This window comes from Onychostoma macrolepis, chromosome 14, assembly GCF_012432095.1.
Source record: "Onychostoma macrolepis isolate SWU-2019 chromosome 14, ASM1243209v1, whole genome shotgun sequence".
Lineage (NCBI taxonomy): Eukaryota > Metazoa > Chordata > Actinopteri > Cypriniformes > Cyprinidae > Onychostoma > Onychostoma macrolepis.
In genome coordinates this window covers 28,319,068-28,807,569 of record NC_081168.1, presented here as the reverse complement: position 1 = coordinate 28,807,569, position 488,502 = coordinate 28,319,068, and the positions used below count along the sequence as shown (strand labels likewise).

The following is a 488,502-nucleotide window of genomic DNA, read 5'->3' as shown; positions in this document are numbered from 1 at the left end:
TTTTTATTTCAGATAAATGCTGATCTTTGGATCTTTCTATTCATCAAAGAATCCATTAATAATAATAAATATTTCTTGAGCAGCAAATCAGCATATTAGAATGATTTCTGAAGGACCATGTGCCACTGAAGACTGGAGTAATGATGCTGAAAATACAGCTTTGATCACAGGAATAAATTACAGTTTAAAATATATTCAAATAGAAAGCAGTTATTTTAAATAGTAAAAATATTTCACAATATTACTGCTTTTGCTGTATTTTGGATAAAATAAATGCAGGCTTGGTGAGCAGAAGAGAATTCTTTAAAAAAAACATTCAAAATCTTACTGTTCAATAACTTTTGACTGGTAGTGTAGATATTGTTTTGGATAATAAAAAAACGTCAGGTCTGACAATATCGTGTCTTTTCGAATTTAAATCTAGATTTATTCGCATTGGCCCATGGAAACCTCTATGAACACACTTGACATGACTTGGCCAAAAAATCGCCGTGGACGAATTTACGTTTTATTAAAAGTGTTTGCATATTCTGCACTAATGGCGCGTGCACACAGGATAGATGCCTGCCTCCGGTGCGAGTCCCGATCAAGCACTTTACCGATTCACCTGCTCTCCTCTTCCTCCTGTCTGGCTCTTTACGCCGCATCACTCAGAGCAAGCCTGTTCTTGATAAAGCTGCTGTGAAAACGTTGGAAAAGCTGACGAGGAAGAAGTTGGGATGAAGCGTTCTTTATATAGGCGGAGCAAAACACTTCATGGCTCCGTCTATAGCGCATTGTGATTGGGTGGTTTACGCTGTCAATACAGGAGACAAACCAATGGGCCACTGGCTGCTCGTAGTCCCTGCGTGATGGTCCTTGGCAAAAAAAATGAAATAAAATTTAAAAAAATCTGTCGACCCACAGGGAAAATGCCCGGTATGCCCGATTACCAGTCCAGCCCTGGCTGCAGTAAAGCGCTTCATTGTACTACTATGATGATTAGGCTATCTATTCAGCGCTGTGAATTTTTAGAGTTTAGTTCCCATGTTTCTGCACTTTGTTGCGTGAAGAACGCGTCCACGAAAGGAGTTCATTCAGAGCCGCGCAGACACGTTCATGTGCATTCGGGGCATTCTGTGCAGATAGCCTATTAGCCGTAATATTAACATTATGTTATATAAATAACGAAGCGTATAATATATGAGATAAATAATGAGTTAAATCCCATTGATTAAAAACCACTAACAGATGCTTCATTCTACTGGTCATCTTCAGCGCGCGCAGCTCAAAACAGAAATGCAGAACATACTGTCATATAACGTTACATAACGTTATAACGAGAGCACTATTACAGCACTACAATAATAAATAAATAAAGTAAAATAAAAAAGGAAAAGCAATAAGAAAATTACATTTCCTTAAACAAGTATAAATAATTACAAATTATTAAAAGAATAGATTTAAGGCTTTAAAGTCCCAGTCTTTGGTAATGGCAGGAAGAAATTGCTATGATAGTGTCCACATCCTTCTGTCAGCTCACTGATTGGATATTGTTTCGTTTCACGTGATAATCTGCAGATAATAGGCGCGTTTGTCCTCGGGGTTCCCCCCACACATCAGGATTAATGATCACTCTTAACACACCTCACACCACAGGAAAACCTGATAAAATAATCTTTAGATCCACCAAGATAATCGGGACATTACCTAGGATTGTCGGAAGGGGAGAAATCGGCCCAAAATCAGCCCAATTATCTTGTGGTGTGTACCCAGCATCGGGGACACCTAATATATATATATATATATATATATATATATATACAAACACACACAAGCACCCCCCCCCCCCCCACACACACACACACACACACACACATTATCCTAAATAAAATTTACTAATACAATACATTTTACATTTACATTGAAAATATATTTAAAATGGTAATGAGGAAATATAAGGAAAAATGTAAAGTTGAGGCACTGATGGAAATGAATGGGGTCAGTATGAAGGGCAGTTAAAAGCTTATGATCTTATAAAATTTTAACTAATTCTTTTAAAAGTTTAGCTTTTTGAGCTTTAGGCATTTTAAATAGGCCTATTATTGTAGTGTTATGGTAAAAGATTCTACTCAGAAAAGGTGAGTAATAATAATAAGAGGTTAATGAATTTGTTTCACACTATAAATTCATGTGTGTGTGTGTGTGTGTGTATATATATATATATATATATATACTGTATATATACTACAAAATACAAAATATATGTATACATATATATATATATATATATATATATATACTACAAAAGCGTATTTTGACGTTTATATATGAACGTCAAAATACGCTTTTTGTAGGCCATAGCCATATACATAATGTTTACATGAATTTACTAACCTCTTATTATTATTTACCTTTTCTGTGTAGAATCTTTTATAGGCTACGCCCTTAAACATGGTGTTACAGCAAAGCACGTGATGATACACAAGATACACTAGGACCTCAAACAATGTAGCCTATGCTTTTTGTGATATTATTTATAACAAGTCTACTACAGCGTGCAACTGTTGCAAAATTAAGAGCGTGTTTCTTTTTTGACCGCGCGGAGGAGCAGCTGCACCGCCTGCACGAGCCAGTCCAACAAAACACCGCGAAACACACACACACACGCTCTCTCTCTCTCTCTCTGTCTCTCTCACACATACACACACACACCCTCTCCGGTATAAACGGCATCTGCCTGTACACAGTCTGTAGCATTCTCGCCTCCCTCTCCTCTCATGTGCGCGCGCTGTCATTAACGCACGCCAGACGCGCTCGAGCTCACAGTTAGGTTCGGTTCGGTTCGGACATGATACCGGCGCGCACCCGGAGATGAGGCTCAGAAATGGCACCTTCCTAACAGTCTCACTATTCGGGTTATGTGGGCTTATATCGTTATCCTGGTACACCGCATTCAGCAATTCCAAAGGTAAGAGCCTGTGTTTACGCGTTCGCTCTCTGTCTGAACGGAACGCAAATGCTTCTCTTGCATTCTGTCATGCATTCAAATGCGGCACTGAAGCGCTGGAGCTGCAGATCGCTGAACAGCTGTTCAATGCAACGCTGCTGCTGCTTGGCTTGTCTTGTCTGTGTTTGTGCACCTTCTGTCTTCAACTGCTCCTCAAACTATCAAAGAGGCCTGTTGATGTTTACTGAAATACAAAGGCAACACTATATAGTGCATTACGTTCTGTTTACATGTAAATTTAGAAGCATATCTACCCAAATAACCATTTTCTGCTGAGATGTTGCTTTCATTTGGGGTTTGTTGTTGTTTTTACATCTGCACTTTCTAAACAAGGAACCTGAACCCCTTATCTGATGCTATTTCAACATGTTTTGTTTTTTTTTGGTCTAGCAAATGTTTCAAACGCAGTCATCGCTTCCTGGGTTGCTTGAAGGCTCCTGAGAGGTTCTGAGCATGCTTGTAACAATCTTCTGATGTTGAACATGTTTGAATGTAGTTTGCATGATGAAGCAGGCTACATAGGCTGATAGGCTATATTTAAATCTTGGCATTTGCTTTCCTGCTCGGATGTGATGGATCCTTCCTGCTTACATTTTGGTGATTAATATCTCATAAGGTTCTGTAGAAGGCAGCACACAACTTGCAGAAAGTATGTGACATTTGTGAACCATGAGAAATGGGTATGATGTTTCTGTAACGCATTACCTAAAATTGCTCAGTTGGCATTTTCCACTTGCTCCCAGTTTTAAATCCTAATTATATCAAGCTCTATATATGCCCACATTTGCTCTAAATCCATATTCATTAATTAAGCCTCATGGTTACACCTGTGTGCACATTACACAATGAGCTTTTTTAATTTGTGAGTGCTGACTCTATTAGAGCAGGTGTGAAAAAAGGACTCTTTTTTTGTTTTGTTTCTCGCTCCATCACACCGTTTCATCTTTTCTCTTTCTCTCCTGTCTGACTCTTTAGGAGTAGTTGAGCTGGTCACAAATCAAAGCAGATGTACTCTAGTTAATTACTATTGCTTTATCAAGTGCAACACAGCAAAAACTTCTATAGCTGTTTATGATACAAACCTTTAATTTGCGTTTGTTTCACTGGAACTTGCCCTGCCTCTTGTTGCTCCAGCACTTGAACATGTCCGTAACTTCCTGTGCTCTTGTCATTATCTGCCTTTGCTCATCTCATCTGTAGACGCAAAGTATCTTATTCTATTCCCAAATATTATTCAAGTTTAGACTGTGTTTCTTGTTATTTACTTCTGTGGAAACCCACACAAAGCTTGACACACATGCTGTATGACATGCGTCTGAAAATGAGCTCGGTTTGACTGTATCAGTGTACTGTGGAGATTTTGAGTTTGTTTTGAAAGCTCCTGAGTTTTTCCAGCTGAAATGAATTGGACTTTATTTATGGTCTTGCTAGAAGTACCTTCATCACCCTGGTGTGTGTGTGTGTGTGTGCATGTCTGATGTAGTCCATTACATGTTGGTCATATTTCTACCCTAAACTATTCAACTCCTGAGTCTTTTTATTTCTGAATGGGCTCATCACAAATGGTGACCTCTAAGGTTTTCAGTTACAATAGAGATACAACATTTGGGCTGGGACAATAAATTGATCCAGGAATCGATTCTGCATTGATTTATCGTCCCAGCCCTACACAACATCATATGATCTTCTCTTACATTCATTACATAACAAAACAGCATGATCGTTTTTGTGAAAAGTGGGGACATCCCATAGGCGTAATGGTTTTTATACTGTACTTACTGTATGTGCTATTGCCCTACACCAACCCTACACCTAAACCTACCCCTTACAGGAGACTGTGCATTTCAACTTTCCCCAAAAAAACCTCACTCTGTATGATTTATAAGCGTTTTGAAAAGTGGGGACATGGGTCAATGTCCTGAAAAGTCACCATCACCTTGTAATACCTGTCATACCTTTGTCATTATACAAATCTATGTCCTGACTTTTCACAAAACGCGCACACACACACACACACAGAGAGAGAGAGAGAGAGAGAAAGAAAGAGAGACATTTACAGAACATTAAGACATCCACAACCAAACTAGAACATAAAAAAAATAAATTTTCATTCAGACTTCACCGTTTTTTATTTTTGTATTTTAATTTTTTTATTATTGGTGCACGCACAGTAAGGGCACATTTTGTATGTATTTTGTTAACAGAAGAGTTGTAAGCTAATGCTGCCTTCACGTGCTATCGGAAATTTCCTATTTCCCACTTATGAAGTCGTGATTATAATCTTGTCGTAAGTGCTTTAATGTCGGAAAGAATAAAATGTAGCATCCCATTGGTTGACAATCATAAACATTCACCGCGCTATACATGCAGTTCGCTGACAATTCTGGAATTTCGGTTAAATACACGCTTATTTCACTGCTTATAAAACATATAATATGCTTCGCATGATCATATCTAGCCTATAAATACACTACTTTAGCGACAAGACAAAGGGATGTAGTTGTTGTGAGAACAGCATTGACAGCAGCAATGGTTGTTCCCTCCACCATGTTTAAAGTTTATGACCTGCCCAACTCAGAAACTCGGGTATCAAAATTATTTCTGAATTTCCCAGTAGTAAATACGACTTGAGAGGCCGTTCATGTCCAATTTCCGATTAGGAAACTCGTATTTACAATAACTCAGACAGTACGTGAAGGCAGCATTATTGTCAGACATCCGCTTTGTGGTGATGGATTGCTGGAGCTGGAAGAATTAAAACACAAACATCTTGTACCTGTCCAGACATGTCTGTTCACCACACTCTGACACAGGCAGATCAAGAGAGGCATAATTCACCCTTTATAATTACATGCCTTTGTTGTAGAAATCTTGTGAACTCACACCAGAATTTTCCAAGCCCGACAAAAGGAGATAGTTGACCCAGAAATGAAAATCATCATTTATTTGTTGTTATAAAAGTGAACTGTGAACATTCTGCTAAATAACACAATTTTTTTTTTTTGTTCAGTGGAGGAAAGAAAGCCATACATGTTTGGAGTACATGAAGGTGAACTATCCCTTTAAGCCTGGAGTATTTAGGAAGAGGTTCAGTTGACTACTACTGAGAGAGATCTGTACGGTTGGTCCAGGTGAAAGCTCTTCCAGAGAGATGGAGAGAAAGCTCTTATTATCTGCATCCTCAAAGAGATAAAGATCTGGCTTGACCTCTTGATCCTTCCCATTTACTTCTTGTTTGGTCTCTTTTCTTTTTCTTGGTTGCTCGCTAGAGGAGTGAAGGTATCACATTGCTTTTCATTCCAGCTTAAGCTGATGTAATATCTCAGTGATACTCCCCAGTTACCCAGAATCCTCCCAGCAGAGATGAGGCAAGGAATCTGAGCAACCTTGTATTGATTTAGTCTTTTGAGGAAAAAACTGGAAGAGTACCTAGAGACATTGTAGGTCTTGGAAGAATTAGCGTAATTTACCAGTTTGTCCAAGGCTTTAGTCGCTACTGTAATTCTCTCTCTGCCAGTGTTTCTACAAATACAGATTATGTCTCAAACTCTGATAAGAGATGGCAGTTTTCAGTTTTATTGCTATATTAGTCTATTTTTTTTGTGTGTGTGTGTGTGTGTGTAATTTTATTTAATTTTTTTTAGTTCTTATACTCAATTGAACTGAAACCATACAGTGGTTATTGCAAAAGTAAAGAAAAGGAGGCGTAGATTGCACACTTTATCAACTGAAGGCAGAAGAAAAGTTTAGTGTTAAAGGAAATGCCATTCAAGGAGGTGTTTCGTCTAATGTTAAGGTGGTTAATTTATCTGTTTGTCTTAAATGCATGTCAAAAAGCTTGTCTCAGCACAATTGTGTGCTGGCGTGAGTTTTCACTCATGTTAATTTATTATGTAATAATGTGTAATATCCTCTGGGTGCTGCTCTGTTATCCTTGTGCATCAGTCCAGCCAAAAAAGGCTGAACTTGACTGAGAGACGGTGTTTTGATGAAAGCTGTTTGCGTTGTTCATGGCCAGGATCTGTTCCTCTGCCTCTTATCAGTCTGTTTGGGGCATTACATCTGGGTCATGATTCATTTTTAAGCAACTGGTCAGGTTGACTAATCATCTAGTTGTATAATAGCGACCAGCCTATGAGTGAGGTTGAGTTGGTGATTTATTTATTACCAATGTTCCCTCTAATTGTTTTTCTTGCCGAGCAAGACATTTTGGGCACCTGAGCAAAAGCATTCTTTATACCCTGTACAGCGCACACACAAAAAAGTGTGTAACTTTGAACTTTAATGTACTATTTATATTTCATTTGACCCTTGATGTAACTAAATGATGTACATTTTAGGTTACCTGAGAAAACCTTTTACAGTAGGGTAAACGTACCTATTAAGCTCACTAAAATCTGAGACATTTTTAGTGCACAAGATATTGGCTTCAGTACAAAAAGTTATGTTAAAATAAAATATTAATCTCTCACACAAAAATATTTAATTTTATTTTAAATGACAAAAGCATTTCAATCAAGATATACATCTCCATGGAAAACCTGTCAACCTCCACTCAAAATAATACAATAGAATTACACCCCTCTTTGTTATCTCTCATAAACTTCCATCAATCATGAATCCGTTGACCCTCTTTGTCTGAAGCCTTCCACAACGACACACCATTCATCAATATCTACACAAGATTTGTGGGAGGGGGGTTAGGAGGAGGTAGCAACAATGGCTAATATCAAACTAAATTAAAACTTATGAAAGATTAAACTTGTTCATTTTTTTATTTTATTTTTTATTATTTATTTATTTTCTTTCCCTATCCTTTCTTTCTCTCTTTCTGTTCTCCTCATTTTTGTCGTGGTTTTATTTTATTTATTATTATTATTATTTTTATTTTATTTTATTTTATTTTATTTTTTCCTCTCTTTCTATTTCCATGCCTCTGGGCTTCAGTTGGCTGTGGCATCTCAGGTCCTGCCCTGTGTGGTTTGGTTTAGTGGTTGGTGGGTGTGCTGTGGGGCCGGGAACCTTGTGCCTCCAACCTGTACCAGCTTTGCCGGGTTTTCTTGCCTCTGGCGGGTCCAGCACTACATGCCTTGCTTATTTTAATGCATCACTAGACAATATACACACATCTATTGTAAAAAGTAAGGGAAAAGAGAAATAATAATAATAATGAGAGGAGAGATTAAAGGAAAGAAAAAAAAAAGGAAAATATTATTAAAAAATAAATAAAATAATAATAATAATAAATAAAAAATGCATATATGTATATCAGACACACACAGGGTAAGTGAGACGTGAGCATGGGGACCTGGACTTTGTACTGGGCTGGTTCCACGCTACACGTCACGCTTTTTAATGCATCATACACTCATATACATATGTGGGGTAAGCGTGGCATGTGAGTGGCGGCCAGGGGTGGACTTTTGGGCCCCGTGCCCTGCAGCACCTCTCCTGGATGGTTCATTTTGGCATAATTTATGGGCCCAGAGGCAGCCTTACAATATCTCTCTATTCATAGCTTTATTACTATTATTACTATTATTATTTCATCATTACTATTACTAACATTATTATTATTATTATACTTATTACTATTATTACTACTATTTGTCCTCCTCCTGATTCCCCAACCACCCCCTGTCTCGGATGAATACGTTTATTATCGTTATTGCTGCTACTATTACTATTATTACTTATAACCTTCCTCATCCTCCATCCTCTAATTTTTGTTATTAATGCTATTATTAATATTATTATTGTTATCATTACTATTTTTTTTTTTTTTTTTTTGCTATTGTCATGTCTGTTGTACTCTCTTTTATTTATATACTTCCACCCCCAACACCCAGTCACACTTACACAAACACACACACACACACACACACACTCACTCACACAAATCATGTTGGCTGTCATGTATGTTTTGTTGACCTTGGTTATTTTGTATTTGATTTGTTACCTGTAAATACTATGTTTGTTTGCATAATAATAATTAAAAAAAAAGAATAAAAAAAGATATACATCATTAAATTCAAGTTAAAGTCTGGCTGTGCTTAATGGGTACCTTTTTATACACTTCCCCTGTTCCCATTAAGCTCATGTTTTATTAAAAAATTGTTGTTTATTTTAAAGAAAATCTTTAAAGAATAATTATAAAAATATATATTTTTTAAGGTACAAAGTCAATCACAAAAAAACAGAACACTAAAGTCAAGAAACAAGGCATTCAAGTCGATCAGTTATATATTCATAATGAAGTGTCATCTAAACACATTGCAACATCTAGACTAGTCCACGTTCAGCTAAGTAACGCATTCAAAAATCAAATAAAACATTTCATTCATGGGGACGAACACAGAAACTAGCCTCATTATGAAACCTCTTGTTAAATGGATGTCAGCTTATGTATAGTCTCTTAAGGCTGGAATACACATGATTTTTGCCCCGATTTTCCACAGATTTACAGTCTGGAGAAGTTGATGCTGGTTACCAAAGATCAGAACCAGTCTGTAGATTTGAGTCGACAGAATACATAGAAAATCGATTAACTTAACTTAAAGTGACAACCATCAGTTGATATTTAGAGTCTGTTTATGAAGTATTTACAGATGTTCAATGTGGAAGAGCTTAAAGAGAGCACACTGAACTTAATTGGAGCAGCAACAATGTTTAATAAATTTCATGTAATATTTATTAAAATGACAGGATTTTGCTAAATAAATAGTCTAGGTCATGTATTAAGTTCATACATATTTTAATATGAACAACTATTATTAACAACATCTATGAAATTATACTTTTTCTTATTGATGTCACACTGAAGCTGTGTGATTTTCATAGTCGTGCACCCTTGAAGCTCACCTTAAAATAATATGAAATCTTTAAAAATTACAGCACTTTGAAACGACAGACCAGCAATAAACTGTCAATTTATAATATTATGGATGTAATGGATGAAGTAATATGTTAGCGTAGCACACAATCTTATACAGCTAGTCAGCTAACTGTGTTCTGTAGCATCTGCGCTATGTTGCTAAAACTATCTTTTGGATCCAATGTAATTATTTCCAGGTTATAATATGCAAAAGTCTGAACATTAATCTCTTATTTTTACAATAAGTAGTGAAACTTACACAAAATAAAGGCTTAAACATCTAAAAAAAACGCACATTTATGGGGCTCCACTTTTGGTGAAAGTTTTTAGACAGCTTTCAAAATGGCCGCCAGACAGAGTGAACACATGGAGACTCGTATCTCAGCGTGCAATGATCTTGACTTGAAATTATAGGAGGTAGTAACAAACATATCAATCGGTTAAGACATCAAGTAGGATATTAAATTATTTTTTCTTTTCATAATCTGATCTCAAAAGTGGAAGTGTGCTTAATAGGTACGTTTACCCTATAATACACTGCCGTTCAAAAGTTTGGGATCAGTAAAGTTTTTTTTAAAGAAGTTTCTTAGGCTCATCAAGGCTGTATCTATTTGATAAAAAAATACTTAATATTATTTCACAAAATAATATTGTGAAATATTATTGCAACTTAAAATAAAAGTTTTCTATTTTAATATACTTTAAAGTATAATTTATTGCTGTTATGTAAAGGTGAATTTTCAGCATCATTACTCCAGTCTTCAGTGTCACATGATTCTTCAGAAATCATTATAATATGCTGATTTTTGATCAATGTTGGAAACAGTTGTGGTGCTTAATATTTTTTTGGGACCTGTGATATTTTTGATAAATAAAAAGTTAAAAAGAACGGTGTTTATTCAAAATAGAGATTTTGTTACAATATACACTATTCAAAAGTTTGGGGTCAGTAAAAAAAAATAATATATATATTTTTTTAAAGAGCCTTTATTCAGGAGGGATGTGTTAAATGGGTAAAATTGATAGTAAAGACTTTTATATTGTTAGAAAAGATTTCTATTTTGAATAAATGCTGTTCTTTTTATTAAAGAATCAAAGAAAAAAATAACAGGTTCCAAAAAATATTAAGCAGCACAACAGTTTCACTGTTTTAAATCAGCATTATTACATTGTATACAATAAATCCGTGAAATAACAGAAAAAGTACTGGCAGCTCTTTACACATAACATTATCCATTAATTTTACGGACATTTCAGTTAACTCTAAAACACAATGCAATTAAGTGTAAAATTATATACAAAATACTGGTAAAAAATAATTATGGAAAATTTCCTTCAAATTATACAGTATGTTATGCCCTGTTTTTACAGATTTTTTTGTTTAGAGTGTAGGTCAGCAACACTGATAATAAATCAGCATATTAGAATGATTTCTGAAGAATCATGTGACACTGAAGTAATGATGCTGAAAATTCAGCTTTGATCACAGGAATACATTTTAAAGTGTAGATATTAAAATAGGAAACCAATATTAGAAATTGCAATAATATTTCACAATATCACAGTTTTTTCTGTATTTTGGAAATAAATACAGCCTTGATTAGCAAGAGACTCCAATTAAAAAAACAAGGTCAATTATTTATTAGGTCTAACATAATATAATATAATATCAAAACAAACTAAAGCATTTAAACTGATAGAATAGAATAGAAAACAAACTGAAGCAAAACTTAAACTGAGATCTGTAAGTTAAATATTTTCAAAAAACCGTGAACATGAGAATTCGTATATAGTTATCTAAACATCGCTATGAAGTAGGCTACAGTTTGCACAATACACCTGTGTGTGACTGTAAATGTCTCAGAGTTTTGTTACCACTCCGGCCCATCCTCCGCTGTTTCCAGCACTTAATCAGGCCACTCTTCTTTAATACATGAGGACGTTTTATTTCACATGTCGTTGCGTTGGATCTCGTGTTGAGCTATTTCGTCTGCAACCAGTGAAGTATTCGGTTTCTACAGCGACTCATTTGGCGCACATCAATCTCTTTCTCTGAAACCTGTAAACCGCATTCACCGGTAGAATAGAGCGGCAGCAGCTCTAAAGCGGTTTGCTCGAGCATTACAATTCTTTCGCTTTTACTAGAATTCAATCAAATGGCTTTCCCAATTAATTTTTGCATGTGTGCGGCACATTATTTCTTCTGCGCGCAGCTTCGAGGGAACATCGGTCAGCACCCTAAAATCACTATAAACTCAATCCTATTTTTTTTTTTTTTTTGCATGTTGTTTGCACTATGCAGATCTTTCTCACAAATATCAATATGTAGCTAGTGAAGCTTTTGTTAAAATATATAGCATGTAATTTTTTTCTCTCTAAGAAATAATACTAAAAGCCATGACTGGCTGATTGATGTCATTTTACCACCAAGATGTATTGCTTCATGGGTAATTCCAGATGATTCTTTGAGAAATAGGTTGAATGGCTTTAACAAAATCATAAATGATCGATTGACAATAAGTAATCATAAAAATGTTTGCAGTTATGACTGATGTATTGGTTTTATTTCATTTTTCCTATTTATTCAAAAATGATTGATTCTCAAATATGTTTAAGTGAATATATTTTGTCATTTAAACACCTTTTATAATGATATCTTAGTTTTATCTAAATAAGTTTTAAAGGGCTAAAAGCTCCGCCTTGTTTACACTGTAATTCAGAGAATCAGAGCTGTCAGGTTTACAACACCTAAATTCATCCACTTCTTCGTACTTTCTTTATACATAGAGGAAGAAGTCAATTTTATAGCTATACAATGTGTTTCGACATGAATAAAACACATCATCAATTTATATTTGAAAGGTTTATTATTGCTGCTTCTACACAAATGGAAGATAAATAAGAATAAATGTAGATCCCCAAGTGTTGAATGGGTATTACCAGCGTGAAATCTGCCATCATGCTACTGTTTAGAGGCGAAAAAGCAACTCCGTCTCTGATATCCTGGTTTTTAGTCTAAAGGACTTTGCACACTGAGTCCGAAATTTTTGGACGTTAAAAGATAAATTCGACCTCACATTGTGTCAATCACGTTTACACACTGCCTCTGAAACTTTCCTCCATCATAAAAAATTCAGATCAGGTTCGATTTTCTGTGTTTTCGCATCCGTAACAAGCATTTTAATAAGAAGGATGACAAATACGAAAAAAAAAAAAAAATTGAGGCTTAGTGTGCAAGGACTTTAAGTCTTTATTTATTTGTTCATTTTTGCCTGTACTGTCATCCCTCGGAAAAATTATAAGACCATAGCACAAACACAGGCCAAGTTATGCATCAAAGTTTACTGCTTGTTTAAATGTATGCTGTCTCTTCACTGCGTACTGTTGCTTAGAGACTTTTGTCATAGTAGCGGCCCCAGACAGGGGCCCCAAGGGCTTAAGACTCTATCCTGTTGCCAGAGAAGTGTAACAAACAAAATAGCCATGTGATGGTCTGCAAGAGCAGTTTGTTTAAAAGTCTACTATCCTTGAAGTAGTTACTTAGTACACTTTTAAAGTAATAGATTAACACAATAAGTGACCAATAAAGAAAAGATTATCTAGATTTTAGCAGGGAATGTGTTTTCTTTTCGGGGTTTATAATTTATGTTAACTAGAGTGCTGAACTTGTTTCATTGTTATGGTGGGTATTGCTTGTGCTCAATACAGATTTGCTGTGTGTGTGTGTGTGTATATATGTGTTCTGGTGTGAGTCTTGCACCTTTGGAAAGACTTGAATTATTTAGGGCTGGAGTGGCTCTAGACCACTTGAAACCCTCCCTCAATAGAGGCCCGGCTGAAAAGAGAGCCAGTGCTCAATCCAGCTGACTGAAGCCCATCTAAATATTTAATTCATCCAAGGCCACAAATTCTGAAAAGCACTGATCAATTTGCTATGAATGCTAATGAAGGTTTAGATTTAGAATGTAGTTCTACCTGACTACAGACAGACAGACAGACAATTTGGAGCAGCCTCTGGAATATTAAAGAAACATATATGTGACCCTGGACCACAAAACCAGTCTTAAATGTCAAATTTTTTAAATTGAGATTCATACATTATCTGAAAGCTGAATAAATAATCTTTCCATTGATGTATGGTTTGTTATGAGGACAATATTTGGCTGAGATACAACTATTTGAAAATCTGGAATCTGAGGGTGCAAAAAAATCTAAATAGTGAGAAAATTGCCTTTAAAGTTGTCCAAATGAAATGCTTAGCAATGCATATTACTAATCAAAAATGAAGTTTTGATATATTTACAGTACGAAATTTACAAAATATCTTCATGGAACATGATCTTTACTTAATGTCCTAATGATTTTTGGCATAAAAGAAAAATCAGTAATTTTGACCCATACAATGTATTTTTGGCTATTGCTACAAATATACCCCAGCGACTTAAGACTTAAGGTCCAGGGTCACATATTGTCTCTTTGTACTACTAGTGGTGAACCCTTTTTTAAAAAATTTTTATGAAATATATATTTTTTTGAAATCTCTTAATGCTTTACTCTAGTCTTCAGTGTCACATGATCCTTCAGAAATCATCCTAATATGCTGATTTGCTGCTCAAGAAACATTTCTTCTTCTTCTTCTTCAAATTCTTCGACTTCTTCGACTTCTTCTTCTTCTTCTTCGACTTCTAAGAATTCTTTGAATTCTTAGACTTCTTCTTCTTTTCTACTTCTTTGACTTCTTCGACTTCTTCGACTTCTTTGAATTCTTCTTCTTCTTCTTCTTCTACTTTTTCGACTTCTTTGAATTCTTCTTCTTCGACTTTTTCTTTGAATTCTTCGACTTCTTCTTCTTCTACTTCTTCTTTGACTTCTTATTCTACTTCTTCTTCTTCTTCTTTGAATTCTTCTTCTTCTTCGAATTCTTCTTAGACTTCTTCTTTGAATACTTCGACTTCTTCTTCTACTTCGACTTTGACTTTGACTTCGACTTCGACTTCGACTTCGACTTCGACTTCGACTTCTTCTTTGACTTCTTCGACTTCTTTGAATTCTTCTTCTTCTTCTTCTTCTACTTCTTCGACTTCTTTGAATTCTTCTTCTTCGACTTCTTCTTCGACTTCTTCTTTGAATTCTTTGACTTCTTTGAATTCTTTGACTTCTTCTTCTTTTTCTTCTTTGACTTCTTCTACTTCTTCTTCTTCTTCTTCTTCTTCTTCTTCTTCTTCTTCTTCGAATACTTCGACTTCTTCTTCTACTTCGACTTCGACTTCTTCTTCTTCGAATTGGAAATCTTTTGTAACGTGTCTTTTGCTGTGACTTTTGATCAGTTTAATGCATCCTTGCTAAATGAGTATTAATTTCTTTCAAGAAAAGGTTTTACTGACCCCAACCTTTTGAATAGTAATGTATATTAACACTTATTCTGCACAATTTTTACTCAATTCACTAAAAAAAGAAACGCTATTCACAGAAAATACAGGAATTGATACATTGACATGATTAAGCCAGCGTGGCTAGAACAAGTCAATGCTGATAATGATAAAAATATCTAAATATTGACCAATTATAATTGCCCAGGTCAGTATATTTCTATAGCTTTCTCTAATCAACCTCTGGATTAAATAGAAATACTCAAATATATCTAGCACTAGTCAGTATGGATGTTTCAGTGATACCAATGCGATATCTAGATAACGTAATATATTTGGCATATAATATCATAAAGCAGCACATATACTGGTAATACATACAATTGATTGACTACTGTATTATGAAATACTATAATATTATAACATTGTTATATAATATAACAATAATATAATAATAATAATATAACAATGTAGACTATAGATGGAGATGCTAAACCTAAAATTCTGTTGAAAATTGGGTTAGATATTGTAGGGTGTTGAGACAAACTGCTTGTGGTTAGTGTGTTATTTATTTATATTATATATATTTTTCATGAAACTGCTCTGTCTAACAGTTTCATTTTGACCTGTTTCAGTCAAAGAGGGGTTGTTTATCCACACTGTATCACACAATCCGTGTGTTGTGACGTCATGATGAGCCGTGCAGGCATATGCACTGTGTGTGTGTGTATCAGGGGATGTGCCTGTAGGCAGGAACAGTCTTGTCTCTCTTAATTTAGCCCCAGTGATGCAGCTCATGTAGCCCTTTTCTTTCACTCATTATATGATGTGGCACTCTGCCAAAGGCTACATTATGCAAGCCACCCTCCCTCCTGACAGCACCCACTTGCAAACTCTCATACACACACACACACACACACACACAGAGAGAGAGACACAGAGAGTGAGACTGGATTGAGAACGCAGGTTAGCAGGTGGCATCATTTATAATTAATGTGACTGATGTTTTACCTGTGATTTCCATATGGAGAAACGCAGGTGTATGTGCCCCATGTGTGTTCAACGTTTACTTCTATTTCACTGTGGAACAAATCTGTCTTGTGAATGTTTACAAGACATCCACCATCCTGCAACACTGAGAAGGAGTAACCATGCAAAACAAGTCTTCTGTTGTTATCCATGCAGCTGACTACAGCAGTGTCACAATTTTGTTATCTTTGACATGTCGTACATATGCAATATACTGTATATAATAAATAATTGTGAATGTATTAGTTAACAATTGCATGGCTAAATCCTAAACTGTAAAAAGCACACAAAAAGTAGTATAAAAACATGACCCTATGTCTATATTCCATGTCTTCTGTAGACATGTGATGGCTTTGTGTGAGGAACAGAGAAAAATGTAAAGGGATAGCTCACTAAAAAACATCTTCTGTCGTCATTTACTCACCCTCAGGTTGTTTCTTTCTTCTGTTGAGCTCCGATGATGAAGAATGTTGTTAACCAAACAGTTGATGGTAGCTGTTGATTCCATAATATTGAAAAAAATGCTATGGAAGTCAATGGGGACCAGAAACTGTGTAATTACCCACATTATTCAATATCTTCTTTTGTGTTCAACAAAAAAAAAAAAACTTAAAACTTTTAACTTTAACCACAGTGATCAGATCATTGTTTAGAGCTGGTGAATCTTTTATTGTATATATTATAAAATAACATATATATGAATTGTCCAAACAAACCGATCTTTTTTCTCAAAGTGTTCAGTCAAAATGAAAAATTGTCATCGTTTTGTATGAACAAATGTAAGTTTTTATTTAAACATAGCCAATGCACATACAGTGAGCACATCAAACATAGTAAATGGAAGCTCGACCGTGTGTGCTTGATCCGCCGGAACCAATGAGCTTTATTCTTGCCTGTCACACAAGCACAGCTGAACTGCTTTTGACCATTAATTAATGTGAAATAAAAGCTTTTCAGTTTGGTTGCACCGACTTTCTGTTGATGGACAAAAAGGATGAAAGAATATTAAAAAAATATATATCCTCATTTGTGTTCTGATTTTTTTTTTTCTTTTTTTTTTTTCACATTAACAGCTGTGAAATACTGTACTGTAATTGAATGGGGGAAAAAAGGATATTTTTCATCAAAAATTCTCCTTTTGCTTTCCACTGGAAAAAAAAATGACATGAGGGTCGATAATAAGAAAACATTCTTTTTTTGTTGTTGTTGTTGAACTAATTCTTATACATTGGAGAAAGAAAGGGTTTGTGCTCATTCAGGGACACAGATTAATTGTTCTGGTTATGGGTCAGAGCATTAAGAGGGCAATATGCCAGTGTACTTTGCATGTGCAAAATCACCCTCTCTCTGTCATATTCAGACACGCTTCATGCCCTGAAGAGAGCAATGATGGAGAGAATTTAGACAGGACGTGACAGCCCGTTACTGATGTACTGAAGGCATTTACTCTTTGCACTCAGCAGAATAGTTTTGGGTTAGAGTCTTTCTATATTAATTATAATAGCTGATATAAAACAATAGAAGTCTATGGTGTGTGATTAGCTGGACAAACGTGTGTGTGTGTGTGTGTGTGTGTGTGTGTGTGTGAGTGTGTGTGAGTGTGGTCCTCTCAATCACTGGTTAGTTATCAGGAGAATAGCATGTGACTAGAAGAGACCATGTGGGCATTGCATGTGATGTCTCTCACACGTTCAGACGGAAGTGTTAAGCCGTGGTCACACTGGACTTTGAGCGTGTGAAATTACTTCAGACCCACAGCAATGCAAATGCATTAGGTTGCAGCTTTAGGCTTGTGTGTTCTTTTGAATCGATCTGTGATGCTTCAATCCTTGATTAGTCAAATAGATCCTCTATTGGTGTTTGTATTTACAGGTAGTTCAGCAAACTAGACAAAAGTTGTGTTTCTGAGCAGTGTGTGATTTGTGGCGTCATGCGCTCTCTCTCTTTGATTGATTACATTATGCATGCTAGTAAAGTATAACTTTATGCAACCTGAGTCAATGACATGACACTATTTTTTTTGTTTGTTTATTCTATCGATTAGTGTGTCAAAAATACAGTACATGTACTATTCAAAAGATTGGGGTCAGTAAGGTTTTTTTTCTTAAATAAAACTAATACTTTCAGTAAAGACTCGGTAAGGAAAAATAGAAATTGTAATTTTTTTTTTTTTATTCAAAGGATCCTGAGAAAATCTATCATAGTCTACACAAAAATATACAAAAACAAAGCATCACAAACTCAATCATGTGACATTGAAGAATGGAGTAAGGATGCTGGTAATTCAGGTTTGCCATCATAGTAATACATTACATTTTAAAATATATTCAAATAGAAATCAGCTATTTTGAATTGTAATAATATTTCACAATATTGCTGTTTTTACTCTATTTTTGATTGAATAAGAGCAGCCTTGGTGAGCATACAAGATTTATGTACGTAAAAAATGATGTGACCTCTGTGATGTGACTTGCATGTCTTCTATGAATTTTTAATTTCTGAATGAAAGTTCACTGAAGTAGTTTAAATTTCACGTTGCAAAAGGTTATGAGGTGTGACTCCCCAAAAACATATTTGAATTTATATATTATTTATTATATGCAATAATATTTCTAACTTTAATACTGTTTTTAGAAAAATAAAACTTACAAATATTTATTTTTAAAAACATTTGATAATGATTAATGATTAAGATTATTTTTTTTGTACTTACACTGCTTTTTAGCCAGAAAATTGAAACTTTTCTTGAAAATTGTCTTTTTCTGCTGCTCTTCACCTGTCTCCTCTAACTCTTCCGTTTTGTCAGTATTCCTATACTTTTCACCTCTAGTTTTGTGTGCTGTACTCGGTCAATTCCCGTTTGTGTGACCTCTGTGGACGGTACATTGCCGTTTCATGAAGAGATGGGGTCTGTACTTCCTGTGTCTGTATCATCTCGCCATTTTCTTTAGAGATGTGATATTGCCGGTTTGTGCTGTGAAGTCCGTGTTCAGGATTCTGCCCTTGCACACTGTTTGCGTGGATGTAACTGTCTGATTCAACCTAGAGTTTAACCTCTCATGGAGGCCATTGTGCTTACTCGTGAGTGTTTCTTTCGCCCCTATCTGTCATCCATCTATCCCATTTGTTTGCTTGTTTTTCATGCTTGAGGTCTGTCAGAAGAGGTCATGTTTACCCAGAGCGCACAAAAGCCAGGAAGGACAGATTTTCCCATAAGGCATTGCTCCCACGACCCTTTCAGAGTTCACTCTCAATTTCTCTGTCATACCCCATTAGAGCCCCAGACCTTTGATACGGGCCCTGACACCCACACAACCCTGCGCTGAGACTGAGAAATACACTCGCCCAGAGAAACAGGAATGCTCTTACTGATCCGTTAACAGAAAAACCTTCAGACGTGAGGAAGGAGACTGCTGAACATTGCTGAAGTTCAGTGTAAATGCCTGTTCACATTAGGAATAACAACTATAATGATAACTTTATTAGTGTCCATAACGTTCTGTTTATTAAAAGCATGCGCTGCAGTTTTGTCATCTGCTACTTTAAAGTCAGATGTATTCTGATTGGCTGGTTTTTATCGTTCAGCAACTGGAAAAAATAATCTAGTTCCTCTGTGTCGTTATCGTTATCGTAATTGTTGTGGTTTTCTGGCTATGATTCATAATTATTTTCACAAGGATATCTTTAAGACCTGGGGAAAACTGTCCGCTGTCCATTTCCATTCATCTCAATGACAGTTGTTCAGCTAGTACCGGTCCCCTGAAGTATGAAACCTGCTTGCTGTCATCATTGCTCCTGAAAAAAAAAAATCGTATAGAGAGGAGCCCTGAGGATCCTCATGACTGTGTGTCAAGGTCAATACGTCTCTTAAAATATCAGATCATTTGACCAAGGCAAGGTTAGTTCTGTTTATAAAATGTCATGTGGTGTGACTTCTAATGATATGAATTAATAATTTGTTATTTGCATAAAGTGTCATTAAATGTAAACTTTTCTTTAAAGAATTCCCCAAATATGAAACCACTGTGAATTTTATTTATGTGAAACCAACATAAGTACAAAGAGTAAATTTCTAAGAAAATGGTACTTTTTAAATACGATTTTTTTTTTATTGTGGGCATTTTTTTGTCACGCATCCTAAAATAATTCATTCATATAATTTTTCAAATGATTGTTTAAAAATGTCACTCATCAACAGACCAATAGGCCTATTTGTCCTCATGTGCTCTCGTAGATTTCATCTGTCATTTCATAACTGCAAATCCGGATCAATAGAGCTGATTAGCCTTTGCCACAGCTCACTGACCTGTATCAGTGTTTGTCCTAGTTTATGATGAGCAGGTTCCAAATGAACACTTGCCAAGGGCGTTTACATACAGTTTGTGGTGTGGCTGCTGTCAGATTCAAAACAGTTGGCCACTTCATCTTTCAGCAGAAGTTTCTTCGCAAACACTGTGGCTTGTTTACAAAACAAAATATGCAGTCAAATGCACTGAACAAACATATAACACACATAATATAAAGCTATTCTTTGATGTCTGTAGAGGCAGTCACGTGCAAATGAACTCTGCCTGTGTGATTTGCCAGTGTGATGAATGTATTTTGCCCAAACAAGCCATTTATGGAGCTTGGTTAAATAAATGCTTTGTTTATAAAGAGGATGACATTTTATTCTATGAAACTTGCAAGATGCTTTAATGATCTTTTGACATTTTAAGAGGTCTTTGTACCAATGAAAATCGAATTTCTCATGTCATGATGCCTTTAAAAACTGGCTATATAATCCCTTTGCCTTAGGGACAAACACACATTTGTAATATATTTGTAAGAAATGACCAGTAAGAATTTTGTGGCCTGTAGCCTGCCATTTTCTCATTTTACTGCACCCACCATGTGCAGTTGTGGCATAAAAGTAATGACTAATTTTAGTGATTTAATAATTGGATGTGAGAGGATGCATTGCAATCTAATTTAATAATCTAATAATCTAAGAAATTATATGATGAAACAGTAGTGAAGATGCAATTAAAAAGCAGGGGGCGACCTTTAGGGTCAGCTTCAGTGAGGAAGATGCAGTGGAGTGTGTGTATGTACACTGCATGTCTGACCGTGTGTTCATAATCTATAGATAGTTTGATTACTGCTGTGCCGGCCATCTGTGCCTTCAAGAGTTAGTACATGTTTATGTTTGTGTGTCAGTTTGTGCGACGTCTTTTTTTTTTTTTTTCACACAGGTTTAGTTTTTTTTTCACATAGGTTTGCCATGAATTAAAATTCATGTTGACACTTATTTAGGTTGCAAAATGTCGTGAGGTGACCCTCCATTCCCCAAAAATGTGTATAAATACTTATATAAATTTATTTTTTATATAAAATTATATTCATGATTTTAATACTATTTATAGAAAGAAAAAAGTTTGTAAAAATGTAAAAAATAACATGAATAAAAGTGCATTTCATTATCATGGACACTCTTAAATATCATTGACCCATATAGTGTGGATAAACTGTTGAATTTCACAAGATTTATGCTGAACAATAATGTGTCATAGTAAATGACAATAGCTTACAGTGTCATAGTAAATAATGACAATTGTAATTTTTGGATAAACTATTACTTCAATAACATATTAGTTTTTGATACATTTCTGAATATAGAATGCAGGCAGAAAAAAATCCATCCTGTAATTTCTGAAATGTCATTACTCTTTAATTTCTGGCCATTTCTGGTTTTAATTCAATTTTTATTCTAGCTCTATTATATTCTAGCTGGTGTGTTTTGCGCTGTTTAAGGGCTGATCAGTAAGACTTTACTGTGGGTTTTGTCATACACCGCTCACCCGACCGCTTGGCCATTGTGCTTGTTCATTCTCGCCAGCCATCTGCCAGCGTAGCGCTTCCTGTGCTGACAGTTCAGTGGGCACAGATCCATCTGAGGGTAGGAGGGACCTGCCTGATTCACTGATGTGAGCTCAAATGTGTTTTAATGAATTCTAGGCTGCTCGCCCACACACCAAGTATGCCACGTACAGTAACAAACATGTGCACATACATACACAATGACAATGTGTTCCGTCTCCACCTTGTAGTCAAATACACAGCCAAACGGAGACACAAATTTGCACCTCCTGATAAAAAAAGGCTTGAGCAGACAGAAGGTGATGGTTTCACACTCTGTGATGGAAGTTTGGCAGTTAATACATTATCATGTTGTCAGCTTAAACAACTTTCTGTTAATGCTAAATGTTATGTGAATATGATTTCTCAATAGAGTTATGTATGAAGTTAGCATTTTAGCTCTTCTGGTTCCGTCATCCTGAATCAGTTGATATTTTCAATAGGTCAAAGTCCACAAAATATAAATATCCACAGGACTCTGAGTCACAGACAGGAAGCCACAAAACTCTCTGTGAGTGAAAATTAGGGCTAAAATTGTGGCATAAGGAGACATGCAAAACATGCAGTGTTGAGGGGGTCTTCAGAAACATGGTCGGAAACACTGACCTATATGCATTAAAATTTTTTTAAAAAGTGTACTTTTGGCTTCACAATGGGCTAAATGTGGTATTCGGGGACATTAAATGTCATCATGATGAATAGGAAGACTTGTCTACTCACTAGTCTTGTTTCACAGCCTCATTTGTGTTTATATTTGGGTTTTTGCAAACTATACTAATCAAATTTCCTGCTAGATCGAAAGAGTGGGTAGCTTAGTGGCGGTGATGTTGAGATCACACTTCCGTGGTGCAGTTTATTTATATTCTAACATTAGCTTTTTACTTTTACTAGACTTCAAATGTCATGTAAGTTGTTCATGTGTGAATATTATCTTGAGTGTAAAATGCATATTAGAGTGCATATTTTTTTGCAATAATCAAATAATCCAGTGGGGAAATCCTGCTGGCTTTTTGTCGATTTGAATCAGTGTAGGGTCAAAATGTAACTTTTTCCATTAAGGGTCAATATTTGCACCCTGGTATTGATTTCCGGGGCCTTTTTTTTTTTTCTTTTTTTACATTCGCAAAGGGCAATTTTTGTAATTGCGTTTTTAATTTGATCTGTGTTGTATTTAATGTCAAATACATAAATTTAACCAATTACTTAAATCAGTCAGAATATTTTAAACTGTTACCAATAGCAACAATCTGTTTAAAATTGTATAATTATATCCTGTAGTCAAATACACAATCAAACGGAAGCAAATTTGCACCTCATGATAAAAAAGGCTTGAGCAATAGAAAGTGGTTGCTGTGGTTTTACACTCTGGGACAGAAGTTTGGCAGTTAATATACTGCTGTCGACTTTAACGCTAAATGTTATGTTTTCTCTATAGAGTTCTATAGGAATGTGCTCTAAAACGTTGTCTATTATTGCAATAGGATATTGCAATAGTGATTATTTATGTAATGTCAATTAATAGAATACATATGTAGAAATGTTTTTGTGCGTCAAGTCTAGTCTAGTCTAGTGCAAGATATGCAAAAACTCTTGTTATAATCATTAAAGCTGTGAAATGAATCTATTAATTACATCTTTTTTGCATTTCATTCTTTAAGATGAGACTCCAGCACTGACTCATCTAAACGCCTCTGTATGGCCATTGCATTCATAAGCTCAACAGAAACGTATGGTTGATTATAATGCTTAATGCTGCAAAAAAACAACATGTAAAAGGCAATCTGATCTGATGCAAGATGCACAGATCTTAACATAATTCCGCCAATTGACATTAGTGGTCGACCGATATATCAAATATCTGCATCGGCCGATAAGTTTTTCTGTTTGACCGATGCGTCCTTTTATTTTGACTGCACTGATAATGGCAGCGCCTGAGCACACAGCGCTCACGTTCTCCCTCTTGTTCGCCGTCGTCATTAACAGTTCTAATATGGATAGAAGTCTGTCTAATAATTAGATAGAACTGTTAAACCAAGGGATTAAAATGTATACAAAAAAAGTATTATAATGATTGCTTTTATATTATTAGTAATAGAAAGGCAAACATTATAATACTTTCTCGTTTGCCATTAGCATTCAGCAAATACGCATTTATATCATTTAAATTATAATGGCTAATGAAATGGCTAATGAAAATTTCATTTCACAAACCTTGCAAACTTAGTCGAATCCAGTTGTGAGGTCTTGTGAAGTGTGCATGTGTATCCTGCACGACCGTGTGTTCTCTGCATGACTTTCAGTGCGAATTGAATGCTTTAAACATTAAATTCGTGATTTCAAATTATGCTGCGCGTTATGCATTTGCCCACTGTCATATTCATGTCATTTTCACTGTGTGCTGTATGTAAAATGAGTGTTACCTTGGCTTTATTTGAAAAAAGTATGATTCCCAATGCACACAAACTTCCCAGAATACTGAGTGCATTGGTTACATTGTTTACTTCCTTTTTAATTATATTTTTATTAAATATTTATTTATTTGTGAAAAATACTTTCATCTAAAGTATAAGTATATTTATTTTACAAAATGATTTTCTTTAATCCATTTTCAAATGATTTCAAATTTCTTAAATATTAATTAAAATAAATACAATTATATCGGCCATCGGCCACCCTGCTTTCTAAGATATCGGCATCAGCTGTCAAAAAATCAATGTCGGTTGACCACTAATTGACACTTTTTCAAGTCAATCAGATCATTGCACGCTGAGATACGAGTCTCCATGTGTTCACTCTGTCTGGCGGCCATTTTGAAAGCTGTCTAAAAACTTTCAACAAAAGTGAAGCCCCATAAATGTGCGTTCTTTTAGATGTTTAAGCCTTTATTTTGTGTAAGTTTCACTACTTATTGTAAAAATAAGAGATTAATGTTCAGACTTTTGCATATTATAACCTGGAAATAATTACATTGGATCCAAAAGATAGTTTTAGCAACATAGCACAGATGTTACAGAACACAGTTAGCTGACTAGCTGTATAAGATTGTGTGCTACGCTAACATATTACTTCACAGACATTACTGGCTTGTACTTCTACATCCATAATATTATAAATTGACAGTTTATTGCTGGTCTGTCATTTCACAATGCTGTCATTTTTAAAGATTTCATATTATTTTAAGGTGAGCTTCAAGGGTGCACGACTATGAAAATCACACAGCTTCAGTGTGACATCAATAAGAAAAAGTATAATTTCATAGATATTGTTAATAATAGTTGTTCATATTAAAATATGTATGAACTTAATACATGACCTAGACTATTTATTTAGCAAAATCCTGTCATTTTAATAAATATTACATGAAATTTATTAAAAAATTGTTGCTGCTCCAATTAAGCTCAGTGTGCTCTCTTTAAGCTCTTCCACATTGAACATCTGTAAATACTTCATAAACAGACTCTAAATATCAACTGATGGTTGTCACTTTAAGTTAAGTTAATCGATTTTCTATGTATTCTGTCGACTCAAATCTACAGACTGGTTCTGATCTTTGGTAACCAGCATCAACTTCTCCAGACTGTAAATCTGTGGAAAATCGGGGCAAAAATCATGTGTATTCCAGCCTTAAGAGACTATACATAAGCTGACATCCATTTAACAAGAGGTTTCATAATGAGGCTAGTTTCTGTGTTCGTCCCCATGAATGAAATGTTTTATTGGTTTGTTTTATCTGATTTTTGAATGAGTTAATTTTTCTTTAAAAATGTTCCTTAAAATAAACAAGATTTAAAAAATAAAACATGATGTGAGCTTAATGGGAACAGGGGTATGCTTAAAGGTTACAAAAATGTACCCATTAAGCACAGCCAGACTTTTTGAATTTAATGATGTATATCTTAACTGAAATGCTTTTGTCATTTAAAATAAAATTAAATATTTTTGTGTGAGAGATCAGTATTTTATTTTAACAATTTTTTGTACTGAAACCAATATCTTGTGCACTAAAAATGCCTCAATGTAGGTTTTGGTGAGCTTAGTAGGTACGTTTACCCTAATTGTACAGGAATGGTAGTTGTGGGAAACCATATACAGTTTTGTGCAAGGAACAAACCAAAATGTCTCTCTTTTCTTGGCACTGACTACAGTAAAATTCACCTGGATTATCGGTTCAGTGTGTTATGCACCTGAAGGTGAATGCACAGCCTTTTATAGTCTTTTCTGACTTACCAAGCCATTAACTTTCTCTGCATTTTCACTTTCATTTATCACAATAAACTAGCGTCACAAGAAGCAGACGAATCAATCGGCAGGAATACCTACTTAACTACCCCCTCTTGTTCTCTCTTTCTCCATTACATTCTACATTTATCTCTCCCTCTCTGGTCGAGCTCTATCAGCCTCATCTCTTTTCCTCATTGCCCTGCTCAAGAAACCAATTGCTGATTGTGATGGTTTTTAAGATCTTTGTGCACTCTTTCTTCCTGCCACACAGACGGGTCTCGTAATGGGAGCGCTGGGGTTTCCTGTCCAGACCTGAGAACGGGGACAGCGAACCATTTCGAATGATTAAGGAAAACCTCAGGGTGGCTTTACATCTCCTTGACCTGCTGCTCAAACTCTGGGACGTCTGCGCGGAGATGGACCCATTTCATTATGCAGCGGCGTGTGGTGGAGGGATACAGAGGTTAATGGTGTTGTGTGGCATCCAGCTGTCATGTGAAGGACACTGCCTTCATTGGTCTTTGCTGTTCAGAGCTTCCTTTATTTTAGCTACCATATATATTGTTGGATTAATGCTGCTGTTCATTGTCTGGCTTGTTTGTGCCTTGGTAAGCAAAACAGTTTAATAAATAATGTGGGAAATGAGTTTTGTTGTTTGGTCATTAAATTGTTCAGGTGTGATTTTGTGTGGTGGTGTTAGATTTTTGAACAAGCACTTTCATGTAAGCTTCCACCAAATATGGTCATCAAATGATTAAATTAGTTTTAAAGACTCGATGTGCAGTTATATTAGTGTTATATTCCAGTAATATGAGTTGGTATGAAACTCATTAGGAATGTATTCCATTGTTTCTTTCAGAAATATTATTATTATTATTTTTTTTAAATCAAACTTGCATTCATTCAACTCTTCTTTTTACCTAAATAATATATAAAGAAGTCTCAGGAGCCTTAAGACTAAAAAAGATGTATTGAAAAATGTGCCAGTGTGATTTATTTTGTATTACATTAAATGAAAGTCAATATAGGGTCCAAAACAGTATTGACTGGATCACATTGACTTTCATTATTACAGACAAAACGGCACAAGACTTTTTTAGGTGCTTTTTTTCACCCAAAATATAATTTTTTTTTTTTATGTTCCACAAAATAAATAAAGAAATACAAGTTTGGAATTATTAAAACTGGCTTAAAAGAGTAATCTGTTCGTGAATCAGACTAAACTTATATTTTATTGTTGCATGAAACAAACTCAATAGAAAGATGTGTTGTCCATTTACTGTCTTTGTATTTGTCGAGGTGCTCATTCTTTCTCTTTCATTGCAATTTAGACTGCAAGTTTACAGCTCTGCTAAATATTATTTCTTTTGCTGTGGTGCTGTAGACACCCCTGTGGAGCGGGAAACAGTCAGAGATTTGAGTATGATGTTGCATCTATATCAGTGGCAGAATGCAGGCTGTGAAGTGAATGTCATGAACATCACTCATGCACGACAGGCTGTTGTAATATCAACTGGAGAAGCATGCACATGTACACACTTCAGAAATCCACCAGAAATTTTAGACCATCTGTGCAGCATGCAGCATTTTTTTTCTTTTTTTTTTAAAGGATTTGATATGATTCTGCCCACAATAAAGGCACTAAAAAAAAAAAAAAAAATATTCAAAATGCGGGAGCAATGCTGTACTGATGAGTGCGTAATTAAATATGTGCATGCTATCCTCTCATTAACATACAACTCGTGTCTGATCTCAACGCTGTAGAAATGAGCCTGAAAAAATGTGCATGTCAAAGAAGGCAGAGCACTAGAGAACATCTATCTATTAGGAACATCTATCGCCACAGCAGTTTAAAGGTGTTCAACAGCTGGCATAAAGTTTTCTGGAAAGTATGCTTATTAACTGTTTAAAATCACTGAAATAAACTAAAATGTACTTTGTTCTGCCCAGACTTTGTTTGAAATGATGTTGCATGAATTTCTTTGTTGATTTCTCTTGCTGTGGCCTGAATTCTAATCTTGCATGAATTGCATTGGACATGGCGAGAACTATTGTAAGCCTTTTCAAGAGAAATCTCTTTCTGCTTGCAGATTAGCATCTCTTTCCTATTTGACTCAATTTAGTGACTTTGTACATATGAGATCTGATTGGTTGCTTGTTGATAAGCATCTCTGCATCCTTCAAAGTGATTCACTGTCCTGCAGGTGTATCGGTATCATCATAGAAACAAAGACGCCCCTGTCTCCGTCTGTCCTTGAAAGCGCTCTATTGGCCAGTCAAGGAATCTCAGTTCACTTTCACTCATGGGAGGCACTTTACTTTCTCTTTACTGAGGTGCAGCCAAACGCACATATAATAATGTCTCAGAGCACATGCTTGTAGTATTACATCAATCCAAATGAAGTCCCCGCAGAAGAAAAACAAATGCATGTCAGAATAATAGATGATCAGTCTAAAAGTAGAATTGAGAATGCCTTCAGTGTTTTTAGCTTCAGAATCATGGGAAAAAAATGGTAGAGAGGATTTCACAGAGTATGTGTTGTGCTTTTAGTACAAGTGACCTTATAAAGTTATGGCATTTATTTCAGTTTAGACAGGTTAATTTACCAGTTGACATGAGGTCACAAGTGTCACAATCTGCTGACAGTATTGTCGTAATGCTGTCAGATATTTTTAAAATACTGGAGTCTGGAGACAAATTGTACAAAAGATTTTTTTCATTTATTGTTGCAGTCATTAAATTGAATAGAAATTTAATGATGAATAGAAACAATTACTTTAACTTTATTACACAGTATTTTAAAAGTTGATGTAGTTAAGATGTGAATATAGCAGTACCAACTAAAGGAAGAACAAGTGTAATCGCTTTTGATTTTTAAAGTCATTTTCAGTTTGGATTTTTGGCCCAGTGTTGTCCTGGATTTCGCTTTTGACCAAAAATAAACCAAAAAAAAAAAAACTTTAGTGCATGACTGCAGAAAACTGTTGGAGAACACTACATTCTTTCATGCCTCCACATTTCTGCAGATGAATGTCAGTGGTATAGATGGGCTTGATGGGTTTAGGGTTTGTTGAGTGAAGTTCAGTTCAGGTTAAATGTTTACTTTTCCCTGAACAGACCCTCAGTGAACACACAGGCCCTCACTGTAAACACACTGACAGTACAAGTCAACTTACAGTAAACAAACGTTACACAGGCATCAGTACATGTGCCTTTTAAAAGCACAAACATAATTCATATTTTATTACCTATAAAATTATTAATAATAGTTACAAAATGTAGTTAAAAATGGTACTTAAGCTACCTTAAGTACAAATATTTTATGTATCTGTCTTCTTGTAATATTACATATAGTAATAGGCTATATGATGAGTGTAATTTTTTTAAATAAATGTAGCACCAATAGACTTTTCAAGCAAAATGTTTAGATTTACAATAGATATAATGTTCTAAAGAAACACCAGCTGATTAAAGGTTATTGAAAAGGGAAAAAACTTCTGCAATAATTGTAAAAGGAGCAGAACTTCTATTTTTTTTTTTATTGTTAGAATCACTGCATTGTAAAGTTATACTTCAAGGGTTTTCATTTATAAATTATCTTCTTTCACACAAACACTTTTGTTATCCTTGTCTGTCACTTTGTCTTTCTGCTTACTTTATTTCAGCTGTCCATGATTTACAGGCATCTGGATGTTAAGATTTGTTTAATTGTTTAAATGAAGCGGGTCGCTAGTGAGATTAATTAGCAAGAAGCTGCCAGATGGAGGACAGGAAATAGTATCACTCTAAGATCACCCAAACAAACACTCTATCACTTCACACACACACACACACACACACACACAGATACGTCTATCAGGATGATTAATCAAGGCTTGCACACTTGCCTCAACTATCTACACCAGACCATTTCATTTGGTCTGTTTAATGTTCTGTCATATACATCTGCTCGTGGCTGCTTTAGAGAGCAAATGTTTATCCTGTCTTATCTGCCAATTCAGAAAATGCCATGAGGCAGAAATATGATATCAAACAACATTAATCTCACACATTGTGATGCTCACCTCTCATTTGATAACCACTAAACCTCAGGACAATATTGAATTCGGCCATGACAGATAACCCCTTTCCCCACTTCTTCTGGTTAAGAAATTGCTTTTCCCTCTTAAGGAGCAGGGAAGCCTTGCTACACTATTGAATCATAAGAATTTCAAGTTTGGCTCGAATGAATGTAACTGCTTGAACAGTTTTAAAGGGGTCAGTTTTAAATGATGTTGCTAAAAAGAACATTATTTGGTGCAATGCAATGTGTTCGAGGTTCAAAAAACACATTATTTTCCACATACTGCACATTATTGTTACTCCTCTATGCTCCGCCTTTCTGAAACGAGTCGATTTTTACAAAGCTCATCGTTCTGAGAAGCAAGGGGTGCTCTGATTGGCCGAATACCTCAAGTGTGTGACGGAAATGTTACGCCCCTTACCGTGTTGTGATGCCGTATCCCGGCCTTTTTACAGTCTATGGTCCCGGCGTGACGAGACTAAAACAATAAAACCCGCTATAAACGAGGCATTTGTTGCATCCTGTGAGGACATAATTACTGATTATAATGACTCATACCGTCTTTTTATGTGTTGCGCCGCGCCGCGCCACGCCACGTAAACATAACACCATGTCTGCATTTGTGATCTTAGAAACGCCCTGCAACTTCAGAAAACACATCAAAATAGAAAAAGCACCAGCAAATCAAGAAAACATCTTCATCAGTTTGACAGCAGGTGGTGCAAATGCTCACAACACAAACAAACAAAGTAACGTATTCTTTTAAAGTAAAAATTCTTTATTTGTTTGTGTTGTGAGCATTTGCAGCACGTGTGTTGTCAAATTGATGAAGTTGCTTTCTTAATTTGCAGGTATTTTTTCTATTTGCAGCGCGTTGAGCTCTCTCGGCCACCTTAAACAAGCACTACTCTACACAGCTCAAAACTCGCGTTTGAATCGTCAGTAGCAAATTCTTTAAATATCGAAACGTACTTACAGGCTGTGAGTCAGAAGCACCAGACTGTCCTTGCGACGTAGGAATTGCCCTACTTAGGCAATAGTGTTCACAGCCATTCATACTGTTCACATTGTAGGCTACTCTCTCCCAGGTTCAGCAAATAGTCCTCCGTAAAATGCGCTGCACACACTCTAATATTTGGGTTGAACTGTTCTGGAACAGTGTTGTAAATACAACTTAACCACTGATTTGTAGTTGTGTACTCATTTGGAAGCCTAAACAAAGTACTTTTGCTTTCACAATGAAACACAGCGTCTCCAGGACATGGCGGCGGCGACAACAATACTACAGCGAGAATAAACATTACGCCTTCTTTCATTGCGTATTCCTTTGGGCAGTGTTTTGCAAATCTTCTCACACCATGACGTAGACATGTGGGGGCGTGTTTGAATGAGCCGTTTTAAGAAGGCGTGGCAGAGTCTTAACTTTTATAAAGAATATCTCTTTGGTTTTTAGACTTTAGTCTTTGCAACTTCAGGGATCTCATCTATGCACGAACAGCTTGTAACACTCCAAAGAGAAAGGAAAACTTGAAATCGCATCATATGACCCCTTTAAATGTCAACATTACATTTCCCCTCAGGTGGTTTTTAGGAGGTTTCATTGTACTCGTTCCCCTGCTTATGTTTCCAAGCACATCAGGGGCCTGTACCATGAAGCTGGATTAGCTGGCTAGCCAGGTAAGTTTCAGTTTAGTTTGCACCAATCCTGGGTTTTAGGTACCATGAAAGTGGTTTGGCTTTTAGCAGCATTCATTGCCATAGTAACTTATACTACACGGCTAAACTGCTCCGGGGCAGGTTATGTTCTGGGTAAGAGATCTCAAACTGAAATTGGACCAATCAGATGTGAGCAAAGTGACACATGTCTGACACAAAAAAGTCACTCCCCCAGTTTATCTTGCTCCAAATTAAGTCACTAGTACTAAAAAAAAAATGTCTGGCTTTAATAATAATTACTTAGTTATTTTATATGATTTATGTAATTATATGATTTATATTATTATTATTATTATTATTATTAATCCATTACACACAAGCAATTTTAGTTTAACGGTTATTATAAATCATTTATTTTAAATGAATGTTAATAAATACAGATCGTATGTAATATAAATAATTTGTAGAATCAATAGATATTGCTTTAAAAATGACTGTGACCCTACATGTTCAAGTCTCTATTGCTGTATATTTCCAACTATATAAACTAATTTAACAAGTTTCACTTGTGACTGCACTGATTAAGCAAGATCATTTCTTTTATTTGTCCTCTTTCACGAACAAGTACTTTTTTCATTGTAAATGCATTTAAATTCATCATATTCTTCAATCTCTTAACCAAAGCCACTAGAAGGCAAGCCTAAAAGCGTAACGGCTAAACGGCTAACGCTTCCGGTCTGGCAGTGCTTGGGAAAGGAGACCAGAGGCTGTATTTTTTTTTTTTTTGAATGGACGTCAATAGAGGAGAGGCTTCACTACACTGAATAAACAGCTTTTTAGAGGAAACGGCTTATCATTTAATGAATCGACAGCCTATCTGATAATTTTCAACATGTTTTACACTAAACAATACTTTTGGATTGAACTATTTTTAGAGTTTACCACCAAAAAAATGCTGTTTTATAAGAGATGTCACTGACTTTTGCGACAGGTGGGATTCAGCTTAGGGCACTTCTCATTCATTCCTATGGGATCCGTCAACGGCGATTGATTGTCGCACAACTCTGATTGAAATTCAGTGACGTCAAGGCTGTAATATAATTGGTTATTAAGGGACACGTGATTCAAGTTAGCCGTTACGCTTTCTCCAATAGTAAGTAATATAGACCCTCTCATCTCCCTATAGTAAGATAATCTCTGTCTTAACCTTTAGCAAAATCTTTAACCTTTAACCAAGGCTCATGATTGGCTGTTCGCCAGTGATGTCACGTGCTCCACAAACTCAGGATCAAAGCCTGAGTTGACAAAGAAAGTTGATGATCAGCATCATGGTACCAACAAAGCCGGATTGGAGTGGTTTGGTTTTGTCAACTCGAAACTAATCTTGTAACTCTGAATGTGTTCATCTACCATCATGGTACTGGCCCCAGAGATGTTTTTTTTTTGTTGTTGTTTTTTTTGTTTTTCTGTGCTTGCGTTAGGACAGTATAAATTCACTCCAGTTATCATCAACTGATCCTATAAGTTTAACATTTACACACAAAGTTTACATGTAGCTCATATGGTGTGTGACAGCTTCCATATTAAGTCAAGTCAAGTCAAGTCACCTTTATTTATATAGCGCTTTTAACAATACAGATTGTGTCAAAGCTCTTAACAGTATCAAATTGGAGGATAGAGTGTCAGTAATGTATAATGATAAGATTAAACACTCAATTTTCAGTTAAAGGCATTTCATTATTGAATTCAGAGATGTCATTGTCTAGCTCAGTTTAGTTTAAATAGTATCTGTGCAATCAAATCGGCGATAATCGCTAGAAATTAAGTGTCCCCAACTGAGCAAGCCAGAGGCGACAGCGGCAAGGAACCAAAACTCCCTCTGTGACAGAATGGAGAAAAAAACCTTGGGAGAAACCAGGCTCAGTCGGGGGGCCAGTTCTCCTCTGACCAGACGAAACCCGCAGTTCAAAAGTTTATATTTCTATTTTAATTTTGTTGCAATTTCTAACAATAGTAGTATTATGTAGTTAGGTATTTTATTATATTTTTAGTTTTATTGTATTTTAATCGAGGTCTTCACTGGGGATATGTCTCTGGGGGTCATCTGTGTCCTGGTCTCCGCTGACGATCAGGGCTGTAGACATCATCTCTTGGTGCTGATCGGATACGGACTGAGAAACAGAATAGGAAAGAAACAGACAAATATTAGCGTAGATGCCATTCTACTTACGATGTAACGAGTACATTGTGTGTTATGGGGAGTGTTCCCAGTTCCGGTTGATCTAATTAACGCAGCCTAACAATCCTTTAACGGATTTGAATAATAGAAGCATATTAGTGTGTTATGTATAAGCCAGGCTAAAGAGATGGGTCTTTAATCTACATTTAAACTGGCAGAGTGTGTCTGCCTCCTGAACAGTGTTAGGTAGATTGTTCCAGAGTTTGGGTGCTAAATAGGAATAGGATCTGCCGCCCGCAATCGATTTTGATATTCTAGGTATTATCAAACGGCCAGAGTTTTGAGAACGCAGTGGACGTGGAGGACTATAATGTGATAAGAGCTCGTTCAAGTACTGAGGAGCTAAACCATTCAGGGCTTTATAAGTAATTAACAAGATTTTAAAATCTAGCCGATGTTTGATAGGGAGCCAGTGCAGTGTTGACAGAACCGGGCTAATGTGGTCATATTTCCTGGTTCTAGTAAGGACTCTAGCTGCTGCATTTTGGACCAACTGTAGTTTGTTGATCAAGCGTGCAGAACAACCACCCAATAAAGCTAGAAACATGGCTTTCAAATGAAAGATTGCTATCAAACAGCACACCTAGGCTCCTGACTGATGAAGAAGAATTGACAGAGCAGCCATCAAGTGTTAGATAATGTTCTAGGTTATTACATGTGGGGTTTTTAGGTCCGATAATTAACACCTCTGTTTTTTCAGAATTTAGCAGTAAAAAATTACTCGTCATCCAGTTTTTTATATCGACTATGCATTCCGTTCATTTCTCAATTTGGTGTGTTTCACCGGGCCGCGAAGAAATATAGAGCTGAGTATCATCAGCATAACAGTGAAAGCTAACACCATGTCTCCTGATAATATCTCCCAAGGGTAACATGTAAAGCGTGAAAAGTAACGGCCGTAGTACTGAGCCTTGAGGTGCTCCATACTGCACTTGTGATCGATATGATACCTCTTCATTCACTGCTATGAACTGATGGCGGTCAGATAAGTACGATTTGAACCATGCTAAGGCGCTTCCACTAATGCCAACAAAGTTTTGTAGTCTATTCAAAAGAATGTTGTGGTCGATAGTGTCGAACGCAGCGCTAAGATCCAGTAGAACTAATAAAGAGATACAACCACGATCAGATGATAGAAGCAGGTCATTTGTAACTCTAATGAGAGCAGTCTCAGTACTATGATACGATCTAAATCCTGACTGGAATTCCTCACAGATATCATTTTTCTCTAGGAAGGAATATAATTGTGAGGATACTACCTTTTCTAGTATCTTTGACAGAAAAGGGAGATTTGAGATCGGTCTGTAATTAACTAGATCTTTTGGGTCAAGTTGTGTTTTGAGAGGCTTAATAACAGCCAATTTGAAGGTTTTGGGGACATATCCTAATGACAATGATGAATTAATAATAGCCAAAAGAGGATCTATGACTTCTGGAAGCAGCTCTTTTAGTAGTTTAGATGGAATCGGGTCTAACATACATGTTGTTGGTTTAAGCCCAAGCTCATTGGACAAAACGTGCCTATGATGACATTTCTGCAAAATTATATTCTTTTAGCAAGTTTCACAAAACTGTCAAAGTGAAATGTCCAGTGAGTGGTGCAAAAGATGCATTCAATTTTATCCAAAACAGATGAACGTGAATTTGTCAGTATTCATTAATGCTTGATCATGTTTGAAATAATGCACCAGCTACGGTAAACCGACCTAACAATAATGTTAACAAATGCGCAAACGTGGGATAAAAACTCATCTGCAGAAGCAGCCATGCCATTTTAGCTGGTTTCAATAGGTCTTTGAAAATCTTTCATTGTGACTCGTGTTTCATGGGACTCGTGCTCTGCATTGCAAGTGCTGTATCAGGTGGGCTACAGAGCAAGTTTACTGCAGTAGAAAACCACATAGGCTGCTGATTATGTAATGCAAACATCAAAATGTATTAGGTTACAGATAATGCATGTAAAAGTTTTGAGGTAATAACGTAGTTTAATGCAAGGAACCACACAATAATCTTTATTAATTGATAATCTGCCTCTGTAATCATAATTTTTGTGAAAAGGAATAGAAGCTGTTGGTGTTTTACTAGTGTTAATTTCAGCTGGACACTGCAGTGAATTGTCAGTGTAGGTAGAGGCATGTTTTTCCAGTGGGCCTGGGTTCCCCATATTCATGCTAAAGGAAGTGTTTTCCATTGTCAGTGTTTGTTCTCATTATGAAGAAAAGTCTCACAGGCAACTGTGCTTCTCTTCATTTTTTTGATCAACATCTGTCTCGCTGAAAACTCAATGAGGCTATATATATGCTCTGTATAATGTAGAAGATGTAGAGTTGGTGGTAAATTCTTAATTAAACAATAGTGCTTATGTGTAGACCTTAATTAGAAGTTACTGAATGAGTGTTTTGTGTATACTCAATATATCTACCCACTAATTTGAACTGTGGCCTGATTTAGCCTACTGCTATACGGCAACTATGGAAAATACAAATTAATACAAATCACTTGTTTTTGGGGGTAAATGGTTATACCATTTGAATTATAATATGGCCACTGAATATATAAAATTTCATACAAAGCTGGAATACAAAACTGATCTCATGTCTTTCAAAGGCTTTTTTTTTCTTTCTTATTACTTGCGCTTGTTTTAAAGTTCAAATTAAATTATTATTAAAATTATTAAATTAAAATTATTAAATATTATTTATAAAATTATTATTCGATTATTTAATCTTTTTTTAAATTCTAAAAGTTTAGTTTGATTTAAATTGGATTTTGAATCCCTCAAAGTGAACTCATTATCTGTGTGACACCCTGATTTTGTAAAACACGACACATACTATAATATGATCTGGTGTGTTTCTGAATGAAAAAGCTTTGACTTTATTGTTGCATTACGCAGGTGAACACACAAACGCTGAGAAGGTGTTAGACTTGGACACGTCCACCGCCATAGCCGCAGAATTTTATCGAGCTAGTACGCTTAAGGTCATCTTGTGGGTCAGGTTTTCTCAGATCTGCCAATCTGACAAACTGCCAATCCGTTAAACTTTGACCTCGTCTGGTTCAAGCACATCTCAGCGTCTCATTCGCTCTGTTAGGGCCTCTTTACCTTCCCATCCATCCATCATGTCTCTCTCTGTCTCTGCCAACCTTCATCGTTTACCTTTCTCTTTCCTACTTAACACCTTCATCAATATTTCACACACAGCACAGTGCTGTTCCTTTTGTCTGCGTTCCAGAGTAAACCGTGTCTGTCTGAGTGTGTATACATGGATTCTGCATTCAAAGCTTTTAAATCACATAGACTTATGATCTAGCCCACATAAATGTTTGTTCAAAGCTGAAGTTTGTAAAGTCTGCACAAATAACGTCACCAAACAGAATCGCAAAAGGCTTTTCAGACAGGTTTCCCAAACATTTCCCCTCCCATTTTCCATTGGTTAAACCAACAGATAGTCCCGCCCCAAAGCTCACGCCATTGATTGAGCTGATGTTGGTGTTTCAGGATGCTCAGAAACACATGTTACATTTTGAAAGTGCCACACTCTTTCTCAAGGAAAAAAACAGCTTTACCCTTCATGTGCAAAACTTAACTTTCATTTTGAAACCCTTCATTTGAAATCTCCTAAAGATGACATACAGTTAGGGCTGTGCAATTAATCGAAATTCAGTTATATCGTTATAGAACGATTATTGTGCACCATTCCGCCCCCTTTCCAGCGGTGCTCTTTTGTTCCTCCATAAAAGCCCACTTTCACGTGTAAATCAGTAAAATCATGTAACGAGAACTTTTGCAAAATGTGCTTGATTTATTAAAGTTTATTAGATTTATTCATATTTTTAAAAGCGTGAAAGAGAACTTGCGCTGTTCCTCGGAAGGATTAACGTTACTGTGTATGTGCTCAGAGACGGATCAGAACACGGACATGTAAAGTCATCTTTAGCCCCTAGTGATCCTCAAATCTGGCTCGCGAGATCCACTTTCCTGCAGAGTTTAGCTCCAACCCTAATCAAACTCACCAACCTGTGATTTTCTAATGATCCAGAAGACATTGATTAGCATACTCAGGTGTGTTTGATTAGGGTTAAACTCTGCAGGGAAGTGGATCTCGTGAGCCAGATTTGAGTATCCCTGCCCTAAACGGTCAAATACACGCAAAAATTTGTCAAAATGCGGCACTTAGTGATTATTCACGTAAAACCTCGTCGGTTATGTAATAAAGGAACATAAAGAGTTGATAATGAAAATGCTTGTGTAACAGTATATTGGATCCGTGCAGCTCTTAAAGTGACAGCAGCCTAATATTCCTGCTGCGACTGAGTGCTTTATATTAATTAAACAACCAAAGACCAAGACAAAATCACTCACTGCTCTTTACTGAAGGACATTTATAGCTTTAATAAGAAACAAAGGAAGTTTTAGTTTTATATTACATTAGGTTATTCAATTTCTCTAGTAGGCTGTTAACTGAATACTTTAGACTTGCATTAAAAAACTTAAAAGAGCAGCTTGTTTTATTTGTATCTTTTTTTTTATTCTATTGTATTCCTTTTCCTTTTTATTACTGGCAGTTTAATTATTTTCAATAATTTTGAGGACCTTTTTTTTTTTTTTTTAAGTACTCTGCTGTGGTATTGAGAATTGACATTTTGCTGGTCTCTAAAATGTAGATGTCATATCAACCTTATTTACAGAAAATATATATTTGAGATATATCACTATCTTTAAATTAATCTTTCATATAAAGTTTTGGTCATATGTCCCACTAATAATCGTTGTAAATAATCGTGATTACAATATTGACCAAAATAATCGTGATTTATGATTTTTGTCATAATCAAGCATCCCTACATACAGTAGTGACCACTTCCTGTTTCCTGTGTTTAGCTCGGCTGAGTTAAGCTGGCCGTTCTCCCATCACTCACCCAGACAGATTCAGTTGGTTAAGATGACCTCTGTCTGCAGGCGTTGAGCTTTGATTGGTCCCTGCGTCTCAGACAGGCGTTTGGATTGGTCCCCGAGGGGTTTGCTGAATGCTGTCATTTGTTGTGGTTTTAAATTAACAGGTTTTACGTGTCATAACAGTGGCGTGTGCTGCTGAAGTGGGGGAGTTTATGAATAATGCAAGGAAAATAAACTCATATGTCTGCAGCTATATATGCTGTGGTGTTGAGCAGGTACATGGTAAATCGAAACTAATGTGACAAAGATCTTTGCTTTCAGCTTTTGCACTGATATTCATTGTCAAAAGTTTGGAATAGTTTTGTTTTTGAAAGAAGTCTATTATACTCACCAAGACTGCATTTGTTTGATCAAAATACAGTAAAACATATTATTGGTTTTATATTATATCATCACAATAAAATAACGGTTTTCTATATTGTAGAAATAGTGTGAAATGTTTTAAGGGCTTTTACGATAGAGGAATTTATTTAGGTCATCTAATAAGTGCAAACTCATCACAGCCACCTCTATGAACAGCTGTACTTGACAAAAGTGAAGTGAATCACATGAGAGAGATGATCCCGGTTTATTTATGAACAAGCATTTGGTACAGTTTCAGATGTAAGCCAATAATAATATGTTTTGAATAGTGACATAAGTATTGCGATATGCGTTGTATGGTGGGGCAGTTGGTAAAGCCTAGTGTCATTTTTTCATTTGAGTATTTTAGCAGGAATATATCCAGAGTGTAGACGCGTTTCATTTAGTGTGAACTCTGTTTGTCTTTGTGTGAATATTGCTCTGAGGTCTTTTTGTTCTGCTGCTGATGGTGGGATATCACACCGCCTCTGTGGACAGTGAACATTCCGTGAGGTTTGGGTTATATCACATTCACACATTTGGTGAAATGTCTCTACAATTCAGAGAAACTTCAGAGCAGCGAAGAGGAACTTTCTAAATATGAACAGGCACAAAAGGAACTTACAAACTGACTGCATAGGAATGAAATTTAATTTCATAGTTATTGTGTCAGTGATGTCATGTTTATTCATTTATTTTTCATTCAGATGTTTTTGGTTTTTTTAATAAACGGTTAAAATACTAAACATTAAAAATGCAAATATGTCAACTGTCCAAAAGTATTAAATTCTTGAAAAGGAAACATTGTTTGACATGATCGTTTATTATTATTATTATTATTATTATTATTATTATTATTATTATTGTTGTTTCTTAGGAAGAAAAACTATTTAAACAAACGTCTCGATTACGTACGTAACCCTCGTTCCCTATGTCGTGACGACATAGGGGATTTACTTGGAAGCCCCAATCATCTCTGACTTAAGAGAAAACGCCAATGAATATTGGCTAGTGGATTTTGCATACCTGCGCCACTCCCCGTGCACATGGGTATAAATAGGCGGCAGGTGCATCCACTCATTAGGTTTTACGCTGAGGAGCCGAGAACGAGTCCCTGGCAACCAACGATGGTTCGAGATTGTGGCATGGGGACATAACGTCTCCGCTCCCTCCATCAGGGAACGAGGGTTACTTACGTAACCGAGACGTTCCCTATCTGTCGGTCACTATGAGACTATGAGATCTATGAGATCCTACCTAGGGGTAGGGAGGAGAGCTGCCAGCAGGGCCTGACAGAGGCCTCTGTCAAAGGGAAGACACGGGTTTACCGTGAGGGAAACCTTACCGTGGTAGAATACACATATGGGATTACCCGAAGGGAATCAAGCCATACGGACACCTAGCCCAGTACAGGGGCTGACCAGAGACCCGGGCGAGCTAACACAAGTACTGGGCCTGGCGTCAGACTGCTCCGTCTAGTCTGACTGCCGGGGGTGCTGGAGGAACTCCACCAGGGTTCGCCGTCCGGGGAACTGAACTGGAGGAGGAAAACGGCGCTCGTATCCCCGGGTGAGGGGGAATGGCGCAGCAAGCGTGACACCGGCCAGCTCTTCCCGCCATTTACCTGTTACCCAACACACGGGAAGAAACTGGCTCGACACTAAGATTGTAAAATCTCGCGAAGGTGTTCGGTGTCGCCCAACCTGCAGTTCTACAGATGTCTGCTAGAGAGGCGCCGTGCCTATCCAGTGGGCCAACCTCCGCTTGGAGACAGCCTTCCCTTTCTGCTGACCTCCGTGGCAGACAAAGAGCTGCTCAGAGCTTCTAAAGCTCTGGATGCGGTCCACGTATATGCGCAACGCTCTTAAGGGACCACAGCAACGCCAAGGCTGGATCTGCCTCCTCCGAGGGCAGTGCTTGCAGGTTCACCACCTGATCGCGGAAGGGCATGGTGGGAACCTTAGGCACATATCCAGGCCGGGGTCTCAGGACAACGTGAGAGTAGACCGGCCTGAACACAAGGCACTCTTCGCTCACCGAGAATGCTTGGAGGTCCCCGACCCTCTTGATGGAAGTGAGCGCAGTCAGGAGCGCTGTCTAGCAGACAGGAACTTAAGCTCAACTGAGTTCAGTGGCTCAAAGGGACCCCTCTGAAGCCGAGCCAGGACAATAGAGAGATCCCAGGAGGTCAGCAGGAGGGGGTCTAGGAGAATTTAACCTTCTAGCTCCCCTCAGGAACCTAACGATGAGATTGTGCTTTCCCAGGGACCGGCCGTCCACTGCATAGCGATATGCTGAAACAGCAGCCACATACACTTTCAAGGTGGAGGGTGACAGCCTACGCTTCAGTCTTTTTGCAGGAAAGAAAGCACTACTCCAATCGTGCATCTTCAGGGGTCTTCTCAGCGAGAAGAACACCAGTTCACGAACAGACTCCATGCAGTGCGTAGGCCTGCCTCGAAGAGGGAGCTCTAGCGTGAGTGATCGTGTTAACCACCGCTGGTGACAGATCAGCTAAGTCTGCCACGTCTCGTCCAGGAGCCACACATGGAGGTCCCAGAGATCTGGACGCGGGTGCCAAATGGTGCCGGCCCCTGAGAAAGGAGGTCCTTCCTCAAAGGGATGTGCCAGGAGGGGCTGTCACGAGGAGCATGAGTTCCGAAGCCAGGTCCGGGTGGGCCAATAAGGCGCAACCAGCAAGACCTGCTCCTCGTCCTCCCTGAGCTTGCACAGTGTCTGTGCAAGAAGGCTCACTGGGGAAAACGCATACTTGCGACGAGCCCGAGGCCAGCTTTGTGCCAGTGCGTCCTTGCCGAGGGGGGCCTCGGTCAGGGAGTAATACAGCTGGCAGTGGGAGGACTCGCGGGAAGCCAACAAGTCTACCTGAGCTTCCTTGAATCGACTCCAGATCAGCCGGATCGTCTCGGGATGGAGTCGCCATTCTCCGGGGAACATGAGCTGTTGTGAGTGCGCGTCGGCTGCACGATTGAGCTCCCCCGGAATATGGACAGCACGCAGCGACTTGAGCACGACCGTCAACTCTGGGTCCGATTCGGCGGCGGCCACGACTCCCGAGGGAGGCAGCCCCGCCGAATCTTCATCCTCAGAGGACGATTGCCCATCCCCCGATGCTGCGATCGACATCTGATCCTCTGTCGGCGCACCGAATGAAACGCTGGGCAAGCCGTGAGACGGCACAGCAGAATCACCGGGGAGCCGCACAGAACAGCTGCTGCGGGAGTAGTGAGAGGTCCGTGGGGACTGGCCTGGCGGAAATGCTCTCACTGTAACCCTCAGATCGCCCAGAGCACTAGCCGATGGTTCTCTGCTCGTGGCAGAGAAGCCAGCGTGGGTAGTGACAGAGGGAGCCCCTCCCATCCCCGTGAGGAGAGAGAGGCGCGATCGCAGCGCTGCCATGGTTACACGCTCAGAGCGAACGCATAAACCATCCACGAACGCAGCTTCAGCGCGCTGGATGCCTAGACACTAAAGACAACGATCATGGTCGTGGACGGAGGATAGGAAATGACCGCAACCAAGAGGACACGGCCGGAACGGCATCTTTAAAAAGACGCGAACCGACCGTGATTTGCTCTTTTAGGAAATCTGCTCTTTTAGTTGAAGTGCCCAGGGGAATCGCTGCAGACAGAGAAAACGCTGTTCGCACCATAACGCGAACCAGAACAGCTTCCAGACAGATGATGAATGGCTCTTTGTGGAGATCAACACGTTCATCCACTCGGCTCCGAAGCAAAAATCTAATGAGTGGATGCACCTGCCGCCTATTTATACCTGTGTGCACGGGGAGTGGCGCAGGTATGCAAAATCCACTAGCCAATATTCATTGGCGTTTTCTCTTAAGTCAGAGATGATTGAGGCTTCCAAGTAAATCCCCTATGTCGTCACGACATAACTCGTAGTGACCGACAGATAGGGAAACTGAGTTACTGATTACTAATATTTGAACATTTTATAAATAATTCACTGAATTCAGTATGAGATAATTTGACATTTTTATGGAAAGACAAAATTAATTGAGGTTGTTAAAGGGGTGGTTTACTGTTTTTTTTTTCTAGGCTTGATTGTGTTTATGGGGTGCAGTCTAACATGTGTTCATGCTTCGTTTTTTTAAAAACGCATTATTTTTCATATAATTTACCTTTATTCCACACCGCTCTGTCCCTTCTCTGACAAACCCCTCGATTATTTCCTGTTTTTATGAAGCCCCTCCTTCAGGAATACGTGATGGGCTCTGATTGGTTAGCTGACTCAGTGTGTTGTGATTCACTAAACCGCCGAGCGTGCGTCTAAATGTCCCGCCCCTCAGCTCAGCGGCATGTGCTCCGGTTGTATTGTAAACAATGGCGTCGTCTATATTGCTTATCAATTTGAGCCCGATTGAGACGCAGAGGATATTAGTGAAGAGGATTGCGCAGAACCTGTGCAAGCACTGCTCTTAATGGTATGTTTGTTAGTTTGTTGTCTCATACTTTTAGATACGCTGTTATTATGCTACTACTTATGTTAGCTTTTAATATACGGTTTTATTCTGATTAAAGCTTTAATACAGTACGGCAACCGCACACGCGTCCATGTATAACACTTCTCATTGCTATGTGAAAATGTATAATTGGAACAGTTTGTTGGAGCTGATCTGACGATCTGAATGAGAGAGAGAGAGAGAGAGAGAGAGATGCAGAGCAGGGCGACGCGAGGAACAGTATTAAGAACTGCTGTTTTAGAACATTAATTTTGAAACTTGTGAATCCATTAGAATCATTAGAAGACAGAATCGCGTTTCATATATGAATAGATTTTTACGTGCACCCCTAGTTTTCTCTTCCTCTTCTCTAAAGCAGCACAGCATGGCCTCGCCCCCTTCCTTACATGTTCCCGAGGGCGGGGTTTATCTGGGTCCGTGACATATCAGACCCGGGAAGTAACTCGTTGTATTCCTTTACCAGCCGTTTTTGTAGGCATTAAACTTACAGAATTTTAAAAGACGATATCTCTATTTGCATTGAACTTTCAGCACTGCAACTTTGCTCAAACAGCAACATTACACACTAACTAACGTTAAAAAAGTGAAATTGCAATCAACCACCCCTTTAAATGTCATGTGGTGCGACTCCCCAAAAAGGTATTTATGAGACCATATGACACCAACATGAACATTTTTACTATATTTTAACAGGATTTCCTTTTGAGAAGCACAAGACTGAGTCTGTTATTATTTGGAGTTTGCAAGGTTTTGACATGAATTATGTGCTCTTGATGAAATGGGCACCACACAGGTCCATGTGTGCTTTAGTGGCTTTACTGAGATCTGTGTTCAGGATGAAACATGCATGCTTCGGACACTGGAGACCTGTTAACAGTTTAAGAGCAGAATAGAGGCTCATTGAAAAGTCAAGACCTTCCCATCTGTCTGCCCAACCCTTTACCACCCACATGTACAGTAAGCGTTTACTGTGCTTAGCTTGAGCTTGTGCGCATTAGAAATGACTTGTTGTACGCATTGTGACAGAACGTGACTCTGAAAAATGAGTGTGTGAAAATGAGGTTTATTTGCTAAATGTGACCGTTTTCTCTGTGTGTGTGTGTGTGTGTGTGTGTGTTAGTAATTACAGTTAATGTGTGTAGGCATGTGTTGGATGAGACAGCATCACTTATTAATGCTGCTGTTGTAATCAGATACCAGCAAGAACACACACACACACACACACACACAGAGAGAGAGAGAGAGTTAGCTTGTTTATTTAGTGCATGCAAATATGTACACAAGTTATCTGAAGCCTGAATGAGCTTATTATAATTGAATTAAGCAACAGAAATAATATAATTCTAGTCCGATTTATCAAGGTGGTCCTCGGTCTGTATTTAAAAGCTTGTGTTTTAGACTAGATCAAATGTGACTGTATAATAACTAGCTTGTTTTTTTTTGGGTTTTTTTTCTTGGCTTTACCGGGTGTGCTTGTGTGTTTGTGCATTAGTGATATTGTGTGTCTTTGTAATCCCTCATAAATCGTCTCCTTTACGTTGCTGGCCTTCCATCAGCCATGTTTCTCACAATACTGTCCATCTGTGCACTAATGCTCTGCTCGAGCCAGTGCAGAGTGGGCAAAAAATGGCTAAACTAGCCATTTCATTTTTCAAACTAAGAGAAAGACCATCCAAAACCATAGGAAGTCCTCTGGAGGGGGAGACAGAAGAGGACAATAAGTGAAAGAGTGCTTCTAATGGGTCCTGGTATACCGCTAACAACCCTCATCCTGACCCTAAAACCTAAAGAGATTAGCTGCCATAAACCAGAATTATTGGATCACTTGCATCTGCATATAATGTTGTTTTGCCCTGGCTAATGCCTGTCCATTAGGCTAACCGAAGCCGTAACGCTGTTGGAAATGGATGTCTCATTCATATGACTACAGATGCTCAATACTCAGGTTAGTGTGCTCTGCATTAATCTGCGATTCTGATGAAAGAGCCTGTAGCGCAGTGGATTGCAGATATGCAGTGCAACAGGTGACGTCAGGCAAAAAGGTTGAATGATCCGTGAAACTGGAGAAGTGAAAATGACACGGAGAGTGCAGTTTGGCAAAGTATTAACATGAAAGAAGCAAGAGTATTATAGTTCCTAGAACTAAAACCACACACACACACAAATACAAAAATATTGAAATAAAATACAATATAAAAAAACTTTACACTTATTTGAGTTCAGCTAATGGCCAAAATTTCTCATTTTGTTTAACTTAGTTACAGAAAAACAAAAATGACTGAAAAATGACTGATTATTTAATCTTTTTTTTTTTGTGATATTTTGGTATCATTGAGATACTATGATAAATTAATAAATTGTCATAGTATCTCAACGATACTAACATGATACTGGAAAAACTGCTTTTAACCTGATGTGACAGCAGCTCTGCTGTCTTCAAAATGGTAAAGCTTTTCAGTAACAAGCTCAGGAAGTACACATCAAAAATATTTTCTAGGTCAAAATCTAGTTTAAAACACATGTATAGTTCTTAAATGCAAATGTATTCATGTTGATTTCAAATGGAAACTTCTGTAGTTTTCTATAGTCAAGAAAGGTTTCAGTTTAATGAGTCTAAAACTGTCATATGGAGTGACTGTCAAGTAAAAAGTAAAATCTTTTTTCTTACATCATGAATACATGGCTCTTTTTCTTTTTCTCTTTTTTTTCTTTGTTGTCTTTCCAGTGTGTCAGTATTTTGAATTTTGCATTGTATTTTGTTTTACTTTTGGGGGGAAAAAGTAATAAATAACGATAAAAATATGTTCATTTACACATTTTAATCATTTTCAAAAAAATTTCTAAATTATATTTTTCAACAATATTTTTGCAAATACCATGAATTATTAATTCTTTCCTTATTATGCACCTTATTTTTCCCGTTAGAGCGGGCATGGACCTTTTGTAAATTTAATATGCTAGGCTTCCGGTGTCATCCGCTTCCAGCTATTTTTAGCTGTACAAAACAGCTGCTTTTGCTGCTTGAAATTGCAAACTAGTGTGTCTGACCATGTTATTTTAATGTATTATCTTAATTACGAACACACTGGTTTGTAGTGTCAACAGTTAGGCCTATATTGTTTACTGCACTTTATTCTCATTATTTCCCTACAGTGGCTAATGAACCAGAAGTCTCGCACATTCACAGGAAACGGCTTACTTCCCCATTGAAAAATAAGGTGGATAAAAACATCAAATTATCTGATATTTTATCTGATAAAGTTTTCTGAATGTTGGTTGCCACACATGACTTTGTTGGTCACTACACATGGCTGGATTGTTTAGTGTGCATTTCTAAAATGCTTTACTGGGATATTTTTTTATATTGTAGCATAAGCTAACCAGAGCCTACTTTTTGAATGAGTAGCATTGTTGAACTGCTTTAAACTGTGAGAAGCTTGTAGCTTGGCAAGCCTAGAGATTGAAAGTAGTGTCCCAAAATCTGGAGCTGTGTGTATTTCACAGAGGGAGCGGCTATAAGCCTGTTATCAGCGGCATTCTGCTGAACTGTAATATAAAGGTTAGCGTCTGTGTGATTGAGAGAGACAGTTGGTCTAGTCAGAGTGCATTGTGGGAGTCCTCCCTGCACCAAATGAACCATCATGAACTGTGAGGTTTTGAGGTCACTTTATAGCAATTGTTCTGTTTTTCACCTTTATGATCAAAACTGCTTTTGTACACACTCCCCAGATCTCATGTGCTCTATATAAAGATATTAAGTGTGCTTATGGATTGTATTTGTTATGTGCAGCTTCAGGATGTTTGGTCATTTATCATTTTAGTGTTTATCTTTATAATGTAAGGGTAATTTACCCCTGAGGAATATACAAACATAAGCAATAAAAGTGAAGGGAAGTCATACTCCCTCTTCCTCTGCTGATGAAGCAAAACGATAAGCTAAAAATCATAGGACATGTTAAATAAAGATTGTTTGGAAACTGCTGACAGAGAAAGAAAGCAGGATCGGGAAGAGAAATCTAAAGAGGATTTCTACACGCATACAAATTGCAGTCCGACAGCTAAATTCAGATTGTACCCTGATTACTCGTGTCTTATTTTAGTGGTAACTTTGGAATTGTAACTCTTTTCTAAAACCCTGCTAGACAGCATTTTAAGGCCGCTCCAAAAGGAAAAGCAAAACGATGCTGTCCTCTGAGATCCCAGAATGCATTGCTGAGCAAGCGGAGTGAAAAATCATTGACGACGGTGGCCGGGGAAAATGTCATTCTGGGACAGAGATGGTGGAAATGGTCAAGAACAATTAATTATAAAAAATGTTTGATGCATGAAAGAGTAATTTACTAAGAGTAAAACAAATGCAAAATTCGAGATCTTTCTCAGCAGGTGGACTCTTTGTCTGCTTTTTCAGATACTTAATTTGAGACCCAGCCATTTTCATTTGCACGTTTTTTTTTCCCGTCTCTTATCAATTATTTTTCCGCATACGGTTTTCTTTCATTTACACACTCTGTTTCCCAGCGTCCTCTGCTGTTGTATCTGTGTGTGTGTGTGTGAGATCAGAAATAGCTGCCCTTGAGTCAAACATGTCCTGTTTCTCTCTGTTAACATGACTTACAGTTGTGAGCAATGACAAGCATCCATTATTGGATTTCTCCGGCTGTGTCGTTCGATTGTTTCAGGTTGTGGATATAAGGTGATGTTGACAGAACAGAATTCATCAGATGTTCACACAGTGTAGCGACTGCTGATCTAAAACTAGCAACTGCAAACACTCGATCACCATCAGCTTGAAAATACAAGCCATGCTTATAGTCACAATCAAACAGAAGTAGCAACAGATCTGTTGATCCACCAAAAGATGGAAAGAAATGAGCTTTACATCCTGCTGTGGCAGTGAGATTCCCATCTAGACAGCATTTCTGGACTTCCCCGACATGTTACAAGTCATCTGGGCTAAAAATGTCCACAGTGCTGTCTAGGTATAGGTTTGGAGAGGCAGCCTCAGGAGCTGTGTGTGTGTGTGTGTGTGTGTGTGGTCCTGGTGTTCCTTACGTTATTTCCCCACATACCAGTAAATATTGACCTTGCGGGAACATTTTTGAGGAATACTGCTTATAAAGAATGAAGTTTGTTGAAAATCCAAAAATGCCTGTAGTTTTGTGTGAGGGGTAGGTTTAGGGGTAGGGGACAGGAAGTATAGTTTGTACAGTATAAAAACCATTACATCTATTGATTGTCCCCATAAAACAATCAATGTGTGTGTGGTCTTGTTTTTCTATCCTGGTGGGGACTTAAACCTGAATACACACTCATTAGGACACTGTGGGGACCTAAATTGAGGTCCCCATGGGTACAAAAGCTTATAAATCACACAGAATTAGTTTTTTGAGAACATTTTCTGTGAGGGGTAGGTTTAGGTGTAGGGCAATTGAATATACGAATTGTACAGTAGAAGAACCATTACATTTATGGAGAGTCCCCACATGGATAGCAAACCAGACTTGTGTGTGTGTGTGTGTGAGGTCAGATGGTCGAGTGTGTTTATGAATGAGTGGAAAGGTACAGTGTGTTTGTTCAAACCTCTGTGGATCTCAGGGCTAATTATGACCGTCATAACAGGATTTAGATACCGATGCAAAATTATTAAGAGCAGAATACTGTTCCCAAAACATAGAAGCATAGAAACATTTAATGATGTGACTGACTGTCAGTCCATGAAATTCACATGTGATTAGAATCACACAGTAGCATACACACTGAGACGTGCTCCAGGACACAGCTGCAGTCTGACACGTCCTGTTGAGTGTTTGACACACGCCCTGACGGCTCTCAAGCAACACTTTACAGCAGCACAGGAACGCTTTCCTCCTTTTATTTCGCCCGTCTGTCTTCCTCTCTGCTGTCTAGATTGACAGTCAAACACAAATCCAGATGACAGAAGTGAATTCACTCGAAACACACACACATCTCCTGTTTGAAGCCCCACAGAGTGCGATGTTACAGCCTAAATTTGTCACACTTCTCCAGTATAAACTTTACACAGTAACCGTATATGATATGAAAAAAAATGTTCATTTGTCAGCCGTTGACTCAAATTGTTGATAATTTGTAATGAAAACAAAGTATTACATTTGAGAAGAAAGTAACTAACTTTCTAACTTTGGTCACACTTTATATTAGGTGGCCTTAACTACTATGTACTTACATCAAAAAATAAGTACAATGTACTTATTGTGTTCCTATTGTATTGCAAAACACTTTTGCTGCTATTGAGGTGGGATACGGGTAAGGTTAGGGACAGGTTTAGTGGTATGGGTTGGTTTAAGGGTGGGTTAAGGTGTAAGGGGTGGGTCAACAGTGTAATTATAAATGTAATTACAGAAATTAATTACAGATGTAATTACATATAGGTATTTTTTTAAATGTGCAATGTAAAAACATGTATGTACACAATAAGTGCATGATTAATTTAAATGTAAGTACACAGTAGTTAAGGCCACCTAATATAAAGTGGAACCCTAAGTTTGATACAATATCTTGAAAAATATGATATTCTATAAAATGTTCTATACCAACATTAAGGGCATAAAATTTGGGATTTTTATTCAAATATACTGTAACAAGGCATGACAGTAAGGTCTGTTTCTACATTAATGAAAGTCCAAATATGCCTCAGAAGTAATAAAAGGAAACCTCTAATATGGACAAAGGCATCCAGCTAAAAAGCATGAAGACAATAAACACTTCTGTGTTCTTCATGCCATATCAGGACATAGCTTATATTGCGTTATGTAATACTATAAAAGAATATATTTTCTCCGTCATTCTGTGATAAGAAACAACATCAGGTCACAAAAGCAATTTATTTCAAACACTCGAGTGATGTTATGAAGTGAGTTTGCAGTAAAAACATTGGAGAGAAAAGAGAGAAAGCGCAGCTGGTAGTATCAGTGCATCGATACTGTGTGGAAAGAGTATTGAATCTGTTTCAGATATTTCAGTATCAGTTTCAGTTTGAAAAATTGATATTTTTGACAACACTTCTCCACACTCATTTCTATATTAGAGTTTCTGGGGCCGGTTGCACAAGCTGCTTGCTGTTAGTTAAAAGTAGTTTTTGGCACAAAGTTACAATTTACACAACTAAATATTTGAGCATTGCACCATTAAACTCAGTTGAAATGTAACTCCTTGTATGAACTACATATTTATGGCAGTCTCCGACTGATTGAATTGCATCAATGAGCTCATCAGTTACCTGACAGACTTCAGTCCTTTTACTGTACATGTTGTTGATGTTTACACTCATTTACATTAAGACCACTGTCAATAAAACGCTAAATGACTGAGGATCACACACTTCTAGACTTTAAAGTCTTTCCAAACACAAGTATCTCACACAGAAACCTGTGCCTTGTTAGTAGGAGACGCATGACAAATGAAAAGCAGAGGCCCATTCAAACAGGGCACGTGTCCCCTCAGATTTCTGAGCCAAATGGATTTTGAAAACGGCTTCCAAATGATCACTTTTGCCGAGCAACCAAAATCAGCATGTCTGTGTTCAGTCTCTGTATCAGATGTGGCATGTTTTTCTGTGAACAGCCTCTTATTCACAAAATGCACCATCAAACGCAGAGATAAGGTAAACATGTGGTGTCCAGTGCTTATAGACTTTTAAATTCATTTGTTTCTATAAGCTACGGAACATCTGGAAAACTGAATCGGTGCAGGATTTATAGGCCTAATAGGCCTATTCTTATTCTGGTATAGCAATAGTGTTGGGGAATAACAGTTAAAACCCAAAGGACCAGGTGTTGTTGAATGAAGGCAAGGAGTCAAGAGATGCATTTCAATTGAAGAAATTTTACTGAAGAAATTATTTGCAGTTTCAGGCAGGAGTCAGCTTTAACACTCGCACGGAGTTCGTCGGCCGCCCTGCTTACAATTCAAAATCACCGACAATTATACTCTGACAGAGGATGCTAATTGCGTCAATGCATAAGTCAGCAAAATTCTGATTGTGACCTTGGACCACAAAACCAGTCTTAAGTCGCTGGGGTATATTTGTAGCAATAGCCAAAAATACATTGTATGGGTCAAAATTATCCATTTTTCTTTTATGCCAAAAATCATTAGGATATTAAGTAAAGATCATGTTCCATGAAGATATTTTGTAAATTTCTTACCGTAAATGTATCAAAACGTAACTTAATTTTTGATTAGTAATATGCATTGCTAAGAACTTCATTTGGACAAATTTAAAGGCGATTTTCTCAATATTTAGATTTTTTTTGCACCCTCAGATTCCAGATTTTCAAATAGTTGTATCTTGGCCAAATATTGTCCTATCCTAACGAAATTGACAATTAAGACTGGTTTTGTCGTCCAGGGTCACATATGGACATAAACACTTCAGGCATATCTCCAAATGATTATTGTAGGCATCAGCAATGAAGAAGATACCTCAGCTCGGATCAGGATGGCAGCAGGAGACGGTCTTCTCATCTAACACAGAGAATAGATGCGACACACACGCTTAGAGCCCTTATCTGCATCTCAAGGTTTTCGAGCATCTTATCAGTATGGTTGGTTACACACATAGTATGCAGCTATCAATCGTGGAGAATAGAAATACAGGATAGAACAGGATTCTATAATATCTGTTTAATCAAACATCTAAATGTCACAGTTCTCTCCGTCACTCGTAGCTCACGTAGATGGTACATGGCCTTGTGACCCTACAGAAAGAATACACTCAGCATGTGTTCACACCTTTTAATCTGACTATTCTAAAAAGGATATATGCACACTTCAATCTATACGAATATAGATGGCTCTACTAAAGTCAATCATCAAACAATCTGGGAAGTAAAATACTGATCAATAACTTGATTAATAATCACACAAGAAATATTAATAAAATAATTAATATCAGAAGGAAGAATGTGGTCTGCTCGGCATCCACTTCATCCTCTCCTTCAATAGTAAATGTGGTAGCCTATAACAATATCTGTTTCAGATCGTAATTTAAATGCGTATATAATTGGATCTGAAGTCACTGCAGTAATTGCAGTAAAATGTTTAGTAAAGTTGTATTACTAATAGTAGTTATTTTTATTTGGGGTTGGGTTGTGCTGTTTTTCATACATGTATATGCTGGGTGATCATTGGCAGTCAAGTTCCTTTGCGGCTTTGCTTGGCGCATTATAAAAATGCATATTTCAACCTTACTATTTATTGCATGCCCTACTATTTATACCCTGCTATTTATATTGATTCAAAATACCAAACATGTTTGAAATCCTCTGATTGGATGGAATTTTCGACTGAAACTATGCCATTTCAAAACCTGCAGACTGTCATCACGAGTGGATGGATTAAAAGCTTGATTTATTAGTGATAAATCTTAAACTCTCTTCTTCTAAAGGCTGCCGTTTAGACTTTGGTATATTATCCCCATTGAAGTTACTTATCCCAAGATTAAGCTTCTGTCAGAATATGTCAGTCCCACTAAAAAGGTTGAAAGACCTCCTGTAATGTGTGTCCTTCTGCTGCTTTTAGATTGTAGAGGTGGATTAAACAGACAGAAGATTAATGTTACGGTGGATGTGTTTTATATCTTCTGAGGATTATTTAAACAGGTCAAATGAAGAACACGTGAAGAGGGTGTGATCCTTCTTCCTCGAATAATTTTCATATCCGACATGATAAACAGACTTTTAAACATTAAAAATGTTCTTGTCCCTCGTGTCACTCCCAGCCTTACATTTTTCGCTCTTTTCCGTGCGATCACAATGTATCAGGAGTCAGGACTGAGGCTTTAAGCTTCGAAAGGACTCAAAAGCACTTTAAAGGACCATAAATGTGTTTCAAATGACTTCTAGTCCTGCTGTGTGAAGCCATACAATAGCTTGGTGCGACAAACAAACCAAAATTTAAGCTGCTGTAGCTAACTGTCAATATTTGGGACCTAATGTTGGTTTGTAGTTACTGATAAACATGTATTTCCCATTAATTAATGGAAAAAAAAATCAATATCTTGCAGTAAACACTACAATTTGTGCAAAATTGGAAAACATTTATTGTTTAAGTTTTTGTGTTATTTTGAAACTTAACCACTCCATCCATGCAGTCCTCATTCAATTTAATTCAAGTTTATTTGTATAGCGCTTTTCACGATACAATCGTTGCAAAGCAGCTTCACGGGAAATTAAGTTTCTACTATATATATGCATACACATACGCACACATGCACATATATATACATACATATACACATACACACAGAAGAAACCCAATATATTTAAGTTATGACAGACTTAACTTGGTAATTATGTGTTGTCTGAGGGTTGGCATCCTCCGTGGTCCTCTGAGGTGTTGCCATCATCTCTTCTCAGGTGTTTGGTCATCTCGGTTGGATCCAGACTGACGCTTCAGTAATTCCTAGCACGGGATGTTAATCCTGTGGCAGAATCAGAGAAACAGATAGAGATATCATTCACTTTGATTATACTGAACAGAGTGGCCAGGATATTCAAGAAATCTCATTTTGTGTTCCACGGAAAGCCGTACAGGTTTGGAATCACATGAGGCCAAATAAATGATTTTTTTGAGTGAGCTATTCCTTTAAAAGTACATACTTTCCCAATGCCAGAAAGTGTGTACTCTTGCACTAAGCATTTAAAGCTCAAACCTGCCTAGGTGTTATAGGTGTTTTCCAGTGTAGTGGTAACAGTATGTCCAGCATGTAACACAGATAACAAAAAACAGAAAAAGCTTCTCATTGACTGGCGCAGATACAGTATCTCTACAGAATTCAGGTAGGTACACTGGAAGGAGGCTTTCAAAACGTTCTAGAATCAAACTTTCCATGTCGTTTCCTCTTCTCCACAGCTCATTCATCCATCTGCAGCTTGGTGCTGGTTTACGTATGTGTGTGTTTGCTTGTGTGTGTTGGAGCAGAGCTTCATGAATGAGGCATATTCAGTTTCTCCTGGTCTGAAGCTGTTAAACGGGTTTATTAGAGTGGAGATTTCTCTCCCTGCCGCAGCACAATGCTGCTTCTGTGAGCGCAAGACAATTGACTCCAGCTAATGACCCGCACACTGAGAAACCAGCTCAAACAATGAGCACTCGAGAGAGAAAATTACTCACACACGGCAGCTTGTATGAGTTCATCATTCAGATATGATACTGAATTTTACCAGACCTGTCAAAAACACGTCCAGGTCATATTTCACCACATGATTGAAAGGAAAAAAGAAGAAACTACAGTTTGCATAAAGATGCCTATTTGAAGGGCTGTTAAGATTACTGTGGTGCAAAAAAAAAGATATAAATGAAAAGTACAATTGTGCAGTTCATATAAATTAGGCAAAATGAGCTTTTATATGTAACTAATAACTATTATCTGGTTATTGATGATAATTATGATGATCATAATACATGTTTAAATACAATTCACACCATTAATATTAACCCATATTGGTAACACTTTAGTTTAGGGACCAAGTCACGCGATTAAGTTGCTTACTAGCATATTGGCTGTTTATTAGTACTTATAAAGCACATATTAATGTCTTATTCTTTATGACCATATTCTAGATCCCTAAACCCTACTGCATACTAACAACTAGTAAGCAACCAATAAGGAGTTTATTGGTCCCCAAACTAAAGTGTGACCACAATATTTTACACCATTTTTAAACCATTACTCAGCAGATCCTATAAATAAGTCAGTCATCAGTGCAAATGCCATGATGCTGTTAAGAGGCAAGGGTGCCGTTTTAATTTAACTTGCTCGGACATGATCAGATTATAGATTTAGACGTGACAGAATGTGTTGATGTCCAAAGGGGTTTAGGAGTTGTTTACTTTTTAATTAATCTATGCATTTTTCACTTTTTTTTTCCTATTCAGGGTTGTTCATGTACAAGTTTGAATAATTATAGGCGGATGTTATTGCTTTGACAATCAGTAATTGTCCAATTATTGCGATGTCCTCAGTGAGAACACAATGAGATCAAGGACAGCTGGTAACACTGTTGGACAGCATTTATTCAGATATTAACTGAAAGAGTTGGGGACATCAGGAGCTCTGTCACCATTATGAAAAATGTGTGTGCTTTCCAGTAAAGGGATAGAAAATACAGTTTGTACAGTAAAGAAAACATTTTGCCTATGAAGAGTGCCTGGATACCACATATACGTGTGTGTGTGTTTGTTTTGTCAGGAAAGTCACTGTTACTATCATATTTTCGCAGTCGTGCATGTACATGCCTGTGGACAACTGAACACACTGTGACTGTCAGAGTTATCTATGAAGCCTGTTGTCTGTGTGACATCACTCTGTCCGCTCTTCTTTGTGTGCATAAGCCCTTCATCTCCTGTTTCACTTCACGAGAGAGCGAGACAAAGATGAAGAGGGGAAACGTGCAGCAGGGCAAACAAACAGCCCCATCTGAGCTCCAGGCCTGCCCAGGGGAATGACCTGCTAATGTGTCCCAGCACTGGATACTCCTCCTGGGGAAGCACAGGCGGATATCTCCCTGCGCCAGGCTGGAGGGTTTCAGGTTTTGCAGTGAAACAGATCTCTGTCCATTAGTCAATATAAAGTCAATACTGCAGGCTGCACTGCAGAAGCACTTGATACAAAGAGAAGCTTTAAAATCACTCTACGTACCAGTTTGTATTGTGATACATGTTTGAAATGGCATATTAAATACATGTAAACCATGCACAATATATACACTTTTCTTTTTTTTTTATATGCAAGGAACACCCGGATGACCAACACACGTGTAGAGAGGATATGCCATTGACTTCTATTGTTTTTATGTAAAATTTTTTTATAATGATTATGAAAACACCATCACAATTTTTTTTTTTTTCTATTCTACTTCCTGATGGTGCTAAAAACCTTGTAAGAGCCATAAAAACTTTATGAACAAACCTGACTTTAAAAAAAGCACACACACACACTATTTATTTCATTTATAATAATTTTATCGTTGAGGACGTTTTTCATTTAACTAACATCATGGGACCATTTTGTCCTGAAAGTAGAGCTGAGTAAACGCAGAGAAACTGCAGGAAATGAGGCTGATAAATGAGACCTCTGCAGCCCAGTGCTTACAACAAGCCAAGAGAGAGAGACATTGATAAAAGTACAATGTTGAAGAGGTGCAGGTCAGAGAAATGGAGAGCTATGAAAGAGTGAATAGTGAAACTGATTACAAAAGAAAAGAGGACCAAAGGGGCATGGGCGATCCCTTTAGACTCCTAAAGAGTGGGGCTGTTGATGCAGCTGGTCAGGAGTCTGCTGAATAGCTGTGGTTTTCCTGTCTGTACCCGACTCCAGGGAAAAGAGTTTCAGAACCCACCCAGTGTGTCACAAGACCCCCATTACAATCATTCTGTCTCTGCTCTGGCATAGCTGATTGGTTTAAAGCGGTTTTGCTGTAATGGTTGGAGTGGTTGGTATTTCCGGTAGACTAATATAGGTCATTTAACTCCGAGTGCTCTGAAAACACTTTTCTGTGTTTAGTAGACAAGCACTTTAACCAAACAAAAAATATACATTACACAAACACCACCTTAGCAAAGCAAAATACATGGACTGTTGTTAGTGGTGTTAGTAATTCAAGCATTACACTTTAGCTTCACAATGCTCTAGCTTCACACGGAACGGAAGTTCTCACTGATTTGAGTGCATTTTACGCTCATTGTGTTTGGGACTGGATGCGAAATGTATAGTAGCCGCACAACACTGATAGATACAGCGGTACAGTAGATGTCTTCAGTTAGATTGCTTTATTGATCAGCATTCAGATAAAATTACTTTCTTTGTGCTCAGACTCTGATTTCTGCAAAAGAACACAATTTATTGGGAAAATGTTCACAGCCAGCCCAAGCATAAGCAGCACATCCATATTTCTATTTATACATTAAACGTATAGAATTGTTAACTTCTGAAAGATTATGGCATGACTCCATGTAATTGACTCCATTCATGAGAGTGGTATATTTAATCTAAATGTGTAAATACTGTTTACTTCAGTGCACACGGTCCAGTGTGAGCCTCGCTGCACAAATAATTATGCCGGTTATTGTTTATAAATTCTGATATGTGCGTGACCAAGGTTTATAGATGTCTGAGAGATGCGGATGTATGTTGTTTTTAATGAATGAATTAAATTATGAAGAACAATGATTGCAAATGCTTATATACCACCAGTCCCACCCACCCCAGATTATTATGCCTATGGTTTTAGCTTCTCAATGTTCTAGCTTCACAGCACTCTAGATTCACATCATTCTATCACAACATCTTCACAACATTCTAGCTTCACTTTGCTCTAGCTTCAAAACATTCTAGCACAACATTATAGCTTAACGACGTTCTAGATTCACATCATTCTAGCACAGTGTTCTAGCTTCACAACATTCAAGAACAGTGTTATAGCTTCACAATGTTCAAGCTTCACAGCACTCTAGCTTTACATTGCTCTAGATTCAAAACATTCTAGTACAACGTTCTAGCTTCACTGATCTAGATTCACATCATTCTAGCACAATATTCTAGCTTCACTGATCTAGATTCACATCATTCTAGCATAGTGTTCTAGCTTGACAGTGCTCTAGATTCACATTATTCTAGCACAATGTTCTAGCTTCACTTTGCTCTAGCTTCAAAACATTCTAGCACAACATTCTAGCTTAACAACTATCTCGATTCGCATCATTCTAGCACAATGTTCTAGCTTTACATCATTCTAGTACATCGCTCTAGCTTCACAATGATCTAGATTCACATCATTCTAGCACAATGTTCTAGCTTCACTTTGCTCTAGCTTCAAAACATTCTAGCACAACATTCTAGCTTAACAACTATCTCGATTCACATCATTCTAGCACAATGTTCTAGCTTCACAACATTCTAGCACATCGCTCTTTTACAATGCACAAGCTTTACAGTACTCTAGTTTTACATTGCTCTAGATTCCAAACATCCTAGTACAACGTTCTAGCTTCACAAAACTCTAGATTCACACCATTCTAGCTTTAGTGCTCTAGATTAGTGTTCTAGCTTGACAGTGCTCTAGATTCACATTCTAGCACATCATTCTAGCTTAACAACGATCTCGATTCACATCATTCTAGCACAATGTTCTAGCTTCACAACATTCTAGCACATCGCTCTTTTACAATGCACAAGCTTTACAGTACTCTAGTTTTACATTGCTCTAGATTCCAAACATCCTAGTACAACGTTCTAGCTTCACAAAACTCTAGATTCACACCATTCTAGCTTCAGTGCTCTAGATTAGTGTTCTAGCTTGACAGTGCTCTAGATTCACATTCTAGCACATCATTCTACCTTCAGAGTGTTCTAGTTTCACATGGCTCTAGCATCCCAACATTCTAGCTTCACAGTGCTCTAGGTTCACATCATTCTACCACAATGTTCTAGCTTCAGAATTTTCTAGCTTCACAATGTATTTATGCACTCTGGTTACTGTTTACAAAGGCATACAGGATATTTCTATTTACAATGTGTTTTTGCAACATTGAACATTCATTGTAGCCAATCACAGACATGTCTGTGGAGCTTATAAATGCAGTGACCAATCAAGTGTTTAAGTTAGTCAGAATCCTTTCAGTACCAATTGCACTGCTGAACCAACTCAGTTCTACCTGCTTGTGAATGCTTTCATTATAGCAAACAAACTGTAGAAGCAAGATTTGTTGTCCAGTGTAGACCGCTTCATTGATTATAATGGGAGATTTCACAAGAGTGTAGAACTCTCTCATGCTGAAGAGAGTGAGATAGCACTGAATTGAATTGAAATTTGCATCTTCATCACTTTTTTTCACCTATAATAGTTTACATCTCTGACATTGTGTAGGTAATGTAAAAGGGTAGGTTTACAGATCTCCCTGTTTGTCTCTCTCTATCTCTCAAGCTCATCTGCCTGGCAGAGGGTGGACATTTTCACATCTCACTAACCCTCAATATGTACTTGTCACAACCAATACATCTGTGACTCTGATTTAAACCCTGTGCTAGAAAAAAAAAATACACAAGGTCACATTGGAGTTTTGTCTAGGTCAATTGTAATATGCTATGGTGCATGTGAGTGTGTGTGTGTGTGTGTGTGTGATCACTGTGATTAATGACAAATCAAAAAGCAGCAGGGCTTTTTAACGCGCTCTAGCTCTTCAATAAAAGCTTTATACTGTGCTGCGATTTGCTCTTTAAAATTACCACAAAACCACAAGAGCATTCAGCATGAGCTAATGACAGTCAGTCTCTCTCTCTCTCTCTCTCTCTCTCTCTCTCTCACTCACTCACTCACACACACACACACATAGACATACCATGGCCATTTCTATTTACCCAGTGAAATGCAGTACCGTGACTGTGTTTGCAGCTCACTATTTCTATAGTATATTGTATGTGATATTTTAAGTGCACATGAAAGAAAACATGTCAAATCACAAGAATACGTCCTTGAGAAGGGTTTTGTATGCATGTGTGTGTGTGTTTGTGCTTTGCTTCATTTGGTTTTATTGAACAGCTGCATCATTCTCTTATGTGTGTGTATGCAGCGGGTGGCACAGGTCCATAATTTCTCATGAGCTGCCATCACCTTGGCTCGGTGCCAGCAAGGTATTTACTAAAATGAATCCGAGTCCTGTTTGTTTGTCAGTTTATTCATTAATTTGTTTGTTCTGATGATGCGATATGACTGACTGGTGTATGGCACGTGTTTTGTGATATGAACCCCACAGGGAGTTGTCAGCTTTATTCTTTAATTCACCTCATGGGAAAAGAGATTTCAGTCTTGGTCTATAGGGAGTCTTTCAAAATTTCATCATCCCAAAGTTTACACTGACAGGAGTGATGACTATTGCAATATTGAAGTCACATTTTGCCCGAAAATGAAAATTCTGTCATAAATCACCAGAGGAGAATTTTCGTAGAATGTTCATGCTGCTCTTTTCCATATTAATTTGAAGTGAATAGGGAGCAGAGGGCTGTTGAGTGCCAAAAATTATAGCTCCGTAAATGCTGATCATAGGACTAATGCATTAGGGTAAACGTACCTATTAAGCTCACCAAAATCTACATTGAGACATTTTTAGTGCACAAGATATTGGTTTCAGCACAAAAAGTTATGTTAAAATAAAATATTAATCTCTCACACACAAATATTTAATTTTATTTTAAATGACAAAACCATTTCAATTAAGATATGCATCATTAAATTCAAGTTCAAGTCTGGCTGTGCTTAATGGGTACGTTTTTGTAACCTTTAAGCACACCCCTGTTCCCATTAAGCTCACATCATGTTTTATTAAAAATTCTTGTTTATTTTAAGGAAAATTTTTAAAGAGAAATATTTTTTTAAGGTACAAAGTCAGTCACCAAAAAACAGAACACTAAAGTCAAGAAACAAGGCATTCAAGTCGATCAGTTATATATTCATAATGAAGTGTCATCTAAACACATTGCAACATCTAGACTAGTCCACGTTCAGCTAAGTAACGCATTCAAAAATCAGATAAAACAAACCAATAAAACATTTCATTCATGGGGACGAACACAGAAACTAGCCTCATTATGAAACCTCTTGTTAAATGGATGTCAGCTTATGTATAGTCTCTTAAGGCTGGAATACACATGATTTTTGCCCCGATTTTCCACAGATTTACAGTCTGGAGAAGTTGATGCTGGTTACCAAAGATCAGAACCAGTCTGTAGATTTGAGTCGACAGAATACATAGAAAATCGATTAACTTAACTTAAAGTGACAACCATCAGTTGATATTTAGAGTCTGTTTATGAAGTATTTACAGATGTTCAATGTGGAAGAGCTTAAAGAGAGCACACTGAACTTAATTGGAGCAGCAACAATTTTTTAATAAATTTCATGTAATATTTATTCAAATGACAGGATTTTGCTAAATAAATAGTCTAGGTCATGTATTAAGTTCATACATATTTTAATATGAACAACTATTATTAACTATCTATGAAATTATACTTTTTCTTATTGATGTCACACTGAAGCTGTGTGATTTTCATAGTCGTGCACCCTTGAAGCTCACCTTAAAATAATATGAAATCTTTAAAAATGACAGCACTGTGAAACGACAGACCAGCAATAAACTGTCAATTTATAATATTATGGATGTAAAAGTACAAGCCAGTAATGTCTGTGAAGTAATATGTTAGCGTAGCACACAATCTTATACAGCTAGTCAGCTAACCAGTCCCTCCAGGATTTCACGATTTTTTTGTGTGATTTTTGCGATCAAAATGACTGATTTTGTGGTGGTAATTTCCATAAATTTGTGACAAATTTGCGTTATATTTTTGTTATATCACATTTACCAAATTAACTCAAGTGAAGTCACCTTTATTTATATAGTGCTTTTAACAATACAGATTGTGTCAAAGCAGCTTTACAGTATCAAATAGGAAAATAGTGTGTCGGTAGTGCAGAAGGACAATAGTAACACTAGTAACACTCAATCATTTAAAGGTATTTCATTACTGAATTCAGTGATGTCATCATCCAGCTCAGTTCAGTTCTAATAGTATTTGTGCAATCATGTAGACGATATCGCAGGAAATTAAGTGTCCCCATAGGGCTGCACGATTAATCGCATGCGATTTTGAACCAGCTGGAGTTTATTAAACGTGCAGATTATGTATTATGTTAGATGCACAATATTCACAAATAACAAACAAAATGCCTAAAGCTGGTTTATTTTGGTCTCTTAGTCAATTCTGAAACATTTTAACTTTTAAAACAACCTTAGGACCCTTTTTCCACCTTTCCTATGTAAACATTAACAAAGAAGTATTGTAGCTGTACATACTGCTTGTAAATCCAATTGATACATTTGGTATTTTGGTCTCTTAATAAATTCTGATATATTGATATATTATATATTGATATAGAAGGGGAAAAAAATCAATAATTAAACAACACACGCGTCGTCAGCGTTGGTATTGTATCAGACTTTACTGATCAGATTGAGGTCAATTACGTGTTTTAATATCGGTAATAATTTCACCACCACCAACGCGTCTAATATACCCTCAGCGCTTCCATGTTCACTTACAAAAGTTAGCCCTGGTTTTAACACGAATAAAAAAAATTAATAAAAAAATCATGGTTCTTGTTAACCATTAACCATGGTTTTGTTACTTCAAATAATAATATACAAAGAAGTATTAAGATAATATTTTTGTGGTTATAAAAACAAACCTAAGCCAACAACAGCCTTTAAAATGACTTAAAATGCATTATATAAAAACAATGAGGCAGCCCTGCTGAAAAAATGAATCACAAATACCATTACAAACATTACAAACCATCAACTTTTAACCATTAAAAACATTCTGTAGTGTGTTTTGGGACATATTCCATTAGGATTTAGAAGGTGACCAATTACCATAACCAGTAAAACCATTACAAATTTTGTGATGGTGTCCATTGTTTTTTATCAAGATTATATGTTATTACAGATGCCTGCAAAGGGAGCCAAAGGCCTGGTAATTGCTGCTGTTACACTTACAGGACGATCAAGTGCTTGTGTAATAGGCTATTGACCCAACATTTGATTAAAATATCTGCTTAATCTCTCATTTTTTTATATTTAAATATTGTTTATATTATCTCTGATATTCATTATACCTCTGGTACCATTCATTTAATTTTGTCATTCATTCTCATATGTCTCATAATCATTCATGATGCGTGCATATGGAATATGATTTAAATTTTGGCCTGTTCCTCAAACACATTTATGTTTGACAAAGGAAAGAAATTCAAATGAGTTTCAGAATGACATGATGATGAGTAAATGTTGACCCAATTTTCATTTTGTCATTTGAAGAGAAATGTGTGAAATGCTCAAACTCTTTAAAGTCAGGCGGAATCTGAGTTGTGGTGAGGACTTCCCTGTTTTCATAGAATTAGAATGATTATTAAAAACGTCATAGTTTTCATTATCATTATCAACCTTGGTGTGAACTGGCCTTTACATGCCAACGTTTAATACTTGGGAAACAGGAATTTCTGTATAATTTGACATTTCCTGTGTATTATTTTTATAGAGTTTGTGCATGTGTTTATATTTCGGGGCCATCTTTGTCCCTTTATGGCTCCTTCAGGAGCGGATCATTTGTCTTGTAAAATTCTCCAATCTGCACAACCTGGTAGCTTTGCCCTGCACAGACAATCAGATTTTACGCCACGCCGCTTCTCCCAGCGCCCTCCAACTTGATTTACTGCAGTTTGGTTGTATTTTCTTAATGCAAAAGGGCTGCACTCTGTAGAATTGGGACCTCGGCTAAACACAATTAGAGTTTGTGTTCCGTGACTTGGAGTTAAGTTTAATTGAATTCACTTGCTGTATTGAGTGCAGTCTCAGCTGGGTAAGAGCTTAGCAAAAATATCTGCCAAACTCCGTCTGACATGTGCACCTTGTGCTCAGTTCAGTGTTTATAGACGGAGTCGTTTCAGTGTAAGGTGGAGTAGGATGTCCTCCTCAGGCTGAAAGGAGATACGGTGATAGATGAAGAATTCTCCATGAGCTCATAACTTTATCATGTGGGTTTTAAAGCGATTAGTTTATCCAAAAATAAAAATTCTGATCATTCAACCCCTCATGTTGCCTAAAACCTGTTTGGAAAGACATGAGGGGGTGAATGCTGGCAGAATTTTCATTTCCGAGTGATCTACTCCAATAACCGTCTTTCCACAAACTCGTTTTTTCCCACTCTGTGACTGTTTTAAGCTGCAAAAGTCACATCTGGACAGTGTGAAAGTGGATCAGGTATAAACGCACACATACGGGGGACTTCACAAAGCTTTTTTCAAAACATTGACCTCATAGTCAGACCTCTGAAGAGCAGATCTCAAAACACGTTGAAAGTATTACCTCAGAATCAGCCAATGGTCATTCTCCATCATCTGCTCCCCAACAATCCCTCTTTATTCCTGAGTGACTGTTTTTCCAGTGTGAGGGCCATGTGTTCTTCAGATTAGAGGGATGTGGAGAAATCCTCGAGTTTCCAGGCTCTTTTTCTCACACTATGTCTCCTTCACTCACCTACTTCACAATTGTTTAATGCTAGCTTCTCCCTCTTAAGATGAGTGTGCTTCAGTACATAGTGATTTGACTGATCTGAAGTCAGTTTTTCCACGCAGTATGTGGCAGCCGGAGGCATTTGGCAGATATGAGATTGAATGTTTGACTGATAGGCACTCAACGGTTTCCAGATCGTAATGCCAACTTCAATTTACCTCCCAGGAGGAGCTCGGCATCTCAGGGCCATAATATAGAGCAGTACTTCTAAAACTGCTTTTGCTTCAGGTTTCACATTTTATGTTGGGCATGAAGTGGCGAGTTGACACAGTTCCAGAATTGTTTGTTACAAAACTTTACAAAAATGCATCATTATTAACATGACACAACAGTTTTCTTTCTAAATGTCCCTCTTCTTTTGATGGTTTCATGGCAATATTTCAATAGCTCATATAGTGAAACTGTATTTCATAGAGACTGGGTAGTTTTTCCTCTAATCTTGTGTAGTTTTGTTCATGGACTTTTTAAAGTCTAGGAGTCTGTCTTTGTTGACATCTTCTAAGTTGACTGTTTTTTGTTGTTATAATTTGTATTTAGCATTTTTTTTTTCCACCTCCTGTTGAGTAACCCAGATATAGAATGTGTTTGTGAAAATTTGTGATTTATATATTTTTTTTCTTTTTTTTTTTTAATCTTCTCTGTCTCAAATCTTTTTAATCTTCTCAGGTATGCAGATTTGCTATTATCACCTGAAGTTAAACTTAAATTGACAGCTGCTCTAATAGTAACAAATTCAACAAAGCAGGAAAAAAATCTGATAAATTTTCTTCCATTTGATCTCGTTGTCAGTAATTTTAAAGAGATCAACGGATCCAATGCACTTCAGGCACTTTAATGAGTTTGAGTCCTGTGTGTGTGTGTGTGTGTGTGTGTGTGTGTGTGTGTGTGTGTGCACGCGTTTTTGTGACAAATGAGGACATAAATTTGTATAATGACAAGGGTATGACAGGTATAACAAGGAGAAGGTGACTTTTCAGGACATTACCCCATGTCCCCACTTTTCAAAACGCTTATAAATCACACAGAATGGAATGTATTGAAAATCTGAAATAGCACAAAATCTCCTGTAAGGGGTAGGTTTAGGTGTAGGGCAATAGCACATTCAGTTTGTACAGTATAAAAACCATTATGCCTATGGGATGTCCCCACTTTTCACAAAAACAAACGTGTGTGTGTGTGTGTGTGTGTGTGTGTGTGTGTGTGTGTGTGCGTGTGTGTGTGTGTGTACCTGTTTTTCTATTCAGGTGGGGACTTAAACCTGAATACACACAGACTCATGGGGACTCGTGTCACGGTGGGGACCAAAATTGAGGTCTACCCACGGGTAAACAAGCTAATAAATCACACAGAATGACGTTTTTTGAAAATCTAAAAATGCCTGTAGTTTCCTGTAAGGGGTAGGTTTAGGTGTAGGGTTGGTGTAGGGCAATAGAATATACGGTCTGTACAGTAGAAAAAGCATTACGCCAAATGGAGAGTCCCCACAAGGATAGCAAACCAGACGTGTGTGTGTGTGTGTGTGTGTGTGTGTGTGTGTGTCTGTGTATCCATAGTCTCACAATTCTAAAGCTCTCCTGAAATCAAAATGAGTCTTTTGGATGTTATTGTTGAGATCATTTCAAGTATATTCATAAGGTCACAATTTAGGGACCAATTTTCACTGTTAACTAACTAATAACAATGACTTTTGCCTTAAAAACTCCTAATGTTCTGCTTTATTAATAGTTAGTAAGGTTAGTAAGTTAAGTTAAGTTATTGAGTAGGCTCTATAATACGGTCATGCAGAATATGTGCTTTATAGTTACTAATAAACAGCCAATGTATTAGTATCATGCATGCTAATAAACAACTAGTTAATAGTGAGAATTGATCCCTAAATTACAATGTTATCTTCAGTATGACTCAAGGGTGTATGCAGATTTTTGTGCAATGAAGGCTCTAATGAGAATGTCCCTTACTAGCATTGTGGCAGTTACTTCTGTGCAACTCTACTTTTTAGAAAGTGTAGTTTAGTTTGGACTATTTTTGACTTTTGGTCACTGTGTGGGCTGCGTGTTTTGTCTAGTTTAATGTTTGTCTTTTGAAAGTTATTGTCTTCTGTCCCTGTTGCCATAGCAACAATGTCTCTTCAGGACTGAAAGTTTACATAGAGTAAACTTTCTCACACACACACACACACACACATTGTCGTTTAAGGATGTGGTCCCATTCGATTTTGTTGTTAGTACGGAAGTGAGTGCATCTTCATTAGATTTGTGTTGATTAACACATGACAGCAATAATAACTCAGTCTGAGAGCATTAGTAAATCTATACTCATATGCTCATTTTACAGGCATTATGTCCATTAGCAGTGATATTGTGTTATCTGTATTGTGTCACAGGGTAAGTGTGTGTTATGATATGCAAAACCAATTGATGCTTATTGATTTTATTGCATACAAATTTAGGAATACGTTTACATGTGGGAGAGTGCAGATCATTTGTTTCGTAAGAAAAGAACAAGACAGAGGTCTAGAATCTTAGTGACTAAGTATGGAAAGTGTATTTCGAGAGGATGGTGGTTAAATATATTTTTTAGGAAAATGAAAAGGATTTCTCTCTTGTATCACTCAATAGCCTACAAAGATGTGCGAGTTCTGCACATAAATGTAGCGGGATCGTCTGCATCTGTGGTTGCGCAGTGTTGACTTTTGTGAATGGCCAGAATACATACAGCCAAAGAGAATGACTTTCCATCATATATAACAGTGTGCGTCCTCACATCACCTGAGAAGTTACGTCAGCTCAGTTAGCAGGTGCTAAATTCAAAACCATACGAGTAGTATGCTAGTATGGAGCATGCAACAGAAATCTGAACAGAAACTGGCACTTTAACAAATCAAATAACATATGATGATAACATGGAGTGTCAAAGCTGCATGCACATGTGAGAAATGATCCAGGTTTTCATGTAAAAGCTGCTTGATATTGATATTTGGACAGAGAGCTCACGTTTACAGTTGATGAGACACATATTGAGTGAAGACAGTATCATAATCTCCAACACATGCACACAATGAATACCACTGATGCACATGAGAATCCAGAAATATGTGCAGCAGATCCAGACATTCAGTTCACAAATCCACACACTTGAAGAATTCTTATACATTGTTTTCTTTGCGTACAATCCACAAATATACAAAAGTATGTGTAATGTTGTGTGTATTGGTCTTTTTCTTTGGCATCTCTGTCTGAAGTCCCAAAAAAGTATATTTAGTTATACATAGGTTTTCAAACTATTTGACCCACATTTGTAAAAATTAAAAAAAAAATAAATAAAAAAATAGCAATGCAAGAAAACCTGTTTTGGGTTGTCCAAAGAACCTTTCTGTGAAAAGTCCATTTCTAAGTGCTAAAATAAACTGCATCCTAGTCCTTAATTTATCAATTGTTTTACTTCATTCAAATGAATATGACAATATTTATTATTGATCTGTTTTTGCTATTAGGAAAATGTTATATTCATCAAACTAAATGGAGTAACTTAAAACCCACACAGCTCATTTTCAAACAGCCTTTAAAGCTTTTTTAGAATCTAGTTAAAGTTAAAAAAAAAAAAAAAAAATGTAAAGCCCAAAGATATGCGTCTCTGCTAAATGAATTTAAAATATACTTGTGATGCCCTTTTGTTATTTTATTTTATTTTTTATTTTATTAAATTTGTCTCAATTTGTATTTACAAATTCTGTAAATATGAGAAATATGCTAAGAACTTGCTGTTGAATTTTGTAAGTTCAATAAAAAAAGAACCTTTCTGTGAAGTTCTTAACAACTAAAAAAAAAAATATTTGAATAATCAGAAGAACCTTTTTTGCTATAAAGAACCTTTTGTTCAATGGAAAAGTTGCATGGAAGTTATGGGTTCTTTAAGGAACCATTGATACCAATAAAGAACCTTTATTTTAGGAGTGCAAATGAGAATCCCCTTGCATCTTGATTGTTCTTGAATCTATTGCAGACTTCTATATTTTATTCCTTTAAAAGGACAAAAAGTGGAATTTTCTCTTTTTTTTTTTTTTTTACTTTTTTTTAACTTTCAGGTATGTTTTTCTTTAGTATGTTTTTCTTTATCTGTAAAAAAAAAAAAAACATTGTCATTTCCCCGATTAAAACGATTGATTAACTATTGTAACCAGATTTATCTACTCTCGAACTAAACCTGCCCCCAGCGTATGATGTGTTGATCATATACATTCTTGAGAGTGGCCTCAGTGTTTGTCTCTTTCATCCTGCGATATATAGCAGAATAAAACCTTACTCAGGGCTTTCCTCCACACTTTCATCTCTCTCTCTCTCTATTTCAAACACATAACGTCTCACTGCTCCAGTCTGCACACTTGAGAAATTCTGCGACTCTCTTGATAAAGCAAAACCATGTCCTGCTGTCAGAATGTCGTCTTTCGTACATCACTTGGTTTTGTTCTCAGTTATGTTACTCGCGCACACATACAGTATAAATCCCTCGTATCAGCAGCAGAGTCAGTTGTGATCTGCTCTGTTTGAGTGTTCAAAGCTGTAAACGTGGAAGTGTCTGACCTTACAGCTCTGATATAACCCATTATCAAAGAGCTGATCCCTCTCACACTTTACTAATCTGATTTCCTTTTCTCCAGTGTCTTAGCTGAATGAATCACTCACCAAATGTCCAAATGTGCTAAAGAGATAACAGTGCCATTACACCCTGTTATACTGGCCCATCACTGAGCCTACGAGTTTATTAAATCCATCTGTGAGGCTGAAAAACTTTTAAAATTATAGAGGTTTTATCAATAACTGATAATTATTTGTATGTTATGGCCGATGTGATGGTTGATGTTAGAAATCTACTGTATGTTAGAAATCTTATGTGTTTTTACTTAGATAGATAGATAGATAGATAGATTTACAATTTATTGGTTCACTGATGCTAGAGTTTGAGATGCTTACAATGAAATCAGTTTGACTGATAATGTAAACCTCTTTTGCATGTTATGACTAATTACTGATACACAATGACTTTGTATAATGTGTTAATATTGACTAGACTTATAATATCAGCATACTTAAAGCTCTAATCTAGAATTTGACTATAGCCAAAAAGTGAAATGAGGCATCAAAGTGTTATAATATAAATACAAAAGATGGACAGATGTGTTCTAGTTTTTGAAAGCTAGCAAAGAAAAGTGGGAAAAATAAGACCTGAATCATAAGCACCAAATCAGTTGACACTGGATCTTTTAGGATCTTTTCTTAGTATCAACACTTTGGATATTTAATGGCTTATGCCTGTTTTTAGGATTTAGATCATTATCTATCTCTGAACTAAAGGGTTAGTGAGATTATGGTAAAGAGCTATATCTCCTACAGAGCTCATCACCCATAAAAATGTGTTAAGCTCATTTCTTGGGGGAAAAAGATGCTAGATACTAAAAAAAGATACTATATGAATGTAATTATTAACCCTCACACAAACGGTCTTGTATAAATCAGTCTTATTCATATCCACAGATTTATTTTTTTATCCAATTCAAACATTATAAATTATCATAATAAAAAATGGCTGTACTTTAAAATAACATTACTGTACTATACTGTATTACTGTATTCATCTTTGCTGTATATTCACTGTACATTATAATATTTGTGAATATTTATTTTAGTTTTACATATTTTTTCAGTGTTTAGTTTTTCCGCATTTTTGTGAGAAAAGTGAAAAGTAAAGACTTTGCATTGTTAGAGAATATTTCTATTTTGAATAAATGCTGTTCCTTTTAACTTTTATAAGCATCGCAGGTTCCAAAAATTATTAAGCAGCGCAACTGTTTCCAACATTGCTAATAAATCAGCATATTCGAATGATTTCTGAAGGATATGACACTGAAGATTGGAGTAATGATGCTAAAAATTCAGCCTTGTGTCACAGGAATAAATTATATTCCAGAGTATATTAAAATAGAAAGCCGTTACTTTTAAATTGCAGTAATAAATCAAATAAATGCAGCTTTGATGAGCATAAGAGATTTCTTTAAAAAAAAAAAAAACATGATAAATCTTACTGATCCCAAACGTTTGAATGGCAGTGTGTATGTATGTGTGTGTGTGTGTGTATGTATATTTGTGCACATGCAGTATGTGTATATACAGACATATTTCTGTAAGAAATAAATATATTGGAGTAAGCATGATGGATTGGATTTGTGGTAAAGCAAACTGATCTCTGATCGCTTCTCCTGGGTAAAGTCTCTCTAATGTTAACGGTAATCACCCGTCATTTGTGTGGTGAACGGCGTCATTGTTCAAGAGCTTCCCGGCAGTGCAAACTACAGGACACACTCTCAAGACTTGCCTGGTGCTCTCATTTTCCTCCTGTGGTGAAGTGTGTGGAGAGATGGCTGTAATGGAGTGTGTGTGTGTGTGTGTGTGTGTGTGTGTGCGTGTGCATGTGTGTGTGTGAGGGCATGAATATGTGTGGAGTAGTGCAGAACTCTGTTATTTATCACTCAGTAGGCTGCTGTATGTGTGAGGATGTGGGTGTGTGCATATGCACACAAATAGAAATTGATTTTAAACCCCTGTAGTGCATGTAAATGCTTAATTTTACACTTTGATATTATTCATATCCAATTTATAGCAATTCTCCATGGCAACTTTTGAGAAGAGGTGCTTTAGACGTCTTTCCACACATATTTCTACACGCAGGGCTGTGAGATGTGCTGGGGGTGCTTTCTGTTGCTGATGTTTTAATAAGATGACTGTAATGTTGCTTCGTAACACCTCAGATTTTACAGCCTCATAATCAGCCTCATGAGATGAAACAATGAGCACGGCTCGTTAAAAGTGTTTGAGAGTGATCGTGTGTGTTTGTGTATGTGTGAAGAGCAGTTAGACTGGATTTGAGAGTGATTTGATAGCGGCTCTTTTAGTTGTTTACTAAGCTGGATTAGAGCTGATGGCTTTTATACTACTTAGCTGTCTGTGTGTGTGTGCGCGAGCTGAATCAGTGTGTAATGATGTGTAAGGGAGTGTGTTTGTGGTGCATTAAGATGGTTATTTTCATTTGGAGGATGATAATGTGGAGATGATTGTTCTGCTGAATGTAATATGTTATGCTATTAAATGTGTTAGATCACTGTTTGAACACTTAGGGTTATTTTGATGTCTTTCACTAACCGAGTGTATGCACACATATGTGCGTAAACCCTGTGTGCATACACATGTGTAATAAATGTAAACATTAGTGTGTTTATCATATTGCTGTTATTGCCAGTTTTATAAATGCTTTGACTCCTGTGATCTAAATTGCTTGTTGTTCTTCTTTTTTATGTCTTTGATATTTAATCAGTTGGCAGACCCAATATACAATATTAATGGTAACGCTTTAAAATATGGTTTGTTAACATTAGTCGACTTTATTAACTAACTGACATCAATGAAGAATACTTCTAAAGCTTTTATTGATGTTAATGTTAATTTCAGCATTTTCTAATACATAAATGAAAACAAAGTTGTGTCTCTTAATTTTATTTTATGGACCTGAGCTAACATGAGCTATTAACTAACATTAACAAAGATTAGTAAGCATTGTAACAAATGTATTGCTCATTGTTAGTTATTGTTAGTTAATGGGAACTACGGTAATTGTAAAGTGTTATAAAAGCAAGAAGCCACAAGAGACTTTGAATTAAAGTGATTTTACTACAGTTAAGTGGGATATAGGCCCTCTGCTTTATAACAACATGCTTGAGTGGTTTATGATTGCATTGGGATGACTGATTTATTATGTGCCGTCACTGCTGTGATCACTTATTACTGTCTCATCATGATATAACAACGTCACACTATATGTGTCATGCTGTCAGATCGATCTGTTGTCTAACTGAATAATGTATTCTTGGAGAATACCCACTGCTACATGACACTATGCTACTGAATATCATACTAAATATCATATTCAGTCACTGCTGCAGCACAATGGCCAATGTCATATTGCATTTTAAGCCTGATATTTTTTATTTATTTCCTGTTTATTGAGGCAATTTGTCAATTTTTTTCATGCTGATGTAAGCATGCATACTGCATGTGTTTGTGATTCTGATCTGTGATATGATCATATTAACACACACATGTATCATTCTACTGTACGTTAATGTGCAGTGGTTACTATAACTGCACTCGTTTGCATTTGACTCACTCTGTGCTTGTTGTCCTCCTGCATTTAAACCTCAGTGACCTTAATAAACTGATACAGCAGCAGCATATGGATGAAGAAATCATGTTTTATTCAGTTTTTCTTACACATCCGATTCATAAGATTAGTCAGAGCTCTCTCTCTCTCTCTCTCTCTCTCTCTCTCTCTCTCTCTGGTCTGTCAGTCATGTAGAGTCTGATTTCATAAAGCACTCAGTGAAGACATGCATGATGAAGGCTGAACAGAAGTGTCTTTTTTATATTTTAAAAACTCCAGCTGCTCTCACTTGACTGTTGTGATGTCATATAAAAATAACCATCTTGGCAGTGGCGTCTTCAATATGCTATGTTTCATTATGCCATGTTGTTATTGTCACAGTTACCTTGCATAATTTCTTTGTTCTTAAAGGGGTGGTTGTTCATTTTTTTCTTTTTTCTTTTTCTAGGCTTGATTGTGTTTATGGGGTGCAGTCTAACATTTTAATGCTTCGTTTAAAAAAAAAACAACATTATTTTTCACATAACTTTCCTTTATTCTACACCCTTCTCATTTGAACACTCTGATAAGTTCCTGTTTTTATGAAGCCCCTCCCTCAGAAATATGCATTTTACTCAGATTCTCTAAAGCCGCGCAACATGGCCCCGCCCCCTTTGTTGCATGTTCCCAGGGGCGGGGTTTATGTAAATTTCTGGGTTTGTGACGTAACGAACCCGGGAAGTAGCTTCTTGTAGTCCCTACGAGCGTTTTTTGAAAGACGATATCTCCGTTTGCATTGAACTTTCAGCGTCGTAACTTTGCAGATATTGTTTATGCTCAAACAGCAACATTACACACTAAGTATGTGTTTAGTATGTCTGTATTATATATTTTTTCTCTCTGAAAGTTCAGAACCTAAAGAAGAAATCGATGTTTAAAAATCTATTTGCCAGCCGTCATGTTCTAGCTAGAACCATTGTATTCGTAGAGAGGGTTTTTTCTTCCGCTGGCTGGACGGAGCAAAGGAATAAGTGTGGACCTCATCAAATGTTGTTAAATACAGCTAGGACAGCCAGCACTTCTTGATCAGCACTTCACAGTAACTTTTGAATGAGTGTCCGTGAAGAAAGAGGCAGAATGTTGGTAGTTAGTGCATCTGCTGGATCCTCCCATCCACACAAACCTTGACCCATTGGCATTGCCATAGAAACAAATTATTTCTGAGTTTCTGAGTTGTTGGACATTCTCAAGAGCAGAATCTCTGTCGTCCTGCAATTACAATAATCAATGTGGCGTGAACATAGCAATGTTTCCCCTCTAAATCAAAAGACAAAACAAGACATTTCAATTTTGCATTAAGCAAATTAGGCTTTCATTGGGACCATTAAGATTTCTTTTAACCTTGACATTTATTTTCATGACAATTAAGCACATTTCCCAAAGAAATCTCATTTCTCATTAAATTGTGTATATATGTATATGTGTATGTATGTGTGTGTGTGTATATATATATATATATATATATATATATATATATATGTGTATATGTGTATATGTGTGTGTGTGTGTGTGTGTGTGTGTGTGTATGTATGTATATGTATAAATATATATTAAGGGTGTCAACGTTAAAGCATGCGATTAATCAAACAATTTTAACGCGTTAATATTTTTTTAACGCAGATTAATCGTTTGATAAGGTCTGACCCCAACTTCTTCCCGTCATCGCAGAGCGGAAGGTCATCTATCATTGTGTGATGAGGGTACAGCGAACCAGTGTTGCCAGGGTAATGATAGTGGCACAAGTGGTTTAGTTTGAAAATACAGTCGCGGGAAAAATTATAGAGCCGTGGGTTGCGGTTTTTTGGGCTACTTTTATAATGTACCGCGGCCGCCCAAAGTGTATATAGACAAATAAAATTAAAATAGATCCTTTTACTAATGTGTATTATACTTGGAATGTATCCCTGGCAACTTAAGAACTGAGAGGTGGTTGTAACATCACAAACAATGTGAGTTTCAGCAGAGCATACATGTTAAGGCTTTTACACAGCAGAAATAAACTTGACAACATCCACTATAGATTATATAAGATAATAAACGCATGATTACGATAGGATATGGTCTGTATGTGATTTTCTTGAGAATGTGAATCTGAAATGCTAATTTGTGTAGCGATATAAAAGGCTATAAATAGCATATTTTAACAACAGTAAACGACCACATTCCACGTGATCACAAAAGGAAGTTATTACAAACACTCAATGGTGGATTTAAGTGAGTTCTGAGTAAAAGTGTACTATTAATCTCATAAATTGTCTTATGTAGCATGTTGCTAATGTTAGCTCTAATGTAGCTGCAGAACAGGTCCAATTCTTCTTCATAATGCATTTTGTCATAATACTTCATGTACGGTCGCAAGAAATGTTTTGTTGTATTTATTTAGAAATACTTTTGATAATAGTTGGGTAAATGTATACTGGGATTGAAGCGATGTGGCTTAGTAAACGTTTTATTGCCAGTTTAAAGGTTGATTATGGCTGAATAAAAACAAAAGAATAATGATAATAGAATAATAAGGATTATGTCTCACACCTGGCGGAAGTGTGAAAGGTTCTGTTTCCTTAAACTAGTTTGTCATGCATTTCTTTTTCAACACATTTACAGGTAAATCCTAGTATTTAAAATTTGCGATTAATCATGATTAATCACAATCCATGACTGTGATTAACGCAATTAAATGTTTTAATCGATTGACAGCACTAATATATATATATATATATATATATATATATATATATATATATATAATATTAGGGTGGCATGTACATGTATTCGTACTGAACCGTCACGGCACGGGCGTCTCGGTTCGGTGCATAAGGCCTTACGACGAATACAGGCAATTCACCCCCAATCCAGAAGGGGGTGCCTGCGGCGCTGTTTGATAACCGCCAGCAGAAGAACAGCGAATGCCATGAGTTGCGCACTTGAAAACAAAGCCCCCTAGACAGTGACCATGTGCTGATTCTAAACGCGTCTGTCACACAGACTGACAAAGGAGTATACTTTTTAAAGGCTTGCGCACTCAACTGTTTGCGAAATGGAGCTTTGTGCTCGAGTATCCCACCTCTCTCATTCGGCATAAATCCAAATATTCCATAATATTTCCATATTTGCGATGTAACGTATCTGAATGCTAAACTATTATTTATGTAAATGATAGGCTTTGTACTTCAGTCGCGTTCCAACGGTGACACAGAGGCGGGTGCGCTGATGTTTGGCTCACTGTATTTTATTTTGATAAAGTACCAACTGCGCTGTCAAGTTAGCAATGCTGGAACTGATGTGTTTTGTGTGTGTGTGCGCTCTGGCGCGATCACTTCAACTGTTTCCTTATACCAGCAGAATCAACTTTAAACACATATTGTCTTATTAATAATCACTGTATAAAGGTATGCTTTTATTTGTGTACACTCACAATGAAAACAAAACAGATTTTATATATATAACATGTAATAATATTTAGTATTTTCACATCTAAATGGAAAAAATTGTATTATTTTTTTTACTACTGTCTGTTCAAAATAAATGAAAAGAAACTGAGCATAGTAGATCCCCCACCCCCGTTGTACCGAAATCGTATCGAACTGTGACCCCAGAACCGAGGTACGTGATTGAACCCTGACATCTGTGTACCGCATCACCCCTTATGAGTGTATATATATATATATATATATATATATATATATATATATATATATATATATATATATATAATAAATTCAAGTTTTTCTATTTGTACATCATGACTGTTTTTGTAATGTAATGCAGTTATAACTAATGTTGATATAATATAAATGAGATCTAATGATAATCATTGAGAACGAGATGATAAAACATCTGTGTGCATATTGATTTATTGTATGATTATTTTGAGTCAATTATTTTCTCGATTAATCTGTTAAGAAAGGCAAATTAAATACAAGTAATTCAATTACATTTATACCTCATTGTAATGAATACCGTAAAGGAATAGCGTTAGAAAATACATTAATAATCCATGAGAAAATAACACAAGTCAATACACATCCATATGAATGTGTGTGTAAATGCATCCATAAATGAGACCAGACAATGGAACAAAGGAAACTCAGGGCATAAATATACAGGGAAAGTAATCGGGGAAAACAGAAACAGGTGTGTGGGACTAATTAACAGATGAGGAAAGACGGGAATAGAGTAAACACGGAAAAACTAAACCAACAGACTATAAACTTGACAGTCATTACAGTAGTCCGTCTGTTTGATGCGTACACTGTAAAAAGTGATAAGTTGACTTAACTTAAAAAAATTGAGGAAACCCGTTGCCTTAAAAATATTAAGTAAATAATAATAATAATAATAATAAAAAGTTAAGTGAACTTGACAATTCACTTAACTTATTATTTTTAATTAGCATTTACTTAAAAATTTTAAGGCAACAGGTTTCCTCAATTTTTTTAAGTTAAGTCAACTTATCACTTTTTACAGTGTACATGCTTGTCTGTGACATTTAACAGAGACTCGCTTGATGTCAGGAAACCTTTATGCAAAGTGGAAATACCTGTGAATTTCTTTCCTTTGTTATCAGGATATAACCGTAAAATGTAAATTTTGCACAGGGAAAACATGCATCAAAAACAACATGTGGATTGCCAGAACACCTGACAAGCCACTATATGCTTTTGAGTTTGTTTGAAGCACATAAAATTAAGCATTTTCATTTTATGGATAACTTGGGTCTGTTTGGGCTGTTTTCCAGATGTGTTTTGTCCATAGAAATATGTTATTCATTACTGTAAAGTAACTTTTGGACTTTGGACTTGTTTTCGATGCACAGACGTGATCGTAGGGCTGCACGATTTGGAGAAAAAATCGAATTGCGATTTTTCTGATCAAAATTGTGATTTTCAATTTAAAATGCGATTTATTACTATTTCATAAAAGAGCTACAGGTTTGTTGTGGTGGTTTTAACAGCACCAAAGAAAGACCACAACACAAACTATGCTACACTGTGCTACTGTTTATTTAAAACCTCTTAAACATTGTGTCCATTTTTTTTTTATATAAAGTTGTCAGAATGCAAACATCTGTCATGACATTAAGAACTACAGTATCTTAATTAAAGTTAAATTAACAATCTTAATAAATATATAAAATCTTAAACTTTTAAGAACCAAAACACACTGTACTTTCGGCAGGTTTTACGCCCGTTTCACACATGCTCCGTTTGCAGTGCGTATTTTTTTCCGCACCCATGTTAACGGATTAAAGCGTTCTCACTGCATGCGGTTGCGGTCCGGCAGTGCTTTCCTGGAGCGGTGCGTCTGCAGCACGTGCTGAATTAAAGTGACAGCGCTTTGTTCACGGTAAAAATGAACATGGATTGACATGGAAATGTAGTAATTTCCCAATAAATCGATATAATTAAAGTCTACTATGTTTCACAGGCTTTTTGGCTAGGTTTAAAACAAATAAAAGTGCACTTTTAGATAAACAAGGCAACATATGCACTTGTCCTGTGGAGGTAGAAAAACAAAGTTCTTTAAGACCCGCGGGACTGTTTGTAATAAAGATTTAAATGTAAAAGGCACGAGAGCCGACTGTTTCTGTCAGTGGTAAGTTTTAATTTAAAATATAGGCTATATGCTGTTTAAATGTTTCCACTTGAGCAACTTAATATACAAATCTAGAAGCCAAATTCATTGAATACGTTGTTTATATTAATTGAGTTTAAACGTGAATATGTCTATGAAATATTGTGTAACTGTACTGTGATTAAAAGAGGATCACAATGCTGTAAAAAACACTTTCAGTATAGGCTAACAACGTTTGGATTTGAAATCAAAATAATGGATAAATGTTGTGTTTGTGGTAAACAGCCGCGGATCAGGAGCGGACTGCAAACGCGTCCCGTGCAAAACAATGAGTCCTGCTGCTTCTGCACCGCATACGCACTGCAAACGGAGCATGTGTGAAACAGGGGTTACAAAGTACATCAGAACATCGAAATCCAAAATCATTCCAAACATATGCGGTGCTTTTTACCAAGTCGTCTGCAGGACTTTGCTCTTCTGCAGACACACTTTGTTGGGAAGTTGAACCACTGCTCTCGCTCATCTTTTCCAAATGGCGTTATTTGACGTTCAGTCAGCACGTCCAGTGTTAAAATGCCCCCTATTGGTTAAACTCTGCATCAAACGTAAAATGCGCATGAAGCAAACTGTCAAAAACTACGTAGATGTTCGTTACCATATTTGATAGTTCTTCATAGAAATAATCGCAGCTTTTGCGATTTGAAAATCGCACACTTTCAAATCGCGATTTCGGTTTACAAACGATTAATCGTGCAGGCCTACGTGATCGATTACTAATCAAATTTGTTGTAGAGTTATTTCCATTTTATCGATTAGCTATTGCAGCCCTAGTCAAACATTATTCAAAGATATAATGCATTTCTCCTGTTGAGCGCTTGGACAAGATTAAAGCTGTTTTTTCATAACCCTAGCCTTTCTTGTGGATGAACCTGAACTGAATTGTTGTTTTTATTATTTGCTGCTCTGCCCTGGGAAAATGTCACTGGGTCTGTTTCTGTGTGCTGGATCTGAGCTGACCTGTTGTGCCTGGCCTTTCAAATGCTTTCTGTGTGTGACCTCTCCACTGACACTCAACCGCTGCAGCAGTGATTCAACAAGCCAAGGACTTTCTGTTTTCACCATTTACTCCTTTATTCTCTTTATGGACCTGTTAAAGATGTTGGTCATTCACACACAGAGTCAGAATTTCCGTATTTTCTGCATAAAGATAGATCATTTATAGGACTAGAGTGCCAGTACAAGAGGGATTGTATTTAATACGTCATTGTTCCCCTCAAACGGATGGAATGATCTGGTTTCAGGATCTGTATGGATTTTGCCCATTATGAAAAAGCCAGGCAGGAATCCAAGTCACTTTACAAAATGAAAGCAAAGAGAACAAGCCAAATGAAAGACAAAAATATACTCAATAAGATGGAAATTGAGAGACTCAAGGGGATTTCTGACAGCCTCAGAGATACCGCTCAACACAATACTGTCTAGTCTAGACTACATTTACACACAACTGATTTATTTGACTAAATCTAAATGCAACATTCTGCATTTTTAGATTTTTATTGTTTTTTCTTATAGCTAGTTATACATACAGTAACCTAACCCTAATCCTAACAAAAAACCTTATGAATATTAGCATTAAAACAAACAAGGTTGTTTTTTATAAATGAGGACATCTCTAAGAGAAGATTTTGTCTGATTTAGCTCATGTCTGGGTACAAATGTGTCCCCAAAATATGGTTAATTAGGTACACACACACACACACACACACACACACACACACACAGACGCACACTTTCTAAGATTATCTCTAATTGCTATTATTTCTCATGAATAATAAAAATAATAATAACATGTACACTATAATTCAAATGTTTCTAAAAAAAAAAAGGTCTTGGACCACCAAGGATACATTTACTTGATCAAAAATACAGTTAAAACCATAATATTGTGAAATATCATTGCAATTAAAAATAAATGTTTTCTCTTTTTATTATACTGTTAAAATTCAAAAGCTGAATCATCACTACTCACGTGACCCTTCAGAAATCACTCTGATTTGCCGCTCAAGAAACATGGATTATTATTGTCAATATTGTGTATTGTGTCAAGTATCTGTGCAAGTACCGCTCACATCTTCTTCAGATGTGTAAATGTAGTTTCTTTTTCACTGTTGCATAGTGGTATCTTTTAGATTTGTCTCAAATCATTTCAGAAATGTTCAAGCCAACACAATTAAATGAGCTCAAGATATTAAGATAATTATAATGATCTAAATGAGATAATTAAGCATGTGGGAGATTAATCTTGGAGACCGCCCAATGAATGCAGTTTTAATTAGAAGACATTTCGGAGCAGTGGAATTATCACAATTGGAGTATTTTTGTAAAGCCTTTCACAAACGTTCTGGCATCATTGCTCAGGGATTTCTGTTTTTCAGTAATGAATTTCAGGATGAATTATTTTTGACCTGCTAAAGATGCAAGCTGAAGAGAGCGTTGAAATCTGTGAAGTAATTCATTAAGACACTTTGTGAGCTTTAGTAAATTACAGGCAACTCTTTCATGCTTTCATGTCAAGCCCCTTTCTTTTCTTCTCTTCTGCGATAAACCAGCACATTTCCATGAAAGAAGAAAGTAAACAAAATGATGTGAATCAAGGGCACCTCTATTAGAGGCTGATGGAAGTGTGAGTTTTGACCTCTGTTCGTCTGGTCCTCTCTCACCTCTTCAACTCACACACACACACACACACGCACACACAGTCTAAATCAGCAGGTTGTCTCGCACCGCTAGGTGTCATAATGGCCATGACTATGCTGTTAAATCATTTTGACGACTAAACCAGGCTAAGCACCCTCACATTTTCACAATTCTCGTCTGTATTTGTTCGCTCGTTTCAGCGTCAGTGTGACAGCAAAGCTTGGCGAGATGTCACGGCTGTCTTAAGACTTCTCTTTTAATAAGATGAACACAGCCACATGCAGTGCAGCAGGGACAAACACACACTGTTGTGTGTCCAATTTACACAGAGACATGCTGAGCTTGATCAAAGTCCTTTTTAAGCACGCCAGTACACTTGGCGGCCATCTTCATGACACGCTAATGCAGCTATTTCCAGACAAGTACAGATTCTCAACTTAAATGAGAAGGCCCAATCTCATGAAACCTATGAAAAAATAAAAGGAATAATAATAAATTATATTTAGCATAAAGAGAGTTTAGCCTGTTTTAAAGTCTTTTGTTTTTTAATGTTTGTTGTTGTTTTGTGCATTTTTTTGATGGGTTTTATTTTGTTTGTTTTTTAGTTTTAGTTTTGTTTTGTGTAACTGTTCTTTTATGGTTAATCTTTTACCATCAGTCTTACTAAAGGCTTCATTTTCTCTATGCGATATATTTGATCTTGTACTCTGTCTATTCCAATCCGTCTGAATCCATCTCCTTTTGTTTATTATAATAAATATGCTGTAATACATGTGTTTTAGTGTATATCTGCACACGCTCTTTATAAGGGTGTGCCTCTGACTCTCCGTTTTTATGAGAGGACACCAGCACTCAGCAGTAATCGAGTGTAGGGATCACAGTGAAGGTGTCATCAGTACATCAGTAGATTATCTCACTCTGCAAGGTATTATATGTACCTCTCCTCCCCAGTCTGAAGTGTGGATTGGATTGCACTTGTGTGGAGCGGTGTAATTTCAGATTACACAAGGGCTTTGGACTCCGATGGCATTACGGGTGTGTGTGTGTGTGTGTGTGTGTGTGTGCATGTGGGTTGTGCGCTGAGAGTGGGCATTTCTCCCAGAAAAAGCCTGCCTGCTCAGGATTATCCCGCAAAGCATAAATCCTCATGATTCTTTCGTTTCTAGAGTGTGTTGAGAGCTAAGGAAGAACAGAAATGAGCTCAGTCAGATGAGAAAATTAGAAATCTCATATACCAGCAGTGGTGTCACTACACAGGTGAAAGTGTCATTTTTTTTTTTTTTATGTTAAAATTCTTTCTTCTGTCTCAGCTAAATACCCAGAGACAATACTGAGTAAGATATTCATAGGCCGGTTTTCAGCGGTATAAACAATATAAACACTGTTAACTCTGTGGAGCTTTCGGATCATCCTGTCCAATAGCAGGAGTTTGAAGGCGTGAATATTTGTTTGTCTGGGCATTGGCAGGCAGATTAAAAATAGTATTTATTTATGTATTTTATGTGGTAATGTTACACACACACTTATGCATGCATGCATTTGTTTTTGTTTGTTAAAAATGAATATTAAATGTAATGTAAATGTATTCATTTCTTAATTGAATACATTCTTTAAATGATGCTTTAAAATGATTATTATTATTATTATTAATATTATTATTATAATGCAAAAATAACAGCCAGGATTGAGACCGTTTGATCTTGTGCTGTCAATTTCACATAAAAATACTAAGCATTACATTGGTAACACTTAACAATAAGGTTGCATTTGTTAAATATATTTAATGCATAAATTAACATTAACTAACAAACAATGAGCAATTCATTTGTTACAGTATTTATTCATCTTTGTTCATGTTAGTTAATAAAAATACAGCTGTTAATTGTCAGCTCAGGTGTATTAACTAACATTTATAGATGCTACATTTCATTTTAATAATGTATTCGTAATTGTTGCAATCAACATTAACTAATATTAATATTGAAGTATTTTTCATTGTTAGTTTGTTAACTAATGTAGTTAAATAATGTTAACAAATGGAACCTTATTATTAAGTGCCATTACATTTTTATGGATTGATTATCTGAAAGTGAGTAAACATGACATCTAAACAGATTAGTATTTCTTTAAATGCATTTAACTGCACTTTGAAGTTTGACATTTGATCTGTATTTGAGGGTTGAAAGAGCAGATTTGTATTTCTAACTGTGCGTTGACCTCTGGGCTCAGGAACATTGATCGCCCGTTAAGAAAGGTTATGACCTGAGACATGGAGAAAACAGGCAACCTCACTAAAACACTTGTTTAAATGTCATGAATGACTGGCTGGTTACACGACACCAGCTCTATTCTCTCCCTGTCTAAGAAAACTGGAGTGTTTAAATGTAAACGAGTGCGGTTTCAGTCCTTTAAAGGGCACAGAGAAGAAGAGAGGGAGAGACTCAAAATATCCTCTCATTTTTTACACTTGTCATCCTTATTACCATCCGAAAAAACAACCCTGTTAAATTTGGACCTTTGAGAAACATGCTCATGTTCTGTGTTGAATTATTGGCCTTTATTTATTGATGCATAACATAACGGTTCTTTTGACTGGATAATTGAATGCTGTTATAATAAATTCTAAAGCAAGAAGCTGATGAAGTGTGTTGAGAAAAAGCAAAAGCTGCAGGTTTTCTTTAAAAGTGTTGCACTTTAAACCACCAATTAGTGTTGTTCTCTCTGTTCTGATTGTAGGTAATGTCGTAGACATTTACCAGCGTGAATTTCTGGCGCTGAGAGACCGTCTGCACTCCGCTGAGCAAGAGAACCTCAAACGCTCCAAAGAGCTCAACCTGGTGCTGGACGAAATCAAGCGAGCCATCGCTGAGAAGCAAGCGCTGCGGGACATCAACCGCACCTGGAGCAGCCTGTCAGGTCAGACACAGAACTGCGAGACTAAACACCACCACCACATCCTGAAGCTTTGTCAACCAATCATTGCCCTCTGATTATAGGGGTAGAATTAAAGGAATACTTTACCCAACAATGAAAATTCAGTCATCATTTACTCATCCTTGTGTCATTCCAAACCTGTTTGATGTGCTTTTTTCTGTGGAACGCAAAATAATGTGTTTTAAGGAAAGTTTCAACTGTTTTTACCCCAAAAATGAAAGTCTTCAGGGTCCAAAACAACAAAAATATTTTAAAAAGTAAATGATCTCTTTAAAGGGTACAGTATGACTTTATTTCTTCAGATGAACACAAATTTTTTTTTTAATCCATCTCTGTCATATAATTGAAGTGGATATTGCATAGCTTTACAAAAGTGAACACGATGGTATGTGAGAAAAATACTAATATGTGACCCTGGGACCACAAAACCAGTCATAAGGGTACATTTTTCCCAATTGAGATTTATACAGCATCTGAAAGCAGAATAAATAGGCTTTCCATTGATGTATGGTTTGTATATAGGACAATATTTGGCTGAGATGCAAGTATTTGTAAATCTGGAATCTGAGGGTGCAAAAAAAATCTAAATATTGAGAAAATCGCCTTTAAAGTTGTTTAAATGAAGTCCTTAGCAATGCATATTACTAATCAAAAATGAAGTTTTGATATATTTACAGTAGGAAATTGACAAAATAACTTCATGGAACATGATCTTTACTTACACTGTATTTTTGGCTATTGCTACAAATATTCCCGAGCTAACTTGAGACTGGTTTTGTGGTTCAGGGTCACATATCTGAAACTTCTTTAACTATACAAATATGTGCTTTCTTGAACTCATGCTTATCATAAGCAGCATCACATTATGAAGTGACGGTCCTCTGGATTTTATTGATTTTGATATATTTTGTACATTTTGTGGTTTCCATGCTAAAACTTGCTTTCATTTATTTTGTCTTCATTCAGCTTGTTTTTGGTCAGATTTCTGTTCATTCATTAAGGGTCACATCATGCACAGCTGTCAGCTGTGTTTTAAAAAGTTTTCTTTTTTTGTCTTTTCATAAGGAATATCATTAAGCTGCCACTTCTGTTAGCTAAATTTAGTATAAATGTAAACATGGGGCAAATGAGCTATCAAAGACAAAGTCTAAGCATTGAAACATACGCAAGTAAGGTTTAACTTGATTTGTCTTCTGCTTTCTTCTCTTTCTTCGCTACCTTTTAATTCATTTTAATTCTCAGTACGAATTATTTTAAAGACAACATGGAACATGATCTTTACTTAATATCCTAATGATTTTTGGCATAAAAGAAAAATCGATCATTTTGACCCATATACTGTATTTTTGGCTATTGCTACAAATATACCTGTGCTAACTTAAGACTGGTTTCACATATCTGAAACGTCTTTATAACTTACAGCCAACTGTCATTTGTGCTTTCATGAGCTCATGCTTATCATAAGCAGCATCACATTATGAAGGATAGGATTTAATTAATAGGATCCTCTGGATTTAATTGATTTTTATATATTTTGTACGTTTTGTGGTTTCCATGCTAAAACTTGCTTTCATTTATTTTGGCACTGTCTTCATTAGGCTTGTTTTTGGTAAGATTTCTGCTCATTCATTAAGGATCACATCATGCACAGCTGTCAGCTGTGTTTTTAAAAAGTTTTTTTTTTTTTGTCTAATGACATGTCTTTTCATAAGGAATATCGTTAAGCTGCCACTTTTATTAGCTAAATTTAGTATAAATGTGAGCATTGAAACATAAGCTAGTAAGATTTAATAAACTAGAAGATTTAATAAACTTGCTTTGTCTTCTGCTTTCTTCTCTTTCTTTGCTTCCTGTTGATTAATTTTAATGCTCAGAATTATTTTAAAGGAGTCATTGATTGCCCATTTTCCACAAGTTGATATGATTCTTTAAGGTCTTAATGAAAAGTCTATAACATGCTTTGGTTAAAATTTCTCAATTGTAGTGCAAAAAACACCCTTTTTACTCTTTTCAGAGCAACCTGTTTTGTTGCATGTTCCTTTAAATGCTAATGAGCTCTGCTGACCCCGCCCCTCTCTTCTGTGGGGTGACCAGCCGTCCTGTTTACTTTAGCCGCATTTAGCCGCGAAACCTGCTAACTAGCACGTTATTAGGAAAGGTGATTTGCAAAGATTCATAAAAAAAACCTTTATACTCACTTCTTCTGGAGGTGAAGCTGGATCACGAATGATTCGCGCGAACATAGGTGCATTTAGGCAGATCAGGAGGTGCATTCCCTTCAAAAGCGAAAGTAATTCACTATGTCTTGAGCGGCTCAGATGTTCATTATTACATTCATCAACAAAACACCTCAATCGCTATAGAAACATTCTTTGATGTCCCTGCTCCAGCATGGAAACAATGGTGGTCGGACTGTTAAGCTCACTCAGGGCGGGTCTAAGGATCTAATCGTGGGAGGGGCCTTGGTCTGTGTGACGTCACACGGACAAGAGGGTGAGAACAGCTTGATTTGAAAAAGGGAATAGGCCTATTATTTTTAGGGATTAAATAAAAAGCACTGGGTGGATTTTTATCATTATAGGGTGGTTGTGAACACACACTGCCAACACACATTTATGTTCAAACAACATGTAAAAGTGAATTTTGCATCCGATGACCCCTTTAAAGACAATAATAATTCATATCAAATCATGTGCTTGTAGTTTAAACCAGCTGACTTAGACAGATGATTATCATGTCTTATAGATGAGACCAAGCTGAAGCTGTGGAACGTGACCAGCAGTAAGAATGTTCTTCAGCTGCCCAGCATCTTCCACCATCTGCCGCACCTGCTGGCCAAAGAGACCAGCCTCCAGCCGGCCGTGCACATCGGCCAGGGTCGCACCGGAGGTCAGTGTGAGCAGCAGAGGAAATGAGTTCCTCTCTGTAAAGTGTGATATGTTTTGTTACATTCTCCTGAAGGCCTGTCTAGTTATACGGATTCTGTGTAAACTATGTGTCTGGTGCCTCTAGTGACCTGCAGCTGTCAGATGAGATCATGCGATATTGTTGAATCTCTGTGTTCACCGTCTCAGAGGCGAGTGGTGTTGAATGCACTACTAACGTGAAGCGGTTTATGACTAACGCTGAACTCAAAGGAAACGCTGAAACAGCAATAACATCAATATCTGCTGAGATGGTGGAGAGATGTGTAATCTAACCTACAGTCTGACCACTTACTATTCGTTTTTTTTTATTTTAATGCTTCTGTTTAGATGTAAGATGGAAAAAGTAAGGCACTATTTAATTGGTTTATTTCTTATATTTGTTCTGCTGTTTATTTGCATCTTTGTTCTAATTTTTAATAACAAAGATAAAATAAAAATTGCAATATTTATATAGTGAATATTATTAAGAAAATAAGTGAAGGAAAAGATGTAGCGTTGCTAGGTGATTTTGCTTTGGAACCTTCAGAAAACTTTAACTCAATATTTCTCAAAATTAACTTTGCTGAATTTTGAATTGTCTGTTAACTTCAAAAAGGTGTATAACTCAGACATTTTTTTTGGTTGATTCCAACAAATCATACATCATAGAAATTGCGAAAATCAAAATAACTAATTTTTTCAAATTTGCTAATTTTAACTCCCTTTACCAGCAGACAGGTCACATGAATTCAAAAGATTTTTTTTTTTTTTTTTTATTGTAGTAATATTTCACTGTATTTTTGATTAATTAAATGCAGCATGGTGAGCATAAGATACTTCTTTCAGACCTCAAAAAATAAGAGCTCTGTGTTCAATCATAGTTCATGAAACTTACACGTTTTGTCCATCAAGATAATCTTCACAAAATAATATAACTTTGAATTTTGAAGCCTAAATAAAAGCACCAGAACTTAAAAGCTAAACTTGGGCTATAAGCAAACCTTCAGCGTCACCACCACCATGCTCCCGACGACTTTCTCAAACTTATTTTTAACGTGTTCAGTGAAAAGTATTTACTCTATATATGAATTTTAATCCACGCTACACAAACCTTTTCATATAAACTGGAATAAATACAAAACTAGAGCCAAACTAAAACTGAAAAGAGACATTAGTAATAAATAGTATAGTGAATAAATGAAATAATCATAACTGAAGGGCATTTGAAAGCATGTAACGTTATTTCTGTACATTCCGAAATAAGGTGAATTAAAAATCAATAAATCCTTTAATAATATGAATATTTGGTAACACTTTGGAATAGGGAACACATTTGCTATTAACTACAACTTTTCCCTCAATAAATCCATAATTTGCTGCTTATTAATAGTTAGTAAGGTAGTTGTTAAGTTTAGGTATTGGGTAGGATTAGGGATGTAGAATAAGGTCATGTCGAATAAGGCATTAATATGTGCTTACTTAGTACTAATAAATGGCTAATATTCTAGTAATATGCATGCTAATAAGCAACTAGTTAAGAGACCCTAAAATAAAGTGTTACCGAATATTTTAATTAAAAACGTGTCTCCACTTACTATTCAATAAAATTCTAGTGCATTTCATCTATTAAATAACAGCGAGTTAGCGAGTTTTGGGATATGGTAAGATTAAACTTATTTTTGTGAATAAAGTACCACATTTTTCAGCTATAATTTTGTTAGGGTGGGTACACAAAATTTTATTTTATCCTTGCTTCTAGGAAATCCTCAATCTATATGCTTTCTAACAGCTTCATGTGGCCGCAAACATTTAATTTTAACGTGGCTTTAAGCACTATGCATCATTAAAGTTTCACTTTTACCATGTAAAGCCGGTAAATGTGGTGTTTACATGTAATAATCATAATATGAATTTACCTTATGGTCCGAACCCAGAGACTCTGTATCAGTAGGAAAGCGATAAAACGAGCATCTTCCATCCGAAGACATGTGTCGCATTTCGGGGCAAAGCAAAAAAAACTTTGTCGAACAAAAATATAAAATGCAGGAAACTATTCATTGGTTATTCTACAATTAATTGTATTACAAATTATACTACAATTGGAACTGTTGAACTGTTCGGCGTGATAAACGTTGAATGTCTCCGACAGCGCCTGTAGTCCCATTTAGCAACTTGTTAGCAACCGTCTTTTTTAAGAAACATAACAGTTTTAAAAAATCACAAGTGGGGTGTAACTGGTGTGTTTTATGTCGTAGAATAAAACGTGAAAGTATCTTGAGCCTGTGTGAACCACGGACCTTATTTAAGGGATTTAGCCAGAATCCCATTCAAAAAAAGCCATTGACTCTGGGACGATGGAACCGGAAGTGCTAAAACGCACTCGCTTCCAGGTTTTCACCTACAACGTGACATCATAGTTCCCCCACTCTATTATCTGCCTTGCATGATGGTGTATCATCCTGTAATAAAGCAATAAGCCCCAAGAAGCCGTGGTTTACAGTGAATTTATAACAGCTAAGGGGCGTTGTTAGGCACGACGCGAAACGGAACAATGTTCTTCTGCCAAACAATGAAGTTCCTCAGAAACGGTTGTGGTTGTAACAAAGTGGTTGCCAAGCAACACACAAAGTAAATAAAGGTTTATGTTTGTAGTGTAATCTACAACGGCGTCGAACGCGGCTCAACCAATCAGAATCAAGGACCGGAACTATCCGTTTTATAATACCAAATTTTAATGATACTCTGATGTGCATTTATAACCTTTTTGTGTGATTTTAGAGATATCTAAGCAGGCCAGGAAGAGCGGTTTGAAAAATATGGCTTCCTAAAAGTAAAAAATGCAGCTGAAAATAAAAAGTTAATTTCATTGTCTGGGTCTTTGCGATCCTCTTACCCCACATCCGCCCAAACACTTATTATATCATCACTCTTAAAATGCATCGTCTCTCTGTCTGACTCATGAAAAGATGTCGTACCTTTCTCATACTGCTCTCCATCTCCTGTCCTGGCACTCTGCCTGGCTGTGTCCGGGTCTCTGGCCTGTCTGAGTGGACATTTCTCTGGGCTGCTGTCCAACAGCCTCAGCCCCCGGCAGGGAGGAGACGCTCGCTGTCCCGCAGGCTCAGCGGGGAGCTGCTCTCCATCCAGCTTTAATTAGGACTGAGCTCTTAGAAATGCAAATGCACAGTCAGACAGGACTCTGTGTGTGAATGGTACAGTAAGCTTTAGTGGTGATCTGTCAAAGTTAATGCACACGGTGCTGATTAGTGACTTCCTCTCTGTCTCTCAGTGTCGATAGTGATGGGGGTGCCCAGTGTGAAGAGAGAGGTGCACTCCTACCTGACCGACACGCTGAGCTCACTGATGTCAGAGCTGAGTCCGGCCGAGAAGGAGGACTGCGTGATTGTCGTCTTCATCGCGGAGGTAAGAATATGCAGCATGGATTAATTTTTTATGAGGATGTAGCATTTTTCTTTATGAGACCCAGAAATGTGATCTGTGTGTGTTGTGTGTAATCATGTATCATACAGTATGTGGGTTAATCACATCTTGTTTTCTTGTGACTTTACCTGCTTTCTCTATTACATATATATACAGCAAATATATATACTGCGGCATATATAATATAATATAAGTCCAAAAGAAGCCAGAAGTGACTTTTGAAGGATTTAATTCAAGTGTCATGAAACCCCCCTGTTTCAGCACTGGTCTTTCACACCTTGGATCTGAAAAAGACTCCAGAAATGGGCGTGGAAAACTGTGGAAAAGTGGGAGTGTATAGGGGGGAAGAGGGGAGAAAACAACCAATAAAACACAGACTAAAGGCTGTTACTTTCTGTTACTAGTCTTCTTTAAATTTTTGGTCTGTATCGTTTGCTGTGCATCACAATAATCCGTCATGTCATCGTGTTCATGATCAGACGAGCCGCAGCAGCACATGCCCTTATTAGCGCATCTTTTATTTGAAGAAGATATGATATGTGCGCGTGCTTTTTCATGTTTGGAGCACGGGAGAATATGAACTATTTTCCCATAAACTTGAAACACGCTTGCTCCGGTCTGGATATGAACTATGATGCATGCAGCGAGTATTGCGGCGTTCGTGCAGAAACCGCTCTCACATGTGCGCTCCACGCGTTGTCGTATTAAATATGGTTACGGTTAGAGGTCGACCGATAGTGGATTTTACCGATACCGATAGCTAGGTTGGACCACACTGGCCAATACCGATTAATCAACCGATAGTTTTCAAAATGGATACTGAAAGAAAACTAGTGCTTTACTATTAAAAAAAAAAAAAAGCAGTAACAGTACTGAACCATACTTTGTAAATGAATAAAAAATATTAATATTATTTATTATATTGATCATTAAAGGTATTTCATAGTTTGCTAATGTTAAAAGAAGAAACTTTAAAATTTAAAAATGTAGCCTATTAGTAGCTAATAGTGAATGTTGAAATGAACACACTCTAACAAGGAACAATACTTCTGCAGTTTTCATTAATGCTACAAATGGACTCTTATTGTTAAGTGTTACCATTTAATTTCAACAGTCATGCTTAAAGATCTTTAAATATCTATCTTTAAAGTCCATAGCATTAAAATTACATACATATGGATATTGTATGTGTACTCACACACTTTATTTGTTTCTATTTTTTAACACTTGATAATTATCTAATCAAAAAAAAAAAAAAAGTTAGCCACACACCGGGCAAAAGCGCAGCGCTGTGTCTAGGATATCTCACACACACACACACACATCAGACGCTTTGCGTTCAATTCAAGTGGCGGTCTAAAACAATTTATATAATCACCAAATGGACATAAGTTTGCTTCAAAAATGAACAGTGTGGCATAAATGAGTTTGAAGTTCGATGTTTAAAAAAACAGAGTAAGCGGAAAGAGAAATCACGATCTATTACAGCTCTCTGTATGAAGCATACCGACTTTATTAGAGCCACAGAAAGACAAATGTTTTGCTGAAAAATGTACAATACATAATTTATAGCCTAGGGTGAAGTCATTATGTACATTCACAGCGATTTGGGACAAATATAATGTAATTTAATAGAAAACTATGTGAATGGCGCTCTGTTCCGCGACAGGCTTTTCTGCTTTTCCTCTAGAGGCCGCTCTCGTACTGTATAAATGCCAGCGGACAACTTCTCAGCCACTCCAGCAACGGTTGCAAACCGGAAAACTATCGGCATGGATTTTTGCCGATAACCGATAGTTGCGGCAATCAACTACCGGTGCCGATTAATCGGCAAAACCGATGAATCGGTCGACCTCTAGTTACGGTCATGTTTACAGAAATGAACTGACAGCGCGAAGCTCTTTCATGAGATTTGAATTCTCTAATGTAAGACGACCTCATGCATAATACAGCGCAGTGATTGGATCATAAGAGTTCATTCTTATGAATAATACTGAAAAAAGCTCAGAAAACTGATGACATAGATGTGTACTCTCCAGCCACAGCAGCCAATCGCCACTCCAGATTAACGCGTAGTCTGTTCATATATGTTAACATCTCAATAAATGTGTTTTAGGGTTTCATGACACTTTAAGGAGTCACTGAATCACAGCAATTTATTCAAAAGGCTGATATATAAAAAAAAGTATCTTTAAGAGTGAGTCATTGAATCATTTACCAACCAATTTGTTCGAAACGCCTCTGCTCTGTTGCTCTGAGATGTGCAATTCTGCTTTGACTTTAACGGCAGCATTTTTTTAGAAAAACTTGCCAGGCAGCTTTTCTGATCATTTTCACAAAAGTTTAATGGCACCCAGAATATTTTGTTGTATGAATATTTGAACATGCTATATGTCAAAACAAAGAACAGAGCCTCAGCTTTTGAACAAAAAAAAAACATTTTATTATAGCTTCTTGCAATCTTTATTATCAACGTGGGTAAGTTTCATTAAAAAAAGCAACTTTTGAAAAAATGCTTTTTTTGAAAAAAAAAAAAAAGACTACGTCTGGATCAGATTGCAATAGATGGAATAGATCGCTTCCATCAACACATCCAGTGCTTGCACGGTCCTATTCCTGGATCGACATTTTATTCTGTAACGTTAGGCAGTTTTGATTTAAATATGCTGTTTAATGCATGATGATCGAGTTCATTTACATATACATCAGCTTACGTACGCAATGGCTTGTTTGCTGTAATTACATACAGCATCTTTAACTGTTGCTGACCAGAGGTTAGGCATAATATTGTCTAAATTACTCAATATTAACTTCTTGTTTATTGAATATTGTATAAAAGCAAGGTCACACTGGCAGTTATGGTGTTTTCCAAATATCAGCACAACGATGACTACCATGCTGTAACAGTACTCTTGTTTCTGTGGTATTGCCTAAATAAAAACATGTCATCTGATTGTTAACATCTAATGTATTAGTTCTTTAAATAGCTTTAGTGTAATTAGGTACTTTTTTGTTACTATATAGCTTATGTAGCTAAATACTTTTCTAAACTGGTAGCTTTACTGTAGTTCACTGTATCTGCTTTAAGTTATGAGTAATCTGTAACTTTTAGAAGCTACTGTACCGTTTCAAAGTCCATTTCTCAATTGATTATGCTGGCTCGTGTAGCTGCTAGCAGCACTGACCCGTAATAACACATCACTGCCCTTCTGTTCAGTCATTAGTATCTACACAGCCCAATTAACATAAGTTGTGTCCCAAATGACATACTGTACACTGTGCACTTATACTATGCACTATGTTCGCTACTGTCTAATATATGAATTTTATAAGATTGTTTTGTCATTTAGTATCAGAGTCTGATGCTATATAGTAAGCAAGTGGGCATATTTCGCCGCTGGTAATGAAAACACAGCAAACTGTTAAAAGAAACGGCTTATTGAAATAATTAATTATAAAAATAATAGTGACGAGAGGGCAGTTATATTTATTTTTTATGCAAAATGTATTGTCTATCATTTTTGGATTTGGGGATGAAATGGACCTGATAACTGCTATGAAGTTTTTATGAGAGAGCAGTAAAATTCGATTTGTTTTAGATAAAAGTATATTTAACAGATGTATTATGATAATTGCAGTAAAGCATCATTCTGTGTTTGACCACACAGAGATGATTGTATCACAAGGACATTGTGCCGTAGACACACTGTACACTGTTGAGTGTGTTTGAGCCGTTTCACATTAATTAACATTGACTGTAGTTCATGAGTAACTGCCGGCAATGAAATTCAAACTTTGTGTGTGTGTGTGTGTGTTACTTTTGAGATAATTGAAGTACAAGCTATACATCATTTTATTGTAATACACACCAGCAGACTGGAGTCTTATCTCTCTCTTCTGTGTTTTCTTGCCTCATCTTTTTTTTCTGGTTTGCTGTTCGCCATGCTAAAGGGAAAACTTGCCCAAAAATGACTATTTTGTGATCATTTAGTCACCCTCATGTTATTCCAAACCTGTTTGACTCACTTCCGTGGAACACAAAAGAAGATTACTGGGCCCAAACTGAGCACAAAATTTATGCAATTTGGTGCAGTTGCCAGAAATTCTTATAGATGTAATGTAAATCAGTGATATCTTTATAACAGTACAACAGTATAACAGTACATAAAACGCATATAAATATCAGCTGTTACTTTGTATCTCCTAATATTATGTCTTAGATATTTTATATTTTTATAGTTTTAAAGTTCTTAGTAATAAAATTTCCTCAAAAGCCTGATGAATCATATTTAATACTCACATTTTACTTAGTTACTTCATAGTTACTTCAGTCCAGTCAGTGTTCATCTTGAAATATTACTAATCATATAAAAGTTTTTCTTACATTTACAGTGCTTGTCAAAAGTTTGCAACATTACGATTTTTAAATTTTTTATGAAGTATTTTATGCTCAGCAAGCTGAATTTTTTTATTTGATCAAAATACAGTAGAAACGGTAATATTGTGAAATATTATTACATTTTGGTTTGCTGCTCAAGAAACATAAATGTAAAAAAAACTGTTTTCTGCTTATCAAATATTGTACGATTTAAAATGATTAACCATATCCTGAAATTATTGTAAAATGGTTTATATGATTCATGCACTATAGTCCAGTAGTTTTGTGTGAGAAAAAAAATTCACTGAAATTACTGAATATCATTGACATTTATTCACTGAAAATGAATATTCATCATTCATTTTAATTGTCATTTGTCATTTGGGTTGGGAATGACAGTAGGGCGAGTAAATGATGACGGAATGCTCATTTTCTGGGTGAAATTAAAAAATAAAAACAGATTATATTGATTAATTTGCGGCTTTTGATAAAAAACTTACTCTTTGACCATTAATAAAGTATATGTTTTGTGAGTGAGTTACAACCCGAATTCCGGAAATGTTTAAATTTGAATAAAAAGAAAACTAAAAGATTTTCAAATCACATGAGCCAATATTATATTCACAATAGAACATAGAGAAAATGTACACTTTTATACACTAAATGAGCTCATTTAAAATTTGATGCCTGCTACAGGTCTCAAAAAAGTCAGCATGGGGGCAACAAAGGGCTGATAAAGCAAGAAATTTTGAAAAGATTCAGCTGGGAGAACATCTAGCAACTAATTAAATTAATTGACATCAGGTCTGTAACCTGATTACCTATAAAAGGGATGTCTTAAGCCTGATTCGGACTGTAATTGTTTCTCATATGGATGTCTGTAAAAATAAATTTACATATCACCTCAGTGATAAAACCCATGGATTCGGACAGCGATTTATTCACCGTGGAGGAGCGAGTTCTGCGCTGCTCACGTCACCAGTCACATGATTGTCTGCTGTAAATAAAATGAATTTTATTTACAAATGTATTCTTATTATTGTGTAAAATGTATTTTAAAAATACTTATTATAATGTAAAATGTGTTCTTATTATTCCAAGCATGTTTTATAATATATAATCCTATTTATTATTTGATTATTTAAATCTACTGTTTAAAAATAGGAAAATAGACACACTATAGTTGTATATAATTATACGTGATATAGTTATGTATATATCTGTTTATAATAGCCTACACATTTTAAAATAGTGTTGCATTATGCATGCTTACGTGCTTTACTTCTCTTTCTGCTCCCAGTCCCAGTCGCTGTGGTGGAGCAGTTATGAAGTAGCCTATTGTTCTTTGAAATACTTTCCAGCATTTCAGAGATAAATATGTATGCAAATTACACCGAAGTACAACAGTTAGCCTACTGTATGGTGTTCGGGAATGCTCAAAAAGGGTTTAAACATTGAATGTTTAATTGATTTCTTCTTGTGAACTCAGAGATGTGGATTCGGACATCAATTAAATTACCACACAACCTTGGTGTTTGTCAAAAAACAGTAGGTAATTCGGCCGGGGATTTTTACGGGGGTGGTGAGAGATAAACACAGACATTCTGGATTCGGACAGCAATTAAATCATCGACTACCCCCTGTAAATGGTGAAAATCACTTATGTCCCCATGAGAAACAATTACCGTCCGAATAGGGCTAAAGAGAGGCAGAGTCTCTCAGAAGTAAAAATGGGCAGAGGCTCTCCAATCTGTGAAAGAGTGCGCAAAAAGACTGTGGAATACTTTAAAAACAACATTCCTCAACATCAGATTGCAAAGGCTTTGCAAATCTCATCATCTACAGTGCATAACATCATCAAAAGATTCAGAGAAACTGGAGAAATCTCTGTGCGTAAGGGACAAGCCCGAAGACCTTTGTTGGATGCCCGTGGTCTTCGCCCCCTCAGACGACACTGCATCACTCATCGGCAGGATTCTGTTATTGACATTACTAAATGGGCCCAGGAATACTTCCAGAAACCACCATCGGTAAACACAATCCGCCGTGCCATCTGCAGATGCCAACTAAAGCTCTATCATGCAAAAAGGAAGCCATATGTGAACATGGTCCAGAAGCACAGTCGTGTCCTGTGGGCCAAGGCTCATTTAAAATGGACTGTTTCAAAGTGGAAAAGTTTTCAATGGTCAGACGAGTCCAAATTTGACATTCTTGTTGGAAAACATGGACGCCTTGTCCTCCAGGCTAAAGAGGAGGGAGACCTTCCAGCGTGTTATCAGTGTTCAGTTCAAAAGCCAGCATCTCTGATGGTATGGGGGTGCATAAGTGCATACGGTATGGGCAGCTTGCATGTTTTGGAAGGCACTATGAATGCTGAAAGGTATATAAAGGTTTTAAAGCAACATATGCTCCCCTCCAGATGACGTGTATTTCAGCAGGACAATGCAAAACCACATACTGCAGCTATTACAACAGCATGGCTTTGTAGTAGAAGAGTCCGGGTGCTCAATTGGCCTGCCTGCAGTCCAGATCTTTCACCTATAGGGAACATTTGGCGCATCATTAAACGAAAAATACGTCAAAGACGACCGCAAACTCTTCAGCAGCTGGAAACCTATATCAGGCAAGAATGGGAGTAAATTCCAACACCAAAACTCCAGAAAATCATAAACTCGATGCCCAGACGTTTTCAAACTGTTTTGAAAAGAAGAGGAGATGCTACACCATGGTGTACATGCCCCCGTCCCAACTATTTTGAGACCTGTAGCAGGCATCAGATTTGAAACGAGCTCATTTTATGCATACAATTGTAAAATTTCTCAGTTTAAACATTTATGTTATCTATGTTCTATTGTGAATAAATTATTGGCTAATGTGATTTGAAATTCTTTTAGTTTTCATTTTATTCAAATGTAAAAAATCCCAACATTTGTGGAATTCGGGTTGCATTTGAATTAAACAAATGTGCAGTACTCCTCGTTGTCACATTTCTTTGCTTTCCACTGAGGGTTTGTCATTTCCACACACCTGCAACATATTTGGATTCAAGCAGACCCATTTGCATGTACTTTGCATACACAATTTAGATGCATGCCAGTCAGTTTCATTGATATACAGCATGGTTCGTCTTTCTGTTGATGCAAATGTGTTGAGACAACGTCAGACTGCAGAGAAAGATGTGCTTTGTTGATGTCTCGCAGGAAATCCTTACTGTTCATTTGATTGCGTGAAACAAAATCACTAGTGTTGATACTGTTGCTCAAAATAACCCTGACTCTAAGTATTAGATCCTGCAATGTTGCATTGTGGGTATGGCCTCTTTTGACTTGAGGTAAGCATCCACCTAGAACATAATGTATAGCATCAGCAGCAGCGCTAAAGACACTCCAAACCCTCTAGCAACATGCTAAAAACACTCTGAACGCCTTAGCAACTGAAAAAATAATATGCTAAAAAATAAACACTCAGAGCACTCTGCTACTGAACACCAGCTTGCTAAAAACCATTCAGAACACTCTAGCAAACATGGCAATAAACTGAAAACCACTCAGAACACCCGTAGCAGCGCCATTGTGGACATTTCTTTTCCCTCGAAAAGCACCACTCACATTTTCATCAGGAAATGTAAAAATCTTGTTGATTAGATTGAACTGTCTCAAGGATACATGATATTCACATCTCATGGATACATTTTTCTGTCCATTTTTGAATAGAGAGTTTAAAAGGATTTGTTTTATATGACAGAGGCTTTTGGAGTGTTGTCGTTTTGTTCCGTCTTTGAACCGTTATGAAGAGTATAGCTGATGTGACACTAAATGGGTCAGAGTTTTTCGTCTCATGATAAGTCACAATCCTCAAGCTTCCTATTTGTCTGAAAAAGCAGCAATTCCCATTTCTCTGGAATCGAAAGATTTGGTCAAAGTTGCTGCAGGTGTTTCCTCATCATCTCTTCCCTGTGTCTCAGGAGTCGCTCTGATAGTTTAAAAAACAATGACTTTTGAAGTAATGGGGATTTGATGGGTCCGGCAGGTCATGGACACTGACGCAGTGTCTGTATCCTCACATTATGCCCTCGTACGCTGTCCTTGAGTTTTACTGTTCTGGCTCCATTTGACACAATAGGGTACATTAATAGTGCTTCAGAACAGCCCTAGAGTATTTGAACACTTAAAGTCAACATTAAACGAAAATTGCGATTTGTCTTTTCTCTCCATTATAGAGACTGAACTCATGAATTTAAAGATGTGCACGGATAAATCATTCATAATAAAGACAATTGATAACAGAATTTAAGTCTTTTATTTAAATACAGCACAAACTTTTAAAGCAAATCCTTGCATAGCAAGTTTTAAATGATAAAGCAATGCATAAACCGCTTCAAGACCTAAAGTAAAAAAAAAACCAAAAAAACAATGGTCTTCAATTACAGATCCAACTGTAATTCTGTTCATTTTAATGATGGCTATAGCGCCCCTTGTGGAAACTCCCAGAATGCGGCGCATTCTTGAGTTGCTTTTTGAATGAACCATGAAATTGAATCTGAACAGTGAAATCCATCTGGTGTTTTAGAGTGGAAAGTGCTTTAGCAGCTCATCACCATTTGCTTCCATTATTGGACAGTTAAAGTTTCTCTCTTGACTACAGAGTCTGTATAATCTCTTTAGCAGGAAAAGTCAGGAAATGAGAATCGACATTGTACTTAAAACATCCATCCAAAAAAAATGCTACAAACACTTGTCTAGCCCAAAGGTGAACATTTATTAAACCAGTGATTGTTGCTTTGTTTTGCAGACGGATCAACAATATGCAAATAGTGTTGCTGACAACCTTAAGCGCCTGTGAGTACCCTTGATTTTCATTAATGTTATGACCACAATCTGCTTGAGTTTCAATGATACATGTGTTTATGTGTTTGAGAGATCATGTGACTACAGACCTTTACTCACATGCTTTTTGAGGACAATAGCAGATGAAACAGAAGGGAAAGTCCATCCTCTGGGTGTTAGAGTTCCTCTGCTTCGTTCTGCTTGTCCCACATTAGTCATGTGCTTGTGTTTATGCTGATTGTTTTTGCACAGTTACAACACTGGAACAGTACTGTGTGTGTGTCTGTGTGTGTGTGTGTGTGTGTGTTTTGATTAGATCTTTGCTTTTGTTGGATTTTATTTCTCCCTTTACTATATCGGTCTACTGATGGGTGTGTTATGTGGGTGCACAATAGTGTTATTATAGTGAACTAAAACTAAAACCATGAAAAAAATATATCCGTTACTTGGGAGAAAAAAAACACAATAACTGAAATAGAATTTTAATTTTGTTGATATACTTGATAAACTTGATATTCTGAAATAACTGCTATAAAATTAATAAAAACTATGTAGACATGTTTAAAAAAAACTGCTGAAAAACAAAATTACTAAAACTTTAATTAAATTTTTAATTAAAATAAAAATTGAAGATATAAAAATGAAAACTGATTCTAAATAATTAAAACTATAATGTTATCTGGTGCAAACCTGTTATTTCAAACGGGTTTTTTTTTTTTGTGTTTTACAAAAGAAATAAAGTCAAACAGTAAATGATGACAGGGTTGTGTTAACATACTTACCCATTCACCCGCCCTTCCTTTCTCTGCATGTGTTTCAGGTTTCCGGGGGAAATTCAGTCTGGGCTTTTGGAGATCATCTCTCCCTCCATCCATTTCTATCCAGACTTCTCTCACCTCAAAGAGTCGTTTGGTGACCCTAAAGAGCGGGTCAGGTAATATGACTGCTGTAGACAAACCCTTCTCATCCCATCAGTGTGTGTGCGTGTGTGTGTGTGTGTGTGTGTGTGTGCATGCTTGTGTTTTGTTGTAATTAGCCATGAATCATCAGTGTGAATGTTGAGCCACAACTGCCCCTCTCTGCCATTAGTGTCTCACATACAGTGACTCAGTATGGAAAACATATCTATTTGCACACACAGTGATCACATGTACAGAAAAGCTGCTTTCGATTCTGAAAGTAACTTGCATTTATGAATCGTGTATGGATCCGTTTTGCAACGCTAAATGTGTGAAATTGAGTTAGCTGGAGGCATCTGTGTTCATGTACTAGAGTTTCAGGTCTTATGAAAACGCTCTCTGCTGTGCAGAAAGTTCTGCCTGAACTTAAATGAGCTTTATTTGTGTGTGTGCGTGTTCCCCCGGGGTCAGGCTTCTTTATGCCTTATTCATGAGTGCACACACACTTCCAGCATCGCTGTTCTGTCAGTTCAGTTTAATTAACACAAACGCACAACTAAACCAAAGAATGCCACTGCGCACACACACACTGCTTATCTGCAGCCTGTCACATCAGTGTTGTCTCTCACACACTCTTACAGTGCCACTGTGTGCTGAATTCAAAGATGTGACAATTAATTTCATAATTTGTAATTATTTGTCTACTTAGTTTTTTTGGAAAGGTTTCATCGGGTGAAGAATTGGCATGTTTCATTTTCATTCCTGTCATAAAAATCTAATAAGTAATTATACTGAATGCAAAATTTAAATAAATAAATGAGACTGCATGATAATCCCGATATATATACAGTAGCTTAGTGCAGTTGTCAAATCGAATGCTGTGATTTAATGAAGTAACTGTATAGTCTGATGCACTGCATGTTTCAGAGTGAAACGCAGCACTGTGTTCATTTACACATGAGCAGCTCATGTTCCTGTGTTTTCAGATCAGAATCAGAATCAGAATTACTTTATTTATCCCTAAGGGGAAATTCCTTTTTGTTACACCATACACGATTCCCAACCAAAAAGAGAAAGATATCATATAAAAATATATTAAATATAATAAATATCTAAACCTACACCATCCCTAAGTTCCTCCAAAAGAAACATATTTACCACTGTATACACCTTTACATAGTAAAGGGCATAGTATACAAAAGACCATACAAAAACAAATATGTATTACCCATGTACAATGTTTGTGTAACTGTTACAGTTCAGAGTTCAATAGTTTAATGGCGACAGGCAGAAATGATTTCCTGTGTCTCTCAGTAGTGCAGCGTGGGAGTAGAAATCTGTTACTGAACGAGCTCTTATAGCTGGTCGGCACATTGTAGAGAGGGTGAGAGGGAAAGTCCCGTATGGTCTTTATTTTGGACAACATCCTCCTCTCAGACACCTCTATCAGATAGTCCAGTTCCTGCCTTCTTAATGATTCTGTTAATGTCCCTCACCCTTAAACTGCTGCCCCAACAGACAGCAGCATACATGATGGCACTGGCCACCACAGACTCATAGAACATCCTCAGCATCATCCTACAGATGTTGAAGGACCTCAGTTGCCTCAGAAAATAGAGGCGACTCTGGCCCTTCCTGTAGACGGTGTCCACGTTCTTGCACAGTTCAGTTTGTGGTCCAGGTCCATTTGCCCACTCAAGTCGGTTACGAACTGCAGTCAGGTCGAGACCCCGATGAGGACGCCGAGCATGCAGATGAGCTTCCCTGAGACGGTTTCTGACAGTTTGTGCAGAAATTCTTTGGTTATGCAAACCGATTGTTGCAGCAGCTGTCTGGGTGGCTGGTCTCAGGTGATCTTGGAGGTGAAGATGCTGGATGTGGAGGTCGTGGGCTGGTGTGGTTACACGTGGTCTACGGTTGCGAGGCCGGTTGGATGTACTTCTAAATTCCTTTGGAGACGGCTTATGGTAGAGAAATGAACATTCAATTCACAGGCAACAGCTCTGGTGGACATTCCTGCAGTCACCATGCCAACTGCACACTCCCTCAAAACTTGTGACATCTGTGGCATTGTGCTGTGTGATAAAACTGCACATTTTAGAGTGGCCTTTTATTGTGGCCAGCCTAAGGCACACCTGTGCAATAATCATGCTGTCTAATCAGCATCTTGATATGCCACACCTGTGAGGTGGATGGAGTATCTCGGCAAAGGAGAAGTACTCACTAACACAGATTTAGACAGATTTGTGAACAATATTTGAGAGAAATAGGCCTTTTGTGTACATAGAAAAAGTCTTAGATCTTTGAGTTCAGCTCATGAAAAATGGGGGCAAAAACAAAAGTGTTGCGTTTATAATTTTATTCAGTGTACTTGCATATCATGTAACCATTACCCAACAATGGAGATCCGTGAACATGTTGTTAAATTATTTAAATGTTATCTTAAAATCTCAGGGGGGCTTTGAGTAAATATTTTACATCTAAGGTGTTTGGCTGACAAAAACATTAGAGAAACCCCAGTGTGAAAATGATTGGAGGATGAATTTCACTTCTATGAAAGTGTAATTACAGAACTATGATTTTAGCCAGAACTCAGAACTCTGAGAATTCACACCAAGAACATATTCCCAAATTGAAATGTTCCACACAACCTAATTTTGCAGTCACATCTCTGTCTAAGGTAAAACAGCAGTGCTCCATTCTGGACAGACACATTCTTTTCACATTCTCCTGAAATAAACAGTCAGGACAGTGGAGATTGATGCAAGTAAGTATGTTCATTAACGTCTGTTTGTGCTCAAAGCCTGTCGGATCTCATCAGACCAACCAGTTCAACCCAGAGCACTCTGATGAACAGACCAATGCTGGATCAGACAGGCAAATGAATCCATCACCTATCAAGCAGACACACAAATCAATAACCAATCAGCCAAGAAAAATACAAATCCGTTTTAAACCAGATCTGTTTCTTTCTAGTAATGTGTTGCAAGCGTGTAGCCTAGCACGTTTTTTGTACATTTTATTTTATTGTTTACAGTGTAGTAGTGAAAATATTCATGTTTTTTTTTTTTTTTAAATGTACTGTTGGCCAGGTGGTGGTTATATTTAGAAGATAAATTCCTCAAGTGTTCCACATGTGGACAACTTGCATGCGTTTATTCAAATGCCTCAGCATTTGGTTCATTGTTTGGTGGCATGAGTGCAATTCTCTATTTTACACACATTAAATCAAACTCATTTAATTTTCATTACTTTTAATGAAATCCAGTCTTTTAGTGGTTAAAGATTTAGACTGGTCTGTAAACAACCAAAATGAGTTTACAAGTCTTAGTGTGTTTTAATCTGACATTGCGTGACTGCACTTGAGTTTGTGTGTGTGCGGCGTGTGATTTGACAAAGTTGGACAGATGTATCCTCGAGAGACCCTGGGCGAATTGGTGGCATCTCACACATCTGGGAAAAAGAGAAAAGCTGCCATCTGTATGTCAGGGATAGTGCTGCTGACCAGATTTCACAGGTTTTTCCAAATAGGCCGCATATAGGTTTAGCCAACAGGGCACTGAAAGCAGCATAGGGAACAAGTGTACATCGGTACATGTCTTCACAGGAGGAAGAGAGGAAATCAGGAGCTAAAGAGGGTCACTGCACGCCACCTGAGTACTGTACAAGTTTAGGTGTGTTATAATTACTTACATATTTAAAAATATGGCTCCGTCCATCCATCTGTCTGTCTGCCTCTCTCTCTCACTATATATTGTTTAACCTCTGAAAAATGTAAAAGTTAGAAGTTTAAAAGTCTAAAGTTAGAAGTTGTGCTTTTTTGGTGCAATTTGTTTAAAATGATTTTTCAAATAATGTTAGAAAATATCAAATCAATCATTTTCAAATCATCAAATCAGTCAAATCATTCAAAGATCATACAATCCTCATCAATAGTGACATTAAAACATATCACTAAAACGTTTAGGCTTAATGTTAAGAAATATGCATTGTGCACAAGTAGTTCTCCAAATAAAGTTTATTTATAATTTGTATATCAGTAAGTCTTGAGTGATATGTCAGTTAATAAGGTTAATAAATTTGAACTAAGCATGAAATAAATGTATTTTAAATATAATACTAGGGTTGTCAGCAGAAGAGTAGCTTTAAGTTTTCTTAACATTTGAAAATGAGGAAATTGAGACAGACATTAATATTTGTATTGTAATTTTGTTCTGTAAAATAAAATTATTATTATTAAAAATTCATTTTTATTTTACTGTGCAATTGTATCTTTTTTCTGTAGTAATATATTTCTTTATTGGTTTATTTTTTACAATTCAATAAAATAAAGAAAATGTAGCAATAATAGTGGTGAGTTTTTCCCTTTATCATCATGCTACTGTATATCCTCATTTTAAAACTGATATTTTGCTAATTTCCTTCCTGGGGTATGCCAAATCTTTGTAAACTTTTCACCCCTGTTGAGTTTGCATCCCTGTAGTAAACAAGAGCTCTGTTTTCAACTGCATCAAAGCTGGAACTGAATGTTGGTCTTTCTTACACCCTGATGGTTACTTCCTTCCGCATATTTCCATGCAGGAGAAGTGCAGAGACACAGAGTTTTTGTCAAAAGGATGCCAGAGGGTTGATGTTCTCATCACAAGATTGCTCTGTGTGTGTGTGATGTGTGTGTGTTCTGGTGTACAGTATATGGTTTGAAAACACATGTGTTTAATGACATGGGTACTACAACGTCAACATGCTTGAGGACACAATCTTTGTCCATTGTGTTTGTGTGTGTGTGTGTGTGTGCGTGCGTTTTTGTGACAAATGAGGACATAAATTTGTATAATGACAAGGGTATGACAGGTATAACAAGGAGAAGGTGACTTTTCAGGACATTACCCCATGTCCCCACTTTTCAAAACGCTTATAAATCACACAGAATGGAATGTATTGAAAATCTGAAATAGCAGAAAGTTTCCTGTAAGGGGTAGGTTTAGGTATAGGGTTGGTGTAGGTCAATAGCACATACAGTTTGTACAGTATAAAACCACAAAAACAAACGTGTATGTGTTGAAAAACTGATGTAAATGTATGTAAATGTACACATATGAAGTCTCTAACTTATCTAAGATAATTTGCATCGTGCAGGGTTTCACTGGAAGTAGGGCAGCTTACCAAAACACTGACCAACACACATTTGTATGTGTGTGTAAGTTTGTGTAAAACACCGTGAGAGACTTGCGTGTTTATCATTTGACTCCATCTTTTGGCACTCGGCACATTCAGTGTGGTCACTGCTGTTAAAATCCAGTTACTTCACTACACACACTCTCACTAAGAACATCTAGGCTGTAAACAGTTATATATAGTTCTTAAATGTCAAGTGAGTCATTTTTTGATATTCAAATACTTTTTCCTATCCTAGTTTTCCTTTTCATAGTTTGATTCCCTGATAAGTGTTACAGTGCGTCTCTGTGGGACTTTCAAGCCATTACTCTGTTTGTTTGAACTTCTGACCAACTATGCACATCCAAATGGGTGTTTTCCAGTCCAGTGTGCATTTTTAAACCTGTATGGGTGATGTTTGGCCATCTAATCAAGTCCCCTAGTTACTCATTCATGCCTATGAAGACAATAGGGAAAATATCTGACAGATTTTATTAATTTAACCCCCAAAAAAGCTTTTGTGTAATTTCTTTTGCACTTCAGATGATGCCAGTAACCCTAGCTGCTGTCAGTAAAGTGGCTGAAAAACATCTAGACAATACAGTATGGACTCTAGACTATACAGAATAGATCAAACATACACTCAAAAAAATGCTGGGTTAAATACAACCCAGCACTGGGTAAAATATGTACAAACCCAGCGATTGGGTTGTTTTCAACCAACAGTTGGGTTAAATGTTTAACCCAACCTTCAGTAACCCAACCGCTGGGTCAAAAACAACCCAATTGCTGGGTTTGTCCATATTTTACCCAGTGCTGGGTTGTGTTTAACCCAGCATTTTTTTAGAGTGTATCCTTCTTTTACACAATTTCATGTGGCAACACTTGGGATAAGAGGAAAAAAATGTCATGTATCATCTCATGTGACCTGAGTCATCTTGAGTGACAATCTCTCTCTCTCTCTCTCTCTCTCTCTCTATATATAAAATATGACGGCGTTTTAGTGCCATGTTAAAAAATAAAAAAATTCAAAGATTACAAAATTAAATTAATATTACGAGAATAAAGTCGAAACTACGAAAAAAAAGTAGAAATATTATGAGGATAAAGTCGAAATGTTACAAGAGTAAAGTCGAAATGTTATGAGAGTAAAGTCGAAACGTTACGAGAATAAACTCGTGGTAATAGGAGAATAATTTTTATATTTTGAGAAAAAAGTCGTAGCAATAAGAAATTAAATTCATAATATTTTGAGAAAAAAGTCGTAGCAATAGGTGGTTAAATTCGTAATATTTTGAGAAAAATCACAGAATTGCGAGAAATTAATTATATATACTGTATGTATATATATACACTCATTGCCAAAAATATCGTGACCCTTGGTAAATATGATCAAAGAAGGCTGTGAAAATTAATCTGTATTGTTGATCCTTTTGATCTTTTATTAAAAAAATTCACAAAAATCTAACCTTTCATTGGATTATAAGAATTTAAAATTGAGGGAAATATCATTATGAAATAAATGTTTTCTCTAATACACCTTGGCCACAATTAACGTCACCCTTTAATTCAATACTTTTTGAAACCTCCATTTGCCAGTTTAACAGCTCTAAATGTTCTCCTATAATGCCTGATGAGGTTGGAGAACACCTGACAAGAGATCAGAGACCATTCCTTCATCCAGAATCACTCCAGACCCTTTAGATTCCCAGCTCCATGTTGGTGCTTCTTCTCTTCAGTTCACTCATTTTCTACAGGGTTCAGGTCAGAGGACTGGAATGGCCAGCAGAAGCTTGGTTTTGTGCTCAGTGACCCATTTTGTGTTGTTTTGAGGTTTGTGTTTGGATTATTGTACGGTTGGAAGATCCAAACATGGCCCATTATAAGATTTCTAACAGAGTCAGTCACTTATTGATTTTTTTATCTGTTGGTATTTGATAGAATCCATGATGCCATGTGTCTAAACAAGATGTCCAGGACCTCCAGCAGAAATATAGGCCCACAACATCAAAAATACAGCAGTATATTTCATTGTACACATGGGGTACTTTTTATCCCTGTGTTCGCCAAACCCATCTTGAGTGTCTGCTGCTAAAAAGCTCATTTTTTAGTTTGATCTGACCATAGAAGCCAGTCCCATTTGAAGTTCCAGTCGTGTCTGATAACTGAATATACTGGAGTTTGTTTTTGGATGAGCGAGGAGAATTTTTCTTGAAACCCTCCCAAACAACATGTGCTGATGTAGGTGCTGTTTGACAATTCTTTTTAAAGGTTTTCTGACCCCGAGACTCAACTATTTTATGCAATTCTCCAGCTGTGGTCCTTGAAGAGTCTTCAGCCACTCAAACTCTCCTTCTCACCGTGCATTAGGACGATATAGACACACGTCCTCTTCCAGGCAGTTTCGTAACATTTTATTTTGATTGGAAATACTTAATTATTGCCCTGATGGTGGAAATGGGAATTTTCACTGCTCTAGCTCTTTTCTTAAAGCCACTTCACTAATTTGTGAAGCTCAATTATCTTTTGCTGCACATCAGAACTATATTCTTTGTTTTTTCTCATTGTGATGGATGATTAAGGGAATTTGACCTTTGTTTTCCCTCCCATTTATATTTCTGTGAAACAGGAAGCCATGGCTGGATAATTTCATGTTCATAATCACTCTGGAGTGCTCAAAATTGTGAATATGAATGGGAATATACTTCAGAGATATTTTACTTATAAGAATTTCTAGGGGTGACAATAATTGTGTCCAATGTGTATTTGAGAAAAACATTTATTTTATAATGATATTTCCCCCCCATTTTAAATTCTTATTATCCAGTGAAAGGTTAGATTTTTGTGAAGTTTTTAAATAAAAGATCAAAATATATATATACACATACACACACACATACATATATATACATATACACACACACACATACTGTGACGGGAGGAGCCAACGACAGACACAGTGGGTGTGGCGTCAGGCCTCGGAGAGGCTTTTATTAAACAAAAAAAAAATACTAAAATAAAGTGTCCAGGGGGAAGAAGTGTCCAACCAAACAGGGGGATCTGGTGTCCTCGTCGTGCGCCGGGGATTGTGCAGGAGGGCAGTGTTCCGGAAGGGAAGGGGTCCAAGGAAGGTGCGGAGTCCGGTGGCCGCACGCGCTCCCGCTCTGGCCGGGACACGAGGGGCGGCGGCTTCTCTTGAGCGGCGGCTCTTCCTCTTCACCTGCTCGGCCTTAGGCAGGACTTATACGGCCCGACATCTCTGGTCCGACTACCGCGTACGGGTGCGGCTCTCATCCGGCTCACGGGCTCAGCAGCTCACATCTTGGGTGGCGCGCTCACATGTTCGGCAGCTCACATCTTGGGTGGCGCGAGTCTCTCAACGCACCCTTCCTGGACCCACGAGGACACAAGCGTGCATGCACGGGGGAAGAGACCGGTCTCCCGAGGAGAGGCGCGCTCGGCATTTAACGGCGGCGGTGATGAGGCTTCATTCAGTTCAGCTGTGCCTCATCACACGCCGCCAGGCCACGTTGATCCTACGCCCCTCCTCTCATCCACCCACTCCAGTCGGGAGCCTGGTGAAGGGCGGCGAATAAGGGACGGGGTGGTGATTATGATGAGGGGCAGGGCCACCGATCCGTCACAATACATACATACACATACACACACACACACACACACACACACACACACACACAGCGGGTGAAATAAGTATTGAACACGTCACCATTTCTCACAGTAAATAGATTTCTAAAGGTGCTGTTGACTTAAAATTTTCACCAGATGTCTGTAACAGCCCAAGTAATCCACACATACAAAGAAAACAAAACAAATAATTTCAGAAATTTAGTTATGTGTAATAAAATTTAGTGTTGCTCAACTTTACTGTGGATTTGTTTAAAACTATTTTCATTTGCAAAATAGAGCAAAAACAGACAATATTGACAACATGTGCCTGAAATGTAAGTGACTTGATATTGACTTCTTATTTATTGAACTGTTTTATAAAATCAATATTACATTTCCAGTCATGCTGCTAATTGTCAAAAACAGCACTCTTGCTCTTGTCATAGGCTATGTCATAAATATTAAAAACACAAACTCATACTGGCACATTTTCTGACCCCGTACCTCGATGTTTGGAGGTATTTTTGCCCCAAGCTCAGTTAATTTCTAACCCTTCTATAGTTATCTCATCTTGGTTATAGATATTATCCTGCCAATTTCCATAAACCATAAGTCGCATTCTTCCACATTAAGCTACTAGTGACCTCATATAATAGGCTGTCTTGCACTTGGGAACTGCCAACTCCTTTTTAACAAGTAAAGTAAAGTGGTCTAAAAATGCCCACTGATTAGCAGATGCCTTTTTTGTTCTTCATTGTCCCAACCAATGGCTTGAATGTTCCCTTGCATTGTATCTCTCAAATGTTCATTCAGCTCCCATGTCACACATCAAAACTCATCACTTTGACATCAGTGATGAGACATGCAAGAAACAAAGATAACTGTCTTCAAACCTGGTGTGACATGTCATCATGTGCAATATTTAAATTGAAGGAGTTTTTTAACATTTGTTGTCAGTTTTTGAGCTCAGTACTTTAAAAGAATATCCAAGTAGCTCGTCAAACAGCAGCTGCCAGAAATAATCCATCACTCACTGTCCTCTTATTAGTAAACAGCGGGTCTCTGTTACTTTTTATTATCTTCGACCTGTTGGTTTGTGTTCGTGAGGCTGTGTATTATTCTTTTTAAAGCATATGCTGATTGTTTTTTGCAGATGGCGAACAAAGCAGAACCTGGATTACTGCTTCCTGATGATGTATGCCCAGACTAAAGGGACTTATTACGTACAGGTAAGATTAAGATTATGCATATTAGAACTGAACAGATAGTCATATTTGGAGAGAACATGAACATACAGTAATTACGGGTTTGAATGGATGGGTCGAGCAACTCAGCTGGTTCCACAATGTTTCTTTTTTTTGTATGTTTTTTTGTTTGTTTTTGTTTTTTTTGTTGCATGTATTGATGCAGTAAATAAGTGATAATGTACTGTCAAGCTGGTCGAAATAAACCCTGACCGCTTGTCTTGTATTTCTTTCATGAGAATTGTGGGAAATGGCTTCCAGAGGAAATGGAAAGCTCTTATAAAGACAAGCCGATCTTTGAGGCCACTTTTGCACTTCTTTTGTAGCGTGTTCTTTTATGATCAGTTTTCTTGTGGGCATTTAGATAAAGCCAACACATGAAAAAGTCCTTTCTTTTTTTTTTCTCCCAATCATAGAAAAAAACTTTAGAGTGTGTTCTTTGACACTGATGTGTGCGACGGCTGCTTTTCTTAGAAAAGCAAAATGCCAAATCCACTTTGAGGTTGTTGTTTTTTTTTTTTTACTTAGCACTCCCATCACATGCATTAAGGTCACTCAACATGGGTGCTTAAAGAAAAGAAAATGCACTTCACCAGCGTTTAAAAAAGTGACAGTCATAAGATGCCATCAAAAGAACAGTGTGTAAGATTTAAACATAAAGTGTTTACTTTCTGCACGATTCACGACACCAGTAAGTACTGTGTACAGTACGATATAAATACAGTTTACTTGACTTGTTTGGTGGAAAAATTCTGTGCGATAAAATGTTAATTTCAATGAATGGCTGTTAATGCATCTATTTAGACAAGCACTATTTTATGAGACAGGTGTTATTAAATAGGAAATGCTGAATTTTTTATATTTTATTTTATTTTAATCAATTCCAACCTCTTTTCCATTGCACTGTGGACAAAAATTGGCCAACCAATAAAAGTGGCACTTTTTGTTTCACGTCCAGAAATGCTGTTACATAAAACTTTGACTTGGTGGAGCTCAAGAACAGACTATTTATGTAGTGAATAGCAGAAAGAGATCCTGGATTTAGCCAACAAGATTGTTGTATTAGTAAATACAAAAAATCTTAATATTTGAAACTGTTTGATTTCGTTTCTTCTGCTTTCACATTAGGCTGAACAGAAAATGCACATTAAAATTAGACCGAATTATCATACAAACATTCATGTCTGTGTGAGCAGGCCTTTACACTCTTCAGGAAGTTTACTCATAGTCGTCTCTACATTAAGACGGGATCAAAGAAAGTATATTAACTTCTGGAAAATGACACACCTTTAAATCATTTAGCCTTAGATACCCAGAAAAAGAATTGAAGTGGTTGGTGATTATATGCAAATGATTCAGATCCACTTCACAGCTGCTTGTCTTCCTTCAGCATTGTCTGTCTCTCTCTCTCTCTCTCACACAGCTAGAGGATGACATTGTTGCACGGCCAAATTACTTCACCACGATGAAGAATTTCGCCCTGCAGCAGCCGTCAGAGGAGTGGATGATTCTTGAATTCTCCCAGCTGGGCTTCATCGGTGAGTCTTACTCAATCTCAGACTGCAGACTGTCTTACACTGCTGTCGGTGTGTGTTAACCTCCCCCTTAGAGCACAGCCAAGCTCACACTGAATTCTTCCAAACAGAAAGATCCTTCTCACTGTTACCAGAAGAAAACTGTCATAATAGACGTCAAACCTTATAAACCACTTAGAAAGCTGGTTCTGTCTCGAGAGGTGGATGAACTGTTGAGGTCACTAATGAAAGAAATGTTTTCAATGCTTCATCTTTGTATATTACAAGAAAGTGATTTTTTCTCTCTGTGAAACTGAATTGTCACCACCTCTCATAAAGTTCACATTAGTTTCTACCAAGAGCAATTTCCAAGAGTCGTGGTGACACAAGAGCCAGACCCAAACCTGACAGTCCTAGAAACAGACTATACAAACATATCAGAGAAAATAATGAATTTATTGCAGCATTTGTTTTTAAATGATACTGTTTTTACCGTATTGCCATTATGTCAGTTTATGCAAAAACAGAACTTTAGGTGGATTCAAAATCGCATACCGTCTGAGTAGATACTAAAGTAAAAGATAGTAAAGTGTCAATCTGTGCTTCAGTGGCTGTAGTAGGTCATCTGGGTACTTTTCATCTACTGTTTTATGAATGCTGTTAAAGGTACAGGATGTAATATTGACACTAGTGGTTGAAATAGGTACTGCAGTCCAAATTCAAAATATTGGAAAGCTTTGTTTCTCCCGCCCCCTCCTCCTCAGACTCAACGCTCATGTGAGTTGAAGAAGCACAAGAAACAAGCACAACTGACAGTGAGTACGTTTATATGGACAACAATAATCCGATTTTAACACGATTAAAAGTTTACTCCACCCCAAAATGAAAATTTTGTCATTAATCACTTACCCCCATGTCGTTCCAAACCCGTAAAAGCTTCGTTTGTCTTCAGAACACAATTTAAGATATTTTGGATGAAAACCGAGAGGCTTGTGACTGTCACATTGACTGCCAAGTAAATAACACCGTCAAGGCCCAGAAAAGTATGACAGACATCGTCAGAATAGTCCATCTGCCATCAGTGGTTCAACACTAACGTTATGAAGCTAATACTCAGCTGATACTCTCCAAAATGGTGCTACGCTGACGCGGAGGATACGAAATGTTGAATAAAGTTGTTATTTTTGTTTTCTTTCCATACAAAAAGTATTCTCGTAGCTTCATAACGTTATGGTTGAAACACTGATGGCAGATGGACTATTCTGACGATGCTTTTCATACTTTTCTGGGCCTTGACAGTGTTATTTACTTGACAGGACAGTCACAAGCCTCCCGGTTTTCATCCAAAATTTCTTAAATTGTGTTCCGAAGACGAGCGAAGCTTTTACGGGTTTAGAATGACATGGGGGTAAGTGATTAATGACAAAATTTTCATTTTGGGGTGGAGTAACCCTTTAAGACAATACTCTGATTAAAAATCTACCATGTAAACAGAGATTTTTGATTACCTTAATCCAGCTAAAGTCATATTCGAAGTCAGAAATCGAATTAAGACATGTGGAGTATTCCTATTTTAGTCACATTATCGAGGTGCAGTACAGGCATGTACACACCTTAATCACACTATTACCATCGTGTAAGATTTTTCGCCGCATTTTGCGACAGGATTCACACACGGCAGTGGTCCACTGTTTGACGGCAAACGAAAGAGCAAGGCTTCAACACCGCTGTCATCTGTTTGCATGTATAGCATGACAAATAATTAACTGCACTTGAGGCTTTCGTAAATTAAAAATGAAGCTCCTAAAACTGTATATGGCACCATAATGAAGACGAACTATATGTTTACACGTGAAATTCTGGAGGGGACATCGGATGGTGTTGTGTGGGGACGTAATGACGTGTGATATTAATCGATCTATGTACTATAACATGTAAAACAGGAACATGAAAGGAATATTCTAAAAGCAACTCATGTAAACACCTTTATCACAATATTGTCTTATTTTGAACAAGGTAAATAATTAGATTACTGATGGCCATGTAAACATAGTCAGTGTTAGTCAACGAGTCTTACAGTGTAAGGTGACGGTAGCTATGTTTCCATCGACCTATTTTTATGCGCATTTTAGAATATTGCATAAAAAACGCTGGATGGAAACGCCAAGATGCACATAAAAAAGCAAAAGGAAAGTCTGTCATCAAAGTATTTCTGTATAATTACTGTCTTACATGACTGCGTTCCTAAACAGCAGGCATCCACCTCCGAAAGCAATGACTGCATTTATTGTGTTACGTCTGCTTGCTCTGAGGCGCAAGTAATTTATTATATGAAAATTATTATATTCAGTGACTTCTCCTATTTTTCTTCGAGATATTTAGTGCCAGTTTATCAGGAAGTGATGATTTTGTTCTCTTTGACTCGTTCGATGGAAACGGTGCTTTATTCGCAAATGTTTAATGCGATATTCCAGTTTTGCGCATAAGTTAAATTCGCATCTTTGGATGGAAACATAGTTAGTGTAAAGTTGTTTTATCCACGTTTAATATTCCTCTGGTCATAGATGCTTTTTAGGTGGATGCCGAGGCTTTTTAGGTCGGGTAGAATCTGCGATCTCTGACCCAGTTTTTTTGCTCGCTTCTATGGCTGCAATACACTTTGTTTTCTGCCAACTGTGTGCCCAGTGTGTCGAAATACTATTGGGTAAATTTGCAAGGGGCGGAGTCACACAGACCAAAACAAAAACAGACATTCCGACACTGAACACACATTTCAAAGTAGAATAACTGGCTGTAGCATTGTTTTTCTGAGAAACAAGTGAACTTAATGTTTGCAGATGTTTAGAAAACATGCTATGGTATTTATATGCTTTAGTACAGTCAAAAATTACATACAACACCTTTAATTGTGGACATAGTTGATGAAATGTGGATTCATAGTATATGTTAAAAGAAACATTCAGATGCAGAATTTGTTTTTGTCAAAATAATGTAACGGGATTCATGTTTTTGATTCATGTTTACGGCATCTTCTGAATTCAATACATGTTCAGTTCAATCGACAGCTTTTTTGGCAAAATGTTGATTACAACAAACTTTAACATTGAAAATCTGGGTTACAGTGATGCGCTTTCAATGTAAGTGAATGGGGCCGTCTGTAAATATTAAAATTCTCACTGTTTCGATAGTATGTGTTTTCAGATGTAGTAAAAGTAAGCAATATTATGTGTGGCATTTTCTCACACTCAAAAAAACAACAACAAATTTCCGGTTGGAATACAATTACAAATTTTATGGCTTTACAGCTCAAATAAAAGTTTTAACAGAGTAATGCATGTGAGTGCATTTATAAATTATATGTTAAATCTTCAGAAAACATCCATTGTTAGTTCCTTATCTTAACAGTGAATTTTATTTATTTATTTATTTTTAGGAAAACTACAGACGAGTCGAAATCATTTTAATTATGTCACAAATGTAGTTAATTGAACGCAACTTGTAATAAACCTGGAATATCCCTTTAAAAGGATTTAGCGTTTTGCTTGACTTACGCTCATTTCACACCAGAATCCTTAGCAAAGTGTAAGTAGCCCATGTTAGGAGATTTGAGGATTGTGTAGCAGAGCAGAAGCAGCAGTGTTGTCATTATTTTGGGGCAGTCTTTTTATTTTTTTGCGCTACACACACTGAATTAAAGTGACGGTGCACTCCTCATGGTCAAAATGGACATGAGTTGACACAAAAAGCTAATTTCACTATAAAAGCATAAGATTGTACTGTGCTTCACACTGTCAACTTTAAGCACTGCGTAAAACAAAGAAAACACAACAAAGTATAGTTTACAACAATTGAAAGTACATGCATGATGTCATCACTAAATTGCACTACACAGCATGTTATAGTTAAACATGTTTTTTTGGCTATATGGTGTGAGTGTGAACACTATTGTCATGAGCCAGGTTTGATCCCTCCTATTATTCTCAGTCGTATTTTCATTCTCTCTCCTCATGCTCTGCTGTTTGTGATTGCAATCAGCGTGGTGTGTATTGGTGTACACCTGTTTTCCCTTGCTCTGATTTCTCTGCTATTTAGGTCACAGGGGTTTTCAGTTCTTCTCCAGATTATTGTTGGTCGTTACCTGCCAGTGTTTATCCCTAAGTCTAGTAAAAGTCTGACCTTGTCTAGTCTTGTCCTGTCGCGTTCGTCTTGCCTGTTCTTTGTCCAGTTATCCTGCTCTCTCCCTGACGCCCATCCGGTGTTTCTGAGTTTGCTGGCTGGTGACTGCACTCGATTTTCCCTGCTGTTTGCTGCTTGTTGGCCCAGCACCTGTGGCCTGTACTCCTGCTTGGTTACTGACCTGAGTGTAACTCCTGAGTGTTTTCTTATCAGTTTTGCATCTGCCAAGACGGTCAGTCACCAGCAGACTGTTGAAGTTGGCCTTTTGAGCCTTTCAATAACGTACAGGAACCAACCTTCGTTCTTGGGTGCTTCGTTCAATATTGTGACAACCGTATCTTCACAGCAGAGTATGTCAGTGATCATAAATGAGAACATGTGACTGGAGGACCACACAATCAGCTGCGGTTCTGTGAGAAACAAACTGAAAACCAAGTCGCTCATCCAACCAGCTGATCCAGTTTATAAAACTGGTCTGAATAATTCACTCACAAAAGATTGAGTAGTGCATTCTTCAGAGTACCTCCTTTTGTGTTCTGCAGAAGAAAGAAGGTTACACAGGGTTTGCACGACAGGAGTAAATACAAAACTGTAATTTTTTAGAGGCAATATTTCTTTAATTGCCCATCCCTGTTCTTTTGATACATTTTGCAATGCTTTATCCATTTCATCCATAAGCCTAACTTGGCTAACAGCATCTAAACTCTGAGTACAGTAACTCTTGACAGTCAGTTGGGGTTCAATTAGAGAAACTGGAGTCTGAAACTCTCCCCTCTCCAAATCAAACCTGCGAAGCTCATTTTGAAATGGCAACCAAAATAATTGCTCTCTTATGAGCTGTGTTTGATATGAAGGCTAATTATTTTGATGATGGTGATCAGTGCTGTGTCAAGCTGGCTGAGGGCCTCAGGGGATGGCATGGGGAAAAGGATTGATTTTGAGAGCTCTCACTTTAGAGAAGTGGTTATTCACTGCTGGGCCAATGAGTCGGCAAGTTAGTAAAGAAAATGAGGATGGCATGAACTCTGTTCTATTATATCTGAACAACACCTTTTTGAGACAGGAAGTGATTGTTTAAATCAGGTGATGCAAGGATGACGTGACTTCAGAGATCTAAAAAAGGTCTACAGCACCGCATACACTGAGGTAAGTGGTTGCAATCAATTTATTTTAGCTACATTTAAATAAACAAATTTAGTTGACTAGCTTTCAACATTCATTTTTTTAAATGTAGCTAAAATAAATTATTTGCAACCACTTACCTTAAAAAAAATGGTGTATAATTTTTGTAGGAAAACACCAGCACTTAGAGGAGAACTGGCCCCCCGACTGAGCCTGGTTTCTCCCAAGGTTTTTTTCTCCATTCTGTCACAGAGGGAGTTTTGGTTCCTTGCCGCTGTCGCCTCTGGCTTGCTCAGTTGGGGATACTTAATTTCTAGCGATTATCGCCGATTTGATTGCACAGATACTATTTAAACTAAACTTAGCTAGACAATGACATCTCTGAATTCAATAATGAAATGCATTTAACTGAAAATTGAGTGTTTAATCTTATTATTATACATTACTGACACTCTATCCTCCAATTTGATACTGTTAAGTGCTTTGACACAATCTGTATTGTTAAAAGCGCTATATAAATAAAGGTGACTTGACTTGACTTGACTTAGCAACCGATCCTCACAGGCATTTGCATTTTGTGGATTTGGCATATGCTTTTATCCAAAGAAATTGAACCCATGACCTTGAACTGTTAGCTAGCAGTAGTACATATTAGCATGCCAAGTGATAATTATTCAATGCTCCTTGAGTAAAACAGCAAAATCATCCTCTATTATGTACCTGTCCTCACTCTAAGCAAAAGCTCCACTCTTCACTGCAGTGAAAAACTCTTCTAAATCCCAACGTAATGCAATATTAAGCACTATCGAGTCTCCCTCTTTTCCCATCTTTTTCCAAATAAAACTTAATTTCAACATTTTAATCGTATTTTAAGTCCCATGCATGCTTTCAGTTACAGTTTCAGTTATGTCGACATCAAAATTATTTTTTAGTACTAGATTGGTTCACATTCGCTCTATATAATTTAATCTAGAAGATTGCACATAGAGAATTACATTAATCGAACGTAAAGAAATTGAGTTAAAAAGAAAAACAATTTTGTTGTATAGATCACAGATAATACAGTTGAGGAAATCGGATAAATCGTTGTTTTCCCATTTCTTCTGTGTATGTTAATTTTAATTAATACATCATTAACTAGCAATGACTAAAAGTCTGTTTATAAATAAACTTCAATAAATGGTGTAAAATGTCTATGATACCTAAAGCAACTAATTATCTGTGTTGCCCAGTTGATTGATGTTGTGTGGGTTTGACAAGTTCTCAAATACATTTTCAATGGGTATTTTTACTCCATCACAAGGTCTGACTGCAAACAAACTGTTCATTGTTAGCTGACTAAATTTAAACAAACCGTTCTGACATCAGACTCGCCTTCACGATCAAGAGACAAACACAAGTCTGTTTGTTTCGGTTCAGCTGGGATCTGCTACAGTTGGAATCCATTTGCTTTTGATCGGGTTTGAGCTCATGTGTTTTAGTCATGTTCCTCCTCATGACCAGCTCATGTGATGACCAACAAATAAGTCAAAATAACCTGCCCTGCTTGCTTCTAGCTGGTCCAGATGGTTGACACTTTGTACTGTCTGCTAGTGGACCTGGTTTCCTGCTTGTAGACCATGTTGGTGAAGCTGTCTAGAGCTGGTAGGGCATCTTGAAGCAGCAACAACGCATCTAAACCATGTTAGGCTGGTGTGAACTGTTTTTGCTGCCTCGGGCCTGCCTGCCCTGACCAAGAGTTCTGATTATTTTTTTAATAATCTAAGCAAGAAGGCTGCCAAGCCAGATGAGGTTGAGAGTAATATGCCCTAAGAGCAGGAAAGAAACAAGTTGACGTGCCAAAGCAAAGATAAATCCCCATGATGCATTTCACACTCTTGCACTGAACACCAGAGCGTATGACCCAGTCGGTTCTGGGTATTAACACCTTTCTCATGTCAGCTCATTTCTGTCTCACACACACAGAGACACAGACACACATATTTCTCTAGAGTCTTTCTCTGCTCTTTTACACTAATAGGTCCCAAAGCAGCACTGAAGCTGTGATTGATGTTGCTCTCTGCCCATATCACACTCTCTCACACACACACACACACACACTTTCAGTGCACTGTCATTTCAGCCACCCACACACACAATCACACACACAACTCCATTTTTGCAGATTCTGAAGTAATTGTGAAGAGCTGTTGCCCATACTAAGCTCACCACGATGTTAGGAGTTTATGGGTAATATTGGAAACCGTAGTAGTTCCTACTGTAGGGGATTTCTTGAGTATTTGCTAAGGTGTTATGGTTGGTTGCTTATGTATTGCTATTTCAATGCTAAGGTTCTGATTGTTGATTGTTACTATGTGCTTGTCATGTCAGAAAAATTAATTTACAATGAACACCACCACAAAGTCATTATTACAAGTGGAAAACCTTCTTTAAGCCCAGAGTTTCTGATTTGATGGCATGTCAGTGAGAGCATGTAGGGGTGCGTGATAGGCTGATTATCGTCTTGATAATGTGCAAAATGATAAAAGCAGTTCAAAAGCATTCACTGCGTTATGAACCCTAAAAGAATGCATCTATAATTCAAGTTATGAAAGGAAAATATCCCTGTTTGGGTTTTTATTTTTTATATTTATAAGATTTGATATAAATAAAGGGATAGTTCACCCAAAAATGAAAATTCGGTCATTAATTACTCACCCTCATCTCTCTCCAAACCTGTAAGACCTTCGTTCATCTTCGGAACACAAATTAAGATATTTCTGATTAAATCTGAGAGCTTTCTGACCCTAGTTAGCAAGGGTACTAACACCATCAAGGCACAGAAACGTAGTAAGGACATCGTTAAAACAGTCCATGTGACATCAGTGGTTCAACTGTAATTTTATGAAGCTGCGAGAGTACTTTTGTGCGCAAAGAAAACAAAAATAATGACTTTATTCAACCATTATTCTCCTTTGCATCACCCTGGCGCCATTATGGAGAGTGTCATGCACTGTGATGGCATTAGGGTGACGCGAAGGAGAAGAATTGTGAACCAACGAAGGTCTTACAGGTTTGGAGTGACATGAGGGTGAGTTTGCGGGTGAACTAACCCTTTAAGTAATATCACACAAGCAACAGTGTCATTTTTAAACGTGATGTTAATTTTGTACAATAGTTCAACAAGCAGAATGTGTTACATTTTAGACAATGTTTATTTTTTGTTTTTTCTGATAAGCCAACGAAATAGTTCCAGACAAAGCCAGAACAGAGCATTTGTGCACCTCAGAGCAGCACTGCTGATTCATTCATAGAATGAGTTGAACCAGCGATTCAATGAATCACTCAGTCAGACAGGGACTCGCCGCCACCTACTGGTGGTTTTAGTGTCATATTTAATAATCCATGACAGGCCTAACCTATGGAAGGCCGTTTCTGCCACTGAATAAAAAAATAAATAAAATTTTTAAAAAGGTTATTGTGACTTATCTCACAATTCTGACTTTTTTTCTCAGAATTGCAAGTTATAAAGTCACAATTGCGAGATAAAAACTATTAATGGTAAATTTGTTAAAGCTAAGCTGCATGTACAAAATATGATGATAGCATTGTACAATTATAATAAAATATATAACGCTTTAACTTGCAGCACCTTCATAAATTGAATAAAAACACTAGGCCTACAGAATGAGTAATGCACCAAAGTTTAATATATATCCTCAGTGTTTTTATAAAGTCCCTGAGCATTATGAGTATGAAGCAACAACAGTAGTAATGTTTGCCTTAGCAAACCACCCTAAATACATAAACGCATACATCAGATGTGTTTTTGTCAGTATCGTCTCTCAAATTCAGATGTTAATGGATTCCCCTGCTATCACAGTGTGAACGCGAAGATCTTTCCAGCGTGGAGTCGGCCTGTTTTAGTTCAGGGATTGCAAGCGTGACAAATCCATCTGGATGAATCTCTCTTTTCCTGCTGTCAGTCAGTGTTGCGGCTCTCTTCTGCAGCGGACAGGATCACGCCTTGCTCCGCCTGTCCACACGAGCTGCTAATTGGAGTGGAAGCAGGAAGGCAGTCGAACCGAACCGAACCACACACTCTTTACATTGGCGTTACATTCAGTGCTACTTAAAGGAAGTGCACATTACACGAGTGGCAAGCAAGTGGCATTTACCCCAGCAGCCGGCTAATAACACATCCACCACATCCACATCCTTTCCTGAGCAGAAACGTGTAGATTCTCTGTATGCCTCTGCATTGGACTTTACTGCTGGGTATTTAAAAGTATTGGACTGTTTTGTGTTTATACATTGCGTTTTTGTACACACACACACACACACACACACGTGTATCTATGTATATATGTGTGTATGTGTGTGTGAGCATGTATGTATGTAGTATATACTAATCATGAATATTTATATTCGGCTAAAAGTTTGGAATAATTATGATATTTTTAATGCTTTTGAAAGAAATATCCATTGCTTGCCAAGGCTCCATTTATTTGATCAAAATACAGTAAAATTACATTACATTTTTCATTTGAATATATTATACAATGTAATTTATTAATGTGATGGCAAAGCTGAATTTTCAGCATCCATCATTCTAATATGTTGATTTGCTACTCCGTTATTAATGATTATATATTAATATATTATTATATAATGGTTCTTATTATCAATATTGAAAGCAGTTTTTGTTCATATTTTTGTGGAAACCATAATATTCAAAAGTTTGAGGACAAAAAGGTATCATAATTTCTGTAGTAATATTAAGCATCAAACTTTTGATAATAATAAGAATCGGTAAATCAGAATATTAAAATGGTGGATGCTGAAAATTCAGCTTTACCATAACAGGAATAAATTACATTTTAAAATATGTTCAAATTAAAAATATATGTTATATAAATAAAACGGTAATAATAATAATAGATTAAATAAATGCAGCTTTGGTGAGCATAAGAGATTTCTTTAAAAAATTTAAAAACACACACACACACACATCAACAATATAGCTTGTTTGCATGTATTTCAGATTACCTTCAGCCATGTCTTACATTGCATTTTTCAGATGGAGAGAGATATTCCTGATACAGAAATATGTAGTAGAGTGAAAGTCAGCTTTAAGCCATTGGTAGGCCAAATGTAAATTTTATTTAGTAAAATAGCATGATTACTTTTGAATGAACATCAATGGAAATGCTTTTTGTCCACATAAGATACAGTTCATTTAGCTACCAGCAGGGGCAAACCAGACCATAAACCAGCTAAACCTGAACCCCTTCACACATTTCACACATTTCACTGCTGTAGTCAAACTGAAATGCTGTTCACATCCCATTTTACATTCATAATAAGCATGCAGGTTTGTGACTTCATCTATGTAGCAAAATCACTTAATTTATTACATTAATTTATTATTTAATTTAGTTTATTATTATTTAATTAACTAGATGTTGTAGTAGTTATGTTAAGGTATGGGGTTGGATTAAGGGATCTAAAATATGGTCATGCAGAATAAGGCATTAATATGTGCTTTATAAGTACCAATATGCTGGTAATATGCATGCTAATAAACAACTAGTTAGTGAATAGTGTTCCCTAATCTAAAGTGTTACCTTTATTTTGAGTAATTGTGCACAAAAAGATCAATAACATGCATTAAGTAAATATGTTCGGTTTTGACTCCATGTTGACTAAAAATGACAGTCAGAGAAGAATTACACACAGAATTACAGTAAGATCAGAAGTAAAGAAACTGTTCATTAAGTAAGTTAAAGATACATACACCTGTAATAATGTACTCAGAAAGAAAGAAAGACAAATATACTGAGGGATGTTTAATCTGCCTCTGAATAAATGTGGAGGTGAATACTGATTTGGCTGTTTCAGATAAGGCTGTTTCCCTGTAGATTTTGTGTGTGTGTGTGTGTGTGTGTGTGTGTCAGCAGCCGCCACACTTCTCAGGGACGACGTGAAGGTGAACCGGCACATGCTCTCGATACAGAGAACATTTATTACACACACACAGCCTTGAATAGCTGCCAAAGTTTTTCAGAAATGGAAAGCTGAAGATATTATAATGTCTAAAAGCAAAGATGCTTGTAGGGCTGTGTAATCTCTCCATGCCATAAAAGATCTATAAAGAGTTTATTGAAGTGTATACATTAATTTCTTGAAATATTTATTATAATTAATTATTGATCTTAAATCATTGTGTCTGGATAGCATTCTATTTGACTTGTGTTTTCAGTGTTCATTAATTGTGTGTGTGGATATGTGTTTGTTTCTGTGTGTGTGTGTGTGTGTGTGTGTGTGTGTGTGTGTGTGTGTGTGTGTGTACTCAAATCAATACTCCAGCGCTAATGGTCAATGTTAGCCTGTGGGTGGGTCATGCACTGATGAGTGATCCTACTGATGATACTAAACTTCTCACTAAACCCAACCAAACCTCTCTACCTTCCCTGAAACCCCTAAACATGCACATAGGTGCTTGTTAATTATGAAACATCCATTAAAATCAGCTTTGTATTTCAGTTGTAAATAGACTTGGATCTTTTTAATAACCCTGTCAAACATTGGCACTGTAGCTGCACTGTCCCAGGATCAGGGGTCATTCACATCGAACTGGTGTGAATCAATTTTTTTCATGCATAATGTATAGCATATTGTGCACTAGCTACTGTTTTACAAATACTATAATATATGAAACAGCCTGCAGCTATAAATGATTCCAACTTTTTAATGCGACATGGTCATATTTTTCATACTTTATTCAGTGACTTCAATTAAGAATCTTCTAAGTAAACAGCTTTTCATTAAAGCTAAAGTCTGTAAATTCTGAACAGAACTGCAAAAATAACAGTTTTCATGAAGGTTTCCCTGAACACTCTCCCCATCTTCCATAGGCTAGAAAAACAAATAGTCCCGCCCTAATCTCATGCTATTGGCGGAGTGTGTTTCTGTGTTAGGCTTGTCAGGTTTAACGAGCATGCAATGTTTTGGCAGCATCTAGATTTTCACAATTGCTCATACATTTACATTTTATTTTACTGGTTATTTTCTAAATTTGAGATTTTCTTCTGAATTAATAAAGGAAAATGTGATGTTTGATATATACATGATAGATGAAACGCATGATTTAGCAATTAATATTATTATGATGCTTGGAAAATTATTTTTGCATAAGAATAATTCCTGAAATCGGATGTCAATGAAATTAATGAAAAAGAATGCCATGAATTTCTATAAATGAATAGAAGAATATAAACTTGCTAGATCGATCGATCTATCTACTTTTTTTATTTTTTTTATTTTATTGTTATTTAATGTTTCTTTATTTAATGTTGTCCTATTCTTCTATACACGGCAACTCTCTACTGTTTAATAATGTTCTTGCATGAAAATTTTTGGTAACCTCAGAAACACAATATGTATACTTTTCAGGGACATCTGGCTACGAATGGCTTACTTAGTTGTCTCCGCATAGACTGCAATTCGAGAAAGTATTTTAACATTTAAAAGAAAATTTACACACTTCACTTTCTGTTCTCTGTATACTGCTGGTTTTGGCACACCACAGACTCAGTAGTATGGCTGTATGCTGTTTGGAACAGAACCTTGTTTTCATGGCCATGAACACTGATCTGTGGGATGAAATGGATCGGTGGAGGCCGTCAGATCAGAGCTGATGTGTTTTGACATCTGGAGAGGCAGGATGTTTCTGTGCGAGATACTGTCTGGGTGCTTGATGTTGGACAGTAATTCATAATGCATAAAAAACAGATGTCCCTTCTATTATAGATTACCAAAAACGAGCTGATTTTCTGGCTGAGTGTTCGCCCTAAGCCAGGAGAAATGGCCACATCAGTTCCACTGTGACCTAAACAGTTTTGAAAAACTTAATTAGAAGCCAATAAAAATGCTGCAATGGAGAAAAATACCATCCATCCTCCTGAATCTGATCTAATTTCATTGTATGAATTGAATTTATCTCATGTTTTAAGAAAAATGTTATAATTTACATAGAACATCTAAAGTTACTTGCTGCACCACCTTTGTAGAAGAGCCTTGAATCGTTAATATGAAAATGTAATTACTCTCAGAGCGCCATTTCCTTTTGATTTTATTAAATGTTTTTGCCCTTCATCGTTCCTCCCCTGAGTTCCTTGTTTAAATGCTTGTTGGAAGTGTAAATCTGTATGAGTTTTGATTTTTCACTCCAGTCCAGCATGCCCACAGACCTCCCTCCGGGGTGAATGTGTTTCAGCTGATGTTATTAGTCTCGTTTGGTTGATAGTTATGACTCTGCTTTGCTCGTTTCAGGTAAAATGTTCAAGTCATTAGACTTGCCACTGATCGTGGAGTTTATGCTAATGTTCTACAAAGACAAGCCCATTGACTGGCTGTTGGACCACATCATGTGGGTAAAGGTGTGCAATCCAGAAAAAGATGCGGTAAGAATGATACAATTTATTATTATTATTATTATTATCATCATTATTATTTGTTTCCCCAGTCTCACTTGTTTCACTCATTCAGTATATGAATCATTATTTTTGTGTCTGTCATTAACACATGTGTAAAGATTTTTTAAAATTATTAGCCAAGTCATAGCTGTGTGTTGCTATTGGCATTTCGCCTTGAGATATTAGCAAATATGCATATTTTTATTGCAACCATCATAGCTATCTCTACACACAATCAATGTTTTTTATTATGTTACCATGTTTTTATTGTGTTAGTTAGCCTTTTTTTTCTAGTTCTTTTTACTTAATTAAAATAACCCAACTGCAGTTTGAAAACTGGGTTTAGCAGTTTTTGCAAATGAACTCTTCATAAATGCATTGCATCATCGTCCTTTCAGGAGTGAAATCTACAAGAACAAGTAATGTCTCTTCTTTTTGTCAATTTATCTCATATTTTATTAGGTTTGTTAGAAACCTTTGACCATTTTACTGTGATGTTTCAGTAGTAAACATATAGGAATATCTTTCTAATGACCACCTTGTAGTATCATGACCTTGAGGGATGAGGCAAGTGTGTTTGACTGGACACTAAAACTGTCAACACAGTTACCTTCTTTTAATACCTTCCCACATTTATACATGGTGCAAGTTAGCAACACCTTTTCTGAAGTTCTGAACTTCTTTTTTCTGATATAATGTTGAAATCTTCCAAAAAGGAAGAACCCAATTCACAATTTTAAAAAAATCACATGAAATTCAAAGAGTGTGAACCAAACAGAATGGAACAACTATTATATAAATAACTCACCAAAAAGAAAAAAATCTATCATCATTTTATCATCAAAAAATCTATCATCATGTCACTCCAAACCCATAGGATTTTGTTCATCTTTGAAACACAAATAAAGATATTTTTAATGAAACCTGAGAGATTTTTGGATGGATTGAACATCCATTAATCCAAAACGTACAAAAAGACACTGTAATATGAAGAGACGGTTGCTTTATAATCATCGCTGATCATCACAAATAACTACATCAAAAGTTTAAGTGTGCTTGCTTGATGCTTAAGATTTTATGTCTTTATGAACTTTTTGAAGCTTGGCAGTTTTGGTATAGTGGACTTGCAATAGAGGGACAGAAAACGTGGATTCTATTAAAATGTCTTCATTTGTGTATTGAAGATGAATGAAACTCTTATGGGTTTGGAATGAAATAAGGGTGAGTAAATGATGACAGAATGTTCATTTTTGTGTGAAGTACCCCTTTAAATGCAGTGAGATCACTCGTCTGCGGTGCTAGAAAATGACAGAAACAGGTTTGTTCCTCGACTCATTCAGAGATGAAACCGTCTCTCTCCGCTGTGGTGCCTGAAAGGTGGTTTAATAATAAACATGATCAGACGTTAATGCATCTCTGGTTTCTGATATTTCTTTTTAAATGCACTGTGTAAGTGGCCAGAACGATCATTGGATAATTAGTTTCTAGTAGTGTATGTACAGTAGTTGTTATATAATGTATATAAATGTTCTTTGTGTCCCACAGAAACATTGCGACAGGCAGAAGGCAAACCTGCGCATCCGCTTTAAACCGTCTCTCTTCCAGCATGTTGGAACACACTCCTCCCTCGCTGGAAAGATCCAGAAACTCAAGGTGATATTATTTATGTATAAGATTTTCTTTTTTTTTATATGTGTGTAATAATTTTATACATTTGTAACCCTCCGGCAGAGTGGTCTGCCTCAGGACTTGTGTTCATTTCTCTTCAGATTGTCCAAATTGCAAATCACAGTACCCAGAAGGCAGCTGATAAGAGCTCATATCCTAATAAATCAGCATGTGTCCCTGCTCTGTCTTTATTCCCTCCAAATGAAGAGCGCTAGGAATTGCCATAGCGATGTGCGCTCGTATGACCCGCCCGTTCTGTGTCGTATTGATTTTTGTTCTCGGCTGGTGAATACATCTGACGGTCCATTTCCTGAGGGCCCTGCTCACTGCATCACTGCTCTTATTCTTCATCTCTAGTCATTCATTTTCTAGGCTTCTTTTATTTGTGTTTTTTATATCAACCTTTGGCATGTTTTGGCACTGTAGTTTGAAGTCCGTTTGACATTGCACACTCTCCACAAAAAATGGACGCCTGGGTTCCTATGGACTCCAGTAAAGTTTGCAATCGTTATAGAAACATCATTTTTCTGATATCATTTTGTGGATTGTTAAAAAGCTAAATATTTTTGTGCAAGTTTAAATATTTTAGTAATACTGTAGTGAAGCTACGTCCACATTTATCCAGATAAGTGTGAAATTTAATTTTTCTTCTCTATGTATTGCACTTTTGTCCACACTGAGATGGCTCAGGTTTTGCTTTTCCATGTGGATAAATGAATAAGGTAACATGTATAAAATTTCATTTGTTAACATTAGCATGTATTATTTAACATGAACAAACTGAGCGATATATATTACAGCATGCATTAACCTTTGTTAATATTAGTTAATAAAAATATAATTGTTTGTTCATGTTGGTTCAAAGTGCATTTACTAATGTTAACAGATTTTAAAAATGCATTATTAAATGTAGAAATTACCATTAACTAATGCTGTAGAAATGTTGTTCACTTTTAGTTAACTAATGAAGTTCTTCAATCTTCATATTACATTCCTGCAAAGATGACAAATACATTTATTAGCAATTGATGTTCTGTGGCAAAAAAAGAGAGTAAATGCTGTTCAGACCATACATGAAGTTATGATTTTGTTGTGGGATATGGAAGCACCAGTGATATATTTGGTGGGTTATTTAGCTAATGAAATGATCGTGCTAGAGGAATGGAGAGAGAAGTATTTTATTATCATCTCACTGAGCTTTTATAATGTTTCACATTTGTGTAACAGGTGATTTGACCCTATTCAAATGTTTCAGTGTGGAAGAGCAACTGTTGGAAACTGCTAGTTTGGACTGAAATGAAAACACTATATTCAGATTTAGTCTGATTAATGTGGACGTAGTCTGAAAATCTGGAACAATAAAATCTAACAATTAAAGGCATTTGAAAGATAGCAAAATAAAATGATGAAGGCATGAAAAATATATCAAGACACTTTTAATGTAACTTTATATAACAACAAAAAATTGTTGAAATCTTTAGTTTGAAAGGACATGAAGTGCCTTTTTGAAGAAATACCCAAACACTGTTTATATAGTCCTTCTGTTTTTTTTATTAATTAATAAATTTTTTGTCAGGATAAGGATTTCGGAAAGCAGACGTTGCATAAAGGTCACGCTAACCCGCTAGCTGAGGTCACCACCAGTCTGAAGACGTACCAGCATTTCACGCTGGAGAAGGCCTATCTGGGAGAGGATTTCTTCTGGGCGTTCACACCTGTGGCCGGAGACTTCATACGCATCCGCTTCTTCACACCTGTCCGAGTAGAGAGGTACACACAGACAGAGATCCCTCATGAATGCCAAACAGCAGACTGAATGATTATGCTGTCCTTTAAGATGCCGTCTTTTAGCCAAAAAGGCAGCATTGCATATGTCCTTTGCAGAGAAGACAGTCCCAATTTAGTTCTTTAAAAAAGCATCAAGAACAGTCCAATTTAATCAGAAAATCTTACCCACTATTTGTGTCTCCCTACTGGAAAATCCATTTTAGGCTGATAACTGTGTTTTGGAAGATGGTAGATGGTTTCCAGCTGGTCTAAATATCATTAGCTGGTGGAGGGTAGCAGACGGGGATTTGTGAGTTGATAGAAAACTAATAAAGAATTATATTGAGGCTAAAATTAAAATAAATGGCACAGCACAATAATTCCGATAATACCTTATTGCGATTATCAAATCAAATGCTTTGATTTAATTAAATAACTAAGGTTACTGACAAGTCACCAATTCCAATACTACTTGAGTAAAAGTCAGAGTATCTGATTTTAACAGTATTCAAGTATTTTACTCACATTGAATATTGACTCGTAGAAGCACTAGTCCACAACGCCTCAACACCAATATTCATCTTAAGTCAAATTAACTGGTCAAATCCTATTTGCACTGGACGTGCTGTTTCGGCCTCATCGCTGCAGTGGGAAATATTTTACACCTAAGGGGTTCGAATGATGAAAACGTTTGGGTGTCAGTTATTTGAGTTTATTAAGAGGTTTTATTGCCCCTACCTTGAAAGGTTGCTGCCGATGAATGAAGTAGAAAGCGTGCTGTCCGTTGTGTGATAGAGCTCGTCTCGCTGACTCATACCAGCTGGATAATGCATCAATCATCATGCGGCACAGTCATCCGTACATTTTTAACCCTAATGGAAAGTTCATGCATATTTCAGGCTTAATTGAGAGCTAATAGTGCTCAGTGTGAATGAGAGCGTTTGACGATCACTCACTGGCTTCCTTCATGCTACAGGAGTCACAGTTTAACAAGCGCAGGTGTCCATTTGCACTGTACAGCGGCTCTACTCGTGTTATTATAGAGAGAAATCCGCCCGTGTCTGTGATTGCTCATGTTTCAGTGATCCATAGAGGAGGAAGAAAATTGTTTTTGGACACTTAAATATGTATGACAGTCATTGCATTAGATGACATTTTATCAGGTGTCATCTGTGCTCAAATGCTACTGGAGTTTCCTCAGAACTAATTATTTGATCTCTATTTGTAGACACTTAATCAGCCAGCGTTTCATTGATTTTACTGCAGAATAAAGATACTGTACTAAGGTTTCACAACCAAATTTATCTGTTGGTTTATTATTTCAAACCTAACAAACTTCTTTTATTTGTTCATTGAAAAGTAAGTTTGTCATTCTTTAAATTGCCACTTGTATTGTATATAATGCAAACACATTCTGACATTTTTTTAGTGTGACACCATGGTTCAGAAGTGTGGGCTGAGTAAGAAATTTTAAAGAAATTATTGGTTTTATTTAGCAAGAATGCATTGAATTGATCAAAAACGACAATAAAGACATTTATAATGCTACAAGCTTTCTTCTGAACTTTCTATTAATCTAAGAATGCTTTAAAAAGTGATGGTTTCCACATTGATGATAATATAAAATAAAAATGTTTCTTAAGCAGCAAATCAGCATATGTGACCCTGGGGGCGTATTACAGAAATATCCTAACTTTAAAATCTCATCTTATCTGTTTGGTAACCATGGTCATTTCAATTAGGACCACATTTAGGACAAAAGCTATTACAGAACAGCATTTCCTAAGTGTGTTATCCTATCTTAACTACAGATAGGAAGGGGGTATTACAGAAACCTTCTAACTTGACAAAAAAATCCTAAAAACGGTCTTAACTTTAGGGCAACCCCACAGCTGTCCTAACTTCAAAATTATTTGAAAGCTAACTGCTTACAGATGCGCTGTCCAACAATGGTATTCCATTTATTAATAATTGAAAATGAAGAAAGGAGATGTTTAATGGTAGAAAGACTCTTGGAGGACCCTGAAGATGTGTTACATTTTGATGACAAAACACTTATGAAAGTAATTACAGACTGCCGCGCAACAGGAACTGGAGCCAGCATTACAGAGACCAACAAAAGCATCACGGAGCATTACCAGGTGTAGTGCAAGTGACTAATGCCTTACGTTTTTTTTTGCAAAAGGCAATTTTCAAAGTGAAGTAGCTTTTGTTTACTTCATCAGCATCTCAGCAGCGTTGGTTGCTTGGTAACAGACCTGAGAGTGGATTGTCGAGCTTGATAATGCCATTTAAGATTTCCTAACTAGAGATAAGATACGATTTTGTAAGATAGGATAAGAATCCCAAATCAAGTTACAATTTGCTTCTGTAATACAAATTTGCGAAAAATCGTAATTTAACATATCATATCTTAAGTTAAGACCTAAGGTAAGAAACTTTCTGTAATACGCCCCCTGGAGCACAAAAGCAGTCTTAAGTTAGCATGGGTATATTTGTAGCAATAGCCAAAAATACATTGTATGGGTTAAAATTATCTTTTTTATTTTTTTTTATGCCAAACATCATTAGGATATTAAGTAAAGATCATGTTCCATGAAGATATTTTGTAAATTTTCTACCATAAATATATAAAAACTTCATTTTTGATTAGTAATATGCATTGCTAAGAACTTCATTTGGACAAATTTAAAGGCGATTTATTTTTTTTGCACCCTCAGATTCCAGATTTTCAAATAGTTGTATCTCAGCCAAATATTGTCCGATCCTAACAAACCATACATCAATGGAAAGCTTATGGGAAGCAAAATTTCGACTGGTTTTGTTTTCCAGGGTCTCATTTTATAATGTTTTCTGAAGCATCATGTGACCCTGAAGCCTGGAGTAAAATTCAGCTTCACATCACAGGAATAAATTACATTTTAAAATATATTATATTAGAAAAGAGGCATTTTAAATTTCAATGTATTTTTCAGTATTACTGGTTTTGCTATTTTTTTAATTCAATAAATTGAATGCAAGAGGCTTCTTTCAAAAACTTGAAAAAATCTTACCAGCCCCAAACTTTTGAACGGTATAGTGTAAATGTCTAAATACTTTTTGGGGCCACTGTGTGCTGCAGGGTCTATAAATAACTACATGATAAGATGATATATGAGGAAACATATGCAGTACAGTTCTTTAGCATTGTACTCCTTATGGAATTATAAGATTGATAGTTTGAATAATGTGTGTGTGTGTGTGTGTGTGTGTGTGTGTGTAGGTATTTCTTCCGCAGTGGAAACATCGAGCACCCTGGAGACAAGCTCTTCAACACTACAGTGGAGGTTCTTCCTTTCGACGTGAGTCTCTGTCATTGTGTGCAGATGAACACTAGCAGTGTGTTTGTTGAAGGATCGCTGCTGTTTGATTGTGTGTTTCCCTCTGGGCAGGAGGAGACTGCTTCACTGCAGCCTCTATAAACACCCCACAGATCTGTGCTGAAACACTGTCTCAGCAAGCTCAAGACTTCAGTCAGTGTTGAAAATATAATTCCGTCACAAACACATTTTGGCATGGTTCCTGTTTGAGCAGATGTCAAGAGCAGAATTTATCGTAGCTGGATTAGAACCTATTTAAATGTGCAACATCACTATTATTATCATTGCCCGTACTTAGGGTTTGACAAGGGTTTGTTCAAATGCCACATGACAGACATGACTGATATCTCAAATCATGTCTGCAGGTGGAAGACATCCTTGCAACCACCGAGAGCTCGATTTTTAAAGGTCCAGTTTCCTCTTGCAAAGTTCTTCTTAGCTCTTTGCTCAAGAGTGACAGAAAAACAGAACTTAGAAAAAGCAGAGCAATTACTAAACATTTCTATTTCAAATAAATGCTGTCTATTCTGCAAAAAAAAGTATCCGTTTCCTCAAAAATATTAAGCATATATTATGTAATCATCATGGACCAGTGGCAGTTCTGAGGTGTTTAATAGGTGGCGTAAAGGTTCTGGAAAGTTCACAGTCTGAAACAAACTCCAAACTAACTTTGTTTTGGCCAAATTTAGTTTGAATGTATATCAAGGCTTCAAGGCTCCTCTGAATGCATTGAAAAAGTAAGTCCAAGATGCTGGATGTTGGAGTCATGTTGATTAAAAATTAACTTGAATTTAATTCAGTGGTGAAAAAGAATCTACAAAATTAAATCACTGTGATTGGAAATTGATTTATATTATTTATTCATTTTTTTACCCAGTTTGTATGTGTGCTTATCAGTGTTGGGCAGTAACTAGTTACTAGTAATTTAGTTACTGTAATAATATTACTTTTTGCAGTAACTAGTGGTGTAACTAATTATTAATAAGATTTCAGTAATAATATTACAGTTACTTTCCATAAAACAGCTTTGTTACTTAGTTACTTTTGATGCCTCAACCCCGCTGATTTAAAATCTAACAATCAAATAATTCCTAGATTTATTTTCATAATTTTCATGACTCGCACATGCATGTGATGTCCCCAGTGCAGCAGGCAAGCTTGGAATATGGAAAAGCTTACATTCAGCAGATAGAAATATTGCATCATATTGATTTTGTCAGGAAAAAAGATCTGTTGTGTAAGTTGTGGCTTCACTTTACTCTGGCATTACATCCCTCTGATCAGCATGTGGTACATTATATTAATATAATGAAAAATATTTTTGGAAAATTAAACAGTTTCTTACAAACTCATGTGATTTGATAAAATACATAACGAAATTTAATCGCATAATGGAAAAATTACTTCAAGCTACACATGACAATTAATGAGATGAATACAACACTATCAATCACTATTGAGTGTTTGTAATAACTTCTGACTGTGATCCAATGTGGATTTTGGTCAAATGATGAGGCAGAAATATGTTGTTAAAAACATTCTAGAAGAATTTTATCTGGAAGATACACAGTTAAGAAAAAGTAATGTAACTAGTAGTGTAACTAATTACTGTTGCCAGAAAGTAATAAGTAAAGTAACAATATTACTTTTGAAAGGAGTAACTAGCAATGAGTAATATATTACATTCGAGTAACTAACCCAACACTGGTGCTTATTACAATGCTGCACCATTAGCTTAGCAACATGCTAACATCAGATTCTGTTGAAGCAATAGCAAGCTGTGTAGACCATTTAGAATCAGGTCTGGTGACATTAGCAAAATTTCAGTGACATTAGTTCAACTTGAGCATAAGCAAAATCTGCATTGGTAACTTTTTGATGTGAAACTCCCAGTCACGTGGATTCTTATTAAAATGACTGGATTTTGCCCATGAAATAATAGTAATAATGTACTATATACAGAAATAGAAGTATAGGAAAAAACTGTAATTGTTTAGATAAATGTTCAGATATGTTATAATTTTAATTACAAAATAAATGTAACCGTTACAGTTACTGAGAAAAAAGTGTAATTAAATTAGTTAATTATGAAAATGTTAATGATTACAAAATGGTTACATCTGAATATTTTCACACACACACACACACACACACATGTAATTGATTTCTTTCCCAAATTGCATTGCCTGCTCTAAAGTCTGACAGTAATCAGTGTTGAGTGCTACTGTAAGGTTAACCCTGCCTGCCTGGTTTAAATGTTTGAAAATGAATAACAGTTGAAAACATGCATTAGAAGTTTTGAAAAGTAATCAAATGTAATCAGTTACAGTACTTCAATGAAGTAATTGAAAAGTTACAATACTTCTTACATTTTAGATTGGGTAACTTGTAATCTGTAACCTATTACATTTTCGAAGTAACCTTCCCAACACTATTAGTGTTTGGTGATGAGTTTTTGGCTCAAGGTCTGCATTTAAAGTCACACCAGAGGTGTTCAGCTGGGTTTCTGCAGACCAGTCAAGTTCTTCCACACTGACTCAATCAATCATTTCTTTTTGAACCTTGCCTTATACCTTATATGTTAGAACAGAAAAGGGTCCTGCACTGTAAAAAATGACTGTGATTTTAACGGTAAAGAACTGTGAAAATGCTACAGTAAAAACCATTAAATGGTTAATGGTAAGTTCCTGTAAAATTTACAGGGAAAAACCGTAAACTGACATTCCCAGAATTCCCTGCGTTGCATTTCAAATTTAGTTTGAATTTGATGTTTTTTCTTTGAAATAACTATGCTTCTTCTTAGTTTTTTCTTAACAGTTATGTTTATTAGGGTTGTATGTTACATCTAATGTTGTTCAATTAATGTTTATTGCATATTTCAGTTTAATGAGTGTCACCGTGATGGTGTTTAGTGCTTGTGTGAATGACACTGTGCACCTTCTATATATGTTATTATTTAAAAGCTGCTTGTGATGGGCTTTGGTTCATCATGTGACTTTCTCATCACCACCTGCATTTGGTGGTTATCAGTGTATTTCAAAGGTACAAAACAGATTTCAGTACTTTAATAGGTTGGTATATTAACATTATATCAGTTAATGAAATTTCGGTATTTAACTGTAAATTTAAATTAAAACCGTAAAACCTAAAATGTTGTTACCGTATTTTGTACGGTAGAATTCCGGCAACCACAGCTGCCGTTTTTTTACCGTAAATTTTACGGATTTTTTTTTTTCACAGTGTGTCCAAACTGTTGCTACAGAATTAGAAGCACACAATTCCCTAGAATATCATTATATGCTTAAACATTAAGATTTGTACTCATGGAAATTACTAAAATAGTCAAACCTGTTCATTAGAAGGGGGTGTCCCAATACTTTTGTCCATTATACTGGTATATATAATAAATATAACAAATAATAATATAATATAACAACTTAAACTAAAATTGATATAAAATTAATAAAACTATATAGACATATAAAAACAACAAAGACTAATAAAAATGTCGTACACGCAACAAAATTACTAAAACTTTTAAAAACAAATTAAATGAAAGCAATAAATATAATTATTTTTTTTAAATGTCAAAATATTAACAAAAACTGTAATATTATCTCAATGATACTAAAATAACACTGCTGTGAAGAATATCAACTGCTGTAAAATACACAGACAATCAAAAGTCTTCCTTCATATGAAATAAAGGCTTGAAAAGGCTAAATTAAATGTAAAGTTTTACTGTGGGTGTGAATGTAAAGTGGACCAAGATTAAAGCTGAACTTTTTTAAATATTTTTAAAAATCTTATGGGCCTAATATGTTTCCAAGTAAAATATATTTTTCTAAAATAGGCTTACAATGTAAGTTGTTAATCATAAATCACACGTGTATGAAAATTAATTGTCAGCACAGAATTCATGATCGTGACAGGCCTAAACATAAGTGACAGGAGACCAAAGTCTTGTCAAAAACTATTTTGTCAGGAGAAGGGAGTCATAAGAACTGGCTGGCTTCATTCTCATTCTCTCTGTATCGCTCCGTCACAAACTTGACGGCATCAGACGGTGAGAGTTCAGGTGAAGTAGGAGGAAAGCAAAGCAGTGGAGATAAAGATATACTTCTGTTTTATGAGCTAATGGAACTGTACTGACACACGGTAATAAAATGTGACCTGCTGTGTGTGCGGTCTGCGTGGAGGAAATATTTTCTCCCGAGGGAGAGCAGGCGAGGGGCGGCACTGTGATTTAAGATTACAGCCGGAAACGGACGTTCACCGCAAGATTAATAGCGGGATTTTCTAAGAGCGAGAGGCTGTCGCCCTGTAATATCTCTCATCTTCTCACTGCTTTTTGCTTCTCCTCCCTGCTGCTGGGTTGTTATATCTCTCTTTTCTCTTCATTTCCTTCTTTGCAAAGCTCCCTTTAGGGACATTTCTGGAATTCTGCCGTATATAAGAAATTAGCAGGGAATGCCCTGGAGGAAAGAGTATTTGTGGTCTGTTTTATGCTGTTAATGCAGTTTGGGGGAATTAGAGCGATGCTCTGCTGGGGTTTTGAACATATTTGTTTTCCTCTTGGGTCATGTCACTGAGTTTCGGTCCAAGAAGAAGCCTCATAAGACCCGTTTCAGAAGTTATAGTTGCCAGGGATGCAGACACAATATGTACACCCAATATCTAGTGCTGTTTGCTTACACGGGAACAACTGTTACTGCTGTGAACGGCGCTTCTGAGCTTTCTCCTTGTAAATGTCAGCTTGTGGCTGCAGTCTCCCTGTGTCAGTTCTCTTTAATGCTTCTTTCACGCTTTAATTATTTTTGCTGTCATTTTTATTTTATCTTGACAGAAAGGCTGAAACACATATTGGTTCAGTATATCTCTTTCAGAAGATTCTCTGCCAAACTGAAACTTTTAATAATGGAATGTGGCCTCTGATCTCATGAAGCGGTTCCACTCGCTTTCATAAACTGTTCATTCATATAGAGATATTGCATGCAACAGAATAAAAGGCACATGTTTTCACACAGAACAGCTCAATGACTAGATTAGTACATTTGATGAAGAAAAGAGTTGTTACAGTTTTAAAGTTCTGTGGGTGGCTGACAGAGCATTGCTAGGATGTTCTGAGTGGCTGCTAGATGGTCTCTTACTGGCCCTAGTCAAAAGAGTTCACCCTTAAGACTCTCTGATAATCTGGTTTCTGAATATAACTGGGGTCCCTCCTTCAATCTAAAGGTGCTTCACGATGCCATAGAAGAAAATGTTTGTCTAAATGGTTACATAAAGAACCTTTAACATCTGAAGAACCTTTCTGTTTCACAAAAGGTTCTTTGTGGCGAAAGAAGGTTCTTCAGATTATAAAAAGGTAAGAAAGAGATGGTTTTTTTAAAAAATGTGTGACTGAATAGTTCTTTGTGGAAACCAAAAATGGTTCTTCTGTGGCATCGCTGTGAAGGAACCTTTTAAGCACCTTTATTTTTAAGAGTGTATGGGAATGTTTCTTTTAAAAAATGAACACAATTCAATTCCATGAAGAACTGTAGACCTTAAGCTGTGTTTACGCTGCATAGCTTAATGCACAGATCCAAATGACCATATAAGACTCGATTCATATCCAATTTCTGTGTTTACATTATTCTCTGCCAAAACTAGAATGATTCTGTTTGTGGTCACTTTCAGGGTTTTGAATAGATGTATATAAAAAAATATATGTAATTCACGCAAGGTGATTCTTTGACTTAAGGGATTAGTTCACTTCTAGAATAAAAATTTCCTGCTAATTTACTCCTATGTCATCCAAGATGTTCATGTCTTTGTTTCTTTACTCGAAAAAGATTAAGGTTTTTGGGGAAAACATTCCAGGATTTTTCTCCGTATAGTGGACTTCAATGGCAGCCAATGGATTGAAGGTCCAAATTGCCGTTTTAATGCAGCTTGAAAGGGCTCTACATGAGCCGAGGAATAAGGTCTTATCTAGCCAAACGATTTTCTTTAAAAAAACAAAAAAACAAAACAACAGCATTCATATAACTTTTAACCACAAATACTCATCTTGCACTAGCTCAACCTACGTAGTCATACGTAATGTAGGCTGAAGTACCAACCCAGTATTTACAAAGCAAACGTGCAAAGAAAGTCAAACGCCCTTCACAAAAAAGGTAAAGCAACGATGTCGAACGATTTTGTTCGTTCTGTTCGTTTTGTTCGTTTTGTTCGAAGTTGGAGGAGAAAATGAGATGGAGTTTTTTGCACTACCCTAACTTTTTGGAACGAGGTACACAGACGAAGAACTAACCACGCGTGTCCTTTCCAACGAGATTATGTAATGCATGAGATCGAGCTAGTGCAAGTGTGGTTAAAATTCTATATAAGTATATAAATTCTATTTATTTTTTTTAAAGAAAGTGGCCGATCGTTTGGCTAGATAAGACTCTTATTCCTCGGCTGGGATCGTGTAGAGCCCTTTCAAGCTGCATTGAAACTGCAATTTGGACCTTCAACCTGCTGAGCACCATTGAAGTCCACTATATGGAGAAAAATCCTGGAATGTTTTCCTCAAAAAATGTAATTTCTTTGCAACTGAAGAAAGAAAGACATGAACATCTTGGATGACATGAAGGTGAGTAAATTACCAGGAAATGTTTATTTTGGAAGTGAGCTAATTCTTTAAATGTGATTATTCCACTTATATCATGATCACTTGCCAGCTTGGACAAGTTAAAGATGTCATTGATGTTAAAAATGTGCAAATAATGTGACCAAAAACATAAAGTAATGGTAGTTATTTTACTTACGGCCCTTAAACCTATAATTCTTACATTTATATGACTGAATTTGAGAAAGAGATTGTTTGTTTGTTTGTGTGTGTGTGTGTGTGTGTGTGTGTGTGTGTGTGTGTGTGTGTGTGTGTGTGAAATACCAGTGTTTATCAGTCATGTTGTCACATTGTTGCTGAAAAATATAGCTTTCAGTAGCAAAACTGAATTGTATTTATAATTTCACAGGGCAGAAGCTCAGTTTTTTGTCTATATAACGTTTTCACCTCAATAAAAAAAGCTGTGAGTTTATGCAAGCTTCATAATGCGACATTAAGAAAATATTTCTTTGTGTTGCCCTCACCTTGTGATTAGATGATAACTTATCTAACACAAATTTTCACAACATGTAATATGCTCTAATATATTGGAAAATAATGGCAAACCAAATCTTATAATACAGATACCTTATTAAAAAACACTTTATGTCTGTTGATTATAGGTTTTTACAGTAAAATTGGATTCTGGGGTAATCAGTTAAATTGATAAAGTTCTGCTATTTTGGACTGTGGTTATTAAGGACTTGTATAATGTGTATGTACTCCAGGTTTGTTAAACAGGGAGCATGTGTGTTTTCCTGGCTGAAGAACAGATGTGATGAGATACTGAAGAGGAGAGGGTTATGCACAGAAACACTCCAACACTTTTGTTCCTCTTTATCAGAATATTCAGTCGGAGAAAGAAGCACTGAAGGAGGGGAGAGAGAAGACGCCGAAGTACCAGCGCACAGAAGATGGCTTTATCCGAATAGGTGAACAGAAACATACACTGCATCTGCTGTGAAGTACATACTAAATATAGCAGCATGATTCAGCCCATAAACACCAATGATGCTCGTATGAAGCACGCTCTGGCCTAATAACATAAAGCTGATTTTTTTTTTCTCAGAAAGAAACAATGCTTCTGAATTTTTGATGCACAGATTCACTGGTTATGAATGACTGTTGTCAGCATGTTGTGTTGGATGCTATAGTTAAACACCTGTCTTGTTTCACCATCTTTAACCCTGCAAAATGCAAAATGACTAAATGTAAATCTTTAACCCATTTTGTGATTATAAGTGATATAGAATTGATGCAATATGCAATATCATACGGCCCTATTAAAAGCCTCCACAGTGACATTCTCCTGAGAGAGCGCCAGTGCCGCCCACTTCTGAAGCTGTTACATGAGAATTCAGATATTTGTGTGAATCATTCACTGCTTTCTGTCATTCTCTCTTACTTTCTTGAGCTTGCACTCCAAATCCAATGGGAAAATCCTACAAAAACTGTCTTTTGAAATGTCTAAAGTCTTTTGCGGTGCCGTATCTCGACTGTTTTCTCTCTCACTCTCTCGTATAGAGGGTTTTCTCATTATTATGTATGGATGTCTGTCTGATTACTGTGCCTCAGGGTTTATTGAAGCCCGTCGCTCATGACAGAGCATTAGATATCCTCTCAGTCATTAATATACTGAGTCATAAACAGATGCTTTTGAGCACTTGCAGGAACATGGACAAGCAGAAAATGTGTATAAATCATTCAAAATATTTATCATTTTGTCCTGCTCTCCTGTATGTTGGTTTATTTAATGTGCTTTGTGTGTTGTTTGATGAGACATTTCACACAAAAACATGAATTACAGTACTTGGTCACAATGAGAGTGATAACCTATTAATGGTATGTTTTTCTACTGAATGAATTAAAATGTGAAGATTTGGCTCGATTTGCCTCAGCATTCTACTCCCCACATCATGTATGAAGAGCTTGTGAACTGAAGATGTAGCATCCAGCCTCTGACCATGTGTGTTGGTTGTCATCCCTCAGGGAAGTTTGAGAACGGGATTGCGGAGGGGGAGGTGGACGCTTCCTTCGGCCCGCTGGAGGCTCTGCGGCTCTCAGTCCTGACTGACTCTCCTGTGTGGGTCATTCTCAGCGAGGTACGGCACAACACAACCGTTCACCATCTGTTCCTCACTCAGATGGACTTACACCTAGCAGCCAACCCAACCTACATACTGTTTGTTTGTGTGTGTGTGTGTGTGTGTGTGTGTGTGTGTGTGTGTGTGTGTGTGTGTGTGCGTGCGTGTGTGTGTGTGTGTGCGTGTACTTGTTTATGCTACATCGTGGGGACCAAATGTCCCCACAAGGATAGTAAAACCTAACATTTTTGACATTGTGGGGTTCCCACAAGGAAAAAAAAATTATTAAAAATAGTAAATGATGTTTATCTGAAAGTGTAACAATGCAAACAGGTTTTCTGTATTCTGGGTTAGGGTTGGGTTAGGGGATAAAAAAATATTGTTTGGTCAGTATAAAAGTAATAGAAGTCTATGTAAAGTCCCCACAGTTCACAGAAACAAACGTGTGTGTGTGTGTGTATATACAGTGCTGCTTGAAAGTTTATGAACCCCTTGCAGAATCTGTGAAAATGTGAGTTAATTTTAACACAATAAGAGAGATCATTCAAAATGCATGTTATTGTTTATTTAGTACTGTCCTGAGTAAGATATTTTACATAAAAGATGTTTACATTTAGTCCACAAGACAAAAAAATTGCTGAAAGTATTAAAATAACCCCCTTCAAAAGTTTGAGAACCCTTGGTTCTTAATACTGTGCGTGATTACCTGGATGAGCTACGACTGTTTTTTTTTTTTGTTTTTTTTGTGATGGTTGTTCATGAGTCCCTTTTTGTTCTGAACAGTTAAACTGAGCACTGTTCTTCAGAAAAATCCTCCATGTCCTGCAGATTCTTCAGTTTTCTAGCATCTTTTGCATATTTGAACCCTATTTGCATATTTGAATGTGTTTTCAAAGTGTTTCTTAAATTTTTTTTTTAGCAGTGTGTGTATGTGTCTGTGTGTGTGTGTGTGTATGTATATATATATATATATATATATTAGGGGTGTCAACGTTAACGCACGTGATTAATCAAAAAATTTTTTAACGCAGATTAATCGCTTGATAAGGTTTGACCCCAACTTCTTCCCGTCATCTCAGCGCGGAAGGTTATCTATCAGTGTGTGATGAGGGTACAGCACCAGTGTTGCTAGGGTAACGTCACAAGTGGGCGATTTTGAAAATACAGTCGCGGGAAAAATTACAAAATTATTTGAAATTTGAAAATTACTTGCCGCCCAAGGTGTATATAGACAAATAAAAATTAAAATAGATCATTTTACTAATGTGTATTATACTTGGAATGTAACATACCTGGCAACTTAAGAACAGAGAGGCGGGTGTAACATCAAACAACTTGAGTTTCAGCAGAGCAGCAGAAATAAACATGACAACTGCCACTATATATTATATGAGATAATAAACACACGATTACGATAGGATATTTGTATGTGATTTTTTTAGTTAAATGTGTACATCTGAAATGCTAATTTGTGCAGTGATATAAAAGGTTATAAATAGCATATTTTAACAAATTCCACATGTGATCGCAAAAGGAAGTTATTACAAACACTCAATGGTGGATTTAAGTGAGTTCTGAGTAAAAGTGTACTATTAATCTCATAAATTGTCTTATGTAGCATGATGCTAATATTAGCTCTAATGCACCTGCAGAACAGGTCCAATTCTTCTTCATAATGCATTTTGTCATAATACTTCACGTAAGGTCGCAAGAAATGTTTTGTTGTATTTATTTAGAAATACTTTTGATAATAGTTGGGTAAATGTATACTGGGATTGAAGCGATGTGGCTTAGTAAACGTTTTATTGCCAGTTTAAAGGCTGATTATGGCTGAATAAAAACAAAAGAATAATGATAAAAGAATAATAATGATTGTGTCTCACACCTGGCGGAAGTGTGAAAGATTCTGTTTCCTTAAACTAGTTTGTCATGCATTTCTTTATTTCAACACATTTACAGGTAAATCCTAGTATTTTAAATTTGTGATTAATCATGATTAATCACAGTCCATGACTGTGGTTAACGCGATTACATTTTTTAATCGATTGACAGCACTAATATATATATATTTTGTTTTTTGTTTGTTGTTTGTTGCTTATTTTACCAGATTATTTTGTTAAAAAGGCAAAAATATTTTCTAAAAAAATTAAATAAACAAATATACACAAAATGTACTACAAACTGTATTTTAATTTATTTTATATTAATGCATAATTTATATGCAATATACACTAGTGTTCAAAAGTTTGGGCTTGGTAAGATTTTTCAATCTCCAAGGTTACATTTATTTGATTGAAAATACACTGTAAAAAAAAAAATTTGAGCGAACTTAAAACAATTATTTTTACCAGCTTCAGCAGATTTTTGAGTTTGCTCAACTTATTTTTGTGGGAGATTCTCACATTTTTGTTGCATAAACTTTTTTTTTTTTTTTTTTACAGTGTACAGCAAAAACAGTAATATGTATAATATTAATATTTCAACATATATATTTTAAAAGTATATATGTGATATCAAAGTTGAATTAACAGCCATTACCACACGATCCCTCTGAAATTATTCTAATACGTTGATTTGCTGCTTAAGAAACTTTTCTTACAATTGTCAATTTGGAAAACAGTTGTGCTGCTTTATATTTTTTTGTGGAAACTGTAATTTATATATACTGTACATATACATTACTGTGCAAAAGTCTTTAGTTATCTATCCAGTTATCTCTATCTGTCTATGTCTATTTCTAAGACACTTGAAGACACTTTCCTGCAAAGCTACCTAAAAAACAAGTGTGCAAGTGTACCTAGGGGAAAAAAAGCTGTTTTAAATGCAAAGGGTGCATGGTCACACGAAATGTTGATTTGATTTAGTTAATAGAAGTTAACTGATAAACAAAATCTATTTATAACATAATTTTTGAAAACATCCTCACCTAAAACATTTCACAGTACGGTAGCTTTGCAGTAAGGTTTCTTCAAGTGTCTTGGAGACGTTGGCCACAGTTCTTCTGGATTTAGTTTTTTTCTGATTCTTCATGTCACTCCATACAGACTGGATGACGGTGAGATCTCAGATCTCGTCAGACTTCTTGTGCATACAAAAACCTCCCTGGATTATTACTGGCAAAAGGCATGTTTGGAAATGCTGACACACTACGGCAAAAGATAGAAATTGCACAGTACTGTATAGAATCATTTTTGTCATGTCATTTGCGAACAGATCATTACAGTCGAGAACCTTCTTGTCAGTTCCGCCTTTTCTCTCGACAGATTTTCATCAAGAAAGCAGAGTGACTGATGTTCAACGATACCTCATGACTTCACCGGGTCTCTGGTGCAGGATGGAGTCTGCTCAGCACCTCCACATGAGCTCTTCACACGAGTTTCTTTAGCTTGGTCCCATAGCGCCAACTGCTGGCGACAAGCTGTTCTAGCAGGGTAGAGAACGCCAGGCGAGCGCTCCCTCAAAGACATACAGCTGGAGCTGTCAGACGCGCCGCAGTAGCTGGCAGACGACTGATGACGCTGTATTTTGTAAACTGTATTTATATGTATATATGCCCATGGTTGAGTTTCTGTAATTACACTGGTCTGTTGTCAAGGGCTTCCTGAACGGTCTCGCCCGTTTCACGATGCACTTTGACATTCAACAAATGCTGCTTTTGGAACGGAGGACTCTTCTTAATTTCCTACTTGAGATTCGATTTTCAAAGTTCAATTTGTGTTGTTAATTAGTTGACAAATGATTCTGTTTAGGCTACTCCAAATGGTGTGTATTTATTGTATTTATTATGATACATTAAGAGTACACACAGGCATTTGGCCGTGCTAGATATGTGTTTGTTTGTGCACAGGCCTAGCGTGTGTTTCCAAAGTCAGTCTAAAAGATGCGTTATAATGAAAGAGTAACGTTTATTGTAACTAGAGTATGCTGCAAAACTGTTTCTTCTAAAAACTGAAATCGCTGGACTTTTCTTGGTATAATTCAAATGAAATCAAACATTTTTTTTTTAACCTTTTTTATTATAATTTTTTGCTTTCCGGTAACACATATTATTTCTTGCTATGTTGTTTTTCCTCTTCCTGCCTTAATGTGACAGTAGCGTGCTGATGTGGCGGCATTTTACAATAGAGCCGGTAGGGTAAACACAATCAGATCATGGACCAAAAACCTGCCAAAGACATGTACAACTATGGCTTGAAATCTGTATAGCTCGGTGTGAATCAGTGCACTGATATTTAGATGCTTGGTTTGCTACACAAATTTGTCAAGGGTCCTAATATTTTTTCATGCCTTAAAATGATACACCAATGATTTCGTATCATAATACAACACTGATGGTTAAAGGTAAAATGAGCAATCAGCACATTTGACAAGGTCTTTTTGGCAAAGCTAGAGCGAAGTAATCTTCAAAGAAAGAAAGAAAAAGAGAAAGTTTGTGCAGTAAGATAACACCATCTGGCCTACAACAACGCTGATGTTGTTTTCGAGGAGAGTCACTTCCTCGCACAGGTCGAGGAGAAATACAGCGCCATCAACTTTCACTATCCCTTCATTGTTTTCTCTTGATTAGCCCAAATGAACTTAAATGAAAATGTAATGCTCCTGTGAATAAAGACAAAGTCCAAACTTGACTTGTTTATATGTTGTTATGCAGACGTGGTTGCAAAGTATTGTTTTTATACTATCTTCAAAGTTATGAGCATGATTATAAATTTAAAAATCAAAAGATATATCATTCTACTATGTTCCACCCTTATGGCAGCTTTGTATTTCTAAATATATATATTTATATATATATATATATATATATATACAGTGAGGAAAATAAGTATTTGAACACCCTGCTATTTTGCAAGTTCTCCCACTTAGAAATCATGGAGGGTCTGAAATTGTCATCGTAGGTGCATGTCCACTGTGAGAGACATAATCTAAAAAAAATCCAGAAATCACAATGTATGATTTTTAACTATTTATTTGTATGATACAGCTGCAAATAAGTATTTGAACACCTGTCTATCAGCTAGAATTCTGACCCTCAAAGACCTGTTAGTCTGCCTTTAAAATGTCCACCTCCACTCCATTTATTATCCTAAATTAGATGCACCTGTTTGAGGTCGTTAGCTGCATAAAGACACCTGTCCACCCCATACAATCAGTAAGAATCCAACTACTAACATGGCCAAGACCAAAGAGCTGTCCAAAGACACTAGAGACAAAATTGTACACCTCCACAAGGCTGGAAAGGGCTACGGGGAAATTGCCAAGCAGCTTGGTGAAAAAAGGTCCACTGTTGGAGCAATCATTAGAAAATGGAAGAAGCTAAACATGACTGTCAATCTCCCTCGGACTGGGGCTCCATGCAAGATCTCACCTCGTGGGGTCTCAATGATCCTAAGAAAGGTGAGTTTTTCAATGACCTGAAAAGAGCTGGGACCACCGATTCCAAGGTTACTGTTGGTAATACACTAAGACGTCATGGTTTGAAATCATGCATGGCACGGAAGGTTCCCCTGCTTAAACCAGCACATGTCCAGGCCCGACTTAAGTTTGCCAATGACCATTTGGATGATCCAGAGGAGTCATGGGAGAAAGTCATGTGGTCAGATGAGACCAAAATAGAACTTTTGGTCATAATTCCACTAAACGTGTTTGGAGGAAGAAGAATGATGAGTACCATCCAAGAACACCATCCCTACTGTGAAGCATGGGGTGGTAGCATCATGCTTTGGGGTGTTTTTCTGCACATGGGACAGGGCGACTGCACTGTATTAAGGAGAGGATGACCGGGGCCATGTATTGCGAGATTTTGGGAACAACCTCCTTCCCTCAGTTAGAGCATTGAAGATGGGTCGAGGCTGGGTCTTCCAACATGACAATGACCCGAAGCACACAGCCAGGATAACCAAGGAGTGGCTCTGTAAGAAGCATATCAAGATTCTGGCGTGGCCTAGCCAGTCTCCAGACCTAAACCCAATAGAGAATCTTTGAGGGAGCTCAAACTCCGTGTTTCTCAGCGACAGGCCAGAAACCTGACTGATCTAGAGAAGATCTGTGTGGAGGAGGCCAAAATCCCTCCTGCAGTGTGTGCAAACCTGGTGAAAAACTACAGGAAACGTTTGACCTCTGTAATTGCAAACAAAGGCTACTGTACCAAATATTAACATTGATTTTCTCAGGTGTTCAAATACTTATTTGCAGCTGTGTCATACAAATAAATAGTTAAAAAAATCATACATTGTGATTTCTGGATTTTTTTTTTTTAGATTATGTCTCTCACAGTGGACATGCACCTACGATGACAATTTCAGACCCCTCCATGATTTCTAAGTGGGAGAACTTGCAAAATAGCAGGGTGTTCAAATACTTATTTTCCTCACTGTGTATATATATATATAACAAGTGCCTTTGACTTTACCCACCCAACTTCTGATGACAATTTTTGCCACGTTTTTATTGTCTTGAATAATATTCAGGTCAATCCAGTGAATAAATACATCAATCTTCAGCATTATTTATGAGGTCATGAAGACCCCTTGGGGGCGTCTTTATAAGCAAGTTTTATAGTAAGAAGGTTAACGAGTTAACTAGCCCTTGACAGCTTCTCTACCTGTCTCACTGCCCTGGGGCCGGTCAGCTGATGTAAATGAGATGAAGCCCACCTGAAAAACAAACAAGATCAGAGACTTTTAGGGTGTGCCCTAATCACTAAATACTGGAATTTAGTTTCACTCGCATGACAATAACCAGCAATAAAGAATATAGTCACAAACACACACTAAAGGATGTGAAACTTACATTTAAATTAAATGGGCAAATCAGCTTGAAGGAGAACAGATGGAAATATACAGTATGCTGCCACACAAGGACCCTTAAAGGGATGCAGATTCTACATCATTAACTGTATGACACCAAAACTGATTGATTACCAATATTTTTCAGAATTTTCATTTTTGGGTGAACTGTAACTTTAAAGTTAATGCTAGGATAATGTCTAATGATAATGTCTGTTATACGTTATGTATCATATATATATATATCTACTACAACATTACGTTGTGTCACAATTCATAATGTAACAAAATTTTGTACTAAAACTAAGGTAGCTTGGTATTAGACACCACCAAGACAGTATTATTCTACGAATCTAATTCTACTATTTTCCAACATTTAGACAGAAGCCTGCAGGACAACAATTTTCGTCAAAAATGTTTACTGCTATAAAATCTAAAATAAATTTGGCATGTGGACAAATTGTTGCAAAATAAAAAATAAATTCTTTAATTATTAACAAGAACAAGTTACATGTATATAACAAACATTATACATGATATAAACAATTATACACTAGAGGGGCTGTATACTAATAAAGATTTCTAAAAAAAAAAAATTAAAACATTTACAAACTAAACTTTCACCGTTTCAATTACCTTTTGTTTCATAGAAAATCGTATAGTATCAATATAATGCTCCATTTCCTTCCTGAAACAAAAGTTTTTTTTGTTTTTTTGCAGAACTTACATTTGTGAATATGACATTTTGCATGTAAAAAAAATAAGATTTATCATGTAAGCGTGACTGTGCTTTTCTCTGCTGTTCTCTAAGATACCACATAATACATATTTCCAAAACAAAACAAAATGACAATAAAATCAGACATTTTGCCAATTTTTTTTTTTTTTTACAAAAGGGCAATGCCAATACAAATGCACCACAGTTTCAGGGCAACTGACACAAAAGGAGCAACTAAAATCAATATCAGATTTAAATTTTACCAAATAATATTTGGCTGGGTAAATCCTGTGTATAATTTTGAATGATACTTCCTTTACCTTGTTTGTAATTAAATATTGATTAGGTATTAACCAAACCTTTTTCCAAACAGGTGATTCCAATATGAATCAACATAAGGTAAAAACACAATGTTGAAATCAAGCTCTTACGGAATTGTTGTGTGACTTAAGAGATTACTTAATAAAAAGTAGCTATTTGACTGTTTCCCAAGGATCCGTCATCTTTCACTTCCACTGTGATGTGTCCAATAAGCGTCTATTTCCCTGTCCTCGACGGCCAATCAGCGGTGTCCACGAGGTGCAGGTCGGAGGCGGAGAACTCAGTCCATGACAGACGTAAGATCTGTCCAATCACCATCTCGCAATGTCTAAGAGGCGTGTCTACGCCGAGTACAGTAGCCAATCGGATGCGCGTGGAAGGCGGAGCCTCTGTTTCTGGACTTTTCGTCCATAGCCACACGTGACGCGCTAGAGTCGCAGGCGGAGTGCTGCATCAGTGTGTACGGGTGAGTATGCTAAACCTGCAAATATCAGCTTTACTACACCTGTGTGCCTTTCAGTTCATGTGCAGTATGGTTTGCCGATGTGTTATTGTAAGAAAGCGGGATTGTATGGTTCAGCTCGAGTGTTAAACTGAGAATATGTGCGTAGACCTAAAGGCTAGTTCGTCAGTTAGCTGCTTGAGCTAAGCTAACTGATACAGGTGTCATGTCAATAAAATCAGCCGTATAATCAAAACCCATCACAGAAACCCGCTTCACGTTATTGATCGTGTGATTTTCTTGTCAACGGAGTGAGATGAAAGCTGAAGTGCGGTTTGTGAGGTCTTTATCAAATGTTGGGGGTGGGCAGAGCTGCTGAGAGAGATTTGCGAATTAATTGAATGAAGTTAGTCAAACATGCGGTGACCGATTTACTTTAAGTTGCTCTGACCTCTGCATATTAAAATGAGTATACACACATATGTAAGGTTTAATTCATTTTTATATAAAATTTAAATTTGTAAGTAAAGTTAGATGTACGATTTCGTAGGTGTGTCTAATATTAAATATATAGCGCACAGATATGCACATAGCATGATGTTGGTCTTAAATATTACTCAACCTAATCTTTTGCTTTCGGTTTGAGTTCATAATTGGTGGTTTATGGAATAGCATGGCAGTGTGGGGGATATAATTTAATGCGGAAAAGCCAAACCGGCTGAACTAGAGCCGCACATGTCAGTTGAACCGTCATTTCCGCCCTTTAAGAGGAAAGGTAGAGGTCACGCGAGATATACTCTTGACATTTGCATGGGCTAGAAACTTAAATGAATTTTGGTTATATTAAAACCAAAGAACACTTGGTATAAGACTTCTCATTTGCTTACATTAACAGAATCATGCAGTTAATCTCAGCAAGAGTGGCTTGTTAACATGTAACTACATGTTTTCGGATTCTGGCACTTCGAATGTAGAGCTCAACTTTGCCCTTTATGTTTAACCAAAAGATCAGTTTCCTGGTGGTAACTCTTGTCAAGGAGTTTAACACTTCCCTAACACTGCCATTCAAGTTCCTTTGTCTTTGATATCTATGAACTAGGTCATTTGAATTATCTACGCAGTTTTATCTATTCGCTTTTATGGTCTGTATCCTGCTCAGAGGCATTGAGTCACACTGGTGCACTCTGGGAAGGTTGTGTGTGTAGAAGGTCTGTGGTACCTTCCCCCATCGTCTCAAGCCCAGATCTGTGGCACTCGAGTGTAAAGAGGCTTAACCATGTGTTCTGGAAGTGTATGTATTCACTATTGAGTGCTGAATTGACCAAACCCCTGGTTAGGTTATGCTGGGACCACATATAAGTCTGACATAACGAGCACCTGCTCTGGACAATCATTTAACCAGCACTTTGAGTTGTATAAACAACAAATATAACACACAATCGACCGGTTGTTATTGCAGAATGTACTGCAGCGTGATGATCAAGTCTTATATCAACCTGAAGATGTTTATAATGCAAAGACAGCTGGCCGACTGTACATGACTGGTATTGTGACGATAATCATCCAAGTTATTCTGAAATGTTGTGATAGATCATTTGTGTTGTTCTTTATCTAAATATGTTTTTACAAGTACCAGCTATGACATTTTGATTAAAAATGACAAGGTGCGTGAATGAATGAATAAAAGAATAAAACCTGTGCACGGATGAATTGTCACAATGACTTCTATAACATGCATCTAGAAAATAGTGAATGTTCATTTCATGCCAAAATGATCAGATTTTAACAAAAAAGCTTTTTGAGTTTAATGATGCAAACTAATCATTCAGAGTTCAGCTGATAGATTGATTTGAATTGATTCGCTTAGACAGTTTTAACTCATTAAATGAAATTAATTATGCTTACCAACTCCAACAGCAATTCCTGCAGAAGTTATGTTTTTTCTGGTTCTTATAGGACTTGCGAGTCAGAGGAAAAAAGGACTGATTGTGAAACTAGTTTAAAGAGAAATCTTAATGGCCATGTATAACCATGAAAATCATTGTGATATTCACAGTGTAGCAAAGTCATATTTCATTATATATTGTGCATAATTCGTTTATTATCTATTACAACATAATATTTTGTCACGTGAAAAGAAAGAGCGATGAAACTAGCACAGCTCTGTAGGAAAGTGTTTTATACAGTCTGTCAGTCACTACGCAAAGCTACCTGACCACGGAACGCTGCAGTGACCAGAGAAGACTGGCTGATCGGAGCTGTTGATATGGGCGGATCGGTCGGAGCCTGTGGGCTTCATCAGCGGGTGCTGTGGCGGGTCTAATGGATCAGTCGTATTTAATCAGCGGAGCAGATCTCGGCTCAAACTGGATTTGAAGCAGCTCACTGTCCGTTAGCACTGCAGTGTTGAATGCCTTCCTCTTTCAGTCCCAATTGTTTGTTTAGGGGGCAGGATGGAGTCCAGTCCAGAACTAATGAATCTTCTGTGTGCAAACAGGAGCCACTAGACCCCTTCTAATGATCCTTTGTAGAAATGAGTTTGTTCTGTAGTGATGTATTTCAGTCTAATTAATGGGCTGATATTGGCCGATAACTGTCTGCTTGGACGATTAACAGAGGTGTTACTTCCCACTTGTGTTTGTGTGTGCTGTGTTTTAAATGCTTCTAAATCAACTGGAGAATTGTCAATTTCTCCACATTATTCTTTGAACTAATGTGAATTTTGAGTAAATATTGTGTGAAAATAGTGTTAATTTAATTAGTACGAGTGGTCCAAAAATCTGGGACCTTCAAAATTTGGGATTTAAAAAAAAAAAAATTGAGGTTTTTGCTTTTATTTGTAGTGCACTAATCATTTTAAAGACTGTCTTCATTCGAATGGCATGTTGTTCTGAAAGCATGTTGCTAAAACAGTGTTTCGGTCTTTCAAGAAGGAGAAACAGTGAGTTTTACTATTAGCATTTTTTACTAATATTAGTCATTTTAAGCACAAAAAATCCTAGTGTTCCTCTGATTTTTTTAAAAAATGTTTAAAACAGTGATCTTCATTTAACAAGTGTTGCATGAGTCGGTGGGTCTCTGCTAAATGCTCTGTTTAATTTTGCTGATGTCTTGCGTTGGTTTAGCTCAGATGCTAAAGTTAACTGCTGATTAGCTTTAATAGTGCTGATGATGGAGTGCTGGCATTGTGTGTTGTCTGTAATCGCTCTACCCCCACACGTTCACTGAGCAACAGATGGGTCAGGAGTGTATCCTGTGACCCCCAACCCCACTACAATACAAACACACACACACACACACACATTCCATCCTGTGTAGCCCCAGGGATCCTCAACTCTAATGTCCTGCTCCTAAAGATCAGCCTCAAGTGAATTTCTCTCTTCAGTTCAGTGAGATTTGATAACACATGCTCTTAGCATTTTTTTTCTCTGTAATCTCAAGCTTAGCTTGAGTTGGTCTGACTCTGATCTCAGTGCAGTATTAAGTTGATTTGTTTGTGTTTATAGTTTAGAACTGCTCAGTAGTGGTTGATCTGGGTGATTTATGGCAGATATCTCAAGAGCAGGGTGGCAGATGTCTGATATAACACTATTAGATGGGGTGAGATGCCCCAGGGATGAGATGTCCTCTTCACCTTTAAATGTTTTCTTGACCGTAGACAACTAAATCTCATCTAACTACATTTACTGGATGCTTATGCTGTTAATAATCTTGTCTTTGTCATATTTATCTAAACATCAATATTTGTGAAATTTATTTCATATGTTCATATGAACAATTTTGTTTTTTGGGGGGGTTTTTTTTAGGCCTTTTGTTAATTGTTTTTTTCGTTTTTTATCACAAAAATCGCAGTTTCGTTATTATCCTCAAACCGTGCAGCCCAAGTTGTGGTTTGTTTGTGAGGTTGGTCATGTCTTGTAGTTTGTGTGTACTCCAGTGAAAGTGGTTTTGTTTTGTTTTGGGTGCCATGGTGATGTGTTGTTATCGGACGCTGTTGGCACCGTTGCTTCAGTCGCACTAATCCTGAGTGTGTTAAGCTCATTAGCACAACAGTCTGTGGGGTACACCGTCTGCGTGTGTTCAAACATGACTGTGTTGCCCGTTTAAGGTTTTTTGCAGTGTTTACTTACCTCTGAGGAATGATCTGACAGCGCTGTAAAGCTCTGCTCTTGAGGTGAATGACAGTAATCACATGCTTACGCTGAAAAAAGAAAGCAAGGGCTTGTGTGTCTTGTAATGGAGTGAAATTGAGGTGGTTATTAGAGTATTTATATTTGCTTCTGTTAACTCACTCCAGATGATACTTAAGTTGAAATGATGCTTATGGTGAACATAGAGGGCAAATGCTTGGTTTTATGCACCACAAAACACGTTTTATGGTAAAATGCTGGTTCTTTTAGAGGAGTGCGTGTTTGCACATGTTGATATAGGGGTGTGTGTGTGTGTGTAATCTCATTGGGGTAAATCTTATTAAAGAAAAGGGGCTGATGCTGCAGAACTCCGCCTTTCTGCCATCGCTGAGCGACCAGAGTCATGGGGACCCTGAGATGGCAACATGTCCACTGCTACATGTCTGTAGCGACAGGCCTCTTTACATCTGCACCTGTGCACTAGTGTTGGGCGATATGCTCAATTGTCACATCATACTATCATCAGCCTGTGAGATCGCTGATGCACAATATTATCATGGTAATTTATTTAATTATTCACTTAGTTTCATTGCCGGAAAGTGCACCAACTCCAGCGTAAGGCTAAAAGCAGCCTAAGGTTATTAATATGACTGAATTTGTATTTCACATGAAAACAATTTAACTGAAACAATGCAAGTTATGCTGCAGTAATTCAGGCAAAAGGAGCCCCAACTAAGTATTGAGTGCTGTACATGCTCATACTTTTCATTTTCATACTTTTCAGTTGGCCAAGATTTCTAAAAATCCTTTCTTTGTATCGGTCTTAAGTAATATTCTAATATTTTGAGATACTGATTTTTGACTTTCATGAGCTGTAAGCGCTAATCATCAAAATTAAAAGAAATAAACATTTGAAATATATCGGTCTGTGTGTAATGAATGAATATAATATACAAGTTTCACTTTTTGAATGGAATTAGTGAAATAAATCAAATTTCTGATGATATTCTAATTATATGACCAGCACCTGTACATCAGTAAAATATTTTAATGATTTTATGCTCATTAAGGCTGCATTTATTTGTTTAAAAAAACAGTAATATTGTGAAATATTATTGAAATATAAAATAAGTTTTCTGTTCTAATATATTTAAAATATAACTTATTCCTGTGATGCAAAGCTGGTTTTTCAGCATCATTACTGCAGGCTTCAGTGTCATGTGATCCTTTAGAAATCATTCTTATATGCTGATTTATTATCAGTGTTGGAAACATTTGTGTTGCTTCATTTTTTTTGGACCTGTTATACAGGATTTTTTGATAAAACGTTAAAGGAACGGCATTTATTTAAAATACAAATCTTTTGTAACAATATACTCTTCCGTTCAAAAGTTTGGGGTTAGTAAAGAAATTAATAGTTTTATTCAGCAAGGAAAATAGAACAGATTTCTATTTTAAATAAATGCTGTTCTTTTTAACTTTTTATTTATCAAAGAATCCTGGAAAAAAAAAAGAATCACAGGTTTCCAACATTGATAATAAATCAGCATATTAGAATGATTTCTGAAGGATCATGTGACACTGAAGACTGGAGTAGTGCATCACAGAAATAAATTATTGTAAAGTATATTCAGATAGAGCACAATTATTTAAATTGTAATACATTTTTACAGTATTACTGTTTTTGATCAAATAAATGCACCTTCATGAACATGACTTAAAAAAAAAAACATTATCCCAAACATTTGAACAGCAGTGTACTTTTTATAGCAATTACAATAACTAGGTACTAACCCTGAACCTACCCCTAAACCTAACCTTAACCCATGTAGTTACCTTATATTACCAGTATTTTCATGGGTAGCACTGTAAGTACACATACTCTAAAATAAAGTGTAACCGACTTTCAAATTTTTTTAAGTTTCTATTCACACGATTGAGTATGTTGAATTGTTGGCGAAGCTCGTCAGACTGATCACTCTGATTGGCTGTTTAGCTCAGCGAATCAGCTTAGACACCTGCTGGTATGGAGAGTTATTTCCTCTCATACAGGCACAGTTGGTCTTTGTATTTGTTCAAGCTCAACTTTGTGGCCCAGATACAGACATTGTGAGACGACAGTACATTTCCTTTCATTGCTGCTAGTTCTTTGATGTCGGTTTGGTTTGTCTGAGCCTTAAAGACAAGCGTCCAGTCATTGACCCTAACACACACAGGTAAACGTGATGAACTGTTTCATTTGTTCAATCTGTTATAGTGACAGTGTCTAGTGTAGATGTTCACGCCAGCATGATCATACTGAGATTTTACACTGGAAGAGCTGAGAGAACGTTTTTAGTTTAAGTAGGTCTTGATGAAAATGTTGGATGGTTTTCCAGAAAATTGATTGATTGTTTGAGGATGTGCAAATCTACACATTTTCAGACTTCTACTAGTTGATATATTGTCTCAAAAACTATCAATTTTAAAGAAACCTTCATGTTTTAAAGGGATAATTTACCTAAAAATTTTAATTGTCAACATTTACTCACCCTCATGTCGTTCCAAATCTGTGTGAGTTTCTTTCTTCTCTTGAATACGCAAGATGTTTTGAAGAATGTGGATAACCAAACAGTTGTTGGTCCCATTGACTTCCACAGTGTATTTCCATACTATGAAAGTCAGCGGGACCATCAGCTGTTGAGTGTGAATAATGATGATAGAGTTTTCATTTTTTGCATGAACCTATCCCTTTAAGAAAACTCACAACCAACATCATATTGGGATGTAACGATTATCCTCGAGACGGTTGAAAATCGATTCATATATGTGACAATTCAAATCGGTTGAGATGCTAAACAAATCGCGATTCAATTAGGGGTAGGAGTTTATATGAAAGTATGTCTGAGGGGAGCTTACTGTCTGTAGAAAAGATTATATGGTATTTTTTCTTTTCATCTTACCTCTGTATAAGTGCAGCGCTGCTTTGTTTAAAGCGGAAACGCTTAAAGGGCCACCTGCTGGCAGAGAGTGAATCTGCATTCAGCTCCTCTTCTGTTTCATTTCATGCAGATACAGTAGTATCACAAAACTGAAGTCAGACCATTCTGTTTTTGCTTCAAATTTTGAAATTATACAGTCTAATTTAGATTAAAAACTGCTCATGCTGCATGCATCTTTGTTTGGATCATGATTAAAATGCAGTGGTTACCTCTAATTTGTTATTTATTTGATTTGGAGCTTGTTTTAAAATTTCAGTTTATTGTTATTTACATTTACATTATATTTACATTGTTATTTAGCAGAGGCTTTTATACAAAGCGATTTACAAATGAGGAGAATAGAAGCAATCAAAACCAACAAAAGAGCAATAATATGCAAGTGCTATATTAGTATATTATTATAGTGTTATATTTCAATTTCACAAAGAAACGTGCTGCATTTTGTCCAAGCAATAATAAAAGAACACATTTAATTTATAATTTGTCTTAAATCTCTTTTTCTTTTTTTTTTTTTTTAAATCGTGAATCGAATCGTGAGTTGAGTGAATCGTTACATCCTTATAAACCAACTAATCAGAGTTGCTAGACAACTAGCGGACTGTCCTGACCCATGTCTAATTCATTCCCTCTTGTGTCTGTAGACTATGGAGCTGAAGATGCGGTTATGTGTGGCGCTGCTCTCTCTGAGTTTGTGTCTGGGCCTCATGGGTCACGTGAGGGCACAGGAGGAGGCCGATGAAATGGAGATGGACGTGGAAGATGCCATCGATGACATGCAAGAGGAAGATGTTGAGGAAGAGGCACAGCAAGCCCCCACTTCCCCACCAGTGCCCAAGGTAAGAGCGAGACCTGCTCAGACTGAGGCTGGCTGAGAAATCTGAAAAACACACCAGGATCTTCATGCTTAAACGGTCGAACGTGTAGCTCTCAGTTCATTCCGCTGAATTATCACTCGTATGTTGATCCGGGAGGGGATGTTGGTGACGACCTAAAACAGCTCATTAACACCTCAGTGCCGTACATTCAACTCAAAATAGCATCCACATCAGTGACCCTTGACTTAAATTTCTCGAGAACAATGAGACTTGATGCTTGTTGGGAAGATATCATTGAGATTTAGCTAGAGCACTGGTGGTCTGTGTTTGTTCGAGGTATTTCATCTGCCAGTGGTTAATCATGTCACTTAAAGGGCCAGTTCACATAAAAATTAAATTATGTCCAGATTTACTCTCTCCCTCATATCATTCCAAACCCATATGACTCTATATCTTCCTAGTAACAAGCCTAAATGTTGTTAAATATAAAACAGTATTATGCAGGTGCAACTAGGTTAACATCTTCCCCAAACGTCTTTATTGAAGGTGACATATAAAGCTCCAGAGCCGATGGGAGAGCACTACTTTGCGGAGTCATTCGATAAAGGAACATTTCATGGGTAAGATGTCTGTTATCCTCACAACAGAGAGAGCATATATTGAAAATGTCTGTCGTAAATGCAATTATGTTCAAAAGTTTGGGGTCTGTTAAATTTTTAAAGGTGTTTTTGAGTCTCTTATACTCTTTAAAAAAATTTTTTTTAAAAACAGTGGCATTGTGACATTTTATTACAATAAAAAATGTTTTTTGTTTGAATATATTTTAAAATGTCATTTATTCCTGTGATGCAAAGCTGAATTTTCAGCATCATTACTTCAGTCTTCAGTGTTACACGATCTTTCAGAAATCATTCTGCTCAAGAAACATTTCTGATTATTATCAATGTTGAAAACGGTCATCCTGGATGATATTATTATTATTATTTTTTTTTTTAAGATTCTTAGAGTAGGAAGTTCATAAGAACAGTGTTAATTTTGTAACGAAAGTCTTTACTGATCAAATTAATGCTGCTGTGCTAAATTAGCCTATAATAGCCTTTCCAGCCCTAAACTTTTGAACAGTAGTGTAACATTTGAAGATATTTGTCATAAATATGAGAAAAAAGGGCCTTTCTTTGTCAAGTATTTTTCTATGTTGTTGAATTGTTTTTGTTTTTGTTTGTTTGTTTCCTGTCTAGATGGGTTTTATCCCAGGCCAAGAAAGATGGCATCGATGAAGAAATTGCAAAATATGATGGTAAGTTTCATATGCTATTTCATTTTCTGCTCATCTGAAGTTGAGAAAAGGTGTGGATACCTGTATGATTTGTTTAGCATAAAAACACAAGACCAACACTATAAATATATATTTAAAAAAATAAAAAAAATAAAAAATTACAGAACAATGTTCCAGGCTATGTTATGTGTCGTTTCTGACTTTTTAAAGATGTTTTTATTTAAATAGTTTAAATTTGTTTGAATTGGACATTTAATATAAAAGTAGTTTGCAGACGACACATGAGCTGAGCATGTGTGAGGTGATCTTGAGGTTGTGGTGTGTTGTTTTGCGTGTAGGTAAATGGGAGGTTGAGGAGATGAAGGACACTAAACTCCCAGGCGATAAAGGTCTGGTGTTGAAATCTAAAGCTAAGCATCACGCCATCTCTGCTCTTCTACTGCGACCTTTCACCTTTGACACCAAACCGCTCATCATCCAGTGAGTATTCATGTCTGCTCTTGGTATGCAGTTTACTCTGGCCTGTCCAGATGAAATGAGTATAAAGACAATATTGTAGTTAAAATTTTATGAAATGGGAGTTGGAAATTGCCAGCGATCTCATGTCAAAGTACATATTTGCTTTGCGTTTTCAAGTATTAAAGTACATTGACATTGCCTGAAAATAAAGCTCAGTTCAAGAAGATAATGAAACCATACACTCAAATAATCCAAATCCACCAATGAAAAATAATGCTAATGATGTGCCATGTTTCCTCAGGTATGAAGTGAACTTCCAGACTGGCATTGACTGTGGCGGCGCTTATGTTAAACTGCTGTCTCAAACCCCTGATCTTGACTTGGTAAGATGGTCTATATATTTATTGTGCAGGTGACAGTATAAATTGCAATAGTTCCTGCTATACCTGCCCTGAAATATGTTTAAATTTGTAGGAAACTAACCTAGACTGTCAATTTGCTGAAATGTGAAGATGTGACTTCTGGCCCTGTTTCTTATTGTGAAGTGTTACCAGTTATTCGTGCATTTAGTAAATGTAATCTGTGTGATTTGGTACAATGCTGGGACGTTTTGTGCGCATTCTTACTACACATCCCAGAATGATCACAGTAAACGAGTGTTACTCTGCAGTCCAGGGCATCTCCATTACACACGTGATGTGGTCTCATGCATTTCTGACTACCACCATGTATGGGTTCAGTGATCCAATCACAAAACCTTTTGGAGCCTTTTACGCCTGTATTTAATTAGTGCTGACCTGTTGTGATATATCTAGAATCAGTGCCTGTATGGCTGTGTATTTATATAGTTTATTGATAGCATATGAGCTGGACACGATACTTAATGCATATGAATTTAATGTGTCCTCACCTCACTCTTCCCTGTCTGTCCTCACAGGAGGAGTTTGTGGATAAGACTCCATACACCATCATGTTTGGGCCTGATAAGTGTGGTGAGGATTACAAACTGCACTTCATCTTTAGACACAAGAACCCAAAAACTGGCGAGTTTGAGGAGAAGCATGCTAAGAAGCCAGACGCTGACCTCCGCACATACTACACCGACAAGAAGACTCACCTCTACACACTGGGTAACAATACGCACCTCATCCTGCTTCCAAAAGCGCCACCTACTGTCAGAGTAAATTTACACGTTTGTTTAGCCTGTCTGCTAAATCAAATATGAAAGTTGGACAGAATTTTTATGGTCTTCTCATGTGTGTCAATGTGTTTTCCTGCAGTGCTGAACCCTGATAACAGTTTTGAGATCCTGGTCGACCAGACGGTGGTGAACAGCGGCAGTCTCTTGAATGATATGACTCCCCCCATCAACCCCCCAGCCGAGATCGAGGACCCTGATGACCACAAACCAGAGGACTGGGATGAGAGACCCAAGATCCAGGATCCAGATGCCGTCAAACCCGAGGACTGGTGAGGCGGAGAGAGTCTTTTGCCTTGTCCAAATACCCACACTTGCGAGCTTTGCACTTGACTACTTATATGATGTATTTCCTGTATTTGGCCCAAGTGAGGATGAAGACCACAAGTGCGTGTAGAACTTTTCATTATAAGTGCATCCCATCGGGTAGTGTTTACATAGCTTTAGTTTTATTTTAAATGCTTTGCATTTTAAAATCAACTTCTAAATGCTTGTTCAGTAGTCCCTATAACATGACACAATTTAATTTGTGGTGCTTCTAATTAAGTGATAAAAAGCAGTTGCAAATGTTGTACAAAATATAACCACTACTCATCTTTGCACCAATGAAACGTGCAACACTTTTGTTTTTCAACCAAATTATATGTAATATCTAATTATAATATTAATATTTAACTTGCATTGGAAAGGTTTCCGTGACTTCTCACAAGATCTCGGCAAAGGTCCCACAATTTATTTCCAGAACATGATGCATGATGGGATACACTAAGCCTCAAATAGCGCTCCGGAGCGGTATTGGAGATAGTGTGAGTTAAGGGCACTGCGCTTTGGCGTTTTGAAGACCTGGGACAGTCTTGCGCACTTACTTCTGTCGCGCACACGCGCTCTCAAGTGGCCAAGAACGCCAAGAAGTGTGGGTATTTGGACAATGAATATCTGTGTGCGTTATACTGGGGATTAGAAGCATCACCTTTTGTCCATATCCTTATAATTTGATGTGTTTGTAACTCAGGGACGAAGACGCTCCTGCTAAGATTGCTGATGAAGATGCTGTGAAACCCGACGGCTGGTTGGACGATGAGCCAGAGTACATCAGTGACCCTGATGCCCTCAAGCCAGAAGACTGGTGAGACTTTCTCCATTACATTAATAAAAGTTCACATGATTTTCTGAAGACTTTTAAAGAAATATTTTTGGTCTTACTCTGCACGATTACGGAAAATTATGAAAAAACACAATTACTGAAAAACAGTTGTTTTTTTTTTTTTTTTTTTTTTTTTTATCATTTATCAAAATATAACTTTCACCTCTGGAGATACTTGTATAAAAATTTTAATTAATAATAATAAAAATCTATTTTTCATAATCCTTTCAAATTGCGATATACAAAATTACTTTTGTACTCACTTTTTATTTCAGTTAAAAAGTTAGCAACAATATGAATATATTAAAATATATATATATATTTTTTGTATTAATTGTTGGATATAGACAGTAGATCCTACTTTACCTGCATACGTACTGATACTTACGTAAACTGATATATACTATATAGCAAAACTTTGGCTGTGTGATTGTTCATAAGTCAAGTCACCTTTATTTATATAGCGCTTTTAACAATACAGATCGTGTCAAAGCAGCTTTACAGCATCAAATAGGAAAACAGTGCGTCAATAATGCAAAAGGACAATAGTAAACACTCAGTTTTCAGTTAAAGGCAGTTCATCATTGAATTCAGTGCTATCATCATCCCGCTCCATTCAGTTTAAACGGTATCTGTGCAATCAAGTTGACGATATCGCTGGAAATGTAAAATTATAGAGACATAAATACAAATGAGCTGCATTGTAATGAACGCACGATCGCTCTGTATCATGTAAAAGACTGAGTGATTATGTGTTGGACAGTGGTGAAGTGAGCTGATTTTAATGAAGAAATTAGGACTCCTGGGGTGATGATCTAGATTTAATTTTTGTAATTATAGCCTTAACCAAGAGAGCAGCTGAAATAGAAATATGAGGAGCATGTCGTGTGTGAGGCTTTCTTTCATAACTGCACTACATCTGTGCTCGTCTCTTTTAGGGATGAGGATATGGATGGCGAGTGGGAAGCACCTCAGATCCCCAATCCCGTCTGTGAAACCGCCCCCGGCTGCGGCCCATGGGAGAGGCCAATGATTGACAACCCCAACTACAAGGGCAAGTGGAAGCCACCAATGATTGACAACCCTAATTATCAGGTAATTAGCATCTTGTTTTTTGTTTGTTTTTGATTTATTTTGCATTTGGTTGCATTTTGATTAATAAAACCAAAATTGCAATTGATTGCAAATGCTTAAAAAGATTAAGCATTTAAAGGGGTCGATGGAGAAATCATGTTGCGAAAAGTTTGAGAAAGTTCCACATGTAGTGCACGTATCATATGCAAAGATTTTAGCCAATCATAACAGTGGGAGTTTACACGGCAGACACGCCCCTTCCAACGGCGTGTTCAAATCAGAGGGCTAAAATTAAGCCCATTTATATCTTTATAAGTGCGCACAATTTAAAAATGCACTTCTTTATCTCTTTAAAGTGGTGATGATAATAAATGTTATCATCCTCTGGTGTAAACGCTAATATAATTGTTGTATTTATTATTCTTGGTGTGAATGTGCGTTTACATGCGAGCAGCTCATTATCCACTGGTCTCTGCAGTGTCTCAGAGCAGCTGGGTTCACAGTAAATGCTGTTTATTAACATTATATAATGTAAAATTAATTATTTAATTTTTCTTAAATGCTCTCTTATAGTTTTATTAGTATTTTAGTTTTATTTATTGATGTTGCAATAGTAGTAATTCTTATCGTTCTTATATTAGGTAATAATAAATTATATAATATTATTGTTATTATTTTATAGTCATATTGATATAATCACAAACATTTAGCAAATAGTGCAGCCCTACAGACAAGCACAGCAAACCTGGATTTTTTTAAATCGCATTTTATCACTTTTAAATATCAGTTTTTATCAAGAAAATCAATTTCCCCCCAAATCGTGCAGCCCTATTATTAGAGGTGATTTCTGAGTCCGAGAGCTTTAGGAGTATTGATTTAAATAAAGCCCTAACTCTGAGTGCTGAACTTAAGGGTGTTTTCTTCTGAAAATGTAAACGTCTAATCGCTTGTTTATTTGTCAGGGAGTGTGGAAGCCCAGGAAGGTCCCTAACCCAGACTTCTTTGAGGACCTGCACCCGTTCCGTATGACTCCATTCAGCGCCGTCGGTCTGGAGCTCTGGTCCATGTCCTCTGATATCTTCTTTGACAACTTCTTCGTAACCTCTGATCGTAATGTGGCCGAGCGATGGGCGGCTGATGGCTGGGGTCTGAAGAAAGCAGCTGAGGGAGCCGCAGAGGTATGAAACATCTATATTTATCTTGTCTACCTCTCCTTCAGTCAGGCACTCAGCAGTGAGATGAGAGCATACAGTTAACTAAAAAAGGCATATCCTCATCCAGTGCATTTTGCATGCAAAAAATGAGCAGTAACTATATCAAAAGCTGCAGTCTGATTGGCTAACTTTGTTTCCTGGAGACAGTGTGCACAGATTTTTGTAATTACACCAGGAAGCAGTTGCTAGGCTGATACATTAAACGCTTATGAGGTAGGATTAGTCCCTGGATTTGCCAAGGTTTTTTTTTTTGTTTTTGTTTTTTTGTTAAAATTTTAACCTAGATTTTTATTTGCTGTTGACCTCTATATGACTTTATGCCAGTAGTAAGAAGTCATAATTGTGGAATTATTTTTCTTCCTCATTTTTTCCTTCATCTGTGTTTCTTGTTTTCCGGACTCGTTTGTTGTAAGGGATGCCGTGTGTGTTAGTTGTGTGTGGCGATGCACTCAGCAGTGCTCTGAAAATCTGTTTCCACTTACTCCTGAGACTTTCTCACATGACACAACACAGGCAGTTGAACCAGCCACGTTCTTCCACAGGGCGTGGAGCGGTCTCCTCATCAACCCACACACATTCACTCAGTACACATGAACACACGGATCTGCCGTTTCAGTATGCATCTCTAGCAAACACACACAGCGAGGCCACAGCTCCTCGTCCCCCTGTGCCCTTCACACAGCCCACGTCTAACCTCTGAATCTCTACACTGCAGTAAATATCTGTCCAGACCTCAATATGAGCCACTACTGTGGCCCAATCCCTGGGTTCATGCATGATGAATTTCTGGCTGTCTGGAGCTATAAGTGACCTTTTCACTGACATGCACAGTGCTCTATGAAATCTTTTTTCCCCCCAATTCCATTTTTTTCCATTTTCGTTTTTTCTGGATTCTATTTTCTGTAAAAGCATCGCTAATCAATTGAAAACATACACAATTTAAAGACGGTTTATTAAATGTTTAACAAAAATAACATTTTTAGGGCCCTGTTGTTTTTCTCCAAGTTCTACGTTTTTCTTTTTTTTTTCTTAGGTTTTGTTTTAAAGGTTCATGACTTGTGGTGATGACTTTTGAATTCAAACGTTTTTGAATTCACAATAAAATACCATTAGTTAACATGAACTAACAATTAAAAATTAGTTCTAAAGCATTTATTATTCTTAGTCGAACATTAATTCCTACATTTACTAATATATTATTCAAATATAAATTTGGATCTATTAATGTTATTTAATGGCTCTGAGCTAACATGGACTAACAATGAACAGTTGTATTTTTAACTAATGTTAACAAACATTAATAAAAACTGTAATAAATGTATTGCTCGTTGCTAGTTAAAGTTAGTTAATGCATTAAATGTAGTTAAGTTGGCTTGAGTTGGCCAAGTAAGTTGGCCAACTTACTGAAATGCTACTTAAACTTATAGCGATCATTATTCTTCTGAGACTAAAATTTTTGACTGCTACTCCTCCTAGAGCTAGCTACACCGTAGCAACCACCCCAAGTACCCTAGCAACACCCTAGCAACCACCCCGGTTAGCCTAGCAACAACATAACAACACCCTAGCAACAATCCAAAGCACCTTAGCTACCTCATAGCAACACCCTGGCAACCATCTAGAATACCCTAGCAACCACTCTGAGGTCCTTAGCATCTATCTATCTATCCATCTCTGACGGACTGTATTGCCTTAAGCAAGTTTGTCTTGATTAACTTTTTTATCTAGTTAACAAATGGAACCTAATTGTGAAGCGTTACCTTTTAACTATTTGGGGTTTTTTTTTAATTCCAGTAATGTGGCGCAAGTTTATTTTTTATTTTTTGTCATGATTTTTTCAGTGTGTAGTTGATGAAACCGTGACACTTCTTCACACAGAGACACACAGACTTTTTGCACTTTAATATTCACAGACACTAGACCGTAATGCAATTTGATTAATTGTACAGCCCTACTTTTGGTTTATTCATTTAAAAATTTGCCAAATTCCATGACATTGTGTTTTGCAGTAAATTTCATTTTTATTGCTGCATTCCGTGATTCCATCTGTTTTTCCCATTGCAGAAATCATAGAGCCCTACAGGATGTATCATGTATATATAGCAGGGCTCTGTTAGACACAGTCAAAAAATAATGTGTGACTGCAGAACATGGTGTGGTTTGGTTTGAACGCTTGACACGTTGTCTTACGACAAACCCCGTCTCAAAATTTTTAAGATGTAGTCTTTTTTTTTTTTAATTGTCTAGCCAAATCTTTTATTGCTGTCTTACGCCTGTTTCACACATCCTCCGTCTGCAGTGCGTATGCAGTCCGTGTGCGTTACGTATGCGGTGCAGAAGCAGCACGGACTCACTGTGCTTTCACACAGGACACGTTTGCTGTCCGCTCCTGATCCGCGGCTGTTTACCACAAACACATTTATCCATTTTTTTTTTTTTCAAATCCAAACATTGTTAGCCTATACTGAAAGTGCTTTTTCAGCATTGTGATCCTCTTTTATCACAGTACAGTTACACAATCTTTCATAGACATATTCACGTTTAAACTCAATTAATATAAACAACGTATTAAATGCATTTGGCTTCTAGATTTGTATATTAAGTTGCTCAAGCAAGTGGAAACACATTTAAACACAGCATATAGCCTACTTTTCACAAGTATTTTAAATTAAAACTTACCACTGACAGAAACAGTCGGCTCTCGTGCCTTTTACATTTAAATCTTTATTACAAATAGTCCCGCAGGTCTTAAAGAACTTTGTTTTTCTACCTCCACAAGACACAAGTGCATATGTTGACTTGTTTATCTAAAAGTGCACTTTTATTTGTTTTAAACCTAGCCAAAAAGCCTGTGAAACACAGTAGACTTTAATTATATATATTTATTGTGAAATTACTACATTTCCATGTCAATCCATGTTCATTTTTACCTCGAACAAAGCGCTGTCACTTTAATTCAGCGCATGCAGCACAGCAAAAATAGACTCGGTGCGGAAACGATCTCTGCACTGCTGCAGACGCACTGCTCCTGGAACGCACTGCCGGACCGCAACTGCATGCAGTGTGAATGCTCTGATCCGTTAACATGGGTGCGGAAAAAAATACGCACTGCAAACAGAGTATGTGTGAAACAGGCGTTAAGCAAAGACATGAGCAGGTCATGGCGGCCAATCAGCAGGCAGTGCTGAGTCTTTTTCGGAAGTAAATTCTGGTGTGGGGTCTCTCTCTCTGAGGCAGGTTGTGGATCCCAGGGGAACGTCTCTGGTTCTGTCGGTGTGCTGGGAGGCACTGCTGAGCGCCATGTACTCTGGGATTAGCTGTTTTTTGGCTGGCTTTCATGAGAATTCCTACTGTGCAAATGCCTTTTGCCCCAAAGGTGGATTCCAGGCATGCCTTGCATGTTAAACTCGAGGGCCAGCTCTGTCCCTGGCTAAAGGACCTAGCAGAAGCCTGTGGGTTTTTGTCTGAGTGGACTCATGCTTTGATTGTGGTCGGTTTAATCAGTCATGATGACTTTGTCACAGCAACATCAAAAACAGTCAGTCAGGACAGAAGCCTGTGCCTCAGTGTGACTGTGGCCGAGCTCTTTACCACATGCCCAAAGGATGCACTTGGTTTGAAGGGTTTACAGCGCAACCCTCAGTGGTTAACTTAAAAGGATAGTTCACCCAATGATGGTGTCGTCATTTACTCACCCTCATCTCGTTCCAGACCCATAAGACTTTAGTTCACATTCACAAAGGATTTCATTTGTTTTTTATTCCCATATAAACATTGATCAGTGCACATATATAAAGCATATCAAATATTGTAAACGGAAGCTGAAACGTTTGGGTAATGTGATTTCCTGATTTCTACTTTTATTGATAGTGGCAAGAAATAAAAATAAAGTAAAGTTCTTATGGTATGTGCACAACAAAAGGGAAGCAAATATTAGCATTGCGTTAATTGCTCTAGATTACTCGCAGGATGTTTTTCCCGTTTATTGTGCGAATAAAAAACATTGCGCAATGAGAAGTGTCTTCATGCACATCAACAACATGTCAAACTGGGTATGTCAATGAGCTCTTCGCTGATTGGCTTGGTGACAGTGCGTCATGTGAATTTCTCGCCCGATTTTTAAACGGAAGACGTGATCAAGGCGAATATCGCTCGTTCATGGCAATCGCGATCACCCAATTCGCATCATTTGTGTTGCCCCGGCCCAAATTCGCATCTGTTCACAACTTTGCATTGACAATATGTAATCTACTCGCGCAAATAATAAAATTCGCTTTTGGTGTGCACACCCCTTTATATATTGTCTGTAGTGCTGTCAAACGATTAATCGCAATTAATTGCATCCAAAGTAAAAGTTTTTGGTTACATACTATATGTATGTGTACTGTGTACATTTATTATGTGTATAATATAATATTATATTGGGTGTATGGCAATACACAATAAAGCGCTATATAAATGCATCATTCATTCATTCATTCATATAAATACATACACATACAGTATATATTTAAAAATATATATACATGTATTTATTGTATATATTTATATTGATATAATTTATATATAAATAATATATTTCAAATATAAACAACTTATTTTTCTTAAATATATACATGCATGTGTGTGCATTTATATTTTCATAATAAATATACACAGTACACACATATATTATGTAAACACAAACTTATTTTGGATGCGATTAATCACGATTAATTGTTTGATGGCGCTAATTGTCTGTATTAGACTCTTGTACTCATGTGTAGGGCTGAAACGATTCCTCGAGTAATTTGAGTAACTCGAATAAAAAAAATCGAGGCAAATTCTTGTGCTTCGAAGAATCGTTTTAGTCCATTTACTAGGGATGCACTGAATTTTCGGAAAATATATGCCGCGCCGCTCAGCAGTGTTCAGGTTTCACTCTCCTCCAGCTGCGTGACGCTCCGTTCAATATTCTGCTCTATCACTGTGCATTCTGCTCATTTACCGCTCATGCTCACTGGAAAAGCTAAGCCCACTCAAATAACGCGTGATAAGAAATTTCTATGTAGTATACTTGTTCCTGTTTGCAGTAGCGTTACCGTGCGGTGGCATGCTGTAGTACAGCTGTACTGGGCAACTGGTCAAATCTCCTTCACTGATCTGCTCCGCTATGCTCTGCTCACATGCGCTGCTAATAATAGCTTTGACAGGGTTTTTATATTTTTACACGTTTACTTGATATTTCTGTACACAGAATCATCATTTCTACTCATTTCCCACTGATTTACGCGATCTGATGAGCATTAACTCATATTACGTGATCATATCTCTGTATGAATGAATGGCAGAGACGTGCGTTTTCCTTTACCACACACACACACACACACTGAAGCGCGTGACACTCGCGGTGATTTCAGCGTCTGCCGTCTCAATGAGGACATAAATACACTAACAACATCTCCAGAACTGCTCTGAGAGTCACTTCATGAGCGTTTAATTTGAGTAAAACTAGCGTCATATACACAGAAATTTAAAGAAATTCATGGCAACCTGTCAAAATAAAAGGTTTAATTTGAAGACATTGCAGCAGAAATATATTACTATTGTTCAATGTACATACTACTACTACTACTACTACTACTAAAATTATGAAAACTTTATTTTTTAAGGAATGATCACACAACATTTCTTCCATGTTTTAATTTTAATAGTAAATCCCCTTTGTTTGCCAAAAAGTTTAATTTTCAATAATTTAAAGATAAATAAAATTAATGTTTTATGCCTTCATTTGATAACCAGATACACGACACAGAATTTCTGAGGAAAAATAAAACATTTCATAAGGCTATTTTAAGAATAAATAACAAAACATTAGATGAGAGAAACTTTATAATTGTCATTTTCTTTAATCATAGCTATAATTATAATAACACCTAAAATATGTTGCGTGTAAAAAGTGTTTGTTTCATTCACTTGAAGGGTGGGTACATTGTGTGCACATGATCAGGATGGTACCACCTCTGCCGCATTTTGAGAAAGGAAAAACCCTGTTTGCAGGACTATACATTATTTGGATAATTAGTCAAAAACAACAACAGTTATGTCTGATTCTGTTGCATAGAACTGAATAAAAAATAATACATTGATATTTAATATTAATATATATCCTGTCCAATTTTCTTTCAATAAAAGTGTGGTTATTTTATTGGCTTGTGTTTTTTAAATTCTATGTCATTAAAAGTTCAATTAAAGTCTTACAAAACTACTTTATATTATTGAATAAAATAAATAATTATTACAAAGAAGTTTCGGTTTTCGACCAAGCACATCCAGAATTCTCGGTTTCGGCCCAGAATTTTTATTCCGGTGCATCCCTGTAACTGCATAGAGTGCACTGTGTTTGCAACCACATGCTCCTTTAAAGGATTACACACACACACCAGTATGCAGAGAGACATTGAAGAGGGTTTATTCTCCAAATAACTTTAAATTCATGTTGCTGAAAAATGTGTTCATAAATGTTGTGTGTATGGACTCTTGTTTTTGTTCCACGTTAGCTTCCTGCCCACAAATGTTTGCCTCTTACAAAAGCCACAAAGCCTTCTAAGAAGACAGTAAAGATTTATGTCTTAGTTTTAGGTTGCACTGTTTACCTTTTTAAAGTAATTTGAAATATATATATATATATATATATATATATATATATATATATATATATATATATATAAATGTGTGTGTATATGTATGTATTTTGAATGTAATATGGCAATTAAATGCACTAAATGGGTTTAGTTTTATTAATATATGCAATTTCAGCAATAAAAATGTAAATTTTTCTAAAAAGGAAACAAATTACTTGTTCATTTTAGGAGACCTGTCTTATTTTCTCTTGTATATTTAGTATTGCTCTTTAATAAAGAAAAAGTTCTTCTTATCCGGTTACTCGATTAATCGATAGAATTTTCGGTAGAATACTCGATTACTAAAATATTCGATAGCTACAGCCCTACTCATGTGTGTTAGTAAATTAAGTGCGTGTGTGTGTGTGTGTGTGTGTGTGTGTGTGTGTGTTAACAGCCCGGTCTGGTGAATCAGATGATAACCGCTGCTGAAGAGAGACCCTGGCTCTGGATAGTCTACGTCTTGACTGTGGCTCTGCCTCTGGTGCTCATCATTGTCTTCTGCTGCACCGGAAAGGTAAGTGTGTGTCATTTAAAGAAGCCTGACCTTAAAGTATGCCTGCATCTGTAGAATAAATGTCATCCTGCGCCTTACAGAAGAGCTCAGAGTCCACATCTGCTGCTGAGTACAAGAAGACAGACGCACCACAGCCAGATGTGAAGGAGGAAGCAGAGGAAGAGGAAGAGGAAGAGGAAGCCAAGGAAGAGGAACCCAAGGAGGAGTCAGGTCTGATAGATAAACGACTTTTGTTAAATCTTTCATATAGTCAAATGCGAGCAGTCACAGCAGTTGCGTTCTTTGGTGGGAAGAGTTTCTATTTTTTTTTAGTTCTAGTTCTGTTTGCACTGTCCTCTCTTTCGGGGACTTGGGTTTGGACCTTATGAAGGTTGAGCTGTTTTCTATAATTCTGTGTTGTTCTTCCCTCAGAAGCAAAGAAGAGTGAAGAAGATGACTCCACAGGAGAAGCAGAGGAGGCCGCAGAAAATGAGAAAAAAGACGACAATACATCCAATGAGGTAGAGCATCTATGCTACTAGAAACCCATAGGAAATGGGTCGTCATAAGCGAATGTTGATGTTTTTACTTTTAAAAGGCACCTGGATGTGGATTTGGGAGATCAGGTTTATTTTAGGAAATCAATTTGTCGTCATCACAAAGTTTTCAGCAGCATTTTATGTGTTCATGTAAACTAGGGTGAGTTAGATGTGTTTAATGCTATTTAATTTTCCCAGATTGATCCTGATTTTGTTTGTTTTGGATAATGTGGTTTTCTTTTTCTCTCTAATTTCTGATCGAACAATAATTGTTTCTCATGAGGTCAATCAGTTTGTTGTAAACATTTATACAGAGGCTAGTCTTTTATCTTTCAATTGCTGCCTGAATCAAGAATGCTTTTTCTCCCGTGTAAAAATGTTTTTGTTCATGTTCAATGAATGTTCAAATCACGTACTGTTTTTTTTGGCAAACAAGAGGTTGTATGGTAAATTAATTGCTGTCCAAATCCAAGTTTATGAGTTTACAAGATATGATCAATCTAAAAGTAGTTTGTAAGTCTTTTTTTGACCAATGCCAAGAACTGTACAGTAACTGTTGCACTGCATTTTAAACATACACGCTTTTATTGCTGAGATGCTGGAATCTGTTTACAAGAATGATATGAAGTCAATGCGCCACTACGGCGACTGGGAGTTGTTAAGATGACAATGGAACAAAATAATTTAAACAGGCCGTTGAAATTGGCTGTTATTAAGCAATACACTTTTAAAATATGTTTTGCACACATGGTCACACACATTGTCAACCAAATAATCTGGTCAAATGTTTGCCTTGTGTAACTAAGGTTGTGTTACGTGTCTTAACTTCTTTCTGATGATTTCCACATTTAAAAAATTGACATGCATTACTTGGAAATTTAAAATGCAAGACAGAAAACTATAGTGCATCAGATTTCCTGTTATTAAATAGGACATTTAAATAAATGTTGAACATGTGACTGACCACGTGAGAAGTGCATTTCCAAGGTTTGTAGGATTATAAAACTCACCGTGAATAAAACGTCATCTGAATGCACAATTTTATCACTAAGGTGCCTTGCAAATTTATTTTTGTAGACTAACCCCATGAGAAATAAATACCGTCCAAGTAGGGCTTTAAAGGTGATTGATTGAGAAATGCATTGCAAATTGTTTCCAAAAAAAAAAAAAATAGAAAACATTTGTTCACTATTTTTTTGACAAAGTAATTTTCTCTTGTGTAGAAATCAGAGGACGACATTCTGAGAAGGTCTCCCAGAAGCAGGAAACCGAGAAAGGACTAATGGACTTCCTGATTCTATATCCCACCATCCCTCTCCTCTCCTCTCCTCTCCTCCCGGTCCTGCCCCATGTTCCCTCCCCTCACTCCCACGTCCCGTCCTTCCCCGTTCTTCTTCTCCATCCTTGCCGCCATGATGATGGTCAGAGCGAAACGGTGCGGTCCGCCACTCGACCAGCAGCCAAACGAACGCCTCCTCAAGCGGCCTTGAGGATGTCGATGGTTACCACAGTGACGATGACGCTCAAATAGCATAGAAACTTTCTCCGTAACTAAAAAGGAAACACAATCTTTGTTACCATTCCTGAACTGTGCATCCGACGATTGCGTAAAGATCCCGTTCCTACTTTCAGCTGGCACACACACACACACACACACACACTTCCAGACAGTGTTCCTGAACCCTAACACATGACCGCTCTATGGCACACTTGGTATTGTAAGGTTTACAGGCCAACAGCTTTATACCTTTGTTCTAGAATTACTCAAGAAGCCATAGGCGATAGGCAATTGATTGGATATATTCATTATAAACTACAAAAACGGCCACTTGATTGCTTGGATATACACCTAGGTTTTAAAGTATAAATGAGACGTTTTCATTATTTTCTATTCCATGAGGTTCATCAATTTGTCGTGGCATAGACTGGGCGTCCAGTAAAAGGCCAAACCATGACCTTAACGCAGCCAGACGTGGTGCACGCGCTCAGTAAGGTATCCAGGGAGAATGCCAGGTAGATTCGTAGGTTCTAGTGTACTGCCTTACTTGTAGGACACAAGATTTGCTAATATTTTTTTCTGTGAATGTACTGTGAGTTTTGTCTAATGTTGTTTTTTTTTTTTTTTTTGCTATTCAAATGGACTTTTTACTAAATCATGCTGTATAAATGTGTTTTCTGGTCTCGAACCGATGTAGATTCTAACCTGTTCAGCCCAATAACGGGACGATTGACAGTTTTTACTTACTTGCCCTCATTGCGTTATTTGTCTGATGGTAACTGTGGAAGCGTTTCGTCTTTTCTCACTGTGATGTCATATCCTGTCCAGCCAATAGCAGCAGCAGCAGCAGCAGCAGCTTCCATTTCATTGAACCAATTATGTTCACGCCACGAAAGAACGAGGACTAAGTGACTGTTTAATGCAAGATCTTTCCAATTCAAATGTTCGAGGGTGAATCTCATGTCACATTTCAGCCTGAAGGCAAAAGAAAACAAAATGATAAATTGTACGAAACCGTACAAAAACACCTTTATTTATAAATGCTTTATAAATACAATTTTCCCATATTACACTAACAAGAATGTGCTTAAATAGGCTTCATTTTTATGTAACGTATTGTTTTCTTTTGCATTTCTGGAGAAAGGTGAAACGTGGCACGGACTTGGTGAGATTCACCATTGAACGCTCTGTTTTCTAGTAAGTGTCACTCAAAGAGAAAACATGGGGGGAAATGTCCTGGGTGTAAAGCAAGCGGTTAAAGTTATTAACTCCGCCCCTAAATATTTGACCCCCAAAGATATGAAAAGGGCACGATTAGGTGCTTACCCTGATCTAAGGTAAACTAGTGTAGTGTCACTAGTATTCTTGAAGTTACTTGTTTAAATTCTCAATATGGCAAACCGGCCTCATCTGTTCCTATTCCATCGAAACAGTCTGGTGAGATGCCATAACGCAAGACTAACGAAGAGTTGGCACTTTCAAAGGTAACTGTGCAAAATAAAATCACACACACATGCCAATATCTGCTGCTCTGCTCTGCTCTTAATAGCTCTCTTTGCTTTCTCTGATGGGCATCATCTCCAACTGTAAATGTCCTGTCTGTACACCTGTGTTTTGGGCTGTTTTTGTCGTCGTCGTCTTTCTTTTCTTTGTCTTTTGGATTACCATAATTTCACAAATGTAGGTAATTAATAGCGTGGATGGATAGAAGGATGGAAAAGCAGTGGATTGAGTGATTTACTGGCATCATTGAAGTTCTGAAATTTAGATCACGAGTCTGGGTGATGATTCTGGTCTTGCTGGGACGGTTTGGGAAAAATCCATCATGTTACTCACAAACTAAAATAAAATAATGATTTGAACGATTGATGTGTGTTTCTATGTGTGTTACTGTGTGATTTTTGATGTTTCTTGAGTGTTCCTTCATGTGGAATTAGGGGTTTTTAACACGCTTTCTTTATTCTGAGGCATTAATCTGGTTAAAGAGCATGTCTGGGTTGTTTGTTTTTGTTTTTCCCCCACTCAAAAGAAATAATGTTTATTTTATAAGAGTTTTGCATCCTGGTATTTTTATGAAACTTGATTATATTATATTTCCTTCAAAATGTATATTGCAGTAATTTAAATTAATAAATGAAAGTGTCAAGTTTTGTATGTTATCATAGCATTTGTTTTGTTTAACCTTTGGAAAATGTGAATTACAAATGAAAATTAACATTTCTGAAGGGGGAATGTGCTGAACTGTCATTAAGTGTGAATGCAAATAATATTAATGGCCTAAAAATAAATGTCATTCTCCTTTATGCGTAATGTGATATTTTTTTGCTTTTGAGGTGACATATTACCTGGAGTTTTTATGTTAAATTCAATTCACCCTTTTATGAGTCATCAGAGATCAATAGTATTTTTCAGTTAAGTGGGAATTATTAATTTTTTTGCCATTGGTGTCCAGGGTTCAGGCCTATCTGAGTGAGTGCATTGAGGACACACACTCGTCACACGCTATTCAGTGTCTTGAGTGTCTCATTCTGAGAAATTCAGCTGTATATGTGAAAAATGGATCAGAATTATTTAATAATTAATTGTCTTCTGATTTAGAGAATGATATGTAATAAAAAGAAATATATAAATATGAAAGTGTTCTAATAACATGACACTGCACCTGCCAATCATTTTTTCAAGTCCCAAAAGTCTTGACAGATGTGCTTCCCCAGTCAGACGTGTGTTGTGAAATAAGGCTCATGTGATGTCAGACTTGTATAAATGTTTTCATGCTTTTTATACTGTAAAAGTGGACCTAGAAAGATGAGCAGTTAAGTGGCCTCCAAAGATATTTGGACGCTTAAGTCACAACAAAGACGTTTGTTTGGCGTGAAATAATAAAATGATGATAAACCGTTCAAAACGAAGACAGAAGGTGAATAACTACACCTGTAGGTCCTCTGCTTTGACACCTTGTGAACTTGAGGGGAACAGACGTCGTCAGTTGTTGTTTTAAAAGCCATGCAGAAATCAAAACTATATATCTATCAATCATCTATCTATCTATCTATCTATCTATCAATCATCTATCTATCTATCTATCTTTCTATCATCTATCTATCTAACTATATATCTATCTATCTATCTATCTATCTAACTATCTATCTATCTATCTATCAATCATCTATCTATCTATCTATCAATCATCTATCTATCTATCTATCTATCAATCATCTATCTATCTATCTATCAATCATCTATCTATCTATCTATCAATCATCTATCTATCTATCTATCAATCATCTATCTATCTATCTATCAATCATCTATCTATCTATCTATCTATCAATCATCTATCTATCTATCTATCTATCATCTATCTATCTATCTATCTATCTAACTATATATCTATCTATCTATCTATCTATCTAACTATCTATCTATCTAACTATCTATCTATCAATCATCTATCTATCTATCTATCAATCATCTATCTATCTATCTTTCTATCTATCTATCTCTTTCTTGATGAAGAGGTAACTTTTATAATTATTGTTTAATTTATTTGATTTATTTATGTTTTTTTAATTTGCAGGAACGTGTAAAGGATTTTACTTTTAAAAAAAGGGGGAAAAAAAGAAAATGAATTAAAATTTTAAGAAAAAATGTGTTAAAGGAGTGTTACAAATTATTTATTTCTCTCTTTCTATCTATCTATCTATCTATCTATCTATCTATCTATCTATCTATCTATCTATCTATCTATCTATCTATCTATCTATCTATCTATCTATCATTTAATCTCTCAGTTTTTCACTTTAAATCTTCCAGCTTTAAAAAAAAAAAAGTAGGCTATTTTCTTTTTCATAGTTAAAAAAAATAAGTGTTCTATAAATAAGTTTGATTTCCCGAGAACAATAAGGCATCACATCTGCTGAGGAATGTTTGGGTATTTTGAGTCTACAGCGAGAGTCTGTGATTGCCCGGGTGATCTGTCACTCACATCGCGTGAATAAAACAGAGGAAAAAAGAAAAAAAAATAGTTACAAGATGGCGACCAACAACTGCCTGAACACTGGAAAACAATAGACAGCGCAGTAGGGCAGAGTTTATTTCTTTACCGTTTGCCTTTTTCTTTTTCATGTCGAGTCAAACCGGGGGACAGTAGTTGATTGTGTGTACTTTAAGACTTTTGAAGCAGATTGGGAAGAAAGTGAGTTTATAATGCTTTGTTTGAGGGCTAGTTAGCAGGCAGGCTAAGCTACATCCGTAGCTGTAATGTAACTGTGAGGATCAGCTGTTAGCCGCACTGCTACTTTAAAAGTTACTTTTACTAGTAAAACTCACTCGTAACTCTCCGAGTTGGTGTTTTTGGGCTGAATGAATGTAATGTATGTGCTTTTCCCCATCACTTTCTAACCTTTTGTCGATAGGTTTTATTCCAAGTACGTCTTTTGTCAACTTCAACTGAGAGGCGAAAAAATTGCACGTTTATTTTTAATCTGTTGCTAAAAAGTTTCGCGACAAGAGAGAAAATTGATTTAACGACGTGTCGTATCGCGCATATAAACGGGAGGTTAATGTTTAAAATACTTTTAAGTTTTCAAAAAGAGACTCCTTGAGTAGAAGTTTTGAGTCCTCTTAAACTTTTCTCTAAATTATACACGTCTAAACAAATGTAACTTTTAAGATGCAAAAGTTATTATTGTTAGGGAACGCTTTCATTCATAAAATCGTAGTTTTTACTATGTTCTGGTTTGTGTCAGGGCTCCCGGCTTGAATACAGTTATATAAGGAAGATTGTTCAGTGATTTCTATGCGTTCGTGTCGTTTAGTTAAAAGGAAACTCTTGAGTTTTTGCATTTGGACTCTTTTCGGAATATAAGCGCACAAATCTGAACTATGTGCCATTTCTTTTGTTGTACAAGGAGGCAGATAGTGATAAAAATGGAGGCAGTTGAGTGTGTTTTGTAAAGACACACACACACACACACGCACGCGCACACACACACACACACACACACACACACGCACGCTCTGAAACAGCTCGATCGGTCCTGTGAGTTGTGCTGGACTCCGGAGACTCCAGTGAGTTTATAAACGCGCTTCTTCTGGATGATGGCGGATTTCGTGGTGCCGCGGCACAGCGCGGTGATGGAGCGACTGCGGCGGCGGATCGAGCTCTTCCGGCGGCATCACGCCGGCTGTGAGAACCGCTATGACAGCACGGCCATGGATCGGCTGGAGATGGAGAGACAGCAGACGTTCGCGCTGCATCAGCGCTGCCTGCAGACCAAGGCCAAGCGCTCAAACAAGCACCGGCAGCCGGCGGCGGCGAGCGCGGACCTCGCGGGGCAGAGAGGCACGGGCGGCGGCGGGGGAACCGGCGCGGAGCTGGCGGACGGAGCGAGCGGGACAGCCGGGGAGCAGAGCAGAAACAGCACGCTGATCGCGGTGAGTCTATGGGAAACGAGTCACGATGCCTCTGTAGATGTGATGGCTGAAAGGTTGTAGGTTCAAACCTCACGTGTGTTGATTTACTAGCTTGCTACTCCAGAAGGATTGAAGGATTAAGTGTCTTCAAAGTTACTTTGGGTCTCCGGTTGTACTTTATTTTAAGGTGTCCTTGTTACAGTGTAATTATACATTTAAGTACTGAGTAATATATTAATTAACTACATGTACTTACTATATGGTTAGTGTTTGGCTTAGTTACTTGCATGTAATTGTGCATCATTTATTGTTGTTATAATAGTAAGTACATGTAACGTGTAACAAAGATACCTTAAAATAAAGTGTTACCAGATCTCATAAATGACAACAGGGAAGTAGACCGTAGTCTAGAAACATGAAAATGCAGTAAGGTGCTTGAATGCACGTGCTGATCTTGGAGCATCGGTAAGTTTGAGGTGCTTTGGCAGGGGTGTGTGTGTGGGTGTGTGTGTGTGTGTGTGTTTGTGTGTTTCAGCATCAACATCAACAGCGCTGAGGTCATGTGACTGTGACAGGAGCACGCGTCTAGCACATGTCACATGAGCTGGGTGCTGTTTGCTGTGTGCCACAGATGTTTTGAGAGGGGAGATCAATGAATGATCACCTCATGGCCGTGTTTGTTTTTGGAGCTGCATTGCTGCACTTTCCAAAACACCAAGACTGATTGAAGCTTTCAGAGCATCCCTGCTTCTAGAAAGCAGCCCTGAAGGACTTCAAGTCATGTGTGAATGTCGTTGCATTAGAACCAAGAAACGGAGCACAAAATACTTTTCTTGGGTGTGAAAAATGGATAGTGCAACTTTGTGATTGTGAAGTGATCTGCAGCAAATGACTCTTGCTCTAATATTTTCTAATGCAGCGATTCTGAAACCAAGTGTCACCTAAGTCCAATACTTTGAGGACACTGAAAATCTGGCCATCCTTCCACTTTAAACTAGATTAGTATTTTTAGCCCTGCTTGTGTCTTAAAAAACAGGACTTCCTTTACATGTTGTTTTCCTTGTGAAGGTATTGCAACAGTGCTATTGATTGAAACGGTGGCACAGAGAGCAGTGTATAATGTTGAAACCGTGGCTGGTTTTACAGAGACTGTCAGGCTCCTGAAACTGATAGCATGCCATGTAATGCTTATTGTAGTTTGTGGACATTAGGACATGATAACCTCTGCAAAGAGAAGTCTTAGATTCAAGATAGAAGTCAAAGAGAGGAGATTTACATGTTCCACAGCTGATTAAACTCCCACCACACTGCTAGAAACCAGCAAACTGAACCGATAAGAGCAGCCTTTTTATGAATGAATCACTATAGCATCTATGACGTCTGATAGCAGGTTTATTCTCTCCTGAAGAGGTGTGGGCAGTAAAGTCGCCTGAGAACTGCAGATCAATGTTGAAACCATTGTCCTTTCCTCCAGCGCAACAGGAACTACCATGCACGTAGATCCAGTCTGCAGTTTGGGTTTTCAGAGGTGTTGCATGTTGGTGCATCTCTAACATCAGCTGACTATAGATATATTATATAGAGATATATTGTACTTGAATGATATGACTGCTTAAGTCAATCGCTTTTCTTTTCCTAAGTTTTAATTGGAAGCATAGTTTAACTTGCTGTGGTCATGTTGAACAGTGTAACATTTAATGTTTTTTTTTTTTGTGCACAGTAAGAATGTCTTAACTGTCAAAACTTCACCATGAAATAAAATTTCATCATAGTTTGGTAAACTTCTATAGTGGTGAACGGAAACTACAGCAGATTAGTGCTGGGTGATATATCGAACGCGATGATCATGCGCATCTCGTCAGTAAAGCCGGTTCTGTGATTAGTCGTAAATCTCCATCATCTGCTTTCAAATGGAGCAGCATTTAATACACAGGCCCGTAGATCACTGACAAGCTACGCAATACGCGTTCATTATCGCAGATGAATCGCTTTCGATAATGAACGCGATATTGCGTAGCTTGTATTTTGTCTTCCCGTGTGCTCCGATAGCAAAAGGAAAAAACACGCTAGTGTTTCTATGACCAAAAGAAGAAAGAAAATGGAGATATTTATTTATTTGGACCGATGTCGTAAAATTTGGTCTCACTTAAACTAGTGCTAGTGCCCCAAATTTTATGAATTTGAATTTAATATTTTGCCACAATTAAATTTTGTATAAATTGAGTAATCTTGATTATGAATAGAAATATTACCGTATATTTGAATTGGATATTTTGACAATATGCCGGTGATAACAGTAAAGAGAAAAGAGCGATCCAACCGCATTTGTGTTGACACGGGCAGTGCAATAGGAAAAAATGCAAGAAGACGGAAGTGAACTTTTAACTTGAGCACCGCGTTTTTAGACTGCCGTTTCATGCATGAGACGCTGCAAGAGACGTGAGCGCAACAGTCAAACGCTTCCATATTTACATAGAAAAAACAATGGAAAAGCAGCATAATCAAATAAAAAAAACCTACAAAGAACTATCACTGTATGTCTAATATTTCAAGTTTGTATCATGGTGACCAGCTGAAAGCTGCTGTTCATTGTTTTTACAGAACATTTACAGTTAAGCCTGCTGGTGTTATACCTTCAGACATGAGTTGAATGTTAAGACGGTAGAGTTCTCTAGGTGGTACTGCTCGTGTCGAACTCATCCATCCATGCTCACCTGTGGTTGAGTGTGCTTTAAGGCTGAATTGACGCGTCAAGTAAATTGATTGTCGATTACAAAAATAAGTCGATTTGCATCAGTTTGTCACACTGTTTCATTCATTTTTAATCCTCTGACATGTTTCACTCGAAACAAGACTCACTGGTTTGAATGCTGATGGCTAGTATGCTTAATCTGGTTGCGTTAATAGGTTGTTTGCACATGACGTCACTGATGACGCGCGAAATGCAGCTGGAGGGCAGGAAGTGATTTTTCTCCATAGGAATCAGTAGCAGAAACTCAAATTTCCTGTGTTTTGCGTTGTTTAAGGATGCTTAAATCGGCCAAACCGAGAAAACACAAGGAACTCTTATTGTGTACGACAATGTGGTGTTCATAAGAGGGGGAAAGTCAAGAAACTGACTGAAAAACGCAGGGAAAAGTGGCTTGTAAAGCTGCGTCTGCGGTCGGGAGGAGCGAGTCGGATAATGCTCGTGTGTGCAAATGGTTACTATAATATAAGATATAATAGTACATTAAAATATTAATAAAGATGTAAACCGATTGGACGCCATGCACTTCAGTGTCGGGTCGATTCCAGCTCGGATGCGGCAGTGTCAGCTCGCTAACAGCTGCCGCATCTGGCCCTATTGACTCGGCCTGGAATCGGGCAGTGAGTCCACAGGCATCCGGCCCAAATGCGGAAGACGGAGTCGGGCCGAGGGGTAAGTCTCCGGCAGGCGAGAATGTAACCGGAGCTGGCCCGGGTGTATTTTGCTATCTGGGATGTGGCTGTTGGTCCTATTAGCAGCACTTAAAACAACTTATTTAAATTCTGAATCGATTATAGCCTAGAAAGTGAGCAACTAGCGCTATCATATATAACATTAATCACTAAAAAGCTGTCACTCACTTCAATTTATCACAATCCCACGATGTTCCGTGATATGAAGCTCTTACAACTGCAAATATCATCTTATTTACATTGTGTCTGCATGTGGCGTTTAACGTTAGTGTGAATTCTGACCGTCTCACGCTGAATGCGCGAGAGGTGGCAGTCCAATCTATTTATATATTTATTAATATTTTAATATATTATTTCTTATTATATTAACCATTTGCACACACTAGCATTATCCGACTCGCTCCTCCCGAACGCAGACGCAGCTTTACAAGCCACTTTTTCATGTTTTTCAGTCAATTTCTTGACTTTTCCCCTCTTACGAACAAACAATTTCTTACACGATAAAAGCTCCTTGTGGTTTCTCGGTTTGGCCGATTTAAGTGTCCTTAAACAACGCAAAACACAGGAATTTTGAGTTTCTGCTACTGATTCCTATGGAAAAATCACTTCCTGCCCTCCAGCTGCATTTTGCGCGTCATCAGAATCACGTGATTGCAAACAACCTATACAGTGTTTTGTTTTTTGGTACAAGCTGTAAAGTTCAAACTAATTTTCTACATTTAAGGAAAAAAGCAAAGACTAATTTATTTAACACACTATCCATTCTGATAAAACTAAACATTCCCTTTGTTATGGACATCGCTATGTTTGATACTGTCGCTATGCTTACCTTTTAGTTTGTTTTATCTGTATGAATAAACGGCTAAACGTATGTATTCAAACAGTGTTTAGTTTGTTCATACACATGTCAAGCCACCTTTATTTATATAGTGCTTTTAACAATACAGCACTTAAAAACACTTCAAAGCACTTAACAGTATCAAATTGGAGGATAGTGTCAGTAATGTATAATAAGAATAAACACTCAATTTTCAGTTAAAGGCATTTCATTATTGAATTCAGAGATGTCAGCCTGCTGAATTAAGAAAACATTTCAAGACACCTGTAAGCAAACACTGTTGTCATTCCCAAACAATGACTGTGAGTGCAGCAAGGACATTTGTAGATGCCTTTTAATTCTTGCCACTTTGTTTCATGTTGGGATTTTAATTTTTTTTTTTTGTAAAGTATTTCATGAAAAAATATTTAAATAAAATGTTGAAAGATTAATGGCAGAAGTTATGGTTATTATTTTTTTGGTAGGTTAGCTAAGATTACGGTTAAGGATTAATTGACCAAAATAATAAATGGATTCAATGTAAAACATAATCAATTATTAATCGGTCATCAAAATAATTGTTTGTACAACTGTGGAAATGCGTCATCACAGTCTGTAAAATTATTCCATTTTAAAAAATAATTTTTTTAAATGGAATATTGCATTGTTTATTATCATTTATGCATGCACGTTTTTATTAAAAAAAAGTTCTAACATGTGCCTTAATCTTTGACGTGCCCCTTCCTCTTGATATATCATGGACAATAAGTTTGCAATTAGCACAGCAGCACTTTCTAAAATACTTAAACCCCGTCCTCATTTATTTATTTACTGAAGTTACACTTCAGATAGAAGTTACTGAAGGAAAGGCAATTGCAGTTTCAATTTTATGTTGATTGTCATAGCGTCCCTTGACCTTGAGTGATGTGTGCTTGCATTACTGAATACCGTAACATGTTAAATTAAGTTTACATGGATAGAAGGGTTTGCATTCATTTTCTGAGGCTTTCCTAAATTTGAAAAAATTTAATTATTTATTTGATTCCTCAGTGCCATGCCTTGTCTTATTCGTTTTTGTTAATAAATGTTATGCAAGCTAGTTTGTAATTGCAACATACTGTTTTATTGTTGTTTGGCTTTTTAATTAAGAATAACAATTATTCCATCTTTTGTTTTAGTCTTAAAACTTGGAAGGTGTATAGATATAAACAAAACAGGCAATTATCTTTTCTTCTAAAACATGACACCAAGATCGCGAATTTGAAAGTGAAATTCCTGTTCACAAAATTTAAATCCCAAATAATACTGATGAAAAAGAACTGGTTGAACACTTTTGTTACCATATAACTATAAACATTGATCAAATGTTGTAGCAAAAAAAAAAAAAAAAAAATTGCGACCAAATTATGTGCTCATGCGACCAACTGAGAAAGTTACTCGCAAAAGTGCGACCACTGGGAAGAATGAGTCTAGAGCCCTGTTCAGGTTAATCATGAACTAAGACTGAACCAATAAAATTCCAAAAAAACAAAACTTTCTATGGTAGTTTTACTTTCTAATCCACATGACCGTGTTTCACCTATACATCAGATATTTAATAACTAGCATTGATTGTTCTACTATTGATTCCTCCCACACATCTAGATCAGTCATTCACCTTTGGTATGGTTTAGTTTTCTTTGTGGGATGCTGAGTAATGAGGGAATGTTGCTACATGCTCATATTAGCTTAGATTTCATCATTTTGAGGCTGTGGCCATCTCAGCAAAATCTCTTAACTCGCACATCTGTCTGTTCCCGGCCCACATGAGCACAGTGTAGGTTGCAGCAACTGTTCTGTGAATGTGGATCTCAAGAGCAAACAAAGAGGAACAAATTCTTTTTTCTCTATTCTTGAGGTGAAATATATGATGAGGGAATCAGACGGCACACAGTTCTTATTGATCAGTTTTTGGGTTTTTTTACTTTACATTTTCATGTCTCGTAGGACCGTAAAACAGCATTAAATGGTAGTTCGCCCACAAAATAAATGTTATTTACTTGTCCTCATGTTGTTCCAAACTAAATAGAGCTCATCAAATATGGTAAACGGAAGCAGTGCGCTTGTTTGACATGTGAAAGCCAACGAGGTTTGTTCTCACACGGTGCAAACACGATTGAGCCTCTGTTCACCATATTTGATGTGCTCCATGTGTATATGAATAAAGGCCTAAATTACATGTCTTTATCACAAAGTGGGTAGGGCTGGGCGATAAATCGATTTTATCGATTAACTGGAATGTGTAGTTTACGTCGATTTGTTTGAATGAAAATCGGTTTTCTCTTTAACATCCGCCGACGCTCCCGTAGTCCTGAATGGGCTCAGCCCTCCCCCCGCGTGTTTGCCATATTAGAGTTTAGGTAGGGTTTCGTGATTTTTTTTATTTTTTATTTTTTATTTTTTTTTTCGCAATCCGCCGCATCCCAATGTGTTCGCAAAGAAAATGACGTGTACTGCGGAATGCAGATTCCTTAAAGCAGTGTTACTCATTGCGCGGCTCACGAAACTCAAGCGGCTCGCCAAGCTTTAATTTGTGGCTCGCATGGCAGTAAATAATACAATGATATGAGCAATACAGAGATTTCGTAAAAACATTTAAAAAAAACAAGCAGGGCTATAACATAACCCATAAAAAAAAAAACACTGTCTACACCGGTCGAGAGCATCACGGTGCGATCAGGGCTTTATGATTTCCGCGATGCGAAAAACGCGGACGGAATCGTGGAATCTAGTTATAAAAGCAGAATTTACTGTATAACGTGGAATGTCATTGAATTTGTCAAAGGTTGGATTAATAAATCAAAAGTAGGTCATTACACAAATCAAACCGCGACATGAACTAGTATCTGTAAATGTTAAGCTGCAAAAATACCATTTCAATATGAATCCTGCGTGTCTCGTTATGAACGAATGCACAGACGCATTTTCTACACATACTGAAGCGTTTCAGCATCTGCCGTCTCGCCAAAAGAAGCAGGATTACAAGATGGAAATATAGACTAGAAAGATATTTAAACTTGCTCTGCCCTTACATCCATGACATTGACTCACTGCGGAGAATAAATACAAGATGGGAGGAAAATGTATATTTCTTTCCCTCGCAGTTTTATCATTGGGTGATCATCATACTGTATATTTAATCGAGAAATCGATTTAAATCGTAAATCGGATTATTATTTTTTTTTTTTTTAAAGGCCATATCGCCCAGCCCTAAAAGTGGGCTTTCTCTTTAGAAGATTGTCAGATAAAAATTTTGCATCTAGTTAGGTTTCTGGCTAAAGCTGAAAAGAGAACGCGCAGCCAGTTTATGTTTGTTATTGTTATATTTGTACTGCGTCTTAAACTCTGTCATCTGGCGAGCTGTTTCTATTTGCAGCCAGTTTCTACGTAGATGGCTAGCTATTTGAATAAGCCCACCTCTGAGTCATATGCAGAGTCTCTTTATATGACTGTAGACCACCCCCTGACTCTCCACTTGTTTTGATCAAGTCACCTTTATTTATATAGCACTTTATGCAATACAGATTGTCAAAGCAGTGTTGGTGTTCAACAGGAAAATAGTGTCAATAATGCAAAAAAGTTTACTTCTGCTCTAAAAAGAGGACAACAGTAAACTGTCAGTTTTTCAGTTAAAGTCAGTTCTAGTGTTGTCACGGTACCAAAATTTCTGTATTCTGTACCAATACCAGTGAAAATCCACGGTTGTTGGTACCAAAGCAAAACACAAAAACATGCTAATTAAAAAACGCATTATTTTTATTAAAGTTAAACAAAAATAAAATGTACAAAAATCAATGCCATTCTTTATACTTATTTAAAATTGTTTCAAGATTTTGAAAAGGGGGTTTGGGTTTCACTCAAGTTTGTCACATTTCTGCTGCCTCTGAAAACCAACTGTAAACTGTTGTCTGTTTTAGGGTTTGCTGGTGTTTCATGATCTTCCGCAGCCTACAGCTGTAAAAGGAAACTATAATATACTTAAGTAAAGCAATGGGCTGAATCTGACCAAATGCAATATTAGATCATTGACTCCAGATAAAATGTAACTCTTCAGTAAATAACAAACTTCAGCTTTTATAATAAATTTAGATAAGATTACATATATTTTAAGTCAAGTGTATATCAAATAGATGGAAACTGTAGTATTAAAAACACTTGACGATAAGATTCCATTTGTTAGATAACATGACCTATCAATAAACAATAGTAATATAGCAATTATTCTTGGGGTTAATTTCAAAATTTACTAATACATAAAATTAAAAGTTCAATCTGTTAAAATTATTTAATGTACAATGAACAAACATGAATGATCAAGTGTTTGTATTAAACAGTGGTGTATAAAGTACCTGAAAGCCATACTTAAGTAGAAGTACAGATATCTTACCAGAAAATGACTTTGGTAGAAGTTGAAGTCACCGTTTAGAATATTACTTAAGTACAATAAATATCACATACTTTACTCAAGTACAACATTATTTTTTTTATCTTAAATGTGCTTAAGTATTGAAAGAAAAAGTACATGTAAATGCAAAATAGAAAAGAAGCAAATAAATATACGCGTTCAGTTTTAATTTTTAATTTATTTAAGAATAAGAAGATCTGGTACTTGGTGTCTTTCATTCCATCATAAGAAAACATTTCTGGAATCTGCATCTGAAATAGCATTTATATGTATTTACACAGTTTAATGTATCTCAGAGGGGACATGGATGCATTTAAACTGCAGAACAGATGCATAAATAGGCCTAATGTTTGGTTTTTAACATAAAACGTTGAATACTGACATTTGAAATTTAGACATGGAAAAAAAATAGTTGAAATGTGAAATCATTTGAACAGATTCGTTCAAATAGCTGATTCATTCAATAAGTAAACACCGTCCATTGCTCAGAGACACAAAACAGTGCAGTGATCTTTGTTTGGAACTCTTTTCGTTGGGAAAATTGAGCAGAAACGAGCAATATTATGTCTAAAATCTGTCACTTATTGCTTTACAGAATTTGTATAAAATAATTATTAAATGTTATCATGCTGATATCTGCAGAAAAACTGTACTCTTTGTGATATAGATTACGTTAACTATATTAAATTATATAAATATAAAAGGCATACAGAAGCATTTTTGCCGTCTACAGTTTAGAATGCCTGGAATAAATCGACGTGTGCACTCTGTGTGTGTGATTTGGTGATATAGCCTACTTGATAATGTCAGATCGCACATCATTACAACAACACTTACAGTTACCATATCGCAGAAGATATACTGTATATCGCACACCCCAGACTCTACTTGAGTGGAAAATGAATCATCCGCGGTTGTGCATGCACTTGTTTGCTCATGAGCAAAGGTGTTTTAGGAGTCTAACTTGCAAGCGCCAGACCACTGATTCGTCAAACATGCTTTCCTGCAGTCCGTGTTCTTCTGATTCTTGTTCTTCTGATTCAGACTATTTTGTAACCTGGTCTCATGGTATAAATGTACCTGGGGGCACTTTTTAATGAGACGCGAAATACGTACCAATAAGTACATATCACTGCAGTTTCCAAAAGAAATGTCCACTTTGATGCAAAACTGATATAAAAATGCATTTGTTGACGCAACCGTACCATTTGAACTTCCTTATATGCAGATTTGAACTGCTTTGTCTAACCGTAGTTACACGGGATTTGAACTGGAGCCTCTGAAGTACGTCTCCGTACTCCGTGAGCTACCAAACAAACCTACCATCTATGAAAACCCATACATATGAAGCTGGATATGTGTGATGCTGACGTGCAAAAGCATCAGTTTTCAAATCTAGCAGCATATTAATATTCATAAGTCATAACATGATATTCTTCAAGCAATTGTGCGAAAATTACGCTGCTTTAATTGAAACTCTGTAAATTTGTGTGAAAATAAAAGGCGTCGGTGTTTTACTGCCTCTACACTGTAAAAAAGGGGGAAAAAAATAAAAAGTTGGGCAAACTTCAAATTAAGGCAACCAGCTTCAGCAGATTTCTGAGTTCTCACCTTTTTGTTGTATGTACTTAAAACAAGAAGTTGAGAACTCAAAAATCTGCTGAAGCTGGTTGCCTTAATTTGAAGTTTGCCCAACTTTTTCTTTTAAACAGTTTAGTTTTCATTTCTTTTGAAAACTGCAGTGATATGTACTTATTGGTACGTATTTCGCATCTCGTTAAAAAGTGCCCCTTGGTACGTTTATGCCATGAGACCAGGTAGCTATTTTGTAAGGAATATACTTCAGGGAAATATATCCCTGTATATTAAAATATATACATTTTAATTAGGAAATGTAGGAGTAAAAGCTGGCTGAAATATAAAAACTCAAGTATATTTTGGGAGTATCTGTACTTTACTTAAGTACTGTACCGAAGTATTATTACTTCGTTACATTACGACACTGGTATTAAATAACATTCACAAACATTAATGTTATAAAAATATATTGTTCACTCACTGTAAGTTCATGTTAGATAATAACATGAAGTCATGTTAAAGGGGGCATAACACACAGTTTCACCCAATCTCATGTTAATCTTGAGTATCTATAGTGTAGTACTGCATCCTTCATATCGCCAAAAAGTCTTTTAGTTTTATCATATTTATAAAAAAAAAAATACAGCTTTACGATTCTCTCTGAAAACAGCTGAGCTCCTGGAGGTGCGCCGTGGTCGGAGCTAAAGAGTGATGAGCACTTGCGCCGATCGCTAACAAAACACGGATATTTGATGCTGTTTCACTTACCGTCTGCAGTTCTGAATCATAACCAGGATCTTTTATAGCTGGGACCGCTCCATCTTTCAGTATCGAACGATGTGCAAATCCAGCATCGAATAAAACGTTTGTCAACTACGCTTTTTGGCACAGAAATATTCCGTCATACTTCCAAATCTTTTTTTTTTTTAAACTTTGGCCATGCTTAGCAGGAGAATCCAACTCTTTAACAGTGTAAACGACTCTGAGTGCATGAAACAACATTGTACCCCCCCCCCCCCTTTAATGAATGGTATCTTACTGTAAAGTCTATACAGGAGATCAAATTTGACTGTACTTTCATTTAATCCAAACTGTGTACATTCAATTTTAAAGGGCTTTTAAAACCTGCTAGTGTTATCCAGCCAAGAGTAACAAATAATTTGGCCAAAAAAAAAAAAGCCCAGAACTGCTTTTCTGACGGACTGATATGACAAACACTGTTAACCTTTTGTACATTCACACATATTTTAGATTCACAATTCATTTAAAATAGTAAATGGGTCAGACAAATGACAAAATGACAAAAAGGGGTTGGCAAGATGAGAAATTCAAAAATATTTTAAAATCTTGTTTTTAAAGCATGCATCAGGTCTTTTGAAATGTACACATCGTGTTTGTTGATTTTATATAATTAAAAATGACATTTCTGCCTTTTTTTTTCCTTTTTTTTTTTTTTTTTACACAAAAGTTAAGACTGAATGTGCATGAAAATGTCAAATGGTGTAACCACCAAAGAATGAGAAATATTAAATATTTTATCCGTGTAAACTTACTCATAGAAATAAATACATCATTTTAAAATGTCACACGAAAATAGATTTTATTAGTTCTCTAAATGTAAATTTTAATGCGTTTTTGCAATATTTGGTGGGGCATATGCTGAAAACGCTTGTTTTCTAAATCTTTGACAAATTATGTAAACAAATTTAAAAACATTTATTATTATTATTATTATTATACTAAACTAGATGATTACATTTTATTCCACATTACTTTTCTTGCATATAATTATATTTTTATGAAAAAATACTGGTTACGCCAATTGACGACAAACCAGTTACACTACCTGACCATGTTGCTTCTACAGCCAAAGGCCATTGTTTGTTTAAGAAATTGACACTGAAAATCCAGCATGACTGTCAACAAGTTCAGCTGAAGTGCTTTTTTTTTCTTGCTTTTTTTCTTCCAATGCTAAAAACAATCTAGCAACACCGGATTATCAGTGATGAAAAGTGAACTCGTGTCTCATTGTAATTAGTTAAGAAACAATATCTGGCAAGAAGTCATCATGGTGAGGAACAGTGAACTCATCTCGTATTGAAATTACAGTTAAGAAACAATATCTGGCAAGAAATCATCAGAGTGATGAACAGTGAACCCATTTCTCATATTGTAATATAAATTTTTTTTTTATTGTAACTTCGTATTGTATTGTGGCATCTATTGGGGGGAAAAAGGGGCTTTGTTATATCATTAAATATAAAATATCAGAAATTTAATGAATTGTATTTTACAGATGTAAATTGTAATCTTTGGTTAACTATTATTATTTATTTATTTTTATTTATTAATTTTTTTTTAATCAGTGAATTTGTTCTAATGTAGACACCCACCTCCTTCTGCTACATTATTAGATTTATGTATATATTATATTATATGATACTATATGTAACCCAGGACTACAAAACCAGTCATAAGGGTCAAATTTTTTAAATTGAGATTTATGCATCATAAATGAGCTGAATAAATAAGCTTTCAATTTAGTGTTGGGCGATATGCTAAATCTTCATATCATCCTATCGTCAGCCTGTGAGATCGCTGATGCACAATATTATTGTGCTTATTTATTTACCTGGTTTCATTGCCGCAAAGTGAACCAACTCCAGCGTAAGGCTAAAAGCAGCCTAATGTTTCTAATATGACTGAATTTGTATTTAACATAAATGAATAGAAACATCGTAAGCTGCTAATTATAATGCTTGCATTTCCTCAGTTATTCAAAAAGCAGCTAACGTTACAGAAAACAAGCAAAGAACATTACATTACCAAAGAACATCATCACAAGCTTGGCCTAGCGCGAGTTTATGCACTTTAAAAACACTCCCGTTATAATCAGTGAATCTACACTGTATGATGAATAAATCTCTTATACTTACATCGCACATACATCTGCACTTTGTTTATGATGAGAGAACTCACGAGTCAGAATTCAGTCAGCGCGTGCTGAACAACGGAACTCCGCTGTTCCAGCGAAATATCTTTTTTTTTTTTTTCTCCTCTCTCACCTGAACACCTCTGATTGGCCATTGCATTCATAAACTCAGCGTAATCAGAAAAATACATATTGCAACAAATAAGCCCTAATATTAATTAGTGTTACTAGCCTGATAATAATAATAATAATAATCGTCTTGCTATCGTCAAAGGCATCATCCACAGGTGATATCTCTGACTATTGTCGATACACGATACAATCATCTATCGGCACAACACTATTTCCATCTGTGTATGGTTTGTTAGGATCGGACAATATTTGGCCAAGATACAACTATTTGAAAATCTGGAATCTGAGGGTGCAAAAAAAATCTAAATACTGAGAAAATCACCTTTAAAGTTGTCTAAATGAAGTTCTTAGCAAAGCATACTGCTAATCAAAAATTACGGTAGTAAATTTACAAACTATCTTCATGGAACATGATCTTTACTTAATATCATTATGATTTTGGCATAAAAGAAAAATCTGTAAATTTGACCCATACAATGTATTTTTGGCTATTGCTACAAATATACCCATGCTACTTGAGCCTGGTTTTGTGCTCCAGGGTCACACACACATATATATATATATATATATAGCTATAGCTTAAAGGGATAGTTCACCCAAAAAATTTTTTTGCCCCATTACCCAACCAACACCACCTTTAAGCCATCCTAGGTGTATATGACTTTCTTCTTTCAAATGAATACAATTGGAGTGACATTAAAAGTGAATGGGTGATATTCAGTAGTCCAATACACTGCATCAATCCATCATACAGTGCTCCAGATGGCTACAGGGGGTTAATAAAGGCCTTCTGAAGCGAATCGATGCACTTTTGTAAGAAAAATATCCATAATTAAACCTTTATAAACCATAATCTCTAGCTTCTGCTATCTGTTGTACTTGCGTTCATGAGATGGTGGCATTCCAGTGGATGACGTACGATGTAGACGTAACGCAAGCACTGGTGAGAATATGCTAGTCTCACGAGAACCAAGTTTTGTTTACAGCAAAGGAAAACCAATCTTTTGGCTTATATCGAAATCCTTCGGCATTTTTCTTTACAAATCCTCGTTTTGTACTTTTAATTTGTGACCAGTGTTTTGTCCGCTCTCTCCTCTGATTCCGTGTTCGTCAATTCTCACCGGAGCTTATGCTATGCCTACGTCATCCGCTTGAATAGAATGTCCGGCATACATCACCAGAGAGAAGTCTGACATTTAACTGGAAGAACCAGTAGACTAAAAATTGAAGTCAAATGGGTAAAAAGAAAGGGAGGGGGAAAAAAAAAACCTGCTTAGATGAATGCTTCAAACAATAAGTTCTACAACGTGCATGTAGATAAGAAGGTTCATTTTCATTTCATGCTGACTTTATTAACATATAGTTATGATGCAAATATTTTTTACTTGCAATTTAGCACTCTCAACACTTATGACGTTTAGCCTGCATTTTACATTACTGCATTTTGATTAAGATATTAAGAGGATGTACTTTTAATAAAAAATTGTATCAATGCAGGGCTATTTCAAATAAAAAAATAAATTTAATTAATGTTGAAAATACTTGACTACACAGTAAGGGCAGTATTGCTGGATTATGTTTTAGTCTCAGCAGGACAGTTAGTTTAGAATATGTGCTAGTGTTATCTGCTCAAGTAGGTTGTGTTTTGTGTTTGGAGCAGTCAGACTAGTTTGGAGGTTGTTAGACTTTCAAACTACAGCCCTTATGCCTGAGTTTGGCTGTAGGACAGCGCTGCTGTAGTTTTGGGATGGTCATGCTGGCGTGATGATGCACAGCGTTTAGGATGACTCAGGTCTGCTCACATTCACCCCTCCCCCTGCTCGCCCACACCACTGACTCACTTTTGTTCCCAGTGGCCCCTGGACAGCTGAATGTCTCTGTGTGCTTTCACACTTATATGCATCTACAGTACACCAAAGTCTGAGGACATCTATGTGTGCTGTCCCACTCTTATAGCCTGGTCTTTGTTTTTAGGTCACTAAGTCTTAAAAGAATAGTTCACCCAAAAAACTAATTTACTCGCCCTCAAATGTTACAAACATATGACTTAACATGACTTTTCCCTTCGGTTGTACACGAAACACACATTCCATACAATAAGAAACTAAAATTGCACGAACTGCAATGGAAGAAAGAAAATCAAATGGGTTTGTAACCGTGTCGGGGGTAAATAATGTTTATTTTTTTGGGTCGGCTACCAGTTTAAGTGCAGATCATATGTTGTTGATGCAGCTTTCTATAGATGGGCTGTTGGTTTTAGTTAGCTTGTGCTATAAGAGTGAGTCTTGAACACAAAGCTTTGTGCCGAACTATCTAGTTGTTTTTCCCTTCCTCGCAGTATGACTCAACAAAACTCACTGTTCTTGCTCAGCACTTGGGCTGCAGCTGGCCTTTCACAGCTACTGGCCAGGGTTAACCAGGGCTCAGGGCAGAAATGCCATTGCTGCTGACAAAAAAATGGTGTGGGTAAAAGTTGTGTGGGTAAAAATTGGCCCCTTTGTGAATTCCATAATGTTCCATAATTACATGATCAGATTTCTAGCACTTAAATTCTATTTTACAATAAATTTAAATTAGTGCTGTCAGTCGATTCACACTTTTTCTTTTTTTTTTCTTGATTAATCGTGATTAATCCCACCTAACATTAAGGTTTTTAAATGCATCACTGACACCAATAATACTGATATCTCTAGGAAATTGTTCTTTTTTTTTTTTTCTTCCCCCTCGTAATTAATCATTGACTAATGGCCATTCAGTATTACAGTATAATTGAGGGCTATCAATTTTAACATTTAACCCCCATGTCTCTGATGTTCTGGTCTGTAGATATTCCTTATCAAGGCCATTTAATGAAGTAACGGGACATCTTAAAAAGCTGCAAGATTTGAGGTTTCGTTTATGTCGGTAGTAGGGATGCACCGAATGTTTGGCAACCAAAATTAAACCGAAAATAGCAAAAAGCTCTCTTGGTGTTCAGCCAAATAAGCGAAAAGACCGAATAAATGGTACTGAACATATGGCAGTGTAGAAGCATTTAAAACTGTCAGAGAAAGACCAAAAATCATTACAAGCATTAACAGCGAGAGACTGTTTAGTACTGCATCGCATGTCTTTGAGAAGAGGAAGGGGTGGTTGTTGCTGGTTACTGTATGATGATTGAAATCGCGAAATGGCTTTAAACAGTTAGTAAATAAACTGCAGAATGTTGCTTTCTAATACATGCGTGAATTGCTTGTATTCAACGCAAGAGAACGTATTCGGCCTTCGGTCTTCAGCGTTTCAATTTTTTCGGCCAAGAATTTTGCTAAACTATACTGAAGTTTAGTGCTGCTTTGTCTTGGCAAAAAGCACTAATAAATGAACAGCTGGTTTGAATTGCACGTACAGATTTTTGGCTGCTCTCAACCATTAAAGGACTAATTACTAGCTTCACTAAAGTACTTTAAACACTTGTTGGACTTAGCCCCTCGTTTGTGAAGTAGCTGTAACCACAAGGCTGAGTGTAGTGACCTGAGTCTTTGCTCTAATATTGATCGTTGCGCTCAAAGGGCGCTCTCTGCCCTTGGACCAAAAACGCTGCTCCCCGCCCGTGAGGTCGGGGGTTGTCCATTGTATCAGGCAGTGCTTCAAAGGCGAGCTGAGCCTGAGCTGTGCATGGGCAGGAATTTGGCACACTCCTGCACCCCTCCGCGGTCCGTGCGCTGACTCTTTTGTTGTGGGATACACGTTCATACACATGGTAATTAGACTCATGTGGCTCAAGCCTGCTGTGGAGTTGCTTCCGAGCGGGGGAGGCACGAAGATGGAGGGAAAGTAAGAGTGCAGGAGATTAAGAGACATACGTCAGTAAAAAAAATTGCTTTGGGAAGAGTTTTAGCATGTTTGAAAGAGAGGACGTTTTCGTGGGTGTGCCGCCCAAGCGAGGCCGTCTTGGAAAAGCGACTGTAGCTGATACAGACAGACCAGTTTTTCAGGTTCAGAAACTCTGCAGTGTGCTTCTGCTGTTGGGAGGGGGAGTTCACTTCAGACGGGCTGCATGCCTTCACTCACAGCCAGACCGTACGTCGGCACACAGCGGCTCAAGTCTGTTCAGATGGGTCAAAAACTGCACATCCTTTTCTGTTTGAACATCTGTTTGCACACAGTAGCCGTGAATTTGTGGTTAATACTATAGTTTTAAATTGAGTGGCGTAAGTAAATAATCACATTTAAATGTATTAAAGTGTTATGAAAGACTCAAGAAATGGGCGTGTAGAGGGAACGAGGAGAGGAGAAAACCAATAAAACGCAGAACTACAACACACTCATTATACCGTGTAATGAATACTAAAATGTGAGTGGAGAAAAAAAAAAAGTGTTGGGGCACTTTGCTGTATTTAAAACATTTTTCCCTATGATAAACTTCAGTGCGTTTTCACATGGAAAAAAATCAAATGGGTTTTGATAAACCATTCTTAAGAACTATCATCACACGAGCACTTAAAATAAACTTTCCTGAGTTATTGGTCTGTATGAAAAATAAGAACATTTGAAATGTTTCATATCTTCGTCGCATTTACAAGCATTACAGTCTCTGAGCAAATGACTTGTAAAGCAGGAAGAATAAAGGCATGTTTACTTTTCTCTTCATTCTTCTTTTGAATTTTCGGTTTACTACATTGTCTTCTGTTTATCGCAGTTCCATTATTGACATATTTTATTTGAACACTATGCCAGTATATGTTTAGAGCACCTACTGCACTGAAGAAATGCACACGTTTCACACGTATGTCTCTGAACAAGATGACAAAGTTGAATCAGTGCAGCTAAAACATTTAAATGGCACGTTGTAATAGTACAGTAATACAGTTCCTTCTCATGAATAATGTGTAGAAGTGCTCAGAAACTGATGACAAAGACTCATACTCTTTAGCCAGTCACAACTCAAGAGTAGACGCATTTACTATAACTTTTCTAAGAATTTACAGTTACTAAATAATAATGTGTGTATTTATTTAGTGTGTATTAACAACCGCATGAAGTGCATAAGCTGATCTTAAAAGTCATACAGCACACCATATGCAGGCCTAAATGTTTGTAATGGGAGAGTAGTGGCCCTTCAGTTTTAAGAGCATGATTCATTCCTAAAAGTCTGCCTGTTAAAGTCAGTTGTTGTAAAACGAGTTCTTAATTATCATTAATGTATGTAGAAAAACTGCATTCTTAGTCCACAATGTTTGTCCTTTTAGTAACACACATTACACATCTTTTTAACAACCTGATATTGATTGATTTAATGGGGTATGCAATTCAAAAAGTGTCCAGGATTTCTGAACATGAGAGTGGGAGTTTCTTGAGCTAATTCTCATAATGCACATATAAGTCATGAATAATAAACCAGCCCACAGCATATCAACATCATTGCTCAGTACTCCTTTTCAGCTGTTTATCTAAAATTTGATCTACATTGGCTAGTGTATAATTATTTAGTGAAAATAAAATGGGACCAACATCTTTGCAGGTAAACATGAATCTTACATGTAGTTGTGACTTTTTTTAAATGGAAAGAAAAGCTTATGTTGAGGGTAATTGACATAAAATTCTTGTATATATCTGAATATTTGTAAAGATTTGTTACACTGCAGGGCCATTTAAATGACACAAGGTGACTTTGTAACAAATATGAAGTAAAAACCTAAATGAGCTGCTTGTTAAATGTTAATTTGTTGTATTTTCTATGTGCAGTTACAGGAGACTGTCAAGAGGAAGTTGGAGAATGCTGGTTCACCTCTAGGCCGTGAACAGGTCAATGGTTTCACCGATGGCTACCCACCCAATAAAAAAGCCTGTGTTGAGGATGCATTGGGGGGTCTTAATGGGGTCTCAAATGGCACAGTGCCTCCTCTCTCACCTATGGACTCCAAACATAACGTGAGTACTGAAGTCATGATGGCCAATGGGAACCACCGAGTGATCGGTGCAGAGCACAACGGGTCCGGTCTAACCGATAGTGGTGCATCGCGTGGCTCAGAGTCCGATTTCCGCCTGAAAGAAATGAAGCAGGAGCCGGTGGACGATATCTTGCCCTGCATACTGCCTGGTGGAGGTGCGAATGGAAACAACAGCCTCTTCCCTGACCTCAACCTCAACGATCAGGACTGGAGTGAGATCATGGAGGAGTTCAACCGTTCCGTACCCTACGAGGACATCCAGGAGCTCTTCAGTGACAGTTTTGGAGATCGCAAGGACCCTGAGCTCTCGTCTGCCGGTGCAGCTCAGAGCTTGATGCCGCCAGATCTGGCCAGCGTGAAGACTGAATTTTCCCCCGCTACGGCTCCCTCTGCCTTCGATCAGGACTCTTGCAACGGTTCACCTCAGGTGAGACCCACCTCATCCGGGCCTCCGCTTCACACCAACTCCCCCGCAACGGCTCCGGCCACATCACCGGCCCTGCCTGTACAGCAGCAGCCCACCAGACCACTCCCAAATCACCTGCTGCCTGCCCCACCCAAAGACCTGTCCCCCGCACAGCAACTGCAGCAGTTAGCGGCACGCGAGCAGCAAAGGGCAATATTGCATCAGCAGCATGTGGTTCAGAAGCCGCCACAACAAAAACCGCAGCAACCGCAAGCGGCAAAATTCCACCAGCAGCCCAACCACTCAACATCTTGGCCCCAAAATGCTCCCACCCAAAGTCAAATGGGCGGAACCTTTGGCCTTGAGAAGTCCACCAGCCCTTCTTTGTATCCGCAAGACTTCCCCAACCCCAAGACCCTGCTCATGCCCAACAAGGGTTCTCCCAAAGCAGGCGCTCCAGCCGGCTACATGCAGCCCGGTGGACACGCCAACATGTTAAGTCACCCAGCGGCACCCACGGGGCCCCTCAGCCACCCACCCAACCCAGGAGCCCAGGCTGCCATGCTAAACTACAGTAACACTAAACCCCTGTCCCATTATGAGGCTGGAGCACCGGGTGGGCCCAGGGGCCCTCCGGCCACACAGAACCAGAACAAACAGAACCAGGCCATCCTGAACCTAATGCGACATCAACAGATGCAGAAGCAGAGGCCCACCAGCATGAACTTCAGACCAGCGCACCACCAGCATGCTCAGGTAAGACCACCTTCTCACTGCAGTCATCACATATATTGCTCATAGTGTTGGTACCAGTCGGTACTGAAGTTTTAAAAACGTCCATTTCACGCTAACATTTGAGTGCTGTTGAGCCCATTCTTAAACATTGCTGATTGGTCATTGTTCACAAATGTTAGTGTGAAATGGACGTTTTAAAGTTCAGTACCGACTGATACCGAAGTCAGTACTTTTGACAACACTAGTTGCTAACAAGGGGTTTTGTTCACCCAAAAATGGTCATTTACTCGCCCTCATGTTTTTCCAAATCCATAAGACTTTAGTTAATCTTCAAAGCACAGATTTTATGTATGGGTACTTAGATGAGCTTATTTGATGAACCAATTTTAGTTTAGACTTTTCACGCATAAACACAATAATACAGCACATCACGTATGGTGAACGTTTAAGCTTTTGCATGCGTTATGAGCTGCAGCAAACCTTATAGGTTCTCATGCATCATGCTTGAGTCTCCGTTTACCATATCTGATGTGTTCTTTACGTGTTTTTGTTTTTTTTAACTCCATTCATATGGATTTGTTTTACACTGCTTTTATGACCGTTTTGGGTCTTAAGTTTTGGTTACCTGGACTTTTAATTGACTTGACTTAACTTTTAGTTTCACTACACCCAGATGAGCCCCAGAGACACATCACCAGTGAAGACCTCGATTAAAATACAATAAAACTAAAAATATAATAAAATACCTAACTACATAATACTACTATTGTTAAAAATTGCAACAAAATTAAAATAGAAATAAACTTTTGAACTGCGGGTTTCGTCTGGTCAGAGGAGAACTGGCCCCCCGACTGAGCCTGGTTTCTCCCAAGGTTTTTTTCTCCATTCTGTCTCAGAGGGAGTTTTGGCTTGCTCAGTTGGGGACACTTAATTTCTAGCGATTTATCGTCGATTTGATTGCACAGATACTATTTAAACTAAACTGAGCTAGACAATGACATCTCTGAATTCAATAATGAAATGCCTTTAACTGAAAATTGAGTGTTTAATCTTATCATTATACATTACTGACACTCTATCCTCCAATTTGATACTGTTAAGTGCTTTGACACAATCTGTATTGTTAAAAGCGCTATATAAATAAAGGTGACGTGACTTGACTTGACTACAGTAGTAATTTGTGTTTCAAAGATTATCCAAAGTCTTATATGTTTGGAACTACAGAAAGGTGTGTAAATGACAGAATTTTCTTTATTTATTTTTTGGAAATAAAGTTGGAGTTGAAATGCAGGTAATATTTCAAATTAAAAAGCTTGATAATTTTGATAAAACAATCTTTCAAACGCATGTTTATACAGATTTAATAACACCACAATGTATTTATCATATAAACTAAAAATGACTACTTTTTTTTTAAATTCACTTTTATGAAGTACTTACTACAAAACTAATCTATTTGTAACTACATATTGTCCTAAAAACCAATGTTACTGTCTCAAGAACCTTAAAGGGATAGTACACCCAAAAATGAAAGTGCATTATGTAAATATCAAAGCGAGTGTCATCTTCAAACAGTGATGACAAGATCTTTTCTGCATCACCGCAGTGGAAATGAGGTGCTTAAATTAGACTAAGGGGAAGGAATTATCAACGGGAAGAAATTATCAATGATGTTATCAGTCTGCCGTCAGGGTAGAAGAAAAAAGGTTTTGGAAAGTGTGAAAATAAATAATCAAGGTAGTTGTTCAGTGATGTGCAATCAAACAAACAGTTTTCTTTTCTCTTTGTCTGTGACGTTTCCAAACAGAGTGTGATCAGCACCACTTTATAATAAGGGAATAGATCTAACAGCCACTTCAAGAGCAGTCAGAGACCTTAAAAAAACCTTCTAGGAACTGAATAACTTACTCCTCATCCGCTAACCTTGAAGATATTCTTGGCTAGAGGGAGTGTTTCTTTCAAGCATTTTTAACGAAATGAATATAACTACCCTCGGCACACAACTATGCAATAAGGCATTTGGTAAGACATCCATATAAATAAAAGTAAAAATGTAAAATCAAAATATGTACAGTGGAAAAGAAATTGCAAGTGGATCTTTAAAGATGCAAATGCAAGTCTGCAGGTTTGCATTTTATTTTTTATTATTATTATTACATATGGAGATGTTGTTGCAAGGAGAAGGGGGTTTTGATTAAATTATGAGAGCACATGAATTTTAAAAATTATGTGGATGGATTGAATACCTTTATAATAAACACTGCAATATTCCATAAAATAAGAATAATCAATATAATTTAGATTTTAATGGTGATTAACAGTCGTGACTAAATCATAGCAACATTCACAGTCGACAGCAAATTAATATAATACATAAAATAAAAACATATAGAGTATATTATCCAGCTGGTGGTTTTTTTTCCGTCGGCCCGTGTGTGTGTCTGGCAGTGGGCCTCATGCGCCCCGGGGTTGAACAGTTTGTCTGGGTCAGGCAGCTGGTTGCTAAGGAGCAGAGAGCAGACAGCCATTTACACTTACACACACACACACACACACACACACACACACACACACACACACACACTGCGGTGGGGGCTGGGATGGGCTGCCAGAGACGAGTCAACAGAGAAAAGGACAGACAGAGCCAGAGAGGGAGGGAGAGGAGGGGAGGGGGCGACAAAGCAGTCTTTCATGCGTGCTGGCCGTCGTCCTGCGCCGAGTATTTTCGGATCAGCCCCCCTTTTAATCGTTCTTTCTATTTAAATATAGCCCTTTAACCCATTTAGTTTTTACTTTCTTGTGAGATCAACTTTTACTTTCATGGTTCATCGACTATTGTTAACTCTCTTTAAAATCTGTCCGCATCTCACTCTTCAGATAACAGTGTTTAGTGTCGTCACTGACCTCGAAATACCTCCGCTCTGTGTGTGTGTGTGTGTGTGTGTGTGAGAGAGAGAGTGTGCTGGGTGTTTGTTGTGAAAGGGTGCCTGCCAGTGCTGGCATCTCTGATATATTTTTAAACCGTCTTCACCTCTGTCTGTAGTCCAGAGGTGCTGAGGAAGCTTTTTGCCTCACGATCAGGTCCGAACAGAGATGTGCTGTTCGGCGGCTTTGATACTTGAATTTAAATTGGAGTTTCAAAGCAGTGAGATTTGAAGCATTCAGCTGGTGTGGATTGCATTAATTATACTGTAGGAGGGGGAATCACACAAAACCTGCCAAGAATGTGTCCTAGTTATACTTGACCACAAAATCAGAAGGAATAAATAAGATATACTAAACAGAAAATAAAGCCTAATTTTAGGTGTTTAGGTCCATTAGAATTTGCTACCTAAATTCTGATTCTTTCTATATTCTTTCTGCAGTGCTATATTAGCGATTATATCAAGATAATTTTCTTTAAATACATATACTAATTATACACATTTCTTACATATGCATGTTATTACATGCACTGAACAAAATTATAAACGCAACACTTTTGTTTTTGTCCCCATTATTTCATGAGCTGAACTCAAAAGATGTAAGACTTTTTCTATGTACACAAAAGGCCTATTTCTCTCAAATATTGTTCACAAATCTGTCTAAATCTGTGTTAGTGAGCACTTCTCCTTTGCCGAGTTACTCCATCCACCTCACAGGTGTGGCATATCAAGATGCTGATTAGACAGCATGATTATTGCACAGGTGTGCCTTAGGCTGGCCACAATAAAAGGCCACATGCATGCAGTTGTGCTCAAATTATTCATACCCTTGGTAAATATGATCAAAGAAGGCTGTGAAAATAAATCTGTATCATTAATTCTTTTGATCTCTTATCTTCAAAATTTACAAATGTAGCCTTTCATTGGAGAATAAGAATTTAAAATGGGAGAGATCGCATTATGAAATAAACGTTTTTCTCTAATACACATTGGCCACAATTAATCATAGCCTTTTATTCAATAGTTTTTGCAACCTCCTTTTTCCTAGATATTAGCTCGCAATCTTTACCTATAATGCTTGATAAGTTTGGAGAACATCTGACGAGATCAGAGACCATTCCTTCATCCAGAATCACTCCAGACCCTTCAGATTCACAGCTCCATGTTGGTGTTTCTTCAGTTCAGCCACTCATTTTCTGTAGGGTTCAGGTCAGGGAACTGGGACGGCCATGGCAGAAGCTTGGTTTTGTTCTGTGACCCATTTTTGTTTTGATTTTGCTGTTTGTTTGTGGATCATTGTCCTGGATCCAACCACAGCCCATTGTAAGATTTCTACACTCTTTAAGAAAAATGGTTCTAAACAGTACCAGAAAAGGGTTCTTCAGCTTGTAACAATAGAAACTTTTTTTTTTATAGGGTTCCATAAAGAACCATGCTTTGAAAATGCTATATAGGACCTTAATGGTCTTTTTAATGATAGTTTATTTTCATTAATATTAGTACATTTAGTATTTATATCTTTTTAATAGTATTATTAATATTAGTTGTATATATGGTTTATTAATATAGTTTTTTACCCCTCTATCTGCCTAGTCTTGTATTATCTTGTAGCCTCTATTAGAGTTTTTACATAAAACAGCAACAATAGCATGTCAATTAGGTACTTTTATTTATTTTTAATGACATGTGAAATTGTAACACAAATGACAGTGCTCTAACAACAGTTATTAGCAGAATACGTTAATAAATGACAATTGACATTGAACATAAATTCTTAAAGTAAAACAAAATAGAAAACGAAAATAGTGAAGACCAAGTTCCAGTGAAATACTGTATTTTCATAATCCTCTATGATGCCTGAAAGTCCATCATTATGTATATTTTGGTGTGATTGAATGGCAGTTTCTCTCTGCAGATGACGAGGTTGTAGGATGTGACAGCATCTGAAATGCACTGAGTTTAGTTACAATGTGTCTCCTTCCATTTTGTTTAAAACAATTTGTTTATGAAGGTCAAAAGTAGTATGTTAAAAGGAAAAAGTGATATAAAGTCATGGGATAGCTGTGACTGGGTATGTTTATGGATAAACCCAAGTAATTAATAACAGTAATAATCATCATCTCACATAAATTCTATCTTTGTTACTTACTTGGTGGTGAAGAGGAGATGCGTATCTTTAACTGAACAGGGCTGGTCACGCTTGCATATTCTGTTAAACTAAAAAGAGACAAAAAGACATTGGTAGGAAACCAGTTACAATTTGTAAATTAGACATTTTAAGAAAGAAATTATTTACCTGTTGACAGTCTGCGCTCCAGAAAAGCAGTATTGAGCCATATAAGTGTAGCCTATTAGGGTTTTACATTAAAACAACAAGAACAATGTTGTGTACTTTTTTTTTTATTGACATGTAATATTGTAGCAAAAATGTCAGTGCTCTTAACAACAGTTAGCTGAATACATTAAAAAATGACAATTGACAATGAACATGAATAAATGCACAAAGAATTGAAACAAAATAAAAACAAAAAATGGATGTGATACCTTTAAGTCCATCATTATGGTGTGACTGAGTGACCGTTTATCTGCAGATGATGAGGTTGTGGGATGTGATGCATCTGAAATACACAACTGAGTTTAGAATTACAGTGTGTCCATTTGTTTATGTAAAAACAATTATGTTCAAGGCCAAAAGTAGCAAAAACCATTTCAGCATAAAGGGGTTCTTCAGGAAGCTATGGTTCTAAATATAACTGTTACTCCATGTAAAGAATCTTTAAAGAACCATCTTTTTTTTAGAGTGTAGAATAGACAGACAGTTAAGTTTTCATCTGTAGAGGTCCAGGATCTCTGGCAGAAAAATAGGCCCACAACAGTAGATTTCATTGTATACATGGGATACTTTTTTATCCGTGTGCACCAAAGCCATCTTGAGTGTTTGCTGTTAAAAAGCCCTTTTTTTTGTTGTTTTGGTTTTTGTTTCATTTGACCATAGAAGCTAGTAGTGTCTAGCAAATGAATATGCTGGAATTTGTTTTTGGATAAGCGAGGAGAATGTTTCTTGAAACCCATTTGAACAGCATGTGGTGATGTAGGTGCTGTTTGAGGTGTTTTTTTTTTTTTTTTTTTTGAGGCTTTCTGAACCCAAGACTCAACTAATCTCTGCAATTCTCCAGCTGTGATCCTTGGAGAGTCTTTGGCCGCTCAAACTCTCCTCCTCACCGTGCAATAGGACAGTATAGATACACGTTCTCTTCCAGGAAGATTTGTAACATCTTTAGTTGATTGGAACCTCTTAATTATTGCCTGATGGTGGAAATGGAGATTTCTAATGCTTTAGCTCTCTTCTCACAGCCACTTTCTAAATTTGTGAAGCTCAACAGTCTTGTTCTGCACATCAGAACTATATTCTTTGGTTTTACTCCTTGTGATGGATGATTAAGGGAATTTGGCCTTTGTGTTCCTCATATTTATAATCCTGTGGAACAGGAAGCCATGGCTGGACAATTTCATGCTCCTAGTCAGCCTGGTGTGATAAATACAAATATGAATGGGAATATTTTAATCACAAGAATTTCTAGGGGTACCAATAATTGTGGCTGTTGTGTACTAGAGAAAACTAAAAAAAAAATTTGAATTTCCCCCACTTTCACTTTTGTTTTACTTCAATTAAAGGTTAGATAGTTTGTTTTTTATTTTCTGAATGAAATATCAAATGGATAAACAATGCAGACTTATTTTCACAGCTTTCTTTGATCATATTTACCAAGGGTATGAATAATTGAGCACAACAGTGGTGTGAAAAAGTGTTGGCCCCCTTCCTGATTTTTACATTTTTTTTTGCATATGTCACACTTAAAAGATTCAGATCATCAAAAAAAATTTAATATTACACACAGATAATGCAAGTAATTACAAAATGCAGTTTTTAAATGATTTCATTTATTAAGGGAAAAAAGCTGTCCAAACCTACCTGGCCCTACGTGAAAAATTAATTGCCCCCTCTTATTAAATCACGAAAGAACTGTGATTAACCACATTATTTTAGAAAGCAGAGTTAAATTTCACTAGCCAAACCCAGGCCTGATGAATCAAGAAATTACTTAAATAGAACCTGTCTGACAAAGTGAAGCATGTTTAAAGAGCAACACATCATTCCGCGATTTTAAGAAATTCATAAACGGATGAGAAACAAAATAGTTTACATGTATCAGTCTGGAAAGGGTTATAAAGCCATTTCTAAGGCTTTGGGACTCCAGCAAACCATGGTCAGAGCCATTATCCACAAATGGAGAAAACTTGGAACAGTGGTGAACCTCCCCAGGAGTGGCCGACCTACCAAAATTACTCCAAGAGCACAAAGACGACTCATCCAGAAGGTCATAAAAGAACCCACAACAACATCTAAAGAACTGCAGGCCTCACTTGCCTCAATTAAGGTCAGTGTTCATGATTCAACAATAAGAAAGAGACTGGGCAATAACAGCATCCATGGGAGAGTTCCAAGGCAAAAGTCATTGCTGACCAAAAAGAACACACAGGCTAGTCTCACATTTGCCAAAAAATATCTTGATTATCCCCAAGACTTTTGGGCAAATATTCTGTGGACAAAATTTGAACTTTTTGGAAGGTGTGTGTCCCTTACATCTGGCGTAAAACCAACACAGCATTTCATAAAAAGAACATCATACCAACAGTCAAACATGGTGGTGGTAGTGTGATGGTCTGAGGCTGCTTTGCAGCTTCAGAACCTGCATGACTTGCCGTAATTGATGGAACCATGAATTCTGCACTCTATCAGAAAATACTGAAGGAGAATGTCCGGCCATCAGTTTGTGACCTAAAGCTTAAGCGCGCTTGGGTTATGCAGCAGGACAATGATCCCTAACACACCAGCAAGTCCACCTCTGAATGGCTCAAGAAAAACAAAATTAAGGTTTTGGAGTGGCCAAGTCAAAGTCCGGATTTTAATCCAATTGAGATGCTGTGTTTAAGGTCATGCCAGTCCTTTCATGCTCAAAAACCCTCCAATGTGGCTGAATTAAAACAATTCTGCAAAGAAGAGTGGGACAAAATTCCTCCCCAGCGATGTGAAAGACTCATTGCCAGTTATCGCAAACGCTTGATTGCAGTTGTTGCTGCAAAGGGTGCCACAACCAGTTATTAGATTTAGGGGGCAAGCACTTTTTCACACAGGGCCATGTGGGTTTGGATTTTGTTTTCCCTTCATAATAAAAAACTTAATTTAAAAACTGCATGTTGTTTACTTGTGTTATCTTTGATTAATATTGAAATTTGTTTGATCTGAAACATTAAAGTGTGACGACACATGCAAAAAAATTAAAAATAAAAATCAGGAAGGGGGCCAACACTTTTTCACACCACTTTTTCATATATGTGTATGTATTTATTTTTAATTTTTGACAGTTTGGGATCAGGAAGGTTTTTAATGTTGTTTGTTTTTTGTTTTTTTGTTATCTCTAATGTTCAAGACTGAATTTATTTTACCAAAATATACAGTAAAAACAGTAATACTGTGAAATATTTTCAGTGTATAATAACTGTTTTCTGTTTTAATATACTTTAAAAATGTTATTTATTCCTGAGGTGGCAAAGCTGAGTTTTCATCAGCCATTACTACAGTCATCAGTGTCACATGATTTTGATTAAATTTAGGACTTTTGCCAACTTTTTTGATATTAGTTCATCAGTTATTTGTAGCGTTTAGGAGTCATCTCTTGCTAGCCTGAGCTCTCTCTCTAATACTGAAGACCCAAGTCAAATCAGAAATGCATATTGGAGAAATGGCAAGCAGAATGGGAAGAATGTCAAAATAAACTTTTTGAAATAAATTCTGTTATAGGAACAAGATGTATGTATTCTTTTAAATCTAGGCATGACCAAGTTGTGTATGCAAGGTGTCATATTGGACATACTAGATTAACTCATGGACATTTATTGATTGGTGAAGAAGCACCAAAATGTCAATATTGTGGGACTCACTTGACTGTGAAACGTGCTTTTGGTCTGCCCAGTATTTAATGTCAAGAGACACAGGTTATTATCAGGACAAGCTCTTAAGGACCTGTTATATAAGATGGACCCAGAAAAACTTACAAATTTCTTTGAAAAGTAAATTTAAAGAATCCTTTATAGAGTTTAGTGTACAAAAGTTTTATCATTTTTGTATTGTGTACTACTATATTGTTTTTCTAATGTATAATCTTTGTTTGCCGTGAAATAGCCTTATGAAGCTGATGTGGCAATGAGCTAAAATCAAGTCAACTCAGAAATATTTTGTCTTCTGTCATTTTTTGTGTTTGAGTCATTTCTCGCTCCGTCTCTGCAGGATTCAGGGTCTTACCCCTCCAGCACTCATGTTCCCGGCCCGGGTAACACCATGACGCCACAGCAGAGCAGCAACAGCATCCCGGGGAGCCACAGTAACGCGGCCTACATTAAGCAGCAGCAGCAGCAGCAGCAGATGCAGCTGATCAGTCAGCAGAAGCAGTTCCTCCAGAGACAGATGATGGCCGAGCAGGTGCCTTTGCCAATATTCTTATTTTTGTTTCTATAATATGCCAGCAATAGTAACATGATTAAAAAGAGCAATGTTCAATTACATTTATTATTAATAATCATCATTCTCATAATTAATAAGTCTTTAACTAAATAATACAGTTGTGCTTGCAAATATAATCTCCATCTGCTGATAAAAACTGAATTTCATATTTTACAACTACTTCAAAAGTGACTCATTTAAACCAAACTTGGAGCCAAAACTGTGTGTTTGTGTATAGATCTAGTTGGAGTAGACATCAGTTATGTCACTTGCAGCTGCAGGTGGCAGAACAACACTGGTAGAGGGAAATGGGTATAATCTATGGAATAAGAGAAGAAATTTTCATTTTTGTGCCTTTTGGATGTCAGAATCGGAAGGCAAATCATTTTTATAGAGTACTCACGTCAGAGAAGCTATTTGAAGCTAAACGCAGATGTTTAAACAGACAGACTATGGATCTAAACTGCTATGATTACGTTTAATGCATAAGTTTGATTTTAAACAATTGGTCTACATATTCACTAGTGCTGTCAAACGATTACTTGCATCCAAAATAAAAGTTTTTGTTTACATAATGTGTGTGTACTATGTGCATTTATATATACATAATAAATATACACACAGTATATATTTTGAAAACATTTACATGTTAAACTTTGGATTAATACATTTTGGATGCGATTTAATCGTTTGACAGCACTAATATTCACACATGCCATTCATAGGGGAGGTATTGTATTAGCCCTACAGTTACAGCACAACATATTATTTAAACCTATTACTATTAACATTTTACATAGCCTTACATTTTATTTATTTATATTTATTTATCATGATTGACTTTTTTTTTTTTCATCTCATAAATGCAAGTTTATTTCTCCAAGTTCGGACTTTATAACTCGATTTAACGTAACAATAGTGAGTTTGTCAATTCTGAGGAAAAAAGCCAGAAGTCAGGGATATAAACTCGTGATTGTGAGCTGAGGGGGAAAAGAGAGAATGAGTTGTTTTTCCTTATCTTAATTGTTGTTAGAAGGGATACAGCTAAAAGCTGTCACAATAAATTAAATTTTCTACACCTACCCCTTAAAGATAATGCAAAAACGGTAATTATGTTGTACAATGTGACACAAATTACACTATATTGATGTGCGCATGCCCAGTAAATGAATCTGTATACCATCTAGCCTTAACCCATCAATTCTCTGGGTTGTCCTGTTTTGAAAGTCCACCTCTAGGGGACAGCAGCCTCACAAGAATAATAAAACCTTTGGCAACAGTGTTGTTCCTCTCCTAAAAGTCTGTTAATGTCATGGAAGAAGTACTAACTGAAGTGTGTTGGACTCAGGAGAAGCAGAGGCAGCAGGAACAGCAGCTGCAGAGGCATCTGACCCGTCCACCGCCTCAGTACCAGGACCAACAGAACCCGCAGGCTCAGCAAAACCCATTCCAGCAGCAGCAGCAACAGGTCTCTCAGTTTGCCGGTGTGCCGCCCTGCCTGGCCCAGCAGCACTCCTCCGGCTTCAGTGAACACACCATCTCCGGTATTCACCTTTCTCTTCTTGATCATCATTAGGCCCCTTTAACTCCTGCTGTTTGTTACATGTTACATCAACAGGCATGCTGTTGTGCAGAATGCATCAGGACACATATGGGTGGATGTTAGAAATTAGATGTGGTCACATCCATACCTGACCACCTCCAAGAATAATTAAGCGGTTTGGTCTTCTTGACTTGAGATTGGATCACATGAGTCATCACAGATGTTAAACGGGTGTAAACGAGACCTGTGTTTTTCTGATTATGAGAAAAGTTCAGCATGACATGAGCTTCCTGGCTCTGTAGGTCAACACAAGTAGCCTTTTGTTAGTAGTCCACAAACAAGCCCATCTGATTTGCAAGTGCGTTTATTGATAGACTCATTTGAATGACAGGCACACAGTGCGTTTAGTGTGTGGTGCCGTTACATACAGCAGCTGTCGTTCATCTGTGAGTCTACTTTTAAAAGCTTAGTTCACCTAAAAATGGTAATTTATTCACCTTCATGTTGTTCCAAACCTGAGACTGAGTTTTGAAGAAGAATCAAATTAATGTTTTTAAAAATGGACGATCCAAAAAAAAATCATAAAGATGCCATCATGAACAGGTTAGGGTTAAGTCTAACCATAAATTTGACCTATACACTCAATGTATGTGTTGATCATTGTTTAAATGTAAATAAAAGCTGACATTAGGCAATCATATCTCTTCACAATTCTACTAGGTTCATATAGATTTGTTTCATGACCTTTTTTGGATCAAAGTTTTGCTTGGACTTTCGGGCAGTAACCCCTCAGGTTTCATTAAAATTATTTTAATTTGTGTTTCAAAGATTAATAAAAGGCTTATGGGTTTGGAACAAAATGAGGTTGAGTAAATGATGACTGGAGCAGTTTTCCCTGCAAAGTGAAGCCAAATAAAATTGTGGCGAATGAGTTTAGAACGCTGTTTCAGTGTTTTCAGATCTTGCAAGAGAAGCAAGCAGCCTGGTCTCAAAAACAAGCCCGCAGTAAGCGACTTGACTTATCAAAAATGTTGTGTACATGCTCGAGTGTAGAATGTTTCTGGTTTGGTTAAGGAGTATTGCTGAAAATCTGCATGAAATGAAAATTCCCCCTATATATTTTCCAAATCCATTTTATAGGTCTCACTGTGAATTATGAAATTTAACGAATTCTTTGACCTAGTAATTGCAAGCTTATATTCATCTGCCTCCACTGCTCTGTGCCACGCCCACATCTTAACATCCAATCAATATATATATATATATATATATAGAACCAAGTCCCCATAATCTTTCACACTCGGATGTACATTACAATATTGAAGAAAAGATCTGTGGCTTCTTTCATTTCACTTTTATTTCACTGATCAACGCAGAAAATACATTTTGGCAAATTATACCATGTTCTAATTGTGATTTGTGTGGTCTACTCTGTTTTAGGTGCATCTCAACCAATAGGAAATGTCAGCTCTCTGAGTGGCCCCACCCCTGGAACGCAACGGATGTTCTCTCAGGCACAAGGCATGATGGGAATGGGAGTTGGCCAGAATACGGGCCCAAGCAGTGGTCCAGCTCCAGCCGGCAGTCAAGCAGACATGAACCTCCCATCCTGCGCAGGCGGTCTCGACGTGCAACAAGTCCTCTACGGCAACATGCCCATGCATCCCTCCCACCCCAACCAGCAGAGACCGCCAGTGTCCGCTATGTCAGCCGCTTACCGCCAGAATGTTCTAGCGGCTCAGCAACAAGCTCACTTGAAAAACCAGCCCAATGCTGCTATGCTGAAACAACAGCAGCAGCAGCTGGCCCGTATGCCCAACAACATGCCTAATGCCTTGGCTAATAACATGGGCTCTGCTATGCCCAGCTCCATGCCAACAAGTATCCAAGGTGCCTTGCCCTCACAGGCCCAGTCATGGCAGCAGCAGCCCCAACAGCATCCAGGTCTCCAGCCCGGTTCTGCTAACGGAGGCATGCCAGGAGGTTTCACCAACTCTGGCTTCCAGATGCAGTCAAGATTGTCCAAACTTCCCAACAACAACCCATTTCCCCAGGGTGGCATGGGAAATAGTGCAGCTGGTAGAACCCTGGCAGGTATGAATCCTGGACAAATGATGCCTAACATGAACCAGCAACGGACCAATAACCCAGGCATGTCCCAACAGCTGCCTCCTCCTGGCCAGCAGACGGCCCAGCAGGGGCAGCCACAAGCGCAGTCTCAAACTCAGCAGGTTCTGCCTGACTTGGGACCTTTCAGCCAGCCGCAGGCCGGACCCAACCGCACCGCAGGACTTCAGTGCAGTCAGGCCTATCAGCTCAACAGGACAGCCAATCAGCAGCTCCAGTTTAGCTACAGCGCCCAATCAGGAAGCAGCTTGTCCGGGTTTTCTGCCGAGACCGACCTGGTGGACTCTCTGTTGAAGAATCCAACAACGCAAGAGTGGATGGATGATCTAGACGAGCTATTGGCCAGTCACCAATGAGTGATGGCCACAGGCCAATAACAGTGCCTTTGGTAGAGGAGAAAACATATACATCCACTTTTGGACGTTTTCAGAGATGGTGAAACTGCTCATATCACGGTCAGATCTGCTGTGTTCTCTATTGAGTATGTACAGTATATGGTGTATATAATAGAGGTCAAGTAGAGCACAGAGCCTGTGTCACTGAAGTATTCTCTGGACTGGAAATGTAAAAGAGGGAAATGCTCTACTACTGAACCTGTGGCTCAGAAAAACCACTGAATTTTCTTATGATGAGTATATACGGTTGAGTATATACCTGTTTGCTGTAGGCACGAGGAGGCTCTGTTCAATTTCAGGAGTGTCTTGACACTTCCACAGGCCTTAAATTTGCACTCTTGAAGATGCACAACATGTGATTTACAGTAAAACGGTCTAAAGCAATAGTTAACCCAAAAATGAACATTTGTATCATTTATTAACCATGTTGGTCTAAATCCATATGACTTTGCTTCATGATGACAGATATCCAGTCTTGCTCCTGGAGGGCCACCTCCCAGCAGAGTTGAGCCCCAACCCAAATAAAACACAGCTGAACTAGATAATCAGTTCTACAGGATCACTAGAAAACGGAGATGGTCTTTTATAAGGAGATGCCGACCTGGGGTGCGTTTCCCAAAAGCATCGTTAGACAACTATGGTCACAAGTTCCGTCGTTACCAACATGGTTCAATGATTCAGTGTTTCCCGAAACAATAGCTCAAACGAACATTCGCAAACAGCGTCGCAAACTTGCGTGGTAGGACCTACAGCTCTTGACCTGTGGTTAGAAGCATAGTTTTTTGTTAGTAAAACATAGGGGCTTAAATTAATATGCTCTTGGGCACAATAAGCAAGCTAGCATGCAGTACAATCTAAATATAAATGCAGTTTAATCCATGTATTTTAGCATGTTCTCAATAAGCGCCCTTTTTGAAGAGTGTGCATAAATACCTAAGGGAACCCTTAATGACATAAGAGGGAACCTGCGATGTATCAAAATTAGTCATCAGGTGCAATGTTCAATACAGCAGTATCTTAGAGCTCTCTAATCAGTTAAATAGCAGAAGTTTTTCCTCCACATGCGTGTGATGTCATTAACAATGGCCCTGTGTTGAACTAATGTCGTGACTAGCTAGTTCGTTTCCACAATGCATTGTACTATGGTGGTTAGTCATCGAGTTGCGTGGTTGTACGGGAAACGCACCCCTGTACGGTTCTGCTGCGTGGATCACATGTGCCTTGATAACCAATCACATTATATCCTTGACGTCACTGAATTGCTGTGACTGTTTGTGGAGACCATAGAAATGAATGAGAAGTACAGCACTTCTGATGCAAAAGTGTCTGAATTCTTGTCTAAAATCATTTTCATTGTAAACTCCAAAAAATGATTCCATATTCCAAAGTGATTTCGTTTAATGGCAAACATGTTGATTCATATAGTAACTAGCTGCTCATCACAAAAGCAGTGTATTCAGAGTACTGAAGCCTCTTCTCCATCCAGAAAACTGAGCCTGTGTTTATTAACATTCTTCATTTTTATCTTCCACTAAAGATAGTCATGCGAGTTTGGATCTGCATGAGGGAATTAAAGTGACAGTTTATCTAAACTAAAGTTGTCATCATTTAAGTTCCATATGGTTTATGTTCATTGGTTAGTTTCTCATTGACTAAATTTAGGAAGTAGATGCGTTGTGGTTTGTTTAATCAGGCCGTGACAGCTTGAAGGAGTGTAGCTGAGACTAATAGTGAGGAGGGTGAACTGATGAACTCTACAGTGAAAGTAGATTGCGTCATTAGACTTTCATGTTACACTACACTAAGTTGTGTGTTGTTGTTTTGTTTTTTTTTCCTGAAAAGCCCAGAGCTTCTGTGTTGGTGAGAGGGTTAATATTCCTGTTTGTTTTCTCCCTCTGGTGTCTGATGTTACATTGAGGGCAGGTCAGGTGCTGGTCGAAACCGCATTACCTGAACTCTGTCTTCATCTGAGATTCTGTGACAGGATTTCATGTATATTTATATATTATTTTGTATGTAAGCAGTTTTTATTGTTCAGGAGAAGATAGAACTTATTTTTATATGTACATTGTTGCAAAATTTTGTAAGTATTTTATACTTTTTATTATTGTTCTCTGTAAAACAAGAGTATTGTGTAAATATAGTTCTCTAGAAACGGTCTTGTTTGGCGTGTTTATTTATTGTTTTATGCATGTCTTGAAAGGTTTGTGCATTAGCAACTTCGTTTTGATGTGTAATGAGGTTCAGAAAATACTCTGTACAAATGAACACGACACGTTCCAATAAACAAACCCCCAGCTTATAAAACATCTTGACACAAAATAAGTAATGATCCATGAAAAATGATGAAAAAGCCATGGAATAAAAGGAGGGCAAAGGCATCTTTTGTTCAGAAATGATTAAGTTAGTTCTTACACCAGATTTTCCATGAAACTAAGACAATTAGCATTAATTTCTTTCAAAGGTAAATGGGGCGGTTTCTCATTTACTTTTGTGAATGCATCACATAGGCCTAGCCTCTAGAAATATGTGCTGACAAATCTCACTAATGTGTAATTTGGGTTATAGCTATGCCCCGCCCACTCTAGTCATGCTAATGTCATGCTAGTTTAAGTGAGTGATTAAAAGAGCTGCCTGTGAGTGTGGTATGAACAGATATAGAGGATAGTGTCTGACCTCACTGTCCACAGAAATGATGCTGGATCAGGTCGTGCTGTTAGCAGCCGTCACAGTGTTGGGATTGCTGGAACAAGGTAATAACCACACGATTGTAGATGGTCAAAAAAAAAATTTTGAATATTTGTCAAGTTTTTACTTTCATATGCTCAGAGAAACAGATTGCACTGTATGATGAAACGCGCTGGTGTCCTACATTAAAGTTATACATGTATCTCGCGCTAGAATCAGTGGAGAGTTCTCTGTAAAATGGGCAGTAATTGTATCAGTGAATGTTGCTGTATGTGATAGTTGGACTTAAGACAAGAGTATGATCAGCAGAGTTATAAATCATGTTAGAAAGCCCAGCAAACAGTGGCTGATAAAATAAATCAGTACACTGAGTTTTAGGCTTGATCGCAGAGAAAATATTTTTGTAGGTTATCCTGTTTTAAGAATGATGGATATATTTTTAAAGAAAAACCAAACATCCAGATTAAGAACAGGAGGTTTTGCAATGTGTGTTAGTAATTTCTTTACCTTCACAATCAGTTTGATCTGATATAAGTGTGTTTACCGTCCTGTCAGCGTACTTCTCTCTGAAGGTGATCTACGCGCGGAGAAAGCACTCGGTGTCCCCGCCTGCCACTACCGGACCTCCGGAGTTTGAGAGGGTCTTTCGAGCCCAGTAAGTCAGGCACCTGTCAACTCAATCAAGAATTAAATGACTTCACTGAGAGGAATGTTGATCTCGACAGGTTTAGTCTCATTTGTCATATTCTTTCTTTACCAGAGCAAACTGTTCAGAGTATTTCCCCCTGTTCGTCTTCTCGCTTTGGCTGGCTGGAATTTTCTTCAGTCAAGGTGAGTTTACCTGAACGGAAAAAATAAAATAAAAAACTAGAATTATCATTTAGGCAGTTCAACTTTGTGCTTATTAATTAATCTTGATAAAATGCAGCGACCACACTTTTATAGTTCTTTGGCAGCCTATTAATTGTAAGCCGCTCAAGCAGCTTGATGTGCTCACAAATATGTGACCCTCGACCACCATTTAGCCTATATATTGAGAAAATCGCCTTTAAAGTGGTCCAAATAAAGTCCTTAGCAATGCATTTTGCAAAATATCTTCGTGGAACATGATCTTTATTTAATATCCTAATGATTTTTGGCATAAAAGGAAAATCGATAGTTTTGATCCATACAATGTACAAATATACCCGTGCTGCTTATGATTGGTTTTGTGCTCCAGGGTCACATATCAGATATACATTCTGCTACTGGTGCAAGCACAGAAACACTGCACTCTGAAAACGTCTTGATTTATTTACAGAAAAAGAGAGCATCTAGAATGTTACATTTGAAAGAATAAAAATGCCAAGATGTTCCCTCAGGCTGGTCTGCTTGGATGGGTTTATCGTGGTTTTTGGGCACTTGACAGACTCAAACTGGTAGAGCAGCAAAATAGCTTGGCTGTGTTGAGCGAGCATCTAAACCAGAGATGTGTACAAAGGGGAACTTCCCCTTGTGGGACCTTTATACATCTGCCTTGTTTTAGCTAGCTATATTTAAAGTCCATCTAGATTAAATGGGGGGAAAAGAAAAAGCTCTCACATCTAACATCTCACACCTCTGATTTGCATGTAAACAAAAAATCCCTTGAAAATGTTTTATGCAAAACACTACGCCGTTCTGTTGCTGTTGTGCTCTTCAAAAACACCTCCATTCAGATCTAAAGGAATCAATGTACGCCTAAATTAAGGTGGTGATCAATATTAGGTTAAGTCAAGCATCACAATTACAATTACTTGGGTTTAGTGATATGAACAAACCGCTCACACAGAAAGTGACATGATGATTTTCTTGCTCTCTAGCATTGGCAGCGTTGTTTGGGCTGCTGTACCTTTATGGACGGTATCTGTACTTCCACGGCTATGCGGAGTCTGCTCAGGGCAGGTGAGTGATCCAACACTGTAGTTATGTTCGTGTTTGTGCAGTCGTGTTGCTGACCCCTTACTGTCCGCTGGCAGACTGGAGCCGCTGTACTTCAGTGCAAAGATGCTGTGGGTCCTGATCGCTCTGGCCGGGGCGGGGGTCATCTGCACCATGACGCAGGTCTATCTGGGACTGGACCTGCTGCACTTCTTTAGTCATGTTCTGGGCCTGACCGAACACACGTGAAAGCGGATGAGCTGGACGTCTGGAAGCTGAGGACAGGAAAAGCTTTAGCACCTGCAATGGAATAAGTGACAAAAGCACAAAAATATGTATTTTTTTTTTTTTTCTCCTCTAAAGAAAGATTTATGTAAAATGTATTTATATAAACTTATATAAAAAATGAATACAGGCTACTATTACCAGGAAAGACTCAAAGTGTGTGAGTTCATTTTGTCCATCAAATGGAAACATCTGCATGTACTCATGCAAAACCATCAGTTATTCAAATGTGTAATAACTGTATAGAAACCATTACTGTTCGTATTTTCAAATAGCTAAAATTAGTTTACTTAATATATTATTATGTTTATATTTCAACGAGGCTTTTAACTGATTTTTGTGTCTACCAATGGACATAAATATGGATCTCACTGGAGAATTCTGTCTTGTTTTCCATCTTTTTTTTTTTTTTCAAGTGATGCATTAGGTGCTTTTAATAAATTTGATAACTTGTTTGTCTAGCTAAACTATTTTATGCATCCTAAATACAATTAAAATGTTTCACTTTAGGAATCATTTTACAAAAATTGCAACTCAACTGGAAATGATGCACAATAAAAAATATTCTGCTCCCAAGTGATATTTAGTCATTTTTAATATGTTTTCTTCATACATTATGTTCACTGACAGTGTTGATCCATTGGTAAACAAGTACATTAATGCTAGAAATATCTTTATTGCAGCAAAAATCAATGTAGCGGAAATGACAACCAAGAGTCATTAACTTTTCATTTTTACATAAGCATTTTATAATATTTTCTGTTAACTGGTAATGTGTACATGTATGCATTTGTAATCTATACACATTTATAAAATTCACTAGAATAATGTTAGAGAGACTTTTCACAAAAATGTCAAATTCCTAAAATGGTTGACTGAATTGTTCTACATTCAATCTGTGAGGTGTTTTGTATTTTTGTCCACTAGGAGGCGCTTGAACTCTGTACATCAGTTCCAGTGAAGACCAGATTCCTGTGAATTCTTTCTATTTCTCTTTCTTATGCATTCCAGTTGTTCTTGTCTGACGAACATGCTGATGAAATGCTGAAACTTATTTTATTTTTCCAGGACATTTCATCTCACCAGTAGCTGTAATATTAAGCATTAACACAGCTGTACTGGACATCACTAATACACCAACAACTATGATACAAAACCTCAGATGAGTCACTGCACAGAAACGTGGGGCGAAATGTCTGATTTAAGTCTGACTTAAATCTTGTATGTCAATATTGTCAATATCAAAGTAGTAGTTTACATATTATGAATTCAGGCAAAAAGTAGTTTGATTATTCAAGCATAAACTGTTTACTAACATATAAACGTGTATGAAATCATTTCAAATGAAATTCTTCAGTCAAACAAATGAATAGATTCCTTGGTCGTGCTCTTAAAAGAATTATTGTTATTCCCCCAGTCCAGTTTGTATTGGAACTCGATGGCAAAGTCAGCAACTGCATGTGCTGCTAAAATTAGACCTGCATTCAAAAGCTTCTCCCTGAACGGATGTTGACATGTGTTCAGAAAGCTCGAGCTGGAGGTAATAGTGAACATGTGTCTGTTATTAAGGAGAAACTGAAGGAAATAAAGGCTTTCAAGTGACATTAAAGAGAGAGCAGTGTGCTGCACATCTGTGTGATTTTGCCACTGTCTAAAGCAGCTAAATGAAACCGTGTGGCATCATGCTGTAAACCCTTCATGTGTATAAAGTGTGCTGCAATATTACCACAGAGATTTATTTGTTTTTTTATACAACAGTGGTGTCATGAGCAACTAGATCCACTGGTCACATGTTAACACTACTAATTCAAATTTTAGATAATTATTATTATTTTTTTTTGTGAGTGTATAAGTGCATTGGTTTAAGGGTTGGGTGGTTAAGTGCTTGCGGGTCTTCCTCTGCTTCTTGAAAGCTGTGGGTGTGAATATACAGGTGCTGGTCATATAATTAGAATATCATCAAAAAGTTGATTTATTTCACTAATTCCATTCAAAAAGTGAAACTTGTATATTATATTCATTCATTACACACAGACTGATATATTTCAAATGTTTATTTCTTTTAATTTTGATGATTAGAGCTTACAGCTCATGAAAGTCAAAAATCAGTATCTCAAAATATTAGAATATTTACATTTGAGTTTGAATAAATGACCATCCCTACAGTATAAATTCTGGGTATCTCTTGTTCTTTGAAACCACAATAATGGAAGACTGCTGACTTGGCAATGATCCAGAAGACGAACATTGACGCCTCCACAAAGAGGGTAAGTCACAGAAGGTCATTACTGAAAGGTGTGGCTGTTTACAGAGTGCTGTATCAAAGCATATTAAATGCAAAGTTGACTGGAAGGAAGAATTTGGGTAGGAAAAGGTGCACAAGCAACAGGGATGACCGCAAGCTTGAGAATACAGTCAAGCAAAGCCGATTCAAACACTAGTGAGAGCTTCACAAGGAGAGAACTGAAGCTGGAGTCAGTGCATCAAGAGTCACCACACTCAGACGTCTTCAGGAAAAGGGCTACCAAGCCACTTCTGAACCAGAGACAACATCAGAAGCATCTTACCTGGGCTGTGGAGAAAAAGAACTGGACTGTTCCTCAGTGGTCCAAAGTCCTCTTTTCAGATGAAAGTAAATTTTGCATTTCATTTGGAAATCAATGTCCCAGAGTCTGGAGGAAGAGTGGAGAGGCACAGAATCCATGTTGCTTGAAGTCCAGTGTGAAGTTTCCACAGTCAGTGATGATTTGGGCTGCCATGTCATCTGCTGGTGTTGGTCCACTGTGTTTTCTGAAGTCCACAGTCAACGCAGCCATCTACCAGGAAATTTTAGAGCACTTCATGCTTCCTTCTGCTGACAAGCTTTATGGAGATGCTGATTTCATTTTCCAGCAGGACTTGGCACCTGCCCACACTGCCAAAGGTACCAAAAGCTGGTTCAATGACCATAGTGTTACTGTGCTTGATTGGCCAGCAAACTCGCCTGACCTGAACCCCATAGAGAATCTGTGGGGTATTGTCAAGAGGAAGATGAGAGACACCAGACCCAACAATGCAGATGAGCTGAAGGCCACTATCAGAGCAACCTGGGCTCTCATAACACCTGAGCAGTGCCACAGACTGATCGACTCCATGCCACGCCGCATTGCTGCAGTAATTCAGGCAAAAGGAGCCCCAACTAAGTATTGAGTGCTGTACATGCTCATACTTTTCATTTTCATACTTTTCAGTTGGCCAAGATTTCTAAAAATCCTTTCTTTGTATCGGTCTTAAGTAATATTCTAATATTTTGAGATACTGATTTTTGACTTTCATGAGCTGTAAGCTCTAATCATCAAAGTTAAAATAAATAAACATTTGAAATATATCAGTCTGTGTGTAATGAATGAATATAATATACAAGTTAAATTTTTTGAATGGAATTAGTGAAATAAATCAACTTTTTGATGATATTCTAATTATATTACCAGCACCTGTAAATAGTCATGACTATTCACAATACAACATTTTTTCCTTAATTAACTTTTTGTTTATTGAACAGTGCAATATCCCACTCGAAATTGTGCTGTTGATCTGAATGTCTGCACGACTGTGATTACCTGCAGTCTCGTGCCTACAACCCAATTACACTGTACTCATATTTAGAAACAACAGCACTCTAGCTCTGTTAAAAAAATGTTCAGCAGGATATTTTTTCTAAGAAAGGATAAAGAAAAAAAATAGGCACAGCTATTTTCAGAATAACCCAGTTTTGGGCAAAGCAAGTTCATGTAGCACATTTCATAAACAATGGTAATTCAGTGCTTTACATAAAATAAATTTAAAAAATATATAAAATAATCGCAACAATAAAACATGATCAAAAAATGTATTCAATAAATGAATTAAAACAGTTAATAATGAAAAATGCTGATACATAAAATACGGTGCGATCATTCGTTCATAGCACAGTGCTCATTCGGTAAATGCACAGCTAAACAGATGTTTCTGAGTCTAGTTTTAAATGTGGCTATTCTTTTAGCACAACTGATCTCTTCTGGAAGCTGGTTCCAACTGCGGGTGCTAAAAGCAAAGCAGCGTTCTGTATGATCTTCAGCTGTCTAATGGTCTTTTTGGGAAGGGTGAGGACCCCATTACAATAGTCCATCCTGCTGGTGATAAAGGCATGAACTAGTTTCTCCAAGACTTGATAATGGTCTATAGTTTCAGACGGGGCTGAACAACCGCATTTTTCAGGGAATTTGGAGAACACATTTACCACTTCTAAGAGCTCAGCTTCTAAACAGTTAAACACACTTTTGAAAAAACGTGGGAAGTGTGTTAAGGCAGCAGGCTGATGTTTTAAGATGCTGTGTTGTTTCAGTTGCTTGGAAATCAGACATAGTAACTGCTTTCTGAAATTGTGGCTAGATCTGTCTGACCTCTGCACAACTTGAGGATGTGCTGATCACCTTTCTGATATTATTGATCTTCTCAGAAAAGAAGGAAGCAAACTCTTTGCCTTTGCTGTCTGAGAGCATTAATCTGACTTGGGGGTTATTAGTCTCTTAGCAGTAGCAAAAAGAGTGTGTGGGTCGTTTGAGTTACTGTGTATAAGGTTTGAGACGAAGGTCTGTCTAGCTGTGTCTAGTTCCACACTGAAAGCATGAAGGCTGGCTGTCTTTATAAATGTTATAGTGAATTTCAAATTTTGTCTTTCACCACATCCGTTTAAGGTAACTTAGTTGCTTCTCAAATGCATAAAAATCTTAAATGGCGTATGATTTTTCTCTCTTAAGGTGCACCCCAATTCACATACTTATGCACTATTCTGTGGCATATAAATAGTAATGTATTTAAACTGATAATTCCAAAAAAGAAAAATTGCACTTTATCTGGATGATGCACTTAATTATTGACAAAATAACCTTATATAATTCATACACTATGTGGTTGAGTACACTGTGCATGAATAAGTACAGTGTGTGAAAAAGTTTTTGCCCGCTTCCTGTTTTTTTACATTTTTTGCATATTTGTCACACTTGAATGATTCAGATCATCAAACAAATCTGAATATTACACAAAGATAACCAGAGTAAATACAAAATGCAGTTTTGAAATAAGTATTTCATTTATTAAGGGAAAAAAACTGTCCAAACCTGCCTGGCACTACATGAAAAAGTAATTGCCCCTTAAATCTAATAACTGGTTGTGCCACCCTTTGCAGCAACAACTGCAATCAAGCGTTTGCGATAACTGGCAATGAGTCTTTCACATCGCTGTGGAGGAATTTTGGCCCACTCTTCTTTGCAGAATTGTTTTAATTCAGCCACATTGGAGGGTTTTCGAGCATGAATGGACTGTTTAAGGTCATGCCACAGCATCTCAATCGGATTAAAGTCTGGACTTTGACTTGGCCACTCCAAAACCTTCATTTTGTTTTTCTTGAGCCATTCAGAGGTGGACTTGCTGCTGTGTTTGGGATCATTGTTCTGTCACAAAGGTCACAAACTGATGGCCGGACATTCTCCTTCAGGATTTTCTGATAGAGTGCAGAATTCATGGTTCCATCAATTATGGCAAGTCATGCAGGTTCTGAAGTTGCAAAGCCTCAGACCATCACACTACCACCACCATGTTTGACTGTTGGTATGATGTTCTTTTTATGAAATGCTGTGTTGGTTTTACGCCAGATGTAACGGACACACACCTTCCAAAAAGTTCAAATTTTGTCCACAGAATATTTGCCCAAAAGTCTTGGGGATGATCAAGATATTTTTTTGGCAAATGTGAGACTAGCCTGTGTGTTCTTTTTGGTCAGCAATGACTTTTGCCTTGGAACTCTCCCATGGATGCTGTTTTTGCCCAGTTTCTTATTGTTGAATCATGAACACTGACCTTAATTGAGGCAAGTCAAGTCAAGTCACCTTTATTTATATAGCGCTTTTACAATACAGATTGTGTCAAAGCACTTAACAGTATCAAATTGGAGGATAGAGTGTCAGTAATGTATAATGATAAGATTAAACACTCAATTTTCAGTTAAAGGCATTTCATTATTGAATTCAGAGATGTCATTTTCTAACTCAGTTTAGTTTAAATAGTATCTGTGCAATCAAATCGGCGATAATCGCTAGAAATTAAGTGTCCCCAACTGAGCAAGCCAGAGGCGAGTGCTGGCCTGCAGTTCTTTAGATGTTGTTCTGGGTTCTTTTATGACCTTCTGGAGGAGTCGTCTTTGTGCTCTTGGAGTAATTTTGGTAGGCCGGCCACTCCTGGGAAGGTTCACCACTGTTCCAAGTCTTCTCCATTTGTGGATAATGGCTCTGACCATGGTTTGCTGGAGTCCCAAAGCCTTAGAAATGGCTTTATAACCCTTTCCAGACTGATACATGTAAACTATTTTGTTTCTCATCTGTTCTTGCATTTCTTAAGATGTGTTGCTCCTTAAACATGCTTCACTTTGTCAGACAGGTTCTTTTTAAGTAATTTCTTGATTCAACAGGTCTGGCAGTAATCAGGCCTGGGTTTGGCTAGTGAAATTTAACTCAGCTTTCTAAAATAATGTGGTTAATCACAGTTCTTTCATGATTTAATAGGAGGGGGCAATCATTTTTTCACGTACGGCCAGGTAGGTTTGGACAGCTTTTTTCCCTTAATAAATGAAATCATCATTTAAAAACTGCATTTTGTATTTACTTGCATTATCTTTGTGTAATATTAAAATTTGTTTGATGATCTGAATCTTTTAAGTGTGACAAATATGCAAAAAATTTTAAAAACTGAAAGGCGGCAAAAACCTTTTCACAGCACTGTATAGTGTATAATGCATCATTTGGGATGCAACTTTATTTTCCACTAAGCTACGGAGTTAAGAGTTGCTTCCTAGCAGGTAAATCTCTTAAAAATTTCTACATGTCCCAAAAAACCTATGGAAATCACAACTGGATCATAGTGATTTGGCCACCTACCTATCAACCATGCTCCTTTTTGCAGATATTTTGTATCTATAAAGAATTGCACTCAGGTTTCAGGCCTTCTTCCATCTTAGCAACACTGCAAAATTATGAAATACGTAATTTATTTCTGATGCAGAAAAACTAGTTCATGCAATCATGATGTCTATGCACTACTATGGTTGAACTATAGTAGTCAACATTTGGAGTGGATCAAAAAAGTTCATCAAAGCTGTCCTAAGACAAGAACTTTTAGGTTTTAGGACAACTTTAATGAAAGGTTTTGATCCACTTTAAATGTTGACTAGTGTACTTGAAATTATTAGTAGTTTAGCTTGACAAATTGCACTTAAAGAAGCTAACACACCCTCCAGTGCCAGTGTGTGTAGAGATGTGGTTTAGTGTAATTTATTGTTTCTCTTGGCTCAGTCTTATCAGCAACAGGATGCAGAGAGCGGCTTGTTAAAGGTGTCATGTCGCCACTCGGTGATGCTGAAAGCTCTCATTTCCTGTAGCTGTCCTCAGCTGCTGCCCGCTTTCAATATACCAGTGTGACCCAAGTGAGCGAACGCCTAAATCAAATAGGTTTTCTATACTGTGTGACACTATAAGACCCAAATGTTCTTATATTAATGGAATAATATGTAATTGTGAATTAACTGTAATTAAACTGATACAAACCACTGAACATACTGCAAATGCTGCACTCTGATAAATGGCTTTGGAATAGTTTTCACTAGTAAATTTCACAAATAATTACAAAGTAGCATGGTTAATTAAATGTGAAATTTTTATGTAGAAAGACTGTTTTACTCGTAAAACATAATTCAATCAATTTATACAGTGTCTGGTTTATTTATTTATTTTACTCACCAATGTGAGATTTTTAAAGTACTGTGTGAGAACCAATAGAGCGATAATCTCAGCAGCCCCAGAGGAGCCATTCATACTTCATTGTCTCTCTCTTTCTCTCTCGTTTTCGCTTGAACACACAGGTGCACGTTCTCCAGCTTCATACTGATTTCAACTGACCTGGCCGCTTGGAGAGGAAGTTGTGTTTTGGCCAACAGGAAAAAAATCATATGGGATTTTTGCTGCTTCCTGTTGCAGGAAACGCGTTCAAGGATGCAGAAGGGGTGTGTGGAGGCTGTAGGTCTGTGTGTGTGTGTGTGAGTCAGTGAAAGAGAATATACATCTGTATTACTACAAGGACAGAGCAAAAACTTAATATCAGTTTCTCTACAGGGACGTTGAAGTATAAATTAGCTGTAAACATGTTTACATTTACATTAAATTTAGTCATTTAGCAGCCGCTTTTATCCAAAGCGACTTACAAATGAGGACAATGGTAGCAATCAAAATCAACAAAAGAGCAATGATACGCAAGTGCTATAACAAGTCTCAGTTAGCTTAACACAGTACACGTTGCAAGGTTGATTTTTTTTTATTATATAATAAATAAAAAGAAAACAGAATAGAAAAAGAATAGAGTAAGCTAGTGTTAGAGGCCTTTTTTGCTTTTGTTAATTGTATAATAAATAAAAAGAAAACAGATAGAATACAAAAAGATTAGAAAAAAATTTTTTTTTAAAGAAAACAAGCAGTTAGTAAATGAATAGAGTGCAAGTCTAAAAGGGACACGTTTTTTTAAGAATAGAATTAGAATAGAGAGAGCTAGAGTTAAAGGGTCAAATAAAGATGGAAGAGATGTGTTTTTAGTCGATTCTTGAAGATGGCTAAGGGCTCAGCTGCTGGGATTGAGTTGGGCAGGTCATTCCACCAGGAGGGAACAGTTCATGTGAAAGTCAGTGAAAGTGATTTTGTGCCTCTTTGGGATGGCACAATAAAGTGACGTTCACTTGCAGAACGCAAGCTTCTAGAGGCACATAAGTCTGAAGTAATGAATTTAGGTAAAGGGGTGCAGAGCTAGTGGTGGTTTTGTAGGCAAACATTAATTCCTTGAATTTTATGTGAGCAGCTATTGGTAGCCAGTGCAAATTGATAAACAGAGGTGTGACCTGCATTCTTTTCAGCTCATTAAAAATTAATCTTGCAGCCACGTTCTGGATTAATTGTAATGGTTTGATAGAACTGGCTGGGAGAACATTGCAATAGTTCAGCCTGGACAGAACAAGAGCTTGAACAAGGAGTTCATTCATTAGCATATTTATGTATCAGTAACACTTTATATTAAAGTTCCCTTCGTAAAGTGTTTATAAAAGTGTGCAATTAATTACTTACTTGCCTTTACAAATGCATTAAAACCACTGATAGGCAGTAATGACTGCATAATTTTAAATACCTGTGTGTTAGTGACTCACATGTCATAAATGCTGAATTAAAAATCTTATACATACTTATTTGAATCATAAAATTTGATTAGTTTAGATTTCAAGATTAATTAAGATCTTAAGATCTCGAGACTTCAGGCTATGATGCAAAAAAAACAGTGACCATAACTTATTTATTCATAATGAATCATTTAATTCCAATATTAGTTGAATCATAGCCATGGGTGGACAGCAGTAAAGCATTCATTCTTGAGTTTTAAACCTTACCAGTGAATGCACACCTGTAGACACCTGTGAACCATTTATTTATGACAAAAACAAAAATAAGACAAAATAAATATGAAAATCTGCATAATTGTCATTGTCTTTGTGTGTTTGCATCATATTACTAATATTATTAGTAAACAAAGAATTAGTAAATTAGTAAATAAAGAAAAGAAAGTCAGGCTGCTATATGTGCAGCGGAAGAAGCTTGAAGCCACAATAACTGAACATTCAACTGGAAAGTGTTATAATAAAACGCAGTTGTTTTTGCAGTTTGTTTGCAGGCTCTTCTGAACATGATATTAAAGTATTACCCGTGTATGAGTGAAGTTTTAGAGATGGTTTACTAAAAACACCTTTTTTTTTGATAGGTTAAATAAAGGTCTGATCCATGTGTTTAGCTGCTGCAACTTTTTATCAGTGTACATTAGCATTTCTGTCAATGAAGAACAGTGTTTTTATAAAATAATGAATTTCCTTGATAATAGTTACAGCATCTATCAGCAGGTTGTCGGCCAAACGCTGGAGGATCCCACAGGACGTGCCAAAATTACAGCACATTAAAAAGTGGAAATGATGAATTTGATCTCAATTTTGGCAGTTAAACTAAACTCATCTAACCTAACAACATCTGAACAGCTGAATGAATTGCTCATAAATATACAGTTTGACTCCTGTCACTCATTTAGTGCTAAAATAGTTGTATTAAAACGTAACTATGGAAACATATTTTTTGCAGAGGTTTATTGATATAAAGATTCATACGTCAAACAGGAAATTATATTTTAACAACTTTGTACATGCACAGTTCAGCTCAGCATGTGATTTACTGTAAACAACACTGAGAGATGCTCGTGCTGATGTTTGATGTTTGACATTAACGATAGAAGAGCAGCACGGCGGACTGAGTGAGATGTTTAGATGCTTGCTCCAGAGCGGTGAAGTCTCCACACTGCTTACGCTCCGGGAAAAATCCTCCTCCACCAATGCAATACTGCAAAACACACTTACATCAGTCTGATACATTTGTAATGTGATTCGTTTAGACTAAAAACACTGACAGATGCTGACAAAAGCATGACTTACATGTTGAGGATTGCATTCAGTAGGTTTAACTCCAGAGCACATGGCTACGGCTGCTTGATCGGCGTTAAACATTCTGAAGGCGATGAAGCCAGACTCAAACTCCTCTGAGATAAACAGAACAAACACGGTTTGTACCCAGTATGCATATGCATGTTCTCTACATGAATTTCTTTAATGCAATATAGAGTTCAATAGCCTACTTCCAGCAGACGGTCCATATAAGTTTGCAGTTGAATCTTTGTCTCCAGCATCATACACCACCGGACTGCTGGGTCCCATATCGCTCTTACACTGTCCTGCTCCAAACTTCACAGGGTATTTCTGTTCAAATAGTCATGTAAAATGTCAAAACATTTCATTTTTAATTAAAGTGTTCAACTTAAAGTTTCATTTTTGTGGTTTTATAAAAGTTAAGAGAGAAAAAAACAACTTATGCATACTTTACTTAAAGCCTTGTATGCATTGCACTTTCTAAAGGTGTAACAATGAATAGATAAATATTATAATGTATTATATAACTGTGGTTTCAATTATTCTTGTGATCTTACAATGCATTATAAAGTGCATTACAAGGCATAATTAGTGCATTAAAACTACTTTTATAATGCATTAAGGCAATTTGCTGGCCAAAACAATAGTTTGATAATTTTTGCATTTTTGCTGTTTCTTGATTCCACAAGATACTAGATAATTCCTTGTCAGTGATCAGTGATGTTTTTTTTTTATATATCTCAGTTTATTGAGACTGTAGGTGCACTCTTAAAAATAAAGGTGCTTCACGATGCCATAGAATAACCTTTTTGACTAAATGGTTCAATAAAGAACCTTCAGCATCTGAAGAACTTTTCTGTTTCACAAAAGGTTCTTTGTGGTGAAAGAAGGTTCTTCAGAGAAAGAGATGATTCTTTAAAGAACCTTTGACTGAATGGTTCTTTGTGGAACCAAAAATGGTTCTTCTATGGCATCGCTTGGCATCTACCTTTTGAAGCACCTTTATTTTTAAGAGTGTATCTGCACTTTTATTTCAGTATGCACATCCTCTTGAAAGTAGAAGTACATAAGTGCATGTTGAATTTTATGTAAGAATGGTGTGTTTCACCTTGAATAAGTGGTAAAGGTTTCCACCATGCTCTGTGAGGAACTGGCTTTCTGTATGGTAGCGCAGGATAGCAGAAGACGTCCAGCTCTTCAGCTGCTCCTTATTGGGAACATGCCACACTGACACGTCTTGTGCAGAGATGTCGTAGTACCCAGGATTCTGTGGGATATGACAGTATTGAGTCGTCAGATTTAAGGCATTATTATCCTCTCAGTGGTGGGCTGAGGTTTTGTGTGGCAATGTACCTTGTAGTCGTCACTAGTAGAGGCCGCCGCGCTGCCGAATGTAACAGTGTTTGACCATGTTTCATCTCCTTCAGGCAGGTTTCGGTCGTTTCCCTGCTGGCTCGACCAGCGATCACCAAGAGAGCACTTCCCATTGATATTGTTTTCATGGACACTGGCCACCAGAGTCCAGCCACCGCCGGCTGTGGTCATGTCACAGAAAGTCTGGTAGTATGTACCGCTCTCTGTTGTCAGGATGTACATGCCGTCTGAGGAGAAATTGGGGAAAAACCCCAGATTTCACTTTAATAAAGAGAAGTATTCGTGTAACTTGACTGAAAGCTTGCTAATGTCCTTACATTTGGACACATTTTATAATAATAATGATAAAATCATCATATCAAAATAAGTAATCAAATAACACAAATGAAAATATAGGAATTATGTAGTGACTGAAAAAAAAAATATTGTATACAGGTCAATACCGTTCAATAATTTTCATACTATATCCTGTCCAAATCATCCATTAAAAAGTAAGAAGGATTTATTTATTTATCCATTCAATTTATTTTTGTTAAAAAGCTGTTTTCAACATTGATAATAATAAGAAATGTTTTTTGAGCAGCTAATCAGCATGATTGATAACACTGAAGACTGGAGTAATGATGCTGAAAATTCAGCTTTGACCACAGAAATAAATTACTTTTTAAAATATATTCAAATAAAAAAACTGTTATCTTAAATTGAAATAATATTTCACCATATTACTCTTTTTACTGTATCAAAGGAATGCAGCCTTAGTGAGCATGAGAGACTTCTTTCAAAAACTGAAAACTCTTGATTATTCCAAACTTTTGACCGGTGGTCTACAAACCTAATTTCAAGCACTGAAGCACAAGCTTTTCAATGAAAAAGATCATAAGAAACATACATTTTTGGTGCTGTGTTTCAGAATGGCTTTAAAAATAAAACTTTGAATAAAACCTAACAAATGAAACTTCGAGTGCTTACCCTGCGAAGCGCCATATTTCTCTTTGATATCCAGGCAGCTGCGAGCGAGGGTCCTCAACCTAGCATGATACTTGCCTAATTCTGGGTTTAAGTAGGTGCCATTTATGATAATTGGTTTTGGAGTGACAGCTCCCATAACACTCAGCACTGCAGAAACAAGACACAGATGAACTGAAACATTTAGAAGCTAATCAGCTTATCATGAGCGTTCACATTAAAATTAGAATTAAATGCAGTTCCACATTTCAGGGGGGGAAAAAATCATATCAACATTCGTAATCATAGCCCACTTACTTGTGTGCCTTAACTGCAAAAGACACATCAGGAAGAAAATGAAGCGCAGCATGGCTCTGAGTTTTCAGCTGTTCGTTGATGAAGTCTGATGAAGATTTCTCTCTTCTGTTCAGCTTTTATCTCCCATCCGAGCTTATATCTGGAGTAAAACTTATTGGGCAACATTGTGTCAGTGTGTAATCAGGGCTGGACTTAAATCAGGGAAATGCCCGTTACTGAAACACCAATACATTATCATGTGCTCTGTTTACTTTTTCAGCAGTTTATCAGCGATGTTATGCAACATTACATCCATATTTTTGTTCTCGGCATGTACTTTCGCCACAACAAATTACGGAAATGTGCATGTATTTGTGAAAGTGATGAATGCTGTGGATTGTGGGTAGCAGGGGTCTGAGCCACTGGCCAAAAACAGTGTATTGAATCTATTATGAAAATGTGAAAAATGGTCTTGTGACTTTATGCACCCTAATTTCTACACCGAATTGAATGGTAACCTAATGGTGACATCTAAATTAACTGGTTTTAAGTAAAAAATATTAACAACACTGAACAACTTACATTAATTTATACCAACAAAACAAAAGTTTATGGTTTAAATCAGGTAAAAAAAAAAAAAAAAAAAGCTATTCAATAGTAACAGTTGCAGGTTACCACTTTTAATACTGTGAATGTTTCTTTTTCATGCTAGCTGTTGCCTTTGTCCTTTATTTTACTTTTCACCCCTTGCAGTGTGCACAATGATAAATTTTTCATCAGAAAAAATTAAAGCACCTCTTTCCTTCATGACGAACATAACATTCGCTTGCACAAGTCTTGTAAACACACTGTGCCATAAATGCCCACCAAGTAAACCAAACCAAGGCCAATGTCCACTGAAATGTTACAGTCTGCCCATTTGTTTCAATATGTTTTATTTTAGGCATTTCCCAATTGCTGATAATGACAGCAATGTGCTAAATTCCCAAAAGCAGTGTCTCATCATTCCCATAAAGTGCTTTGGGGAATTTATCTCATCACAGACAACATTAATAGCTAGGCAATCCAGTTTGTAAAATATCTTCTGCTTTGAAGTCTGCTTTGATCACAGAACAATTATTATTATTATTCACTGTTTAAAAATGATTACTAATCATTTGATAATCATTTGAATCAAAGCACTGTATACTGTATTGCATCTTTCTAAAGGTTTTCACTGAAAGATGAAGATAAAATGATCAAATTAAAGATGGTTTATTGGAATTTATTCATGTGCACTGTGAGTTGATTTGAGTAAAGTCAGAACGATTCTGTATAGTTGATGACAGAACAGGAGTTTTGCATGTGGTCGAAATATTGTTGAAAATGGTCTTTCAGTGTTTGCTTCTCTCTTTAATAAACCAGCATAAGCTTATTTGCTCTATCTTTTAATTTTGTCTTTGGTGATCACATATCCTGTCTTGCTTCCTGCCCCTTGTCCTAAAATGAACATCTGGGTCAGTAGATCAGCTACATCCTGCCCTGAAACACACTCCACCTATAAGAGTAATTGGAAGTCCTCCTCACTCTCCCCCACTCCACCATATCTCTGTTTATGGTCCAGCCATGGCAGATTTGTCTGAAGGCTCTGTCCTCAGGATGAGGTCCAGATCGTTTTATCAGGTCTGAATCATGTCAGCGGTGGAGTGTGCTCTTGTCTCGACAGGCTCCTGAACACACAAAGGTGATGTGTTGAGTGTCAGTCTCTCTTCACCCTCAGAGGCGACGTGAAGGTCAGCAACTGGTCGGCAACATTAGTGATAAAACACTTACCTTTATTATTTCAAGAGTTCACCTATAATCTTCAAAGATGGTAAAGCAGGCTTGGCTCAATTGACAGTATTAAATCAAATTCTCTTAACTCAAGGGGTTTGTTGCAGTTGGGCACATGAGTGAACTCACACTGATGATTATAAAGAGTGAAGTGAAGGTTTACTGTGCTTATCTGTTGTAAAACAAAATTGTATTGTAAAGCAGGGCATGATCATTCATTCTTTCATCACAAATGGCAGCCATTGTCTTCCATAGTATTTTTTCCTTAGTATGAAAGTCATTAGCTACTGTATCTTCTTTTGTGTTCAGCAGAAGAAACTCTTACAGGTTTGGAACAAGTGCACTCTCAGAAAAAAGGTACAAAAGCTGTTGCTGTGGTTGTAGCTTTTCAAAAGATACAAATATAAACATATGTATATTATAATATAATAAATAATACAAACATTTAAGTACTAAAATGTACATTTTTGGCACTAATATGTACCTTTAGGGGTTAATAAAGGTGTACCTTTTGAAAAAGTACTGCCCCAGTGACAGCATTTGTACTTTTTTTCTGAGAGTGTGGAAGGTGAGTAAATGATGACATAATTTTAATTTCTAGGTGAAATATCTTTAAGGCAATTGAAGCTGCATGAATAAACTGTTACTTTCATCCTTGCTTTAGATTTACTGTTAGATTGTGTCTCTCTTTATCTTCATCTTAATGTTTTCTGTCTTATTTATATATGTGACCCTGGAGCACAAAACCAGTCATACGGGTATATTTGTAGTAATAGCCAACAATACATTGTATGGGTCAAAATTATTGATTTTTCTTTTATGCCAAAAATCATTGGGAAATTAAGTAAAGATCATGTTCCATGAAGATATTTTGAAAATTACCATAAATGTATCAAAACTTTCTGATTAGTAATATGCATTGCTTAGAACTTCATTTGGACAACTTTAAAGGTGATTTTCTCAATATTTTCTTCTTCTTTTTTTTTTTTGCACCCTCAGAATCCTGATTTTCAAATAGTTGTATCTCAGCTAAATATCATCCTATCCTAACACACCATGCATCAATGGAAAGCTTATTTATTCAGCTTTCAAATGTATAAATCTCAATTTCAAAAAATTGACCCTTATGACTGGTTTAGTGGTCCAGGGTCACATATAAATGCCTGAGGTTTTCGTGAAGGCTGAAGACTCATTCTAGTGTGAAAACACCACTTTCTCTGCCAAAAGTATGAATAAGACAGTAGCGTTCATTCTGAAACAAATTACCGACTACTCTATAATCTTTGATTTTGTGCGCTTTGTGCATCTTGTGCAGCTGTTTAAAGAAAAACTCTGAAAGAGCGCAAAAGAGACAGAATGTAATATCTTTAGTTAAATTCATGCTTAGATGTTTAGGAGGCATAAAGAGTCTCTAATGTGCCCTGCAGCACACACAGATGGTTGAAACCTGCTCTTTCTATTTCAGCCTAATTTAATGCTTTTTTATCATTCCCCTCTTCTTTCGCCCTCAACCTTTCAGTCTCAAAAGGTCTCACTCCTGTCTTATCTTTATCTCTTTAGTCCTACTAGACTATCTTTCTCTGAGATGAGACTTTGTGATATGGCTCAACAGAATTTGGGATTGTTGTATGTCTTTTGTCGCTATATGTTTCGAGACAAAGTGCTTGACAGGACAGCTTGTTTGTCAGATGGACATAGGTTGTGCAAATATCCATCTGGAGATAAGAGGCTGTCGTCTGTCAGGAATGTGTTGTGAGATTGTTTGGCATTCCTTCCAGCCCTCAGATGAGACACACTGACCTCAAGCCAGTGAAACTTCTGTTTATGTGCGCCTTCACCGTTTCCTCTCCGTCTGCTGAAAACATCAACAACAAGCAGCAGTAGTTCATCTCTGCCGGCTGCTTTACTGTGTCACCGTCTATTGTTTAAGCAGTACAATGATGTTTAGATCCCTCATCCTACTGTGATAAGGGAAGGTGGAGGTAGTGGAAATGGGAAGGGGGAAAACCCGGGCACTGGGGGAGGTCAGTGTGAAACACACACACAGAGTGTGTCGGGACTGTGGTCTAATTTAATTTACATATGCTGTGTTGAAGAAAACCTCAGCGTAGCAATGTGGCAGCCAGATACAGGATATTCTGGGACTTTTGTTTTTCTGCTTTTCATTTGGAAAACAAATAATTGCATTATATTTGTTGTATGTGTGTGATGCATGAGTGAGGACTTTTTACCTTTTTACTGTTTAGCTTTGATGCTTCTCACCATTTAACTTCATTATTATTGGAAAATATATCCATATTAATTAATCTTATGAAACCATGTCCAGGTTATATTTCACCCCAAAAAACAAAAGTGAAAAGAAAAAAAAAGAGAGATTTAGATTTAATATTTTTTTAAACAAATAAGTTTAATATGATTCATGCACAACATTTCAAGTCTTAAAACTATAGTTTCATGTGAGGAACAGTGAGCAGATGCTGCATTAACAGCTTTCAATAACATTCTTTCGCCTGGATCATTGTTTTTTCAATACGTTTTTTTTTTTGCATTAAAACACACGGTTTCACTTTATGTTTTAAAATTGGTTTCTTTACTTTCTTTAAAAAAACTTTTTAAAGTGAAATATGATGTGAACATGTTCTTTGACTATTTGTGGTGTCTGTTTCTTTTAAAATGAAACAAAATACACAAAAAAATCTCAATCTATATCCTTTGTGAACTGCAGAAAGAGAGTGGAGGGGAGAAAGTTAAAGAAAGCAAATGGAGAGAAAAGAAATAAGAGAACATGAGTAGACAAACTGACGGTCAGTATTTGTTCCAGATGGAGTTAATTAGAAAATGGAGAGAGGGTTATGTGTTAAGGCCAAGCCTGTTTATTTTAGAGATAGACACCAATCACATGGAGTGACCTCTGACCCCTGAGAAACACATGCACACTAGCTCTTAGAGGAGGAAATCTCCCTACTGCCCAATTCACGAGCATCAGATCAAACTTAAATGTGCACTGAAGAGTTCAGGCCTCTGATCTCCCACCCGCTGTCTCTGAACAGCACAGGGGACAGGGCTGCAGTAACATGTCACGTCACCTCTCTGTTATCATGCAGCTCTGTGTTATCACTCTGGGAAAAGCTTTTATTGGCTTGCAGGTAATGGGATAGTTTGTGTTAGGAGACCCCCATGTAGAGGGGAAGTGGGGGTCTGCACTTTTCCCCTTTCACCATCCTCTTTTCATTGGCCACAAGCCTTCAATAACATATATTATCCTCTTGCTTGTATAACCAAAACCATTGGGAATAGTTGAAATTATATGTAAGCATTTATGTAAATGCTAATGCATTTCTACTAACAATGAAAAACGTTTTTTTTTTTTACATTTATTTTGATCAAATTTATTTAGATGTTTAGAATATTTCATTATTCATGTTCATTCATAACACTTTAACTGACATTAATTTATACTATACAATACATTGGCTTATGTAAATGGGGAATGTATCTGTTTGTACCACTAGCATAACTGTCAATTTTTTAAATCAGAACCTCTTTCTTTTCATCATAAATTATATGCAGCATAACAATTTGAGTAAAAGATGTACTAAAAAATAAACACAAATATCAGCAGTTTTGTTACAAATGCTTGTTGAATACTGATGGCCATTTCAGAAAAAAACATTAGATGCTTCAAATTGAAACAAAATGCAGTTTTACGTCAGCACCCTCAGAGTTCAGCTCCAGGCCTTGTTTTTGTTTTCAGGGCTCCTAAAGGTCTCATCTCAGGTTTGCTTCAACTCTGATGACAGATGCCATAGACCATGACTCTTACTGTGTTTATTTAGACAGTTTGGAAAAGGAGTAAAGTCAGATGTGTGAAGAGCTGGAGGCAGTGAATGAAAGAAGTGGGATCACGTTTCGTTAAAAGCACACCGTTGATTCCAGCCTCATTTCTTCTAAATCCGCTCCTTGCTACAGACGGGTGGAGTTAAGCAGCACTGTACACTCCTCCCTCACTATCTGTTATTGGCTCACAGGCCATTCCCTGTGAATGTGCCGTCCCAGCCCCCTAAGTTCCTCAGCTCCTCACTTTAATGCTGACTGGAGTCCTGGGCCGGGAAGCAGCGGCTGTGTGTGAGTGAGTAGAGCTGTAGAATAACATTGATTTGGCTAAGGGAGATGATAACTTTATTAATAAATTAAAATGGTCTGGAATTATACTTTTATAAAAGTGACTTTGTTGTCTGAATAGTGATCAATATTTTCCATGGCTGTTTACTGTTTAATTATTGTGGTGAGGTATGTCTGTTGATATCAGTAAATGTCAATGTTAATATAGGCTTACACTACTATAAAGTTATAACTGTGAAACTTTGTGATGATAATTATCATTTTCTCACTTTTGTAACTTTTATATTTACTGTAAATGGTCATTTACAAAGCACCTAGTTGTGGTGGTACTGTTATTCATTTTTGACTCTAAAACAGCAGTTTTCTACTTTTTAGTATTTCCTTTTTTTAACCATAGAGTAGGCAGATGTGTATAGGTTTTGAATTGATCTGTTGTGAACTGTAGATGTATTAGAATGCCTATCTAGTTGCTTAGCACATCTGACTCTACGTAAAAGGAAATAGGAAACCTCACACACAGTCATGCTCCAGGTTTTGCTCCTTCTGGCAGCTCTTATTGAGTGTCCACCCTGTCATGCCCACAATATGGGCTCTGCTCCCCTCATTATCCAGTATCATGTCTGGGAAGAACAGCCCTCAGGGACAAGGGTGGGTCGCCTCCTGCATGACCTACGTGAACGTGGGGAAACAGGATCACTGGAAAACTTCCGGGTCGTGCCGCATGGGCATACTCTACCAGTCACAGTTGATTCAAGGGATGGTACCGTGTCAACACTAGGCAGGCTGGACCGAGAAGAGCTATGCTGGGGAGAAGAAATTTGTGGACTGGCCTTCAGTGTTCTCTACAAAAAGGGTGGTGCTATGCATTTGCTGTCAGTTCGTGTGGAGGTGATGGACCAAAATGACCACAGCCCAGTCTTTCCCAGCCTAGTGCAGGAGGTGGAGATCTCTGAGACAGCCTCACTGAGAATGCGCATCCCTCTGGACCGGGCTATAGATCCAGATGCGGGACCGAATGGCCTGCAGACCTACTCCCTGTCTTCCAACCAGCACTTTGCTTTGGATATCCATACTTCTGGAGGAGCCAAGCAAGCTGAATTAATGGTCATCAAAGAACTGGACAGGGAGTTGCAGCCAACTTTAGAACTGGTTCTAACAGCCTGGGACAAAGGGAACCCACCAAAATCAGGCAGCACAAAAGTAATAGTCACAATTCTTGACTCCAACGATAATAGCCCTGTATTTGAGGAGGCCCCGGCAGTTATCGAACTAGCAGAGGACACTGTTCGTGGGACGACTGTCATTAATCTCCGTGCTACAGACCCTGATCAAGGTGCTAATGGGGAGGTTGAGTACTCTCTCAGTAAACACGTCCCATTGGAAGTGCAAAGACTATTCAGCATCCATCCCAAAACAGGTGCTGTGACTTTACAAGGCCCTTTAGATTTTGAAGAAAAGAATGTGTATGAGGTAGACATCAAGCTCGAGATCTGGGGCCCAATGCTATCCCATCTCACCACAAGCTGCAGGTCAAATTGCGAGATGTCAATGATAATGCTCCCCGGATACATATAACATGGACTCCACCAGATTCCCCTGTTGCAACCATCTCTGAAGGAGCACCAAATGAAACTTTCCTCGCTCTTGTGATGGTATCTGATGCCGATTCTGGGGCAAATGGGCAGGTACAAGTGCACATTTTCAGTGGATCTGGCCCCTTCAGACTCAAACAGATCCATGGAGACAATTACATGATTGTAACCAATGATACACTGGACCGTGAGAGACAAATGGAATATAACCTCACTCTTCTAGCTCAGGACCGTGGTGATCCTTCTCTATCCTGTATTAAGCACCTGACTGTCCATGTTTTGGATGAAAATGATAACGCACCAATGTTTGCCAAAATTCACTATCGGAGCGTCCTCAAAGAGAACAATACACCTGGGTTACATTTCTTGACCGTGGAGGCACATGATGTTGACATGGACCTCAGTGGAAGGGTATCATTCTCCATTAGAGAATCGAATGAACTGGGGACACCAACAGCGTTTTTCTCAGTCCACCCCAGCAATGGGGCTGTTACTGTTCAACAATCATTAGACTATGAGGAAACCCACTCCTACTCATTTATTGTGGAGGCTGTAGATCAAGGATACCCACCAATGACCAGTACTGCAACAGTGCTGGTTGAGATACAGGATGCTAATGACAATTATCCCATAATTCATGAGCCACTACCCAAGAAGGGAATTGCATTGCTAAGTGTCCCAGTGAATGTGGACAAAGGCGAGATTGTGACTGAACTTGGGAATAAAGCTCTGGAGGATAACTTCTACAAACCAAGTAATTACTCTTCCCTCAACAAACCCGAAGGTTTTCTGGCCACCACTATTCGAGCCAGTGATCCAGATTCTGGTCCCAATGGAAGACTCAGTTTTGGAATAACAGATGGAAAGCCTTCTAATCTATTTTCTCTGGACAAAACTAGTGGGCAGCTCTATGTTAACACAACCAATGCCACAGAATTGATCGGCAGAACTTTTAAACTGGGCATTGCAGTATCTGATATGGGAACACCTATGCTAACCACAAGAATCACTTTGGAGGTGACATTCATCAACTTTCGTGACCATCTAAAGAACTTGTCTCATGATAACCAGGCCCAGTACAGTTTTACAATGCTTTTGGCCATCTGCCTTGGATCAACCTGCCTGGTATTATTTCTAGCCATTGCATTGGCCAAGACATTCTGTCATCCTGACAAACGGGACAACCGTGCTTATAATTGTAGACAAGCTGAGTCAACCTACACCCGTCACCCACGACGGCCACAGAAGCACATTCACAAGACTGACATCCAGTTGGTACCAGTGCTTCGGGGTCGTAAAGAAACTCCACAAGAAGATGAAGCTGAGGTGTTGTCATGTACATCACCTTTAGTGGAAAGACTGCATCCACAGGGCCAGTTTACACTTACACCAACCCTTGCTCGCATGGCTCAAAATCAAGCGCTTTCAGAAATGGATGGGAACCCACCACTCACTCAGAGCAAGATACTCAGAAAGCCTGGGAGCATAGAGTGGAATGGAGCACTTCCTTTTAACCCAGGAACTCCTTCTCGAACCCTGCAAAAGACCAGAAATTCTTCCTCCTCGTCTTTCGCAAACTCACAGACCAGCACACTCAGACGAAACAAAAATGAAGAGGTCAAGCTTACTACCACAGACTTCTCAGAAACTATGGCTTCAGTTCCCAGTAATCAGGCCACCTTACGGAGACCAAAGACCACAGAAAGAAGAGGAAGGATGGAAGAGTCAGACCACAGGCAGATCCTGAGGAACCTTGTTCGACTCTCTATGGCAGCCTTTGCAGAGAACGGTTCAATTGAACTGTCCTCTGCCTCACCTGAGGTGCAAGTAAGAGATTTTTTTTTATTACAATCTTAACATTTCAGATATGAAAATGCATTAGGTCAAACTACTTTGAAAGCTATTGACTTTGATTTCAAGGTATCCCAGTTCATAATAGCTCAAGCATGATAGCTTTCCCACTCTGCAGTTGTACTGCAGGACTGGCCCATATCTATAGCAGCCTAAGGGGACAGTTGACAGATGATGAAGACACTGAAGTGTATTCAGAATCACATCAGTGTCACACAGTAACTTAAACCTTTAATATGCCTCAGGAGAAAAAATGTTATCCCTTTACAGAGTCATACTGAATGTGGGAAGAAAAAGCAGATTCATTCCATGGTTGTCCTATGAGGGGGGAAGGTACTTAAACCAAACACAGATATTTCTGCACAGTAAGATAATACTTCTCAGACGTGTATGGGCTGGTGGTAGTCATCAACAAATTGCTGGTACTGATCTGATTCTCATTAAATAAAGTAAGAATAACAGCTTTTCATCAGCTAGTATTTCAAAGACTAACAGCCCAAAAGTGCTGTGCTAGTCAAAGTGTGTATCCTCTGGATCTGGGTCCACCCAGATGCTTACCTCTAGCAAAACGATTAGCAGAACAAAAGGTCCTGGCATGGGTTTGAGCCCTCACGTGTATACTGCGGCCAGTCAGGAAGAGCGTGGATCCTGACCCCCACCCTCTTCTCTTTTCCTCCTCTCCAGTCCACCCTCCCTTACTCACTTGGCCCAGTTGGCAAATTAGACCTATGGCGACCGCAGAGGAAAGGGGCCGAAATGTCACCGGTGCCTGTCCTCGCAGCCAAGGCTGGGTTTCTTATGTGCATCCTGGAAGGAAATAGCCTCTAGAAGAATAGACCCTGTGTAGAAACAGCTTCCTGTCTCCCTCTCACCCCTTCTACAGCTCAAACTCCACAACCCCAGAAAGCTCACTATGTTATTATGTTATAGCTCATTCTGTAACAGACCAAAATTATGTATTGAATTATGAAATTATGACATTAGAAGAGCAAACTGCCTGCAAGTTGTATATGGTCGTTCAGTCATCTTGTAGAATTTCTATTGTTTTGAAACATGATTAATTGTGAATTCATAATCAGGAGATTTGAATTACATATATAACAGATTAAAGTGATTTATGCGGTAAATTCCCCTGTATATGAGGTTATTAATTTTGCATCCTTTTAATTCTACAGCAGGTGTCTCAGCTCCTGTCTCTGTTACATCAAGGGCAACTTCAGCCTCGACCCAATTTTCGTGGCAACAAGTATTCCCACAGAACTGGCCGGTAAACAATTTTATCCTCCTTTTGATTTTATTTATACCAGCTCTTGACCAAACAGACAACAAATGTGGTACTGTATACTCATTCCTACACTAACACACAGAATACAAAGAAATACCACAATAGCCCCACAATCACAATAACAATCTTAGAAGTTGGTCATTATTTTATCAGGTAGACTTCTGGTAAAAAAGGAAGTATCCGTCAGTCAGTATGAGGCATATCATAGCTGTGATCAGCCGCTGTCTGTCTTACTCACACACAGATTGGTATCAGGCAGAATGCAATACTGTTTCTATAAATTTAACTTATGTTCATCTAGATAATAAAATGAGAAAGGATAGATCGTGACTCATCTGTGCGAGACAGGGCTTGTTTAAACCAAAGACAGCGCAGTCACACTTCCTTCGGTTGAGTGCTGTATTGTTTTAGTTTCAGTGTTGAGATCATTTTAGCTCACAGTAAAATCCCAGTTTTGAGAACACTGTTAAACTGATATTAAGGATAATCACATAGGTATTTCCCCTGATATTCCCTTACAAAAAGGTATTGTGCCAGCAATACCTTCCCTGATTTTGAGTACAGTACACGGTACAGTGATGGTGCCAGAACATACTTCAGTATAGCTGAATATCATATTCATGTTTTTTTAACTTATTTTCAAACACAACATCATAACATCCATTCAAAACAAACAAAACAAAACAACAGACATATATATTCATGGTATTCAAATGCTACTACAATGAATGCCACAGAATACCCTTTACCATTAAAAAAAGGCGATGGCATTGTACTTTTCTTCAAAAACGAGTCATTTTAATTGAATTAATTCTATTAAATATGGTTAGAAATTTTTTTTAAGTGCTCCACAGCAAAAATTTGTCTCATTTGTCAATCCTCCAACATTTCACATATGCTTCGGTTTAGTTGCATTATATTTAACTTATTTTAATTATATTTTACTTGCTAGCTTATTTCATCATTCAGAGGTCTGAGACGTTGGCACATGTTCAGAAACATTCTAACTGCTTTACTGTTTTCGTTGTGTATTGTAGGTCAGGGGTTCAGGATGCTGATTGGCTGAGCACTAAAGACAGTGGCCATGGAGAGAGTGAAATGGGTGATATGGACTGGGACTCACCTGTGGACCCCGTATGAAGAAGGCCTCAATAATCTGCTGACTTCTGGTAAAAGTCCATACTTTTAAAAGCAATTATTCTCATTTGAGTCCACTGTTATGTTTAATTAAAGGGGTAGTTCACCGAAAAATAAAAATTCTGCCATCATTTACTGAGAAGATATTTTTAATATTCTCTCATAATTTTTGTCCATCCTTTGAAAGTCCATGCAAGCAAAACTTTCACACATCAGAAAATTCCTATAAAGAAAACGCAAAAGAGGAAATGAAGGCAGAACTTTTATTTTTGGGTGAACTATTATTTAAATCATGCCACACAAGCAAAAGTGCTGTTGAACTACATACCAGTCCCCTTTGTAACGCTGCAAAATTGGAGGAATTTTAATGAAATTAGAGGACCAGACCTATCTGTGAAATCTGGGTTAAGTGAAGTAAAGCGATGTGAAACGGTTTCCTGATTCTGAGTACAATACAGGATTTGTTATTTTTGTAGGTGATTTCCAGATAGCTCACATTTATCCTGTTTTCCAGCAAGTCAACAAATAAGACACATAAAAAAAAATTAAAAAAACACAATTATGTAGATTTAGTTTTAATTTTTAAATTGACATTGTTATTAATTTCTGAACACTGAAATCATGCCCTGGAGACATTAATGTTTAAAGTTTGTTGATCCGGACGTACTAATATGCATTTAGATTCTCGCTGCTGTGTTTCCTTTGTCTATGTATAGAGTAAATGTTTGTGTGCAGTTCCTTCCATCTATTGTTCTGAGATTTAGCACGCTGTAAATTAATGGGGACCTTTTTTGTTCTCTTGAATGAAAGGTCTAGTTTGTTTTGTTTTATCTGAGCAGTTTTAGCCATGCCAGTGTCGATTTCCACCAAATCAAAGTTACACGGTGAACATGCTGCTGATACTGACAGTGCTGAGTAGTAACTGATTACATGTAATCTGGATTACATAAACAGATTCCAAAAATTTGGTTTTAGTAATTAGATTATATTACATTTGAAAAAGCTCAGAATCAGACTACAGTTACATTTTTATGGATTACTTGATTACAGATAATTCACAAAATGGCAGTAAAATTATTCATATTTTATCGATTCTCCCTAATTCTTCTTTTTTTCTCTCTTTGAAATTTTGAAATGTCATATTGATATTCACAATAGAATAGCCATGTAAATGTGAATTAATTTGTGATCCATGCTTGTGAATTTGCAGAAAAAAGCACCTCTCAGTCAATTACACCATGCATGAGACAAATAATTACAATAATTGTAATAATTGAACAATATTCAAAAATATTTCAAACCTGGAGGTCTTTGCTGTTTTCACGTTTAATGCTTTTTTGTTTATGTGATTATTCCCAAACTTTTTTGTCAGTCAAACCTCTTTGACATGAAATACTTACTTTCCAATTTAAAGTTGATATTTCAGTCATTTAAGGCCACATTTGCTTGTTCACAGTTCTCTGATGTTGGATAATGGTCACACTGGCGTGTAGATAAACATTTAAAATATTTCAAATGTAAAAATTTAGGTCAGTAATCTAAAAGTAATCCAAAAGTAGTCAGAATACATTACCTAAAATGAGTAATCTAAATCACATTACTGATTTTTATCACGTAATTTGTTATCAGTAACAGACAATTGTAAATGATGCCGATTATTTCTTAAATGGCTAAATGTATTTATTTTTTGCAAAAAAAGTGGAAGTGTCTCTGTGCGTTTGACTTTGCTTAGCTGCACACTTGCTTCTCACAGTCACGTGACACGATCCAGCTAAATTATGTCAGGGCTGTTTTGGCATAAACATCAAACAAAAGTACTGAAATCATTTCAAAGTGATACAGAAACCCAAGTTTTGTACTAATATAATTTTCAATAATACCATTAGTATTTTAAAAGAATCTATATCAAATATATAGCTTGTGAATACTGCTATCAGTACTGCAGTATAGATGTGCACATTGCTGTTAGGAACCTTAGAAGTCAACAAGGCAGCTCAGTAAGTTTTGGAACGGAGTGTGTGGTTTTGTGGTTTGGTTGAGTCAGTATTGCCCTGATAATTCATCTGGTTATGGTGTTAGTCATGCTACTGAAGACAGACGGTTTTGAGTTCACTATCAGGGGTTTTCTTTCTGAAGCATGCAGGTACATATATTCCCTCTCTTCTCCCTGAGTCACCTCAGTTTTAACCACTTACTCACACCTCTGAATGATGGTAACCCTTTCAGCAGATCCAAGGTTCACACCAATATTCACATAGAGCCTTGGGCTCTTCACGTCATGGTATAACTCTTATTGTTAACACCTCAGCTCAATGCAGACGACGTGTATGTGTTATGCATACCCTAGGGACAGAGAAGGTGAGAGTGTGTGAAATGTGTTTGTGTGTGTGTGTGTGTGTATGCAAGTATGAGACATTGTTCTGTCTCTACACTCTTCCTTTGAAGGCCTCACTGCCCTCAGGCTGCTGTTTCTCTACTGCATTCTTCTCACACTGTTTTTCAAGGGCCAGAGGTGACACATGTCCACTTTGGTGTATTATGTGTTATTTAAATGAATAACAATGGTTCACATTCTTTACATTAGTTAGGTGCTTGATTAATAATGGCGCTTGTTAAGGCAAGCATCACTATTACTATTGCTTGTGTTTATGCTTAGGTTTGTTAATCCTGAGTGTGTAAATCATCTTGCACTGTTTGTGCTGCTGACAAGAATAACATATTAAAGGTGTGCTATCACTTTTCCAAGCAGTCAGACTTGGAAGCAAAAATGTCAAAAAATGTCTATAAAGTTTTAATAATCGTTCTAATTCTATGAGAACCACAGCTTTAACAAAGAAGACACAGAGGAACAATATTGTTGAAATCACTGGCTGATGAACAACAAAAACTAGGAGAGCCAATCAGAATCCACAACTTGAGCGTTTAAACCACAGCACATATAATAAACAAAATGTTATCATGCGTTGGTGTGAATGCTAATATAGGCATTTTTGTAGCTATCATTCTTGGTGTCAACAAGGTGTGGTCACATTAGCAAAATGTCTGCAATATTTTATAAAGATAAAAGAGATTCATCTATTGTCAATAGTGTGGGGATGTATGAAACAGTGCTGCTCAAACAGAAGTCACTTTCATACCAAAATTTTGAAAACGGGATGGAGAAATCTTTCGCCCTCATGCAAAATTGCTGATTCAAAAAGGTGTGTTTATTTGCCAAGAGCAAAATCCAGTAATTACAATGCATGTAATGGGATTAAAGATTTCCCCATGCAGAACAAAGACATGCTTGGTTTGAAAGGATTGTTAAACCAAACTGAAGCAACCATATAGCAAGCTCTCTGAACACCTTAGCATATGCTTATGAATGCCCAAGCAACTATTCAGAACAGCCGAATAGTCGAGTTTTCTGAGTTTGAACTGATCTGAAGGACTGTTTGCTTGTTTGAGAAAGTGTGGCAGTAACGTTGGCTAAGTGTAAGCGAATGTTACACACACGTCACTGTAATGTGTATAAGTCTGCCTTTGATTGTTTGGATGTGGTTGGATTCTTTATGGCATTTTTTCCATGTCTGTGAGTTAATGGGTTTAACTGCTTTAGAGAAATTGCTGATTGAAAGGCACTGCCACCACTTCCTCCGTCATTAATTGAGAGGCTGTAAGAAGGAGATTTGTGGAATAAAAGTAAGAAAGATAGCAAGAAGTGTGATGGGGCATATAATTATTAACCGATAATAATGCAAAGGGGTGAATTTAGAGATAGTCCAGATTTGAAAAGGCTGTGGAGAGAGGAAGTCATGAAAATGAGGTTTGGAGGTTCAGTCTGAGCTCTCTGATGTGGCCAGTGTGGGTTCGTTTGATCAGCGCTGGCTGGATTTCACATCTTTACTCACACACTCTCTCCAAAAGCTCCCGTACAAGCTGAGCCCTTTTGTTTCTCTTCCACCTTTAATTAAGACCTTGAAATCTCTGATCCACAGACAAGAAGAAAAAACACTTAAGAAAGGCTATAAAGCTGTGTCAGTTTCATGGAGGTTGTCTGTCATGCCTCACTGTGTTTGAGGATTCATGTGTGGTCGTGTCAGAGCTTCAGGGTCTCATCACATTCTGGCTTCTCCTCGCTTATTCAAAAACAAATATTTCTGCTTTAGCCACTCCAGAAAACTGAGACTGTGCAGCTAGTGAGGGAAGTAGCCTGCGGTGATACATTAGAAGACCAAAAATGCATGGCAGAGTAAAAACAATGATAAATACAAATGATAAAATGCAACCAATCATATAAAGATGTGCTATATGGAGCTATATTTGTTGTAAATATGCACGTTTGTGCTGTGAGTCTTTCTCAATGTGAAGAACATTTGAATAATTTGAAGAATTGTTGCATGGATGTTAAAGGTTCTTCATGGAAACATAGATGCATAGAGGCTCCTTCACACACAAACACAGATAACATGTGAAAAAAAAATCAAGTTCTAATAGAATTTAAGCTTATTCACTTAACCAAGTATTTCTGGAATTTTCCTGGCTAAGTGAAGGTAATTTCCTTGTTTACTGTTGCACCGTATCGCTTCCTTTGCCCTAAAAACTGTGGCTAAGGGTGTCATTTTAGGACATGCTGTGTTGTACTGGCAATACTCATCTGTGTTAAAACTCAGCAGATGAAATGTCAGGCGAGGGAAATGCGTGTTTATTGAATTAAAGATAAATGCACACCTCCTCTCGGTATTTCCTGTCATCCTGTTTTTCATCCACACAAGCTCAAACAAGTAAACAAGTGAAGATTCAGACAGGTTTTGTAGCCTTTTTTCAGATGTTTGTAAATATTTTATTACATTTATGGCCAGAATGTATTTATTAATAATTTATTAGTAGTACATTTGCAAATGCTTATTTACATATTTTACATGCATAGTTTTACATATTTTATTCCTCTTTTTGTGTAGACGATGTGTTCTCAGACATTCCCGATCCGGCATGGATGGCTCGTCTTTCTCTTCCTCTGACAACTGACTACCATGAAAACCTGTTTGTCCCGGATGGGCCACCCTCCCCTGATACCCACTGTCCCATGGCCGGCCCTGATGATTCCACTTCCTTCTCCACGTTTGGTAAAAACCCAGAGAAGACCCCTCTGGGTGGCAGAGCTCTGATTTCAGAAGTGAGCTCCCTGTTTGAGATGCTGTTGACACAGAAAGCCGATGGCCAGTCGTGTCCACCTGCTGAGGTGCTCTACAGACTATCAGCAGCTTATAGACGCTCGCTGGGCTTAGACACACCTGCTAACGGAGGTGCTGCCCACACACGTCAGCAATATGCCAACCCTATGCCATAACAGCAAAGAACGTTTCATTTCTGGTGCCGTATCATTTTGGGGTCCATACAAGCCTCAGGAACACTAGAGTGACATTGGTCAAAACATCTTATAACAGCATCTTTTTTTTATCCAACCTGGTCTGGCTGGAACAGGCTATGCCCATAAAAACAAGAACTTTTTATAATAATAAAAAAGAACACAAATCTTCATATTGGCAGTCCGTTACAAGACTGATTTTTTTTTTTTTTTATATATATCCTTTTGCAAGAAGGTAAATTATTGAACTCTGTGAACTGCTGCAGTTCATGCAGTGCATGTTAGGAGAAATGAGTCTGTCTCCTCTTTAGGAAGTAGCTGTTTATATCCTCTGAAGCACAAACAACTCCTAAACAAGTCTTTTCACTCAGAAAAACCATTAAATCCTCTGCCGCAGTCATTCACAGCCGGCAGGATTTGCTCTACCAGGTCCCACAGCGCCCACTGCTGGCGGGTTATTTTATGCCGGTTCTCTAATGTAAATATTGTTTTGTAATAGTTACAGGGCATGTAATAGTCAACGAATTTAGAAGTAAGCCTAACACTGTATATGCAAGACTTGGTCATCGTTGTTAAGGACTGCAACGCACTGATGACAAAATTCAGTTATGTTCTGAATGTAACTTTAGTTTTTCTTCTTTTTCTTTGAATGCTATAAGTTATTGATATCAAAACAAAGATGTATATTTTTTTCAGTGTCATTTTGTATATGTGTAGTGCTGCTTTTGTATTCATATTTGACATCACGTTTTCTTTTTGTAAACTGTATAAGTGAAATAAACAATTTCTAAAACTTATTATACTGCATTTCTTTTGAGGGTTACAGTGAAAACGCATTTGAATTCTGAAGCCACATTTAAATCAGTTCGACTAAGAATATATAAAAGCACATCTTGCAGTTGGTCTGATTATCAGCAATTTGGCGCAGATGCTGCACATTTATATTTACAAAAAATAAGACTAAATTCTGATAGCTTGACAATGAGATTTTTTTATAATAGTATAAACAGGTCTACATTACTTACATAAAATGCATATGAAAAAAAATATTGTGAGATAAAGGTTGACATTTTATAAGTACTTTATATATTTGTACTATAATTTCAACAGTCTTAGTAAGAAACATGGTCAGATTTATTATCAAAGCTCTGTAGTTTTTGATGTGGGGGGCAAAACAAAGTTGAAAAAAGACAAATAAATAAACGTGCTTTAAAAGCCTAATGCATCATTTGATACTATTTAACTAAATGCTTCTAAAAATTATTTATGGATAAAGCAAACCTAAATTGCTTCAGTCCTGTAAATGCTTCTGTCAAAATATTGCTATAAAAATTGCTCAAGGTATTTCACAGCAAAAAACATACGTTTTTTTTTTGTCTTGTCTTTTTAGAATTTTACTAAACAGCCTTGCTACAAAAGTATAATAAACTACCAATCAGGCAACAAAATACATGTAGTAGATTGTGTGCAACAAGTTTTTCAGCAGTTTAGCTAAATTTAGAAACCTTAAAAATGCATGATACATCACGTCAGTACTCCAAAAAGTAGGTTTTTAACACTCAAATAAATGTTTTTTTTAATCTTCTGCCAAAGTGGATGAAAACATTAATGGCTCATCTTGGCCATATCTCTATATATTTTAATTAAAGTTGCATTCAAAATGCAGGTCAAAAACCTGAGGGATCATGCTTGAACAGGCTTTAGGCTGATAAGTGCCAGTAATGTGAGATCAAAGGTTCCAAGTCAACAGACGGATGATGATCCCTTGCACGGTATTAGTTTCTCACAAAATTTCATCATCCTGCTCTTCCTGGCAGTGGCTGATATTGTCCAGCTCACAGATATTAAGGCACTGTTCTCTGTAAGGCTTCTGTCAAACACTGCAAAAATACACTGCATTGCATCTGCATTGTAAAAATTGACATTCTGAATGCATCAAAACAAACTCCTGATCAGTTCTTGCAAGTGCATATTCAATTAATAATAAAAAAAAAAAACAATAAATAAAAACAATTTAAACTTTATTGGAATCTATTTCACATTTGTTGTTATTGTCCACAAAAGGATAAAAAAAAAGAGAAGTCATGGGTCACTAACAAAGTTTGCCAGTCTACAAGCAAAGCTTAAAAAGGTAGACAGGAAAAAAAAAAAAAAGAGAGCTTGAATCAACCCTAATCTGCCAAAATCTGTCTTAAAGCAATAGCTGACAAAAGAAGTTACTGAATTCAAAGTCAGGTATACTGTATGTGTCCGAGGAATTCATCACTACAATGTATATGACAGTGAATGTATATCTATGTATACACATGCACAATTTATTACTGACGGACATGTTTGCTGTGGGAAAATGATCACATCCTGTTTCACATCTCCCCTGAAGGTTCTCCATTTCTATTACAGGCTGTAGAATTTGAGACTTCTGTCCATGCCAGTGGAAGCCAGGAACTGAGCATGCTCACCGAAAGACACACCGGTCACCAGACCAGAGTGATCTACAGGAGAACGCAAGAGAAGTTAAAACATAAGAACGCATAGTTACGAAAAAAGTCAGTTTGACAGCTCAGAACAGAACATTCTTGACAAAGACAGCAAACCTCACACAACTTAAAAGCACACACAGAATGGCATTTCACTTCATGTATAATATTCCTAAAAACTGAACATTTATTGGCTTAACTCACCAGAGAAGTTGAGGACCTCAGACCACTGTTTGCAGATATAAACCCTTATGTCTGATCCACCAACAGCCAGATATGTTCCACTCTGGTCAAAGACCAAAGACTTCACCTACAGGAGAAAGTCAGAAATATTAGCCAAGCTTTCAGTGAATGTAGTAAAACAGGCCACAGATATGACTGCTATGTGTTGTTCTTCATCTGTTTGACACTATGTAAGAAGACCTCATAATTGTTGTCCAAAGTGATTGTCTTGAAGTTCTTCAGCTTCCTCAAATCCCACAGTTTGAGTGAACTGTCCTGAGCACCTACAGGTCAAACAAAACGGGTAGAAATCGAGTTTAAAAGACAATTTACATTAAATCAGCGAAGAACTCTTTTGGATAAGAACTAACTTTGAACTGAATTGAGCTGAACACTATTGCCTTCTGTAGAGCTGCTTCACACTTTCATTATTTTGCAACATTATCCGTTAATGATCTGTTTATTACTATATAAATAAGTGCTGTCAAACGATTAATTGTGATTCATTGCATCCAAAATAAGTTTACATAATGTGTGTAGTGTCTATTTATTATGTATATATAAAGACACACACATGCATGTGCATATTTAAGAAAAATGTATGAATATAAATATATATTTTTAAAATATTTACATGTTTATACTATGTGTGTGTCTTTTTATAAACAAGTTAAATATACACAGTACACACACACATATTGTGTAAATAAACTTTTATTTTGGATGCAATTAGTCGTTTGACAGCACTAAAATAAATGTGATTTGACTTGAGAAATCCAGTTCCTTTTCATACACATTCCTTTTCCTCCCAAGTCAGGGTCATGTGACTTACCAGTGGCCAGATAGTATCCATTCTCAGAGAAGGCGATGGACGTCACAGGACCTGAATGTCCGGGGAAGTTGGCTACATTGGTCCGTTCCTTCAGATCCCAGATCTTAATCTGAGAATCTGCCGTGCCAGTGCCAAAAATCAGACCGTCAGGATGGAACTGAGCACAGGTCAGAGCTGAAGGGAAAGAAGAAGGGCTTTACATTTTCCACATGTGAGCATTAATGATCAAGTTTAAGTGCTGTGCAATATCTAAAAATAAATAAACTTAAACTTTGATATTTTTCAGCCTTCAAAGATATGCTGTACATATTCATTTGCTCAAATGAACATTGTTTTCATTCGAGCAGCAGCAGTTCATCCAAAAGCCATTTTTGTATTATTTTAAAGTAAAGATCTAGTTAAAAATTAGACATTTTCCATTAAATAAATCTGAACTGAGCATGTGGAACTAGTCTACTGGGCTATATGGACTAAAAAGTTTCTCTGTATTTATAGGCGTTACACATAGAAAGCACATTAAAATCATCACAACATTACGGATAAAGAAATTATAATTACAGTTTTTTCCTATTATACTACATTATAGTTCTGTTTTCTTGTTTATTTTATGGCTGTATACATTTTTTTCCCCATTTAAAATTCTCCTTCACAGTTACATTAATGACTTTAGTACTTTTGAAGAAAAAATAAATGCAATTTGTTTTCACTGCCCTCACAAAAACTTAAAACCACGTTTATCAGAAAATCAACAAACAAGAAATATTTTAGAATGAGGAACAACCAATGAAACATTGTTTTTTTCTGAATTACAGCCAGTTTTCAATTCCAAAGCCTATAAATAATGCAGAAAATATTTATAATGCCAACACAATAATGATTTTCTTAATATCTGATACACTACCCTGTCCTAGTCAACAGAGAGAAATACTTACCACATCCAGCGGTCTCATCGGTCACTTTAGTCAGGACACGTCCAGTTTGGATATCCGAGAAGGCCCAGTACTACAACACAATAATGCATAATGCATTATGACAGAGGTAGAAAACTGCTCAAAATAAATTAAAAAAAGGTTCTTTTCAAAAAAGTAGTTAAACTACAAACCACAAAACAAATTTTATTAATTATAAGAGCAAAATGTAATTTAGTAAAATCATGTTTATGCATTGTTTGTAGAGACGTAACTATCAAAATCTCATGATACGATAATATTGCAATATGAAGTACACGATTTGATACTTATTGCGATAATTAAAAAAAAAAAAAAAAAATCTGAATAAATTTCACTTTAAAATTTACAAAATTTTCATTTATTTCCTATCTAATGCACTTTGAGAGTTCAAAATTAAGAGCTCCAAGCCATGTCCTTAACTAAGAAAACTTAAGTCATATATTTGAGATATACTGTCTCAGTCTACATTACACTCACACTGGTGTTTTAGGAAGCCAAAACAAATTAGAAAATAATAAAACAACAACAACAGTAATAGCCATATATTTTAAAACAATTGCACTAAAATAAATGAAAATGAATTACATAGCTATATTATTTAAGCTTTACACTACAGTAGGGAAATTACAATACTCCTTTCCTAATTTCTACAATTTGGACTGCATTTAAACCGCTAGCTGTCAGCAATTCATATTGCACTTTTAAGGTTTTATTTTGACGGAAACAACAGTTGAGCTTTTACATGCTTACAAAAATGCATCTCACTACAAATCTAGTGAAATGCTGTAATCATATGCCACGAAAATAAAGCATAACTGGTGGCTGTTGTGTTCCCAAACGCACAATAAACTCACAGCATGTGCAATAAACAAGTTCACTGCATTCATTCACTGTGAACAGAGCCGCGGAAAACACAGATCACGAGCTGATCGCCAGAACCAAGGCATAATGACCCAAAACACAATTTTAAAAGACCTTTTACATTAGAATTGGAAGTTCAAATATATTTTTATTAAAAACGACACTTTTTGCCCGTTTCATATCGTCATGTGACCATGATAATATCGAGACAGTTTTGCTATCGAGATATCACGATATCGATAATATTGTTACATCCCTAGTTGCTCGTGTACTGTTCCTCAACCATCAGCCTGTGTGTTACCTGGTCCTCAGATGAGCTCAGTAAGTAGTCTCCGGTAGCGTGCAGAGAGAGGCCGGTAACACTGGCCTCGTGGGCTCTGATCACCTGCACGCAGTTGCCCCCGCTGACCGACCACACACGGATAGTGCTGTCTGGAGACGCTGAGAACACCACCGACTGAGAGAACATGTGAAGAGATGTGAGAACTGAAGACAAACCAGAAATGAGTTTATGAATAAAGCGTGGGATCGATAACCTACCTGAGCAGGGTGGTAGATGACAGACGAGACCTTTTTGGTGTGCCCTTTGAGGGTGGCAACAATCTGCTCCTCCCGACGGTCAAACACCACCACGTTCTTATCCGCACCACCTGGGGAGAGCATGTCAAAAAAAAACTATCGTTGTGGCAGTGTATATGCGAGTCTATTTTTAGGAACAAAGTGCCATCAACATGCAGTAACACAAGGGATACAAGGGTAAGTGATGTATATCGGACCACAAGAGCTCAAAGGAGACACGTTCCAATTTTGTGAATCTGATGACTTGTGATCAAATTGTGTTTGTGTAATCGTGTTGTAAAGTACCGGTGAGGACTTTGTTGGTGTCTGTTGGGCAGAGATCCAGAGAGAGGATTCCTGGTATACTGGCACTGTGAAGACCCTGTTGAGCAGGAAGAGAAAAAAATAAATAAGTTTTATTTGAGATGAGTTCCGTTCCAAACATTGCCTGGAATAGAAGCTGCCTGCTGTCTACATAGGATCCTGCCTAATAAGGCAATAAATGACATTGAAGATCATGATTGACTGACTCAAAACGCTAAGCTAACAAGATTATATTGTAATGTGGATAAAAATGCATAGCACACACAAACATTGGATGTAACAGATATTACTATTTAAGATTTAATTTAATTGACATTAATTGCTTAACCACTTACCAGAAGTAAGAATTTTGACCAATTAATACTATCAGTTAAAGAGTTTAAAAAGGTATTATGTTTTTTTTTTTTTTAAACAACGGGGGGGTCGATACATGAAATATATCTGTAGGAGTATGTGGTTGCACAAGTAGTAAATGCAACACAATGGCAAGTGCCAATATTGGATAAATGGTTATCAGAGAGTGTATGAATGTATTCAAATTCTGAATGGATTATAGACTAGAAAGTATGCAAAGAGCGCTCCGCTTATCACTAAAAACCACAGGTTTAAGAGATTAAGGATAATCGATTAATTGATCGTTAATTTAAAGGATGATTGATCATGGGGATTTATGCAAGTTAGCATCCCTTGAGTGCATAATGGAAAACTTATTGGCTACTTACAGCATGCGACGCCACTTGGCGGTACTTGCCGAGATCTTCTGCTCTGACCAGCTCCTCCGGCACAGTCTTTCCTCTCTGAAAAACAAAGCCATATAAAAGGTTAAGTTCATTCATGAAGGTACACAATGCTCCACACAGTGACACAAAAAAGCACTGCAAATTAAACCCTCACCTTCTTTCTCTCGGTGGTTAAGACGGTGGCCTTGTCTTGGAGCTGTAAAAAAAACAAGATCAATTTCATTAGCTTTGAAAACGTGATCTCACATAAAATGAAATCATTGCTGAACATTCAACCATGTGGTACTTGTATTTCAACACACCTTCTGTATGATCTCTGGAGTCATTCCAACCTGCTCACTGATCTCCATGGCCTCACCGCCAGCACCCTAAGAGATCAAATCAGTTTAAAGATATTAAAAATATATTGTACCATAAATGATAGTGATGGGAATCATTTGGACTCAATTTTGATGACATATAGTGTGTTTTTATTGCTATTATCATAGCAAGATCACTGCATCTTTAAAAAAAACAAACACAACAGTATTTCCATAAAGTGGTAATGAAAAACCACTGACAACCAACTCATCATTATAACCTGAATTTAGATGCATTTACACAGACTGCTTGGTACTTATTGCAGCTCAGATGTGTTATGAATGCATTTACAATTTTATAAAAAATGAAATGTAGATTTTGGGTTTAAATATAAATTTTGAAAATTGAAATGTTATTAAATAAAAAACAAAAAAAACAAATTAAAACTAAAAATGTGGCAGCTAGTCAGTTGGCACAAAATCATTATTTCAAACAATTCATTCTAAATGGCTGGTCTTTATGAATGTGTCAGAATCATTCAGTCAAATGATTAGCACCATTTTGTTGGCAAATGAATCAGTTTTTGAACAGTTTTGCTCAGAGACGCACACCGTTTCTGCTGCGGATTTGTTCAGAAATTTAATTGGCTGCTACATCATGCAGTGAAAATGTGCACTCTCGGGCTGTGCTTTTGTTTTTGCAAATCTTTTTTTTTCCCTCCCACCTCTAATGGATTCTTAAATTGTCTGGAGAAATTACTGACCACAGCTGCAGGCTGAGAAGCAGGAGCGGCTTGTGGAGCGATCAGTCCGGCTTGAGGTTTGAGTGTAGCCAAAGCTGCAAGCAGAATAATGAACACGTCAGTAAAGGCATAGTACCATCAGCACATCAAGAAAGCACAATTCTGCCACTCTTACCCTCTCTGGCGGCAGTGACCTCTTTCGTGAGACGAGCAATGACTCTGCAGGCTGCATCGTGCTGGTAGAGAGCGTGAGACAGCTCCTGTCGAGTGGTCTGCAACTGTTGCCTCAGAGTAAAACTGTGCAGCATTACAGCATCCTGGAGGACAGACAAACTCAATGACGGAGAAAGACATCATGCATTTCTTCTTCACACAGTCAGGCCAAAGAACTCACCCACTCATCCTGCAGAGATTTGAGGATCGCGGGAATACTAGTGGCAGAGGGAGCCTTCGGTCGAATGGGGTGAGACACTAAAAGTAAAGAAAAGGATGCATTTTGAAGTGGCCATAGAGCATTTGAGCTTCTCATGAAAACGGTGTCATCTGTGCCGCTGTACCTTTGATATCAATGAGCTGCTCCTCAGACAGTGGCTGTCCATTGATGGGGTCGGCTCCATTCTCCGCTATGTATTTCTCGATCAGACGTCTCTCAAACACTTGATTGGAAACAGGAGAGACACAGGGGTGCTCCGGCACCTCGTTTGAAACTGGGGAGAGAACAAGATTTTGATTTTTAAGAATATCAAAAATGCATTCAAATCAACAAGTATAAGTCTCCTTCCTCTTCGGTACAAATACTTCATTATAAATACACCACGGTTAATCAAATGTTTCTCACAATACGTTATTCAATCATTTACATTCAATAATCTCCAGTCTAGACTTCACAAAACTTGATATTCACGTTTCTTTTCCCTTACGAGTATGATTTGCTTGTCGAACTATAAACTTAAGAAGAGACTGCTCCAGCTACAAACACAAGCATTGCATTAATTCGTTTCTACTTTAATGAAATGCAGCAAAGCCACCAAAGAAAGCACAATAATTAAAATGTAGTTTCTCATATACAAAGTTTCTGCTAATATAGCACAACAATGGCTAACGCTGCACAGTGCTAATCACTCATGCTAACAGAAACAAACTCACTTACTCGCACAAACCAAAGACATCTCGCTCAAACAGACGCGCTCCTGCTTTTCAAGCAAAGATTAAATAAAATCAATTCATAAACTTAAAATGGACACAGAGTTGATGATTTTTTTCAAATCAATGAAGGAGCTGCATGTCCTGGTCAGAACACGTTGATGTGCCGTGCCGTGCCGCTCAAACAGCGGTGCATGACGGGATACTGATTCCTCCAGAAAGAGCGGAAGATCAAACCCATGGTCTTCCTCCAGGAGGCGCACGGCGCATTCTCCGCCGAGACATTATGCTCAGAGATATTTGCAGGCAGAAAGTGTAATCTTTTAAACATAAGAAATTGGTAATTATCACCTTAATAATCATAAGCGGCTTGATTGTCTCATCTTGACAAAGCGCTGAGAAATGTAACAGGCACCACGTGACCATAACGAAGCCTACTGTATAATCATTAATTTTGCTCTATTGTAAAACAACAGGGACGTTTCTTGCACAGGGTCCCAAGCAGGTTTAACAGTAGCTACATTTTTGCAGGGTTTGTTTTAATGGATTTTAAGTAAATAACTCTTTTTCAACCACGCGCTGTCTGTGTACCGCGAATCAGTGCGAGTGAGTCAACTGTCCGACTCCGAATCATTCACTCTGGATCGCTGACTAAAATGATTCAGGCCGTTTTGCTAAACCCTTCTTTGGCCATTTATATAACAAGAACTACGTTACTTCAAAAGAATTCATTCCCGAATCAGGGACACATTTTATTCAGTACAATACAGTTGTTTGCACTGATATTCAGAACAGTTTATTACATCTGAGATTATTTGAAAGATTCCAGATCTTCTGATAACTGATCTTTTTCAAACGAATCTGGATTAAATTGTCTAAGATTACTACGCGTTCTCGTGTTCCTTTAAAAGGGCAGATGTATCGATCCTCGAAACCACGATCAGCAATTAGTGATTGGCTGGCAGCAAGACAGCAACGTAATGACATCACATCATTAAAAAAGACACCTGACGAAAAACTTGACAAATTTCTGGACCTTTACAAGGAAACAGCCAAGCGAACAAAACTACATAAATTTTATAATAGATGAATTAAATGTGCACTGTTTTTAATTTATTTGTAATTTTTTTTTACATGATTCCCAATTATTTTATTACAGGCTTTACATTTTTATGTCAATGTTGTAATTAGCAATTCATTTAATTTTTATATTTGAAGCAAATTTATTATGTGACAGCATTAATTAAAGTCTCGTAAGAGATCAAGTTTATCTGCATCTCTGCGCTCCATCAAGCCACTCCCATAATATCTGTCATGTGTGTAAGACTCCAATACAACTATAAAGTAATTATTTCATCACTAATAAATCTTTCAATGAGTAAAACTGGCTGTGTCTATAGTATTATAGACTACACAACATCGTTATATTATATTATTTTCAAATTAATTTTTAAATTATTATTGTTTTAAATTATTGCCCCTGGACCAGTAGGGTACTCTTGTAATAAAGTAGCGGTGGCTAGGACAGCTTTTAAGTATCAATTCTGCTTAAAACGATGCAATCTAATCCTGTTTACATGAAATAAACCTGCTTATGGACCTGTTGCTATGACAGCAAGTCTAGGATGAGTTTTGAAGAACCAAATGATCCAAGATCAAGTGAAATCGTCAACAATCAAATCCAGCGCCGCACGAAGAACGGGCCCCTGATGAATAAATCTGCCTCAGATCTGAAATAGAAGCCGGTAACACACTTTTTATCTATGAATGAATTATTATTATTTATTTATTTATTTTTTGGGGTCTCTTATTACAACTAATAATTGCACTGTTTGTGGGTTAATCTAGTTTTAAAACAAATGCGAATAAAACCTTGCAATTTTAACGTTCTCATTGGATTTAATATTTTCTTTCAACTGTGAATGTACTGTATACAGTAGACAACTTTGAAACTTTTCAAATGTTATTTTATTTTTGTGCTTTTGAAAATGGATCCTTACTGTCCTTAATTAGGCCTTTTATTTTGCATTATAATAATAACAAACAATAATGACAATCATAAAATTACAAGAAGTCAAAAGAAAAAAAAAAAAGATTTATTGATGTTATAGACAAGAAATATTGCTGTTTGTAATTCTGGAATCCATAGCAGTGAACAAACTAATTCTCCAATCCCAGTCCATTACTATAACGGCTGTTTCAGATCGAAGAGGCCGGTTCCTCCTTTCACAACTTTTCCTACAACCAAGCAAGCTGAGGGCGAACTGAGGTTGTCATAAGAACCTAAAATAAGAAAAGCAAGAATTGAGACATGCATGCATAATTATATTACTGAACAACTACTTAACTACACTACTAATCATTATCAACAATATGCATTATATAAAAGACTATTGTATTGTACCCAGCATCGTTGCTTGCTTTAAAAACTTGTAACTGGTCTCAAAGGTCATCTGTTGCAGCGGGGAACTGTTGGATTGAATGCCAAATCTGTTGAGAGGCTTGTACACCCCCTCAAAACACATGTAGTCAGCCACTAGAGAGAGATGGCGTGGGTCCACCTCAATACCTGTGAACAGAGGAACCAGTCAGATCTCCAATGAAACACACACTGCTATGAGTGTCAAACAATCCTGTTCTGCTTTATTACCATAGACAGCAAACACATCTTTAATCTCCTTCTCAATGACTCTGAGGGCCACCTCAATACCGTACGTGTTGGCCATAGCATGAACTTGGTTGGAGTATAACCGGTTCAAGTCCAGGATCTAGTACAACAAAACAGATTCATCACATGCCATATTTGGACAGCTACCACACTAGTTCCAATACATTAAGAGTACCATGTATTCATGTAAGATTAAATTCGAAGACAGAAAACAATGTTGGACTGTATTGGACTCACATCAGCATGTTTGAACATCTCATGCATGTTGATGCCCTCTGTGTTGAGCACCATCTCTTTCTTGCCCTCCTTTGTGGTGACTTCATTTAATAAGCAGCGTGTGATACCCTTGGTCTCCATGATGACAGCGTTCTGAGCCTGCTTCACCACCACTGACGTGAGGTCAAAGTGCACTTTAGTGAGGGGTAGGACCAGGGTTAGCTGTCAAACAAAAGCAGCAATGCATTATCATTATGAATATGAAAGCACCAATATCATTTGCTGTAAAAACACTGATACTACTGCTTTGGTTCCATATGGATACTAGTTTGACCAATATGGGTTTTACATATTTACATACAAATGCACTACCATTCAAAAGTTTGGGGCTGGTAAGATTTAAAAATGTTTTTCAAAGTAAAAAAAAAAAATCTTATCTATCCATCCTTTTTTTTTCTTGGTGGTCATTTGTATATATTTTAAAATGTACTTTATTCCTCTGATGACTGAATTTTCGGTCATTACAGTGTTGCATAATCCTTCAGGAATCATTCTATTATGTTGATTTTGTGTTCAAATACTTCTTATTATCATCAATGTTGTAAACAGCTGTGCTGCTTCATATTTTTTTGGAAACCAGTGATGCAGTTTTTAATTTGATTAAATGTGCCTTTGTCATGGGAAAAAAAAAAATCTTACTGACACCAAACCTTGGAATTGTGATGAAATTATGAAACTTATTTAACAATATTTAACTGAGTATAGTTACTAGTCAAATATTGGCAGATTAAAGGACCTATTATGCAAAAATCCCTCTTATAAGGTTTGAACGCAGTTGTGTGGCCACAGTGTGTGAAAACAACCAGCCTATAATGTTAAAAATCCACCAACTCATTTTTTTTTATAAAAACAGTAAATCATGAACAGTCTCTCCAAACGAGCCGTTTCAGATTCTCCCTCTGTTCACGTCAGCGAGGGGAAAAAGTCCCACCCATTTGTGACGCTCTCTGCCCTATTAGCATAAACACAGCCCTGACTGAGAAGCTGCGGTCCGCCATAACTGGAGATATATATAATGTCAGCGCCAAAGAGGCTTTACAAGCATTGTGTTTTGAGATGCACTAATGAACCTAGGAGTCGCCATAATCTCCCCTCATCTGAGCCGAGGACACTGTGGTTAAATATCCCGGAAATAAGGAAATATCCCAGAAAAAAATATGGTAATGTCCCCTAAATGTTTAGAGATTAATACCAACGCTTCTTGGCACTCTGTAAGGCTAATTGCTAAAGCTATCATTGTCTCTGTGTATTTTCATGTGTATTTGATGCTGCCTTCAAGTGCTACCAGAATGATCATGAATAGGAATGTGGTAGTTAAAAGTTGCATATGAAAGCAATGTAAGTCGGTCGCTTGAAGTTGTCGAGCTCATAATCAGAAGTGGGACATGTAAAGTTTGTGATAGCATGAGACCAGCTATGTTGTTATTTTTATCCCGCCGTGCTCCCCGTCTGTGTAATTCATAAACGTGAATTTATTATGCACAGTATAATCAGATGACTGACTTTGAAACAGAGTATGTTTTCTGTAAAGATAACAGGCTTGTACTAATAGTGGAATGTTTATTTGCAAAGGCTAGCACTGCTAATGCTGGAGCTTGAGCTTTCGAAGCTCCGCCCTCTTCTCTGGGAGCAACAGCTCATTTGCATTTAAAGCAACATACTCAAATTCAGCACGTTTTGGCTCATACCCTAAAAGTGGCAATTTTAACAAGCTACAAAAATGTATCCGTTGGGTATTTGGGTAAAACTTCACATATACGCTCTGGGGACATCAGAGACTTATTTTACATCTTGTAAAAAGGGGCATAATAGGTCCCTAATGCCATAATAAGGCATCTGACTGATATATTAGTTTCTCTTTAATTGACACCATAATCTTTAGTACTGGTATGGTAACACTTCATGGTATCAGAAATTGGTATACAAGAATTTTTCAAGAGTATAGCATCAAAGTGTAAAAATAGTTTCACTGCATCCGTCAAGAGCACAAAATGTGTAAATGATGACAATGATGCTGATTTAAGATCAACTGATTTGTACACACCTCACACCATAGCCCATTTTTGGTGTCATATTTGTAGTCCTCAATGGCAGAGCTCAACTGAAGCACAGCGTTGATCCTCATGGAGTCCTGTGAATCTCCCTCCAGCTCTGCAGATCTGTTAAGACTCTGGGTCTGGTCTGCTGGTTGGCTTTCACCAGACCCTTCCTCAGAGTTCTCCTGAGTGTTTGCCTCTTCCTGTCTGTCCTCAGCCACATCCTCCAGCTCCTCATCAATGGCCTCCTCTCCCTCCTCACTCTCATAGTCTACCTGAAGGGTCACATCACATAGACAGGATTTTACTTTCATCACGCAGATGAAATTGCAGAATACAGTCATGAAAGTGGAATTTGCTGTATAAATATTGTGGAATTTAGCAAAATTTTGGATGAATAAATTAAAAGCTTGCACAACAATCAAATAATGATATGGATGGACTACACTCTATGAATATTAAACTGCAAAAAGACTATTCAGATATGAAGTCTACATGTTGTGCATGTTTTTGTGTGAATGAGCAGTGCAGTTTCGTCTGATACATATACACATATGCTCTGTGGCCAGGGCTGGGGAGTAACGAAATGCATGTAACGGCGTTACGTATTTAAAACACAAAATTTGAGTAACTATTTTGTTATAATTACATTTTAAATGGGTGGTAATCAAATTACAGTTACATCCGAAAAGTATTTTAGATGACCAAAGTGATTACTTTGAATTTTAATGTAATTTCTTAATTTAATATTTATGTAAACAGTTTGGGGATTTTAACCAATAACGCAACTGATTCTCCGTTGAAAAAAAAAAAAAAAAAAAAACTGCGTGCAGCAGCCTGTTCATTTAGCAACTCGTAGTGAGAGTGCATACGCTCATCACGACACATAAATGGACGACACAACAGAAAGCCATTCACGTAATGCATTTCTCTCGTGGAAATACTATTATATGAAAAAGGTTACGTAACATCTCAGTGCAGTGCAATGCCTACCTGCAACAAAACTATCAGCATCGGAGGATACAACGTTTAATCTGAATAAGCATCTTGAGGGAAGTTGTTCTTGATCTTTGAAAAATTTTCTATTTTCTCATATTTTGAGTGTTGAATCATTACGTTTAATATTTCTAAGAATTTAATTGAAAAATAACACAGAATTCTCCTAGATTTCACACTTTGCATTCAGTTAACAGATCCATATGAATGATGCATGAAATAAAAGTTTATGAAGTCAAACGATAGCTTTGTGTGTCTTTATTCATTCAAAATGTTGTAGAGATCATCTTTGGCGTGGTAATGCGAGTTCATATTCGATTCGTGCACAGATGATTATTTTGAGTTAATCTTTTAAATGAATAATTTCTTTTGTTAACGAAACCAGTGTGAATGGTTCACATTAAACTGGATAGATCTGGGGTATGTTTCCCAAAAGCATCGTTAGCGAACTGTGGTTGTTAAATTACATTGAACTATAACGACCGTAGTTGCTTTGGGAAACGAGCCCTGTCAATTTTGACTCAGCGATCACTTCTCCATAGAGAGGATTATGAAGTAATCACTTAAAGTTTGGTCCATTCATTAAACAAATCAACTGTGTAACTTGGAAAACTGTGCCAGTTGTTTTGGCTAATTTATGATATGTTTGGTGTGTTTGGATTCGTTTTGAAGCTTGGAATGCAGCATGAAACAGCACGGAATCCCATTCATTATATTCAAATTGAATTTATATTGATTGGTAGATTTAAATGACATAACATTTTTGTTGTCGTTGTTGTTCATAGAAATGCAGTGGAAAACTGATGTTGTTAAAATTGCAAAGAGAAAACATAAAAACAAGACATTAAGTTAATATGTTCCTTTGTGTTATATAGCTTAAGTATTTCAAAGTATTCTCAAGTATTTAGATTAAGTTACTAAACCTGAGTAAACTAAAACTCAAAGGTCTTAACTTCAACATGTCAAAAAAGTTTGGTTTAACTTGAAGAAATTATGACAAATGTATTCCGGTTACTATTAAAACATTTTTTTAAGGACTATAACAAAATTTTCCATTCATGTTTTTGTGAACCTCTGTTGTGCAAGCCTGAAAGGAATTGTTCAAATTTTATTTGAATACACTTTAAAACATGAATTAAATGTTTACAGTATTATGCATATTTTTGATTACCGCCGTTTTTGACAATACATTTGTATTAAATCATAAAAAACAGAATACAGATAAAATGGACAAAACCAACACAGAATTTCTGAAAAAATAGAAGACTCCACAGGGCACTATAACTGTTAAAAGTTTAATTAATTATTATTCTGTTAAAGATTTGAGGTCAATTGATCAAGTCATGTTTTTATTAAAATTTAACTAAACCATTAAACTGGAATGGGAATTTGGGAAAATATAAAACTGAATTTGGGAAAAATGGATTTCATAGGCCACTAAATACAATGCTGCTACCCAGAACAAGCAGAGCATTTACTGAAATGAAACAGCAAATTGGCTTGTTCAGAAAAGGTCACGATTAAGATGCAACAGCACATGCCCACTCAAAAGAATTCAGCACAGTAAGACCATGACTATATTTAGACAAAGGGTGAATTCTGATACCTCCTCTTCTTGTTTTTCTTTTCTCCTGGAATCTGTGGCATCAGCATCACCTTCATTCGCCTCATCATCCACAATCCTGTTGTTTTCTGCATCCTCATTGCCATCATCCTGTGGAGAAGTCAAGCGTATTGCGGTCATTACTCATTTATGACATGGCAACAGCATACCTGCGGCTTGTTGTGACTATCTACCTCTTTGTCCGCGACGCCACCGGCATCTCGATCATTGTCACTTGCCGTGGCTTTGCGTGCATCCACCACATTGACAGCCGCCAGTTTAGCACTCAGCTTCTTAACGGCCTCCAGCAGCATGCGAAAGAATCTGTAATGTACAAATAAGTCTATGAGATATTGGGGAAAACCTTTGCGGTGAAATAGCTGAGATTGATGAGTGGCTGAATGGTTTTAAGCATACTTCTGCTCCATGAAATGAAGAATCTCATTAGGCGTGAGTAGCTTGTCTTGCTGGTATCGCTCTGGGGGCAGGAAGTGGAATGTGAGTTTGAAAACTCGTGACTTCTGGCTCCGTTTCTCTACCAAGCGGAAAGTTTCTATCACATCCACTTTGTGAAGCACCTGTATGCGAAAAGATCAAGAGCACATGGAAGTTTATACATTTATAACAATAGTTGACCTGACTGACCTTCATCATTCCTTCCTAAACCTGTTTGACTTTCTTTTTACTGTAAATCAAATTTTTAGTGCTGTCAAACGATTAATTGCATCCAAAATAAAGGTTTTTGTTTACATAATGTGTATGTATACTGTGTATATTTATTATGTATATATAAATACACACACAGTATATATTTTGAAAATATTTACATGTATATACATTTATATATTTATATTATATATAAATATATTTAATATATAAACATAATATATTTTCCTTAAATATATACATGCATGTGTTTGTATTTATATATACGTAGTAAATATACACAGTACACACACATATATTATGCACACAAAAACTTTTATTTTGGATGCGATTAATCGCGATTAATCGTTTGATGGCACTAGTTATTTGAGATGTTTTAGTATATCCATATTTGAACACACGACCATGAATAAGATTTGAGATCTGTAGTGGAGAAGAAAAAGATTTTACTGAAAAACAGCACACTAACACAAGTAAACACTGAAACAAGTTGTGCTCACCTCTGACAAACACACACGCGTTATCTTCTTCCGCAGCGTCTTAACACGTTTCAAGGCTTTCTTGCTCATCAGAACAGGAATGCTCATCATAGGGGTTTTGATGTTAGAGCTCGCAACCAGGAGTATTTCTCTTAATCTATGGAAGATGATTTCACATTGAAAGAATCACAATAACACAAATACAATAACACTTGAAGTCTGCATGCAACTGTATCAAAGTAGTTTACATTAACATTTAACCTTTTTAAATGAAGTAGAGCTCTAAACTGCATATTAGTTTTTGATCTGGTATTTGTACAGAGGATCATGAAATTTTACTGGCATTAGTATTGACGACTAAATGAAATCTGACCTTGGTATACCCAGGGTGACATTCATCTCTCCTCTGCCGGCAAAGTGGAAGGTGTTGAGGGTCATTTGTGTGGACGGTTCACCAATGCTCTGAGCTGCCAGCAGACCCACGGCCTCTCCGGGGTCACACAGAGAGTGCTGCCACTTCAGCTGCAGGAGACGCCTCAATCTGTCAGCACACACAGAGGGAACAAAACACTTCTTTACTGCAGTGGTTCTCAAACAGGGGGAAAATTTCCAAAGGGGACTCGAGATTAATTAAAATGATTAAAAACAAGCAAAAATGAGCATTAAAATGAGCAAAAACAAAATAAAAAATCTAGGTATTTCTAATTTTAATTCACCCCCCTCAACAACCCCCTTTTTTCTAAAAAGAACCAAGGTTTCCACAAGCTGCATATCTGAGGTACCCTAATTTTAAAAATTATTTCTAGACCTGTAAATGTAAATTAATCAAATCTTAAAACACCAGGGACATATTTTTTTAGTTACAGCAAGCTCTGAAAAAAAATGTATCAGGTAGAAATTGAGTCAAAAATGAATTATTAAAATTATTATCCAGTAAATCACGAATGGATGAAAAATCAAGTAAATTCATTTGTTCAAAAGAGTAGGATCCCTGAAGAACATTCAGCTCTTAAAATTTCTGGAATTCTGAAACCTATTTTAATTTAAATTATTCTGGTTACTTAAAAACACTCCCAGTTTATGTATAAAAAAAAAAAAAAAAACTGTTATTTTAGCATATGTACCATAGGAAACCTATTAGTCTGCATTAAATATTATTGGGGACAATGGAGAACCATTTACTCTGACATCAATTTTCCAAACTCAAAATCTAGAAATCTAGAAATGTCCCTTTAATCCAGATATACTTATGTTTAATGTTGAATAGTCAACATAGAGGGCTTACCTCTCTGTGTCAGTGATTTCAGAGGAGGTCTGAAATTCCTGCTTGACATTGAACTGATCCAGGTAGGACTCAACAATGGAGTCAAACGTCTCAGACACTGAACCAAAGCAGATGTCCGGCCGGTAAAGAGCCAGACACGGGTCTGGACAATGAGACGTCTTCTTTAAATACTTCATATGGCCAGACTCGTCCAGAGCTCTCCAATTCTCCAAGAGCTAAACACACAAAATCTCATTGTCATGTAGGTAATGTAGGAACAAGCGCAAGTCATACTCTGTGTTAACTTGATAAGGTTTGGGGAATTGAATCATCTTTCTAACAAAGTACTTCACAGGATGCCATTGTAAGGCATTTGCAACCTAAAACCCATCTACAAATGCTTCAGTACCTGTAGAGTGGCTGACTCTCTCCCATTGGCCAGTGTCTGGTTTTCTACTTGAGACTTCAACTTGCTAAGTTTCTTCTGCGAGTAGAGCAGGAAGGCACCGTCTCTGGGTGAAACACGCTCATGTTTGGCTTTCCATTTCTTGATGGCCTTAAAGTGACTAAATGCTGCCCCTGCTTCCATTTTAGCCAGAACTTCATCCAAACACTTTGACTTTCTGATGACCTAGAAAATAGTGCATTATATAAAATGTTAAATGTCTTCTTCCATCAGCGCAATTTTGAACAGACATGTCTATGTAATCTTATTTTAATCGTGATCTTCTCTCAATTAATTATTAATAAAGGTCTGCAATATTTGTCTGTTGGTTATTTTAATGATTTTTCTTGCATTTCAGATTTGCATTATCATAACAATCCATTCACAATAAACCCTGTGTATGAGTTGACATTCTCTTAATTTGTGTTGCCGTGAAAGTGCAATAATTCTGCTGAAATGCAAAGAGAAATTTCCCAACAAAAACGACAACAACCGGGATCAGTAGTCACAATTATCATTTTTGAGCAAAATATTTGTTGTTATCAATTTACCCATTGTCTTGCAGCCCTAAAGCACGGTTACCTCGTAGTTGTCTTTGATGAAAGGGAACTGCTGCGGCTGTAGGAACTGGGTCTTGGGGATGTCCAGCCCGTCCTCTCCATAAAGAAACTGGACCACACTTCCATCACTGTCTCGCACAGTCAGATCGTACTGGACCACCAGACCTTCTAGATGCTTGATCACACACCTGAAACACCCAATGACAGTATGTCACTATACAATGAACCTGAATACAAGAATCTCACAGGGAGTTTTGACTGAATGCTTTTTTCAGTTAGAACCAGATCTACCTCTGCAAATAACCAGATCGACTGGTTTTGACAGCAGTGTCCACAAGACCTTCACGACCAGCCATACAATGGAAAAAGAACTCCTGAAATATAAAGAGAGCCTCCAGTTAAATATAATCCAATTTTCTATATTAAATGAATATTACTCCTAGAAACGTACAGGAGGTTTGATTCCTGTCAAGAATCTGCCAGTTACGAATCCTCCGGATCGCGGCTGAGGTTCATAGGGCTGAAAGCAGGGCAGGGACTTCCCAGAAGGCATCAGTGGCGGTCGGCGGCCCTCCAGCTCAATCTGACCCAATAAACAGGAGATCTGCACATACACAGGAATTTGGTTCAGAGGAAGATCACGGCTGAATAACATGCCATGCTAACATCTGGCTTAAAGGGATAGTTCAGCCAAAAATGGAAATTCTGTCATTAATTACTCTCCCTCATGTCGTTCCAAACCCGTAAGACCTCTGTTCATCTTCACAACACAAGTTAAGATATTTCTGATGAAATCTGAGAGCTCTCTGACCCTCCATAGACAGCAATGTAATTAACATGATCAGCGTCCAGAGACATAGCAAGAACATCGGTATGTCTGATGTCACATGGACTATTTTACCGATGTCCTTGCTATGTCTCTGGACGCTGATCGTGTTAATTACATTGCTGTCTATGGAGGGTCAGAGAGCTCTCAGATTTCATCAGAAATATCTTAACTTGTGTTGTGAAGATGAACAGAGGTCTTACGGGTTTGGAACGACATGAGGGAAAGTAATTAATGACAGAATTTCCATTTTTGGCTGAACTATCCCTTTAACATGACCTAAACATTGTCATAATTTAACAACAGCAGATCATTAACAATCACTTGACATAAATGTGCAGTAGTGATGGGAGAAACAAAAGCTTTTCAAAACGCCACACAATGGTGACGCCTGCTGGTCAAATGTATAAAACTGATCCGAGATCAAGTATATAGGTATAACAGACACCAATTCATTAGTTCACACAGATAACCGCACACTAGTGGCGAATTTTGAAACATTTCAAAACAGTTGAAGTAACAAGCTTCGTGAACTGCAATCACATAACTTGTGATCTTCCCAAAGCAGTTGCAAAAGCGGCCATTATTGATTGTGGACTGCTCTGAACCACAAGCATGCAGAACGTGCAACAGCTCTGCAGTTTGACTTAGTGCAGTGCTCAAATTTAATTAATAAAATCATCAACTTTTGAAGTTTGACATTATCACATTCCTGATTTTCTGTCCCCAAATTTAAGACCACTTAAAATAAGAGTTAAAACTTTTGTTATACCATTTAAGACTTATGATCCTAAATTCGATCAAACTATATCAAGACTTTTTAAAGACGTGCAGGAACCCTGTAAAAGTAATAGTAATAAAAAAAGATGCTATACTGAGCAGCTGAATTCAGATAAGTCAAGTCTTTTTTTGACTTGAAAAAATTCACTGAATTCAGATAATGGAGGAAACATTACCTGCATAGTATTAACAGTCGAACCCTTGGCTCCTGACTGCACCATCAGCTGTAGGTTGTTTTCTGGGAAGGAGCGGTGGAGACCCAGCGGCATGCACACCTGATAACAACAGATCACATGGATTGTGATGAAACCCATTGAGACAAAGAGTGATTATAACTCCACACAGTGAGAAACACTATAAAGACATGAAGACACAAGCTCTGCATTTTCAAGATGTCCTGTTTCGATGTGCACCTTGTTGATGTTGTTGTTCACTTGATTGACCTCCTCTTTAAACTTCAGGTCCACCATGTTGAAATCTCTCTGGTCTGTGTTCAGATGAGCGTCTTGCCAGCGTTCTCTGGCTTCAGTGTCTTCAGCAGCTGCAGGCAGGTTAAATGCAGCCTGGAGAGCCTGTTTTCAAGCAAGAAAGTAAAAGAGTCTGACCTCTGCTTGAAGACAAGACAAGCACAATGTTGAACGAACACAAGAGGAAATGAAGGGGTGAGACAAACATCCAGAGGGCAAAAGATCCACAGCCACCCACACACTCTTACACAGATAGAGAGAACGGGAGCATGTGACTGTACGATTACAGCAAATATTATGCTTCAAAATTAATAATAAAGCAGTCTATATCAAACTTTGACAAATAATCTTTAGATAATTTCTAAAAAAAATTCCCAAATGTATATATTTTTTAAGCATGGAATCTAGACTTTTTGCGCAGAAGGATGCACAGATCACTTCAGTTCATGTTTCAACTCAAAGAAGAGTAGATTTTTACTGTAGTAAAGTTTCAAAGATTAGTATTTATATATGCATAATAAATATACAGAGTACACATACATATACTATGTAAACAAAAACTTTTATTTTGGATGCAATTAATCGTGATCAACCGTTTGACAGCACTAATCAAATTATTTTTAAAAAGTTGCACTTTTACTGTTCCCAGCCAAAAATGAACATAAATATCCATTATGTGACCATTTTTTCCAAAACTTATGAGGGTTAAAAAAAAAAAAAATTTGTCTTTTGTAATATTACTTTCACTAAACCAAGTCATTTCTTTAAATGAGACAGACAACTCTGTCCATCTCCTGTACATTTTCTAGCGTGTAAATAATCATGTTATAATTTATACATTTTACAGATAATTCATCAATTAAAGCTTGACCAGAGCATATTTCTGAAAGTCTGGTATATTTTTTAAATAAGCACTTCCATAAATGACAGCACAAGTATATTCTTTTCCAGAAAGCTACACAGTTCAAATGATACTATGTAACACTAACTGGTGATTTACCTTAGAGCCACACGTGACTGACTTTTGGATAATTTTCCTTCTCTGTTTGTTGGCTCCATCTTTTACTAGAATGTCTTCCACACCTGTCAGAAAAAAATACATAGTTCAATACAAAATACCATTCTACCTTGTCTGTTCAACAAGACAAGCTGGTATTGACGTGTGATCTTACCCAAGGTGAAACCGCGGTACAGCTGCAGGTAGGCAGTGAAGAGTCGTGCCAGACAGCTGAGCAGTTTGCCGCTGGTCTCTCCTCCGTAGAGCTCGTAGCAGCAGTGGACCAAACCGTACGCTGAGCTGCCATAGTGAGCTTTATCCAGAACTCCCAGCAAGAGCTCTCCCTGACGAATGACCACCTGAAAAACACAGTACATTACTACACCTTTCAAAAACATATCCCATTTTACTGCAGAACGTGATAGAATAATCATTCCTCATCTATGCATCCTTACACAAGTTGATACAATCATCATACAGTAATGAGGAAATAAATTGCTCATTAAGTTGTCAAACAACATCCATTTTCCACAATATCCTAAATATCCAACAACAGATTTAAGGAAAAATAAATTCTCTCTCAGCTTTAAAATAATGGACACAATTTCCAGTCTTTGAGCGGCTGTAGCCATTTTCAGGTTAAAGATTTATTGCTGGCTGACAAAAGCATCTTTAATATACACCTGTCTTTCATCACCAAATAAGCTGCTATGTCATAAAACTATTTTAATGAAAATTAACCAATTCTCCCTCATTTTGATAACACCAAGACAAAAACAAACAAACATGTAAATTACTGCAACTGTGAGCATTTACCATTTAAAATTTGTATTATCTGAACTGCTGACTGAAATAAAAGATCATTGTATTATAATAATCAAGTGACTAACCCTATTAAGAATGAGAATTCTCAATGTGCAAACTATGTGCTAACTGACATAACACTCACAAAGTAATTTTCATAATGATCCTAAAATAGGCTCTCTTACACCAAACAGATTTTATTATATGTATCCCTGCGTGAGCTCCATAACTTTGTGTAATGACTATGTGCTACTACTATGACAGAGCTGACTTTTTTTTTTTCAAACTTTGTAAAAACTGAAGCAGAGAGTACTCTCATGTTAATTTTACGAGCCGTCCTGTGTTAAATGTCCAACCTGTCCTTCTTTGCTCGGTCAAGTTTTAGTTGCCTAAAAGTTTGGGAATTTTGGGAAACTTGTGGTTAAACTTACAAATCACAGTTATTCGCTCAAAACTATAATCATGACTGTTGTCATGTGAGAAACTCCATCAGAATTGCACTTTCACCAATAGTGAATATCACCGAAGGTCAGCTCATACACATGGTTTATTTACTTCATTTAGTTCACTGATTTAATTATTATATAGGCTATAAAACAACACATCCTGCACATAAAGAAATCTGGTGAAACTCAAAAGCTTCTCTCAAAAGTCGCAACAGTTAAATTCCTAATATTAATTCCAAATAGGGTTGCAAAGGGGCGGAAATTTTCCGGTAAATTTCCTGAAGTTTTCCGGAAACTTTCCATGGGAACTTCGTCTGGGGAACTTTGGAAATATTCCAAATTTGAAACTTACCAGGAATTGATGGGAATTTACAGGAATTTTTGGGAATTAATTGGAAATTTATAAAACTGAATCATATACAAACATAAATATATATTTTTTTGATCATAGGCTCACTTGCATGCAAAATAATACAAATTTTAAAAATGACATTTTTGGGGGGGAATCTGTGATGCTTTTTTCAGGATTTATTGATGAATAAAAACTTACGAACAGTTTATATATTTTATATATATTTTAAAACAGTTTTATATTTTCTAACAATATAAGTCTTTGCTACTACTTTTTAAAAATTAATTTAACACATCCTTGTTGAATAAAAGTATTAATTTACTTCAAAAAAAGAGAAAAGATATTGACCCCAAACTTTTGAATGGTAGTGTATTGTTAAAAAAGGATTTCTATTTTAAATAAATGTGTGTTTTTTTTAAACTCTATTCATCAAGGAATCCTGAAAAAAGAATCACAGGTAGTAATAATAATAATAATAATAATAATAATAAAAAAATATTAAGCAGCACAACTGTTTCCAAAATTGATAATAAATAAGCATATTAGAATGATGTCTGAAGAATCATGTGACACTGAAGACTGTAGCTTTGATCACAGAAATACATTATATTTTAAAGTATATTACAACAGAAAACCATTATTTAAATTGGAATACCGGCAATACTGCACAATATCACTGTTTTTTTCTTCTTCTGTATTTTTGATCAAATAAACGAAGGCAAAAGATATGCAATGTTTAAAAACATTAAAAATAGTAATGTGTCCAAACTTTTGACCAGTACTGCACTACTGTATGATAACAGAAAACTTGCTAGCAGAAGGAGCATCACAGCTTGAGCTATATAGCACATAGCCCACCTCATAAACTGTCTAGCTACTATATAAACACTTTTTGGTATTTACTAGTTAAACGTGAATCCCATAGATCAAATATATTTAGAATATCAAAACTTCAATGTAGTCTTTGGGCTCAAATGCAGAAAGTGTGGCTTCAGAGAAAATGGAGGGGAATCCCCCTCTTAGGTGACTAGAGAGGATTGTGTGTGGGGGGAGGGTCATTTTTTGACTTTTGTTTTATTATTATCTCACCTAAATGTTTGTTCAGTCAGTGTATTTGTTTTTACTATGGTATAGCCCAGTAAACTAAATTAGGCTATACCAGTGTTCCTCAAATCTTACCCTGGAGGTCCAATCCACTGCAGAGTTTAGCTGTAACCCTAATGAAACACACCTGAACAGGCTAATCAATGTCTTCAGGATCATTAGAAAATCAGACAGGTGAGTTTGATCAGGATTGGAGCTAAACTCTGCAGTGGATTGGACCTCCAGGGTAAGATTTGAGGAACACTGGTATAGCCTAATTTAGTTGCACAGTATATTACACACAGCACAAGGAAGTTTTAAACAATTTTTGTAATATTCATGTAATTTATATGAATACTTGCCAAGATGGACATTTTGATATTTTGTGTGCAGGATTTAAGAAATGATATGTGCATGTAATGGTAGATAAGCACAATGCATGTAGGGGGTGTGGCCTCGATAGCCTTGCAGTAAGCAGTGTGCTGTGTGCAATTGAGCAATGTGTAGAGTAGAAATTAAACTGAAATTGCATTAAATCTGGTTGTTTTAACCAAGATTATGCTGCAAGTTTTTGTTCTCAACCACATTTAAGTTCCCAGTTCCTGCAATTTAGCAAATTTCCAGTTTATTCCCATATATTCCCGTTAATTCCCATGGAAAGTTTCCAGTCTTGAAAATTCCCGATTATATTCATGTTTTTCAATTACAACAAAAAAGACTTTGTATTGTGGCACAGACCTTGCGTAAGCGCATTTATTCAGCAACCACAATTACAAACAATATAGTCAAGAAGATCCACGTTTAGTGTTAATTGATTGTCTCATCTTTGTCTAGTCTTAGTCATTGAAAAATTACAAATACTTTATCACAGTTTATTTTAAAGAAATGAACATTAGTGTGCTACAACAGCACTGTTATAGAGAATATTCCATAATTACCTGTGATTCACACATAGTTTCCGGCCTGTATCCTGGAACAGCTCTGGGCGGTTCCTTCACCCAGGCTTTACTGGGAATCTTTGCTTTTCCCATCAAGTTTAAAGGGATGCTGTTTTCTGGGATGACATTCAGCAAAAGGGTCGACACCACCTTGAAAACACAGCAAAAACTTGGTATTTATGCAAGTCCAAGTACCAGCTTTTGTTTTGTTTTTGGAAGGTATCTGTAAGAATGTAGTCGGGATACATTGCAGGTTGCAGCATCTCTGAAGTCTAATACGTATGACAATACAAATCGCACACGCATGAAGATTACCTGCTTTCCTGTCCAGAGAGGCACGGGTTTAAAGAGCACAGGAGGCAGGAGCTTCACTCTGCCGATCTTGTCCGTCAGGCCTCTGTAGACTAGCGCAGTGTACTGATCCCGTGTGAAAAAACAGCCACGGATGGTCATGCTGGTGCCAGACACCATGTGGTCCTGAATCAGGCCGGCCAACGGCTTCCCATCCTATAAAAGGTGCAGAGACCAGTGAAGTGTTTTCCAAAATGGCAGACAATTCATGTTTGAAGCCATTTCAATTTTCTAGATGAAGACTCACTTTAGGCACCAAGTACTGCTGGTCTGTGCTCACTAGCGTGTAGGCCTCCGCTCTGCCCAGCTCACTCTGAGGGAAGTGAGCGTTCATCTCGTCACCGTCAAAGTCAGCGTTGTAGGCCTTACAGTTGGCATAATGTAATCTGAGCACTTTCTCTCCGGGCAGGATGCGGGCACAGTGGGCCTGAATTGACGGTCTGTGGAGAGTGGGCTGACGGTTTAACAGCAGCACATCCCCATTCTTGATGTGCCGATTTACCTACGAAAGAGAATTAAATGTCAAAAGATTGGATCAACAAATAATACAAAATGTTAATGCTGACTTTGCATGGACAGTAAACTTAATTTAAAACTACTATATTAATATTTTCACAGTGTATTAACAGAAGAATGTGAAGCAATTAGGAGTGTGCAATATGTTGGCTATGCAACTTAATTGTTGTTTTAACAATGTGGAAGCTGATATTATTGAGCATGTCACTCACTTTGCATACCAACACAAAGACGAACTGACAGTGCAGGAGTCTACTGCCTACTAGAATGAAGTTAGGATGACACCCAAAATTCAAGATATGAGAAGATAAATGCTTATGTATGAGTTTTTGTCTTGTATTTCTATATGATAAAAATCTTTCGCTATAGATAATTAATATCACACAATCAAGTGTACTGTTTTCCCGAATATCAGCATGCTTGCAAATGTGATGTCGATTTCACACAAGTTAGTATTGTGAGATGCATTTTAGACACAATATTGTCCATATTGTTTTTCACTAACAAAAATAGTTCCAAACTAAGCCACAGCAGGATTGTTGTGCATCTCCAAGCAAAACACATCATCTCATTCCTGAATCAATCAGTTTGAACAATTGGGTGAATAACTGACTCAATGACTCACTTCCACCTACTGACAGGATGGTTTTGGTTTCAAATTTAAGGTATCATTTCATTAAATATCATTCCATATTTCAATACTCAAAATATTATTTTTAAAACATCAATGTCATAGCATGATTTATGCAATTGTAATTGTAGTGTAAAAACATTTAAATGCTGCTTTATTTGCAGCTTTGGCACCACTTGCAGTGAAACAATTTATTTAGTTGATTGTGTTTTCATTTTACTGGTATCAGACTATAGTGTCTGATTAATCTAATTGTATTTTGACTGAATGTCACAAACACTGATGCATGCATCTAACATGCTCATGTTTCACAGTGTGCGTTTACCAGCTATTTTACAGTGTGACTCATGCACCAGATGTAATATTACTCAAAATCTATCCAAATAGCAGTGTCTCTTTGTCAAGATAATTGACTCACGATCTTCATGGGTATCTTGTGCTGGCCGGTGCTGGGGGTCAGGAGCTGTTTGGCCACAGCTTCTCTCTGGGTCAGGTTGCTGCTGCTGAGGATGGTTCGGGACCCATCTTCATTAATGACCATGGAGGCTCCAGGGTGGACGCTGGGTCCATTCAGCACTGCCTGCCTGAGTTCCTTCACGTTCCAGGGTGTCACTGGCTGTGGGTACGTCAACTTGGTAGCAAAAACCTAGAGGAACCATATCAAATGACTTTCAAAACCCCAAATAATCACTATTAAACACTTTTGTACAATGGCTGCTAAACTGGATATTTCACTGCTAACAATGACAACAAATGAATGCTATTTTCATGCCTCTTGTATGACTCTGAACTCGCTCTCTTTCCATATCAAAGCAAGTACAGAGACAGTTGCAACAGCTCCTGGACTTTAGCATGAAATAGATGGTGAATGTCATGTCCATGTATTTCTTTACTTGACAAATAGTTGTTCAATAAGCAAATTAACGAAAAAAATCAGTAAGCAGAATAAAAAAAACAGTCAGCCCAATCACCCAATGTGGGTTTATTTTGTGATAAAGACCAGCTGACCGTACATTATCCTTTACGTATCATACAAAAACACTATTAAAAGGTCAAATCCAATGTCTTACCATTGGTATTCCAATCTCATTGGTTCCGATGTACATATCAGGACAAATGACCGAGCGTGCAGCGTAATCCACACGCTTTCCCATCATGTGCTTCCTGAACAAACCCTCTTTCTTCTCCAAGAGCTGAGAAACACATTCAAAAGAGACAACCACTTCAAAACATTATTTCCCACATTTGTTTAGTGCATGATGGGTTCTGGTCTTGAGATTTGTCACACACTGACCTGACGGACGCCTGGGAACTTCTCAGTCATCAGTTTGTCCATGTCGCTGTCAAACACGATGTTGACGTGACTCTGCAGGCGGATCCACATGTTATAGAGCTTGTCTGTGAGAGTCAGTCCTTGGATGCCCATTAAAAAGGTCTGATCTATCTGACTGATCTCTGTGGATTCACTGGACTGAAGAAATGACAGATCGTGAATACACATGGCACTTCTCATAAAAGAGGTGCGCATAGTTGGATTATTTTCAATCATGGGATTTTCAATGGCAAATACTGATTTAAATAATATACACATACAACTGAACAATGCAATCAACAAAACACAACACTTAATAATTTATGACAATTTCAAATAATCAACAATGCACTTCATCAAAATTCACATGATTTTATGGGTTTCCCGTTAAACATAGAATCATTCAATAACATGTATACTTTGGGGAGCAACATCTTTTGCACCCTGTCTACAACTTGTTGAAATAAATAGTCAAAGTTTTTATAAATTGGTTTGTGTTGACTGTATTTGTAATTTAAACTTGGTACCGAAGTTATTGACAGAACATTTTTTTCTTACAATCATTTATGGAAATTTATTTTCATTTAATTTTTTTTTTTACAAACCAACATTTAGTCCCAATCTACTTAGCCCCTACTCAGTAACAGCTCAGGGTAAATTTAGGGTAATTGAGGGTAAATTTGCAATCCTGCTACCCATTCTTTCTGCTTACATTTTAATTAACTTCTATGTGGCAAATTAATAGGGTGCAACCATTCTAAAAAAATATCGTTTAAAACAGCTCATATAATATTTAATTTGATCTCCTCGCGAACAACATTTTAATGTAAAACACTTCCTTTTACTGACTCATGCTGAAATACGTTTTCTAGCCTTATGTGCTTAAATATATGAAGAAAGATTCATGCAACAAACTAAATCACTCTGATTTACAGTGACTGACAACAAAAAAGTTAGCATATAAGTGTATTTAGTTTATTGTAGTGCTGTCAAACAATTAATCGCAATTAAATTGCATCCAAAATAAAAGTTTTTGTTTACATAATATGTGTGTACTGTGTATATTTATTATGTATATATAAATACAAACACATGCATGTATATATTTAAGAAAAATATGTTGTGTTTATATATTATAACTATTTATATACAATAAAAAATATAAATATATAAATTTATATACATGTAAATATTTTCAAAATATATACAGTATGTGTGTGTATTTATATACATAATAAAATGCAGTACACATACATATATTATGTAAACAAAAACTTTTATTTTGTGGATGCAATTAATCACGATTAATCGTTTGACAGCACTAGCTCATTGTTGACATAAATTCTTCCCACCTGCTCCATCTCTGTCTGTGTGTCTTCAATAGTGTTGGTCTTCTCAGCAGCGATCAGTGCGAGTAGTTTCTGAATCATGAAATTATCCTTTAACACGGCCTGCAGGTTCACAGTCTGTCCGTTGGTGAACATCTGGTCTCCCAATCGGTTAATAGGCCTGAACCTATAAAACACCACACACACAAACACAAATCTCTCTGTAAAAACAAGAAACTACATAATCATCTCAGAGTGATGTCTAACAGGTTGTTGTGTGCAGGACATTGCACATACAGTAATAAACTTACCTGCATGGAGGAACCACAAGCAACTCCATAAAGAAAACTTCAGGACTGAAGCCTTTCTCGGAGTTGTTCATGTCAAACCCTGAGAACAGATGCTTCAGGAAGAAACCTAGAGAAGTCAAAATGGCATTCAAAAAACCTTTTTGTTTGCATTATGAAACCTAGAAAAATTTGAATTACACTCAACCCATCTTACCTTCTTTCTCCCAGAGTTTGATGACGTGTTCTCGCGCCAAACTTGGAGTCAAGAATCCACGTTTGGTAATCAGTGAATCATCTGGAAGCAAACACAAATACTGTAGATACTCACAAACCGTAATTTGCATTTAAACTGCTAAAATACAGGATTACATTTAATACGGATTCTTACTTTCATAGACTGCATACATTTTAAATATTTTAAAAAGACGTTTTTAAAGTATTGTCACTGACTGCATTTATTTAGAAAATGTTATTTTCAAAATAATAACAAAATATGCTATCCAGTATAATAGAGTTTGCTCTACTGTAAATTTACGGATGAAATCCTTTATTATCAGGCATTATCATTCCATTCAAGTCCTTGCCCATTAAGAATTCAACAATATAACATTATTTTACATTATTTTCTGCTCTATATTCAGTTTATCACATGCACTGATGTTCTCGAAGTGATAACATGCCCTTATGTGATGAGAAGAAATTTTGATGTTTGATGTTTCATGATCACCAAACAGCAAAGTACAGTCTTATTTAAATGATCATGCGCTCCCGTTTTCTATTGCTTGTTTCAGTGATGTGCTCATTCATTTAGTGATAAAGACAAACAGTTCTGCAGAATGAAAATACTCGCATTGATTTCATTCAGTCATGTCAAACAATCACTAAACTTTTGGCTACACTGTCTGCCAGCTCCAAATGCTATTAAAAACACTTTGCTTGGATTCTTGAATTTTTTTATTTTTTCCCCCCACAGTTTTCAAATTCCATACTTCTCCATACACTGCATAGGAAGCCTAATGTTTTGATGGCTGTTTACAAAAACAGTGCACAAGAATGAAATGTAAACTTACCGTCCTTTTCTTTGCTTGCTGTGGATGATCCCTGTGTGATGATGAGTTTGCTGTTGTGTTCTCTGCGCACAATCACTCTACTGGCTCTGAAACAAACACATACACATTCTCATGGCAGAACGTATGTATGATTCACTTAACAATTAGAGAAGGTGAAAGAAGTTCAGCTCACCTGCAATTTGGACATTTCCTTGGGCCCATGTATACTCTCCAGAAAGTGTTAATGAGACTGGACTTTTTCTCACAGATATGTTTGACCTGAAATTCAAATTCATAAAATGCAACTAGAAAGTGCACAGAGGCAATAATATGACTACATAAAGATATGTAAAAGACAAAATAGAGAAATGGATGAGTTTCAGACTCACAGGGGCAGGGTGCTGCTCGGCTTCATTGGCTTTTAGGATGGGTGTAATAAACGCCTCCAAAGCTTCTTGGATTTCTATTCCAGACGGCTGAGCATTGACCTCCATCAACTTAGAGAGGACGAAAAAACGCAATATATAAGCACTTCAGTCCAGCGAATGATGCTGCAGCTTCTCTCTACAAGATCACTTGCTTTGACCTCAAAGAAAAGCCCTTTAATATTTTCTGACCTGATTGAGAACGTTCTCAAGCTCATACACCTCCTTCATCGCACCCACGTGCAGGAGCTTCAGCTGGCCCAACAGTAAATGAACAGCCGTTCTCGGACACTTCAACATATGGCATGACAGGCATGAACCCCGGATGAGCAAATATAATTTCTGTAAAGACATTGACGGTAGGGGTTACACAATATAAATAAATACACACACACACACACACACACACACACGTATACACACACAATGGTGGCCAAAATTATTAGAACACTAGTATTTTCACCAGTTATTTCTATTTTTGCTATAGTGTGTCAGTAGGAATTATCAGTTTTTGTTTCCAAACATTCATTTTGCCATTAATTGTAATAATTCAGTGAGATTTTTGTTTGCACAAGGAGTCTGACAGCAGCCAGTGCTCCACACAGAGATCTGATCTGATCATCATCAGTCTGTCTGGAATGACATGAAGAAACAGACTAAATCCAGAAGAACTGTGGCAACGTCTCCAAGAAACCTACCTGCAAAGCTCCCTGAAAAACTATGCACAAGTGCACCGAGAGCAAAAGCTGCTTTAAACACAAAGGATGCTCACACCAAATGTTGATTTAATTTAGTTAATAGAAATTAATTGATAAAGAAAATCTATTTATGACAGCATCCTCATTTTACAGCATAAGTGCCTAAAACTTTTAACAGTAATGTAGCTTTGCGGGTAAGTTTCTTGAAGCATCTCGGAGACGTTGCCACAGTTCTTCTGGATAAAGTCTGTCTCAGTTTGTTCTGTTTCTTCTTTAGGTACCAAAACAAAAGAAAATAGAACGACAGACTATTAACCCCAGATAAACACATAAAAACATAACTGCATGAAACCTGCAAAGGAGGACATGCAATGGCACAATGACACTTACATCAAAAAACACAGGGTTGTAGACGGGAAGGGGCAGATCTATGTGACCAAAGTGGCCAGGACAGCTGCTGAAGTCTTGCATGCAGGTGGAGCAGATCTCCTTGTTATCAGCTGGACCCAGCGCCAGGTCATACAGCCCGTTTGCAGCGGCATTGCCCACATTATCCAACAGCTGGGAATTAGTGATATTTTTCACACTCAGTTTCCTGTGACACAGATAACACGGGTTAGTTGTCAGAAGGTCTAAATATAAAATAATTATGCTTGTGTTTCACTCAAACGTAAAGGAATATTTAAAACAGGCATGTTGTGGCAGACACTGTGACAACTCACTGCATGTAGTGTGACAGCATATGGACCATGTTGCCACAAAGTTCAGCATGTGTTAAATAAACTGTATGCTTTTAATAGGTATTAACTATGGGTGTCTTTACAGTAATAAGCAACTGAGCTCCGGCTAGTTCTTTAGCTGTGTTGGGTGTGAGTTGTGAAAGTGTATTGTTACCTTATTTCATCGGTGGAAAACAAGCCAAACGACATGCCCTCTAATCGCCTCCATGGCGTTTCTTTTGAAAACAGCATTTTCCTAATAATAAATACATAAATTAGAAGAGAAAACTCTCTGTATTCCCCATGTGCGTCATGCGGAGCTGTAACACGTGGGAACGTGTACTGAGCAAGCGGACGAAACCAAATAACACGCACAGGTTAGACTGGAATATGTTCAAAAGCGAGAGAATTAAAGTTAGAGACATAGGCATTTAAAACAATATCAGATTATAATTATAAGCTAGTATAATACCCTGAAAATGAATATTTTACAGGGTCGTATGAAAAATAGTTTATTTATATTGTGTTTTGAGATGGTATATCCCAACCGTAGAAAACTAATGGATGGTAGAATGGAAATCTAAATAAGAAAAAATAATAGTTATTCTTTTTGAATTCTTCAATTTTGTATTTTAATTTAATTAGCTAATAAACTTTCTATGTCATTATCTAGACATAAATTGTTGTCCAGACAATAATAAAAAGTGATATGTTATAGACGGTTTGGTCACATGATACGTGTGACTTTTCTCAGCGCTAAACAGGATGGACCAATCACAGCTGACTGTGGAGGTGCAGCGGAAGTTTCTGCTTTCTGAGCCGCCAAGCGACCCCTGTTGAAGTATTTCTATGATTTCACGGGAAGCGTTAGAGCGCTAGTGAAGTCAAGTGCCACCGAATAATTTTTAAGCACACACTTTGGTGTCATGGCGTCCTCCTGTTCGCAAGCTCTCAGGCATCATGTGTGTAAGAGCAACAGAATATTGCGCGTTCACCTGCAGAAGTCATGGCCTAATAGGTAAGATAAATGCATAAGGACAAGCTTACTTGGTCCGTTTTATCATATGGCATTTTCTGTCCTTTTTTTATGTTTGTAAAGAAACGACTGTTTGTCTCTAGGTCATTTGAAGGGGTTTTATGTGTCAGCTGAGGTTTTATCAGGCGCACGAAACCCTCATTATGTGTTTTGATTACAGGAGTTTTGCTCTGAATTCTGCTGCAGATCAACAACCTGCAGTTTCTTCACCAGGTCTGATAATTATGTCTTTTTAATAGGAATATTCATATGCTTTCTTAAATTAAGATGCTTTCTAATCAGAAATAAATCGTTTTCATTTGGTTTCTTTTTTCTTTATTTGTATTTTTTCAGAAGAAATAGTCATTCCAAAGAAGAAAACATGGTATGTAGTGGTCAGATCTGAATTTCATATTTTTTAAATAATTTATTCATTAACAATTAATTTTTTACTGTTATCAGGAGCAAAGAGGCTGTCTTACAGGCACTGGCATCCACTGTGAACAGGGTATGTTCATCAGACAATTCTAACAACCATGTTTAAATACATTGTTATCAAATATCATGTAAGCATAGTGTGTATGTGTTTGTTCTAGGATACTACAGCCTCAGATTACAGATTTCAAGATGATCCATATCTCACTCCAAAAACATCATCAGAGTTTGTGAGTTTTGGCTATCAAACCATTTCAGGTTTTAGGTTCAGACTATTAGAGAGGTTCTCAATCGGCAGTGTTATGATAGCTGCGAAGACAAAATTTCTACAAACATACACTTTGCATTAATAGAATGAATGTTTATTTAAACATTAAAATTAATGAATGTATTGCAAGTTGTAATAATTTGAACATAGTTGCCCATAACATGAATTACACTTTTCTAACACTAACTTCTTTTAATCCCGCACAGAAATTATTTTCCTTGTCCCAGGAGTCAGGCAGAAATGCTGCCAAATATTTCATCAGTACATACCCGAAGTACTTCCAGAAAGACTACGCACAGCCTCATATTCCTGTGAGTGTCCAGTATTTGTCTGTCATTGTATGATTTGCATATGAGTGCTTGTGCTTATGAATGTGAAATACGTATTTACTTCTGTTGGAAGTGTCTGATGCCAGAAACTCTTGAGGCTCAGATAGAGGAGGTGTGTGAAGCTGCTCTGATAGAGAGAATTCAGATGAGAAAAGTCAAAGCTGCTGTGGATCTGTACGACCAACTGCTGCAGGCCGGTAAGGACAAGCATGACGAGGCATTGCATGTAATATTATGGCAGATGTTAGTTGTGTTTGACACTGTAACTGAATGACTGATCAGTGTATTTTGCGCAGGTACATCAGTGTCATTGGATGTGACCAATCAGTTGTTAGATCTGGTTTGTTTCTATGGAGATCATGATCCCGCACAAGAGAACATTCCAGAAGAGAGGAATGAGGAGACGGTAGGGCTCGTCACACCATAAAACAATGTTCAAGATGCTCTGCTGCTTTGGTGGCACAACTTTGGTTGCACTCGTCAGATCATTGATGAGATGGAAGTTGGATGTGCAGCATGTTTTTTTTTTAAACATGAAATATTTTCAGCTTGAAAATATGTTTAGATAATGCAAATAATCAGTTTATGTGTCCAAAATGTAAATATTAAACCAGTAATACTGCTTCATTTTATAATAACCAGAATTTTTTATTTTTTTTAACTCCATCTAACAACACACTCTACCCATGGTGAAACCCCAGGAGGACGTTCAGGATGAACCGCAGACTAAAAAAGGAAGAGCATATAAAGCGAGTAATTTACTGAAGGCCACCTGGAAGTGAGTGCTTACAGAATGTGGGAAACAAACATTTTTTTCCCCTTGTAAAACCTGTTTGTATACACACAAAAAGTTTGGAATAATTAAGAATTTTTAAATATGTTTGTGAAATTATTACAATTAAATTTTTATTATTATCAGTATTTTATTTGCTGCTTAATATTTTTGTAGAAACCGTGATACACCCCTACCTTTTGAATGGTAGTGTAAGATTTAAAGTCCCCCTGTAGTCAAATATTTTATCCCTTAAAACTCATCTTTGATCATCAAAATGACATATTTAAAAAAAAAAAAGTTTTATCCAGCAAGGACACATTAATCAAAAATGAAAGTAAAGACATTTATAATATTACACCATATACACGTGTTATAAGTTATAACATATTATGTAACATTATAACTTATAACGTTAATGTTTATAACATTTGATTTGTTTCAAATGAATGCTACTCTTTTAAACTTTTTTTTATTAATCAAAGAATCATGAATTCAAAATGTAACACATTTTCCATAAAAATGCTGAGCAGCAAAAACTTTCCTACATTGATAATAATTAGAAACACTGTAAATTGAGTAATTGTAAATTCTCTCAAAAGCATAAAAAAAATCATAGTGTATCTGCATAACAATGCAAAGTTAAGCAAATACACTGTCATGGTGTATAAGAGGTTGCCTTGTCTTGTTTTTCCCCTTTAGAGAGAATAATAATGCAGAGAGGATCTTTGCGCTGCTGTCAGAGCCAAACACGCATTCGTACAGTGCTCTAATACGAGGCTTGGTGAAGGTAACGTATGTGGGAACTTCTCATATATTTCATTTCTAGTTTGATAGCAGAAGATAACTGCACGTGTGTTTGATTTCACAGTATGGTGCTTATTTTAAAGCATTCAGCACCTACACTGACCTGCTCAACAACCGACTGAAAGGTACGTGCTTTACGATTTATGAGATTTTTGAATCATTGAAAATTTAGCATTTTCTAAATGAGCGTTTCCCAAGCTGAAGATGCCTTGTTTTGTTCCTCTAGCTGATGTGCACACCTTCAATGCCCTGATCACAGCCGCCCTGGAAGTAAAAGAGAAATACAATGAAAAATGGGACCTGATAGTGGTATGTGATTGAGATTTTGTTATGAAGCTGCTGTTTTAAGTAGTTTCTGCCTCAGTCTGTGTGTGTTTTGTAGGATCTTTTGAAGCAGATGGCAGAGCAGAAGGTCAAGCCGAACCTCCTGACGCTGAACGCTGTCCTGAAGGCTTTGAGACGCTGTGGCTCTCTGGGCAAATCTCAGGCCTTTCCTGTGATCAGTGAGATGAAGGCTCTCTCCATCTGTTGAGTGATCATTACTTATTCCTGCTTCTACAGGACAGAATTGGTTCATGATATTTTGATGCCTTTTTTGGTGTATAATCGATTCTTTTTCTTTGATTTCAGATCCCAGTCTGGCTTCTTACAATCACTTGCTCGCCATATTTTATAAACCAGGTCATAAAGACTCGTTTTATATATATATATATATATATATATATATATATATATATAATATAAAAATTGCCATTCTTAATTAAATGACAGTGTTAAATGTGCGTGCACAGAAACATGCAATCATGCATTTCCCATCATGCTTTGCTCTGCAGGTGCCCCAATTAATGGCCAAACGGACATTCTGTGGGAAGTAATGAACGAGGTGTCAGGGAAGAGCTTCACGCCACAGGACCCTGATGATGGTATCTGCCTATTGTTTATTAACTTAGCTTTGTACCCGGTACCCACACTTGTGCTCTCTGCAGTTCTTCACTCTACTTGCATATTTGTGATATTTGGCCCAAGTGTTCAAGCGGGTGTGAAGATCACAAGCGTGTCACAAAAACATTTGATTACCTCAGGCGTCATTGCAAGAAAAGTTTGTTCAGAACTTTTTACATGTTTTAATTTTCGATACTTTGCACTTTAAGATAAAGTTTTACTCAACATTGTGTGATTTTGGACTGAACATGATGAATGATGGGATATGCTTTGCCTCAGAGAAGAAGAAAAACGTTTAGCCGTAGGGATAGTGTGGATTTGGCGTATTTCAGACCTGAGACAGTTTTGTGCACTTACTTCCTGTCGCTTGCACACACTATCGAGTGGCCAAGACCGCAATTGTGGATACTGGAACAGGACACAAGTATCGATGCCTTTTTGTAAAGGCATTTCTGCAGATAAAAGTATCTACACGGTTGAATCACACCTGCATTGCTTTTGTTTTTCAGCACAGTTCTTCATTACCGCTATGAGAATCGTAAGTGCAGTTAAACGCATCCTTTCAACAACACCGCTTCATGGTAAATGGCATGTGACCCTGTTGACATCTGTATCTACAGTGTCTGGACACTAAGGACATAGAGCAGGCGTATAGGGTCCATGAGCTGCTTGGGGTTGGAGAGAACTGGAGACTTCTGGGAAATGATTTCCATCAGAACATTTACTAGTAAGTATAATCCAGCAAAATAACAAGAACTTCACTCATAATTTAAGAGCTATTCCCATCAACCCTTTCCCAAACGTGACACTCAGCACAGGGCTGCTGCAACTGATCCAATGAATTGAGTTGTTGGCTCTGTGCATTGTGGCATCAAAACACATGACCTGCAGTGGGGGAAAATATGTGGATGGGCCAAATTGACTACTTAAAGTACTTCAAAGATCATTAGAATTATGTGATTGGAAAAATAACCATAAATAAGAAATTTGTTGGTTGGGACCCTATAACGGGGTAAAATCAGCAATAATACAGCAAATATAATTTGCTGATCTCTTTAATATCAGGTTGCTTCTGTCTGTCTTTCAGTACGCGGTTCTTCCATCTGCTCTCTATGATGGAGAACGTTGACGTGATGCTGAAGTGGTACAGAGATCTTGTTCCCTCAGTGAGTAAAACATGATCAAATGTTGCTTCATGTGAGCGCACACAGAATAGTGAAGTGCATTGATGTGATTCGGTTCACAGGTGTACTACCCCAGTTCTAACGTCATGAGAGATCTGCTCCAAGCGCTTGATGCGGACAACAGATTAGACCTCATCCCACAAATATGGAAAGGTGATTGATTGATTGATTGATTGATTGATTGATTGATTAATTGATTGATTGGGTTCTCATAAATCTAATGGCTTAAAACACAGTAAATTGTGTTTTTCTGAAAATGTAAAAAAACAAAGTTTTGTGTGGAGGTAGGTGTAGGACTAGGGTAAGGGGATAGAAAATACAGTTTGTAAAGTACCCTGTAAACCACATGTGCAAGAACGTGTGTGTGCTTTACTGTGACATTTAAAGAGGTGTTATTTGTGTTACTAGATTTAGTAGTATCATGTTTTATTCTGGCGTCACATTTAGATGACGGTCTTAAAGTATACATTTTTTAATAATGTCCTTTTCCACAGATATTAAACAGTTTGGCCATGCCAACAGGCAGAATCTGGTGGAACAGCTGCTGACACTTATGGCAAGAGAGAAGCACAATCAGGAGGTATTACCTCTACCTCGTCTACATCTATATTGGTTGATACTCATGCCTTCTACAAGTCTTCCTCCTTTGATTCATTTTCTTTTCAGTTCTATGCCTTGTCAGTGGATTATAAAGCCAATTTCTGTTTTTTTATTTTTAGTTTTGAATTTTCAAAAATGTTGTATAAAGTAAGTGTTTGTATAGTTTTGTGTGTGTGTCCGTGTCAGTCTGTAAAAATAGTGCTGGTTTGTAATGCACATGCGCCGCAGCAATATGGCTGCCCACTGCTCCGGGTGAAATGCAGAGCACAAATTCCGAGTAGTGGTCACAATACTTGGCCACTTTCACTATATATTTTCTGGACAGGTGCAGGAGTCGTTTGCTGAGTGTGCACTGGACATCAAGAAAGTATTCGACACGGGTGACCGGGGCAAAGTTTTGCTGAGCTGGACGGCCGGTTCTCTCAGTGACCTCATCTCTGTATTACTAGCAGCTCAGAGGAGACAGGACGCCTGGTAACATCCTTAAAGGACATCTGTAATGTGATCCAGATCAAATAGAGTTAAAGCACCTCACAGATTTTCTTTCTCTTCTCTTCATTCAGGGAAATGCTGAAACACTTCAAAACACACAACAGAGTTCCAAAGTATGATCAGGAGTCTCAAAAACTTCGACTAGTGATTTATTTTTATTTATTTTTTCCATGGCTTTTTAGTGTGTTATACAATTAAGCATAGCTAGAAATAAATGTATAAACTGGTACAAAAAAAGTGAAACTTAAATTTCTATAAAGAATCTAAATAAAATAATGATTATATTTGATGTCATAATAGTCTGAATGTTCACACGGATGTGTTGTTCTCTCAGTGAGGAGCTGTTGAACAAGTTCTTGACGTGTATGAAGGAGAGTGGTGAAGTGAATCAGGCGGTGGAGCTGGTGCAGATCTCAGCTGGCTTCTGTTTGCCCGAGACCCCAAAACTCATCCAGAGGGTCCAGCAGGAGTTTGAACTCACAGAGCAGCAGAGGTAAGTGTTGCTTTTTGGGCAACCATAGTGATTTTAGTTGAATTAATTCAAGAATCAAATTATAATCTGGTCTTTTTTTTCATCTTGCAGGAACATCTTGTCTGATCTGGAGATTCAGACCTTTAACAGCAATTAAATTTCGGGCTGAGAGACGTTCTGCAGCGTGGATGGATCATAGCAGCTAAATGTCAATGTGTTAGTTTTTCAATGACATTAATAATTGTGTACTTGTCACATGCACAGATTTCAGTCTTCATTCAGATGGAAAGTAAAAGTATTTGTTTTCTCCCATTTCCTCATGGATTCTGGACTGGTTCTTCAGCACAGTTTCACCATTTCTACCATTGTCTACAGAATTCTCATGCAGCTATTAGTTCACCTTTAAATAAAGAATAGAGCTGTGACCAGCGATAATCAATGTTCAAATACAACAATGTAACATGATGGGGGGAAATTTTATAGGTTTTTTTGTTTTTGTTCCCCACCCCACTGGATTATTGTAATGTTCTACTAGGTGCTTGTCCTGCATCCTTAATAAACCCCAATTTTATCATTCTACTCTGACTACCTATTAAGTAACAATAATTGTAGGGTAAGGCGTGGTAAGATAACCCCCCCGAATATATTCAATGTATTAAATGTAAATATGCCTTTAAAAATATATATCCAAAATCATTTATACTTTCTGTAACTGTCATTTTACCCCTTTTAATATTTTATATTTTGCACTGTAACAATAAATTAGCAAATATTTCTATTGATTTCCTATAAGAACACATCGTCTGTCGCATCATCATCCTCATGGATCCTAAATCCAAATATGTTACAATGTCAAAGAAAACCCACATTGTTCTTAAGCAGAGCATCTTCCATCATTCGCTACCCTACCTGATTAGAAAGTATGGTAAGTTACTTAGGCCCTAAACGGTTTATCTCCTGTGTATTTAACAGATATTTCATCATGCTTTAATCCATCAAGCTCTTTAAGGTCACAAAACTCTTGACTTTTGGTAGTGACTAGGATTGCAAAGTCACCTAATGGTGTAAGGGTGGTTTCATATTTGGCCCTTTTAACATTTACATTTATTACTTTTATTCAAAGCAACTTACAAGTGATGACAATAGAAGCAATCAAAACCAACGAAAGAGCAATAATATGCAAGTGCTGTGATAAATCTTGGTGTGCCTAACACAGTACATGTAGCAAGGTTTTATTTTAAATATATATAATAAAAAGAAAATAAGTAAATAAAATAGAAAAAGAATAGGGAACACTAGAGTTAAAGGGTAATTTTTTAATAATAAATAAAAAAATTAAAATAAGTAGATAGAATAGAAAAATAGAGAATGCTAGTGTCAGAGGCTCTTTCTTTTTTTAAGAAAACAAGCAGTTAGAATAGAAATAGAGCAAGTGTTAGAGGGTCAAATAAAGATGGAAGAGATGTGTTTTTAGCTGTTTCTTGAAGGACTCTGCTGCTCAGATTGAGTTCGAGGTCATTCCACCAGGAGGGGACATTTAATGTAAAAGTGATTTTGTGCCTCTTTGGATTGGCAAAATAAAGTGCCGTTCACTTGCAGAACGCAAGCTTCTAGAGGGCACACGAGTCTGAAGTGGTGAATTTAGGTAAAGGGGTGCAGAGCCAGTGGTGGTTTTGTAGGCAAACATTAATGCCTTGAATTTTATGCGAGCCACTATTGGTACCCATGGCAAATTGATGAACAGAGGTGTGACGTGTGTTCTTTTCAACTTGTTAAAGGTGTCATGGTTGATGCGCCTAGCTGGATGGTGAAATTGTGATGAAACAATGGGTTTACTGAAACCATAAGCAGTTCTGTCTTGGCAAGGTTGAGTTGAAGGTGATGGACTTTCGTCCAGCAAGAAATGTCAGACAAGCTGAGATGTGAGCAGCTATCGTCGGATTATCAGGATGGATTGAGAGGTAGAGTTGAGTCTCATCAGCATAGCAGTGATATGAAAAGCCATGTTTCTGAATGACAAAACCTAGTGATGCCATGTAGACAGGGAAGAGAAGCGGTCTAAGAACTGAGCCCTGAGGCACCCCAGCCACACCTCACCCATCCAAGATCAAGGACCTGTCTGAGAAATAAGACACAAACTACTGGAGTGCGGTTCCTGAGATGCACTTTGCCAAAAGGCAAAAATACATGACATTAACTGCATTATTTATATAATCTTAGAACCGTACATTTTTGCCATTTAGACATTACACCTCTGAAAACAGATTACTCATAATTGTTTAGTTTTTTTTGGAAAAGATGCTTTAAAATGATATGTATTGAGAAAAGTAGAATAAATGTGAAATATTTACTTGTGCGTTATTTTAAGAACTTGTTGGTGTTCTGTGCTATTGTCGTTGCAGCAGTCGAACGATGACAGTAACACACACAGACCACCTACAGCTCTTTTATATTTACTGCCTAATGTACATCGCATACAAAACTGAAAAGTGCCTTCTCCATTTGATTGGCTGCCTTTCTGCAGCTTCCAGGAGTACACAAGGTTTGTGTAATGAGTAACATCTGCTTACCTGTGCATTACAGGTTTGCTGTTAGATCCAATATAGCATCTCCATCTTTCAACAGCATCTTTGTTCAAAGTCTTCATTACATTGTGACCAATTCACAACAATCTACACTAAAATGTGCCACTCAAACTGTTATGAATCTGGGTCCAAAAAATAAATAAGTAAATTAAAATGAACCCCTACTAAACCAGATGTGACCCTTTTTACAACAATGCAGTCATGCAAATAACAAATGCCATTATTGTCAACAACCATGATTTATTGATCTCCAATACTGAATGAGAGGACTGATTATTCTCAACAGTTTGGGTTAATAAACAACCAGTAAATATAACTGAAGCATTACATGTGAACTCTGAAATAGCGAACAGGTTTAGCGTCACACTGCTGACCACGAGGCCCTTCAACCTGCTAAATGCACATTAAATGCTAACCAGTGAGACGTGCGCCATATACACTGAGGAGTGCCACTGCCGAGTGTTTCCCACATACCAACTACTGGTCGTTCTGGATGGTAGGCCACTTAAGAATTGTTTTAAGGGCAAAGACTTCCTGCAAAAGTGCTTTGGACAGATAAGAAAAACAAATTTTGGCTAGCACACAACCTATTTATAAATTAAACAGAGGAGCAGAAGGTTCTGTTAATAGCGGGCAAGTAACACTCCTCATAATTTACATAATCTTGACAGAGTGGGTGCTAAGGGGCCTGTGTGGTGCCCAAGCCTACAGCATTAGCATATGCCGATAGCAGGCTAATCACCTGCTTTGTTTCTAAGGTGAGTCGGGCTTCCTTAAGCCAGTCCTGCGCCACGCGCTGTGACTCGCCGCGAAGTTGGTTGACAAACTTAGCGGCTAGTTCCAGGTCGCCGCGCTCAATGCTGTAAGTGGCGTAGGCGAGCAGCTTGAACGTGTCGAGATCTTCAGGTGCTAGTTTAGCAGGAGGAGCTACTTGCTCCCTTTCAAGCAAGAGGATGGATTGCAGGTAGGACAGGAAGTACTGGTACAGGCTGTTGCGGGTCTCGTCGATAAGTGCCACGCGTCGTGCGAGTCGACGGATGTCGTAGAAACATGCGCGAAGGGAAGCTTCACTGTAGATTCCTCGGCTGAGAGACTCTTCGGGAATAGCGGTGGCCAAGGCCTGAGCGAACTCGTTTTCTGCACAGTTCTCTTTGATGGCTCGCACAGCACCCTCTAGAGGCTCGGTGGGGGAATCGGCTCCTGCAGACTTGAGCGTGTAGTTTAGAGCCTCTACAGAAAGCCACAACTGGTGAGCCTTACGGGCCTCTTCCTCAGCAATCACGTGACCTGGAGACATGGCAAACATTTAATATTAAACAATCAATCAAAGGTCAAACTGAGGATTTAAGACTGCCTCTGTTAAATGTAACATCATACGAATTTGGAACGGAAATTATTACAAACTGAAAGTAAATGGATTTGTCGTCTTAACACTGTACAACCAAATGGCTTGAATGAAGATTTAGTTTTTTTATAATGTATTCCCTCTTTTTTTCATATGTCAGTCAATTATATTATGATGGATTGTATGGAGACTTTGACATTTTTTGTATATTTTTTTTATTCTGTATTTCTCTGTATCTCCTCTGGATATATTTGTAAATTGACAATGAAGTAATTGGTCTGTCACTGATTCATTAATTGAATTGATTAGATATACGTATGTTGACATGTGAGGAACTGAATAGAAAAATGAACTGTTTCAGTAGTATGTGAACACTGAGGAAGGTCCTGCGTGACCGAAACGTCTGTTGATTTTAATATGCACTGAGCACTTTATAAGAATAAGAGAAGACTACTAGTATGTCGGCATGTAATCCTTTTATTTGGATACATAGCAAACGAATTTCAAGAATCAAGTTTTTTTGCTCTTTGATGGATTCTGTTATTGACTTGAAAATGTATTACATGTGAATGGAACCAAGCGCAAGATCCTTCTTTTTCATTTCTGTTGAATGTTTTAACACTATTGGCAGAGTTTAAGTAGTTTGACGCTTACTGTCTATGGCGTCTTCGATGCCCTTTAGACGGGCGTAAGCTGCGTTCATGTCCAAAGTGAAGGTGTCCAGCTGTTCTTGAGTTAGTCTACGGTAATGAGTTTCTTGCTCCATCATCTTACTGCTCAGAATCTACAAAAGAAAGAAAATAATCCATTTAGATATACTTTATAATCTTTTTTCAATCTTGACAGACAGACAGCACTAGTGTTAGGCAATAAAAGAGCACCAAAATTCATTCTAACCAACACCAAAATAAATTTTAATAATTAATTAATCAAATGTATTTAACAATCATACACTCAAATAAAAATCTTAAGTTGTATATAAACTTATAAATTGCACATAAGGCAGTTTTTGTATCAATTTGTAATTATATAATAATTGTTTCTACTCCAATTTGTTGTTAAAATTTATTTTTATATTTAAATGCTAGCTGTAACAAACACTTGTTTCCAAGACAGCTTTATTCAATACAAAGATTATTAAAGATAACAGTTTAAGTCAAAAATATAAGTAATATGTAAAATAGTGCATATATTTAGTAAAATGCAGAGAGGCGCTAATTAAATTAACGTTTTCTGTCAATGACTTCGGCTCTCCAAAATGGTTTTGGCTGAAACAGAAAATGTATTCCTGTTTGCAAAATTTTGGTGCATCATTTTTACTTTCTGTACCACAACCAGCACCAAACTGGTCAGTCAAATAGATAGCACCATCTTTTTTTAACAAGTTAACAAGTCCTTTAACTGTTCAATTCTATGTAGTTGTTTGCATGTAAAGAGGCAGTGTTGGCACCTCCTGGGCCTCCTCGCGCAGCTCCTGCTCCTGAACCTTCAGCACGTCCCGCAGGTGATCTGTGTGTGCAGCGGCCTGACGACGCAGCTGTGTCCTCATCTCAGCCTCCATCACCTCACGCACCTCCTGAGCCTGACACACACACACACACACAGAGAAAGCTCTCAACATCACAGCGCAATGTGCAATTAACTTTTTAGGAAATTTATTTTTATATTTAGGATTACGTTTATAATTATGTTGGCTTGAGAAAACTAACATAGTGATATTCTATTTAAACCTACTGTCATACAAAATCATAAAAAACTATAATTAAAAACTATAATTTTTTATAAATTGATATATATATATATATATATATATATATATATATATATATATATATATATATATATATATATATATATATATATATACACACACACACACACTCTTAAATAAAATTGTAAGTGTTCTTCAGAAATAAAATCAGCAAAGAGAGATGGAAATTATATGGTTATATAATTACGAACCTCCAAGACAGGCATAAATTCATAATCACTAGAAAACGGTGGAATACAAAAGTCTATCACAAAGTCATTCGTAGGTTTGCATAAAAATACATATTCATGGTCTAAAAAAAATGTAAGCTTTAACAGGGCAAGTGAGAGTAGCACAACAGTGCTGAATCACACACACCTTCTTCTCCTGCTCGAGTCTCATGTCCTCTCGTCTGTGCTCCAAGGCAGAAGCCACAGCTTTCTCCAGTGCTTTCTGATCCTCCAGCTTCTGCTGCTCCAGAGCCGCCTCGATGTGGATCTGCTCCCTCACCCGCTGCTCCGCCAGCTCACGGTTCAGCTGGTCGATGCGCCGGTGGGCGTGAGCGATCAGAGAGTTCAGATCATCTGCGCTCAGCTTTCCCGCTGAGAAAGAGCAGAGAGCAGCATTACAGGAAGAATGACAGGAGTAGACATCACTGTGACGCACATAATGACTGCAGCAGCTTATTATTATTTTAATAGGTGGAAACTAGAAAATGATAAGATTAAAAAACGACTAGTAGGTGGGGTACCTGAATCATTTGGTCTTGAGGAAGCCCTGTATAATTAGGTTGGTCTGAATTTTAAACCTGACAATGCCGGTATTTTTTACATTTTGTTAGTATTTGTGTGAAATTTGAGTCAAATCTTTTGCTAGAAGTGTGCTTATGCTATCTTTCATTAAAATTAATTTCACTTGCTTTAATATATCGTTATCTAAGGCAATGGCATTTTATATGTGACTTTTTAATGTTGTCATAATAATAACTGCTTTGATATATTAAAACACATGGTTTATACAGTTAAATAAAAGCAAATAGAAATGCAAATCTAAAGACAGGTTGAAAAATTCATCAGAACTCTAAAGAATAGATTCTATTTTTATTGTGCTACATTGAAATAAATGTGCAAACAAAGTAGTAATGCAAGTCGATTAAAACTTTATATCACAATTAATTTAATCATTTTTGTTGGCAGTTAGCATATTCAGTTCCTTTTTTAAGTAAAGAAAACAAAATGTGCACAATTATTGGATTTTATAATTGTAAGATGTTTATGAATGATGCCATTTCACTAATAAATTATTTTGTTAACCCTCCCTACTGGGTTTAATTTATAAGTACATTTTCACTAATTGACTTTCTCCATTTACTGAGAAACATCAGCTCTCTGTGCTCAATAAATGTTTTAAGCATGTAATTTGTATGCATTAACTCTGACAGTCCTACTAAAAATACACCAGATTTTAACTAGTTAAATCTGACAAACACTCGAGGGAGGAAAAAACCCAGTAGTCATAAAACATGAGATCAATGATAAACATGCAGTCTGGAGAGTATGTGAGATCTTACAGAGTCCCTTCCAGTTGGCCTGGATCTCAGGTGTGATGTTGGCGAGCTCCTGCTGGAACTGAGCTTTGGCTTCATTCACCAGTTCACTGTACTGAGACACGATCTTCGCCTCTGTCTGTGCCGTCTGCACCTGCAGAAGAGACAGACAATACCCAGGTGTGAGTTACAGACTCCAGATGGGACAACGGTGATGTGTCGCCAAAGTCTCTGGGAGTGTAAACTAAATAGATTACAGGCTCAATTCTCATTTAAATGTACTGGGTTCCACCAAAGCACATTAACATAGTCAGATTAAGATACTTACCTTGGTTACTACTTTGTCCAGATCCACAATCATGCTGTGCAAGTTCTCCTCAGCGGCCAGGATTTGGGGTCTCGCTGTGTCAATCTTGGATTGCTTTGCACTGTTGATCACGCCACGTAATTTTTCAAGCTCTCCTCTAAATACACACAAAACAAAAATCAACAAAACGGTACAATTAAGCACCTCTCTGTGTAGGGCTGAGCGTTATGACAGTTTATTCCATTCGACAGTAGAAATGGACAGTTGAGAACTGGAAAAAACATAGTTAGGGGTCAGTAAGATTTTATCCAAATTAAATTCATACTTTTATTAAATCAAGCACGCATTAAATGGATCAAAAGTGACAGTAAATAAATTTATAATGTTACAAAAGATTTTTTAGCTGAAATTAATGCTCTTAATTTGAACCTTCTGTTTATAAAGGAATCATGAAAAAAATGAGTTTTCACAAAAATACATAGTTTTCAAAGCTGCTATCAATAAGAAATGTTTCTTAGGCACCAATTCAGCATTTTAAAACGACTTCTGGAGGATCATGTGACACTGAAGACTGGAGTAATGATGCAAAAAATTGGCTTTGCATCACAGAAATCAATTACATTATAAAATATATTCAAATAGAAAAGTTATTTAAAATTGTAATAATGTTTAACAATATATCACTATTTATATTGTGTTTTGATCAAATAAATGCAGCACTGGTGAGCATAAGAGACTTCTTTAAAATCTTACAGACCTCAAACTAGTCTAATGGACACTGGTTGAAATGTGTATTGAAACTGTAATTTAAGATCTGTCAGGAGGAGGTCTCACTTGGCTTTGATCAGGGCTTCTTCAGCCTCTTCCATGGCTCTGGCCCTGTCACTCAGAGCTTCATTCAGTGCTTTCCACTGAGTGGACTTCTCATCTGGAGGAGTCTGAACACAAACACATGACAATGTCACAAGCAGCAGAAAATCAGTGCATAAAAGCTGAAATCTCAATTCAGTCATTTGCTATATAATGTTCAGACACGCGCACAGACAGACCGCAAGAGGTGCTCGAGCACCTGCACTTCTTTCATCCATGCCTCCCTGACCAGTCATCATTGGTGATGGCTCATTAACAGTTTGCCCTTAACTTTGGCACAGTTCGTCAATGCTGTGGATTTAAACCATTATTAAAACATCTAAATACAGCCAGCCTAACTTAGGCAACAGCTCTCCATTAAACTTATCAAGCAAGCTAGTCTGGAGTTGACATAAAATATCGTTGTGCAAGGTCAGAAATGTCAGCCAAAATAATAAAATTACCTCTATTCCTCAATCAAGATATAAATTGCCCCTTTTAGGAGTTTTTGTTTTTATGTTTATAACATAATACACTTGAGCAATATCACACAAGCAAGAGTGCCATTTTCCTGAATATCAACATGATTGTAAATTCAACATTCATTGTATACAATGTTCAATAAACAAATTAATTATATTAACTGTTTTTGCTTAGATTCACCAAATAAATAGTTCCAAACAAAGCAGAACAGTTGTGTTTCTCAGCAACACAGAGTGGTGTTTTTTCCTTGAATGAATCAGCTGATATAAATGAACCAGTTGAATGAATGATTCTGTGATTCACATTAAGCCTTCCCGCCATCTGCTGTCAGTTTAAGTTTCATAAATAATAGTTTTATATAGCATTTCATATTTCTATATTCAAAATGTTATATTTAAATCAATTTCAAAAAATTACTTATGCAACTGTAATTGCAGTGTAAAATGATTTGATAAATGTGACCCTGGACCACAAAACCAGTCTTAAGTCGCTGGGGTATATTTGTAGCAATAGCCAAAAATACATTGTATGTGTCAAAATCAATGATTTTTCTTTTATGCCAAAAATTATTAGGATATTAAGTAAAGATCATGTTCCATGAAGATATTTAGTAAATTTCTTACCGTAAATGTATCAAAACTTAATTTTTGAATAGTAATATGCATTGCTAAGAACTTCATCAATATTTTGATTTTTTTGCACCCTCAGATTCCAGATTTTCAAATAGTTGTATCTCAGCAAAATATTGTCCTATCCTAACAAACCATACATCAATAGAAAGATTATTTATTCTATTTATTGGAGAGTTGTAGCCATGCCGTCGAAACGGTGTTATTTTCACTCAGCTGTCAGGTCTTCTGTGTTCGGGCTTCCTACGGATACTGTAGTTCGTCAACAATGGTTAAAATTTATGTTTGATTATGTTCCTGACAATTACAATCCTAATTGCTCTCTGTGCTGCGCATTTTACGGAAGACAGCTTCCAGAATCAAGAGAGTTCCGAGTTCAATGCCGGATTCACACAGAAACTATTACTAAAACATGGAGCAGTTCCAACTTTAAAACCAGAGGCAGCAGTTGTTGGGCCACAACCTGTAAGTAAGATTTAATAATTTTAAATGTATTTGCATGTATAATTTCAGACGTAATGTTTTAGTTTTATCAAGGTCGTAAACAAATGCCAACGCTGGCTTTAGTAGCCAGTTAGTTAAATGCTATTTCGTGTGTCTATGACAAACACGTACAAACATTTTGAACCCGAATTTGTAATTATGTACTAATTTTGTAAATGTATTTTCCATGTATACTTTATGACGTAATTTTTCGATTTGAAAAAATCAAATTTTTTCAAATCGAAAAAATCATTTTTGATTTTCGATTATAGTTAGTTCAATGCTATTTTGTGTGTATAAGACAAACGTGTACGAACTTCAAAAAATGATATGTAATCACAACAGCAAACTTCCATTCAGAAACGTTTTGTAAGAGCCGTGCTTGCTGCTTGCGGAAGTTCTGCTTGACTCTCTTCATTACCGCTTTCTGGGTCTGATTCTGGCTCAAACTGATATGGCAATATTGACACCATTATTTACATTTGACTCGAAACGCAACGAACAACGAACAACGACAAACGAAACACGAAGACATGTTATATTGCACCCCATAAACACAATCAATCAAAGAAAAAAAGCAGTAAACCACCCCTTTAAGACTGGTTTTGTTGTCCAGGGTCACAAATGGTAAGATGGATTTTGTTGATAATGATTTCATTTGATCGGTAACAGCCTAGTCTAAGTAATTAAAATATGTTCAACTGAATGTAACTTTATAATGGATAAGTAATTATAAGAGGTGGTGCCTTTTTTTTTTTACTTGAGCACCTGCCCCCCCAAAATGTCAGAGGTCACCATGCCATTGCTAGAGCATTCTTGGTGGTTGCTGGTACGAAGGTGTTTTAGCACATTGCTACAGCAGTGTATCCCAAACCTGAAGCCCGCCACCACTGCATATTTTGGATGTCTCTCTTATCTAATACACCTGATTTAACTCATCAGCAGAGTGCAGGTTCAAATGACTATGTGTGTGTGTGTGTTCACCTGTGAGTCCATGGCTTCTTTGAGTTTGTTTGTATGTGCAGCGATGGCTGTCAGCGCAGCCTCCTGGGCTCCGATGGCCTGCAGGGTGATCTTAGCGGAGCTGCCCAGACTTTCCTCCAGTCCAGCAGTTAGAGCTGAGACACACAAACACTCACAGTATATACAAATACATGTTTTTAGGCACTAAAAATGAGACAGGAACTTATTGGGGAAAAGAGCGAGAGCCTAATTAGGATAAGGCAACTAATAAACCTGTAGAGCGGTTCTAACTTCTTTACTAACTGGTTCATGTGCAGATTGTGTGGCCACCCACCTGCTAAAGCATCCTGCTCAGCTTTATCCTGCTGAGCCAGTCGAGCTGACACTTCCTCCGCCGGCCTCTCCTTCAGTGCAGGCTCATGATGATCCTTGCTCTCTTCAACTACACACACACACACAAACACACTGAGCTATTCCAGCGCCATGGGAAATAATATTATATTTTACTTGAGCTGTGAGTTTGCCGTCTGAACCAAAATAAACACTGGGCGATGTGAAACGATAAATATGCCTTTGTAGTGCACTGCCTTCGCTGGTTGCATGCACAACGTAAACAACATCATCTGTGAACAAATGATCGACTGATCAGGTCTTTTTTAGTGAATCCGTAAAAAAAAGAAACTAAACTTAGTGGTCAATGATCAATGATCTGAATCAGTTTTGACAAGCCAAACTTGTCCTGATATATTTGTTCATTTTCAGATGATTGGTTCTCATCAGACTAGCAATCTAGCATATTTGGCACAGATCATTACAAATGAGGATACGCATTTGTTAGTTACTGGAAAAGAACACTGATTAGTAACATTGTGTTAGTGAAGAACTCAACAAACACACAATGAACAGAACTTGTTAGCGTGGGTCACATGACAGAACTGTGCAGAAGGATGAACAGGGAACCAGAGGGTGTGAAGTTTGAGAGCATGCAGAGAGGAAGAGACACGGATGCCATCTGCACAACAACTGATGCGATGAAGACAAACAGGCTCCGGATCAGTTGTTAGAAGCAGAAGGCAGAGTGAATGATCCTGACCTGCCGCCGTGTGGCCAGGTGGGCTTTCGTCACTTGTACCCGGAGCGGGCACAGACGGCACATCGCTGATAGCCGAAATAATATGAGCTGCCTCTGCTGAGGCTTCTGCAACAACAGTAGGACTCCATGAGAAATATAGATCACAGATCAGCCTCAGTGCATCAGTGATCAAAAGTAACATAACTTACAGTAAATTAACTAGTATTGCCTGAGATCCTTTGATCATTTGCATATATGACATAACTGATGGTTGTGTATCTGCTTCAACTGTGAAATTATGCATTCGGTTTCAGAATATTCATACTTCCCTACTATATAGTAGGTGAAAAATGAATCAGCTGGTATATGAACTGAGCAGTATGTCTGAATTTACAGCAAGTAAAAAGCACCCAGATGACCTACCACTTACGGTGAGATCACTTTACCATCCCATCGGGCCATGGGAGAGGAGTCACGAATGGCAGTGTATCAATGCAACTGATGCTGGTATGTCATATGACAATAACATGGCAGATGTACTAAAGTAAGTCCAGATTTCATTCATATTACACACATTCAAACTATACTGATCCTTTTTAACTGTCACATAGTTCATTCATCTTTAAATGTAGTAACTACAGTATGTGACTTAGGAGGTAGTACAGTTTTTTTAATTTAGGACAAAGACTGATCCACACCAAGAGCAAATATTTATGTGACTCAGACTTATGACAGACAGATATATGGGCCAGACTGATAGTTAATTATTTTTAAATACTCAGCAGTGGCTGATAAACACGACTAGTCGGATGCTTAAGAGATATGTTGGTTCTGAAAATCTACCGACAAATGTCAAACCGACCTACATGTCAAAGACTAATTATTATGTATTAATATTTAGACTCTGGTATTATTATATTATTATTATGATGATGAAAAACCTGTATTAGTGGACCACCAAACACCACTTTTAATTTAACCAATGCATTAGGATGTTGTTGTTGTTTTTTTTACAAATGTTTAAATGTTAGGTTTTGCATGTGTCCAGACAGGTAGAAAGCTGTAAACGTAGCTGACAATCAAGTCTTCAACATAATCATATAAAACAATAATAATAAAACCAAACAAGAGGAACAAAAACAAGCGATCACATGAAAAAAAAAAAAAAAAAAAAATAAAAAAAAAAAAAAATCACATGAAATGTGTTGAACATTTTTTACTATACAGATACAGAACATTTTATTACAACATCTGAAATATTATTGCTAATAATATACCTCAATTACTGGCAAAATGCTACAATTTATTATAATCCTATATCAGTGCATTAAAGCGAGTAAAATTTGCATTATCAAGTTCCTGAGTGTGTTCAGTTTCATTCTGGTGTGAACAGGCCTTAATCCATGTAAAGTGGTAACACTACTTCCATAAAACTTTTAGTTCTAATACAATGGCATCCAGACAAGGTTAGGATCACGTGTGTTCTTGGAAAAATTAAAATTCTTGATTAAATGTGTCTGCCTTGTGACAACACCAGTCCCTTAAACTTTTACTTACTAAATTTTTATGAAGGTCAGTAGTACATTTCATGAAGTTGTTTTTTAATTTTAATGATCATGTACAGATCTGTGAGCTTTGAGGTGCAGTCACAATTTCTGTCGTTCAGCAAAATTTCTGTGTAAGCTGTGCTTCAAACATCACTACACTATTGACAACAGACAATGGATCTTTTTTTTTTTTTAACAAATGAAATTTCGCTTATGTGTCCGCAACTGTGAAGTGTAGCGGTTGCACATCTGAAACCTGATAGTGTCTGCATGTGAAGAAGTTTGAGAGTCTCACTCACCTTTGAGTGTCTGTGGGGTTGGTGCCGGAGCTTCCTCTACAACAGGTGCTGGATCGGACTTCTTGGCTTTAACTTTAGGCTGCTTGGACTCCTTAGATGCTTCTGACAATGAAGAGATTTGCAGGGGTTCGATCTTTCCCTATAAAAAAAAAAAAAATCTTAAATTACTTAACATCATTAAAGGCATACATCTGTACAACAGAAGCACAGACAGCTGCATAGATGAATCTGGTCTAAGAATCAAAGGCAGACAAAGTAAAAGTGAAAGTGAAACTTACTGGTTTCTTCTGTAAAGGGATGAGCGGAGGAGGGGGCGGCCCAAGTGCCATCTCAAACAGTTGATCTGAGTACGGAACGCTCTTCTCTATATTTGCCCGAAACTTGGGATCCCATTTGGCATAAAGGATTGTACCGCCAAGACCACCACCAACCGTTAAAAGACTAGCTGCCACTATTTTCCCAGCAGCAGATCTGCAGAACAAAAAGATCAAATTTAAGATGCAGTCGAGTGTGATTTGACAGGGGTTTTTTTCCCTTTCTTCCACACACACCAGACCAAGGTCAACCTAACATTCATTTAAAGATGTCTAATGCATTATGTGGTAAAACAAAATAATGCAAAAACACTCAAATTTGAAAATAAACAAATCAGCAATATCATTGCAAGCTTGTGTGTTTAAGGTTAAATTCACAGTTTGATGTCGTACCCAGAGTCTCCAGCCGTGGTGTATCTGCGGCAGTGCTGCAACGGATGGGCCTTCACTTTCCCACACACACATTGCTTCAGAGAAACAAACAAACAAATCATAATTTCACATGCACTACAGCAAAATATACTGCATCACAAGCTACAGTATTAAAAGTAATACTTTCTTTTTACACTGACCACAACCACTGTTTTACATCAATCAATAATAAACAGCCATTCATTTCAGATGTAAATGCTGTTCAGTGAAAACAGGTTTCCATTGTAGCTCTTTTTGTGACTTTAAAAACCAAAAAAAATATTTTTTTCTCAAAACATGATTATCATCACTGTGGATCAAGCATCCAGTAAAACACAATAAACAATAACGAATGAATGACCGACCCTAAACATTAGTTTGCTTCTTCAGTGCCAATAATAAGACGGTTTAAATTTTAGCAGCTGTTATACATAGCATCGATAATTCATAAGACTCATTTGCATAAAAGCACCACAGTAGACATGAAGGCAGCGTTTGTGTGAGGAAACTTTCTGAACTTTTCACCGGCAAGGTCACGTCCTTCCATTGAACAAAACCAATAAACAGTTCACGGTGTGTACGGGGTGTAGCTCTTTGATCAAATGCTTTGCATGAGCAAGATTTCAGTAAAATATCATTAAATATAAATAAAGGTGAATACATTAAAATGAAAGATTTTCAGACAACTGTTAGCTAGGTGGGTTATCCGGGTGACAGAAAAAATGAATCATACACAGCCCGCCCATGTTTACGCAAGCGTACATGCCGGGTTTTTATTAGTGGAGGGAGGCGTCACTCTCTTAACTGTGAAATATGATTGGTTCGAGGAATCTGCCAATCACACTGGGACCGCCTCTTTCGATCGCACGTTACGTCGTTGACGTAAAGCAGCGTTCTATCGTGGAGTACCACTTAAACTGCAAATAACAAACCTCAACAAAAGACACTATTAAGAAGTTTAGCTGAACATAATCATCGGTTAATTAAACAGACACTACAGAGCCTATTATAATCCGTAATTTTACGATACGCGTAAGAAACGTCGGGCCTGGCTGTGGGTCACTGAATGACCGACCGATCTGTTAGCAGAATAAAACTCACCCGCGCTGCTGCGTGAGCCCCTTTCCAACAGACGCGCAGCATGCTTGCTTCTTCTGATTCTGGGTGTTGGATTTAAGACTACAAATATGCCACCGGCTTCAGCAAAACATTATAAAAGTGATCAACCTCGACAGCAGTTTTGCCCCAGCACACTGTAGATTAGCTCCAGCACTGGCGCACGCAGTGACAGAGCAACGCACGCGCGGTAGGCACGCCCAACGTGATATATACGTCACACAAGTTCATAGAAAAAAAAAATATTCCGTTTTAAAATGATTTCATTCATTGATTTGGTCCTTGTACACTCGTATGCAATGATGCTTATTCTTCTATTAATACTTTTTTTTTTTTACTCAAATTATAGAATACATTCGTTGAGACAAGAGCTGCTGTTGAGATACATAGGTTGTTACTAATGTAAATTACACTGATCAAGCGATCTCTTTCAGAGAGTGTACATTCTTTTTGTCATTTTAATTTATATTTTGTTAGTGGTAAATGATTACAGTAAAAATACTGTAGCAAAAAACAGCCTCATTATTGTACTATGAAAAATATATATATTAATATGAAAAGTAATAGCATCTCAACAAACCTCATTCATTCTTGTAGTATGTAGCTACTATTATATTTTAGGTTATATGGTCAATTATTGTAAAAGATGTAAGGTGAAGAAGCAAGGAAGACTCCTGCATCTTTAATACGTAATAACTACATTTGTGTTGATTATGTGTGGGCTAACCCATGTTTACTTACCATTTGTTTAAAATGTTAGTGACAGGACAAAACTGAGGAGATCCATGTATACCACTGGTGAAAAAAAATTGACTTTATTGAATTGAACGCAATTACAGGTTTAAGTTCCCATATCACTTTTAAACTCTGACAAACAGCAAAAGTCAAGGGGGTAAATTCTTTATTAGTGTTAGTGACAAAATGCTGTTCCGAAATAAACTAACATGCTCCAACAAGACAATAACTTAAATTGCAGATGGAGCCATTAAGAATTGCATGTCAATGCCTAAGCCATTTTCAATTGTGCACAAGGCAGTTTTAAGTAAAGCTATTCTTCTTTTCAAAAAAAAAAAACATTTATAATGACATGCCAGACGGTTAATCCTTTATATAAAGTCTCACATCTCAAGTCTTCAATTCCCCAGTGGCTTAGTAGTGTAGCTCAATTTTAGACAGATTTATTCACATTTGGACACACACTGAACAAAAGATGTAATTCAGGAGCATATTGATTATCTTCTGTCTGATTGGGATGTATGATGAGTGCTACAACATAAATTTTTCAACCATATGCATTGAATTTACCATTCAATATTTTATAATTTAGCTTTTAAAATCTTTTTTTTTTTTTTATCCAAGTACAAGGTATATGACCTAAATCAAGTTTCTCCCATTAAAAAAAAGATTGAAAAAATATTGGGAAGTATGAATTTAATTAACTGTGCAAGTTAAAACCACCAACAAAAACCCAGGAGCCAATGTTATGAATCTAAAGACTAAAGATGAACACATCAAGTCGTCTGTTTTTTTCTCTTTTTTTTTTTAAATAAGTGCAGGAAGCAAGACGTAAACTAATTGGACAAGGGCTATTCTGGTTCAAGCTGTTCAGTTGCATGTTGTCTTGTGGGTCTTTTCTTGTACGATGGCCACCGGCACACAGGGCAGCAGTGCCGCCCACCGGCTAGCCAGACCACGATGCACTGCTGGTGGAAAACATGGCCGCACGGTAAACCCATTACAAGGCAATCTGTTTCAAAGTTCTCGAGACATACAACACACTCGGTGCAGTGGAGCATGCCGCAAGGCCAATGAGACCAATCAGTGTCCTGTTCCTCTCCACCGGACCATGACTCTTCTGCCTTTGATGCAGCCGAACATCCGTCGTTATTATCGTGAAGAACTTCTGAACTGCAGTGATAAACTTCCTGGTCCCCGCTGGAGCCACCATTTGGGTTCGTCATAGTTTTTTGTTGGTTGTCATGGTCCACTCGGTTGTGCCCCTCAGACTGAACGACTCTGAACTTCCAGGTGGGCAGGTTCTTGATGTAGTCTATTGGAACAAGCGGGCGAAGCCAGAGGTCTGGGAATGCCAATCGTTCCAAAAGGAAATTGGGATCGTCGTCCCAGTCTGACTCAAAGTTCTGGAACGAGGCAATGGGATGCACTAAGTAGCTGGTGTACCAATCCCAGAGACTTGACAACCACTCTAGGTTGTTGGCATTTTGGTCTTCATTGCTACATCTTCTTTTCTTTTCAAAGTAGTCGATGAGAAGGCCATGGGCTAGATAAGTGCTGAGGAAGAGAGCTGGATGAGAAGAATAGAAGGTCCAGTCGGCCCGGACCCAAGAGGCAATAGTAGTGGTGTCTGCGTAACGCAACAATTTCAGGCTGTACTCATAAAAGTTATCCAGGTATGGAAGCTGAAGGAAACCAAGGATGGGCAGCCAGGAAATTATAAGTAAGGAATTATAAGTCCCTAGTGTACTGATTAAAACCACAAAGCGTTTTATGGTGGCTCCCTGCGTAATGAAAAGGTCCATCCAAGCCATTAGATTGACCATAACCAAGCTCAAAATGAACAAGTCATTGACTTCTGGTTGTACAGATCGAAGAAATGCATCCATGGCATGCAAGGAAATGAATTCCCCGGTGCTATTGCCGTATCTGTAGATGCCTTCTGGTGTTTTGAGGATGTATGAGGGCATTTGCTGCACTCCAATCTCATCCAGACAGGTGGTGTTGTCCCAGTTGCGCACATCGACGAAGATGAACTCGATGCGCCCCGTGAATTTGATGCTGAGAGCTGAGAAAAACGCCGGGGGCTGAAGCAGTCTGGCAAACAAGAACATCTTCACTGGTTGCTTTTCCATCTGATACCAGTCATCCATTAATTGCTCAGAGAAACGTATGGTTTTGATGCGTGAGGCAACGTGCGCAGTCATCCATTTGAAGATGTGCTCTGTTTCGATGCGTCTGCCATTGTACTCCTTCAACATGACCTTCCCTTTGGATGCATTGGTCTGCGGGACAGACATGATGAGGGTGGACTTCATCCAGCCCCGTTTATGGCAATACCTGACAATGGGGAATGAAAACAACATTTTTTTTTTAGATGACGACACATCTTCTATGGTTTGAATATGATTTGAAATATTTTTAATTAATTAATTATATATATATATATATATATATATATATATATATATATATATATATATATATATTTTTTTTTTTTTTTTTTTTTACATATTTCTCGCATATGTTTTTTTTTTTTTTTTTACACTGAAAGGAAAACCTAGAAATAGGAAATTATATTACAAAGAGGACCTCTGCAGACCCTCAATATATGATAACGTGTCCAGTTTATGACATGGCAAAATCAGTTCATGTTTGATAAATGTTAGAAAAATCCAGATGCCTGTGAAAATAATGATTACTTTACCATTATGTAAAGTTATTACTTGTTGATTTTACTTTTTGGTTTTAGAAAAAAATAAACATGAATATAAATATAATTTCTTCATTTCTAGGAACAGAAGAAATGTATATGGAAAATGATATATAGTTTTAACATTTATAATAAAATTTGAGTCAGCTGTTTACCATACAATGCATTTCAAACATGCCATTCTTGATTGATCAGCTCACAGAAATGTGAATAGCTGCCTACTTTCAGTTGTTACAGGTGTTGAGTCTTTCTTACCTTGAGTCACTTGAGCAGTTGAATGTGCCTGTTCGAATGCCAAACTGAGAAACTTTCTGTACCATTTTGCCCCAGTTAGCAGTGCTCAACAGTGGATTTCTATCTTGGGCTATTACCTAAGAAGCAGAAAATGAAGTATTTGTATATGAAGTAAAAGTATTTAATATATATTTTATGCATTGTGTAAACAAAAACATATGCCTCAAAGTACCACACATGTCTATTTTGTGTACAATACATTTATGATGCATAAATCCGGGATAATGACTAATAATGATAATGGATCATTTTGCTGCAGCAACTGATACTAAATCCTGTTGAGTTCTATGCTCACGCAAGCAGACATCTTAATGTGTGTGTTTCTGTACCACCTCACAATAGTTCATCTAAAAATGAAACTTCTTTAACGATTGCCATGCCCTCATCTCATTCAAACAGCAACAATAAAATCATAACAGCAACATAAAAGCTGCCTGAACTATCAGAATTAAAATTTCTTAACTGGACAGAATGTCAGTTCTGAATGATATGCAAGAAAATAAATAATACATTTTAGTCATCCATTTTTGGCTGCGCTTCCCTTGTAAATTGAAGTTTCTCACATTTAGATTTATTTATTTATTCACTCTTTAACGCCATGCCAGCATCAAGGCTATTTCATGGCGATCTCTGAATAAATTATACAAGGTATACAATTAGCAAAAGATTATAAAAGACATTACAGATGTACACCAGACAAAAATTCTAAAATACTTTACATTTTTAAATAAATCAGTCAGACACACCTGACTAAAACCGTTGTCTATTTACATTAAAAACAGTACAATCCAATAAAATGTGTTTCACAGTCATTTTAGTTTGGCAAGTAAGGCATGATACTGGTTCTTCACCTTTTAATAAATATCCATGTGTAAATCTTGTATGACCTAAAAGACACCTTGTAAAAACAACTTGGTCATACCTAGATTTTAAATTAGGATTTGTTTCATATAACTTATTTTCACGACATTTATCCCATTCCATCTGCCACATGTCATTAATATAAGAGTATATCACAGGTTTGACATCACAAAATTTTGATAGATATAAGATTAATACTAACCTGAACTAGCCAGATACCATCTTTAGTGTCTTCCACTAATTCATAAAAGTGCATTTCTCCATTGAAAGTGGTGCTGGAGTCAGATCCCACTTGCTCCTTCTCATTCTTGAGAGCAGAGTAGAGCTCTCCTTGCATCAGCTCCCCTTCAAAAGCAAACATTGCATGATTAAACCTGTACATCAGTGTATACGTGTCAATGAAAGTAAAACGCTTGTTTGGAGACAATTACCCGAGTTTTCCACCAGTTCCCTCACATCCCTCTTCTCTGCCAGGCCGGAGTATCCCAGACCACGACACTCCAGAATGGTTTTGAGTTTCTTGAAACTCAAAGTCACCGGATCCACCAGCTGGGTGGCGAAAATTCCCGTCTCATACCAGACGATGGCTTCAAAAAACCGAGCCAGGATGAATAACATGAAAAAATACAGGAGCAAAAAGAAGAGTTTCCACCACATTTTCTCGCAGACGGAAGAAGTCGCTGTCGTTGTGATCTAGCTGATTTGCATTGAAAGTACAGTATTACGAGGCACTGGCGTTTTTTATATGTCTCCAGCGAAAGCGTCCAACAATCGACTTCCTAAGCAGATAAGAATCGTTTCCATCGTATTATATAATTATGTGGAGGCAGAGCGTCAAAACAACAGCTTCAGAAAAGGGACCTTCAGCAGCAGGCCAGTGTGTTTTGTCCCTCAGTGCTGCGCTCAAGAACTCGCGCGACTAAACGAACCGCAGTCTTCATTTATAAACATTTACTGCACCGTCGCGTTTTTCTCCAAATACTACGAAAACGATATTGCGTTCGCGATTCTCGAGAATGGTAATGTTTCTGCGCGCGTGAGTGGTGTTTTCTGTAGGCTCTGGCTGATGATCAGCTGGTGCACATAACAAACTGACGTCACACTGCTACTTCCGGTGCAAAAATGAGTTATAAAATGAAAAAGGCGCGTGTAGGCCTCGTAAACTCTTTCGCGTAAGATGTCTTGAGTGTTCATATTAATATTATCTGTTCATTCAGATATATATATATTTAATATTTTACTATTGTTATTGCACATTTTTGTTTGTAGATTTAGTTATTAAAGAAAGCGAATGCTTTTGTTTAATGTTTTTCTTTTGCAGGTTTTTAATTTACATACTTTTAAATACATTATTTTAGTACTGATATTTATAAATTGTATATTTTGAAATGTCATGAGAGACTTATTTGAATACGTTACCTGTTTTATTTGCATCAATAAAATCATCTCACTTGTCAAATTCAGTACTTTGAAATTAACTTCATCTGTTTGCAGCACCTTTATTAAGTGCACTTGATAATAATTATTATCATGGTGGATTTATCATTATGTGTCAAACGTTGTATTATTATAAATATGTTAATGAATCTGCATTTTAACAATTGAAGACTTAAGTGCAGTATATTTGTTTTGTAAAGTTGTTGACCATCAAACATATCACATATCAGAATTCCAGTTAATTAAATATTTTAAAATCTGTATTCAATAAATTCATTTTCTTATTAAAATATATTTTTTTAAAATACGTTTACAGTTTTGTACGTTTTATGTCTATTTTTGTAATGTTCATGTGAATCAAAAAGTGTCACAAAATAAAAGCCCGCATTTTGTCCAGGGCCAATTTCCATCAATTGAATTCACTTTACGGGCTTGGATAAAATAATATTTACATCTCATATAGTGTAAATTGTCCTCGTCTTTAACTCATTTAATCCCAAATTTTTCCCAGACATGAAAATATCCAAATGATGTGTCATTAGTAACCCTTTGAAATAATCAATAATTATTTTTTTAAATTTTTTTGGAAAAGTGTGTGAAAAATTGTGTTTTATGTTCGGTCACAATAGTGGGATATGGAGAATACTGAAATCACATATTTCTGCAGTCATAAAAAAAATTGTTATATATCTTAGCTCAGCTATTTTAAACTGTTTGATCACATTCTAGGGTTACTATTATGCATAAAAAAACCTTATGCAACACTGATAGGAACAAGGAAACAAAAAACAAAAAACATTCAACCATCACCGCATTTCAAAATTGTTACTTTTTTCTAAAATATAACATCAAATTTTTAAATCAATGCTACGAATATACAGCATCATTATTGTAAAATTTTTCTAACATTTGAATTTTTAATTTAGTGCAATATTTTGTCATTGCAACATTTTATTGCCATTTTCACTAGCAACTGCCATTGGATTATATTGTAAACCTAAGTTCACTGTTATCCCACCGGTCACTATTGTGACCATCAACATGTTTACTCACTCTATGACCACACTCAACAAAACTGAATATATGCAAATGCATATATAATACTAGACACCCTAAAGATACCAAAAATCTTTGTCATATCTTTATGTTAACATACTTTACTAGTCTTTCGTTTTGGAGCTTTGATGCATCCATCATCATCTCAAGGTGCAAACAGGAACTAAACTGCTCTGGTCATGTGACAATTTGCACTAATCATGTGACACTGCACATATTTAATTGAGACCCTTTATTTTTTCCATATTTGCAGGAAGTGCATTAAAAGGACACTCTTGAAAAAGAGATTTTCAATCTCAGTGAGTCTCTTCCTGGTTAAATAAAGGTAAAATAAATAAATAAACAAATAAACTATAACGTAAGTTTTTTTTTTTTTTTAGTAAATGTCAGTCTTACAGCCAATGAACATAACAACAGTAGTCATTCCAACATATTGTATAGAAAAATATTGAACATAGACTACAATATGTAAAATATGAGTAGTAAAATTTTGATTAAAAAATAACAATTAATAACAATAATGAAAAATAAAATAATAATCTCTATTAAAATAGAAAAATACATCTTTCTCAGGAAAATAAACTTTCATGCCTAAATATTTACAAAGGAGGCCTTCCAAATCTATCCAAAACATTTTACTATAAATGCAATTAAAAAATAAGTGGAGAGCATCCTCCCTCTCTGCTCCACAGAAGTCACACCCATCATCCACATCAGTACGAAACCTAAGAAAAAGTGTTTTAGCAGGGTGCACCAGATGAAGTATTTTAAAATGAACTTCTCTCACCTTATTTGTTATGCAATATCTTTTAGGCAGCAGCCATGTATATTTCCAATCAATGTACTCAATTTTAGAATGCCAAAATGTTTTAGAAGATATTGGGCTATATTCTGTAAGTAACTTCCTAATAAAGTAATTATTCCATCTCTTATCAGTAGGCCTAACAGTAATTGCAATATCAGATCTAAGTCTCACATTGTCTTTATTCACATTTCCTTTAAACAGACATTTTGAACCAGATGGTATAGCATCAAACACAATGCAATATTATTTAGGGATTATTGGAATATTATGCATTTGAAAAAATGTTGTTGAGATTGACTAGTTGTTTTTGTGTCTGCTGTTGGGAGCGGTCGCGTCAGCGCGGAGGAGGGCGTGGCCTGGTGCGTCTGACGCGTCTGACGTGGCGAGCTTGATCAGCCGAACTCTTCTACACTGCAACAGATCAGTGTCGCTCTTGGCGCTTTCAAAATAACATTGTTTGTCAGAAATGGAGGTAAACGCATGCAAAATTCAAGTGCTTCTACAGGCAGCTGAATATCTGGAGCGGAGAGAAAGAGGTATTAGACGCGTTATTTCTTTCACATTGTTTGCATTGAAACCGAAGCTGTTTCGGACAGTCTGCTGCTGTTTTGGACACATTCATTATTGTTTGCACTATTTATTTCCTCATGTGGGAACTGGGTGTGTTTTCTTCTTTGCAGAGGTTTGTTTGTGTATTTGGAGAGTGTTAAGCAGCGCTTTTGTTGTTGATATGCTTGTGTTTGCCTCGGTGACCTACATTTCAGTTCTGTATTGTACACAAAGGCGCGAAATCGTCATAGATTTGAAAATGTAGCAGCGCTGCCCGTTATTCTGCTACAGTTGCAGCGCTTCAAACGAGACCTCGAGTAAACTACTGGATACATTGTTACAGTGGAAAGCTTTGATTTCAAAATCGTTCAAATCGTTCGATGGCGCCAAAACCAGAAAGCGGTCTCGCATACAGCTGATTTGATGAGATGCTGACATATAGCAGATATTTCCTAGAACCTTAATGTTTGACTGTCTTTTTAGACTTATAATCAAGCAACGGTCAAATGTCCGATGTTTCTGGAGATGTCCAAAATAACGTATTTTTTCAGCTTGTGTATATAAGGATCATATATAAAAGGAAGTAGGCTGGGCTATTAATCACTCATGTTATGTATTATATATTTTCAGAGGCCGAGCACGGTTATGCCTCAGTGCTTCCATTCTACAGTAAAGGAGTTACAGATAAGAGGAAAAAGCAGAAATCAAAGAGTCACTCGCCTGGGAACAGCAGGTGAGTGTAAGGTGCACAGACAAATGATGTCCGCTCCTTTTGTATTGTACAACTCTGTTCATCTTCTAAAACACTGATGAACGAGATTCTTGTTATTCCGAAAATATTTCATTCTATTCTACAACGATCCCCCGCTTTTGATGTTTTTTATGCAAATGATTGAAAGGGCATTTGCTTCCATTTAGACTGCTTGAAGTGTTAGTTCATCCAAAAATGATCATTATTTACTCACTATTGTAAACTGTCAATTTTAAACTTAGCCACCATGTCTTAAGAGCTAGTTTGACCAACTAGCAGTTGCCAAGGGGTAATCAGTCTTACTTTTTCCAATACAAATAAGACCAATCTATCTTTTCATAACTGAATCGAAAAAGTTATGACCAGGCTTGAAGGAAAAAAATGTGTAAACAGTTTATGCAGCCGGCCCCGGTTCTCATCAGTAGTGTCTGTGGAATCAAGTCGATAATGTTGCCAAATATTAAGTGCTAAATTGATTATAATAAGTATTTTTAACCATAGGTCGATCTAACTAGATGGTAATGTCTACAAAATGCTTATCCACACAGATCATATGCAAATAAATGAGTGAGAATTTAATATGAACAAATTAAAAAGCTATTTGTTCTTTGTTTCAGGTCTGTTCACAATGAGTTGGAGAAACACAGGTAACTAAATTTTATTTTGCATTCTGTCCTTCAATTCAGCAATATTGCAGTTATGCTATTGTTCTACATATTAGTACAGCTTTTCAGTAATTCAGTCTCATCAGTGCGGGAGTGTGATATTGCTTTCTGCAACAGTTCAATAAACGGTTGCTGTTGAGTAACTTTAATTTTTAGACAGATTTTGCCAAATTAAAAAAAGCATCAAGCATTAAAATGCTATGCTCACATACTCTGTGGCCTGTAGCACGAAGCCAGTTTCAGTTTTTACCCAGGTAAGTTCACGTTTAGTTTGAGCAAACTCTTGAGTTTTCGGGCTCAAGCAAGGTGGGTTGTGTTTTAGCGGGTTTCGTCACCATGGTAACTTGCGCTACACAGCTACCCTGCTCCGGAGCAGGTTTTATACTGAGTTAGAGATCGCAAACCCAAACTGGACCAATCAGCTGTGAGCAAAGTGACCTATATCTGATGCAATGGAGCCACTCCCCTGTATCTCTCACTCCAAATTAAAGCAGTTTACAGTCAAATAATTTTAGAGACAAAATTGCCTGACTTTTGCAGCTACTTATTTATTATATTTATATTATTAATTGTAATTGTTTATCATTCATATAATTATTATATGAAGTGGCAATTACTTTTAAGCTTCGTATTTAAATATATAGATATTATATTTAATAGTTAATCACAAACTCTGAGTTGGGAGAGAACGTTTATATCGAGCTTTGTGAGCCCAGTGAACTTGATCTAAACCAGGTTGGCTTTATCGGGTTTTGTCAACTCAAAACTTACTCTGCAACTCTGAGTTTGTTCATCTCGCTTCGTGCTACAGGCCACTGGTCTGTAATGCATGAACATTGACAACATATAAATAGGGAAAAGTCCCAGTGCTGCTGGAACTCTGTTTAGCCAATCAAATTTGAGTACTGGAACTAATAGTTGTGTAATTCATTAATTTACAAATTTAAGCTGGAGTGAAATGAGGTGTGTCTTTGTGGTTTTGCATGTAGCTAAATGTTATGTTGCTGCTTGTGTTTGTGATTGTAGGAGAGCTCAGTTAAAACACTGTTTGGAGCAGCTGAAGGAGCAGGTTCCTCTGTCCTCAGATTCAGCTAGAAACACAACCCTCAATCTGCTCAGACAAGCACAGCTGCACATCAAGGTGAGTCAGATTACCAAAATATTAAGAGTGATGATAATACAGAAGTAAAAATAAATAAATAGAGATCAGATTATTTGTTGTTTATTAGTCTGTAGAATAAAGACAACTATTTCAACAGAGTAATTATGGAAAGGTCTGGAAATTATTATTATTTTTTTAATTTGTAATGTTTTTGTTGCAGAATAGGTTGTGAAACACCTGCTGACAGGGCTGTGTTTAGTGTTTTAGAGTTAGTATCTGGCAGAAAATGGCTTATCCAAATGGCATCTCATCAACACTCTTAGTGTTTGTTATCCAACAAATGATTAAACACATTTATTGTGTAATGTGTATTTTGCCTTTTGAAATTCTATACTTTTAGGCAAAAATCTTTTTCCAGAGTTTTAAGTAAATGATGATTATTAGTGAAATAAATGGTACATATAGTTAATATAATTTAGGGACTTTTGGTGGATCTGATTAACAAGTGTATATACAGTGGCCATTCTGGTGGAACATCCCTGAGCATTAACCCATTGAACGGCAGCTTTATGAAAATAATGATGAGCATAGGCATTAGACACACGCAGAGTTCAATTAAACAGTTTTATTCCCAACATACATTCAAGACCCTTTTGCTTTTATTAATGTAAAGTAAAGTTACATCTCTGGGATTTTGTTGGATTTGATTTCCACTGTGCTACTCGGTGAGTTTGCTTCTGTTTCTTAATGACAATCTTAAACTATATCAAGCATTTATGTAACACATCTCATTTGTGTATGAATGGCTGTTAGATTGAATAAAGTTTATTAAAAAGCAAAGCAAGTTACTGTATGAAAACTGTTGTTTTCCCTGGTATGCAGTGCTAGCATGCAATTCTTGCAGCACCCACAAGGTGCCGCCATTTGGTGTCCAATTTTCGAAAAATGCTTAAATATTCAATGCATAAATTTCAACAGAACATTTACTGTAAATGATTTCCAAATGTTTTTGTCTGCCAGCAAAGAAAGGAGCTAACCTAATTAATCAATCAGAGAGATGTGAAGCAAGTCGTTGTGATCCTGGTGATGCTGTGAGATTTGATGAGATGCACAGCAGAAGGTTTAAAGGTGGATCTTCATGTGCGCTTGCAGAAGCTGCAGGAACAGGACGAGCGTGCAGAGCTGCTGAAGGATCGTCTGCGCTGGGAGCAGAGAGAACTGCGCACACGGCTGGAGAAACTGCAGGGCGGTTCAGAGAGGATGCGTAACGACAGCCTTGGCTCAGCTGTGTCGTCTGAGAGATCCGACTCTGAGAGAGGTGATCATCAGATGCCTGAGATGTTAATATACCTAAATAGCGTTAGGGTTTCTGTAAGCTTAATATGAGCTTTTAGAGTTCAAATGTTTCTATTCTATTATTATTATGATCAGTAACTAACTTGGTTAAAACAATTTAATCAAAAAACACACATGCAAACACTTTTTAAATGAAAGCTTTACTGAAAAACTTTTTTTTAAAAAGATTATTCTGACTATTATATGTCAGGCTTTATAGGGTTAATACAGAGTTTTTGTTCGCAAGCCTTATGTAATGGGTGGTAGAGTAAATATTCACACGAGTTATTGATCGTATTTGCTTGAAAATTGCAGAGGACGTTGAGATTGACGTGGAGAGCATGGTGTGGACTCTGGAGTCAGATGGTCTGGGCTCATCACATGCTGGGGTTGACCACAGCTACTCTACCTCTGATCACACCTGGTTATGACTGTCCCAGATCTACAAACATCACAGAACGGTATAAAGTGGATGGGGGACTCTGAAAACGTTTGATGGGCTTTACCATCGTCATCACAGAACAGCCTTATGTTGCTGCCACTCTGAAACCATCAGCCGCAAACAACGTCTAAGCATGACTGGAATTTATTTTGTGTAGTGTATTCTTTACACTAATGGCATTATGGTGCTCTAGTATGCTATACACTCGTGAGATTCAAGTGTAACAATTTTGGTGATGCTTTATTTCCACAGAATGATTGTTCTTTTTTTCTGGATTAGTTATGATCACATTGTACCCGTTAGTTGTCTTCTATCCAGCTAATGAGCTTAACTTTAGGGTCAGCCTGCAGTACACGTGGCTTGCACTTATATGTTTAATATCCAGCTTATTTAATTTTGTTTTACAAGTTGAGTTTTGATACATTGCACAAAGCATACGCATGAGCACTTGTGATGTCTCTTTAGGTGTGTTTTTTTTTTTCTTTCAAGTTTGCTAATGTGTGAAATTGCAGATTGTCAATGCATTTTTTTTTTTTTCCACTCTTAATATTGCAATTTTTTTTCTAATTGAAAAACTGGGGAGGTTAATTCAAAGGTTGTGGTGCTGCAATTCATAGGGAAAGAATGCTTTACTTTACAGCCATGCATTTGTTATTTGCTATTGGGTAAAGGTACAGTTGGGTTTGAAATGATTGTTATTGAACAGCTGTCGGCATCATAGTGACCTTTCATTTTAATGAACTTTCTTTTTTACTTTGTATTGGTCCTGTGTTTTGGTTCACTCCAGAGAATCAAAGTTGGTGCTATTAAAACACCCAACAACAAGCTATTATGTTGAGCCCTAAGCAAGAACCCTGAGAAACAGAACATAGTTAAGTCTTAATCAATTTTTATTTGTAGAGTGGATTTTCAGCAGTTTAATCCCTTATCCCCTAAGGTGTGTTAGTCTGCTCATGTGAATTTTTACTACTATTTTTTTTTTTTTATGCATACCTTTAAACTGCAATTCGGTATGTTGGTAGTATTGACAAAATACATGGGCTGTATTTGCAAACTGTTCAGTATCTGCTCATATCAGTCACTTATGCAAACTATTATGAACATGCCTTTGTTTTTAGATGTTTGTACAGTAATTGTGTTAATGTACACAGCAAAATGTACATTGTATATACAGTTCTGAACACCAAATGCCTTATGAACTATTCGTATGTCTTTGGACCAGGAACACCTTTGTATTTATGTCTCTTTGTATTCATATGTAGCATTTTATTCTTTTTTACCAACATAAGCCTTTTGTACAAATAAATATTTTATGTATTTAATCTGACTTGTCAAGTATGATTTTGTATACTTTATTTGCAACTGGGGAGCTTGTCTAGACATTTTGACATAGCCTAATATTCAGTCATATCAGACCTAGTGAGAACATGTTGGCCTAATTAAATGCCATGCTTGGTTTAATTTCTCTAGAAAATAAGCGGTATGAGATTTACTTGATCTGCTTAAAATGGTGTTCTATTCAACAGTGCAAATGAAATTTAAAAAAAAGAGCAAGAACAATGTCAGATAGAAAATATTTACTGGTAACACCTGTTGATCACGAACAATTAAGAGCTATAAAACATTGCATAAACTGTCTTCTTTCAGACACTCAACATTGGACATTTTTTGACAACTTTCACACTTTTAATTGGACATTGCCATCCATCCACTGCAAACCTTACTGGCATATGCTCTCGCGTGCCAAAGATCAGACTCCTCTGCAGAACTCTAGATATCACACCGGCAATGAGTGCTGGAACCGTGGACCCATCAACGCAGATAGAACTTCAATTTGAAGCAACGAATCACATTGCTAAACAAGGCAGATTACAGACCTCAGTAAGTGTGAATATGAAGATTCAGAGAGGCCATGTTTGAAATACATCAACAAAATCAGAAATTAAATTAATTTAGCAATCAAAAAAAATGCAAACATCTCATGTAAAATCAGGAGCAGGTGGAGGATGGTGCTGTATTAAATCAAGTTTACTGGAGAATTTCAGTCGAAGAGCACATGGGCTTCACTAAATGCATTCTGAGAATCCAGACAGGCAAGATTTGATTTGATCATCTCAGCTCCTGGCTAAATGCATCTCACATCCACGTCTGTACCCTGTGTGATGGGAATGGCACGGCCCTTTTCAGAAGTGCTGGGAGAGTCCGGACACTGCGCCGCCTCCAGGCGTCTGCGCTCATCATACATACTGCTTCTTTTGAGCTTGAGAGGCTAAATCTTTCGCCTTCACCTTGGCGGCGAGTGCGGTTTCACGTGCCTTCACAGTTGCGGTTTCTGCCAGAGTACGTGTGGGCAGTTCACCTGTGCAGTAATGAGATCCATCTTAGCCGACCATGTTTACAACAAAATGAATTAAACCATTAAACTGCTACTGCATGCTTGAACTCCAGCTGGCATCTTACCTTGCATCTTGGCCAGGACATACTCAAAGCCTTTCATGGTCTTTGTAACGCTGCTCTTAAACCGGGCAAGACCAAATTCCTGAAAATGGGATAGAAAGATGTAAAGCGCTTTGAAAAACACTCCTTGCTGCCAAGTGTTGTGGAAGTTCCAGTGAGGTAATTTAACTGCAGACTAAACAGCTGTTAGCTATAAACACCCCACATGATCTTCTGTATCAATGCAATGATCCAGGCTGCAGAATGTTATTAAAATGTATTTAAACAGATCACACACACACTACTGTAATAAAACTTTCTTTGAGATCAACATAACCACAGGTCGTTTAGACGTCCTGTCACTCGCTGACCTGAATAGCTCTAGACAGGCCGTACAGGTTGGAAGAAATCCAGGCCTCTCTCTTGATCTCGGTCCAGCTGTTGTTGTCAGGGTTCACTCTGTACACACAACGCTCTTCAACACTCTACACACAGAAATCACATAATTAACCTCTCATAGTTCATGTCTAGTCAGGCCAGTTGATAATTAATCATAGGCAGTCCAGGAAATCATACAAAATAACTATATTATAGAAGTAAAATAATGACAACTGTAAATGCAATGCATTAAAAAGCAATTTTTGCATTATTTTTTATTTTATTTAGTGCAATTCATCATGCTCGTTTGCTTCAAATACATGTGTCATTATTTTGCTTCCATGCCATATTCACTCAAGTGCCAGCAGGTGAAATATTATTCGTCTTTCGTCTGCAATTTTCAGCATGCTGTGCTTTAGTTAAGAAAAAGAGAAGCGTCTTTAAATTAATCCCCTTTAAAGCCTCACTTTGGCCACTGTGTCACTTCTTATGCTGATTTTGAGCAGGTCACCAAATACCCCCCAAAAAACTATAAAATTATTATTTTTTTAATTATCCATTAAATATTTTAATGTGCTTACTGTCATGAAAATACTGTCAGACTGCACAACATACAAATTAAACCTATTTTTAGGAACATTAGTTTTTCTGAAAAATATAAATCCTTATTTTCGATTGATTTCGGGGTGCAGTATCACTCGGACATGTTCTTGTCAGCTTTGTGAGACAGGAGGAGGGATGGCGGCCCACCATCACACGCGTGGCTGATGTTCCAGGTGAGAGTGGTCATGGTCCTGCCCTGAGGATCCACTACAGAGTCCTCAATAATGTAAGCCTTCTGTGCCATGTGAGCAGGCAGAAACTTCTCCGCCCAGCGAGGAGCTCTGCTTGTTTTGGTCAAGAGACGTCTGGAAATCAGACAGTTGTCCGGAGTGACTTCCCGAAATATGATGTCTTCAGTTAAAACATGATTACTGAGGAATACAAACACAGAAATGATATGAAATCAAATAGACAGTGGTTATAAAACTAAAAGTATAAGAAGATAATAACTAGGAAATATTGTAAAAAAAATTACATATACTGCAGGAGCTGTAGGAGGGTATCTTAAAATAAGACAAATATACATATTTGTAGTACCTGTAGGGATTGGGGTATCTCTGCCAGAATGCCAAAAACACTTGGTCCCATGTGCTCTTCAGAAAGCCGGCACAGCTGAAATACTTCACCATTGTTCCCTCTCAACCTGCCTGTGCTAAAAACTGTAACAAAGCACAAAAACAGCAACTAGTTGATAACTAAAGAATTGTGAAGGAATTGTTAAAGAAAGCCTTAATTGTGACTTAATGAATAAGACTTGAATTAAATGAGTATTGACATAAGAAGCATGAGCTTCATACCTACACATGTCAGCTGGCCTGGAATATGCTAGTCGTGCCCAAAATGTTTTGCAGGTTCTTATACTATGACAGCCAAAAAATGCTGTGTGTGCAGGCAGCCCGTCTAGTTTTCAGACTATAATGTTAACAAAAGCTGTTCAGAAACCAAACCCAGATAAGAACTTCACTTTGTTGGGACCATAACGTTCAAATCAGCCATCAAGACAACACGCTCACTATGTGTTGAGACTGACTATGATGTCCCGACTGGATTTTGACGCTATGATGCCCAAAAACACTGTTAAGGTACATAAACCACTGGGTTTTGACAAGACGGTGCCTAAAAATCCTAGACAGCCATAGAATTACAAGCTTTACGGCTATTTATTAGATAACTTTATTATTAATATTTAAAAGCAGCAGTGGTAACAAGTATTAAAAATGTAACACTGCATTATAAGCTATGCCTTTCACCTTTACTTCAGCTAAACCTGAACCGCTGGATGAATGTTGTGTTGCTAACGTTAGCTCGCGGCTAACGCATGTCTACTCTTTCTGAATGAATGAATGAATGAAAGAAAACAATCATTAACATGAATGAGGACTTACCAGTATAAACAGATTATGGGGCGCTTTGCGAAGTGATTTTTCTCTACATTTCGCGACCATCCGTGTGTCTCGTCCACATGACTGTACGTGACTGAACTGAAGAGAGGAAGGTCATGGTCAATTACGCCACTTCCGGAAGACCACGCAAGTTACTGCACTGTACAGCTGATTTTCATGTGGCGTACCCTAACCATAATATTATTACATAAATTTAGAGTATGCATATTAAAACACTTTAACACAGTCTGTCTGGGTGATTAGACGTCTCCATTTTTCGGGGCCAGTTACCGTTTCTGGTGTCCTGCCCGCGATCAGTCCATGAAAATGTCCTATTTTTGCAGCAAGTTCAAAACAATCCGCAAAAATGCACCCGTGTAGTAATTATTTCTACCAACAGAGGGAGCTGCGCCGCTAAATAAAGTTAGCAGTGAAGAACGTAAAGCAGACCGCAGAGCACTTATCCAGCGACACCGTTATAAGGTTTTTAAGGTAGTTACATTCGTGTTAAATTAAACCCACAACAATTAAACAACAGAAATGTTCTAAAATGTATTCTCTCCCTTTTTTAATTAATATAAAATAAGTTAGAAATAAGTGAGAAGTGAGATTTCAATTATGTTTTGACGTAAATGCCCCCATTTCCATTTCATAAATCTGGTCACCTTAAATAGGCCTATCATCTATAACCCTTTTGGAGGTCATCAACCTTTTTAGGCCAAAAAGTTTGAATTTGTTAAGTGTTTGTTTTATCGGAATGGTACAAAACTTGACTTTTGTAGCAGCAACTACACACACACACACACACACACACACACACACATGTCTGGTTTGCTATCCTTGTGGGGACTCTCCATAGGCGTAATGCTTTTTCTACTGTGCAGACCGTATATTCTATTGCCCTACACCAACCCTACACCTAAACCTACCCCTTACAGGAAACTTTCTGCATTTTTAGATTTTCAAAAAACGTCATTCTGTGTGATTTATTAGCTTGTTTACCCGTGGAGACCTCAATTTAGGTCCCCACCGTGACATGAGTCCCCATGAGTCTGTGTGTATTCAGGTTTAAGTCCCAACCTGAATAGAAAAACAGGTACACACACACACACACACACACACACACACACACAGGGTACCATGTTTTATGGGGACTCTCCATAGGCGTAAAGGTTTTATACTGTACAAACTGTATCTCCTCACCTCAACACTAACCCTAAACCTACCCCTCACACATTATATTCTATTTTAGGTTTTCAGAAATCTCATTCTGTATTTATAAGCTGTTTTCCTCATAATGGCCAAAATAAGACTCCACAAGGTCAAATATTATAAGGTCACAAGAACAATATCTTTGAGTGGCGACATTTGGTCCCCATAATGTAGATACTCACACACACACACACACACACACACACACACAGGCTACATTGTTGGGGTTTATGAGGACGTTCTATCCTCATTGGGGTTGAAATTTTGTCCTCATAACATAAAAAAAAAAATTCTGGTTTTACTATCCTTGTAGGGACATTTGGTCCCCACAACGCAGGGAATTTCACACACAGTTAAAAACATTGGACATGATTAGGCAAAATGGACTTTAAAGAAAAATAGTCACACCTGCCATCTTCATGGTCAAAAATGGCTGCCATTTTTTTTTTTGGCATACAATCTACAAAGTAGTTTCTGATATATTCTAAATATAAAAAATTGCAATTCCGTACATTGCTTTTAAACACCTCTTCTCTATTTTTACTGAAACAAGCATTCATTTTATTAAAAGGTGTCTCTTTGGTCTGTTTTGAGCTCTCTAACTGAGAAATGCCAAAGGTTTAATATAAAAACGACATGGCATTTCCTTCTGAAAGCGTCACTACAATATGGCACCACAGTCCTTGCAAGAGTTATAAAGTTATAGCTATAAAACCGTAAAACACAAATGTTATATGGAATAGATCCATGTGTCAATGGATTATGATTCTTTGCAATAGAAGATTTTTTTAATGATTAAATTAAAATGTGTTGTGTTTTAACATTAATTTATAGCTAATTTAGTGATTCCTCTGCGTACCACATTTCGAGAACCACTGCTTTAGATGATTTCTTCATCTTGATTCTGGAAAAATATCTTCTGTCCAACAGAGGGCAGAAACTGATTAGATTTGTTCTAAGCTTGACAGAAAAATAACAGCCTTAGTTCTTCTCAAACAAGCCGTTCAGCTGCACAATATATATGCTTTTTGGTGAAAAAAAAACTTACACATTATAGAGATTACAATTAGTTGCTAGTACACACTAGCAAACCCCCATTTATCACACAGGATTTGTTCATTGCTGTTTTTAGAACAAATTTAGTCATTTAGTTTCTAATTTACTCTCCTGGATAAATTGCATTTTTAAATAGCCATATTTCCAAAAAAAAACACCCCATAATGTAAAAAAAATAAATAAATAAAGAAAATAAACTCCAGATAAGACAAATGAATGTTATAAACACAATAAGAACCGTTGTCTGGTATCTGTTTTATTCATCTGTGTGCAGATCTTCATGTTATGGTTTATTGAATGTTGAACAAGAGGTTTGTGCCACGGTGTATTATATTCTCTGAGGTTTCTCCCTCACTATGCTCCTTGTGCAACACACAGAATAAAAAAAGTCATTTCAGCATGAAAAACACTGAGTTGTGTAGCGGAGATGAATAATGCAGCAGCTGCAATGTGGATATATTGTTTTGTTTTCATAATCACTTTTCATCCAAATGTTGCTGTGAAGAAAATCGTTTCAAATCTTTTTTTGTTATATGTTGTGTTGCCATGGTTTTGTCTTTCACTAAAGATTTTTAGATTTGATAAGGCACTGAACAGAAAAAAATATACAGATATAGTTTTATTTTCCTTTCTACTGCATTTTAGTTTTCTCACACATCCTATCTGTAAAATAAGTGATATTCAATGACGACTTTTTATTTCATCTCACTGCCACCACAGCATAGATATTAAATATGCCAATATTTATACAAGAACATGTTTCCATAGATTACATTAATTCTTTGCATACAAAGTACATTAAAACCTTCAAATCATACAGTATAAATACAATCAGCAGCATAAAGCAATTTCTTTACTTGATGTATCGGCCCTATGCAAATTTACACAAAACCACACGTGCAAGACATTTTCATCTTTGACAAATCACAAAATCGAATTCATCCAAGTCATACAATTTACTTGAATATTTAAACTCACAACCAAACTGTTAATATAACTGAATAACAAAGACATTCATTAGTTAAATGTTGAGATGGACAATTCATTGATCGCATATCAATGCTTGGAGTATTTTACAAAAACATAGTAGGTTATGTTCGAAATGCTGTTATGCTAGTTTTGCCATTTATGTAGTGTATAGTATTGGTGCATTTCAATCAGCTCCCTATAGTTCAGTAGTCAGAGCATTGGTCAGGAAGTCTGCCAATTTGTCTCAATCGCGAAACCCTTCCAGTGCATGCGAAATTTCACACCCTGAAAAAACCCCACAATGCACCGCGAAAACCAGGGAGCATCATGCTCACTATAGTATATGCTCCCTTAATGGAAATTATGTGACATTTTTGAAGCGTGAAACATAAAATGCACAATCAACTCAATAACTATAATGACATTCAATATAAGATTTGAAAAGATAAACCATTTTTTAGTGGAATTCAGCATAAACACACATCAAATGAACACTAGTTAACATTTATAATTAAAATTCAACTGAAATGTTGTAAGGACATGTATATAAAATATAAAAAATAATGTCAATATGATATGGGTCCTGCCAGTTGTTCATTAATACCATTGGTAACACTCTACGCCAATGTATGGTGACGTTGTACATAGTCATGTCACCGGAAATTGAATATTACTGTCCCAACATGCAGTGAGCCAGAGCCCTTACCAGCGACCAGATTCGAGTGCACGATATTCTGATTTATGAGCTCGGGAGCTATAGAGCTGATTGAGACGTACCCTATGTATATGCAAATTATGCAAATTTCCTGTATGCTTGTTCATTAACACCCAGAACTACATTTGCCAAAATGTGCAAAATACAACAGAGCACACTATGTGGATACTGTATCCCACAATGCAATGTATGAACATATTTTTAACCATGATCAAGGTAGGGTCAGTTAGCTTTGGCACCAGATTTCTACAAAGCAATGACAATTTCACATTTGCTGTGTACTCTGACGACATAAAAAACAACATATTTCACCAATATATAACCAATATTTCACCAGTGCAAGATTCTGTTTTGAAGGGCTCTTAAAAAGCTCAAAATAGCTACTAGTGAAGGGTATGCAGTTGTGTACCCCCTTTGTTCCGCTATCCGCCAACCAGAGTTGTCATCAGACCATTTCATATGGCCCTGAGTGATCTGAACTGAACTTAGCTGGACAATGACATCAATGAATAAAAGATGAAATGACTTTAACTGGAAAAGTTTTAACTGGGAAATTGACTGTTTTTCTGTTTAATACTGTTAAGCTGATTTGACAATCTGTATTGTATAATGCACTATATAAATAAAGGTGACTTGACTTGACATGAGTCACATTATATTTATGGCTCAGGCAATTGACTCAAAAAGTTCTGTGGCCCCATGAGAAATGATGGCAGATTTTAAATAATGTCCTTCCAGTAGGTCCTGCGCCAGCCGTGCAAATGCCATAAAGATTTACGGGAAAGCTAATGAATAGCTTACTCCAAATCCTAAGAGTTATCAGTCACATGCCATGCCAGGTGATTGGCTCTAAAATGTTTCCAGAGCTGGAAGCCTATCAGCAGCATCCAGGCTGTCTCCTGACTTTATCAATAAGTTTTGCACAAGGATGATAAACTGATGATAAATGGACACCACTTGTGTCCACGCAGGCCTAAAGGCACACCATAAGGAAAGTATGCTTTTCGCTACTCCCATAATGTATGATTGCAGAAAAAAATCAGTTTTTATTGCTCATTTATGGAGCAACACATTTTGTGGTAAAATAAATCATGAAAAAGGTGCATGAGTTTTTTTCTCCACTTGCAAAAGCAACCAGTAATGATACAAATGCTTCAGCTGAAGTAATATATTTTGCATTTCACATGTTAATTCTTGTTTAAAATGATCAATACTTGTACTATTTTCTGTTTGTTTTGATAAATATAATTTATTTTTGTTCAATAAATATAATGCTAGTTTAATATGTTCAGTTTAAAAAAATTAAAAATGGTAAAGATTCTTGAAGGAGATCCTCATAATAATTTAATATGGTTTTCAGCAGTAACAATAAATATTATATTTTATTATGTCATGCTTCCATTATAAATATGGTGTTTACCCAACCACGTCATGTCATCAAAGGGAAAAGTCGGTCATCTATTTATGATCTTACCCCAATTATTATCTAATTATTTTACTCCGATGCGCCTTTAGCTCCATTGTACCCTACTGTTTATACTGTGCATTAAGCAGGCTCCTCCAGACAGAGGAAGACTCCATCTTCATGATTAGACAGCAGTTGCAGGCTGACCATCATGGTAGCCGTTCACAATCATCCCCCTCAAAGATCGAGTCCTGAAGGACCCATCAGGGTAGATGGTGTCTGGCTTGTGTTCACAGCGGAAGAACATGAGAAAGCCATTCCTGTAATTCTGGTTCATCCAGCCGTAGAGCAATGGGTTGACAAAAGTCGAGCACATCGCCACGATGTGAAACAAGGTGTAAATGAGTTTGTATTCTTTGAACTTGAGAATCAAGTCGAGATCGCTAGCCAGCTGAAACATGTGGAAGGGAAGCCAGCAAACAGCGAAGACCATGACCACCAGCGCCAGCATCTTTGTGGTCCTCTTCCGGCGGCTGATGCCGTCGCTGCGGTTGGAAGGGCTGACGTGGTTCTTCAGTTTGATCCAAATGCACACGTAAGCGTAGCTGATGATCGCCAAAGGGACCACATACTGCAGGAGAAGCATCGATAAACTGTAGATGACGGCGTCCCGATTGGTGCCATTGGGCCATTTCTCGGAGCAAACTGAGATCCGCAAGTCAATGTATGGGATTTCCTCATAGCGATACTCTCGGAAAATAGCCAGCGGGCCAGCCAGTATAGCAGAAAATGCCCAAGTCAGGCCAATGATGACGAAGCTGGTGCACTTGTTGAGGCGCTGGCCAAGGTGGAAGACGATACACCTGTAGCGCTCTAGAGCAATGACCGTCAGGGTGAGAATGGACACGTGGACGCTGAGAGCTTGGCCGTAAGGCACCATATGACACATCACTGCTCCAAATTTCCATTCATCCAGCAACGTGTAAACCAGCGTGAAAGGCAAACACACCGTGTCCACCATCAGGTCAGCCAAGGCCAGGTTCGCAATGAAGTAGTTGGTGACCGTGCGCATGTTTCTGTACAGAATGATCATGTAAATCACCAGGGTGTTACCCACAAGTCCTAGCAGGATTATGAGTGAATATGCAAAGATGAGAGATATTTGGACACTCAGGTGCTTGGTGATGTCATCCACAAATGCTGGTTTGTAAGTGTTCATGCTGTCGTTTCCCAGGCTGGTCTCTTGACTTCCATCATAGATGTCCTCCGTTCCATTGGCTAGATCTGACTGGCCCATTTTAACCAAGGACATGCAACATCAACCTGTCAAACAGACAAGAACATTTGTGCTTCTTACAGTACAAACAGACATGGCAATTTTAATTTAGCTATTCAAAAATGTTCAAAAGATGCATGTCATACATCCGATCATTTGAATGTACCTCTTCTGTGAAGAATTTGTTTTTGATTTCTGAATTTAAATTGTAATAAAATCACAATACCACAAGAAAATGCATAAAATTTGTCTGAGGCCGTGTGAAAATAGCAGTAATATCCATGCTCTAAGTGGAAATAGAGCTAGAAGCTATTTGAATTAATTTACTGCAAATAGTGGAAGATAACAACATATTGTTAGGCATGCTATTTCCACTTTCTAATATTTTCTATATATGATGAAATATGACTGAATTTCAAACTCTGGTCCTGATGTGTCAAAAGCCAAATCAAGTATCCACAGCACTGTTTCTGTTGCTGTGTGGGTTTCTTTTGAAATTTTGTCTGGGTCAGCCAGATAATGGTGGGCGATGGAGTTAGTCTTAATAGCTTTTACATTATAGCCATTTTTAAGCAACCTGTGTGAAGGTGATGTTTAGTCAGTATATGAATAGTATGTTATTTGTACCATTATATTTTATGTCATTATACAGTATATTGGTACATATATGCCAGCTGTCATTCTACTCATTTCAGTGGTTCACATTTCATTGCACATGTTCAATTATAAATGTACGCCAGAGATCTCATTCTCAGCATGGAAGCTGAATGATGTCTTCTTTTCTTTTTGTATGCTCAGTTGGAGTAGAAGTGAGTGATGCATGCTCTGGATGAGACATGCACACCTGATGAAATATGTAGCATACGCATCTACTGAAGGAAGTAAATCATAATATATCATTACAGCACTGCAAGGCATATAACTGAGAGTTAGATAATGGCATCATTAGGCTGAAAAATGGAATTGTATTTGAGACGCACACATTTTACACAGACACAGCCATCTTTGTTATTCTTTTTTTCTTTTTATCATGTTCAATTAAATCTATTATTGAAAAACGACTAATATAATATCCATTTAATGCTTGGCTATCATCATGATTTTACTACCAGAATATTGAACCATATTTAATTACTAAAAGGTTAACGAGGCCCTCTCCTGCTCATAAGAGATGGATAGAGCTTCATTAAAATCCAATATACAGGCTGCTCAAAGCAAGACAATGCAGAGCTTTATTTCTAAGACTGATTCGAGCTCATGAGCACATTTAGAAGTGCCTGTATTGTCATTTAAGCTGATTATATGACACAAACTGTACGGACAGCTTTTTGCTCAAGGGAAAAGGAAAATTGCCAATAAAGACTTTGGCATCTTAGGTCATTTAGAAATTGAAAACAAAAACACTGCTCTAATGCGGTCTTCCCTCCACCAGAGATGACACAGTTTTTGCAGGACACTCAATCTTTCAGGGTGCATTGAATTAAAAAAAGCAAACTAGGTTGTAACATTGTTTTTAGCTGATGGGTATATGTCTATTGTTCCTTACAGAAAGTATTGCCTCCATTTTTTACTGACCTATCTACAAGCAGCTAAGAGCTTTGAAGGTGTGTACAAAAGGGTTTTGGCCATAAAAATAAATGTATTTTTCTGCTTGGCTTTATAATGTAACCAATTTGGTACCAGGCTCTAACACTTCAAAGTCAACTTAAAAAAGGCAAAACAAAGGCTAAAATATAGCCTAAACAGTTTTGTGGCCATTGATTAATATTACAAAACATGCATTGTGAACATATAATAAGAAAACAAGGTCAATCTTAATTTCGTGTTGACTTCAAGTGACAAAAGAGGACATTGTTAATTTACAATATGATGTGCTTTTATTATTTCTGTTCATGTCCTGCAGATTTTTTGAGTTTGTCCTCCAGAGACACATGCAAGACGCTATTCATCAAAAGGTCATATCCCTTAAGACACATGGCCTTTACTTTCAATGTTCATTCATTTGGACAAGTCATCGACTATGTGCAGAATATGACAGTCCATTCACTCATAGATCAAGACTAGAAATAGGAATGTTGTTTTCTCTCTGCATTTGTATCGACTCTTTCCAGAAGTAATTCTGTGTTTCATATTATGCAAAGTGTTACGTTCATGAATATCAAGCTGGAAAACTGCATTTTGAGATAGAAACCAATGGAAAAACACTTCAGCCCAGAATTGCCACTACTTTTTTTTTTTTTTTTTGTTGACTGCTCTCTTGCTGCCTGTTTGTGTGTGTACGTGTAAAGAGGAATCGACACAAATAAAAGGCTACAGGGTCTGTTGATTGTCTCCCTCAAATGTCCCTCATGATTCAGCTTTACTGTCATTATGATGTTCTGCTGGGGATGCTCTTCCTCCACATCAAGAGCTCTTGGAAGCCCCATTAATGACGTGCTAACTCATCATGAGGACTGCTCTTAGTGTACCAGATACTTGTCCAAATGATGTAATCAAATGCTTTATGATTGCGTCTCTGCAACTATAAAAGCAACATTGGAGGAACTGTATGAAATGTAAATAATAAAAATTACACATAACAATAATGTGTAAGACTATCTTTATACTCTAGGGTTTTGTAAACACATAACAGATATCTCAACAATCAACTGCAAAAAGGCTCCCTTTAAGTTCATGAGTTGGAGTTTGAATTGAATTGGCCACGTCCCACAGAATGTTGAATTGGAATGACAGGAAGAGAAATTTACTGAAATGCATTGCAAAGAAATTCAATTCATTCATTTTGAGTAATGATGCCTATTCTCTGATATTTCAAAACTACATTAGTCATCCTGTATTTCTCTAAACTAGATAATTTCCAAACAGTTAACAGTTAAAACAAAATATATATATTATTCCATGCTGCTTTGCAAAAATGTAATATATTTAATATAAATTAGATTTTTATTACAATTATATTAATATATTAAATATTACGTTAATAGGCTATTAATATTTCATTAAAGGTAACATTAAATATGTAAAAAAAAAAAAAAAGTTTCATTAAATATGTGAAATGTGTAACATTTAATAAATACTGACATCAAATGTGAATTTATTTACATATACTGTATACTGATGGCTATATTTTGATCGCCTTGAGGTAAGTCTGGAAAATGAAATGTTGCTTAAATTGTATGGTAATTTCTTACACAATACATATAGACACTGAGTATGTATTTAGGTGGCATTTCATGCCTGGGTATTAATATCATAATATTGCTTACAACATCTCATATGTCGATGGTAATTCACACTGAAAACTGAATGTATTATTAAAAAATGCACTTAAAGCTGTTACATGAATTTTTTTGAAATTCATTGCATCTTAATTCTTAAAAGCAAATTCGAATTAATATTCTGATGTGCACAACCATGTACAGACACCTGCCATATTTAATTGAAAACACACATTTCTCCATCTTATTGAATATGACAGGACACCTAAAAACAGCGAACAATCCACTCACCTTATATGTCAGATATCACCCCTATAATAACCGGGATGATAGCGCAGCACGCGCGGTAAAGTTCGCGCATCCCCACTGCACGCGACAGCTTCACGCTATTGTCCCCTTCAGGATCAGCTTCATCCTCGGAAAAAACACAGAAGCATAGCGTACTAAATGCATATCCATGGGAGGGGAAAGAAATGCACTTTTCTTTTTTAAAGCAAACCACCAGCTGTAGGCAAGTGAACTTTAGGTGCATGAATGCATGCAGGCTGTGGGAGGAACTGCTCTAGTGGAGGGATCTGTCTATTCAATGTGACGCTGTTCTGTACACTGATCAAATCAAATGAGATATGATTGTGATGTGAATTAAGACCTGTGGAACATTGTTTGACAGTTGAATTGGGATGACATGCATAGCTCTATTTCAGTAATGAATGCCAGACAGTGAGCTTCTAATTATAACGTTCCCCTGGCCCTTTTAGGGAGACAATCATTCTGACTTGTGAATAACTGAAACTGTCAAACTGACAGCATACATTGCAGTAAGTGATGGCTGTGATTTCTAAAGTTTGGAGTCCTAAGTCTTTTGTTTCTGAGGGGTAAATTTAGTGTAAATGCATTGTTTCATATTGGCCTTGGGTGGGTGAGTCAGGTGCTTGCTTCTGCAGGGGTTCTGACCTGCGTATGGAGATCTCAGTCACACCTGAGATGCTGCAAAAAAAAACAAAAAAAACACACACATGCACCCAGATGTGTTACAGCTGTTGCAGTCATGAGTGATGTGCATTTACTGATGTGAAATGACATGGACAGCCCATAAGGTTTCAATAGCATAAGGAGAGTGTTCTTTTATCTCTTTTCAAACTTGCATCTCCTTTCTTAAATGCATGTAACGTAATCTTTTGCTAATTACATCTTCAAATTATTCTAAGGCATTCATTAAAGTCAGTCTAGCTGTCTCACTTTTTACTTTAGTAAAAAAAAAAAAAAAAACATGGTAAAAAGAAAGAAAGAAAGAAAAAAAAGAGCAGAGAAAGAAAGAAAGAAAGAAATGTAACAACTAATGACAAAACTGTGACACTTGCCCTTTATGGATACACCTTGCCCTTATGAAAACTACTCTAATCCTGAGAACAAAGTTCAACCTTTCAAATAAAATTGTATTCAGTGTCCTTATTGTGTTTTTCATATAACAGCTATAAAAATATGGCAATATTGAAATTTCACACTGGGGGACAGAATTCAGAATGATTCTAGTTTAGTGTTTTAAAAATAGATATTTAACAAAATCAACTGCTGGAAAAATAAGCTTTGGTGTACTGGACTTTTGACTCAAGTTATTATTGACAGATCTTGTGATAAAAACCATCTGGTCTCCTTCAGTGTTAAGAGAGAGAGAGAGAGAGAAACTCTACATTTCATGTAAGGTACACCTGGGTATTATCTGTTCAATTCATGAGGGATATTGTAAAATATTATTACTATAAGGCTTTTAGTTGAATGCACAAAACATGCTTAGATACTCAGGGTTTGTATTTGTTAATCATGCTTTCTGTTTAATCCTTGTTTCTGTTCCATCATGTGTTTAAAAGGAACGCATTGTGCTGAATAAGAGTCACTAAAGAAAGTAAACCGAAAGCACTTTTCACACACAGAAGAACATTATAGCGTGTGAACATACAGTCTAGGACTCCACGGAAAACCAAAACAAAACAAAACAAAACAAAACAAAACAGAAAGGGTAAGTTATATTGCTTATTTATTAAATAAAAGGACATGTGTTTAATCTATGCATCTTTATTTTCGGTGTTATTCGTGTTGTTAGCTGTGTTGCTAATTCGCAAGCTAATGTTTACACACACTGCTGCTGCTTTCTGCTAACGTAACTACAAATTCTGACACTTTAAACGTATAAGATAGTGCTATGTTTGTGCATTTGCTTTAATAAAACAGATTTTGATATTATAAAATGAAAAAGTTTACGTTTAGTAGTTATTGTGAAAGGCGGCTAAAATTCTCGATGAATCGTCTGATAAATTCATTGTTTTGTTTCGGAAGTAAATTAACTAGTACAGAATACAACAACAACAAGGAATCACAATAATAATATTTTCTTCCTAAATACGGCAGTTACTACAGTAAAACTGCTGACTGTCGTCAAACATTAACCATGGGTTATCGTGTGTGTCATTAATACCATGCCTTGCCTGGTACGATGCTTTAATGCCTCAGTACAATATGACATTGTACATGAATATGACAGAACCATGGTGTGTCATTTATATATGTCAGAATTCACATGCTAATTGGGTTCTGAACCCATCATGCAGATCCCATAAGCAAGAAATGAACTATGGTATTTTGACAAATTATGGTTACCATTGTGCATTTTTGCAAAAGGCACCAGCTTTTTTTTTCTTTATATGCAAACCGGTCTTACCTTTAGGGCATTTAAAGTTTTAAAGTACTGAGTAGTGAATATGAAAACAGGTGATCACTTTTCATTTTCATTATTACATGAACTGTGCCAGAAGCGGAAGTGAAACAGTAAATCTGCTCCATATGGCGACCAACAAGAATAAGATGAGTCTCAGAGATGATCTGACATGTGCAATCTGCTTTGAGCTCTTCAAAGACCCTGTGATGCTGGGCTGCATGCATCACTTCTGCAGACGATGCATCGTGTCATACTGGAAGTCGGTTAGGGGACCTGTGTCCTGTCCTCAGTGCAGACAAGTGTTTCCCAACAAATGCTTTCAGACCAACTACTTAGTAGCTGGCCTTGTGGAGAAGGTCAGGGCCAGCACCACATCTGCATCTGTCAAGTATCTGGAGGTGAGTTGTCTTTTCACAGTCTGTAGCTTAGTATCTTGTTTTAAACCTAGTGCCTTGTGACCAGTGTGACCATCTGTCTTTCAATTTTATCAACTGTTTATTTTACCCTACATCAGAAGAAGTAAAGAAGAGAACATATGAGCAATGTCAGCATTAAATGACAAGTTCTGTTTTTCATTAAATGTTTCTTGAAAATGTTCTTCCTCATTTTTGAGATATAAAGGTCTGTAAAGCCTCATGATTTTCCCTTTCGAAAATCACAAGCCTTAGTCGTGTGACTTGAAAATTTCCAACACACCACAAATGGATTTTGTATCATTTGCTGCTGGTGCTTGTTTTATTTCCATAGCCTTCCTATAATTTTGTTGCTTTTTAATATGTAATTTCGTAATAAAGCACTTCAGACATTTTATACTGAATGTTTTATACCACCTTAAGCAATATGGTTTACATAAAATATAAACATGAGTTCACCTGTTTGTTGTTTGTTGATGTTTTATAACACAGCCAGTTATGAGATATGTGGAATTTAGGTTTTCTGTCAGCATACAGTCTGGTCCATCGCCCTCCATAGTCATGAAGAGGCCAACCACAGTTCATCTTTGTGTCTACATGCCATTAATCTGAATTAAATGTACAGCAGTGCCGAGCCAGTTTGTGACTTGTAGAAAAATAGTGAAAATTTGGAGTTTCCAAGATTTGATTAGTTCTTAGCGATTAGCTCTTCATCGCTACAGTGATTATTAGGTTGTATCAGGCATGTGCTAACTAACAATAAAGAGAAAACCATATTTTGAAAATATTTTAATGACGTTCACTGAGTTACAGGTAAAAAACTTTCACATTTAGATATACTTTATTATACTTAAATATACTTAATTAATTTAGATTTAGTTTATTGATCCCACAAAGGAATTTTTTATTTCACAGCATCTTAAAAATAACTTTAAAATGACAGGTCTACTAACATTAAATTAAAAGAAAACTACGGTTCTGCAACAAACACTTATCATTAAGTATTAAACAAACATGAATGTACAAGAAAACAAAACCTAAAGCTGTTTGTATGAAAAGTAAAGTTCAGTTATGGTAGGTTTACCTGCTCACATGTTTTGTTCACTTGATTTTGCTCCAACTTTTTCTCTCATAAACAAGTCTTAGGATCACCAGTGACTTCATAATTTTATACATGAATGATACGATTCAGTACCTCACAATGAATGATAATTGAAGTTGCAACAAACAAACAGGAGAGGCTCAGTGTTATCGTATGAGGATGTGAATCTATGGAATCTGTTTGAAATGGTTCCTTACAGTGCCACTGATCTTCACTGAGATTATAGAGGTTTTGTTTTTCAGACGACCCCCTTACATATTAATTAAACTTGAATAAACTGTGCTCTTCAGATATAAAGAAGAATTCTAGGACATTTAATTTTTTTATACTCTAACATGCTGGTTTTGCAATTCCACTTTACATTTTTAATGTTTATTTTTATTGTTGACTCTGTAGATACTGAATCCTGGGAGTTGCTTGAAGCCAGTTAAAATGTGATTTTGGAAAGCACTAGTCTTTTGTCAGTAAATGGACTGTGCTGACTAAGGCAATCATGAAACTACTGTTTTGATTTTCTTTAATACTGTGTCTGTAGAAGCAATTAAAGGACCATCTAGAATCGCAATTCTCCGTGAAAGAGGCCTACGGCACTATGATCCGTGAGGACAAAGACAAGATGGAGAAAATAAAAGTGGGTCTACCTTCAAAAGAGAAAGATCACAATGTGACACTTCCTGCAAAACAGAATCACACAACTCTCCCTTTCCTACCCTCAGAAAATGGGATCTGAGCTGCAGGGGCGAGTGCACAGCGACTTCCAGGCTCTGCATCACTTCCTGCGGGTGGAGGAGGAAGCCATGTTGGAGCAGTTGAAGAGGGAGCAAGAGGAAATGCTGCAGAGGCTGGAGCGACATCTGGAGTCCCTACAGGTGGCCATCAGAGACGTGGAGCAGAACATCAACATGCTACGACAGACTGCCAGCAGCACAGACCAATCTGTAATTGTAGAGGTGATTGTAATGACTGTTTCCATTTGTAATGCTGCTGCTGCATATCCATTTGTCAAAGAACTAATATTTGGAATATTAATGCCATATTTACACAAGAACCTAGAGTGCTAGTTGTCAGAATGAGTTATTACTGAAGTGTAGCTACAGCCACAGTCTCATATATATTTCACACAACAGCAGAATTGTAGAAAAAATCAATTCTACAGTGATTTGAGCATGTGCTGTTAATGATCAGACAGATGGTTTGCTTTTGCTGTGTTCTTGCAAGCTTCTGTAGTTGCGTCAGCGGTATAATCTGGTCTATTCCATTTTCTTCCTCTACAGCTTCCAGAATTGAATTCCAGGTGAGAAGCAATTAAAAAGCTATTTTTATTATTATTATTCACCACCTTGTAGATATCTGATAATGTTCCTTGTATGACTCTTTATTAGTCTGAACCACTAAACTGTACCAGTTTCGGTACCATAGTACAAACTGCTGGAACTATTTAACTGTTTTATTCAACTATTTGAAAATAAAGAAACTAAGTGTGTAAGTTATTAATGATAAAAATAATAATTTATCTCTACACAACTTTTAATGTCTTTATTATTAAAACCTTGATGTCTCTGTGGCTCCAGATCACCTCTGCAAGAGCTGAATATCAACCTGAATACTTTCAGAAGCAAACACATTGCTCCTCTTCAATACACTATGTGGCGAAAAATGTTTCAACATTTGAGTCCAGGTAATTTGTCAATTACACTTTGCCATGATACTTTATCCATTAAACAATATATGTTTCATTAGTGGTCACTACATGATCTTTAATATTTGTATTTGTATTTGTTTTAAAAAAGCAAAGCCAATATAGGAGGTATTAAAAGTAGAGAAATAGCTCAAGGTATTAATTTTCCTCTTTAACAGATGGTGTTATTGCCATAGTGACGGTACGAATAGCCCCCTTTGGGGCAGCAAAAGATTCAGTGATTTGTCGAATGGCGCAGTGGGCTCATGTTAGACCATGATTCGGATGTCAGTTTTAGCAGTTCCTCGCAAATTTTTGTTTACATAGAAATGTAGGGTTACACCCTTATCAGGAAATGATGAAAAACTGCAGTCGTCTCTTCTACTGATTTCATTGTATTTCACTTTCATGTTATTTTAGTGCATCATCCGGGTATTTAAAGTGCACTTTTTCTTTTTGGAATTTTCAGTGTGTAACTGTGAACACACTACTTGCACTATTTATACTACGAAACATCATAGAATAGTGCATAAGTATACGATTTGGGACGCACCTCATGTCTTAACCAGATGTGATGTGATAAGGTTCCATTGACAGGTGTTTTGTGTGTCTACACCAGACACGGCTCGACTAAAAATAAAATCAACCAACCAACCAAGCAAAAAAAAACAAAAACTGCCAATCAGAAGAGTGCTGTTTCACACTCAGTGAAATGGTAAGAAGTACATAATCAAATGAATAAAAATGATGCCATCCATTTTAACATTATTCAAAATACATTATCCCTGACTGATACTGATCTTTGTCAGGGAATACACTTGTTTGTTCACATAAAGTTCATAGTTTGAATAGTTTAACTTTTTTTTTTTTCTGATCTGAAGGTCTGAGGTAAATTATACATTTTTGCTTTCATTATGGCTATTAAAGTCATACAAAAAGGATTTTCAAACAGTTTAAATATTGTAAAAACATAGGTGATCATTGAACTGTTGTGCTGCTGGTTAGGGCAAAAACATGGAAAAAAATACCTTTTATTTCAGAGTTATTGTTCACAGTTTGGATGACACAGATCATGCTGTATGTTTTGTGTTGCATTCAAGCAGCGAGGGCAACTAAATTGCTTTCATTGCTCGGCTGAAACATTGTTTTCTCGCACACGCAGAAGAATGTAGGCAATCAATAACCAGTAACAGATCTGAATATCATGAAAAACCCTTTCATCGATTCAAGCATTTTTTTTTTTCATTTTTTTTTTTATTTCAAACAGTTCTCAAAACCCAAGGTTTTGCAGTCAATGCCGTTTATGATAGTGTGTCTTTTATTCCCAGGCCCAGCACCACTGATATTTGATGAGGACACAGCTCATCCCAGTCTACAGCTTTCCAGGAACAAAACCCAAGTCATCGAGAGCAACAAAATGACCAGTTACACATGTGATGCCAAACGCTTCCTTCAGTGTGTCAACATTCTTGCAACAGAAGGCTTCCAGTCAGGCAGGCATTACTGGGAGGTGAATGTAAGTAACAATCCTAAATGGGACCTGGGTGTTGCTCTGGAATCAGTGAATCGTCAGGTCAGAGTCAAGCTATGCCCTGAGAATGGGTACTGGACCCTCCGGCTGCGCAATGGCAGCCAGTACTCGGCCGGCACGCAGCCCTGGACGCCACTGGCTGTGATGACCCCACCTAGCAGGATTGGGGTTTTCCTGGACTGTGAGGAAAGGAAAGTGTCTTTTTATAATGCAAATAACATGGCGCTGCTGTATTCCTTCTCCAGCGGGCCGAGAGGAAAATCATTCCCCTTTTTTAGCACGTGCCTCAGTGAACGCGGTCAGAAAGCCCAAGCCATCCGCATCCTCCACTTCCCCTTTGAGTGTCCATCAGAGATGTAAAACAAAGCTTGTAGACACTCTAGTAACCTGAACTGTGTTCATGAGTCTGTATTTGTCTGAGGTTTTCGATATTTGGCATCACTTTTGATACATTAAAGCTGTGCAGCTCTCATATTGCTAATCAATCAAACTGAGGTGAATTTATTTGGTTTGTTTTTCGTCAGACAGACAAGGGGGACCACACAAAACTCTTAATTGATTTTTGTACCAGATGTCTGTTGATCGCACAGATCAGATTTCACAAGGATAACTGATGTTAATTGATGCCATGTTACCCTCAGCTTTTATTTTAATTTTAGAATCTGTTTTAGAATCAAATTCTTGATTTTATATTCATAAAATATAAAGTTTCACAAATATGGACAAAATACTTTAGCCTTTCACCTACGGTTCTTTCCTTTTTTTTTCTTTGTTAATTACAAATACTGAAGAAACAGTAAATAAATATAATATGGTTTAAATAATTTTTATGCGATTTTGAAAAATTACAACAGCACTCTTTGACATGCATATTGCACAATACTCTTTTCATCATTGCCTTTATAGATATGCAAAGTAATTATAGATATTACTTGGAATTAATTAAAATACTTTGTTCTTTTCAGTGGGTTGTCCAGTTGTTTTCACTTTCCTCATTGAAAAATTGAGCATGCTTCTAATTCCTGCTACATCAGTAGTCAGTGTTTGTTTTCTCTGTAGTCAATAAATGTGAGCCAGCGTCCATCGCTCTGTCCATCATTGTGTCAAGGCTCAGTGGCAGGGCAGGAAGATGTTTAGTTTTGATTTATGTCTAGCTCTTCCTTCCTGTCAAATGGACAAAAACAAGCACCCTGTTCTGTTATATATAGGCACAGTAATTTTGATATTTTATTTTTGATGATTGCATATGACTTACACAGCATGTAAAAAATGTGTATACCACGATGCAATATCTGCTCAATTACCTCTCATATTAACATTTAAAAGGTAAACAAAACCGTCCGTTTATAAAGTCTGACTTTCCAGTGGGGGAGAGCACCTGGGGTGGCATCCCGGATGCAGAAAACAGCAAGGATGGGGCTGCCATTATCTGTCGGAGCAGGCAAGTGCATCAACATCCTCTTTCCTCCTGCCTCCTGCAAGGGGTCACACAAACAGAATAAGAGTCCGGGTGCCCTCAAACTACATTACTGCCGCCTTGGGACTGGGGTTTGGGGGTGTTTTGGCTGCTGGAAATAAGAGTCAATGCTCAGCCCTCCTCCACAGGGTTAGGTTGCCTTTAAACACACAGAACAGCCATGATTTAAGCAGCCTATTAACATTCCAGCCTCCTGACTTTGTCCAGTGTGTTTGATACAGGGCTGCCGCTTCAGCCAACTTCATTTCTAAAGTTGGACATGTTTGTGCTAATGTTTTCATCTACATACTGAACATATATGAGTGTATAACAAGTTAAATCTTTTCAACTTGGATAAATGTTGCAAGATTTAACATGAAATTTAACATACTAGTGGCTTAGGCTCAAACAGCCTTTCACTTCGCAACATTATCATGGGTTACTGAAAGTTTAATTTTCATTGGTCCACAAATGGTGTCCCACAAAAGTGGAAAAGTGCAAGGAAAGCATTTAGCATTAAAAGAATTAGTTTGAACTGAAGCTCTACAGTTCATCCGACTTGTTTTCTGAAACACTACATCTGAACACAGAGCTCATAACTGTTGTAATGTTTGCAAATGTATGCAAGCCATTCATTTTGTTGTATCTAGTTCTTGGCAGTGTTGTTAATTCCTGGTGGTGAGTGACACAGTCTCATTTCCTTCTGATGAGCGGGAGAGCGGAGTAATGTGTTTCCTGACCCCAGGATGTGGAAGAAGAAATCATGGCACTTCAAGGTCTAGTCCTTGAGCTGGACTCTAGAGAACATGGCAAGAGGAAATGCTGCGCCTTTCGTGCTGCGTACCGGAAAAGGTCAATAATAATAATAATAATAATTATAATAATAAATGTCAGTACTTTTATAGCTCTCTTTGGTAGGTTAATCTGTACAAACTACTACTAGTATACAATAATAATGTTAAAGCTTTTAGTTATTGCACTGCTACTGTTATATATACTGTATGTTTCTTTGTTTATTACAGTCAGAGGGTCACATACTTTCAAATGAATAATAATAATAAGCAGCAAATTAAGAGTTTATTGAGGCAAAAGTTGTAGTTAATAGTTAGTTAATAGTGAGAACTGATCCCCCCAAACTTAAGTGTGACCAGATTTGCATGGGACCTCAAGTGCCAATCCAGCACTACCAAACCCATAACCTATATTTTATTTAGTCTGGATCATCATTTTACTTCACATTTTGTTCACGGTTTTTAAGCAGCCTATTCAATTTATTGGCATGTGTCTAATTTGTCTAGCTTCTACCAAGTGACAGATGGATTTATGCCAAAATAATGTAGAGTTTGATTGGACACACAGACTTTAATTTCAGTGACAAAAAGTTGAAAAGCATATTGATTTTGCTATCCTGCCTCTTCCCTGCTGCCAGTGAGACAATCATGACAGACCTGTCATCTATTTTTGGATTGCTACCCGCCAGCTAACAACCGCTGTTAAAATCAGTGAGTCATAACTACTAATTGCAACCTGTTCCAGTACACACAATCTGCACTCAAAGAGAATCAAGTCTTATTTATTTGCTATTTAGCATATTTTCCCATGCAAAGCATTTTACAACACTTAAACTGCAAGAACAGTCCCTCTGGAGTGATGCAGAGTTGAGTGTTCTGCTGAAGGGATTACTTGCAATAATGGAATGCAATAGTTATAATGTGACTTTTTTCATATATATGTATAATTATTGGCATTAAGCTTGACTGATAAAGCTAACCCAGACACCCAGCTGCCAGTTATAAATGCTTTCATTTGATTATTTATTTTTTGGCTGTTAAAAACTCAGTCAGTTCATTAGCAAGTGGCGTAGTGTTTGTACATGTGCCAGGTAACACTATGACTTGAGAATCCCCCGCCCCTTCATAACATTCATTCTAATGAATGTTTCAAGAGCCAAATCAAACATGAAGCATGCCTGGGAAAACACATGCACACTATGGCAAGCTATTTTAACATTTAATCCTTAGAACATACTGATTTCTATTTTCATGCTACTAGTACTTTTTTTAGATAATAGTATCTATTCCATTTGGTACTTTGGTACTATTCATTAGCTGAGTACTATGATGAAACTTACCAATTTGCAAAACAAACGGAATGTAAATTTAGTCTAGCATTTGTAAAACTGCATTTTTCCATCTTAAAAATATATCTAAATTACGACCTATGCTCTCAATGCCAAATGCAGAAACATTAATTCATGCGTTCATGACCTCGAGGCTAGATTATTGTAATGCTTTATTGGGTGGTTGCTCTGCACGTTTAATAAACAAATTCCAGCTGTTTCAAAATGCAGCAGCTACAGTTCTTACTAGAACCAGGAAGTATGACCATATTAGCCTGGTTCTGTCAACACTGCACTGGCTCCCTGTGAAACATTGTATACATTTTAAGATCTTGCTAATTACCTATAAGGCCCTGAATGGTTTGGCACCTCAGTATTTGAGTGAGCTCTTATCACATTATAGTCCTTCACGTCCGCTGCGATCTCAAAACTCTGGCCATTTGATAATACCTAGAATATCAAAATCAACTGCGGGTGGGAGATCGTTTTCCTGTTTAGCGCCCAAACTCTGGAACAATCTACCTAACACTGTTCGGGAAGCAGACACACTCTTTTAGTTAGTTAAGTAGTACTTAAGTTTAGGTATAGGGTAAGATTAAGGATTTATCATTACATAAACATGAGTAACTTTCAACTGTCCAATCAGAGTTCACATGGCACAATATATTAACATATTGAATGAAACTGATTATTTGTAACTGGATTTGTATGTTAGCTTATCTTGCTAATAGGAAAACATGAAAACACAAGGAAAGATATATTTACTATTTATTTGTTTGTTTGTACTTGACCCTTTTGATTATTGGCTGACAAGTAGATCCAGAAACCAGATCATGCACACCAGCCAGACAACCACAATACCCAGGACATCCACCACAGGAGCCTGCATTTTTTGGAGAGAATTTATAAATCCTTAAAAATAAAAAGTAATGAATATTAATCTGCATCTGAGAATTTGCAACGCATGTCAAATAAGAGTCCCTCCCTCCTTAAAATCGGCCTACTTAAATCTCTTTCAGCTAATAGTCAATGTGTCATTAGCATACTGAGCTGAAATGTAAATCTAAAAAGTACTATTACCTATTAAGTTCAGGATATCTTCAGTCTAAAAAGTAGTAAGTACCAAAAATTTTTAAAAAGTTCTAGAATAAGCACTAACAACAAATTAACAAGTACTCATACCTGATGGAATAGATACTAGTATCTAAAAAAATAAGCACTAGTAGCATGAAAATAGTACATTTTAAGAATTAAATGTTAAAAAGGTTTGCCATATGCACTCAAAAATACTGACTGCATTTCTCACTTTCTGGAATTTTAGTCCATGCTGTAGGTCTGATTGCTGCCCGTCCATGGTTATGTTTTACCACATGCCTGCTGCTTCATTTAGTTATTGTTTCAGATGGTGCCTTACATTTCAAAAATGCTGTTAATTTAAAAACGTAATTTAAAACAATCCAGGCGATGCATAATGACACTGTGTAATGCTTTCATGGATTATGTTTGAAACCTGGAAATGATCTGAGTAGGCTATGTTTTTTAAATAGTCCGATGGGATGTGAAGTTCTGTCGTTGGATAATGTCCCATTTATCGTGATCTTGACAGCTTTATCATCTATTCATGGTCTGGATGTCTTAATATCACACCTGGACCTATGGGCAATTTACATTTGAGATGTTACCTATTCAGATCACTGCAAATATACTCATGAGACCGACCATTTATATTTAGACAACCTCAATCAACTGGTGTCTCAAAAATTTCAGGATTTTAAGACTTAAGTCAGTGGCATTTTGCTGTCAGTGATATTAACACAAAACATATGTCTGCTACAGTGGATGCAAATGAACTGCTGGTCCTTGGAAGCATATATGTGCTGTGTGCAAATGCATTGTCGGTTTAAACTTTAAAGCACAGGGGCCAGACACCTTATGTGACACCTCAGACTGGGGGAGTAATAGTATTATCACTGAGGAGGACACGGGCGTTTATGAACGAAAAGCGGCAGATGAGTGAGTCAGAGGAAAAGGAAATGATTGTAAATCCATTCAGAACTTCAGGATTCTCATTTCAACAGGAAAAAAGAGCGTTTTATTCCCGTCGTCCTGTGGCACATCCTCTTTCAGAAACGCTTCTTTGGGTTTCACCTGAATCTGAGGTGCTTCTGCTCGCTTTATTAAATTACATCAGAAAACACGCGGGTTTGCTAGAATATCTAAAACCCCGGAGGACTGGAAACCTGGAAATGAAGAGAGATTTTACGTTTTTCTGTCGGATTTGGATTGGGATTCCCTTCTTCTCAGGTGAGAACGCATTTTCGTAAACACTTCGAGCACTTCGAAATCTGTCGTTATAATAGAACGCGGAAAATTTGAAAGTTTGCGTCTATAAAACCGCAGGAAAAGTGGAACGGTCACATTATGATTAACGAAGTTGTCAAAACGGAGCGCGCGAAAAGTTAGTTATAAAGTGACCGTTTAAATGTTGTCGCGTTCTAATCAATGTAACCTGTCTGAAACTTTTCATAGTTTGTCCAGGCGCTTCTTGTTAATGCTGTTAAATATTGGTTCAGTGCTATAGCCTATTACTCCTGCCAAAATTGTCTTGTGTGTTATCAGTTCTTTCCTAATTATTGTTCATCATTATCCTTAAATTCATTTTGTACTAAACTCCTATTAATGCCAGTTAAATCCACAAATAAATTATACAATCATTTACAGAAATCATGTATTGAAGATGATTTTTTTTTTATGGTAATGTGTTCGTTGCTTTAGTGCAATCATTTTCATTCTTTTTTTTTTTAATTGACCATAACTAGTAATTAGTTGGGCTATGCATAATTCATTACTATTTGAATGCATTGCTTCTCTTATTCTCAATCATTGGAGTGTCTGCAGTTTTGATTTCATTTTCTTTGCCAAAAGTGTATGATATATCACTAGAGGGAGCCTTGTCTTTATTCTTGCCTGTTCAATGGCTGTTGTTAATTGGTCTTGATGAGATCCAGTTCCAATTCCAGTTTAATGCTACACAGGCTGCAGTGTTGGTAGAAGACAGCTTTAAAGAAACTTCGAAGGAGCCATCGGATTTGTTTTTTAAACTGTTATTTTTGAGCAATGATGATTGAGCAATGATTGCTTTCTCTCTTTTGTGCCTTCTTACAGATACAAGATCATGTTTTTATTTTGTCTTTAATCTTCATGGCATTTCCTGGTTATCAATATCCTGCATATATATATATATTTTTTTTTTGCTGAGGTATTTCTTATGTACACAGTTTTATTCCAATAGAACACCTCTGAAACCAGACCCTCAGTCAGGGGGTAAGGTATCAGCCAATCATAATAGTGAGCCGTTTGAGACAACAAAAACTCGCTATTCTCTGCACAGGTTTCAAAACTCTGTGTTTCATGGTAGTGGTAGAAAGAAAGGTTCACTTTGCTGTGAATCCCCCAATAAAGAGTTCAAGAGCCTTAATGAGTGCAGGTGTCATATAGTGAGATCGGGAAGGGCGGAAAACTCATTCCTCCAGTGTGTTGTCTGGTTACACATCAAATAGCAGCACCTCGGGTGAAGACTTTGGCAGAAGGATGAGCTTTCTCTAAATTCTAGGAATCTACAGCTATAAGAGCCCCACTTATAGATGACTGCATTAAAACATTGCACAAATGCAAACCATATGGCAGCTTGGTGACCCTGTGTTTGACTGCTTTGTCATAACAAGCGCTGTGTCTGTGCTAAAGTCCAAACTGATAAAATCCTTTTAAGCAGTGTAGCTTTCCGTGTAACCTGCGTTTTATTTTTTGTTGACTTAAAGAGCAAAATTGATATAGTCTATTATCAATCAGTTACATTTGAAGACTTGTCATTTGCATTAGGATGTATGTGTCACATACAGGTTTATTATGTAACAGCATGAGAAATTAGGACAGTATCTGTAGTGTTTCATATAATAGAATGTAATTACTGTCTAGAGATTCCACTGATTAAACTCCAAATATCTGTCAGCTCTCCAGGATATTCTTAATATAAAAGATGACTGCAGAACTCTTTAAAGCTGTAATTGTAAAACCATATTTCAAAACTCTGAATAGGATTTAAAATGTTTTTATGTCACGACTTTTAGCAATGTGTTTCACATTAGTGGTGCTAATTGCTAATTGTCTTACTGTATATGGAGTTTGAGGTTTGAAATCTCAATGTTTTCCCAATATTCTGATCTTCCTGGCTACGGGAGCAGAGAAATAATAATAATAATAAAAAAACAGCATCCCTTTTACTATTATTTATTAATAGTATTTATTTAATTTGTTTGGTTTAAGAGCTGCAGAGATTATTTTCTCTTTTTCATTATTTTTTTCATGTTATCACTTCTGTTAAATCACTTACTATACGAGCAGAATTCTCTGATAGACTTTCAGTCTGTTTCTTGGTTTGTGTTTAAAGGGCTTGTCATCAGGTTATATACTGTGTTTTCACTTTAAATTGAGACCCTTCTTGAGGGGCCTCAGTGGAGGAAAATCTGAAGCTTATTGGTTTAAGCGCAGAGTCACCATAATTGGTGTGAGCTCCATAGCCTTTGGCAATATTTCATGGTGCACTATGAGGTGTAACAAGTGTTAGGTTTCTCTGGTCAGAGATATGGCATGGTCTACCATTGGAGGTCAGTGAGGGTTCATGGGAAAGAGGACTGCCAGTGTTTCCTTGGCCTCCACTGACCGATTCCGTATTCGCATGCTTAATCTCATGATACCGATTTCTGTGTCTACATCATTGCATCAGCAGATTTATAATAGCTGCAATTAGCTAATGACACTGGCCCATATGGAATCTGTGACAACCCTAAGGATCTTGGCTAATTTGATAGTACTTTCAGCTGACCTGAATACTGATTCATACCAAGGACTCCTACAGTTTTAGTGTTGGTAGAAACAGCTCTTCCCATAGATCTAAATGGGGAATATAATTTCTGAATGACAGTGATGACAGAAAATGCAACGATGCAGTGGAAAGAGGACAGCGTCCTGTTGGCAGCCTCCACAGGTACAGGAAATACTAGTAAGGGATGAGAAAGCGACATGTAGGAAACCCACACAGCTGTCTCCCCTCCCACAACATCCTGACCTCACCCCAAATCCCAGCCAGGAAATAGGAAGGCCACAAGTAGGCAGATAGACATGCATGAAAGGACATACAGTCGCATTTTTGGATCTCATCCTCTCCCAACGGGTGACGGCGGAATCAAAGTGTGCCCCTGGCCTTGGCTCTAGAGGACAGAGGAATTGCATCCAGCTTTTTCTCCTTCACTCATGTTTTAATGTGCATGCACATCCCCTCCGACGTCCTCCACGGGGAGCAGCGGGATGCTGACTCCTCGGTCCAGGGAGGAGGTCTGTTCCGTGGCCTAACTGCCCTCCTGTTGTAGGCCGGACATACGGCTATTTCAGGCCCTGTGCCCCGCTGTCTGACTGGGATGATGTGATCTGACCCCATTGATAATAGACAGAATGATAGATAGATAGATAGATAGATAGATACAGTAGATAGATATATAGATAGATAGATAGATAGATAGATAGATAGATAGATAGAACAACAAATTTAACATTTCACTGTTATGTTTCACTAAAGGAAATTGTGAAATGAAAAGCCAAGCAGAAAAACAGGAAATTTACTGGATAAGACAAAAAATGCATTTGCCTATCAAAGGCTCCATGTTTCCGTCCTCAGAGCAAAAGGGAAAAGACTTTTGCCACATGACTACCTTTGAAGGCTTTATTTCTCACTGTTATATGTCCCATAGTGAATAACAATCCAGCATGCATGCTCCAAAGTGCCAAAATGACTGCTCTTTGCTCCTGAGTGCATGATTTATCTGTTTTCCACAGGCATACTACTTCCTAAAATACCCAGCAGCTCACATTCAGAGTTGCTTAACTGTCACTATGGATACACCAAGGTCTCACTTTACTCAGGAAAAAGAATATTCTGGAAACCACATATCTATATCTAGAGTACAGTTGTGCTTTTCAGTTGGCAGCAGTGAGAGACCTATGTAATATAGCATGTGACTCCACTAGATTTGCTGTGCTCAGATCTACCCAGATGTAACAGCACTATTAACATTTTCCTTTTGGCTTTGTAATTCCAGTTAATCTGAAGCCTGCTATATTACTGTAATGTTTTCTCTTATTAAAGGACTAAATAATTATGACAGAATATACATTTTTGGATGTCTTAAATCTAATCATTGAGTTAAATCACTGCCAAAAGAGAGATGCTCTGGTAGTTCATCTGAAACTCACTTTCATGGGATGTGCAAAACTACATATTTTTTCAAATCAGTCATTCATATAACCAACTAGTCGGTTTTAAGGAAGTCCTGTGCAATCACAACAGAGGTTCATTAGAAAAACAATAAAATACTAACAACTTGTATTACTTTTCACACAAAGTATGATTACATGGGCAGATTATTGATTAATAAACTTTTTGCTTGGCTGATAGTACAATGCTATCAAAAACTTTTATCATAGTGCATGATTTGGAAATTAATACATTTTGATCTTTGCATCACATAACCATCTCTATAAGGCTTTTCTGACACACTAGTAAACTTGCTTGGTAGCTCACCTGGTACAGCATTGCACTTGCAATATAAAAACAAAATAGTCACGAGTCACTGATACATTTGATAAACACTTGATTAAGCTCTTTAAGATCTGCAGAAGCAAGCTAAAATGGCATTGTTGCTTTTTTTCTCATGTTTTTCTAACATTATTGTTTAATTTTAGTGCCGGGTGTAATGTACATTAGGTAGTACATAATTTTCAAACATGATAGAGCATTAACTCTTTAGCACCAATACGTACAACAAACAACGTAATAAAACTTTGCCAGATACATGTTCATCTATTTCGGATAAACTGAATGTGCTTTTTGCACCACTCACTGGACATTTCATTTTGAAAGTGTCACAAAATGTGCAAGAAGCAACATATAAATATTGCCACTGACTTGTTTTCTAATGAGCCTGGGTTTCCAATTACCTTGCTTAAAAAACAGCATAACTTGGTTTAATGTGTTTTAGTTGGTTGGGTTAAAATCTAACCAGCTTGGTCTAGAGCTATACACTTTTAGCTGGTTTTAAACAGTTTTTCAGTTATTAAACAAATAAGTATTATTTAATAAATACATTAAAAAATACATAGTCAACATTAATCAATTAGTCAGCTGATGTATGATCAGTTGACCACCCTGCATTTCCCAATCATTCCCAGTAGCTCAGGGAATATCATAACTCATATTATGCTCACATCCAACTAGCTCTGAACAGCAGAACTATCACATTCTAAATTCCGTGGTCTGAAATTCCATCTTGGTTGATATGATCAGGCAACTGTGGAGAATTTAATGTAGGAATTTATTTTGCCTCCAGTTGTGTTTTATACCCAACACTAAAAAAAACAAAAACAATAAGGAGGTATCTAAACACTGCACACATCCAGTATCTGTTGCAGTGTGCTTTGAATTACAAACAAGCGATACAGTATGTGCCCTCATCTGTCTCTGCCGAGGGGTTAACCCCTGCTAACTGCTTATGTATTACTCTAGTCATATATCACGCTGACAGGTTAACAGTCAGCACCCCAGACGACTGCTACACACAGCATCCTTGTGAAAGAAACGTATATCCATATGGAAGAGATCTGGCACACAGAACTCCCATCACTGTGTCATGCCAATTTAGTTTACGCTGGATGATTTCAAAATGCTGCCCTAATATCTCTAAGCTCCATGTAAGTCTGCTATCAGATACCTTTCAAGTGTCTCTGATTCGGCTCATTCCTTGGTGCCATCCAGCTGTGTCTATGGGCTGTGTTTTGGCAGAAAATACGCTTGCACAAGTCAAACATCCTAACAAATGTTTTTGCTGTGTGCAGTGGAGAGTTAAACCCAGGTCCATTGAGCACACTGCTAGTTTAGATCTTTTTTTTCGTGTCATCATCACATCTGGGGAGAGTAAATGAGAAACGCCGTGGATGAGGAGTGACCGCTCACACTGTGAGCTGCTTAATGTTTGCCATAAATCTTTTCAAGTCAGCGTGTAGGCAACTTAATCTTTCTAGTTCAAAGTGAGCAAACCATGTGGCGATAGATCATATTTAAACCACAAGTAAGACAGAACTTGACGTGTTTAGCAAAATGCTTCCTTTTTCTGCGTCATTTCCCTTTGATTTTGCATCAGTAAGGTTTAATAGGCACATGCTAGGGAATATAATATCGGCCTTGCTCCATATTCATTCAAACAAAAAATGCATTCAAATGTATTTGGCTTTGTATCAGGAGATCAAGAATGTTTCTCCGTCATGCTATAAAGCTATCATGCAGATACCACAAAAATAACGAAGGACTTTTTGTTTGTATCTCTTCCTAATTTTCCTACTCGCAGTTTCCTTTAGAAATTTTTTTCTGTCCTGGGCTTGTAATGTAAATCTCTCAGTTTGAATTATTCATCAGAAGTCAGTCTCATTTTTTACAAAGACTTTCTTTAGTAAATAATTTAGTTGTTAAATATGCATATCTAAATATATGAATATATAAATCAAAGTTTTGTTTCAAAGTGTATTGACTAATAACCCTTAAAGTTATATAATGTAAACATTCAGGAGCTGGACAAAATAATGTGAATGTAATCTATCTGTTAAGTCACTACGTATAATACTGTTTCTGGGTCCAAGTGAAAATGGATACTAGTTTCAAGTGAAAATGCTATCTCAGTAGCAATTTATGAGCATTATTCATTTTATATCACACCTGAGTGTACACAGCAGTCTCCAGGCTTGTGACATCCTGGACACCAATTTTTTAATGTTTCAGAAAAGATTAATGACTGTCTGGCCAACTTCAAGATTTCAGTATGGAGATAAACGTTAGGATCATGCTTTTTCAGGAATGCCACAGTAAACTGTGAGTGTATATTAGCACCATTTGTTGTTTGCTTTTGGGATATGTGGGAGCATTTTGACCTAAAAACAGTGACGTGTGATGTGTGACGTCAGCTTTCAACCTTCTAAGAGTAGATTCATACAGCTTTTAAATGGTCATCTGTGGAATGTCGTCTATCAGAACATTTGCCACTTTAGAGATGCTGAAGAAGGGAACTGACTTCTCACTCTTCTCACTCTTCTTTCCAAAACTATCCAAAGTGGTTTGAAAATATTCAAGTCGGGCAGATATTGGAGGTCATTTTTGTGATCCAACAGTCCAGGTTTTTTCCATCTTTTTCATATTTTAGCATTGGTGACTGTGATTAAAGATTCAGCATTTACAGCTCTTTCATGGGTGTTGGCTTTGTGAATTTCTGTGTAGTCAATTTTTTAAGGAAGCAGGGTCTTTAAGGTTTTCTGTCACTTTTGCAACAGTAGTTCTGTGTTATTTGGACAATCACTTCGGTTTTCGCCTACTATACTTCTTTGCCGAAGTCTTGTCATGTTTATGCAGTCATAATCATAAAGGCTGTTGTTCTGAAAACAAAGGTTCAGGTTACCGATGTTCCTACTAAACAGATTTGTACTTTTTGGATGAAAAAAATTGGCAAATTGTTAAAAGTGTTTTGGATCTAAAATGTAAAGACAGCCTAAGCAGAGCATAATGCACATTTTCTGTTTTCAGATAGGTCTCTTTATGTTAACTGCAGTATTAGAAAATCCTATAGGTCATGTACAGTTGTTAGAAACCGGCTTAGGTTACGTATGTAACCCCAGTTACTTGAGGGAATGAGACGCTGCGTCCGAAGACGCTAGGGGAACGCCTTCAGCGTAACCGGCTCTGAATACAAGTGAAATCTGTCCAGTGGATGGGTGAGACATCACGGGCGAGGTGACGTAATGACCAGCTGGTATAAAAGCATGTGCGGTGCAAACCGGCATCAGCCTCTGGAACGAAGCAAGCACTGGCAGGGATGCCGGAAGTGTGGCATCGGGATGCAGCGTCTCGTTCCCTCGAGGAACTGGGGTTACATACGTAACCTAAGATGTTCCTCTTCAGGAACTCGAGCTGCCTCCGAAGACGCTAGGGGAACGAGATATCCTCGCTGCCAGACTTCCTAATCCCTGCCCAGTGTGTATCCCTGAGGAGCACATCTGGGGCGAGAGGACGGAAGAGCCTAGAGTGGCCCGCATGTCCAGGCCATAGAACCTGACAAAGGTCAGGGGCGTAGACCATCCCACAGCGTTACAGATTTCCTGAATTGGGACACCTGCGAGGAAGGCCTTGGAGGCCGCCACACTCCTAGTGGAATGAGCCCCAACTCCCATCGGCAAGGGGAGGTCAGAGGACTCGTAGGCAATGTTAATGGCATCCACTATCCACCGACTGAGGGTCTGCTTGGAAGCAGGGAGACCTCTTTTAGGGGGACCATAGCAAATCAGCAGCTGGTCCGCCCTTCTCCACAGGGCAGCTCTGTGGACGTATGCATCCAGTGCTCACACTGGACACATACAGTTAAGCTTTTGCTGGTCAGGCTCCCGAAAGGGAGGAGGACTAAAGGCCTGCAGTACGACCGGCTGTGATGTGACAGAGGGAACTTTGGGGACGTACCCAACACGAGGGTACAAAAAGGTTTTGGCCATGCCGGGCACAAAGTCCAAATGAGTAGGGGCCACTGACAGGGCCTGCAGATCCCCAACTCTCTTCAGAGAAGAAATCGCCAGAAGAAATACAGTCTTCAGGGTAAGATGGCGATCAGAGATCTCCTCAATAGGCTCGAAGGGAGGCCTATAGAGAGCATCCAACACCACAGCCAGGTCCCAGGGAGGAATCTGGGACCGTACCGGGGACCTTAGCCTCAGTGCACCATGGAGGAAACGTGTAACTAGGGGGTGTCTACCCACTGACTGTCCACCAAGAGAGGCGTGGTAGGCCGAAATCGCCGCCACATAAACCTTCAAGGTGGAGTGGGTTAACCCTGCAGAGAATCGAGCCTGCAGGAACTCCAGCACTGAACCAACTGGGCAGTTAACTGGGTCGAGCTGGCGATCTCTGCACCATGAAGTGAAGAGTCTCTACTTCAGGGCATACAGTTTCCTCGTAGAGGGAGCAACCTCGGTTGAGAGACTGGAAGCTATGAGCTGCGCCCCCTCAGGGACCACACCCACAGCTTCCATAACTCTGGGGGGGGTGCACCCCTGCCTGTGAGAGGAGATCCTTCCTGACGGGGATCTCCCATGGAGAGCCGTCGAGGAGGGAAATCAGGTCCGAGAACCATACTCAGCCCGGCCAGACCGGGGCTACTAGCAAGAGCCGGACCCCGTCCCGGCACACTCTCTCCAGAACTCCGGGGAGTAGAGCAATCGGGGGAAAGGCGTACAGACGAATCCTTGGCCACGTCTGTACCATGGCTAGAGAGTACCAGAGGGGACTTTGCGCTGTCTCCTGAGTAGCGAAGAGGTCCACCTGTGCCTGGCCAAACACTCTCCAGATCTGCTTCACCACCTCGGTGTGAAGCATCCATTCCCCGGGCCACAGCCCCTGTCTCAACAGGATGTCTGCTCCCACATTGAGATGCCCAGGGATGTAAACTACCCTCAGTGAGAGGAGTTTGCCCTGGGACCACACAAGGATCTGGTGCGCTTGATGTGCCAGGCGAGAAGATGCCCGCTCCACAGGCCGCGGGCAGGGTGGCCACTCATGACCGCTCCCCAACCGGTGAGGGACGCGTCCGTCGCTAGCGTTACGCGGCGACACGGAGCTCCCAGCACCGGGCCCTGAGACAAGAACCAAGGTTGTCTCCACATGACTAAGGCACGTAGGCACCGCCATGTGACCTTGATCACGCGAAGCGAGTTTCCCCTTGGGGAAAACCCCTTGGTCTTGAGCCACCACTGTAGGGGTCTCATGTACAGCAGGCCAAAAGGTATCACGTTGGACGCAGCTGCCATCAGACCCAGCAGTCTCTGAAACTGCTTCACAGTGAGTGACTGGCCTTCCTTCACTCTCCTGACTTCCGTGAGGATCGACTCGATCAGTCTTAACCCCAGTACTTTCATATGAGCGAGAACAACATCTCGATGTCGAGCCGCCCTTCGCTCTGATCGAGCGAGAATCAACCAATCATCGATATAATTGAGTATGCGGATGCCTCATAGCATCGTCCACACGCGGCGTCCACACACTTGGTAAAAGTGTGGGGTGAGAGTGCTAGGCCAAAGGGAAGAACCCGATACTGGTAAGCTTTGCCCCCGAAAGCAAACCTCAGGAACCTCCTGTGAGTGGGAAAGATGGAGACATGGAAGCAGATCCGGTTTAGCCTGCGAGGTCTTCGACCGAGAGCCCTTCTTACCGACCTGGCCCCGATGTATTCTTGGGGGAGCACGGGCGGCGACGCTCTCTTTCTGAGCTTCCCTGTATGAGGAGCCAGCACGGGGCAGGGGATGCTCTCACCCAGCAGCCCTCTGAGCTAGAGAGCAGCGAGGGAGAAACTGCTGGAACGCCGGTCGCAGTCCGACAGGGTCAACCAGAGATGCCTCTCCGCTGCCACCAAAGCTGCCATAGCTGCTCCTTGGTGGCGCGGAGAGACAAATCAGCGGTTTTGCAGAGTTTGGTGATATCCTCCACACTAAATCCCTCGCCCTCATCTAACTCTTTGAGCAGGTCAGCCTGGTATGCCTGTAACACCTCCATGGTGTGCAGACACGAACCAGCCTGACCTGCTGCCACGTATCCCTTGCCCACCAGCGTCGACGAAGTGCGCAACGGCTTGGTGGGCAGGGTCGGAGCCTTCAGAGACGATGCCGCGCTAGAGGACAGATAGCTCGCAAGCATCTGTTCCACGTGCGGCATCGCTCTGTAACCACGCTCACTCGTCCCCATCACATTACCATAGTAATCTGAAGAGGGGACGAAGAGGCGGCCCGAGAAAGGTTTTCCCCACGACTTTGACTCCTCAGTGTGAAGGTCGGGGAAAAAAGGCAGGCTCCGATGTGGAGATGGAGTCTTAAACCGCAGAAAGCGCTCATCCAAGTTGCCTTTCTGTGGTTCGACATGACACTCGGCCGGCCAGTCAAGGTTTAACTTTGCCACGGCCCAAGTGACCACCTCCACAAGCTCCTCATACTGGGGCGAAAGAGAGGGCGCAAACGTCTTCAACGTTTCCCTTGTCAACATCCTTGGAGGAAGACAAGAGAAACGTCGATGCCGCTGCCCTAGGGGAAGTATCCGCCTGGCGGGCTTCCGATCTCGGGGAGTGGTCATGGGATCTGAGGGGTGAGGGCGGAGATAGAGACTCACTCGTCTCTGGTCCCTCCGCCAGATCCCACTGCGAACCCCACGAGTGCTGCCGCCACTCCGCCTCAGTGGAAGCGGGGCCAGCGCCACGAGAAACGCTGATGAAAGAACCCTCATTAGAGAAAAGGGCCTTTCGGGAGCAAAGTACACGCAGAGGGAGGCTCTCACAATGCAGGCACTCAGCCCCCTCGAGAGCCACCTCTGCATGCCTCGCTCCCAAGCAAACCACACACAAGCTGTGTGTATCACCTGCACACAAGTAACATTCGCACGGAGGAACACACAGCTTGTACTCTCGCCCTCATGCTTAGCCTTGAACTGGCTTTTAGACATGATACTGTTTTGACAGACAACACCAAATAGGACTTACAGACACACAGAGCGCTAGCTGAATGACAGAAAGCTGACGCCGGTTTGCACCGCACGTGCTTTTATACCAGCTGGTCATTACGTCACCTCGCCCGTGATGTCTCGCCCATCCATTGGACAGATTTCACTTGTATTCAGAGCCAGTTACGTTTAAGGTGTTCCCCTAGCGTCTTCGGACGCAGCTCGAGTTCCTGAAGAGGAACTCTAACCTTTATTAGAGGACTAAGGGTGAAAAGGTGAAAAGTTGGGGTCAGTGACTGCAGCCCTGGCCTCTCTACAGAGAGCCTGAGTGCTAGAAGGAACACAATTGTTAAAATTTAAGAAAATAAAATAAAAAATTATAAATAATAATAATAAAATAAATAAATACACTGTTATTGACAATTTTTTGGTTGTGACTGTAAGTTTAATTCGTGCTGTACCTACTATTGGATGTGATTTACTTGGATTTGTAAGCCTAAATCATTGGCTCAATCACTGCTCAAATTCTGCAGAACAAAAATCACCTTATTAAAGCTCACAAAATAATTAATGTTTTTTTTTCCCCCTTCCGGCTATTGGGCTGGGAATCAGCTACATTATATTGCACTCAAACTGGTAGTTAAGACCAAAGCAGATGTAATGCACACAGGATTTTAGAAAAAATAAATAAATAATAATAATACATTTGAGTCCTTATATTTCACATTATCGACTGACTGGTGATATCCCACAATAAATATTCAGAGCTGAAAATACTGCTGTAGAAAAGTCATCAGGATGTTCATGTTCAACTGTAAACAGGTCATTGACTCGCCATCAAATATTTACAAAATTCTATTGTTGGCTTTTGAGGCCGGATGCGTCTGAAACAGATGGATTGTGCACATGAAATGCACTGGCCCAGAAATATTCCTTGTGATTGACATGTGTGCTTATGGTGTCTATTGAGTCACAGGGACAGGCATGAAAAGCATTTTGCTCTGCTAGTCTAAAGAAAAAGAGGAGATGCCACTTGAACTGTGCCTCACTCTCCCTGTCTTTTACTATATGTAAATCTCTGCCAGTGATAGCTGTGTCAATCCGGCTGAAACAGAACAAAATCATTCATCATATTATATACAGCCTTACTGTTATATATTATATCTTACTTATATATATGAAGTGCTCCGGATGTGTGTTCACGGTGTGTGTGTGTTCACTGCTGTGTGTGTGCACTTTGGATGGGTTAAATGCAGAGCACAAATTCCGAGTATGGGTCGCCATACTTGGCCGTATGCCACGTCACTTTCACTTTCACTTTCATATATTTGTCTATTTTTATATAATTACAAAAATGCTAAACTAAATATATCAAAGATACCAAGATAATTTTTTAAAGGTTTAAAGATACTTTAAGAAAAATGTCATAGGCAGTGTTCTTTGAATTCCTCAGAGGTTTGGCTGTAGATAAGGAGGTTATGATTAATAAAGCTTTTCATGCTATGCTTTAGCTTATTTTCAGAACATCGTAACATTTTTGGGTAAAAAGTATATTTAATTCATTTGGTTTATTTAGCTCAAAAATTGCCCCCATATAGTGTGAAAAAACAAATAAAGAAATGAATTAATTAATACACAATGTCATATACAGTGGTGTGAAAAAGTGTTGGCCCCCTTCCTGATTTTTTAATTTTTTGCATATTTGTCACACTTAAAAGAGTCAGATCATCAAACAAATTTTAATATTACACAAAGATAATGCAAGTAAATACAAAATGCAGTTTTTAAAGGATGATTTCATTTATTAAGGTAAAAAAGCTGTCCAAACCTACCTGGCCGTACGTGAAAAATTAATTGCCCCCTCCTATTAAATCATGAAAGAACTGTGATTAACCACATTATTTTAGAAAGCTGAGTTAAATTTCACTAGCCAAACCCAGGCCTGATTACTGCCAGACCTGTTGAATCAAGAAATTACTTAAATAGAACCTGTCTGACAAAGTGAGGCATGTTTAAAGAGCAACACATCATTCCGCGATCTTAAGAAATTCATAAACAGATGAGAAACAAAATAGTTGAGATGTATCAATCTGGAAAGGGTTATAAAGCCATTTCTAAGGCTTTGGGACTCCAACAAACCATGGTTAGAGCCATTATCCACAAATGGAGAAAACTTGGAACAGTGGTGAACCTTCCCAGGAGTGGCCGGCCTACCAAAATTACTCCAAGAGCACAAAGACGACTCCTCCAGAAGGTCATAAAAGAACCCACAACAACATCTAAAGAACTGCAGGCCTCACTTGCCTCAATTAAGTTCAGTGTTCATGATTCAACAATAAGAAACTGGGCAAAAACAGCATCCATGGGAGAGTTCCAAGGCAAAAGCCATTGCTGACCAAAAAGAACACACAGGCTAGTCTCACATTTGCCAAAAAATATCTTGATTATCCCCAAGACTTTTGAGCAAATATTCTGTGGACTGATGCAACAAAAATTGAACTTTTTGGAAGGTGTGTGTCCGTTACATCTGGCGTAAAACCAACACAGCATTTCATAAAAAGAACATCATACCAACAGTCAAACATGGTGGTGGTAGTGTGATGGTCTGAGGCTGCTTTGCAGCTTCAGAACCTGGATGACTTGCCATAATTGATGGAACCATGAATTCTGCACTCTATCAGAAAATCCTGAAGGAGAATGTCCAGCCATCAGTTTGTGACCTCAAGCTCAAGCGCGCTTGGGTTATGCAGCAGGACAATGATCCCTAACACACCAGCAAGTCCACCTCTGAATGGCTCAAGAAAAACAAAATTAAGGTTTTGGAGTGGCCAAATCAAAGTCTGGACTTAAATCCAATTGAAATGCTGTGGCATGACCTTAAACAGTCCATTCATGCTCAAAAACCCTCTAATGTGGCTGAATTAAAACAATTCTGCAAAGAAGAGTGGGACAAAATTCCTCCACAGCGATGTGAAAGACTCATTGCCAGTTATCGCAAACGCTTGATTGCAGTTGTTGCTGCAAAGGGTGGCACAACCAGTTATTAGATTTAGGGGGCAAGCACTTTTTCACACAGGGCCATGTGGGTTTGGATTTTGTTTTCCCTTCATAATAAAAAACTTCATTTAAAAACTGCATGTTGTGTTTACTTGTGTTATCTTTGATTAATATTTAAATTAGTTTGATGATCTGAAACATTAAAGTGTGACAAACATGCAAAAAAATTAAAAATCAGGAAGGGGGCCAACACTTTTTCACACCACTGTATCAATATCTTGTTACAGTATTGTTTTAGAGAACCGTGGTAATTCAGCCTTTCTACAACCTTGTCAGAAATTAAAAAATATCCTGCTTAGAAATATATCACATTAGGAAAATAAATTAGAAACACAAATTTCAGACTCTGTATTAAGTTGCATAAGTGGTTGTATTTTTTGCTGACAGGATATTGTGTATTCATTTCCACTGAAGTCTCCTTCTATAAACTTGTCATATAAAGTAACACTTGTTGATGTGATTTGTGTAGTGATTTGGAGGCTCGTTTTGATGCTCAGTGTTCCTGCTTGTCATCATTTGGTGTTAATTAGATCCAGGTGCGTCTCATAACTCCTCTTGGCATGTTCATACGCCCGTGTCCTCTGAGAGCAAAAGAAGACATTTAAACCATCAGCACTCCTAGACCAATTAACATGTGCACAATGACCTTTTGACCTTTCTGTCCCACTGTCAGTGAAACACAAACCAGATTAAGGGCCTTTTAATATCCTCAAGGACCTTATAGTTAAAAAATCCTGTAATAAATGATAAATGATGATGCACATCTGTTGGTGGTTGTCTGGGTAATCTAATGAAACACCTAATGATGGGAAAGTCAGTCCCAGGTAAACTATGATACAAGGTGCATTTTGTCCAGGGAGGCAATGCATCCTCAAAAATATTCAGATGAGAAAAAAAGTGACAGTACAAAAACAAAGTAAAACAAATATTACAAAACATGAAACCCAGTCATTTCAATAGCAATCTACACAATTAGGAATTTTGCGTAAAGGTGAAAGACTTTTCACCGGTTCCAAATTGGTCATGTGACTTCATTGCACTGACCAACAGAAAGCTGCTTGGTTTGAAAGTGATTTTTGTGTGAACTGTGATTCTTCGCTACTGACAATGGACCCTCTCTGCCCACAAAATTTTGTTGGCATGTATTCTATATGCTTTTAATACAGAAATTGTGTAAATTTTAAATGAAACTGCAATGTAAATTATATTGGACTAAAAACCCAAAGAACACACTTGACTTGACCTCATGTCAGAGGTCCACTGCATTATGAAACGACATCCAAGCATGTGTCTGGAGTGAATATTAGTGCCTGGAACATAAAGGGAATTTGAGTGTTTCTTAGATTTTGCTCATGATGATGCTCTTCTCTTCCTGTAGGTCTGGTGACTGGGTTTTCTATGAGTCCACCCACCCTTGACAACACCAAAGACCAGTTTGTGATTAACGCCAACGACACATTGACCATTACATGCAGGTACAATCAAATAATCCTTTATTGGGTACTTGACCTTAAATACTAAACTCTTTGTTAAACATTTTACCATTTTATGTCATAAACAACTTTAAACAATTTTTTATAATTATTATGCATGCAGCTCATATTAAATATGAAAATTGATAAGTCACACCAGAGAGCTATTTAAATTAGTTAAGGTAAGATTGTGACCAGTTACAAAACCTATAATGAACTTTTTTTTTTACATTTATATACAATATTTCAGAAAATATTGGTGTTGATTAAAAAAAAGTCTGTGGACACATGAAACATTGACTACCCCACTGCATCTAGGTTAAATTACTTGTTGGTGCCAAATGGGATAAAATGTCTAGTAAATAAACAATCAAGACGCAGATTTGGTCATTTTTGATTGAATAATCAGATAAGCCTGTGAACTATTACAAAAACAAGGGAAATGTTGAATTTGGAAGTGATTGGATGGTTAAGTTTAGAAATAAATGTGGTATGAACATGCAGGGAGGCGATCCAACATATTTAGCTCTAATCCCTTCAAAATTTGCAGACATTTCTTGCCAAGAATTCCCAGAATAAATAGTTTTTCAACAGTTACAAACATATACCTTTGAGAGGAAAGCATATTTTTGGGCCACCGCACAGTGTGATCGATGAACAGTATTACGCAAACTCATGGCTGGCATTCAGAAATTACTGTTTTCCATTATCTGATTGAGGAACACATCAGTTTAAATGTCATTGCCTTTTACTTTGCCATCTAAAAACCTTGATCACAGGTTTCAAGACATGCATATTATGTTTCTCAAGTGAAAACACCAACTTTTTTGCAAACAATCAAGGCAAGCATTACTATTATTATTTCTTAAACCCTAGAATTGAGGATTTAAACAACCATCCTCCTTTAACCTCCTCTAAGTATTACATTATGGTGTGCAAGCCATCCTGCATGTCATACTGAGAGACTTATGGAAAATCTGCACAGATTTACACTAAAGGAGGGGCCTAGAAGAGACTCTAACTTTATCTAATCAGAGATAGTCAGTCTTGACTATAAGGTGAACCTTTGAAGTATAAACCAATTTATACTCTCAAGCTCTCAGATACCATGTGGTTGTGTATTATGGCAATGTTTTTGGTAAAACATTTGTAATGGCACTGACTTTAATGTGATTATCTGACCCATTCCACCAGGGGACAGCAGATTCTGGACTGGAGCTGGCCTGAAGTGTCTCGAAGTAAAGTGGGGATTACTGATCGCCAGAATCAGCAGTCACCCGTTGACACCCCGGGCCACAGAGCAGTCAGGGTGAAGGAGTGTCAAGGGGAGCCTGGGAAACCTTACTGCAAGACCTTAATACTTACCAACACCCAGGCCAATGACTCAGGATACTACCGCTGCTTCTACAAGGACATCAAAGCTATCATCGATGGAACCACGGCAGCCAGCATTTTTGTCTTTGTGCGAGGTGAGATCTGTAAACAAACTAACTTCTTACTAGGATTAAAAGTTGTTAGTCTTATTAGAATAAATTCTGATTGTATCATTCGGTTTTGGTGAGCTGTGATATATATACAGGTTGTATCATATAAATGGTGTGCAGGTGCGCATGCGTGACCAAAATAAATTGTGTAACCCAAAAATGTATGTACATCCCTATATATAGCTGTAATATATAAAATCAATGCTGTTACATTTCTGAATAGGTTACACTTTATTTCGATAGTCCACTTTAGACATTCTACTAACTACAAGTAACTCTCATTAGACTATTAGTAGACTTACATAAGGTTATGTTTAGGGTTAGTAGAATAAGCTGATATGTACTTCTAAAGTTACTAAACATAAACATAATGAAATACTGATAAAGATAGTGTGATCAAAACATTGTAATATCACTTCTGTATGCACTGTATGATATCATTAAAGTTATTTATAAAGGGAGGAAATGTTGTGGAAGTGCAAGGACAAATGTACTTTATTTTAAAATCACACTACTTTATATGCATTTCAGCACAGTTACACTGAGAACAGCTCAGTCATTAAAGTCATGTAAATTATGTACTGTAAGTAATTAGTAGTAGGAAGTATCAGTAGAAGCTATGAGGACTCAAATGGTGCTTAAATGTTGTTGTTAGAATGAGGCTGCAGTTAATGTTGAAGATGGGAACAAATGGACTGCAATTCTTCTTTGTTCTTTAGCTTATTTGTGTAAATACATACTTAACCTTTAAAAGTAGTTCAATTTAGTTGAATATCAGTGTCTGGTTCCTTTTGTGGCATTTTCCTGAGGCAAACCAAATCACAAATCCCATTTTTATTTGACTCCCTTCAAAGAATGCTTGGCCAGGCTATCTTTGTCTAAAGTTTCTATTTTCTTTGGGTAACAGACAAAGACATCATAAACATCTCATTCAAAACATCAGCCCTCTTCAAAAGGTCAGAGAAGATTACACATGAACACGCTTAAAACATGTTTGGTTTACCCTGAGACGGCCTGGGCTTAGGAAAGAGCTTTTATACAAAATAAACTAAAGATAAGTATGCCAAATCTGCTGATATCACCATTACAGAGAAAGTGCATTCACTGTTACCCTGACAGTGTCCACTTTATCATTTATAAGGAAGAATATTCATTTTGAGTTTGATGGCATGAGCATATTATCCCCTCAGTATTGTGGATAAGAGTTTAGCTATAGTTTAATATACTTGTGTCAAGCTTGATTTCATAAATGAATTGGCCTTATCAGCAACACTCATTTCACTGTATTTCTCAGTCATTTCACTTGTGCGTTTTTCTGGGAAAAGGTTTTTGAATCCAGGCCTACTAACTTTATGAAACTGCCCATGTTATTAATCTAAACACTCCAGCAGAAAACGTTGAGGCCTGATTTAAAGGAATAGTTCAACCACAAAATTGCAGGTTATGGTGACCAAAAGAACAAAAACAGGACGTACTGTAAAAGTAGTGCCTACAATCCAGTGAAGTTCACAGTTTGTCGGCACACCTGGATTAGCTGGAAGAGCACGGTTGGTTGCTATATTTTGGATTAGCTGGGCATCATTAATGCCAAAGCAACATTGTATCATTGAAGAACAACTTATATTTTGGACATTGTCAATTGATACTTTTAAATGTAATCTTAAAACAATTTTTTTAGGTTTGCCTTTTTTATTGCTTGTATTATTAAAGTTGTTTTTAATATAAAGCACTTTGAAAAGTTTCTTTGATTCTCACTATATTAACTATTAACTATGACGTTTGCCTCAATAAACTCCTAATTTGCTGATTATTAATAGTTAGTAAGGTAGTTGGTAAGTTTATGGGGTAGGATTAAAGGGATGTAGAATATAGTGATGCAGTATACAGAAGACATTAATATGTGCTTTATAAGTAAGGGATAATGTGCATCCAGCCGGTTGTTAAGCTTATAAGACTGAAGGGCTTTATTTTGCGATGATAACTGGCTGGATGTACATTATCCCACTTGTTACACAGCTGCTTGCCACAGAACTAAATAATTAGACACAAAATATTGATTTGAGTTGAAATAATTGAACGCAAAGCTTCTTTGAAGAAAGCAGTTGGTAGCAAATGGCAAGTTCAAACTACATGGACATTAGGAGATATGGTACAGTCGTACTACTTATTACACAGCATTTCACCACATGAATAATTATAGCGATAAAAGATATTGATTTAAGATGAAACTGTTTTCAAATCTTAACAGTTTGTTAGATATCTTACAATCCATTACAGTGTGAAAAACAATTGTCACAAATTGGCAGCAGCTGCGTTTGTATGAAACAAGAGAGCACGAGTCCGCAATACCAGGCTGGAATAATTAAATATTTGTATAGACTATTGATTATAATATTTAATATTGAGTTTTAATATTTTATAAACACAAAGCTTCCACGAAGAAAAAATGTTCCCAGCAAGCAAATAGTGCTGACTGCAGTGACCCGGATGAGCCTGTGTTATTAGTTTTAACCAGCTGTTACCGGGGAAAAACATACCTTGGAATGTGGTGACTGACCAATCAGAATCGAGTATTCCACAGAGCTGTGTAATAAGTACTTATAAACAACCAATATGCTAGTAATATGCCAGCTAATAAGCAACTAGTTAATAGTGAGAATTGGTTACAGTTTGTTTTAAAGGTACATAAATTATTAAAAAATATATTTATTTTTCTCTACAGAAAATATCAATCGAGTGCAGGTTTAGAATGACGTATGTTGGTAAATAATGAGAGACTTTATGGTTAATGTCTTTCTTTAACAATTCACAGGTGGATTGTTTATCGCTGTGACACAATCCAGCTCTGTATTTGTAAGCAATTGGTTTTCGACCAGTTGATCAAAGAGTCACTCACTCGTGTGAAATGCCGGGTGATTTCTCCTGACAAGATGCCGAAACAGTTTCCACAGATCTTACCAGGGGGTTGATCAGAGCCAGATGAAATCACAGCTATAAATTAGCAGCGAGCGTAAAGCAGAATGGCACTTCGCGGCATGTGGCTTCAGTTAACCGCTTATAGGTCCCGCTGCCTCTCGGAGTTGTCGGCATCGTAGCTACATGTCATGCCCTCCAGTGCCTCCCAGTCTCTTCAACCTCAAAAAAGCAATTCACCTCCTGAAGATGATTTATGGTGATGCACCATAACTCTGCAGGAGTTGTATATTTTTCCTATTACGTCTGTACATGCAGACCACCGCAGGGCAGAAACATAAACCTCAAGATACAATCCTTTTGTTTGGACTCCGACAGCTTGGAGTGATTGCTTTAAGCCACGTGAGGAAAAATCACACTCGTTAGAATAATGGTGGCTTTAGAGATGCAGGCATCACCAGGTGATGTACAAAGTAAGGCTTCGAAACAGCGCTGTGACCTCCTGCTGAAAGTGAAAGCTGGAGAGGTTCTTTTAGCGTCCCACACATATGCATGCTGACCAAGACAAAAGGCTGTTATTAAGTGGTTTAAGGAACGTTCTAGAGACTGTTGATAGAGCGGTGTCATAAACATTCGCACTCTTAGATATTTCGGATCATCCACAGACTAAATCTGGCCAAAAACTGTGTGTATTCAGTCAAAGAACTTGAGGTGGAATGTGATGCCTTGACTTTATTCTGAGTTAAATACTTTAATGCTTTATCAACAAGGTCTGTGACATGCTGTTGATTGGCACAGAAAATCATTTTGAAAAATGTGTGTTCAGGCACACACATACTGGTCTAGGAGGCAAGTGTAATTTAGTATAATTTGAAGTATTACCATCTACTCTATGCAAGTCTGTGAATACAAATGCCTCTAGCTTCACAAGCGTTGCTGGTGTCAGGCCACAATTCATAACGCATTGCAGGCGCTTGCAGCATTCTCAGCATTACAGCAAATGGATCTATTGCAAGCATTAGCATAAACAGTTTCTTTCTACTGTCCTTTTTCTATTTCAGGTCAAATACTATAATGATGGAGCAACAATCTGAAGACAGTCTTGCTCAATCAGTTAAAGTCAATATCTTTTTTTAGATTGACAAACTCTATCACCCCTTGAGTATGGAACTTTATCACCAGAGCAATGTTGCCTGAGACTGCTTTCTTGCATTTGCATACTTGTGTATGCATGATTTTGACCTTAAACGTTACAAGTGTTAGAACGTGGACCACCCTTGCCCACTGAAATTATGTCCATAACACATGACCAGAGGTCGATCCACCAAAATTACAGCTCAAATTCCAAACATTTATTCATAAAGAATTCAAGTAAATGCATTTAAAAAATAGAAGCTTCAAATTTCTGCTTTTAAAACTTGTGGTAAATCTGTTGGAAGTGTTATCTGTTTTATGTAGGTTTAATATCATTGTATCATCTGAAGGGCCCTAAAAGTTGGGGCAGGTGTTACTTAAGAAAATTATAGACAACTAAACTAATTTCACTTTTCTTCAAACAAACAGACCCACAGCATCCATTCATCAAGAGAAATGAGAACGATATGGAGACCATCTTCATAACGAATTCTCAAACTCACGTTGAAGTGCCATGCCTGGTTTCAGATCCTGACCTGAAAGTCTCTCTCTTCTCGGTAGGTCCTCCAACAGCAGCTCACCTGATCTCTGTTTCTGCAAAAATGGATTAGGGGACTTGTTTGTTTTTGTATTATTTTAGAGATTTAACCCTGCAGGATAATTACAGTTACTGTATATATATGCAGTATAACTTAAGCCCTTAGCTGACTCAGGTGACATAGCTTTCCAAGCCAAAGGAAATGAACAGTAATTTAAATTGCAACTTGGTTGTTCTCCAGGTAATCATACTTCATGGCTGGGTTTACTGGGCGAAGTCTGTAGTGTTGAAATGGGGCAGAAAGATATGGGTCTGTTTATACTTTGTTAAAATAAACTACTTTAGACATCTTTAAATGTGCTGTAACCGATTTCAGCCTTCTGCTACTTCCACCATTTTGTTAGCATCAACCATAGACGGGTGTGATATCTTACAACACTATGATATTTCCAATAAATAAAATAATATTTCAGAATTCAAAATAAAAATAATAATAATTACAAAAATCTTCCGAATTGTTTTCGGGTTTTTTCAGACTATGACTAGACCAGCATAATTTGACAGCTATGATAACTGTGAATTTTATTGCATGGACAGGAGCAGCTTTGACATTTGGTTCAATGTGGAGTTTTGAGTGACACGAGGGGGGAAAGACAATGACAGAATTTTCCATTTAAAGCAAATTAGATGCAGTAAGTGTGATTTAAATAGACTTGAATTGTGCCTCATTCCATGTCTAGATTTCTACCTAAGGTAGTTAGTTAGTTTGTGTAGTTGCATTTGCTCTGCAAAATTTCATGGTAAAAATCCTGTCATTTCAATAGGAAGCCATGTGATCGTGAGTTTGACTCATAAAAATAGAGGTATTGAAAATAGAGGGGATCTTTTTTGTCTGCAAAATGTCTCTATTGTGACCACACCTTAATTTATAAAAACCATGCAACTTATTTTTCGAAGATGAAAATAATTATTTTTGGATCACAATCATCTGCCTAAATATATGTCTTTTTTTTTCATACGTTAGATTGTAATATTGGTCTGAGATTGTAACACTGGTTTTATTTCCAAACCTTCAGATAATGTTTGACCCAAATGTTTGGTGTTGTTTGTACAGGTAGAGCAGACTCCATTGCTTCTAGAAGGCAATGAGATCACCTGGAATAATAAAAGGGGATGGTTGGTTCCCAGCCACATCTTTAAGAACATTTCCACTTTCTTCGGCTTCTTCTGCTCCACCTTAGTCCACAACCACGAGCTCAGATCATCTATATTTATTGTGCAGGCAATAGGTAAGTATTAAATATTCAATAGAATAGCTGCCCTTTAAATCAAAACTGTTTACTTTTTTCTTATACTGTACATTCCTGTTCTTCAGAATCTTTCTTCAAGAAGCAAAAACTTGCCTGAAGGCTTGCAGGCTGTTGGTTAATGCTGCCGAGTAGACACATACTGTTTTAAGTAGTTGTAGGTAATGAAGCCTTTCTAAAATCTTGCCAGTAGTTAACAAATTAATTTAATAGTTCACATTAGTAATGGTCATAGCTATAATAACAAATAATAGATCAAGATGCTATTGAGTAAATTGAATATTCTGTTTTACAAAATGGTGATATTGCCAAGAAGGATCATTTATGTTTTAGATTTAAACCATTTGGCAGATACTAGCAGAGCGACATGAATAACAAACATTCATCCATCAAACAATCAGTGTGAACAATCACATTCCAGTTTCCATCTTTTGATATTAAGGTTGTGGTTCGGGGTGGGAACAGCATTCTCGACCGCTGCTGCCCGTTGCAGTGTGTTTAAGGCTGCGATTGGTTAATAGGAATGTTGTTCCAGAACCAACAGAGATTTTTGATCTAGGAACATTTAGATTGTTGTGTAAGTTGCTAAATTGATTGAAGTATAATATGATGATTTAATAAGTGGAATTATCTATTATGTAGACTTTGCATTTTATATCACCTTGAAAGCAGGATTTGTCCAGATAGTTGAGTAGATTTTCTTTCCAAACACTGGTTCTGAAGTTGGCTGTGATCTTCTCCCATCCTGTTGAGGGACCTCTCAGAAATGCTTTATCATTACACTGCTAAATGAGGTCATCGTCCTTCTTTTTTCGGTCTAAAGTGAGGGCCATACAAAACACTGGCCAAAATCAATAGCCTTTTTACTCAAGAGAGAAATAATGAAAACTTTGCTTCAATTACGTGGTGCTGTAGAGTCAGCAGAGCATACCAGCTGACCTCCTGAATAAATATTACATTAGCATATCTAATAAAATGCACCTAATGGCTTTGTTTGCTTCACTTGCTTTATTGGGGCCAATAAAACTTACAAATTACCAACAACCCACAAAGTCACAGTTGGGTTTAATTTAGATTAATGAGGTTATTACTAATCACGCTGATCACACACACAGAAAAGACCACAGTAAAGAAGACCTTGCATTGAAACACATCAGTCAATGCAGGGGTGCCCAATCCTGCTTCTGGCGTTCGACTGTCCTGCAAAGTTCAGCTCCAACTCTAATCAAGCACACCTGCCTTTAATTTTCAAGCGATCCTGAAGACCTTAATTAGTTGCTTCAGGTGTGTTTGATTAGAGTTGGCGCTGAACTTTGCAGGACAGTCGAACGCCAGGAGCAGGATTGGTCACCCCTGAGTCAATGCCAGATCCTGTAATTTCACAATATGTGACCATGGACGACAAAACCAGTCTTAAGTGTCAATTTTTTGAAATTGCGATTTATACATCATCTGGAAGCTGACTAAATAAGCTTTCCATTGATGTATGGTTTGTTCGGATCAGACAATATTTGGCTACATACAATATAGAGATACAACTATTTGAAAATCTGGAAACTGAGGGTGCAAAAAAATCTAAATATTGAGAAAATCACCCTTAAAGTTGTCCAAATGAAGTCCTTAGCAATGCATATTACTAATCAAAAATTACGTTTTGATACATTTACGGTAAGAAATTTGATAATGATTTTTGGCATAAAAGAAAAATCGATAATTTTGACCCATAGAATGTATTTTTGGCTATTGCTACAAATATACCCCAGCGACTTAAGACTGGTTTTGTGGTCCAGGGTCACATTTTCCAAATTTTGCTTTTATTAAAAAAAAATTTTGGTAACACTTTATTGTATTGTAATTACAATGTAATTAGACATTGAGAATTAACTACATATACTTACTATATGGTTAGGGTTTTGATTAGGGTTAGGCTTAGGGTTACATGCATGTAATTATGCATAATTTATTAAGTACATGTTACGTGTTACAAGGACACCTTAAAATAAAGTGTTAACTCATTTTTTTAAATAGTCAGATGCCATTTTCACATAGAGGATGATAACACTTGCCAAAAAATCAGTAACACATTATTTTAGAGTCCTTGTTACTACACTAATAACAGTAAAGTACAATGCATAATTACAAGCAACTAACCCTAGACCAAACCCAAACCTTAACACTAACCCTATAGTAAGTACATGTTGTTAATTGATATTACTTAGTACTTATTTGAGTAATTACACTTTAAAAAGGACACCTTAAAACAAAGTCTAATCTCACTTACAGTAAGCAGTTCGGTACAGCGGTACTTTAAAAACTGCCCAGAGCATCTAGAAACCACATAGCAACCTCCCACAACACCCTTGATTTCTAGCGATTATCGCCGATTTGATTGCACAGATACTATTTAAACTAAACTGAGCTAGACAATGACATCTCTGAATTCAATAATGAAATGCCTTTAACTGAAAATTGAGTGTTTAATCTTATTATTATACATTACTGACACTCTATCCTCCAATTTGATACTGTTAAGAGCTTTGACACAATCTGTATTGTTAAAAGCGCTATATAAATAAAGGTGACTTGACTTGACCCTAATATCATGGTGGAGACAGCAATGATACAAACACTTCATCCATGGCTCCAAGAACTTGAAAAGTGCTGACAAGTCCATGTTTGCAACACCCAACAGGACTGAAGTTTTACGAGCTCAAGCTGTTTCCTGAGGACTCGCCCGTGGAGCTCATGCAGGGGGAGGGTCTGGAGCTCAACTGCACGGCGCTGGTCGAGTTCAACACCGGTGTGGAATTCCACTGGGACTACCCAGGCCAAAAGGTAATTACCAGGCCGCACTGCATATTACAGTAATCACTATAATCAGCTACAAGAAAGAACATGACCTGTCCAATTCAAAATAAATGACCTTTATCTAATTAATTTGCGATGGTATTGGGCCGTGAACAAAAATGTAATAAATCTCTGCTAACATATGCAAACCGTCTTATTCATCATTCTCCCACACTCATGTGCTTATCTGTGGCCACTCATTCAGTACATCTATCCAGTTATTATTTCCACCAGGATTTAATTTCTACATCAGCCTTAGTTAGTTTCCTGCATCTCTTGTGTACTGGAGTCATGCAATTCATGTTCAGGTCACTTTTTGCCTATTAAATATTTTTTGCTTAAATGAAATAAAGCCTAATTTTATTACTGTTTAAATAATTTAAATAATAATAATAATTTTAAAAAGTAAGAACTTCTTTAGAATTGAAATAATATATTGTGCATTTTTTATGCATTAAAAATAAAATGCTTAATTGGCATAAATATTGGCACAATGCAAAAAATCTCAGTGTTAGCAAAAAAAAAAAAAAAGGCCTCCAATTTCTTATAATTTTATATATTCATATCTTATATTACATATATTTGTAATATACTTCTTGTATTTTGCGTAGACCTCACTGTGCCAGCATAACTCACAATGATCTATGACTGGTATAGTCGTTCTGTAGCTAGTGACCTTTCAAACTGAGGGAAAAGCTAGTTATGTGGTAGTATGTAGTATTTTAATTGGTGATGTTGCAAATACCAGGTGCCCACAACAAGAACACAAAAGGCAGACCACTAATCAGATTTTTTTTGCACTGTGTGGACAGGAGAACAGGCTGGCGAGTTTTCATTCTGTGCGTAACACCCTGGACGAAGCCACGGAAGTCTCTAGTATTCTCACAATCAGAAGCGTTAATGTGGATGATAGCGGTTACTACACCTGCTCTGCCAGTAGTGTGGAGCTTACTACTGTAGTCTTAGTTCACGGTATGTAAAAATAACTATGCCTGTACTATTATACATATATACAACCCGAATTCCGGAAATGTTGGGACGGTTTTTAAATCTGAATGAAATGAAAACTAAAAGAATTTCAATTCAATTCAATTCCAATATTTTATTCACAATAGAACATAGATAACATAACATGTTTAAACTGAGAAATTTTACAATTGTATGCACAAAATGCACATTTCAAATTTGATGCCTGCTACAGGTCTCAAAATAGTTGGGACGGGGGCATGTTTACCATGGTGTAGCATCGCCTCTTCTTTTCAAAACAGTTTGAAGACGTCTGGGCATCGAGGTTATGAGTTTCTTGAGTTTTGATGTTGGAATTTGGTCCCATTCTTGCCTGATATAGGTTTGCAGCTGCTGAAGAGTTCGTGGTCGTCTTTGACGTATTTTTTTCATTTAATGATGCGCCAAATGTTCTCTATAGGTGAAAGATCTGGACTGCAGGCAGGCTAATTGAGCACCCGGACTCTTCTACTAGGGAAGCTTATGTTGCTCTAAAACCTTTATATACCTTTCAGCATTCATAGTGCCTTCCAAAACATGCAAGCTGCCCATACCGTATGCACTTATGCACCCCCATACCATCAGAGATGCTGGCTTTTTTTAACTGAACGCTGATAACACGCTGGAAGGTCTCCCTCCTCTTTAGAGGACAAGGCGTCCATGATTTCAAACAAGAATGTCAAATTTGGACTCGTCTGACCACTCATCCACTTTGAAACAGATTCCAATTTGTCCATTTTAAATTAGCCTTGGCCCACGGGACACAACGCCGCTTCTGGACCATGTTCACATATGGCTTCCTTTTTGCATGATAGAGCTTTAGTTGGCATCTGCAGATGGCACTGCGGATTGTGTTTACCGACAGTGGCTTCTGGAAGTATTCCTGGGCCCATTTAGTAATGCCAATGACAGAATCATGCCGATGAGTGATGCAGTGTCGTCTGAGGGCCCTGAAGACCACGGGCATCCAACAAAGGTCTTCGGCTTGTCCCTTACGCACAGAGATTTCTCCAGTTTCTCTGAATCTTTTGATGATGTTATGTACTGTAGATGATGAGATTTGCAAAGCCTTTGCAATTTGACGTTGAGGAACGTTGTTTTTAAAGTATTCCACAGTCTTTTTGTGCACTCTTTCACAGATTGGAGAGCCTCTGCCCATCTTTACTTCTGAGAGACTCTGCCTCAAGACATCCCTTTTATAGTTAATCATGTTACAGACCTGATGTCAATTAACTTAATTGGTTGCTAGATGTTCTCCCAGCTGAATCTTTTCTAAATTTCTTGCTTTATCAGCCCTTTGTTGCCCCCATGCCCACTTTTTTGAGACCTGTAGCAGGCATCAAATTTGAAATGAGCTCATTTAGTGGATAACACTAACACTTTAGTGGGTAACAGCTCTTCTTCCATAATTCCACAGAGAAGCCTTTCATCAGCTTGGACTACAGGAATGGATCAGTTATAGAGGCAAAGGAGGGACAAAAATCTGCCCGGCTGCCTGTGAAAGTGTCAGCATACCCCTTACCAGAAACACAATGGTAAAAAGTCAAGCTTTTGCAAGCATGCATGAGCAACTTGTGAATCCTGTTCTTGCCATTTAATCTGAATGTATGTTTATATCATGTAATCTGTCATCAAAATAAATTACCATGCTCTGCATCAGAAACTGCCTGACAACACCAAGCCCTCAAATAGAGACATTTCGGTCATACTTTATTTTAAGGTTCAATTCTCACTGATAACAAACCATTAACTATGATCTTTGCCTCAGTAAACTCCTAATTTGCTGCTTATTAATAGTAAATAAGGTAGTTGTTAATTTTAGGTATTGGGTAGGATTATGGATGTAGAATATGGTCATGCAGAATATGTGCTTTATAAGTACTAATAAACAGCTAAGTTAATAATAGGCATGTTAATAAGCAACTAGTTAATAGTAAGGTTTGGTCCCTATGCTGAACTGTTACCGACATTTTACCATTCAATAAATTGTTAATGGATAAAATCAAGTGCCATCCTATATTTTTCTTCATGCTGAATGTCCTGTTTTGGAAACAAAATGTCATCATGGGCACATTGCATGTTTAAAAATAGTCATGAATGTGCATATATTTAACCAGACATATTATGTTGTAAATGATCTGTATGTGTGCAGGTATAAGAATGGCAAACTGATCACCAGACGGCCAGAGTTCAGTCGGTTTAGGGTCCAGCAGCATGCTCTGGAGATCAGAGACGTGTGTAAGCAGGATGCTGGAGAATACACACTGATCCTGAAAAACACACGTGCAGCCCTGGAGAAAAGACTAAACTTTACTCTCATAGTCAATGGTAATGCTCTCAATGTGTAATAGATGTTTACATGAAATATCTGCAATTTTGTATTAGGTTAATCCATTATTTAAAAAAAAAAAAAACAGGGTTGGTGTACCTTGGTGGTTAAAAATCTAAGCTGGACACAGAAAGATTGTAGGCGCAGTACAAATGCTAGAAGTGATTATTCATCAAATAAATGAAAATGAAAAAAGAATGCATGAAAATCGTCTTGTATGTGCAGTTTTCTTTTCCTGCACTATCATAAGGATGGCAGGTGGAAGCTAAAAAACATGGACTAAAAGTTTAATCATGGCAGTGGTCCCTTATACTATAGAAACATATGCTTCCATACCATTATAGATACACTACCGGTCAAAATTTTGGAATTAGTAATTATTAGCATAATTACATGATTCTACAGGTTGTGAAATATTACAATTTAAAAGAACTGTTTAGATCTAGTAGTTAGTTGTGCGTTCATGTTAGCTCAGGTCCATTATATTATATTAATGATTACAACTTTTGTCACACTTTATTTTAAGGTCCAATCACTATTAATTAACTGTTAACTACAACTTTTGCCTCAATAAACTACTGCTTAGTAAGAAAGTTGTTAAGTTTAGGTATTGGGTAGGATTAGGGATGTAGAATATGGCCATATATATATAATTTTTGAATATTTGCTTTGGAAAATAATTTAGAATTTTTTAGAATGTATGCTTTATAAGTAATAATAAATAGCCAATATGCATGCTAATAAGCAACTAGTTAATAGTGACAATTGGTCCCTATACTAAAGTGTTACCCGATTTTTGATTTTAATAATATATTAGTAAATTAATAGTGTGTAGTTAATGTTGAAATTAACATTAACTATAATTAATAAATGCTTAATTAATAAGTGTTGTATTATTAGTTCATGTCAACTATGTAATTCAGTTATGTTAATTATTAGAAAGTGTAATAGTGACATATGTCTTAAATTTCTCGCTTTGCGTGTGCAGTTCCTCCTCAGATCCATGAGAAGGAGGCAGCAGCACCTACTAACCCCTACAGGAGGAGCAGTCGACAGACGCTTACCTGCACCGCCACCGGGACCCCTCCTGCCACCATCACCTGGCAGTGGAGGCCGTGGAGCCCCTGCGGTCTCAACAGCACCCGCAGAACCTTGTAAGAAACTAGAGGATCGACTCATCACATCTGAGACGCTTCCTGAATCATGCCGAAAACCTCTGCCGGTCAAGAATTAATGTTTTTTGGGCAGAGAATTTAAATTTGCATTTATGCATTTAGCAGGCGCTTTCATCCAAAGTGACTGTTGCGAGGTTAAGAGGTTCTCCAAACATCTCAAGTCTCAGGATATTGCTGCTCTGAAGGATAAATGGGAGTATTAGTTGATCTGGTGAAGTTGTCAAAATCACCATTGAATGTTAAACGCCAGTGCTTGCGGTTCACATTGAGTTCAGAGTGGATAGTCTTTGTCGCTTTTGGCGACATGCCTACAGTCTCTTACTGGTCAGAGACACTCTTTCCCGTGTTTTCAGAAGCCTTGTTTATTTTTTCTGCAGTAAAGGCCGAGCAGGCGGCGCGGTGGCAGCTTTTCTTCCTTGTTGACTGGAGATAAGGCAGCTGGGGAAGGTGGGGAGGTTAGGAGGGCGTTAGGGATATTTATAGTATTCGGCTTGGAGAGAGCACAGTGCAAAGGACATAGGCCTGTCGTCTAAACAACAGGAAGCACAGAGACAGAGGCATTTAAGCATCCTCTGGCCCTGAAAGAGGACTGCTTGGATCTTCTCTGAGGTTTGAGTTGCTTCTAGAGTCCGGATTGGAGGGATTGAGCTACGGGCTGCAGCTGAATCATTCAGACAGGTCCAGAGAGAGCCGGAGGCGAACCACAATTCACATCTGCTTCCACATCACTTCTACACTCTCACAGCTGAGGCCTAGAGTCCCTTATCACACTCAGACCAGCACTCAGAGTGCATTATATATTTATCAGCAGTTATTATTTCTCGATATCAGGCTGTGAGTTCCACTCTAGGGCTGTAGATATTACCACCGTTCCAAAACCAAGTGAGCCGCCTACCTAGACAGTTATATGCATTATATGGGTAATTCACCGCTGCCATGATGGGGTTTTAATACAGGTTGGCTTTGCTACATGACTCGTGCTGACTTTGCGTGAGGGGAAAGTTATCGTGCTTGGTGCTAAAGGGTAGGTTCAGGAATTTACGTTTAAATAACCATTCTAAATCTTTGAGAATAGCTAAGTCCACACCACAACTATAACCTTATTGACACAGAGGAATGATATCGCTGGAAGCGCTTACAGAATGATTTTCAAACACTGACAGCCAGTCTCTACTCATTTAAGAGCTTGAACATTTAGGGCAGATAAAACTGCTGTGTGCACTTATAATGAACAGAAATGTATCATCTGTTAGTGTGAACATAATAATATAGTTATCTTTTATCACTAATATAGTTAGCAATGTACGTATCTTTAATGAAAAATATGGTTACACTTTATTTGAAGGTCCAGTTCTCGTTATTAACAAACCATTAACTATGACTTTTGCCTCAATAAACTCCTAATTTGCTGATTATTAATAGTTCGTAAGGTAGTAATTAAGTTTAGGTGTTGGGTATGATTAGGGATGTCATGCAGAATATGTGCTTTATAAGTACTAACAAAAACAGCCAATACAGTATGTTAATAATAGGCATGCTAATAAGTAACTAGTTCATAGTAAGAAATGGTCCCTAAACTAAAGTGTAACCAAAAATACAATCCCATAATGCATTGCTACAAGCTGAATGAATAAAATCAATGAAGATTGTGAAGAGGTCAGGAGATATTATAAATATGCTGTTTTTTAAGATTGCAAGCACTGCGAGTATCCCTTGCAGAGAAGACTTTTTTTTTTTTTTTTTAAATATTGTAAATAGGCCATACATTTATTTTATTAAATTTCAATATATATACCTTGAATACATATTTTGGATTAAGTTCAGTGCAGTGCATTCTGGAATTGCAGGGAAGGTTGGGATGATTTTAAGGGCCCTGGTCAGATTGGGGCCCCCTGTAATGTGATTTTATTCAATGCCATTTTCAACCAAGCCTAATGTCAGGATGTCTGCATGATGCCTTAAAATGATTTCTAGGTAGACAGCTTACTAGGTTTTGCAACAGACCCATTGTGTTAATTCTTTTAAATGAATCAAAGGCTAACGCTCATGTGTGGCCTTCGTTTGTCGTTCCTTGCTTAGCTCTCATCACACACAGGAAGGCAGATGCATCTAAAAGCTCTTCCTGGTGTGGGAACTGTCAATGTGCGCATCCTGCATCTGATGTTCCCGCTCTCCCTCCCTCTTTCTCTTTCCCACACACACGTTAGGGAGTAATATTATTAGAGTTTATAAATGCAATGAGACTGATGTTTTGTCCACAGACATTTTGTCCATATCTGTCCTATGGTATTCATAGTTGTGTTCATTTTCACAGGGGTCGAAGGGGTCAACGAGACAAGATACCCATCTGTCAAAACTGGATAGGTTTGGATCCTGAACACGCTGTCAATCCTATCGAGAATATTGAAACTTTGACTGAGATGGTGGACGGGAAAGAAAAGGTTCACTTCCTGTTTGAATTATTCTTATTTCCTGAAAATTTCCCATAAATGTCTGAACCAAATTTATGTGCCCGCAACCTGAACCCTGAGTGTTCTATGTGACACCAGATATCCGAAACCTGACATCTAGGGTGAGGGAGGTGGTGGGGCGAATGCGTTACAATTTCCACTTTCGAAATATTTAAACCCATCTTCCAGTTCTTGCTTCCTGGATGGAGAGGGAATAAACACACATTAACACAGCACTCTCTTCCTGTTTTCTGTCACACCTGTGAGGTCATTTCCTGTGTGTGACCCTGGGTATAGGAGTGGCAGGGAAAAGAGAGACTAATACACAGAGGCGGACAGTAATGCTGTAAAAGTGCTTTTCAAGTGTCAGTGCTTTATCAGAGTGTTTTTCTTTAGAAAACTTTACTTCACAACATTCCAAAGCATAATATTGTACTTTTTACTGTACTACGTTTCATATTAAATATCATTTAATACTTAATTACATTAGAAATCTATTACTTTCTTACCTTTACTCAAGTAAAAGTAATTCAAAGATTTACTTGAGTTCAAGAAAGAACTACATTTTTAATGTTCTTAAGTATTAACAACTTTTATTTATGAAATGTAGTGCAGTAAAAAGTAAGACATTATGCTTTGGAATGTAGTGAAGTAAAAGCTTTCCAAAGAAAAACACTGATAAACTACAGACTTTTTAAATTTACTTGAATAAAGTAAAAATGCTTCACTACTGTCCGCCTCTGCTAATACAGTATACAGCTTAAAGGGATAGTTCATCAAAAAGTAAAAATCATCATTTATTTACTCTTACTGTATTTCATTCTGAACATCTTTCTTCTATTGAGCACAAAAAGGGATTGAATCTCACTGACTTGGTTTTCAAAACATCTTCTTTCGTGTTCTACGGAAGGTTTTCTATCTACACAGGTTTGAAACAACAACACAAGTAAATAATGAAGAGATTTCATTTTTGGGTGAACTATCCCTTTAACAATGATTTTTATATATATTTTTTGGCCTGTGATCCAAATGAAAACAATTCAGTCTTTGAAATTGCTTCTGTTGTTTCCACAGACTGTCAGTCGTTTGGTTATTCAGAGCGCCAATGTGTCGGCTATGTACAAGTGCTCAGCAGAGAACAAAGTGGGAAGAGATGAACGATTGATCTATTTCTACGTGACCAGTGAGTTTCAGCAACACTTTTGTGCCAAACAAAACTGTATGGATTTTCAATAACATCACAATAGCTCATGCTTAAATCACCATGAAATCAAAATTGACAGTTCTTGCAGAGTTTATTTTAAATGATGTGCATATCCTTATTTTTCTGCCCTGCTCCATTTTTTTTTTCTTGTTCAAGAATCCATTTCACTTGGATATACTTCACAATAGGGAAAAAAGATGATCACTTCTATTTCATAAAGAATTTAACCCTGAGTATTAACCATACACGGTCAAATGTTGGTATAATTTACAGTACAAAAAAAGCAGCTGTGGTTGCCAGAACTTTACCGTAAAAAAATATAGAAGCACAGTTTTACGTTTTATAGATTGATAAATATCAGTAAACAGTAAAAAACATATTTCATGACCTGAAATAACGGTAATATACCAAATTACTAAAATCTGTTTAAAATCTGTTACCCTTGTAATATACTAACAACCACCTTTAAAACATAGGTGTTTTAAGGTGCATCCATGAGCTGAGGTAAATGCTAATACAGTCATGTTCTGAATTTTTGACACCCTTTGTAAATATTTACATTTTACATTTACATTTAGTCATTTAGCTGACGCTTTTATCCAAAGTGACTTCCAAAGTAGAAGCAATCAGACCAAGTGCTGTGACCAGTCTCAGTTAGTGTAGCACAGTGCACATTGCAAGGTGTTTTTTTAATTAATTAATTATTTTTTTAATAAATTAGACAGAATAGAATAGAATAGTATAATAGAAATATAAGCCTGTGAAAATACATCTGGGTTGTTAATCCTGTTGATCTTTTATTCAAAACATTCACAAAAACCCAACCTTTTATTGAAGTAAAACAATTGAAGAAGGGGGAAAATCACATAAATAAATGCTTTCTCTAATACAAATTGGTCACAATTAATGGCACCCCAAGATAATAGCTCTGAGTCTCTCCTATAATACCTGCTGAGTTATAGGAAAACACCTGACAAGAGACCAGAGACCATTCATCCTTACAGAATCTCCTCTTAAGTTTTCTATTGGATTTAGGTCAGGAGACTGGAAAAGCCATGGCAGAACTTTAATTTTGCGCTCAGTGACCCATTTTTTTGTTGATTTTGATGTTTTGGATCATTGCCCTGATGGAAGATCCATCCATGGCCCACTATAAGATTTCTAACAGCGGCGGTCAGGTTTTGATTTTTTTTCTTTTGACTCAACAATCTTCTGTAATTCTGTAGCTGCGATCCTTGGAGAGACTTTGGCCACTCATACTATCCTCCTTGCCTTGCTGACAATACAGACAGTTCTCTCACAGATTTGTAACATTTCCTGATGATTGGTGGTAGAGGAAGGCACCTTCTGAATATAGTCTGGTCTGGGTTCAAAGTCCAGCTCAGGGGTAAAGTCTATGCAGGAAGAGGCAACTGAAAGGGCTTGCAAATCTCTTACTCCCTTAAGCAATGTTAAGGCCAGTAGCAGAACCATTTTTAGAGTCCGGACCAACACGTGGTAGCCATTCAGGTCTGGAAGAAAGTACTTTATACCTAGAAGTACAGCACTCATCTCCAGGCAATTTACTGTAACATGCATTTTGGTAAATGCATTATTTAAGGATAAATTCAAGGAAAAACAAAAGTTGAGAGAAAAACGTTTTTGAAGAGAGGAAAAAAAAGTTTTTTGGAGAGAAAAAGAAATTCAGGAAGAGAGAAAGAGAGAAAAATCTCAGAACTTAGGCTCGGGAATGATCTAAGACATTATTTTCCCTCCAACTTTTGCCACACACACACATATATATATATATATATATATATATATATACACACATGCACACACACACACACACACACACACATCAATTTTACACTTTTACGCATTAGTTTTATATGAAATACAATAATACAATGTGGTAATCGAGATCTCGCAGCAAAACTGACAGCTTTTCTTGCACATGAAATCACACACATGCCATCAAACAAATGAGAACGCTAAACAATAATCACAGTACATAGCACCAAAGCTGTTGTGCATCCACTTAACAGGTTTTTAGCGAAGCATTTTTTTTTTTTTTTTTTACAGTTATTTACCATTAAAATAATTAAACAATTATTACAAATGGTCATTTTTACAGTGTACAGAAAGAGACATGAATACGCTAAGTTGTGTGTTTTATCCAGGAGATGCTTGCCATTATTTTTCTTATTATTCACATTCGTTTCCTATTCAGCTATCCCAGAGGGATTTGGGATAGAGATGGAGCCCTTTGAGGATCCGCTCGAGCAGGACCTGGTACGGCTGAAGTGTAATGCTGATAATTACACCTATGAGAACCTGCGGTGGTACCGTCTGGACCCGCAGGCTGTTCCTCCAGAGCTGGACTGCAAGAGTCTGCACCAATATACCGAGTCTCTGGGGGGGACGCTTTCATTCCAGACCACCAGCAACAACTGGGTACTGGAGCTCATCATTACCAACATCCAGCTGCAGGATGAGGGAAACTATGTGTGTGAAGTGCAGAACCGACGCAGTGGGGAGAAACATTGTCATCGCAAGTACATCCCAGTCAAAGGTGAAGGTCAATCATTGATCAGTTTTATTTTTTCTAAGTCCAGGGACGTTCCTCTTGTCAGCTTGCTGTTTGCTACTTACACACAAAGCTGACTTTTAAGGTAGCAACCTAAATTTGAAAGTGACTGGAATGCTCTAAGTAGTTACTCACATGTATTACAGTCTAGGCCAGGGGTGCCCACACTTTTTTGTGTGGGGATCTACTTTTCAAATGAGAAACTCACCGAGATCTACCAAGTGAAAAATAAATAAATAATAAAATACATATACAATAATTAGGCCTATAAAAAAGCTTGTTGGGATGTATCTTTATATTGCATTAATTATTTTTTAATTTAAAAAAATATATTAATAATAAAATAATGTTAAATTCCTAGTACCCCATAGAACTGTGCCTGCATTTACCTAAAGCAGTGGTTCTCAACCTTTTTAACTTCAAGACCCCCTCCTCTCCAAATCAATACGTAAAGCCCAAACTTTTCTATTCACTAAAACCTATGTATTTTCATGTAAGTTTTTTTTAAACAAAGCAAATTCAAGATAGATTTAAACATTCCATATTCTTTTCAACATTCCACGATCCTGTATGTCACTGTAATCATCTTTACCTTGATTACAATCGTCATCCATTAAAACTTAAGGCTACTAATGTGACACTGGCTTCTTCTATCCAGCCGAGAGCTGTAGTTTGCGTATCATATGCTCATACAGCGGTTATGAGCCGCCGTTCAGTCTGTATTTCACACAGCGCGATGAGGAAAGGTTTGCTCAGCATTGCCTTCGCGATCGACCTATTGGGCACCCCTGGTCTAGGCTATACTTGTGTAAATCACAGAGACTCTAATTCTTACACATGCTTCCAGTGGAGTTTGGCATTAGTGTTGCTAAGCTAATTAAAGAATATTCTACTAACTTTTGAAGCCGATACAAAACTTTTATTCAGGGGGGAACTGTTATTGCCCAATATCAAAAATGTCCAATGTGTGTATAATGTGTCTATATGTCACTGTCACTACAAATGCTTTATCAGTGAAGATCTAACCAAAACTAAAGGCATATTCCTTCTTTTCCTATGTCCGTTCCAGCACTGGAGGCACCTCGATACCGTAACAACCCCACCAATCAGACAGTGAATGTGAGCGAGTCGCTGCAGATGGAGTGCGATGTCGAGGGCACACCCTCTCCCCAGCTGTCCTGGTTTAAAGATAACCAACCCCTCCATCAGATATCAGGTTAGTCATCCATGGCTGTCCTTCAGCACACTTATCAGGGGTGTTATATGTGTCTTTAACTACTGTGTCCTAACATTTAAATTAATCATTTTAAACAGTATACTTACTGTGTACATGTTTTTACTTTGTCCTTATAGTAAAAAAAATACCTGCATGTACATCTGTAATTAAAATGTGTAATTGCATCTATAATTATACTGTTACCCTACCCCATAACCAATCATAAACCTAACCATACCATGACATCTGTCTCTAAGCTTAACTGTATCCCACCTCAACAGCAGCAAAAGTGTTTTGCAATACAACATGAACACAATAAACACATTGTACCAAACAATTTATTTATTTATTTGTATTTTTTTTGCATTAATTGAAATGATAAAAAAAATATATTTTTGCTGTAATTACACAGGGACCAGGGTGTTTGCTAAGGCAAGCTTATACTATACTATATTATACTATACATAGCAACGGTCATACTTAGCAATAAAATGAATTCCCTGAGACTTTAAAGTCATTTGTAAAGGCATTAATATCATAGAGACATTGATTTTGAATTCTTTTGAATTAGGCCATAAGCAGCCACCCAGTCACATCCATATTAACTGGTTTAATTCAAGCTTCAAAAATAGAATTTATCACTGAATCACACTAAATAAATACCACATTAGATATATACCAACAAAACTCATTTTATTAGTTAAATCAGGTAGAATCAGGTTTTTAAGGTAACGATTACTGGTTACCACATTTTACAGTGTAGAAAACATTTAGCATTCACCCATAAAACCCTAGTATATAACAACAGAACCCAAAACCACCTGGCAACCACACAGAAAATCCTAGCAACCACCTAGAACATTCTGGTAACTGCATAGCCATGTGCCAAAAAATAGTCCTTACTAAAATACTTCCTGTACTTAAGCAGCCACATAGCAATGTCCTTGAAATCACCTGGCATCACCCTTGCTACCAGCCCAAACATTACAGCTGCATAGCGATGCACTAAACATACAGAACACAATCACATATCAATGACCTGGCAATCACCCAGGACGTCACTGCGGCAGTGAGTTTAGAATTGGCAAAATCTCAGAGAAAATATAAAAATCCAGTTTCATTTGAACTCCTACTGAGGTTCAGTTGTAATAATGTGCAGATTGTGAGTTTGACAGGATATGTTAAGTAATAGGTATAGATTTAAGGTATTGCATTATATAGGTTTACCATTGTCTGCTTTAAATTTACACTATATACTTCAGTTTGATTTCCTCTCCATTTCTCTGCATGTTGTTCAGCCCCCTTCAAATTAACATAAATGTGCTATTCCAAAACAATTCCATTACAGATTACATTATACTCACCACAGCAATCCCCTCTAGTTTAGCACATTTGAATAGGAACACACTTATTCATGAGCACATACTAACGCACACAAAATTGAATTCTGGAGCTGGAAAAAGCACTCAAGTCATTGTAATGTACTGGAGATCTTTTGGATTGGAAGTTGAATGGACCTCTGGACTGCGGTATAATAGCATATCATGAAAAAAAAAAAAAAACACGCTCTGGGAATGTATGTGGGTTGCTTGTGGGCTGTAAGTGAATTCACATGCAGTGCATGTACAGTGCTGTTTGTTGATAGGTGTTATAGGGAGGATATTATATCGGGAACAAACTGAGTTCAAGAGCTATTAGCAGAAGGTCACTGTGTGACTGGAATATGAGTTAAACGTTTTTTGCTCAGCTAATTCAGTTCATAGCAAAGCCACGGTAGATAGATTTCTAGATAGATTTTATCGATCCAATACAGATCTAATTCAAATTTCAGCACTGTGCCTATAGCAAGTATCTGATTATTATGGGTTAGTGGGTTGCTTTTTCCTGCTACAAACTGCAGTAAGTGTGTCATAGAATGTAAAAGGGCAAGATTCAAAATTCCTATTTCCTATAAATCCTTGATTTAGGCCATACAAGAGACTCTGTACATTTCACTTCCATATTTCAGTTTTCAAACCCCTTTTGATTGGCATGAAACATAGCACACATCATCCCCAGACACCCATGACAAAAAGTTATCCAAAGTTTCCATTAGTTTCAATGATAAATAAATGTTTACAACCAGTGTGTTTGTAGAATTATGGTGACATAGTTTTATATACTTGAAATCTATAAAATGCTCATAGATCATTCAGTGTTATTATAACTTATATATCCCAATCTTTCTGTACATTTAAAATGAAGAAACACTTTTATTTGTCTCTTTTAAGATAATGTATACTATAACATTTCTTTAAAGACACAGTTATTTAGTACTGTCGTATGAACCGCATTCTCATGAGCACATTCTTATAAACTATAGCTTGCAGCATCTGCAGCCCTAGAACTGTTCAGTTTATTTGTTTTTTCTTATGTGTTGTTTTCAATAATATGACAATTTGTTCTGTAGTATTTTTTCATCAGAGTATTACTACATTATAATTTGTACAAATGTATGATTAAAATCTTTTTGCAGTCAACATCTGCTTGTTAACCTATATGACATTCTATGACATGCAATTGTGTAATTTAATACACCATATATCGCCTGATTTCATATCTTTTGACAGGAAAAATGAAAGGAGTCAAAGAATGATACTATTATGAAAGAATGTTATTTAGTGTAATGCAATGTGTTTACGTGGTTTAAGGTTCAAAAACACATTATTTTCCACATACCTTACATTGTTGTTGCTCCTCCCTGTCCCGCCTTTCTGAAACGTGTCAATTTTTACAAAGCTCATCGTTCTGAAAAGCGCAGTGTGCTCTGATTGGCCAGCTATCCAGTGCGTTGTGATGGGATTGTTACGCCCCTTACCATATTTGGAAACACATAGTGTCTACATGACATCGAGGCGGCGGCAACAATACTACAGCGAGAATAAAAGCGACGCCTTCTTTCTTTGCGTAAACATTTGGGCGGTGTTATGCAAAGCTTCCAACACAGTGACGTAGACATGTGGGGGCGTGTTTGAATGAGGTGTCTCTTTGGGTTTGAGACTTTAGTCTTTGCAACTTTATGGATCTTATATATGCACAAACAGATTGTAACACTCCAAAGGCAAAAAAAAATTTTTCACATCATATGACCTCTTTAATTTCAGAGGGTTATACTTCTCTTTCAGTCTAACAGTAAGAGGGAGTGATTTCCTTTGGAAGTCTGTCGACCCTTTTGACACCAGTGTGTGACTGCAATCTGTTTTGTCAAACTATCAGTGAAAATATAAGATGGACTTTGTGTTATAAAACACATAAGATAAATTTGACTCTACATGGGTGCTTGGACTCTGAGAATTGCTGCTTGTGGCTAAGATATCTTGGATCACAAATTTCATTTGATTTTGAGTCATTTGACAAAGAACAGAGGACAGAAAAGTTAGTTAGGTGGACTAAAATCCAAGCGCACTTTTTACATCCCAATTTTAAAAATAAAAGTTCTTTATTGGCATCTATTATTCCATGAAGAACCTCAAACATCCGTGGAACCTTCCATTATACAAAAGGCTTTAGATTTAAAATAGTTTTTTTTTTAAAGAATTATAAACTTTTGGTAACACTCTAGAATAGGAAACACATATTCATTATTAACTAAGAGTTTTCCCTGAACAAATTTCTTTATTAGATTAAGGGATCTAGAATATGGCCATGCAGAATAAGACATTAATATGTGCTTTATAAGTAGTAATAAACAGCCAATATGCTAGTAATATGCATGTTAACAAGCAACTAGTTGATAGTGAGAATTGGTCCTTAAAATAAAGTGTGAGCTAAGTTTTTTATGGCATCAGTGCAAAAAATATTTTCTGAAAGTATTGATGAATAAAGAATATCACAGGCTATATACCTTTAAGGATTCTTTTTCTTACAGTTCAGAAAATAGAAAAACATAAGACAAGAAAGCCGTAACAAAAGAGGATGCTTTGCCTTAAAGCCATGGCTGGCTGGCAGATTGTGTGTTTGACAGTTTTGTGGATGTGTTCAGGGATCCTCCTGCAGGACTCCAATCGGACTCTCAGCATTCAGCGAGTGCGAGAGGAAGACGCCGGTCTGTACACCTGCACGGCCTGCAACCTGAGGGGCTGCGTTCAGTCCTCCGCCACTGTGTCAGTCATCGGTGAGAGCCTCTTATTTGCGTTAGGTGGCGCCGTAGTATACTTCAGGGTTGTGCTTTGCCCTTCAATTTACCTTATTTATTGGAACATATAGAATAGGTTCAAGCTTATACATACACAGACGAGCACACACATACATACACACACCATACACATTAACACACACTTGTTTTTATATCATAGTGAGGGCTTCATCCACTGTTGTCTTTTCTTAAATATTCTCAAGCTAATTTTAATTACTACACCCTTACTCTACCCTAACTAAAACGTTTTTTTTTTTTTTTTATTAAACTTATTTAGTCCCTTAATGAAGATGTGTTTGCTGTGAGGACCCCAAACCCTTACCCTAACAGACATAGCTCCTTTCTAACCTTCATGCATCTTGTCTTTACCATTGTATACATAATGAAATGTGTTATATGACAGCTAATATGTAATAGTAGTATTTGTATATAAAATATAATAACTTGTTAAATATACAATTTTATAGCCTTGAGAAAAAACAAGCAACAAATTTAATACAAACTTCTACAAACTGAAACTACAACGTATTAAAATTAAATCAGTTTGATGTGAACTTTCATATTCGGTTATAATGATAAGCTTTAATACAATAACATGTTTTGTCTGCCAGGTTCTGATGACAAGACCAATGTAGAAATAGTGATTCTCATCGGGACGGGAGTCATCGCCATCTTTTTCTGGGTCCTTCTCCTTGTTATCTTCTGCAACGTCAAGCGAGTCAGTACAATGTGTTTTGTTTTACATAGTCATAACACTTCAATACATCTCTATTCATGAACATAGGGATTCAAGGAACATTATTTAAATCTGCACATGATGTCAGCAAGGCTTTTCAGTAATAATGTGCACTTACATCAACGATGCCTTGCCTTCAGTACAACATAAGAGCAAACCATATCAGCACTTCAGCGCTGAACAAGAATAGTGGAGTCAGCAATTCTACGAGACGGTGTGGAGCGCAGCCGCCTCGGCCTCGCTGCGGTATCATCCATCAGTAATTGTTATGATGTTGTCCTGCAGGTGAACCCAGCAGATATCAAGACAGGCTATCTGTCAATCATCATGGACCCGGGGGAAGTGCCGCTTGAGGAGCAGTGTGAATACCTGCCTTACGACTCCAGCCAGTGGGAGATATCCCGAGACAGACTGCGCCTCGGTACTTTCACAGATAGTGCATTTTAAAAACTCTGATACAGCCTTTAAATTGGTCCAAATGAAGAACATTCATGGCTTGGATCCCAGAAGTAAACGGTCTAGGAATTCTAATTCAGCATTAGGCTTGATCCGTACTCAGGAATCCTTGTATGATGTGATAAAGGGTGGTTTGTGAGTTGATTTTTTTTTTTTTTTTATATAGAACTGGGGCTGCTCTGGTATCCCAAATAAAACTGAAACAGTGATATATCTTATCAAATCAGGCTGTTGTTTAAGTAAAGAAGTATATAGTCTGTGTCACTGTGCTGATGATAACGTTTTCAAAGTGGCTCAGTTCACAGTAAATGCTGCTTCTCACAAAACTCCATCTCTGCAAGTGGATTCGGTAATGTAATGTGTGCTAGGTTCCCTTTTTTACGTTTACAGCTGCATAATTTTCTATATTTTTGTGGACAGAAGTTTACAGCATTTTACCAAAATAAAAGCTCAAGGATTTGAATGTTTGAAAGCGAAGAATTTAAGACATAAATATTTGTATTATAATTTGCAATGTCTGGTGAAGTGTGAACCTAAATGTGAACATGCTATTTCCATTAGCAGCAGAGTCTTTGTTCTTTGCGTTTCAGTCTCTCGGCATGAGCAATATGAGACATTGAGTGTACTGTTTTGGGACGCATTCTAATCTTGCATGCTATGTATTTATTCTTTGTTCATGCAGGGAAGGTGCTTGGGCATGGAGCTTTTGGGAAAGTGATCGAAGCTTCAATCTTTGGGCATGACAAGAAAACCTGTTCAAACACAGTGGCAGTGAAGATGTTGAAAGGTTCAATCTTATCAAAAAACTATAGTTGATACAAAAATGTCCATTCACTTTCATATATATGATATATACTGACTGTATATACTTAACGCCATGTATGTATATCACAGAGGGAGCCACAGCCAGTGAACACAAAGCTCTGATGTCAGAACTGAAGATCCTCATTCATATTGGAAACCATCTCAATGTGGTCAACCTTCTTGGAGCATGTACCAAACCCAACGGTATGAACGTACCATTATTATAAAATAGATACCTTTGTTCCTGGATGCTAATTGGTCAATACAGTGATTCAGTTTGATAAAATACTTTGTATAGAAATATGACATATTACTCTAAATATTACATCACTGCAGCATGTAAAGTTTATCTTCTGGCAGAATGATACTACTTACAAAAATGCACTTACTTTTTTGTGTTGACCTGGCCAATATGGCAGTATTTTAAGAAAAAAGCCATAACCTTTTAAACACTGTTTGATTGTGTCCTTGTAACTCAATATTGACATGAACCTGTTTGGCTGCAGCATCCTTCTTACTTACCATCTCTGTTTAACATCTCTGATTGTCAGGTCCTCTCATGGTTATAGTGGAGTATTGTAAATACGGAAATCTCTCCAACTTCCTGCGTGCCAAAAGAGAGTTCTTCTTACCGTACAGGGTAAGAGAAATATATAACATGATGATATACTGTACATATATCCACCCTATCACAACAGCACTACAAGCAATAATGGTTTCACTTTATTTTGATGGTCCCTTTAACACATTCTATTGACTATAAGTAATGTTGCACCTACATTTCTACTGACTCTCATTAGAGTGTTAGTAGTGTATTAGTTGACTGGTAGGGTTAGGGTTAGATTAAGCTGACACGTTCTTGCAAAGTTACTTATAGTCAGTAGAATATCTGTTGGGAGACCAACACAATAAGGAGTGAGTAGATATGAAGCAGACAGTCTACTAATACTCTTATGAGAGTTTGTTGACATGCAGTTGCGACATTACTTAGTGTCAACAGAATGTTCAAAAGGGACCATCAAAATAAAGTGTTACCGCAATAATAACTGATATGTGTTCTGGTGTAACTTTTGCTTGCGTTTGCAGGATCGTTCTCCTAAAACCCAGAGTCAAGTGCGACGAATGATAGAAGCGGGTCAGGTCAGCCAGCATGAACCTCAGCCGTCCACCACTTCCAACATCAACCCTCCAGTGCAGTCTCGTGGTAAGAGCACTCAGAAGTCAAAGAGCAGAATGTCTAAAGATATTATATTAAATATGTACAGATGTTTACCTAAAGCTGCCTTCACGTGCTATCAAAACAACTGTGAATACAACTTCAGGGGGCATGAACTTGATAATAAATTTTGGTTATGTTTTTTGAATTTGAAATATTCTGCAATAAACCTTTTGTTTCTAACAACAAAGCACTTGAGCAGTGAAAAAAGCTTTAAAACAAATGAGCCAACTGCTTCCCAAAAACGATTCTCTGTTTCGAAGCATTCGATATGCCACAAATTGGCGACACCTGCTGGTGCAATGAGAACTCAGCCAAAGCATGCATACAATATGCCTATTATAAACCAGCTGCAAATGTTTTTTTGAAAGTTTAGTTCATGAAATGTTATTAACAAATCATCAAATACTATTAAATATGAAGTGTCAGAAGCACTTAGCGATTACATAGCAACACCAAGCAATAACCCACAACAGCCTAGATAACAGCTTTTTTATTGAATTGTCTTCCTGACAATTATATAATGCATTTAAGCTTTTTCTGATATTTTCTTTTGTTTTCTTTCCCTAGTTGCAGTGGATGATCTTTGGAAGACTCCACTGACGATAGAGGATTTGATTTGCTACAGTTTTCAGGTTGCTCGAGGGATGGAGTTTCTGGCATCTCGTAAGGTACATTTCAAACATGTATTCAAGCTCGACCTCTCTGATGCATCAACAGTCACATTTGGCATGTTGTAGATTATTGCTAGGTGAACTTTAGATCTCTTCTAGAGCTGTGTATGCTCATCAAACAGAGGAAAGTTCTGCTGGATACAAATGGGAACAAATACCTAGATCATGTGAAATGATGTGAAATAAAATCTTGTAATAAAACATATTTGATAATGAGAAAGTAGCAAAAATGTTACATCTATTGTGAAATAAGGTATAGATATAGATTAATCTTGAATTTTGTTCTGACAGTGCATTCATCGTGACCTGGCGGCCCGCAACATCCTCCTGTCCGAGAACAACGTGGTGAAGATCTGTGACTTTGGTTTAGCACGGGACATCTACAAAGACCCTGACTACGTGCGCAAAGGCAACGTAAGAGAAACCCTTTAAATAAAAGCATGATCCAGAAAGCTCTCTAGTGTAGTACTGTAGTATGAATTTCACTCAAAAATAAAAAAGGACATTTTATTCGATGCAAATTTTTCCTCAATTTTCAGTACTGTAATGCAGAAAGCAAAAAATTAATTTAAAAAGAATAAAAAAATTTAAATGATAGTATTTGTAGTATAGCATTTAATGTTTAAGAGAACAAATGATCATTTGGGGGAAAGTTGCTTAATCGACATGAATCGACATGAACAATTCTAAAACGTCTTCAAGATGTGTTTGTTTCCTTATTCATTTATTTATATTTTATTTATATTTTCATGTAAAATATGACCTGGACATGCGAAACGGGACTCCACATGAGATTCGATATGAATGCATTTCAGTAAAGGCCAGTGGTTAAAAATGACTTGTCTGGCCTTTGCTTCATGATATAAAGATATCAGCAATCCATTGAAAATTGTCCGAAATGTTGAGGCAACATTGAATACATAAAAAAAAATACCGAAGCAAAAGATGAACATGTAACAATACTAGTAGTATTACTGCATGACATAAACATAATGAAGCAGAAAGGGTAGGTTTATGAGATATCCTTGAGAGGCATTGATGAATGGTTGACCTACTGCAAATCATATCAGCTCCAGGATCATGATAAGAGTGTATTCTCCCACAGGCACTATTATAGGTGAAATGTTATCTGTCTTTGCAGGCTAGACTGCCGCTGAAGTGGATGGCTCCAGAGAGCATCTTTGATAAGCTTTACACCAGTCAGAGTGATGTATGGTCATTTGGAGTGCTGCTCTGGGAGATTTTCTCACTAGGTAAGAGTCTACCTGATACCTCAGCACTGGCAATTCCTCAAACCCAACCTTTTCTGTTCTTCTCTGCTCATATATATGGTGTAAAAAAAAAAATCTTGTTTTTCAACATACATACATTTTAAAATAACATTTCTTCTTTTGATGGACCACCCGAGTTTCTTAAACTTGTATAAAGTCTTTGATCACAGACTTCATTGTATCATGTCCCATTAGGAGCATCTCCATACCCAGGCATCCAGATCGATGAAGACTTTTGCAAGCGACTCAAAGACGGTACCAGGATGAGGGCACCAGACAACGCGTCCCCTGAAATGTGAGCATTGGCCTGATGACTCTGTCTGTGTGTTTGATCCACTCCAAGCTGCTAGTTAGACTGATGACAGCATACAGAGGTGAAACTCTCTGACGTGTGACACGTGTTCTGCTAGATACGGCATCATGCTGGCCTGCTGGCAGGGCGAGCCCAGGGAGAGACCCACGTTTCCAGCTCTGGTGGAGATACTTGGAGATCTACTTCAGGAAAACAGTCTACCCGTGAGAAAATTTTAAAAACCCATATGTTTCTGTAGATTCAGTAATAATATCTGAGCATTACACACTACCTTCTTTATATTTCAACTCAGCTGGTTATAAAATTGATAGAATGTATATTTGAGTGATTATGTGAAATAGGTTTTTTATTTTTATTTTAGGAAATCCCGTTCAATGTGTCTCAGAGCTCAGAGGATGATGGCTTCTCACAAGCTTCCTCCAGACCACCATCACAAGAGGAGATCAGACTCGCCTGCAACACAATGTCTACTCGGTACATACACATTTTATATCAGTGTTGACTTATAATGTTCTTAATTCTGTAAAGCCTGAAAAATCTTTATTTTTATCTATATATTGATACATCATTCTTTTATGGCTCATATAGTTTGATACAGGAGAATATGGAGCTCAAACTCAATGAGGATAAAACACCTCAAATTTATTCACCCAAAAAATAAAAAATATGCAATTCGGGGAACTTGCTGATATTTATGAAATTCTGATATTTTGTAAGGTAAATCAATGAGGTCTTTTAGCTCTATAGCAGACTTCTTACAGATATTATTACACTTACAGCATGGTATTACTCGTGCATAAAAATGACACGGTACATGCATAATACTGAGCTAACAAGAAGTTGTCACTGTAAATGCCAGTTACCAAAACTGACTCATCCAAAACTTCAGAAGTGTATGCTGGAGGACTTTTGTCCTTTAAGACTAGTGCCACAATGTTCTGGAATGTTTCAGAAAGCACTAGAATTTTACAGAATATAGTACAGAATGTTACAGAAACTTCTAGAATGTTCCCATCCTTGTGAAAGCAAAATATCTTAAAAAAAGAGAAAACATGCAAAACTAGTACAACAACTTTTCTGTACTAAACCAATTTTTCATAATTATAATTATTATATTTATATACATTATAATGATAGAAGTTCTAAAATTTACTTGACCTAAATATTTAACAAAATATGATGTAGTGCAATAGTACAATAATAATTTGCACCACAGAATTACAGAAGAACCAGCAAAAATTTTAAGTGAAACTAGTTTTTGTTACATTGTGTAATTAAATTCAGACCAGGAAGTGTTCTTCTTAAAACTGTACTTACGATAAAAAAAACAATTCTTTCCTTTACTTTATAAAATCAGTAAAGATTTTACAGCAACAAGACCTGAAGGGGGCATTTTTAGTATTAGCTTAGTGTTAGTACTAGCTTTTACTTGCCAAGTATAAACTATCAATGACAGAAGGCATGTAATAGATTGTGCACAACAGGTTTTCAAGTTTTGATCCTGTTAAGAATTTAGAGGCCTTAGGAATTCATGTACATCAAATATGATAGAGCAGGTTTAATAGGGTTAAATTAATATTAGTACTGTCTTGTAGTATGCTGGATTAGGAATTTGAATAAGCCTATAACCCTTAGTATGAAAAACATTATGTCTATGATAAATGTGTCTTATCAAGGAGAGATGTGCTATTGTCTTTCTAATCAATCAGACTTAGATTTTTACTCAACAGACAATGAAAAAAATCTCATGTATTTACATTAAAGAATATACCAAAATATTATAGACAGCCACCTGAGGGGACTTTCCACTGTTCTTTATTGAATGTATATGCTTCTCTCTGACCAGATATTACAACTGTGTGCCTTTCGCTGGCTGCATCATGGTCGGACCCTCCAGCACGTGTCACTCACGAGTGAAGACCTTTGAGGAACTTCCTCTGGAAATGACATCACACAAGACACATCATGTACGACTAAGACCTCCAGTATATGTATAGTCTCTATAAGCTAAAGATGTTAACGTATTTGGTTTCATACATTTTTGCGTCCCTATAGGACAGCCAGACAGACAGTGGGATGGTTTTGGCATCAGATGAGCTCGAGAGGTTTGAACACAAGCACAGAGGGGCCATGTTGAAAAAGTAGGTGATACTGAAAATTATGCACACCATTTAATATAAGCAAAACCACTATGGCTTACTTCATTTATAATTGATCGGTTTTCATACTCTAGAGTTTCATTAAGCATTTTGTCATTGTGTGACCTCTCACATCGGCTCTGTAGTCCATCGGCGGGCCGAAGCACAGAGCACCTCATCAGTTCTCCATCCATGAGCAGCAGCAGCAGCGGCAGCACACTGCGCCCACCCTTCTTCAGCCAACTCTCAGGCCAAACCTTCTACAACAACGAGTACGGCCAGCTGTCGGAGGAGGGCGTCAGCGACTTCTTCTCCTCCTCGGATCAGGCCATAAACCAGGGAGCCTGCCTGGCAACCTCCAACCTGTAACAGCACCGATTGGCCAGTCGTAACCAGGCCCCGCCCCCTCACAACTAACTGAACTGAAGTCTAGCTTTGTAAAGTTCTCTTAGCAGCCACTGGGTGGCACCAATATGTCAATTTCAAACCAAAAAAGTATTTTATCGCCTTACATATATCTTTATATAAAGAGTAAACTTCTTTTTATTTGTACAAAAAAATAAATAAAAGAACCAGAATGGAGAAAAAAAAAATAAAGGAATATATCATCTTTTGACTGATTTTTTTTGTTTTTTGTTTTTAAGTGACATTTGATGTTAAATATTTACATAAATTTTACAGTACTGCATAAAACAATTATATGGTTATATTTTAATATATTTTTTTAATGTATTATATATATATACACATATATATTTTTATCAGGAGACATTATTATTAACTCAAAGTACTCATTTAATAAACTAATTAAGAAACAAGTCTCGTGTTGAATGGCTCCATAATGTTTATTTTGATTCCTTTTCAACATTATGGTACCACTAACCTGAATTTTCAAAAGACAAACAAACACAAACAAACAAACATGAAACCAGCTGTCGCTGTGGTTTATTCTAACCATGGTAAACAAAGACAGAATAAAGTGGCGTAGCCCAGATGATGATGTCCATTTGATTAAGTAGGGCTAAATTAGATCTGCTGAAACGAGCACGGAAACTCAGTCACGGTTTGTTTGATTAAAGTTTGACTAAAAAATTAACTTTCAAATGTTCGAAAAGATCATGATGTATCAAAGCAGTTTGAGCCACAAAGCTGAAAAGTAGGTTGTGGTTTTTGATCTCATTAAATGTAGTGAAAATACACTTCTGTTGCCATGTCAACTTGTGGCTACGATGCATCACACATTTGACGCGTAGCTTGCGTTCATGCGGAACAGTCCTGTGTAACCAGTGCAACCAGATTTTAGAGCATGGTCAAAACACTGACAGGAAATTATTCAGCCTCTTTACAGTAGTGTTGATTTGAGAGGGAACGCTTGACAAGACGTAAACAACACAGTTCCAGCCTAATCTTCAAAACAATAAAAGGTTAACCATTATGGACTGAGGAAATAAAAAGTACCGTTAAGCCACAAAGTACATTTAGAGACACGGAAATAAACAAAAAGCTTTCCTTCAAGAGTCTTTTAGTTAAAAAAGACGACATTCATAATTTCCCTTCAATCAAACAATCAAAATAAAATACAGGTCTACAACCAGAATGACATCAGAGTGCAAGATAACCAAAATGTAACATGGAAAGACAATCTGGGAATACACATTACTTAATTAAACCCAAATAAAACCAGCATCCGCTTCTTTAAAAACATACAGGTTCATCTCATGAAATACATACAGCTCACAGTTCACCCCCAAAGAAATAAGAAAATCAAGCCGATTTTAGAAACATTAAAATTGTTCGGCTTGTGACATTTTCATGATAATTAATCCCATTTAACCCCAAACTCTCATTACCATAATACATCTGGACATAAATTTCAATGAATAATTCCCATTAGTGTAATACAATACTGTAAAAATACAGTAAAATCATTTAAATCTGCATATTAAAGGCAAAAAAACAAAACAAATACTACTATGATGTGCAAACTCACTATAAATAATACATAATTATTTGTATAATGTAATGAGAATCGGGAGAAATGGTTTTAACTGTCATGCAAATAAATCACGATGCAAATCATTTCTGTCCATTTCATTTTGAGGCGCAATATGACCCCAAAAATCGAACAAGACATGCTCTTTGACAGGTTAAGCCTATCATATCAAACGCTCAGTTGCTATGAAGGTACATACTGAATCAATTCAGTGATTATTTCTCTTTAAGGGGAATTCTATTTAAACTCTTTCACTATAACCGATCAAAGTGACACTATGCCTTGTATGTAACACTATACACTTACACATCTCCGTCACATGTATCTGAAAGAGAAAATCCTGGCATCCTTCCAATGAGTGAGACAGGTTCTTTCCACATCAGTTCTATGAAAGTTTTGGGTGAATTAATATGGCAGCGAAGTAAGGAAACCACCTACATGCTCAAAATGAAATCCCTGTAAATTCATTATATTAAATGTTTAGAGATGAAAACCAGTCAAATGAGCACACGGAGAATTGAACTGTTTTCCAGTTAGTGTGGGTCATAATAACAGGGTGTAATGACGGGTGTTCAGAGGTTTGGCTGGCATAAATAAAAGGCATGGTACGTAGTTATGAGTACTCATGACATTTTCCCAATCTGGATTTTCTTCCAGGCTTCAGAGGCCGTGAATATGCAGGAGTCAATGATGCCGGCCACTGTGAACGTCCCGCCGATGATAGCGCAAATCTGACCAAGACAGAGTCAATATATATATATCATTAGGGAGAGAGGGAGAGAGAGAGAAAGAGAAAGAGAAAGCTATAAACATAGAGAGCGACTCACAGTAGTGATGAAGCGGTAGAACGGCTGTCTCCTCTCTGTGTATTTCACTGTGATTGGACTCAGGTCATAGCGAAACCATATTGCGGGGATGATGCGTCCCGTATGGCTGTATGCCACATACTCCTACAAAACAACCCAACAAATAGAACTTTTGGTCACACTATTAATTAACTATTAACTATGAATAAACTCCTAATTTGCTGCTTATTAATAGTAAGGTAGTTGTTTAGTGTAGGTATGAGGTCAGATTAAGTGATCTAAAATAGAGTCATGCAGAATAAGACATTACTATGTGCTTTATAAACTCTAATAAACAGCCAATATGCTAGTAATATGCAAGCCAATAAGCAACTAGTTAATAGCGAGAATTGATCCCTGAACTAAAGTGTTACAGAGCTTTTTCCATTTTCATGCGTAATAAAAGATCAACTCTTTGACATATTGAATTAGTAAATAATCATACAGTAATGCTCAACTAATGTTCATCAGTATACTGCACTATACTCCAGTACTGTTTAAACTGAATACATGTGTTCTTCATATTCAAGAGGTGGAAATTCATTTTCTTTTTTAGGGGAACAGATTTTTACAGTGGAATTCCTGGTGAAAACCACATTACCCATGATTCCGCAGAGAAATCTACACTAATCAGAGACCTGAAATTATCAAACCAGGCCAAAAGAGCTACACCCCTACGCTCGCAAACTAATTAAATATACATATTTTGCAACAGACATATAATATATTGTTTTAATATGTGTATGTATGTGTGTATGTATGTGTGTATAAATATATATGTGTGTGTGTATGTATATGTATGTGTTTGTGTGTGTGTGTGTGTGTGTGTGTGTGTGTTTTTGTGAAAACGAGGACATAAATTTGTATAATGACAAGGGTATGACAGGTATTACAAGGAGAAGGTGACTTTTCAGGACATTACCCCATGTCCCCACTTTTCAAAACGCTTATAAATCACACAGAATGGAGTGTATTGAAAATCTGAAATAGCACAAAATCTCCTGTAAGGGGTAGGTTTAGGTGTAGGGCAATAGCACATACAGTTTGTACAGTATAAAAACCATTACGCCTATGGGATGTCCCCACTTTTCACAAAAACAACGTGTGTGTGTGTGTGTATACATAACTCAATCGTCACAAAGCTTCATGGGGTTGCATTTCTTTCCCTCAATAAAGTATAGTACACAACAAACTTGTACCTTTTGTCTTTTTGTCTGATTTTCAAATAATATTTTGCTTCAAATTAAAGTTTGTAAAACCGTGATTCACTTCGTAGCAGGCTGGCTTGGTTTTATGGCTTATAACTCTTTCAAACAGACTTTTGAAAAAATAAATAAATAAATATATATATATATATATATATAAATAAATGTATGCATGCATACATACAACTCTTTGAAAAACATCCCTATAGGAAAAATGAATAGGAAGAATACTCAGGGAACCAAGGCCTCTCAAAAAGTAAGCACTGTTGCACTATGCCAAAACTCAAACCCGTCCTAAAGCAAACACACACGTTTTAGGTTACGTATTTATATTCAGATTTTCTTTTGTAGGCCTTTTGTATCATGTAAGTAGTAGGACTGAGAATTACAGAAAAGATTTCAGAAATCAATTTCACAACCTTAGAGGAAAAATGATGTATTATAACTTAAAATCAACTTAATCAATCAATTTTAACTTAGCAAGACTTTTGCTTGTATAATATATATGCATACAGTTCTGTGTTGTTTTCCTTCATATTACTTATTATAAATAATATAGAATTTTATGTGAAATAAAAAATACATATTACACAGCATGAATGCATTGGTGGATTAGTGGGTGACCCCTGAAATCAGGTGTCAATTTATTAGGACAGAAATGAATAAATTACTTTTTATTTGGTTTCAATGAATAATTATTTAGGTTAAAATATTATGACCTAAAAAAAAAAAATAAATTTTAAAAATACAAAAACAAATGTATGTAAAAACCCACAGGAAAAAAGAAAAATTAAAAGCAGTCTAATTGAGTAAGGATAAAACACTCAGTCAAGTCAAATCTTCAGTTTAAAACAACCAATGTAAGCCATTTAAATGCAAAATGTAATTGGCCAAAATTATGGCCTCATTAAAAAGCATTCTTTGGCCTACAAACAATATGTATACAGGTACATCTAAAAAAAAAATTTTTTTTGGGCAACATTTCAAAAAGTGAAACTTTCATATATTCTAGATTCATTACATGTAAAGTAAAACATTTCAAAAGTTTTTTTGTTTTAATTTTGGTGATTTGAGCTTACAGCTCATGAAAGTCAAAAATCCAGTATCTCAAAATCCAGTATTAAAATATTTACATTTGAGTTTCATTAAATGACCATCCCTACAGTATAAATTCCTGGTATCTCTTGTTCTTTGAAACCACAATAATGAGGAAGACTGCTGACTTGGCAATGATCCAGAAGACAATCACTGACACCCTCCACAAAGAGGATACGTCACAGAAGGTCATTACTGAAAGAAGTGGCTGTTCACAGAGTGCTGTATCAAAGCATATTAAATGCAAAGTTGACTGGAAGAAAGAAATTGGGTAGGAAAAGGTGCACAAGCAACAGGGATGACCGCAAGCTTGAGAATACTGTCAAGCAAAGCCGATGAGAGCTTCACAAGGAGTGAACTGAAACTGGAGTCAGTGCATCAAGAGTCACCACACTCAGACGTCTTCAGGAAAAGGGCTACCAAGCCACTTCTGAAACAGAAACAACGTCAGAAGCATCTTACCTGGGCTAAGGAGAAAAAGATCTGGACTGTTACTCAGTGGTCCAAAGTCCTCTTTTCAGATAAAAATAAATTTTGCATTTCATTTGGAAATCAAGGTCTGGAGTCTGGAGTAAGACTTGAGAGGCACAGAATCCAAGCTGCTTGAAGTCCAGTGTGAAGTTTCTGAAGTCAGTAATGATTTGGGGTGCCGTGACGTCTGCTGGTGTTGGTCCATTGTGTTTTATCAAGTCCAAAGTCAATGCAGCCATCTACCAGGAGATTTTGGAGCACTTTATGCTTCCATCTGCTGACAAGCTTTATGGAGATGCTGATTTCCTTTTCCAGCAGGACTTTAGCACCTGTCCACACTGCCAAAACCACTTCCAAGTGGTTTGCTGACCACACTGTAAAAAATGCAACTGCACATTTTCCAGTTTATGAAACCTTTTGAGTCTCATATCCTAAAAAATGCTAATTTCTTGAAACTTCATAAAAACCCTGGTCAGACCAACAAAATTACCCCAAATGTTGTCCCAACTAGTCAAACACAGTTATTTGAACAAAGAATTTCATATTTTTTAAATGTTAAGGCTTTGTGAGTTCCCAGCATGCATTGCAGCATGAATAAATTATGCAGTTAGTGTTATAGGATTATTGCTTTGCTGTTTGCGGATTTCATTTAAACTTTTTTGTTGTTGTTTTATCATTATTGTTAGTTATTTGTTGTACTGTGATGTAAAGGGCTCATCTTTTTAACATTTGTTGATTGCCACCGTTCTTGAGGTTATTGTCTAGTTTTGAGGCCTAGAGTATGTTCAACCACTTTTGTCCGTTTTCTGGATATCTTAATCTTGTAAGTTGTCTTACAAACAAAGACAATATTAGACTAACTTGTCCATTAATGTTTGTCATTTGTAAACAAGTAAAAAAGTTCAGAACATAATTTGAGAAACATTTCTCAAACATTTGAGAAAAGCAAGTCTTTTTAACTAACAAAACTGTGTTAGCTGAACAAAAAAAAAAAGAGACATGTGACTTTACTCAGTGACTTGGGTTGAGTGAACAACTTGGTCCAAAGTTGAGTAAACTCAGAAAAGCTGTGAAGCAAGTTGCCTTGAAATTTTAAGTTAAGTCAACTTTTCATTTTTTACAGTGCATGATATTACTGTGCTTGATTGGCAGCCAACATGCCTGACCTGAAGCCCATATGGAATCTATGGTATATTTTCAAGAGAAAGATTAGAAACAGTCGATCCAACAATACAGATGAGCTGAAGGCTCAATAGTGCCTCAGCAGTGCCGCAGGCTGATCGCTTCCATGCCAAAGAGTTTGTGCTAAAGCAGCCCCGACCAAGTACTGAGTGCATAACTGAACATACTTTAAAGAACTTTAAAAACTTTTCTGTTTTGCAAATCCTTATTTTGATTGATTTTATTAAATATTCTAATATTTTGAAATACTGGATTTTTGACTGTCATGAGCTGTAAACTCTAATCATTCAAATTAAAACAAAAAAAACTTTTGAAATGTTTAACTTTACATGTAATGAATCTAGAATATATGAAAGTTTCACTTTTTGAAATAAGTTAACTTTTTCACGATATTTTAAAAAAAAATTTTTTTAGATGTACCTGTAATAAGACTGAATTGGACCTGAATTTGGCCAGCGTTGACAATTAATCTATAAACAACTATGCTCATATGAATATCAAATCAGTTGCTGCTGAACACTTTCAGTACTTTCAGACTTTCTGTTTCACATGGCGTCTCCTAGAGCCTTGCAGAGTCAGAACAAAGGTCTGACGCTACTTTGAGTACTTTTTACACCCTCTGAATAAGAACAACCTGACTACATATTAACTCACAGCACATGGCCTTCTGGTCACGTACACACATAATGCAGCCAGCTGTCACTGCAAACACCCCCTAAGTGTCTTTAGAGGTGATAAATGGTTGATGGTACTTAATAATAGAGAGACATAATTCATTCAACATCTATGGCAACCACAGGCTGATTTAGGGGCCATCAGCAAAGCGCATTCATATATTTAGACTCGCAACTTCACGCAAGCTTCTCAGTAACGTGGATGCGCCTGTCTCAGATTACCTTGTTTGCCACGGTGTACTGGTAGGAAAATCTCTGCTTCCCTCCCAGGTCCTCATAAACTGTAGGGACGATCTTGAGAATGTAATCGTGAGATGCTAAAGCTGAAGAAAAAGAAACACATGGCTTCATTTCTCTAGAAATTATACACAGATACAGATAAACAAACAGGATGGTGGCTTATTTCATTTGAGTGACTTATTTCTTTCTCCTGTTACTATGATCTATTTATGTGCTGTTTTGTAATACAATCTTTGTGACTTGTGTTCGGTTGGACACTCGTAAGCATTGCACTTCGGTGTCTCTCAGTTACTCGAGTCCACAAATGAACAAGTGTACGCAGTGTTTGCAGCAGTAATGCAGCAATAACAGTCCTGCTCAAACTTAAAGGTTTGAACAAACTTCTACAGTAACTCAAAGTATTTCATTTTGGCATGTTACATGTTACTTCCACTGTACTAAGGACATGTATGATACTCAAAAAACATGGCTTAAGGATTTTTTTGGTATTCTTTTTTATTTTAAGGACTATTTTGGTACTACAGTTAAGGTCTGCTCATACCAAGGATGATAACTTTAACTATAAGGTTATAATTATCGTTCTACTTCTATGCGGATAGCAAAATCAACACTACAACACAGAGGAACAATATTGTTGGAATCACTTTCAGAACAATTTTTTTTTTTTCAGCTGATGAATCAAAAACATTGGTAGCCAATTAGACCTTAAAGAGACTGAGCATTCGGACTGTCCCTCTAATCCTGACTTGTCAGACAGAAGATTTATTGTCATTTATACACAGTCATGAGGGAAACTTAATTTGTAGCGATTATCGCCGATTTGATTGCACAGATACTATTTAAACTAAACTGAGCTAGACAATGACATCTCTGAATTCAATAATGAAATGCCTTTAACTGAAAATTGAAAATTGAGTGTTTAATCTTATTATACATTACTGACACTCTATCCTCCAATTTGATACTGTTAAGTGCTTTGACACAATCTGTATTGTTAAAAGCGCTATATAAATAAAGGTGACTTGACTTTTACAGGGGTCCTCTATATGATATCATTTCCTTTTTTATGTTTTTTTTTTCTCTCCAGCATATCAGTTGTACCTCATGACTTTTATTTGGCAGACAAAAGTTTTTCAAATATCACCAAGCAATGAAGCAGTTCTGTTACAGTATTTCTTATGAACAATAATAATAAACTAGTATGGTAACACTTTACAATAAGGTTTTATTTGTTAAACTCAGTTAACTACATTAGATAACAAACTAACAATGGAAAATACTTCTAAAGCAGTTAATAATATTAGTAAATGTTAATATCAACCTTTAGAATACATTATTAAAGCTGTATCTGTTAATATTATTTAAGGAACATGGCCTAACATGAAATAAAAATGAACAGTTGTATTTTTAGCATTATATATTGCAAATGTAATGTTAGTGCTTAAGTTATTAAGTACTTGTGATTAATAATGAATGTATTGTGCATTGTTAGTAAATGCATTAACTAACATTATGAAATAATGTGACCTTTATAAAGTGTTACCGCCATAATGAGGCTTCCTCATTAGAATACCAGGGCGGTTGTATCACCCTGACATTTCTGACACAAATTAAATACACTAATCACTGAAGAGGTAGATTCAAGTCACTGTACCTATGAATTGCATTGCACTGTACATATGACACACTATTTTATATATATATATACACACATATACATATATATATATATATATATATATATATATATATATATATATATATATACACACACATATACACATATATATATATATATATATATATATATATATATATACACATACACACACACTATTATATATACACATTTCATTCAGCTCACAAAAGACATACCATTGGACTGAAGTTTGTTGGCTCCACCCAATGCATTAAAAGCCCCCTGGACATGCTGCACCTGCAATTGCGTGGTATGACAATGATTTCTACATGTTTATTTTACATTGTCTATATTTCTTATTGACTGCATGTGGACCACCGACCTGAAGCTTCTCCCCAAAGGCGAGTTTGTGGATGATGTGGGTCATATCAGGGCTCTGAGGCTGAGCAGTCGCACTGTGTGTTGACACATGAAAGTTTCCTGGAACCTACAGAGAACAGACCAAGTCAACACCATCATCATACAGGAAAAGACATCAGATAGTACAATCTCCTTTCACTTGAGAGAAGGCTTTTCATTTGAAGACAAAAATGGGTTTTCCTTCAGTTAGCATGTAAATATACAAGGACACTAATGACACCTGATAGCTTCTAGACTTATGATGAGAAGTTCAACAAGAAACATTCAACTCCCAACAAGCAGAAAAGAATGCAACTGACGTCAAGTGTCTCTTACTTTATTAATACTGAACTCCCCTTCAAAGCGGCACCCGTGACCATTGTTTAGAGGCACTTTCATTGAATTCTCTATGTGGCCCACTTCATGCCGCCCCATCTCATCCTGGATGTCCAAACCCACCACTATGTGTATACAAATATATAGACACAACAGAAAATAGAAAAATACAGACAAATGGTGAGGACACAGAGCTTGAAACACTTTCATTCACATTGTATAAAAGGACACTTTTCAATAACAATAAATAAAAAACTGTTCTCAACTGTTCTTGGGGTTTTTTGGAGCTTGACAGAGTAACTGGCAAAGTCATTTTTTTGGTGAACTATTATCCCAAACAAATATCTTCATACGTATGCAGCATGTTCATGAGTTCAGTAGAATCATTATACACAACTGTTTATTTGACTTTTCACAGCTAAGAAATAAAAAACCTCAGTAGTGTGACATAGCAGATCTTCTGACACTGTGGTACATGCTAAGAGCACGTTGTCATGTTGCCCAATGCTATTTTAAGAATGCCTTCCTAAATGGGCGAGAAAGCAACACTGACTCTTTACCCTTGTGAAGACGGGTATATTTACTATTCATGATCTCAAAAGTACAACAAAATAAAGGTCAGCCAGAAAACGAAAGGAAGAATGATTCCATTAAACGCTTTCCAGTGTTTGACTATTTCCACTAAAGTACTGATGTTGCTCTGGTCGCTTATTACTGTTTGGACAGTTAAAGCCTTAAACCACAACATCTTTTTTTTTTTTTTTGGATTAGATTCCAGTAAACTTCAAACACACAATCTCCACTCATTATAGAGTAAATGTGTGAATGGAAACATTTAATTGCCCTTTTAAGCACAATCTGATGTGTGCCCAGAACACAAAGTATTGCAACGTTTTCTTAGCGCATGAAGGAAAAAGCATCCGCATTTTCCACACAAGCACAGAAGTGTCGAAAGTCACGTTGCTACTTCAAGGGAACAATGTGTGTGCCTCTAGAAATAATTAATTTAGTACGGTAAGAGTAACAACATGGAAAGATAGTTCCACACATACTTTTGTTAAAAAAAAAAAATCCTTTCCGAGGATAACATGATGTGGCATGTCACATAGCATGTGTCAATTATCAGTTATTATGGAACAAATTTTAATGTTTAATAACTACCGATTCATTCACAGCATGTACTATTATTGCTCTTATTATTCTAACCAATTAGACATTTCATCTGGTAGATAATAAAATGAGCATGAATTAAAAAGCCCATTGACTTGCATTGAAGTAATAACTCAAGTCCTATTTAGAGGCCAGAATTTCAGAGCGACTTACATCTGACTTCAGAGGGCCAGCATTAACCACCTAGTAACCAATCACAACACCTTAGAAACCTTTCAAGAATACATTACATGCTTATCAATCCCCTAAGAACCATCCTTAGCATCATGGAGGCAACTTTTTCAAGGGAAATAGCCACCTGCGTTCTTCAGAAAAGGTAAAACTTGACATGGACTGGTACTTCTTATAGGCGTTTGAAAACACTGAGTACATTAAATGAGGTCATTACTGAGATCACAGTGAGGCTTGTCTCCATGACTCATTACAAAATCCGAAAACTTGGGTTTCAGTCAGCCGTGCCTCATTTAAAAGAAAATGCGTCTTCCATAATAGGCATAACCTCTGTTTCTCACCAATGAGAACGGCCCAAGATGTTGTTCTGAACATAGTTTGGGCTCTCTGTAATGTGTGTGAAACAGCCAGTTGCAAATGTCTTTGCAAACATTTGAGGATCTGCCTGAAAATGACATCAGAGGTGACCACAATTCCTCTGAGGGTGCTGACATTAAGAAACACAATCTTCAAGTCACTTTCCAAATGAATTTCATGATTTTTTTTTTTTTTTTTTTTGGTCAAAAATCAGCAAGAGATGTTGGTTATGCTTGGCAAAATTCATCGTTCAATGATCCTAATTACTGCCCCCCCCCCCCCCAATCAATTACTACACTTTTCACTAAATAAACATAAGGAAGACTTTTTCACCATTTTCAATTAAATGTTTCCTCATATTATCTCACTAGCAAAGTCATTTGATACACTGCCCAGCCTTAATCTAAATATCTAGTGATCAACTATTGTCACAATGGTGACGTAATAGTTGATTACTAGTTAAATAGGGCATGTGACTGATTCATTTAGGCAAACATGACATATCAAGTATTGTTTGGCAAATACTTATGCACAGCATTACCAAATATGCAAAAGTATTTCCTCATACGCTTGCTCATGTATGACCATACATTTTCCCGGTGAGTTTCAAAAGATTGGGTTTGACTGACAGATAGTTCTATCCTAATCCTTCTGTGAGAAAGCACACACAATATGTCTCAAACTGAGACTTCCAAGTGATGGCAAACTGTGTGGGAGGTCGCCATTGTGCATCGTTTCCTTTCGCGATATACGTCAGGAGCTCTGCTAAATGAATTAATATCCCATACTAACAGTAATGTCACTGCTAACACTCATAACATGTCAACAAAGGATGATGTGAAACACATGTGGATGGAAAAAACATCATTCAGAAGAGTGTTTATGTATTTTATGTATATACTCACAATCACAGTGTAAGTTTGGCAAACTGATGTTTAAACTCACATCTATCTTCCCCCCACTGTCCTTATCGGGGTCATCCACATACAGTTCATTTACTCTGTAAACACACATATATATGAAAACACAAACTTTAAATATAGTACTGACAAGCATTAGACTGTAAAGGTCATCTTCTAAAAATTATGCAAGCCTGACAGCAAAATGACAAAACTGCAGTGAGTGCAATATTCTCTTCCTCAGTTAACACTTTGAAAGCAGTTGACAAACAGGCACCAATGTCTACGTCCTGTGTGAAACTGATCCGTCACTATAGTTACAAGAAACGTGATTGCATTCAGGTCATAAAGTCATGCATCTTGAGTGCTGATAAAAACACCCCAAAATACCATTTTAAACAAAACCAAAACATTTTTACACTATAAACATGTCATATGGTCTAACCATTGCACTAAAATCAATGTACACTAATGTCATTTTGGATTCAAAAATGTCCTGACCTGTTCGTGAGGTTGTATACCATCGTCAGATTTTAAACTAGACTTTTTCCTATCATTACTATCTTTGGACTGTTGGACCACATAGACATTTTTGATTATAAACCAATTAACTGACAATTAATTTTAATTCAGAAATTAAAGACATTCAACATAACATGCTTGTATGTTATTGTAAGTCAGTGTCTGTGTAAAATATTTGTATTTTATTTCTATTTCCATTTAATACTGATGTTTTCATGAGAACAACATTCATACGTACATTTCTGTAGCGATGAATCCCGTCAGTTCTGAGAGAAAGAGGAACAACATGAAGATGCAGCAGCATATTGAAACTGAGGGGATAAGAAAAGGTCAAGAAAACATTAGTGAGCTGTTTGTATAACAAAACTGGAGATATATTGTGTGAAGATATTTTCAAAGTAACGTTTTAAGTCAGTGTTTGCTGAAAGTAACTCATTTTCAGAAATGTTCCTCGTTGTTAGCAGTGATTTCATTACTTTAAACTATGTCTGACTGTGCAAAATGATTACAACATGTCAAGCATATATTAAAAGTCAAAGGGCCATTACATAAGGGTGTTCAACAGGCGAATAAATGTGCGTGGCTTTATTGCTCTGGTTAACGTAATTGTTACCAAGTTCAACATGTGACCAAATGAGTCAAACTGAGAAGCTAGTGCATATTTACATGGAGACAGTCTCCAGTGACACTGTGGTCATGTGACTTTGTGGCTGACACGTCATACTCCGAGTCTGGTTTGTTCCAGTTTACTAAGCTAATGTTTAGCTAAAACACAAACAATAAGGCGTGTCACTATGACACATAGCTCACGGATTCAGGTTCAATATGGGTTATATCACTTGTTCCACTTTAATGAAGATAATACTGGGAAAGAATTATTAACACTTCAATGATATTATTGTTACGTGTAAATGATTGCTTTTTCTTTTGTTTAACTGTATCGATATATTTATGACTACACTGAAAAGCTCTAAAAAGGGGTTGATTCAATCAGATGACGTTATCTTCTTTAAAAACAGGATAGATTAAATCATCCAAATGATGCTATCCTCACTGAATACTGATTTTATCTTGTTGTCTGTTTCACTTCCTGTTTTATATCTTTTTGTCAACTCAACAAAGGCAGAAAAGTTTGTAGAAGTTTCTGTTTCACACAGAAAAACAGTCAAAAAACCAGACAGATGCAGTTGTCTTGATTTTTTTGCTAACTATAAGGAAAAACTTTAAAAGTCCATAAAATCAAACAGATGATGTTTTCTTAGTAGATGTTCATTCTGAAAATATCTTAAAGGGATAGCTCGCTAGTTATTCCAAACCTGTATGAATTTATTTCTTCTGCTGAACACAATAGAAGATATTTAATAGTATTTTTTTCCCCAATATCTTTGGTTAACCATTCTTTCAAATATCTTCTTCAATGTTCAACAGAAGAAATAAACTTAATACAGGTTTGGAACAACTGAGTAAATGATGACCATTTTCATTTTTGGGTGAACTATCCCTTTAATACAACCACCCAACTTACAAACCATAGATATTTACCCTGGGTACGTGAGAACTTCATGACAGAACCGGTTTAGGAACAAAATATTTAGGTTGAGTTTAGGGCTGGTCTACACAGGTTTCTGAAAACATGACTAAACGTTAAGTAATTCATCTGAGGCCAAAACAACAATGGAAAGAGCCACAGGAAGGAGTGTAGAATTACATAGACATATGTATCATATCATCATGAGTCAAAAGGCAACACCTAGCGTTAAATATCCATCCTTCCGAATCACGAGGGAACGATGAGCCACACAGAGTTAGGAAACTAAAACTGACTAAGTTACAATTGTTAATACAATTGTGGATCAAAGGAAGAAAGTTGATGTGAGCACACACACAAAAAAGGAAGCACACAAATAAAGCAGCAGAGAAGCAACAGGCTGTAAAAGTCAGTGCCAGATGAAGCAAGCTATTGGTTGATAGGAGTGGATTAGGGTCTATGATGGCAAATTAACATTATAAACTTTGGCACTCACTGAAAGCTCCAGTATAGGTGGGCTGGGTAAGATCTTTGGGCACTTTCCTGTAGATATCGAACCTGGAAGGAAAAGAAAGAAGAATAAGGGGAAAAAAAGAAAGGTAAATATTGCAGACTCCTGGGAAGAGTTCATGTGAAAGCACATTGTGTTCCCAGCGTAGTTTAAGGCATTACAGAGCAGTTTAGGAATGCGAACTGGGCCTCTGTCCATGAAACACCGGCCCAGACGCAACAGTCTAGAGTGACCCCCGCTTCTTGAGTTACACCTCTTCCTCTGCATTCCTGCTTTACAATCACAACCTTCCTCACCAACATATTTCTTCATACAACAGTGTGGCTGAGGTCAGAGCAAAGGCTGTCAGCACTGACTAAATACACATCAATCACTAAGACCAGAGTGAATGTCAGGGAAGGCAAACAAAGAACATTTAAAAACTACAAACCTTAAAACTGCTTAAAAAGGGCCCTTCAGGCTACACAATATTTCAAAATAGTTAGACATCTTTAAAATGAATTTACTTGCAGTTTGCTGTTTTGGTATTCGCTGCATTACCGTCATTTGATTTCCCCCCCCCCCTTTAACTTAAATTTAGTGAGGTTTAGCCTGAAACAAGTAAAAAAAAAAAAAAAAACCTACAAACCAAACAAGACAAAATAAGTACAAAACATCTTATTCGTAATATATTTTGCTACTCCAAAGAATGTATGTTGTTTTAATTATTGTTTTGTTCAGAAAAACAAGGCAAAGATGATAGTGAGTCTCAATAAGAAACAATCAATGTGATATTTCAGCCTCCATTAGAGAAGCAATTAAATCATACAATATTTTTTTAGGGGTGTCAACGTTAATGCGTTAACGAATGCGATTAATCAAAAAAAATGAACGCGTTAATATTTTTTTAACGCAGATTAATTGCTTGATAAGGTTTGACCCCAACTTCTTCCCGTCATCTCAGCGCGGAAGGCTATCTATCAGTGTGTGATGAGGGTACAGCACCAGTGTTGCCAGGGTAACGGCACAAGTGGGCGATTTTGAAAATACAGTTGCGAGAAAAATTACAGAGAGCCGTGGTTTGCACCTGCAGAACAGGCCCAATTCTTCTTCATAATGCATTTTGTCATAATACTTCACTTAAGGTCGCAAGAAATGTTTTGTTGTATTTATTTAGAAATACTTTTGATAATAGTTGGGTAAATGTATACTGGGATTGAAGCGATGTGGCTTGGTAAACATTTTATTGCCAGTTTAAAGGCTGATTATGGCTGAATAAAAACAAAAGAATAATGATAAAAGAATAATAATGATTATGTCTCACACCTGGCGAAAGTGTGAAAGATTCTGTTTCCTTGTCATGCATTTCTTTATTTCAACACATTTACAGGTAAATCCTAGTATTTTAAATTTGTGATTAATCATGATTAATCACAGCCCATGACTGTGATTAACGCGATTACATTTTTTAATCGATTGACATCACTAGTTTTTTTTTAATATTGTGACATTATTTTCATGATAATTATGCCCCTTCATCAAAAAATGTTTTCACATTCCATAATTTTCTGTGTTGAGGTCATGACTGACATTTGTTATTGATACGAATACACTGAGATCAAAAAATATAACAAAGTTAACAAATATAACTACACCTCTTTATAGTATTGAAGAATATATTTTTAATTTATTTGAGTGAAATATGACTATAAAAAAAAATACAGATTTATGATTTGTCTAAACACCGATTTTTTTTTTGCAGGGTACTTATTTGATATCAGATTCATTCTTCAGGTAATATGCATTTCCTCTGTACTGCACTGAAAAACATCTGCATTTGTCATCAAAAGTACACCTTAGAATGCCTTAAAAAGTAATGGCCCTTCTTTGAATAAAATACAGAACAATGAAGCAATACATGGTATTTGCAATTCTATTAAATAAGGAAGACCGTTTCTATACAACAAACTGTCAAAAGTTATGTTTATTAACAGAAAAGAACAATCCTCGGTTCGTTTGAGACGACACCAAGAAAGAAGTAGGCTAAACACTCCACGAGTCCAAGCGTAATATTACACCCTTTAGGAATGCGTCCAATCCCTGACTTTTTAAGGAGCTCTCAAACTGTGTTAGCTCCAAAGCAAAACTATCCAGCTCGGAGTCTTGTGCCCTTTTTCGGCTTTAAAACCTTCACAACTACATCAGCACTCTGGTCCAACCCTTTACGCCGCCAGCCCTCAAAAACACTTACATCTGTGAACATTTCTTGCTGTGAAATGACCCAAGCTGACGCAATGCTGGAGGGGGGAGTGGGGCTGAGTTCCTGTTAAACCAAACGCCCTGCTATACCCCTCCTCCCATGACAGGAACCATACAGTTCACTGTGTTCTGACAGAAGAGCTCAGAGGATGTAGAAGGGAACCCCATTGTGTGAAACTCAGGAGAAGGACACGCTGTTCCTAAACCACTGACATCCCTAGTTGATGTCTTCACTTACTGTGTAAGACCCGATTTGGTAAGCGGGACTGATGAATATACCAAAGTAGGCCCCAAAGAAGATTTGATCATTTGTGTCTAATGAAGAAGAAGAAAAAAAATCATATTCAGTGTTAAAAACCTTTATAGAGACAGTGTATGAGACTGCTCACTTTCTAGCTATTTAAACCATACTTTGGTTTCTGTTATCATATAGTTAATTAACTGAACAGCACTTGTAGTTTAACATAAATCTGTCTGTATTCACTCATTCGTTTAGGGCTAATGAACTTTCTGGACCAAATACCACACACAAGACAAGAAATGCTGGTACATGCACTATCCTGAACATCATTGTATGAATTTATACAAAATAACCACCGCGTAAAAGTGTTACATTTTCTTATTAGATCGGGTCGGATTAACTGAAAACAGGGATTTTGAAAATGCACAGAAAATGCTAAACTCAAACTACAGCTAATAGCAATGTCAAAACCTTTTCAGTCTGTTTATCTCTTTACTTGTAAAGCAGAAAATATTTAAGGAAAATTGCAACAACACACAAAAGTGTTTTCAGTACACACGAAAATGTGGATTAGGCAGAACAGACACAATTTTCAACGCATTGCATAACAGGTGTCACATTTACACGTTCCCTGAGGCTGTTGAAGAGTTCACTGCCTGGATCTGTCAGATATTTCTTATATCCTGAATTACAACAGCAACAAACACCCACAGCTGCTCTGAGAGTCAAAACGTCAGCACACGCCGAAGGGCTCGTGCGTGCCAATATGTACAGGCACAAGACTATCCCACAGCGACAAAAGAACAATTTTTTGTTACGTAAGACCAGAATATTTACACTGAATTTTAAATAGATAGTGTAAATAAGTTAACAGTCAAAAACGTTCTGAATTTACCATTTCATTGCCTTGAAAAACATTTCAACTTCTACTAAAAGCGGTTTGCAGACAAATATACATTGTGCCAACACATGAATAAAAACTAACGATGAAAACTAAAATTATGAAGAATTCGTAAATGGATGGACAGCATACATGTGAACTCTTACAATAAATATACAATAAAATAAATTTGAATCCAATCCACACATTAAACTGTAATGATGTCCTTCATAACTGTAACATCAGACACAGTATTACGATTCATTTTGCAATATCACAACAATCATGTACACAATGTGTTGAGCTTTTATATTATTTTTGTTCTGAAAACAATTCCAAAGCTGGATCAATTATGGCCCGTGTAGTAAACACAAGCAGTAAAACATTCAAGTGCTGTTAAATTTAATAAGAGTAACTAACAATTTTCTTTATTTCTTTTATTTATTAGCTGGATGAAAAAGCCACAATGATTAACTGTTGAAAATTATTTCATTTTAAGCCATTATCTCCGGCTTAAAGTTGTCCACCAAACATCCAAGAAAAAATTGCAACTTGTATATTTTATATAGAATTATTGCACTTCTGTTCTACTGTGCTCCATCCGCTCATGTTTTATGTGAACACACCAATGCTCGTTCACTGAACTCACACAGCACTCGCAGACAAGATTGAATCTTTATCAAATTTCTTGTTGTTAATCGATTATTATAGATTTGATTGATTAGTTGTTGCAGGTGTACAAGCCAGTTGTATAATAGTAAAATCAGCTGAGTGGAATGAACTGTGGTATAATGGTGTGTTCCACAGCAGGAGGTTTATGAGTCTATTCTCAGGCAAACAGCTCATTCTCTGTGTGTTTTTAAAGAGGAAGTGATGTCTGCTATATAAAGAGCTAATGGTTTTATTTCAGGCCTCTTTGTCACTTTCATTGGGGTATCAGATTAGTCTACAGATGAGCTAAAAGGAAGCATGATTGAAAATAAGGTTGTGTTGACGCCTCAGCACCTAAGAATTATTATGTAATAGCACAACACCTGCACAACCTGTGTGTAACTGTCACTGTTTTACACCATTAATGCAAACCAAAGACCAAAATGCTGGACGTTAAACAGCTAAATAGATGGGGAAAAAATGTTTAAACATTACCCTGACCAAAACAGCCTCAAAACTTTTAGTGCAAACAAAGACAGGAAATATGCTGGCGCCTGCTACCACCGATATTTACAGTTCATTTCATTCATAATCTGTCTACAGTCACCTGACACGTTAGAGTCTCAAGACAAACAAGATCTTTATAGTGATGTACTACTATTTTTATAACTACTTTTGTTAATATATTTAGGGAACATATCATAAATTTCACATCTAATTACACATTAATAATGCAAAATTAGTATCGATACCTTCGTGTCATTAAGTTGGATTACATTACAGCTAGTAGTAGGCAACTAGTAAATTAGCCTACACTTCAAATTTAACACACACCCATTCAAAAGTTTGGAGTCGGTAAGAATTTTTTGTAATAAATGAATGCTTTTATTCTGTAAGGATGCATGAAATCGATTAAAAGTTACAGTAACTTAAAATGTCACAAAACATTTCTGTTTCAAATAAATGCTGTTCTTTTGAACTTTCCATTCATCAAAGAAACCTGAAAAACGCATCACGGCTGATAATAGCAACACAGATAATAATAAGAAATGTTTTTTGAACAGCAAATCAGCATATTAGAAGGATCATGTGACATTGAAGATTGTGGTAATGATGCTGAAAATTCAGTTATCACAGCAATAAATTACAGGTTTTTTTTGTTTACTGTTTTTGAGCATAATTTCTTTTCTTTTTTTTAAACGTACACACCACAAACTTTTGAATGGTACATAATTTCTAGAAATCAGTCTTCAACAAATTAATCAATCATTGTTTGTCTTGATTTGTCCTTTACAAAAAGCCACATAGCACAACACAAACTTTTTGTCAAGGATAATAACAATTACATTAAAAATACAAGAAAGTATTGTGTGAATTCCGATCTACAGACATGTTTTATTGATTCAGTGTGGATAATAGCAGACAGTGCCTAATGTGTCTCTGCAAATGTAACCAAAGTTATTCAAGCCACCAACCTGTTCATTAACAGATTCAATGCGAATATGTTCTTTAATAGAACATTCTTTGGTTTCCTAACAGCAGCAGAACTCATGACGTGATATATGAATGTCATTTTCATGTTGTGGGTACTGTTTTGTATTTGCATAACCATGCAGTGTAACCAGTATAAGCAGGAATTTAACTTGCTTAGAAAACAAAGCAACCATTCAAACAAGTGGACAACTACGCAACATCAATATTAAATGTTATTTCTTTTCCAAAATTGACCTAATCCTTGCTTAGAACACAAGTTTTGATGTGTCTTTTGAACACTAATTTAGGATGCAACTAAATAAGGAGACATGCACATCTACAACTTTTCACCTGCACCTAACTCAAATGCTGCGTGCAGTTAGTTTCCAGTAGACTATATTTTTCATTAATATTTATCAAGAGCGGTCTGGTGCTCTTAAGTGAGGTTTGCAGAACATTCAGACAAAAATTAAATGGTTGTAAAAGTGTTTTCACAATACAAGCTGGGCATTCTGTTGTAGTTTAAGGAATTGCTGGTTGTCTTAAAACCTAGTGAGCTGCTTAGACAGCAGTTTAGTGCATGACAGACGCATTCCGAACGTTCAATAAAAAAAAATAATAGTAAAAAAATACTAGGTAGGTAGCTCACTAGGTTTTGAAACACTTCCATTGTGTCTATGGTGGACGTGTTTGATTCATGCACTAAAGAAAAAACACAAGCCCACGACAAACTCGCTTCAAACCTCTACTCACCTCCGCACATCGAAAGTCATTGTGTCTGCACGAACAAAATCAAGTCAAAAGTGTTTAAAGACAAACGACACAAGTAGGGGGATACTCCAGATTCTTCCTTCAATCCTGCCGGCTGTTCAGACCGGATGTGACATCCGCTTAGGACGCTTTGCACAATCCTATTGGTCGGAGGGGTGCGAGCAGCGTGATTCTGTTTCCGGTTGTGGCATGCAAACTTAACGCGTTGCCTATGGTGATTCAGGTCCAAGTTTATTTAGCTGATTTTGCTTCCGTTTATGTGGCCCAACAGTCTAAAACTGTTTTTACAACAACAAAAACGAAAATGTGGCTCTGTCGTGTTCTTCCAGTAGGCTATCTGTGTCAGTGTAATCTGAGAATAAAGATGTGTCCTAATGAGAACCTATTGGAATTCTGCTTAACTTGTCTGAAACTGATCTTCATTTAATAATAATAATAATAATAGGCTTAGATAATTAGTCAGTTTACATTGTCATGTCTACATAAAACAAGTTATTTTTGCAATTGATGTCAAAAGTATATGAATTTACAGCCTTGTTCTGTTACAACATACTGTCTGTGAGTTGAAACACAACATAAATTCCATACAATATGACAGTGATTCTAGACACAAGGGTGAATCACCAGCATGGCTCAAAAAGAAGAAATTGCATATTTCAGAATGGGAGCAGAGTCCTGACCACAAACAGTATCAAGTAATGTAGGTTTAGGGTTATCCCAAAATTACACACGAAAATGTTTCATTATTCATTATTGGAAATAAACTCCAGTGTTCCAGTGGTACTGCACTGTATCTTACCTAAACTTTGAGGAATCACATATAAGGTTCTTCATAGAGTTTTTACATAATGAATAATTTTTCTTTGTAATTACTAGAGATGTATTTTATAAATATATTATAGAAATTGCACATACAAAGAGCAATTTCTAGCCAATGAAATATTGAAGAGCTGAACAAGTAAAAAAAAGAAAGAAAAAACAGATATTACAAGATCCTTAGATATAACAGTCAATATGATACAATTGAATCTTACAGTTTTTATATGGTATACATTGTACATATTTACCCAACTATGTAGTAGTTGCGTTTCACTATGTCATTTCTGGGTGCATTTTAGGAATTTCAGTTGTCAGATATTAATACAGAATCTGCGAATAAATACTATAAATGGTTTACGGAAAAGAGGCAAAAGGACATACAGAGTATTTTCCCAGGCCTAACAACTGTTGCCCAGAGGTACCTCTGTCCGTAAATGGTCTGTGATGACATTGGTATATTCTATTTGCTACACCAAGGAAATGCCTCATTTGTCACACTATTTCACTTCCCTTTCTAACAATCAGCACATGCAAGTGTGAGTAATCCCTGAAATATACGTTTTAAATGATTTTACATAGCTCACGTTACTGTTACCATTTTTATTTTTGATGAATTGAGTGTCATTCTTTTTTTGTGTTTTTTGTCTGTCTGTGTCTTTTTGTAGAACAGGTTAATCTTAAATGTCAATGTAATTTTTTAATGTACTTTTATGATTTTCAGATTATATATATATATACTGTATATATATACACACATATAAATGTTTTACAAATAATCATTAATGTAAAGCATATATCAGAGAACATTTTCAAAGTTAAATGTTAGTATGAACAATGCTGTGCTGTTCTCATGCATGCAAGCTAGTTTGTAACTCATGGAGTACACAATGTTCTTCTTGGGGCATTACAGTCTCATCTTGTGGCTTGCATTTCTCTGCTGACTCATTAGTTTTTTAACAGTAATACTGTTACTTGTTTTTTTCTGTTCGACAACCCCAGAAATCCTCTACAAATTCTGACTCAAGTTTCAGAAATGCAGTTCTGACGTCATGACCTACATATGTCATTTTGCTTCTTGTAAAGTATTATGGCTGTCACATTGAAACAAAATATTATCAAATTAAAGTTTTAGAAGTGAATACATGATGAAATATATAGGATTAGAAGGATCACAAAGCACCAGTGGTCATTCCGCTTCCCTGCTGAATGAGGAGTTTGGTAAATGACCAGAAAATAAAAACCTTATGTAAACTATACAAATACTGTTGTTGTTGTTGGACTATTTTTTTATTTTATTTTTTATTTAGTAACATAGCTGTAATGAACAAATTATTACACTTTTAATTAGATCATACATTCATTGACATAAAAGCATTTGATTTGCATATTTTTGATTAAAACAATGTCTAAACCGACCCACTGAACAAACTTGCACACACTGCTTCCCAACTCCCTAGCAACACATTTTTCCTCATTGCTGTGAGGAATGTGGTATGGTGGTTAACCAGCAAAACAAAACATCACATTACAGAAAAAAACAATGTTGACTATTACTTCTAATGAATGTATCTTCAAGCTCTGACAAACTAGTTACCAAGTACACTGAATTTGTGGTGGAAAATTTGAATATCTCGAAAATACAGATGTCCTACACCATGGCCTCATATACCTGAGCTTGGTTTGTGTTTCAAGCTGATGGAAATTTACTAGACCTCAAGTTTCTATACAGTGATTAACTTTTATGGTTTCCCTTTGCTCTCGCGGCATTGCACACTATGTACTCCTGTACAATAAAAACAAAGTATAAACTTTTATGAGTACAATGACAGGTTCACTAATTATCTTGTTATTTATCCGATGGGAAAAGTTTTTACAAAATCACATAAAACAATAATATCATGGAAATATTATTGCCTAAGCATTCCTTCATTTTTTGACAATTATTATTGTATTGTTATTTGAATTTCATACCTGATGAAGCATTACTAACCTCGCATAAATAAATAAATAATTGAGATCTTCAATCAATATCTTGATTGTTTCCCTAAAGTCAACAATGAAATCAAATGAAGAGATTAGAATGCTACTTTAGTCTCGTGCTTCTCAGATTTGTCTCCTGAGAAAAGCTCCCCATGTATCTCAATATGATCTCAAACATTTTCCAGCAAATTGTTTGTCGAATACCGCTAAAGTGGGACATTTAAGCTTATTCTTTATTATGTGCGCATAGCCTATTCTTCCTCTGTATTTTCAAATTCCATCCTTTTAATCTTTTAATAAGTTAATTGCAACCATTTAGCTTACAAAAAATTAGTAAATTCAATTAATCATTTTTTTTTTCAGTGTATGTGTAGCATATATCCTAACCATTTGGAACATATTTTAAAACAAGTTTATGTAGACTATTACATAAAATACCCCACTTTAAATATGTCCTGTGCCCTGTTTGGAACTGACATGAGAGGGAACTACCAAATGTGTTAATCTGCCAAGACAGCAACATTGGCCAATGCTGATAATCTCTAAATGGCCAAGCATCGATCTAGCTGATAAATGGGTCTACAATCGAAGATCAACTTCTGACGAAAACTATTTTGTCACTCAAAACCCCTAAACCACCATCCCAACAACAACAACAACATCAATAATCATCATCACCATCAATAACTAGGCTAAGACTCAATTTCAGTGACACCACTCGGAAACTACACTAGATTACCATTCTCTAGAGGTCGACTGGCTTTGACAGGATCAGATAATGCGGGTTTGGTTAGCCAAACTCAATCACACTGACGTACGTGCGAATTCGCGCGGGCCTCGAGCCAAGAGAGGCGGGGCGTTTGACGTCAAGCGAAAGCAGTCAGTAATCCTATATAACCGCCGCTGAGCGCCTTCAGATCAGAACAAGAACGAGAAGAAACAAAGTAGCGGGGGTTTTTAATTGAAAACAAAAGAATTCAGATTTCAGCGCCGCTCAACGGACTACTGTTGGATCAAACTCTCGAACAAAGGACTTTAGGGACAACTTTTCAAGCTCGTCGTTTTGTTTCTTTTCTTTTATCTCGCTGTATGTATTTAGATCAATCATTCTCTACTATGGTCATCATGGAAGTGCCCACCATCGACTCGGCCTCGCTTCGTGATCTGCTGGAGGGAGATGATCCGGACTGTCTGGTTCTGGACTGTCGCTCGTTTTTCTCCTTCAGCTCGTCTCATATATCGGGCTCCAGTAATGTGCGCTTCAGCACTATAGTACGCCGGAGGGCCAGAGGGGGCCTGGGACTGGAGCACATTGTACCCAACGAGGACACCAGGAACAGGCTTCTGTCCGGGGATTACCAGAGTGTTGTGTTCCTGGATGATCGCAGTCGGGAGATGGGAGAAGTGAAGAAAGACGGGACTTTAATACTCGCCGTGAACGCTTTGTGTCGCAATCCATGTGGAGCAAGTGTATTCCTTCTTAAAGGTACGAAAAGATTCTTCTTGAACTATATTTTGGGCTATTTTATTGTAATACCATTCCACATAGGAGGTGTGAACTCGTGTACTGTGAATGGTTGTGTATTGAAAAGTGTGACCAAAAGTAATGGTTTCTATTTTACTGTTTTTAGGTGGATTCGAGACATTTTCCTCTGAGTTTCCTGAAATGTGTACAAAACCAGTTCCCCCACAAGGCTTGAGTTTACCTCTGAGCTCCAGCTGCCATTCAAACCCTGCTGATTCCTCCTGTAACTCATGTACAACCCCTCTGTATGATCAGGTAAATTGAACATATTCTTTAAATAAGCAGCTGTGCTGTAAATAAGAGTGATTTTGACTACTTGCAAGTGAACTTGTCCACTAATTTTCTTTGTTTTTTCTTTAGGGTGGCCCTGTTGAAATCTTGCCGTTCCTATATTTAGGCAGTGCTTATCATGCCTCCAGAAAAGACATGCTGGACATGTTGGGAATCACAGCCCTCATTAACGTCTCTTCCAACTGCCCCAACCACTTTGAAGACCACTATCAGTACAAGAGTATTCCTGTTGAGGACAACCACAAAGCCAACATCAGTTCCTGGTTCAATGAAGCTATCGAATTTATCGGTGAGGATCATTTTTCACTGATATTACTCAAACCTCTGTTACGAAATAGGGAACAGATGTCACCATACGAGGAGCTTTGGCAGGCAGGCAGACTCCCAGCCCAACCCCCATTCAACTGAAATCTGAATTGAATTTTTCAAAAGTTCCCTCCATTTCGACCAGCTGTACGGCCCTGGCCTGACAGCCACTAAGGCTTACATCATCCTCTCATCCTGTTTAAAGAGGTGCCCCCTTTTCAAATAACACCAGGCTGTGACCTGATCTTTTCATGGGGCAACTGGCTCCGTCTGAATGCTTTGCATCCTTTGTTTAGCACGAACAAAAGGTAGTGTCTCTGGGTTTCTGTTGCCCTCCTATCAGATCAGTGCACTTAGCAGGGATGCCCCAACCCCCCATTGTGTATTCAGGCCTGTCGGGGGGGTGTTTCCCCTCTTAATCGAACCCCTGCCTGGTTTAACTTTTCCAGTTTCTTTAATGAGATGGCTTCCTTGATTAGCAACCCTACAGTGTATAATTTGCAATTGAATGTGTGTTTAGAAAAGTTGTTGAAACTGCTTTTGGGTTCCTGATAGGGTTGAGCTGGTTTAATTGTTTTAACCAATACCCTATTTTTTTTCTTTTCCCACAGATTCTGTACGGAATAAAGGTGGACGTGTCTTTGTTCACTGCCAAGCGGGTATTTCGCGATCTGCTACCATCTGTTTGGCTTATCTGATGCGCACCAACCGCGTCAAACTTGAAGAGGCCTTTGAGTTTGTCAAACAGCGCCGCAGCATCATCTCGCCCAACTTCAGCTTCATGGGGCAGCTTCTGCAATTCGAATCCCAAGTGCTCGCCTCCTCTACGTGTTCCTCGGAAGCAGGAAGCCCTGCCATTAGCAAAAGCAGCACAGTGTTCAATTTCCCCATCCACACAGCGGCCAGCCCGCTTTCCTTCCTGCAGAGTCCCATCACTACCTCGCCCTCCTGCTGAGATGGACTCTTTAAAGTGGTCTGATTCGTTTTCTCACCTCTGGACAGGGGAGAGTTTTATTTATATGATGACAGTATGATCCCTGAGGTGATCTTTCCAGTATTAAGGCTCAGGAACGTTTAGTTCCTGTGTTGCCACCAATATTCCATGTTTTGTCAATATTGTGTGTTGAAGACGATGACTGATGAAGCCTAGCTCCCCCAGACTGTTTTAGCATTTTAACACTGTGGTCCATACTTGACTTAAAACCTTTGAAAATTTGATGTGACACAAACCAATTTGAAACACTCCGTTTCACCTCTGTGAGAATCTCTCCTTTTTTGTTTTACTTCATTTAATTCTTTTTTTTTATTTGTTGTTGAGTCTCTGACTATTGATAATCAGGTTTTTGGTTATCTCTTAGCATCGAAAGAAGCCCCATGTCTTACAGGTTGCTCAGGGATTGTTTTCCTTTTTTATGTTGACGACGTTACTATTACTTTTATTTTTTATTAGGAGAGTAGTCTGGGGTGATGGGAAGTTGTTAGATGTGAAGGTGCTAATGTGTACTGCTACTTTTTTATTTGTTGTTGAACAGTGAATGTAGTTTTGTGTAGGCTCTGCCTTAAGACAATGGAAGTTGAAACAATGAGCCTGTCATGCCTTTTTAGAATGCAATCCAATTCATGAAAATGTTTGTTTGTCCATAAACAAACACAGAATACCTCATGTGTCTGTACTGTTGTCAGTCCGTTAAGAGTCCTCCCATAAGCACTACTAACAGGAGTGACTCTTGCGAGGCTGTTTTGATATGTGTGACTATTTATTGACTAAATTAATATATTTCTTATGCTATATTTTTTCATATATTTGTGATACTTGTTGCTGACAATAAACCTTTCTTTTCATACATGCAGTCTTATGTGCAGTAATTCCATGACAGTATATATTGGAGTTGCAAATTTAAGTTGCGTTACATAGATGTTTAATTTGCAGTTATAGCCAAGGCAGTAAAACTTTACAATAATGCGTCCAAGTGGGGTTGTCCCAGCATTACAGTATTTGGTAGCAAACATACTCCTGTATTTCAAAAGTAAATTATTAACATTTAATAACATTCTTAAAATGATGTTTAATACATTATTGAAAATCAAATGTTTACATTTGGAAGGTATAAAAACCCAATGAGCTTATGCTTATTGTTGAGCCCTAAAGTCAAGTAAAGACACAATAGAGAAAATACTATACAAATATGGACCGTACAAGCAAGTACAACAGCAAAATCTGGCATAAAAACACAGGGAAAATAAAGAACATTTTCCTTTCCTCTCATTTTCATTTCAGTTTGAGGCAAACCAAAAGACTCATATGCACATATGTTTAGGCTTTTCATAATATTTTAAAGTGACAACGTTAAAAACCCTTGTTTTAGCGTAATGGTTAAAATGACAAAAAAAAACAAAAAAAAGTTTTGCACTCTGTTTACATTTATATTTAGTGCTGTCCACTGATCATACTGCCTGAGACAATGTTAATATGACAAGTAAACAAGGTTGCCATTGATATTTTAGCATAGATCTGATTGAGAAAGAATTAGACTTGAAGATACGATTTTGGTTTACACAGAATTGCAAAGAAGTGCTTTTAAGTTCAAATAGATCATACAAAGCATAATCTACAGATGCAGTTTGTGATCCAGTGCAGTGACATTAAAACATCTTTAAGTGACTAAAGTGTCCAAATACTTTTTTGAAGCCACTGCATGTTTCAGTATCCAGACAGATGAGCACCTTCTGTTCTTAAAGAGGGGTCACTAGACAAACAAATGCAGCTGACTTTATTGTTTGAACTGGAATTCAGGCCCGTGTGAACGTTTCAAATATTGCTGGGAAAATATCTGAACAATCCCCTTTCACCCTGACCATGACATGTTGGGGCATTCTGACCTGTGTTCGCGTGTGCATTGGAATCCTGCACTGGGAAGGCTTTGTGGTCACACTGCATAGAATCAGTGTTTGCAATTGTTCCAGCACGGGGGTCTCAATGAGCTCATTTAAGGGCTGTCAGACAGCAGGAGGGGTGGTCAGAGGAGCATGGGCTCTGCTCAAGCCCTTCGGAGACCACAATAGGAGCAGCTGCAAGGCGTTTGGGAAAAGTGTGACGACTAAAGCGCACTCAGTGTTCGGCCAAGCACAGGGTGTTCTGTGCTTCGTCCTTTGTGTCATGTAAGATGGCAGCATGGAGTGTTTTCACAAGCCTCAATTATGGTGGCTTTGTAATTAGCACAACACTGGCAGTGATACGAGCCTTGAATAAAAGGCAGTTTGGATTATAATGTACCAGTGAATTTGGGTAGCTGGGAAATAACATGGGCATGAACTTTTCACATGAAAGATTTTAAATATAAATGCATATAAGCCAAAGAGTATGTTTTAGGTCCTAAAAGTGGTTCTTTTGTTTTTCACCATTTTTAATGCTTTTAACCACTTTGAAGTTCAATAGCTCTGTGGGGAGACAATTTAAAAAAAAAAAATTTTTATGTACAAATATTTGTAATAGAAGTGTGTCCGTAACTGTAAAGTGTAGTATTCAATGTGTCCGTTTCATACTGTTATATATACAGTACACACACACACACACACACATATACTATTTTAATTTTTAGGTCCCAAAATATATATATAGTTTATTGACCGCTTTTTTGCAATTTTGTTGTATTTGAAAAATCTTTATTACTGTTAATGAATAAAAAACATTGCTCAAAAAAGTACAATAATTTTGTAAAGTGTCCTAATTAATATAAGGCCATAAAACTGAATGTATGATATACAACAAGATATACAAGTTGTTATACACTTACGGAAGCCCGTTTCCGCCACTGAATAAAAAAATAAAACAAAGGTTATTGCGACTTTGACCCCTTCTCACACCCAACTCGTCACATATTGACGCTTGGTCAGGACCACTTGGCATCGCTTTTTGATGCTCAAGGTACCCCTTTAGCATCATTTTTCGACTTGCAGGGTCCTCCGTTGTTTTCAGTTGTTTGTCTTAGTTTAATGGTTTGCATGCATTTGTAAAAAATAGAAATAATTTAATATAAATTTATACTTTTATTGGAGCAACTAACCCCAACCCTACCCTAAACCTACCCACTTCTGAACAATATAAAACACGTAAAAGGCAAATATAAGTGCAGTCACAGGTATTTATTGCAAAAACTGACCATAAATAAGCAGTATAAAAGCATTACAAACAAGTCGTGTTGCGTTCCAAGTCTTCTGAAGCCATACGAAGTCTTTATGAGAAGAAGAGAGCAAAACATAAGGTTTTAATTGCTGAAAATTAAGAGACTGATATGTTCTCAGAATTGAGAGTTTATATCTCACAATTCTGAGGAAAAAAAGTCATAATTGCAAGAAAAAAAGTCATCATTGTGAGTTTATATCTTGCAGCTCTGACTTTTTAACTCACAATTACAAGTTTATATCACACAATTATGAGAAAAAAAGTCAGAATTGCGAGATAAAAAGTCGCAATTACCTTTATAATTTTTATTCAGTGGCGAATGGGCTTCCATACACATAGGGGTTATACACTAATAGAGTGAGATTTTATTGTAATATTTTTTTTGTCTTAATTTTAAAGTTTTAGTAGTTTTGTCAGTTTTTTCCCCCACATTTCTATTAATTTTTTTCTTTAAATAAGTCAGTAGAGTTTTTCTTAAGTTCTAGTGTTAGATTGAGTTATTTTAGTACTTGAATGTATGAATGAATGAACCATTTATATAGCGCTTTTCTCATGTAGGCCTATAGTTTACACCCAAAGTGCACAGTCATATCAGGAGGTCTTTCCCCACTCACTAAACAATTGTGCAGCATCCACAATTGGATGCTGCACAAGAGGAGAGAGGGTGGAGATGGAGATTATTAGGAGGCCATAATTGATAAGAGCCAATGAAGGGAACTTAGCCAGGACATATGGCATCTAGAACTTAAAAGAAAACGAGAAATGTGGACTTGGCAACTAGCTGAAATAAAATAAGTTTACATATTTTTAGGTTTTATTTTATTTCAGTTAATGTTTACTTCATTTTGTATATATGAAAATGTTTTTATGGCTTTAGTTTTTAGTAGTGCTGTCAATCCGTTAATCACAGTCATGGACTGTGATTAATCATGATTAATCGCAAATTTAAAATACTAGGATTTACCTGTAAATGTGTTGAAAAAGAAATGCATGACAAACTAGTTTAAGGAAACAGAACCTTTCACACTTCCGCCAGGTGTGAGACATAATCATTATTATTCTTTTATCATTATTCTTTTGTTTTTATTCAGCCATAATCAGCCTTTAAACTGGCAATAAAACGTTTACTAAGCCACATCGCTTCAATCCCAGTATACATTTACCCAACTATTATCAAAAGTATTTCTAAATAAATACAACAAAACATTTCTTGCGACCTTAAGTGAAGTATTATGACAAAATGCATTATGAAGAAAAATTGGGCCTGTTCTGCAGGTGCATTAGAGCTAATATTAGCATCATGCTACATAAGATAATTTATGAGATTAATAGTACACTTTTACTCAGAACTCACTTTAAACCACCATCGAGTGTTTGTAATAACTTCCTTTTGCGATCACATGTGGAATTTGGTCGTTTACTGTTGTTAAAATATGCTATATATAGCCTTTTATATCGCTGCACAAATTAGCATTTCAGATGTACACATTCAATCTCAAGAAAATCACATACAGACCATATCTATCGTAATCGTGTGTTTATTATCTAATATAATCTATAGTAGCTGTTGTCATGTTTATTTCTGCTGTGTAAAAGCCTGAACATGTATGCTCTGACAGAAACTCACGTTGTTTGTGATGTTACAACCGCCTCTCCGTTCTTAAGTGGCCTTAATTTTTATTTGTCTACACTTTGAGCGGCCGCGGTACATTAAAAAAGTAGCCCAAAAAACCGCAACCCACGGCTCTGTAATTTTTTCCCGCGACTGTATTTTCAAAATAACCCACTTGTGCGCAACACTGGTGCTGTACCCTCATCACACAATGATAGATAACCTTCCGCGCTGAGATGACGGGAAGAAGTTGGGGTCCAACCTTATGAAACGATTAATCTGCGTTAAAAAAATATTAACGCGTTAATTTTTTTTGATTAATCGCTTGTGTTAACACGTTAACGTTGACACCCCTAGTTTTTAGCTAATGATGCTAACCCTGCACAGCAGTACACTGCATGGAGTACTTGACATGTCATGTAGATGGCCTATTAAAAACAACAAAACGAAAGTCAAGTCAAGTCACCTTTATTTTTATAGCACTTTAAACAATACAGATTGTGTCAAAGCAGCTTTTCAGACTTAAACAGGAAAATAATGTTTCAGAGAGGCAAACAAAATTCAATTCTGCCATAAAGCAGCTCTAAAAAGAGGACAATAGTAAACAGTCATCATCCAGCTCAGTTCTCATCCAGTAGTGTATGTGTAATCAAATCAATAATATTGCTGCCAAAGGTGAAGGAACCCAAACTCCATCGGTGACAGAAAGGGAATAAAAAACCTTGGGAGAAACCAGGCTCAGTCAGGGACTGGCCAGACGAACCAGCATGGTGTGGTTTAGTTCCAGGCTGCATCACAAGTTAGACCGTGGATTCTGCTATTATTCAGAATATTCATCCAGTACCTTCTCCTTGATGATCAGGATACATCACGCCAGCGTTTGGTGGGGCTGAACAACACAACTATAATTATACTCCAAAATTATAATATTTAGGCTTCATCGATGCATCTTTGTGTTCTGAGCAAAATATAAATGCTATAAATATAATATTAAACCTTTATACAGAGCCAAATGTAGCTTTTAGGTGACCAACTGTCTGTAAAATCAATTAAAAAAAATATTTGGGATAAAAACGCATGCAGCATAAAGACGCTGAAAAACTTATGATATGGTCATGGGGACTGCGGTTAAATGTTGTTTACCAATTAAATCCGGCTGATTTCAGTGGCATATGCTCTCTTCAGTGCCCAGACTGATCTTTTGTGCCTGTGAAGAAAGGAAGGCCTGCTTGTTGTTGTTCATTAGTTTTTGGGGGAAGGGGTAGTGAAAGCCACTTCCAACCACCCATCACTGACAAGAGCTCAAAATAAATTTTCTCTCATCAGCATAAACAAACAAACAAACAAACAAACAAACACTTTCTGTTTGCTAATTACTCTTGATCATGGTTACTTATGGTTAGTGATATGATCAATTCTTTAACCCTTAAACTTTAAAGAGTGTAACTCATCCTGTACGGTTTGTCTTCGAGTTTTGCAGTAGGTTGAGGAGAGATGTGTTACTGTTTTTCTAAGCAATCAGACAGTTAATTAAACAAGCAAATAAACAAACAAACAAACAAACAAACTCACAGAGTTACATGAAAGGAGGGGAGCCAAGCAATATCTAGGGATCAAAATATCAGAGAGTGGGCTCTTTTGACTGGGGCCAGTAAACAACTAGCCAAAACATCCTAGCAACGATACAAAACCACAAAGCATTGCCTGGCATCCACCCTAGCAGTTTGGTATACCTAATATTTTCTTCAAAAAAAAAAAAAAAAACTCTTTTCATTTGTAGACATACATGCAGTAAGTTATTTTCAAATTAAAGTCTAAATATAAATGAACTCACATAATTAAATAGTATCTGTCCTTGCATAAATGTGTATTTTTCCCTCAAAAAGCACAGTGACAAAGAGAAGGGTTTGTTGTCACAGTGGGTGTCAAACACTGAGTGGAACTGAGCAAAGGTCACTTATTGCAAAATGTTTTGCATCTGTTCCTTAAAGGATGAGTATAAATCACAGATGGTTTAAATGACGTGTTGTTTTCATTTTTTTTTTTTTTGTAGGTGATCTTTATCCAGCTCTGTCTAATGCTGCTGATAATCTGTCTGTGTGTGTCATAATAAAGCAGCTTGAGGAGCTGCTCTGATGTCATGTCATGGCTCACAGGAGATGTGACAATACATTTTGTTATGGTAATAATCAGTCTAAAATGAGTATAGAGTGAGCAAGGTCTTAAAACTGATCCTATGAAAAAGACTTTAAAGCTTGAAAACAATATTTGATATTTAAATTCTCATTGTACATTTATAACTCTACAAAAGGTCAGAGTTTAAAGCCCTTGGAAACTGCTCACGTGGTTACATGTACCTTCTGCGTTTGTAAGAAGACACGGAAGAGTACAGAAATGTGTGCCATGTGTGCTGGAAGAGGCCAGCTTACAGTCTATTGTTTGGAATGGAATATTCTGACATTTGTGTACTATATTCTCAATGTCTATAGAATGTAGGGGTCTTACGTTGTATATGTTTCTTATTGGTTTACAAACATATTGCTGTGATATATATAAAGTTGAACAATTATTTTACTTACAAGTTTTTCATTTCTCCTGAACTGGTTAAGAAGAAAAATCTGTAGGACACAGTTTTGGCCTATACTCTATACATTTCGAGAACATCCAGACAGGGCATGACTGTTATTAATGGCACTTTAAGATTAAAAAAAATAACAATAATAAAAATAAAAAAAATGTATAAATGTACCCTAAAGACCCAAAAGCGATTAAAGAGCGCCCTCTGGCGTTAATAAGTCAAATGTATCTTGCTGTATCCTATATCTAGAGTTTTGGATTAGACTGAAGTAAACACTATAAACTAAAAAATATATGTATTTTCAGTATTTAACATATAACTTATAATCTATTTTTCCATATACTTAAGACATTAAATGTTGTTGTTATAGCATAGGCTATCTGACAATTCATTAAAGTTTTTTTTTTTGTCACTATTGTTGACAAATGTACAGTATCTTATTTAAAGTTGCAGAATTTTGTTTACACATTCATATAACTTGTCCTTAAAAACATAGTATGATTTAATGACAACAGGTGGACAAAGTTTCAAACCAAAATTAATATATAACTAGAGTGTTTGAGTTTGCTGATGTCACGTGTATAATTTTACCAATGTGAAAAGTGTAGCACTGCTTCAAAATTACCTTTTAAATGTGCTAAACAGATACATTTTATTCACATGCTACATATACTGATCTCAATTATTTGTATATTTCATAAATACTTACAGAAAAGGAAATCTAATATTAAGGACGCTCCACAGAAATCAAGAAAGTGGAAAACGTTTGTACACCTCCTACCTTTATAATTACAAGACATTCTTAAAAGTGGAATCAAGAGCATTAAGAGGGAATTTGTACTTACATGGCACTCACATATACAAACAACATGAAACCAAAATCAAGGTGAAATCATGGCCAGATCCAACGGGCTCTCACAGGCCCTCAGAGGAAAGACTGGTGAATGCATGCAGTCTAATTTCAATTTCAGAGACATTTGAGCTCACTGATTAGAAAAGGAGAAAACGTCAAGCCCATTCTTACAAGGGAACAAGTTATTCATCCAGTACCTTTGATCAGGATACACCATGCCAGCATTGGGTGGGTCTGAAACAACACAAATATAATTATACTACAAAACTATAATATTTAGGCCTCACAGATGCATCATCTTGTTCTGGGCTAAATGCTTTAAATATAAAATTAAACCATTACACACAGCCAAATTTAGCTTTTAAACCATTACATACAGCCATATTTATGAATCCCATTCTTACCAGGGCAGGTCATTTCATCAAAGTCATCTCAGGAGACTGCATGATGCTGCAGAAAGCCCTCGACAACCACACTGACAGAGGTCTCATATAGGCAATACAGACTTTAAAAAAATCTTTAATTAATTGCGTAATTGTTTGTTAAATTAGATCTTATGTATGCGGATGCACACTATTGGAAATAACCAATCCCTATAATTAAAATACAGAATTCATTTAGAGGCTTTTATCGAAAAAGGGACTTACAAATGAGGAATACACCAAGCGATTCATCTTAAAAGCATTCGCCACTGTATCGAATATAGGCAGCAACATTTGTGCATATTCCCCTGTGAAGCGTTGACGGGAGTGGCCGTGTTTGTCAGGACCGGACCGTTGGGGCGTTCACGCGAGGAGTCGGACACAGCGATTGGACAGCTCGCGACAGATACACACATGCACGTGTGAGGTGTTTTTAGCTTTCAAACTGAATTTAGGCGGGTTTTTCGGTTTTCCTCCGCAGTCTGTCTCGAGATCAAACAGCTCTGTGACGGCTTTTTGGAATGATTCAGTTGCATTAGATTTGTAACCTGTTAAACTGCACAGTATTGTGATGGGGAATAACGGATCTTCCGCGGTGTTTTCCACTCAAGGGACAATTCACAAGACAAGAGTTCAGTGGCAAAGCAGCAGTCTGCAAGGTGGGTGTCTCGCTTATTTTGTGACCAGACTAGTAATATAGTGTAGGTCTATGGTAAAGTATTTTAACAGTTAAAAATGTCACAGCATTAGACACAAAACCTAAAAACGGGTGGCATCTTAAACAAATGCTTTTTGAGCTTCTCTCGGAAATAACTTTTCTGAGCCGTTTATGCAGTGGCTCGTGCCAAGGTGAGTCGTGTGGACTTGTGACGTCAGTTCCCCTCACAGGTATCCTAGCAGAGTAACTACGGGTGTAGTTCATTATCACACTAGCCTACCTAATAATGAGAGGAAGAGAGAAAAAAGGTTCCACTTACGTTTCGGTTCCACAAAGTCTCACACATGTAGACACTATGGGCTGCATCTGAATATGTCTAATTCCCTACTATATAGTAGGTGAAAATGAGTATGTCCAAATATCCAGTATTAAAAAAAAAATAAAAAGGTACCCAGATGACCTACTATTTGAACTGATTGTTGGCCGTGTGATAATGACAACATGAGGAATGTAATATGTCTGGATTATATTCATATTGCACTCATCATTCATGCTATATAGAACATCATTTTTAATGCTCGCAAAATCAATTGAAGTGTCTACTCATAGAGTTTGAGATTTCAGACACAGCCTACATCTCTTGGCAATGTTGGGGAAAGTTACTTTTAATGCATTACGTAACTTTTTTGTTACTTTTTGTCACCTGAGCTGGGCTTACTTATTTATTTTTAATAACACAAAACCCAAAAGTTATATTTTTGGCAACTGTAAAGGCCCTTTCACACCATAGGTGAAATTAATAAGCCTCAGGGTGTATGAAGTGCCTCTGGACAAGAGAGGTGTCAGTGAATAAATGGGAAAACAGATTAACTTATTTGAAAAAGTCATTCAGATATTTTCTTGTAATTGAATCAATCACTCAAACTATGTTAATTGAATTTGTTAACAGATTTACACAAACATGCTTTGTGCATTGCTAAGGGAAAATTTGGGTTGATTCAAATTTTTGTTGTTGGAAAATCATTTTGGATAGATGTATTTATTCATAACTTCTTGATGTGTAAAAAAACAGTCATGCATACGTGATATTACTCAGTTAAGAAATTATATAATTCTTTATTATAAATCTGCAACATCAAGGACTACAAAAGTAGTCTTTGTTTTTACTGCAGAATTGTGACATTATTATTAATCTATAACCTCTTTCAACCTCTATTAATTTGTAGAATATAATACTGTTATTCTGTTATAATACTTCATAATATTGTTGGGTTGTCATTTATTAGGCCTACATTTTTGGAAAATGCCATGAGAAAGGACACTGTTCCAGTAATTTTCAGAGTCAAACAGGAAATGTAACTCCCACGATGAGAGAGGGGTGGCCAGTGGCTTCTGAGCTATGCAGAGTTGGCAAGGTTGTGGCTTTCCCAGGACCTTGATGAGAACAGTAGAGAGGGAGCAATTATTTCTAGTACAGAAATGAGGACTCTGAGAAACATTTGGTCTGACTAACATTATATAAAAGAGTATATTAAATGTGAATTAAGTCTTTCAATAAAGAGTCTCAGAAATTAAGTATAAATTGTCTAAGAACTTCAGATGGTGAAGGTAGTGGCTTGGTGGATCTTTTAGCATACTATTGTACACAACCATTAGAGGGCAGTTTGCACTTAATGGCATAATCTTACCAGCAGATGGCAGCTAATATCTAACTGAATAATAAAATATTTTTTTTATTATTTGTTGGATATAATGTAATGAGAACAATAATAACAGAATATGTTAATTCTTTAACTAATAGCAACAATTAACTTTAAAATAAAAGTAGACAAATGGTGTTGTTTTGTTCATTTTGAAACCTTTTCTTTATACATCTTTTTAGTGATCTTCACTTTGAATGAGTGACAACTAATGCAGACCCATTGTAGCCTTTATTAAATACTTTCATGTTTACTTAGTTTTCTCCAAGTAGTCATCATTTAAAGTGTTTTCCTGCTGACAACCACAGATGCAGAGCTCTAACATGTGTTTTTATGTATGTTTCTCGTTTGTTTAACTGAGTAACAACTCTTTGAACATACATACATTGTTTTAGGCACTTGGCTTCAAGTTAAATGAGTAGTTTGTCTGCATTCCATCATCCACTGAGTCACAGGCCCGTCAGCCAAAGGCAAAAAACAAAAAGTGTGTTGTAAAATATTTTCTTTTTAAAGAGTATCAGATTTATTGTATTCCTTAGAGGCAGAGGATATACCTTAAGGGAGGATATATATATTAATTCTTCAAATAAACAAATCAAAGAAATCATCCAAGACATAGGCCAGCTATCCTTTATTGGCCCTGGTTTGTAGCAGCTATTCTATGAGAGTCAGGCAAACAGGCACAAAGTTTAGTGAGGATTAACACATCCTAGAGCAGGGGTCATGAAAGTGTCGTACAGTGAGTGATAAAGACCAGACATTGGTTGTAGACAACACAAACATGCGCATAAAGAGGAAAGGACACAGTGACAGCTAGCAGCATATAATAATCTATATTTATAGACAAAAAGGAAAGTGCCTCCCTGCATGCACTACTGACCTTACAGAGATTTAACCCATTATGCTGGTCTTTTCACCATGGCCTTCAAAGAAAAGAAAAGAAAAAAAAATTACAATTTTCTGCAGTTTTCTTTTCAGTTCAAAACAAGAAAGTTGCTGTAAAAACAAAGTTCAGTTCACACTGACAGCGATTTGCATGGGCAAAACTAACGGAAGGGTTTGTGACTTTAAGCATCATTAGCAAACACCAATCATGATGCAACAAAGTTGAGTACGTCATTTTGAAACTTCATGTAAATGCAAAGGGATGCAAATTGTGGGAGTGAAGACGGTGGATTTGTGATGATGTATCACATGATGATACAGCTGGGTACAGAAGTGGAGTTGGATGACACAAACCTCAGTAAATAAAGGTAGTTGTTAAAAAAAGAAATGCACTTACAAAAATATAGAGCAAATACCTTAATTCAGTGGCCATACAGTAAAGGACCAAGTTTTAATGTCAGTTAAATGTCAAAGATTATTGCATTTAAACGTGTCTTTAAAATGAACATGAAATGACATGCAGCCTGTTTTAATTTTGTGATGGGATGGGTGGGATTTTATCCATGAGAAATGGATTAGATTTCTGGTGAAACAAGTGGGTGATCCTTACCAGAATAGGGACAGACCTAAATGTTGGTATAATTTCTGTTAATAAGGCCATATTGACCGGGACTAGGACGTACAGATTAGTTACCCTCAAGATCACCTAAATCTATTCAATAGTAGCTCTTTTTTACACATCTGTTGTCAATTGCTATTATTGTTGCAACCTATATTACATGAACATGATTTCAAATGGTCAATGTTTGGCCTTTTGAAATGGTCCACTTAGAGTGTGTATATACAGCTGAGGATAGTTGCCAGTGAAGAGCTTGGGACTATATGCGGATTCTTGGGGTGCTTGTCTCAGACATGTATTAAGAAAGTAAATAGGGTCAAATTTATGTTGACATTAACTGAATTTTAACTGTCCTCACAATCCTCATCTAAAACGGAGCGAGAAAACAGTCATAGCATTAACATAATTATATGTTCAGTTTAATATCATTCAGGGCAACTGATTTGTCCCAGTTACTGAGTACAAAGTCAAGCATATGGCAGCGCGGCTTACTGTGCTTGAAGCTAGTTGTTAATAATGTAAAACGATCATTTGGGATATGAGATACCCTTACACAGAGGAAGTTCCCATATTTACAGCTTCTTAAAATAGCCCCTGTACACAGCACTTGGCATGTATCGGTGTCCCTTTCAGAAGCGAGGGGCCCAGATTTTTTCCCACACATGGATGAAACCGATGTCATGGTCTGCAGTGAAAAGCTGAAGGGAAGAAGGGAAAAAGGGCATGGAATGCATGGATGTTGGGCCTGGGTAGAGGAGCAAAAGGTGACCAGAAACTATAAAACCAAAGGCTCATTTCCCTTCATCATTTTACCAGTCTGCTGGGGAAACCATTATGTAATGCTAAAGAATCTGTGACCTGCTATTAACACCTTGTCAGCCATTCATCTTTGCAGTTTTGTTGGGGAAAATTGTGTTGCTGTTTCTCAGTGGGTGGACTCACATTCATACCTGTTGATGTAGTCTCCCAACGGTACTCTTTTTTTAAAATTTCTATATTTCACTTACATGTGTTGTAATACATTGGGCTTGCTTGGCAGTATGATAGTAGAAATGTCCTGGTAGAAATGCTGCTATTCCATTTTACTGCAACTGGACTGCTTTATTTTGTTGCTCACACATGTAAATAACATACAGAGAGGAATGTATTAAAACAAGCCAAGATATGGAAGAATGTTACTAAGGGATGTAACAAGGTGTTACGGGGCTGACGAGACGTGAGACGTGTGGATCCATATGCAGACTTTTATTGACAAGAGACGTGGTCATAACAGGCAGGGTCAAACAGTGGCAAACAGGTATAACATGGGCGAGACAAAGAATAAACAGAGACAAGCGTGGGTCGACGATCGGCGAACAGTATCCAAAGGGGCTTGACAATAGAGGTAATCCAAACGTAAGCGATAGTCCAGGCAGGGGTAAACACAATCCGGCGAGGCGAGGCGAGGCAAGGCGAGGCGAGGCAAGGCAAGGCGAGGCGAGGCAAGGCAAGGCGAGGCGAGGTAAGGCAAGACAAGGCGAGGCAAGGCGAGGCAAGGCAAACTCACGGGGCTCTGTAGGGCAGCGATAATGCATACAATACTCGGCCACAAGGGAGAGAAAGTCCATGGCTTAAATAGAGTGTGTGATTGGTTACAGCTGTGTGCGTGTGATCAGGTGAGCCTGTGATTAGTGAGATGGCTGATGGGAAACGCAGTCCATTGAGATGTGTGGTGTGAAAGTCAATATGATGAGCGAGTGACCTCTGGTGGTGAATGAACGGGAGTGCACAGACTGGATTCGTGACACAAGGATGTACAGGTGTTACAATATATATATAAACAACATCTGTGATGGACTGGCCATCTGTGTATAGATAAGTATATATATATATGTATTAATTGATAAGTATTGGGACAGTAAAGACAAAATTGCTCTGTTTGCTCTGGAGTCAAGATATCTGTAAATATGATTAAAAGATGACTATGAGACAAAACTACAGAATGTCACATTTTATTATTGGGTGATTGAACACACATGTTTACCAGCTAAGAAGATCAGCACTTGTAGAGTTTCATCCCCCTGCCTGATGTGAGCATAAGTACTGGAACAGTTGCCTCACAGGTCTTTCTAAGTGATCAGCTGTGTCCTGTTGCATTAATTGTTTAGATATTAAAAGCAGGCAATGTGTCATATCAGTTATATCCATTGCTTCTGCATTCTGAATCTTGCATTTGATGACGACACACACAAACCAGGATGAAGACGAGGGAGCTAACTTTGAGAGAAAAGTAAGCAATTTGGATGCTAACAGTAAAGAGGAAGTCAATTAAAGCTATAGTAAAAACAAAGGGCATGGAGAAATCAAGAGTTTGGAAACCACCGGTAACATAAGCAACAAACAACAACCTGATCGGCTGAGAAAACAACAGCAGTTGATGACAGACAAATCATAAAAGCTGTAAAAATGAACCCAAAAATATACGTGTGTAAAACCAATAACAACCTCCAGAAAGCTGGGGTGATGCTCTGACAATCTACTGCCGCAGGAGACTTTTTGGCACAGAATTACAGAGGCTACACTGCAAGATGCAAACCTCTGACCAGCACCAAAAATATAAAGGCAAGTGATGGGAAAGCAAAAGTGTGGAGAAAAAAGGGAACTGCAAATGATCCTAAGCATACAACCTCATCTGTAAAGCATGGTGGAGGTAGTGTCAGAGGAGACTAAAGGCAGAAACTCCCCAAAACAAACAACAGTTGGAAGTGGCTGCATTAAAGGCTGGGAAAAGCATTTCAAAGGATAAGACCATGTGATGTCTATGGGTTGCCTCACTGCTGTGATTGCCCGCAAGGGATCTGCAACTAAATAATAGTAAATAATCTTATGCTCACATCAAATAGTAGGATGAATTCTAAAAGTGTTGTCCTTTTTATTTGGTAAAACATGTATGTATTGAAACAGCTAATAATAAAATATGACATTCTGTAGTTTTGTCACACATTCATGTCTTGACTACACAGCAAACAAAGCAATTTTGTCATTACTGTCCCAATCTTTATGGAGGGCAGTGTGTGTGTGTGTATATATATATATACACACACACACACACACACACACACCCCATGTGATATGAATATTTATGATTTTGGTCATTTCACCAATAAAAGTTGATGTTGGTGTTGAAATGTCCTTCTGAACAGAGCAATATCTACGTGACTAGCATGACTTGGAAGCAAGGTTCTGAAATGGGGAAAACAGAGTGCTGTATCTGAATAGATCCTTCCTCTGCTTTTTTGTGTTTGAAAAAGTCCCCTTCACAATACTTTTGTGTTAGGGAGGAACACATCAAGTGGATGCCAAAATAAGCAGATTTAATCACAAGAAAACAAGGAAGCTATCTTCAGACTTCCACTGCTGCACATGCTGCAGCTGTTTCAGCAAGTCATGTGATAGTGATGTGCCTTGGAAACCGCCAAAACAGTAACGCTGACATGCACAATCCTATTGTTGGTCACTACAGCTATTGTGTTCCCCTCTCCAGGAGGCTTGTTCTACTAATAGGTCTTATATTTGTATTGTAGTTGTCTGTTTCAATTCAAGTAGTACTGTAAATGTTAACTAAAAAGCAATCTATAAAAACATATCTGCATAATAACAATTAGATAAAACATTATAATCAATGGCAAAGATTTCTGACTTATTTTATTAACCCAGGCTCATTAGAAAAATGTGCCTATGGTGAAATTTCAGCAAAAAGGTATTACGCTGCATCTTGAATGTTGAGCAACACTTTCAAAATGTCAGTGAGTGGTGCTAATAGCATGTTTAGTTTTATCAGAAACAGATGAATGTGAATCTGTCAATGTTTTATTACGAAGGTTGTTAAAAGTATTGTGGCATTTCATGAAATTAGATGTCTAGTGGGTGGCGCTGAAAGGTTAATGCTCCATCACGTTTGAAATAAGAGGACGAGTGCTCCACATTGCGAGTGCAGTGCTGTACCAGGTGGGCTACAGAGCATGTTTACTACGTAAAAAAAAAACATACAAAAGGAGCTGATTATGATGAAAATGTCAAAAGGTATTATTATTATTATTATCATGCACTATGGTGAAAGTGTTTTGAGATCATAAGATAGCATTGTGCAAGGAATCATTATATAATCTGCCCCTGTATTCATAGTTTGTGTGAACAGGAATAAAAATGATTGGTGTTTTGCTGCATGTAGTGTTCATTTCAGCTGGAAACTGCAGTGAATTGTATGCATAAGTACATTTTTGAAGTTTTGCAAAACGGGCCTGGGTTGTATTTACTGTTGTGCTCACTTAAGTGAGGTACACTGAAAAAAATGCTACTACATTTTTTTAAGGTAAGTGGTTGCGAACCATTTATTTTAGCTACATTTAAATAAACAAATTTAGCTGAACGTTAGTAAACTAAATTTGTTTATTTAAATGTAGCTAAAATAAACTGTTTGCGACGACTTACCTTAAAAAAATTTAGTATAATTTTTTTCAGTGTACCTACACAGACAGAGTGCCTCTGCAAAAGCCAAGATGTTGTGGGAGGTTGCCAGGGTGTTGCTAAGATGAATTGTTTTATTCTATTCTATGTGTCATTGTTTGGACAATCAAGCCAGTCTACACAACCCTGGTAAAGGTACTTTCTGGAATGTAAAAAAATTAATCTTGTCAGCAGGGCTGTCGCAAGTGGGTTGTGAGTGAGGCCCTCTGCACAGAGGGGGAGGGGGTCGGTTTAGGAAGGAACACAACTTTAATGCGCATCTAATGGACACAAACAGACAGTAAACCTTGTCATTCAACTGAATGGTACACATCCATTTTAGACTTAGCCTGAAAGAGCGCGGATTTCTAGTGCATTTTCTTGAACTTCTCAGGTAATATTTTTGGTTTGACCCATTTCAGAGGCCAAAATTAGAGTTTAAAATGCAGTAAAAGCTTTAAAAGAGTAAAGCTCTCTTAACTTGACGTGCTCATTGACATGAATGCGTAAGAAACACGGTCACACACACTGCTCGTTTATTTATTTATTTAATAATTGTTTTACATTACTGTTGGTCACCCTTTAAGTTTTTCTGTGGGCTTTGCAAATATTTAACCAATGAAAAGTATTAAAAAGACGTTGTAACTAAACCTAACTCTAGCTTGAATGAAGTGCTGCACACATTTTGGTCTGTCTCTGCTTGTTTGCTATGCAAGGCTAAAGGTCATTGCACACTGAGTCCAAAATTTTTGCGTGCGTTTTTCCGGTTTTTTTCGTATTCCTCATCCTTTCCTATCAAAATGCATGCTACAGATGCGAAAACGCAGAAAATCGAACCTGATCCGAATTTTTTTATGACAGACGAAAGTTTCGGAGGCAGTGTGTAAACGTGATTGACACAAGTTTGAGGTTGTATTTCTTTTTTAATGTGCGAAAATTTCGGACTCAGTGTGTATTGACCTTAAATAAAGAAATGGTTGTTTGAATATGTGCAACATTTTCTTTACTCAATAAACTCTCTCTGTCTCTCTCTATGTATATACACTGAACAAAATTATAAATGCAACACTTTTGTTTTTGCCCCCATTTTCCATGAGCTGAACTCAAAAATCTAAGACTTTTTCTATGTAGACAAAAGGCCTATTTCTCTCAAATATTGTTCACAAATCTGTCTAAATCTGTGTTAGTGAGCACTTCTCCTTTGCCGAGATACTCCATCCACCTCACAGGTGTGGCATATCAAGATGCTGATTAGACAGCATGATTATTGCACAGGTGTGCCTTAGGCTGGCCACAATAAAAGGCCACTCTAAAATGTGCAGTTTTATCACACAGCACAATGCCACAGATGTCACAAGTTTTGAGGGGAGCGTGCAATTGGCATGCTGACTGCAGGAATGTCCACCAGAGCTGTTGCCCGTGAATTGAATGTTCATTTCTCTACCATAAGCCGTCTCCAAAGGCGTTTAAGAGAATTTAGCAGTACATCCAACCGGCCTCGCAACTGCAGACCACGTGTAACCACACCAGCCCATGACCTCCACATCCAGCATCTTCATCTCCAAGATCGTCTGAGACCAGCCACCCGGACAGCTGCTGCAACAATCAGTTTGCATAACCAAAGAATTTCTGCACAAACTGTCAGAAACCGTCTCAGGGAAGCTCATCTGCATGCTCGTCGTCCTCATCGGGGTCTCGACCTGACTGCAGTTCGTCGTCATAACCGACTTGAGTGGGCAAATGCTCACATTTGATGGCGTCTGGCACTTTGGAGAGGTGTTCTCTTCACGGATGAATCCCGGTTTTCACTGTACAGGGCAGATGGCAGACAGCATGTATGGCGTCGTGTGGGTGAGCGGTTTGCTGATGTCAACGTTGTGGATCGAGTGGTCCATGGTGGTGGTGGGGTTATGGTATGGGCAGGCGTATGTTATGGACAAACGAACGCAGGTGCATTTTATTGACCGCATTTTGAATGCACAGAGATACCGTGACGAGATCGTGAGGCCCATTGTTGTGCCATTCATTCACGACCATCACCTCATGTTGCAGCATGATAATGCACGGCCCATGTTGCAAGGATCTGTACACAATTCCTGGAAGCTGAAAACATCCCAGTTCTTGCACGGCCAGCATACTCACCGGACATGTCACCCATTGAGCATGTTTGGGATGCTCTGGATCGGAATATACGACAGCGTGTTCCAGTTCCTGCCAATATCCAGCAACTTTGCACAGCCATTGAAGAGGAGTGGACCAACATTCCACAGGCCACAATCAACAACCTGATCAGCTCTATGCGAAGGAGATGTGTTGCACTGCGGCAAATGGTGGTCACACCAGATACTGAATGGTTTTCGGATCCCCTCCGGACCCCTCCAATACAGTAAAACTGCACATTTTAGAGTGGCCTTTTATTGTGGCCAGCCTAAGGCACACCTGTGCAATAATCATGCTGTCTAATCAGCATCTTGATATGCCACACCTGTGAGGTGGATGGAGTATCTCGGCAAAGGAGAAGTGCTCACTAACACAGATTTAGACAGATTTGTGAACAATATTTGAGAGAAATAGGCCTTTTGTGTACATAGAAAAAGTCTTAGATTTTTGAGTTCAGCTCATGAAAAATGGGGACAAAAACAAAAGTGTTGCGTTTATAATTTTGTTCAGTGTATAAAGTATAAGGTTCTATTTGAGTTTGAGCATCTTGAGCATTTGTCTTCAGTCGTAGCAGTGTTAAATAGGTTGTGGTCTTTAAAATCATGACATTTTGGCTAAATGGCAGGAAAAAAAAACTGAACGCCACATAGCTCCGGTAAACAGTTTTTTTTTTCTATTTCCTGACAAGTAGTGGTTTTGAACACAAGTTTTTTTGCTACGAGGTTTCTGCCCGAAAGTAATTAACACATTTTATTTTTAACAAGCAGAAAAATACAGCATTATGATACACATAATCTCACTATTAGCTTTGACTTTTAGCTATTAGTCTTTCGAAGGACAAAAACATGAACCTTAAATCTAATTGGCTTTACATTCATCAAGTCAGCTGTCACTTTATTTTGCCGCGAGGCCAGTGCGGTTGCACACTTGGCTCAGCCCTTGCGATGGCTCTGCATGTCAGACCTTATTCTACATTTAATGATCCGAAAGAGCTCCAGATTGACCATATTGCTGGGAGATCTCTCGTTTAAAGCCCGTTCAAGTATTTTAATGTTTTTTTTATTTTTTTTAATTTAATTTAGGTCTGGCCTCAGACTGGGACTTTCAAAAACTCTCTTCTTCTTCTGAAGCCATTCCTTTATTTATTTAGATTTGTGTTTGAGGTTATTATTGTAGTGAAAGATAAAAATAATCTATTTGTTTCTTACATGACTTTTATTGGTTTTAAAATTAAATTACAGGTAGAAAAGATCTGAAATGATTTTAATTCAATTCACTTTTTACATCTCAAAAAGCTTCGATTTTAACAGGGGTGTGCACTTTTTATACCCACTAAAAAGTTATTTTAACATTAAAAAACTAGACACACATCACCTGTATGAAGAGAAACCTAGCTGTAAAAAAACTGAGATAAGACATTAACTGCCAGTAAAAATGGTGTTATGTCTCACACTCTGCTTCAGTGAATGTTATATGAACTGAGTCAGCCATCAGTAAAATTAGATTTTTCATAACACTTAAATTAAACACACGATAGCAAGACTACCAGTTATACACCCCTCGCGTCTGAGACTCAAGGTCAACAAACAACATTCAAATGGGTGCTTTAGCCCAAAAATACCCTGCAATGTCTCTTTCCCATGGAGAGTGGTATGGCCCACCTCCCTTAAAGGCCCCTGTGCTCTGGTGACAGCTCTCAGGGTGTTGTTAATCTTGTGCAGGAGAGTTGACACGAAGCCCTACAGGCCAGTTTGTAGTTGCTTTAAAGGGTATTAAAATAGCATTCAAAGGACAGGACAGCTGTTGTTCTTAGGGCTTCTGAAATAAATACTGTGTATCTATAACTAATGGCATCACTGTGATGTGGATGGCTTTGTTTATAAAACATTAGATGTTTGTATCTTTGATAAGCTAGTCTGCAATTATTATTAAGTTACTGATTAAGAGCCTGTTGACACATACATTAGTGCAAAGACATTTTTGAACATATCCATCTTGCTGACAGGGATGTTTTTTCAGTTTTTAGCTATGCAGAGACCATTCATCACTACTAGTATTACTCATATCAAAGGTTAGAGGTGTCTAAAAACCCCTGGGTATTAAAGTTTGGCACAAAACTGACCCTGCAGACTATCATAGAGACTTGGGGTTGGACCACTAAGGTAAAATGTAGCACCCTAGAATGACCTGGCAACCACCGTGACAATGACTTCTCAATGGAGAAGCATCACTTACATTTTATTCAGAAAAAATCTGGCTCAATTTAATATTTTCAAATACTTTTGGTAATGTGTAATGTTGCTGATAACAAGGATTCCCTTAAACCAGCAGTATTACTAAAAGATCAAATTCACCTCTCATTAATCTCAAATTCACATGGCTTCCATTAAATCTTACGATGTGTAAGCCCTATTTAGAACACATGGCTACATTCCACTGGTTTTCAAAAACGGAATTCTCTGGAATAACAGCATTGTGCCATATCAGTAGGAAGGGGAATTACCACCAGTTCTTTGTCATGACTAGACATTCACTTGTAGCACTTTACAGAAGTAAAAGCGATATAGTACAAATTTCTAAATATGGAAATTCCTTTCAGAAATGATCAATTGTAAGGTGTGTGAGCTACTTTCTACCGAGGAACACATGCTGGTTCCCACGTTTAACCACTTTTTAACCTCAAGATATGAGATGCCACAGTTTGGACTTGTTTTTGTTGGTGTTCATGTCACACTGAGAAAGCAAGTCTAATGGAAACATCCAAGGACATAGACATGCTGTGGAACCGCTTTCTTCATGTCAACAATGTATCCAACATTTTTGCTTTGTAAAATTTGATCCACAGAAGGTTTTTTTTTTAAATTCTCTGTAAAAAGTCACTGCAGTCAAACATTTGTGTCTGGGATCCATATGCGCATACTAACTACAGCATGCTGATCACTTGTAGTCACGACATTTGGAAGTCACTGACAGCTCTCTCATGTAGCCCCCCATTAAAACAATACAGAGACCATGAATTACTGTGATTTGTACCACAAATACCCTATACCAGTTGTAAAATCCCTGTAGCATACGACCTAGATAGATTTGTTAATAAAAACAAATCCCTCTGTTAATTATTATAGTTCATTTAGTTTAACTGAATGGCTATTTACGGTTGTCAGGCAATGCTGAAATTAAAAAGTAATTAAATGCAGAATTGCATTGATTTGCCATCACAGGTGTGTGTGTGTGTGTGTGTTGGCTATTTAGCAACAGCTTTAAATGGGGCTTATCCAGTCAGATTTCAGTGCCTGAAATAGTCAATTTATAATTGTTCCAGTTTACATTAGTTATGTAATAACTTTAAGTCAAGTCAAGTCACCTTTATTTATATAGCGCTTTTAACAATACAGATTGTGTCAAAGCACTTAACAGTATCAAATTAGAGGATAGAGTGTCAGTAATGTATAATGATAAGATTAAACACTCAATTTTCAGTTAATGGCATTTCATTATTGAATTCAGAGATGTCATTGTCTAGCTCAGTTTAGTTTAAATAGTATCTGTGAAATCAAATTGACGATAATCGCTAGAAATGAAGTGTCTCCAACTGAGCAAGCCAGGGACGACAGCGGCAAGGAACCAAAACTCCCTCTGTGATAGAATGGACTGGAGAAAAAAAAATTACCATCACCGGGTGGTCTGCCGCACTTGTTCAACCAAGTTTGGGTCTGTTATATGTTCCTCTAGATGGAAAAAGACTTCTTTAGGACAGTCATTAAAATATTCTTTTGGTATTTGACCCCTGTTGACCTCAGGGGTTTGACAGGGAGGTCAACCTCTGTTGTCAAGGTTCACACTATCTTGTGTCTGTTTATGTGTTACGGCACTTTAGAGAACATGACACTCAGCAACCTCCTACTGTTTGTCAAACGAACCTCTGGTACTCTAGAAGCCCATAACTTGAAATTTAAGACCTCAAAGACTACATTTTGGACATATTTGGGACAGTTTTTACTAGACCGAATGTGCAGGGTGGTTTACCAACGGATATCCATTGGATGTACAATCTGTTGCATCATGGTTTTCTGAGGTAGAAAGGTCAGTTGCTTATCTTTCTTAATCTGCACTAGCACTTACCTTCCTCTATATACATTTGCATCTCACATATTTAACAATGTATTGTTACATTGATTTGTTTAAAAAAACAGCATTTGGCTAATATGAACATTTAATTTAATTGTTTGTAAATAAGGCATTGAAACTTTACATATTTTTCTACAGTAGGCCACATTTTACAATTAGCATCCAGCTGCTATATCCCATGAAGACCTTAAAATGACAGTTGCTATCAGGATAATGAATTCTGATAGTTTAAGGAATTGCCAGTTAATGCTGGTTGTATTTATTTATTAAGCAACCCAGTCATAACCTCAACCATGACAGGATCTTGAGATTTGATATCTTGTGATAAATTTAAAAGGCATATTTTGCCACATACAGAATACGGCCCACAAATCCAATCTGGCCCGCGGGATGATTTGAACAAAAATATAACAAAATTAAATAAAATATTATTTAGAAAATTAAATAAAGTGTATTTGCTAAATTTTTTTAATTTTAATTTAAAGCAGAACAAATTGCTAATTTATTTACATTCATGTTACGCCTCGGGATACCATAACACACATGCACGTTATAAAGTGGCGCCAGAATCTTGAGCAGCACATAAGTGATGAGAACCGTGTTGTAATGATACTTGTGTGGCAAGTTACTTGTTTTTTTTTTTCAAACATGTTCGAAAGAAGAAATTTGACCTGGAAGGGTGGATATTTAAGGAGAAATTAAAAGAAAGGTATTGTTCTGTGAGGTCAACGCCGAGTGGGATGTTTAATCACAACCCGTGGCTGTGGTAAAAGTGTGCAATATTAAATGACACTATGAGATGCACTGGGCAGCAAAGTAAATGAGTAAATACATTTTCACAAAAAAGTAAATTTTCACAAAAAAAAAACGAAAAACAAGAATTCAGCTTAATTTTTAGTTTTTCGTTCAGGGGAAGAAAATTAATAAGCATCTTGAAGATGGGAGGGAATTTCTGCTGATTGGTCAGCCGAAGATCAAACAGTGTCATCATCAGTTCTTTCCACTGAACTATAATAAAGCAGTGGTTCTTTCTCATTTCCGCGAAGCAGAATAATAGTCCTCCACTGCTGGAGTTGAACAGATTCTTGATGCGTTTATTGCAGCTACATTGCATCCTATGCGTTTTCTCACTGACATGCCCCCAACTTGGAAACTCAGGGCTTAAAGGGGTGGTTTATTGTTTTTTTTCTAGGCTTGATTGTGTTTATGGGGTGCAGTCTAACATGTGTTCATGCTTCATTTTTTTAAAAACGCATTATTTTTCATAGAATTTACCTTTATTCCACACCGCTCTGTCCCTTCTCTGACAAACGCCTCGATTACTTCCTGTTTTTATGTAGCCCCTCCCTCAGAAATACGTGATGGGCTCTGATTGGTTAGCTGGCTCAGTGTGTTGTGATTCACTAAACCGCAGAGCGTGCGTCTAAATGTCCCGCCCCTCAGCTCAGCGGCATGTGCTCCAGTTGTATTGTAAACAATGATTTATAACAATATAGAAACGTCTATATTGCTTATCAATTTGAGCCCGATTGAGACGCAGAGGATATTAGTGAAGAGGATCGCGCAGAACCTGTGCAAGCACAGATCTTAATGGTATGTTTGTTTGTTTGTTGTCTCATACATTTAGATATGCTGTTATAATGCTACTACTTATGTTATCTTTTAATATACGGTTTTATTCTGATTAAAGCTTTAATACAGTACGCCAACTGCACACGCGTCCATGTATAACACTTCTCATTGCTATGTGAAAATGGAGCTGATCTGACGATCTGAATGAGAGAGAGAGAGAGAGAGAGAGATGCAGAGCAGGGCGACTCGAGGAACAGTATTAAGAACCGCTGCTTTAGAACATTGATTTTGAAACTTGTGAATCCATTAGAATCGTTAGAAGACAGAATAGCGATTCATATATGAATAGATTTTTACGTGCACCCCTAGTTTTCTCTTCCTCTTCTCTAAAGCAGCACAGCATGGCCTCGCCCCCTTCTTACATGTTCCAGAGGGCGGGGTTTATCTGGGTTAGTGACGTATCAGACCCGGGAAGTAGTTCGTTGTAGTCCCTTACCAGCCGTTTTTGTAGGCATTAAACTTCCAGAATTTTAAAAGACGATATCTCTGTTTGCATTGAACTTTCAGCGCTGCAACTTTGCAGATGTTGTTTATGCTCAAACAGCAACATTACACACTAACTAACGTTAAAAAAGTGAAATTGCAATAAACCACCCCTTTAAAGAAAATTTAGACTTCATGTGCGTTCAACTTTTATCCACCATTATTCACCTGTGACAAAAAATTACAGTAAAAATCACATAATATTTCAATAATTGCGCATTTGACTTGCTGGAATGCGCTGATGACATATCATGTCTGTGCAAACAGAGGTATGCAAATACATTTTTTTTTTTTGACAGGCATGTAGGACAGCCTATCGTAATGTTCGGACCGAACATTTTGATTGGACGAACATTTTATGGTCCTAAGCCTTCCACAAATTATATAAATACATATAAATAAATTTCAAAAAAAGATATGTGCTTGCACTCCTGTGCACTCCTACACTGGAATGCAATGCAATATTTTCATAAATGTAATAATTTCGGTTTGTTTCTCACCAAACCCTACAGTATACCTTCAGAATGTTTGGAATATATGCCACGAGTTGCATTGGATTATTTTACGACAGACTTTCATCCACCATCACTTAAAAAAAAAAATTAAAGTCACCATTCTCTGCCATTAAATAGGCAAGTGCAGGCAGGGCATTGTGCGTGTGTGTGTGTGTTTCGAAAAAAGAAGGTAATAAGCCTTTAGTTGAGTAGTTACCCTACATTTCACACAGTTCCAATAAGTTACGATGTGTTAAATAAACTCTATTAACAAAATAAGCAGACAAACGTGACTACGAAATATGTAGCAGACATAACTTTGTTTTTGCTGAGTTTATTTAAATAATGTTAAGTATTAATTGATGTTCACTTGAATTTTTTTACTCCACAGGGGAATGTGTACATTCAAAATGACTGCAAAATTCATGCCTTTGAAAAATAAAGAAAACAGCAGAATGCGCTGCTTTAGCGGATCTCAGTTTCCTTGAACATCCTTCTGGGTCACACTCCACAAATGTGAACCAATACACAGCGAATCCTTGACTCGCCTACTTTAAAAGGTCTACATTTAGATTATTTGACATTAAATGCATATTATAAGTCACTTGGGAATAAATCACAGTTTTAAATATAAAACTAAAAATAAGTAACTAAATAGTTACTTACTAAACTCGCCCGGTCTGATGAAACAAAACAAAATGAAGCAACACTCCATATTACATTGTATATAATACTTTTTTCAACAGTTCTTTCTGGTTCTCGAATCTGATTGGCTGGATTGGATATTCTAGTGATAACAGTAGTTAGTGATTTAGAATAGCTTATTATTAATTTATTCACATTATTTCTGCATTTGGGAAGGTTGTCAATCAGGAGTTGTTCCCCGTCATTCAGAGAAATGCCTCACATCTGCTAGTCTGAGTTCAGCCGATATTTAGCCGAAGTTATTTTCACAAAAGTCTACACCTGCAATAATAAGTGCTCATAGACTTTATAGGGCTACAACGAAAACATGTAGACCAATTCACTGTAATCCACCTTTTTTATTGTTTTATTTATTTTATGGCATAATGCACACCTCTTTAAATGTATCATATTCTAAAACACTGACTAGTACTGTACTGTACAAAGTAAGCACACTTCGAGCACTGTAAGTGTATTTTTACAATCTCTAGACTGAAAGAAGATGCCCTTTGTGTTATTTCATACAAAGATAAGAAGAATTTGACATGAACGTAGTCAGCTATGAGCTGCGTCATTATGCAAAAATGTTGTTCTTTCATTGTAATTGATGAAGACCTCAACACCACTAAATATTTTGGGACTGGATGCATTGTGTCCAATGATGACTCGTCAGGCCAATACAGGCACGAGTCTTGACACATGTGGAAAAAAATGCAGAGGCATTGCAGTTGGTGCACTGGTAGCTTTAGACTTGCACAGCACATGCTTGTGTTTGTGTACCTTGATTCAAAAGCTTGGCATTCCTTCTGATTTAGGTCCTGCCAGGTAGGGTGAATAAGTGTCAGCATTTGCAGGTGGTTGTATCAATGCCAGATGACCTCAGGGAAGATTTGAGTTTATCCAATGCTTCTTTGTCCTCCATGTGAAAGTTTACAAACAGAGAGCTCACCCCCAAAAACAGCTTCTTGGGTATTGTCACAATGTCCAGATGGAGTGCCCATGAGCTCCTCTAGAGGGCACTCAATCCCAGACCTTTGCCACTGTTTCTTGGACTCCATTTCCCATTTCCCATATGTGAGACTGTTTGTGTGCAGCTTAAATAGTCCTCCAGACAGGCAACAAGGTTTATGCAAACTTGTTGCCTGTCTGGAGGACTATTTAAGCTGCACACAAACAGTCTCACATAGTGAAGTCTTGTTCCACTGTTAGCGGACATATCTGAGCGTTATTCTTGTTTTCATGTTAATCTTGCCTTATTTTTGCCTTACCTAGTTTTTGCCTTGCCTTGTTTTTGGATCTTGGACTGCTTCCATGTTTTATGATTGTTTGCTGCCTGCTTTGACCATTGCCTGTGTTTTGGATTACTCTTTTGCCTTGTCCTGGCTACAGTTGTTTGCTGGTGTTTAACCCAGGTGAGTCACTGGGGGGGCCCCAAAAAACCCATCCGCTGCCCGTGATGGCAGTTGCCATTTTGAGTGTGTGGGCTACACACTGCACTCAAGAAGCCTCTCCTGTCCATGAGTCTGTCCCAGAGGCCTCTCTTGTTCATGAGTCTGCTCCAGTACTTCCTGAGATGGTGGCTTTCGCTGCAGAACCTCTTGAGGTGGCAGCTTTGCTACAGAACCTTCAGAGGCGGTGGCGTCCACTTCAGCTCCTCTCAGGGTGGTGGCGCCCCTGTTACGGCCAAGCAAGCCATCCACATGAACTCTCTGCCTGTCCTGTCATGGCCAAGGAGGCCGTTCATGAACTCTCTTCCTGTCCTGTCATGGCCAATGAGGCTGTCCATGAACTCGCTGCTTGTCCTGTTACGGCCTCAGAGGATGTTGTTAACCTTTCTGTGCTCTCTGTTCTAGTCCTGCCTGTTCCACCCTGTTGGTCACCAGCTCCTGTCTGCTATGCTGTCGTGGTCATCTACTCTGCTGTGGGGATCTTTGGTTCTGTCTGTTCTACTGTGGGGGTCTTCATCTCCACCTGCTCCGCCCAGGCTTCCTGCTCTCCCAGCTCCGCTTTGGCTTCCTGCTTTACCGGTTCTGCCTCATTCTCCTGGTCCTCCACTGTTCCACAGTCGGTCACTGCTTCATGGTCCAGGTCCTCCACTGATCCACGGTTTGCCACTGCTCCATGGTCCAGGTCCTCCACTGCTCCTAGGTCTACCACTGCTCCATGGTCCAGGTACTCCACTAATCCACGGTCTGCCACTGCTCTATGGCCCAGGTCCTCCACCGCTCCATGGTCTGCCACACGGACCTGGCCCTCCATCCCTTCCCCTGCTCTGCCTCTGCTCCGCCTGTTGTGGAGTGTCTGGATGCTGCTCCTTAATCGTCTATGTCACGATGTCCAGCTGGAGTACCTTTATATAAATAAAGGTGACTTGACTGTTTTTAGGACTCCATTTCCCATAAGACCCCATGCCTAGGAACTAATTGCATACACCCTGGTTTCCTGTCTGGAAGACTATTTAAGCTGCACACAAACATTTATCCTTATTTTCATGTGAGCTTGCTCTGTGATCAGAGTTTTACAATCTGTACTTACGAAGGAGGGGCTCCCAAAAGACTGAGGTCCGTAAAGTGTTAAGGGCAGCATAAAAGTGTTTCAAGTCATTTATGTCAGAATGTCCCTGAATTTCAGCTGCCTTGGGAAGCTGCCAAGCATTCTGAATTTTAACCTCTTTGTTATTGTTCTGGACTATCCTTTCGACACTGACAAAGGCATTCTTTGCAGTGATGGATTTTTCTGATGAGCGCAATGCAGTGCTTTTCAGCAAGTAGAAACCAATCTGGCTGCTTATGCATGGAGAGCCCTATCAGCTTTGATTAGAGATGCACCGATTGCAATTTTCTTGGCCGATTCCAATTTCCAATTTTTTGGAAGTGTGACCTGCCGATACCGATTTGTGCCGATTTAATACAATACGAATTTGTTATACAAACAAAAATCTATGCAGATTTCAATGCAAAAATTATTTACATAATAAAAGAAATTATTAAACATTACAATTCCCCCAATCTATTTACAGATTTTCTCTTATTTAAACAACTCTCAAAATAAAGTGCTGTGACTGGAAAGAGGAAGAAATAGTTAACTTAAAATGAGTTGCTGTATGTAACAAAACAGATGTCATTTCCCACTGTTTATAAATGGTCATTTTTCCCCCTAACCTTATTAAATGTGTCATCTTTCACATCAAATTCTTACTTTGTTTCAATTATTTCAGTTAGCATAATAAGAAACTGTAGAGTTGTTACCATTCAAATTAAATTAGTATTAACAAACTCTATCTTTCCACTGCTGATGAAACAGAACCTGCATCTGAAGTGGCATTAGATGCATTTACACAGACAGTTTGATGAAGCTGAGGTGCCATAAATGTATTTACACTGCAAAATTTCAAATGCATAAATAATTTTATAAGATCAATGATTTACATATTTTTTAAACATACAAATAAATGTTGAAAAAATGCAATGATACTTTTAAATATGACTAAACCACCAGTAGGTGTCGGCAAGTGTCGGTTTTAATGAGTGAGTCATTTATTCATTCATTCAACCGATTCATTCAAACAGCTGATTCATTTAGAAACGAGGCAAGTGACCGTCCTTATGAATGGGCCACTGAATCATTGACTCATTCGATTCGTTCAAAAACGCGGATTCATTCAGTAACGAAACATCGCTGTGTGTTGCTTGGAGACACACAAAAGTTCTGCTGTGTCTTTGATCGGAACTATTTTCGTCAGCAAAATTGAGCAAAAACTTTTTAACTTCATGTTGTTATTGGTATTCGGGGAAACACCATGGCCATATAATGTTGCTTATCTAAATCATATTTTGTTAATATCTTTTTTTTTTCTACCGCAGTATGCATCTATAAATTTCTGTGAGTTACTTTGTGTGTACTGTCTCTCTCACACGCTCACTCAGGCTGTGTAAGCCTCATCTGGCATGACATAAATACATTATCAGTCGCCATTTACACTGAATGCAATTAGAATTAGAATCATTCTCACGCGAAACAATGTGTTTACATGCGACTGTGAATGTGCATGTGGCTGTGACGTCATTGCCTTCGCCGCTGGCAATAAAAGGATCGGCTCAGAACCGGCAAGATGTGGACTGACCGGCCGGTCACCAATCCGGGCCGGTAATGCGAAAAATCAACCTACTTAGATCACTGGCTGGCCAACTGGTGCATCTCTAGCTTTGATGCAGATGAATAATAGTATTTTGAAAGTATTCCCAGTCATCGCTGTCTGCAGAGTTTAGGTCAGAGAGTCAAGCCAATTTATGTCATCGCCACGTCACACTCGACTGCAAACCGTCCCAGTGCACACTGAAGGTCCAGGCCAGATGAAGCCAACAGGACAACATCATCTGCAAATAGCAGAGATGAAATCCTGTGGTCCTCGAACCAGACCCCCTCCAGGCCTAGACTGCGCCTAGAAATATAAATAATGAACAGAACCAGTGACAAAGGGCAGCCCTGCTGGAGTCCAACATGCACCGGGAACAAGTCTGACTTACTGCCGGCAATGCGAACCAAGCTCCTGCTCCAGTCGTTCAGAGACCGGACAGCCCTTAACAGAGTGCCTCGGATCCCATACTCCCAGAGCACCCCCCAAAGAATGCCACGAGGGACACGGTCGAACACCTTCTCCAGGTCCACAAAGCACATGTGGACTGGTCGGCGAACTCCCACAACACCCTCGAGCATCCTAGTGAGGGTGTAAAGCTGGTCCAGTGTTCCACAGCCCGGACGAAAACCTCATTGTTCCTCCTGAATCCGAGGTTCTATTATCAGCCGGATTCTCCTCTCCAGTACCCTGACATAGACTTTTCTGGTGAGGCTGAGGAGTGTGATCCCCCTATAGTTGGAACACACCTCCGAAGGGGGACCACCACTCCAGTTGTCCAGTCCAGAGACACTGTTCCCAACTTCCACATGATGTTACAGAGAAGTAATAACATGGTAAAGACGCATGTTGAGGAGAATTGTCGATGACATCTTGTTTCTCCCGTTTCAGGAGGTAGCAAAAAATAATTTATACTTTAAATGGGTAACTTACAGTATGTTTCATTGATTAAATATTTAGGGATGCACCAATTTGATAGGTATCGGCTCCAATACGGTCATTTTCGGCCGAATTGGGTATCGGTCAGACGAGACCGATCCAAATCTGATATTGTGCGTATAGTATTCTGTTTTATTGTTAAGCCGCACGAAAGGCACAAAAGCATTATAAAGCACCATAAAGTTTTCATGCACTATATACCAAGTATTCTGAAGTCGTTACATATTGTAATGTGAGGTAGAGATGAATATTTATGTCAAGTTCACATAAACTCCTCTCTCTGCTGCGGCTCTCTGCCATCCTGCATTCAGCATTCAAACTGCGTGCCGTGTTCAGTTATGACAGTCAAGACGATGAAACTCTCTCCAAGAGCGCAGTAACTGAAATTTAAAACTGTTAAAAGAACAGATTTAATACACTACGCATCAATATTTCTTCACTTTGTGCTTTGAACTTTTCTATGCTGCGCGCTGTGACTCCATGTTGCTTCAAGCGCATCATTCTGCGAAACGGAATGTGCATAAGCGCTTTGTGCTGCTCTGTATTGGAGCCTTTCGTATTATAATACTTTTGCGCAATGAAAGATTATTAATAGACTTTCTTGTTCTGTCCCATCTATCATGTTGCTGCCTCCATCACTGTGCTATACATGTAAAAGAAATGTCTTTTAAAGTACCCCTATTATGGGTTATGAAAGGTTCATATTTTGGTTTAGGGAGTCCCCAACAACAGGTTGACATGCATGCAAGGTCAAAAAACACTTTCATTTTTCATTGCATTTATTTTAACCTTATTTGCGACTCCCAAACGATTCGCTCAATGATTCATTTTTCCAAACCCCTCCTTTGCGTGCCGCTAATCCACGGTGATTGGTCCAATTGGTCGATTTCATTTAAAGCACAGTGCAGTGCTGCTTTGTGTACAGCCGTTACCGGGAAAACAGCTATTTTTAACGCTCCAAAAGCGGCACCTAGTGGCAACAAGTGGGCCGGCAATATGCTAATGTTTCATGTTGACGTCAACATGAAATGGCTTAAGATTCGTTTTAAAAACGACTTGTTTCAATGATTCAGAGTCGACTCTTTCTTTTGAGAGACAATAACTTTATACACGGTGCACTTTCAAATTTAAAACTTTGTAGGATGTTTTCATTCACTTAGAGCTGTGTTACACACTTCATGAAAGGTAATTTTCAAAAGTCCATAATAGGGGCACTTTAATTTTATAGTATATATTCATATATAAATATATTTACTTGTTTTTCATGAATGTATTTTACAACAATACAAAGAGCAATGTGTAACATTTTACCAGATTCAGTCCTACACTTATTCACTTTTATTTGTTCCCCACTAAATAATGTTATTTCACTAAATGTTTAGATTTTATAAAATTATTGTGCACTCATGATTTTTCTAGAATAACTTTTGCTGCTGAATTATCCACTAACCTAGTTTATAATAGTATTTTTGTCGTAGATTATGATTATATATTTTTATTTAATTTTTCTTTAAAATGAAGTTGTCTTCGCAAAACAGTGATGATCAGGTCAACACACTGAGGTACAGAAAGTCTACATTGATTATTAAAAAAACAGTGCTGGTATCGGATCGGTATCGGCTAATACTCAGATTTTTTGGTATCGAATTGGATCGAATCTGAAAAAAAAAGTCAGCTAAAATGAGCCACATTTTGGTAAATGACTTATAATACCATCAAATAAGCTATGCATGAGATCTAATGATATTCTTATAAATTAACATGGGTCTCTTAAATATATTTATATTTTTTAAATGTGAAAAAGTATAAAAGTTGTAAAATTATTAGAGCTAGAGTATCAGCAGGTACCTTCTTGAGCCACGGCACAACATTCAGGTAAAATGGGCCAGATTTTCAGTTAAAATGGGCCAATATAAAAAGAAAACAACACAGGTCATTTCAGCTTAAATCATTTTATATTTAACAGTAAATTGACACTATTGTCTTTAGTGTGCCATAGCAACAACATTAATGGATTTCATTTAAATAGAAAGTTGAATGAATATTTAATTAAACAATGCAATTAAAAATGAACTGATCATGTTGTATAGGTGTGTGTTTCTGTGCATTGGTGTCTTTAGTGTGCATGTATATGTGCTTGTATTTTTTTTAAAGACTGTTAAGATTTTGTATGGATACATATCTACAGTAGGCCTATAAACCTATTTTCACCGTCAATTTCTGTGTAAGTGTGTGTGTGTATGTGTGTGTGTGTGTGTGAATGCGGCCCATTTTACTGACATCTTACTTTCTTTCCCTTTCTCTTCTCGTCTCTCTGTTTCCTTTCTTTCCTTGTCCTCCTGCCATTCTGTCTGCAATGCAAATTTTTTAAAAGACTGTTAAGATTTTGTATGAATGCATATCTAAGCCTATAAACCTATTTTCACCCTCAATTTATGTCTAAAAGTGTGTGTGTATGCAGCCCATTTTAGCTGAAAATTGTGGCCCATTTTAGCTTAACCAGCCATTTCTACCTAAAATGACCTTTTTCACAAAAATCTAAGTTTCTTTTATAAATTAAACTTTTATTTGAAAGAGCATAAAAGTTAAAACATTGTTCATAAACCTTTGCTTTGATGGTAAGCTTACTTATAAGCTTGCTTCAGTACCCTTATTAGTGATTAATGAAATTTTCTATGTCAGGCTCAATTACCTTACAGTTTCTCTGACAAGCTTCATGTAACACTCTGCCCTACCCGCCTTAAAAAACTCAGACCAATAAAAATTATTGTTACATGTCAACAAGTGTTGAAGCAACAATGCAAGATTAGTTATTGTGATTTTCTGTAAAAATGTAAAGAGCGATGATGCTACAACCTTATTTGTCCCATTTTACCTGATAGCCCATTTTAGCTGACTTCAGCTGACTTCACCCTACATATTAAAGTAAACACTGAGAATATTTTGATTCTCCATTGCATGACCCCTTTAAGTGAGGGAGAGCGTCAGCCGCACTCTCTCTTCCCAATTCCTATCTTGGTGCAGTGGATGACCAGGACATCTTCAGTGTCTTGTCATGGTCTGCATGCTCCAAAATGCTTGCAGAGACTACCTTGTAAACCATTGGACCTGTCATTTATTGTTCAATAAAATGCTCTTTAAGACAGTCCTTCCCTCTAATACAACCTGCATCTAGCTAGCATTAGCAAGTAGCAAATCACAAATTATTGCTGTGATACGAACTAAAGGCTACTGGAGCAGATGAGTCCTTTGATATGTCCATCCCCAACTTTCTGTTTAAATACGAAATATGACAACATTGGAAAGAAAACTACTTGTCAGGCCTTTTCATTAGGTCTTTAATAAATTTGCAGAAATAATCATAAAATATAAAAGTAACCAAAATGTATTACAAAACAAATTGTTTATAATAATAGTATGTATGCTCTGGTAGAAAATGCATGTCATAATAGCACAGCCAAGAGAAGAGAAGACGTTACATGCATGATTTTTTCAAGTCATGGCTATTGTATTTTTTACATGGATTCAATGAAAGCATTAGGCCCACTTAGACAGTGGTTATGACTCATTTTGTTATTAGATCTGTGAGTTTGGCTTTGGACAAGATTCCCCTGCTGCTCAGACAACCACATGCAGTCCTCCCAGTTGGCCATCTGCTTAGCATTTCAGTGTCTTTGAAACTTGACGGGAATTAGAATACTGCTAATGTAACACTTCGCAGTCCAAGGACTAGTCACTCAACCGCACTGTAGGGATTTTGATGCCATAGTCCAAGTCTTACCACACAGTGTGACAGCATCCTCTCTCAAAGAACATAATGCATCTACTCTGATGAAAAAACTCTGTTCTGGTGGTAGCTTTGGTACATGTGCAGTTTTCCTGCACATTTAAATGTATGCCTAATGCTGGTACAAATTTAGTATCCCCCTCCAGAATTGTCCTGTAGAAATGTTTTTTTTTTTTTCATGCATATCCTTTTTGTCGAGTCACATTGCCTGACCATGCTGATGGCTGCCAGTGTTACATGAAATCAGACTGACAGATTTGTGTTGGCTGTTCCCAGAGGAGAGGGGACACTGACAATAATGTTCAGAAAAAGGTTTGTAGATTGAGGTGCTGTTAAGAGCGATGTGATCATATTGGTCCTTCATTCCTTTTTCTCCTCTAATCTGTTGGGGGGTTTTGTACTTAATGTTTTATTAACAAAGTTCGGGAGGAGCACGTTCAGATAATTAACCTAATTAACACGAGAGGAGAACAATCAGTAATCAACCCAGTTAACAAGATAAGAGGCGTGTATATATACACAGCAGACTTGCCTCTGTTCATTGCCAGTTTTCCAGCATCCCTCCACCACCCCTTCTCAGCACTTACAACTACTCCTGTCCTAACCTGTAGGGGGGCCAAAATTCTGAGCTCGGAGCCCTCCCCTCGGACAGCACGCCAAATACACATAAACTTTATTCTATTTATTATTAATGCTCTGCATTTAACCCATCCAAGTGCACAGCAGTGAGTAGTTAATGATGAATTTGACTAAAGGTGAATCTCAATAAACCTGTCAAGACCATGTTGAAAGAAATTGTATTTTGCTTAAAGGAAATTAAGCTTATTTTTAGGAACCTATTTTGCACTTATATTTATTTACATAACATTTAACACATTTTACCACATTCTCATTACCATTACCAAAACTTCAATCTCGTCACCAAAATGTGGGAAAAATTTGGTATTATACTTAAACTGTATTTATACACCAAGATGTTTTTTCTTCTGCTTAAAATGTATGCTGAGATTTTTTTAAATCATTGTAATTGTAACAGTGCTGAAACATGAAGCAAATGAAGAAAATGGTGTATCAACCCAAGTGCAGTTTATTCCAAAGAGTGAAAATCCAAAACCAATCTATGAATTAAGATCAAAAACATGACCATAACATGAACTTGACAAAACAATGACCTGAGACACTGAGCAATGAACAACATATTTTAAATACAAGATGTTTTGTCATTGAATGTTTTTGTAATGTAATTACCCTAGTAAGTCGCACTGGAGAAATTGAGTCAGCTGGCTGCTCTCAAAATGCTCTCGCGGTACTTTGATGCCATACATCACAGTGACATGGTGTCGGCGCTGTCTCAAGTTGGACAAAATTTCTAACCGGCATGCACTGCTTCAAGTCAGCTGCAGATCAGTCTGCTCAGTGCCGCATGAAGTCGAACACACCTATTGACAAAACAGAATTACTAAACAAGATAAAAGGCCTGTGAAGTGGAAGCATGGCATGGTGGTGGATCTGGACCTTGGAGCAGTGGACAAGACCATGGACTGTGGGGCAGAGATGGGCTTGGACCATGAAGCAGTGGATGAGACCATGGAGGATCTGGTGGCCATGGTTGAGCCAGCAGAAATGGAGACCACCAGGTGAAGCCAATGATGGAGATTACCACCTCACCCGAGAAGAAGACCACTCAGGCAGGGTCAGGAGGCCATGGCGGAGCAGAAACTTGCTTTCACTTTCATGGTTATTCAAACAGCAATTAAATTATACAGAGAAAGTGAGCAAAAATCATTTACATTATCAAAGAACAGTATGACTGAACAGTCTAGTGAGAGTTTAAAGGGGTGGTTGATTGCGATTTCACTTTTTTAACATTAGTGTGTAATGTTGCTGTTTGAGCATAAACAATATCTGCAAAGTTGCGGCACTAAAAGTTCAATGCAAACGGAGATATCGTCTTTTTAAAATTCTGGCAGTTTAATCTACAAAAACGGCTCGTAGGGACTACAACGAGTTACTTCCCGGGTCCATTACGTCACAAACCCAGATAAACCCCACCTCCAGGAACATGCAACAAAGGGGGCAGGGCCATGCTACTCTGCTTTAGAGAAGAGGAAGAGAAAACTAGGGGTGCACGTAAAAATCTATTCATAAATGAATTGCAATTCTGTCTTCTAACGATTCTAATGAATTCACAAGTTTCAAAATCATATATTCTAAAGCAGCGGTTCTTAATACGGTTCCTCGCATCCCCCTGCTCTGCATCTCTCTCTCTCTCATTTAGTTCATCCAATTATACACTTATTTTCACATAGCAATGAGAAGCGCATGGATGCGCATGCGGTAGCTGTGCTGTATTAAAAGGATAAAACCTTTTAATTAATCAGGATAAAACCGTATATTAAAAGCTAACAGAAGCAGTAGCACTTACAAATAACAGCGTATCTAAAAGTATGAACCAACAACAAACAAAAAAAAAACATACCATTAAGAGCCCTGCTTGCACAGGTTCTGCGCGATCCTCTTCACTAATCGTGCTTTTCCACTGCATGGTACGGCACGGTACGGTTCAATACGGCTCACTTTTGGGGGGTTTCTACTGGGTACAGTACCTGGTACCTGGTACTTTTTTTAGTACCACCTCGGCCGAGGTTCCAAGCGAACCGCACCGTTACCAAAACGTGACGTGTAAACTCTGCGTCAAACTGCCTGAGTCATTGAACTTGCGGCACGAGACGAAAAATGTAAAAGTTTTTCAGGAGTCACGGCAGTAGACGCGGCGCGACTATAACGACACGTGAATAATCCCGCCCACTCTAAAGCGGTACTTAACTGCAGTGGAAACGCAAACCGACCCGAACTGAGCCGTGCCGAGTCGTACCACGCCATGGAAAAGCGCCATAATATTCTCTGCGTCTCAATCGAGCTCAAATTGATAAGCAATATTAACGACATCATTGTTTACAATACAACCTGAGCACATGCCGCTGAGCTGAGGGGCGGGATGTTTAGACGCGCACTAGAGGCGGTTTAGCCAATCACAACACACTGGACCAGCTAACCAATCTAAGCTCATCGTGTATTTCTGAGGGAGGGGCTTTATAAAACCAGGAAATAATCGGGGCGTTTATCAGAGAAGGGACAGAGCGGTGTAGAATAAAGGTAAATTATGTGAAAAATAATGTGTTTTTTAAAAAAGAAGCATGAACACATGTTTGACTGCACCCCATAAACACAATCAAGCCTAGAAAAAAAAACAGTCAACCACCCCTTTAAGCACTTTAAAAAAATAAACACTCCTGTTATAATTAGTGAAGGTGTCTGTACACTGTTTTGATGTATGAATCTCTCGCTCACATCATACCTACATCTGCACTTTATTAATGATGTGAAAATTTGCGGGTGTGCGGAATTCAGACAGCAAGTGCTCGCACTGATCAAAACTGGCATTTCAGCGATGACTCTTCTGAACACTTCTGACTGAATGCTACATTCATAAAGTCAACGGAGTCGTGTGCAGTTCGTTATAATGTGCAACGCTGTAAAAATGCATAAAAAGAAATATGATGCAACATGAGCAGATCTAAATTTAATGATGCAATCAACAATTTTTATTTCATTTTCATTTTGTTTGTGACAGCCGTAATGGATTTAGTTTAACTGTGCAGGGGCAGAATTCTGACCCATTGTAAGGCCTTCCCCAGCCTTATACAGGACGATGGTGTATCAAACCCAAGTGCAGTTTATTCCAAAGAGAGAAAATACAAAACCAAACTAGTGATGAATGTTTCAAAGTACTACTACAAATAATTTTTGAACCAATGTTTTGGAGTGTATATAAAACTGCCAAAGTCATGTGATTTCAGTAAATGAGGCTTCATTATGTCATAACTGTATTTATGGACCATTATGTCATAACTTCAATAGCTCACCGCCGAACCCATGAATCAAACAGGTTCACCCCCCATTGGTCAAATTGTGTCTATGGTTTTTACCTGATATGTTTTTTTTTTACCTGATGTCTATGTTTGTTTTTATAAATTTGTAGAAATTTTATTGAGGCATTTGTATAATTAAAAGGGACAATAGTAGTTAATATTCTCTAATTGGCCTGTTTAGCTCAGCCATCCATAGAAAAAACAAAACAAGCTGATTAATAAAAGACCACATACAGTGTGTGTGTTTGTGTGTGTGTGTGTTTGTGCCAGTGCCGCTTCCCCAGCGCTGACAATTATGTTGCCTTTGTCAAAATAGATTATACTTTCAATAAAACATTTGCAATAAGTTTGTAAAAGCACAAATTTTATGCATTTTGATCTTTTGCTGCATTTCTGACCTGCAAGCGTAACCAGCATGTGGTGTTTTTAAGTACAAAGAAACAGGTTCAATTGACCGTTCTCAAAGAGTTTGATCGACAGGCGATCTGACGCCATAACGCCATTTTGCCCAACAAACAAATCAGACAGGAGAGTAGATTAACTTCGGTGGAATTAAACTTTAAAAAATGTTGTATTCACATCCTTCCATGGTTGAAATAAAATATGTTCTGATGTTCATTCATGTTTATTTCGTGCTTTAAGTAAATATGTAAAGACAATTGGTTTATGTGCCACTTGAATTGTGGAAATACATCTATATATCGCACTATCAATGCCTAAACATAGCACCTAACTAATTTGAGGTAGTCGGGTGGTACAAGTTGTAGCTCTCAGAAAATTCCCAATTCACAAGTTGTAATTACAAGTTCTACAATGACATGAACGTTTGTATCTCATAATATCAGTAATTACAATATGGCATGAATGTACCTTTAAACACCAGATTAGGGTAATCACATGACAAAAACAACCAATGACAAAACAAAACTACTAAACAAGATAACAAGACAAAGAAAACCAAATAAATGGGTAAATCAAAGGAACCACAAGATCACATGAGGGGAACTTCAAAATTAAAAGACCTAAACAGAACCCAAAACAGATGTAACAGTTTTTTGGGGGGGGGGGTGTGTATGGTAATACAGTATACAGTTATGGTAATGACAAGACAATCAACATTGTGAATAATAAGAATTAAAAAATCGGGTAGGCAACGCAATGAAAGAAATGTTGAATATCCTGACAATAATCTTAATTTATTATTTTTAATCTTAATCTTCCTACTAATTTGTAATTTTATATATTTATATATTATGTAATTTCACATAATATAGTATTTGTTTTATATTTGCAACAGGAGCTGATGGCATGCATCCCATTGCAAGATATCATTCTATCCCAAACAAAGAGCTTTTATGATTTTATTCATGTGATGTTTGTTTACAGTGCAAATAGTCTCCGCCTCAAACATTCTTCCTGTGTTAACCACAGTTATTGCCGCCTTTCCTTCTAGAACCATTACAAACGCCTCAGAAGAATTTCATTGTGCATTGGCCCTGCCTTATATACTGTGCATAACTGTGCATCTGATACAGAGGAATAAATTGATATAAATATATTAAAATGCACTTTACCAAGAATCTGCTACAGTTATATTACAATATAATGGCTTTAATATGAAAGTATATTGCAAGATTGCTTTGTTATATGGGTATGTCTAAAACCATTATTTTTCTTGAAAATAGCTAGCATTTAATGCATCAATATCCCACTGAAGGTCTTTGACGTACACAAATGCACTATTTTTGTCCTAAATGGACTACGTCATAAAATTCTTACCCTATCAACCATAGGTAACACTTTCTGGGTATCTTGAAATTATTTTAAATGCATGGATATGGAATGACCATGGGCCTTGTCTTAATGGTCACACTAGGTGACACACTGTGCATAATATGAACATAACCTCTCTTGAGAAGATCTGGGGCAGATTTAATAGCCGTTGGCCTGCGGCCGGCAATCATGGGCTAGGTCTGTTTGGACAAGGCTCCTCAGAGACAGCTACAGCTCACAAGACAGGAAGCAGCTTGCATGGATCCCAGCGGTCAAGGTTGTGAGGAGATAGGATGGGGGTTGGGGTAGAGAGGGGATTTCCTCGTAAGGGGTTTGTGTCATTTTCAAAAATACCCACAGCTATGCTGCAGTCATGAATCATTTAGGTACTAATCTGTTTTTCATATTTTTTTATGTTTTTAAGTGCTTTAATATCTGCTGGCCTGTTTGCTATTGTATGTTGAAAAATGCAAAGTTTATATTACATTTGAATATCCATTTGAAAAAGGGAATGATAAAAAAACAAACAAATTTCATTTAGAGCGAGGTAATTCATATAAAATAAGCTGTAGGCTATTTCAAAAATAACTGATATCTAGTAATATTTCATTTTTAACCTTCTTAAGGCTTATATAGCTAATATAATAATAATGAAATTACCTTGACCCACAAATACAGATGTTTATTTAATTCAAATTAGTTGAGTTATATACCACACTTATAAAAAGTACCATGGCAGCAGGTCACTATGATTTTTGGACATGTCCAATCAAAGGTAGTACCACATGTTCGTTGACTTTCCTTGGGGTATAATGTAAATTTCCTGCAATATAATAAACATATCAGTACCAAGATATGTAACTTTATTTTGTTGTTTTATTGTGTTGAGTCTAGGCTCCGTAAGAGGAACGCGTGTTATCATGGTGTGGCGTCTCGCGCCATGAGCCTTGCATTTTAAAACAGTTTATGAAGTAAAAAATAATTCCATTTGAAAAAGTCTCGCGTGACCAGCTGTTCTTGAACACAAAAACGCGTCACGTGTGAATGTTCTCTACAAGCTGGAAGAATCGACGTCGCGTTTGAAACGTCGCGTCGTTCACACAGGACGCATCTGTGATATGTACACATGCGCCGTTGAGTTGCGTCTAGCTGTTTTTTAATCTGGATTTTGCACCACCAGCGTTGCGTTTTAAGACGCGTGTCAAGTTAAAAAATAGTTTAGCTTTTAAAACGCTTCTTGAGCTCCCCTCGATAACTGTTACATTTTGTCGCGAGATTTTTTTAAACGCAAGGCTTTACGAATCGACGTGCGCGCTTACAGTGCATCCAGTTTTGTTTATTATAACGACAGCGTTGTAGTTGGTCGCGTCGCGTCCAGTGTAGATGGGTTGTAGGATGATGAGGCGTGGGGAGGGTTTGGCTGGCCAATGCGCCAATAGACACCAATGGCTTGAAAAGCCGCTTCTGTGTGCATGATAGTATGAAGACGCTGCGAGTCTCAAGACGCGTAGAGATTTCACAGAGCTACGATTACGAAAATATTCTGTATATCTGATAATAAATGGACAGACCAGGAGCAGAAGCATTCGCGATCCACTTGTCACCAAGGGAGAGCAATTATTGGAAATAATGGGGAATACAACACCCAAACCACTAATAGGTAGGAGATGGCTTGGTTGGCCGTTGGTTGATATGTCTTGTGACAGAAATCAGAAGCATTTTTGTATGCTTTAATGCGGATAGAGATGTGTAATGTCTTGATTTCTTGTGCAAATATAACGCATGTATACTAGCTTCTGAACTATATTGGGATGACAGTGCGCGCTGCGTAGGAGTGAGAAGATGACGGGTGATGTTCAAGTAATTCAAAGACCCTGCAAATGTGTCATTGCTTAAATCTGTCTAATTCATTAAGCATAACATCACCCTTTATGTTTTAAGTTTATTTGTTTTCTTTCTTTTTTTTCTTTTTTCTTTTTTCTTTTTTTGTGGATGCTGCATGGCGTTTCATACAAAATTGTGAATATTTGGAAAGGTGGTCATGAATGTTGTTCACCTTCTTGTTATAGATATTTTTATTTGTCTGTATTTAAACGTTAAAAAAAGATGATTATGTTCTCTTGTAACAGATGGATAATTTATTATTCTGTGTTAAAGAGACCACAAGAGTTGATGTTGACGATAAACTGTACAGTTGTGCAGAAGATGAGAATTCCCTCATCCATGAGAAAAGCTCTGTTTCTTTCTGCTGAATTCTAATATGTTCTACACTCTCCTCCATCACTTACATTGAATGTACACAGAGTGTGCCTCAGGCGTACCTTACGGACACAGTTTCCAATAAAAGCCTAGATTTTACCTACTAGATCAGCGTAAGTTCGAATAATTGCATTTAATGGCATATAAAGTGAGCTTTATCTGTGATTAAAGTATATGCTCAGTCAAAAGTCTGAGGGCATATTGGCAATTTGGAAGATATTTTTTTTTATCTAAAGTGAGAGTTTTGACCATTTTAAAAACAAAGGTCATTTTTTGAGGTAAATTGAATAAAGAAATATTTCAGATTATAGTTCAATAATCAAATAAGAGAATTAGTGACACTGATCATGTGAAGTGCTTTGTAAGACTGTAAGATGTTCTTGCTCCATAAAAGCACAAGATGGTCATTGTCAAACCAAATGTTAAGACATTCAAACATTCGTGTGAATTTTTCACTCATCTTGTTGTGCAAATTTGTAATTAAAATGTTGTATCAATAAATGAATATAAAATAATTTTCATGAACGGTCTCAGAATTTTGGACCCTGCTGTAGGAAATTTTGACACTGACCTGACCGTATACAGGTTTAATGAGATATGTAATTGGCCGATTCTACACTATCAGTAAAGTTAATCACATGGCACATGGCCAGCACATAAAAGCTCACAGTGTGCATGTATATCAAAAGGTTAGAAATGACTCACGATCTGTTTCAGTGGCACTGCTGGGGTTCTGCTGCTCATTGACCCCGAAAGAATATTCTTTGTTTCCATATTCACAAATAAAGCTCTATCTGGTATCCATTATTTCTCATTGTGTGCTCAGTCCCCACCCTCTTGTAGTTCTGCCTTGAGCAGTTGCTTTAACTCTGATACTGGAACGCTGAAGAACTTTTGCACCCCCACACCACAATGAACTGTATGTTGACTGCAAAATGGGTACATCTATTGATGAATGATTTACTTATAGTCAAACGTGAACTTATGTCTTAAATATGATTGAATGTATGGCTTGGTATGCCGTACAAAGCTGATTTCCAGTTTAACACAATGCCGGATCAGGTCACAGTACATTTTTAGAACAGTTTGGAAACACATGAATGGATTCATCTTGGTGTTTTCATCACTTTTTTCATTTTGGCAATATTAGATGCTGTTGCCTGACTGGCTGAATCATACTGGTATTTGTGTACATATCTTAGAAAACGAAAGACAGGAAATTCAAGATTTAACCTTCTGACATTTTACCCAACATGGATCACTCATCTGTAAAATCTGAGGCCTGATCTGACTGTACAGAGTTAGCATATAAAATATTTAAAACTTAAAATCAGAGTAATTTTTTGGCTTTTCAGTCAATAAATTATTTGTATATTTATCTCACATAAGATTTATGTGATGGTGCAGTTGTAATCGACCTAATGTAAAGTTGTACAATTTGGCTTGAAAATATGTACACACACAAAAATTAGCCCATATGCAGTTCTGTCATACTAATTTGTAGCAAAACATGGCTAATGGATACATTCAGTTTTTACATTTTTTTGAAACTTCATTCTTAACATTTATCACAGTATTCTTATATGAATTATGCATGATGCTAATTTGTTTCGCAACACAAACTAAAAGTCAAGCGAAATGGTTTTTAAAATAAATGTTTAGGTTGGAGCCAATAGTCTTGTGGCAAGCGCTATGACATATAACTGTGCATCCTAGTTTGTCCAGATTTTTTTCGGATCCTGTTCCCCTCTATCTATCCATCTAGAGATAGTTAAGGTCAGTGAATCTGCCATATATATGGCTGATTCATTGACCTGATGTATCTCTTTGGCTGCATTGACAAACTGCAACATGAAATCCAGGCTCAATGGAAAAACGTGTCTCCACCTACATTTTTTAACCTGTACATACAATTTACAGCAGTTTCCAGCTAAAATGACACTAGCCATTAGGTGGTAGTAGTGACTTTGTCTGTGCCAAAAAAATGCAAGAATATATGTTTTCAGTGGATTTTCAAAAAGTTTGCTTTGCCTGAGAAAACATGAAAGACACGAGGCGAGCAGTTCTCAGACAGTTTTTCTTGAGCATGAAAGCACATGCTAGCAAACCAATGACAACACAGAACAATAATGACGATTCACAGCAAATAGAGTGTAGGCGCCAAAGCTGCTGTATATCCACTCACTCCAACCCTAAATAACTGGTACAGATTTGCAGAAAATTACAGTTGTTTGGAAAAAAAGAATTTAAGGACCGATGACAAGAGAATTCATATGTTAATATTTAGCAAGACAGTTTAGCCACATAGCTTGGGTAATGCACGCCCCTGATATGTACTAATTAGTGTTGTCAAACCATTACAATTTTTAATCAAATTTTAATATAATATATGATGTTGATTAATCAAATTCATTGCAAACTAATCACACATCAATTTGGGCTGAGAAATTACTCCCCAAAAGATCATTTAAAGTTATAATTGTGTTAAATGAGAAAAGAATAGACGTTACAAAAAGTAGTTTCAAAAATAAGTATTTTGTTTCAACCTAGAACTTACACATAAACACAACCTAGAATTTACACATAAACATTTAAGGCTACAATGTGGCCATGACATTGTTTTTGAAGCTGCATCTGAAGTGGCATTTAAATAAGATTGGGGGAAGATGCCCCTCTTAAGAAAAATGTGGATTAACTTTCAAATTGTAACATATTTAGATTAAAGATTAACATGTGCACAATGATAATGATGAATCAGCCAAAGTGTATTTATAGGAAATAAATAGAAACTTTTGCAAATATGCTTGCTTAAACACAAAATGTAAAATAATATAAAGTAACATTTATATATTTTTAAAGGGGCATTCATGTAAATACTAAAATAAAAAAAACTATTTTATTTAAAATTTTATTTAGTCAATTTTGTTGAATAATTAAATAACCAATGACAAAGCAGAAAGATTCATCTGAAAGGTAAAATTATTCAATGACTTACATACAAGCATAAGAATATTTACAGATTTAATTGTCCATATTTTCATTGAATATATGTCATAATATCAACACTATGAATGCAAATTTGATTTCACTAAGTTGAACTATAGGTTTTAATGAAAGCGAAGATGTCTGAAATAATTCATGGAAATGTTAAATAAACCCACAAATTACAATTAGTATTAAATTTAAAAATAATAACACTAATAACAACATGGTGCCTTCTGTGTCAATTTATTTTTACATCACAAATCTAAAAACATTGTGTCCAAATTTCCCTCATTAACAAATAGACACAAAGAAAACTTTGACATTTAACATTAAGATCATAGATCACTATTTTCCAGAAACACAAAATTAATTCACTTAACCTCAAAATGGTTTCGACTGACTAAATATCACAAATGTTGATATTCAGATGAAATGACAAAATTAAAAATTGCGTAGCTTACTCGTAGATTACTGGATTTAAATGTGCATTAATGTTTTTTTTTGTTTGTTTGTTTTTTTTTTTTTATATTAATTTTTTTTATATATTGAATATTGAAATTGAATATTGCTGTATGTAATTTAAAAAAAAGAAAGAAAAATAGTCTTAATAATGAAGACCAGTAGGTGGCGACAACTCGTTCTCTTAATAAGTAAGTCATTCAGTCATTTATTCAACTAGTCTGTTCAAACTGTTTTTTATTCAGGAGCAAGTGACTTTATTAATAGCTCTTTATCAACAGGTCACTGAACCATTGGCCTACTCAATTTGTTCAAAAACGTGGATTGAGTTAGTAACACAATCCACATTTTTGGAAACACAGCTGTGTGTTTCTTGGAAATCCACAACAGTTCAGCTGTGGTTTTGTTGAGAAGCATTTTCTTTGGCAAAATTGAGCAAAAACAGACATTACTGGACAATGTTGTATTAAAAATGTAACACAATATTAATTAATTGAACTGTTGTATAAAATCAACATCACAATATCACATTGCACAGTCATCTTGTATCATGTTTGTCAGCAACTGCATGCAATGCATTAACGTGTTAAATCGACAGCCCTACTAATATATGTATCATAAAACCTGCTTCATATGTAGGGCTTTTCTGAGGTGGTAAACTTGCTCTGTAGCTCACCTGATACAGCATTACACTTGTGATGCAGAGCTTGAAACACTAGTAACAATCCTTTGAGCACAAAAACTCCTAAAAGACAGCTAAAATGGCATGTTTACTTGAGTTTTTATCTTACGTTTGCTTTTGTTAACAGGTTAGGTTTAGTATAGGGCTCAGTGTAGGTAGTACATTATTTTCAAACATGATAAAGCATTTACCTTTTAGTGTCATTCGCTGAACGTTTCATTTACATGATAAATATAGCAACCGACATCATAAAATGTTGTCAGATTCACATTCATCTGTTTCGGATAAAACTGAATATGCTTTTAGCGCCACTCACAGATATTTCACTTTGAAAGTGTTCAGAAATGTGCAAGAAGAAAAACAATATCATTTTGAGGAAATGTAGGTAGAGGCATGTTTTTCCACTGAATGAGGATTAAGGATTGGCAATGTGGGATTTATTAATTTGGGGTATTATTTATGCAATTCAAATCATTATGAAGGTGTTTCACTCCTTTTTTCATTTAAAAATAATCTTTATCTCTGTCTTCAAATCTTTTGTCATTTCCACTGCATGGCAGAAGGCCTGTGATATACTCTTTGTTTGTAACACTTATGGCATAGACAGAGCTATAGACTCTCATGTGTGTGTGTGCTAGGAGATAGGAGTCAAAGGACTGGACAGTGGCATTGTCATTAGCCACAGCTCTGATTGGATAGTGTAGGCCTATATTTGGAAGCCATGAAAACCACGCTCTGCTTCACAAGTGGCGTTTATGGCTCTCATCTCTCCTAAGCCTATACACAAATCAGTGGAGAGCTCTTTTAATCACAGCCTGTGAGAAGGTGACTGTTGTATTTTATGACTCTGCCTTAGATCTGTTGATGAAAAACACTTCAAACTTGCCATTTTAGCCCATCCACAAACTGCAGTTTAATGCAGCTTATCGCTATGAAAAGTAAAGTGGAAGGCGAGACTAAATGGAATGTACTTATATACTTCTATATTTTTATGTGTATTCTGTCACACCCACAAAATTTTGTAATTTCTGTCAAGAAACATGAAGCATGTAATGTCTTTTTTTTTGTTTTGCGACATCTCTGTTGAATGCAGTGCTTATATTTTACTGAAAGACAATGAAAATCATAATCATAATGACAGTGTGCTGCGTACATCCTCAATTTTCATGAAGAATTCCAATAACTGTGACACACCCTCACAAAATACAACAACAGATGCTACAAATGTTTCACTGGTTTGTTTTATGGCAGTATTATGTTTTAAATGCATTTAGATATAATGCTTAACTTGGTAAATGTGGCATGGAACATTTCACTGTTTGTACGTAGATTAGAGCTAATCAGTGCTTAAACAGTATAGTTCAGGCAGAGTTAAAAGCAAAGTACCATGAATCAAATTATATCAAAATATATATATGGACCACAAAACCAGTCAGGGTATATTTGTAGCAATAGCCAACAATACCATAAATTTTAAACCATAAAAATGTCCTACCATAAATAGGGGTAGGGTGGGGGGAAACACCCCCCTTAAGGATTGTGCAAAAAATTTTCTGTGAAACAAAAGTTAAATGTGTCCAGAAAAGTTATCATTATTTTTGTGACAATGACACAAATTATAAACCAAGTATGAAAAATGTCCAGAGTTTTCATGTTATTATTTTTAACAAAAATTAAATTTGTGCCAGGGGGCCCCTCAGTCTGACAAAGCAATTTGCTTTAAACCTTTACAGCAAAATCAGAGTACAGGCAGTTTTAGCTTAAAATTAAAAAAAGAATATAATCAATAATTATGAATTACAAAATTATAATAGCCTATTTGAAAAAAAAAAGGTTAACTGATCCTAACTGGCTAGCTAATTAGCTACCTGATGCTAACTTGAGGTAATTTTTAAATATAAAATCCAAATATTTTTAGTCAACCAACTATTTAGAATACATTTGATAGAAAAACAAAGGATTTGATGTTCAGAACAGAATAACTACAGTAATTGGGCCGTTTTACCCCACAGACTATGTTTGAGAAAAAAATTATGTCATTCTGAAAATATTATTATATTTTTATTAAATAACACGTACTCCCTATCTACAGGCCCTACTGTTCTCATATCATATACATCTGTGATGTTCTACAAAACAACAAGCTTTAAAACACTTTTTTTCTTACTGCTGAAAATGAGATCATTTACTGTGAAATACATTTTCTCTTTGGTACATCACCAGTGTAAGATTCATGGTGAAAACTTCTACATCACTGTTGTCAACGTAGTCCATAGTTACAATAAAAATTTATCTTGACATTATCTTGTGGTTATTTTGGGAAAAACAGTAGAGGGGGCGTTTTCCCCCACTCTACCCCTATATCAAAACTAAATTTTTGATTAGTAATATGCATTGCTAAGAACTACATTTGGACAACTTCAAAGGCAATTTTCTCAATATTTAAATTTTTTGCACCCCAGATTCCAGATTTTTAAATCCGGAATCTCAGCCAAATATGCATAAAAGATAAAGGATATGCATGATTGTCATGCCAATAAATTGTCACGGTGTAAAAAAATCTTTATGCTTCTAAAATGATCTTCATTTTCTTTATGTTAATTATAATAATCTGATTTTAGTCTGAAATATAGGCTAACCCACACATTTCTTTGAAAGATTCATCAAATGTCATTATTAGGCACAGATTTAACTTGGATTAAGTACTTGAGTTTGCACTTGTAAAGTGCTATGTAAGACACATTCAGTTTTTGTTCTAATTTGATTCAAAAGTATGTGCAGTGAATTATGGGAGTACTTTCAACACTGTCGTCATCATACTCCTTAGTGCTGCTGTTTATATGCCATTATTTCCTGGAATAGTGCCCTAGAGATGCCTATGGTGAAAACCAGTGCACTTATACATTTCACTACATAGACTAAACAACAATAGAATGAAGGTTATACAATGGGATCCAAAAGTTTTATACCACTAGTACAAATGTTCTTATTTCATTTTACATTGTCTTTTCAAACTATCATTTCATTAATTTGAGTGTAAAAATTTTATTTAAAAAAAGGAATTAGAATTATGGAGTTTCTAAGTGAAGTTTCAGAATACTACAACTGTTTATTGCCAGGTTAAAAAAATAAATAAAAATCTCGCATTTTCAGAAGGCCTATAGTCTTTTAAAGTATTTATTTAATAGGGATATGTGCATGTGGTAGATTTATAGAATGCTAATATTTTTTTGAATGATAAAATAGTATTTTTATGTCATTGTAGGTGTCTAATAACAAATAAATTTATACATAAATTATATTTGCCATTTGTGTGTATTACATTACATGTATGTTGTGGCTTTTTACATGTTTCTAATGTGCTCTAATGCTTTCATTCAAACAGACAGCAGCAGCCTGCAGCATCGCCCAGTGGCCAGTCGGCAGTACTGCATTGTTTCCAACAGTGGAGGGGAGCGTCGCACCTCTGCCCCTCCAATCGGTATTGAGTCTCCTCGTTTTCACCCCCACGCCAAAGGCAAACATATCCGATTGGATGCACAACTGCGCCGGGCCACCCGGAAGAACAGTTTCTGCAATGGCATCACCTTCAGCCAGCGTCCTGTGCGTTTGTATGAGAAGGTGCGGTTGCGCCTCTCAGGTGTCCACACAGGCTGGAGCGGAGCTCTACGCTTTGGTTTCACCAGCTTGGACCCCAGCGAGCTTGCCTTAGCTGACATCCCCAAATATGCTTGCCCCGACTTGGTGACTCGGCCAGGATATTGGGCCAAAGCCCTGCCTGAGAGGCTGGCCATGCAGGACAATGTTGTGGCCTTCTGGGCTGACCGACATGGCCGGGTCTTCTACAGCATCAATGATGGTGAGCCCATCCTCTTCCACTGCGGTCTAAGTGTTGGCTGCCCGCTCTGGCCAATCATAGACATCTATGGAATCACACAAGAAGTTACTTTACTGGGTAGGTGTTCAGATAATCTAATTCACTTCTGAAAATTCAGTCTTTCATCAATAATGTTGCTGAAAACATCAGCTGGTATGGGAGAATTTTAGCTATCAGTGGGTTTGATACCACACCAGTGGTTCTCTATGTAGTTCCAAAAAGTACAAAAAATGTCTATAAAATCAAACACTGACATGCCTTAATATTAACATGAACTACGTAGGCCCAACAATCAGCAAAATTATTAAAGAGATTAAAGTTCCAAATGCATTAAAAAAAGAAAAGTATAAAAGCGAAGGTTAGATTGCCCCAAATAACACTGCGTCCATCAGCAGCACTATTCAAGCGTTCGTATGCTGCGGGGAAGGCCCCACAGATTTGCGGTATGCCACTGGTTTTCATAAACTTTTGCAGCTCTAAGTAGGTTAGAGAAGGGTCACCTGGGACATGTCGCTCTGGCTGTGACACTTAAAGCTTTACTTCAGATGAAGCTAAATGTAGATTTCTTCCCTGATAGTTATAGACGGTCATGTCTAATAATAAAATGTACTATATGCTACTTCTTTTATTCTCATACTACAAAAGTAAAATAAGTAAATATGTGAGGAAAAAAGCATTATGAATATTTTATTATTATTTATGCCGTTGCATATAAGTTGTTTTGTGAAAGGTACTAAAGGCACAGTTTATGAAAGCACTTCGTGCAAATGTCATTTACTAATTAACTCTTTTTTTACACAGAACAGTAGTGGCCATCTAGCCACGACTATTACAAGCACATCTGTGGTAAAGTGGCGTTCAGTGTCAACCCTGGCTTTAGAACTAGCATCAGATCAACAGCCTCAGAATTAGAGGACTAAATACAAACCACATGTTCAGTATACCGGACATCAGTGTCTGTTCTTAGTTACAAAAAATGTCTATGTGCTGGGAGTACACTTTATGCATAAATAGCCTACTAATGAGATCACAGATTTTATAATTAAACACTAACACTAAACATCCTACATCTGAGAATGGGAGTCAGTAAACTGTTCCTGCTTCTATCTTTCTATCTTTCTTTCGCACTCCATTTCTCCATTGCTGAAGGACTTTGTTTACGTTCTGTCTGGCAAGATCATTGACCATGTTTGGTCAGGGCTGATGCGTGTTCCTGAAGAAAGGGTCCCTGCCTACCTGAAAAGCTTACCGAACCCAGACCTATAGAGATGGTTTGCCTGTGTTGTCAGTTTTGTTGGCTTACAAAGAAAGATTTATAGGTAGAAAGATTTTTTGATTTGTCTATGAACCATCTTAAACCATCTTAACCAGTGGTTCTCAATCTTTTTCAAATGACGGACCACCTTAACATTAGGGGAAAAAAATCATGACCCACCATATACCCTAAATCTGGGGGAAACTGCATGCTACCTCAAAAAAATAAAATAAAATTCACCCAAAGTTTTAAAATTCTTTAGTTTATGCCCTATAACCTAAAACATCCAGTCCATAATTTTGATAGTTTCATTGTAAAAATTAGATTATATTTAGTTAATGAACCATAATGACATGCACTTAATGTAAACACAATCAGAAAATTCATTGTTATTAATAGATTGTTCAGTTGATTGATTTGATATTTGGTGTTTTGTCAATAATAGTTCTAATGAAATCAGTTTGTTTGTTTTTTCAGTCAACCTGCAAACCACCAATGGTTTGCACTACAGTTTGAGAATCACTGATCAATTTTTGCCTTGCCATGTGAACGTAGCCTAATTTCCCAATGATTTTATGTTCAAATCAGTTTTGCAGTGGTTGTTCACGAGCTTTTAAATGTGACCCAGACTGCAGCTTGATTAAAGCAAACTAAGTGCATACTACAAATAAAAAATCTCAAATTAATATTCATTTTTTGTTTCAACTTTAAATTTAAATATTCTTTGAATCTCACTATAAAATAACAAATATGTTTTCATATACTATTCTTCTGTGTAATACTGTATGTGAAATATGTGGGTAAATCAAGTGCCCAATTTCATTGAATGTCAAGTTACATTGATGTACAAATCGGATGAATTCCTGTTAACACTCAAATCTGGTCACACATTTATTTATGTATTACATGAAAGTGGGCCAGATGAGACTGCACTGCTTATAACAAAGAACAGACTATAGAACAGAAGTTGTTCATTTTCAAGAGTCACAAGGGGGCTATGTTGAGTTCAGAATCTCTGTGAATGCAGTATTGTCTGATCTTAGCTTCATGTTCATGTGAATACTCAGTATGTGACCATCCGACTGAATATGATGTATTCAGATCAAGTGTGATAGATTTATCTTTTTAAGAATTATCTTTTTTTTTTTTTTACTTTGTTCTAAACATCTACTTCTGTAGAATAGATAGTCAGAAATAATTATTGCATTGGTTGCATCTGAAAGTTGAAAAATGCTGCCTTCGCAGGCTGTATTCGGAGGTAGGAAGGCAGTAAGGCACGTCAGAATGCAATGATCGTGATACCTTGATTTGATCATTTTTTGAAGGCAGCTCAGATGTATCCTTTGTCCTTCGCTGCCTGTTATCCCACAATCCTATGCATTCAGCTCCATGACAGTCAAGCTGAAAAATGAAAATAGTGTCTAAAAGTTGGTGTTCAGTTTGTGTAAATGTATGTTTTAAAACTATTTTTAACTTTTGTTGTCATTTCTAGTGAGAAATTAGTATAATTACATATTGGCATTAGGCTTAGGTTGTGTTGTAGATCATTCAGCCTTTATGCTGCTTCTGAATTCTGATCAGAACACTAGCTTAGCACCTTACGCATAATATGTTCCCTCTAAAAGTAAAGGTGGTCTTTTGTCCTACTGGGAGCTATTCATTCATCACACCAAGGTCAATATATGAAGGGTAAATGCTTTTGCTGTAGGCAAAAAGAAACATGGCAGCTTCACAAACAAATTAAGAGTTCATTACAGCTCCTGTTAGGGAGCAAATCCAGAGGTCGAAAAGAGTAAAAAAGGCATAGTAATTAGAGCAGAAGAAATTAGAGTGGTTATTATTTATAATGACTCACTGGTCTTCCTTTCCTCTCACAGAGAGCACATTTGCTGAGAGCGTGGGCACGAGCTGTCTGAGTAGCGCTCGACTCAGTGCCTATCTTCCCCAGAGCAACCACGACTCGGCCAACTACAACAACAACCAGCTAGAGAGCAACCAGGCCGCAGCAGCAAAATTTGCCACACTACATCTCAGCAACTACAACCAGCTCATCCCCTGCTGCTCCACTTCCTCTACACCCTCTTCATCCACCTCCTTCAATGTACAAAGGGTCGCCCGTGGCTCCCCACGCCCCTTGACGTTGACCTGCATTTTCACCCAGTGCGAGGCCCTGACGTGGTTCTCTCGAATGATCGCACGGTTGCATGTACGCACTTCCTGGACAGCAGCAGGACATTGATGTTCAGCGACAGGCCCGTCCGAGTGGGCGAGACGCTGTACGTGGAGGTGGGCCATCTGGGCTTGCCTTACTTCGGGGCTCTTCTCTTTGGTATGACCTCCTGTGATCCAGGCACCCTCAATGCTGGAGAGCTGCCAGCTGACCCAGAGGTGCTTCTGGACCGTAAGGAGTATTGGGTGGTCTTCAGGGGTTTTCCTGTACCAGCGGCAGGCGATGTGCTCAGCTTTACCTTTCTGGCCAATGGGGAGGTGCATCATGGGGTCAATGGAGGGGCACGCGGCCGTCTCCTGTGTGTTGACTCCTCTCAGGTTCTGTGGGCCTTCTTCACACTGCATGGAGCCGTGAACCGGCTCAGAATATTAGGTATGATTTAATAAAAAGTGATGATAAACGTATGTGAATTCAACAAATTGTTATTGCATGATATGTATAGATGTTCTTTACACTACCAATTGAACGTTTTGACCTTTGACTGGTGCTACATATCTGATCATATCAAATTACCGTTAGGAACGTCATATACGTATTACATTAAGTTGATTTTTTCCTATTTTTAGTGTTAGCGACAGTGAGTTCAATTTAATAAATGCTTCTTTATCACTGGAAAAATAGATCACATTCTGTTTTTCTTCCAGAGTTCCTTGTCCCATAACTAATACAACCAAACAGATCCCACAGTCAACTATATTTCAAAATTATGCTTCTTTTTTTTTTTGCCAGTGTTCCAAAATAATTCCCCTTGAGTCCAATTATGATTCAGAGCAGCAGGGCATACTGAAAAAATAGTGAGACAAGTTTTACTGTTCCTCTTATTTTAATTCAAATGATTATATCAGATGAACTCCTAGCATTACATGTGTGAAAATTAAAACCTACACCATTGGACAGTTGCAAAGATTTGCACATATTAATGTCTTAATATCCCTGTGTCAAACACAGAATGTGGTATTCCTGCCTGGAATGTAAAATGGAATATGTGGCCAACATTTATATAAGTCATAAGGCCATGCTATGTTGTGAGTATAGGGAGTGGCAGAAAAAAAAAACATGATCATGTCATAGCTGATGTTATATTGTGCTTTCTTAGCATAACCGCAATGCTGTATTGACCAATCAGCATTCAGGATCCAAATTGTGCTCAAATACAGCATAGCGTACATATAATGTAGTTTATCTATACATTCTTTAATATTTTGTTGAAAATCATTGTCAGCTGAAGGTGATTGTCAGTGATTGTTGATACAGACAAAGAAAGAAAAAAGGCACAGGTCCATTGTGGTAAATGATGTTCTTTCTGTCCATAAGGAACTGTTCAGGCCAGCCCTCCCACCTCTCCATCAGTGTCTCAAGTTTCAACGCCTGATGACAGTGACTCTGATCTGGCTTTCACTGTCAACAGATCCTCATCAGCATCTGAATCCTCTCTAGGTGAGTCTCAACAAGCTCATTCATCAGCTTACATTCATTTCTGAACTGCTGGAAGAACCAAACACTAATGCTAATATCATGAAATGACTGATTTAATTCAGCCTATAAAACGCATATTACTGATCTGATTGTGTATTCATCTATGTGCGTTTTTAACATTTTGCATTTTTAAACAAAATACCATAGCTCAATCTTGTAGTGAAATGTGTCAGTAATCTGTTACACTCGATGGTATTGTATGTATGGCACAATACGAAAGGAAAGATCTGTTGCTACTTTTCATTTCATTGCAAACTTAATAGAGTTGTACTAGTTTTTTGTTTTGTTTTTTTTGTTTTTTTTTACTTCTAACATCCCATGCTAACATTTAAGGTTTTCATAACAAGTTTTGCAAGCAAACTTTGAAACTCCAGACATCAAAGGCTTCACATTCTGTAAAGTGTTAGTAATGGTGTTTGCTAAAGCACTATTACTATTGTTCTTACAGGGTTATGGTGGCATCACTTATTGTTTCAACGTTCAGAAGAACTCTCTTGTACTATATGTGACCCTGGACCACAAAACCAGTCTTAAGTCGCTGGGGTATATTTGTAGCAATAACCAAAAATCATTAAGTACATTAAGTAAAGATCATGTTCCATGAAGATATTTTGTAAATTTCCTAATATAAATATATCAAAATTACATTTTTGATTAGTAATATGCATTGCTAAGGACAACTTTACAGGCGATTTTCTCAATATTTAGATTTTTTGCACTATCAGATTCCAGATTTTCAAATAGTTGTATCTCGACCAAATATTGTCCCATCCTAACAAAGCATACATCAATGGAAAGCTTATTTATTCAGCTTTCAGATGATGTAATAATCTCAATTTCGAAAAATTGACCCTTATTACCGGTTTTGTGGTCCAGGGTCACATATATGAATTAGTCCCCATGAATTTATAATGCCATTTCATGTGTTATCTTTCAGTGACGGCTCCCAGCTCTCCTCTCAGTCCACCTGTCTCACCGACTTTTTCTGCATCTGACGCAGCCCTGAGCAGCAAGAGCAGTGAGTGCACAGTGTGCTTCGATCAGGAGGTGGACACCGTCATCTATACCTGTGGACACATGTGTTTGTGTAATGACTGTGGACTGAGGCTCAAGAGACAGATCAACGCGTGCTGTCCGATCTGTCGGAGACCCATAAAGGACGTCATAAAAACCTACAGACCATGAAGGGACTAAAACATTTTCTATCAAATGATTCAGTGAAAAACTTTGGTAGCTGTGGTTTAATATCTGGACTAAACTTGTATTTAAGACCGTGTATGTAGCTTTGATTTGTGTAGCATTAAGCTCTTGTCCATATTTCTCTCACCTCGTATGTTAAATGCAGATCATCTGAAACTGGAGATGATTTATGGTTTGAGAATTAATCTCAGTTTTGATCAGATATTTCTAGTGCCTTTTAACGTTGTTTATTGTTCCTCAAGCAGCACCTAATGAATTAGACAATCATATCTGAGATGTATTGCATAGGTATGAATTAGCATTCAGAGGGACCTCAGATGCGAAGGAAAGATGTTTTATTGTGTAAGTGAATACTACACAGGGCTACAAATATGATTTTATATGTTATTTTAAAGGCGTAAAAATGTATTGTTTGGGATTGCGGTGGTAAAGTGAAGAAAGATTTGCATTATGACAATTGAAGGGTTTGGAGATTTCTTGCACTTATAACTAGAGGTAAACTCAGCACTAAAACACATCTGTCCCTCTAATTGAAGTGATTTCAGATGTGGATCTTGAAGACTGCATTTTAAGTAAGAACAAAAATATTTTGTTTATAGAGTGATGTGGTATTGTATTGTATTTCATGTTTTGTTTTGTTTTTTCCGAAGATTTTTGTTTGTTTGTTTTTGCTTTGGAATTTATGACATGGAGAATGTCATTTTCTTCTTACCTAGACATTTTGTCCAATTAGCAGTATAAAATTAAACCACAAACAACAGATTTATTCTTTATCAGTAATCATTTTTCTTCCTTGACTATAAATGAAACAAAGGCTAGAAAAACACGAATACTGTTGCAAAATCACTGTAGAAATTGCCATCAATCCCAATGTAAATACAATCCAGTGAGTATCACAGCTGTTCATCGGGGTGCATTTTACTTAATAGTAACATTGAATTGGCAGTGGTGATGATGGGAGAAATGATGAACTATTTGCTTAAGTTCAAGTACTCGTGTAATGGACCACATGCCAAATGTAACATGTAAAATATGCCAGTGACCAGACAAATTTGTTTAGTTTGGTTGACACCAACCTATGATAAAATATATGGTTTTACAGTTGAGTTTGAGTTTCATATTATTGTCAATAAAACAGCCACAGTTCTGAAGGTTATACATCAATATATTTGTTAATATAAATAATGAACTTTTGCATTTCCTACAATGGGAAACTGGAAATTTCCTACAAAGGGAATTGGAGGACCATTATCCTGCTGAGTCGATCACTAACCCTAACCAAACACACTCTAACAAGATAATTATTTGAGTTACTACTTGCAAATTACAGACAGATGTGTTTAATTAGGGTTGAAACTAAAGTCTGCAGGACACTGACCCTCCAGCACTGGAGTTGAGCCTCATTCAGACCTCTCAGATATCAAACACATTTAGAAGAAATTAATGTTCTGTGACCATTTGCATAGTCAAGTCACCTTTATTTATATAGCGCTTTTACAATACAGATTGTGTCAAAGCACTTAACAGTATCAAATTGGAGGATAGAGTGTCAGTAATGTACACTCAATTTTCAATTTTCAGTTAAAGGCATTTCATTATTGAATTCAGAGATGTCATTGTCTAGCTCAGTATAATCATTGTTGCTCTCTATTGGTATATTTAAATAGTGGTATTCCATACCATAACCTCTTCATTTCAAGTCAAAGTTCAAACATCTGTGACCTTTTCCTAATTGTATACTAAGAAGCTAATAAAATATGTAAACATGTTTTGATTAATACTTTAGATTAATGATTCTCTGAAACATCTTCATGCAACAGCTTAATGTATAAAACATTAACATTAAAGCCAAAGAAATAAATGAAAAACTAAAACATGGTCTCCAGTGCTTATCAGTTAAAAACAGTAAATGATAAACAGCTCACACAAAGGTACACTGCGAGATATTAAAATATTCACATAGTGTATACCTAGATCATCATACAATATAACTCACATTACACAGTTTCACAAGTTTGCATCTGATGCGTGAAAGTGGTAACAGTAGTCAGATAGGTAAAGCTCGAAAAACATTTGGCTTGTTGTAAAAGGTCTCAGTTTTTTGACATAAACTGAAAAAAATAAATAAAAAAATAAAAATAATATTTGTGCGTCTAGGAAAGAAATTGTCCTTAAATCTCCTAGTCCTTGTTTTAATTTTCAAATTCAGATTTCAGATTGTCTTTCCACTCAGATAGGTTGTGCACTCGAGTTACCCAACAAGTTGGAGATATTGAACAACATGTTGCAAAATCTACTGAATAAAAGAAAAAAAAAACTTTAACTAATGTAAATTGAGCAGCTTACTTCATTGCTCACATTTCAAGTTTCACACTTTCTTGTTTTCTATTATGCTGGTGTGCACACTAACCAACTAACCTAAGTGTGTTACAACATTATTCTCCTCCCTTCACTTGAAGATTTCACACAAATGTCTGCACTCAAGTTTCCCATGACTCAAGAGTTTAAGGGTGTACAAGGGTTAGTGAAAGGGCAAGCTACTTCAGCCTTGTAATGTGCACCTGACCTTAAACAGCTAATGCTGCAAGATGTAAAAAAGATTTTGGGAGGTAAATACCTGTGTTTAAGAAACACTCCTAAATTGGTCAGCAGCTGTTCATTCTTTTTGGAATATAATGTGGTATATTCAGTCTATGAGCAAAACTCATCATGTTCCGTTTGTACAGAGGTCAGTTATTTACAGGAGTGACAACTGTTTATTTGATTAAGCACTTACAGTAAGTGATAACTCACTTATTTGATTCACATCGCATTTACTGAATGCCACACCATCTGAAATGTCTTAGCAAGATACCTGCACACTTAGAATCTACATAGTTTAAAACTAAGACATCTCTGCACATCAAGAGCATTAAAACACTAGAGCTGCATTCTACGCAGTGTTCACTGATATTCACTTCACTTGACAAAAATCATTCATTTGTAAGAACCTCCAAAGTTAAGTTGCGCATATTTAGATGTTGTTTGTTAGATCATGCCTCCACACCAGAAATATCAACTCCAGCCCCGGACGCCAGATCCTGTCAAAAAATATCTGTTTTGTCTGGTAACAGAGCAACTAATACCCAAAACCCGTTAACAGAAACTCTTGTCTGGTACCCAAAACTGTATTAACAGTCTGCTATCAGCCAAGAAGTTGACTGAGCAAAGCCATTGAAGAGCAGAAGCAGGAGACAAAGTTATGATGATAAAAAAGGAGCTAGCAAAATGATCATTTCATGATGATAAAAAGTTTATTGAACAATCTTGCGTATGTTTCAATGCTCAGACTTTGCCTGATGAATACAAACCAAGTAGTGTTATACCAACAACTTCCCACAAACCTTGATTTTCCATAAACATTCCCTCATAACTCTTATTCATGAACACAAACATCTCTTGAAACCACACATCATAAGGCTAAACAACAATGGAAAATATATAATATTACAGATATAATCTAAATGACTAATCAATGAATAAATCAATGAAATAAATATTTACATTTCTATAAAGATTATGTTTAAATGGAATAATAAAACGATTAAATTATAAATTATTATAGATAAATAAATGAATGAAGAATAAATGAAAGAAAGTAAAACACACAAATGTATGCTTGCACTCTTGAAGCAAAACACACCGTTTGCATTTAAGGATCCTTAGATCCTTCTGGTTTAATCAAATATTTTTGTAAATTGATATAAGTTACCATACACTTGTGTAATATACAATGTATATAAAACAGTGCCCTTCACTAATATTGGCACCCTTGGTAAATACAAGCAAAGGCGACTGTGAAAATAAATCTGCATTGTTGTTGGTTTATCCTTACCTGATCTTTCTTTCAAAAAATTCACAAAATCGTAACCTATCATTGAAGTAAAACAATATTGAAAGTGGGGGGAAAATCTCATTGTGAAATAAATGCTTTCTCTAGTTCATGTTGGCCACAATTATTGGCACCCAACTATTGCAAGGTCCTTTTCCCAAGATAACAGCTCAGAGTTTTCTCCTATAATGCCTGAAGAGCTTGGAGAACACCTGACAAGAGAACAGAGACCATTCCTTCATACAGAATCTCTCCAGATCCTTCAAATTCACAGCTCCTTCTCTTCAGTTCACTTCACTCATTTTCTATAGGGTTCAGGTCGGAGAAACTGGGACAGCCATGGCAAAAGCTTCATTTTGTGCTCAGTGACCCATTTTTGTGTTGATTTTGATGTTTGTTTTGAATTATTGTCCTGATGGAAGATCCAACCACAGCCCATTATAAGATTTCTAACAGAGGCAGTCAGGTTTCGATTTTTTATCTGTTGGTATTTGATAGAATCCATGATGCCATGCATCTGAACAAGATATCCAGGACCTCCGGCAGAAAAACAGGCCCACAACATTAAAGATCCAGCAGTATATTTAACCGTGGACATGGGGTACTTTTTATCCCTGTTTGTACTAAACTCATCTGGTGGGTTTGCTGCCAAAAGCTCTTTTTTAGTTTCATCTGACCATAGAAGCCAGTGCCATTTGAAGTTCCAGTCGTGTCTGACAAATGAATGTGCTGGAGTTTGTTTTTGGATGAGCCAGGAGATTTTTTCCTCAAACCCTCCCGAACAACATGTGGTGATGTAGGGGCTGTTTGATTATTATTATTATTTTTTTACTTTCTGACCCCAAGACTCAACTAATCCCTGTAATTCTCCATCTGTAATCCTTGGAGAGTCTTTGGCCGCTCAAACTCTCCTCCTCACCGTGCATTAGGACAGTATAGATACACATCCTCTTCCAGGAAGATTTGTAACAGCTTTAGTTGATTGAAACCTCTTAATTACAAGATTAATTACCTCTTTTCTCACAGCCACTTTCTATTTTGTGAAGTTCAACAGTCTTGTTCTGCACATCAGAACTATATTCTTTGGTTTTACTCCTTGTGATGGATGATTAAGGGAATTTGGCCTTTGTGTTCCTCATATTTATAATCCTGTGGAACAGAAGTCATGGCTGGACAATTTCATGCTCCTAGTCTCCCTGGTGTGCTAAAAAATGTAAATATGAATAGAAATATACTTCAGAGATATTTTGCTCATAAGAATTTCTAGGGGTGCCAATAATTGTGGCCAACATGCATTGGAGAAAAACATTTATTTCATCGTGAGATTTTCTTTCAATTTTATTTATTTCAGTGAAAGGTTAGAATTTTTGTGAATATTTTGAATGAAAGATCAAAAAGATCAATGATGCAGATTTATTTTCACAGCCGCCTTTGCTCATATTTACCAAGGGTGCTAATATTAGTGGAGGGCACTGTACCTACATGTATAAAAATATGAATGTATTATTATTTCAATTAAAATAAATTGTCATATTTCAAAGTGCTAAACTGAATGAAATATCTTTATTGTAATGTTTAATATGAAAATAAACGTAATTTGGATACATTAAACAGATTAAACAATACATTAAATAATTAAACAATGCCTGCTGTGACTCACCTCAGCCCCAAAATATACAGTTGTGTGTAAATGCATTCATCCCACCTATGAGCAGCTTTAAACAGTTTATGTAAAGACTTCATAAGCCCTTCTGTGTCATCTTTGAAGTGTAAATTGGGCATTAGATGTTTTTATTTATTTATCTTATTTAACCATAATTAAGTTGCAATGTAATTGATGCATCTCATGCACTTTCTTCCCACAAACAACTGCATACAAACCACACCTTAAATGAAATCAATAATAATTGATCAACTCATTTTCACTATACCTTTGTTTTATTCAAACTTATTAAAGTGCTGGAGTGATGCACAGTGACTGGTGGGTAAATTATCCTTTTTTCACTTGCTTCCTGCATGGGGTGTCAAAAGAGCCTACATCCTTTATGATATTCTGGTATCTAGAGAGTTTGTGTCCCTCTTTTAAATATGGTGCTTTTCACCTTTTTTAACCTCCACAAGAAAAAACAATAGCACATCTCTCCTCATCAAGCCTATGAAGTATAATTTATGTTTGTAGCACAAACAGTAACTAATTAGTATAGTGCTATAAAGTCACAGGTTTTGTCTTTCCAAGATTTGAAGGAGAAAAAACAGAACCAAACAGAACAGCTTCAGTATGCAATATTTATTTATGAATTATACCATTACACATTCAGGACATATTGAATGAGATGTAAAGCTTGAAGACTAAAAGTCTGTCAAGCTTAATTATGATACAATTCTTGTGCCATGCCTGCAGATGTTTGATTTAGCATTGGCCTTGGTTCCGGATTAAGATTTTAGTATTTGATGCCCTAAAAAGACAGAGATTACATCAAAGATTAAAGTCTGAAGGTCTGGTGACAGCTCTTTAAGCAATCTATTTTTAAACTTATACTTTGTTTAAATGCATGCATAATTAAACTTACTTGATTGCAGCACACAACATACATTCATTGCCGTATGTTATTCCATTGGTTCCGCACAAGGGTGAGAAGTTCATTGGACAAATGTTTTGGGAGTACTTGCAATCAGGCTTGTAACAGAAAAAGGAAAAAACAATGAGCTATTTGCACCTGCATGGAGGGAAAAAAGACGGAACTAAGAACAGCAATTCGATGACCTTTATTTACTCACCACACTTGCGCCATCAGATATGGCCACTGTTTGTGTCAAGAAGATAACAAAGATAATAGTTTAACAGTTTTTATGATGTGGCAAGAGGAAATCTTCTGTGCAACAAAAAACAAACGCTAACTTGTTACAGTGAAATTGTGGTCAAATGTTGTATTTCAAAATCTCTCTCTCTCTGTTTTATTTTTATTTTATTTTTTATTTTTTTGTCTGTGTCTGTGTTTTCAGCAAGAGAAAGTCATATAGGAACAGTCCCTTAAATCACACTTGAAAATGGCTGAATGTGACTTAAATGTCCAAATGCTTTACAGGGCCACCTGCTTTGAATTTGGTCGAATGTGACAAATTCGCAACATCCTAACAACATTTTTTTTTTTTTTTTAAATAATCATAAACATTATATTACTCACCCAGAAAGCAGAGAAGGATAATGACACTTCGAGCGTACATTGTTCCCGAACTGAGAGTCAACTCATTCAACTGATATAAAACTGAACTGATCATACAATCAGATATTTATAACAGCCACACACAGACGCCCATCGTACTGACTAATCATATACAATATACATCATCAAAGGGAGGAACAAAGTCTGTTTACTGAGCACCTTTAGTTTGATAGATTTAGTTTGGCTGGTAGGTGTGTGTAATTTAAAATGAATAATTGTGCTGTAAAAAGTTCATCAATCATTCAATTACTCAACTAGGGAACTATTTGCTTTTCCTCATAATAAAAAGAACAAAATGTTCTAGGCCTGTACAATATGTCATTTGCTATATTAATTAAAAAAAAAAACATGATGTATAAATATCTGCAATTAGTTGCATCAGTCACTTTTTACCAATAAA

The 488,502-nt window shown here is 37.1% G+C and overlaps 19 protein-coding genes and 2 long non-coding RNA genes across 25 annotated transcripts; 11 read left to right on the top strand and 10 right to left on the bottom strand.

Annotated features, from left to right (window-relative positions):
- The first annotated feature begins 2,685 nt into the window (after window positions 1-2,685).
- mgat4b (alpha-1,3-mannosyl-glycoprotein 4-beta-N-acetylglucosaminyltransferase B) lies at window positions 2,686-146,645 on the top strand. The gene is made up of 15 exons (XM_058798179.1): window positions 2,686-2,950; window positions 84,565-84,744; window positions 87,508-87,651; window positions 90,958-91,091; window positions 100,279-100,325; window positions 101,134-101,247; window positions 111,147-111,222; window positions 112,661-112,775; window positions 126,363-126,493; window positions 128,051-128,158; window positions 129,750-129,943; window positions 133,203-133,281; window positions 140,778-140,865; window positions 141,923-142,035; window positions 145,281-146,645. The coding sequence occupies exons 1-15, from the start codon at window positions 2,854-2,856 to the stop codon at window positions 145,302-145,304; spliced, it is 1,644 nt and encodes a 547-aa protein (XP_058654162.1). The 5' UTR covers window positions 2,686-2,853; the 3' UTR covers window positions 145,305-146,645.
- A 3,543-nt stretch (window positions 146,646-150,188) lies between these two features.
- canx (calnexin) lies at window positions 150,189-173,698 on the top strand. The gene is made up of 15 exons (XM_058798055.1): window positions 150,189-150,310; window positions 158,039-158,233; window positions 158,759-158,832; window positions 159,451-159,509; window positions 159,827-159,968; window positions 160,249-160,330; window positions 160,885-161,077; window positions 161,228-161,417; window positions 162,158-162,271; window positions 163,228-163,384; window positions 164,326-164,541; window positions 171,637-171,756; window positions 171,837-171,966; window positions 172,168-172,256; window positions 173,498-173,698. The coding sequence occupies exons 2-15, from the start codon at window positions 158,042-158,044 to the stop codon at window positions 173,555-173,557; spliced, it is 1,818 nt and encodes a 605-aa protein (XP_058654038.1). The 5' UTR covers window positions 150,189-150,310; window positions 158,039-158,041; the 3' UTR covers window positions 173,558-173,698.
- A 4,115-nt stretch (window positions 173,699-177,813) lies between these two features.
- maml1 (mastermind-like transcriptional coactivator 1) lies at window positions 177,814-215,311 on the top strand. The gene is made up of 5 exons (XM_058798195.1): window positions 177,814-179,208; window positions 198,256-199,623; window positions 208,876-209,067; window positions 210,437-210,632; window positions 212,072-215,311. The coding sequence occupies exons 1-5, from the start codon at window positions 178,870-178,872 to the stop codon at window positions 213,112-213,114; spliced, it is 3,138 nt and encodes a 1,045-aa protein (XP_058654178.1). The 5' UTR covers window positions 177,814-178,869; the 3' UTR covers window positions 213,115-215,311.
- On the bottom strand, window positions 204,352-205,573 carry LOC131553487 (uncharacterized). The gene is made up of 4 exons (XR_009274192.1): window positions 205,071-205,573; window positions 204,823-204,874; window positions 204,676-204,743; window positions 204,352-204,469 (listed from the first exon to the last, which is right to left on the bottom strand). It is a non-coding gene; the product is annotated as an uncharacterized LOC131553487 (long non-coding RNA).
- A 369-nt stretch (window positions 215,312-215,680) lies between the features above and the next one.
- ltc4s (leukotriene C4 synthase) lies at window positions 215,681-218,595 on the top strand. The gene is made up of 5 exons (XM_058798196.1): window positions 215,681-215,906; window positions 216,397-216,496; window positions 216,602-216,672; window positions 217,683-217,764; window positions 217,839-218,595. Exons 1-5 carry the CDS (start codon window positions 215,846-215,848, stop codon window positions 217,987-217,989), a joined length of 465 nt encoding a protein of 154 aa, XP_058654179.1. The 5' UTR covers window positions 215,681-215,845; the 3' UTR covers window positions 217,990-218,595.
- Window positions 218,596-228,230: 9,635 nt separating this feature from the next.
- On the bottom strand, window positions 228,231-231,374 carry itln3 (intelectin 3). The gene is made up of 7 exons (XM_058798075.1): window positions 231,230-231,374; window positions 230,936-231,082; window positions 229,946-230,193; window positions 229,701-229,859; window positions 228,802-228,922; window positions 228,602-228,705; window positions 228,231-228,509 (listed from the first exon to the last, which is right to left on the bottom strand). Exons 1-7 carry the CDS (start codon window positions 231,279-231,281, stop codon window positions 228,393-228,395), a joined length of 948 nt encoding a protein of 315 aa, XP_058654058.1. The 5' UTR covers window positions 231,282-231,374; the 3' UTR covers window positions 228,231-228,392.
- A 5,757-nt stretch (window positions 231,375-237,131) lies between these two features.
- On the top strand, window positions 237,132-249,151 carry pcdh12 (protocadherin 12). Its single transcript, XM_058798839.1, is given in 6 exon segments — window positions 237,132-238,619; window positions 238,622-240,561; window positions 241,761-241,852; window positions 242,908-243,003; window positions 243,005-243,039; window positions 247,948-249,151. Coding segments are annotated over 6 exon segments (3,507 nt in total). The 5' UTR covers window positions 237,132-237,664; the 3' UTR covers window positions 248,337-249,151.
- Window positions 249,152-249,362: 211 nt separating this feature from the next.
- prpf19 (pre-mRNA processing factor 19) lies at window positions 249,363-257,804 on the bottom strand. Its single transcript, XM_058798838.1, has 16 exons — window positions 257,511-257,804; window positions 256,918-257,067; window positions 256,755-256,831; window positions 256,536-256,677; window positions 256,382-256,455; window positions 255,621-255,686; window positions 255,473-255,514; window positions 255,301-255,375; window positions 254,561-254,636; window positions 254,237-254,346; window positions 253,998-254,153; window positions 252,818-252,887; window positions 251,886-252,059; window positions 251,255-251,337; window positions 251,036-251,141; window positions 249,363-250,846 (listed from the first exon to the last, which is right to left on the bottom strand). The coding sequence occupies exons 1-16, from the start codon at window positions 257,527-257,529 to the stop codon at window positions 250,749-250,751; spliced, it is 1,518 nt and encodes a 505-aa protein (XP_058654821.1). The 5' UTR covers window positions 257,530-257,804; the 3' UTR covers window positions 249,363-250,748.
- A 1,644-nt stretch (window positions 257,805-259,448) lies between these two features.
- polr1a (RNA polymerase I subunit A) lies at window positions 259,449-282,867 on the bottom strand. The gene is made up of 34 exons (XM_058798587.1): window positions 282,684-282,867; window positions 282,180-282,384; window positions 281,284-281,433; window positions 281,056-281,163; window positions 280,860-280,945; window positions 280,688-280,773; window positions 279,832-279,912; window positions 279,639-279,744; window positions 279,352-279,514; window positions 277,982-278,158; window positions 277,758-277,880; window positions 277,106-277,333; window positions 275,788-276,042; window positions 275,505-275,696; window positions 275,190-275,339; window positions 271,742-271,925; window positions 271,570-271,652; window positions 270,516-270,674; window positions 270,279-270,377; window positions 268,948-269,100; window positions 268,788-268,870; window positions 268,519-268,684; window positions 267,901-268,122; window positions 267,513-267,727; window positions 266,601-266,768; window positions 266,249-266,384; window positions 265,500-265,660; window positions 265,277-265,406; window positions 265,086-265,193; window positions 262,492-262,758; window positions 260,409-260,609; window positions 260,154-260,271; window positions 259,908-260,072; window positions 259,449-259,786 (listed from the first exon to the last, which is right to left on the bottom strand). Exons 1-34 carry the CDS (start codon window positions 282,758-282,760, stop codon window positions 259,689-259,691), a joined length of 5,103 nt encoding a protein of 1,700 aa, XP_058654570.1. The 5' UTR covers window positions 282,761-282,867; the 3' UTR covers window positions 259,449-259,688.
- A 445-nt stretch (window positions 282,868-283,312) lies between these two features.
- ptcd3 (pentatricopeptide repeat domain 3) lies at window positions 283,313-290,403 on the top strand. Its single transcript, XM_058797866.1, has 24 exons — window positions 283,313-283,526; window positions 283,705-283,757; window positions 283,878-283,908; window positions 283,986-284,031; window positions 284,120-284,188; window positions 284,433-284,537; window positions 284,629-284,752; window positions 284,852-284,961; window positions 285,257-285,333; window positions 286,030-286,117; window positions 286,199-286,259; window positions 286,361-286,443; window positions 286,517-286,661; window positions 286,765-286,815; window positions 286,968-287,057; window positions 287,586-287,614; window positions 287,697-287,803; window positions 288,164-288,242; window positions 288,323-288,413; window positions 288,755-288,840; window positions 289,186-289,334; window positions 289,424-289,465; window positions 289,687-289,845; window positions 289,936-290,403. Exons 1-24 carry the CDS (start codon window positions 283,435-283,437, stop codon window positions 289,979-289,981), a joined length of 2,013 nt encoding a protein of 670 aa, XP_058653849.1. The 5' UTR covers window positions 283,313-283,434; the 3' UTR covers window positions 289,982-290,403.
- Window positions 290,404-292,629: 2,226 nt separating this feature from the next.
- On the bottom strand, window positions 292,630-305,704 carry immt (inner membrane protein, mitochondrial (mitofilin)). 2 transcript variants are annotated; one of them, XM_058797864.1, is made up of 14 exons: window positions 305,509-305,704; window positions 304,390-304,463; window positions 303,961-304,153; window positions 303,683-303,821; window positions 301,858-301,962; window positions 301,099-301,206; window positions 300,786-300,919; window positions 298,192-298,295; window positions 297,379-297,514; window positions 297,075-297,204; window positions 295,883-296,106; window positions 295,205-295,336; window positions 294,409-294,538; window positions 292,630-293,696 (listed from the first exon to the last, which is right to left on the bottom strand). In XM_058797864.1, exons 1-14 carry the CDS (start codon window positions 305,548-305,550, stop codon window positions 293,089-293,091), a joined length of 2,259 nt encoding a protein of 752 aa, XP_058653847.1. In that variant the 5' UTR covers window positions 305,551-305,704; the 3' UTR covers window positions 292,630-293,088. The 2 variants fall into 2 exon arrangements, with proteins under 2 accessions (XP_058653847.1, XP_058653848.1); XM_058797865.1 differs by lacking the exon at window positions 301,858-301,962.
- Window positions 305,705-306,407: 703 nt separating this feature from the next.
- On the bottom strand, window positions 306,408-311,261 carry rnf103 (ring finger protein 103). The gene is made up of 4 exons (XM_058798771.1): window positions 310,558-311,261; window positions 310,329-310,471; window positions 309,227-309,342; window positions 306,408-308,598 (listed from the first exon to the last, which is right to left on the bottom strand). The coding sequence occupies exons 1-4, from the start codon at window positions 310,781-310,783 to the stop codon at window positions 307,110-307,112; spliced, it is 1,974 nt and encodes a 657-aa protein (XP_058654754.1). The 5' UTR covers window positions 310,784-311,261; the 3' UTR covers window positions 306,408-307,109.
- A 2,484-nt stretch (window positions 311,262-313,745) lies between these two features.
- On the top strand, window positions 313,746-319,694 carry mxd3 (MAX dimerization protein 3). Its single transcript, XM_058798726.1, has 6 exons — window positions 313,746-313,960; window positions 314,604-314,706; window positions 315,342-315,371; window positions 316,416-316,530; window positions 317,644-317,809; window positions 318,142-319,694. Exons 1-6 carry the CDS (start codon window positions 313,891-313,893, stop codon window positions 318,255-318,257), a joined length of 600 nt encoding a protein of 199 aa, XP_058654709.1. The 5' UTR covers window positions 313,746-313,890; the 3' UTR covers window positions 318,258-319,694.
- Window positions 319,695-319,833: 139 nt separating this feature from the next.
- Window positions 319,834-323,248, bottom strand: prelid1a (PRELI domain containing 1a). Its single transcript, XM_058798727.1, has 6 exons — window positions 323,071-323,248; window positions 322,223-322,344; window positions 321,811-322,056; window positions 321,076-321,187; window positions 320,729-320,807; window positions 319,834-320,627 (listed from the first exon to the last, which is right to left on the bottom strand). Exons 2-6 carry the CDS (start codon window positions 322,312-322,314, stop codon window positions 320,506-320,508), a joined length of 651 nt encoding a protein of 216 aa, XP_058654710.1. The 5' UTR covers window positions 322,315-322,344; window positions 323,071-323,248; the 3' UTR covers window positions 319,834-320,505.
- Window positions 323,249-328,297: 5,049 nt separating this feature from the next.
- Window positions 328,298-333,323, bottom strand: npy7r (neuropeptide Y receptor Y7). The gene is made up of 2 exons (XM_058798357.1): window positions 333,210-333,323; window positions 328,298-329,747 (listed from the first exon to the last, which is right to left on the bottom strand). The coding sequence occupies exon 2, from the start codon at window positions 329,734-329,736 to the stop codon at window positions 328,609-328,611; it is 1,128 nt and encodes a 375-aa protein (XP_058654340.1). The 5' UTR covers window positions 329,737-329,747; window positions 333,210-333,323; the 3' UTR covers window positions 328,298-328,608.
- Window positions 333,324-334,582: 1,259 nt separating this feature from the next.
- trim105 (tripartite motif containing 105) lies at window positions 334,583-341,319 on the top strand. Of its 2 annotated transcripts, XM_058797055.1 has the most exons (8): window positions 334,583-334,616; window positions 334,787-334,935; window positions 335,726-336,029; window positions 337,682-337,777; window positions 337,863-338,096; window positions 338,421-338,440; window positions 338,718-338,824; window positions 340,153-341,319. In XM_058797055.1, exons 3-8 carry the CDS (start codon window positions 335,757-335,759, stop codon window positions 340,713-340,715), a joined length of 1,293 nt encoding a protein of 430 aa, XP_058653038.1. In that variant the 5' UTR covers window positions 334,583-334,616; window positions 334,787-334,935; window positions 335,726-335,756; the 3' UTR covers window positions 340,716-341,319. The 2 variants fall into 2 exon arrangements, with proteins under 2 accessions (XP_058653038.1, XP_058653037.1); XM_058797054.1 differs by lacking the exon at window positions 334,583-334,616 and having other exon boundaries at window positions 334,650-334,935.
- A 4,593-nt stretch (window positions 341,320-345,912) lies between these two features.
- On the top strand, window positions 345,913-396,643 carry flt4 (fms related receptor tyrosine kinase 4). 2 transcript variants are annotated; one of them, XM_058798874.1, is made up of 30 exons: window positions 345,913-346,234; window positions 361,984-362,080; window positions 363,272-363,546; window positions 368,038-368,169; window positions 369,265-369,435; window positions 372,146-372,288; window positions 373,113-373,272; window positions 374,723-374,840; window positions 375,458-375,633; window positions 376,623-376,788; window positions 379,124-379,250; window positions 380,334-380,442; window positions 382,676-383,017; window positions 384,102-384,248; window positions 388,270-388,401; window positions 389,034-389,140; window positions 389,444-389,579; window positions 390,297-390,401; window positions 390,509-390,622; window positions 390,970-391,058; window positions 391,505-391,622; window positions 392,205-392,305; window positions 392,600-392,722; window positions 393,450-393,561; window positions 393,775-393,874; window positions 393,990-394,095; window positions 394,254-394,366; window positions 395,739-395,859; window positions 395,948-396,033; window positions 396,177-396,643. In XM_058798874.1, exons 1-30 carry the CDS (start codon window positions 345,922-345,924, stop codon window positions 396,397-396,399), a joined length of 4,362 nt encoding a protein of 1,453 aa, XP_058654857.1. In that variant the 5' UTR covers window positions 345,913-345,921; the 3' UTR covers window positions 396,400-396,643. The 2 variants fall into 2 exon arrangements, with proteins under 2 accessions (XP_058654857.1, XP_058654858.1); XM_058798875.1 differs by lacking the exon at window positions 388,270-388,401.
- Window positions 396,644-396,963: 320 nt separating this feature from the next.
- Window positions 396,964-417,708, bottom strand: ergic1 (endoplasmic reticulum-golgi intermediate compartment 1). 2 transcript variants are annotated; one of them, XM_058798094.1, is made up of 10 exons: window positions 417,504-417,708; window positions 411,253-411,314; window positions 409,467-409,539; window positions 408,713-408,807; window positions 406,110-406,234; window positions 405,757-405,861; window positions 405,611-405,671; window positions 403,718-403,818; window positions 398,851-398,973; window positions 396,964-398,754 (listed from the first exon to the last, which is right to left on the bottom strand). In XM_058798094.1, the coding sequence occupies exons 1-10, from the start codon at window positions 417,521-417,523 to the stop codon at window positions 398,647-398,649; spliced, it is 873 nt and encodes a 290-aa protein (XP_058654077.1). In that variant the 5' UTR covers window positions 417,524-417,708; the 3' UTR covers window positions 396,964-398,646. The 2 variants fall into 2 exon arrangements, with proteins under 2 accessions (XP_058654077.1, XP_058654078.1); XM_058798095.1 differs by lacking the exon at window positions 411,253-411,314 and having other exon boundaries at window positions 417,504-417,633.
- A 3,525-nt stretch (window positions 417,709-421,233) lies between these two features.
- Window positions 421,234-424,286, top strand: dusp1 (dual specificity phosphatase 1). Its single transcript, XM_058798093.1, has 4 exons — window positions 421,234-421,806; window positions 421,952-422,100; window positions 422,206-422,425; window positions 423,054-424,286. Exons 1-4 carry the CDS (start codon window positions 421,410-421,412, stop codon window positions 423,395-423,397), a joined length of 1,110 nt encoding a protein of 369 aa, XP_058654076.1. The 5' UTR covers window positions 421,234-421,409; the 3' UTR covers window positions 423,398-424,286.
- Window positions 424,287-428,699: 4,413 nt separating this feature from the next.
- LOC131553536 (uncharacterized) lies at window positions 428,700-432,397 on the bottom strand. Its single transcript, XR_009274206.1, has 3 exons — window positions 432,316-432,397; window positions 432,073-432,173; window positions 428,700-431,902 (listed from the first exon to the last, which is right to left on the bottom strand). It is a non-coding gene; the product is annotated as an uncharacterized LOC131553536 (long non-coding RNA).
- A 125-nt stretch (window positions 432,398-432,522) lies between these two features.
- Window positions 432,523-482,994, top strand: neurl1b (neuralized E3 ubiquitin protein ligase 1B). Its single transcript, XM_058798267.1, is given in 6 exon segments — window positions 432,523-432,749; window positions 474,355-474,924; window positions 477,979-478,221; window positions 478,224-478,703; window positions 479,646-479,768; window positions 480,745-482,994. Coding segments are annotated over 6 exon segments (1,752 nt in total). The 5' UTR covers window positions 432,523-432,661; the 3' UTR covers window positions 480,993-482,994.
- Window positions 482,995-488,502: the final 5,508 nt, after the last annotated feature.

What these genes read in the sequence shown, in the direction of transcription:
- flt4 (XM_058798874.1), top strand. Translation starts at nt 345,922, where the DNA reads ATGAACGAAAAGCGGCAGATGAGTGAGTCAGAGGAAAAGGAAATGATT. An exon ending in GATCTATTTCTACGTGACCA is followed by an intron (nt 380,443 to 382,675) that starts GTGAGTTTCAGC and finishes TTTCCTATTCAG; the next exon opens with CTATCCCAGAGGGATTTGGG. An exon ending in ACCCCTCCATCAGATATCAG is followed by an intron (nt 384,249 to 388,269) that starts GTTAGTCATCCA and finishes GGATGTGTTCAG; the next exon opens with GGATCCTCCTGCAGGACTCC.
- ltc4s (XM_058798196.1), top strand. Translation starts at nt 215,846, where the DNA reads ATGATGCTGGATCAGGTCGTGCTGTTAGCAGCCGTCACAGTGTTGGGA. An exon ending in GAGAGGGTCTTTCGAGCCCA is followed by an intron (nt 216,497 to 216,601) that starts GTAAGTCAGGCA and finishes TTTCTTTACCAG; the next exon opens with AGCAAACTGTTCAGAGTATT. An exon ending in TGGAATTTTCTTCAGTCAAG is followed by an intron (nt 216,673 to 217,682) that starts GTGAGTTTACCT and finishes CTTGCTCTCTAG; the next exon opens with CATTGGCAGCGTTGTTTGGG.
- canx (XM_058798055.1), top strand. Translation starts at nt 158,042, where the DNA reads ATGGAGCTGAAGATGCGGTTATGTGTGGCGCTGCTCTCTCTGAGTTTG. An exon ending in GATAAAGGAACATTTCATGG is followed by an intron (nt 158,833 to 159,450) that starts GTAAGATGTCTG and finishes TTTCCTGTCTAG; the next exon opens with ATGGGTTTTATCCCAGGCCA. An exon ending in ACCAAACCGCTCATCATCCA is followed by an intron (nt 159,969 to 160,248) that starts GTGAGTATTCAT and finishes ATGTTTCCTCAG; the next exon opens with GTATGAAGTGAACTTCCAGA.
- trim105 (XM_058797055.1), top strand. Translation starts at nt 335,757, where the DNA reads ATGGCGACCAACAAGAATAAGATGAGTCTCAGAGATGATCTGACATGT. An exon ending in CTTCCAGAATTGAATTCCAG is followed by an intron (nt 338,441 to 338,717) that starts GTGAGAAGCAAT and finishes CTGTGGCTCCAG; the next exon opens with ATCACCTCTGCAAGAGCTGA. An exon ending in GTTTCAACATTTGAGTCCAG is followed by an intron (nt 338,825 to 340,152) that starts GTAATTTGTCAA and finishes TTTTATTCCCAG; the next exon opens with GCCCAGCACCACTGATATTT.
- mxd3 (XM_058798726.1), top strand. Translation starts at nt 313,891, where the DNA reads ATGGAGGTAAACGCATGCAAAATTCAAGTGCTTCTACAGGCAGCTGAA. An exon ending in AATGAGTTGGAGAAACACAG is followed by an intron (nt 315,372 to 316,415) that starts GTAACTAAATTT and finishes TTGTGATTGTAG; the next exon opens with GAGAGCTCAGTTAAAACACT. An exon ending in GAGATCCGACTCTGAGAGAG is followed by an intron (nt 317,810 to 318,141) that starts GTGATCATCAGA and finishes TGAAAATTGCAG; the next exon opens with AGGACGTTGAGATTGACGTG.
- prelid1a (XM_058798727.1), bottom strand. Translation starts at nt 322,314, where the DNA reads ATGGTGAAGTATTTCAGCTGTGCCGGCTTTCTGAAGAGCACATGGGAC. An exon ending in GGGCCGCCATCCCTCCTCCT is followed by an intron (nt 321,188 to 321,810) that starts GTCTCACAAAGC and finishes CTGTGTGTAGAG; the next exon opens with TGTTGAAGAGCGTTGTGTGT. An exon ending in GCCTGTCTAGAGCTATTCAG is followed by an intron (nt 320,808 to 321,075) that starts GTCAGCGAGTGA and finishes TCCCATTTTCAG; the next exon opens with GAATTTGGTCTTGCCCGGTT.
- ergic1 (XM_058798094.1), bottom strand. Translation starts at nt 417,523, where the DNA reads ATGACTTTCGATGTGCGGAG. An exon ending in GGGAGTTCAGTATTAATAAA is followed by an intron (nt 405,862 to 406,109) that starts GTAAGAGACACT and finishes TGTTCTCTGTAG; the next exon opens with GTTCCAGGAAACTTTCATGT. An exon ending in CCTTTGGGGAGAAGCTTCAG is followed by an intron (nt 405,672 to 405,756) that starts GTCGGTGGTCCA and finishes ACGCAATTGCAG; the next exon opens with GTGCAGCATGTCCAGGGGGC.
- itln3 (XM_058798075.1), bottom strand. Translation starts at nt 231,281, where the DNA reads ATGCTGCGCTTCATTTTCTTCCTGATGTGTCTTTTGCAGTTAAGGCAC. An exon ending in TTTGCAGTTAAGGCACACAA is followed by an intron (nt 231,083 to 231,229) that starts GTAAGTGGGCTA and finishes TTGTTTCTGCAG; the next exon opens with TGCTGAGTGTTATGGGAGCT. An exon ending in GAAATATGGCGCTTCGCAGG is followed by an intron (nt 230,194 to 230,935) that starts GTAAGCACTCGA and finishes ATTTCTCCTCAG; the next exon opens with ACGGCATGTACATCCTGACA.
- rnf103 (XM_058798771.1), bottom strand. Translation starts at nt 310,783, where the DNA reads ATGTGGTGGAAACTCTTCTTTTTGCTCCTGTATTTTTTCATGTTATTC. An exon ending in GGAACTGGTGGAAAACTCGG is followed by an intron (nt 310,472 to 310,557) that starts GTAATTGTCTCC and finishes TTGCTTTTGAAG; the next exon opens with GGGAGCTGATGCAAGGAGAG. An exon ending in AACTGCTCAAGTGACTCAAG is followed by an intron (nt 308,599 to 309,226) that starts GTAAGAAAGACT and finishes CCCCATTGTCAG; the next exon opens with GTATTGCCATAAACGGGGCT.
- dusp1 (XM_058798093.1), top strand. Translation starts at nt 421,410, where the DNA reads ATGTATTTAGATCAATCATTCTCTACTATGGTCATCATGGAAGTGCCC. An exon ending in AAGTGTATTCCTTCTTAAAG is followed by an intron (nt 421,807 to 421,951) that starts GTACGAAAAGAT and finishes TACTGTTTTTAG; the next exon opens with GTGGATTCGAGACATTTTCC. An exon ending in TGAAGCTATCGAATTTATCG is followed by an intron (nt 422,426 to 423,053) that starts GTGAGGATCATT and finishes CTTTTCCCACAG; the next exon opens with ATTCTGTACGGAATAAAGGT.
- polr1a (XM_058798587.1), bottom strand. Translation starts at nt 282,760, where the DNA reads ATGCTGTTTTCAAAAGAAACGCCATGGAGGCGATTAGAGGGCATGTCG. An exon ending in GTCACCCTGGGTATACCAAG is followed by an intron (nt 266,385 to 266,600) that starts GTCAGATTTCAT and finishes CATCTTCCATAG; the next exon opens with ATTAAGAGAAATACTCCTGG. An exon ending in CGCGTGTGTGTTTGTCAGAG is followed by an intron (nt 265,661 to 266,248) that starts GTGAGCACAACT and finishes TTTCGCATACAG; the next exon opens with GTGCTTCACAAAGTGGATGT.
- ptcd3 (XM_058797866.1), top strand. Translation starts at nt 283,435, where the DNA reads ATGGCGTCCTCCTGTTCGCAAGCTCTCAGGCATCATGTGTGTAAGAGC. An exon ending in ACGCACAGCCTCATATTCCT is followed by an intron (nt 284,538 to 284,628) that starts GTGAGTGTCCAG and finishes TTCTGTTGGAAG; the next exon opens with TGTCTGATGCCAGAAACTCT. An exon ending in TTCCATCAGAACATTTACTA is followed by an intron (nt 287,804 to 288,163) that starts GTAAGTATAATC and finishes TCTGTCTTTCAG; the next exon opens with TACGCGGTTCTTCCATCTGC.
- immt (XM_058797864.1), bottom strand. Translation starts at nt 305,550, where the DNA reads ATGCTGCGCGTCTGTTGGAAAGGGGCTCACGCAGCAGCGCGG. An exon ending in GACTCGAGCAGGAGAAGAAG is followed by an intron (nt 295,337 to 295,882) that starts GTGTGTGTGATT and finishes TGTGTGTGTCAG; the next exon opens with GCTCAGGAGGTGCGTGAGGT. An exon ending in CATCGAAGACGCCATAGACA is followed by an intron (nt 293,697 to 294,408) that starts GTAAGCGTCAAA and finishes CCATGTCTCCAG; the next exon opens with GTCACGTGATTGCTGAGGAA.
- maml1 (XM_058798195.1), top strand. Translation starts at nt 178,870, where the DNA reads ATGATGGCGGATTTCGTGGTGCCGCGGCACAGCGCGGTGATGGAGCGA. An exon ending in GAAACAGCACGCTGATCGCG is followed by an intron (nt 179,209 to 198,255) that starts GTGAGTCTATGG and finishes TTCTATGTGCAG; the next exon opens with TTACAGGAGACTGTCAAGAG. An exon ending in CGCACCACCAGCATGCTCAG is followed by an intron (nt 199,624 to 208,875) that starts GTAAGACCACCT and finishes CCGTCTCTGCAG; the next exon opens with GATTCAGGGTCTTACCCCTC.
- npy7r (XM_058798357.1), bottom strand. Translation starts at nt 329,736, where the DNA reads ATGTCCTTGGTTAAAATGGGCCAGTCAGATCTAGCCAATGGAACGGAG.
- prpf19 (XM_058798838.1), bottom strand. An exon ending in TAACCACCGAGAGAAAGAAG is followed by an intron (nt 255,376 to 255,472) that starts GTGAGGGTTTAA and finishes TTTGTTTTTCAG; the next exon opens with AGAGGAAAGACTGTGCCGGA. An exon ending in TGAGCTCATCTGAGGACCAG is followed by an intron (nt 252,888 to 253,997) that starts GTAACACACAGG and finishes ATTGTGTTGTAG; the next exon opens with TACTGGGCCTTCTCGGATAT.
- mgat4b (XM_058798179.1), top strand. Translation starts at nt 2,854, where the DNA reads ATGAGGCTCAGAAATGGCACCTTCCTAACAGTCTCACTATTCGGGTTA. An exon ending in CACCTGGAGCAGCCTGTCAG is followed by an intron (nt 84,745 to 87,507) that starts GTCAGACACAGA and finishes CATGTCTTATAG; the next exon opens with ATGAGACCAAGCTGAAGCTG. An exon ending in GACCCTAAAGAGCGGGTCAG is followed by an intron (nt 101,248 to 111,146) that starts GTAATATGACTG and finishes TGTTTTTTGCAG; the next exon opens with ATGGCGAACAAAGCAGAACC.